Source organism: Canis lupus, chromosome 23 (genome assembly GCF_048164855.1).
Source record: "Canis lupus baileyi chromosome 23, mCanLup2.hap1, whole genome shotgun sequence".
Classification (NCBI taxonomy): domain Eukaryota; kingdom Metazoa; phylum Chordata; class Mammalia; order Carnivora; family Canidae; genus Canis; species Canis lupus.
Genome location: NC_132860.1, coordinates 12,015,269 through 12,591,984, shown reverse-complemented (window position 1 = coordinate 12,591,984; position 576,716 = coordinate 12,015,269). Strand labels below are relative to the sequence as shown.

At 44.1% G+C, this 576,716-nt stretch overlaps 1 protein-coding gene and 2 long non-coding RNA genes across 46 annotated transcripts in view; all 3 read right to left on the bottom strand.

Moving 5' to 3' along the window:
* Window positions 1-214,655: 214,655 nt before the first annotated feature.
* Window positions 214,656-333,954, bottom strand: LOC140614741 (uncharacterized). Of its 2 annotated transcripts, none has more exons than XR_012015530.1 (6): window positions 333,181-333,954; window positions 233,386-233,483; window positions 231,670-232,663; window positions 225,865-225,945; window positions 223,221-223,250; window positions 214,656-214,788 (listed from the first exon to the last, which is right to left on the bottom strand). It is a non-coding gene; the product is annotated as an uncharacterized lncRNA (long non-coding RNA). The 2 variants fall into 2 exon arrangements; XR_012015531.1 differs by having other exon boundaries at window positions 333,186-333,954.
* Window positions 333,955-338,921: 4,967 nt separating this feature from the next.
* On the bottom strand, window positions 338,922-480,793 carry LOC140614740 (uncharacterized). Of its 10 annotated transcripts, none has more exons than XR_012015526.1 (7): window positions 460,745-460,887; window positions 420,001-420,087; window positions 407,825-408,133; window positions 405,293-405,353; window positions 382,218-382,368; window positions 343,638-343,786; window positions 338,922-339,472 (listed from the first exon to the last, which is right to left on the bottom strand). It is a non-coding gene; the product is annotated as an uncharacterized lncRNA (long non-coding RNA). The 10 variants fall into 10 exon arrangements; XR_012015527.1 differs by having other exon boundaries at window positions 382,218-382,343; XR_012015525.1 differs by lacking the exons at window positions 382,218-382,368; window positions 460,745-460,887 and adding an exon at window positions 480,663-480,793.
* Window positions 480,794-515,050: 34,257 nt separating this feature from the next.
* The window catches only part of SOX6 (SRY-box transcription factor 6), a 633,064-nt gene continuing 571,398 nt past the window's right edge, over window positions 515,051-576,716 (bottom strand). For 30 of the 34 annotated variants that reach the window (XM_072793935.1, XM_072793936.1, XM_072793934.1 and 27 more), the window contains 4 exons: window positions 561,149-561,257; window positions 535,969-536,202; window positions 532,645-532,861; window positions 515,051-521,866 (listed from right to left, as the gene is read on the bottom strand). In XM_072793935.1, the coding sequence (XP_072650036.1) occupies window positions 521,563-521,866; window positions 532,645-532,861; window positions 535,969-536,202; window positions 561,149-561,257 (864 nt within the window). In that variant the 3' untranslated portion in view covers window positions 515,051-521,562. The remainder of the gene's footprint in view (window positions 521,867-532,644; window positions 532,862-535,968; window positions 536,203-561,148; window positions 561,258-576,716) is intronic. The other 4 variants (XM_072793959.1, XM_072793928.1, XM_072793933.1 and 1 more) reach the window with 1 other exon arrangement.

Genomic DNA, 576,716 nt, shown 5'->3' with positions numbered 1-576,716 from the left:
GTAGACCGGGAAGGTAGGGAAACGCTGGTTTAAGCTGTGAGGCTGGTGGTCCGTGAGCACTGGTCCCTCCAAGTTTTGCCACTGGCGTGACAGACTGGAGGACCTGCCTTCATTCCCAGTCAGCTGTTAGTTAGTGGTATAAATCCCAGTCTCTTTGAATCTCAGTTTATACCATTTAAAAATTAGGGTTCAAGGGGTGCCTGGATGGTGCAGTTGGTTGGGTGTCTGACTCTTGGTTTTTGGCTCTGGTCCTGATCTTGGGGTCATGGGACCAAACCCCACATTGGGCTCCATGCTCAGCACAGAGTCTGCATGGGAATCTCTCTTTCTCTCTACCCCTCCCCCTCAAGTAAATAAATAAATCTTAAAAAAAAATTAGACTTTGAAATGGCTTCAAGGTACTATCTAAAGGTTCTTTGAATGCTGAAAGACTCCGTTTTAAACCAAGTATGAAGCAACTCTTAAATGCCACTTAGAGGATGCTCTTTCTTAAAATAATTCCTTTGTGTCTAAAAAGTCTTTGTAAGTCCATTTTATGCTGTATCTCTATCACTTTTCCTAACCTCAACTGCTGGGCCTATGCTCTTGTGACCTCAAAATAGGCTAGATGGAATTGGAGCTAGGGCCTTTGGGACGTTGTGCTGCGTCATTTAAATTGTGTTGGTATGAACATAGCATTCAGATATTTTCAGCCCTGGGTGCGCATTAGACTCAGTTGGAAAGATTTGAGAAAACAGTAATGCCTGGGTCCCATCCCCGAAGAGTCTGCCTTAATTGGACAGGGTGTGCCTGGTCGTCTTCTCCATCCCCTCCTTCTCCTATCCCTCCTCCTTGTCCCCCTTCTCTTTTTCCTCTTCTTCTTCCTCTTCCCTCCTCCTCCACTACTTCCTCCTCCCTCTCGCTTGTCCCCTTCCCCCTCCCCTTCCCCTTCTCTCTCTCCCTCCCCCAACCTACCCTCCTCCTCCTCCTTCTATCATCTTGGGTGATTAGAATGTACAACAAAAGGTCAGAGTTAATGTTACAGATCACTGGATGGCCAGTCGTTGCATCTAATAAGCCCACTCCACTTTATAGGTTCTAGTGCTGGCCATTTATAGCCCTGTCTTGAGCCACCTGTGGGGTTTAGTAGGTGAGAGAGTGGTGATTACCTAGCAATGCCTACCATGCCCTTGGACAGCGGAGTAATGGCCCATAGGTCAGGTGATCACCATGTCTGAGTGGGAAAGGGCCTTGGGAAGTAGTCCTGGGTTTATGGATCTGCTAAATGACAGAATGTGGTAAAGGCTGATTGATTATGGCAACATGGCAAGTATAGGCCCTTTCACAAATTGCATGCAGCGGGGAGTGTGCTATGGCCTCAATACCAACCAGACTTGACTTATCTTTTCACGTGATACTTCGCACAGTGATTTTAGGAAATGTATTTGCATGGTTATTTGATTAGTGTTGACTACAAGGTTTGTGAGGAGGAGAACGCCTTGCTCATGGGCTCAATAAACAGATGCCGAATGAATGAATGAATGAAGACATCATGCAGTAGGCTCTGTCCTAGGTACTGGCATTTGAAGCTTTCTTGGAGGATAATGGCGGGTCAGGGACCAGCCTGATGTACTGGATGACACAGCCAGAGGCAAGCGGGGCTTGCATGCTGTTCTGGCTCTTCCAGGCACAGCTGAGTCCTGTTGTCGTGGCAGCTGTCCCAAATAAGTCAAAGATGTGATAGAAGACAGGAGGAGGATGCTACTGGGTGCATATCTGTGGTTTGCTGTGGTCTCAGGACACCTTGGTATTTGCCAAAGTAGCTTTTTCTGAAAGCAAAATTGAACCGGAGGAGACATCCTTGAAAATGCCTTGCCTCTGTCACCATGACCTCATACACTTCATCAGGAACCTCTTTGCCTGGGAAGAACAATAAAGCCCACTGTGTCTCTTCCCCGCCAGGCCCCACTGTGGGCTTTGGAGGAAAGCCTGAGGCCCTGGGATTGCAGCTCCGTGAAGGTGAATAGGAAGAAAATGTTTCCCAGGGCAGGTATCCATTACCTGAGAGTTTTGAGCAGCTTCTCTCTCATTTCTTTCCAGGAATATGGGAAGGAGAGGGGTTAGGTTTGCTTGGTCAGAGTACAACATTCAGGCTCGGGGAGGGCTTATGAGGTGATAATGGTTTTCTGGCCACAAGGTCAAAAAGCTTGGCTCTGGGCCTGAGTCCCCATCAGGGTATGGGAGGGGGTGTTCATAAAGCTGTCCTTTCAGTACTGGGAAGGCATCCCACACTTGTTAGGAAGAGTCCTGAGCACCTCATCTCTCTGGAAACTTCTGCAAGGCAACTCCCACTTTACTGAAAATTCTTTAAACAGGAAACTAGTCCTGGCTATTCAAAGACATTTAAAGATAAGGAAAGATGAGGAAATGTAAGGGGAAGCCATAGCCTCCTGACACTAATGAGATACCTTCCATACCTCAGCAGCTATAGATTCAAATTAAACGTGGTTCTGGGCCCTGCCAACTGCCCTTGCTCAGGGTTACTGATGTTGCCATCAGCAGACACTTGTGGAACATCATTTAAAGGGGCATTTAAAGGCCCCCTTCCCGAGAGAGCAGGCTAGCCTGACTGGACACTCATCATTGAGCCAGGTTGGAGCCCCAGAGAGCTCAAGGAGAGATAGTTGAAGCAAGAAGCTGCTGCAGAGCCCTGAGGGAGGAGCCAAAATAAGGAATCAGATTCAAGGTCAAAGGGACAAATGGATCACAAAGGAGAGAGGGACCCATGGCTTACTTAGTAGATGGACCTGGACTAGAATGAGGGGCGGTCAGTGAATAAGCAGAGATTTCTGATGAGCACCAGGTACACTATGGGGGGAGCTTAGTTTGCTGTTAGAGGCCAAAGGATGTGTTCATTTGACTAAAATCCACCAGGTAAAAATGAATACACGAGATAGGATATATAATGGGCTAAGAAATTGGGGTTCAGAGTTCTAGTCCCAGCTGTACCCCACTGTATTCTGGGGCCTTGGTCAAATGATCACCGGTGCTTTGAGGAGAAGGGGAAGATGAATCCAAAGGGTCCTGCCAGCTTAGACATTTTGCATGAGTCCTTTGGGGCTCACTTCCTACGTGTAATTTTTTTGAGTTTCCACGATCATTTTTTTTTTCCTGTTAAAATGATATCTCTGGGCTTTTCTCTTGCAGGAAACAAAATAAAACAAAACAAAGTAAACACATACACATACAAAAATCCTGGATCTCAAAGAATGTGTGTTGCTCTGAGGAGCCAGAGGAGCAATGTCTCCCATCATCCAGAGGCATTTTAGAGTTTGGGATGTATCCGATGTGCAGTGAGAGCTCTCTCTCAGAGCTGGAGATTGTGTGACCTCAGGGATACTGAGAAGAGGATAGAAAACCCTGGAGGAGACAAGAGAGGTTCCTAGCTAAGGCAGTTTGTGGTAATGGAGAAAGGGGGACCCTTACAACTACCTAGATTTGAAAAGCCAAAAGGTAGCCTCTGAACCAGGGCAAAGCCCAATCTGGGAGAGGAGCCACAGCTGAAAATGGAAGCAGGTAACGAGGCCGGAAGCTAGGAAAGTGGGGAGCAGGACAAACTAAGATGGAGAAAGGGGGCGTAGGTGCTGACAAGTATTTCAGACCTGAGATGAACAGTGCCATGCTGGGACCTAGGGGCTGATGTATAGTAGTTCTAATAGGACCAGGCAAAGGCAAGAGAGGAGGTTGGCTCCTGGGCACCTGCATAGTTCCTACCATAGTCTTTTAATGAGCCAAGAGTGGCTGGGGTAGAAGGAGCCCTGCCACCATCCACTCTAGGTTGGTGGGATTTGGGTATCACTGAATAATCATCATCATCATCATCATCTCTCCATTTCCCATGATGTTCAGTCTTCAGGTTGGGCTTGCACCCTTAATCTCCCTTGGATCTCTCATCCTGCTGTTGGCCAGTCTGTTCCACTACCTTTCTGGCTAATAGAATCCCTGCCTTCCATTCTGGCCCCCTTTGCCAAATACAAAACGCTGATGCTACTCCCCCTCTCTGTCAGAACTGTCCTTCCAGCCGAGGTCCAGTGGGCACCTCAAATCCATGGTTAGACACTAATCCACCCGGAGAAGGAGGAGGAAGTTGGCATACACTGAGCAAGGTGCTTCTAATACAACCTTGTCAACTTAGGCTCATTAAGGTACTAAAGAAAGAAAATTATTATTGTATCAATAGTAGTAGACCATATGGTAAGAGATTTACATGCCTTCCATTTATTCCCTGCAACATCCCTATGAGGTAGAAACAATAGATCAATTTTACAGCTGAGGAAACAAGCTTAGAAAGGTTAAGCCTGAAACAGTTAAGCGACTTGCTCAGAGTTACACAGGATTAAATGAACACACAGCCCTGGGGCTCCACAGTTAGGCTTCTGTAGTTCAGAGAGTTTTGGCGTTTTTCTGTGAGCACACAGCTAATAAGGACTGAGCTGCAAACCTGGATCAGAACCAGAAGCTTGATGTCTTGCAGGAGACAAGAGGGTGCATCTCCTCCCACTGTGGCATCTCCTGGGGGGAGGTGGAAGAGGAGAGGTCACAGTCATATGCGGCTGATCGCTGTCTCAGACATGGGCCACTGACGGGTGTCACCTTGGTAGGGTCCCTAACCTGCAAGTCCACAGAGACCAGGGCAGGACTGAGCTGCACCCCCATGGCTTCTCCGTAGGGTGTCAAGCCTGTTGCTGCTGGAGTTGCCCTTCTTCCTGCGCCTGGCCAGGCCTGCTGTCCTGCACTGCTAGTCCCTGTCCTCTTACCTTAACCCTCGTGCTTGCCTGTGGGGTTTTGTCAACCTCTGCTTCTCAGGTCACCCCCATCTATTGCCACACTTGGTGCCACCTCACCTCCCTCTGTCCTCGCTCGCTTTGTGTAGGGACTCAGCCCTTTGTGTTGGCCTCACTGTGTGTGTCTCCCGCTGTGAGTTCCTTAAAAAAAATTAATTGATATTAAAAAATTAAAACTTGGGGAGGAGGGTGGAGATGGATAATTTACCTAGGGCTGCATATTCAAAAATGAGCACATAATTACTGTTTTTAAGTAAGGTGTCAGGAAGCAAGATTGATTTAAACCTGACATCTGTTTACACACACTGAGCTGTCATTAGATGCATACGTGGGGTCAGAAGAGCTATGCTCCGGCTTCGTTTGGTTACAGAAATCTGACTCCATGGGTTTCTGCAAGGGGGCAGCAAGATACCTTCCAAATGCTGCTTTCTCTCCCTCCCTCCCTCTTTTTCTCTCTCAAATGCCATTTTCCACACACCTATGATACGTGTGATACTATCCTAAGCACATGGAGTGAAACAGGCAGTTGGAGGTAGTGGGAGAGGATGCGGCAGAGAGGTCTAAAGCATGGGCTTTGAAGTCTGAAAGATCTGATTCTGCGTCCCGTCTCGGCCGCAGCCTGGCCAGCAAGTCCAGGTAATGGTGAGCCTCGATTTCCTTTCACCAAAGAGTGAGGATAATGACCACACTCTCTCACGGAGCCCCTGTTAGACTGCAGTGATACAGACCTCCGAGCACCGAGCCTGGGACCAGACTGGAGTAGATGCCCAGTAAGTGGGGACTATGGGTTTCTGTGATATCAGGCGAGACCTAGTCACGGGAGGAAGCTCCCCTTACTAAACAACCCAGTGGGTGTCAGGTGCACTTCAAACGCTGTAGGAATTAGGGGGACGGAAGATCAGCTTTCCAGGAGGTTACAGAAAGATATCAAGGAGGAGAGGAGACTTTAGCCACTCAGCCCTCAGTAACTTTCTGTGTAGGAGCGAGATGGAACATATGGGAAACGAGCCTGAGGTGTAGGACTGCCTGTGATGTCTTGTCCAGGTGTGTTCTCCGTGCAAATTCTTACGTGGCCTAAGTGAGCCGCTCTCAAAGGAACCAGTCTGTGGGCTTGTCAGTCCATGGACCTAACATAAGCCTCGCTCCATGCCAGTACCTCCCTGGTTTCTCCCATTTTATAAATGACTTGCTATTACTTTCTCCTGTGAATACCTTCTCTTCCTTTTCTTTTCTTCAAGTGTTTGCATTTTTTCAAAGTTATGCATACATGTACCTGAAAAAGTCAAGTGTAACGACATGGTGTGTTGCATAAAAGAGCATTTTCCCACATCCTCCAGTCCTCTTCTCATTCAGAGGCGATCCTCTCACCTCTTGTAACTAATCACGTTGGCATCCACTTCTCTTTTTCTATGAAACATGTCTGTATAGCCTCTTCATTCCCCGGCTTTGTCATTACTCCTTGACTACCCACTCTGCTGTGAGGAAGATAAGATTTAGCTCTTTCTCCTCCAGCCTCCCACTAGGTACGCTTGTTCTTTTCCCCACCCTTCTAATATAATTTTTCATAACTTTGGTGAGATCAGCATTTGGTGTTTAAATTATTTTTTAAAGATTTAAAAAAATAAAATAAATTAAAAAAAAGATTTTATTTATTTATTTGAGAGAGACAGAGATAGCGAGAGAGCATGAGCGGAGAGGAGAGGGAGAAGCAGGCTCCCCACTGAGCAGGGAGCCCCATATGGGCTAAATTCCAGGACCCTGGGATCATGACTTGAGCTGAAGGCAGACACTTAATTGAGCCACCTAGGTGCTCTAGTGTTTAAATTATTATAACTATGTGTGGTAGTGAATTGTGGCTAGGTTATGATACCCAGATATTTGGTCAAACACAAGTCTAAGTGTCACTGTGAAGTTATTTGTTAGACGAGATTAACATTTAAATGACCAGACTTTGAGTAAAACATCATCCTCCATAATGAAGGTGGGCCTCACCCAATCAGTTGAACACTTTAAGAGAAAAATGGCTGCTATCCTTTCAAAGAAGAGGAAATTCTGCCTCTGACTGCCTTCAAGGTCAAGGAGCAGAATCACCTTTTCCCTGGGTCTCCAGCCTGCTGGACTGCTTTGCATATTTTGGACATGCCAAACCGCACAATTGCGTGAACCAATTGCTTAAAATCTCTCTCTCTCTCTGTCTCTCTCTGTCTCTCTCTCTCCCTCCCTCCCTCCTTCTAGTTCTATTTTTCTGGAGGACCCTGACTATGCTAACAGTATTCATGGCTGAGCCATGAAAATAAACAATTATTTTATTGTTTATTAACAATAAGAGGGGGAAGCAGGCCCGATGTAGGACCCGATCCTGGAACTCCGGGATCATGCCCTGAGCCGAAGGCAGATGCTCAACTGCTGAGCCACCCACGTGTCCCTCATCTTTACATTCTCAATAATTTTTTAGATAATTTTATTTATTTATTAGAGAGTGAGCATGAGCAGAGGAAGCAGCAGAGAGAGAGGCAGGCTCCTGGCTGAGCAGAGAGCCAGAATTGGGGCTCGATCCCAGGACCCTGGGATTATGACCTGAGCTGAAGGCAGACACTTAACTGACAGGCATCCAGGTGACCCTTAATAATTTTTTTAATGAGGGGCCCCATACCTTTATTTTGCAGTCTACCCTCCAAATTCAGTAGTTGGTCCTAGGAACCAGAGCTTTCTGATTAGCTCCAATCTAGACAAGATGCACAGCAAACCTGGTATTCCCTTGGTGTCTCCCTTCACCAGTCATAGGGATGTTTTTTCTTTTTTTTTTTTTCTTTTTTTTTCAGTCATAGGGATTACTTTTACCTCTCTTTTGTCCCCTCTCCCCCAAATAAAAGTATCTTGAAAGTAGGTCCATAGTTTACTCTTTTTTATCCCAAGCACCTAGCAGAGTGCCTTAAGCATAGAGAGAATATGTAACATCAAGGTAAGATATTTAAATAGGATAGTAGGAGGGATGTAGGAAGACTTTCCGGGAAAGAGAAATAGTATGAAGAGTTCTGAGAGGCAGGGCTGTGTTGTCAGTAGATGGAGGCAGTGAGGAAAGCCTCATGACCCTGTCAGAGAAGGATGTGTTGGCACCAGTGGGAAATGATGTTAAAAATGACATAGGAGCCACAATCTAGAAAGGCCCTGACACCAGACTAGGAATTTTCTGTCGATTTGTAGGCCCCCGAGGACTTATTTCCCCATCTAAGGACATCTGATATGTGTATTTAGTGAAACTCCAGCTGGGTAGAATTTCACACTTTCTTTCACTTGACCCTGAAATAGGTGAACATAGTAGAAGAAATTTCTCTGCATTTCACTGTGGTCTTTAATTGTATGCTGGTTTATAGAAGAAGAGTAGGTAAACCAAAGCAAATTTGGGCTAGGCGCTTTGGTTTGGTTCTCTTGATGGAAGACACTTGATTGGCCAAGAGTTGAAAATCTCCTGGTCTCCAGTGTCCTAAATGACAGTGACAGCTGCAGACTCACCATTAAGTTCTCATAGTAGAAGGGGTAGAGTGGAAGACCAACAACTGACAAAAGGGAGACCACAGGAGAGTGTTTCCCGTGATTTTTAAAACCCAGCCTAGTATAGAAGCAGGAGCAAAACCATTAGAACTCCGGAAGACAGCAGGGGAGGTCTGGAAAATGCTACAGCCAGATGGAACAACCCCAAGCTGGCAGCCCTGTTGTCACTAAATTCACATGAATAAAGACTAGCAATCATTAGCACCTCATAAGTGCCTCTGATCCTTGTGGCATCCAACACCAAGACAATTGGGCTTCCCCTCTGGAAATCTTCACACTATGATGCCTGTTTCTGGTAAATATGAAGATTAGTGGTCTAATGGGGACCTCTTGCTGTTTGAACCTCAGCCATAACTTGTTTGATACAGAATCCTTGAGCTTTCTCCACATGCTGGAAGGCATAAAGGTATCTTTCAGAATCCACAACATTGTTCCAAGAGGCATATCAGCATTCTAAGTTTTGAAAAGGGCTTAACTGATAGCTGACAGAAATAGATTTTCCACACTGAAAGGTACGTGTAAGTATGTTCACTGTGGCACTCTTCATAATGGCCCAAATCTGTACAAAGTGTGCCAACAGTGGGACTGATAAATTGTGGTATTTTTTAATCCAACGGGGTAGCTACAGCTATAGAGATGAATAAACCACAACAGAAGCTAACATGAATGAATCTCACAAACATAATATTGAACAAAAGAGAGTTTTGTTTTATTTTGTCTTGTTTTGCTACTGAGTTGTATGACTTCTTTGTATATTTTGAATATGAACCCATATCAGGTATGTACTTTGTGAATATTTTCTCTCCGTCCAAAGGGTGCCTTTCCATTTCGTTCTGCTGTGTTTTAGTTTTTTAGTTCAGCTTGCTTATTTTTGATTTTTTTTCTTGCCTCTGCTTTCATTGTCAAATCCAAAAAACCTTTGCCAAGACCGATGTCAAGGAGTTTACCCCCTATGATTTCTTCTAGAAGTTTCAAGTCTTACATTCAAGTCTGTATTTTGAGTTGATATTTACGGATGGTATAAGATAAAGGTGCAGTTGCATTCTTTTGCTTGTGGATATCCAGTTGTCCCAACCTGTTTTTTTTTTTTTTAAAGGTGTGATTTATTTGTTTATTTGAGAGAGAGAGTGAGAGAGACAGAGAGAGAGAGACTGAAAGAGAGAGAAATCATGAGCGGGGGGGTGGGGGTCAGAGGGAAAACCAGCTCTCTGCTGAACAGGGAGCCCAATGTGGGGCTGGATCCCAGGACCCTGGGATCGTGACCAAGCCAAAGGCAGACAGACACTTAACTGATTTAGCTACCCAGGTGCTCCCAACACCATTTATTAAAGAGTCTAATTTCTCCATTGTCTATTCTTGGCTCCTTTGTCAAAATTAATTGACCATATTTAGGTTTATTTCTGGGCTGTATGTTCTGTGACATTGTTATGTGTCTGTTTATGTGCCAATACCATATTGTTTTGATTACTGTACCTTTGTAATAACATTTAAAATCAAGAAGTATGATGTTTCCGCTTTGTTCTTTTTATTCAGATTGCTTTGGCTATTCAAGGTCTTTTATGGTTCCATGCAAATTTTAGGATTGTTTCTCCTAATACTGTAAAAAAAAATGCTATGGGAATTTTGATAGGGATTGCATTGAATCTACAGATTACTTTGGACATTTTAACAATACAAATTTTTTGGACTCACAGACATGTAATATCTTTCTATTTATTTGTGTCTCTTTCAATTTCTTTGGTGTTTTACAGTTTTCAATATATAAATCTTTTGCCTTCTTGATGAAATTGATCCATACGTATTTTATTCCTTTTGATGCTAATGCAAATAAGGTTGTTTTCTTATTTCTCTTTTCTATAGTTCTTTTTTAGTGTTTAGAAGTGAAACTAAGTTTTGTATATTGATCTGTATCCTGCAATTTTACTGAATATTTATAAGTTCTATCAGTTTTTTAGTGGAGTTGTTAGGGTTTTCTATCTATAATATCATGTCGCCTACAAATAGATAATTTTACTTCTTCCCTTACATTTTATTTTTTAAAGATTTTATTTATTTATTCATGAGAGACATAGAGAGAGAGAGGCAGAGACACAGGCAGAGGGAGAAGCAAGCTCCATGCAGGGAGCCTGATGTGGGATTCTATATAGGGACTCCAGGACCATGCCCTGGGTGAAGGCAGATGCTTAACCACTGAGCCACCCAGGTGTCCCTTCTTCCCTTCCATTTTGGATGGTTTTATTTGTTTGGGTTATTTGTTTGGTCAGCTAACCAGGGGAGCAACGAGAGATGTAGATAAAGGTCTTTGAACATAAAGTGTTTACTCAATTTCTTGGTGTTAACATTATTAGGGCTTTTCCTAGTGGACAACTTAGATGTTGTGTGCATTTGTAGGTAGCACCGCAATTTCGGCTAAAGCAGGTTTGAAGTCAGGTAGAATTGGAATAGGTCACTGAACATATATTAGCTTCCATTTTCTTACCTGGAAATAAAGTTAGTAAAGTCACCCACTTCACAGGGTCATTATAAAGATTAAAATATATAAAACACATCAAGCACTTAATTCAGCAGGTAGCACATACTAAAGTGCTCAGCCAGTGCCACTTATCCGATTACTGCAAGTTAGCTTTAGTTATAACAGTAGCTTTGTTTTCAGAACAAACTTCTGGAGCTCAGATGCCTGAGTTCGAATTCTGACTTCGCTGTATGACATTAGACAAGTCACTTCGTTTCCATTTGTTATTCAGTTTCCTCATTTGCAAAATGGAGATAAAATAATGCCTTACGTGCTTTTCTTATGTGCTTATGTGCTTTTCTTAAGGCTTACTATCTAAACTTTTAGAACAGTTCCTTGTATATTTAGTAGCAAATACGGGTCAGAGATTATTTTTGTTGTTATTTTACTGCTGGGGTTTTCCAGGGTCTGTTAAATATGGCCTTAAAAGCAAAGAGTAGAATCACAGAATGAAGCCAAGAGTTAATTACTGGGCTGTCCAGTGAGCACAAGTGCCATGTGAGGCCCAAACTGAAATGAAGTAGGAGCCAAGGATTTGGAACCAGAAAAGTAGGGGAGTTACCAGGACTCAAAACTTAAAAGAACAGCAAGGATCTGAGCTCCTGGGGGTATAGTTAGTGCATATCTATGAATATGTGTAGGAAACTCTCATTTGCTCTGCATTCTCTAATAGGTCACGCATCGTGGTATTCATGTTCCAACCATTGTCAAATTCAATTTCCCTATTCACTCTGGAAGTTATAAGGAGGAAAACAAACTTCAAAGAGGTAAAGTCATATTGCTTAGGTCAACTGGTTTGTATGGGGAGGACTACGACTGAGATCCAGACACAGCTCGTAAGCTGCTATCCATCCCTCCCCACCAGCTTGTCTACCACTGTGCCAAGATCTAAACATAATGGGGTAGTATCCCTTTCTTATCAGGAGAGTTGCCAGACCTCATCTTAAAGTGTGGCAGCATGGTACAGTTATAGCCACAAACATACGGATAACTTGGATTCATATGACAATGACAGGATAAAGTATGTATTAACAATGTTTCATGGAGATGGACAGGCCCCATTCCTTCAGAAAGTTCACTATGTCCACCTGGGATTGTGCCCAGCCAGGTCACAGCAGCATCTAGAAGGCATTCTAACCTGATTCCATCCCTCTGCTCTCCCGTTTCCCCTACACATACCTGGCTCACCAGGGATAGAGGTTCACTTCCAAGGTCTTGGTGTTTTCGACTCTGTTTCCTTCTTGCTCGCCGTAAGCTGCAGTTCTCCTCTCTTTGAACCCCTACTTTCCTCCCATATAAATAGCTATATTTGGAACCAGAGAAGCTGCGTGATTATTGCTAACATTTGGTGGACCATTGTCTCCATTGAGACTGGTCGAATTTCCTTCCTGGTAGACAGTTTCCATCTTAGATGGTGGTTTCTCTGCATTTCACTGTGGTCTTTAATTGTATGCTGGTTTATAGAAGAAGAGTAGGTAAACCAAAGCAAATTTGGGCTAGGCGCTTTGGTCTGGTTCTCTTGATGGAAGACACTTGATTGGCCAAGAGTTGAAAATCTCCTGGTCTCCAATGTCCTAAATGACAGTGACAGCTGCAGACTCACCATTAAGTTCTCATAGAGTTTTTCTTATGAAACCTCCACCATTATGCCAACTGACTCATTCTCATATTCATTCTAAGCCCTTTCCTTCCACTCTTCTCTGTCTCTTCTCTATCTGGGCCTCAGTCAACTTCCAGAAGAAGCCACAATGTGATTTATAAACCTAAATCAATGTTAAGATTTATGCACAGTGTAAAGTTGCCTATTTAGGTTTTCTAAGAGAAAGAAGAAAAATTATTAAAGAATTATCCAGCTTTGTTGAGACCTGGGCAATTAGTTTCTTGAGTGTTGCAGAACCATTGAAAGCATCCACTGCTTATTTGCAGAATTAAAAAGCCTTGGCTATTATTTCTTGTTTAACAAACTTTGACCACACTCAGACTGAAGAGCTCCATACAAAAGATGTACAAGCCTGAAAAAAAAAATTAAAAAAAAAAAAGCTGATTAAATTTTAACCAGCTGCTGGGCAGATAGTTTGCCTGAGGCACATTTGTCAGTTTCAAAGGGTCTTTTTATTAATTTTGCATTTTGTATTTTGTTAGTGGAAAGAGCTCCCTCTTTGGGGACTGCCAAAAGCTATAGGCTGCGAATCTTCAAGCAGCCCAAGGACGCTTCTGAGAATGCCAAGTAGATTTGGATTCCTGAGCATTCCCCATTACGTGAGCTTTATCGGTCCTAAAAATATATTAACTTTAGGGGTGAGCTATTTGAATTAACTTTATAGGATCCCTACTGGCTCTGCTTTGGTTAATGTAAATCCTGTGACTTATATGTAAGACTATGTATGACCTTGCTGTGTGAACCTGAGCAATTGGCTTGACCTCTATGAAACTCAGGTTTCTGGTATATAAAGTAATAGAGTGAGGAGTTTATCTTTATGGTCCCTCACACTATGGGCTATCTAGTTGATGACTGGCTGGGGATCTGATACAATAAAACCCTCATATATTTTTCTTTTTTGAAATAACGACATCATTATCAATAACTAGAATTTATTAACAATTTTGTATACCTGGTATCATGCTAAGTACTTTACATACATTTTAGTATTTATTTTTTTGGAGAAAACTTTTGACATTGGCACCATCATCATTCCCATATCACAGATGAGGCAACTGAGAGTACCAGACATTGAGAAATTTACCCAAAGTTGAATGCTATAGTCAGCAAGTGGCTGAGTCAGGATTTGAAAATAAGCCTGCTTAATGCCAGAGGCTGTGCTGTGAAACAGTTTCCTTGCTGTGAAAGTAAAGACCAGCTTCTGTTTCTGGGCTAGAGATGTGCCCAGCTTCGTACAAATATTTCCAAAATTCACAGGCATCAGGGATTGGATGTGGTGAAAATATTTATGCCCAACTCAAAGCTGTCCTGAAAGATTCAGATAGGCCTCTTGCAGCTTCGGCAGCTCCAGGCTGGCGGGGGCTGCCTGAAGCATAGAGACAATTTGTGAAAAGGAGGCAGAACTCAGGGGTTAAATGGAAAATACAAACCTCTTCTGTGATGCTGGGAATTTCATAAGTTCCACTCAGGCATCTTCAAACAGCATTAAATACAAAGTAAAAAAGTCTACCCTCGGGCTAGAATTTGTAGACAACTTACCTGCAGGAGAATATGGCTAAATTTCTGCCTGAAGACAAAGAATCAGGGCTTACATTTAAAAAGCAGAGGGAAAAAGCAATATATTTTTTTTTCTGAATGTATACTTCTTTTTTGTATTGCAGCTTTTTATATATATTTTATACATAAATATATAGTTCCACCAGTGAGACTTTTTATGCCAAATCAATACCTGGCGGACTGACTTTTGCATTATTTAGAGTCCTTACCTATTGGGAGGGACAAGGTACTATCAGCCTCAATGTGATCATATTTCCATGGTCTTTAAGTTCCTGCAGAGGATTCTTTTACTTCCCTGCTGAAAGCAAATTCTCTGGGATATGTTGCCCTATGATGAATGTGGCTTTTCTACTTGCTGCTCATCTGGCTTGGGTACTTCAATCATGATGACTTAACCTATTGATTAAAAAGGAGGGAAGCAAATAGCACAAAGCTCTTCCATGATACTTGGGGTAGAGGAGTAGGACACGTCCCAAAGGGGCTTGTTTGAACCATTTTGAACTCCACTCTCCTGGCTTTCTGTAATCATAGCTGGCCTGCTATTCAGTGTATCATAACTAGCATGATGGAGTATTTGCTCGCACTGGTCCAAGAGTCCCCAAGAACTCCCACACCACTGTTAGTTAATGAAATAAAGCATATACTTTTCTAATAACATTCAAATGTTATTTTATTTGGTAAATGCTTATAGACTTAAAAAACTTAGAAAGTAACGGAAACCTGGGACACCTGGATGGCTTAGTCTTGATTTTGGCTCAGGTCATGATCTCAGGGTCGTGAGATGGGGCCCACATCTGGTTCTGTGCTCAGTATTCAGTCTGCTGGTCCCTCTCCCTCTGCTCCTTCCCCTACTGTCTCTCTCTCACTCAAATAAATAAATAAAATCTTTAAAAAAATGTAAAGGGAACAAAGTATATTGGACACGCAGTAACAGAAATGTAGGAATTTCAGGCTCAGAGAAACAACATAGTTTGCATCAGATTATACAGAATGTTAGAAGCAGAGTCAGGCTTAGGGTCTCATTGTCATAGTTGACTCAGTTCTCTTTCACAGCAGGTGCATTTTCCCAAAATTCCAATTTTATTATGTAGCATGAGTCTATTGCATTGGATTTGTGTAAGTTTAGAATTTCTCTATCTTCCTAGTGAATTGAACCTTTATCTTAAGCAGTGATCAATAATAACCCTTCCATGCTAATCAGGCTTCTAGTGTATTGGTTATCTTTGCTGAGTAATAAATAATCCTAAGCTTAAAACCACACCCATTTATTATTTCAGTTTCTCTGGGCCAGGATCTAGGTATGGCTTTGCTGGGTCTATGCCTCCCAGTCAATCATGAGGCTGCTGTCAGGGTGTCAGTCCAGGGTCTGTGGGCTTGTCTGAAGGGGAAGGTCAGCTTCTGGTTGTCTGCAGCATTCTGTTGATTCTTCACAGGAAGTTGGACTGAGGGTCTGGCTTACTCTTTGGTGGTTGGCTGGAGACTGCTTTCATTCCTTGCTTTGTGGACCTAAGTGGAAGCTTGCTTCCTCAAGGGGTGCAAGCTAGGGAAGCACAGGGACAGTCTACTCAGCAAGGCAGAGGTTAAAATCTTTCGTAACAGAATAATGGAGGTGCCGTTGCCTCAAACTATTTATTCTGTTGGTTAGCAGTGAGTTACTCAGAGAAGACACAGCGTTGGGACTATCAGGAGGTGGGGGGGCCATCTTCCAGGACGCTAGCCACATCTAGTTTGTCTGATGATGATACATCAATCCTTGCTTTCTTTTGGTTAATATGCACTTGATAATCTCTTTTTCTATTCTTTAAACTTTCCAGTTCTCACGTTTTAGGTATGTGTCTTGCAAAGGGCATATAACTAGATTTTCTTTGTTATCCAAACTGACAATTGCTGTCTTTCACTGGTAAATTCAATCTCTTTATGCTTATCAGGGTTATCAACATATTTGGGCTTGTATTTACAGTAATAAATTTCTGTATTTCATTTTTCTCCACTTTGCTTTACTTTTTTTTTGATTGAGGAATTTTTTTAAAAAGATTTTATTTATTTATTTGAAAGACAGGGAGAGAGAGAGAGAGAGAGAGAAAATGAATGATTCAGGATCAGAGGGAGAGGGAGAAGCAGGCTCCCCACTCAGTGGGACCTTGGGACCATGATCTGAGCCAAAGGCAGATGCTTAACAGACTGAGCCACCCAAGTGCCCCAGTTGACTACGGAATTAAAAAAAATTTTTTTTTAATTTGTGTGTAGTTGACACACAATGTTACATTAGTTTTAGATGTACAGCATAGTGATTCAGTGTTACGCTATGCCTACCACAAGCCTAGCCATGTGTCAGGATACAGTGCTATTACACTATCATTGACTATTCCTTATGCTGTGCCTTTTATTACCATGACTTATTCATTCCCTAACTGGAAGCCTGTATCTCCCACTCCCCTTCATTCATTCTGCCCATCCCTACACTTCCCTCCCCTCTGGCAACCGTCAATTTCTTCTCTGTGTTTATAGGTTTGGCTCTGCTTAAAGAGCCTCTCTTTTTGTTTGTTTGCTTATTCATTTGTTTTTTGTTTTTGTTTTTTTTTTAGGTTCTATATATGAGTGAAATCATTTGGTATTTGTCTCTCCCAGCATGACTTATTTCACTTATCATAATACCCTCTAGGTCCCTTCATGTTGTCACAAATGGCAACATCACAATGTCTCATCCTTTTTATGGGTGTGTAATATTTTATTATAGATATTATACACACCATATATTATATACACATCATATTATATATAATGTATATAGCATCTTCTTTATCCATTCATAGATGATTGAGAAATATTTTGGTTTTCTGTTTTGTTTTCTTTTAGAGGTTATAAATTCTTTTCCTATTTCTGATGATTATCGGAGATATTTACCATTCGCACACAGTGAAATCTAGACTTAATATCATAATTCTCTTTCTGAACAATATAAGGCCCAGTAACACTTAAGTTGAAACACTTTCCTAATAATTTGGCATTATTATCATATATTTTAGTTCTTTTTATACAGAAACTAGATGTTATCATTATTATTTTAAACAGAAAAGATTTACTTATATTAGCCTAATGTTCAACATTTCTTTTCTCACCATAACTTCTTGCTTTTCAGAACATCCTTCTGGGATAGTTTTCCTCTTTATTCTGAGACAGTTTCCCTTCTGGTTTAGGATATACGAGTATTTTTTAGAAAAAAAATTTTAAAGATTTTATTTTTTCATGAGAGACAGAGAGAGGCAGAGACATAAGCAGAGGGAGAAGCAGGCTCCATGCAGGGAGCCTGAATGCAGGGACTCAATCCCAGGACCCCGGGATCACGACCTGAGCCAAAAGCAGATGCTCAATCACTGAGCCACCCATGTGTCCCATAGAAACATTTTTAAGTGACTATCTATTGGTAATAAATTTTAATATAAGAACCTTTAGTTTATTTACATTTTCAAAAGAAAGTATTGCTGCTTACACAAACCTAAGTTTATAGTTATTTTCATTTAACACTGAATATATTCCCTTTTCTTTGAACAACCATCATTTCAGTCAAGAAGTTATAGTTAGTATGATGGTTAATTTTATGTGTCAACTTGACTAGGCCATGTGGTGCCCAGGTATTTTGGTCAAACATTATTCTGGGTGCTTCTGTGAGGGTCTCTGGATGAGATTAACATTTAAATCAGAAGACTTGGTAGAAAAGATTGACCTTTCTAAGGTGATAGGCTCGTACAATCAGTTGAAGTTCTGAATGGAATAAAAAGCCTGACCCTTCCCTGACTAAAAGGGGGTTCATCCTACCTGGCTACTGTCAGGGTGACACATTGGTTCCTTTCCTGCTTTTGGACTTGAGCTGAAACATCAGCTCTTTCTAGGTCTCAACCTATGGACTAAAACTTATGCCATTGGTTCTCCTAGGTCTCCAGCTTGTTGACTCACCTTGCAGATTTAGGGCTTCTTGGATTTCTAGCTCAGCATGAGTGTCTAAGGGTAAATGGCTCCACTATTTAGCTGGCCCTAGGTATACTGACCAGAACACACTGCCAAAATTAGCATTTACTTCAGAAAAACCTTGTCTTCTGTATTCACTTACAGATCCACTCATGTTTTTGATCTTTTTTTCCTTTTGAGTAGGAGACTCAATGCTTGGAGATTTCTTTTATGGTCATGTGAGCCAATTCCTTATAATAAATCAATCTCTCTTTCTCTCTCTCTCTCTCTCCCCCTCCCTCCCTTCCTCTCTCCCTGTCTGTTGATTTTGTTTCTCTGGAGAACTCAGTCTGTCATTTTTTTTCTGTGAGTGATTTGATATTTCTTTCCCTCTCTCTGACTGATTTTGAGAACCTTTATTTTTTGTCTTTGGCACTCTGCTTTACCTGGTGTAGATTTGTTTTTATTTGTCTTAGTTGGCAAATGTGGTGCTTCTTGCATATATGGATTAATTTCTTTAATTGATTATACCTAACTCCCACCCAGTTTTAAAATACTTATTCTCTAAAAAAAATAAAATAAAATAAAATGAAATATTTATTTTCTGCCATTTTCTCTATTCTTTCTTTGTGGGGGCTCTGATTAAGTATGTTACAGTGTCCACTCTGTCCACTGTATCTCTTACCTTTCTGTAATCTTAGTTTTCTTGCCCTTTGTACTACACTCTGGGTAATTATTTCACATATATCTTCAGTAATTCTCCATTAATCTTCACTTCACTAATTCTCTCTTCAGCTTTATCAGATCTGCTGCTTATCAGATCCAGTGAGGTCTTAAAGAATTTATTTTCAACAGTTATATTTTTCGTTTCTATTTTATAACTTTTCTATTCTGTCTGGCTATTTTATACTGCTTAGTTGGCTGGGGTTTTTGTTTTAAAAATATTTCAAATGTAGTTGTCTTATATTTTATGTGAAAACTATAATAGCTAAAGCTCCTGACTGACTTAGCCAGGGTTGCCCAGGAATCAGGTTATATGTGATTGTTTCTTAGGAGTACAATCCCAGGGCGCATGAGTGAAGGTGAAAGGGAGTGAGGCAGGAAGGAGAAACAGCCTAAGTTGAGGGTGTGTAAGGCTAGCTGCCACTAATGCAACCGATTATTCCATGGGACGTGCATAGGACTAGCCTCATGGCAATAGCCTCTCAGGAAGCCATGTAAACTTTCCCAGGAGTATATCTCCAGAAGGAGGTCTGAGAAATAATTTGTCTATTGGCTCTTTTCTCCCACTTGTCAAAGTTTTGCCCCACATTTGATTTCCCCACATTTCTGGTTTTTCTCTGTGTAGATACTGAGAAGGTCTTTTACCTTTGCAGCAACAAGAGAGCCATGTGTCAGGAGGGGAGAAGCACACAGTACAGGCACGAGGTGGGACACTTTCAGGGTGCACATGCATGATGTTGGCCAGAGCTCACAGAGCTGGTCATGGGAGCCATGATGGGAATGTAAAAGAGGTGAGGTCAAGTGCATCAAAATTGCCGCTTCAGAAAGGTCTGGTACAGGGTCTAAATCTGGCATGTGCTGTTTCTGCTGATTATTACTCATGGTGGTTTATTGCCTTGGATGCATGATGATCTCTTATTTTAAGCTCTTAGTTGCTTGATTTTAAAGACTCTTTTTTTAAAAAAGATTTTTTAAAATTTATTTATTCATGACAGAGAGAAAGAGAGGCAGAGACAGAAACTTGATTTTAAAGTTTAGGAATACTGTGTAGCCTAAAGCACAGATGCTTTCTTCCAGAAAAAAAACCCAAACCATTTATTTGCTTCTTCCAGGAGCCTGAGCATTGCTATCTACCTGGGACCTCTTTGAACTTCTTCCTAAATTTCCAGGTTAGCATGAGTGTCTAAAGGTAAATGATTCCATTATTCAGCTGGCCCAAGGCATGCTGGCCAGTATACAGTACTAATATTGGCATTTACTTCAGAAAAACCTTGCCTACTGTATTTGCTTACAGGTCACACTCATGTTTTTGATCTTTTTTTCCTTTTGAGGAGGTGTGTGGGTGCTTGGAGATTTCTCTTACTTTCTGAGAGCCCAGCAATACACTCAAAAGTATTTTTTATATAGCACATAGTTGGTGTGTAGTGGGAGAGCACTTCTGGGTATCTGGCTGTCATACCCTCAGAAGCTAGTTCTGTTCTTTTTTCAAAATTGGAAAGAATGAGAATTATAGTGACCAAAGAGGAACTCCAAGAGATGGTACAATATAGCTTTGATCCCATTCTAGATATGGATTTAAAGGCGGTGTTTGTGTTCTCATATTTGCTACTAAGAATACACTGGGCCATTTTCCTTGCTTTCCTGGGGAGCGAGACCGAGTTCAGGGTGGCCTTGGGGAGAAAAAGACCAAACCCAATTGTCGAAGGATCCTATAAACTGTGACCTAGAGCCTGCTGGGACATTAACCATGCTTGACAACCCTTCCTGCAGGCTTTGCTCTGGAGCAGGTGTGTTTTCAAGACAGCAGTGACCACAGGTGTGAGTGACACGGGCAGACAAGTGTGAGATCTGAAAAACACAGGCTGCAGTAGCACCACCAGGTGTGTCAGGAGTTCGTCGGGCCACTGAACTCCAGGGGGCTGGCTTCTTCCTGCTAGAAATGGAGTGGAGTGGGCACAGAGGGAGAGCACAGGTCCTGCAGTGATGAAATGAGGAAGCTATTAGACTGAGGAGGAGAAGGGGGACCCTCCCCCAACACTCCAAATGCTCCACGGGATGCTAAAACTCTTAGAGGAAATTAAAGCATGGCAGTGTGATGGAGAACAAAAATGAAATACAAAGATCTGGATAAGAAATTGATTGTGTGTGAATAATCAAAGAATGCAAAGGAAATAGAATCAAGCAGAAATGCTAAAACTGTAGAGAGACTTGAATATCATCCCGTCCAGTGCTTTCTTTTTTCTTTTTTCTTTTTCATCTCCGTCCAGTACTTTCAACCCAGAACTCCCACAGAATGAGTAACCAGGAAGATACTTCATTTTCAGACCTATTTCTGTTCTCTTATTTACCAAGAAGAAAGCTCTAGGTTGTTGTTATTATGTCTTTAACACCTCTCTGACAGGTGCTATTTTCACTTTTTAACAGAAAGAACATTTGGCAGGCAAAAGTACCCAGCCAGAATTTAATGACTTTGTTTCATTTTCAATGAATATACTTATTTAGTTTTTGGTTACCTTTTAGATTAAGTGATATACCGGTGTTAACCTTGAAAATAAAAGTTATTTTACCAGCAAATATGGGTTTATTTGGGGATGGCAGAGAGTTGCAACATGTGACATGCAAGCTGTGGCAAAACCATAGGCAAACCCAACAAACAAAGGAGAGGAACATTATTTTATGGAGAAGAAGGAGGGAATTGGGAAGGGTTGTTTTGAATGAAAGTATGTTGGAGAAAAGAAAGAGTTCAGGAATAGTAAATTTCTTGTAGAAGATTCAATTGTACATCTTTTCCTGTTGGGGCCTATTACTGATCATTCTTTCCTCTTGACATTCTTTTGTTAGGATCTGTAGTTGACAGTTCTTCCCGTAATTGACAGTGAGTGGCCTGGGATTCTTTTAGCATCTGGACTCCCACATTAGTGGTTTCCCTTTATTTGCTTTTACAAGAACTTTAAGTCAAAAAAGGGAGTTGATTTAAGGAAAATTATTAAGTAAAAATAATATGGATGATAATTCTATGTGGCACAGTTATGAAGGTGGTATAAGAATGACCAAGGATTAGGAACATTAATCTGGTTATAATTCTCTGATTTTATGGTTCATGCACAGGAGAAATAAAGCAAGAGGAAATTACCTTTCCCAAAGTCACACATCCCATTAGTATCAGAACAGAGACTACAACTCACATCTCCCAACCCCCAATCTGTAGCCCTGTCTACCAACTGAGGGTGTGTCATTCAACTTCAGCAACAGTGAATTAAAGCAGTACTTGCCCCTCAGGGGGGAGGCAGAGGCAAGAGCCCAAGTGCCCTAAGCTGAGTGCCAATGAAAGAGGGTAGCATGATATTAATTGAGATATTAAGCAATGGCTTCTTGGCTTTTGCTGCTAGTTCGCTTCCTCTCTTGGCCTTCTCCTGCTCTATTTGGTCACACTGGCCATTCCTTCTGTGTGTACTGTCTTAAGAAAGAAGCATGACTTTCTTAGTTTCCAAATGCTGGTGTTCTTAGAAAAAAATGGATAGGCCAAAATTTTAGATGGTTTGAGGAAAAAGACTCTCTCTCCCTCTTCCTAACTCCCAACTAGAAAGGATTCTTTTTGTTTTGGAAATGTTGAAAAATGGAGGAAAAAGGCTACGTGAATACAGAATGATAGGGTCTGGGAAAGGAGTTTCTGGACTCTGACTCCCTAATAGAAGAAACCCTCAAGACCTCAGATTCCAGGTAGGTTTGTGGGAGCTGAGAGCAGAGGGTCCTCACTTCTCTGGCAAAGCTACAGGGAAGCAGCAAAGGCCCAGAGATGAAGTGGCTGCTTGATTTACCTAGAGAGGTAAGGACAAAGAGAGTATCCCAGAGACTCCAGAGCCCCACCATGATGTGGGAATAAAGGGGGGACTTGCCGATGAAGGAGCCTGTGCAGATGGGAATGGGGGGCAGCATGGCAGTGAGCAGCAGGGAGAGATTACAGAGGACCAGAGGAGATGAGGAGGGTTTCAATGGATGGGTTATAGGGGGAAAAAAGTTACATTGCATGGATGATTTGATGGGATTCACATCTGTTTTATTTATCTATTTATTTTTTAATTTTTATTTATTTATGATAGTCACAGAGAGAGAGAGAGAGAGAGAGAGGCAGAGACACAGGCAGAGAGAGAAGCAGGCTCCATGCACTGGGAGCCCGACGTGGGATTCGATCCCGAGTCTCCAGGATCGCGCCCTGGGCCAAAGGCAGGCGCTAAACTGCTGAGCCACCCAGGGATCCCTCACATCTGTTTTAAAAACAGGAGAAGGTATGTGTGTTCTCAGAGTAGAGAGCAATCAGTTGCTAAATCCACGATTTGGGTGGACTCTGAGCGGATAAATAGGATTCCAAAGTGCAGAAAGTTTGGGGAAAGAACAGACATGTAATGAACCAGGTTGGGGTTCTGTTTTGTTCTGTTTTTTTGTAAAGCAAAAGAATACCCTTTCTAAGAGAAGTTAAACAAAATGCAGTGGGGGCTCATATCAGGGAGAGATTGCTTTCCACTGGGGGAGAGAAGAGTACTTTCTCAGGGAATGGGACAGGTTGCCTCAACTTGGACAGGTAAGAGAAACTTTCTGACTCTTGATTTAGCCTCTGTGGACACAGATGCAGTGTATCTGGGAGGTACAGATGAATCTGATTTCTCATGTTCCCTGTCTTCTGTCCCATTCTGTGGTCTGTGCAGAGAGAGGATGACTTTTTTTTTTTTTTTTTTTTGGACACTGATCTGGGGATAGATTATGAGGTCATGAAGTATTAGGGACTTCAGAGTTCAATAAGCTGGGGCTCAAATCAATGGCTTCTGTGAGTTGTTTTTTTGTTTGTTTGGGTTTTTTTTGGGGGGGGGGATTTGCCTCACCCAGAGAATGGGAACAATAATCCTGCCTCGTATGATTGTTGGTAGAAAAAAATTACATAATAATAAATGTAAATCCTGGGTAATGGTGCTGCAGTAACAATCCCTTTCCTCCTGGTGAGGCGAGGCTTTTTCTCACCTCTGTGGCCCTCACTGTGTCGTCCATCTAGGGCCGTGTACACAGAAGGGGCAATGAAGAACTCTTGCTTTGAGCTCTTACAATTTGAAGAATGTGTCCCTCAAACACAGGCAAGGAAAATCAGCATCGGGCTGTGAGTTGGCTGTTAGAACAGATCAGAGAAAGTTTTCTATGAAGCAGTGCAGTTTTTCTTTCTTTGGCTGTCAGTCAGCACAAAGGTAATCCCAGGAATCAAGGCACTGAAAAGTGAATTTCTGGCTGAACTGATCACAGCAGCCCTGACATCATACAGATGCTGTTTTCCATAATCGATGCCAGAGCTTAGTGTATTCACCTTATGTTCCCTCATGAAATCCCAAACACGGTACCTGACTGTAACATTCCCCCTAATTGATGCATGTTTGCTTTGGGAATTGCATCCTGTTTGATTAATTTGGGGTTTGATTTCCCCCCTCCCGGTGCTAAGATTTTCATGGACTGAGCTGTTCTTTTGATGCTTTGCATGGGGTGGAAGAAGATGGATCTATGAGTGCGGAGCTGGGTCCTAACGCTAGCCTTCTGACTTGGGGGAAACTTTTCTGTTGGAAGAAACCCAGAGGTGACTGATGGGGTGCCTGCGGTGGAACATTTTCACTTAGGGTTGGGAAGGGAAAGAGGGTTAACGTGGAGCATCAGGCAGTGGGTTAGACAATGTATGTCCAGGATTAATAGCCGCTGTGTGTTCTGTTTGTAAAATGAGGAAATCCAGGCTCAGGGAAATAAACACAAACTCTGCAGAGAGTGGAGCTTTCGTTCGAGTTTCATGTTCCATTCTCTGTACCACACTTTGCAAAAAAAAAAAAAAATTAGACAAGAATAATTTTGTTAAAACTTAGAGTTTTTTTGAAAAGTAATTTGCCACTCTTGACTCTTTGATCTATTTTCTTGCTGTCTTTTTTTCCATTTGTCTATTTTTGAATACAGTTTTATACTTGTACAGTCTGAAACATTATACTGCAAGTCCTTAAATATTGTCTTAGAAAGAGCTTTGCTAGATCTCTCAGAATTAAATGTTTTGCCTTGGTTTATTGAATGCAAAGCAATTAGTTAAGGAAACTCTGTTTCTGGAAACTCTGCCTCTGGAGTCCTAGCAGACCCTGGAGAGTATTGCTAAGTCTGACTGCAAAATAGAGAATAATGCCCCGACAGTGGGACAATGTGGTCATATGTCTGTACGTCAAGGATTCCCAAACACTGGCTCTTTTTTTAGAGGCCTCTTCCCTTTGTTTTTTCAGTCACTTATCTCATGCTGCTCTTTTATTTCATGTTTGTGTCTCAGCTAGAATGTTCCATTGCTCAGCAGGTGCCCCCCTTTACCTGCAGGGTAGCAGAAACTCTGTAACTCTGGACAAACTAGTTTTGCCTTGGTTTCCCCAGTTATAAACAAAGGGGATGATAACACTTCTCTTAGGAGACTGGCAGGAGGAGTCAGTAAGATAATACAGGTGTTGTGCCTCCGAGGATGTCCACATGCGCTACTGAGAGAACAGTCGGATTCACTCCTGGTTTCTAGCAGTTCAGGGACTCCCAGGTACAAAGATCCCCATAGATTCAGCAGATAAAGAGATAATGGGTATCTTCTCCCAACCAACAGCTGTTTTTGTGTTGAAGGTGGGGTGACAGAGGGCTAGAGTGAAGCCTGAGAAAGTGGGTGGAGGGACCAGCCCCTCCAGATCCAGCACCAACAGTACCCGGGAATGGCTCAGAGCAAGACAGGCCAGGACTGGCAAAGCCGAGGTCAGGAAGCCAGGGTGAGACCTTTTAGCTCCCACTGCCATGTGAGGGCCCTAGCAGCCAGTGCAGGAGATGGGGCCATGAGTGGGAAACAGAGAAGGGCCATGGTGAGACAGCACACACAAAGGACTGGTCCTGAGGACTGGCAGGGAATTGCATGATGCCTGTATTGCTCCAGGAACTGCCCAGACCACCTCTGGCAGGGGAGGAGCCTTGAGCATTTAACTGGCAGGGTCTGGGCCTTGTCTGACTTTGGCATTTGCTGTTGAAGACTCATACTTCAGAAACGACCATGTTGGTGCTTGGGCGCCCCAGCTAGCCAGTTCTCATAGGGCTGTGAGGCCTCCCTGGTTGTGGTCAGACTGCTTATTGGGTAAGAAAGAAACTCATCTAACTTGGTCAAGAGCTTAGGAAAAGGAGAAACTACTCTTTTTACTGGGATGTTCATGCTAATGCTTTGGTCAGGAATAAGTGGTTGTGAGCTTGAAGATAATCCTCCTATAAACCTAAAGATAAGCAGGAGCCCCTGGAAACCGAGTGTCAAGAGCTCTGCAACTCCACCCTGAATAAGGACTGAAACTTAAGGGGAGAGGGAGGAACAAAGGAGGAAGGACCACTGACCCTGCCCACAGGGTGCTCACACTGTGATTTGTGAGGGCAACCACACATCCTGATTGCCTAGAATAGACCCAATTTATACTGCTTATTCCTACAGACTTATCAATAGTGACCTATGTCACTCAAAGTTTTTTCAACTTGAAAAATAAATTAATGGTCACTCTGCTAATATTTGTAAGAAGGTGTTACAAATAAATATTCTGCAGGAGGATAACACAAAATGCTCCAAGAGCTTAGATAAAGAGTAATGCTTCTGTGTAGAGAACCTCAGGATGCCTGAAAGATGACTTGCTGCATCTTAGTGAGGAATTGGGGCCAGTGGTCAGGGTTTGTGCAGCATTTAACCAAACCAAGGACTTGACCTTGATATGAGTTCATGCCCTTGATGCCCAATGCCACTGGTGACGGATCCTTATGGTGAAGTTCTGCCCCATGAGACCTCTGACTTCCTGTACCTTGGTGCCTGACCAATTCCATTGGCTGGTACAGCAGACTGGCACGTGTTGTCCTCCAGGCACTCAGTTTAATGCACCATCCTATCTGTCTTAAGTTAACCAGAACATTGGAGCATGGGATGGGGGTGAGGATGGTGATGAGAGATGGGGGATGGGATGTGTGTACAGACATCATTCTGCTGAGCTGGGCCATCAAATCTGCTCACAGCTCATGTGATTTGGGCCATTTGTTTGTCTGGACATGGAATATAGTCAGGGCTCTCATTTATTAAGATAAGAGGAGAAAGCAAAGTAAGCATTGTTTCACTTAATGCAAATCGAAAGTGCCCAGGGGGAAAGTAAATATATTCTATGGAATGAGAAAAGTCATGTCATGTTCTCTGAAAGAAGGAGGGGAAAGAGGGGAAGTAATAAGTCACATCTTTGTGAGGCAGGTCTGAAGAAGCATAGAGGGATAATGGATAATGGAAGAACTCAACCTGTTGTTGGTTTCCCTAATGTCTTTTTATTCAGTCAGTTGATCTATCAGCCAGTCCATCAGTGAGCACATACTGACGATCTACTGTGGGTCAGCTCTTGAAATGGGTAGAGAAGTTATCTGAGCCACAGTCCTTCTCATCAATGGGCTCGTTCTCTAGCTGGGAAGATGAGTAGAGTATGCCTGCCCTGTCTTCCCCAGCCACTATTAGCCAGAGGCTCAGGCATGCTCAGTTTCTAATCCAGCTCCCACTGGGCAGGTGGTATGAGTAAAGGCTCAGCCCCTCCATACAAGGAAAATAATTGGTTGTGCTGCCAACAACTTGAGATCCAGTGTCTTTGGGGCTTACCCCAGACCCCAATTCCCTTTTTTTTAAATTTTTATTTATTTATGATAGTGAGAGAGAGAGAGAGAGAGAGAGAGAGGCAGAGACACAGGCAGAGGGAGAAGCAGGCTCCATGCACCGGGAGCCCGATGTGGGATTCGATCCCGGGTCTCCAGGATCGCGCCCTGGGCCAAAGGCAGGCGCCAAACCGCTGCGCCACCCAGAGATCCCCCAATTCCCTTTAATTAAAGACTACTTCTAGCCCCTCCTCCAAGTCCAGCTTAGCCTCAGCTTCCATTTCAGCCTGACCATGTCTGGAGAGGCAGTGTGACTCACAGAACACTATGTGGGCTCACTTTCTCTTGAATTTGTTCACTATTTTATAATCCATTCTCTAGCAAGAATGATCTCCCTTCTGTGCATGGGTATCTATTTCACTTGTGTCCTCTTCTCCATCCTGAACTTTTACAGATAGATTTTTTTTCACACTCTTTCTGTGAACTAGAGGAGTCAGAAATGTTGATTAAAATTTGATATTATCCTTGCTTTTCTGTAGAGTAATATGATTGCCTGCCATACCTAATTTGTTAAGTTCTGCAACTTTCTTGATTAACATTTCAGGTTTATATCATGATGACATCATGTTCTCAATGATTAAAGAAAATTCATTTTGGTGATTTTAGGGAAGATTTCACTTAAATCTACAAATATATTGCATTTTTTTTCAATAAGTTAGGAATTGGGCGACTGGATAGGCTGCAATATGACTGGAATGATTTTGGCCCCACTGAGATATTTGGGCCACAAATCCCAGATCCTGGTCCCTCATTCTAACTGCAGACTGCAAGTGGAAGTTTGAACATTGCCTTTGTAGTAACCATAACTTCTGAATTCCAAATCAGGAGGACATGGAATCTGAAAGAAAAGACATTGTTTTTCCTGTTTTTATGGTTATTTTTATTTAAAATAAAAATTATATTTCATTAAACATATATTTATTTACCAAAAGTAATTCATTGTTATATGAAATCAAAGCGCTCCTGGAAAATTCTTTTTTTCAGGATCACCCCTGAGAGATGCATGTTTCACTACTCTCTTGCTTTGCACACTTAGTATTCCCTCCCTGGCCTGATAGTGATGGAGTTCCTTAGGGATTTTTTCTTTTTTCTTTGTTTTTTAAAAGATTGATTGATATGAGGGAGAGAGAACACGAGCAGAAGTAGGTGTAGAGGCAGAGAGAGAGAATCTATAAGCAGACTCCCCACCGAGCACAGAGCCGATATGGGGCTTGATGTGGGGGCTTGACGTGGGGCTTGATCTCATGACACTGAGAACATGAACTGAGCTGAATCCAAGAGTCAACCACTCAACCAACTGAACCACCCAGGTGCCGCTCTTAGGCCTTTTTCTAAGGTTTTTGTCTATCCTCAGTTCTGCTCTTGGACTAAGCAATCTTATTTACACATGTGGCTGCAATTATTATCTATTTACTGATGTGAGAGCCACTTGTCTTTTTAAAAAATAATTTATGATTATCCTACATCCTAACACGTTCCTATTGGAGGGAGAATTGCATAGTCTAAGTCTCGATAGGGTGGGACGTTACACTTCTATCATAGAAGCTGATGGAAGCAGGCCACTGTGCAACTCCAAGGAGTTCTCATTCCTTCTGTAAAATCATTGAATAGTCATGCACTGCATAATTCTAGTGAGCACTAGTTACACTGTGGTCTATGAACAGCTGAGTTCTGTAAAACTCCAGGACATGCCATTTGTTAAAGACTGAATGTGTCCCTCCCAAATTCGTATGTTGAAGTCTAATCTCCATTGTTATGATACTTGGATGTTGGGCCTTTTGGGGGTGATTAGGTCATGACAATGGAGCCTTCACGAATGGGAGTAGGGCCCTTATAAAGAGACCCCAGACTGCTCTCTTCTACCATATATAAATATGACTAGAATATAGTCATCTATGAACCAGGAAGTGGGCCCTAAATAGGCACCAAATCTGCAGGTACCTTGATCTTGAACTTCTCAGACTCCAGAATGGTGAGAAGAAAAGTTCTGTTGTTTATAAGTCAACTAAAGTATTTTTGTTACAGCCACTCAGACAAACAAATACTGTCAACATAAAACATGAATGTGTACTCTAGATTTGAGCAATTCTATAGTCTGATCAGATACTCCACCCAGCTGCTTCCTGGCAACTAGAGTATGAATGTGTGCCTTAAACTTGGCTAATAGTGTGCTCTCACCTGATACTTCAAATCTCAGCAAAGTTATGCAAAGATGCAAAGCAGTGGAGTATGCAGTGGTGGTATTGCACAGCCACCACACCCAGGATCTAGCAGCAGCAACAGAGTCTAGTGGCAGTATTGTCTAACAAGAGTGATGACTGACAGATATGCCAGTGGTGGTATCTTGACAAGCCTAATGCTGAAGCAGCTTGGCTGTGGTTTCTGCAGCTGATCTTCTTTATGTTCTGCCCATGGAGCAAGACCAGTTTTATAGCCTTTCTGTTGGTTCTGTGGCCTCCTCAGTGAATTGCTTTATAGTTTAAATTATATAGAAGTGGTTTGCAGTTGAGAACCTTGTTTTATAAATTGGTAACAGAAAGAGGCATATGTGGGTGTATTTGTGTTCTATTGATGCATGACAAATTCCTACAAACTTAGCAGCTTGAAATAACACATATTTATTATCTCACAGTTTCTCTAGGTTAAAAATCTGAGCAAAGTTAATCTGGTTCCTAGCTTCAGGGTCTCATTGGGCTGTAATCCATGTGTTGGCCAGGACTGAGGTCTCATCAGAGGCTCAACTGGAGAAGAATCTGCTTTCAAACTCCTATTCAGGTTGTTGACAGAATTGATTTCTTTGCAGATGTGGAATTCATGGAAGATTACTTCTTCAAGACCAGTGAGAGAGGTGGGGATAGGAGGGGAAGGGGAGATTTGGAGTAGGGATGGAAGAGATGTGGGGGGGGGGGGTTTGCGGAGAGGAAGAGGAGATAAAGTGAGTTAGTTCCAAGTCATATGCATGCAAATGTATATATGTGTATTATATATAGTAGACTTAACAGTATAATCATGAAGTGACAGTCTATCATCTTTGCTATATAAAGTAGGCTTATGAGAGTGGCATCTCATCATCTTTGCCATGGTCTGTTGATTAGATGCAAGTCACAACTCTTGCCCACCCTCAAGGTTACACAAAGATGTGAACCCCAAGGTGGTCATTGGGACATCACTTTAGGATCTATAATGGTAGGGAAGTTGCTTTTGGCCTCCAGGCTTGTCTGGGATTGAAGGCATTGAAAATTCTGTTAGTATTCAAGGATGGAAAACCTGGAGGCCCACCTCCCATGGAGAAAAAGCAATTATCACCTGTAGTCATTTACAATGACCTGACCACTGAAGGCAAGGCTTTGAAGACCATCTTGCCATTGTTAAACAATGGTACCAAGGACATTTCATGATTTTGGAATGGAATGACCACTTCTGAAAGCATTGTATTGCTTAATGAAAGAGAATAACATATTAAATTCTAAATTTTTGGTTTATATCTTTTATTGTTTTTTAAAGCATGCTTATACAGCGCTCTCAGATTTACCTGGGAACTTATGATTGTGCTTTAAAAAAGTTATCTTGAAGAGTCACAGGGCAGAAAACCATAATTCAAGATGGCTCTGTGAGCTGAATATGGATCAGTTAGGTTACGGTTAAGGGACTGATAAGTGCAGGCTGATGCTCTGAGAGTTAGAGGGGGTTATGGGATGATTCAGAAAACTTGGAATTGACCTTACTATCTATTAGCTACTGTCCTCCCCTGGCCCATCAAGCATCCTTTCCTTCTTGTCGTAGGAGGCTATTTCTGCTCTACCTTGAGATTTTGAAAGAGGAAAGCTGTCCTTCTGTGCCAGCACTCTTTATTGTAGGCCATGTAACTAAAGTTAGATCTTAACATAGCTCCAGGGATAAGTTACAAATCAAACCTGGGAGGAAATTTACTGCTTTCTTCTGGTCCCCAACACACACACACACACACACACACACACACTAGCATCCAAGGTATCTTCTCATAAAAAATCCAGAGTCTTATTTTTCTCACTTCCTCTGACTTATTAAGATTTTTAAAAATAACTGCTCAATAGTGGTAAAAGTGTAAATGAACAGGCTTCCCCATATACAGGGAAAGGGTGTTTAAATTTGCATAAACCTTCTGGATAATTTGGTAAAATGCATCAAACAATTTTAAAATGTTTATACTCTTTGAATTAGTAATTCCATTTCTAAAAATAAATCCTAAGGACATAATAATGCAAATGTGTAGAGATTTAGCTACAATAATGTTCATCATACTATTAAAATAGCAGAAAATTGGATAAACCTAAATTTCCAACAGATAGACATTAGTTGAATAAATTTTGGTGTATCTTTGCAATTGAAATTCTTTACAGCTATTAAAACATTATAATATGGAGAATATTTATTGAGACAGAAAGGCTATTATATTTTTAAGATAATTCAACAGGTTATAAATAGCATGCACAGTATGATTTCTTATATATGAGTGTGTGTGCATGCATGTGTGTGCATGTGAGAGAGAGTGGGAGAGAAAGCTTGAACATTTTCACTCCAAAATGTTCATAGTAGTTATTTTCAAAAGAGGAATTATGAGGAATTTTTATTTTCTGCGTATTTTCCTTATGTTTATTTCTAAATATTCCCGGGGAATTTGAACCACTTTTGCGTAAGAAATAAAAATCATAGCTACCCAAATTCTCATTCTATCAGATGGATGATCAACTTGTTCTTCTTCTAATATTGTGTATGGGGGCGAGGAAGGCCTCTCTGACAGTCATTTCATCCAAGATGCTTACTTCACAAAGGAGGAAAAATAGAGGTGCACAGAGGGACTTTTAGAACATATGGAGAAAAGCATTCGAGAAGCTCTGTGATCTAACAGTTTCCTTCTCTCAGAGATGTCTTCTGAAATACAAGAGGTCAGATAGAGATAATTTCAGCTTGTGGTTTTCAAAGTATGCTTTTAGAACTTGAGGTGTCAGGGGAGTTGCCTCAGGAACTGTGTAGGTAGGTGAGGGGGTGGGGAAGTGGAGCCTGGCCCACTTTGATTTCCTAAGGTGAGTTCCTTCAAAAGCAATTCCATTTTGTATTAGTCAGTTTTCTCCAGAGAAACAAATTCAGTAGGATCATATATATATATATACACACACACACACACACACACACATACAGACTTATAAGAGATACTTATTATAAGGCATTAACTTACATTATGGAGGCTGAGGAGTCCAAACCCAAGAGAACTGATGGTATGGTCCTAGTATGAGTCTGAAATCCCAAGAAGCAGGACAGCTGATAACATTACATTTCAGTGCATGTCTGAAGGCTTAAGTACCAGCAGAACCAATGGTATAAGTTCTAGTCTGTGTCTAAGGCCAAAGGCAGAAGACCAATGTTCCAAAGCCAGTTGTGCAGAGAGATAGAATTCTTTCTTTCTTAGCCTTTTATTGTATTTAGGCCTTCAACAGATTGGACGAGGCCCACCCACACTGGGGAAGAACATTTTACTCAGTCTGTCATTCCAATGTGTTTTTTTTTTCTTTTTGTATATTTTTTTATTGGAGTTCGATGTGCCAACATAGAGCATAACACCCAGTGCTTATCCTGTCTAGTGCCCCCCTCAGTGCCCGTCACCCAGTCACTCCCACCCCCCGCCCACCTCCCCTTCCACTACCCCTTGTTCGTGTCCCAGAGTTAGGTGTCTCTCATGTTCTGTCTCCCTCTCTGATACTTCCCACTCATTTTGTCTCCTTTCCCCTTTAATCCCTTTCACTATTTTTTATATTCCCCGAATGTGTCATTCCAATGTTAATCTCATCCAAAATCGCCCTCACAGACACATCCAGAAACAACAACATTTAACCAAATATCTGAGCACCCTGTGGCCCAGTGAAGTTGACAGATAGAATTAACCATAAGGTATATTTAGCGTTTTATTGTTTTAATTGTAGAAGAGCACAGTGTTCTTTTGCTTCCATTAGTTAGCATGATCTGCAATTTGTAGCAGATAGGGTGCTTTAAATTGATAGTCCTAGTAAATGTAAATAAAATGTCTTATAAAATGGGAATTTATTTGCTTTCATAATTATGAAGCCAACATGTGGGACTGTCTTGAGGCATTATTCAATCTGGCCTTCAGAGTCTGATATACTCTGAAATTTTTTCTTCTTCATTTATGGACTTTCTTAGCCTGGCTTTGCTTATGATCTTTTTTTTTTTTTTTACTTATATAGAAGGAAAATAATGAAATAAATGCATTGCTCCACTATCTACCCTCCCTTACCCCCTGTGCCAACAACCAAACAAATTCTTGATATACACTCTGAATAGAGCCAATCACTGTAGCCACTGGAATGTCATTAACCATTTGGTTTGGGCATCATTTTGAAAAAGGGTAAGGATTTCTTTGATTGGCCTAGATCAGCAGACCTTTGTCCAAGGCCAAATTTATCCTGCTGCCTGTTTTTGGAAATAAAGTTTTATTGGGACATAGCCAGACCCTTTTGTTTACTTATTGCCTAAGGCCATGTTCATGATACAGCAGCAGAGTTGAGTAGTTACAACCATCTGGCTCACAAAGCCTAAAAATATTTACTATCTGGCACTTCACAGAAAAGTCTGCTGATCCCTGGCTTAGATTAATCAGGCCCTACTCCTGGAGCTGGGGTAGAGTCAATCCTAACCTTAAAGCGGCTGTAGAGCAGGGAGAGAGGATATAGTGGGGAAAAAAAACCCTGTCGTCCATACTGTACAACCCATTAGACCTATTCCTTTTCTGATGTTCGTGTTGACAGACAATCTTCCAGGGCTGCCTTGTGCTGCCATAGCAGGCTGCGTTCCAGAAATCTCTCACTCTGCAGTCCTAGTTGGGGTTCAGTTTATCCCTTATCAAGTTCCACACGTACTCCATCTCCATCCCATCCCTTCCCAGTTCTGCCCTTTTCTTCTCTGGGTCTTCCGTTATTTTAGGCTGCTCTGCCCAAGTGCCAGGAGGTGCTTGGCTGAAAGAAGGCAAACGTGGCTGGAGTCACCCAGACTTCCCTCCCCACAGGATGGCTCTATGCACCTAAAACTACCCCAAATATCTAGTCAAGCACCGCCAAGTTTGCCACCACTTTGTTGCCAGTGCCTTCACACATTCACATGCTCTTTTTTTTTCTCCTCAAACACTGACCCTGCTCTCTGATGGTGGTGACAAAAATGACTAAAGTCTCTTATTTAGTACTCTAAGCATGCATATATGCACGATATGTGTTATGATCTTCACAGATCTCTAAATGGTCACAGACACCCATATTAAGAATGATGAAGTTTTTGAAACTTAGCAAGAGTTAATAATTTCCTGATAGTCACCATTTAATAAGTGACAGAACAGGGATTTGAAACCAGGTCTGACTGAATGCACAGTGCTGAGTACTTACCCGCTATACTATCCTGCTGCTTCTTATTCCCGTCCACAAGAGCGACAGCCTGCAAGATACGCATGTGGATCCCATGTAGCTCCTTCCCATTTCTGTCTCTCGAGGAACCTAGGAAACTAAACTCACAGCCTTTTTCTGTTGAGTTCTAACATTGTCTTCTCACCAGGATTCAAGGATATTCAGGCAAGTAGGTAAATCTCCTTGAACTAGGACTAGACTATATGCCCTTGGAGACCTTGATTTATAGACAACCACAGGAGGAAGAAACAGTTGACTGGAGGTAGACTTAGGGTAATTAAACATGTCCCCAGTGTCTATCCTCATGTATATACCAAGATTCCTATCTTCTAGCAGGAGAGAAGCCCTAGCCCGGGGGGTCCTGGGTAGGGTTCCAACATTCAACCCACAGGCAGTTGGCTGAGGCAAGTCAGGTTTTCCCTAGAAACAACAGCTGATTTGGATAATATCTATATATCTGTATCTATGTAGAATACATAGGTAGGTGTAGGATAGTGTAATGATTTAGAGCAGGGGTGCCAAGTTTAGATCCATATTTGAGTCTCATTTCTGTTATTCTCTGGCTGTGTAAACTGGCAAGATACCTCAGTGCCCTAGGTCTTAGTTTCCTCATCTATTAGGAAGACTGCGTGAGGTGAACCAGTCTTTCCCTTAGTACTGGGTACAAACTAAGTGCTTATTAAATGCTAGCCGCAATTAGAAGCCAAGTGTCCTCATCTGTTACCAAGGGCCCTTTCCAGCCTCTGGAAACTGTCTTTGGTTGAGGTTGTCCACACCTCTCATTTTCCATCCCCGACTCACCATGGGGCACAGCCTTATACCGCCCCTCAGTGTCTCCTCGAATTTTCTGGCCCTGCCTCTGAGCTCAGTCTGGGATTCTGATGACACCAATTGCCCAGCATGGCTTCCATTAACTGCCAGCGTTTGCCCTCTCCTCCTTCAGAAGGATCCTGTGCCCTGGGAAATGAATGTCAAAACACCAGACTTGTTGCAAAGGGCTTTTTTTCCCTTCACTTAAGAGCCCTCAGAGGTCAAAAGAAAATAGATTTAAATGTTTCCCAGTCAAGTGCAGGCCTCACAGGGCTCTACAATGGACCCATGGTGGGAGCTTTTTACACCTTCCCTAGCTTCTACCAGCCGGCTGATCTAATATTGACTTCCCTGGGGTCTGCCTGAAGTCATTGTAGTCAAGAATAGCAGAGTGCATCTTCCATTAGTTGTGATTAGTGGTTAAAACCTACTTTTTTTTTTTTCCTTAGAAGGTGAAGGAAAAAGGAGTTTCTCCTTGGAGAAGAAAATTGAGTGGAACATTTGTATCTTTCTTCCCCTGCGTTTGCAAGATGTGATTCATGAAGTCAGCTCTCAATAAAACCCATAACTAAATGGACAAATATCTAAAGATAAGTTCAAAGGAGGGGTACAGAGAAGTAAAGGATTTAGCTATAAATCATTCATAGGATTTTTCACACGAGCAGAATAGAAACAAGGCTGTCACTTTCTCAGCATCACAAGCCACCAGGGCCACGAGCAAAGCCCCTCACCCCTGGTGTTACAGATGGGTAGACTGAGGCTCAGAGAGGTAGAGCCCCCAGGGTTTGTTTTTTTTGTTTGTTTGTTTGTTTGTTTTGTTTTGTTTTGTTTTTGGCTTTCTCCGCTCCCAGGCTCAGAGTCTCAGCACTGCACTAAACTGGCTTCATCACCCTGGAGGCGTCAACCTGACATGCGCCACTAACATTTTGTAAAGCTGTTTCCCTCTCTGTAAATGTGTTAGAGCATTGATCTCCCTGCATTTTTGAGAGGATTACTGAAAACAAATGGAAACGTGCCAGGAAGGATCTGACACCAGCATTTCACAGGTGGACGGCAGAGACGTGTTGAATCTAGACAAAGAGCGCTCTTCTTTTATGCTGGTGGCCAGGGGGATTATCTGGTATCTTGGATTCCTTATGGTAACCTCTCTCCTCTGTGAAACGCATCTTGGTTTTTCTTATTGGATTTGGAGAATTCACAGGTGCTCAGAACATTTATTGATTGTTTGAATCCACTGATTATTGCCCATTTCTCACAGGGCTCGCAGCTGACCCGAGAGGTGTGATGGCTTGTATACTACTGCACGGTCACATGCAGCCCTTACTGCCAGAACCAAAGGAGGTAAAAGACATCTTCTGACACGTGGGTTTTCTACAGTCCTGGTTTCCTCACTACAACCTTGGAAGGTGAGTAGGGCAGATATCTTTCTTGTTCTTCTTGTCCAGGGATGAAACTTGAGATTTAGAAATTTTATTACTTGTTCTTGGTCACACAGTAGTTAAAATGGAGGAGTCTGGGGCCAAAATGTGAGTTCCTGCATCTCTGTCCAGGGGCGCTGCCACCACAGATAGATCAGGAAACAGAAACTTGTATGAAGCCACCCCGGTTGGTGATCTGTAGCCCTACTCTGAGTGTCACTGCCATGCCAATGGACAAATCAAGTGAGATATAAACTGTCAAATGTATTTTTCAGTGTGTTTGTGTGACTGTCCAGTATATTTGTAAATAGGGAGGTTAAGTTAGGTCAATGGAACCTAACACGGAAATGGGATTTTATAGTTTCAAAAATGCTTTTAGATGCATTGTCTCACCTGATCTTAGAAATAGGCCCGAGGGCGAATTTACTGGTATCATGACTCCAATTTACTCTTGCAGAAAAAGTGAGATTCAGAGTGGTGAAATGACTTGTCCAAGAGCACATGAACAAGAACACGTGGATACTATTCTGTTGATTCATAGTCTTTAAACTGCATCCAGCAGTGTACGTGTACCTTATTTTAGCAATAACCACCAAAACAGTTTATTTCATTCTTACCGTGAGCCACACCCTGTGCTGGGTGGAGTATGATGAAAGCATTAGTTAAAGAATCCAATACACTAAATATGAAAACGGGGTTGTTTAAACAAATAATGCATAACTATTGTTATCAAATGAGATAAATACTAATTCTCCTCTTTCATTTTCTGGGTCTTATGTCTTCTTATTCTTTAGTATTATCTATTGGCTCTTCAGTGGCTTCCTTTTGGTATGTGCCTGAAGCTACTGACACTTGGTGCCAAAAAAAGAGCATCTGCTCTGAAAACTTCAGGTTCTGCTTCCCCTACCTCTGCCTCTAACCCTCCTACTTCCCTGAGATTCCTCTGGTAGCTGGTTAGCTGTGCTATTGCTGTCCTTTCCCTTCGTAATGATGGCCTGGCTTTGATTTTATTATCTCCTACAGATGCTGACTCCTGATTGCCTCTCTTGACTCTATACTAGTGGCCCAACCTCTCCAGATCTTAGTTTTCCTCATCTCCCTTTGGGGGTAATAACACCTACCTCATAGAATTCTAAGGAGGATTAAATAGGTTGACACATGTAAAGTGCTTAAAATAAGTGCTAAGGAAATGCTAGCTGTTTATATTTCTTTTTTTAAGATCGTATTTATTTATTTATGAGAGAGAGAGAGAGAGAGAGAGAGAGAGAACCTGCATGAGCAGGGAGCCCTACACAGGGCTTGATCCCAGGATCCTGAGATCATGACCTGAGCTGAAGGCAGATGCTTAACCTACTGGGCCACCCAGGCACCCTACCATTCATATTTCTATGATAACTTTCACAAAAATGACATTTCTCTTTCATGTCTTCCTGGGCTCTTAGACCCAGGTTGGGTGCAGCACTCATCCTGCTTATCTGGGAGGGAATCCTCATGGGATCTATGAGTACCATGATTGGTAGTACACTTTCCAGAATGGGCTTATGTATTATATGATTGCTCGCATACTGATTAAGTGCCACCTCTTAACCTCTTGTTTTCAAAGTCCACTAGAACCAGCCCTGGGTACTTATGCTCATATCTCCTAGACCCTCACCTTCCCTTTCCACATTAGAGAGGTTTCTCAGGGACCTATTTGCTCAGGGCTTTTGCTTCTGGATCTCTTGGGCACAGCCAGCTCCTAAACATTATAGGACATTCCCCACCTCTGTAAGGCTGCTGGGGAGAAGGGGGCAGGGTGGTGAGGAGTGGACAGCTCTGCTTCCTTATATGGATTGCTTTTTGTTACACACCCGAGTTTATAAGGAAATGCAATTGAAGCTGCCATTATGTTTAAAAAAATCAAGACACTCAGTTATGAAACATAGAACATATAATTAACTTTATTGAGCAGAACAAAGCATTTTATAAAAACTCACTCAGACTGAATTAATATAAGGATACTTAGCATAATGTGTATAGTTTAAATTACCGCCTACTAATCATCAAGCAGTTGAGTGGTAAAGTTGTTAGACTTTCAATTTGCAAACAAGTAGAAGAAGGAAGGGCCTATTTTTACTTTCCGATGATTAGATAGAGCATACATTTGCCCAACTGTGGTGTGGGTTCACATAAAAAAGATCGGGTTCAGCTCTGAGTCTTGACATGTCAGCCTGATGACATTGTTCTGCGTGTCCTGGTTCATGGCTACTTGTGCTATTAGTCAGTCTGGCTTCCTATCCCATTCAGCACTACCTCCACATACTGAAAATTGCCTCAACCCCACTAGGATCAAAGCTCCCCTCCCCCCCACATCCTGAGATCAATTCTGATCCCAAATGAGAGAGATTTAGAGAACCATAATTTAATCACTCTGGCTAAGTGCATCGATTCAGCTTCAAGTTACTCTCTCTACCTACTCATGTATCTCTTTATCCTGCAAGTCCACCCTCATGGATTTCCATGGATTTCTGATTCCGGGTGCACCGCTGTAAGATTTTTCCTACTTCATCCCCACTCTGCCTTCTTCATATGGAAAAGTTTCCAGATCCCTGTTCTCTTCAGAAAGACACACAAGAGGGGAAGGTGTTAAATTTTATCCTGTCCTATTGGAGAGACAGTGAGAAAGATTTGGAATCAAGTGGGTAGAGTCTCAGCTTCAGCACTCACCAAGTGAACTTGAATACGTATATCAGAATAAGTGAGTCAGTTAAGAATCTTGGCCATAAGGGCCAGAAAATAGTACTCATACTGGCTTTAAAAACAGAGGAATTTTCTTATCATATAACTGAAAAGACAAAATGTAGATCTTGCTTAGCTTTAGCTGGGTCCATAACATGTCACTGGGATTTTACTTCTCTGCATCTGTCCTCTCTGCCATATGCTGCAATGCCTCCATTCTCAGGTAAGCTTGTCTCTTGTGGATGGATGACATTGCTCCTGGCCTTATGTCCTCTCAGTGTAAGGGTCTCTTTGGATAATTTGTTTTTGTGTACCCGTCTATGAACCATGACCAGACATTCACCGTGCACTGATGGACTTAGGCCAATCAGGATCACCTCTGGACCTCAGTGTCCTAGTCTATAAAATAGACATTGGATTGTAACATATGTAAAACTAGAGTTCAGGGATCTAGTGATTCTGCCCCTTTGGGGACTACTGGGGGAGAGGGATGTATTCCTGGCTTTTAGGAAAAGAGTGGCCAAGGCTTCCTTTTCTTCACACTGTTTCAGTCATCAAATCTTATTTCATTTGTTTTGATGTTGAAATTTTTAGTGACTGTATCAGTTAGCTTTTGCTGCATAACAAAATATGCCAAAGCACAGTGACTTAAAACAGTAACAGTTTGTTTAGTTTATGATTTTAAGGGTCAGCAATTTGAGCTGGGCTGGCCCTTTCGCTTGTCTCAGCAAGTGTAACTCATGAAATTGAGGGCAACTGGCTGGTCAGTTCATGTTAGCCTTGACTGGGGTGGCAGGGGTGATTGAGTTCTCTCTACGGGGTCTATTTTCCTCAAGATTAGCCTGGGATTAATGATCTTAGCATGGTGATCTTAGGGTTCCAAAAAGCAAAAAACAAGACAAGATGCAATGAGCAAGTGCTTTTCAATTGTCTGTGTCATATTTGTGTATCCTATTGGTCAAGTAAGTAACAGGATCAAATTGAGATTTAAGGAGTGGAAACACAAACTCTATCCCTTGGTAAGAAAAGCTGTAAAGGCATGATACAAAAGGCATACAAACTGGGATTGACTGGAGGAAATTTTGGCCATTTTTTTGCAATCTACCAAGATAAACTTGAACATTTGAAGATAGGGTGCCATATTTTTAAAAGTTTGAGAACTCTGACTAGAGAGTATCGAAGAGCTTTTCTGATCTGTCTAAATTTGATTATTCTCATAATTCTGGACATTGCTAGTCCATTTTCCCCAACCTCCCTTTCTGCCTTTCCCAGAATATCTGTCACAGGGAGGGGACCCAAAAAATCAAGGCCAATTAGCCTGGTCCAGGCTTGTGACCTAGTTCAGTACAAGCCTCCAATTCATGCATACAGTGGGAAACTTGTTAATTTATAGCTTGCCCCACTTTAAAAGTTCCAATCTTAACTTGAGCCAGATTTTATGTTTTTTTTAAACTGAAGTCTTTGATGTATAGGCAAGAACTTCGCATCTTAAATAAATAACAGGTCAAATTCATATTTAGAGACATGAACCAGGAGCAGCACAGTTTTCATTACTAAGACCTACTTTATGCTGGTTTCTAAATTAGAAGCCCTTCCAGGGAGCCTGCAGCTTCCTCTTTTGCATGACTTAGACTCTACATGAGTGTCCTCAGTGTACCTGTTCCTCTGTTAACCTGGCAATCATCTTAGCCACACTGAACTGCTTAGAGTTCAGTAACTGCCCCCACGCTCTTCCTTGTCTCTAAGCTTCTGTTTGTGCTTTTTCCTCTGTCTGGAATACCTTCCATATGCTCTCCTGTGTCCTCTTCATCTGGATTTTTCATTCATGTTCTCAGGGCCCAAGTTTGTATGTTAACCTTCTCCAAAAAAGTCTTACTTATTTAAGAATCTACCAAGCAATGGTTGGTTGAACACCCTTTCTCTGTGTAACCTTGACACCCTATATCCACAAAGCAATTATATATTACTTAAGTATTGTGTCATCATTATCTCTCTTCTTCACTCTATTATTCCCTTCTAATGTGAGAGCTTTGGGAGACAGGGATTCATTCACAGCTGTTGTGACAGAGCTTGACATACAGTAGGCAGCTGATATTTGTTGATTGAAATAGATCTCTTTGTTTCAGTCATGAGGTTCCTTAATTTTCAGGGGAGAGAGAACCAATATGTTAGTAATAGCAGCTAACATGTATTGAATACTTACTGGCCATTTAACTGTATGCTCTACTTGCATTATCTCATTTAATCTGCCTAGGGATGCCTGGGTGGCTCAGTGGTTGAGCATCTGCCTTGGGCTCAGGGCGTGATCTCGGGATCCTGGGATTGAGTCCTGCATCGGGCTCCCTATGGGGAGCCTGCTTCTCCCTCTGCCTGTGTCTCTGCTTTTCTCTCTGTGTGTCTCTCGCGAATAAATAAATAGATCTTTAAAAAAATAATCTGCCTAAAAACTCTATAAAGTAAGAATTACTATTATGCCTAATTAGAGGTGAGGGATCTAAATCACAGATCTAAATCTAACTGCAAGTATCAGACACCCAAAAGTAACCCAAATGATTTTTAAAATAAGGATAATTTATTTCCTCATGTAACATCAATTTTCCACAAATGACAGTTGCATGGGAATGGGAATTAGCAGGTTAACACTTCATCTAGGATACAGGATCTTTGCAGATCTTTGTTCTATCATCCTATTTCTCAGACTCCTTCTCAGACTGGATCATCTCATGAGAGCCATTGTTCAGGGCCTCATCCTCACCCAGAATACATCCAGTAGATGATGATAAGAGGGAAGTCTCTTTCTGTCTCCCAGGAAGTTCTTTTGGGATGGAAGTCTCACAGTAAACCCCATTTGTATCGCATTGACCATACTGGGTCACATACTTACCGCTAAGCCAGCCAGTGTTTAGAAGAATGAGAATCTCAAACTACACTTGAGAGCTAGAGATACAACCCCCAGAGAGAAGAGAAGGATAGTTACTGTAAAGAAGTAATGTTCCTGCCAACAAGAAAAGGCAGGATAGGGAGGATGGATTTTTAGGTAAACAACGGCAAGTGGTGGAGCCAATATTCGAAAAGTGGCAGTTTGACTCTGAAGTCTGCATTTCTGTGTAAATTTTAGACTTGGCATGTCTATTCCTCTAAGTCCCCTACTAGGTTTTTAACTGGGGTAGCACTGAATCTATGGATTAGTTTGAGAAGTACTGACATTTGAACAATGTTAAATGGCCTATTTATTTTTCTACTTATTTAGCTCTTTAATTTTCTCAGTAATGTTTTGTGGATTTCTGTGTATAGATTCTGCATGTCTTTTATGAAATTTAACCTTAAATGATAGTTTTTGATATGATTATAAACAGCATTGTTGCTTTTTATGTCAACCTTTTGTTGACATTTACTTATTTTAGAGAGAAGGCATGGGCAGTGGGCAGAGGGAAAGGGGAAGCAGACTTTCCGCTGAGTGGGGAGCCCAAGGTGGGGCTCCATTTCAGGACTCTGAGATCTTGACACAAGCTGAAACTAAGAGTAGGTTGCTAAACTGATTGAGCCACCCAAGAGACCCTTATTTCAACTTTCCAATTATTTTTTGCTAGATTATAGAACTTTCACTGATTTTTATATTTGAGCTAATATCCTGTGACCTTACTAAGGTACTTTAAAAATAATTTTTGAAGATTCCTAGGGATTTTCTACATAATGATGTCAATTTCGAATAAGGACATTTTTCTTTTCCAAATCTACATGATTTGTATTTCTTTTTCTTGCCTACTTCAGTGGTTAGGGCCTTCAGTACAGTGTTGAATAGAAGTGATGAAAGTGGACACTCTATTTTAGGAATAGAGTATCCAGTTTTTCACTGTTAAATATCAGAGTAGTGGAAAATCTTATACAGATGCTGTTTTTCAGTTTGAGGAAACCTCATTCTTTTTCTGGTTTACTCTGAGTTTTTATCATAACTAAATGCAGAATTTTGTCAAATGCTTTTATGTATCTATTGAGGTGATCTTACAATTTTTCATTTACATTTATTGATTCAGTAAATTATATTTATTAATTTACAGATGCTAAACCAACCTTGCATTCTTGAGATGAATCCCACTAAATTAGGATATATTGTCCTTTTTATAGCATTTGGTTTATGAATACTTTGTTAAGAATTTTTCTTTCTTGCCTATAATGATTATTTTTCTGCAGTTTCCTTTTCTGGTAATCTCTATCATATTTTTGTATTCCAGTAATTAATTCTGGCCTCATAACGGAAGGTGAGAAGTATTCCTTCCTCTTCCACTTTCTGAAAGAATTTGTGTAAACTTGGTATAATTTCTTCCTTAAAAATATGCTAGAATGTGGAATGCCTGGGTGGCTCAGTAGTTGAGTGTTTGTCTTCAGCTCAGGGTGTAATTCCAGGGTATAGGGATTGAGTCCTGTATCGGGGTCCCTGCGGGGAGCCTGCTTCTCCCTCTGCCTGTGTCTCTGCCTCTCTCTGTGTGTCACTCCTAGATAAATAAATAGAATCTTAAAAAAAAATTTACTAGATGCTGGAATTTGCAGAGAAGCCATCTGAGTCCAGAGGGCTTTTTTACAGTGAGAGGAAGGAAGGATTTAACTGCAGGTGACTATAAAACTATTCAGATTATCTATTTCTTCTTGAGAGAGCTTTGGTAGTTTGTGTCTTCCAAGGAACATGTCCATTTAATCTAAATTATCAAATTTATTGATACAAAGTGTTTAAAACATTCATTATCTTTTTAATATCTGAAGTTGTGTCATCTCTCTTTTTTAAAGATTTTATTGAAATTCAAGTTAGTTAACACTTAGTGTATTATTAGTTTCAGGAGTAGAATTTAGTGATTCATCAGTTGCATGTAACACCCAGTGCTCATTATATCAAGTGCCCTCTTTAATGCTCATCACCCAGTTACCCCATCTCCCCCACACAACCCCCTCAGCACCTCCATTTGTTCCCTATAGTTGAGTTTCTAATGGTTCGTCTCCTTCTCTGTTTTTATCTCATTTTCCTTCCTTTCCCCTGTGTTCATCTGTTTTGTTTCTTAAATTCTACATACGAGTGAAATCATACAGTATTTGTCTTTCTCTGCCTATGTGTCCTTTCTTTCTTAACATTGGTCATTTATGTCTTCTCTCTTTTTCTCTTTGTTAGTTTGCCAAGAGGTTCATTGATTTAATGGTCTTTTTCGTAGAACCAGCCTTTGATTTTATTCACTTCATTGATAATTTTTCTTTCAATGCTGATGATTTCTACTCTTGTCGTTATTATATCCCTCTTGTTGCATGCTTTGAGTCTAACTCTTTTTTTTATTGGCTTCTGAGATTAAAACTTAAATTATTGATTTGAGGACTTCGTTGATTTCTAATTAAAGTATTTGATGCTATTCATTTCCCTCTGAGCAAGGGGTTGACATGTTTTCTGTAAAAAGCCAGAAGTAAATATTTTAGACTTTGCAGGCTATATATGGCCCTTGTTGATTAGTCCTTGTCTCCTTCCCATCTCCCACCCCCCTTTTCTTCTTTTTTTGTCCCTGCCCCTTCTGTTTATTCAGACAATTAAAAATGAAAGAAAAAAACGCTTAACTTATTATAGTTATACCGCCATAGTTTGTTGACCTCTGCACTAAGCACTGCTTAAACTGCATAACACAAATATTTTGTGTTGTATTTTCATTCAATTTAAAATATTTTCTACTTATTCTGGAGACTTCCTTTTTGACCCATGTTATCTAGGAATTGGTATCTGATTCCTAAATATTCAGGAATTATGCAATTTCTTCCTATTATTTATCTCAAACTTACCTTCATTTTTGTTAGAAAGCATGCTTAGTATGATTTTAATTGTTTGGAATGTGTCAATGCTTGTTTTAGGCTGGTTAGATCCAGAATATGGCCTTTCTGGTGAATGTTCATGCATACTTGAAAAGAACGTGTATCCTGCTGTTGTTCGGTGGAATGTTCCATATATAAGTGTCAATTGAAACAAAGCGATGGATAGTGTTCAGATTTTCTGTATCCTTATAGATTTTCTGCCTACCAGTTGTTCCTGTTACTGAATGAGGGGTGTTGAATTCCTAGAGCTACAACTCTGACCTCTGTGTCCTCAATTCAGAGCTGAGCTTTGGATTTCTCTCTTTGTGTTATGGCATGGGAACACCCAGGTAGGAAGATGGTGTACTTATAGAGCTAATCTCTCTTTCTCTTCTATCAGGGGTCACAGAATTATACTATCTGTTTTCTAATGTTTGAAAATTACTATTGCATATGTTTTGTCTAGTTTTCTAGTTTTCAATAGTGGGAGCACAATCCTCTCGGCAGTCAGTCCTTCACTTGAGGAAGTGCAAGACTCCCTGGTCTGCATATTGAAGGATTTTGAGGATGGCTTAGTAAAGGTTGAGGAAGCATGGTCCAAGCTAGTGGGCTTAAGCAACTTCCCAGGATCACACAGTTAGTAGCATTATAGTTGGAACCTGATTCTGTGTTAGATCACAGCTAGGACCTATACTATGTGTGGAGAATGACATGTCTCTGACTTTGAGGTGACCATATTCTAGTGGTAAAGCCAGATATTTTAAAGCCTAATGCTGCCATGCTAAAGATTGTGCAAAGATTGAAAGAGAAGGGCTATTTCTTGTTTATCTCTTGGTACCAGTGCCAAGGCTGTGACCTGGTGCTCACTCACTAGGAACTCAAGTTGATATTTATTGTTGATATTTGTTCCATTACAAAAAATGTAATGGAAACACAGAGGACAATGTTTACTCTGTGCTTGAGGCAGATGGTGGTAGAGATGTGGTCAGAGTATGTGCCTAGGATTCGATATCCAGAGGTCCAGATTGGACCAGTGGATTCAAGTGATGACAAAATTCAATTGGAGAAAGACAGTCATCATATGGTTTCACTCATATGTGGAATATAAGAAATAATTAAAAGGACCATAAGGGAAAGGAGGGAAACTGAGTGGGGAAAAATTAGAGAGGAAGACAATCCATGAGAGACTCCTAACTCTGGGAAACAAACAGAGGGTTGAAGAAGGGGAGGAGGGTCAGGGGGACGGGGGACTGGATGATGGGTACTAGGGAGGCCATTTGATGGGATGAGCACTGGGTGTTAAGCTGTATGTTGGCAAATTGAATTTAAATGAAATGAATAAATAGGAACAAGGCAAGTTGCCATCATCTCCAAAAAAAAAAAAAAAATCAGCTATGTACTTTCATGGGTTGGTGTGATTCAAATAAGACACTTGGAAAATATAATTAAGATTAGGAAACAGAGAACAGAGTTTGGTATAAAAAATTTTGGAAAAAATGAATTGGTCTGCACAGCACCAGAGTCTGTGGTGCCAGCCAAGCTTATTGCTGTCTTATTCCTTTCTTTAGTGTGATCTTCCTGATTGATGTAGGTGAGTAAGCACTGGCTGATGGGTCCTCTGCCCAGAGATGAGCATGGTCACTTAGCTGAAGAGAGAACCACAGGCCAAGGGAGGTTGGTGGTATCACAACTCTAGAAGGTCTCTCTCTTTACACTGGGAAGTCCTATGACTTTTACTTCTCAATCCTATCTCTCATTTCTCTTTTTCAGAGGGCTTCTTGGCTCCTTGCCTGTCATCCTCACTACCTTGCTCTGGTCTGTTAATGCTTATAATTTCGTATGGTGATATTTGCATAGTATTTTACTTGTCTAGCTCATTGTGTGTTAGCACATCAACACCAATACCTTTGCCAGACATGAAACCTTTCGGACATTGCTTCACCTGCTCACTTGAAGCAACTCTGCCTCCTGGGTCTGTCTCAAGGTTCTTACCTCATTCTCTTAGAATGATCTCATGGCACTTTTCAGTTCCTGTGTCCTGAGTGGTTGTATAAAACATCATACTTCTTTATTGTTGTGGCTGATGAGTTGTGGACCTTAGAAGAAGGGGAAGAGGTCCCAGGAGGCTCAGGAACAGAAATCAAGTAACAGAAGAAACAGGGTCCAAATTGGGAAAGAGAAGTTGCTACCAGAAGGGTAAGCCAGAAGGGTAAGCAAAGGAAGGAAGGCCAGGTATGGTGGGTGAATTATGGAAGATAGGGCAAAGTTAGGGGAAGGATAGAGATGATAAAGGACCAGCATCTAAGTTAAAATCAGCTGAGTAAGGTTTCCCTGCTTTTATTATCTTCCCAGATCACTAAGTAAGCATAACCAAGCCATATGTCTTGTGCCTATTGGTCATGAGGTGGCATTGCTTGGACTCTGTACCCACCCCTCACAGTGTGGTTGATGTTCGGCTCCACTTCCACCAAATGTTCATTTCCTATTTCCAGCTCTGTATTTTTTTCTTCATAGTATCCAGTGATTCAGTATCCCCTTTATATTTCTTGACAGTATTTTCTGGTTCTCAACATCTGTCTCACACCAGGTCAGTGGCCTGTTCTAGCTTTGAGGGTAGATCCAAACCTCCCCACTCTTCAGTTTCGCAGTTGGCTTTGTGGATGCCTATCCAGACTTACTCAAGACTCTTTGAACAGGAATCCAGACAGCTACTAGTGATAATTATTCAATATTTTTTTTTTTTACTACATAGCTATGAGCCTGTAACTTGACAGATAAGACCACATTAGGGTCCTGAACGGGTGCAGCTAGGAAGGATGAAATGGGTAGGTTACATCCTTCTTCCAAAACTTAATTCTTGCAGGAAGGTTGTAGAACCATGGCTAAGCCTGGGCCCCCTAAAATACATCCCGTACAGCCTCTAGGACTTCTGTCTCTGGGTTAAGGTTAATGAAGTCACTAAGTTTTGAAGACACAGCCTCTTCAATAATTGTGGTGTCACTATCCAGAGCCTCTAGGGGAGACTCTGGTTCATCTGGTTAGTTGTAGATCTGCTCCTAATGTGGGGCACACAGAATGATTGAAGGTCATATATGCCTTGGGTAGAAATATGATGTGAAGTTAGTTTATATATTGGAGCCAGCCCCAAATATTTCTTCCTTTCAACTCTTAAGTACGTAGAGGAGGTAGCTCACTTTAAAATATGTTGACTATATCCTGTAATTAAACACTGAAAACTACTTTTTAATATATATTCAAAATGATAAAATAATTGCTAAATTATGCAGATTTTTATGGTGGGCTTGAAACAAGCCAATTTTTTAAAATTGGCACCTTTTGCTGATTCGAAGATGTTAATCACAGGGACCCTAATAGGCCTATCAGACTTCTCTAATATATTCAGATAAAATGAGCAAAATCATTAAATGCCCAAATATTGATTTAAAGTGCTCAAGTAGTAATGAAATTTGGCTCTCTGCTTGAGACAGGGCACACTGGCTGTATACTTTAATTTCAAGGAAACTGCTGAAGTGTGAGGCGGGAGGAGATGAAAGGGAGGGGGTTGGGGAGAGAAGATGAAGAAACATGAGATACCAGCCAATGAACTAGAGTGAACCATTGGTTCAGATAGAGAGGAGGTAATTGTCAAAAGGACGTAGATTGCCCAATAAAACTGCATAGGTACCCAACACAGGAGGCCTGGATTGCTTTCAAAAAGGGATGAGGAGAGGAGAACTTATCAGACATTAGGCTCCAGCTCCTTTCTTTTAAAGACCAGTATGAAATGAAACTCAGAAATAATGTCCATCACAAGTAAGGGGAGTCCATGCATTGCCATGACCAAACAACCGTGTATTCGTTTTCTGGTGTTGCCATGACAGTTTATGCTTAAATATTATGGCTTAAAACAATGGAAATTTGTTCTCTTGGTGTTGGAGGATGGAAGACTATAATCAAGGTGTTGTCAGGGCCATACCTCTCCAAAGGCTCTTGGGGAGAATCTGTTGCTTTTCCAACCTTTGGTGGCTGCCAGCTTCCTTGAATGTGGCTGCATCTCTGCCTCTGCCTTCTCTGTGTGTCTGTGTCCTCTCTTTCATCTGTTTTATGAGGATACTTGTCATTGGCTTTAAGGTCCATTGGGATAATCCAGAATGACCTCAATCCTAACTTTAATCATGTTGGCAAAGGCCGTTTCCCCCAAATATGGTAATATTCACAAGTCCTGGGGAGTAGGATGCAGATACATCTTTTTAGGGTCATCATTCAACCCACTACAATACTTTATGCCTTTAGCATGCCTTGTGCAAGTCCTTTAGGATCACTGTCTAGGACACAAAGATGAACCAAGTGGTATACTTTATGAAAAATCGAAGGTCAAGGAAGAGCAAAGGTTGCATTCAGAAGGATAGCTGGGGGAGTGTTTATGGCAGAGAAAACAGGTCATAACTAGGCCTGGCAGGAAGGGTGACAAATGGTAGCCATCTGGGAGAAAGAGGAAGAGAGAAGGGGGCAGAGAGCAAGGGGTAGGGACTGTGGTGACTGAGGAGCCATGTGAGGCAGGGCCTTGCACATCACATGGAATCTGGACATATCCCGAGGATAAGAGGGTAAGTCGCAGAAAAGTTTATTCTAGAAGAGAAATAATATGCCTTTTTAAAGATACAAGAGATACAAGAGGGAACCATGGAGGTAAGAAGACCAGTTGGGAACTCTGTGGGTAAGGTACCCCGGATTAGCACGCTGGCAGGAGAGTACAAAGATGAAGGTGGGCTTTATCGTTGTTTGGGACAAGAGATCAACAGGAGCAAGTGATTAATTGTGTGTGAGGCCTAGGAGAGCAAGCAGGAGGAGTCAGGGCGACTCTGGCCTTATCTACTTTGTAAGTGGTGGGGGCGCGAGCCATGGAGCCGGAAGATACCATGCAGGGCTGACCACCATGCCTTCCTCTTGGCTGTGCTGTAGCTGCCACTGACCCTGACCTCACTTCCTCTCTCTGGTGGTCCACTTCTTATTCGCAAGCTGACTTGAATCTGACCTGTCCTTCTGTCTCGGCTTTAAGTGTGTATCCCTTACTTTGCCTCCCTGGAGTAGGGCTTTAACCTAAGCCAGCTCTGGGCTTCGTTATTCCTTGGTCAGCATTAATATCCCTGTGGATTCTGTCCCCTTTCTCTGCAGTGAGTTTTGACAGCAAAAATCTAGAAATAGCAGCTGGAAATCAGAAGGAATTGTAAGATCAGATGATGCCTAGATCATGAATCAAGTTCTCCTCTGCCTTCAATTTTCTTATTAAAATGAGCAGTGGGATAAGTAAAAATAGGGAGAAGCAAGCGTTAGTGCTAGAAATTAGGGAAAGGTGACAGACATACAAAGTGCTAAAGACAAAAAGGTTTTTTGTTTTGTTTTGTTTTGTTTTTTAACTGATGCATCATTTATTTGGACAAGATGAAAACATCTCAACACTGTTTCCATTTATGCAGAAAGTGGAGCATTTAAAATATGTTAGTTTTTCTCTTTTTTAACAGAATTTATTTCAGTGTGGTCTCAGGAACTGCTTCTCACTTTAAGGGCTCAGGTCTTAGTAGCACGTGTGTGCACGCATCACAGCAGGAGGGACAGGAGGAACTTGGATTCTGGGTCACCATCATCATTGTCGTGTCTGCACCAACTAGTGGTAAAAATACCCTCTCAGTTCTCCCTCCATATCCTACTTCTGAAGCCAGTGCTGGCTTTTATGCAAGCCAGATCCTCAGAGATGAATATAGATCATCAATATCATCATTAACCCCTTCAGTCAGAAATGTGGTGTCTTTGCATTTTTTTGTTTTGTTTTGTTTTGTGAGCTTGGATTAGCTCTGTGAACTGTTGGAATGTCTTGTCTTTCAACTTGAAAAAAAACCTGTTTTAAATAACAGACTAGATACATATAAGGAAATTATCTAAGAAAAAAAATAATTGGGGGGAAGGGCATGGTCAGCAGATTCTGTAGGCACAGGATATCTGGGATAATGCCAGGAGGAGAAAATTGAGACCACAGAGGAAGAAGAGAGAAAAAGAACTCATGATGTAAAGAAATTTATCTTTAGGTTAAAGGGGCCCACTGTGCATGAGGCAAATTTAGTAAAAACAAACATCTGGATTTATTCTGGTGACTTAAAACACACACACACACACACACACACACACACACACAGAAGTAAACAAAGCACAGCAGGCATATAGACAGAAAAACAGTCACCTGAAGAGAAAGAAAACAAAAACAAGCTAGCCTGACACTTGTGATAAAGCAAAAACAAAAACCCCACTAAATTCTAATAGTAGAAAAAAATTACTTCTACAGCATATAAGAAGAAAAAGAGGATTGTGGCTGGAGAATATATAATATGAGAAGTCTTCCATGTAGGGATGCAAGAAAAAAACAGCCTTCTTTGAAAGAGCTGACCAGATAAACCACTCTTGAACTCTCTCCGAGGAAAAAAAATGTATTTGGTGGGTCATTGAGGTGGCATTTATTACTTGAAGATTTTAAGCCAAGATATGAATCATGATATGAAGAACTCATGAATTGAAATGTCACAGTATAAAATAACTAGTGACCAAAGAAAATCAATGAAATACAGAGTTGTGTTGTATGTAGAATGTATTGACATGTATTGACAGGGGATCATTTTAAGTTGCCATATCCTATCAATAATAATCCAATAATCCAGAATGAAATCTGAGACCATATCGACAAAGGGAAATAAGTGGGGAAATTTAAAGCGTACTGAGATCCAAAAAAAACTGATTAATTAATTGATAAAACGTATTTAGTTCTTCATCTAATATAGGCAGGCACCAAACATGAGTCTCTTGTCGATGCTGATGAAACATTTTAAATAAAACGTAACTTGAAGATAATTTCTAGTGGAATAAAAAATGATATATTCCTTTCAAATGAGTTTCTAAAAAAGAAGACATTAGTAGAAACAGTAGTCATTAATCACAGCTTCCATGTACTCGTTCACTCCATGAGAGCCAGTCGCCTGCCTGGAGCCCCAGCAGCAGGAACATGTCACCTGACCCACACACCACGGTGATGCTGAACCTGGGGGGTGCAGGTCAGATGCTGGCTTGGAGTACGGGCTTTTTTCTGCCTGGGGATTTGAACATGAAGACCCTTGGGGACCCCTGGGTGGGTCAGCGGTTTAGTGCCTGCCTTCGGCCCAGGGAGTGATCCTGGAATCCCAGGATCGAGTCCCACATTGGGCTCCCGGCATGGAGCCTGCTTCTCACTCTGCCTGTGTCTCTGCCTCTCTCTCTCTCTCTCTGGGTCTCTCATGAGTAAATAAATAAAATCTTGAAAAAAAAAAGGACATGAAGACCCTGGTCAAGCACTCCTGCTGGAGTAGTAGCTCTGTGGGTTATCTCTAAGCCTCAAGCGAGCTGAAATTAAGAGGTCAGAAGGCTGTATGTCAGTGGGAAAGGTGGTTTGCCAAGAGAAGCATAGGAATGCAGAAGACACACAGCAGAGATGAGTGCCTCTGGAGCCACAGATGTCATCTTTCTGTACCCATGAAAGAAAACTGCTTCACTTCAGAAAAAGTATAGAGGCTTCTATTCTTTATAAATAAAATTCTTAAAAAAAAAGTAAAAGAAAAGCAAAGAAACATAAAAGCAACAACTATTTTAACATTGGTGATATAAAACTTAATAGTCCTGACATCAGATATAAATGGTTTGAAATTCCTAATTTAAAAAAAAAAATGTACATTTAAAAAAAATGTAAGTAACAATTCTCAGATGCCCCCCCCCAACTCCTTTGAGAGGTAAAGAACCATCTGATTATAAGATTAACAGAGAAATGACTTTTTTTTTTTAATGACTTGTGAGATTAAACAGTTCCTGTACTCTGGGGCAGCTGGTCCCCGCTTATACCCTTCTCTCTGTCTTCCTGACACCTTTGGTGCTTTTATTGTTCTTACAGGCTGGTGCTCCTGTTTTGAAAACAATAAACACTTGATGGGATGAGCACTAGGTGTTATTCTGTATGTTGGCAAATTGAACACCAATAAAAAATAAATTTATTATTAAAAAAAAAGAAAACAATAAACATTTTCCTGGTATGAATCCTTCTTCCTGCCTCCACCCCCAGTGAATTTGTGATTTCTAGTGAACAGAATCTTTGGTATAAGGCAATGCATATTCATTGTGAAGAGCAAGAAGAAGGAAAAACTGAGTATTTGTGGGTGTATTTTACCCTGGAACCACAGCTGATGACTTTTCCATGTGTGTTTGAAAAGAATCCCCCCAGTCAGTCACGGTTCACCAGTGAACCTGGATAAGGAAGTACCTATCTCACAGGGTGCCCACTGAGAGTAGGCTTCTTGGCTGGTCTTTTGAGTACAAATAACTATCTCACCTCACTGGTTGGAGAATCTGATAAGAAGTTGGCAACTATCTAAACTTTGACAGGATTGCTGAGGGATTATTTCTTACCTGTTTGCTTCGAGCCTCTTAAATTTTGCTTTCTCTCCATTTCTGTCTTGTTTGCTTTTGTACCTGATTTCTCTTTGTGTCTCTTTCTTTTTCTGGCTTTATTTGGATTAATGACCCTTTTTAAGAACATTTACCCAGAATTTGCTGAAAAACATGAATAAGAAATTACTGTGTGCCATGAACCTTTGGTGCATTTTTTTTTTTTTTTGGAGAAGTCCTAGAGTGTCAGACACCACCCTGTGAATGAGGAGGAAGGACTCTCCTTTCATATCCTGCCCCCACCTCTGGGTCACCCCCACAATCCACAATCCCCAGCAAGGCCCTTGCTTGCCAAGACAGGGGGACCGACCCCTTGACATCTGCCAGATGCTAGGTTAAGCAGCTCAGATGTCAGTCCTCATAACATTTAATCCCAAAAGTTAGGTTTTCGATTTTTATCAAGAAGGAAAATGAGACGTAGACACCACCGGTCAATTGCTCATGGTCGCAGTACTGTAAAATAGAAGATTCAGGATTCGAACCCAGATCCGCCTGATTCAAAAGCCTGTACTCTTTATACTCTACCATAAAACTTTCATTTATTTAAGAATAAATGAGAGCATCAAATTTAAACAAAGAGCTGCTGGTCCTCCCTGCCAGTAGGTACTATTGAAGCAGAGCCTGCATCATAGAACTCTGTAGAACAGTACACGTATGCATTGGAGTTTAATGTTTCTGGGTTTGTCTTCCTCCCTGGAAGGTGATATCCGATAGCCCAACCCGTGTCTCATTTTCTCTTATGCCCTTGAACTCCGCGTAGCGACCCGCACTCAGTAAACACTTGTTTGTGTATGCTGTAGGCACAATGAGACTCGGGACAGACTAAGAAAGCACCTGGCTCTGAGCTTCTCACCTCTCTCCCCTCTAATCACACTCAAGTCATGACCCACCCCTCACCAGGCATTCTTCAAGCAATTAATTATCATGATAGATGCCCCCCTCCCTACTGAGCCTCATTTCTGCCCATTGGCATATTGTTGAATTATAATGCAGAACTAATCAGAGGTGACCTCACACCAGGCTGCTGGGTCTCCTGTGTTAGGACCAACTACAAAACTGGTCATCAGAACGTTTCCTGCTTCCCCCACCGACTCCCCCTTTCAGTTGTGTTGTGTGTGTGTGTGTGTGTGCACTAATTTCAAATCCTTTCCCTGCATCAGTGAGCAGATGAGATCCTCAGCCAGCTTTCATCTTTCAGAAAAATGAATAGTGCGGAGAGAACATTATCAAATGAGCTGTTGAAGAAGTCAGTGAATATGTCATTGAGTGTGACTGCTTCCCGAATGAATTTAGATTTATCTCTGTTATCTTCTCACTCCCTACCCGCTGGCCCCCCTTGCCAGGCTGGCCCTTAGGCAGGCAGGTGCCCACCATGAATCCTGGCCGACAGCTGTCTCTCCAGTCTGACAGGTCCAATAGGGGCCTCTGAGCTTGTTCAGGAATTGGGTTTGTTAACGTTATAAATGAACTCATTGGGCAGTCAGTCCTATTAAACACCTCGCACTTCCTGCTTTTGCAGTTTTTCGAGAGGATTCTATTTCCATCAGGCAGACATGGGGACAGAGCCATACTCACTCAGAAATTGTTCTATCACCTCAAGAGCTGCTGAACGGCCATGACAACACAGGAACTAGAAAGCATCTATTTTTCTCTTATGTGGCTATTGTATGAAAATCAGGGAACTCCTAGGGCACCTATGTGGCACAGTCGGTTAAACGTCTGACTTTTGGTTTTGGCTCTGGTCACTATCTCAGGGTCATGAGATCCAGCCCTGTATGGCGCTCTAAGCTCAGTGGAGAGTCTGCTTAAGATTCTCTTCCCTGCCCCTCCTTGTTCATGCTCTCTCTTCCTCTGTCTCTCAAATCAATCAATCAATCCTTTAAAAATAAAATAAAATCAAGGAACTCCTGTCCTTGTGCCATTCATTCATTCATTCATTCAATCATTTGCCAAAGATTTACCTGCTCATGTGAGGAGTCAGGTCAAGTGTCCACATTGGTTAGTAGAACACATATGGGCCCTGCCCTTGGGTAGCACATGCTAAGTTTATGATCTCCATTAGGAAACAATTTTTCAATCAATTCCAACTTCTCAAAGGAATAGACTGTGAACACCAAGAAAAGATGGTTACTTAGGCAGAATATCATAATCAGCATATGATCTTTGGAGCGAGACAGATCTCTATCAACCGTCTTGGGTAGAAGGCAGAAATGATTGCCTCCGGAACAGGAATAGGATGCCACAAATAAGAGTAGTCACGCGAGAAGGACACTTTGGAAATTGAAAGTATAGGAAGAATAACGAAAAAAAAATTCAACAAAAGGGTTGGAAGATAAAAGTAAGAAGAAAAGAAGGGTTCCCTGGGTGGCTCAGCGGTTTAGTGTCTGTCTTCAGCTCAGGGCATGATCCTGGAGTCCCAGGATCGAGTGCCACATCAGGCTCTCCTTCTGACTGTGTCTCTGCCTCTCTCTCTCTCTTTCTCTCTCTCTCTTTGTCTCTCATTAATAAATGAATAAAAAAATCTTTTAAAAAAAGACAGATGGAAATTAGGAGAGAAAAGATGATAAAATCAGAAATTGAAAGTAGAAGTCTTACACTTGGCCAATAGGAGGGGTTCCAGAGAAAGAAAACAGAGAGGAGGAAATTACCTGAGAAATAGTACAGACAGATTTTCTGGAATTGAAGAATGTGTTTCCAGGGTCCAGAGATAGTGTGAACAAAGGTTCTGCCAGAGGACACATTACTAAGTTTCAGGACCCAAGGATGGAGAAGATTCTAGAAGCTTCAGGAGTCCCGAGAGAAGGGGAAGGAAGTCCTGTCCTGAAGACTGGAGGGAAGAGGGCAGCAGGCATCTCCACAGCAGCATGGAAAGCTGGAGGACTGGCAGGGATACCTTGAGAATTCAGAGGAAAACCGACTTCCAAAACCTGACCAAGCCAAATGACCATTGTATATGAGGAGAGAACAAAGGGATTTTCAGACAAACCAGGTTTCAGGCATTTTTTTTTCTTCCCCTATGGCCTTTCACAGGGTGCTACTGGAGAATGTACTTTGAGGAAGCAAAGGAGCAAAACAGAAAAAAAGGAAAACCTAGGATCCTGAAAATAAGGGCGTCTAAAGGACCCTGTAGGATACTGAACAAAGTGCTGCAGAAGAGTGGCTACAGCTTGGAAAGGAAGCTGGAAGGCTTCAGGAGGGATGCTTGCGAGAGAACCAGAACAACACTTTCCCTATGTTCAGGATTGGAATTCTGTCCTTGGTGACTGAAGGATGTAATTACTATAGAAGTTTTTGTTTAAGAGATTAAACATACACTCACCGTGGAGCCCACTTTGCAGGTAATGGCTCATCCCAGCTTACAAAGTCATTCCATGAAGGGCATGTTCCATGTGACAGAGATAAGAAACTCCATCTCTTCTCTGACAAACCTGGGCTCCCCATTTGTAGGACTAGAGTCCTCTTCATCGACCCCACCATGCCCCCACAACATTGCCACCTTTCAGAGTGTAGTTCCAAGGGTGTGGATCCATTAGGGAACTATTACTCTGGAAAAACAGAGCATGCCCCAGCAAAGTATCTAGGGACACAAAGTAACAGTATGACACGTGGGAAACTAGTGGCCTCTTTCATTCATTTACCAGTGATTGGACAACTGCTGTGTGCTAGCCCATTTAGACAATCTGGTGACCTCCGCTCCATAATGCCCCAAATCTTGATGGCAAGTGAGATACCTAGAACACAGTGTGGGTGGTGGAAAGCCCCTGCCGATTCTGGTCAAGCTGTGTATGGCCAGCGAGAATGCACAAGGGAGAGGCAGAGGACAGAATGGGGAAGAGGCAAACGTGCAGGGAGACAAAGATAGTAACCTTCAGAGAGAGGGATGTGCAGAGATATCATCGGGAATGAGATAGAAAGAGAAAACAAGGATTTCGTTAGCGATGCATTCAGTAGTGTAAGAGATAAAAAGGAATATCCAATTAACACACCATATAATTGCTTGCAGACATTCTTTTTTATTTAAAGATGAAATAGCTAAGAGTTCTAATCAAAACTAGGGTCACAGCCTACATATTAAATGAAAGAAATTGATTGGGTTTTTATTATGCCCTGACTACTGCCAATGCGCCTGGATCACAGATTGCCATAAATTTATACTTATAAACTACTAATTGCCCAAGTCATAATGGTAACAATGGGATAATGAAATCATCCTGATCAAGCTGAAGCCAAATTCGGCTTGACAACACGGGGGCTTTGTGAGAGGGGACAGGGAAGAAGGACCGGTGCATACAAACCCAGGATGCTTTATGATAATAAACACCAGCAGGACAAGCACAAAGACCTCGGAAGGTCCCAAGTTCTCTGCACCAGGGGGGGTGGGCTTCCTTTCGAACAAATCACTTAAGGAGGGGGGCGGTTACGTTTGTAATACCAGCACTTGTATCCTTTATTTGTCTTGAAAAACTAATGACTGACTTAATCACATTTGATTAAAGGAGATGTGTTGATGTAGTCATGTGTTTCTGATTGCATTAGGCTTGATTGAAAGTGGCAGGGAGAGTATGTAATAGTCTAACTGCCCCCTATATCTTGTCATTGGGGCTTGGCAGGCATGACGTGGGAGCATCCTGAGGGAATCGTCGTGGTGAACAATGTCATCTTTCAAATTGGGGGAGGGGGCCTGGGAAGTGAACTTCAGCACAAAATCAGAGCTGATGAAAGACTCAAAATTGATGTGCAGACACGTCCATGTATGGAGGACTGAAGGGAAAAAAAAAAGAACGTGCACACACACATAAAAACATTCTCTTTCTAGAACATGTGGCTAACAAGCTGGGAAGGGTTTTAAATATTTTCTTTTTACATTAAGGTGCACAAGAAAGCAAGCGCTTCTATTTAGAAATTAATAGGCAAATCCGATTTTTCAAATGAATTTACTGAAAACCTAACCTGCCTTGTTATGAGAAAGGTTTACATAGATGCAAAATTAATTGATTCTAAGTCCTGCTGTGGTAGTACATAAATGCAGATTGCAGGTGATAATTCAGGGGCTTGGCACTACTAACTGAACCAGACCCAGAGGTGGGGGTGCTCACCTGGGCTTCTGACAGCCATTCTTCTTGGGAGCTAGGATTCCCATGTATGTTCGTTTGGCCCTTCTTCAGACCTCACCTTGGTGACTGCTGGGGCTTCCCCTCTTTCCCTGAGTCCTCCCTGCCAAATGTGTTCTCTAAATACTGCAAGAGGGCATAGCAGGAGCTCTCAGCTCAAGTATGGGTCAGAATCTCTGGAGACCTGTGAGAGTTGCCTGGGTCCCAATTCTCAAAGTCTGGAGCTAAGTCTGGGGTGGGGTTTGAGAATTTGCATTCCTAACAAATCCCCCATCTGGTGGTCTGAGCACTAAATTTTGAGCACACAGTCTAGAGGAATCTTTGTAACTTCTGCTGGAAGGTCTTTGGTATGTTCTAGTCATTAATGGAACGAAGTCTATATGTTTTATCATTTCATCTCTAATCACTTTTGGAAAGAGGCAAGTTTGGAAATAGATCAACAGACATACAAAGCACATAACCAAATCCCACATCCTGCCATGCCAAAGTTCTTCATTTTCTAGTCCCAGATGATTCTTCTGATTAAAAATGTTTAATATATTAAAAATAAATACATAAAATGTTTGGAAAATCTGGAAAGTATAGGAAAATACAAAGACCGTAAGATAAGTATATCTCCTGGCCAAGAAAAAAAGGTCTGGAGGGGTGGACATGCAACCATTATTAACGATCACTGCTTGGTGATGGTGTTCTAGGTGATTTTCACCATTTATTTGAACCTCTCTGTATTTCTAGATTTTTATGAACAATGCAGCTATTTTCAATGAAAAGATAAAGAGAAATTATCTACAACCCTACCATCCAGAATAAAAAACAAAGCTCATTGTTGAAACCCTAATTCTTTTTTTTAAACCCTAATTCTTATTTCCTTCTCTTCACGCAGCCAGTTTTTCAGTGAACAATCCACAAATCCCCAATTTCAACTTGACTCTTCTGTCCCTTCTCCTTGGCTGTGTCCTGCAGCTCATGAGCATCAATATCAGTAATGAATCAACACCGGGGTGCCTGGGGGTCTCGGTTGAGTGAATGTCTTCAGCTCAGGTCATGGTCTCAGGGTCCTGGGATCGAGTCCCTCGCTGAGCAGGGAGCCTGCTTCTCTCTCTGCCTCTCCCCCAGCCTGTGCACTGTCTCTCTCTCAAATAAATAAAATCTTAAAAAAAAAATAATGAATCAATGCTAACTCTGTCATCTCCTGGTGAAGCCATGCCAAGCCTCTGGGCTTATTTCATGAGAAACTCTGGAAAGTTTCCCAGGCTACAAGACTAGATCTCTAGCCTCAATGCACCCACAGGCCCTCGGGGGCCTGGCCTCATCTCCCAGACGATGGGCTTTTTTTTTTTTTGACAAGGCTTGATTTCAGTTCACACTCCAGTTGTGTGACCAGTTAATTTTTCTGAACCTCAGGCTTCTGTCTATAGAACAGTGTTATAAATACTTAATGGCAGAGCTGACTAAGAATTAAATATCATGTGAAAGTGCCTGACCCACAGGAAGTATTTATTAAACATTATTCCCCTGCCCCACTCTGTTGTGTCGCTATGTAATAGAGATGTTACTACCTACCTCACCTTCTGACAGGGCTGCAGGGAGTTTGGATGAGCCCTACTACATTTTTTTTTTAAAGAAAAAAAGTCTTTTGAAAATGTAATTATTACAAACAGGGGTTTTCTTGATCATGGACAGAGTCTATGGAGGTGAGAATTCTGGTTTCCTGTTCTAATCAACTCCTTGCTTCTGTGACTCACTCCCTGCTCAGACTAGCCCCTTTCAAAATTGTTGGGTGGGCTTGAATAAGCAGAGTCCTCACCTAGCCCTCTCCCCTGCACCTGTACCATGAGATAATTGGATTTGAACTTTTTCCCAAGGTGCCCCCCCGCCACCTTTTAAAACCAGAGCTGAGTGCTAACATTCTCTGATTCTGTGAGCTTGTAAACCTGAGAGATGAATGTAAAAGGATGTAGAGGGTGTAAAAGGAAGTAGAGGATAAGATGATCGAAGGAGGAAAGGGAAGGTGGTCAGAAAGAAAAAATGAGCTGGAGAGAAAGCAGAGAGGTAAAGAAAAATAGAGCAAACAAAAAAATGGAGCCTGGCATGGCAGCAAGAGAAAGCGGCACCAGGCAGCCCATCCACGGAGAAGATAGGCATATATTTTTCTGTAAAGCTATTTTTCACCCTCCCATACAATAAAAGCAGAGCCATAGTTAGAATTTTTAGTAGCTTCAAGCTAATTTAAACTTCATCGTTCTGTTTGACTAGCATTAAAATATCATATAGATTTTTCTGCAGCGGGTTTGTACATCACCACATAATTGGCACTCTCAATACCTGCTATTACTCTCTCTGCCACAATAGAGGTGGTCAGAAAGTTCAGGGGAAAAAAAAATCCCCTTCTGCATCTACTTGATTTCACAACACAGATGAATGTGAGACATGGATCTGGTTTTAAATAAATTATTAGCACCATATAATTTCTTGTCATATAATCGAGGGTACATTTCACGTGAAAAAAAAAGTGAGAAAATAATTTGCAAATAGGTTTCAGCATGAAAACATGCAAGAAGAATACCTAAAACAGAACTTTTGGTGATGAAAAATGTTTTATGAAATATGTGTTTGCTTCCTCTTGTGTTCTTTCCTTCTTTTTTTTTTTAAGGGAAGAAGTCACTTGTGTTGCAGATAACATCCCTCTACACCATTTTGTGTTTGGGGACTCCACACTGTAGTCATTGCAATTTCGTTTTGCTGTTTGAGAATCCGAAATAGCCAGCAGGAAAGGTGTGGGTTCATCTGGGCTGATGTCCTGTCCAAAGCTAAGTCCCTTCTACAGCTTTCCAGACATCTGATTATTCTGCCTCTGGTTGCAGAATTCCAGGGTCAGGCCACCCACACACTTACTAGGGAAGCATCAGGCTGATCGGCAACCAAGGACAGCCTCAGTTTGGCATGTGGGGTTGGATTTGAGTCCTAGATTGATCAGCTCTCTGGTGTGTGACCATCGGCAAGTCATTTAACTCCCGGGAGTGTGGGATGCCTCATCTGTGAAGTGAGGATGACATCCCTAAGCCATTGTGGAAGTGTGAGGTTGGAAAGAAAGAAGGGCTATGAGAGTCATAGCCTGGCACCTGGAATGCAGTACGTCCTCCGTAAAGGTCCAGTCTGTTCTGCAGATGGCACCATCCATTCCCTACCTGGCAGATTGCTTATTCCTCTATCTGTCCGAAAAGGAGCTAAAAGCTGTCCCCCCCCAGGGCACTCCTACCCACTGGTTGGTCTATCTTTGGGGACCACCTAGAGCAAGGCTGTGCTCCTGCTTCTTCCATATGTTAAAAATTACCAGACAGACATCATGTTCCCTTGACCCTTCTCATCACACTGAGCACCCCCTATGGTAACTGAATGAGCACACTGGATAACACAGAAACCAGGAACCAGCCAGAAAACCATGTTTAAAAAAGTTCACTGTGCACGTATAATGGAAATGGATTGGTGGGGCAGGCTACGAAGATATATTCTATAGACATGTCTGGTTTCAGAGGCCCAGTCAAGGAGGTTGGGTAGAAGCTTCTAGTTGCAAGAAGTATCTGATTCTTTATCCTAATGCATTTCTCTTGAGTCTGTAACAGCTTCATCCTCCAAGCATTTGCTGCTAATGAATTATGCAACATACCTAAAAACAAACAACTAAGATATACAGTGACTTCTTTAAATGGTTTAATAAATACGGTATTAACCAAATGTTGATAAATAAAGGACTCATTTTTTGGTCTCATCTCAAGAAAGGAAGAATCATCTGGAGGGAGTAGGGATGGTCAGAAGATTGGGGCAAAGGACTCCCTACCCTTCAGAAGCATCTCAGGGACTTGTGAGGGTCTTCTAGTCCCCCCCCTCCATGGAGATTTGGTGAAGGTACCTGATGATTTTACCCCATTCAGATCTTTCCCATCTTCTCTAGTCCCACTGCATGCACTGCTTTCTCTCAAAACCTTATCCAGCCTCTCCTGGGTGAGCAGAATGGCCAGTCTCTCTGCATACAGGCTGGGCAGCTTCTAATCCACAGAGCTCCAGGATCATTTCAAACCCAAGTGCATTACTCTAAAATTCTTCGTTGGGTCCCAATGGTTTCATGCATAAAACACAACTTCACAGTCTTGCACACAGTACTCTTCAATTTCTGATTTTCCACTGATCCTCCTGCCCCCACCCTCCTCCATGCAACTACTATCTCACTGCACACAGCCTGTGGTTGCACTTTGCTCACATCCTTTGCTGAAGGTGAGAAGCCCTCCAGCCCCTTCTCCATTTGGAAAATTTCCTATTCTCCACCTCTCCCCTGGGAACTCTCCATGACCTCTGCAAGAGCAAAAGCTCCCTCCTCCACACCCCAAAGCATTTGGTACCAGAACTCAACACCTCATAGTGTGTGGGTGTTTCTTCTCTATTTGGTTTTGAATTTTCAGGGGGCAAAAACTGCATTTCCTTCATCATTGTTCCCATTCCTGCTTCTTATCCTGGTAACTTTATTTTTTGATGGGTAGAGAGCAAAGGATTTACTTGGAAAATTGACATCAAGTGGCAAAATGGGGATTTCATTCTAGAATATCTGTCCTGGTAAGCATGGTGTTTGATGCTTGAGGTTCATGTTCTCATTGAATTTGTCCCCACCCTATGAGGTGGTTAAGTTCACACCATCCTAAACAGAGAGGCTGGGGCAGGGTGGGGGGTTGTGAGGGATGAACTGCTAACCATAGCGGAGTGGGTGGGTGGTAAGCCTTGTTCGAGAACCCTGGGGTCCTGAATGTCCTGCCTTGGTGTCCTCCTCAGTTCTTTTCTTTCCCCTTACTCCTAGATTCTCTCTTGTGTTTAGAGTCTCTCTTCTTCTAGACCTTCCATCAGTGACCCTCCTCTCTCTCTCTTTTTCCTTGTCTTCTCTTTCCTCATCTTTCTCTCCACTCAATGTTTCCTTAGCCTGCATTCCATCTCTCATCCCAATTTCTATTTCTACTTCCCCTTTTTTTCTCTTCAATTCTCTTTGACTTTTCCCAGCTCAGTGGTATTTCCCCCAGGAAAGTAGACTTAATCCACTGTCAGCACTTTCCTGCTCTGTGCCCAGTCTCCACCCACTCCCATTTCTTTGGCTGTGGATGAGCCTCAGGTCAACCATGCCTCTCAACCTGATGCCCATTTCCAGCACACACACAGCCCTCCTGAGGTCTGGACAGGTGCACAGCTGTCCAGGCTGTGCACCAAGGAATTACTACCTTTAAGCAAAGAGAAGAGCTCAAAGACCAACAAGGTTGACTGGTTGGTCTCTCTCGCTAATACTTCATGTATGCTAACATATATATTTGAATGTAAATATACTAATATATTTTGTATCAACGTTATACTCTCGTAGCTATTATTTCACAGACTCCTAAAGCAATTCTTTTGAAAAAGGCAGCAAAGGAATCAAGTCTTTTCAACTGATAACCTGCCTCTTTCAGCCTTTGAAATGCAGTCTGCTTATGAGAGAGTCCTGTTACTTGCTTAGGGATACTCTCAATTTATTGATTTCCCAAATGACCCAAAATTCTTTTGGCTTAAAGTTTTGGATTTACTGCCCAATAATAGAAATATCTACTTGAATCATACCTTAATTCTCCTTCTTGGGTAATCCCATGGATTGTGAAGGGCCTGTATTCAGACCATTGGAGGCTGCTCCATGGCTCACTAGTTATGTTCATAGTAAAAATGGATAAGAGGCACCTGCCCTTTGGTGGCTCAGCTTCCGCTGGCTTGGTGTTTCACCACTGGTGACCCAATTATACAGGGAATGCTTTCCATTTAGATATCTTTGCTAAATGATGCCATGTTCTTGTTTTTCCTTATAATTTTTATCTCTTAATTCTGTGAGGAATTTATATTATTGCTGTGGTGCAATAACCATCATTCCTTTTCTTCTCAGAAAAGAAGCATATGGGCTCTGATGGCATGCAGGCTCTCAGCGCTCTTGGTAAAACTGGAAGCTCATCCCCCAGATAGGGTCTGTCTTCATTATAGGGTCTAGATCTCTGGCAGTCACATATCTGGTGTTAACAATGGCCATGGGCTAGTCTAGGTTCTAGTCTAAGCTTTGCCTCTAACTCAGTGGAACTTGGGCAAATTATTTCACCTCTACAGATTTCAGTATTTTCATCTGTAGCACTGGAATAATTTTATCTGCCTTGATTAATTCCCAGGGTAATTGTGAAGTTCCAAAGCTATGTGAATATATTTCAAAAAATTATAAAGTAACATACAAATGCATGATGTTCATATTATTAAATTTAATGCTAATCAGAGTAATCGGCTAAGAACTAAAATGATACAGAGAAATGAACCATTTTAATTACTGGTCAGATGTGAACACTACCAGCTGATCCCTAACATTCTGACTTTGTGAAAATATTTTGGGTGTACTGGCTGATATTGAGCCAGTATTCAAATTTTAGCAGAAACAACTTGGTAGATGTTCATGAAATAGGAAATCAGGATGTGCATCTTTTGTGCTATTTCCTTATCAGCAGGGTAAATATATAGGTTCACTTACCTACACTCACCCATATCCTCTCTGTCATGCACACAGACACACACACAGACACACACACACACATACACACATGTGTGAATGATAAAACATTACCCAATTAAGATATAACAGAAATGCTTCCTCCCCACCCTGCCCAGCTGATATTAGGGAGGAACTTACCAAGTTCTTCCCATGTGCTAGCAGTGGGTTGGCTGCTTGAAATATGTTGCATCATTTAGTTTCTACGACTCTACCATGAGGTAAGGCATTATTGCCCCCATTTTACAGATGAAGAAGCTGAGACTTGGAAACAGGTGACTTGTTTCTAGTCACACTATTAACAGAAGATTGAAGTAAGATTCATATCTGTAACTATGCTTCTAAAGTCTCTGGACTTTTCAATATCCTGTTGTTTCCCAAATGTCCATCTTACTGGCTTCCACTTGTCTACCCTCAGAAGACCCTTGGAGCAGGGCAAAAAGGAAGGATCCTGGGATCTATACTTGGCTTACTAGTACTAATACTAGTACTTCCTAAGGCTGAGTCCTTTAAATCTCTGTGCTTAACCAACATCCCAGGAAATTTGAAGGGCACTCAGGGTTAGCCCCACCCTGACACTGTGGAATCCAGTATGCCATACAGGAAAGAATCGAAAGTGGTGGTAACTTCTGGAAAGGGTAAAAAATTGGTGAGGACATCTGAGAAATCAGACAGGCAGATGCACTTCCCTTTCCCTACTCAAAAAGGTAAGCCCCACTTCTGTTCCAATCCAACAAAAGGGGAGGGACTTTTGTGTTTTTTGCTCGTGTACTCCCAGCACCAAAAACAATGTCTAGCGTAAGAGAGATGACAATCGGTATTTGCTAAATGGATGAATGAAATTCATTAGTTTACTTGGTTAAGTAGATGGATATGCAAATAGACTGGAAAGATAAGTCTCTGATTCTATGCTTGCTTGTTTCTGTGTCAGAGTTTTGAAATGGGTTAATACCTATTGCAGATGTTTCAATTCAACAATGTGCTTGTCCTTTTCACAGCTCTGTAATCCTTCTCCCGAAATTGTTAATGAAAGTTGCAGACACACATACCACAGCTCAGTTCAAAATTGGGCTCTTCAGTCCCTTTGGTTCATTTCCTCCCAAATTCATGAATTCAGGAAGAGCTTGTCAACTCTCGGCATGAGACGACTGTGGCAAAACAAATTTATGAATCCAATCAGAAATGAACAGAAGTGATTCCACTGGTTTGATGAATGTGCCTCAACAAATCCCTGCCTCCCTCTGAAGCCGGGGGCTTGGAGGCAGTTGGAAGAGAGGACATGAGAAATCTATTCGTGATGCACTATGGATCCCGAGTGAATGGGCCTGGAGGTGGGGAAGGCAGCAGGCTGCATCCATCAGCATCGCCAACATCTGTCCTCCCTTCCAGCCACTCCACTGAGGCCCACTGACCATTGTCTGTCACTAGATCTAGTGCTCAGATATTCCACTTGAACAGAGTGTTCAGAGCACTAGTGTCAGGGTGAGCCCAAGCATTGCAGGGAAAAATGTAACTGGGGCAGAGGAAGGTTATAGGGCAAGGCTAACAAACTACCCCCCGTGGTGGCCACCAGGTTACTAAAGGAATCAGTATTCCATACTGTCTGACCTAATTCCCACCCCCAAGCTCCTTAGGATCTTAAGTGTGTTGCAGTGTACCTGAATTCATTTTAAAAACCCAATTCAAGCATGCAGATTTTCCCACTCCTGGCTGATGCCATTTAGTCACAACCAGCTTTTTGGAAATCATCATCCCAGCCTACATAGTGGGTACTTCCCATGCACCAGGATCCGTGCTGAGCATTTTATGGCATGATATCTTTGAATTCTCGTGATTATATAAGAACCAGAACCACCTATATTTCATAAACTGAGAAGCTAATGTCTAACAAAGTTAAATAATTGTCTGGGCTATTTGGCTGGCAAGAGGGGGAGCAGAGAGACTGTCTTCCCCAGAACCTAAGCCCCTGCTCACCACGAATTGCCATTCTCTGAACTTGCACAACGGTGGGATACCCTATCTCCACCGCCAGTCCTTCAGCTTTAGCCTTTCCCCTCCTCTTCCCAATTTCCAGCCCCTCTTACTTCAACATGAACACTCAAATGACTCTTACTCTGTAGTCTTGGGAGTCTTTCTGCAATTCCACCCAAGCCTGGTACTCTGTATTTTGTCTATACCTCTGATTTCCATTAACAACCAGAGGCACTCTTCTGGCCACATGATTCAATAGTTAGAATTTTCCGTGCAGCTCTTAACATCTCTGCATAATGGAAAAACAAAGGAGAGGCAGAGAACCCTTTGATGTTGATGCATCTGGACATAGGGGGAGTTCCAGCATCGCTAGGAGGGAGGTGGTGGGGTCTCTGAGAAATGAGCAGCTCAGAGAAGAATTTCAAGAAACGATTGCCGAGTTCGAATCCTGACTGCTGTGTGGCCTGGGGGAAATCACTGAACTTCTTTGGTACTGTGATCCCACACCTGCAAAATGAGGAAAATCATTCCTCCAAGACAGAACACAGGGTTACTGTAAGGATGAAGTGAGTGGGGTGCACAGCCCATTGCCCGTGCATGGAGGACTCAGTGGCATTACTTCCCTTGAACCCACGTTATGAAACGGGTAGTTTCTAGAGAGCTCCTCACTGAGGAATAGTCTCTGTAAACACAAGGTCTGGTCTTCTCTGCTAGACTGATCCCACTGCCCCAGAATCTAACCCTAAAGATACCCTTCCCACCCTTCACCTGAGCCTCAGGTGTGCCAACAGCATGGCGCCTTAATGATCCTTGGTGAAGCGAACCTTCGTTCAGGGAACGTGGAGGCTTCTTCCTCTGAGCGCTCCAGAGCCACATTCTGTGGCCCTCAGAAGGAATGCACTTCCCAGTGTCTTAGTGGTGCAGCAGCCAGGTTATGACCTCAAGATGTCTATGTCTGGTCAGCTCGTGGCCCAGCTCACTTTTGTGATCTACACAGACTGGGGTAGTCTCCTTGCTTCTTGGCTCAGAATAGAAAAACTGACCAAGTTTCCCTGCCGTGAGAGCTCTCAGCAGGTCCAGGAAGAAGAAGGAAAGGCAGGAGGAGGGTCCTGTCCTGTGCCAGGTTCTGTACCTTCCACCTCCTATGTGATAGCCCAAAGCTCCAACAATAGGGCTGTGTGATGGGTGTTGTTTCCCCCTTTGTACTGAAGTAAAAACTCAGAGACCTTAGAAGGTAAGGCTGTGCTTTCTCTTTTACCATGCGGTCCTACATGGGGAGGCATGACAGGGGAAGTGAAGGGATGAAGAAGAAAGGAACACTGGATTCTGATTCCAGGGCAGAGAGCAAGCAGCAGCATGAGATCTGAGGCTCCGAACGTCAGTCTCAGGTCTTAGATGCCCCTTTGGGACGAGCCCCCTAAGTCTTTGTTTTCTTCTGCCAAGATTTCTGGAAGTCAATTGTCAAGTGAGGCTTGGACACCTGGTCTCCTCTGCCTGGAACCAGGGAAGGTCATCTCATAATTAACTTTGTGACACAACTCATTGGAATGAGAAGGGTATTCTTCAATTGTTTTGTGGTGCAGAACAAACGCCTCATTAATCAGAAACACATCAACCTGAGCCCCAAGCACTAATAATGTGAGGGAGAGTAATGAGTTGGCATCACCTGGGACACGACTGCAGCCACACGCTCATTCTTCAAAGGAGCCCATGGTGCTTGGATCTGAAAGAGGCAAAGTCGCAGGAGGGATGAGGGGTGGACCTGGGGAGATTGGTGCGGGAGACCCAGAGAGAGGGGGAGAGGCTTTAGCAGCCCTTCTTCCAAGATGTTGGGGAGGCACATGCACAGAATTTCAAGGATTGTGAATCTGGGGCTGAGAAGGAGAGTCGAGAACCAGACTGGCTTGTGGTATGAGGTAACCTTCTAGAAGCAAAAAAGCTACCTGATGGAAGCCACCCAGTCTTGTTCTTGGTTCCCAGCAGAGCTTCCCTGGGCTTATCCAGACAAGAACACAGAGAGATGGTTGCAAATCACATAGGCTGTTACTTCATCTGTTCCTTTGCTCATTCATTTAAACACTCATCCCCTCATCCAGTGATCAACGTCCAGTCATCATTATGGAAAGTCTTGGCTTTGAACTGGACAGACATCAGATGACTGAGGCCATCCTGGTTATCTCATACTGATCAAAAGTTCTGACTGACTCTTGGGTCCTCCTTGACCTCTTCATGTATTGACTTATACGAGAGTGGTGCCATCCCAATATCCAAGTTAAGCCAGTTTTAGCTACTTTTGATTTATAAAACTAAAAATACATTATCATATAACTGGTGCACCTTAAGGCAAACTAAAATTTTGACACGTGAGATTTCATGGGGGTTGGTGAGAATAAGGTCCTTGGTGATTAAAAAAAGATTCAGAATCTTCTGAATCAGACTAACCTTTCATTCCAAATATGGTGATGCCAGGGCCTTCTAAGAAGGAGGTGTTGCCTAAAATCAGTACAGCTGTTCCGAGACAAAGAAGGACTTGAAACTCTGAGAATCATGAGTTCCGGTTCCATGGACTTTCCACCACATCCTATCATGGAAGCTTCTGGTGCCAGAAAGATAGACGATCTTTCTGATCATAACTAGAGACAGGCCAAGTTTCCCAAGGAAAGTATACCCAACTCCTTGTTGGGGGTCCCCCTGTGCCTGCTGGCTGCATGGGAAGCTGTTCTGAGCTTTTATACCCCAGGTCTTGGCAGCTTTCCTCACCCTCCTTCCAGGCCTGCCTCAGGATGAAGCCATCCTTCCCTCACAAGAACTCAGTCTCCAGCCTGGTGAGGGCCCCTTGAAACATGGGGCTCAGGAAGGGACTCGGGGATTTGACAGAAAAGGCTGAAAGGCTGACAAGATCTCAGAGGAAGTGGAATAGCTTAGAGCCACCAGAGGGGACTCTTCAACCAAACAGTGACTTATGATCTGAGTTAGGGGATTTTTCTTTTTCTCAGTAGGTATTGTCTGTTACTGCAGTAACTATTTCACTACATAGATACAAATACACCTGCTGGTTTTAATTTATCAAGTAAAGGCTATTAGGAGTTAAATATAATTTTATTTTTAAACTAATTTTATTTTTATTTTAAGAAATAATTTTAATTTTTTTTTTTGTATTTTAATCCAGAGGTCTAACATGCAGTGAGATTCCAGCCTCCAGATACCACATAAGGGGGCCGGAAGTTGGGGAAGGGGACTTCTTTAATTTTGTTGCTGTTGTCAAAGTAATGGGTAGGTTTCCAGCAACTAGAAAGGTTCAAGTTTTGTCTTCAACCGAGAAGGGATTCTTCTTTTAGTGACCGGAGGGAAAGGGGATGAATGCTGACTTCATATTCAGCACCATATTAGAACCAAGTCTGATTTTCCTTTGAGAGACAAGCTTATTGTAGGCAAGGTCCTGGGAGGGGATGAAATCCAGTCAACGCTTTTCAGTCCTTACTCTGCAGTGCTTGACTCTTGAGCATTCTTTCCTGCCTAGACTCTTTGCTTCCTACTCCTACAAAGTTATTTAAATAATTGAGTTGTGTGTGTGCGTGTGTGTGCACAAGTGTGTGTGTGTGCATGTTCCTGATTCTTCAACCCTCCCCTACCAGTTCTCTTTTGCTAAGGCCCTAGCCCTGTTCCATACTTTTTTTCCCTGTTCCCAGTTAAAACCCTTCAATTTCTACCCATCTCCCTTAATGTACAGACTCCTTAAAAATGGCCCCCCCACCCCCCACCCCCACCCCACGGTCTACCCTGCCTATCTCTTTGGTCTCTTGTCTTATCTTTACCCACGGTCTTCTTGAAATCTGTGTCCAGGACTTTGAGCACACTCTTTATCTCTTGCATCTAGGCTTTTTCACATAGAAGGCAGGTTTATAGATGAGGAAACCAAGACTCCAAGAGGTAAGGTAATTTATGTAAGGTCACATGATTATTAGGAGGAAGCCTGAACTGTACTTTGGGCTGTCTGGTTTCTTCCTCTGGAGTCTTATAGGATCGTATAAGTAGGCAGGGCAGAGACATTTCAGTAGCCAGGCTCTCAGGTAACATGGTAAAGCTCTCACCCATTGTTTGTCGTGCCCACCGTTCTTTTTTTTTTTTAATAAATTAATTTTTTATTGGTGTTCAATTTACCAACATACAGAATAACACCCAGTGCTCATCCCGTCAAGTGTCCCCCTCAGTGCCCGTCACCCACTCACCCCCACCCCCCGCCCTCCTCCCCTTCCATCACCCCTAGTTCGTTTCCCAGAGTTAGGAGTCTTTATGTTCTGTCTCCCTTTCTGATATTTCCCACACATTTCTTCTCCCTTCCCTTATATTCCCTTTCACTATTATTTATATTCCCCAAATGAATGAGAACATACACTGTTTGTCCTTCTCCCATTGACTTACTTCACTCAGCATAATACCCTCCAGTTCCATCCACGTTGAAGCAAATGGTGGGTATTTGTCATTTCTAATAGCTGAGTAATATTCCATTGTATACATAGACCACATCTTCTTTATCCATTCATCTTTCGATGGACACCGAGGCTCCTTCCACAGTTTGGCTATCGTGGCCATTGCTAAACATCGGGGTGCAGGTGTCCCGGCGTTTCATTGCATCTGTATCTTTGGGGTAAATCCCCAGCAGTGCAATTGCTGGGTTGTAGGGTAGCTCTATTTTTTAACTCTTTGAGGAACCTCCACACAGTTTTCCAGAGTGGCTGCACCAGTTCACATTCCCACCAACAGTGTAAGAGGGTTCCCCTTTCTCCACATCCTCTCCAACATTTGTGGTTTCCTGCCTTGTTAATTTTCTCCATTCTCACTGGTGTGACGTGCCCACTGTTCTTCATCCTGCTAGTGGATGAACTGGAATCACCCCCAGGGCTAGAGGCCTCGCTGGGGAAAAGGACGGGGCTCCCTCGTGCCACCTGGTGGTGAGTGTGCCTTAGGGCAGGGGCACAGGGTTTCGCTGTGCTTTGTTCAAGTGCAAGAGTATCTTCTCATCCTCATCTTCCCGCCCTCCTCCGTTTTAGCTTCCACCTCTTCTCTTCCATCCTCTTCCATTTTTGTTTTCAGCTTCCCCCTCTTTCTTTTCTATCTTCCTTCCTCTTTTTTCTTTTTCTTTTTTTCCTTTTTGCCCCCCTTTTAAACATTTTTATTTTTCTTTTCTTTAAAGATTTTATTTATTTATTCATGAGAGACAGAGACAGAGGCAGAGGGAGAAGCAGGCTCCATGCAGGGAGTCCGATGTGGGACTGGATCCTGGGATCCCAGGATCACTCCCTGGGCTGAAGGCAGGCGCTAAACCACTGAGCCACCCAGGGATCCCCATTTTTATTTTTCTTTTAGGCCTCCGCAGGACAGTGCTTTTAATCCTGACTTTCACTGGTCCCTGACATCTCACAGGTGATAAGAGGAAATCAGAAGCCCCCTCTTTCCTCTGTGCCTCCCCTCCCCTGCCTCTCTGCACATTGTCCTGTCTCCTCACTTGAGGCCTGAGGATCTGAAGTGGGGACATCTGTGTTTGCACCAGGATTTGCTTAGAGTCTATGAGAATGCAAGCAAGTCCCTTTGCTGTCTCCCCTTCTAGTGGGGATAACTCAGACTACTTGGCTGCAGGGAGGTGAGGATGACACGAGGCAATATACTGTCACAGCACCTTGCTTCAGCTACATCGTGTCCTCCAACCCCAGTGCCTGCAACACTTGCTGTTTCCTGCAGGTTGCCACCCTCCATGTGCCCTGTCACTCGGGATAGGCACAGCGACTCCTTGCATTGCCATCCTGGTCCCACCCCCACCCCGCAGCATTCAGATCACTGCATTTGTGTCCCTGCCTACCTCCTTCCTACTCCTGTCACCATCAGAAGCAAGCTCCCCTGTAAGCTCCACACCCTGGTGTCTCCTGCACATCCATGTCCCCTCCGACATCTTATCTCTACTCTATGCCTGTAGGGAAGGCTCTTCTAGCATTAGTGAAGTGCAAGCAACAGAGAAAGCATTCTCCTTTTAAATTCCCTAGCTCTGAGCAGAGGGTGACACTCAGTCAATACTTGATTTATTGATTTTCTGAAGCTCTCTAGAGCTCCAGCTTAGTTCTAGGACTTGGGGAGTAGAAGCCTGATAACTTCTGAGCTGTATCAACACCCCTCGATGTTTTTTCCGCAGAGAGGCACCACGGTGCAAGGAGGCATTATGGGATCACACAGAACCTGCTTTGAGCCCCAACTCTGCAACTTCCTGGCTGTGTGATCTCAGGCTTATTACTTAACTTCTTGGGTCCTCAGTGCTTTTCCCTGTAAAGTGGGACTATTAAGAGTATCGACATCACAGGACTGTTGTGAGGATTAAGAGAGATAACAGTTAGCCGGTTGTAAAAATGAGCAATACATTCTTTTCAGCCTCATGGTCATGATCCCCTTCCTAGAGTACAGATCGTGGTCTATCAGGTGGAGGGGAGAAGTCGAAGAGTCCGCGAGTATGGATGGCTCAAGAGGACAACGGTGTGTTCGAAAGGGCAGTGGCCTTTCAGTTGAGCCATGTAGGGGAAGCTTTGCTGCCCTTTAGTGCTAGGGACATTTTGACATGCCTTCTCCTCCCAGTTTCCCCTAATCAAATCAGGGTAGAACAGGTGCCGTCATTGCACATGGGTTCCTACCCCATCCTTGAGCACAGTCCACATCAACATGGCATCGCCAGAATCTCCACTGGAAGGCTAAAAGTTATCCTGAGCGATGAGTTCCACCATGGGTGGGGTGGGAATGGGGCCCGGTCAGCTGAGTGTCCTACAGTTCAACTTGGTTTTGACACCATCTGCCCAGAGATAGCATTAGATTCCACAGGGTGAGGAGTCAGTTCCCCAAGACTGCCCCACAGTTCAGACACCAGTCACAAGTCCAGATTGCCACCTGCATTTCAGACCAACTGGCTATAAATCACAGGTTCCCACGACCCTCTTTTTGGGTTCCGTTAATTTGCTAGAATGGCTCACAGAACTCAGGAAACCTGTTTACACAGTAGGTGACCAGTTTATTATGAAGGACATTAAAGGTCACATCAACAGGCAGGTGAAAAAAACAGGGCAAGGTTCTGGACAAATCAACTTCTGTCCTTTTAGAGCTTGGGGCTCAGCAGGGTGGCATGAGGAAGCACTCTGGTTCCCAATGTGGAAACTCTCCAAGCCCCTTTCAGGGGTGGGGGCAGTTTATAGAGGCTTTTTTATACAGGCACAGTTGATTAAATCATTGGCATTGGTGATTGCTTCAGCCTCCAGCCTTTCTCTCTTCCCTGGAAATCAGGGGACAGAATTGGAAGTTCTGATCCTCTACTCATGGCTAGTTCTCCTGGCAACCATCCCCCATCCTCAGGTGGCTTCCAGAAGACACCTCATTAACATAAACCCAGTTGTTGTGCTAAGGGGATTGTTATAAGTAACAAGACACCCATGTCACCTTTATGGCTCTGATTTTTTTTTTTTCAGGAACTGAGGACAAAAGACCAAATAATTATTGCAAAAGATGCCCCCATTGTTCTTATTACTCAGGAAATTCCAAGGGTTTTAGAAGCTGTGAGCCTGGAGCTGTGAAGACCAAATATATACAAGAAATATATTTATATATATATTTGGTCATTTAGATCATTTAGGTCATTTAGATCATTAAGTTATTTAAATAACCAGATACGTGTATTTCTTATAAATCACAATAGCATCAGTTGGGTGGAGCTCCAGGAAGGACTGCAGAGTAGAAGTAGGAGGACTATAAGCTCGCCTTGCCCATGGATGCATCTAGATAACATCTCAGTATAAATAATCCCCATAACCTTTGACTTCATAAATCACAGTACCTCACATGCCAAGGAAGGAGCGGTGAGGCCAAAGGGGGCTGCTGTGGAGGCTGAGTGGGGACTGAGCAGCTCTGGGTTGGGGCAGGCACAGAATGCAAGGCGAAATGCCAGCTGGAGTCAAAGCACAAGTGGCTGCCACAGAGTCAGGTAAGAAAAGGCCACCATCAAGTAAAGCCTGTGAAGTGGATGATCCCCTGGGAATGGATACAGGGCCCCAGAACCCCGCTTCAATTTTAGGGGGCCCCAAATTGCAATGCCAGCTAGATTTTTTAATTATTTTGCCCCATGAGAGGGAAAAGGAAATTCTTAATTGAATGCCTGCTGTGTTTTTGGCACATTCATATACATGTTATTTCACTCAGTCCTCACTAAAAATGTGACGTAGCCTTACTTCACATGGCTCTGCCCTCATCTCCTACGCTGTGCTCTGCACCCCCAACATTGGCCTCCTTTCTGTGGCCACACACTCCAATCTCAATCTCACTCCCATCTCAGGGCCTTTGCACTTGCTGTTCCCGCTGCCTGGGATGTCTTTACCCTACATGTCTGCATGGCTCGCCCTCTTCATCCGTCATGTCTGTACTCAGATAGTCTGTCTTCTGAGAGGGGCCCAAATTGCAACTCTCCATAGCACTCTGTATTCCCTTCTCAGTTTTTCTTTCTCTCTCCTTGGTAGTTATGGCTATGTATATGTGCACACGCACTCGCATACACACACGTGTGTGTACTCCATTTTATATATATGTAAACTCCATATGTATGATATATATTTTTATTTCTTTATGATTTTTTAATATTTTGTCATCCTCCACTAAAATCTAAGTCCCTTGAGGCAGGTCAGAGTTATGTGCTAGTGCTTAGAACAACACTTAGCATATAGCAAACACTCCATAAATATTACAAGGAAGGATGGGTGGATGGTTGGATGGATGGATAAGGATTATTTTTGTCATCTCACCATTGAGGAAGTGAAGGCTCAGAGAGGTGAAATCCTATGGCTCATGGCCATCTAGCCAGTGAGTACCTGAGCCAAGATCCAAGCCCACCCTGACCAACCTCAGAGCTGCCATGGCACACTTCACAGCTGTCTTACCCAGGACAGTGACCTGGAGGTCACTGGAGAGGGCATGGGGCTGCTTCAGGTTGAAGTTACATGAGAGTGTAAAGAAGTGGAGAAGTTCCCATGAGACAAAGTTGAAAAACTAGAAATCAGTGCTTAGAACATATCTTATGGACCGGATTGGGAGGAAAAGCTGGGGCAGGTGAGGCATAGTTGTCAAATCAAAAGCCAGAGGTGACCATATCCGAAGTTAATGGCTACTCCATTCCACTTATTCTCCCCATTAGTTAAATATCAGTCAGCCTTATTTTATAAGTGGGTGATTAAATGCTCATAGCATTTGGATCACTTTTCCAGGGCCACACCGTCCGGGTCCTGAGCCCCTCACCCCTCACCCCTAGCCTCTTCTCCTTTCTCTCCTTACCTTTCCCCTGATACCCAAAACCTCTGCCTTAGGGGGGCGGTGTTCAGGCCACCTCCTACTTGGTAAAGGCCAACCCTCTTCTCTGTCCTGAGCCCACCCTACCTGGCAGGCCACGGGCTGCCAACCCAGCTCTGGGCTCGAGCATGCTGCCAGCCTCTGCCAACCTGGGTCCCTGCTGGGGCAATCAGCTTATTTTCTCTACATGCAGGAAGGTAATGGGGAATTCCTACAGCAGGAAATGGAGGTGTTTTATCCTGTGAAAAATCACAGAAGCCCTACTTTGAATTCCTCCCACTTAGGAGTATACAGAGGTACTGGAATCATTCCTATGAATCTGGCTTGGGGGAGTTACAGCTGGTGACAAGTGACCCAGGGTTGTGCTTGACTCTGACCCTGGGTTGCTGGAGAGGGCACCTCTGGCCCACCGTGAAAAATGACCTCCACCAGGGCCGTGGTAAGTGAGCATTTACAATCATTTCTTTGGATAGAGGGCGCCCGGGTGGCTCAGTTGGTTAAGCATCTGACTCTTGACTTCAGCTCATGTCTTGATCTCTTGGGTCCCGTATTGGGCTCCACACCGGCTGTGGAGCCTACTTAAAAAAAAAAGAAAGAAGAGTAATCGTTTGGATAGGGCTGGATGGAAGTTTGTTTGTTCTGACTGAAGAAACTGTTTACGAAGCTAACAAGAAATATAAACAAGAACTGGAGGGAAACTCTATTGCTTCTAATGTGCTTGATATGCTAATTACAAATTATGCTCATCTTTTTGTGTTAAAGCAGGTCCCCTCAGGAATTTATATGTTAGCTCGTTGCTGTGAGTACTTGAAAGATATTAGATGGGATTTCTTTAAAAATATGTTATAATTTAGGGAAGCGTTACCATCTATTTACTCCTTCATCCATTATTCAATCAATATTTACTGAACTCTTACTCTGTGACAAGGGGGTATGCAGGATGAGGCTGGGGGGTAGGGGTGGGCAGTAGAGAATCAAAGTGCAGAGGAGGGCCCCTGCCCTCAGGAACTTCTGTTCTGGCCAGGAAAACTCTGTTGTGTTTGGACCAAGATGGTGTGTAGCTGGCTAGAATTACGAAGCAAAATGAGGACATCTTAGAAATTAAGGGAGACCAGTGTCCATGCCCAGCCAGGCTGCAGGAATTAGTGCACCAGGCCACATGTTACGTGGTGTCCAGGTCCTTATAAGCTTTACTTGCAATGCCAGAGAGATCTAGGTTCAAAGCCTAACCCTATCACTTGGTAGCTCCGTGACACAGATGAGTCACGCAACCTCAGTGAGCCTCAGAGGATTTATCTGCAAAGCAGGGATATTAGTTTGAACTTCATGGGACGTTATGGATCAGTTGAGATCATGGACATAAAATCTTATCACAACACAGAAAATAGCACGGCACAGCCAGTATCTCTGAAGTATAAGAAATCCTGCATTATCCTGAGCTTTGGTGTTACTCCCTTTAGCACGTGCACACACATGCATGTATGGAAGACACCTACATATTTATCAGTACATGTGTATATCTTCACTCCATACAGATAGACGTGCCTGTGCACCTGCACAACTGCTGTAAATATAGTCCCAGGTGCACACACATAGCCACAAGCACGTACACTTCATGCTGATGTGCTTTGGGCCTCCTTTAGTCCTCCCCAAAATTCTAAATAAGAACACTGGGACAAGTCACTTTAGGATCCTATCTGCTTGTTTGCTTTTTGGCTTTCCATCTCATTTGTCCATATTGATTTCATTTTACCCCCATTGTTCAATACCTTTCCCCCGCACCAAACTCTCTTTCACCCCTGCCGGGAGATATTCCACAAAAGATCCCTCTATCCCGAGAAGTATAGGGTTCTGAATTTATTGGGATTGGGAATTTTTACTCCTGGTTTTCAAGCTTTGACTTGGGGATGCCACCTGGGATCTCTCTTTCCCTCCTGTGAACTCTAAGATTTAACTCTGCTCTGAGGATTTTGTCAGCTTGATCGTTGTTCCCTGGTTAACTTGGTGGCTCCTATCAACATGTCCCTTCATCCACAAAATGCCTCTGGGCTTCTCCAGAATATTTGTACCTGAAGGCGGGAAGCTACCCTCCTCAACTCTGAAACTTGCCTAATGGATAGTCCTCAGAACTCTGCCCCTAGTGATACCCATGCACGGACGGAAGTGTATGCATTTGCATTCAGAGACATACACATAGGCTTTCATGCACCCTTTTATGTTCATCTGCTCATTCTTTCCATGCCCTTTTACCCCATTCCTTCAAGTTCGTGCGGTAGAAGGCAGACCTTTGGTGACACACGTCTTCCTGTGAAAGGTAGAATGTGATGCTTAGGACAATCCCTTGAGCATCTGAGTAGAGTTCTAGTTCTATAGGTTAGATATAGGCATCAGAGGACAAGAAAGATGCCTTAATCTATTCAGTAATTCAGCAAATATGTGTTGAGCACCTGCAAGCAGACCACGCTCTAGGTAGTGAACTTGGGTGAAAAAGAGACACAACTCCAGATAATACTTACAATCAAATGGGGGTTATTGGCATTAAACACAGCAGCACACTACAAATTTTTCTCTTTTTTTTTTTCAAGATTTTATTTATTTATTCATGAGAGACACACAGAAAGAGGCAGAGACACAGGCAGAGGGAGAAGCAGTTTCCATGCAGGGAGCCCAACGTGGGACTTGATCCTGGGACTCCAGGATCACACCCTGGGCTGCAGATGGCACTAACAGCTGAGCCACCCAGGCTGCCCACACTACAAATTTTTCAAGTAGAACTGTGATCCGTGCTAAGAAAGGCCAACGTGGGGTCTGTGAGAGTATGAGCTGGGGAGTTTGGGCCCAGTTCTCTTGGCCCAATGTCCCCTGAGGGAGTGACTTTTTAAACCAAGACTTGAAGGATAAACAGAAGTTGGCCAGTGGAGGAAGTGAGGAGAACATTCAGAAAGAGGAGGTAGCACATGCAAATTCCCTAATTCACTAGGTGTCTGGCTCATCCAAGGAGGGGACGGAATCCAAAGTGGTTTGGACATGGCGAGTGGGCCAGAGTAGTGTGAGATGGGACTGGGGACAATGGTGGCGCCCTGATGGAGAAGCCCTCACAGGGCACTCTGACATTTTCCTGATTTATCCGAACTCTTCCTGGTGCTGCTGCCATATCTAAAGGTGAGGGGAGACCCCAGACATACACAGAGCAAAGGACGACTGCTTGGATGTGCAGGTCCACCAGGATACAAGAGCGAAATATTTCACCTTGGCTCTTGGGCTTGTATAAAATTATTTCCCCTCTAAATGGCTCTTTTCAAATGACTACTTCCAGTCTTTCCCTGTGTCAAAGAGCCACATTAGTGTATCACCTGCCAACTTCCCTGTCAAGCTGTTGAAATGACTTTCTATTTTGAAAGTTTATTTATTTATTTTATTTTATTATGTTTATTATTTTTATTTTTTATTTTATTTATTTATTTATTTTTATTTTTATTTATTTATTTTTTTTTTCATCACGATAAGTGTATTTTTAATCCCCATTTCCTGTTTCTCCCACTCTTCCACCCACCTCCCCTCTGGGAACTGTCTGTTTGTTCTCTGTACTTAAGAGTTTGTTTCTTGGTTTCACTCTTTCTTTTTTTCCTTTGTTTATTTTGTCCCTTAACTTCCATATATGAATGAGGTCATATTATATTTGTCTTTGACCGACGTATTTTGCTTAGCATTATACTCTCTAGCTCTATGCATGGTGTGGCAAATGGGAAGGCTTCATTCTTGTTTATGGCTAAATGATATTCCATTGTGTGTATATACCACCTCTCCTTTATCCATTCATCTACTGATGGACACTTGCGCTGCTTCCATAATTTGGCTACCATAAATAATGCTGCAATAAACATAGGGGGTACGTGGATCCCTTTGAATTAGTGTTTTTGTATTTTTGCATAAATACCCAGTAGTGCAATTGGTGGATTATAGGATAGTTCTATTTTTAAGTTTTTGAGGAATCTCCATACTATCTTCCACAGTGGCTACACCCACTGCATTCCCACCAACAGTGCACGAGAGCTCCTTTTTCTCTACAACCTTGCTAACACTGGTTGTTTCTTGTGTTTTTGAATTTTGCCATTCTGACAGGTGTGAGGTGATATCTCATTGTGGTTTTGATTTGCATTTCCCTGATGATAGTGATGTGAGCATCTTTTCATGCTTCTGTTGGCTATCTGGATGTCTTTTTGGAGAAATTTCTGTTAATGTCTTCTGCTCACTTTTAATTAGATTATTTGGGTTTTTTTTTTCATATTGAGTTGTATCAGTTCATTATATATTTTGGATACTAATCTTTTACCAGATATGATATTTGCAAATACCTTCTCCCATTCAATAGGGTACCTTTTAGTTTTGTTGATTTTTTCCTTTGCTGTGCAAAAACTTTTTATTTTGATGTAGTCCCAGTAGTTTATTTTTGCTTTCATTTCTCTTGCCTCAGGAGACATATCCAGAAAAATGTTACTATGGCTAATGTCAGAGATTACTGCCAGTGCTCTCTTAAGGATTGTTATGGATTCAGGTCTTACACTTAGGTCTTTAATCTGTTTTGAGTTTATTTTCATGTGAGTCAATGGGCCCATTTTGTGCATGTTGTTGTCCAATTTTCCCAACACAAATGGTTTGTCGAAGAGACTGTCTTTTTCCCACTGGATATTCATTTCTTCTTTGTTGAAGAATAATTGATCATATAATTGTGGGTTTATTTCTGGGTTTTCTGTCCTATTCTGTTGATCTATGTAGCTATTTTTATGCCTATGGTACCATTCTATTTTGATTACTACCACTTTGTAATGTAACTTGGAATCTGGAATTGTGATACCTCCGGTTTTTTCTTTTTCAAGATTTGCTTTGGCTATTCAAGGTCTTTTGTGGTTCCATATAAACTTTAGAATTATTTATTCTATTTCTGTGAAAATGGCTGCTCGTGTTTTGATAGGGATTTCATTAAATCTATGGATTTCTGGGGCAGTATGGACATTTTAACAATATTTGTTTTTCTAATCCATGAGCATGGAATATCTTTCTATTTCTTTGCATCACCTTCATTCTCTTTCATCAGTGTTTTACAGTTTCCGAAGTACAGGTCTTTCACCTTGTTGGTTAAGTTTATTCCTAGATATTTTATTGCTTTTGGTGTAATTATGAAAGGGATTGTTTTCTTAATTTCACTGTCTGCTGCTTCATTATTAGTGTATAGGAATGCAACAGAATTCTGTATATTGATTTTATATCCTGTGACTTTACTGAATCCTTTTATCAGTTCCAGTAGTTTTTTGGTGGTGTCTTTAGGGTTTTCTATATATAATATCCTGTCATCTGCAAGTAGTGAAAGTTTTACTTCTTCCTTACCAATTCGGATGCCTTTTATTTTGTTATGCTGTCTAATTGCTGTGGGTAGGACTGCCAGTACTATGTTGAATAAAAGTGATGAGAGTGGACATCTTCTAACCTTAGGGGGAAAGCTCTCCATTTTTCATATTGAGTACGGTGTTAGCTGTGGGTTCTTCATATAAGGCCTTGATTATGCTGAGGTATGTTTCCTCTAGACCTACTTTGCAGAGGGTTTTATTGTGAATGGATATTGTACTTTGTCAGATGCCTTTTCTTTATCTATTAAAACGGTTTTTATCCTTTCTCTTATTGATGAGATGTATCACGTTGATTATTTTGTGAATATTGAACCACCCTTATGCCCCAGGAATAAATCCCACTTGATTGTGGTATATGATTTTTTTAATGTATTGTTGGATTTGGTTTGCTAATATTTAGTTGAGAATTTTTGCATTTATACTCATGAAAGACAGTTCTGCAGTTCTCTGTTTGAAATGACCTTCTTAATGGTTTATCTTGATCTCAGACATCCCACCACAGGGCAGGGGCACCAGAAGCCAAACCTTTTATTTCACAGTTTAGTGTGTGTGTGTTGAATCCCAGTTATATCAGTACAACTGTGAAGCATTGTAAATAGTTTTATCTCTGGTCAAGTTGATCTAATTGGCATAGAAATCTTTAGCCTGACTTATTTTCTAACATTCAACAAACTAAAAGCATTTGTTAATGAAGGTTTTAGCTACTTGTATGTGTGAATAATAATCCTCTAAATTTACATTATTTGTGTGATAACAATGATGGAAAGCAAGCCTGAAACGTATTTTCAGAGTTAGCTGCCTTACAAAATTCCATGGGTTCTTTGAATGTGGCGGAGTTAGTGCAGTTGACCTTCCTGATGCAAATGCTGAAGAGATTGACCGTCATGGGAGGCAACAGAACATCTAGTCCGCACAGAACCTGATCATCTCCTCAGGCTTCAAACTCCCCTGGAAACTCTTTCTCTCCCAGTCAACAAAAATGGAATCTTTGACACAAGTCAATGATTGTACAAGATACCTCAGACAGAGCAAAGCGTGATCTATGTTTACTCTTCAGCCATCATGCCAAATCTCAACACTCATTTGAGGGTCCTCAATTTTAACTTTTTAAGAGCTGATAACATTTATACAAGAGACCTTGACTTCTTGGACTGGTGAGGAGAGACTAGTTGAAATTATTTTTTAATAACAAATTTATTTTTTATTGGTGTTCAATTTGCCAACATACAGAATAACACCCAGTGCTCATCCCGTCAAGTGCCCCCCTCAGTGCCCACCACCCAAGAGACTAGTTGAAATTGATGAAAAGTTCAAATTACAGATCTGTTCTTTTAAGCACATGCCATTTGATTATTCAGATTCCAGACCAGAATGGGAATGGCACCTGGAAAACTAATTCTATCACCTCTGCTCCTTTCTCCCCTGGGCTACCCCAGCTTCATTTGAAGAGAGTTTAACAAAAACAAACAAACAAAAAAGCATTTAAAAAGATGTGGGCAGGGCTTAGGGAGACCAGCAAGAGCTAGTACAATAATCCCAAGAGCTGGCAATGATGGGGAGTTCTTATCATGCCCGGCTGAAGGGGCAAGGAAAGGGAGTAACCAGATAGGAGTTTGACCTCTGATAGAGGGACTCAGCTAACCCGTGGTGTCTCTGCTCAGGAGGAGCTGGGAATAATATCTTGATCTCATTGCCCATCCACCCTCTGGTCTCCTGGTGCCTTCTGTTAATCAAACCCAACCAGAAACCAAGGTAAGGGAATACACTGAAGTTCAGTAGCCTTTCAGAGCATAGAGTGAGGTCAAGAAGAGAAGAAAATGAATCTCGGGGTGTGGGGGTGGAGCATGGGTGAATGGGACATCCAGCACAAACCGCTTGCCTCCCTCACTAGACTATGAAAGCCTTTTCAACGGAGGGGATGTGTTTTTCATTTTGTAGCCCAAGCTCCAAACTCCAGCCCTGACAAATAGAAAGGACTTAATAAATTCGGAGTAAATGAATGGATGTAGGGGTGGTGAATGGATGGATGATTAAGTGACTAAATGAATAACCTAATGATTGAATGAATGATGGTGGGATAACAAAGATTTCCCTACTGGAGTTCTTTAGATGATCTGCTGTGGTAACTACCTAGGAACAATTTGTAATTAACACATCAAATTCTTCTAAAGGCCTTGAAAGACTTTGTCTCTTCTGCAGCTTAAGTAGTCTGCACAGAAGCTTGTGTACAGGATGAAATTGCTTCCTTCATAGCAGAGATAAAGCACCTCCCACCTCCTGTTCCAAAGACCTCAAATTCTGAATTAGGAGAGACATGAATTAATGAGTTCTTCGTGTAACAAGAAAAACCTCTTTTAATAACTGGGAGTTAAACAGAGTTTGGATCCCTGCTGATCTTATTGGCAAAATTAAATAAAAGTGACATTCTGCTGGCCCAAGCAAATTAGCAGCCAGCCTGTGTAAAGGCTCAGTTAACCCGAGACATTGTGTGATGTATTACCCATTGTTTGACGTACTTTCATAAGAGCAAGACGAAGTGTCCCATCCTTTAGACTCTGGTAATGTGCTTCATTGTTAAATTCAATAGGAAAAGCGATTCATACTGTGGTATGATTGAAAAGAAAATTGAATCCTTTTGATGTTATAAATGTGTCTATTACTGCGTGTGCACACAAATTTTCCATGGAAATTATGGTGAAAGTAGTGATTCTCCTCGAAAAATGCATTAGTGTTGACACGTTCAATTTTATCTGCATCAGAATATAAATACCCTTTAACCATGGTCAAATTGTGCGGAATGTATATACCGCATCTGCATAAGTCACTTGTCTATCCATCTATCGAAAAGAAAAAAAAAAAAAAAGCAATGGAGCTCCAAGAGCTATCCTGGTCCTCCATTTGCAGTTTTAAAAATATGTATTATTGAAAGCGCTGGTGCAGGATTTGTGTGGGGGTCTTTCTAATTTAAAAGAACAGTTTCATAAAGCAAAGGTCTGTAATTCCATGTCCTCATTACACAAAGCAAGTTCGAAAGCTTCGAGAGACCTGGCAAGTTGTGTCACGCTAGCATTGGCCACCAGGCCATTATTGGCCATGCACCACCTGAGTGGTCATGGAACCTTCTGACAAGGAAGTGGGTGATGTCAGGGACATACCACTCAGCTTGGTTCTGTGGTTGCAGACCCTTTTGCTTCAAGCCAAGTGAGGACTGTAAAGTGCCTGTGACCTCTTACCCCCGTTCCCCTAAGACCTGCCCCTTCTCCGCTCTGCTCCTCCATCCTGCCCTGTCCTTCTCTAGATGTGACACTCAAAGAACCACCTCTCTCTGGGCTTCAGTTTCCTCTCCTGCGAATCAAAGTGGATGGTCTCCATGTGTTTCGAAGTTAAATGTTTGTCTCTATTTGAATGCATTATGCTCTTTTTTGCTTTCCTCCCTGTATCAGTCAGGACCTTTCTGATCACAAACAGTAGAAAATTCAACACAAAATGGCTTGGGAAAAATGAGAATTCAATGTTTTTCCACTATCTCCCTCCCCACCCCAAAAAAATTCCAGGGGCAAACCTAGTGATGAACATTGTCACCAGTTCTGGGTCGCTCTCTGACTCCTGGCTTCTCCATTGAGGTTGAGTTCATTTGCAAACTCCCTTAGTGATCTCTTCTCCTGTTGGCAAGACGGCTGCACGCTTTGTTCACATCCTTACCACTCCTGATTCAGCAGCACTAAAACCATGAATATATTTTTTGAGCATTGTTCCTGGACCTGGCTCTCCCTGACCCAAATGAGGCCAGTGCCTACCCCTGAACTGATCACTGCAGGCAGAGGCATGTGATGCTCTGATTTACTAGGCTGGGGTCACGTCCACCATTGGAATTGAAGGTGCAGTCGACTTAACCCATGGTATACGGAATGAGAATGGGGAAGGGGTAATCATGTCAAGAAAAATTATATTTCTGTTATTAAAAGAAGGGTTAATACACAGTGGAAGGGGGTGGGAAGACACATCTGTTAGAATGTTTATACGAGCAGTTCCTGCTGCCTGAAATACTTTGTTTTCTTTGTCACTGTGGTGAATCCTTGCTTATCTTCCAAGATCAAAATTTTAAAAATCCTTCACTGAATCCTCTGAAATCCCTGACTTCTTTTACTCTCTGAGTACTGAAACATACCTCTGTTACAGAACCTGTAATAATCAGCCCATCTCTTCAACAAATACTTACTGAACACCTATTAAGTATAAAGCACCGTAACACTCACTTCCCCTAAGGAGTTGGAATACCAGGCACCAGGTGCTTATGACATGGCATGCTAGGAGGGAAGCATGAGATCAAGTTAGGGAAGAGGGCGGTGGAAGGGTTGGCAGGAGAATAAAGAAACTAGCAGAAAAAGGTGGCAGAATGATTGGCTTTTCTAGGAAAGTACTGACAGCCCAAGATCACTCAACACATATTTATTGAGTACGTACTATGTGCCAGAGACTATGTAGGTGCCCAATAGATTGGTGAGATAAACACACAGAGCTACCTGTCTTTGTGGAGGGAATATGGAGGAGGGAGTTTCAGGCCAAAAAAAAATAGCCAGTGCAAAGGCCCTGGGGCAGGAGTGTGTTTGGCTTATTAACAGATCAGCAAAATGATTAGTGTGGCTGAGAGGGAGGTAGCCCGGAAGGAGGTGACATAAAGGTACCAGGGCCAGATCATGGAGGCCCTGTCAGGCCTTCATTAAGGCCCTTTTACTCTTCAGCCCACCATCCAAGTGCTGAAGCAATCCTGATCTGGACAAAAATGCCTATTCAAAAAAAATTAATAAATAAATAAAAATGCCTATTCAGCCTGTGGAGAAAATGGGGCTAGGATTAGACTTGATCCTGGGTTCTCACCAAATATACCACCCAGGGTGGGGACTGCCTCAGTTTCCCTATTAATGATCTAGCTTTGCTTAGACCTTGCCATCTTTGACATAGCCTGGAGCTCCTAGGTGGTGATGGATGGAGATGTGGAGCACGGGTAGAGGTAGGGGACGTGGAGGAAGTGTGGAAGAGGGGTGCCTAGTTCAATGTCCAAGAGCAGGTGTTGTTAGTCAGAGTGTTAGGTTTGGACCAGTCAATGTAGCACTTGGTACTGACTCATTTGTTCTCAGCTTCATTTTTCATCTGTAAAATGGGAGCAAGAATATCTGTTCCTTCATGCACCATATGTTCATATAAACTGCATAGCACAGAAGAATTGCTCACAGTATAATCAATATTACTATCCTGGGTGGTTTTTTGTTTTGTTTTGTTTTGTTTTGTTTGCAAATCCTCTTCACCTGGGGTAGAAAGAGAGTGCTTTGTCCTTCCAGGCACCGGCTGGGACCTGTTGTTTCAAGCTCCTGCATGCTTGGGCTTCCAGTGTCATCAGTCACCTGGGTTTGGCCGCCTTTTATTACCCTGTTTCATTCCTCCCCGAGAGCTGACTTAGACCCTCCTGGCTTTTAAAGCTGGTCAGAGATAAGCCCAATGTCACCATATATACATTTGGATGTGGAATATTTGGCTGCTGGCCACTCCTCTTCACTGAGGAGTAGTTCTAGGATTGTTATATTTATGCCTCTGTTGGCTCCATCCTGTCTCATCCCCATTCCCTTCTGCAAGCTTGGCTGGACCCAGCAGGACTTGCAGCCAAGCCTTAGCAAAATCATGCCACCTGCCTGCCACATTCTTCCCCAACCAGAAAGCAGTTTCTTCAGGTGCTCCGTAAGTAGCAAAACTCTTCCTTGGACTCCCTTTTACAGATGTGGTCTCCCATTCACCTCCAGGACAGACCTGACCAGTACTGGGGCCATTTCCTAGGGAAAATCTCCCCCCGGGGGCATTTCTCTGCCTCCCTCTCCTTTCTGTCTCTCTCCCCATGTGGAAATCCGCCCCCCCTCCCTCATATGTCATGTGAGCATTGCCTTGTAAATTGTTCAGAATCCAAGTCTGGGTGGGATATTTACCCAGAGCGAATTATGGCTGGATACATTCCTATGTCAACATGTGCCACGCTCATTTCTTATAAAGTAGTTCATTATTCTGTGGGGCATAAATAGTATTACCAGATTGATATGATTAAAGCTAGTGAGTCATTAATTAGCATCTAATTAAAAGAGATGAGTTACATACCCATGTACAGTAGCTAATGTTATGTTTTCCTTGAAAAAGAAATGATTAAGTGTACAGCAATTGTGTTTTCAAAGAAGCTACCCCAAACCATATGTGCAGTTCTCTAGGGATGTAGGGACAATGTCTGCCTTGGGGCGTTAGAAAATTAAGTTCGCTACTCCCCAAAGATGTAGCTGCCAACATAGGCTAGGATCTTTCTGGTCGCGGGATGCTGGCTTGAGCTTTGCATGATATCCAGAAATATCCCCAGGGAAGCCATGAGGGCAGCTTCCTGGGGCTGGAGTCCAGAAGCTCCAATGCTGCGTCTCCCTCTGTTCAACCTTTTACTCATCAGCTCACACTGCCAAGTGTTCTCACGTCCTTTAACTAGTGTGATTCCCACAGTACCCACACTCTCATTTTATAAACCAGAAAGCTGGACCTCAGACAGGGCTCACTCTGGCCAATTTGAGAAAGCCAGAGAATTTCTGGTGAAGCATCAGGACACATCCCATCATCCCAGCCAGGTATTCAGGGCCTTCTAAAAGTGAATTTTGATGTTTTCCTGTAGTCTTCTCTCTCTCTATTCCTCACTCCATCTTCTATCTCTAGCTGAACTGCCCCACAGCGTGTGTCCCCTAAGGTCCTAATTCTGCCCACAGCCCACTGAGAAGGATCTCGGCCTATCCTCCATGGGTCTACTGTGTGCTGAACTCGGGAAGCAGACCGATCCTAATATCCTCCATACAGCCTTGACTAAGTCATACTCTAGTTGCTCTTCATCTCAGAGGATTCTTAGCAGATTTGTACAACAGAACTCAGCCTGGAAGAAGATCAGAGTTTGTCTGACGCCAGCTCTCCATGATGCAGACATTCCCACTGTGACATCCCACATATGTGGTTAGTAAGCCTCGTTTTATAGCTTGTTGAAAGTTCATTGTTTCCAGTTTCATCGTTCACTGCCTCGTTATAAAAGTGATGCATAAAAATGAGCTGGAAAGAAGTAGTAAGCAGTGTAGTGGTTACTCCTATAAAAGTGACTGGTATGGGGACACAGAGAGAGCGGTCAGGATGTCAAGGGGGCCTTTTATTTTATTAGGACTTATATCTTCTACATCAGTATTCACACATAGCTTGTGTAATCAAAACAATAAATAAAAGCAACACATGGGAGGAATCCTGTACACTTATAAGAAGGAGAAGTCCCAAATCGAGTAAAACGTAACTCTGTTACGCATAGATAATGTATCTACGTATTTATGTTTAGTGTTTTTATTCTACTTTGTTTTTTATTAAGCACCGTATTTGAATGTCATGATAATGGAGAAGACTTGGGAGCCCTTTTCAAAACTATTTTCCAGGCACATCTCCCATATTATTAAGTTTTTGTTAAAACTAACTTTAATTCTGGTATAATATTCTAGTGAGGGGTTGAAAACATTACCCATATAACCTTTCCCTATGGTTGGACATGTATGTTTCCAGTATTTTTACAGTATAAATACTGCTGGAGAAAACATCTGTTTTTATTTGAAAAGTTTAAATTATTTATATTTCTTGTCATAACTGGTATGCCCATTTGTTCTTATACTATTATGTTTATTACATTTGATCTTTCCTTGCTATTTTCTTTGGACCATCCTCCCTTTCATTATTTCTTCCCTATGGTAGTTTTAAAGGTGCACATGTTATTTTTAACTCTACTAAATATTTCCTTTTGAACTTAGTACTTAATGGTGACCTATTCAAAGTTTTCTTCTAAAGTTTCTAGTCTTATTTATCCAGTACAGTGCTGACTAGTGAACCCTATTGTCAAACCTATCTACTGAGTTTTTAATTTCAATTATTACATTATTATTATTACATTGTTTCTGATTCTATAGTTTCAATTTTATCTTTTATCATGGGTTCCATTTCTCTGGAATCTTTTTTAGCTGAATTGTTATAGATTCTAATAGATAGTCTTTATTTAATTAAAAGAATTGTACCATATTTGTCTTTATAAGTTTTGAAGATACTATGTACATGAAGATTTGGAAATTTTTTAAAGATTTATTTATTTTAGAGAGAGAGAGCATGTGGGGTGGGGGGACAGAGGGAGACTCCCTGCTGAGTGTGGAGCCCCACATGGGGCTCATTCTCAGGACTCTGAAATCATGACTGAAGCCAAAATCAAGAGTTGGACGCTTAACTGACTGAGCCACCTGGGTGCCCTGAGATTTGGAATGTTTATATCTTCATGAGGGAATTTGTCATTTCTCATTATGAATTGTATATGTTTATTTCAAGTATATTTGCCTTAAAAGCTTCCTTGTTTGATATTACCATGGCTTTTTTTTTCCCTCTTCTTTTTGGAAGTATAAATGAAATGATATGATAAATGAGTTTTAACAAACTCATATACATATGTAGACCATAACCTTATCAATATGCAAAATATTTGCATCACTCCAGAGAGTTTACCAGTGCTGCTTACAAGTCAGTTTTTTTCTAAATTTTTTACTGTAATATAAAGAGATGAGTTACATATTCATGTACCTTTGGTTTGTTTATATAAATAACACTGTGTATAGTATGTACTTTTTGATGTCCAGCATATTTCACTTAGGGTGAGGTCTATAAATTCATATATACTGTTGCAAACACCAGATTTGTTCCTTTTGTTTCTGAGTAGTATCCCAGGATATAAATATGCCACAATTTATTTATGCACTCACCAGTTGATAGACATTTGTGCTGTTCCCAGCTTAAGAATATTATGACTAAAGCTTCCAGAAACATTATTACACAAGCATTTTTGTAGACCTAAATTTCCATTTCTTTTGAGCAAATGCCTAGGAAAGGAATTTCTAAGTCATAGGGTATGTGAATTTTTAACTTTGTAAGAAATTGCCCACCTCATTTTTTCTATACCATTCCACACTCCTATGAGAAATATATGAGTTCTGGTTGCTTAATGTTCTCAAGTGGAGAAGGTTCTCTTCAATTTCTAGTTTGCTTAAAGATTGTATCATGAATGTGTATTGATTGACTATTTCAGATGCTTTTTCTGCAGATATTGAAATTGTCATATTCTTTTTCTTCTGTAGTTTGTTCAGGAGTCTCCTGTAGTCTGTCAGTGAGTATCTTAATGTTAACCAACCTTATATTCCTAGAACAAATCTCACATGGTCATGATATATTACCAATTTTATGTATTATTGGATTTGATGTGCTAATATTTTATTTAAAAATTTTGTGTCTTTGTTCAGGGGGATATTGTTTCACTTTTTTTTTTTTCTTGTAGTGCCTTTGATTTTGATTTCAAGGTGACTTCAGCCTCATAACATGACTCGAAAAGTGTTTTGCTTTTATTCTATTTTCTGGAGAGTTTTGGTAGAATTGATATTATTTCTTAAAAGTATGCTAAAATTCAGTAGTGAAGCTACTGAGTCTGGTGTTCTTTTTTTTACAATAATGTTGTCAATTACAAGTTCAATTGATTTAACAGACCTGGGACTATACAGATGTTCATCTTTTCTTTTTCTTTCTTTCTTTTTTTTTTTTTTTTTTGATGTTCATCTTTTCTTGTGTTAGTTTTGACAGTGTTCATCATTCAAGGAATTTGTCTCATATATACTAGATATAAAATTTATTGACATAACATTTTTCATAATGTACCCTTATCCTTTTGACAGGATCTATAGAAGGATCTATAGTGATGTCTTCTCTGTCATTTCTGATATTGGTATAATTGTGATTCCTGCTACTCTTTTTTTTTTTTTTTAAAGAAAAAAAGACTTTACTTATTCATAAGAGACCGAGAAAGAGGCAGAGACACAGGCCAAGGGAGAAGCAGGCTCCCTGCAGGGAGCCTGATGGGGTCCAGGATCACAACACTCAGCCACTGAGCCACCCAGGTGCCCATGATTCCCGTTATTCTTGATCAGTTTAGTTAGAAGTTTATTTTTTGTTTTGTTTTGTTTTGTTTTGTTTTAATTCCCCCTCCCCAAATACCAGCTTTTGATTTCATTGACTGTCTCTGTTGTTTGTCTGTTTTACATTTCGTTGATTTGTGCTCTTTATTATTTTTTCTTCTTAATTTGGTTTAATTTATTCTTTTTGTAGTTTTCTTAGGAGGGAGCTTAGATTGTTGAACTAGTGTGATTAAGATAGAATTTAAAATAGAATAAAATGTACCCATTTGAGGGAGAGGGGTATATAATTCAAGAAATTATGAAGTGTGTACTCACCTGGGTCACCTCCACAACAATCTATATATTTTTTCATTTCCCAAGAGTTTCCTCATACATTTCTTCTTTTCAGGAAATTCCTCCAACTTTAAGGCTATTGTGATTATTTTCCACAATGTGGAAATGTTCACTTCATTCAACATAATAATTTTGTGATTTTTCTGTGTTATTGTATAAATCAGTAATTTGTAGTATTCCACTTTATAAATATACCAAAATTTATTTTTTGCTGGGCTATTGAACTTTTGTGACATTATTAATAAATAATGTCACATAATTCATTGTGTGAATTTTTTTAAGATTCTATATATAAAAGAGATCATATGGTGTTAGACTTTAATTTATTTCACTTAGGATGATGCCTTCAAGGTTCATCCATGTTGTCACAAATGACAAAACTTCACCCTTTTTTATGGCTGGCTAATATTCCATTTTATATATGTTTAATATATGTATTATTTGTATATAGAAAGATTTTAAATAAATATACAAAATCATGAATTACAAATATATATACAATATCTGATTATATATTGCATATATTTTATATATTATTTACATATTACTTATATATTATATACCTATGTATACACACACACACAGTATCTATCTATTCATCCATAGATGGACACTTAGATTGTTTCCATATCTTGGCTATTATGAATAATGCCTCAATGAACATGGGGGTGCATATAGCTTTTCAAATTAGCTTCGTTTTCTTCAGATAAATACTCAGAAGTGGAATTGCTGGATCATATGGCAGTTGTATTCAATTTTTTTAGGAACCTCCATACAGTTTTCTACAGTGGCTACAACAATTTACATTTCCTTTTTCTCCACATCCTCTCCAATACTTGTTTTTTGTTTGTTAATAACCATCCTGACAGGTGTGAGGTGATATCTCACTGTGATTTTAATTTGCATTTCCCTGACAATTAATGACATTGAGCATCCTTTCATGTATCTGCTGGCCATTGTATATCTTTGGAAAATTGTTTATTCAGATCTACCTTTTAAATCGATTGCTTGCTCTTTTGCTACTTGAATTGTATGAGTTCTTTATATAGTTTGGATATTAACCCCTTATCGGATAGATAATTTACAATGATTTTTTTCAGTTCAGTTGGTTGTTTTTTCATTTTGATGACTTCCTTTGTATACAGAAGCTTTTTAGTTTGAGGAATCCCCACTTGTTCATTTTTGCTTTTCGGCTTTTGTTTTTGGTGTCAGATTTTTTTAAAAAATCATCACTGGGGCACCTGGATGGCTCAGTCGGTTAAGTGTCTGGCTTTGGTCAGGTCATCATCTCAGCCCCATGATTTAGCCCCAACTCAGGCTCCCTGCTCAGCGGGGAGTCTACTTGTCTCTCTCCCTTTGCCCCTTCCCCTGCTTATGCTCTCTGTCTCTCTCAAATAAATAAATAAAATTAAAAAAATCATCACCAAGACCAATGTCAAGTTTACAGCCTGTATTTTCTTCTAAGAGTTTTATGATTTCAGGGCTTATGTACAAATTTAATCCATTTTGAGTTAGTTTTTGTGTATGGTATAAGACAGTGGTCCATTTCATTCTTTTACATGTGGCTGTCCAGTTTCCCCAGTACCACTGAAGAGACTGTTCTTTCTCCATTGTCATAAATTAATTAACTATATAGGCATGGGTTTATTTCTGGGCTTTCTGTTCCATTTCATTGATCTATGTGTATTTTTAATGCCAATATTATACTGTTTAATTACTGTAGCTTTGAATATAGTTTGAAATCAGGGAGCATGATGCCTCTAGCTTTGTTTGGATAAAGCTGATCTGACCTCCTATGTAAAAAAAAAATAAACACTTTATGAATATATGGTTTTATTTATTTTAGGTAAATGTTAAAAAGAATTATTGTGTATAAGTACATGTATAAAACTTTGTAAGAAAATGAAAAATGTATTCTAAAATTATTGTACTATTGTGTACTCCTCCCAGCCTTTTATGGAAATTATAGCTGTTCAGCATCTTTGCCAACACTTGATATTCACAGGTTATTAGGTTTTAGCCATTATTGTGAGTGTCTGTTAATATCCTATTATGAGTTTAGTTTGCATTTTCCTGATGACTAATGTTGCTGATCATCTTGTGTTTATTGGCCATTTACATATCTGTTGCTCATTTCTCATTGGGTTATTTATATTACTATGATTGACTTATAAGATTTCTTTATGTATTCTGGACACCAGTTTTTCCTCAGATGTATGTTTTATTAATATTTTCTCTCAGTCTGTGATGTGCTTTCTTGCTTTCTTAATGATTCTATTAAAGAGTAGAAGTTTCTAATTTTAGTAGAATGTAGTTTATTCATTCTTTCTTTTATGGTTTGGGCTTTTTGTGTCCTAAGTCATCTTTGTCTGCCATAAAACCACAAAGATTATGTTATGTTTTATTCTAACAATTTTCTCTTTTTAGCTTATGGCTAGTTCTGTGATCCATTGAAGTTAATTTTTGTGTGTAACATAAATGAGTTGAGGTTTTTGTTGTTTTCTGGGTTTTGCTTTTTTGTTTTTGTTTTTTACCACATTGTTACCCAGCTGTTCCATTTCCATTTGTTGAAAGGACTATTCTTTTTCCATTTAATTACTCTGGTGTTTTTGTAAAAATTCAGCAACTATATGCCTGGTCATATTTTGGGGCTCTAATCTATTTCACTCATTTATTTGTCTCTCTTTATGAAAATACCATTAGGTCTTAATTATTGGGAATTTCTAGTAGGTCTTGAAATTAGGTGGTAAAAAAATTAAAAAAAAAGAAATTAGGTGGTAAATCTTTCAACTTTGTTCTTGTCAGATTTGTTTTAGTTATTATTCTTTTGGTTTCATTGGTTTTTCTTTATTGTTTGTTCATTTTCTATTATATTAATTTTCATTTTTATTATTATCATTGCCTTCCTTTACTTCCTTTTAATCTTAATTTGTTCTTTCTACCTTTTTGAGGTAGAAGCTGAAATCATTGATTTTATTTTTTTTCTTTCCTAAAATAAAACTGAAATTTCTCCCCTAAGCACTGCTTAAATTACTTGAATACACTAATTTTATTGCTTTATTTTATTTATTTTTCAGTTCAAAATATTTTCTAATTTTCCTTGTGATTTCTTATTTGAATCTTGGGTTATTTAGAAATGTGTTGCTTAATTTTTAAATATTTGAGGGCTTTTAGACATCTTCTTTTTATAATTCAATTTTGTTGTCATCCAATAATATATTATACAGAATTTCATTCCTTTGAAATTTGTTTAGACTTTATTCATGGTCCAATATTTAATATATCTTGGTGACTGTTACATATGAACTTAGGGAAAAAATATCTTCTGTAACTGATTATTATAGTGGCATAAGAATGTTAGTTCAGCTATTTTGATTGATACTGCTTTTCAAGTCTTATATATTCTTACCATTTTTTTGTCTGCTTATTCAATTAGTGATTGTTGGAGGAATGTTAAAATTCCCTGCTGTCATTGTGGATTTTTCTATATTTCCTTTTAATTCTAGCAGATTATTTGATGAATTTTGAAACTCTTACATCCATACTCATTTAGGATTGTTAAGCTTTCTTGATGAATAGGCACTTTTATCATTATGAAACATCCTTCCTTACCTCTGATAATAACCCTTTGTCTTAATGTCAACTTTGCCTGATATTAATATAGCTACTTCAGCTTCTTATGATTAATGTTTACATGGCATATTATTTTCCATCTTTTATTTTTAAGCTTCTTATTTTCATATTAAAATGTGTATATTGTTGGATATTGTTTTCATATTCAGTCTGCCAATCTCTGCCATTTAATTAGGGTATTAATGCCATTTATACTTAATATAATTATTAATATTGCAATTAAACCTATCTTACAGTTTTTTCCTGTTTATCACATCTGGTTTTTTGGCCACTTTTTCTCCTATTTTTGCCATGTTTTTTGGATTAATTTGGAATTGTTTATAAATTCCACTTTATCTTTTCTTTTTTGTAGCTATAGCTCTTTGTTTTATTATAAGTTTTTTAGTGGTTGCATGAGGGATTACAATATGTTTTCTTAATTTATTATAATTTGCCATAAGTTAATTTGTTACTTCTCATATAATGTACTAACTTGGAAGAATATCCTTCATTTTATCCCCATCTTTTGTGTTATTGTTGTCATACATTTTATTTCTACATGTTAATATCCCACAGTATATACTTTTCCTTTAAATAGTCAGTTATGTCTTAAAGTAATTAAATGAAAAAAAATCTTATATTTACGTATCTATTTACTATTTCCAGTACTCGTTCTTTCATGTAGATTTGATTTTCCATCTGGTGTTATTTTCTTTCATTCTCAGGAACTTAAATATCCTTGGTAGTGCAGGTCTGCTAGTAATGAATTCTCTCAGGATTTGTTTATTGGAAAATGTTTCCATTATGTACTTATTTTTTAAAGGTACTTTGGATATAGAATTCTACATTGATAGTTTTTCCTTTTACCACTTTAAACATTTTCTCTGTCTTCTAGCTTGCAATGTTTATGATGAGAAGTCAATGTGTATGTTTATTCTAAGTGCCTAAGTGTGTGTGTGTTTGTGTGTGTGCGTGTGTGAAATGTGTTCTAATTGTGGGTCATAAAGCTTCTTCAATCTGTGGGTTGATAGCTTTCTTAACTTTTGGAAAAGTCTCATCTGGCATTACTTCAAATATTGCTTCTTCAAAATTGTCTCTTTCCTTTCCTTTTGAAGCTAAAAATTCTTTCACATTGGGTCTTTTCAAATTGCCTATATATCTCTTACACTGTGTCATTATTTTTTTAAAAAGATTTTATTTCCTTATTTCTGAGAGACACACACAGAGAGAGAGAGATAGGCAGAGACACAGGCCGAGGGAGAAGCAGGCTCCATGCAGGGAGCCCGACGTGGAACTCAATCCCGGGTCTCCAGGACCATGCCCTGGCTCGAAGGCTGAGCTAAACCACTGAGCCCCCCGGGCTGCCCACACTGTGTCATTAATTTCCATTTCCATCTTCTTTTTCTCTATGTACTTAATTCACATATTCTGCAGATCTATCTTCTAATTCATGATTCTTTTTGTTTCTAGTTAATAGTTAATACATTGCAAATTCCTCTATTGAGTTCTAAATTTCAGTTCCAGTATTTTTCAGCTCTAGTATTTCTATTTAATAATTTTAAATAAATTCCAGATCAATTTCCCCACCTTTTTATCTATATATTTTTAAAGATTTTATTTATTTGACAGACAGAGAGAGAGAGAGCACAAGCAGGGGGAGTGGCAGGGAGAGGGAGAAGCAAGTCCTTGCTGAGTAGGGAGCCTGATGCAGGGCTTGATCATGACCTGAGCCAAAGTCAGACATTTAACTGGCCAAGCCACCCAGGCACCCCTGTATTCTTGAACATATAAATCATATATGATTTTTAAGAAGTCCATGTTTGTTAACTCCAGATAACTAGATCATTGATAAGTATGTCTCAATTGTCTTTTTCTTCTTGATTTTTAGTCATTTAGTCCTGTTTCCTAAAATGGAATTTGATTTCTAATAGACATTAGACATGTTTTTAAAATAAAAATGGTTTAAAATAAATTTCAAAAGCTTTTGATTCATTATCTCCCTTTATTGATTTTTTTTCGAAAGCTATAAGCAAATTACTTTTATTCAACCACAGACTGAAATTATTTGAAGGTAGGTTTCAGAAATTGTGCAAGGACTAGATTATGTACTTGTCTTAAGTGTAGCACTTTAGGGATCTCACAACTGAAATCCCAGGGTATCATTGCTAGGTCTGATCCAGATTTTGTGTTTTCAGGGGCATGAAACTGATGAAACTCTGTTTTTCCTTTTAGTCTCTTAGTAACTTTCCCTTGTTTCCCTGTTTTCGTCCTTTTTCTGGGAGTATTGTGGCTTAAGATCCAGCAAATGATTTGGGGGAGATTCAGGCTCCTCCTCTGCTGTTCTTACTTCTGGGATCTGGGGTCCTCAATCCCAGCTATTTCGATAGCCTGACTCTAATTTTTGTCCTCCAGCACAATAAGACCGCCGTAAACTTCAGGCTGTCACTTTCTGCTCAGTGTCTCTGCCCCCACACTCTTGAGTTAGAAGTTGTCCCTAGAGGAAAAAGCAATGATGACCACTGGGCCTCAGTGTGTTTCTCTACTCTCTGAAATCTTATACTCTCAGGTCCTGCTCCATTTGGGGGTTCTCTTAGGTCTTCAAATGACTGGATTTATTTTGGGCATTTACCCAGTTTTTATAGTTGGTTTTTGTAGCAGAATTGGTCTAATACAATATATTTTGTCATAGCCAGAAGCAGAAGTCACCACTTCTGTGACTTTTTTTTCCAAAAAAAATATGCTTGAGCTTATACTAGGAATGTGTCTATGATTTATTTACCTCCTTCAGTGAAGATGGACAACACATCTTTTCCCATCTTTATTTTACATGCTACCACCAGTTTTAATTGGTGTAGGATGATAATTTTACCCAGTTAATTGTCGTTAATTTCATGAATTAAGAATCTTCTCTTTTCAGAATTATTTATGACACTTTCATTCTGTTTTGTAACCATATTTACCACAGTTATTTAGAATAAATTATGTGCTTAAATGCTTTCAGTTGCTCATTACCAGTTCTTCCACACCATGACTTTACTATTTATGAGTTTTAAATTTTGATTCTCTTTTTTCTTCAGACGGCTGAAGTAGATCTTGGAGTAATTTTTCAGGAAGAATGTATGAGTCAAATACTTTGTGAATCCTTGCATAGCTGAGATTATTGGTCTGTTGACTTCATATATGAACCAGTCTTCAAGTATTCAATCATTTACCTAAAAAAAAAAAAATCAAACACTTAACCTGAGCAAAGTACTGTGCTAGTTGCTAGGAATACAGCAGTATGCAAAATGTACACGGTTGACACTTTTTATGCATTTTACACTCTAGTGGGAAAAACAGACATTAACAGGTGATTTCACAATTAATTGCTGTTGATGATGGTGACAAAGAAGAGTAAGAGATTTCTTGCAGGAGAAGAGCAAAGGGATACAGGAGAGATTTCTCTGAAAGGGTGACAATTAAATGAAAGTCCAACAAATGAAAGAGTGACCTAGGGTGATATTGGGAAGGGGTAGTAGACTCTAGACAGAGGGAACAATATGTGCAAGAACTTGAGACAAGATAGAATGTGAAAGAAAGGCAGCGTAGTGGGCATGAGGGGTGGCAGGGGATGCTGTGGCACATGGCAGTGAAATGGGCGAAGAAAGATGACACAGAGCCTTGAAGGCCTCTTTCAAGGTTGGAGTTAAAGTTTTAAACATTGTGTCATTCCTGCACTCTGCTTGCAATTCTTCAAAGATTTTCTCTCCCAGGTAAATATTTCAAATTTTTACCTGTGAGGCCCTGCATGCTCTGTTCATAGCACTGCCCCCAGTTGCCCAACCTCATCACCTATTTTCATTATCCCCCTCTGCTCCAGCCACACCCACCTCCTAAAACATGCCAGGAGCTTTGCTGCCACAGGACCTTTGCATATCTCTGCCTGTTATGCTCTTCTCTTGATCTTTGCAATGCAAGTAGAGGAGGGAATGGAGATCAAAAGGGATTTTTTTTACCCTGACTTTTTAAAATTGTCCCCCTTCCCCCCTTTTTTACATTACAGGTTTCTCTAATTTTAGCCATGAAGATACACATGCAGTGGTATCTCATTATGGTCTTAATTTGAGCCTCTATAATGAGTTGTGATGTTAAGCACTTCTTTGGACATTTGGACAGCCTCTTATGAAGTTCCTCTTTAAGGCTTTTTGTCTATTTTTCTATTGAGTTGTCCATCATTTTCTTATTGTTTTATACAAAGTTTTTACATGTCCTGGATACTAATCTTTTGTCAGATATATATTGTAAATATTTTCTTCTACTCTGTGGCTTATCTTTTTCCCTTTTAATGATATTTTTAATGAATTCTCAATTTAAAAGTATTCCAGTTTACCAGTCTTCTTCATGCTTTGTGCATTATTTGTCCTACTAAAAGAATTTTTTTTTTGCTTATCCAAGGTCATGAAGATATTCTTTTATACTTTTTTTTCTCAAAGCTCTTTTTGTTTTGCTTTTTACATTTAAATCTACACTATCTGCAAATCCATCCTTCCTATACTGTACTATGGTGTCATTATTCTATTAAATCAAGTGGCTTTGTGTGTAGGGGTCTGGTTTTTAGATATTCTGTTCTGTTCCACTGATTTCTTTGTCTGTCTTTGGGCTATTACCACACCACCTTTATTATTGTAGTTTTATATTAAGTCTTGATATCTGGGAGTGTATTTCCTCCAAGAATGGCTTCCCCCAAGTCATTGCTGAGTTGGGGTATTAAAAGTATGCATCTAGCTGCCTCTGAAATCAGATGTGAGCTGAGAGGACGATGTGGCACAGGACATCAGAGGGTGTGCTCAATGGGTTGATCCCATTGCCCTGGGTGGAAAATCAGACCTCTCCCCAAGGCCTACAAGGCCCCCATCCTTGTCCCTGCCTATGTCTCCGATCTCGTCACTCGACTGTCATAACTCACTGTGTCCCAAAGGAGCAGTAGGATTCTCTGCTCCTTTGAAAACAGACTTCCCAGGCACATTCTCATCTTGGCACCTCTGCACTTAACAGTTCTTTCTCTCCAGATCTCTCTTCTCCAGATCATCACAAAGTTGAAGATCCTTTTTGTTTTTCTGATGTCAGCCTAAATGCCCTTTCTCAGACTCTTCTGATCACCTGCCATAAATAAATTTTCCTTCTCCCTCTTGTCCTTCCCTTCACTCTATTGCATTCATTACCCTGTACATTTAGAAGACCTACTAATATCTGAAATAACATGTTTGTTTAATTGCTTATTTGGCATATTATAGTTCTTCTTTACAATAAGATATAACTTCCAGTGGCATCAGGAACTCGCTCAGTCTTTTGCACTCCTGCTAGATGCTTCGCTACTAGAACAGCATTCAGCACAAAGGAGGTGTGCAATAAATATTGGTGGGTGGAGTTTGCTTTTCTTTAGTTCTGGTCTCAATATCCTCTGGAGTCCTAGAGAAGCTTTTGAGAGATTTGAAAACAGTAATCATTTCTCCCTCGGATTTTCTCTTCTTAAAATTATTTTAGTTGCTTCCACTTATACATCAGTGCCTCTTCTTTCTGGCTTAGCTGTTTGGTTTATCATACGATCAGTTCAGCAACACCTTGTGTCACACCTTGTGCCTTCTCTCTGGGAACCTGCTCCTACCATAGATCTACACAAATACACTTTGCCTTGCCTAATGCTGCCCATGGCCAGGAGACTTAGGAAATATTTGCTGAATGCAAGGTTGAATGGAAATTGCTACAAGCAGACTCTCCAGGTACTCAGGCCATGCAGGATGGAGGGATCCAGCGTGGTTTCTCTGGCTGGATTTATCGCTCTCCCTTTCAGAGCGTCCTGTCACCCACACTCCCAGGGCCTTTGTAAATCACTTGGTGTTATTCCTTCACTTACACATTTTTTATGACTGTCCTTTTAGGACCACATAAATCAGATGTCAAATCAGGTTATTAGCAGGGGCTATTTTTTTTCTCTCCTGTCAACAACCTGGTATTTTAATTCACTTTGGACCTTTCTGTTTCTATTTGTAACCCTTCTTTGAGATGTTGGATGCTGGCAGCAAGGTTTGTTCAGAAGGAAAATGGGGGGGCAGTTAGGCCAGATAGCAGAAAACAGATGTAGAGTCTTACAATGATAAGAATGGTGGAGAAAGAAAGCTTCCACCTTTGTCACTGAAAGATGACCTTACTCTCTGGGTGAATCAAGAGGCTTTCTTAATTTCTAAGGAAAAATGAAGACTAACCTCTAGGCCCATAGAATTGGAGAAATAGCTTTTTGGGGTAGAGATGAAAAGTCATTCCATCATTCAAACTTTTGACTGAACTGGTGAGGAAATGTGAAGAGGGAGGACATTGGCTTCTGGGCTCTCTAATCTATTACATGGGTCAACTAGTTTTCCACTCCTTTGTTATTAATTTTAATATCTGGTAAACTGAGATCCCTTACAAGTCCCCATTTGAGAATTTGGAGGGCACCTGGGTGGCTAAGTTGGTTATGTGTCAGACTCTTGATTTCCCCTGAGGTCGTGATTGCAGGGTCCTGGAATCGAGCCCCTCATCAGGCTCTGTGCAGAGTGTGGAAACTGCTTAAGATTCTCTCTCCTCCTCTCTCTCTCTGCCCGCTCCCTGCATGCATGCATGTGTGCACTCTCTTTCTCAAAAAAAAGTGGTCTTGGTAATTTTCTTAAAATCAACTTTTAAAATGTATATAATAAAATCACAAGTTTCAGGTATACCACTTGATGAGCTTTAGCATACACATGCAATTACCACCCCTGCAAATCATAAACTCCTTCTATATTAGTGTAAAATTTTATGAAAAATAACTCTATTTTCCAAAACAAAATGAAAACTAGAATTGTAAATTTATACATCTTTGTACATTTCTTCATTGTCTAGCCTTACAGAGATGGCTGGGTTCTTGTGTGGGTTTCTGAATTCTGTCTGTTGCAATATCACACATCATGCCTCTGCAAGACTACACTCTACACTTCTGAGACAATGCAAATGAAATTGCAAATAATATCATAGTATTATTATGAACACAGACAGCTTTTGCCTCTTGAACTCCTTGAAAGAGATTCGGGGACCTTCCTGAAGCCCCTGGACAGCACTTTGAGAAGCACTTTTGAGGGCAATGCTATCAGCCATCAGCCATGAAGAAAGTTTTACTTCTAATTTTTGAATTATTTTTTCTTGTCCTTTTGCTCCTGATAAGATACCACTCCTATGTGTAACAAAAGTAATGAGAATAGATGAGAAAGCCAGCATTGCCTTATTCCCAAACTTGGGGAAAAGCTTTTATTATATTACCATTTGCTGTGATGGTAGGAGCTTTGTGATGTTCCTTAGCAGATTGAGGGAGCTTCCTGCACTGTAGTTTTCTGAGGGTTTGGGGGTTTTTATTTGTTTTATTTTGATTTTGCCATGAGTCAACATCACATTTCTGGGATAAACCCCATCTCGTAAATATTTTTGTGTATTGCTGGACTAAGTTTGCTAATATTTTGTAGTGTGTTTTTGCACCAATATTTGTCAGATGTATTGGCTTCTAATATTCTTTCCTTGTAATAAATATCTTGGTTGGGCTTGTTATCAGCATTTATGTTGACCTCATAAATTGACTCAGGAAATATTCCCTTTTCTTTTATTTTCTGATCGAGTTTGGTTAGCTTGCTCTTATTTCTCACTTAAGTGTTTTGGTAGAATTCACCAGTGAAACCATCTGGATCTGGCTCTGCTTGTGTGAAAGCTTTTTATTATAAAGTTAAGTTCTCTAATAGATGTAAACTGTTCAATTTTTAAATTTTTATTTCTTGAGGCAGTTTTGGCAAATTGGGCTTTTCAAAAAACAAGTTCTTCTATGTTGTTGAATGTATTCACATGAACTTGCTTACAATATTCTTTTACTATCCTTTTATTGTCTATCATATCTGTAAGAATATCCACCCTTGAGTTACTGACTTCTTAATTTGTGTTTTCTCTATTTTTTTAAATTCAGTTTTGAGGGAATTGGTTAATATTAATAATATTTCCTAAGAAATACATTTGGGCTTTGGTAATAGTATCATTTATTTTCCTACCTCATTGATTCCTGCTCTTATCTGTGGTTTTTAACCATCAGATTGAATTTGCTTTTTGTTGTTGTTGTTGTTGTGTTGTTCCTTGCTTCTTAATTTTAAAAGTTAGTGAATTGATTTCACATCTTTTCTAATATAAGCATTTCTCAATGTAAAATAGTTGTTCCCTTTTTAAATTTCTTCTTTGACAAATGAATCATTTAGAAATGTATTATTTAAATTTCAAATATTTGGGGACTTTTAAAAAGTGTATCTTAGTGCTATGATTTTCTAATTGAAAACACTGTGGCCAGAAAATGAGCTCTATAAGATTTCAACTTTTTAATGAAAGCATAGGAGCTATCTTGATGATGCACTTGAAAATGATACGTATGAGCAGAGATAACTGGTTAGTTTTAAACCTTAGGTGTATATAGTAACACTTTATGGCTTAACTACTGGCCTTCAAAATGGGATGTATAATTTATACAGCAAAAGAAGTAAAGGAAATAATAATTTCAATATAAAGCAAGAATGGAAAAACTGAAATAAAACAAAAAAATTATTGATAAAAATGATACCATAATAGAATGAAAATAAATTAAAAATATATCAATAATTATAATGAATGTATACAAATTTTACTCTTCTATGAAAGATGGTGGATATCAGATTTAAAAAACACAACCAAAAAAAAAAAAAAAAAAAAAAAAAAAAAAAAAACACAACCAAATTCAGTTATGCTATTTATAAGAAATAATAGCTAAAATGCAAAACATAGAAGCTGAAAATAAAGGAAAAAGAAAAATATATTTGGCAAATGTCAATAAATGAAACCTTTACAGTTATGTTACTAACAGGCAAAATGGCCTTAATGCAAAAAATGATATTAGAGGGAAAGAGGATAACTGTATAAAGATAAAAGAAAACCACTTCTGGAAAAATTTACATATTTTATATTCAATCTTTATAAGTGTAACCTCCAAATAAATCATGCCATAATGGAAAAAAAAATAAGGATGAATTGATAGTCCACAAATGTAGTGAAAGATTTTAATTCATTTCTCTCAAGAATCGATAGACCAGTTAGCCAAAAATTCTGAGGATTTGAACAACACAATGACTAGACTATATTTAACTCTTATGCAGAACCCTGAATTGACCTATGAGAGCAGTGGTTTGCAAACTTGGGTGACATCAAAGTCCCCCAGGAGAGCTTGTGAAAACGGAGTGTTGGGTCCCACCCATCAAGCTTCTGGTTCAGGAGGGCTGGAATGGGGCCTGAGAGTTTGCATTTTTAACAAGCTCTAGCTGATGCTGCCGGTCTGGGGACCACATTTTAGGAACTGCTATTGTAAGGAATACATTCCTTTCAGCCACTTGAAATATTTACAAAGATTGAGCATGTGTTGGTCCACAAAACAAATCTCAAAACAAATTCTGAGAAGTCGCGTCCTATATAATCATGTACTCTGACCTCAGTGTAATTCAGTTACAAATTAATTTACAAAATATAACCTGAACCATCTACAAGAACAGCATTAAATAAACATATACACCCATTCAAAAAAACAACCCAGATGTCTCTCTCTCTCTCTTTCTCAAATAAATAAATAAATAAATAAATAAATAAATAAGAAATTACAGGATAAACAAAATTTTAAAAATACTAAATTGAAAACTTTTCTGATAGAGAAAAAATGAGGAAGAGGAGACATAAATGAAAAATGCTGTGAATGAGAAAGCACACCTAACAAGAAATACCATAGGGATGTCAGAAATCAAAAGAAATACAATGACTGCTACATGGCAAAACATTTGAACGCAAGGTCAGTGCTGCCCAACCCTACTACATTAGACTTATTGGGGGCTTTTCAAAGATTGTGATTCTTGGACCTCTCTCAGATGAAGTAAGTCAGGATCTTTGAGGGCCAGACAGGTCATCAGCTCCAGCAGGAATTCTACTGGGCAGCCAGGGTCCAGAGCCATGGCCCCAAGCAGTTCAGGCTCATTGGAGGAGCTGCTTTGTATTAAGGTGTTAGCTTCTGACATATAGTCATGGAAGGGCCCCCTCTCTCTCCCTCCACCAGGACATGAAGAGCAGACCTCACATAACGCCCAAATCTATTTTAAGTCCCCTCCGCCTCCATCTCCACTGTGGCTAAATCTAATGTCCCCATCATGGTTAAACAACACAGGGTTCTCTTCCGTGACTAAGATCACACCCACAGAAGGGCACATCATTTTCTAGCCAGTGGTCCTGGGACTCTTCCACCGAGTCAACAGTGCATTTTTCTGTTCTCTCCTGTGTGATCGTGACTTATTTTTGGTATCAGAATTGGAAAGACAAGTAGTGCTTTCTTCAAAATTAACTTAATAATGGTTGCCATATATGGAGCACCATATATCTTATCTAGAAGAAGAGAAATATAAGACGAATCCCAAAGACCTTACAGTTTAATCCCAAAGAGTTTATGGTATGAAGCATTCACATGCATACAAATGCACACGTGCACGCACACACACACACATTGGGTTGTGTAAGACAGTCTTTGACTAAATATGAGTTTGAGTGGTGATATTTGTAAAGGAAAAAGTGTAGAAAACAGAAACCATTCTGGCTATTTTAAGAAAAGAAAGGTTTAATAAAGGGAATTGGGTGTCTGTAAAATTACTGGAAGGTCTAAAGGAGCTGGCTCCAGTTTAGGACCCCAGAGATGATTCTAGAGTAACAATGCCAAATGAATCCATTGAAAGAACTGCTAACTCTACTGCATTGTTTGGCAAGAAGGGAAATAAGGAGATTACTGAGCCAAGTGCTGGCTCCAGCATCACACCCACACAGCGGTGATTTGCGTCATGAGCCTTGGCCAGATGTGTGGGCTTCATAGCCATGCTGAGGCTTCTAGGTCCACTCCAGAAGAAAAAGAGAAGCTTCCCTGCCATACTTTTTCCCCAAGTTAACTCACTTCCAAATTCCTAGTCTTTCAAGAGTGCATTTTATTGTTGGAACCTAAGTTATAAGTAAAATGTTCACTGCAAGGCAGTCTAGGGCATGCAGTTGTTCACTTTTCAGGCCTCCATAATATAGGGAAGTGCCCTAGGAGGAGGAGACCGAGCCAGTCTCCCTCAGGGGAGGTGGGGAGTCAGGGACTAAAGAGAACATATGAACCAAACCTTTGAAGCCTGTCCTTCCTGTGCTCCTTGGGGGAGCATCTAACTGGGCACAAGGACCCTTCGATTTCTACTGCCTGAGAATTTTTCTTTCTTTCTTTTTTTAAAATAAAGTATGTATGTATGTATTTATTTATTTATTTTAGAGAGAGAGCATGTGTGTGAATGAGGTGGGGGGGGAGACGCACAGGAGAGAGAGAGAGAGAATCTTAAGCAGGCTCCATGCCCAACATAGAGCCCAGTGTGAGGCTTGATTTCACGACCCTGAGATCCAGACCTGAGCCAAAATCAAGAGTGGGTCACTTAACCAACTGAACCATCCAGACGCCCCACCTGCAAATATTTCACTTACGTGTCCTCTTTTAATTTTCTGCCAGTGCCTTAGATCAAACCTTCTTCTGATTTTGATATAGGGTACTGCAAGAGACTTCTGATAAGACTTCCTGTTTTATTACTTTAAACCTTCTTGTACAGTATTGCTACAGGAATTTTTAATTTATTATTTTATTAATTTTTAAAAGGATTTTATCTATTCATTCATGAGAGACAGAGGGAGAGGCAGAGACATAGGCAGAGAGAGAAGCAGGTTCCCTGCTGGGAGCCCAATGCAGGACTCGATCCCGGGACCCCAGGATCACGACCTTAGCCAAAGGGAGATGCTCAACCACTGAGCCACCCAAGCATCCTTAGAGGAATTTTTTTAAAAACAGAATTCCTTTGTCAGTAGGTTTATCTAAGTATCGTACTTTCATGATGTCATCAGCATTGTCCTCATTGCCCGTAGTGCTGTCTATTTGCATCTCTTGGCATGTAGTGGAGACTCAAAATTATTGTTGAGCAAATGAACAGGAACAGCATTTGCCAAGTGTGAAATGTGTATGGAGAGTGATTTAAGGTGGTACATGAGTGGATTATTTTAATAAATGTATCATTAGAGTAGATGTATTAAAAATATAACTAGCACATCAAGCTTATAATATTATAGATCTTATTTAAGATGAGATCTAAAGTAAACAGTGAACCCCTATTTAAAAAACACAAAAGAACATGAGAAGAAACATGATGCAAATATCATAAAGATTTGGAATGAGAGGGGATCCCTGGGTGGCGCAGCCGTTTGGCGCCTGCCTTTGGCCCAGGGCGCGATCCTGGAGACCTGGGATCAAATCCCACGTCGGGCTCCCGGTGCATGGAGCCTGCTTCTCTCTCTGCCTGTGTCTCAGCCTCTCTCCTCTCTCTGTGTGACTATCATAAATAAATAAAAATTAAAAAAAAAAAAGAACTTCTGGAAGAACAAGGGAAAATCAAGGTTATCGAACAAGCAACACCAGAAAGCCCCAGGACTAAAGGTAAATAGGAAAGAGAACTAGAAGGTCTGGATTTCATATGTTTTTTTTTCATTGCGACTATCATAAATAAATAAAAAAAATAAAAAAATAAAAATAAAAATAAATAAAAAAAATAAAAAGATTTGGAATGAGAGAACGTGAACAACCAATGTTGGAAACAACCACAGGGGTCATTCTTCAGCTGAAAGTTGTGTGAGGTACCTGTCACCTTAAGGGTGACAGCCAGGTTCCCGAATGGAAATCTTCTCTCATGTGATCCCCAACTACCTGTTCAACCTCAGTTTTTGCCTCTCTTGTTCCATCTCCAAACTGGTACAGAGCCACATGAAACTTCTCACAACTCCCCCAAGGTCATTTCCATATGCCCCTTGTATTTTCACATGTGATTGTTGGCTTGAAATGTTCTCTACTGCTTCTCTGATGAATAGGGAAACTACTATTCATCCTGCAAAACCCAACTCCAATGTCAGCATTGCAACTGTAGTGAGCTAAAATAGAGATGCCATAGATGGAAACAAGGTGGTATCCCAGAGAGGTGAGTTCCTCACGATCCAGTGAAAAGTCTTCCCACCCAGAGATGCCAAAATTTAATTGTTGCAGCTCTCTCAGAGGTGATTATATTTGGAAGGAAGCCTCACATGATCTCAATAGACTTGTGGTTCATCATTAGACTTCCTATCTATATCCAAATATGTTATTGCTAAGGTTCTTTCTTTCTTAGTGTCTCTGGCATTGCTCTTACGAGTGTGAAACACCAGTCTCTCCTCAAAGGCCCTTCATCACGTATTACAGCATGGGATCACACATGCTCTGGCCATCTCTGCAAAGATCCGGGGCCTTCCATGTGTAACAGCACTTAGAATTGTCATTTCACAGCCAAGGGGGTGCCTGAGTGGTGCAGTTAGTTAAGCATCTAACTCTTGGTTTTGGCTTAGGACAAGATCTCAGGATCTTGAGATTGAGTCCTCTGTAGGGCTCCACACTCAGAGAGGAGTCTGCTTCAGTTTCTCTCTCCTTCTCTGTCAGCCCCTCCCCCCTGCTCGCTCGCTCTCTCTCTCTCTCTCTCTCTCTTCTCTCAAATAAGTAAATAAATCTTTAAGAAAAAAATCAGCATCTCACAGCCAGGGTAATACTGTTTTTCTTTTGCTAATTTTCTATCGATTGCAAGGTGCTTACTTGTAGAAAAATGGGAAGTATAAAAAATGTCAAGAAACAGAAAAAGAAATCACCCCTAAACCTACTATGTAGAGACAAAAAATACTAATGTTTTGGCACATACTTACAGTCTTCTTTATTCACTTACATAACTCTTCTATGTTATTAAAAATTCTTTTCAAACATTAATTGCATTAATTAACCATACCTTAACCACCAGCTATTTCAGTGATTTCCAGGATTTTTATTACACGTAATGCTGCAATAAACATTTTTGTGCGTAAATCCATGTCTGCATTTTAGATTCTTTCCCTAGAACTGATATCTAGATGTGAAATCACTGGTTCATAAATTATGAATATTTTAAGGCCAAACTAGGAATACTCCTGTCTCTTGACTTCTATTTCAGGGATTTTTCCACTTCAACACACTGTTATGCTTTTTCGTCAAGATCCATGTGAAAAAGGGGGTGGGGGGGAGAGGTTCTTGCCCAGGCTGGCACAATATCCTCAGAAGCACACAATTAAATCCACTGAAACTCTAGATAAGTCTCTTGAGAATACTTCATAATGTACCTTCTGAGACCCTCTTTTCCTGATCTGGAAAACCCAAGTGGCCTTAAACTGTTGGTTGGCACCTGGACTGTACCTACCTTCATAGCATTCTTCTGCTTATTTTTCTGCTTATTTTTCAGGTAATATCCTGAAGGAAACCTTGCGGTCTGGGCAAGGATTGAGATTTTTTAACTGCTGTGCAAATATTCTGAGACTTTATTTCCTAGTTTCCACTGACCCCATTGGAAAGAGCTCATTCCAATTGGATACAATTACCATAAGAACTTGTTCTCTCATTTCTGGGACATAAGGTGGCACAGTCACGTACTGGTTCTGTACTCACTTTATGCAGATCGTGATAAACTCCTTCTCTGCCTGGACCCATGCTTGATGAGTGGGCTGCATCTTTGTGAAAAAAACACGTGCATCTCCCTCCAGGTGGCTGTAGCCCTCACTTACCTCTCAGGTCAGCACATCAGGATCAGGGCAATATGCACAGGTAGGTGGGACCCTCGACATCATCCTTTCAGCCAGGGACTTTTCCGGGCCTGTCAGCATGATCTTCTATTTAAGAACCTCCTCTTGACAGTCTTAATGACATGGATGACTGGCAGTATGCTCTTGAAATGATGTGTCTGGGCAGCAGAGGGCCACGAGCTATGAAAGAAGAACATAAAATGGCAAAGGTGAGAGAGATAAGGTCCTTCCGTCTGTTTCTGTGCCAGAGAGGATTCTGCTGGGCTTGGGAAGGTAGGTGTAGCAGTGCTTCGTCCTTACCCCAGGGGCCTTCCACTGCCAGCATCTACATCTCCTGGCCTTGGGGTCTTCCTTGGTGGTAGGAGCCCCATATGCCTTTGTGCACACCGGGCCAGAGGGCTGGAGACTTAACGCCTCTCCCCCAGCAGCCTTTAACCAATGAGTGACAAGATGAGACTGGGGGTCAGACATCATGGCTGCCAGCTGGCTCCTCAGGTAAGGTAATAATGGATCTTCTCCACTGTTCCCCAGGGTTCCCCAGCAGAAAGCCCAGTTCCCCACAGGGACAACTCACTTGGTACCACACCTTGGCCTCTTCCATTCCTTGTCTCATCTTCTCCTTATTTGTGTTTCCTGGGATTACCTCTTATATTGGTTTACTAGGGCAAACATCACAAAATACCTCACACTGGGTGGCTTAAGCAACAGAAATTTGTTTTCTCATAGTTCTAGAGGCTGGAAGTCCAAGTTCGTGCTGCTGACAGGACTAGTTTCTCCTGACACCTCTCTTCTTGGTTTGCAGATGGCCGCCTTCTCGTGGTGTGCTCGCATGGTCTTTCTTCTGTACGTGAGCCTCCCTGGTGCCTCAAATCTCCTCCTTTTATAAGGACACCAGTCAGATTGGATTAAGGCCCATTTTAACGGTCTCATTTTAACTACCTCTTTAAAGGCCCCATCCATTACAGAAGTATTTTGAGGTGCTGGGGGTTAAGAGCTTAAACTTAAAAATTTGAGGAAACACAGCCCAGTCCATAATAGCCACCCTAATAAGATGTGTGTTCCTGAACCCTTTTCCCAAAACAGGACAGCAGATGGAATAGTCGCTTTGAATCAGTGACTATGGAAGAGCCTTTAGTTAGAGGAGAGGGTGCAGGCACCTTGCTGGGGTAGGCAGACTCAGGACAGAAACCCATATTGACAGTGTCCCATAACCCCTGCTATCCTAGAGTGAGCTGGGATGAGTGGAGAATTTACTATCTTTGTATACTGAAACAGTGTTAAATAATGTGCACGTTGATTATAAATCCTCCTAATATAATTCTACTACAGTAGCTCTTGCAAGATACATGCTGGGGAAAGATCACCACTTACTTTAGTGTAATATATATTTCCTGTAAAAAATATATTTTCAACAAAGCAGGATAATTCAGAACTTCTTCAGCTAAGCTCTTTGGAGACCAGCAGATGACACAGATAGAACAAGTAAGTCAGTCTCTCTGTACTTGGATATTTTAAAAATTGAGTTGGACTCAATGAATAACGTTGGGTCTCTCCTGGAAGCTCCAAGACTTGCTGTTTTCACAATTAGTAAGAATCCAATGGAATCCTAGGCAAGTCCACACAAATGGCAAAAATATACAAAGGAATCCAAAATGGGGCCAGAATTCTGGAGCCAGAGGGCCATAATCTGGCGGCAGCTGGTGAATAGAGTTGGTGGCAGACCCTGTCCTTGTCTAATGGCATTCTGAGCCTCCGGAGGTCGGGCTGAGGTGCCATCCTTGCAATCAATGAGCTCATTACCCTGGGAAATCGCTTCTCCTCCCTTCAGCTCCTTTGCAGATTTCATTTGCATTTCCCCAGACCTGTTTTCATTTCCATCAGCCTGGGCGGGCAGTCCTGAGTCAGTTGGTGGGGGCTGGGGCTGGAGCTGCCTCATAGTCAAGTTACCCCCTCGATATTGCTTCTGGTTGGGCCTGTTTGGGCTTGCTTTGGCAGCACAATCCCGAGTGTCATTCAGGCAATTAAATAAGGTATTTTATTTTATTCAAGGGGGCTGTATCATGCCTATTTCAGGAGCTATTTGACAGGAACTGGGGCAAAAAAATGTCCCTTGAAAATGGCATCCCATCTGTAGCCCGATGCGAAAGGATCACAGAATTAGCTTTTCTTTAACACTATTATATTCTTTCAATAGGGTGTAAAGTTTTAGGAGATGAACTTTCATGCTCCATGTCACGGGAGCAGATTGGTTTTGCATGTGTGACAGAGCAGGCCCTGAGACTCCAGCCTTGGGGGGATGGTGTAGAAACACAGAATTCTTAAGTGAGTCAAATGTCTTTCCAAGGCCTGCATCTGCTTAAAAACTTTCCCTGGCTTCCTTGTGTCTGTTTTCGCTACCTTGTTCACTTTCTTTTAACTCTAATTTGCAGAGTAACTTTGGGCCATTGTTCCCAGCTCTTGTCTAGAAGTCCATTTCTTTATTTAAATATAGCTGAAGCCATGAGTCTATGCATGTTGAGTGCCAACACCAAATATGGGCCATTCCAAGTCATTTTCTTGTCCTGCTTTCAGTTTCTTTGGAAATGAATCTTCTTGTCTTGGCTTAGACTCATCCACCTGGGCAACTGAGGTCCCAGACCTCCCTGTGCTTGAATTCACAGAGAGGGATCTGTGAGTTCACGGCCTCAGCAACTACGAGGTCATGGCTGGAACACAGAACTCATTTATATTGTGTTCTCGACTACGCTCTGCCCTTTGTCTTTCCTAGGACACTCAATTACTTTGTAGACTAAAAATTAAAGGGTTTTGATATGATTTCCGTACTTGGAACATGGAAAAAGGGAGAATATAATATCTAGAATGGTATTTGTTAAATAACCCTCTAAAAAATGGAACAGCATACAGTAATTTACTTACAATTATAGAAATTTTCCTACAAAAACAAAAAAATCAACCAAACAAAAAATTCCAGGAGTATATAGGATTAACAATAGTAGGTCATCAAATTAGCTATCAGAGTAACAAAAGAGGACACATTCCAACTGGTTTTAAAAACAAATTCTAGTACTGTTTGAAATCACTTAATTATCTATGCAAAAAGCATAAAGAGTTTGTTTTCCCTCCATTTCAAAGAATTACATAGCATATCCTAATATTGCTAGCGTTTGGTTTCCAAAAGGCCTTTATTTCTCATAAATGTATATTTCTGTGGAGCAAAGCTCTCAAACAAATAATTCGTGGTGAGATACAGTCTAGATATGAGTGTAATTCTACTATTTGGCAGGCACTCACTACAGAGAAGCACATAGTTGGAGAACTTCTGGACCCCAGGAATCTAGTAGGACTGTTAGAAAGTGAAAAGACCTCAAAGGGGAACTCCTTTTGAACACAGGAAAAGGCTAGAAAATGTAAACTAAAATGGCAATGCAGAAAGAAAAGGAAAATAAATTTCCCATTCTCTTCAGTTTTTCTCTTACTTTCCTTTCTATGTAGAGAGTATAATTGAATTAGGTGTGTTATGTGTAGAATAGCTCCACTGCCTCACTGCCTCTGGTGGGTTGGACACATTCAGGGGTCCCTGTGTTCTACTGAGGGCCCTTCCCCTGCTGCCCCAGGTGTGCCACCAAAATTGGCATAACCCATCACATTTGGGAGTTGACAACCCATCGAGAAGAGACAACATTGAGACCTTATTTAAGGCAAAGCGTTGCTAGGGATTGAAAAAGATTTCAAGAGGATGTCACCATATCCAAGGAGATCACAGTCAACAAGGAGATAAGGCATAGTCATGTGGAAAATTAACCTGAGAAAAAGATAATCATAAGAAGTTTGAAAGACTCGGACAAAGAGTGCCAGGACAGGGTAGATAGGGCACTCTGCCTTTCGCACAGCCAGAGTAATAGAATCAACAACATGGCCCACGTTCTTCAGATCTGTCTTCAAGTCCAAATTTGGCCCCATCCCATCACTTATTGGCTGTTAGCTGGTTGCCTGTTCCAGGCTCAATATTTATGAGCCTGCTTCTTTAGATACAAAATGAGTTTATATTACACATAGGATTCTTACCCTATGGATATTACTATAGGATTATTGAGGATAACTAAAATAATATGTGTAAAGTACGGAACATAATATATATTCAAAAAATGTTACTCGCTTTCTTGCATCTACCCATATGTTGTCTTCAAAGCTTTAGGACCACAGAGACTTGTTGCAGAACTAAAACCCTGAGAAATAGGGCAGCCCAGGTGGCTTAGCTGTTTAGTGCCACCTTCAGCCCAGGGCGTGATCCTGGAGACGTGGGATCGAGTCCCATGTCGGGCTCCCTGCATGGAGCCTGCTTCTCCCCGCCCCCTCCCCCTGTCTCTCATGAGTAAATAAATAAAATCTTAAAAAAAAAAAAACCCACCCTGAGAAATAGTCCAGCTATGAGAAATTTTGTAACTCCTTATAGTCCTGACATGGAAAATCCTGATTTTAAAAATGCACCCTCCACTCAGCTCTCAGTAGAAGCAAACTTCTTCTACCCATCCCCCCTTCATACTCACTATGTATACACACCTTGAGCTCAGCGCAGGCCAAGAAGTACATGTGACCTGACAACTGAGCTAGAAACCTAAGTGCCGGATTATAGGTTGGGGCAGTTCTGGGCAATGTGCTGCCCCCAGAAAGAAGACAGAATCTCCTCTAAGTTTCTGTGGGAAAAGTGGGCTCACTGCCACCCTTCCCTGGCCCTGTCTCAGGCACCAGCACGAGACTGAGCCTCAACTTGACCTCTGCACATTAGTACTGCCTATAGCCCCGTGGCTGCCCTCAGTAGCCCCCCTCCTGCCTGCATTCCTGCCAGCAGTCTTCCTCACTCTTGACTCCCTGTCTGACCATATCCCTTTCTGACAGTTTTCTGAGCTCCAGCTAAACCCCAGCTGAAGACCGTGTTGCCTCCCCACTGCCTGGTGGGTCATGACAGCACTGTGACTGATGGGGTGGAATGAGTCATCCCCCCAGAGAGTGATGTCCCTGTTTCCTTAAGTCCATACGTGAAAGTGGATGGCCATCATAGATTGGGGGAAAGGCACTGGAAAGGACGATAATTGCCAGGGTGAAAGGAGAAGGAACCAGCATGGAGCTAAGGAATCCAGGAAACCCCTCCTCCAGGTAGAACCCTCCAAAGGTTTCTGCAGGACACTTGGCAGGAAATCTGAGCTCCTTCCCATGGCCTGCAAGGCCCTGCACGATCCGACTGTGCTGCTCCCTCTGAACCCATCTGCTACTTGCTCTCTTCTCTCCCTTGGCTGTGGTCATGCCACCTTTCTTCCAGTCTCCTGGCCACTTTTTTTTTTTCTCCCTCACCACTCAGAGCTTTCCCTTCTCACTTGTTTTCCCTAAATGCACTTCCCCAGCCTCTCGCAGTAGGGGGCTTTCCCGTTACTCAAGTCTCTGTTCAAATGTCATGCTTCTTCAAAAAGAATTTTCCTGACCACTCTGTTAAATGCCATCCACCTGCCCAGTCGCTTCCTAAACCATTACCCTGATTTATTCTCATCATAGCACTTATCCTTCAGAAACGATCTTATTTATAATTGTGTTCTTATTTCATATATCTCCTCTGCTAGAAGGTCATCACAATGAAGGCTGAGACTTGTTCACTCTTGTGGTCTCGGTTCCTAGAACAGTTAATGACACAGAGCACAATCCCCCAAACCAGCATCTGGATGGGCAATTCACATCATTCTAGAAACACATCTGGCTACATTATAAGCTGGCTGACATTGAAAGGGCAAATCGAACCACCAGAAGAGCAGCAAAGATGTCAAGAAGGGGGTTAGACAGACAAAAGTTATCCAAGGAAAGTAAGATTCCAGCCACCTGGACTGGGATTGGGTCTTGAATGGACCAGAACAGGCAACAGGATCCCACTCTGTGTTAGGGATTAGGGTGGTCTCAGCCAACAGGAAAGCTTGAATTCAGCAAGAGAATCAAGCAGAACTAAGAGAAAGAACTAAGGTTGAATCCTGGAGTGAACAAACCTACCTGGAAGAGGGAAAGGAAGCTTTGACATAGGCAAGACAACTAACCAGCAATCAACCCTGAACGTACAGGTTTCCAAGTCTGAGAGCAGTGCCAGTGGTCTTGGTGTGCGTGCACGACATAGAACCTCATCAGTTTTGACCCAGAAAATGATGACTTGATTCTTGACCCATGCCAAAGGGGGTCCAGGGTTTGAGGGTGGGGAGTGAGGGTTCGGGGAACCCCATGCCATAAGAGCTAGGGAGAGCAGAGCCACTTGGAGGTGGGAGCTGACAGCTTCCTGCAGGCAGCTGCTGCAAGAGTTAATCGGCTCACGGTTCCCAGAGGCAGCCGAAGATAAATAGCTGTGTGCTGTGATTACTCTTCCTTTTAAACTGTCCTGTGTCTCCACGTTACAGGCAACACTTTCTGGAGTAAGTAAATCATGCCCAGCATTCATCTCACACATACAGACAAATATGAAATCAACATTTCTCCATGGTAAAAAGGTCCCGCTGATTATCTGCTGCTGGTGGGTATCCTGAATGTCGCTCCTCTTCTCTCAGGGAAGAGAAGGTTCAGAAGGCACTGCTTCCTGACAGGGCACGGTTAGGGGCAACTGTGGAAAACACAAACTGATCATTCTGAAACGAGAGTAATTATGCCAATTCTGGGTAGTCTTAACTAGCTCTGTATATAGCAGTAAGACAGTATCTGTTGTGGATCTTTATTCAAACTTCACAAGAGCAGAATTAGTTGAGATGAAGAGAGTGTGTATTAAAGACTGTTCCCTCAATAGAAAACTTAATTTATTTGCTTTTAATTTACCTGCATGTACAGGTTTCTTTGACTGTATAAAGTCTGGCTATGCAATTAACTTTAGGATCATCTACAGCCCATAGTCCTGAAGGGAGGCATGGAAACAGTGTCAGACATTGCAGTGATTCTGGCCCCAACCTGTGGTCCCATGCTCCAGCACCTCTGCCTCTCCCATGGTTTTTCCAGGAATTCTGCGAGGGTCTTAAGCAATACTTACTAGTGAGCCCACTCACTGGGTGTGGCCCAGGCTTTCCATGCCCCTCCCAGTGCCCGCAGGGCTCTTCTGTACCCTGCAGAGCCCACCAACACACATGGCCACCTAGGTGCCATGAAGGGTGGGATCCCAGAGCCGCTCAGTGTGTTGTTTTGTGGTAAAGAATGCTTCTTCCCCTCTTTTCTCTGGAACTCTGTGGGGGGATCTTGATAGAATTACGGCAATGGGTTATTGAACACTGGTTACCATGTGCCAGGTACTAGCCTAAATGCTTTACAGGTTAATTCATTTGATCCCCATAACAATCCTACAAGGCAGATGCTATTTTAATGATGGGAAGACTGAGGAACAAGAAAGGCAACTCGCCTAAGACTACTTGTGTCATTGAATGCTACAGAATTTTAGTGAAATAGCTGGTTTTCTTAACGCATACAGAGGAAGAGAAAGTCATCCTCAGTATACTAAATGCATTTGTACACACGATGCGTAGATAGAGAAATGGTATCATACCATATAAAACGCTTTTAATGCAGTTTTCTCACTTCCTAGTTTTTGGGCATGAGACTGTGTAATGAATATCTATCTTTTTAAACTGCTGCATGGTATTCCATTGTGTGAAGATACCATGATGTATTTAACGAGTACTTTATTTTCCACATGAATAGGGTTTTCTAATTTTTCTCTTCTGTTAATGCTTAAATGAATCTCTTTGGACCTGTATCTTTAGACACTTGTCCTGTTATTTCCCTAAGATTACATTCTAGAAATTGCCTTCCCACATTGAAGGGGATGCACATTTTCAATTTTGATAATATATTACCCAACTGCTCTCTAGAAAGTTTGTTTTATCAATTTGAATTTACACCAGAGCATATGAGAATGCTGTTACTCATGCCCTAGCCAGCATTGGATACTGTCAATATTTTTCATCACTTTTAACCTAATAGGCGAGAAATGACATCTCACTGATATTTTAATTCGTGTTTCCTTGATAGCTGGTGAGGTTTGGCACTTTTTTCACCCTGAAAACATATGTATCTATTCTACAATGTCCTAACCTATCTTTAGGCCATTTTCTATTGGAATATCCTCTTTATCTTACTGATTCGAATGAGCCCTGAAAAGATCAGGCAACCTAAACCTTTGTTTGTAACACCACTTGCAAATAATTTTCATAGTTTGTCTTTTAATGTAGCTTTATGGTGTTTAGGTAGATGAGTGGATCAGGGCTTATTTTTGCTCTTCACAAGTTATGAGATTTTATGTGGTCAAATGCATTATTAAGCTCTTGCTTTTAGCCAATAATTCCACACATTTAAGTCTTTCACCACCACAAGATTACATAAATATTTATTTATATATTCTGCTATTTTAATGGTTTCTTTTTTCCAGTCAAAACTTTGATACATCCAGGATTTATTTTAGTATAAATTATGGTTCAAGGCTCAAACCTGTTTTTTCAAATGCTTTTCTACTTGCCCCCAATCATATTTTATTGAATAATCCATTTAATAAATAGTTGATTCTTTCCCTAATATTTTAAACTGACATCATTAATATATACGAAATTATTATACATACTTAACTCAGCTTCTGGATTTTCTTTTTAGTTTTATGGATCTGTCTGACTACTCTGGTACCATACCACAGTGATAATTTAATTTCCAATAGGGCGAGTCAATCTCATTACTCATTTTTCTTGGTCTTTTCATGACTATTCTAACACAATTATTCTTCTAAATGAACTTTAGAATCATTTGGTCAAGTTCCAAACAAAAATCTCATCAAATTTTAATTGGGATTGCATTAAATGTATAAATTAATTTGAAGAGAAATGACATCTTTAAAATATTGAAGCTTCTAATCCAGAAGCATGGAATGTCTCCTGATTTATTAACATCTTTTATGTCTCTAAGTTAAGTTTGTAATATTTCTCAGATAGATGTGTCATATATCTTATTAAGATCGGTCCTTGTTGTTTTACATTTTTGTTGCCTTTGTTAATCTGACTTGAAAATGTATTTCCAAATAGCTATTTCTACTATAGAGAGAAGCTAATAATTTTTAAGTTACTTTGGTAACTGCAAACTATGAAATGCTTTTATTAATTCTGTTTTTCAAGTGATTCTCATTTTTTTGCTAGGTAGACAGCCTTAATCATTAGTAACATTAATTTTGTTTCCTCCTTCATAATATTTATGGGGCTTATTTTGGTTGAATCATTGTTTTGACACATATCCTAATATGGGGACCCATTTGGAGCAGGGTAATTCTTGAAAAAATATGGTTCTAATAAAGTGTAGAATCATCATTCTCTTTTTAAAATAAGTATTGTCTTTAACAGACTCAGCTGACCATTAAACTTTCCCTAACTTCCATTCTAATTATGGGGGATTTACTTCATTCTGTATTTCATTCTTAAATTATTTTCAGATTTTAACAGTGGGAGAGAGAAAGAGCAATAAACTGAGATTGAAGTGGCTAAAGCTGTGGACTCCGAAGCCAGACAGTCTAGTTCAAATACTGCCTCTGTTACATATTAGCATCATTATTTTGTGCTAATTATTACAGTACCTGAATATGGTTTCCAAATCTGTGAAGTGGGGGAAATTACAGTACCCACTTAATTCAGTTGTTGTAAGGGATCTTTCTCTCTCTCTTTTACACACACACATGCAATGCACACAGTATAACAATGCCTGACTGATAGTAAGCTCTCAATGAACACTTAGTATGCTTTTTAAATTTTTCTTATTTCCCAATTATTGCTACTTGCTACCCATCAAGAGGGCAAGCTCAGCCTGTCTTCATATTAGCAAACCTGAATAAAGGCAGATCCAACTCCAGAATCGTTGATGACTAATGTGTATTTTCATTGCGGTTTAATGGAGAAGCAAAGCAGTAAAACATTCCTGAAATATCCTTAAAGTTCTTCCACTTTTCCAAGGTTCTCTTGTAGTTGCCATTTTTCTCATTGTCTCTCTCCCTGGCCCCAAACTTCTCTTTGCTGCCTCTAAAACAAGTATTTAAGTTTTGTCATAGTAAATGCACTGGGACCATTGTGAGAAATTTAACTGCATTTAACTATATCACATCCAATCTGAAGTTGAAACCCAACTATAACCCTTTCATATCCTAGCGCTCATCTTCTGCTCTCTCTTTCCCTACCTCGACATTTAACATATGGCCAATTAAATAAGGTTAACTCTTCAAATGCCTACAAATATAGAGGAAATCATTCTTTGCATTTCAAGTAGGAAATGATATGCACCACTATTAACCAATCCAGTATATTTATGCAGTGAATTTATGTACGTGGGTACAGAAAATATGATTCTAGAAAATAATGTGAAATGTAGATCATTTATGTGAATCAGAGAGAATGAGAAGACTGTTCGGAATTTTTTTTTTAAGATTTTATTTATTTATTCATGGGAGACACAGAGAGAGAGAGAGAGAGAGAGAGGCAGAGACACACAGGCAGAGGGAGAACAGGTTCCATGCAGAGAGCCCGACATGGGACTCGATCCCAGGTCTCCAGGTCACACCCCCTTGCTGAAGGTGGCACTAAACCGCTGAGCCACCAGGGCTGCCTGGCTGTTCAGAATTACTGATGTTCCTTTCTGAGATGAACAAGACTACTGGTGATCTACGATTCTCATTCAACCCATGCCTAAGCTGAAAGATTAATGATTTGATTTTTGGATCACATTAAAAAGTCATGTATATATGGAGGGTATCAATATAGCTTTGTATTTTCCTGTATTTTCTGATTGGATTATTCAGTTGCAGCATGATGTTTAATTATAGAGGTGATGGTAAGTATAGATGTCACATCTTTGGAATGATTCTAGTGTTTTCCTACTGTCATTCTGGGTGCCAGCTCTTGGTTTCAGCTAGAATGTTTCTTTGCATATGAAGGGTCTTAATTTTTCTTACTAGGGTAAAATTTTTAAAAGCAGAAATGGTTATTGAATTCCATCATACACATTTTACTCACTGTTGATATGATCATACGGCTTTGAATTGATTTATTAATGTGTCAATATTGACTTTGTCATTCCAAATATTTTTGAATTCCCAATTAGAATTTACCTGATCATTCCTTAAATTTATCAAATCTGTATTGAATGGCTAAGATTTATTATTTGTTAAATCCCAGTGCAGTCATTTTCGTAATGTTTTGTAGGAATGTAGGAATTTTCTGGCTTGTATTCATACATAGAGTTGTTCTGTAGGTTTGTATGGTTATATATTTGTGGTGTGTGTACTATTTTTGTCAAATACCTGTCACTGAGTTTATTCTAGCTTCATAAAATGAATTGAGAGGTTTTCTGTATTTTTCAGTGCTCTGGAGAAAAGTAGCATATTTACTATAGTCTATTTTCAGTATGAAAATATAATGTTTAAAACACAGAAACCCTTGAGTCTTTAAAGTTTGATAGACCTTGCCTAGGAAACTACTGACTCCAGGAGTCTCAATTTTACCACGATGATTTATCTGTTTTATTTTAATAAGCTTTATTTTTATTAATAGTCTTAGATCAAAGAAAAATTGGTAAGATAGAGCAGAGGCTTCCCATTTACCCCTCACTCAGGTTCCCTTTTATCAACACCTTACATTTGTGTGATATATTTGTTACTATTAATGAACCAATATTCATGCATTATTAAGTAAAGTTCATACTTCATTCACATTTCCTTAGTTTTTACCTCGTGTCCTTATTTTTTTTTAATTTTATTTATTTAAGAGAGAGAGAGCATGGAGGGAGGGGCAGAGGGAGAGGAGAAAGAATCTCCAGAAGACTCTCCACCGAGTGCGGAGCCCAACATGGGGATTGATCCCAGGACCCTGAAATTATGGCCTGAGCTGAAATCAAGAGTTGGCTGCTTAACTGACTGAGTTACCCAGGTGCTCCCTTTTCCTGTTTTAGAATCCCATCCAGGATACCAATTTACATCTAATCACATCTCCTTCAGCTCTTTTTGGCTGTGACAGTTTCTCAGACCCTCCTGGTACTACAGAATGCTCCAAGCTCATCTGTGTACTTCCTGCCTCAGTCCAAGAATGGGCCATTTATCCAAAGAGCCCTGATTCTTCTCATTACTGATGGGTATTAGATGCTAAGAGTTGGGTAATAGGAGTGCTTGTTGCTACTGGTTGTCATTGCTTCTAGGTCCTCTCAGCTGACACAGCAATATGTATGGGTATAATAACCCGTGTATATGCATATATCTATACCATTTTTACGTGTAAATATGCATTTATCCTGATGTCTCCAGCTCTAATCCATTATCATTTGAATGATTCTAGCTTCCTTCCCTTGCTTCTCTGTAAATTGCAACATTGAGAAAGCTGGATCCTACCACCTGCCATCCATTACTTGATTATTAACCTCTACTATGTATGTATAATAGTACCAGAATTGTTAACCCATACACCATGGTAAAGAATTTTAATGCCTAGAATACAATGCTGTGTGCAGTTTCTTTTGCCTTTAGTCTTATAGACTTCACTCTGTTTCCAAAGTTTCCTTCCCATTGCCTTCAATGAGCTTGTTTCATAGATTTGTAAAACAAATTGTTCTATCACATCGTGCCTTGGTCCTGGGATTCCCCAACCCTCTAAGTGATTTTTTAGTTTGCATACATTAAGATTCACTCCTTGTGCTGTAAGGTTCTATGGTTTTGACAAATGGATAGTTTCAGATATGCACATTTACAGTATCATGCACAATATTTTCACGGCCATAAAATATATCCTGTGCTTCTCCTATCCAATCTTATCTCTTTGCCCCTCTCCCTGGCAAACACTGTTCTTTTAACCAATGCTATAGTTTTTGTTTCCTCCATTCACATAGCTGGAGTAATACAGTATGGAGTCTTTTCAGACTGGCTTCCTTTGCTTATCAATATAACTTCACATTTCATTTGTGTCTTTTCATGGACTGAAAGCTCCTTTCCTTTTATTGCTGAATTATATTCTATCATATGTATGTACCACAGCTTGTTTATCCATTTACTGATTGAAGGACATCTTGGTTACTTCCAGTTTTTGGTGATTATGAATGAAACTAATATAAATATTTGTGTTCAGGAGACAATCTTGTCTTGTTCCTGCTCTTAGGGGAAAACCTTTCAGTTCCTCACCACTAAGTATGATGTCATCTGTATGTTTTGTCATGATGTCACAGGAAGTTTCTTATCAACTTGAAGAATTTCCTTCTCTTTTAGTCTAGTTTGCTGAGTGGCTGTTTGTTTGTTTTAATTATGACTAGGAACTAGAATTTGCTGAATTATTTTTCTGTATCAGTTCCTAGGATTGTATGATTTTCTTTTTTAGCCTGTTGATGTGGTGTACTATGCTGACTGTCAAATCAATCCTCAGCCTGGGACCCGAAGTAAATCCCACTTAGTCATGGCATGCAAGTCTTTGTATGCACTGTTGGATTTGACCTGCTAATACTGTGTTGAGTTCTGCATCTATGGTTTATGAGAGATAATGGTCTATTGTTTTCTTTCTTATAAGGTCCTTGACTGGTTTTAGGATTAAGATAATGCTGGTCTCACAGAATGAGTTCCAAAGTTTTCTGTCTGCTTCTACTTTCTCAAAGAGATTATGAAGAATGTGTATCATTTCTTCCTTAAATGATTAGCAAGATTTACCTGTGAAACAATCTGGGTTTGGTGCCTTCACTTTGGGACATTTATTACTTATTCATTCAATTTCTTGGTAGATGTAGGCTTATTCAGGTGATCTATTTCTCTTTGTGAGTTTTTAAAAAATGTAGTTGCATTTTCCATTTTACGTAAGTTATCAATTTTGTGGGCATAGAATTGTTCATCGTATTCCTTTATTATCTTTTTATTGTCCGTGGGATCAGTAGTGATAAATTCTCTTTCACTTCTGATATTAGTAGTTGTGTCTTCTCACTCTTTCTTTTTTTCAACTTCCAGCTGCAGGTTTTTCAGTTTTATTGATCTTTGCGTTTGTTGATTTTTCTCTATCGTTTTGCTATTTTCAGTTTTATTGCACTCTCCTCCAGTTGTTACTTTCCTCTTCTCCTTGCTTTAGGCCTAAATTGCTCTTTTTATCTTGTTTCCTAAAGTGGAAGCTTAGAAAATTGATTTTAGATATTTCTCATTCTCTAACATATGGATTTAATGCAACAAATCACCCTCTAAGCGCTGGTATCATTACATAGCACACATTTTGTTAAGTTGAATTTTCTTTTTTATTTAGTTCAGAATATTTTTTACATTTTTCTTGAGACCTCTTCTTTGACTCCCGTATATTATTCAGAAGTAAGCTTTTGATCCCTAAACTTCTGGGAGTTTTCCAGCTATCAATCTGCCATTGATTTTTAGGTTAATCCTACTGTAATCTGAGAACACGTAAATGTGGCCTACCTTGGTGAATGCTATAGATGAGCTTGAGACGAACATGTTTGTTGCTGAATGGAATAATCTCTAAGCATCAACTCTTATCAAGTTGATTCACTTTTAGGTTGAGTATTTCCTTACTGATTTTCTGACTGCTTGATCTAGCAATTCCCAGAAGGTGAGTGTTGAAGTTTCCAACTATAACAGTAGATCAGTGTATTTCTTTTTGCTGTTCCATCATTTGTTTGCAAAATGATCAGACCATCATTTTGATGCTCTGTTGTTTGGTGCATACATGTTATGGATTGTTGTATCTGTTTGAAGAGTTGACTTCTCTATAATTATGTAATGCTTCTTCTTATCTCTGATAATTTTCCTGATTCTGAAATCTGCTTTGCCTCTAATAATGGAGCTACATTTGTTTTGATCACTTGTTAGCATGATATACCTTTCTTCAACCCTTTAATTTCAACCTACCTGAGTGTTTACATTTAAAGTGAGTTTCTTACAAACCATGAATGGTTAGGTCCTGTTTTTATTTTTTATTTATTTTTATTTTTAAAAAGATTTTATTTATTTATTCATAAGAGACACAGAGAGAGAGGCAGAGACATAGGCAGAGGGAGAAGCAGGCTCCCTATGGGGAGCCCAATGCAGGACTCAATCCCAGGACTCTGGGATCAAAACCTGAGCTAAAGGCAGACGCTCAACCGCTGAGCCACCCAGGTGCCCCTATGTCCTGTTTTTAAATTTACTCTAACAATCTCTGTCTTTTAATTCATGACCATTCACATTTGAAGTGATTGTTGATATAGTTGGATTAAAGTCTCCTATGTTTGTAATGGGTTCTGTTCATTATACTTGTTCTTTGTTTCTTCTCCCCTCTATTTTTCTGCCTTCACTTGTCTTTTTTTTTTTTTTAAGATTTATTTATTTATTTATTTATTTATTTATTTATTTATTTATTTGAGAGAGAGAAAGAGAGCATGAGCAGGGACAGAAGGAGAGGGAGAGAGAGAAGCAGACTCCCTGCTGAACATGGAGCCTGATGCAGGGCTTGATTCTAGGACCTGGAGATCATGATCTGAGCCAAAATCAAGAGTTGAAAACTCAACTGACTAAGCCACCTAGGCACCCCTGCCTTCATTTGTCTTATTTGAGCACTTTATACAATTCAGTTGTATGTCCTGTTAGTATATCAATTATATTTAAATTTTTGTATGGTTTCTCATACCACTTTACATGCAGTACAGGTAACTTTTTTTTTTTTAAGATTTTATTTATTTATTAATGAGAGACACAGAGAGAAAGAGCAGCAGAGACACAGGCAGAGGGAGAAGCAGGTTCCACTCAGGAAGCCCGACACAGGACTGGATTCTGGGACTCCAGGATCACACCCAGGGCTGAAGGTGGCACTAAACTGCTGAGCCACCCAGGCTGCCCACTACAGGTAACTTTTAACTGCATATTCCTCAATTCCTCCCTGCCCCTGAAGACATTACTCTCATTCATTCCACTTATTCTCATTCTGTAATTATCCCAAACAGTTACACTATTATTATTTTAAACAGATCTTTATCTTTTAGAGTAAGAAAAAGAAAAGATTTAATTTTACCTTCATTTATTTCTTCTCTAGTGCTCTTCTTTTTCTTATATAGATCCAAGTTTCTGGTCTATATTGTTTTCCCTTTCTCTGAAGAGCTATTAATGTTTCTTGCAGGATAGGTCACTGGCAGTGAATTCCCTCAATTTTGTTTATCTGAGAAAGTCTTTATCCCTCCTTCTCTTTTGAAGGATTATTTTGCTGGCTATAGAAACTTGGATTGATGGGGGGAGGAGGGTTCTTTCAATATTTTAAATATTCCACTCCACTCTCTTTCTGCTTGCATGGTTTCTGACAAGATCTGTCAATATATGGGCAGCCCAGATGGCTCAGTGGTTTAGCGCTTGCCTTCAGCCCAGAGTGTGATCCTGGAGACCTGGGATTGAGTCCCATGTTGGGCTCCCTGCATGGAGCCTGCTTCTTTCTCTGCCTCTCTCTCTCTATGTGTCTCTCATGTTAAATAAATAAAATCTTTTTTAAAAAAATCTGTCAATGTCTAGTTTTATTGCATTGCACTGTTAGGATTTAAGGTGTACAGTTTCAAATGTAGAAAATTTGAGAATTTATTAGTGGACTAGGATTTAAGCATTTTTGTGAAAATGCCATAAACTTTGGGAAATTATGTGTCTTCTGTTTGTAGTATATGCAATTTTCCGTTTAGATCAGTTAATGCAACTTATTAAATTTTTTTACTTCATCCACTTGTCAAGTACTTGTGCCTTGTAAACATGAGCTGTATCTTTGAACCTCTCAATACAATTATACTGTAATCAATTTTTCTTTATAATCCTAACAGCTTTTAAAAAGATTTTACTCCTATGCTATTTAGTAGGTTAAATTAGTAATTATGACTTTATTTTAGATTGTATAATCTAATCAGTATTAAGTAATATTCTACTTCCTTTTTTTCTCTGTGTGTTACAAGAATTTTAACTTTGAGTTCCAATGTAGTACAATAGACATTTCTGACTGCATTTCCTTAGTGTATCTCTACCCTGAGACCCTTTCTAGATCAACTTAGTTTTAGAACATTACCTATAAGCAGTAGGTAGACAGCTTTGTAATGTTTATATATTATTATATTTCTTTTTAAATTTTCTGTTTATTTTTCTGATTAGGAAACTACCCCACTCTGTTTTATTCTAATAATGATTACCTGTTCTTTTTTTCCTGAAAGCATATTGAATTTTTATTTCTCTATTACAGTGAAGCATAGGAGAATTATCTATTGACTCTCCCTACCCCAGACATCCATAAACTTTACTAGTCATGAGGATAGGACTGGCTCTCTAGTGTCTTCCACAAGGCCTGGCATATAAATCAACACCTATAACCTAAAACATAACAAATTGATATAACCTCCGTCCCTCTCCCATTTTCTGTTCCACAAAGGCACTCCCAACTTTTTTTTAGCTAATTTTTAAAATGTACTCCATAACTCTAAATAGTGTTTTCACTGTTATTTGAATTCTCAGCAGAATTTAACTAGTCCTGTTTAAATCTCTTCTTAACACCATCCATACTCAGGTCCCAGAAGTAACTGGGGGCTAGTGGTTCCTGTGAATTTAGAGTGATGTTAACCATGCTGGAAATGGTGTCCTTCTTGACTGTCCCTGCTGGCTGCTGAGGATCCTGTCTTCCTCATTCAGCTGTGTCAGAAACCTGCATCCAACTATTTCTCATCTTCCCAAATTCTGTTGCTATTCCTATTTTTTTTCTTTGCCATTTTTAGTTTTTGTCCTTAAACATTATTTGGCTCTTGCTGTAGTGAGATTTCAAGAAGTAAAACTGAACACCTATGTTCAAGCTGCCATTTTTTTTTTTTATCCCCAGGTGTTATTTCTTTTTCTCATCCTTGAAATTCAAACATGTTATCAGCATATATCTTAGCACCTATCTCCTTTTATTGGCTCTACCTGGATGCTCAATCAGGGATTTGGTTCTACAGATTAGATCTCTCCTACTAAGGAGAGAGGAAAATCTTCCATAATTTTTTTGCTCTTCCACCAGCTTCATTTCACTTTTGGAATTCTTTTATAAATAATGTCTTAGTCTGGTTCAGCTGCTATAACAAAATGCCATAAGCCAGGTGCCTTATGAACAACAGAAATTTATTTCTTACAGTTCTGGAGGCTAGAAATTCCAAGATCACAGCACTGGCAGATTTAATAGCTGTTGAGAACTTACTTCCTAGTTCACAGATGACCATCTTGACACTGTATCTTAACATGGCAGATGGGATAAGGAAGCTCTCAGGATCTTTCACTAGGACACTGATCCCATTTCTGAGAGCTCTGCCCTCCTGACCTAATTACTTCCCAAAGTCCTCACCTCCTAATACTATCACATTGGGGATTAGGTTTCAACATGAATTTTAGAGGGACACAGACATTTAGTCTATAGCAATGTTTGTTTCTATCATTTTCTTCTATCATCTTTATCTTAATATTTCCATCTGTTTTAACTTCTTTTGGATTCTGGGATAATTTGTCTATTCAATGACCGTTTAATTTTCTGCAGTATTTAACAAGTATCCACTGATTTGCTGGGTTTTGTTGTTATTGTTGCAGTTGTTATGTTCAAAAGCTATATTTTTCACCCAGGAACTCTTTTCTGATCTCAGATAATCCTTCTTGGATAGATTAATTATCCTCTTAAATCTCAATAAGAGCATGGATTATAGATATTTTTATTTTGTTTTATTTTATTTTATTTTATTTTATTTTATTTTATTTTATTTTTTAAGAGAGAGGGAGAGTGGACCATTCATGTAGGTGTGCATGATTGTGGGTGAGGGGTGAGAGGGGGGGTGGGACAGATGGAGAGAGAGAGAGAGGATCTCTCATGCAGGCTGCCCATGTCCAGCACAGAGCCTGAAGTGGAACTTCATCTCACAACCCTGAGACCATAACCTGAGCCAAAATCAAGAGTCAGATGCTTAACCAACTGAGTCACCCAGGCACCTCAATTATAGATATTTTTAAGTTCCTTCTGATTGATAGAATGTATTTATTTCAAAGGGGAATATTAGTTCTGATTTATAAGAATGATCCCCTTATCGGTGAACCAGTTAATCTTTGTATATGCCTATGATATTTCTCTCACTTACTAGTTTTTAGAGTAGTGACAGATACCTGGGAAGAATGTGGCACTCTCTTGGGAGGTCATGGGGAAGGAGTAAAATGCACAAAATCCTGGAGCACTGTATTACAGCTGAGAGGAAAACCGTAATGGGGCTGGGTTGGGAGAACTAAGTGGGCTCAGATCATGCCTCAGGTCTTGCAGAAAACCACTCTAGATGAGCCCTGCACCTGACTGTTCTTGCACATGCCTGACCCATGTGGTGTACTTACCTGAGCTCTTCTCTCCTTTATGGCTTAGCAGCTGGCCATGTCTGTCCTTTGATTCTTTCTCTAAAAGTTTGTGCCAAGGATGAATGCAGATTTTCAGCTCTCCTGTTAGTTTCTCAAGACAACTCAAAGCAATAACATGTCTCCAATTTCATTACTGATATTCATATTTTTATTGGTTCCAACAGCAACTACAAAATTTTAATTAGCATATGCATAGGGCAGTTCACTTCTCATGTAATTCTGGAAAGAGAGAATATCTTGTCATCTGAAATGGATGGCTACTGATTTTCTTATTTATTGAATTATTTAAAAACACAAGAGTGAAAGCCTTTTGCAATCTCCAAAAAGCCATATGGGTCTGATGTTCTTTAGTGAAAGTGATACTTTGTTTTGTTGTTCACTGTTGCTCAGAAACTCACCAATACTGTTTATCAGACTCTGAAGATAACATAGTCCAAATCCCTAATCCTTCTCAAATCTTTAGGACCAATATATTCAGAATCCCATTAAAAAAATTGTTTTAGGGGCACCTGGGTGGCTCAGCAGTTGAGCGTCTGCCTTTGGCTCAGGTTGTGATCCTGCGATCCCGGGATCGAGTCCCATGTCGGGCTCCCTGCATGGAGCCTGCTTCTCCCTCTGCCTGTGTCTCTGCCTCTCTCTGTGTGTCTCTCATGAATAAATAAATAAATAAAGTCTTTAAAAATATTTTTAAAAAATCATTTTAGAAAGTTAATAAAGGACATATACCAATGTGTTATATAATACTTCCCGCAGGCTCTGAGGCCGTACGTCATGGTTAAACACGTACAAAGGTATGAATGCTAACTCTAAAAGGGAGAAATAAAGATGACGAGCTTGTCCCAGACCACATTAGCTTTTGCTACCAAAGGAGCTATAAAAACAACAACAATACAAATGAAAACTTTCTGTTTTTAGAGTTTTTAAGTTCATGAGATTATAGACTTTCCCTTGTTTTGTCCAGTTTTATTCTATTAGTTAGTTAGAATACAGTGATAAAATCTGATCTGGGAGGTGGAAATGAAGAAAAGAGATAGCAGGGCCTCCCAACCAAAGATCAAAGCTAAAATCCTATTTGGAAACATTATTCTGCTTGCTTGCATGGACTGTTTCTTTCTGGAAACATAATTTGGGATGACATTCTTGGTTATAGTTCACAGATACGGCACCCTGATGTATGACTGGAAACTTCTTTCCCTCAAGATGAAGAAGTTTGTTGCTTTGCTAGGTGAGATGGGGCACACAAGAGGGGACTTTTGAATCTACAGAGATTTCTTCAGGGCTGCATCTTGTCTTCAACACTTCCAAAATAATCCTCTTTGTTAACAGTTCTAGTTCTTAGGCTTATAGGAGAGCCTCATTCAATTTATGTTATAATTCATTGCCATCCCTGGGGAATGTATCCCAACAATCCTAATTAAAGTTGTTATTTACAGGTCAGATGGTAGAGAAATGATTACATATATTTAAGAACCTAAAATGCAGATTGTCTTATTCTCCCAGGAGCTAGAGGAGGGGGAGAAAAATTGGGAAGGCAGGTGGGCAGACAGGATTGAAATTTCCTAATCTCATTCATTCCTTTCTACAGACAAGTCAACAGTTCCCCGGAAAGTTGAAGATTAAACTCTGTGGCTAGAGTTCTAATCTCAGTTACTAACAAATACTGAGCCTCCAGCTTGCCCCTTTATCTGCTCATCTCTCCTTCCAAAGGTAGCTTCCTCTTTTTTTTCTGAGTGCTTGACAGACTAGGGCCATGGGAGACATATTCTTGGGAAGTCTCATTGGCTTCAATCCAAATAAAATGTAAGGAAATAGAGTGGCTCAGGGCTCTAGCTTGCAGAAAGGAGGTAAGTATTGGGACCTCAATTCTATCATTTCAATCATGTCACCTGACCACTAAGATCCTCAATAATTTCTACCATTTCCAACATTAGCATCTCAGAACTAGGAGTCCTAAGAGCCATTTCTCATTCTTACAGGAAGAAGCAAGAAGGAGGAATTGGAAATCAAAGAGAAACTCCTCTGTGTCCTCCTGCAGTCCTACTTGGCCAAGGCAGGAAGGACCCATGGAGGGGGGCACTGAGCGACCATGCAGCTGAGCTAGGTGAGCATGTCCCATGGCTCTGTGCAATGACCACTCTGCACTCTGCTTTTGTTCTCTTGTTCCTGCTCTGCCCTGGCTCTGATCGCTTGCATGGGCTCCCATCTTTGCAATCGAGCCCCACATCTCTGGACCTAGACCCTGTGCTGCGGTTTGTGGCACCTGCACCTCAGCTCTCCCCCATGGACTCTGCCCTAGATCGTCAGACTCTTCCTTCTCTTGAAGCCCTTTGCACCCCAGCCCTGCCTACTGGAGCCAGAGGTAACGGAGAGCAGAGAAGGCAAGTGTTCCCTCCAGCAGTTGCTCCAAAAGTCTTTTGGCAAGAAGGAAAGTTGGTGGGAGGCTGTGCCCCTTCCTGCCCCCCACGCATCAGGATGGGAGGATGTGGCTGTGCTTCTGCCTGGAGCCCCGTGCTCCTGTAACCTGCTCCTTCCAGTGACCTAAGTCGCACCTGGTCTCAGAAGGGGAAGGAAGAGGTAAGAGGACACTCTTCCCACTATGGCTACAAAAGAGACCTGATGCCTTCCCTTCAACCACCCCCCCCCCCAAGAGAGTGCAGTTCTCAGAGGCGCCCTCACACCTGCTTGCATTTTAATTAATATCATCCCACCATCTATCAACAGCAAGTCAACATGCTTCACACCAGGGGAGAAAAACAATCCTCGCCTTGTCAGCCCTGCTTCTCCAGGAGCAGCTGAGGGTCTCAACCCCCCCTGACTCTCTGCCACTCCTTTTCCCTGGGGGCTGTTGACAGGGTGCAGTGTGGCTTGCCACGAAGATGGCTTCGGCATCAGAAGGTGGCAGCATGGGAGCGCTGGCTGGAGCTGCCTCTTGGTCAGGTACAGGCACTTAGTACCAGCTCTGTGCTCAGGGCTTTCTGATCATTGAAGCAATGGTGTGCGAAAAGGATTTCTATCCTCATCTTATCAGAAGGTGCACTAGAAGTTTGGAGAAGTACGGGGACTGCTGAGGTCCCACTGCTGAAGCAGGACCAGGCTGGGCATCTGAAAGGCAGACCTGGCCTCCAGATCCCTCAGGCTCTTCCCGCCTCTCTTCCCCAGTACCCCATGACAGCAGCCTGGGGAAGGGACTGGCCTTGAGTGCTTTTCTGAGCAGCAGAGCTGGTGGGGACAGAGCCTTCCTTCCCCGCATCCACCACAGCCATACCCTTGGGACACTGTTTAGCCCACTGGACTTCTGCCAAGTGCTATCCCAGATGATCAACACCGTTTTCTGAGATATGAGATAATTAACTGCCCCGACTTTAGCAGCAGAATGAGAAGGGTTCTGTTAGGTGGAGACAGGAGTTAAGAATAGGCAAGTATATCAATAGAAGGTCATAGTGTGGAAGCCTCTTTGTATTTATGGGGTATGTGTGCACAGATGCATGCCCATAAGAGTGTGAGGCAGTTGGAACAGTATGTAACTGTGACTAAGAGTGTTTCTATTGGTATCTTTCCATGCACAAGTGGAAGAGTGTGCACCGTATGTGAGGGTAGGCCACCATTCTAGCCTGGAGATGACATTGTAGAATAGGATGGCACAGGCTGCCTTGTGTTTACCAAACCTCTCTGAGCCCCACGTTCCTCACCTGTAAAAGGGCAATGAAGTGATTCAACAGCACAATGTATGGAAATCCCAATACGGTACCTGGCATATGGTAAGCACTCAATGACTTGAGGTATGAACCAGTGTTGAATCCACCTCATTTCCATCTTTTCTAAGATAGAAAGCCTTTGTCAGATGTTTTGTTGTGATGCAGATATACTTGCTCTCCTCTATTTCCATAATCTATCAGCCTCTGAAGCAGTGAAAGAAGGAAGTGAGTCTTTCCCTTCATAGTCCATTCTTAGGGAACCCTCACTAAGTCTCTAGGGCTCACTGCCTCCCTTGCGGGTGCTCACAAAGACTATGTCTTTACTAGGAGGAGAGGGAATAAACAGTGACCCATGTGAAACACTTCTGAAGTCTGTAAGAAAAAACCTCATCCCACCCCTTCCTCTTCACAAGGAAGGGATGTTTTTTCCTGACTTTACCTTCCTCTCCCGTTCTTCTCAGTGAAACTCTAGAAAAACTCTGGAAAATCTTCATCTGTTTTTAAAGCTGGCTTCTATCGTCCTTATTAAGGAAAACTCCACTCAGCTGCGTCCTCAGCTACTTAGTAACAATTGTCCAATTTCCATCCTCACTTCCTTTTATCGCAGAATTGCCTGAGCAGGTGTCCTCCGCAGCTCCTCTGCTCCTCAAGGGATAACGCCTTCCTTTGTGCTCAGCCAGCGGGGGTGGCCATCATGGGGGTGCTGCTACTGAGACTCTAGGGACTGAGTCTTTGCCAGCCTGGGAATTCTCTCCTGGGTGATTCTGATGGAGGGGCGAGGCGCTTACCATAGGACATACATAGGCCAAGGAAGTGAGTCTAAATGGGATTCCCCCCAAAAGGCAAAGGGTGGAAAAAACAATGGGGGGTCCAAACTATGAGGCAGGACCTCAAAAGTCAAGAGAGAGGAACTCTGCTCTGTCCTGGAGAACATCTCAAGGTTTCCTGATCGGGTAAATATGGTCACCTCTCTTTGAAGCCTCTGTGCCTTCAAGAATTATTAGATCTTAACTCTTATGCCCCATTACCTTTGTAGAGAGAATTCCGTTTCCCAAATTTGTAATACTCTCCCTCTTCTGACTTTTTTTTTTTTTTTTTTTTGTGGATCATCTTTGATCAAGCTCCTTGGAAACAACTTCTCAGTTCAAGAGAATGAAAATGCTTTCTCGGGTGGGGAGGGTATCACCCTTAGCCATGCCAGAGCCCAGGATGTGAAAGGACATCTAGACAGTGCAGGATGGCATCTAGATGGTTCAGGAATATGGAGGAGTGAAGAGGCAGGAATAAAAGCAGCCAAGATGGTGGAAAGAACAGAATGCCTTGTCTTTCAACTTTGTCCTCAACCAAGAGTCCTCTCCAGGGTAGACAATGGTGGTGGCATTGGGAGTGGGGGTGACAGCAATGGTGGTGACACTGACATTTTGAGGATGATGAGGGTGACTATAGCCATCATCTGGAATATTCTCCTTGTTCCACATCTAATCAAGTCCTACTCATAATGTGTAATGGAAAGGAACATGGGTTTAGGAGTCAGAATTCCTACTACTCTTCTAAACTTGTAACCTCAGCTTTTTGTTTCTTGATGTTCTCATCAATAAAATGTGGAGATCATAGTAGGTGAATTCAAATAGCCCTGCCACTGATTAAATGACAGGATTTCAGATTTAGTTCCAGTTTTCTCATGAACACTCTGGGCCACAAATCTCCTGTTTCTCTGCGTTTTAGGAACACTTACTTGATACCTAACTCATTCCTCTGGTCATCAGCATGAACAGACAGCTGTGTTGATAGCACTATCCTGGTCTTAGGCTGGAGTTCCCCTATGGCAAGGGTTAATGTTGGATTAGGGCCTGGAACAAGGGTCATATATAAGAGATGTTGAGTGCATGTCTGATGCTCCCTAGGAATGAAAACTCCCAACAGTTGCTGAGCACTTCCTGTATTCCAGGTCCTGACCTATGTCCTGGAGATGAAGAGATTTATAGGCACGTTTTCTGACCATGGGGTCCTCTGAGTGGAGGCAGTAGGCATGTAAACAGGTAAGAAAGCATAATGTGATCAGTTTTATAACACGGAGATGAGCTAAATGAAGTAAGTTTGCTGATGAGGGGGCCCAGAGTATGGTAAGATGATTTCAAATGAATCTTGGAAGATGATTCTTGTCTCTTACCTCCACTGACAAGGACAAGAAGGCATCCAGGCACAGAGAACTGAAACTGCATGTGTAGAGGGTGAAAGGATGTGCCTAGGGAATGGTTGGCTGTGAGGAGGGGAACTGGACCCTGTGGGTACTGGTGAGGGCTGTAGGCAGGAGCAGCACCACATGCTCCCAGCCTGCTCAGAAGGGCCCCCTGACAGAGAACAGACCAAGTGGGATTCAGTAAGATGGTGGCATCATGAGGCAATAGGACAGCCTCATGGTCCAGGCTTTCTCTTGAGACATGAGAAGGCAGAGTTAGTAGGACTGCAAGGGGACAGAGAGCAAAAATCAAGAGGGCCTTAGGAAGAAGAAGATGCAATGACATTGGATCGAGAGAGGGAGGGATAGGGAGGAATTTGGAACGGCTCTAGAATTTCTTCCCATTACAACACGGAAGGGAGGGTTGATGATGATGATGGGAGGCTGAGGAGACCATCTCTCTTCTCCTCTTTGGTCTTGGATGGTGCCAATGTGGCTAGACACTTGAAAAGTGAACTTCTGTGTCTTCCTACCCCTTCCTCACCTACATCTCAGCACTCCACTGGTCTCCTTATCTGTAGGAGCCAGGAACAGCCTGGAAACCGAGAGCAGAAGGGGATTTATGGATCCAAAGAGTCACTGGCTTCATTTGTCAATGTCCGAATGCCTCTGTCCCAATAAGACCTATATAACCAGTCTCCCTTCCAAGCCCCCAAAGAGGTCTGAGCTTGATGCAGTTGAGTAAGTGGGCTTTTTTTTTTTTTTTTTGGCCTTCTTTTTTTTTTTTTGGACTAAAAGCAATTTCCATTTTATGTCTTTTGTCTCTTCATCCAAGCAAATGCCGGTGGGATCTGGCAACCTGAGTTCAATAGCCAGTCCTTTTGGTCTTTCAAAGGCTATGAATGTAATAAGAGCACTCAACCCTTCTGAAGATATGCAAATCCGTGCATTTAAAAGATTTACATTCATCCTTCACAGGCCCTGAAATATAAATATGAAATACCCAGAACCTTGTCACTTCAGTAATAATTAAGCTGATGGCCTATTATGTTCGATTGCAAATCAATATAGTATCTTTTGGTGCCACTTGAGTTCTTGAGGGTTGGCGCGGGGCCAGCTCCAGTTATACAATTGAATGGCTGCAGCTGCCTGGGGAACTTCGCTGCCGTTCCCATTCAGGAAGAATAGGCGGGTAACAATGGTGACCAGCCTCCCTGCAGTAATTGTGTACGAGGACACATTTCCAATGGGGTTTTTGTTCAGCAGGTGCTGTTATTTTAGTTTAATTTGAATTCTGAAATATGGAGGAGAGAAGGAGACTAATCTTAACAGCATCTAACCTACAGCTGTTCGAAAGAGGCCAGCAAACAGCATATGTTGCTTAGATGGAAATCATAATTGCTCATTCTCCCTGGGCTGTTGGCCCACCAACGTGGAGCGTCTGAAATTAGCCGGCATTTTTTTTCCGGCATTTTACTCGGTGGCCAGGCCTCCGCGGAGCTGGGGAGGAGCTGCCCGAGCGGCCCTCCCGCCCCACGCGAGGCTGGCGCCCCCCGCGGCGGGGTCCCCCCAGGCCCTGCCTGCCTCCCGGGGCTCGGGGCGCCGCGGAGCACCTGCTGGGGGCGGCCGGCGCCGAGCAAGCCCGAGAGGGTGAGTCCGCGTGGACGCTCGCACGCGAGTGGGAGAGGGGAGCACCTGCTCAGGTGCAGGGAGGTCACAGGGGCACATCCCAAGTAAAGACTGCCAGGATCCGGGGCGTCTGGGGGGCTCAGCGGTTGAGCGCCCGCCTCGGCCCAGGGCGTGACCCTGGAGACCCGGGATCGAGGCCCGCGTGGGCTCCCTGCGTGAAACCTGCTTCTCCCTCTGCCTGTGTCTCTGCCTCTCTGTCTCTCTCTTTCTCTCTCTCTCTCTCTGTCTCTCATGAATAAATAAATAATAAATAAAATCTTAAAAAACAAAAACAAAAACAAAAACCTGCCAGGATTGGAATATAAATCCGGGAGCTTAAAATTCCGCATGCTTTCTCTGCACCAGTTGCCTCCTTTCTTTTTTTGTTCCGGTGACTGCCTTCAGCTCCCTGCTTGGTGAGAAGTCCTGAGAGATGGGCTTCCTTCAGCTCATTAGTCTCTGGGGGGTGAATACAAGGTCAAGACCAGATTCCTCTGGGTTCTGTTGGACGCTGATGTTTGCTTGATTCGGGGCGGGCTCTGGAAAGGTCAGAAGTGTGACGTCCTGAATATCTGAACCTCTCTCCTTTCCTACCCTTTTCCCTTCCTTCCCTCCCTCTTGACTTTTCTTCTTTCCCTCCTTCCTTCCCTTTCTCCTTCTGCACTGACTGAGCCCCTCCTCTGAGGCCCGTGCTGGTCCAACTGTGGGGGATGCAGAGATGAACAAAATGAACTGCTGGTCTCCACAAGCCTGGTCCAGAAGCAGAGGAAGTCCTACAAGATAGCCAGACAGCTTGGTTGTTGCCCTAAAGGAAAGACATACAAAGTGCTGGGGTCCCAAGTGGGGAAAGGTTTCACAGGGCAGGTGACCATTTAGATGGATGATGGAGGATGTGCAGAAGTCTTGCAAGTGGAGCAAAGGGAATGGGCGTTCCAGACCTGGCCTGAGTCATTGCTCTCACCCTGACCCGGGCCATGTGTTGATAGGGAATGAGTGGGTTAAGGGCTTGAGAAGTGGACTGACTCAGCGAGGCCCCATTAAAGGCATATTGTTCAGGGCCGGACCCCCTAGGATGAACATTTGGTGTGAGGTGTGACCTGAAGAAGAGGATGGAGGTATATATATAGCAAGGATCTGGTCCAGATTTCTGTTGTCAATCCCTGCTGACCTGAGAGGTAGAGGACTTGCTAGCTTGTCGTGTATGTGGGGGGAGTAGTGCTTCAGCTCAGATGCTGCTGCTGACAGGGGGAGGGTGGGCCACCCCTTGAGTTCAGAGATCTGAGGCTCACGGTGGGTTTCTGCTCTCTCTCATGGGTCTTCACCCTCCTCGTCATTTCCTCAGCCTAACCTTCATGCTCAGCTCATCCTTGTTCTGGAATGTTCTTGGCACAAGGTGTAGGATGATCCCTGAAGCCACACCAGGCTCAGGCTCAGCTCCAAGCACCTGCATGTCTCATGGGCCTGCCCCCTGAGTGCCAGAGTGGTTACAAATCCCATGATGAGGAGCTTGGCTTTGGAAACATACAGCTTTGGGTGCCAGGAGAGATCTAGAGAGGAAGTAGAAGATACTTAAAGGCAGGGACTTTGAGGTCAGACTGCCTGGGTCTGGATTTTGTCACTTCCAGCTATGTAGCTGTCACTTAATTATCTAGATCATTGACAAATGGGAGACAATTTCTAAATGATAGGGTTCTTGTGCTGTCTAAAGGAATTAATGCATTTAAAATCTTAACACAGGGATTGGCATTCCGAGCCCAATAATTTTGAGCTGCTAATAGTGATGTAAAAGTAGTAATAGGAGTGGGGAAGTAATCATGGTGCTGGTAGTAATAAGTAGTGGTCATGGTAGTACCGTAGGAATGGTGCTAACGGTAATGAGAGTAGTGGCAGTGGTGCTAATAACACGGAAGTTTCCACACCTCATCTTAACTGAAGACTGGGCAAGTCATCTCTCTCTCTCACAGCTGTGTTGATGTTAACAAATATTCCAGTTTCACGCATGTTTACTGAGCAATCTGGCCACAGGTGAAATGGCCTTATAGCCAGAGTCCACCACGTAAAACTTTACCACATGTTAAATAAGTTGAAATGTGAGACACCTCACGGGTTCAGTAAGTAGTGCTTTTCTCCCTGATTCTTTCTTTGTAGACAAAGCAGTGGCCTTGCAGAGGAAGGAAGTGGGACTGCTACGCTATAAATGGTACAATATAAGCCAGTGGAAGGGGTGGTATTGTCCCTTTCACTGTTGGGTCCCCAGGGCCCAGCACTGTGTGTAGCATAGCTAGTGCTTAAGTCAAGTAATACATTGGCTTAATGAATATCTGTTGAAGGCAGGCTGAATGAATGGGCTGGCTGCCTAGGTGAGAGACCGTGCAGATCCTAGAAGGGTCTCAAACAGAGGAAGTTGATGACCGTTTGGCTCTTAGCCTTTGGTGAGCACAGAAAGGAAAGAACCTCTTGGGGGGCCCTTCGTGAATATGGAGAAAATCTGCTATGGAACAGCTCCTCTGCCTCTATGTTTTCACTTTAAGCAAGCCAGACAGACCCAGGACATGTGTGGGTGGGAATTTGTTTTGGCAGCTCAAGTGAGGAAGGGAAGCCAAGAGCCTGAGGCTATTCACTGAAACACCACATGTTAATCTCAATCTATCCTGGGTAATCCCAGCAAACATTTTGATCTCAGAAAAGGGCAATCCAAGATCAAGCAGCTTCTGTGAGAGACTTGTTCTTGTCAGTGGTACAGGAGGCTGTAAATGAGGTCTGGGGAGGAAACAGGTTGTCCATGCAGGCTGGATCAGGCTGGAAGCTCATTCCACCCCCCAGATTATGTTAGGAGAGGATGGGTGCCCCGACCTGCTGATGACTAAAATCACTGCTGTGTTTCTCTAAATCTTGGAGCATGGGCATCGGAACACATTATAAAAAAAATAAAATAAAATAAAAAAAGATTCAAAAGACACATCCTCTAAGAAAACAACAGAGGTGCTCCACACTAGTACTTCCTCTGCTAGGTCCTGGCAGGGTGGGGTCATGAAGATCTGGCTTCTGAGAGCAGGCTCTGTATACTAGCTAGGAACCAACTCAAGTCTCTGTGTCACTTCCTAGAGGCCTCAGTGTGGCAGCCAGAGGTGGACCCTGGCAGTTCTGAGAAGAGACTCCTAAGAAGCCGGCCCTCTGCTGTTTGGCATCTCTCCCCATGGATGTGCATCCCCATCTTCCACCCCAAGAGCTGGGTGCAACCTAGCCTCTTCATCAAAGAATCTGTAATTCTGGTCAAGGTGGGGTTACTGTCAATGGCCATATGTTCCCTTAATATATTCCCATATATATATATATTCATATGCTACTGTATATGTACATATATATGTGTATACTACTATATAGATATAAAATTAAGTGTGTGTATGCTTGTGTGTGTGTATATATGTGTGTGTGTGTATATATATATATATTAAAGTCCTGGTATACCATTTTCAACATTAAAATCCTTTTAGGGACGCCTGGGGTGGCTCAGTGGTTTAGCGCCTGCCGTCGGCCCAGGGCGTGATCCTGGGGTCCCGGGATCGAGTCCCACTTCAGGCTCCCTGCATGGAGCCTGCTTCTCCCTCTGCCTGTGTCTCTGCCTCTCTCTCTCTCTCTCTCTGTGTGTCTCTCATGAATAAATAAATAAAATCTTTAAAAAAAATAAAATAAAATCATTTTAAATATCACATGATATCTCTCCCTTTCCACACACACATATATACGCATATACACAATCACCCCCTACACACACACACACACGACACTCATTCCATTTTATAGGTCAGAAAACCAGTTGCAGGGAGAAGTGCCTTGTGGAAGCATCCACACGTTAGTGTCAGGTGGAGCTGGACCATGACTTGTATCTTCCCACTCCAAATTCCCTGCTCTCTCAACTGTCCATGCTGCCTCCCACACTTAGGCTCTTTTTTTTTTTGTTCTCAATATCTAGAAAGCATGGCATTTCCATATCATCTGTATTTTCTCCAGGATAATTTTTACTTGTATCCAGTGGGCCAAGAGTAATGTTAACCTATGAGATAAATCATCACAGGCCCAGGATAAAGGGGTTATCACCATGAGCTCAAAGAAAATTAGGCATAGGATGAAAGAGTGTATGTGTGTGTGTGTGTGTGTGTGTGTGTAGAATTAAATATACATAAATGCATATATATATGAAAGTATGTATTGTATATAAGCATATGTATAAGAAGATATACATAATATAGATATTATACATGATATCTAATAGCTATAATATCTTAACTTCTTGTTCATTCTACATTTGTGAGCATGACATGAGAGACTTAAATTTAAATCTTGATTCTACTGCTTTCAAAATGAGTGACTTTAGTTTTCTCGTGTATAGAAGAGGGATAATGATACCTACCTCCTAGGGTAGTTTTGAGGATCATACATGACACGTGCTATGTCAAGAATGGTTTTGGCTTTGAGTGACGGAAATACTCAGCTCTGGTGGCTTAAACACAGACAAAATTTTCTCACATAAGGAGATATCTAGAGGCAAGCGACTGGTGGTTAGCAGTTCGGCTCTTTGTGGGATGGTGTCTATGCAGTTCTCTTCTCCTTTCCTTCATGGTGGCAGAGTGGCTGCTGCAACTCCTTCCACCACATGTATAATCCAGCAGGAAATGGTAAGGAGAAGGAGGAGTGTCTCTGTCAGGAAATCAAAAGCTTTCAGAGGAATCTCACAATGGGCTCCCACTTACTTATCACACCTAGGGTTGTGTCACATGACCACTTCAGGCTGGAAGTTGTCAAAGAAGGAGTTGAGGATGTTCAACCTCCTATGCCTCCCGGCATAAATCCTGTAGTAGGATACATCTATATTGGTATTGAATGAATTTTCTCATTTATCCTCTTTAAAAAAAAAAAAAAAGATATCTTTGAGAGCGAGAGAGCATAAGTGAGATGAGGAGCAGAGGGAGAAGCGGGTTCCCCACTGAGCAGGGAGCCCGATGCAGGGCTCCATCCCAGGACCCTGGGATCATGACCTGAGGCAAAGGCAGATGCTTAACCGACGGAGCCACTCAGTGCCCCATCATTTTTTCTTCTTTCTGAAAGGTCCTATGAATGTTCCAGAAGCCCTGGAATAGAAGGGAAGTGGGAAGGTTGGCAAGATGACAAAGAGTGGGCTGAGCTGCTGGTTCTGTGCTGGGGAGCTGGGTGATTCCTGTGTCTTGCTCCCACAGGAGATTTCATTGGTATGGAAGTCAGGGCCACCTGGTAAGTGAGGTGAGCGTGTATACCACGCAGGGTATAGGGGACTAGCAGGGGCCAGATATCCACCTGGCCCTACCAACCCCACTGGCTCGGCTGTGGGCAGTTCCATCCGGACCTCCGCCTTACCGCCCTCAACATGTCCGCAAACATGTTGCCATTTAGGGACACTGAATCGTCTTCACCACTGGTGACTGTCCACCAGGGGCTACAATAGCTTCTCCTTGCCAAAGCTCTATGTCTGGAGCTGCCCTCTCTGACGGTGAGGACAGGTTCCTAACAGGTGGTTGACTTGTGTCACCTGGAGACAGGCAGTGCTGATGGCAGAGGGACAGTCAGGTAAAGAGGGAGGCCGTGAGCTGGAGGGGCGCATTCGCACCTGAGGGGAGGCACACTGAAATGCAGAGTCTGAGGTGAGGAGTATCAACTGGACAGAAGCTGCCTCTCCTCTCCTCTCCCCCTCATCATCACGCCCAAGACCTATTGCTTGGTCCTCTCCAATGTCTCGTGCTTCTCAGTGTGAGACCTTGGAGGACAGCCTCCCCCTGGGCCCTGTGATCACAGTCTCTCATCTTCCAACCAGGCAGCACCCTAACGGTGTGGAAGGAGCACTGGGCTTGCTGGAATCAGGGGTGCAGAGTTGTGAGCCTGACTCGTCTTCACTCCCCAGCCATGTGACCATACCTCTTTAGGTCTCACTTAAGTGATCTGTAAAATAGGAAAATAAGGCCACCATCAAGGAATCACTCAAGATTGAGGTAATTGATACTTTAGAAAGAGACTTCAAGGGATAATTTGGCGGGGGTTTGGGTAGGAAGAGACCAATGGAAGACATAGTCTTCAGCTCTGTCACCCAAGCTGCCACAATAGCAGAAACTCTTCTATCTCTTTTGGATGTTGAGATTTGGGGGGATTAACTGTGTAGGAAAAAAAAATGGTTCCCTGTAAAAAAAAAAAATCAAGTTGGAAATGACCAATTTATGTTAAGGGCTTAATATGTATTAGGCACTTAATAAATATTGCTTTTCTCCCCAACCTTTTTTAAAGAATGACAGTTATCATTTCCAATGGCTTTTGCTTCATGCACTTTTAAAAGTTAAAAAAAAATACACTAAATGCTTGCCACTTGCATCTAATTATGAGGATGGTTGGTCCAGTGATTCTGTGTGTCGAGATCACAACTCCGGTGCTTATCTCTTAATCCATCAGTTTCAAATGACCATCCAGGGACTCATTTTTCTTTGGTGTGATTTCTTTCTGTGGCCAAAATTTCCTGGACCTGCCCGAACTCCCATCTCTGTGCAGCTCCCCTTTCACTTAGCTGACCTGATAAATGGCCAGCAAGGTCTGGTTTCAGCAATGGGCACATTTCACTAGAAAACAATTAAAGTGACTGCAGCCTGCTGAGATCTAATAAATATTCACTCATCCGCCTGAACAGATGCCAGTTACAGCAGAAGAAAAATACAGCTCCTGGAGTCCGGGAATTGGCTCTGGACTACAGCTCCCAGCACAGGTGTCCAAGGAAACAGGATGAAGGGAAGATAATCTTGCAAGAGGAAGGACATCGGGGAACAAAGAAAGGTGGGGTGCAGGTTCCTGTCCATGTGAAAGCGATACGTAGGGATCGCCATGTCTGGATTTGTCGCCCTTTTAGCAGAAGTGATGACTTCTGTTTAGGCTCCTTTTTAGGGGTTGTATAGTACATCTTTGGCTTCCTCCGAGGTTCCCAGAATAGGACCCTAAGATCCAGGGGGCACTTACTAAGCAAGACTTAGGGTGTTGGTGCTGTAGGAGACATGGAGATCTCCTACACTCCTGTGATCCCATAGGAAGGGTGACAGTTCTACATATCGTCCAAGTAGACCTATATGGGGTAGTGGCTAAAACAGAGGATTCTGGAATTTTACCGGGGAAATCATCTCTGCCTGGAGGGGAAACTGTATGGAGAACTGGCATTAAATATGGGTCCTGGGATGTGGAGGTGGGGATTTGAGGAAGAGAGGATCCTGTGAACAAAAGCTGGGAGGTGGGAGGGTATGAGCTGGGCTCGGGGTCCTGGGAGATCCTGTGGTTTGGAGACAGAAGACCAGGCTCCTGCCCAAGCTTCCATCTGCCCATGGGGAAACAGGCTCAAAGAAGGAAAGTTAAGGTCCAAACCCACAGACCCGGTTAAAGGCCTGTGATTAACCAACACAGGAAATAATACAAGATGAACTATAGTTGATCACTAATTGACTAGAAGAAACTCTTGAGTTCAGAGGAGATAGAGTGCCATAGGGGACGGCAGAAGCCTTCCAGGAGAAGGTACAAGGGAAGCTCCTTAAGGATGAGAGAAGAAGAAAAGAAGCAGAGAACAAGACCTTCTCACCAGGGGACCGAGGCATCGGGTCAGGCACCGTATACACCTAATGGAGAGAAAGATGAATTAGTTACTATTTTTATGGACCGTTTATGTTCTAGGTGTCTTATTTACACCGCCTCTGATCTTCATAATGATCCTTCTGGGTAGGAATAATTATTCCAGTTTCGCAGATGAAAAAACAGAGGGTCACAGAGTTTAAATACCTTACCAAATCCACCGTGCTGGCGAAAGTCAGAGCCAGGAAAATCAGAAGTGATCTGCTTCCTTTACCACATTGGTTCCCAAGGTGTTTGGTTTGGTTTGGTCTGGTCTGATCCAGTCTGTTTTTGCCTGTTAACATATGAGGAAACAGGTTCAGAGTAGTGAAGTAATTTGCCCAAGGTCGCACGGTAAAGATGTGGCAGTCTCTGTCCACGGACAGAGCTGATGTTTGCTTGTTTTGTTTTGATTTGACTTTTGAACACATTCTTTCACCACCGCGGGTTTGGATGGGGCATTGGCCATGGGCAAAGGGAGAGTGGAAAGACAGAGAATAGAGGCGGGCATAAGAGCACCCCCTGCAGGGTGCTGCGGCAGCTTACCTCGACCCATCAGACTCCATGGACCTGAGGGGTACAAACCTTTGAGCTTGGTTCCACTTCCCATTCTCACCCAATACCTGTCTTCTCAGGCTGCATCCGGGTATCCTTTCCTCTCCCCCTACCTTGTGCCTGGAGTGATGAAAAGTTGGAATTACTAAACCCCCTCTCGTTCCTGATCTTGCACAGTGTTTCGTACCAACTCTGCAGCTCCCTAAGCTCTGGGCAAGTCAGTTCATCTCCCTGGGCCTCAGCTTCCCCCTCTATGAGACGGGCGTGCCAGTCTCGATTTCCAGAATTACACGAGTACAGAGCGAAACAATGTTAATTAAGGGTTAAGAACAATATCTGATGCGTGTTCGGCCCTGGGTGCACAGGTGTCCTCCCCAGAATCTCATCAGTGGGTGATGTGGTTGCTGATACTAGTATTTTCACGTAGCCCGACTCATTCGGTCCGAGGCCCTGAGGATCCACCGAGCCTGAAGCTGCCCTTTGACGTGGGCTGACGTGGGCTGCCTCTGAGATTGCTTGCCCCTGCGTGGCAGGAAGGCTGGACCTGGGGCTGGGGGGTGAGGGGAGGGCTGGGGTGCCCCGGCAGCGTGGCCGGGAGTGTCCTGGCAGGAGCTGGGGCAAGTGCGGTGACATCTGGGCCAGGGGCGGCGGAGAAAGGGAGGCCTGCTCCCCGGGGAACCGGGTCGGAGAAGGAAATGAAGTCTCTTTGCCCGCACTCTTCTCGGTCCTGCCTTGCCCTCCTTTGCCAGCTCTGGGCTCCAGCTGGTCTGGGAGGCAGCTCACCTCTGTCTGGCCATTAACAGTTCATTTGCTTAAATACCCATCATCATTACTGCCAACGGCTCCTCGGGGCACCATTGCATCTCAGGAACTGCCGCAGACATTCTCCTCTGACTGATGGCCCCGCGCTCGGCCCTGCCACCTGCTAATGACTCCTGGGCTGACAGCCCAGCGTGGGGGCAGCAGGACGTGGAACATGAAGGAGGCCTGCCTTTCTCCTTGTCAGGCCCTCTGACCCTCACGGTCCTGGAGAGCACCCCCGATGCCCCAGATGCTCCCAGGAATGAGCCCAGGACCCTAGAGGAGAGGGGAGGCATCCTCAGTGCCCTCCCTGTCCAATGTCGCCTCCTGGGAACTCGGCCTGCGCAGGTGGGAGGGGGGCCCACCCCACGGAGCACCCTGTCTTCCTCTTGCTTGCGGGATACTTCTCTGAAGTGTGCTGGTAAGTGTGAGTGTGAGAGAGAGGAAACTGGCACCTGGAGCCGCACACATCATGCACCGGGTCAGGGAGCCGCCCCCTCCTTTTTCCGCAGCCCTGTCCTACCAGCTTGGCAGGTTTGTGCCCATTTCACAGATGAGCATCCTGAAGTCTACAAAGTCTAAGTGAGGCTCCCAAAGTCACAGCCAGGACCTGGAAGAAGTTCAGACTCAATTTGTTCTGAATCCAAAGGGCCATGCTTTTTTTCCTCTGCCCCCAACTGTCCAGAGTGAAGGAACCCTAGGGATTCAGGAAAATTCAGAAGCTGATAGTAAGGGCCCAATGGAGCAGCTGCCCTGTGTATGGAAACATTTTCTCTTAAGTTTTGCTAGTTCTGAGGCACCTGGGTGGCTCAGTTGATTAAACATCTGCCTTTGGCTCAGGTCATGATCCGAGGGTCCTGGGATTGAGCCCCGCTTCTCCCTCTCCCTCTGCCTGCCACTCTCCCTGCTTGGGCTCTCTCACTCTCTCTCTCACTCTGTCAAATAGATAAGTTAAATGAAAAGAATTTTTGCTCAGTTCTGGAGACATTTTGGGATTTTGTTTATTTGGGGGAAATTCCACTAATTTTCCCTTTCTGACTCTCTGACCCCATCCCTCCTCTGTTTTCTGCCTCACCTCATAGGAGGGGGCTGCTCTTAATTACCACAAAGACTCACTGTTCTGTGTGTCAGGCACTTTTTAAAGAACTTGATGTGTGTCCAGTCACTGGGTCTTCGCAATAACTTTATGAAGAAGGTCTTGTTATTAGACCCAGGTACAGATGTGAAATGAAAGACAGAGAAGCTAGATAATGTGTTCAAGACCAAAGCTACTAAGCTAGAGCCCTCAGAGGGCAAGGTGAAAGGGGAATCTCCCTCGGGGCACCTTTCTTGTGGCTCTTTCCCCATCTGATCTTAAACCAGCTATAGCTGCGGCTGTAGTGTCAGGAGTCAGAGATCAGACGCTGTGGAATAAAGCAGATTTCAAAGGGCCTGGACTCCGAACATGCTTTGCGGGGGGCTGCAGCCTGGGGCCTGACCCGGTGACGGTGGGGAGCGGGCATCTTTCTGGACAGGTGGAGTGGAGTGCCCGGAGCAGGCAGGAGTGATGCCCATGCCAACTGGCGGAGGCAGGAGGGAGCAGGGCAGGGCGCGGTTCTGGGATAGGTTCTGCAAGCTGCTGGAGTCCAGTCGGCGGGGCGGCCCAGTGGAGGCCTGGCAGCCCGGGGTTAATTCTGGACCCAGGATCAGAAATGCATCCAGAGGAAGGCCTTGGGTCCCAAGGATGAATGTCTGGTCTGGCTCCCAAGCTCCCTTCCTCTCACTCCTCAGCACACTGCCCGCACCCCGTTATCATACTGGCTTCTTTGTCCAGGTTGTAAAGCTGTCCACGCCATTCCTTAGTGTACGACCTTTCAGTGGCTCTCCAAGGCTGCACCATAAATGCCAAACTCCCTCACATGATTTAGAAGGTTGTCCTTAATGCAGCCTTGGATTGCACCGGCAGCTTCACCAGGTGCCACCGCTGGGAGGTTTTGTCCCACCGCATAGCACGTCATATCCGCATGGCAGCAAGCTTCCTCCTGTCATCATACCAGGTGTGTAGGGATCCCTCACTTGGCGGTCATCCTCACTTCTCCACCCAGAGCCCCACCACTCCCCATTGCCTCCCATCCACATTGACTCCCGATTGCCTGGTGAACTGGCATTTATTCTCCAGCTCAGAGCTTGCTGCTATGGAGAGCCAGTCTCAGATGGCCCTGCCCCAGTCCTAATGGCCTAGTCAAGTTTAAATGCCCTTGCTGTGTCCCCTAGTTTGGCACTGTGCCCTCTGGAATAAGATTGCTTATTTGTCTGCGATGGGTCCCCACACTCAGCTCCATGAGGGCAGGCGCTCTATCCTTTTCATTGTTGGGCAAGCAGTATTGCTGAGTGATTGGGTGGCCGCCATGTTTTTACTTATTGGACTATTTCTTTTCTAGAGTGACTCAGAAACTGTGTTGGAGTTCTTGTCAGGACTGAAGAGCTTCCCACAGGGTGGGTCCAGAGCAGGCAGGAATATACTTTGATTTGACTGAAGACCACACAGGAAATGGATCATGGGGACTGATTTTCTGCCGCTGGTCTGGAGTGAGATGGTCAATGAGTCATGCACAGGCCATGGCCACTGGAGCCAGTTTGTGCTGGGCCTTGAGGTCAGTGTCAGGCTGGAGTTGGGGAGGCCATGCTAAGTCTCCTCACATCCCCAACAATGCCTAATTAAAAGTACCTCTGGCTGAGGACAGGTCTGGCTCCTGAATCTTGTTTGGAGCTATAACTGGTATCATGTGATTTCTCTGGAGGACAGATTGGGACCATGGGGGTTGGGACTGAGGCAGAGCCCATGAAGGAGACAAGGCAACCAGGGGAAGGTGAGGGAGCTGTGTCATCCAGTCAGTCTGATAGTGTGTGACTGAGAGGCACAGTTTTCCCCCTTGGCTTCCCAAGGGAGAGACTGGGCTGGAGGGATCCTTGAGGGAGAGGTCCCTAGAGAGACAGAGGTAGGTGTCATGTGAGGCTCCAAAAGGAGCAGGGATCCTGTCTGAGGCGAGTCAAGAGCTGACAAAGCTGAAAGGAGATCCGTGGTCAGGTTCTGGCTGTCACTTGGCCACAGCGAGCCCGACAAGCTACCTCCTATTTTTGGACTTTAGTTTCCTTCTCAACTAAATGAGGGAGTTGAACCTACAGTCTGCAGTTACCTAACCTACTTAGTCTGGCACCTAAGACTCACCTGTGTTCCTGCCAACTTTATCCAGTTTTATCCATTCAACTTTATCAAACACTAATCTGTATAGAGATAAAGAGCCCTGGAGTCAAGTCAGTCAAGGCTCTGAACTCCAACTTTACTGCTTGCTGGATGTGGGACCTTGTTCTTCTCTGTGACTGGCCTTCTCCATCTGTAAATGGGGATAGTGTTGGTACCAACCTCATCAGGCTGCTAAGAGGGTTTCATGAGTCGGTGCAAATGTTGCAGAAACTGGCACATGTTATGTGCTCAGTAAATGCTGGCTACTAGTACTCGGCCAGAGTTCTTTGGTTTTCATGAAAACACCCAATTGATTTGCATTTATTTTCTCTTGCCTTTGGCCTCACTCTCAACCTCTATTTAAATCTAACCCTCCTGTAAGGGTGTGTACTGGTCAGAGTTCTCCAGATAAATGGGACCAATATGATGTGTGTGCGTGTGTGTGTGTGTGTGTATAATATACATAAACACACATATGTAGAAAGAGGCTTAAGAAATGGGCTCATGCAGCTACAGAGGCCAGCAAGTTCCAACATCTGCAGGACGAGTTGGCAAGCTGGAGACCCCAGAAAGCCAGTGGTATAGTTTTAGTGTGAAGGTTAAGAAAAAGCTGATGTCCCAGGGGGAGGGCAGGCAGGCAGGAGAAATTCTGTCTACTCAAGGGAGGGTCAGGCCTTTGGTTCTGTTCAGGCCTTCAACTGATTAAGTCGTGCCCATTCACCTCTCATCAGGGAGACCAATTTGCTTAAGGTCCGTCTACTAATCTCAATATTAATCTTATGCAAAAACACTGCACATAAACACCCAGAATAACGTTTGAGCAAATATCTGGGCACCCTGTGGCCCAGTTGAGTCTTTATATAAAATTAACCATCACCAGGTGGTTCAAGGCCTCCCTGCTCCCTAAGAGACTTATCTCAGTCTTGCATTGCCCCGGGATCTTGAACTGTCCTTTCTCTGAACTCCTAGAATATATTTGTGGTGGTTTTATTTGTCTTGGCCATCAGTCCCCCATGACCTTGCATTATAAAAGAAGGACTGACATTTACTGAACACTTACTCTGTGCCAGCCCCAGGGGGTGGCCATTATTATTCCTGTTTTCAGATAAAGAAACTGAAGTCCACAAGGTTTAAAAAACTTACTGAAGGTATATTTTGTTAGTGGGAGAGCCAGGATCCAGATCTGGATCTGTTTGACTGTCTCCTTCACTGATAATATTTAAATAACTCATATCTGTGTGTCTTCCCTTTCTCATTGGATTGTAAGCTACTAAAAGGGAGACCTCTGGATTTTTCATGGAGCATCTCATGATAGCTAACACTTGGTGAAATAAAGAGTTATCTGGTCATGATCTTTTTTTTAAAAAAGTATGGGTATGATGGAGGTGCCTGGGTGGCTCAGTCAGTTGAGTGTTTGACTCTTGGTTTCAGCTCAGGTCATAATCTCAGGGTTGTGGGATTGAGCCCCACATCAGGCTCTGTGATGAGGGAGGAGTCTGCTGGAGATTCTCTCCCTCTCCCTCTGCTCCTCCATGCAGGTGCATGCTCTCTCTAATAAATTAATAAAATCTTTAAAAAAAATAAAGAATGGGTATGACGAAGAACCAAGGGAACTTTGAGCTGCCTGAAGGCTCTGTTACTTTTTTCAGTTACCATGCACTCTGTCTTTGGTTTTCAGCTGGGGTAGGTCTTTTGCCAGGAGACTGAGAAGCTGCTGTCCCCGCAGTTTCCACCTTGTAGTCGTTTGCTCATGTTTCCAGCTCTACCTCCCTGGTCATTTGCTTCCAGGGTCTCCACCTCTCTCTCTAGACCCATTCTTGTCCTATTTTTAAGTCTCCATCTTTGCCTATTCCTGAGTCATCCTAACTGGGGCAGGAATTATTTAACTTGCACTTTTCCTGTCCATCCCTAACACAACACTCAGCTGCTTGGGTCCAGATGTCCCTCTGGCTCCTGAGTTCATCCCACTATTTAGGTTGGAAGCACTTTGTGTCTTCATATTATAAGAGATGGTCCTGCCTTCTTACTTTAGGATCCTCCTTTTCTGCTAGATTCCAGTTTGAGTGGGTTTCTGCTACTATCACTATGAGATTCCTGCTTCAAACACCTCAGAAACTCAGAAGGTTCGTCTAAATTCCACTTGCTTTTAAAAGTCACTTAGACTTTTAACCATAAGAATTACTTTATGGTTAGAGTAAAGCTCATTTCAATTACTTTATTAAAGTTATCACAGACAATTTAAGGATTTTTGGGGAAATAAAACAGTCATTGTGTCTAAGGATGTTGCAAATAGGTCAGCATGGCTGGAACAGAAGCAGCAAAGTGAACTAGTACAAGATAAATGGAGAGGAGTAACATGATAATGATGGAGGGAGCAGTTCCGCAGGACTTTATCGTTAGTAAAAGTTTTTTACTTAACTTTTTATTCTGAAAATTTTAAATATTTATTTAATATTTCTTTTGAAGGATATGGAAAGCCACGGGAAGATTTGGGCACAGGAGTAGCTTAGTCAGAGTAAAGTTTCAATAAATCTCTCTAGCTAGTGTATTAAAAATAGACCGTGATGGGGGAAAAGTGACGCAGAGAGACTAGTTATGGTACCATTGCAGTAATCCAGGAAAGGGCCAGGGGCAGTCTGGGTGGTATAGTGGATTTATGGGATCACGGTGATAGGATGTGGCAATGATGATGGTGTCTCATGGATTGAGACATATGAGATTGAGTGTCTCATATCTGCTTTGTGAGGGTAGAAGGGTGATGTGTGAGATCCCATAGGCCCATCCCAGACAAAAACTACTACAAGTTTATAAATCTTGAAATTGGCAACAGGGGTCTACTGATGACCGAACATGAGTATGTGCATATGTGAACGTGTTATAAATTTTTATGAGGACTCCAGGTCCCTTCTTGGAAAGAAAGGATTAAGGACTAAGCCTCTGCGGGTGATAAATCTTGAAAAGAAGTCAGTGGATATATGGCTGTGGGGATGACAGTGGACCCAGAAATGGCCTGGCCATCCCCTAGACAGGCTTGTGCCTGAAGGAAGTAGCTTAATGAGTGAATGTAAATGGGCGAGCCCAGGCCAGGATGGGCTCAGATGGGCTGAGCAGATCTTAGGGGGTAAGGGATCGTCTCCCCTGGCCTGTCGTAGAGCCACTGTGTCCTGGGCAGGGTCTGTTCTAGCATCCCCAGCAAAACTTCTAACAGGATGCTCCACCCCATGACCCACGACATCCAGCTCAACCAGCAGTGAGAACGTATCTCAGCAGGGGAGGGAGTGGGCAGTAGCAGAAAGTGGACATCTGGTCGGATTTCCCCCATGTCTGAAGGGACAATGGGCCTCAATTTACACTCCTTTAATGTCAAAAGGCTAACACGGATCACGAAACAAGATCTCTCTCCATCCTGCCGGGTGCGACGTAATGGCAGAGCTGTCAGGAAAGACATTTGGCAGAACGCATCCTTCCACTTGGCATGATATAATTTGCACCACTTCTACAAACTTTTCGTAACTATTTCCTAAAAATAGTGCTTCAATTAGAAACTGACACAACTTCTGTTGGGGAAGGTGTGAACAGCCGTGAAATGCTCAGTAAGGGAAGGAACAGGTGAGACCTCGGTAGATCATCAAATGCCAAATGATATAGTATAATGTATGGTAATTGGTTATTATTAAAATAGTCTATTGCTTATCACACAGTAGCTAAATGGCCTTTCAGTTGCTCTATAATTACCCGGTGATGGGTGATCTGTTTTCTTCTTTGGGAGCCGGTACCAAAGGTATCAGAGCAAAATCTGTCACAACAGAGGAAGAGAGCATGGAGAGGGGAGGGTTTCTGCCAAGGTGGGGCCAAGCTGAGTTCTTTCAAACATCCCCAGTAGGGCCAAATGCTCAGAGGGGTCTCCACAGGGCCAGGAAGCAGAGGACAAGGGTCAGACTCTGCAGGCCTCCCCTCTGGCTTGCTTGGCTTCTTACCTGTCCTTGAAGTTACCTCTTCTGAAGTTTTCTAAAGGTTTCTGCTGCCAGTGGAGAGAAGACACATTTGTGTGGGGTGAGAAGAGAATGGGGTGCCAGTCTCTGCCGCTGCTTCTTCACTGAGGCCAGGCACCACGGGGGGATGCTGACGTTGAGGCTCTCGGCATGAGAAGTGAACTCAGTGGATGTCAGGGGAGGCCTGGCTTGGCCCTCCAGGGCAGTGGAGATGAAGACGCAGCCCAGGACAGCATGAGAGAGAGAGGAGAAGACAAGGTCAGAGGACTCCAGGAGATGGGAGGTGCAGAGTGGTCATGGGGCTCATCTTTCAGCTCTCAGATGGGAGAGAGGGAGCCGGAGGGGAGGAATCTGTCCAGAGTCACATGATGTGGTGATGTCCAGAGCTGGGCTGAGGGTTCCGGTCCTCTGAGCCCATCTGGACAAGCCCAAACCTGACAGTGCTGCCAACAGGTCTGTCCTGAGGCTGGAAACTCAGGAAAGAGGGGGGACACAGGATCTGCCTCCCCCTCCTCATCCCTCACTCTGCCCCAGCTAGCCTCATCCTGGCAATATCGATGGAGGGGTAAATCCAGATGCCTGCTCCTGGGCCTTGGAAACCAAAGGGGTCCCTGAGTCTTTTCATCCAGACCCAGGGATAAACAAGTGGTCAAGCTTGGCCAGTTGATTTCTCCCTGAGTGTCTGGTTTTTGAGTGAATGATAGATGAAAGAGATGGTCAGAGTTCACTTATCCTCACAGATCTCTGATCTGATCGCTCCTGCCATGAGAAATTACTTGTAGTTCCTAATTCTGCTTCTTTATTTTTAAAATTAGTAATTAATTAATTACTTAATTTTTGCTGCTAACCTACTTCTAAGACTGGTTCTCTTATGAATCCCATTGATTCATTAAGGATTTATCCTTCCAGTAAATCCCCTCATATTTACACCAGCACGAGTTGGTTTTGTTGCTGGCAATCAAAGTCTTCTGACTGATATTGTCACAAATTCACATCTGAGCCTGAGTGGGTGCCCAGCAGAGGGCCTGGACTGTCTGTGGAATAAATAAATGATGTCCGGTGGGTCCTCATTTAGAGCTGCCACTCAGAAATGTTCCTGAAGTTACTGATTGTTTTTTCACAAAAATCACCAAAGCTCAAGGGTTTGAAAGCAAGTCTAGATTTCTCTCTTGGCATGTCCCAGACTGAGAGGAGTGAAATACATGTTCTGGAAACCCGCCAACTGCATTTGGGTGGACATTTAGACACTGGGGGGTCAGAACCCTGCCAGCCTAGAGAGCCTCTTCGGTCTTTGCCAACGGGAGGGGTGCCCGGCTGCTGGAATAGACCCACCTGTGATCAACACCTCCCCCCAGGGTGGGTCTTGGTGACAGGGAAGGCGGTGAGTGAGAAGGCGCCACGTTTACGCACACCCAGGAAAAGAAAGGGAAATGGAACATAGAGAATTTCCTTTAGGCAGAGCCACTTGATTTTCCAGCCAAGCCTGACAATACAGGACTTTGGAAAACAAATCTTCCAAGAGAGCATTTCCCCAGGCCTCCACCGTGGTGTGGAGTGGTGACGACGGTGATAGTTAAGAGGAAACCCAGGGCAAGATGGTTTTTGTTTATAAAGACACTAAGTGTTGAGCTGGAGTATCTTATCCTCTCTGTGAGAAAGATGAGAACCAAACCTGTTGGGTGTAGATACGGCGTTGCCACACAGGCCAGAGTGGCCTCTTCTGCTGAACATCTCAACCCCACAAGGCTGGTGCTGGGGCTTGGGGTTCAGGTGCTGGACAACCACCAGGGCCTTGGGTGGGCACTGGCCCTCAGTGCCCCCAAAGATCATTACTGGGAGCCAGTTGTTCAGGGAAAAAGAAGCTAACTAGGAGCAGTGGAAAGAAAATGAGCTCCTCGATCACACAGCCCTATGGGGTCATAAGAATTGTTAGGCCACTACGTGCTATAAAATCTATGTCAGCTCCTTAAGGAGAACGGTCTGTGAGATAAGTGTTCTTGTACCCATTCAACAGAGGTCAAAGCCGAGGTCCAGAGAGGTGAAAAGTCATAATGATTAATAGAGGAGTTCACACTTGGAGATTGTTCCCTGATTCCACATCCTCTGCTCTCTCAGCAGCCATGCTGATCCTCTGTGGTTTTGACTTTGGGAAGATCGTTTTTGCTTCTAGACTTCTGTGCCTCCCCAGTACAATAGAGAGATTGGGTCAATCATCTTTGATCCCCTCCCCTCCAAAGTTACACTTCTTTAGGACCGAGGATCCGGGACCACTGAACCCACACACAAAAAAATAAGGCAAGCACGTGCTGGTTGATTCAAGCACCACAGGAGAAGCTGAGCCCTTGTTCACAGACGGACAAGAGCAGGTCCTCTGCTGGAGGCAGAAAGGGGGGTTAGAAGCTAGTCCGTAGGCCCGTGGTCTCTGATGGTGTTGCCTCGGGAACCTAGGGGAGAGAGAAGGTTAATTCTGGGGAAGCTGCATGGTGGATGGGATGGAATGTAGGATTTTAACTGGCTCTTAAAATGATGGCTAGAGTTTAGAAAAGGAAAAGAAAATTGAGCGTCTTAAGCACTGATAAATCGTAATACTTGCTAAAACGGGACAAGCATCATTAGTCACAGAAGACGTTTGCAAATGCTAATGGCATTTATTGACCACAGGAGTCCAAGGAGAGATGCAGTGTTATTATTTCCACTGTACAGATGGGAAGATCAAGACTTTGAAATCTCAAGAGACTTTCTCACAGTCAACACAGATGTTCAGCGGCAGGTACGGTGACCGAGGCTTCAGCGCCCGGGCTCAGGGTTGAGAGCTGCAGGGAGGCCGGGCCACACATCACAGAGGAGGGGATGGAATCGAGGAGGATGTGGTCCATGGAGCCCTCTGAGCGGTCCCACCTCGGGGGGGCGGGGGGGCAGCGGAGCACAGGGCAGGCGGTGAGGACAGTTCCTGTCGGTGGGATCAGAGCAAGAGCCCGAGCGTGTTAGCAGAACGAGAGCTCTTGCCGCGTGCCAAGCATGCGTGTACTGCTCCTGAGGGTTTGTGTGCGTTAACTGCTAATCCGTACCATGGCCCTTCGAGGAGGTCCCAGTTCTGAGCCCCACTTCAGATGAGGAAACTGAGGCACAGACAGGTAAAGGAGCTTGCCCAAGGTCTATAGGCTCAATGCAAGGCAGTCCTGCTCCAGCGCTTGTGGCGGAAGCCCTCCGCCTGCTGCCAGGACAGGACAGGCCATAAGCCTGGGCCCGGGTCCTGGCTCTGTCACTTCGCAGCTCTGAGGGTGACCCTCTGCACCTGCAGAGCAGGAGTGCCGTGGCCTGACTCCACAGGTTTGTGTGAGGGGTGAAGGATGTGACAGTCCCAGGAGGCTTGAGGTCAAAGGCAGGCTTCCGGGGATCCCTGGGTGGCGCAGCGGTTTGGCGCCTGCCTTTGGCCCAGGGCGCAATCCTGGAGACCCGGGATCGAATCCCACGTCAGGCTCCCGGTGCATGGAGCCTGCTTCTCCCTCTGCCTGTGTCTCTGCCTCTCTTTCTCTCTGTGACTATCATAAATTAAAAAAAAAAAAAAAAAAAAAAAAAAAAAAAAAAAAAAAAAAAAAAAGGCAGGCTTCCCTCCAGCCTTCCAGCCCTCTCTCGCGCTCCCCAGGTTTCTTAGGATTTCCAGACTCTTTTCCCAGGAGGGAAACCTCTTTTTTTTCTGGGATTGTTTGTAGCAAAGCAGCTTGAGGAGTTTCGGTCCAGACTTCACTTTCCCAGAGGGGACGGCCTGAGGCTTTCTTGTCCCGCTCTGCTCAGAGATGCTGAGAGCGTTGAGGAAGGATTGGGGATTTTCTCATGTTGCCTGTGTCTTTTCCAGAATTGCTGTAAGATGCTCCAGAGACTCCAGTGCTTAAAATAGGCCCCGGCAAATTCCCCCGTGCCTGTAATTGAAGAGCAGTGTGGGGAAAGGTAGCTCGATAATGGTGCCTTTTAACGTTACGGTACTAGCTGTGCTTAAGGGCCTCCACTTTCATTCCAGAACCTGGCCTCCTCACCAGTAAAGTGGGAAGGGAGCGGAAGAGAAAACAAAACACTTTTCCCCCAAACCGACTGAACTGCAAGGCACGGTGTATTCCCAGGCAGAGAAGGGGCCGCTGGAGTTTCAGGGGGAGGCATGCCCCTAGCTGCTGGGGTCAACAGGAGGAAATCCTCCGGCAGCATCCTTAGGCTGCAGAGGACGGAGGCCCAGAGAAAGTTCTGTCCAGTACTTAGCTCCTGTTGTGCAGTGAGGCCCGAACGGTTTTAAAGTGCTGCTTCCAGGTCAAGTAGATCCCATTTTACAGATGAGGAAGTTGAGGCCGAGTGAAGTAGGCACCCAGGCCCCTGCCACCTGTTAAGCTGGAACTTGAGTTTGGGGGACCTAAGGAGCCCCTTGGACCTTATTGGCCATGACAGAGGGAACCAGATTACTCGTGCAAAACGGCCACTGGCTGTCCTGCAAGCCACTTTCACTTGCCACCTCTCGCTAGCACTTAGGGCCTCCCGTTTTTCCCACTTGCCCACCACACATTCCCGGGGATCTGGCTGACTATCAAGCGCACAGTTAGACATGTGGGTACCAGATGTGCACCACATTGCATCCAGCTGTGCTTTTGCCAGCTGTAGAAGGGACCAGATGCCAATTCCTACCCATAAGACATCTGGAGAACAGGGCCCAGGAGAGAAGAACCTCCTAACCTGCCACTAAGACAAAGTGTCTCTCTGGGAGACAGTTGCAATGTCCTCAAAACTTACTTGGAGCACAAGTAAAAGCTGGGAACTGAATTCTGGCCAACACATTTAAGATCTACTTATTGAGCGCTTCATCTGTGAGAGGCACCTTGCTCGGTGCTAGAGACTAGTGAAAACAAGCAGAAAGGGCCCCACTTGGGAGGAAGAGTAGATCCGTGATCCCCAAAGTAGCCAGGATAATCCTTTAGGAAAGTCAATCCGATCATGCATTTGCCCACTCAGAGTAAAAGCCACAATCTTTACAAGGGCTTAAATAATCTTATTTTCTTCTACCTTCCTAAATTCAATTCCTAACTCTCTTCCTCTTGCCCAATCCACTTCAGCCTCCTTTGCACTCCCAGAACACACTAGGCATGTTACTACCTCGGGGCCTTTGCACTTACTGCTTTCTCTGGTGTAAGGTGCGCAGCAGGGACTCAGTTCTTGCTTCCCTTCCTTTTCCTTTTCTTCCCTTCTCTTTGTACCACCCCCCCCCCCATCCCCAATGAGTATCTAAGTTTTAGGAGAAGTTTATCTAAGTTTTAGGAACTAAAACTAAGTTTTAGTCACTACAGATGATCAAAGAGGAAACAGAGTGGGTGATGGCTTAGTTCTGTTCCTGCTCCACCTTAACTTCAATTCAGCGTCCTGTGCCCACACTCGGAGTCATGTCCAGCCTTCAAGTTAGAGAACAGACTGCCCGTGGGCTGGCCTGCCATTCCCACCAGCACCACTGACTGGCGTCTCTCCCCTGCCCCTGAAGGAGTGAGCTGGGCCACTTTCCAGACACATCCCAGGCAACAGGCCTGCTCTGTGACACTGTCAAGAAGCGAGGAGCCTCAGGAAAGTCACAGACATAAACAAGATAAAGTCTGTGACCTTCCAGGGCACTTGGGCCTGTGGACCAGAGAGCTGTCAATGGCCCAGCCCTCGTCCTGATAATGGAAGGCAAAAACATTCCAGGAGATGTATTTATTTGTCTCTGAGCCCAAGGGTGGTGGGGGGGGCGAGCATCCTTGAGAAGCCGGGGTGGGGGAGGCAGAAGGGGCTGCCTCTGGGAGGTTCTCTCTGAGGCTCAGAGCCAGCCCTGCTGTGCTTGCTCATCCTGCAGCCCAGATTCTACAAATGCTAATTTACCACCCCCCCATCTGGCTCGGCCAGGGGCACAGGTGCCGAGCTGCCAGGGCTCCATCCCTGATCCCCGAGGGCTCCAGAGGCTGAGCAGACCGGGGTCCATAGCCTTCCTTGGCAAAGGAGCAGGGAGTGAGGGACAGACTCCGGGGCTCTGACCAAGGAGGCGGTCATCCCGTGGGGGGCGTGGGAGTCCTGGGATGGTTCTCAGAGAGTGAGGTCACCGAGTGGGACCCAGAAGGGAGGGGGTGATCCCCGCAGGAGGAGAGGGCAGGGGGACCCGCTGGGTGGAGGCCGTGAGCTCTGCAACCTGGACATCCTGGGCAGGTCGGGGGAGGCCCAGAGAGCTGTGGGGGGAAAGAAGCTGCAGAGGCAGATCCGGGTTGAAACAGGAGGGGAGGAGCAGACCAGTGGCTCAGCGGTTTAGCGCTGCCTTCAGCCCAGGGCGTGATCCTGGAGACCAGGGATCGAGTCCCATGTCGGGCTCCCTGCGTGGAGCCTGCTTCTCCCTCTGCCTGTGTCTCTGCCTCTCTGTGTGTATGTGTCTCTGATGAATAAATAAATAAAATCTTAAAAAAAAAAAAAAAAAAGAAAGAAAGAAACAGGAGGGGCAAGAGTTTGGACCCCACCTAGAGGCAGCTGGAGCCAGGGAGGGCTCCCACTGTGGGGCAGCTGGCCGGGCTCGGAGACGTTGCTGAGTGTCTCTTTGCCCTCCTCTAAGATGGTCGTTGGCAGCAATGGGGCCACTTGCATGTGTCCCGAACACTCGGGAAATGGGTTCTGAGGCAGGAAGAGCGCCCAGGGGTAAGTCTGTGCCGCACACCTGGCCAGGTAGAGGTTACTGGGAAATGCAGGTTCCCAGCCAGGTGAGCACCAGCCAGGTGAGCACAGGCTTCCAGGATCCTTGGCTTGGCAGTCAGAGCCTTGAGAAGGCCCAACCCCTTTCTCTCATCCCGCCCACGGCTCCCTCCCCGCCCCCCAGGGTAAGGCAGTATTTGTGACCTTGGGTGCGAGTTCAGATCACCTGGGGACCTGTTGGAGCTCCCAAAGCCCAGACCGTGCCCCAAACAGACCCAGTCACAAATCGCCATCTCTTGGATGGGACGCAGCTCCTCAGATGCCCCAGACCATCCTGGGGAGTTGGAAACAGGGCCTGCACCCCAAGCTCCCACCCCACGGCCGGCCAGCTAGCTGTCGCCGTCGCCATCGCCGACTGCTGCAGAACCTCAATAGCCTGCAACAGACCTGCTCAGCTCACGTAAATGCACCCTGAGTGGGATTTGGCTGTTGATGCTGGCGGTGGCTCGGCCTCAGGCCTCAGGCCAGTGGGGTTCCACTCTGGTGATTTCGCAGGGGGTCTCATCTTAACTGGGAACAGCTGCTTCCTTGGGACAAATTTTCTTTTTCTTTTTTTTTCTTACATCCAGAATCATTACATATTTAATATTTCAGAAGATTCACAGAAGGGGATCCCTGTGGATCCCAGCGGTTTGACGCTGCCTTTGGCCCAGGGCGTGGTCCTGGAGACCCGGGATCAGGTCCCATATCGGGCTCCCTGCCTGCTTCTCCCTCTGCCTGTGTCTCAGCCTCTCTCTCTGTGTGTATCTCTCATGAATAAATAAATAAAATCTTTTTTTTAAAAAAAGATTCACATATAAGATAATTCAATCTACTGATACGTACAATTAGCTCTTGCAATGCCAACATCCCCATCATCATATGCAGATATTTGTATACTGCTGAACAACAAAATAAATATTCTGATGCTGTATTTCATATATCTCTAAGAATAAAATCTGTAAACTTGAATTTAGGTTTCGTATCGCTGAATCTAGTAACTGACTCCATGAGAATCTTTCGTCATCCCTCCAGTCCAAGAATTTAATGTTTCTTTGAGGAATAGAATATAGCTCTGGAACCAGCACAGATGTATGTACCATATTCACACATAAATCAGGAAGTAGTATGTGTTGATAAGTTGCTCCAGTCTCCATTGGTAAAAATTGGAAAAAAAAAAAAAGAAAAACAAGAAGAAGAAGAAGAATACAGTACTGACAGGAGAAATACAACAAAAAGTTTGTAATAAATGTAAATATGTTATACCAGCCACAATATGGAGCAGACATAGAATAAAGTACTGTGAGCGTCTTTTAGTTCTGTTCTGCAGACCCTGGTGTGTACCATTTTCAAGACAACGCCAGAGCGCGAGTGCCCCTTGAGATTTTCGACTTTTATCTGGCAACGTTTCACTTCCACTCCCATCCCGTTGGTCAAAGCAGGTGACACGGTCAAGGCCAACATCAGTGGAGCAGAGAGATGGATCCCGCTCTTCTGCTCTGTGAGTCACAGGGAAGGAGGGAGAGAGGAATAGAGAATAATCCGGTCTACCTCACAAGCGTGCTTGTGACTTTGGGCAGGTCACCTCTATGAACCTGTTTCCCCGTCTGGAGAATGGGAGAGTGGCACCGGATGTTCCATACATGCCCCTGTACTTCACTGCCCATCCAGCCCTTCTCATGCACACACACACCTATGCACGACCATCCACTTACATCCACACGACACATTTTAACCATGACTATTAATTTTAAATGCTTTGTAATTCCCAGAATGCTTCTCAGTGACCTCACAGCGGCCATATACCCATCTGCACCTACACACACTGGTACCTACAGTCCTATACATGATATATTCATTACCATTCATTTTTTTAAAAGATCTTATTTATTTGAGGGGGGGTGGAGAGCGTGATAGAGACAGCACAAGCGGGGTGGAGGGACAGACGGAGAGTGAGAAGCAGACTCCCCACTGAGCAGGGAGGCTGAGGGAGGACTCGATCCCAGGACCCTGGGATCATGACCTGAGCTGAAGGCAGATGCTTAACCGAGCCCCTCAGGCACCCCTATTCATGACTATTCAAAGACATTTTCACATGGAAGTACCATGCCTGTATGCAAATGCACCCAGATGCACCATATGCTTGTGTGCATCATTCACACCCAGGTGCATATATTTGCAGACCTGTTTACTTACAAGTATACCTTCTTCCACGTGCCTTTACCCTCCTTCACGGGCGTGCGTGTACATACACACACACACACACACACACATCTCTCACACATCAGAGTCATGGCTTGCTGATGATGGGGCTCTGGCCTGGCCCCCTGGGAGTTGCATTAACTCTTTGCTGCCCCCGTCAAGGCTGGCTATACCCAGTGTTCTCACGTGCAGGCCCCAGGGAACCAAGGGGCCACAGAGAGGACGGTTGGAGCTGCTTTCTCTGCAGGCCCGGGACTTGCCTGGAGAGACAAGGCCAGGGAGGGAGAGCAGGAGACAGATGCCGGCACCGTGGACCCTCTGCCTTGGCTCCGTGCTGCCTTCCTCAGCCTCAGGTCCACTGTATCTCCTAAGTAGGACCACCAGAACGCTTATCACCCAAACCAGGATGGAGCCAGTGGGGAGAGGGACATGATGCACAATTACCCAGGGCAACAGGGTCACCTGGAATTGAGACATATGACCCTCCTACTTAGGAAGGACTGGATCTCACCTGGTGATCCTGAGCTCACCTTCTGGCATAATTCCAGTCCAGTGCAAGTTGAAGGGAACTTGAAGATCGAAACTGCTCATTTGGCATCGAGGCACCAGGGAGAACCTGGGACTTGCCTACAGTCACACAACACGACGGTAATAAAGCAGCATATGGATGTTTGCTTCTCGGGGCCCCCAGACCAGAAGTGGGTAGGGTCCTAGGTACAGCTCCTGGGAAGCAGGTCAAGACAATCAGATTGGTGGGCAGGTGCTCACTGAGGCGCAAGAGCCGCAGTGGGACAGTGGCCTCTGCTGGTCCCAGAGGGCTGGAGCTGAGGAGGCCCTGCAAAGCTCCCCCAGATTAGGACAAGGAGGCTGTGGTTCTGCTTCTCCTGAGGGGATGCAGCCTTAGGTGGAGAGGTGCCCCGAAGCGGAGCACAGCCCCATACAGGGACCTAGTGAGCCCAGCAGCCGCGTCCACCGACGGGGAAGCGGGCAGCCCAAGGCACCCTGCACCCCGTGGCCTGGACCCCCTGAGCAGCAGCTGGCATCTGGACCTCATTTCTCGGCCTCCGCGGAGGCTGCTGAAATGAACCCCCTGGGGCCAGGCTGTCCCGGGAGCCAGGGCTGTCAGCCCCACGCTGCCTTCTCTGCGGCTGCATTTCACTCCACAGAACCACGACTGGACTCCAGCGCCCCCGCCCTGGTCTCCCCGCGCTGCAGGATGAGGGGAAAGGAGGGTTTGGGGAGACCATTTTCAGTGTGGTGAGCAAATCAGATTCTTTTTTTTTCTTTTAAAGATTTTATTTATTTATTCGTGAGAGACACAGGGAGGGAGAGAGAGGCAGAGACACAGGCAGAGGGAGAAGGAGGCTCCATGCAGGGAGCCCGACGTGGGACTCGATCCCGGGACCCCGGGATGACACCTGGGCCAAAGGCAGATGCTCGGCCGCTGAGCCACCCAGGTGCCTGCAAATCAGATTCTGTGACAAAATGCTGCCTTGGACCTATTCTATCTAAGGGGTTCCCCCGGCCCCATGCACCCAGTCAGGGGAGCCCAAGTAGAGCCTGGAAGGGGCGCTCGGAGTACTGGCCGAGAAGAGTGCGGCAAGTCTATCATAAAGCTGAAGACAAAAATCAAGATGAGAGATTTCAGACTTCCCGAAGGACAGGCGACATGCCGCATGGGCTTCGGAGGCTAGCAACCCTGATTTTCAGTCCCAGCTATGCTGCCGACCTACTGGGGCCTCTGCACACTTCCAAGTCACCTGCTGCGAGGACCCCATGTGGCACTGTGGGAGCCAGCCTGGGACGGCGGCAGGGGCAGCGGGCACCACCCCAGCCTGCACCCAGCACCCCATTACCGATGAGCACGCTTGCTCCGGGGCCCAGACCCGAACTCGCACAGACGTGTGATTGCAAAGTCCTCGCTCTTCCAGAGTGCTCTACTGATTATTCCTGACACCAGCCATATCATCATTCCAGATTATTCCTGACACAGGACAGCTCGTTTTACTCTCTCAGAGCTGGGATAAAAATAGTTGTGGTCTGTAAGCTTTACTTGGTATTTTATTATGTTTCCATCATATTGATTGCAGTCATGGAAAGGAGCAAGATCTTCCTTCTTAAAAGCCCAAGAACTTCAGTGCCAAAAGCAATGGCTCCAGAGTTTTTCCATTTGAACACACCACATATACACACATACACGCGCACACTCACACACACATAAAGCCTCAGAGTTTTCTCCTGAAGGCCCTACAGAATTGTTTTTCACAAAAGAGAACAAATGGTGCAGGGCTTTTCTGGACAACAGATCAAATGGGTTCCCAGATTTGGGGTGGAGAATTTTCCCAGTCACTGGGGCACTGGCTGGGCCGGTAGTGGGGACTACTGATCATAAATGCAGCTCCTCCAGTAGGGAGAGCTGACTCTCGTGGGCCAGGCTCCCACTCAGGAGTTCATAGTCTATGGGGGGTAAAAAAAACCTAAAAAACAAAAAACATAAAAACAGGAAATTACAACAGGTCAATAAAATTACAACATGGAGTAGTGGAAGCAAGTACAAAGTCCTCAAATAACTCGGAGGAGGCACTAGCCCTATTTTGGAGACTCAAGGAAGATTTGCTAAAAAAAAAAAAAAAAAAAAAAAGGAAAAAAGTATCAACCTATTGAGGTTTTGAAGGGTGAATAGGAGTTTTTATTTTGGAACTATCATTTATTTTCCCATCTGAAGAGTGGAAAGAAGGAAGCAGAGGAAGGAGCCTTTTATGTGTAGCCTACACGCTACTTGCCAGGCTGCATTTGGGGCTTTACACACATTTGCACATTATTAATTCTCACAATAGCTACATGACATGGGATTTTCACAAGAAGAAAACTTAGGATGAAGAGGGGTAGGTTGAGTCCTTTACCCAAGGTCACAAATGTAGGAAGTGCTGGTGCCAGAAACCCATCCCGGTGCTTTTGGCTCTGATCCCCTGGCTCTTTCCCAGCTGCTGGCTTCTGTAGCTGACAGGAGGTGTGCATTAATGGGGTTTATCTGTGGCAAACTATACACTTTTAGAGATAGAATGATGCTGGGTAATTAGAAACTGATTTAGCAAATGGTCTTATTCAGAATTAACCCTACGTAGATCTTGTAATCTGTTCACAGAAGCTTCAGGACCCCGAAGTGCCGTCCTACCCACCCTGCCATTAGCCCAGCCCTATAACCAGCCCTATAACCAGCCCTATAACCTGGAGGTACATCAGGGTCAGAGCCAGGACTAGAATCTCAGTTTAATGACTCCCGTTCCAGTGCTCTCTGCATGACACCAGGGCTGTCCTTACCTTTTCCCTTTTGTATCTCCAGCACCGTGAAGAAGGACCCCTGGAAGCGGCTGGGCACTTCCTGCATCCTCGTGTAGGGTGAAATGCCACGTAACACAAGATTGGCACCGGACATATTCCTTTGTATGAAGGGGTGTGGTCTTGAATTTCCGCACTGACCACATCTCACTTGCGTGACGTTGGGCCATGCTACTCAACCTTCTAGAGCTTATCATCTGAGAAGGGAGGCATGAGGATAAAGCCCATTAACTGGGGCAGTGTTTCCATGTACACAGAATATTGGTACTTACTAGGTGCTCAGTAAGTGTGATTCGCTTTTTTTTTTTTTTTTCTGGCCTTCGAAGACCTGTGTCCAGGGTAGACACGGTGAAGCTGGGGACCCACAGGGACCTCGACGTCCCCACAAAACCAGGGCAATTATTGCCTCGCACCGTAATTCTCTAGCTGATGGACAGCCTGGTCAGATCATGGAACAGACTCATGGTTTTCAAACTGGGTTCCAAGAGCCTCCGGGGTCCCGGGAGGTGAAGGTGGGCTCGGGGGTCAGGACTTCAGGCCACCAGCCTCCCACCGCCTCCCCCGGGTCAACAAAAGCAACATCTCTGTGATGTGCTTTATAGGTTGGGCTCCTGGGTAGAATTTCATTTTCTTGAGAGCAAGGGCCGAAGGCAAGAAAGTGGAAAACCTGTGTTTGGAGAGTAATAGTTCAACATCACCGTAGCATCTCAAAAATGGGTTGCTTTTCTTCTGGGCTCCCTCTCTCCTGCCCTCCTGAATAGGAAATGCCCCATGGGGGCCCCCTCCCCGCCTCCAACCCCCACTCGGAGACCCAAGGAGGAAGATGAGCTCCGCAGGTCTGAGCACTTGGCGGAGGCGGAGAAGCTGCCGTCTGGGCTTTCAGTCCCGAGATAGTGTTTTCCATCCTAGCGCAGGCCGTGGGGGCTTGTTGGCTGAGGCAGTTTAGAGACGGGGGCCCACGGGGCCCGGGGCCGCAAGCTGAGGGCCCAGGAGAGTGTTGAAATGAGCCAGTGACTGTGGGAGGAACCCACGCCTCCCAGGCCGCTCCTCTTCCTGCCGGACACCCTGTGAGGAGGAAGACATACTGACTTTGGAGCCAACAAGAGCTGAGTTCAAATCCTGAGTCGGCTGCTGATCCCCTGCATGGCCACGAGCAAGTCAACGCCTTCCAGTCTTCACGTCCTCATCTACCACATGAAAATAGTAAAGCTGTCACAGCATCAAGTGTGAGTGTGTATGTTAACTACAGTAAACGTGTAATAATACATCAAAATACATGCAGTTTAAAGACTGCAGCAGATATTGAATGAGAAACGACGGGTGCACACGAGCTGCCCCTGAGTAAACACAGGCCCCTTTCCCTAACCAGCTCTCCTATCCGTATATTCCAGACCGTACCCTGGGACATGGGCCCCTGAAGGGGCGGAGTGACATGATGGAGGTCAGGGGCCTTGGGCAACTCCGGGCATCAGTAGGTGTTGTCTGCACACTCCCCTCCCCTGTGCAGTATGTCCTGGCCGGGCTCCTGACTCTGTCTCCGAGAGGCACCTGTCCCAGATCCCTGTTCCCATTTCTTGCATATGGACTCACCCTAATCTTACCCCCAAACAAATGAGCAAAATAAGACAGATGTCAAAGGTCCACCAGCAAGTTCCTGAGTTCCTACCCACCAAATACAGCATTTTCTGGTTTAATTCTCCATGCCAGCTTCATACCAACCCATGACCTTGGTGTTAAGAGCCTTGCCTTCCCCCTTGTAATGATGTCATAGCTCAGAGAAATGGGCAGTTTCCTAAGGGCCCTCGGCCTGACGGGGGCAAAGCTGAGGTCTGAGGTCCCATCAGGACCAAAGAATCTTCTGCAACATCACGCCGCTCCCTGAAATGGGCTGGTTGGGCACCGGATAGAGAGGCCTGGATCGGGGATCCCTGGGTGGCACAGTGGTTTGGCGCCTGCCTTTGGCCCAGGGCACGATCCTGGAGACCCGGGATCGAATCCCACATCGGGCTCCTGGCATGGAGCCTGCTTCTCCCTCTGCCTGTGTCTCTGCCTCTCTCTCTCTCTCTCTCTCTCTCTCTCTCTGTGACATAAATAAATAAATAAATAAATAAATAAATAAATAAATGAGAGGCCTGGATCCCAGCACGGGCTCACCATTGGCCTGCTGTACCAGAGCCTGTTTCCTCCCCTGAAAATGACAAGAGTCCCTCCTGTCCTCAACCCACATGCCTGCCCTCGGGTCCCAGGGCCAACCCACGTGGGCCACAAGCTCTGTCCTCTGTACCTTTCCCCAAGCTGTTCCCTGCACTTTGACGACCTCCCTCACCACCCTGCCTGGTGAATTAAGCTCTGTGATTTTGCACCATCGCCTCTCGCCTCCTCCAGAAAGCCATCCTAGATGACTCCAGACCGAGTCCAGTGCTCCCTCCTCTGTGCTTCCCTAGTCTTGCATCTGCACCAGAGCTATGATCCTGGTCCTGGCGTACACGTGTGATCGTAGGCCTCTCTCCGAGCAGACTGGGAGCTCTCAGGTGCCTCGTTTATCTTTATGCCAGTGTCTGTCACAGGATACTTGCTCAGATAAAGCTTATGGAATGAACACATTCATGAATAAATGCAGAAAGGGAACAAGGGAGGGAGGGAGAGCATCTGTGAGTTCAGGGTTTTGTTAGGTTCCATGACTTAGGAACAGGTCATTGCAATTCTTCTATTGTTGACTTGGTGTCACCACGGGGACCAAGGCCCATAGTTCACAGCATCGCATCCCCATACCACGTAATCTGGCCCTGGGAATCGGCCTTGGAGCTGGGCCTCAAGTCTCTGTGACAAGTATCTGCCCCACTGTCAGTCCCTAACCAGGACATGGGTCCTGTCTTGCTCTGGCCAGGCCTGTTTCACATCCAGGGGTTCCAGTCCTCTCCCCACCTCCAGACCTCTCCCTCCAACGTGCCATCCTGGCTATTTTCGCTGGTGGTAGGACCTGCTTGCTGCCCACGGACAGGACTCCCAGATGATGACCATGAGCCCAGTTTCCCCATACATCTCTCTGTCTCCCTACCATCTAGGTCCACCTCCCTTAATTCCCCTTATGGCTGGGAGAGGGTTACATCCTTATAAGCCAGGCTTTGCCCCATATCAGCAGCCCCTGACTCCTGGGTCACACGTCCCTCATGTGCCCAGCCTGCAGGGCATCCCCAGACCAGTGCCCAACCTCTTCCTGCCTGCCAGTGACAATCGGGACCTGCCTAGTGAAATCCGGGGACGGGATGGAGGAAGGCGGTCGGGGCTGGGGATCTCCTCCAGCAAAGGCCTGGGTGTGGGCACACATGGCAGGTGTTCAAGCTTGCCCAGGTCATGGAAAACATAAAGGTTACATGAGGTCTGTAACATAAAGGTTTATAATATAAAGGTTATAAACCTCAGGCGTGTGCCTTTGGATGACGCATTTTATCACTCTGTGTCAAAGGGTTTTTCATCTGCAAACCGGAGGCAAGAATGCCCTATAACTAATTCTGCAAAGTGCTTTCAGGAACACGTTACCCAACGCATATTCACCCCAGTGCCTGGTGCGTGGTGAGAATTTAAAGCGTGAGCCTCTCTCCCCATCACCGTGTCCTGTAGGCCTTGTTGCTGCCGGTGTCGTTACGAAGGATGCACAGCCCGCCCAGGTATGTCTCCCGTGCTGCTGCTGCTTTTCCTCAAACTGTTCATTAATATTCTGAAGACTAAGTCAGAGAGGCAGGAGCCACACACCAGGCTTAAAACTAATCAAATCCCCGTCAATCCAAATGAACTTTTCTCACCGATTCTCAGATCTTCTTCATCTTGCCACTGGGTGCATTTTTCCCACATAATGAAGTTTGGGCGGCCCTGGCTGCCCACTGCCAGCCCCTGCCTGGTCCCCGGGTGTGACCTCCACACAGTCACAGCTGTTCCCAGGCACTGCGCTGTGAGCCCCCCCATCGTCTGTTCGCCTTCTCATCGGGGGACCACGCGACCCTGGAAGATTAACATGATGCCCTTGTAATTCCGCATCCAAGACACATGTCATTTTCCTTCAACACATTTGGAAGGAGGGCAAGTTCTACTTTGTAAGGACCGTCACTTATTTTGAACTGGAGGAAAATAATTTATTTGGTCAAAGTTGTGTTTTTCCATCAAGGGCACATGTTTCCCTTTTGTAACAGGAAATGGGTGTTCCCGGGTCCCATAGAGTCTGTTCTCTAGAGCCATTCCAACGTGGGGCTTTCTCCGTTTATTTCAACAAACTAATCCAATGACTGAGAGCAAGTTCACAAATAACCCCATGAAAGGAGTCGAAAGGCAGAGAGGCAGGTGCGTTAGGAGGATCCTTCCCTTCCTGATGTTTCCGAAAGAACCATAAAAATGCGCCTCATCAGACTGGAAATCAACTCGAATTCTTTCTACTTTGGAAAGAAATGATTTGGGGGGCTCCTTCCAAGACCCGGGCCCTGCCGCCCGGCTCAGAAACTTTGCTGGAGTTCCCAGCGCCACCCGTCACCCAGCTGAAAGGGCTCATCAGCATTTTTCTAGCTGCGCGTGCCGGGCCTTCTAGCCCAGAGCCCCCAACTTGGGGACACCTCTTAGAGGCTACAATTTTGTCAGTGACAAACTGGAAGATTCAAGAATGTGAATAAAGCTGCAGAGCCTCAGGCCCTGGGAGGTTTTGTGTGTGGAGCACTCCCACCCCTTTCCACCTCTCCAGGACCATTTTCTTTTTTATTTTTTTTTAAGATTTTATTTATTTATTTATGGGAGACACACAGAGAGGGGGGGCGGGCAGAGACACAGGCAGAGGGAGAAGCAGGCTCCATGCAGGGAGCCTGATGCAGGACTCGATCCTGGGACTCCAGGATCATGCCCTGGGCCGAAGGCAGGTGCTAAATCGCTGAGCCACCCAGGGATCCCCTCCAGGACCATTTTCAACCCATGTTGAGTTTTTGGATGTGGACGGGATGTCCCGTAGGCCCCATCTTCAGGCTGTGTAAGTGGCGAGCTTGTACATTCTCACTTTGACTCAGAGAGAAGAGAGAGGGTAAGTTGCCCAGGATCACACAGCCCGTGGCTATCGGAACTGGATTTTGAATCCAAGTTTATATGACTTCAAATCACGCCTTTCTGCTCCGTCTCCAACTGGAAGGCAGTCTCAGCGCAGCCGAGATCCCAGTGCGCTGCCTTCCCCAGAGCTGTGAACCCTGCAGCTTTCGGCCCCATCCCCTGCCATCTGCCCACTTCCCGAGGGCTTCTCCAAACGCCAGGCGTCCTCCTCTGGGGTTAGCATCCCAAGATGTTCCTGACACTCCAGCGCTCACTCGCAGGGAAAAGCTGGGCCCCCGTCCCGATACTGGACAGATCCTATAGGAAGTTTATTTAAAAGTCTAAGAAGCGGGGAAGGAACATGAGAAATCACTGAGGCGGTGGCAGGCTTACATCCCAGAGAGGGACCGTCGCTGCTCACACCTCCTGCTCAGGCTGGGGATTGCATTTGTGTTTAATAACAACTTTGATCCCTCTGCCAGCCGCAACGGTCATTGAGAAATCCTGACATAAAGAAGGTATCTGGGAGATAAAGTTCTGCAAGCGATGATTACTAGCACTTAAGTTCTCTTTTTGTTGAAAGGAAGAATCCCAGATTGAACAGTGCATTGAATGATATGACAAGCAAGTACTTGATCCCTGTCCAGCTGGAGGGGGATTGTACCCATCAGCAGCTTTTTAGCGAAGGACGTCTTTATATTTCCCTTCTTTGTCTGGGCCTCTCTAGTTCCTCCTTTTACTTCATGTCAGCACTATATAGTAGGTATGCCAAGTGGTTTTGAAATTTAAATTACAGTCTCTTTTTCAGATGTTATTGGAAAGAACATGTAATTTATAACCACGTGTTAGGAGTACAGGATGTTCATGGTCCACTGCCAATTTTTCTTTTGTAAAGTTAATAAAACTTTCATAAAACACTTATACACTTGTATATTTCATGGTAAAGATTTTTTTTTATCTCATAGGCTAATGTAAAGATTTATTAAAACCATTTTTTTGTTAAGAGGAGTGTCAATAGTTTGCAGCTGAGTGTAATTTTGAATCCGTGGAAGATGACGGTCTGATGGAAAATGACAGTAACAGCTTTGTTGATTTAGCACTAAAAATAAAGGAGCCTTTCAAACGCGAGAATGCTCTAATATCCAGAGTGGGCTAGGACGCACTCAGGCCAATGAAGGCAAGCTGGAGGAGCCGGCCACCGGCACTCCAGCCCCTGGCAAGAAGGGCTGGATGGAGCCCAGGTGGGAGAGTGAGCAGCGGCCCCCAGGGATGAGCTGGGAAGACAGCTCTCCTCGGGGAGGGAGGGAGGAGCCCCGAGGAGTGTCTGGGGCCGCTTTTGCTTCTTGGGGCAGGAAACTCCAGCATCTGCCCGCCCCTCCAGGCCTTCCCAGGAGCCTGGTTTTAGCTGAAGGTCAGGGACTACACAACAATGAATTTGTTACAACCTGGCACATTCCTTCTCCCTCCTTCCCCCAACCCCGCCACCCCCAGAAATCCACATCTACCCCAAACTGCTCCTTGCTGAAAGATCATTTGAAGGAACCTCACTTTCGTCCAACTATACACCCAAGCATCCTGGAAGATCTTTTTCTGGTTTTTCTTTTTCTTTTCCTTTTTTTTGTTTTCTTTTGTTGGTGTGTGTGTGTGTGTAGCTCATAAATGGGTGTGCTCTCCTATGTGGGCTTGGGAATGGAGTTCGCCACGGAGTTCACAGAGTTCGGCAATTTGGAGAAGTTAGTAGACCTCTCAGAGCTTCTACTTTCTTCCCCATGAAAGGCAGATGATAACTCTGACCTCCGGGCCCCTTTACCAGAGCGTCCTGAGACTCCCTGTTTGCAAAACATATGGCCAGTCTTCGTAAACTGCAGGCAGTGGGCATGGGTGCTCCTCTTCTCCAGGCCGGATCCATGACCCGGTAGGAGGCCTGGGCAGAGGCTGGCAAGCTGCACAGAGACCCCCATCTCTCAGGTGTTGAGACAGGCTGAATTTACAATGATTAAGAAACTCAGAGGAAATGAAAGAGGAAGGGATGATTATTAACTGTGTGCCTGGGCCTTTGCATTAGGAAGTCCTATTATCTCCATTTCACAGGTGATGCAAGTGGGACCCTAGATGGCCAGGCCATCGGTCCAGGTCATAGGACAAGTGACACAAGCTTTGGCCACGCCAGGTCCGAAGCTTACCTTCTTCTAGGCCACGACATCAGAAGCAGCAGGGCACTCGGTGGTTCCTTCACGCTAAGCACCCTTCAGGTACCGTGTCCGCATTCCCTCCCTCATCCCTCAGGCCAGTCCTGCAAAACCTCCGTCATCCTTGTACAGGGTGAGGAGCCCTGAAGGTCAGCACAGATCAAAGTGAGTGGCCTCTGCCCTTAGAGTCACAATTCCCCACTGGGAAGGCTGCCTTTGGTGGGGGTCCGGAAACTCTACTGCCCTCCTCTCCCCCAGCTGAGGGTCGGCACCTGAGGTTTGGCTCAGGAACTGGGGCATCAGGCCCCCATGCTCCCCATGGGTCTCTGGCCCAGTTCGCTCACCTCAACCTCCCCTTCCTGGTTCCTCCCACTCTCCTGCCTGCTCTTGCACCCTTCCCAACCAGAGCGGGGGTCTCTGGAGCAGCTTTTCTTCTGGGGACCCTCTCTGGCACCCCTGGGGCAAGGGCCAGGCACATTCTTAGCTTAGGGTCACCGTTTCCTTTGCTGGTAACCTCTCCAGCCACCTCCGTCACCTTCATTTACTGGCTAACTTCTCTTCCTCGTGGAAGTTTCTGCTTACTTGTCATTTCCTCGGACCCTTCCCGACCCCTCTGACTAGATGGAGCCATCTGTGTGCACTTTCCTACCATCTTGTGTTTTCCCAGCACCTCTTACAATTACCATTACGTATTTATAGAACAATTCATTTGCAGTCCGCGTTGCCTGCTAGACCATGAGCTCCAGGGGAGGAGCCACATTTGTTGCATGCATTGCTTATGCATCTTCCATGCCCAACATATTGCTGGGCCTGTCCTCTCCCGGACCTCACACCACCTCCAAATCCTCCTCCTCTTCCAGACAGAAGATGCCTTCCCACGTGGCCTCCTGCCTTTACACCTGGTCCAGTTGGTGACTGTGCCCTGGGCCCTCTATATGGTGTCACAGAGCCTCGTCAGGGGAGACTCTAGTGACAGCCTTCACCTGCGAGCTGCTGAAGGGAAAGGTATGGCAGGAGGGAGGGGAGGAGAGCCCAGGCCCCGGCCTCTTTCTGTGTCTCACCCACTGTGAAGTGTGGAGCAGAGACAGCTGTGGGCTCCGGGAGAGGAATCAGGACTCTGTCCCCCAGAGAAGGGGACACCTGGGTGGCTCAGTGGTTGAGCGTCTGCCTTTGGCCCAGGGCGTGATCCTGGAGACCCGGGATCGAGTCCCACGTCGGGCTCCCTACATGGAGTCTGCTTCTCCCTCTGCCTGTGTCTCTGTGTCTCTGCCTCTCTCTCTCTCTGTGTGTCTCTCATGAATAAATAAAATATTAAAAAACAAACAAACAAACAAAAGCTCAGAGAAGTGATAGAAGAGCTGTGCGTGACTAGGTCACCGTGGGAGCCCAGGAGCAGGGGGTGTGTGGGTGAGAGGCTCCTTCCCATCTGGGGGAGGTGGGGGAGGGCCACGGGTCCGCTGAACAAGCTGCTTCCAGCCCAGGACAGCCGGGCCCGAGGGGGTGCTGCCCAGAGAGCCCAAGGGTGCAGGCCACAGGGTGAGAGACCAGCGCCGCCTGCTACAACCGCCCAGGCCCAAGAGTGCTGGCAGTGGGGGCCGCTGGGCCCCATCTCTCCGGCGAGTTCGCACGGCAGAGTTCCGGTTCTGCTCCCAGAACCTCAGCGTATTAGCGTCATCATCCTGGGGAAACCACTCTGCATCTCTGGGTGGCAGTTGTCATCATCAGCGGGGCCCGCTTCCCCAGCTTTGGGGTGCATCCCGCCTGGGGTAGGGCCCTGGACCTGCCTTCGTGCTCCGTTGCTCTTGCCATCTTGAAATTCTTAGTCATTTTTTAAAAAATATTTTATTTATTTGAGAGAGAAAGAGAGAGAGAGGCAGAAGCAGGCTCCATGCAGGGAGCCCGAGGTGGGACTCAATCCCGGGTCTCCAGGATCACGCCCTGGGCCGAAGGCAGCACTAAACCGCTGAGCCACCCGGGCTGCCCAATAAATATTTTCTATAAGAATGAGGGTGACGAACGGGGATAAGGCAGTTCTGCAGCTGACACGCATGAAGGCCCTGATATCAAGGGCCATTATGAGTATCGCCTCCTGCTGCCTACCGCAGACTTCATACCCCTCCAGCTTCCTGGCAGGTAGTGGTGAGAAAGGACATCTCTGGGCTTCCAAGACAGTCAAGGACGGTCTTTAATCTTCTAATAGAAGTCAGACTGAACAAAAACCAGAGACCTTGGCTGGCCTCATGACACATTTCCCCAGGAACCCCACGGGGTACAAAGGAGGGCCAACAGGCGGCTGGCTGTGGGGAGCAGGCCAGAGGTCACCTGGGGGAGAGGCTGCCCAAGAGCCAAGGTCACGCTGTCCTCTCCTCGTTGCCTCACCCCCAGTAGCAAAGCCACTAGGCCATACCCACCAAGATAACCGTTTTGGATGCTGTTTCGCCAGGCCGATCATTCATCTCTGCACCGGTGAGTCTGGGAGTGCGCGGCTGGGTGCGCCTCCCAGCTGGGCACAACCCGGGTAACAGAAGCAGGTGGGAGAAACCTGGCATCGCTCACCTGGCTGGTAGGGAGAATGTCCCCGTCTCTCTCCAGTCCTTTCTGTCGCCTCTGGCTCTTCCAAAATGTGCAGCCGTGGCCAAGGGTAACTGTCTCCCTTATTCTTCTGACTTCTCTCCAACTCATTTCCTAACTTCTGTCTGAATCCAAGTGCTGGAATGCCTTTGCCCATTTGGTTTGAGAATATTATTACCATCCCTCTGTCTCTTTGATGTGTTGTCTACAAAACCAAACCGCCTTACTATTCTATTTGACCAAAATCTTTTCTTTTTTTTTTTTTTTTTACTACTTTCTTTATTGCCAACAGCTGGCAGCACAGCGGCCCTTAAGGTCTCTCATGCAACCCAGGTATCCCGTAAGGGCGAGGGGGGCCAGGAGAAGCAGAGGGTCTCTTCAACCAAGGGCTGTGTGAGGAGCCGGGGAGGGATGGCAGGTATCCGCAGAGCTAGGCTTTGAAAAGGGGGCTCTGAAACTCAGCCCAGTGCTTTTCTTCCTGCTGCCCGATGTTGTCTCTGTTGAAAAATCCTCCTTCCCCAAACACAGAGTACAACAATCCCATTGAATGCATTGCCAATGATAAACTATGTACGGACAAATAACAACAGTGACAAAACCGCGCACAGAGACAAGGCAGTCTGTGTCGGGGAAGAAAGAGAAAAATAAATGAAATTAACAGTGGGAGACAAAAACAGAGGAAAACCCAGCAATTAGATTAATCATAGACTTCCAGGAAATTGGCCCAAATTTCTTTAAAATCTTGTTGATTGTTATTCAGATTGAAGGGTTCCCTCAGCAAGATTAGCCAAAGCCCACCAAGCTTGCATACCAATCTGCTGCATCCCACAGGCGGGCTGCCCAGCCCCAGGGCTGTGTCCCTGCAGAGGTGGGTCACCTGTGCGGGTGCCAGGTCCACTAGGCGAAGCCCCCTCCCGAGGGCCAAGAGGCGGCGTTTCGCGTCCAGGCTCTTCGGCCAATGCACTTTAGGACTTCGAACAGATCCTGGAACTCTGGACCTCAGCTTCCACATCTGGTCGGTAATCAAGTTCTACCTGTCGTTCTTAAGTCGGAGGGTTTTGAGATGCTGAGCATGAGCACACAGGATAGATGCGGTTGTGCTTGGACTGGTGAGAAGTGCGATGCGAGCATAACATGGCTTTTGAGTATCTGCAGGGTCAGAGAGAAAAGTTATGGCCCAAGGGTCAAATAACCCCCTGCAAGCGCTGGGATGGAGGAAAGGCAATGCCCTCCCCACCCTCACCCCCCCATCTGGTAAGCTGCTACAAAAATGATCCAAAGCCTTCAGATTCAGTAAAACTCTCAGTATGCTTTGACCAAAATATTCTTCCCTCTTTTACGATCTGCATTTAAAAGAAAATTGAATGACCTATCTCTGGATTTATTAATGCTTAAATCATTAGTACCTTGGCTCCAGAATGCTCTTGGGTTGCCAGAGGGACGTCAGTGATTTCAAATGCCTGGAAGTCGCCCTTCACCCATGGTGAAATAATCCAAGCATAAAATGGTTTGGGTTTGGTTTGAAGGATTGAATGCCTGAATGCCTCTCAGAACCGAACTCTTCAAATATGACTATTTTTGGCTCCAGGTAAAAAGATATATATATATATATATATATATATATATATATATATATACACACGCACACATACATATTGGCTGCCTACTAGGTGCTAGGCTCTGTGCTAAGTGCTTTGCATGCATTATTAAACATAATCCTTACAACAGCCCAATGTGGTAAGTTCTATTAATATTCTTATTTTAAGGATGTAAAAAGCAGCACACCCTGTAAGTATTATGGAAGACATTTGGACCAATTTTTTCTTGGCTTCTGTCTTTGAGTCTTTGAATCCTGTGAAAAGAATAGCTAATCTGAGGGCTGAAGAGAACAGCCATCCAGTATTACATGTCTCAAAATATGTCTGCACTAGATTTAATAAGCTTGAGAAAAAATTTAAGCTGAATTCTTTGCTGCAGGACTTTTCAGGGCCTTTGAAATGAATAAAGGGAAAGGTGCGTGCATCATTTTCGAAACTTATTTGGAATTCTAATATTCTTCAGAAAACCATTTAGAAAATATTGATATAGATCAGCATACAATTTTATAGAGGAAGAAACCTAGGTTCAATCAGGGGAAATAGTTTGTCCCAGGTCACAGTGTATTAACAGTAAGGTCAAGAAAGCAACCTAGATGTCCTGAGTCTAGGCCTAGGCTACATTCCAGATTCTACTGCCACAAAGGGGGCTGTAACCTGAGGATCAGTTGTGGGGTCCCCAGAGTTTCAAGCCAGAAAGCCCCCCACATCTCATCATAGACCACAGATCACACATTCGTAGACTCAAATGGTCACAGATTTTAAGATAGAAGAGAAGAACTCATTGGTTCTCGAATGGGGCTTTATTGTTTAGAATTCTTTAAAGAAACAGAACCAGAACCAGTTGGAGAGATTTTAAGTAATTGGCACATGCAGTTGTGGGGTCTGGAGAGTCTAAAATCTTTAGGGCAGGCCAGGAAGCTGGAGACTCAGGGGTGAGCTGATGTTGCAGCTTGAGTCTAAAAAACAGATTTCCTTGGGGACCTCAGTCTGCTTTCTCTAAGGCCTTCAACTATTTGGATGAGGTCCACCCAAAGGAAGAAAGGTAATCTGCTCTGTTCAAAGTCTGCTGATTTCCATGTTAATCTCATCTTAAAAAGGAAAAAAGAAAAGAAAAAAAACCTTCACAGGGACATCTGTACTGGTGCTTAAGCAAATATCTGGGTACGGGACCAAGCCAAGTTGACCCTTAAAATTAACTTCCTGCCCTTAAAATGCTAATAACATTTTTCCCCACTGTCCTCATCAACACAGTACACACTCAGAGGCCACCTGCTTCAAGCTGTGTGCAGTGTGGACTCAGGGGTACCATGGAGGTGCCTTGTGGATTTTCTCATCAGTGTATGAGAACAGAGGCAGAGGCTGAGGAGGAAACCTGCACTGGGTATATTCAAGGATTGCCCATGCTGCCATCCCTCAATCAGAATAATTCCACTTTTATCCGTTACGTATTAGACTTCCATTTAAACCGATGCTAAAATTTATTAGAAATCATCTCAGTCTACACTAGCACCCCACTCCTCCAGACCCTCTCTACTCAAAGCAGCTTCTAAGGACTGTCATTGTCAGCCCCATGCAGGAGCTTGTGAGAAAGGTAGAAGGTCAGGCCCTGACCCAGAACTGCTGAATCAGAATCTGCATTTTGACACAATCCCTAGGTCACTTGTGAGCACCTGGCACTCTAAGCAAGACTTAGCAAGATTAGCCAAAGCTAAGCTCTAGAGGTCAAGCTCTTTGAGCTCAGAGATCGGTACAGAGCCAGGCGCACAGCAGGCAGTTGAGAATGAACTTTCTTTTAAGTGACGTCCTCACGTAGGAAACCGGCCTGAGAGGGGGACGGTTGACAGTGTTTTTTAGTAGAGCACTGGCACCCGAAAATAAGATGCTCTGATTTTGTGTTCTTTACACAGGAATACGACTCCTCCCTGGAGAGCCCAAGCTATTGCTGAAAACTGTGAGGTCTCCAGGCTGAGCATTTCAGAAACCAAGATGTTCCAATGGAAGCATCCAAGTTCTTGGGGTGTGTGGGAAAGCTCCCTATAAGGAGTTCTCTCCAGGAAACAAAAGCACTTGGCAAGAGTGAGCAGGCTCCCCCGAGAGGCCCCTTGGAATGGAAGAAAACTGAACTCTGCCTTTACCTGCAGGCACATGCAAACTGAAATAAAAAACCTCCTTCTCTGAAGCCTTGGGTCCATCTAAACTGGCCTTTCTGCAAGGACGGGAGAAATTCTGAGCAGATGATCAGTTGAGGAGTTAATTTGCTGCTGTGCTAAACGGCTAGCAGAGAGGCTGTCAGAGGGGAGAAGCAGCAGCAAGTGGAGAAATCTTTGATCCTCGGTTCAGCCAACTTCTTCCGGAAACTTGAATGGGAGATCAAACAGGAACAGCAGTGCAAGCTCTGGGCTCTGTCCAGGGCTATAGGAATCCAATACTCCAATAATCATCCGGCTTCGACAGAAGTCAACCCAGGAAGCTCACCAAGGAAAAGGCTTGAGTGAGAAGAGGACTGAAGCCATGACAAGTGAGGGAGAGGAAGAGAGGGTTGCAAACGTCCTTGGGCTGTCTTCATTGGAATACTCCTCCTGTGCATTTCCTCCCCTATGCAGCCAGCCTCTCTCACAAAACTCAAAAAGGCAACAAAGATGAAGTTGAATAATCATCTGCATTTCTAGACTCAGATGAAAGTTCAAGGGCCTGGTCTTGGATTTTCTCCGCTAAGGATTCACACAATCTCAGCTTGGGGAATCGATTTGCTGTCCATGTAGCACAAATACCGTGGGGCACACCAAGACTTCTGTCCAAATCCCCTCCCCTAGTCATCACAGAGCCCCTCCCACCTGAAAAGCACCTTGTAGTTTACAAAGCATTTTCGCCCTCATTTTCTCATTTATCCTATGGTAGGGAGGCTGGGGGGTGGGGAGTGTCTGTGTTTGGGGGGCTCAGGATTGATTGCCAGCTGCCTCTTCATCCCATTTTTACCCCAAGAATCCTGGTCATAAGTGATATATGGGACAACATGATCAAAGTCCAGCAAATCCTGCGATTGTGGTCATGTAGAGCTACCTCAAATACAAAATCTCATTACAGTCACTGGCATACAGCCAACTGCTCTGATATTTAGCGGAAAGATAGGCAGATGGGCATAATAGTTCCTCTCATGACTGGCAGAGCGTCCAGACTGCTACCACCCTACCTTGGTACACCCGGACCCATAGCGTGGAGTGGATACCAAGCAGAAGCTACACCTCGCGACATAATCTCTACTCATAGGCTTGGTCCTGAACTGTGCTCTTCAGCTCGCTTAGCTCTTAAATGTTCTGGCTACCTGCTATGCTACTGGCTCTCCCTTTCTTTCCTCCCCCCAAGTCCTCCCCTGTCCTCCATCAAGTCATGCTTTACAACCCTGACCTCTTGTCAGTGTCAACTGCAACCTATTACCTTGCTTAAAGCTTAGCTCAGTATCATTCTCATCTTATTCAACCTAGCCTAAAGGATACTGTGCGCCGAAGGATGAATATATTAATCTTCGAGGGGAGGAGATACAAAAGTCTAAGAAAAGCTCAATAAATCCACACCTTGGCATGGTCCACTGCAAAGCCACCCAGTAAAAAGAGAGAAACTAGCAAAACCTAGTGAGCTTTAGGACTATTAAGTGTGCTGGGCTCACCAGTTCACCCATCATTAGGTGAGTCGAAACAACTAACGCTTTTGGGTAAGAAAACACAGTCCTTTCCTTCAAGAGGCTTTGAGTCCATCAAGGAAGACAGTCATTAACCATGTATTGACAGTCCTAAGGGGTGATTGTGGTAACAGAGATTTCCCAAGTCTTTTGGAGGAGGTTGCAGGTAGCAAGACCACACTGAACAACTTCAGAGGGCGCTATTCACATCAGAGGCAGCTAACAGAATCTACTGGTAGGAGGGTGGCCTCGGCACTAAACCTGTAGAAGCTGATCACGTAATGCCAACGTTTATAACATGTGATTGTGTCTGGCAAAGGTCAAGATGTTATCCTTACGTAATGGGACTGCTTAGCCCAAGGAGGGCTCTCAAGTACCCAAAACCCCGTATAGCTGTAGGTGGCTCATAGAAAAGTACAGTAGATCCCATCTCCGAAGCTTATGATCTTTGTAAGATGGGCAGTATTGGAGAGCCCATCTGGCTCTAAAGCATAGAAAAGGCTGCAGGCTCTGTGTTCAGAGGACTGGAGCTCCAGATCTGTGACTTCTGGCTCCACCGTCTTGGGCAGCTCAACCCAGTGATCTTCACTCCTTCCCCCGTCCAAAGGATAAATTGATATTTTGTTCTCGCGTTTGTTCTCAAGTGCCTGGCACACAGTTGAAGCTGTAAACTGTTTCTTCTTTTCTTTCTTCTCTCTCTCGTCCTAAACTTGGAAGAGAGTCTAGAATATGGGAGTTGGAAGAGATCAAGAGATCTCTCAAGAGATCAAGAGAACAAGAGATCGCCTGAAGTGTTTTCATTTCATAGATTTGGAAGCTGAAACACCGTTCGAAGTTAATCCGATTATCAGTCATCGCAACCCTCCAAAAATAATATGGAGCAGCTATTATCATCTGCTTAAACTAAATCACTTCAGGTGGGTGAGGCTCGGGTGTGCCAATAGCGTTACCATCTGTGAAACAAGGATTACAATCCTGACAACGTAGTACTATTGTGAAGTTTAAATTAGGAAATACAGTTAAAGTATCAATAGTTCTGTTAAGTTTTAAAGCTTGCTTAAGGTTACAGCCTGCCTTCGCCAACAGGGAGCTGGGGTAAACAAAGAGCCTGTATTTTTTTCTAGCTAATATTTTTTAAAATTTTGGTTATTTAGAAGTGGGCGGTCTCATGTGAAGGAGTCTCACCATAACCCCTTGGAATGACAAGAGGTCCAGGATAAGAAAACTCTCTTTTCATACCTGATGAGTGTCTTAGAACTAATGTGGAGGCTGTAAGCTTTCTATCCTGTCTGTCCCTGGCCACCGCAACAGAAAGAGTGACTCTGGGGGTGCATTCAGAAGGAGACAGAACTCATGGAAGGAGGCGCAAACGTTCACCTTCTGAAACCTTGGGGAAAATTTACCTCTGAGTCAGGTTCGAGTTGGGGCTTTATCTGAGTGATCCCATGGCAAAAACCTCCTGAGATTCCATCTGTCAACAGCTTAAATTTCACTCAAACTTCCTCCAGAGCTATGGAGCCATGACTACTGGTGGGGTGTTCTTTGTACAATAACCTGAAGTCAGGCCTATTATTGTTGGCAGGGGCACCCATGTTCGTGGCAGTCTGGCATTTGATATTTACTGAGTACCCAGTGTTTACCAGGTCACCCACTTCTAAATAAATATCCCAAAGGGGAAAGGAGAGAAAATGAGTGGGAAATATCAGAGAGGGAGACAGAACATGAGAGACTCCTAACTCTGGGAAACGAACAAGGAGTGGTGGAAGGGAGGTGAGCGGGGGGTGGGGGTGGCTGGGTGAGGGGCGCTGAGGGGGGCACTTGATGGGATGAGCACTGGGTGTTATGCTATATGTTGGCAAATTGAACTCCAATAAAATTTTATAAATAAATAAATAAATAAATAAATTCATACCACCAAAAAAAAAAAAAAAAAAAAAAATCCCAAACGGGAGGGAAAGGGCCAGAAAGTGACCTGTATTAAAATCCTGTGTTTTGGGATGCCTGGGTGGCTCAGCAGTTGAGCGTCTGCCTTCCACCCAGAGCATGATCCTGGAGTCCCGGGATCGAGTCCCACATTGGGCTCCCTGCATGGAGCCTGCTTCTCCCTCTGCCTATGTCTGCCTCTGTGTGTGTGTGTGTGTGTGTGTGTGTGTGTCTTATGAATAAATAAGATTAAAAAAAATTAAAATTAAAATTAAATTTTAATTAAAAAAAATTTTAAAAATAAAATAAAATTAAAAAAAATTTTTAAAATTAAAAAAAAATTTTAAAAATAAAATAAAATCCTGTGTTTGCTGTTCATAAGCCATAGGACTTTGGTCAGTTGACCTGGGCCTCAGCTTCCTTATCTATCAAATGAAAGGCAGAAATCTCAGGAGATTCTTTAAAGGTTTAAATGGTAAATGTCTCTGGCACACTGAGTGGCTAGAAATATGTTTTTTCCTTCCCTCTTTCAAAAGCAGGCACTCTGAAGTGGGTCTGGTTTATGTCAAGGTTTTTTTACTCTCCAAATATAGGACTTTCACTGCCCCTCCACTTTGTGAAATGGGACAATACCATTTACCTCCTGGGATCGGTTACTCATGGGCTGAATACGCATAGATTATTTATAGAGGCAAGGCATTTAAGATGGCACTTGACATATTATGACTTCTATAGAAGTTAACTGCTTTTTTTAAAGATTTTATTTATTTATTTATTCATGAGAGACACACAGACAGAGAGGGGCAGAGACATAGGCAGAGGGAGAAGCAGCCTCCCTGTGGGGAGCCCGATGTGGGACTGGATCCCAGGACCCGGGTTCATGCCCTGAGCTGAAGGCAGATGCTCAACCACTGAGCCACCCAGGCGCCCCAAGAGTTAACTACTTTTATGGTTGCTTTCCTTCCTCCTTCCCTCCTGTCCATCCTTCTCTTTGCCTCCGTCGTGATGCGACAAGAGATCTCCTTCTGAGGACACAATCCATTTGCAATTCTCAGTTTTCAGACCAGGGATCTCCTCTCAGCATCAAAAGAGTTAAGATCCTTTCAAAACCAAATGCCTGAGCCACATGCCGCTCCCTCTCCTTTTATAGAGGCTAAGGCCTTGATCATTTCTTAATGTAACTACTTCAGGAAATTTGTCGCGCTAATAATGTTAATATGCCTTATTTCTACACTGCTCACGCCCTGAGCTCTCAATCACTTCAAAACACAGTGATTGAAATTTTTCAAAAGTCTTTGATTTGGAAGTTGTTATGTAGAACACTAGTCAAGTATAAATATGGCAGAGTGATTTAAGGCGGTTGGAGCAATCCAAATGTTTAAGCTTGTTTCAAATAATTATCAATCTTTCTGCTCTGCATTTTCAACACCCCCCTTCATTTGAAGGAGTGGCCCTCGCAGAGGCCTGGAGCACGCTGTTGAGGCTGCCAAGTGCCTCTCTGTCCCCCACACTGTGTCTCGTTGTCATAATCACGTTATTAAATGCTTAATGGTTTGTGCTGCTCCTGGTATCAGACTCAGGTCACGGAGAGAACTGGTCACCCTGGAACCAAAAGCTCATTCTACATCTGCATCAATTCAGGCAGACTCTTCCCAAGCCGTAGCTCTGGGGGGTGTGCAGCCAAGGGGACAGTGCCCTCTGATGGCTTTCCACCTGTCAGTTCAGAGGCACAGCCGGGGAATCCGGCTGAGCAGCTGCCTTGAAATCCAGGTCCCCAGGAGGTCCACGTGATCTGTCGTGGGCCAGGACACCTTCTGTGGGACCACTTCTCAGCCTCGGGGCGCTTACTTCCTATCGGATTGCAGCAGCACCCACCTCCTCGGGTCTGCAGGGATGGTGACAGATTCTCCAGGGGGACACCGGCTCTCCTTGCCTGGGTGGGCATCACATCCCCGCCCTGAGACGTCTCTGACACGACGGTGAGAGCAGCCTTGCAACCTGCTAGGCACATGCACATCCTAGGGGAAGCACGGGCAAGTAAATGACCAAAGGACCACCTGGACCGATGGGAGAGAGAAGCCGATGGATAAATATGCTGTCTCCTTCGTGCTCGGAGTTCTTACTTCCCAGACACGTTTTCCGAGGCTCCTCCGAAGTCGCTGTGTGGAGTGTCCGTGGCGTGTTGCAGTGGCCAGGTCCCTAGCTCATCCTCACGTGCCTTTCCCCCCCGTGCTGGGTCGCCCCCTTGGGCCCCTCTCCAGGGCCCGCCCTGCCCAAATAGACTCCCTGCGCACACAGCGTCTGCCTTAGACGCTGTTTCCAGGTGAACTCAGGAATTGCCCCAGCCAGGAGGATTAAGCTCAGAAAAACCCCAGTCCCTCTCATACGGATGCGGAGGAACCAGAGCATATGGATTCCCGAGAATGAAAGGAAAGGAGCCAGAGCCACCTCCGTGCAGAGGGACAGGGTGACCCAGCTGCCTGAGCACAGAATGACCGGGGAGCAGAGCTACCTCACCACAAAGGGTCTGCTTGACACATTTTTTTTTTTTTTTTAGCACCCAAGAGCCAGCGGTGAAACTAGTTCAGATGGCACAGTTACCACAAATGGCACAGGGGATGCAAGGTCTGAGCAGAGACCAATAAATACAATCACTTTCGATGGAAGCTTCAGATACAGAGGTGGCTTCCATGGCAGTGAGCCAAGGCCTGGAGTTTCCTAGGCGTGGAGGAACCAGAGCCCAAGGTGTCCAGCCACCTCCACCTGCACCTCTGCATGCAAACAGCCCCCCACTGCTCCCACTCTCACTTCTGGGTGCACATGAGGGAGAGCATAGTATTTGGGCCTGGGGAGCGGGGAGCTCGGCCCTGTGTGACTCAGACGCCTCCTGCCCCCGTGTGTGAAACACCTGTCTCTTTCATAACTGAGGAATAAAAAAGCACACGAGAGCGGATACCGACCTCCTCTGCCAAACAAAATATTATGTATACTTAATGTTGACATTCCCATTCCTTATGAAAAAAGTGTCTCACTGAGGCCAAAAGGCATGGAAATGTATCATTATTATGTGAAATAAAACTGGTGTGGCTGCAGCTTGTAAAATACTTGCACATTTTTAAACCCGTGGCATCCTTGTATCCTGTCGGAAACTCACCTGGCGAGGGGGACCGTGACCCTTCGCTCTAGAGGGGGGAGGCCACGACTGGGAAGGCAGGGGCCCTCTCAATGTACTGACGGCAAGCAGGGTGGCGGGCCGGGGCCCCGAGCGGGATTCTGGGGGCGCAGCCTTGTCTCTCTGCCCCCCGGCCCAACACACAGCCAAGTGGAGGTGGGCTCCGCGTTTCCCAGCCTTAATTGGAACGATGCCGGCAGATAATAATTGCACTTAAGAACTCAGAGATGATAGTGTTCTGTCTCCGTCTCCCCTGGGGCCATTCCTGGGTGGCACTCGCATCCTGCTGTCACACACAGAAGCTTCTCAGGCCTCTATTTACGTAATAAGACCTGACAGGCTGTGCATTTCTGGGACATTATTACATGCCTGGGGTGCTGGTAGGAGGCTGAGGCCGAGGAAATGTCTTTGAGCGTCGCTGTGGCTATTATGAAATTTCATGTATAAATCAAGATGGGGTAGGAGTTAGCGCAAGAGGTGGCCGGCCACTAAGGAGACCGCGCCCGCGTGGCCGTGACATCACCACCAGCCAATCCCCCGGCGCCCCTTTCTTGCAGACTCTCCAAGTGACCCGATGGTTTGAGGCCTAAGCAGCATTCAGGTTCGAAGTCACCCTGGGGACCCGGGAATGGTCGGGGCTGCTGAAGCGGGAAGGTCACTCGGGCCGTCACATCCCTGTGGGGCCGGCCAGACATGACCCGAGGGACTGTGGACGTGGGGGATTTGGAAGAGACCACCTTCCACACCTGTACCTGCCGCAGGGCAGCCGCTGGCTTTGCACGGCTTGTGGGCTATGGTTGTGGGTTTGCACTATTCGGGGGAGAGGCCCTCGCGCCCCAGCAGGTTCAGTGAGTGGCAGGTATTGCAGGTAATGGTGACACTGATCAGAAACAGACCTCCTGGGCAGCCCAGGTGGCCCGGCGGTTTAGCACCTGCCTTTGGCTCAGGGCCTGATCCTGGGGTCCAGGGATCGAGTCCTGCGTCGGGCTCCCTGCATGGAGCCTGCTTCTCCCTCTGCCTGTGTCTCTGCCTCCCTCTCTCTTTGTGTCTCTCATGAATAAATAAATAAAATCTTTAGAAAAAAAAAAAAAGAAAAAGAAACAGACCTCCAGCAGGTCATAGCTGGGTCCCTGGGCTCTGACGTCGCAGCCACCGTCGGCGAATCCAGGCCGCACGCCGTCTCCTGGGGGTGTTCTCGTGTGCGGCAGCCAGGCCGTGCTTATGAACAGTGATATTTTCCAGAGACTTTACCCTCAGGGAACGGGTAATCTGGAAGAAGGTATAAAAGAAATATACTCAGATACATCCAATACAGAGTAATAAAAAGAAATATGAAGAGCAAGTCGCGTTTAGCTCTGCCCTTGGTATGTGGCAAGGAGTTGGGGGTCCTAGTTGCCGGGTCACTGCTGCTTGAGGGGAGAGAGCGCCCGCGGAGGGCATAGTGCGCCGAGCCTCAGGCCTCTGGGCCGTAAAGGAAGGGAAGTGGGACTGCCCTTCCCTGTCTCTCTCGCATGTTAATTTTATTTTTATAGATTTTATTTATCTATTCATGAGAGACACAGAGAGGCAGAGACATGGGCAGAGGGAGAAGCAGGCTCTATGCAGGGAAGTCCGATGTGGGACTTGATCCCTGGACCCTGGGGTCATGACCTAAGCCAAAGGTGGATGCTCAACCACCGAGCCCCTCGCATGTTTAGAGTGAGAAATCAAAATGTGAAAATGACAGCATAGGCTGGACAGCACTACCCAGTTGTAAGTTTGCCCTGGGCCGACAATCACACACCTAGCCAGCGGGGACTGGGACCACTCTCGGGTCCCAAGGGAAAAGGCTCTTGGGGGCCGGGGAGGGTCATCCCCATGTACAGCCTCTCTCCCCTCCTCGCCCGCCGTGTGCAACCAGGGCTGGGCCCCGCTTGCAAAGAGCTTTCACCTGCCGCTCCCTTGGTAAGGGCTGCCCTGTATACTCAGTTGAGTAGGCTGAGAAGTTTCCTCAGAACTCCGTGGAGGCGCATCCTGATCCATTAGTGATGTCTGCCACGGCCCTGGGTTGGACAGGAGCAGCGTGCGTAGCATTCATTCTGCCACTTTGCCCAGACACTTATTTCCTCATTTGGTGCAATACCTTCCTTTTTTTTTTTTTTTTTAAGATTTTATTTATTTATTCATGAGAGACACAGCGAGAGAGAGAGAGAGAGGCAGAGACACAGGCAAAGGGAGATGCAGGCTCCATGCAGGGAACCCAATGTGGGACTCCAGCCTGGGACCCCGGATCACAACCCGAGCCAAAGGCAGACGCTCAACCACTGAGCCACCAAGGTGCAATACTTTTCTAACTGGTCTTCATCTTCTGTTGTCATTCCACCCTCAGCTCTTTCTCCCTCTGCCCCCAAAATAGTCTCTTCCCAAAACATAATTTGAACTGTGACATTCCCCCATTATAGTCCCTTGAGGATTTCCTTCTTGTTCCATAGGATGTAGCCAAACATCCTCAGGAAGGCCTGCAAAGCCCTCGGTGACTTGGTTCTTACCTGGCTAAGTCACCGTGGCTCAACACCCTCAGCCTTACCTCCTGCCGCAACCAAGACAGCATAGGCAGCTTCCTCCCCGATCACACCCTGCCCAACCCACTGCCTTAAAATCTGCTCATCCTTAGCCCCTAATGCATTTGTTGCCACCTCTGTGAAGTCTTCCCTCATCGCTTTCGGATAGAATCAATCTCATCTTTTTGATCTCCACATAGCCCCAGATAGAGATCTACTGTGGCATTTTGCCTGTGTAAAAGGTATTTCCCTGCTTGTTTACCTCTATCACGAGACCATGAACTGTGTAAAACAGGAGACCATGCCCCACATATATATCTTTGTATTTATCCTGCACCATATCTGGGATAAAATACATGCTCAGTAAATATTTGGAAGAACAAATAAATAATGGAGAATGTACTAAATTGACCAGACTTATATACAGCCCTTCTTCTTCTTCGTAAGTCACCATCCAATTGGGTCTGGGGAGGGTAGAGAGCAAAAAGAGCCGTTCTGTAAGGTGGGTAGTGCTTCATGAACTGCTGGATCCATCAGGACATCTCTGATAGGCAGTGGGAAATGGTAACTAACAACCTATATCTTGTCTCTCAAATATCTGGACTTGAGGTACAGTTAGTCAATTGGCAAGAATAGAAGATACCAGACACAAGGAGAGGGTCACTTTGGTCACCATGAGACAGCAGAAGCTATGATGGGTATATAGGAATTACGAGCAAGACAAAGATGACACATACATGGAGTAGAGAACAAGGTAATTGGCTGGTAGCAACAAGAGGGTAAAAACAGTCAACGCTGGTCTCTGAGAGATGATCTCTAGAATTCTTGGATCCTGAACAATTTTTTGGTTTCTGCATTATATTCTAGCTGCATTGTTAATTATACCCCAAAAACCCACGAAAAATAAAAAACAACAGGAAAGCCCTGAATGTGTTTCTGCTAAATCGAGAGGATCTATTTGGGATCGTCTGACTTAAAATGCAAAGTACATAGTTCCATGAATTGTGCAAGTGGGGTTCAAAGACCAGAGCCCTATAAGCTCACTAGTTGACCTCAGAGCTAAACAGAGACGGTCGGGGACGAAGCCCACGGGTGGAGGGGGACCTGGTGCCCAGGCCTGGTTGGAGCCTTGTCACTCCTGCAGAACTACTTAGATGTGTAGAAACTGATTTCCACCTGGAGGTTCACCTCATCATCAAATGCCTGGAGGAAAAAAGATTGAGTTCAAAGAGCTGAGTAGCTATTGAATAGATGAAAAGCTACTCTTTATGCGGTAAAGAGCCGGCATACGTTACAGGAGTTACAGGAATACCTCCCAAGTTTTAATGGACGCACAAATCACCTGGGAAACTTGTTGAACTTCAGACTCTAAATCCACTGGAGTGGGGTGGGGCCCAGGATTCCTCATTTTCTAACCAGCCCGCAGGTGACCCCAATGACGCAAATGGGCTGTGGACTTCATTTTCAATAGCAAGGCTCAATGTGACGCCAGAGGGGAGAACTGGAGCCCGATGGAAGAAGAGAAAAGGCAAGAGTTCTAGCTCAGGAACCTTCTACCACCTAAGAGCCCTGTGGTGCTTCAGTATCAAGACACACTGAGCAGAAGTTAGGCCACAAAGTGGCAGATGCACAGTACACACAGAGTACGTGCTCTGGCAGCTGGGCCTCCACAGGCGATTTCAAGATGTTTTTATTGATTTTGATAACTGTGTACCGACTTGACTAATTTTAGATTGACGTATTAAAGTTTTACATCATATATTTATTCTTTTTTATATTATATACTTATTTTTTAATATTTTATTTATTTATTCATGAGCGACACAGAGAGAGACAGAGACACAGGCAGAGGGAGAAGCAGGCTCCATGCAGGGAGCCCAATGCAGGACTCGATCCCGGGACTCTGGGATCTCGCCCTGAGCCGAAAGCAGATGCTCAACTGCTGAGCCACCCAGGCGTCCCCGTATTATATATTTAATTCATTTATTTCCTACTAGAAAATAAATTTGAAAGCAGCCATGAAACTTTATCCATGGGTCTTATTTATTACATCTCAAAAAATGTGGTAGCCTCACAAAATATTCCAGTTACATTTTCAAAAAATGATCAAAAGAAAATGATTCAAAATTTGATGCATCCCTATCTTGGTCACAATATCGAGATTTCTTTTTTTTTATTTTTAAGATTTTGTTTATTTATTCATGAGAGACAGAGAGAGAGAGGCAGAGACACAGGCAGAGGGAGAAGCAGGCTCCAGGCAGGGAGCCTGACATGGGACTGGATCCCGGGTCTCCAGGATCATGCCCCAGGCCGAAGGCAGACGCGCTTAACTGCTGAGCCACCCAGGCGTCCCAATACCAAGGTTTCAACGCTAAGTTATACTTTTATCAGAATTTTGACCAAGACAGGAAAAGCTCCAACGACCTATCAAAGATACGATTCCGTGGTTACCTTTCCCGGGCACGTTCTCCTTCTGAACCTGCATCATTTTGTCCCACCTGCAGGTCAAAACATCATGAAGATCTGGGTTACGGCTCCAATGCCAACGACATCTCTAAAGTACTGTAGGGGCCTAGTTTCATCCGGAATCTCTGGGTGCAACGTTCTGCGCACCAAATGAAATTGGTCCCCGTGCCCACACGAGTGCCCACGGGCCACCCCGGCCGGGTCCCGTGCACACGGGCAGCATGAGCAGCAGCTGCGTGCTGGCCACTGTCAACACGGGCCGTGTCGCCCAGCCCCCTGGCATCTCCTACTCTTCATTGCCCTTTTAGGCCATTTGACTCTTGCCTTTGGCATTCTCTCTCCCCACCACTGTGGTTTCCTGAACTCTGACCCTTTGGCCAGGAGACCCCCTTGCCGGAATCGTTTTGAGTGACTCTTGTCTCTGTCCCCCACCGATGCTCACTGCCAGCTTCTTCCCTAGTGACACTGCTGAGCCCGCCCCGGGGCTCCAGAGTTTCCTCCATCCACACCTCCTCCCTCAAATCCTAACTCAGACCCCAGCCTTTGTTCTCTTTCTTCTGGAAAGAGTCAGGTGCCACCTGCAGCAGACCTTGTTGGAAGGGAGGCGCAGCCAGCCAGCGTCGGCCTCCTCCTCCTTGCTTGCGGCCCACCTCGCAGGGAGGCAGGCCCGGGGGCTTAGTCCACCATGGAGAGGGAAACGGGACTGAGAATGAACCCTGGCCAGACAAAAAAATATTTTTGATTGTGCCGTTTTTTTTTTTTTTTGAGACACAGCATAACTCATCTGCCCCAAGGCAAGTGGTGATATTGCAGTGTCTGTTTGATAAGCACATCAGAGAAGCCCACGGACCATGGGAACCAAGAGAAAATGGCACTGCGGGGTGACGTGGGCCTCGGATGCATTCCCGGACAGAACAAGTGTTACTGTGGGATGACACAGACCAGAGCTCAAAGCAGATGCTCGTTTGTCCTGTTCTCAGAGAAAAGGCCGGCTGGAAGTGGAGCTCTGAGACAGGGTCAAAAGTGGCAATGCTCTTCCTGGCTCATAGCCCTCCTCCAAGCCCTGTCTCCACAGACTTTCACTGGGAAAAAGACAGACCCCAGAAAAACCCCTGTGACTGTCTTTAGAATTAATCGTGATTGATGCTCATCCAAGGGAGTGAATGGATCCAGGACAGGGGGAGAGAGACGTCTGATCGCAAGCCTGAGTAGGCTCTTGCCCAAATTTGTTTTCTGTCCCATTAAAATCTCATCAGGACAAATCCTTTGGGGGACCTCAGACCGTCCCCCTGGAAGCATTTGAAAAAGCAGTGATCCGGGCAGGAAAGAGGGTGTCAATCTAGATGTTCTCCACTGGATGGGGATAATAGCAAGAATGGAGCAAACCGAATCATCGGAACTGGTAAGAACCTTGGAGTTTGGCAAATCTGGGGATTTGGGAAAGAAAGTGGGGCTTGGAGAGAAACGAGGACATGCCCAAGGTCACACAGTCAGTCACAAGGTGCCAGGGGGGTGCGGGGAGGAGGGAAGGTGAGCCAGGACGCATCCTCAGTTCTGCCCACACCCAGCCCCGAGCTTTTTCCTCTGCACTGAGCCTTGAAGGACAGCCTAGGAATTGGCGAGGACGCTGCTTCCCTTTCCTGCTGCTCTGGGGCTGGGGAGAAATGGGCCAGGTCCTAAATGCAGCTCTCAGGGAAGTCTCTAGCAGGTTGTCAAGTGCTCCTGCCAGTGCTGAGCTGGCAAAGGAGGGTGGGGAGAAGTGCTTAGAAATCCTGAGCACTGCAAGGTGGCCTGTAATTGTAAAATTCCATTTCCTTTCAATTAGCAGCTGATTGCATTTGATGAGCTGCAACATTGTTTCCTCCGTGTAGATTAGGAGTCAGAGCAGTCAATGAGCTGTGAAATTCTCTCCCTGCTGAAACAATAGACAGTGATTAAAGCGCAGCTAATCCGATCATTATAGCCGGAGCCCACTGATCATTAGCTGCTAACCAGATCCCAGAGAGCAGCTCCAGCCCGCCGGCCAAGGCAGACTGGATGCAGCAGGTAAGTGCTACCCACATGTGGGCCTGCCTCCTCCCCATTCCCAGAAGTCCCAGTGGGCCCAAGGGCCCGGTGCACCCCGGGATGCCACGGTGGAGGCGGGGAATGAGCCCCACAAGGACAAGGAGGCAGGTGCAACAGATCTGGGCTAGACTTCCACCTCCCACCCCCAGCCCACCCCAACACACACACACACACACACACACACACACACACACACAATCCCTAGTTTGTTAACCTCTGAGCCTCAGATAAGCTATTTGCCCCAAATCCTCCATAATACCTTCCTTGTGTGGTTGTTCTAAGGATTATTATCACAGCCTAGGTAGGATCCCTGGCATAATGCTAAAAGTCAGTAATAACACTAACCAACATTTCAAGTGTTTGCTACGTGCCCAGCACTGTTCTAAGGGCTTTATATGGATTAACTTGTCTAATCCTCATAAGGGCTCTGATAAAGTAGATGCTATTATTATCCTCATTTTTTTTTCCCAGAGAGGAACACAGAAGTTCAGTAACGTGCCGGAAATCACTTAGCCATAGCGACAGAGCTGGGATTTGAACCAGGGGAGCGCAGGGGTCGTGCTATTAACTCCCCCACCTTGCAGCTCAGCTCCTCAGAGAATGTTAACACTCCTTGTCTCCCTCTGCTAGGCCTGTAGTTTCCAAACTTGATTGTGTGGATGAGCCAGAGAAAGCCTCCAACAGGCTGATCATCAGCCCCAGGCCCCAGGGATTCTGGTTCAGCCAGTTCAGGACGAGGATCAGGAGCCTGGGGGTGACCAATCACCATGTGCCACGGGGGCGTGGCGGGCAGGGACCCCGGAGACGGTTCTGGTAAAGTCCTGCTGCGCAGCAATGTGCCTGCCTGGACGGCCTCTCCTGGCCAGATGAGGAAAGCCACGACTGCGCTTAGGGGAGGGCAAGACGGAGGCAGAGCGCACAGCCTCTCGGCCTTGCAGCTGCTGCTTCCCAGGCTGGCCACATAAGCCACCCAGAGGAGGACGTCTTTAGGAGTCACAGAGGGATGTTTAGGATTATTCCCAGCCAGTAAGCACAGACTGGGAGTATCCCAGACAAACTGGGCCTGCTGCACCACGGCAGCCACTGTGGGTGCCCTAACTGCTCCCCCCCCAGGTCCCCACCTCCAGGGCTATGGTGGCAAGGTCTGCGACAGCAAGCACCTGCTGCGCACGTCCCGCCTGAGTGCAGGACAAGCATGGAAGGGTCCAGGTGATGTCCTCAAGGCAGCACCAGCCAATGACAGGGAGTCCGTGGCTAAATGCCCTAGCATCCTCGCCCTTCTTCGCCGGAATAATCACTCTGCAAATGTTCTTCTCCAAGCCCCCGAGTTCCCCAGCTGGGCTGAGCTCCGGCGGTGGCCGCAAGAAATAAATCCATTGTCGCTGAAACTGCATTGTCCTCTTTCCCTTCGCTACCTTATGTTTCCCGTCCTTGCAGGCTCTTCCCTGGAGTCGCCCGCCACATGAGCAACTCGTCCCCAGATCCTTTCCCCAGAGTCTTCTTCTGAAACAGTTACCATTTCAGGTCCCTCTAGTTCAGGTGCCTTAAGGATAAACTGGAAATAACAATTGTTGACACATGCAAACATAGGACACGGCGAGCACCCTGTGGCGATAAACGTGCAATTCTCTCGTCGCTGCCGTAAGCAGTGAGAGTGCTGGTCCCTGCTCTGATTCACATCTGGAAGCATCTTTTCTTGTGGTGCTGCTGTTGCTTCCTGCTCCTCCTCTGGACGGCTAGCGATACCCTCCCGCGGGGACATCCGCCCTTGTCACGTTCAAGCTGGCCTCCAGACCGCGGCCAGGGGCTGTCCCGTCTCTCATCACTACCTGCTGTCTACCAGGCCGAGTGCTGGGCTCCGAGAACTTGTAACGTAGTGTTTTTCGATCTCTTTTGACAAGCGACCCCGGATGACCACTTCCGAAGGAGAACACCACATTTATACACCAAATGCCAAAAATCTCACCCTGACGCTGAAGCTCGGCACACACTTCTAAAGTCCCGAGTTTATCTTCGCTCTCTCTTTTAAATACCTGTCATCGCTGCCACTGAACAAAGTCCACATGTGGCTTTCAAGGTCACTTTGTAAGACCTCTCAGCCACCCAAAAGCTTCGCTGACACTGTTTCTGCTCAGAGGCCTCGCTGGGCCACAGAAACGCCCTCTGCGAGGCTCAACCCTTCTTTTCCTTCGAAGGAAACCAATGTGAGGTGTGCTCGCCTACTCCTTTTAATTTTTTGCCAAGCACAGTTGAACAGCTGATTTCAGTTATTTCTACCTATGGTTTCCTCCTTAAAGCTAATTAGTTTCTTTTCAAGTAATTGCAAATAGTACATTTTCCAGGCCCTTGGAGTCAAGGCTGACAACTAGCTGGTTGGAGTGGGCTCTTATCAATAGCTCACGGAAATTAGACACGCAAACATCACACTGGGGCCCCGAGGGTTGCTCTAAGTTGTTGAGAATAAATAGCTTATGGAAGTCCTAGGGCTCTTTTATGAATGGTCCCACTCATGAGATACTCCGGGGTGGTGTGGGGAGGGGTAGTCGGGACCTTCCCCAAGCGTCAACGGGATCAGCTCCACAAGTGCCAGATTTGCTGGGCCCTCGGCCCTGTGACTGATGCTGACAGTGGTCCAGGGGACACGGACGGCGGGGGGCAGGGGTGGAAGACGAGAGATCGGGAAGGTTTAAAGAGGTGGACAGTGACGTTCCCTGGAGGAGGAGGGGTGGGCAGGCTCCCTGGGATATTAATAGCCCCCCCATACCAGTGATTGGCAAGTCCCAGTACCTCACCCTCCAGGAACCAAAGCTGGCTTCATGCCTATGAAGTTCTAGTTCAGTCTTTGGGACGTGGTGGGAACTCATTCTGGATCTGCTGTTTCCATCGCATCTGGTGTTATCTGTTTATTTTCCTTTTCCTTTGATTTTGACAGCATTATTTGGGACCTTGGACGAGCAGGGCAGACGCATTCAGACTCCACAGTTCAATGCTCGTTGCCGACCATCAAAACCCACGCGAGCCCCTCTGTCCCCGGGGTGGTTTCCTAGGGCTGCCAGGACGAATTGCCACAAGCCCAGTGGCTTCAAGCCACACAGATGTAACTATTTCAGAGTTCTCTAGACCAGAAGTCTCACTTGGATCTTCCTGGAGAAGATGAAGGTGTTGGCAGGGTGCCTTCCCTTCTGGAATTCCCTAGAAGAGAACTGTTTCCTCCCTTTTGCCAGCCTCTAGAGGCTCCTTCTTTCCTTAGCTCATGGTCCCCTCTCTCCACCTTCAAAGTCGGCAACTTTGGGCCTCGTCCTTCTGCTGCCATCACTCCTAAATAGTCACATCTCCCTCTGACCCATACTCCTGCCTCCCTCTTCCACTCTTAAGGACTTTGGTGGTTACACTGGGCCCACCTGTGTAATCCAGGCTCCTCTCTCTACCTGCTGATTAGCAATGTTAATTCCATCTGTAACCCTAATTCTCTCAGGCACATCACAAAACAGACCCACAGGTTCTGGGGATTACGATGTGGACATCTCTGGGGGCGGGGGCCCGGGTGGGGGCATTACTCTGCCTTCCACAACCCCATTCTTATGCTCACTCCTTGTTGTCAGCATCTACACTAAAGTAAGCATGTATTGAACACATGCCCCCAGGTAGGCATGTTTCCTTGTACACATGCCATCAGCGCATGGGTTTTTAACTGGCATATATGGTATTGTTCTATGCTCTGTCTGTGGTATTGTTCTTCCATTTCTATTGGACACCATGGTTTTAAGGTCCCCCATGTCGTTCTGGACACACTGAGTTTGATGCTGCTGATGACCCCACGTGAGCGCATACTGTGCATCTGCCTTGGTTTCCCCATCTACTCCTCCGTGGGTGACTCCTAGCCTGCCATCGCCCCCACTCCTCACGATGTCATGACAAGTCACTGTAAACCCATGCAAGCACTTCTCTGGGAAGCACACTGAAGCTAGGATTGCTGGGTCACGGGGTCTATATCCCTGCTTAATGTCACCAGCAAATATTTGGCTCTCTTGGAGCCATACGAGCTAGACTGGCACCAGTATAGGCTCCACTCCTCTTTACGATGATGGTGGTTCCGTGTCTCCCCATGTCAAGCTTCTTGCCCACGAGCAGAGCTGAGGGCCCTCTCTGCATATCTCCCGTGTGCATTTTTGTTTCCTACACAGGTTTCAGGGCCACTAAATTGACTGTCTTCAGGCAAAGTTTGGGTCTCCATTGGCTCCCCTTCTTCGTGTGTGAAGCGCTGAGCCAGGACCTGGGCTTCATTAGAGACCCGCTCTGTGGCTCTGCGAGTTCAGAGGTGTATTTCCATCCCTTCTTCTCCATCTTCATGCCTCTGGACTCTGGTTTCATTAAAGCAACAAATATTTCTTGAGCTCCTCCTGCTGGAGTATGTCGCCCCCCACTCCCCACGCTGGACACCGAGGATGTGGAAGGAACAATGAAGGGGTTACATTGTCATGTCCTGTCAACTCAACCTCCAAAACTCAACTTATGCCCATTTGCTTCTCCCCAAAGCCAACTTAGAGCAAGCCATCATCACTGATCACCTGAACAATTGCTTTTGTCTCCTACTTGGTCTACCCATTCCTACTCTTGCTCCATCCACTTCTTTCTCCATCCAGCAGCCAGAATAAGCATTTGAACATATAAATCAGGGTCCTTTTAGTCCTCCATGTCTGTTGACATCCCATTGCTCACAGAATAAAATCCATGCCCCATGGCCTTGTTTGCAAAGCTCCCTGGCAGCTCCCTGCTGCCTGTCTCTCCGACCCCCTTTCATGTTGCTCTTTCTCCATCCACCACATTTCAGCCACCATATCACTTTCTCTCACTGCAGTAGGGTCCATCTGTTCCCGCCTCTCGGCTGTCCCCTCTGCTTCGAATATTCTTCCTTCCAAGCTGCTTATGGCTTGCTTCTCCTCATTACCCATGCTTTGGTCTTGTTTTTATTCTCTGGATAGTACTTATTTATTTATTACCACTATTTATTTATTCATTTATTAATGGGTTTATTGCCTGCCTTGCGCCATCGAGTGTGAGCTTCATGAGAATGATTTGATCTGGCTTGCTCACGGCTCTATCAATGCCTAGTAGACTGCCTGCTACAGAGTGGGTGCTCAAGATTGATTTCTGAAGAATCAACGGATGAGTCTAAAGCAGTAGTCAAGCTTGGCTATTCTCATCCCTTGCAGCGAGTTGTTAAAAATGCTGACATCCAGGTCCCCCCAGACCAAATGAATCAGAATCTCTGGACATAGGGCTCAGGTACTGACACTTTAAAAAGCATCCCAGACAGATGTGCATCTAGAGTGGTAAGCCATCCATTTGAAAGATAAGTGCCCATCTCAAGCACGGTGAATTAGGAACTTTCCCTGGGATGTTGTATCCAGACTCAAGAGAGAGAGATGACCTTCCTCTATTTCTGATGTGATGGGGAGGATGCCGTAAGCCCAGAACTGTCTGCAGCCCAGCAGCCAGCACGCTGCCACCAACCCTGGCTGCGTGGAGGAAGCCAGGTTGAGGGGGAGGGAAGGACCAGCTCACAGACAAGTGGAGCCCTCTCAAGGGGGGCTGGTGGGCATGGCAAGGAGGAGGCAGCAGGATTGCTGGCCCTGGCGATGCTGTGGAAGCCCCACTGCAGCTGGTTTTTCTGCTCGAGCAGATGGGGGCTAGCTTTCCATCTCTTGCAACTTAAAGAATCCATCCAAGCGAATAACTGTGGGCCAGAGAAAGACGATTTAAGTGGAATCCAGGAGGCAGGACGTTAAGGCAGTGCCTTTATCGATAAACCCATAATCCCAAACACAGTCTCCTGCGAAACTAGGATGAAGCCCTGGCTTCTCTTATTTCGGCAGGTGTTGGCATGTTCCCAACATGTCACAGTGAGGTGCTTCCACGGCCGAAGGCAAAGGATTAGATCCCTCACTGTCCTCAATCGAGGGGACAGCTTGGCACTGGGCTGCACTGTATGTTCACCACAGGCCCGCGCTGGCCAGCTCTGTCGGAGGTGCTCCTCACCCAGCAGGCCCCCAGGAGAGAACCGCACACAGGCACTGAATGCCGAGCCCTCTCTGATTTCCTTGTATTCCGCAATCCTTTTTTTTTTTTTTTTTTAAGATTTTATTCCTTTATTCATGAGAGACACAGAGAGAGGCAGAGACACAGGCAGAGGGAGAAGCAGGCTCCCTGCGGGGAGCCCAATGCGGACTTGATCCCAGGACCCCGGGATCCTGTCTTGAGCCGAAGGCAGATGCTCCAGCGCTGAGCCACCCAGGTGCCCCATCCTCCGCAATCCTAAAGGCCTGGCTCCTTTTGAGCCTTCTGAAGGATGCTGAGAGGGTGGAAGCCGTGGCTTCTACAGGCCTGATGACCCTGCGTGGTCCCAGCTCAAGCAGGAGCGGGGAAGCTCTGTGGGAAGGTGTGCGAGTCGCTGATGTCTTGGGGGCACCAAAAGGTTGAGAGAAACGGAAGACGATGGAACAGATTGTATTTCAGGGCACTCCTCTCAAAGAGAGCATGTGGTTGAAAGGCCCGGGGCAGCCCGGGTGCCCAGAGGTTTAGCACCGCCTTCAGCCCAGGGCGTGACCCTGGAGACCCGGGATCGAGTCCCACGTCGGGCTCCCTGCGTGGAGCCTGCTTCTCCCTCTGCCTGTGTCTCTGCCTCTCTCTCTGTTTCACTCATGAATAAATAAATAAAATCTTTAAAAAAAAAAGAAGAAAGAAAGAAGAAAGAAGAAAGAAAGAAAAGAAGAAAGAAAGAAGAAAGAAAGAAAGAAAGAAAGAAAGAAAGAAAGAAAGAAAGAAAGAAAGAAAGAAAGAAAGAAAGAAAAGAAAGGCCCTGGGCTGCTGGAGCAGAGACGCAGCCTGGCACACCCTGGGTGGCACACCCTGGGGGACGTGCCTGAACCCCTTAAGCCTCAGGTTGACAAGACCCATGTAGTGAAATCCCATGTACGCCTTCTTCCCGCGACCTTCCTGCATTCCCCCAAAGATGAGCTGTAGGGCAAAGAGAAAGAAGATTTTCTGCAGGGTCTGACTTCCACATACAGGCCCCGACCGGGGAGAGGGCAGCTAGCACTGCACCGGGGCAGTAGGTTAGCCAGGCGGCTAGGCAGGGGGTAAGAGCCGGCCTAGCTTGCTGACTTGCTGTCGGGCTCCTGCCCCGGCAGCCGCTGTGGTGTAGACGTGGAGAGGCCCCCGCATCAGCCCCAGTAGCGAGGCCGCTGTAGCTGGTGCCTTCCACCCCCGAGGCTGCTCCCCTCCCCCCCGCCATGGGCCAGGGGCTGCAGTGAGCTCCGGACAGCTATTGAAGGGGATAGCAACCTGCGGTGGCATCGACAAAGCACAGCCGTCGACCTAGGACAGTGTTCACGACAAAGGGATAGTCAGTCGGTACCGGATAGGATCCCCCAAACCTGTGCCAAACAGCGGCCTGCAGATGAGTCCGGTTACCTGCGGGGTTGTGTTTTGCTAAGGGAAGCATGCAAGTTTGGGGCCAAGCAGAATGGTTATTACAGCGGAGGAGAAGCCAACCCAGCGCCTGGGTCTCACTCCCACCCCTTCGCCCTGGCGCTGCTCAGCCTCGCCGCTAAGTAGGTGTCGAACAAATACCTCAAGCCTGTGTGTGAAGGACAGCCAGACCCTTGCCTGGCTGAGCAGCTGCACATGACCGCGCTGTCCTGCTCGTGGCCGTCGGGCAGCCTCTCTCTTCCCGAGGTTGGCATGGGAGGTTGGCATGTCCCTCCCAGGACAGACACAATGAAGGACACTGCATGACAGCCTACAGGATGTCTCTTTACTGCTTTTGTATTCCAGGGTGGTTTTTTTTTTTTTTTTAAGATTTTATGTATTTATTCGTGAGTGATGCAGAGGCATAGGCACAGGGAGAAGCAGGCTCCCTGTAGGGAACCCGAGGCAGGACTCGATCCCGGGACCCCAGGAGCAAGATCTGAGCCAAAGGCAGATGCTCAACCACTGAGCCATCCAGGTGCCCCTGTTTTTCCAGTTTTTGAACCTCAAATTACCCCTGGTCCGTTAGCCCTGCCTTTTGTGGGTTTTCTGTGGAAATGATTGTACTTTGATGGGACTAAAGCCTGAGTAGAGTTCTCCACTATCAACCAAAGCCCTACAACCAAGGTCATATAAATCCCTCCATTTAACAAGTTCTCCGGCATGGAGAGAGAGCCCCTTCATATATTCCATGATCGACTCTCTGACTGGGATGAACGTCTACATAAACCTCTGCACACTGGACAGGTTTCCAGATTGGAAAGTGGAGCCTCATCTTTCATAATTACGTACCCCTTGGTACCCCTTGCTAGCACTCTTGCCCACCTCCTGACACCACATCCTAGGGTCATTCCCTTGTTTAATGCCGGATCTCTAAGATGGGCGCGCACGTGCACACACACACACACACACACACACACACCATGCACGTCATTCAATGCAAATAGAGAAATAACTGAACAAAAAAACCCCAAACAGGGGATCCCTGGGTGGCTCAGCAGTTTAGCCCCTGCCTTTGGCCCAGGGCGTGATCCTGGAGTCCTGGGATCAAGTCCCACATTGGGCTCCCTGCAGGGAACCTGCTTCTCCCTCTGCCTGTGTCTCTGCCTCTGTGTGTGTGTGTGTGTGTGTGTGTGTGTGTGTGTGTCTCATGAGTAAATAAATAAAATCTTTTAAAAAAAAAACCCAAACAATAAAACAGCTAAAGAAAATGAGATTATCTTTTTTAAAATTTAGGGGTATAATATTCTTCTCTCCTCCCAGCGTGATCTAAACAATACTTTTCCTCCCCAGTTGACATTGGTCTTGGCCGTACTACTTGCCTTCCAATAGGATGCTGTGGATGCGGCATAAGCAGGTGCACGAGCTAGTCTGTGTGTCTGCCATCGCCATGAAAAGAACACGCCCTGCCGGCCCACTGATCCAAGGAGGATGAGAGACAGGTGGACCAGGGCTGAACCCAAGCTATAGCTGAAAGCCAGGCTTGATTTAGATCAGCTAATACTTAATCCATCGATGCACGGATGATTACAGTTTGAGGCCACTATATTTTTGGGTGGTTTGTAAGACACTTTTGTTGTGACTATAGCTAAATAAGACAGAACAATAAGGATTTTCTGAAGCGAGACAGGAAATGCAGATGTCAAAAGAGAAAAATTCCCAGAGCTGGGTCTGGATTTTTAAGAAGACAGGACCATACATAAGCTTGCAAAATGAATCTGAACCAATAAGGAATGCTATCTTTAGCAGAGTTGGGGGTGAGATGCAGGGAATGCAGAAAGGGACGGAATGTGGGAAATCTGTGTGCAGTGATGATTCTCAGCCCTGTTGTCTGCAGAACATCGTGCAGCTGATAAAAAGAATGAGGGCAGTCGTTCGTGAGCCACCACGGAAGGATGAATAGAAATTTCAGAATACTCGATGGGTAAGATAATATCTTGAAGAGGGATCTGGAAGGAAAAACCACTGTTATTTGTTGTTCCTGGGGATTGGAACTGGGGGGGGGGGGGTGAGGATGGGGAACTTCAGTTTGGCTGTGACTGTGTCGTTAATCCTTTTCTAATGACCATGTATCGGGTCTGCATTTGGTCTCAGATACCCTTTTGTCCAACCGCTCAGTATTATAATTGTGCCGTCATCATGTGGTCGCCAGCCATGTGTGGAAGACCTCCTTCAGCGACAGAAGCCCTTTGATAAATGCAATTTCTAGAAAGTTCCTCCAAGTATCTCCACATATTTAGATGAAATCTGCTGCCCTTTCTCCAGATTTCAGGTTAACTTTCCTCAGACAGTTGCTACATCTTGTTTGTGCTTCATCTTCCTCCCAGCGAAGGTTAGTTCACAGTAGGTGTGTTTAATATTGGAACACGCAGAAACGAGGGTGCGCAGCTCCACTGTCTCTTGTGGACTCTGAGAGAGATCTCAGACCGTGCTGTTGGCCGCTCCCTCTTAGTACAGAGAGGCATATGAGGCTCCAGAGGGACAATGACCTACAGAGGTCCCAGAGGTGGGAAGTCAGAGCCAGGACTCAGAGGCAGTGAGCCAACTTCCAGGTCAGTCCTCCTTTACCTCTCCCACCAGAGGCCTCACCAGTCCTGTTCTTTTATTTATTTATTTAATTATTTATTTATTTATTTATTTATTTATTTATTAACCAGTCCTGTTCTAAAAACTGTTTGGGGGCGCCCAGGTGGCTCAGCAGTTTAGTCCCTGCCTTTGGCCCAGGGCGTGGTCCTGGAGTCCCAGGATCGAGTCCCATGTCGGGTTCCCCGCATGGAGCCTGTTTCTCCCTCTGCCTGTGTCTCTGCCTCCCACTCTCTCTCTCTGTGTCTCATGAATAAATTAATAACATCTTAAACAAATAAATAAAATAAATAAAAGCTGTTTGGTTCTAGGGCCTGGGAAAGCAGGGAGGTAGCAGGATATGGTGGCAAGAGCGTGAGCTTTGGCATCAGACAAATATGGTTCGAATTCCAGTTCTGGGATTTGCATGAACTGTAATGTCGGGCACGTTACTTAACATCTCTGAGTCTCTGCGCCCTCACTCATAAAATGCGGTGGTAACAGCCACCAGCAGAGTTATTGTGAGAGAAAAATGAGACAGGGTTTATAAAGCACTCAGCACAGTGCCTGGCAGAGAGTAGGAGCTAATTAAATGTGAACTCCATCCCTTCTCTGTGGAACACCTCGGTAGCCGAAACACTCCTTTATCCATCAGGAAATTAACACCACTGTTATGAGATTAATTCACGGCAATGCACATGAAAACAGTGATTCGGATCATGGCAAAAAACTATAATTAAAGTATCTGGTATTGTTTGATTACAGGGTTGGCTTCACTCACTTCACCACTTTGTGGGCAGAGAGCAGGCAACCTGGGGGCAGAGCAGCTTTGTTCTCGGGGAGCCTTCTGACCACTTCTCTGGGCCCTGCGGGAGGTGATGATCCCCGATTCCTGTTCGGCAAGGCCGAGAAAGGGGACTTCACATTTACTGAACATCTACTATGCGTCAGGCCCTTTAAATGCTTGTCCTCACTGGATACCCCCAGAATTCCCCAAAGGTCAATACTTGGAACTGCGTTTGACAACCAAGAATGCTGAGGCCCATTGGTAAATTCGGTAATGCTCAAGATGTCATGCCTGGTAAGAGATGGAGCTGGACATACCGGACTCCAAAGGCTACGTCCCACCCTCCAGGCAGGCTGCCTCCACCGAATTCACAGCCAACTAAACAGGCACCAGGTAAGTGTTACAACCAGACTGCTGGTTACCGATCGGATTGCGTTCTCCCCTTCTTTACTGCCAAAACCCCACATTTTCATTCTGAACAGCGGTATGTCCAACCGCAGATCACTTCCCAGTTTCCCTCGCAGCTGAGGAAGCCCCAAAACATCCAAGAAATTATTGGTTGGAACTACCAGGAGATTGCCTCAACAGATACTGACCCACTTGACACACATGACTTTATGCCCTCTGTTCCCTCTCCCTTTCCTTCCGCCTCCCCTTTAGAATATAAGCTGAGAGTTGGTGCCTGGCAGCCTTTTTGAACCATGAGGCTCATGAGGTGAAGATAGGGCCAAAGGTGGAAGAGCAGCAAGGTAGACAAAGCCTGGCCCCTGACAACTATGGAACTGCCCTGCCAATAGAGGGTTGTCAAGCTTTGAATTTCTTTTAAATGAGAAAGAAATGTGCCTCTACTAATTTAAGTCACTTACTTTTTTGGTTGTCGAGGCAAAACAAGATCCTAACTTCTATGCCTGTAATACAGTGTTTAATCTTCTAATAGTTCTCCGAGGTAGGTATCATTTTTGTTTCTCAGTGATGTAACAGAAACACAAAGAGGTAAAGCAACTGGCCCTAGATCACTGAGCTAGGAAGTGACAGAGAGTGGATTTGAACCCAAGCCGATGTATACTCTTAATAATTATATCAGACGGCCGACTTGGACTAGACATCAAAGACTATTTTTCCAAGCTGAAAAACTTTCATGTCTCAGTGGAATTTTCTTTCAGAATCAAACTTTATTTCTGATGGCTTGAGCCCTATTTGCATCTGGCATGAGGTTAGTTTTTCACTTTGTAAGAAATAACATTCTAATGGGTTTTTAAGGGCCCAGAAGACTTGTTAGCCATTCCCTGGCTGCCGCAGGACAAACTCATTAAAAACATCTGAACAAAACCAACAGAACTTGAAGGGCAACAAGAAAATGAGGAAGACGCTGCATGCATGGGGTTAGAGAATCTGAACAGTAAATCACAAATGTCAGAGGGCCTGCTCGCCCAACTGGAGTTGGGACTCCGTCCAGGACATTGAACCAGTTTGCCTTCCCCAAGCTCAGAGCTTAGGAATGAGGATTGCAATCACACATTCATTCTACCAGAATTTCTTTCGATGAAACAATCTGGATGTTCCTGCAGTTTTCTCTTAACAGGATTTTACCTTTATGGAAAAGAGTTTGCTAAGTAAATGAAGGAAGCACATAAAATTAGAGGAGAAATGTTTGGCGAGCTGAGGAGGGCAAATCATTTTGTGGCACCAGGAAAGTACCCAATCGTAGTAAAATGCGGTTTTTTCCAAGGTTCTATTTTTTTTTAAATTTATTTATGATAGGCACACAGTGAGAGAGAGAGAGAGAGAGAAGGCAGAGACATAGGCAGAGGTAGAAGCAGGCTCCATGTACCGGGAGCCCGACGTGGGATTCGATCCTGGGTCTCCAGGATCGCGCCCTGGGCCAAAGGCAGGCGCTAAACCGCTGTGCCACCCAGGGATCCCCCAAGGTTCTATTGATTGGGACTTGCTATTCAGTGTCATCTGTAATGTGAGGAAAATCGCATTGACGTTCCAGGGTGGTGGTAAGGAATCCTCAAGGTACACCACGTAGAGGTGACTCAGCACAGTGACTACCACAGAGATAAAAATACATTGAGATATGCTTTTATTCTGCTATGGGGCTCCAGGCCCTAGGGCTGGCCACCATGTTCCCTCGTCCAGCTTTTGAGAAGCAACCTATGGATGACACAGAGGTAATTTTAAAAATAATGAGCAGAGAAAAAGCGACAACTCCTCAACTTAAGACCGATGCATTAACAACTCAGGCACAGAGCAGATAGCATTGGCCCGAGTAGCTGCAAATAATTTTGTGGGCTTTCTGGCTACTTGGTTTTTGGAAGCCCACCTGAGCAAATATCAAAAGGCAGCACAGCATATGTTGTCCTGGGTTTAAATCTTTGCTCTTCACCTGCATGGCTGGGTTAGTTAGATGTTTGCAAAGTGGAGGTGGTAATAATACCCATAGTCGGTTGTGGCAAGGATTCAATCGGATAATACAAGTGAAGTGTTAGAAAAATATCTAGCACACAGTTAGGGGTCACTCATGGTCAATTTAGTGATCAGAATTATTAGTGCATGGTCTGCCGTGATTGTCTCCCCCCCCCCTCCTTCTGTGACAGCCCCATAATGGTTGTTCCCACTCTTGTGGGGTGGTAGCAGATTAGACTTCAGAGCATACTCAAGAATCCAGCACAGAGATCGACCAGGGGAGGCCCTGATCAAAGGTCTGGCAAGCTTCTATTAAAATATTGGAGCTTAAAATTTGGAGCCAGGTCCAAATTTAAATCCTTAGTTTTCTGATGACCTGCTGGCCCTGTGACCTAAAGAGGATCTCGGGACCTCAGAATGTACATGTATATCTCTGCGTACCCATGAACTTTGCTAATTAAAAAGTAAAATAAAGATAAATTAAAAGTAAAATAACTCTTCCTCTTGTGAGTTTTAAACTTTGTTAACTAGTGACCTACTCACTGCCAGGACTGTTCTGAACTGATGGACATGTTAGAGGGATGGCCTATGGAATTAAATTTAGAGGACCCCTGCACAATAGACCATCCCAAACCTTAAGCAGCTTCAAACAACAACCATTTGCTTAGCTGATGGCCCTGAGGGTCGCCAACTTGGTTTAGGCTCAGCTGGGCGGTTCTTCTGCTGGTTATAAATGGGTTCCCTCACCTGCCTACAGTTAACTGCCAGCCAGCGAGGTGACTGTGCTTCTGGGAATTAACTGGCTGTTGATTGGGGTGATGGAGGCAATAGGTTACATGTCTCTCATCATCCAGCAGCCTGGTCCAGGCTTGAGTACACGGGGGTAGTGGTGGGGTTGCCAGGGAAGCAATAGAGGGTTAGGTCCCAATACACAAGCACTCTTCAATTTGTGCCACAATTGCCAAAGTAAATCAATACAGCCACACCCAGATAAGTATATGGGGGGACTCCCCAAAGGCATGGCTGCAGGATGGCATGAACCCATTAGGAGCCATCACTGCCACAATGTACTACAAGCACCACAGAAACTAGTCTGAGAGAGATAGTTCTGAAATAGGCACTTTGTACACATGAGGCCAAAGTGACTTTCCTCTTCATGAATCCTAAGGAGAAATCTTTCAATCCAGCAGTCTAGACAAACAATTTGAATGATAAAATTCTTTTTCCAACCAACTGAAAAGTTGGATCTCATGTATAGATTTTCTTAACCTGTGAATTAGGGCCCCAGAGCAGGAGGTTTCTAAATTCTCTTTAAACTCTGACATTCTGTGAGTCTCTACTTTTCCATTCCAATTAGATCAAAGCAGAAGCCCAGACCAAGAAAGCTCCATTTCCTCACCCAATGAGGTAGACAGGAAATTTCAACCCAATGCAAGAAGCAACCGGTCAACTATTAGGATTGAGTGAGCATGGGTTAAAATGCCTCAAGAAATAGTGAACTCTTTGTTATTGGAGGTGACCAAGAACAGACTGGACAGCTGTTTATTTTATTTGAATGATGTGAATCTGTGGTTTTTATGGTAGGTGCATGTGGGCACATCAGAATTTTCATGCTGCTCCTAGGGATTCTGATGCTGGCCCCAAAGCAGACCACACAGAAAGGAGGGATTAGCCCTTGTACCAAGTAAAAATTTGGGTTAGATTTACCCAACAATAAGAACAACAAATGAGCGCTTACTGTTAGCAAATCAAAGTGCTTTTCCATGTATGCCCTTCTACTGTTTGAGCGCCAGTAATTTCTTTTTACAAACAGAAGAAGAAAAACTCAGAGAGGTAAAAAAAATTGCTCAAAGCCATTTCCCCATATATATTGATGATTGTTAAGTCCTTTTGTTGGATAGATCCTTTAAGTATGATATAGTGTCCCTCTTCGTCTCTCACTACAGTCTTTGGGGTAAATTTTAGTTTATCTGATATAAGGATGGCTACCCCTGCTTTCTTTTGAGGACCATTGGAATGGTAAATGGTTCTCCAGAGGGAAGGGAGAAGAAATGGGTAGAAAATATCAGAAAGGGAGACAGACCATGGAAGACTCTTAACTCTGGGAAACGAACTAGGGGTGGTAGAAGGGGAGGAGGGTGGGGAGTGGGGGTGAATGGGTGACGGGCACTGAGGGGGGCACTTGATGGGACGAGCACTGGGTGTTATTCTGTATGTTGGCAAGTTGAACACCAATAAAAAATAAATTTATTATTAAAAAAAAGTCATCTCCCCAATTAGTAGGTGTGTGAGCACTTCTTGTCCTGTGTTCTTGGGTGATCTGCTTCCTTTCCTCCTTTCCTTCCACTGTTCATTCGTTCATTCAGTCTGTCACTCACCCGAGGCTCTTCTTTAGTGAAATTCCTGCTATGAGTGAGGAAGGACAGGTATTCGTTATCCTCAGAGCGTGTTCGCACCTCAAGTTCCACACCTTAAGGCTTGGGTACAAATGACACCAGGTAACACATGGAAACTCCAGGGGGCCCTGGTAGCTAAAACACTCCCTGGGGATCCCTGGGTGGCGCAGCGGTTTAGCGCCTGCCTTTGGCCCAGGGCGCGATCCTGGAGACCCGGGATCGAATCCCACGTCAGGCTCCCGGTGCATGGAGCCTGCTTCTCCCTCTGCCTGTGTCTCTGCCTCTCTCTCTCTCTCTCTCTCTCTCTCTCTCTCTCTCTCTCTGACTATCATAAATAAATAAAAATTAAAAAAAAAAATTAAAAAAAAAAAAAAAAAAAAAAAAAAACACTCCCTGAAGGCTGGCTGCTATTATTCTGGGAGAGATGACAGGAAGCTTTTGAAACTGAGCATGAGGGACACCTGGGTGGTTCAGCAGTTGAGCATCTGCTTTCACCTCAGGGCATGATCCCGGGGTCCTGGGATCGAGTCCCACATGGGGCTCCTGGGACCACGTCCCGCATCGGGCTCCTTGCAAGGAGCCTGCTTCTTTCTCCCTCTGCCTTTGTCTCTGCCTCTCTCTTTGTGTGTCTCTATCTCTCATGAATAAATAAATAAAATCTTTAAAAAAGAAAAAAAACTGAGCATGAGCTCAGAGAATCTGAGATGACTGTTGAGAAGGAAATGTGTGCAAAGGGTTAGAAGACAATAACCAGAGCCTTGGTCCCTTGAGCCCTGTGGTTGTCACAGGAACCCTGGGGAGGGTGCAGGACACCCTGCACGGTGGGCAAGCGGACACCTCCAGGGGAGCTGGCAGAGAGGGAGCGCAGCCCCGTGTGCACCCCGATCCAGGCTCACCCCCTCCCACCATGCAAGCCAGCACTGAGAAGTTCTTGGAAGGGCCGCTCTTTGGAAGCGCTGTGTCTTTCTAGAGCTTGCCAAGAGAGCATGCCACTGAGACCACGCGGGGGGTCTGCTCCACGCGGCGGTGCCCGGGGTAGGCGGGCGATGGAGGGGTAGCTGTCTCCCTGTTCTGTGCTCCCGCATCACCTCCGGTAGCCCCCGTGGGCAAGGCCTAAGACCACCCAACACTATTCCTCACAGGGGGCCAGCGTCTGGTCCCCAGAAAATACTCAAGAACTCCCCGCCTGGCAACTCCGGGAGTGCGGGTCACACTCAGCAGCCCGCCCCTTCCTCCTTGGCTCCAAGGACGTGACAGCGAGCCAGGTCTAGCTGGGCCCATCCCGGGCACAGGCGGGTCACAGCCGGGCCACCGCGCAGCTCGGGGCCTGTCTCGGGCTCTTTGCACGGCCTGGGAAGCCCGTCCCTCGCCCTGGGTGCAGATCTGCGAGGAGGAACGTTGTCTCTGAGCAAGGGCGAGCGCTTGGAGGGAAGGACCGACTGTTCTTTATTTTATTTTTTTTTAAGATTTTTATTTATTTATTCATGAAAGACAGAGAGAGAGGCAGAGACACAAGCGGGGGAAGCAGGCTCCACGCAGGGAGCCCCACGTGGGACTCGATCTTGGGTCTCCAGGATCACGCCCTGGGCTGAAGGCAGGCACTAAACCACTGAGCCACCCAGGGATCCCCGAATGTTCTTTAAAAGAAGATCCTGGGCAGCCCCAGTGGCTCAGCTGTTTAGCTCCGCCTTCAGCCCAGGGCGTGATCCTGGAGACCCGAGATCGAGTCCCACGTTGGGCTCCCTGCGTGGAGCCTGCTTCCCCCGCTTGTGTCTCTGCCTCTCTCACTCTCTCTCTCTGTCTCTCATTAATGAATAAATAAAATTAAAAAACAAATAAAAAATAAAAGAAGATCCTTTCCTGCAATTGTTTTAAAGTAAGATGCCGATAAGGCAACTCTTGGCCATGGGGGAAAGATCAGCATTAGCTTCAGGTGGAAACAGAGGCAGGTGGAGCAGGTGCTTCGCCTTTGAAGGCGCCCCCCTCACGGCAAGCGCAGGACTCGGGGCGCAGGCCCTGAGGGAAGTCTTCTTTCCAGGACACTTGGCCACCTCGGAGCCGCGGGCCACACAGAAGCAGTGTCAAGGCCCCCGGGGTGACAAGCTGGCGCAGAGCAGGAAGGCACAGCATTCACAGTCCGCTGTGTGCGTCCTGATGGGCTGAGCGCCTTCTGCACTGAACCCCACGTAAATAGAGAAACAAACAGGTAATTCGGTGCCATCCGTGGTGCAGTTGGTGTCTTAATTAATTAATTTTTTTTTTCTGTTTCCCTGCGAGGTTCTCTGTGCCCGGAAGGCCCTTCTCCAGCATCTCCACGTTGCAGACTCCGTCTGTCCTTCCAGCCCCCACTCGGATCCCACCGTCTCCCTCGGGGAAGACTCCCGCGGCCCCCCTCTGCCAGCACTGCCCCCCACCCGCCACTCCCCCAGCTGGAACCTCTTCATCCCGTACTCATGCGTTCTGCGCTGTAGTCTCCACCTGTAACGTGGACCTGCCAACAGTGGCTGCTCCAAAACGTCCTTGCAGGGGCTCGTAAGGACACTTGGACATAAGCTTAGTATACACACCAAGCTCAATCATTAATAATGATAATAGTGACACTAATCGTGGTGACTGATGGATGTGCCTGCCCTCCTTTGCTGTACCCTGAGGTTTTATTTCATTTTATTATTTTTTTAAAGATTTTATTTATTTATTCATGAGAGACACACAGAGAGAGGCAGAGACACAGCCAGAGGGAGAAGCAGGCTCCATGCAGGGAGCCCGATGTGGGACTCGATCCTGGGTCTCCAGGGTCACACCCTGGGCCGAAGGCGGGTGCTCAACCGCTGAGCCACCCGGGCTGCCCCTTGCCCTGCGGTTTTAGACACAGGGCAGGGATGAGGTCTTACTCATCCCCGAGCCCGAGAGGCCGCAGGTGGCCTTGGCACTCAGCAGATAGCAGGCTCAGGAGGCAATCAGGGGGATGTGCGGACAGGAGCGGCGGGGGCCAAAGGCAGGCGTGATCCTCGAGCCCACAAGGGCGCTGCTCTGACCCCTCCATCTACCTGGCCTTCCTTCGGGGCTGCTGTCCCCCTTGTCCAAGGCCAGGCCACGGGGTCCTGGGGCTGGCTGCCCGCATCCTCGCCAGAGGGGTGTCGCCACTGCCTCGCAGGCGGATGGCCTCCCCAAGGCTGCCTCCCAGGGGGCCGGTGCGGGGGCCTGTACCCGGGAGGTGGGGGGCCCCGCGATGCCGCCCCCCAGGCCGGCCTGGGCACCCGGCAAGGCCCTGAGCGCCGCGCGGTTGACTCTCTACCTTGTGGCCGCCGCTTCCCGGCACGGACAGTTCCTAAGGGATGTCAGACTTTGAATTTCTTATCATGTTGTTTATATCTAATAAGTGACTCGCCCTGTTTTTTTAAAAGTCAGCTTTTAAAAATACTGTGTTTGAACATCTGTCAAGGGCTGGGGATTAGCTGAATAGGCACTGGATGCCAGGATATTATATTCTCTCTTATCCTTTATACTGTAATTATCTTGATCCTCAAACAACTCAGCACCAGTTACAACCACTTTCGCAGACTTGTTGTTGCTGCAAATTCAAAAAATTATTTTATTTGAATCTAAATTAAACTGATATGTAACAAGGTTTTTTTTTCCATGCTAAGTCTCAAAAAACAGTATCTGCAGATGATTAAAAAACAGTAAAACATGGACAATTTCAAAGTTTATTTCAAGAATAAACTCATGAAAATTCATCTAATTATGCAGCAGTGTACCAAAAATAATCTTTTCCAAACCTAAATTTGTTTAACAAAACACACAGTCAGCTAAGCCAAATGAAAGCAAACGTGTGTTTATGGCACAGTCACCCCCCCCACCCCCGCCCCCACCCCGCCACTGGTGCTCGAGTGGGCAGGAGGGCTTGGCGGGGTTCGGAAGCCTGTTGGCGGCTGGTGTGTCCTGAGCTGTGCCTGTCGCCCTTTCCAGCGAGGGGACACTGGCATCGCTGGTCATGGAAATGGGCCCTCTGGTGGGGGGGCTCAATTCCTGGCCACGCGCACAGCTCGGCGTGGAGAACTTAGAGCATTTCGCCGTCAGGAACCGTCTCAGGCAGAGGGCACCACCAAAGCATCATGCACATAAATGATGCCCAGTTGGGCCACGTCTGCCACCGAGTCACAGGAATCGTGGTGACAGCTACCATGTACTGAGCCCTTGCTCCGGGTCAGCTCTTTATTTGCGGGCCTTACGTTCATTTTGCCAGCTGAGCCCTAGAGCAAAACTGGGGGCTGGCTGCTGCGCCCTTGCTTCACAGGTGCAGAAGCTGGGTTCAGAGGCAAGTAGCCTTCCTAAGATCGCACGAGTGGTTGGCTGAGCTGAGCTGGACTCTGTCTTCCAGAGCTATGTTCTTCTCTGCTCTGTCATCTATGTTGGCTTGGTCCGGGGTCAGCTTCTCTGGGGAATCCATGGGAATCTGATCTCCCAACCCAAATAGGTCCTTGTTCCTCTCTGCATCTCACCTGAAAAATGGAGAAGGCAAACCTTAGGACATAGTAAAAAGTCCAAAAAGTCATCAAAGATTACTCTAGCCCTGGACCGTACACTCTCAGAGAGCAGGAAGGTACCATCTCCATCGCATCCCTGGTGCAGTATGGTGGCTCTTAGAGTGTTGGCTGCATTGATCCATGGAAGTGGAAGAAAAAGAGAAGTGTCCTTCCTATTAATTGTTTGCAGCATATTTGGGGAGACAAGACTAATTTGTGTGGCGGAGGAGAGACCCACTCCAGTGAGCATGCCGTTAAAGGGAATGAGTATGGGTTACCTACCAGGCGACCCATCAATAATGTCATCCTGGAACTGTACCTTGCCAAGCATTAGACATTGGTTTCTGGACCCAGTGACTCAATTTTCTAGCTGTGTGGCCCAGGCAAGTGTTTGAACCTCTCTGAGCTTCCGTCGAGGAGAAGCCATGCTGCTCTCACTCTGCTTTTCTCCTTGTATAGTTGCGGGGATCCCCTGAAATACCAAAAATACTGTCTTGTACTATAGGAAAGGTCATGATCATCATTATTCTTGACAATGAAAACAGGCAAATGAGGTTGAACTCCCTGGAGGGAATGGGCAGTGGTTCGAACCATGAAGGAGGAGCCACATCTCACAGTGGATTGGGATGGATTCCAGGAGAAGAACTAAAATCAAGGCTCTATATCAGATCCAAATCCTATGTTTCCAGAAGCCTATAGCATCCTCAGGGCTTCTCATTCAATCTTGCCTCCCAGTGGTGATATTAGACACTCACTGAATATTTTTAAAAATTAGCTCATTTGTCTTAATTGCAATTAAAGAACTGGGTTAAATGAAAGGGAATAGGTTTGAAACATAATTAAAATCCACCGACCCCCCCAAACACACAAATAAAATAAAATCACCAGATCAACTGTCTTTGCAAAGTTCTGTGGTCTGTCCCACCACTATACCTTTTCCCTAACTGAGGCAGAGAATGCGGGGGAAGAGCTTGGCTGCCAGAAAGGACCACAGAGGATTATGTGCTTGGACACCCAGGAGGAAGGAACCGGGGGCTTCCAGGACACAGGAACTCCAAACACGCTTTACAAAATTGGCTTCAAGAGGGAAGGTCTTCATCTCAGCAGTCAACTATCAATCCACGCAATATTTTTTTGTCCCTGCTGTGTGACTGGCACTGTGCTAACACTTGGATCTCCAGGCTTTTCTTATTTTCTCTCTCTGTTACCTTGGGCAATGCTCTGATCTGCAGTTTATCTGTAAAACTGGTACCATTTTATATGCCTGCCAGAGTCAGTAGGACAATTGAATTAGACTAAAATGCTTAGCACACTATGTGACATATAGTGAGTGATTCCTTTAAAAGAAATAGTAGTGAAAGAAAGAAGAAAAGAAAGAAAGAAAAAGAAAGAAACAAAGAAAAAGAAAGAGAAAGGAAGAAAGGAAGGAAGGAAGGAAGGAAGGAAGGAAGGAAGGAAGGAAGGAAGGAAGAAAGAAAGAAAGAAAGAAAGAAAGAAAGAAAGAAAGAAAAGAAAAGAAAAGAAAAGAAAGATCTAATAGTGGGATAAGCCACAGAAAGAACTAATAAAAGTTGGAAGTAAGGCGTGCGTGTGCAAAACACAGTCCGGATTATGCCACTCCATCCTCAAACACCTTCCGTGCTCACCACACTGTTCTAGGGAGCCCAAACTCCTGAGGCCCTGACCATTCTCCAGACTGTTCTCCAGACCTACCTGTCACAGCCCAACTCCAGCCCCTACCCTGTGGCCTCCTTTTCTACCACATGTGGGTTCGTTTGGTTGGTTCCTTGTGTATGTGTGTGTTTTAAAGATTTTATTTATTTATTTGAGAGAGAGAGAGAGAGAGAAAGAAAGAGCTCGCACAAGCAGGGGAAGGGCAGAGGGAGAGGGAGAAGCAGGTTCCCTACTGAGCAGGGAGCCTGACGTGGGGCTGGATCCCAGGACCCTGGGATCACGACTTGAGCTGAAAGCAGGTGTTTCACTGACTGAGCCACCCAGGCGCCCCAGCTTGGTTGGTTCTTGAAGAGTCTGTGTTCTTTCAGGCATCTGCACCTCTACTTGAAAAGCCCCAGCAATTCAGCGACAGCCTGCTGAATGGCAGCCCTTCTGGGAGACCTCCTGGCCTTGTACTCTTGTTCAGGTGGAGTTCTGCTCCCTCCTCTTGTCCCCGCAGCATTTGGACAGTGGATGCAACGATCATTTTGTGACCAGTTCTCCAGTAGACCACGAGCTTCTTGAGGAAGATGCCTACCCTTCATGGATCCCACGATTGGAGGGGTCTAGCACGGTGCCTGACGGGGGGGCCTTGGGTGACAGAAGGGTTGGAGAGAGGGAAACCCACAGGCAGGAAGAGGTCAAGAAATTCTGGACAGTTGTCCCCACAGGGGGGAGGGTTGGTGAGTCCAGAGATGGGCTACTGAGACTCACCTGGAGAAATTCTGAAAACAAAGCAAAATCAAGCACACATATTTCCACCCTCCTGAGATTGTCAGTGTGTGGACCCAGGCAAAGATGGACTCGCCCCGAAGCTACTGGAGCTTATACGCCAGCATCCTTCCCTTGTACACCCCATTCCTGCGCCCGGAGAGGAGCTCCAGCATTTCTTATTTATAATCATTTTTCTATCTATCTATCTATCTATCTATCTATCTATCTATCTATCTATAATTGTATATTTAATTACATATAAATATATCTTTATATCTATATATCAATATAAATATGTATTATTTATATATCAACATAAATATATATCAGTATATAATTATATATTATAAATTTATCAATATATTATTAATATGTAATATGTTTAATATAATTAAATTATATATATGATTAAATATATAATTTAATTATATATTAAATATATATATATTTATTTATTTAAAAGGACCCTCCATATGGAATGAGCTCAGGCCTCATAAAACCTGGACCACCTCTGGCCCCCAGGATCTAGAGCTTTAATACGCCTGCCAAGTAATTCCGATACACAAGTACGGTTGGAGATCACTTGCCACTCAGTGCAATCAACAGACCGGAAGAATCAGTGTCACGGGCGAGTGTCTTACAGTTCAGAATTTCGGGATCCCCCTCAGACCTATTATATCGGAGGTTGCATTTTCACAAAATCCCTGAGCTGACTCATATGAAAAAAAAAATCAGATCCAAAATAAAATTTGTGAAGCGTGGCCCTCAGAATTTCTCTGAGAGAAAAAGTATTTCCAGCCATGAGATGATCAAGGAGGCCTTCCTGGAGGAGGTGATCCTTTAGCTGGGCCTAGGAGGGCAGGGTTTGGATGCGTGAAGTACATCCAGCAGAGGGAGCAGGATGGGGAGGATGCGGGTGTGCGCGAGTAGTCCGGGGCCTTTGGGCTGGGATAAGAGAAGAACAGCCACAGGTAAGCCACAGGTAAGCTGTCTGGAGCGGGAATGAGAGAGGCAGGCAGGATCTCAGGCAACCCAGGGCTGGGTTAATAAGGCCTCTGGGTTCTAATAGGTAGGGATGAGGCAGCCTGGAGTTTGGTCGCAAAGATAGGCCACATCAAGCCACAAAGGCAAGGGTTTCCCTGGGAGAGAGAAAAGGCCACAGGTACAGCCACCTGCTCAGTACACATGGGGCTGCCCCCCTCCTGAAAGGAGTACTAGAAGGGGGGGCAGGAGGCCCAAAGAGGGGGCTGAGAGCAATCACCAGAGGCCCTCTCTTTGTTTCCACCCTGGGGTCCCCCTGGGGCTCCCCCCCAGGAGCTCCCTGACTGTTGGCCAAGGAGGTCTCAGCAGTGGGGGCAGTGGTGCTGCAGGCGGGGCCCTGCGAACCCCGTGCCCCCTCCCTCCGGGCTCTGCAGCCTCCTCTGGCTCACGCCTTCCTGCGGCCCCAGCAGGAGCTCCCGCCCCGTGGTTGGGAGGGCTGAGGAGGGCTCTCGGGCCCACCGGGATGTCCCGGGACCTGACCAGGTGGGTGCGGCCCTTTGAACTTTGACATCACAGCTCGCCCCTATGCATTTTTCTACCCTGTACCTGGTTCAAATTCTGACACCTGGTGGATCTGCAGTGAATGCTTGGCGGAGCCCACGGCCCAAATACCAGCTCGTGGGAAACTCCTTGGCCCGCGCACACCAGTAACCACGGGCGAGCGCTGTGCACCCTTGCATTATGTGAGGTCCCCGCCTGGGGCGTCCCCGCCTGCCCCCGGAAATGCACACTGGGTTCCCCCCACCCCACTTGCCCTTCTCAAGCGGTGGGGAGCCTCCACATCAGGTTCACGCTGATGGATCCGTACCCACAGCCCCGGAGTCGGAGGATCCCCAGGAAGGATCCAGTGTGATGCTGCTGCCCTACAGGTGCTGGGGGGCCCAGAGAGCCCCTTGCCTCGCTCCAGGCCGCGCAGCCCCAGGGCGGAGGGGTGGGCTCCCCATCGGGTGGCTCCTACGGGGGGAGTAGAACCAAACACTGGGGACAAGCAGCTTATCGTTCTCACTGTGCCCTCACCTCTTGGGTCCCACCCCCCATACCCGCTGTCCCCTTTGCTCCTCTTCTACTTCATCTCTTTCTCAGGTCAGCAAACATGCATGAGGTCCCCTGGAGCCAGCTTTTCGAAGCCCCCCGAAACCTTGTGCAGCAGGCCCTATTCGTCTCCCCCTTTTACGGGTGAGGCCCTTGTGCACAGAGACGTCCAGGACATCGCCCAAGGTCAGAGAGCTGGCCGGTGCAAGGACCCATGGGGGTTTCCGGGTTGCGCTGCCCCCCGGACTCTCGATGGCACTGGAAGGGAAGTCAATGCCAGCCGTGGGGACAGACAGTGTTCCTGCAAGACTTTTACATTTTTCTCCTTAGTCGTTTTCTGGACGACAGTCCTCACGTAGTTTGCCCCAGACGGTCAGCGGGGACTGCTCGGTGCAGGGGGCGCAGGGGGCCACTGACAGAGTAGTGGGGAGGGGTTGGGGTCATGTGATGGGGAGTCCCGAGAGCTGGAACTTAGCTGTGTCTCTGCCACTCGCTCTCTGTGACATGGGGCGCGTCAGTTCACCCCGCTTTTCCTCATCTGGAAAATGGGAACAATAGTCCCTTCTACACTATCGTACTTCGGAGGGTTAAACTGAGCTGAAAGTGGTTCATAATGTCAAAAGGCAAAGCCAAAGAGAAATCAAAGTCATTTTGGCTACTTATTTTCCTTTGTTGATTATGTAGAGCGGTTTCTCAAAAAAAAAAAAAAAAAAAGAAGCAAGAGACTCTGTGGGGCGCCTGAGTGTATAATAAAGAGCCCAAAAAGGAAGAAGGGCTTAGCAGAAGAGCTCTCTGTGGCTAAGGGTAAGGGGACTGATTATTTGGAAGAACGAAAAAGGCCCAGGGGATAGTTAATGGTCTCAGGTTAAATGGACAGTCGTAGTCCTTCATTCATTCAATAAATATTTATTGTGTCCCATGTGCCAGTCACAGTGCTGGACCCTGGGGTGGTTTACAGAACAGACACAGCCTGGATCCTCACGAAGCTTCCCGTCTACGGAGAGTCGGACACGGAACAAATGCATGCAGCATTAAAATGCTTTATTATGAACTATAAGGCCAAGGAAAAGAAGAGGTTTTTTTAAAGATTTTATTTATTTATTCATGAGAGACACAGAGAGAAAGGCAGAGACACAGGCAGAGGGAGAAGCAGGCTCCCCGGAGGGACTGGATCCTGGGACCCTGGGATCACGCCCTGAGCCAAAGGCAGATGCTCAACCACTGAGCCACACAGGTGTCCCGAAGAATTTTCTCCAAGAGGGAAAACAGCATTGGGTAGGTGGGGACACACTGGAGGACTCAATGCCCTACTTTCCCCGCCCCCCTCGCCCCGCCAACCCCCACTCCTCCCAACCACCCCATCCCCTGCTGCATCCCCTGCTATCCCAAACACCAGAGGCCTCTGCTCTGTCCAGCTTTGTATTAGCTTGATTCTTACTTCATGGAAGCTGCGATCACAAAACACCCAAACTGGGTCACTTGTAACATTTAATTCTGGGATTTCGGGAGGCTGGCAAGTCCGAGATCACAGTCCTAGCGGACTGGGTGTCTGTGGGGACCACTTCCTCATTGATGGCTGTCTCTGCACTGTGACCTTGAACGGCCAGAGGGGCAAGGACTGTCTTTCCTGAGGACACTGATCCCATTCATGAGGGCCCTACCCTCCTGGGCGGGTGGGTGACCTACTCACCTCCTGAAGGCGCCCTCACCTTGGGGTTAGAATCTCAACGTGCAAACCTTGGCGGCCCGGCACAAACATCAGCCCGGGACAATGAGAAATTTTTGGAATGTCCAAGAAAAATCTGCACACATATCTGCAGGTGTCAGTCTGCTTCCACGGGTCTTGACCCTGCCCTCTTCCATGGGCTGCAGGCATATCAGGATTAGTCCCACTTTACAATAAAAAAAAAGTGGGGTCCCTGGGTGGCTCAGCGGTTGAGCATCTGTCTTTGAGCATTTGTCCAGGGCGTGATCCTGGAGACCCACGTGGGGCTCCCTGCATGGAGCCTGCTTCTCCCGCTGCCTGTGTCTCTGCCTCTCTCTCTCTCATGAATAAATAAATAAAAATTTTAGAAAGAAAAAATGTTCACAACCTACAGTGACCGGCCTAAGATGCCACAGCCAGTAAGGCCACAGCAGAGCTCCGAATTCGAGCCCTAAGCGAGGGTGACAGACGGGCCGGGGAGTCCCTAGAAGGCTGCGGCCGGGCCTGACTCAGAATGAGGTCAGGCTTCCAGGACGGGCGGAGGGCGGAGGGCTCAGCCGGGGAGCAGGCATTCTCTGCAACACCCGGTCGGGTCGGGTCGGTCTGGCGGCCCGCGGCACCCCCCCCCCACCCCCCCTACACCCAGAGCAGGGTTTTCAGAGCTCCCAAGGGAGCTGGAGGCAAGTGGGGGGGGCCCTGGGGCTCCCTCCCGGGGGGCAGGGCCCCAGTCACCGTCAGCCCCCTGGGAGCGCGGCAGAGGAGCAGGGCTTGGGGGGCCCGGCTGGGCTGCCCGCCCACGCCGGGGCCCTCCCGCCGCCGCTCCCCCGGGCGGGCCGCGCCTGCAGTTCCCCGCCGCGGACAGTAGGTGGCAGTGGGTCGTGCGGAATCTCGGGCGTCGCGGGGCCGGGCCGGGCGCGGGGACCCAGCCTGCAGAAAAACCTGGCTGGGCTTCGGCCGCGGCGCCCGGGGATGCGCGCCCCGGGGTGGGTGGGGTGGGTGGGGCGGGCGGGCGGGGCGGGGGGCCGGGGCTTCGGCCCGAGCCGAGGTCAGCGAGGACTTGGGAGGCAGCGCCGGAGCAGGACCCGGAGGGCTCCCTGGGGCTCCGCGGGGCGCCCTGGGGACCCTGGCGGGGGAGGGGCAGGGGAGGGCCCTGTCCCCTGCCTCCTGGGCCAGAACGAGTGCCCGGCGTGGGAATCTACATCCCGAGCGAATAGGCCTTTTTTTTTTTTTTTAACTGAAGAAGCAATTGCCTTCCAGGGAGGTCCAGGGGTTTGGCTGCGGCCACCGCGCGCGCCCGCCGTGCAGGACTCGAACCCAGGGCCCGGGGCTCCCGCGCAGGGAGGGCCGCCTGGGCCGCGCGTCCAGGGGCTCGGCTCGGCGGCGCCGTGGCCCCGGGCGGCTGGGGCTGCTCGGGCTGCTGGGCCCCAGGGCGGCGGGTCCCCAGGGCCAGGCCTCCCGCCGCCGGCTCTTTGCAGGCGGGCGCCGAGCCGCTTCCCCCGGGCAGCTCCCTGCGCCTCCCCGCCCTCCCCGCGCGCAGAAGGGAGAACGTGGGCCACGGGGCGGGGCACAGCCGGGGCGGGGCTGCGAACCCGGGTCTTCCCTGCCGCAGCCCCAGGAGAGGCCGCGCGGGTGCGGGTCCCCTGCAGCGGGGGGCGCCCTCGCGGCCTCCTCCACTCGCACCGCCGGCAGGCAGGGAGCAGCGGGCAAATTAATTCACGCTATCTTTACATTATGTATAATGCTGCGTGATTTTTATTTTGCTTCATTCCCGAAATCTTTTACAGTAATTAGTAGCCGAGTAAAATATAAAAATCAATGCAATATAACACTTTAATGGTAATAATACACCATCCTGTCTAATTAATAAAATCTGTTGTTTCCAAGCTCGATTATTTATTTGACAAATTGATAGCACACATCCTGTTCATACCCTCTTTCCCGGCGCACATCCTTTCAGTTTATTGAATAAAATCGTAGCGGGAAAATAAACAGATTGTCTTCTGACCTGACAAGCAAGTGAGAAATAAACCCCTCACTCATACATCCCTAATTGTTCTCAACAATATTCTCTAACACATGTCCAGATTGGTTAGAGATGCATCTCGATTTCTTCCTCCTTAAAAAAAAAAAAAAATTGTTTCTTCTTATTTTAGGGAAAAGAGACGTGGCTTTCCCTTCCTTCTGGGCAGTGTTTGCGTTGAGGCAGTTTGGGGAAATGAATTTTGTGGCTGTGCTCAGAGATCTGCATGGCTCCTGCGGCTGTTGAGGCTCTGGGGAGAGGAGGTGCCCTGCTCTGAGCTGCCCCTGGAGCACTGAACCCCTGTCAGAGGCAGCAGGAGAGGGTCAGGGGGAGGCTTGTCACCGGGACTGGGGAAACTGGAACCCAGAGCCGGGTTAGGGCAGGATCCTCAGGCCTGGTGATGTTTGTGGGTGGGGGTAAGGGTGAGGACCACTGTCCAGGGTTTTCATAGGCAGGACTTGGGGGTGAAACACTGATCTAATTACAAACTCGAATGTGTGTTATTTTATGCAACACAGAGATGGTTCAGATGCTAAGTGTGAAAATACGAAAGCATTTTACGCTATATATAGGGCCTCGAAGAGAGAGAGAGGCAGAGATCCTGAGACAGAGACAGAGAGACACAGAGAGAGAAAGAGCAAGACGGCAAGAGAAAGAAAAAAAAAAGAGGCAGACTCACCATCTGCAGGTTATTTTGCAGCACTTTTCTCTGAAAGAAAAATTGTGATGTGATCTGTGTTTGGGGAAAAGCTGTGCTCTCCTCAGCTTTCAAGCTACATTTACTGTAATAAAAAACGGAAAAATGTCCAAGTGCACACAGGTGAAGTCACCCTCTCATGGAGATTGGCCGCAGTACACACACAGAGGTGTGCACACCTAAACACACACACACACACACTCACTGCAGGCACAGTGATGTACCACAAAGGCACACACACTCTCCTGAGCCCAGGCTATTACATCGCCGCACACGTGCCACATTGCTGACACTTTCTGAGCCATCACAGTAACCACTACCTTCCCTTGAAGTTTCAACAATGCTCTGATCTTATTAAACCTCCCCCCACCTTTTCCTCTGATCCACCTCCACTCCCACCACCATTTTGTGCTAATATATTATTTTAATAATAATAATAATAATAATAATAATAATAATAATTTAGAGAAGATTTGCCTGAGAGCATTTCCTACCATCTCTGGAAGCCCATCAAGTAGGTGGTCACTTTGAGCTTGTTGCCAACACACAAGTACACAGAAAGTGATCAATAAGTGCACTTGGATTACTTTACCTTTTATAAAGCATTCCCTATGAATTGTGTTAGGCCAGGGGTTCTACGCCCAATTTATAGATGAGGAAATAGGTCATTTCTCTCCAAGAGAAAGCAGTTGGGGTCTTCACTGAAAAATAATTTTCACTGAAAACTTTCCATGGGTCAGAGACTATCTAAATGCGTTATAGGCATTATTTCATTTAATCCTCACAGTAACTCTGACATGGTTTCAGTTATTACATCCAGTATGATCTTCAGGAGGTTTAGGTAATTTGCCCCAAATCATACAGCTAACACGTGATAGGGCTTGGATTTGAAGCATCATGTGTCTGAATTAGCAATTCCTCAAAGCTGTGTTCTAGTCCATCTCTGACAGTCAGTGGCTGAGTGACTTTGAGCAAGTAGCATATCTGAGACTCAGTTTCCCCAACTAAAAAATGATTAAAAATTCCCACCTTATGGGATTGATATAAAGGTTAAAGGGGGTGGGGCATTATTATAAAATAATGTGCCCAGGAGAATGCCAGGCATGTATTAGGATCTAATAAAGTCCATTTTCCCCTTCAATTTTCCTTTTGTCCTTCAAAGGGAAAGTCACCCCACCAGAAATCGCTGGAGAGAGAACTCAGTAGGTTGGGGCTGCACCTAGTGGCAGCTCAGGGTTCCAAGCCTTGGTTTTATCATTTGCAAAATAGGGAAATAACAGGCTTTTTGCAAGAACAAACTGAGGTAAAGCATAAGAGGTGAGCATAGTGCCTGGCATACAGTTGGCGCTAAACAAATATTTGTGAAACAGAAGAAGGGAGGGAGGAAAGAGCCTGGTGAATGGTGCTCAGGTGCTCCAAAAGAACCTGTCCCCAGCAGCTGTCAGGGCCCGGGACAGTCCCACCCTGGCTCCACCAAGCAGTGGGCAGGAATGTTCCAGAGGGTGGCGAATGTCCTGTGGACCTGCTCAGTGCCATCGATCAATATGTTTTATGATGGGTCTAATTAAGCTCTCTAACGAGAGATCACGAGATGACAATTTATCCCAGAGCCATCACTCATTAAAATGCTATTTCAGGAGATGACATCGTTCCAGCCGTAATTGGAGGAGTTCGCGTGACTGGAATCTCTTGGGAGCAGAGATGTCCCTTGTCACTCCTCACCTCTGTGGTGAGGGGCTCAGAGGGGCCCTGAGAGGCACAGGAATTCCTCCCGTGTTGCAACAGCCCGGGGCTGCACCTCCTCTGCTTAGCTTGGCCCCCTCCAGCCGCTGGGGCGCGGGGCTCTAACCAGGCAGGCAGCCTGCGGCTGGGCAGAGACCCGCACCCAGAATCCGAAGCTGGGCACCCTTGTCGTGTAGGATGGGGAAGGGGCCGTCCCCGTTCAAGCCTCAGTTTCCTCATCTGTAATGAAGCCCTGGTGATGCCTTCCCTTCCCAGCTCACTGATTTGTTTGAAAGATTAGAGGAGGTGATCCCGAGGTCCTGGGATCGGGTCCCACTTTGGGCTCCCCGCAGGGAGCTTGCCTCTCCCTGTGCCTGTGTCTCTGCCTCTCTTTGTGTGTCTCTCACGAATAAATAAAATCTTTAAAAAAAAAAAAAAAGTGACTTCATTTCAGCAGTCAACTATCAATTCACAGAATAGGTTTTGTCCCTGCTGAGTGCCTGGCACTGTGCTGACACTAGGACCTCCAGGCTTTTCTTATTTTCTCTCTCTGTTACCTTGGGCAATGCCTGACCTCAGTTTATCTGTAAAACTGACATCACTTTTATTATTATTATTATTATTATTATTATTATTATTGCTATTACAGAACAGAGGAGTGGGAAGAGCACAGCCGTTGAAGCGAGAGTCTATAGGTTCAAATCTCTGTTCTATGACCCACCAGCCATGTGACTCTGGACAAGTCACTCAGCATCGCTGAGGCTTGATAACAAATCAGTAATAGTGGCCACTTCCACAGGCTGTTGGGAAGATTTTAAGAATTCTACAGTCAGCTTGGTTTCTGAAGGTCCTGGGGACACAGAGATGAAGAGACAGGGCAGTTTTCCGAGGGCTCCTGTCATACCTGAGTGTCCGCAGAGTAATATCCATGCCTAGGGCAAATTACAAATCTGAAGAGGACCCGATCAGCCACGCCGGCTGTACCCTAGAGGACATAAGGGAGTAGGTGGCATTTTAGCTAGACCTGAAATAAGAGAGCTTCTTCAGTTGAAGAAGAAAGGAAAGAGCATCCTGGGATGCTAAGGACTTGAGGCCGGAGAAAGTTGGGGTGTTGGGAGCATTGAGAGCAGGGAGGAGGAGCTGGTGGATGAATAAAGGGAATGGAATGGCACAAGGAGAGAAGGAAAGGAGGCTAGCGGGGCCAGCAGAGGGCAGGGGTTTCTTAAGGTTCCCGAACGTCATGCAAAGTGTTTGGACTTGAGTCCGAAGGTCATGGAAGCTTCGCTGAGGATGAGTCTCATAGCGCCGTCACTGAACGTGAACCTCAGAGAGGAGGCAGGTTCAGGCACCCCTGCCAACCAAGGTGGCTCAGAGCCTGCGGCGTGAACCTCCTCCGCCCACTGGGACCAGAGGCCCAGGCCCCCCACCCAGGGCGCCCGCTGTGGTCCTGCAGGGAGCAGGTGAGGAGAGGGCAACCGGGATGGGGCCCCAAATCTGGAGCTGCTCTTCTCCCAGGAAGGAGGCCAGGAAAGGCCACCTGAACCCACTGAGCTGCTATCGTGCATCATGCGTCAGGGACGCAGCACTTAGTTCTGACAACACTCAGATGCCATTGTCCCCATTACCAAGTGACGCACCTAAGTCTCAGGAAGGGACAGGGGCTTCCCCAAGGTTGCCAGCTAACAGGAGCAGAGTCAGGATTCTATCTGTGGTCAGCTGGTCCCACGGCTGCACTGTCACCACTGCCACCAAAAGTGGTCACATGTCGCATCTCCAACCTGCACTGGCTCGAGGTACGGGCAACTTACCTCGGTTTTTCAGAGGAGGATGCTGACCCCCAGAGAATTCTCCAGGAAGCATCTTGCCATGGATGCCTTCCATCAGATAACTTTCTGATAGAAAACAGAGATGCAGCTCTGACCTGACAGCTATGATGCTGAGGAACATGTTTTCCTGCAACTCTGGGACAGCACTGATGGCCTGATTCCAATCTGTTTTTCCAGAATCCATTTGCCTTTGCTCATTCTTGACTTTAAGAGCATATGTGACCAATACTGGCTCTTTGATTTTTTTTTTTTTCTGAAGGGGTAGAACTAAGAAGTGGAGACATTTTCCTATTACATAATAAAATCATTCCCTTAACCAAAACGGTGGGAGGGGTCCACCGTGTCTAGTTTGAATGCTTTTCAGAAAATAAATGGGGGGAAAAAGTAGCTAAAGATATTTGAAGAAAGGATGCACCCCTAAATGTGAAATTGTTCAGAAAGTATTTGTAATAGGATTCAAAGTATTCATGACAGCCACTACTTACACTGTTTAAAAAGTTGCAATTAGTACCAAAAGGCTTGGATGAAGAAAACATCATATCATAGGCATATTTATAAAACAACTTCCATCAGCCAAAGGAAAAATGGACAGAACTCTATTACAAGCTTTTTATATTTGAAGAGCAATTTCTAATAATATATCTAGAAGCCATTTCTGAAATTGACTTAGTGTGCATGATCTGGGATTAATGTTTCCTGCAAAATCACATGCTCGTTTGAACGTAAACATTTTGCACTTCCGTTCCACCTCCTGGTTCAGAAGAATGCACCTCCAATGTGTAAAATGATCTATCAAAATTAATTGTGAATGCCCTAATCCAATCAAGTCCACCTCATTAGGCAAACATTTAAATTATTAAGTTAAATAGTGGGGTATTTCAATATAATCTTGTTATGCTATTTTTATGGCAATACAAATGCTGTCTACAGATGGGCGCAGCTTCCCAGCCGTCGTCCCCATTGTTGATGCACTTGCCATCCCCACTGCTGGTGCATGGCATCGGTCCACAACCACTCAGTCTCTCCTTCCTTCATAATTACAGAGGGAGCCCCTAGTATGTGCTAATATTGGAAAGCTGGAGAAGACGTTCACTTCTCCTTTGTGGATGCGGGGACCAAAGTTCTGAGAGGTTGGGTGATTTTTCCTGGATCACCCAGCAAATCTGTGGCAGAGCTGCATGAGTGCTGCAGGAGAACCCCGGCTTCGGGACTCTGATCCACCTTTGTGCTTGCTTCACTGTCCCGAATTGGTTTCTCTGTCCATCTCCTTTCCACTTTGACTCAAACAGAAATATAGAAACAGAATACATCAGGTCAATGCTGGACATCGTCCAAATAATCAGTATTTTGCACAATGACTTTTTTAACCTCCTTATATAGTACAAGATATCTCCCCAACCTGGTTGCTCTTCACCGAGCCTTAAATAGCTTGTTCTTTCCCAAATTCCTCCAGCCAGCAAATAGCTATTCATCATTTGATATTTCCTTGAAGGCCAGCCCAACAAAGACATGTTTAGAAGAAATAAGATCTGGAAGTCTCAGACTCTAGCCCCTAATTTAGTCTCTGGATATGTGTATGTTGTAGGGAAGAAGAAAAAAAAAAGGAAACAAGCAGACTGAAAGCAGGCCTGGGGGCTAGCTATCGCGATGGGCTGGGCGCCCATCCTGGGATCCTTTTCGGAGCCAGAGCGCCCATCCCGTGCTCCTCTAGGGAGTTGCGTCTATGGTGTCTCAAGATTCAGATTTAACTCAGAAGACAGGTCTAAGGGAACTTTAGACCCTACCCTACTCTTGGCCATAAAGTGAAATGAAGAACTTCCCAGTGTGCCCCTGCTAGTGTTTGGCTCATATGTAGACGTGCTTTTCTTTTCTTTAAACCTGGGGCATGGCTGAGACAGGGCGAGACTTCTGAGTCATTCCCAAGGGGAGCTGACTGACACCAGAGTGCCATGAATCTGGGTATCCTTCTCCCACAGTTTGTTTGGTTCTCTGGTCCAGGCTACAAGACCTCGTTATGACTTCCATAAGCCCTAGTTTATCACTCCATCGATATAAAGAATACATTAATAAAAAATAAAACATTTTCTTCCTAAAAGTTCCTTTTTTTTTTTCTTTCTGGTTTTAAAAGAAATTAAAGGGCGCCCAGGTGATTCCGTTGGTTAAGCGCCTGCCTTTGGCTCAAGTCATGATCCCAGAGTCCCGGGATTGAGCCCCACATCAGGTTTCCTGCTCAGCGGGGTGTCTGCTTCTCCCTCTCCCTCCCTTCCCCCACCCCAGTTGTTCTCTTTCCCTCTCTCTTGTTCACACACTGTCTCTCAAATAAATAAATAAAATCTTTTTTTTTTAATAAGAAAGAAACTGAAATGTTTTCATGGGCACCTAAATGTACTGTGGGTCCTGGGCACTGAGCCTGCTATGGCTAATAGACACATGGGCCCTGCCAGGCCTAAGGACATGAAGCCCAAGGAGAACAAAGCCTCCCATTCTGCCTCTGTTTGGTGGATGGACCTCAACCATCAACTCCAACACTCTGAAAATATCTAGCTTCTTTATCTCCCATCCTCTTACTTCCCATTTCTTGTGTGGGGACAGGTTAAAAATTACTGGTGTAAAAAAAATGCCCTTACTACCAATCAAGCTCAGGCTCTCCAAGTTTATCATTGCAAGGGGGATGACCTTTGTTCTTTGTCCTCTTGGTTTGATTCCTTCTGCCACCATCCTACTCAGCCTCATTCTTCACATACTAAAACATGGCTCAGTTAGGGTTAGAACAGTCAGAAAGACCTTCCCAAGGGGAAAGCAAACACATAGCATGCTGTAAATGCATGATACAAAGGGGCCCATAGGAACAGAGGATGTCAGCAGCTAAGACTCAGCGGGAGGCTCTGGGTAGCCCAGGCTGTGGAAATTGGAAACTGACACAGTAGTGGTGGGAGGGTAAGCTGGTGCGACCACTTTCGAAGACCAAAGTCGAATGTAATGTCTTATGACCCAACATTTCTACTCGAAAGTAGTAGATTGAACCATGTGAACTTGCCAATATTTGATTGTTTCTGATCTACAAAAATGGCAACTTAATTTGATTCGACCTAATACATAACTAACAGAAATGCATACATATGCTCACCAAAATTGTGTATGAGGATGGTCCAGCAGCACCACTCAGAATAATCAGATACTGGACACTGGGCAGAAACCCACCAACCATGGACTGGATAAACAAGTTATGGTTTGTTCATGTAATAGATTAGGGCAAGCAATGAAAATAAGGTGTAACTATACTCAACCATTGCTGATTGAAAGAAACCAAACACAAACGTGTGTGTATTGTATGATTCCACGATAGATAATTCAGACACTCCTTATCCATGGTGTTAGAAGTCAGAAAACAGTTACCCTAGTCAAAGGGGACTAAGCATTGACTCCAAAGGTACATGAGGAGCTCTTTCTTGATCTGGGGACCAGTTTCGTGGATGTGTGTGTGCACTTCGAGAAAATATATCAAGCCAACTTATGAGCTGCATATTTTTCTGTACATGTATTTTCCTTTCTTAAAAAGTTTAGCTAAAAAAAAAAAAAAAAAAGAGGGCCACAGAAGGATTCAGGCAGCTGTTGGGGCAGAGACAACAGCAGCTGGTTCCAGGAGGGCCAGCACTGCCCTCCTGCTCTTGTTTGTGCCTTGGTAGATGTTTTGACCATTAGGTAATACGGCTCCGTGCCAGCTGCTCCCCATGCTTTATTTCACTCAGTCTACGACTCAGCACTGAGTTGGCTCCTATTATTTATCCTAACCGATGGATGCAGACACTGGGGAAACGGATGCTTAACGACTCTAAATAACTCTCCCAAACGCACACAGCTATGGAGACATAAGCCAAAAGCTGCCCCCGAGAGCATATGTGTCCAAGCCCTCATCTTTCATGTCCGTGCTCCAGAATCAAAGGAATGGTGATCACCCGGGACAACTGGATGTTACAACGAACTCCCTTTGATTTGGGTCCAGATCCTGCCTTTCGGGCCCCTACCTTCTCTCATTGGTCCCCGTTCCTGTCCCTTCCCACCAGCATGGCCACCCATGAAGCCGAGAGATCTTTCAGAAGGAGCCAGGGTCGTGCACCTGGAGGTGGCTGGCCCAATCGAGCAGAGATGTGGTTTTCTCTGTGTTGCCTGATGGGTTGTGGCAGGGCCTCAGCCCCCCTGGGGCTGGTTTATGCCAAGGACGCCTCAGCTCCTTCTCCTGCGTACTGCTTTTTTTGACTTGGTTCTGTGTCAGTTTGTATGCAACTATGATATATGGACAATCATGTGGCTCTGGGCCACAACGAAGGCCAAACTCGGCTTCTGCCTTTTCTGACCAGAAACCCAGCCTTCCTGTGCCCTGATTCTTCCCACAGCCCCGTTCTTGCTGAGTGTGGGAAGAAGTGGCAAGGAGAAAGGCAGGAAGGAGCACTTCCTGAGTGTTCTGCGTGAGTCCATGGGTGTACTGTTTCCCTTCAGCACACAGGCCACCCCTGGGAATCGGGAGTCATTACCCTCACGGTGCTGCTGAGGAGTCGCAGAGCTCATGGGGTTAACTGCAAGGGCTCCTGTTTCCTGGGCCTGGGATGGTGAGGCTGGCAGAAAAAAACTGCTGAGATTTCAGGGGCAAGCAAAACCCCCTCTTTCTCTACTCAACACTCCTGGAGTCCTGGCATTGGGTATGGACACGCTCTCAGAGCTTGTGTCCAAAGGCTCTGGTGCATGAGCTGAACCTGACTGGTGCCATTGACAAGACGTGCGCTGTCCCACTGGACACACAGAGAAGGGAACCATTGTATACGATGAGGGGCAGAGGATGAGCGAGATTAGCAGGTGGTGGTTCTAGGTCCCACTTGGCCACTTACCGCAGGTGAGCTTGAAGAAACTTCTCTCTTCTCTGGGCCTTCACTTTCCCATCTGTGCAATGAGGGAATGAGGTTTGTGGACGTCTGCTGGTCTTCTCAGTCTAGGCTTGTGGCATCTGTGACGAACCTTGGGTCTGGACCCTGAGGTATTGGTATCACTAGGAAAACACTCTCAGAATGGAAGAGGCAGGAGGGAACTTACCCCCTTGGCCTGTGGCTCAGGTGGTTGGCCGAGTGACAGGTAGGAATGAGGGACACGCATATTTGGTGGCCTGGGTCCATCAAAGGTATGGGTCCATCAAAGGTATGCCTCTCATTAGGCAGTGAGAGGAAGGGCTCAGGACGGCAGGGCCTGACAGGGCAACTAGACCAGTGCCAGATCCACACCCAAATCATTGCTGCAACCTTCGATTTTATATGTTCACCACCTGACCCCCATTTACCCCAACTGTTTCCATAATAACTCAGCAGTTCTTAAGGTGGAATCAGTGCCCTTTGAAGTCGTTTGCAAAATAACACGTGTAGGAGAGTATGAGAATTTTTCTGGAGCAAGAAGCTTCAATTAGAGCTTAGACACACACACACACACACACACACACACACACACACACAGTGAAGAATAACTCTTTCAATTCAAATGCATCCCTCCTCCATCCCCACCACCTGTGCCCAGGTTCAAGCCCTGGTCATGGATATCTTGGACTATTGCAATGACCTCCTAATGAGACTCTTTGCCTCCAGCTTCATCTTTGGCCAGTCTGGCTGTCACAGAGCCCTCAAGGTCACCTTCCTCACACTTTGCTTTAACAGCCTTCTTTGGCTTTGCATTAAATTCTCCAGATAAAGTCCTAAGTGTTCAGCCTAGCTTGTGAGGTCTTTCCAAATGTGGCTTTGACTTCTTCTCCAGCCTTACCTCTTGAGAAGCCCCTTGCCTGAGCATCTGGTAGGAATGTCCTTCCTCTTTAATTTGTTGAACTCTTAGGACATAAAAAGGCTTAATTTGAAAAAAAAAAAAAAAGGCTTAGTTTGTTTTGTTCACTGCACTATCCTAACACACAGTGAGCGCCTGACACGTGTAGGCACTCAGTAAATATTTTTTGTAAATAAATGAGTGTCCCCATCTGTTGAAGCCTTCTCTCATTCCCCTGGTAGAGGTGGTCATTTTCTTGGATCCATAATTCACTGCATTGCAACTATTTTTATATTATATATGATAGTATTAGGTGGCATTGTATGCGTAGTTATTATACGTCACTGAGCTGTAATCTCTACGTTCACAGACCCAGTTTGGTGTTTCTTTATATCTCCAGTATCTAGACAAGGACTTGGTATCTACCAGTTGCTCCAAATAAATGTATTTTAGATAGGTGAGAAAATGACTGAGTGTCCTTTCAAACTCCAATGCTAAGCCAATCTTTGCCCATCAAAAAACCTATGCATCTTGAGGGGTCTGTCTCAGGTTCTAGTTCTTTTGTGAATCTATTTGCTCCCTTGTCCCCAATTTGATATATTTCTGGCTTCCCTGTATGTTTTGTTGATCCCTCTCCTGTGGACTAATATCCCTTTCCCCTGCGCTAAGAATTTATCAGGGAGCTCTCAGCTGCTAGTCTGCACACTCTTTAAACCCTGGAGACTCATCTATTCTGTTCGTTATCCACTCCCGCCCTTGCAGGCTAACGCAGCCCTAGCACAGCGCTCCATACTGTGATACGTTACCAGGCCATTGTCAAGCTGATTGTTAAATTTTCCCAGTTTTGGCTGGAACTCCAGTTCTTCTCCTCACACGTGGGACAACTTCAGTGTTTCACAGAATCCTGTTCTCCAAAGAAGAAAGAGAAAGATCCGCTGGCCCGTATGGAAACGTCCCTGGGAGCGTCAGCCCTTTGCATCCTACCGTGCGCACGGCCAGCCGAACCCTCCCCAGGAAACCTGACACAGCGAGACATTCACACTTCAGAAAAAATAAAGATGCAGAACAGGGGAAAAAATCATTATGGGCCACAGCCATTGCACAGTGAGAAGCCCTAATTATTCTGTGTAGCCTGAGTTTTTCTTAGTAGGCAAACTCTTTTGAATATTAACAAATATTTATTTAGGAATTAATAATTGACATCTATTAAAGCATAATTTATGGAGAGTGAATTCCTCTTGCTTTGGGTTCCCACTGCTCGGCTACATCTGGCTGCTCCAGGAGTCACTCTTTCTTTTGTTAAAAGCGAGATGCAACGCTGGGGAAGAGCTCCAGCAGGGGACAGGGACGCGCTTCAGTGACAGAGGGCACTCAGCCCGGACTGGCCGCTCCTGTTTCTTGCGGCCTTGGGAGAGTTTCCTGCCCTCCCCAGCCTCCCTTCCAAGTCTAAGAAACAGACATCTTCATGTCCACCTTTATTTAGATGGACATGCTTGGTTGCAAGTAAAGGAAATTGTTGTGAGTTGGCTGGAGCAGTGAAGGGGGATTTGGATAAGGACAGGGATCATCTCCTGAAGCCCCCACGGGGATATGGCTGAGGCCTGGGCGCCCCTGGGAGCCAGGACTGGGAAGCTCTCTGCTCACTCTCTGCTTCTCACCTCTGCTTTTCTCTGCGCACCTGCTGTTCTCGTCCCTTCTTTGGTCTCCACAGCAAAGGCACAGCCTTCTCACAGCATGCGAGCATTCCCTACGTTGAGTGTGGCCACAGAAGAGTGTGTGAATATCCCTTTCTGTCCCCATTTCCGCTTTGCCCCTGTGTGGTCCTAGCTGCTTAGTGCAGAGGTGGAGAGGTCACACAACCAACCATGGACAGGGGCACGGGGCACCAGAAGGCCACACCTTCTGGGCACCACTTATTCATTCACACATGCATTTGTTCATTCATTCAACAACTATTGACTAGAACCCCCTGAACCAGGCACTTTTTGGGTGCTGGAGATAAGGCAGTGAGTGAGGCAGAAAGGGGTGTGGGTCAGAGAGGTCAATCCAGCAGAAGCAGCATCAGCAGAGAATTGAAAGCAAACCACTCACCATCCAGGTCTGCAAGGCTGTTTTTTTGTTTTGTTTTGTTTTGTTTGTATTTATGATAGGCACACACACAGAGAGAGAGAGACAGAGAGAGAGAGGCAGAGACACAGGCAGAGGGAGAAGCAGGCTCCATGCACTGGGAGCCTGACGTGGGATTCGATCCCGGGTCTCCAGGATCGCGCCCTGGGCCAAAGGCAGGCGCTAAACCGCTGCGCCACCCAGGGATCCCTGCAAGGCTGTTTGAAATGCACAGTGAAAGCTCTAAGCTTTTGCAAAATTGTAAGAGGTTATTATGATATTAGACATTTTTAGGGAAAACTGGGTAGCCCTGGTGGCACAGCGGTTTAGCGCCGCCTGAAGCCCGGGATGTGATCCTGGAGACCAGGGATCAAGTCCCACATCGGGCTCCCTGCATGGAACCTGCTTCTCCCTCTGCCTGTGTCTCTGCCTTTCTCTCTCTCCTCTCTCTCTCTCTCTCTCTCTGAATAAATAAATAAATAAATCTTTAAAAAAAAAGACATTTTTAGGTAAAACTGATAAGAGGCTAGAAAAGGAAGAAAAGGAGGAAGGAAGAAAGAGATCAAGAGAAAAAGGAAAGCCCATGGAAATAGGAATGATAGGAGGTATCTATTTTGGACCAGGATAAGAATTATTCTTATGTTCAAGGCTTTGAAAAATAAAATCGAGAGAGATTTTATTTGAATACTGAAGCGTATTCAAGCCAAAACCAGATGGCCTCAGCCAGGGCTGATTTATAGGTCACTCTCATCAATGGGGAAAAAATAAACAAGGTGACCGAGGAGGTGCAGCCCCATTTCCTAGTTTGAGAAACCAATCTTTATAGTCAAATTTGAGGTCTTAGGAGATTCCACACCTCTGGCATTCAAGGAGAGAGGCTGCCTGTCACCTTCCCTGGCCTCCCAAGACAAGAGCGTACACCTCATTTTAACGTTAAATAAAAACAGCATTTCATCTCCTCTGGAATGCAAAACTGTGAATTTGAGTGAAATATGCAGTTTTCATTATGTTAAAAGATCTACTCATTACAATCAAGATAAGAGGATGTGAATAAGACAAATTGATCACCACTTTAAATGTATTAATCAGCTTGCAACTCTTGTCACCAGTCAAAACAGAACAGCTAGACATTTATTCTGTCTCAGTTGTGTTTTAGAGCCCATCCCGGGAGGTCACAGAATCAGTGAGCTTCCCTACACAGTTTATGGGCAAACAGTCTCAACACATTACGGAAGTTCTCACCTGCTTCGAATGGGACTCAGAAGACACAATGAAATATGTCTACTCATTCTGCAAATATTTATTGAGCAGGTACTAGGTGCCAGGCATTGTGTAAAGCTCTGGAGATACAAAAGTAAGTCAGAGCTGGCTGGTCCTTGCCGCCCACGTTCCCGCAGCTTAGGAGGCAGAGGTGCAAGGAAACAATTCCAATACAGGGGAATTGGGGTTCAATCAATGGTCGGCATGATGTGCTATAGGACCGAGGACCAATCTGGAGATCGTGGTTGTGATGGGATAGCTGGCATGAGGGGTGCTCTGCACAGATGCTGTCTATGCTTTAGAGCTGGAAGAGAAAAAAGCTCCAGCAAGAAGAGATGCCGGCGCATCTCCAGAGCCCGGCTGTCGGTGGTGTAGTAAGGAAGGCCCGAATACTCAGTTCAAAAGAACATGTCTTCTTCTAACCTTGCCTGGTAGGGAAGCCTTGGGCTGATATGCATGAATTATCATACTCGGTCCAAAGGAGATCCATGAACCTGGGCCCAAACCCCACCCAGGCCATGCCTTCCTTTTCTCACTGCTCCTGGCCACAACGGGGCCCCTGAGTTCTGGAGGCTGAGGGGTAGGTCGGGTCAGGACCTAGGATCAGCACAGAGAAGGAAGCCGGGGGAAGGATTTATCCAAACAGTAGGAAGAAGGCCAGTGTCCCAGAAAGTGAGCTTCTGGGGGAGTTGGACAGGAAGGAAGCCGAATGGCCGAGTTGGGTCAAGCCCAGGCAGCATGCCCATCCCTGGGATAATCTCCACTCTCAGAGGACACAGCAGCAAGTCAAAGGACTTGGGTGCAGAGGAGCCAGGAACAGAGCCACTTGCCAAGCCTGAGCATGAAGTGGCAGCTTGGCCAAAGTCAGAGTACGCCAAGAGCCAGCCTCATTGTTCAACTCTAGCACCTTCGATCCTCCCTGCCTGAGAACGGTTGAGCAAGGCTGAGCTGAAATATGTGGGGAACTCACCCGCGGCTGGGAGTGGTCAGAGATACAGGGACAGACCACCTGTCCAATGTCTAGCAGCCCTCTCTTCTTTCAGTCAAGGCTGATTCTCAGGGGAGTGTCTAAAATCCTGGGAATAGACTCCTAAGAAGCCTAGTATTTACCTGAATTGAAACATTTTGGTTTGGGGCTGGAGACTCCGGTACCAGTGGGAAAGTGCTAAAGGCATGCTAAAAGGCAATCAGAAAAGGAGAGCTGTCCCTAAGATTTCTTTCTGTGCCTTTGCTCCAAGCCTCCTGGAAAATGTGGAGGAGCCATTTGGAAAGGCAGGTATCTTCTGGCACGATCTTTACCCCAGGCCATCCATGAGGCCAAACAATCAGCCCACTGAGTTGAACTTTACAAGTTACTGATTTTTTTTTAACTTCAATTATCTGTTGTTGACGATTCCATTATGGGAAGGGAGAAAGGTGTAAACTCAATGTAGGGACCTCTGGAGCAAGGCATTTATCTGCCTTTTATGAGGCTTTGAGACACCATAATGCATGTTTTATGGGCCCATTCTCATTTTTAATCTGCTATGATAAGATCACTGTGCCAGAAGGATACGGAAACTCACTGGCGAGGCCAGCTCAAGGCAGAGACCATGATTCTGGCGTGGGGAGGTTTTGCTCCTGTGGGGAGTTCCCTGCATGTGGCCTGTTAGGATCCTGCGCAGTGAAGGCCCTCTTGTCCCACCCTGGCAGCTGTCCCCTCTACACGGATCCTCGGTGGTAGCAGGCATGAGAGGGCCCAGACCTCACACTGTGACAGAGTAAATCACTTTAACCTCTCCTGAGGTCACAGAAATAGCAGCATTTTCCAATGAGTAGCACATGTAGTGAATAAGAGAAAATGGAATCCACGTGCCTAGAAACAGACAAGGCTTTAGGCACAGATTTCTGATCCTCGCTCTTAGTCAAAGGCTGATTGAAGGCCATCATCCCCGGCCTTGACCCTCTTCAATCATGTACTTGGATCTTCCAATTCTGTCTCCTGCATCAATTCTCCCAGTGGAAGAAGGAAAGAGCGTGTGCACCTGCCAAGGAGGGAGGACAATCAATCCTCTCTAAGTCTCCACATGCTCCTCTCCGTCGCCTGGTCTCCTCTGCAGTTGGGCTGAGGCCACACGCCAGGTCCACAGGCTGCGCACGGCAGGCACTTATGTTGCTTCCAGTTCAAAATTGTCAGGAACAGCTGTGAATTCTCCATGCTTTCTTGCCCTTCCCCAGTATGGAAAGCGAAGACCATCAAGATACTAGTGATAAAGGGTGGAAATAGCCTTGATTCGGGAGTTGCTTTTGGAAAACTGTCTCCAGTGCTGCCAGACCCATGTGGCACTTGATGGAGTTATGTCATCGAGATGTAGGGATTGTTCATGCTTGCCCAACCTGAGCACCATCTATGTGCTTATGGATGTCTACTCTGGAGAGTTTTGGCCTAGTTTGGGGATGTGATGGAATTCCCATGCCCACCCCCCAAGATTCTTCTTCTTCCAATGTACCTCCAGATCTTATGCCAGAATCTCTGACACCGGATACTCCTGGGTTCTCTTCTGTAGAGTTCTCCTGAGAATCCAGGCTATCGCCTTGGTCTGGGAGGTATCACCTTTTGCTCGGGACTTAGTCACTGGATGCTGGAAGACTCACCATTTTCCTGAATTGAGTTGATCAGAAGGTGACTGAATAGTGTATAAAACATTAGCTTTTCAGTTGGACAATATGAGTTCAAATTTTAGTAACACTTTATTCCTTCATGGAAGCATTCGGCACACATAACGTGCCGTTTATGCCCAGATGCGCATCTCGAGCTTGGACTGCTACTCTAACCTCCAGATCCAAGTATCCTTCTGTGGTTTGGCACCTCAGACATAACCAGAGCTCTTGATGTCCAGAGCTTCTCAGGTTCCCCTTCCCAGTCAGTGGAGTCTCTATAAGCCTGGGTGCTGAGGTCAGAAGCTTCCTCTATTCGTTGCTCTCCCTTCTCACTCGATCATCCAACCATCACTGAGTTCTCTAGATTCTATTGCAGATACCCCGTGAGTTCCTGTCTGCATTTCCACATCCATTGTGCAAGCCCCAGCTCCTCCCCTCTCTCACCTGGAGTACCTCAATAGCCTCTTTGCTGTGTGCATCTAATTGCCCCACTCTATCCATTCTCTGTCCAGAGCCAAAGGAGCTACTCAGAACCTCCCTGAAGTCTGATAATGCCTTTAGGGGGAAAACAGATCCCAAATTCGCATGCAACCCTGAGTGACCTGTGTACCCTCTGCTGACTTCATGCCCTCTTACCCAGACATGCCAGATTTTTAGGCTCTGATCAAGTCCTCAGACGGGCCTCATCATGCCATTGCCTAGAGCTATCACTCATTTCTGGCCTGGCCACCTTCCATCATTCTTTTCAAACTCAACTGAGATGTCCTTCTCTCTGGTACGCCCTCCCTAAACTCTAGATTTGGTCTGCCAATATCACTTTCAATCACACCCTGTACTTCTGCTTCATCTTACAGTTTGGAGTTGAATGTTTATTTGTGTATTTATGTGCTTCATGTCATCTCTTTGACTTGACCTTGAGCTCTATGGGGCAAGGATACCCACGATATCTGGCACATAGCATGTGCCCAGTACATGCTGCTGGATGGGGGGAAGGCATTTTATTGAGTGATGTTGCCACTGCAGTGGTGGGCAAGGGCCCTAGCTTCAGGGGGAAACTAAAGCGCCCAGTACAAGGACCCTACTACTCTAAGACAGGCTCTGAGATGTCCACATTTACAAGATATCGAAAGGAGAGAGTGATTGATACCAAAATGGAGTTTGGTAACAGGCTTCTTCCCAGGGATCACTAATAGCTAATATCTGCACGGAGCTTCTCATGGGTCTGGGACTCTATATGGATCCTCACAAAAAGGAGGTAGGTTCTGCTTTCTTGTACCCATTTTTAAAGTGAAGAATCAGACACAGAGGGGTTTAGTGACTCACCCACTGTCACACAGCTAAAAACAGCAAAGCCAATATTCTCCCTAGGGTTTTGTGTCCCCATGGTCGGGGCCTAGCCACTTTGTGCTATGCTGGGAAACGGATTCATTAAAGTGGAAGATGAGTGACAGATGAGTTTCAGACCTGCCTGCCTCTCAATCAGACACCTAACACAGGGACATGTCACTGGGCTTCTCAGAGGGAATGGTGAGCCACCCCTGGGACGCAGCATTTCCTGGCAGGGGTCAGAGAGCCAGGTAGACCTGGTGTCTAGTCCTGGCCTTTGCCAACTCACCAGGTGACGTCAGGGCAGCTTGTGTCACCCTCTGAACCTCTGCTGCTGCTCCCCGGGCAAAAGAAGTGGGATGGACGGGTTGGCCCAGAGCCTTTTCTGGAATTTAGCTCTCCAGGATCCTGGTGGTTCTACCGAGAGCCGTTCCCTGGCAGGCCCCTCGCCCGGGTTCAGGGCAGGAAGGCCCCCGCCAGCCGGGGCCTGCCCCCAGCCACTCAGGTCCGGGGCTGCGCTGCCACAGGGGAGGCAGAGGCCGGAGGCGGAGTGCAAGACAGGACACAGGACGGGAGGAGAAAGGTGGGGCGGAGAGGAGGCAGGCGAGGAGGGAACGGCCGGGCAGGGCAGGGCGCCCGCTCGGTGGCCCTCGCCCCGACCACCGCCACCGCCACCCGCAGCGGCTTTTGACCTGCTCGGAGCCAGGAGAGAGCCAGCCCTGAAAAGGATGGTTTAAAAGCCACAGGCCCGCGGAGCAGAGATGACAGATACAGGACAATAAGTGTCCTGGTGGTCAAATTGCCGATTGGAGCATCTGCGTTAGGCCGCGGTCGGGGCCTCTGCGAGCGGCGATGGAGAGCCTAGATTGCGGCCGGGGAAGTCACACAACAATGGGGCCTGATGTTTTGTTTCCACTCTTCAAAGGCGCTCCTTTTCTTCCTCCCGGTGATAAGGCCCAGGAACCGGTTAGTGACATGCTCGTGGGAACCGGGGAGAAGAATGGGCGGCGTATCAGCGGCCGGCGGCGGCCCGGGGCGGCGGGCGGGCGGGGCTGCGGCGGGGAGATAGCATTGAGGAGCGGGGCGCCCGGCCGGCCGGGCCCCTTTATCCAGCCGGGATGGGTGGGAGGCCAGACAATGTAGCGCTATATTTGGTTTGACAACAAAGGGCCCCAGAAAGGCTTGATAGTGGGGGGAAGGCGGGGAGGGCGGGCGGGATGCAGCACAATGAGGGCTTTGCAAAGGTATTGAGCCCCGGCCCTTTATGCCCGGAACGTGGCACCGGGCGGGTGTCCTCGTGATGTCGCATGGCTTTTGTCTGCGCCACGGCTCTGTTTGCTAGAGTGAGGTCCCCCCCTGGCAAGGCCGAGAGAGGAGCCAGGGTGCGCCCCCGGCCGTGTCTCCGAAGGGCCACCTGGACTCCCACTCCGCTGAGACAGTCCTCTCCTTCCCCAGAGCCTGGGCTCCCGAAGGCCCCCAGTGTCCCAGGGTCAAGGAGCAGTCAGAAGGGGAAGAGCTGTAGCCTGGATGTCTGCAGGGAATTAGCAATCAAATGAGACCTCCTGTCCCCAAAGAGGCAGCCCCGGTTCCGCTCGGGTCCAGGCATCACAGAGCACAGCACCCCAGCAGAGGGGGAAGGGATGAGGGCGAGGCCTGGCCTTGTGTACTGACCTTGGTCATTCTAGGAATCCAGCCCGTCGTAGGGCAATAGGCACAAAAGATGGCTAAGGCCTGAGTGGTAAGGCTGGGGAGAGTCAAGGGGAGTAGCTCCAGGATGGGGGAAGGGGGTGTAGAAGGAGGACCTTTCCTCTCTGGACTCTGGGGCCTTCTGGAGGAGTATATAGAGTGAAGAGAGCAACCCCAGAGACACAGGACGCTGGGTAGTGGGGGTAGCCAGGAGCCCGGCTGTACCAGAGCTGCATTCAAGACCAGCAAGCGGTATGGGAACAGGGGCTACCACCCAGTAAAGACCCTGATACACTTAGGACTTCAGTCCCGGGGGGAAGGAGTATCACTGACTGTTTTCAGCCTCCATTCTGGGTTTTGTTATTTGCAAACTCCTGCCAGGCTGCCCCCACATTGATTCCAGGAAAGGAATATGACAACCAGGGTTGGGATGGGTAGGTGGGATGAAAGTTGGGACTGGAAGAGGATAAGATGGTGCAGAGTCTCTTTGTTCTGTCAGAGTGACCTCAGCAGTCATGGGGCCATCAGACTGATCTCCCAGGTGCAGCTTGAGAAGCCAGGAGTAATGCAGTCCCCACTGGCAGAGAGATCCCTGGTGTGGGAACACTTGATCCCTATTGCCCTCTTTGCAAAGCAAGATTAACTGCTATGGACAGAACCCAATGCAGGGGCTCCCCTCTGAGAGTCCCATCCAACTCCCCTCTGCTCCCTTAGACCATGGAATCTACCAGAAGTGCCTGCCTTATTTTGTTCCATGTTTATCAGTTCCATCCATCCATCCATCCATCCATCCATCCATCCATCCATAGAACAAGGATTTACTTCACTCCTAGGCGCCTCGTGTTATGCCACGTATTAGAAACAGAACATGAACTCCTTGAAGCCCAGCTTGTGAGGCCTCAGACTAGAAGGAAGATAGTGGTCTAAACACATCGTGACCATGACAAAATCAGACAGCAGTTATTATGGGCGTATCACATTGGACTGAAGAAAGCCCAAGAAATCTTCATGGATGAAGTGATACTTATATTATCTGCATCTATTTTGTGGGCTAAATCGTGTCCCCTCTGAAATTTGTATGTTGAAATCTTTGTCTCCAGTATTTCAAAACGTAACTGGCTTTGGAAATACGGTCTTTAAAGAAGGAACTGAATTAAAATGAGGTCATTAGGACGGGTCCTTATCCAACTTGACTGGTGTCTCCTTAAGAAGAGGAAATTTAGACATAGACACATACAGAGAGAAGATGATGTGAGGACACGGGGAGAAGATGGCCATCTACCAACTGAGGAACGAGGCCGAGTCGGGAACTTTCCCTCATGCCCCTCAGAGGGGACCCTGCTGACACCTTCTGTTGTGTAAGCCACCCAGTCTGCGCACTTTGCTATGGTGGCCCTAGCAAACAGATGCAGCTACCACCCCAACACGTCGTAGCATTCTGTGAGGAAGGAGCTCTTCCTGTGGGTCTGGCCCAGGGCTTGACACACAGTAGGTGCCCAGTAAATGCTGACCTCAGTGGAACTGCCCATTCATTTTTAATTCCGACTATTCCAGCCTCAAGTAGAACATGCAAATCAAAGAGTGCACAGCCCTGTCCCTAAACGGTGCCCCGTCCTTTACCTCAGCTTGCGTTATCTGTACTCGGTCAGGAAGTCAGTTTGTAATTTAATCAACATATATTGAGAACTAATTATGTGTTAGGCACTGGAAATTGTAGTGGGAGGAAAGTTCCTCTTGCATGATAAAATTCCTTCTCAGCTGCTCCCCAAAGCAAAGAATACCACTCAGCAGGGTCACGGCTCCGTCTGCCATTGGGCTCATGTCTGGAACACTCTGGGCTGAGGCCTGTGGCCCAGCCTGGCCTCAGCGCAGGCTCAGCGGAGGGCGGTGGGGGAGGGCAGAGGCAAGAATAACAGGCAGGGGGGACATTTCAGATGTGGGAGGGACTGCACTTTGTGAATTCCCTCTTGCTGACTCTAGGGAGTATTCTCAGTCCTGGGGTGAAGCCAGGACTGACAGGGACAGATCTGTGCATCCCCTGGATAACGTCAGGAGTCCCAGCTTCTAGTTGGCAGGCATCCAGACTGCTGGGACAGCTTAGTGATAAGAAGGCTGCGGAGCAATTGTGGGTGTTAATGAGGGCCGGGGAGTCAGCCAAGAAGCAAAGAGGTGGCATCTGCTGCAACACGACTTCCTGTACCTGCAGCTTTTGAGGCAAACATGATAGGTCAAATCTACATACATTCACACACATACAGGCACGCACATCAACCCACGTGCCCTCATACGTCCCTGGAAGCACACGCATGGGTCAGCATGTAAAACATGCATGTCGACTTGGCCCCTGTGGGTATCACACTGTCAGGAGTCATGAGCACAATGCACACACAGAGCTGGGCATGCTCTTGGGCTCCCACATGCCTTACATTTCAAAGCCCACACTGACACATTAGAAATTAAGTCTGGCTAATGTCTGGGCTGTGAAAGTCACATAAGAGTTCCATATAAGATTCATCTCTACAGCATATAAGCCTATAAGATTCATCTCTCATCAGAGTCTATATCCTCTTCAATGCTCCAGAAAGTCCTCCTGAGACCCAAAACTAGCAGTCTTTTTATTTTTTAACCAGTTGGGTGAGGGTTTTTTGTTTGTTTGTTTTTGTCTTTCCTACAGGTCTTTGAGGAAGACAGTTGGAAATTTCTTAATTCCTTTAGGAGATACAAAGTTCAGCCAACACCAGGGTAGAGGTACCACCTTACCACCACTACAATTTTTGGGGCAGAAAGATGATGTGATACAAATAAATGAGCAATGGACTGAACACCAGAAGATTTAGATTCTAGTTCCAGTTTTGCCTCTCTCTTGATGGACTGTTGGTTTGGATCCAGGAGGACAAATTTCTTCAGAGTCCCATCTCTGGTAGCTGTGTTGTTGAGTGTTCTGGGGCTATGAACAGGCTCAACGAGGAGGAGTGCCATATGTGATTAGCATAGAATAAGGTGCTTCTGAACCTTCTATTTCTAACATTTTTTAAGTCTATAGTACAGTTATCATGACTTAGGAACTAGAGGAACAGTGTTCAGTCTGTATCAAGTCACTTCTCTATGGCACTGCCAACTGATTAGTCAAGATGGACCACACATGCACCTCCTTCTCCCTATTCTATCCCTCCAGTGGTTCTTCAGCCCTAGAAAACCTCTCAGTCATTAATACATTTTTTGGTTTTGTGACCTGAATCGCTTCCATTAAGACTTTACTGCAGTGGCTGAATTCATCATCTCTGTAACGGAAAGATGTCCCCAAGGACTCCCCAGAGTTGTATATAAAGGGCCCATCTTGTGATTGCCAAAAGAGGTAGAGGGCCATCTTTTATGCAAGTTGCACAGCATGGTTCCCCCTGCAACTCTGGAGAGTGTTTGCCTCCTGGATCTATGATGAGCCTGGTCCCTGAACATTTGAAAACTCTAGGCTGTTGTTATAATTCAGACAGAGGGGAGAAGGGGAGACCAGAAAGACTGGGGTCCCTTATTATTCTAACAATACCCATAGAAAAAGGCAACAACAACCAAAAACCCAGTTCAGACAGACATAGGACTTAAACTCCACATGCTCACATACAAGCCCTCCTCCACTAGGTTATGGGTTCTCAAGATTAAGTGAGATGCTCAACATCACTAATAATTGGGGAAATACATTGAAACCACAATGGGATAGCATCTTACACTTGTCAGAATGGCTAAAATAGAAAAGACAAGAAATATCAAATATTGGCAAAGATGTGGAGAAAAAGGAACACTCGTGCACTGTTAGTGGGAATGTAAATTGGTGCAGCTGCTAAGGAAAACAGAATGGAGGTTCCTCAAAAATTAAACATGGAAATACCGTATGATTCAACAATTCTATTACTGGATATTTGCCCAAAGAAAACGAAAACATTATTTCAAAATGTTTATTGCAGCATTATTTACAATAACTATGATATGGAAAAAAAACCTGTGTTCGTTGATAGATAAATGGGTAAAGAAGATTGGTATAGGGACGCCTGGGTGGCTGAGCGGTTGAGTGTCTGCCTTCAGCTCAGGGTGTGATCCTGGAGTCCTGGGATCGAGTCCCACATTGGGTTCCCTGCATGGAGCCTCCTTCTCCCTCTGCCTGTGTCTCTGCCTCTCTTTCTGTGTCTCTCATGAATAAATAAAATATTTTAAAAAAGAAGATTGATATATATAGGAATATTATGCAGCCATAAAAAAGGATAAGATCTTGCCATTTGCTATAACGTAGTTGAACCTAGAGGGTATTATGCCTAGTGAAGACATTTGTCTGAGAAAGACAAATACCATGTGATCTCACTAATATGTGGAATCTAAAAAACAAAATAAGTGAATAAACAAAGAAAAAAATAGAATCAGACCTCTAAATACAGAGAACAAACTCAAGGTTGCCAGAGGAGAGAGGAGTGTGGATAGGCAAAGTGGATGAAGGGATGACACAGATGTTGAAATTATCACTCATTATAATGTATTCCAAGAAGTAAGACTGAACACTCTTGAAACAAATGGAAAGATATAAGCTCTTGAGAAAGAAATAGAAGACATAAATAAGAACCAAACAGAAATTTTAGAGCTGAAAAATACAATAGCCAAAACAAAAATGTCATTTGATGCACTTAATATCGCAAAGGAAAAGTTGGTGAACTTGAATATAAATCAATAAGAATTACCCAATCTGAAAAACAGAATTTAAAAAAAGTATATAAATAAAAATGAGGAGAGCTTTGGGGATATGTGAAATTGCATGAAAAGTTTCAACATGAGAAGTAGAACAACATTTTCAAATTGCTGAAAGAAAGGAACTGTCAACTTAGAAATAAGAATATTCTTTAGGAATAAAGGTGAAATAAAGAAATTTGTTGCCAGTAGACTTGCCTTAAAATATTTGATATAGAAAATTCTTCAGGCAAAAGGGAAATGATACTACAGGAAAATTTGGAATATCACAATAAGGGAAGAACAAGAGTAATGGTAAATGTCTAGCTAAATATGATAAGCTATTGACCTTCTCCTGAATTATTTAAAATATATATGAATGAAAGAAAAGATCATAACATTGTATGATGGGGTTTTCAACACCCATAGATATAACACCTAAGAAGACTATTGACATAAAGTGACACCTATATGGTGATAAGATTTCTATATTACACTTAAAATGGAAAACATTTATTCCTGTAGACTTTGAGAATATGCCTGTATATTTTTTATATCTTATTAGCCACCGACTATAAACATACAAAAATATATAGCCAAAACAAAATAGGTAAATTAAATTGGAATAATTTTTTTAAATTTCCAAACAATTCAAAAAAAGAAAAGGAGAAACAAAGGAAATAAATCCGAGGGAACAAATAGAAAACAAATAATAATATGGTAGGCCTAAATCCAAATACATCAATAATTACATTTAATGCAAATGGGCTAAATACACCAATTAAAAGTCAGAGATTCTCAGAAAGGATTTTTTTTAAAGACCTACTTTAAGGCTGTCTACAAGGAACTTACTTTATATATAGTTGTATAGAAAGATTCGGAATGAAAGCATGGGAAAAGATATACCATGCCCATCAATACTCATCAAAAAAAGGCTGCAGTAGCTATGAAACATCAGATAAAGTAGATTTCAGTGCAAAGACAATGGTAAGTGATATAGAAAGGTATTATGACGGTTACTTCAGGAGTACCTGGTTGGTACAGTCCGTTAAAGCATCTGACTCTTGGTTTTAGCTCTGTCCATGATCTCAGAGTCATGAGTTTGAGCCCTGAGTCGGGCTCCACACTCATGGTGGAGTCTGCTTAAGACTCTCTGTTCCTTTCCTTCTGCCCCTCATGCTGCACACGTGTGCTCTCTCTCTAAAGTATATAAATCTTAAAAAAAAAAAAAAAAGTCAATTCACCAAGAAGATTTAATGATCTTACTTAAAAAAAAAAAAGTCGGGATCCCTGGGTGGCTCAGCGGTTTGGCACCTGCCTTTGGCCCGGGGCACGATCCTGGAGTCCTGGGATCAAGTCCCGCTTCGGGCTCCCGGCATGGAGCCTGCTTCTCCCTCTGCCTCTCTCTCTCTCTCTCTCTCTCATGAATAAATAAATAAATAAATAAATAAATAAATAAATAAATAAATCTTAAAAAAAAGTCAATTCACTAAGAAGATTTAATGATCTCAAATGTGTATACACATACCAACAGAGCTTAAAAATATCTGAAGCAAAAATGAACCAAACTGAAAATATAGACAAATCCACAATTTTAGTAGAGATTTCGATACTTCTCTCTCCAGTTGACAGGACAAGTAGACAAAATCAGCAGGGGTGTATAAGAACTGAATAATACCACTGACTGCCCGGCACTTAGAGAATACGTCATCCAACAGCGTAAGCCACACTTTAAAAAGTTCCTAAGAATCAGTTACCAAGACAGACCATATCCTGGATGATAAAGCAAATCTTCACAAATTTAAAAGCATTGAATCATATAAAGTGTGCTCTTTGATTAAAATGGAACTGAACTTGAAATTAGTACTGGAAAGATAACAGGAAAGCCTCTAAATAGTTAGAAATTAAACCATATACTTCTAAATCACCTATGGGTCAAATAGGAAGTCTCAAGAAAAATTAGAAAATACTTTGAACTAATAGAAAATGGAAACACAACATGTTAAAATTTTGTGAGATGTGGCTAAGGCGTTGCTCAGAGGAATAGTTATAGCTCCAGATGCTTATAGAAGCAAAGAAGAAATACCTCAAATCAATAAGCTCAGCTTCCACATTAAGTAACTAGAAAAAGAGCAAAATGAAACCAAAGCAGGAAGAAGGACAAGAAATAAAGGAGCAGAAATCAGTAAAATTGAAACCAGGAAAAAACAGAAATTTCAATAAAAATAAAACTTTGTTCCTTGAAAGTATCAATAAAGTTAATACACCTCTAGCAATACTAACAGAAAAGAAGGTAAGAAACTACAAATTTCCAATATCAACATTGAAAGGGAGGATGTCATGACAAACCCACAGACAGGGGAAGGCTAATAAGCATTCGTAAAACAACCCTGCACACATAAATTTGACACATTAGGTGAAATGTACCAATTCCTTGAAAACCATAAATTCAGCCAAGATGAAATACACCATTTAAGTACTTTTAGAACTATGAGAAAGTTTGAGTTTATACTTTTTTAAAACTTTTGGAAAAAGAAACCTTTAGGCATGCATGATTTTACTGGCCAAGTCCACAAATAGTTAAGAAGAAATAGCACCAATTCTACATGCTTTGATCCAGAAAGTAGAATAGAAGGGAAGACTTTCAATTCATTTTATGAGGCCCACTTTACCCAGACAAAGATATTATAAGAAGAGAAATTCAAAACCAATAGCCCTCATGAACATAGATGCAAAGATCTTCAACATATAATTAGCAAAGTGAATCCAAATTAAATATTAAAGCCATGATCAATGAGGCTTATCCTGATAATATAGGACTGGTTCAATATTCAAAAATCAACCAACAGAAGCACTTTATTCATATTCTAAAGAAGAAAGACTATATGATCTTATCAATTTGACAAAATTTTTCATCCAATCATGATTTAAAAACAAAAACAAAAACTACGGGATGCCTGGGTGGCTCAGCAGTTGAGTGCCTGCCTTCAGCTCAGGTCATGATGGGAGGGTCCTGGGATTGAGTCCCATATCGGGCTCCCTGCAGGGTGTCTGTTTCTCCCTCTGCCTGTGTCTCTGCCTCTCTCTCTCTCTCTCAGTCTGTGTCTCTCATGAATAAATAAATAAATCTTTAAAAATAAATAAATTAAAAAAAACTGCAAGAAGGAAATAACTTTCAGTAAACAGGGAATAGAAGGGATCTCTCTCAACCTAATAAAAGGAATCTACAAAACAAAACAAAAACAAAAACAGCAAAGGACCCTGCAGCTACCATCATGCTTAATGGTGAAAGACGGAATATTTTTCCCCTAAGATCAGGAACAAAGGAAGGATGTCCACTCTCCTAACTCCTGTCCAACATGTTGGAAGTCTTAGCCAGTGAAATATGGCTATGAAAGTAAATAAAAGGCATGGAAAGGAAAAAAAAATAAAGCTGTCTTTATTCACAGGTGACATTATCATCTATGTTGAAAATCCATGAGAATATGCCAGGAAAGATCTTCTCGTGCTCTAGAACGAATAAGTGGGTTTGGCAAAGTGACAGTACACAGGGCCCTGTCCCCAGCCTGAACCTTGGATGGCAGAACCACAAGCTGGAAAGTGCCCAGCAGCCCCTCCTTGTTCCTTGCTTGCATTCCTTGTTCCATTTCCTCCCCTACTCTTCCTGCTACTTCAAGTTCTTTCCACAGGATTGGAGAGGGACAGCACCTGAAGGCAGTCGAGTGATTGAGGTGGCTGTTTTCAGGAAGGATGCCTCTGAAAGGTGCATGGCATCTTTGAAGGAACAAAGGGAAGATGCTGATGGGAAAAGTAACACCCCGGAGTTTCAGTGGGTCTAGATTTGATCCTGAGTCAGCCATGCACTTACCATCCCAGCAAAGAGAAAGGGCCAGAAGGAATCAGAGGGCATCTGCCATCACCCATCTTTAGGTCTTAGCTGTCCCATCTCTAAATAGGGCGGTAATACTGTGTGAGTAAGGGGCTTCCCAGAGTGTGTCCAACTCTGTAATACATTGGCTTGGTAAGAGCTAAGGCAGGAGTGGGGCTGTTTGTGCACTGGCTGGGACACGGGCTTGCCCCACACGCATGCGCACACACACTCTCTTCTCTCCTGCATGGAAGTGAGTCCATCCGCATCTCACCGATGAGAGCTGTACACCTGCATCCCCACCACAACCATTATCTCCCAGCCTCAGGTGGAAGCTCTCTTCCACGGCAGATGGGAATCAGAGCACTGCAGGATTGTTCTGAGTCAGTAATGACAGTCATCACAATAAAGACCCTATAGCTGGACTTGCTCTGTGCATCTAGGCTCTTCAGCGTTCTATTGATTCCTCATAAGGCATAATAGTCACTATAAGCATCCTGTTTTACAGATCAAAAAAGCCAAAGTCCAAACAGTTTACCATTTTACCCCAGGCCACTCACTGGAATACGGAGAAGCCCAGTTTAGAATCCGGTCGATCTGACTCCAGAACCTATGCTTTCCACTATCATCAAAGTTGGCTTCCTACCTGAAGCTGAATTGCTCTTTTTTTTTTTTTTGGTCCAGATAAATAGAATATTTTATTTTTCATTTCTTAGGCCAAGAAGAATAGTGCCTACTATGTGCCCAACATTGTGCCAGATGTTTCACATCCAAGCATAGCAATGAACGTCCCAGTTAGGTTTTTCCCTCCACTTTAGTGGTAAAAAAAACTGAAGTTCAAGGAAGCTGAGAAACTTGCATGGAGTTACACAGCTCATTATGGGCAGAGAGGAAATTTCAACCTAGCTAGCCTGACTCGGCTACTAAACCAGCCACTACCCTAACACATTTTGATGCCAATTGGCTGGAGGGTAATTCAAAGCATATGTAGAATCCTTGCCTACAGCCTGCAAAACTCATTAGCTCTCACACATGGCACCCCCCCCCCCATTGTCAATAATTCATTGTCACCTCTGCGACATTACTCACACTGGCTTGCCCTTCCCCACCCACAATATCCTCCCTGCTCCTTTATGTCGTAGTCTTCTTAGGTGTTATATCTACATGTGTTGAAAACGCCATCACACAATGTTATGATCTTTGCTTTCAACCATCATATATATTGTAAATAATTCAAGAGGAGATCAATAGTTTATCATATTTAGCTGGACATTTACCATTACTCTTGTTCTTTCCTTATTTGTGATATTCCAAATTTTCCTGTAGTATCATTCCCCTATTGCTAAAGAATTTTCTATACGAAAAAAAAAAAAAGAATTTTCTATATGCTAGTCAACCCATCATAGAACTTAGAAGTGTTTTCCTTCAGGAAGTCTCTGCTGATTTCTCTAGGGCAGGGGACTTCTTCCTATGAGCTCTCAGCTCGAAAGAGCACTTCATTCTCTTAATTTGTGAAATATCCCTTTGGAATTGTTAGCCTTGTCCTTTCAATTTTTAATGTAATGCTTTGTTCCCCATAGGCATTAAAAGTTCCTAAATGATAAAGGTGGTGTACTACTAGACACCACTGCATTTCTGTGTGCAGCGTATGTGATGACACTGTCCTCTGAGAGCACTTTTCTGATAACCCTAACACAGTGGTTTATGTCGCTTTTTACTCTCTTGCCCTGCCTCATTTTCCCAGATGGTGTTTTCTAACATAGCCCTGTGTCAATTTCTCCATCATCAATGTTCCTCACTAGAATGTAAGTTCCGTGAGGGCAGACACTAGGTTCTGTTCACTACGGGATTCTGAGAATCTTGAACAGGGCATGGATCACATTAGCTATTCAAAAATTTTTTCAAATGGCTGATTCAGTGAATGAGCAAGCAACTGAATGGAGAGTGCCAGCCAAAGGACCATAGGTGCTGTCACTGGAGTCAATGATGGGGGTCATGTGAGCTGATGAGAAGGGGCTCATCAGAAGCCTCAAGACCAGAGGCCAGAATAGCATGTGATCTGGATATTTTGGCCCTCTCTACCCTTCTTACCCTGCTCTGTACTCTGGGAAGATGAGCTTTACAGACTCCTTACCTAGATTCCCTTGCTCTTTTGGCTTCTGTTTGAATTTAGGTTCATCAGTAGATAAGAATGTAGAAGGGAGAAATTGGGGCACTTATTTCCCCAGCTCCCTTCTTGCCATGTTTCTCTGTTTAAGGTCTCACTCCAATCTGGAGGTGTCTCTCACAGCCATAGCTCCCCCCAGGTCTGATAACAGCCCTCTCCACTAGGTAACACCTCCCACCATTGCTAGCCTCAGGGCACCGTATCATCCTGGTCAGTTGCCTCGACCCTGTCTGGTCCTTTGTAAATAGTCCCTTTGTTAAACTCTCTCATCCAACCTTTTCAGGAAGGACCTTGCCAAACACATCTCAAAAAACCCTTGACTAGCAGCAAAAGTGAGAGGTCAAAGGAGGCAGGGAGGTAGAATTGGAGAGAAAGGGAATCATGGAAGAGCAGAGTTTCTGCCTAAAATCCCTATGACAAGGGGTCAGACTAGTTCTAGGCAAAAGGTTAATGCCTAAAACAATCTCCTAAAGCAGCAACATGGCCAAGTCTGGCTTGCAAAGAAGATTCCATCTACCATTTTGGGCTCTTTCCCACTCCATTTGGGGAGGACACACTCCCCTAGTGAGAGTGGGGATTGGATGAGAGGATCAGCCTTGAAGCAGTATTTGTCATGCTCTGCTTCCTCCCTCGGACTTGAACCCAGCCAAGCCCACCCACGCTACAGAAACACAAAGGCCTCTGTGTGGTTGGCGTCCAGCACTGGACCGTCCCCTCTCTGCCGCCAGCCATATTCCCCTTGCAGTGTGTCCTGTTCTTGACCCTTGGCTTTTAGTTTCTTTATTTTTCCTTCTTGGCCTTCTTTTTGGACTCCGTGACTAAACATAATTTCCCCGCTTTGACCTTCGATTCTTTCTAAGGACTTTGGCCCACACTCACCACTCTTTCCACTCCTGGATGCATTTTCAGGATACAGTGACCTACTAGCCCCTGGCTCACTTAACTACGAGCACCGTGGGATGCGTGTGTGTGCTTGCTCACGTGTGAGTGCACATGTCGGGGGCGGGGAAGTATCCTGTCAAACTGCCTGAGTCCGAATCTTGGCTCCCCCCTTTACTGGATGCATGAGCCAGAACAAGTTACATACATTTCCTTCCTGTTCCTCAGTTTCCCAATCTGTAACCTGCAAGTCTATAAAATGGAAAGGAAGATCTTTAAATACCTGCCTTATAAAGTGGTGTGCAAATTGTAAAATTATTTACTATTTTCAATTGATTTCCAGTTGCCATGCCCCGCACTTGTGGAACACAGAGCAGGATTGTATTTCCTAACTTCTTCGTGGGAAGGGTTACAAGATTAGTCTCGTTGGCCAGGAATGTGTGTCACTTAATCGCTGATGCAAGATCCTCTGGAACTTTCTTGTCCTCTGCCACAAAGGCCATGTTCCAGATATTGGTTGCTTGGCTGCTGGGATCCCAGAGTGAGGGTGCGGTGGAACAGGGCTCCACCAACACATGTGCATGGGTAGCAAGAAAGAGAAATAAGCCTTGTCACTGTAACCATGGGAATCTTGGGGTGGTTTGTTACCATATCATAACCCAGCCTGTCCTGACTGAAACAGTTGTTTTATGGCATGAGATCGTTCACCTGAAAAGCATTAAGCATAGCGTCTGGTACACAGAATATACTCACCAAATATTATGGCTTGTATGGTTATGTGGATATGCGTATGTGCAGACATGTATGTTTCCTTTGTTAAACCAAACAGTTGAGTAGACTTCCATTCTCAGCACTTGAGAAGTGAAGTGGGGGGAGCTCCTAAACTACCAGGACAACTTAAAGGTAGACTTTCCTTCTCTGAGGAATCCGTGAAAAGGTGATCTGACTTCAAGGTCACATATAGATTTGTAAATACACCCCCCAAACTGGAACAGGCCAATCATGTCATCAACTTAGCTCCTCCAGTGTGGGCTAACGTGGTGGCAGGCCCAGAGACAGCTCCTTTGGCTTTGGATGAGAGATAGAAGAGAGGCTGGCTGTGTTGGATCATCCTTTCGTACAGTCTGAATGATTGTTGGTCTGTGGGGACCACAGAAGACCTCCAATTAATTATTACTGGAGAAGATGAAATCATAAACAAAATTCCTTGTAATAAATTTTTCAAATGAGAGCGCATGTTTTATTTACAGTACTGGCCCATTTTGGGCTTTAAATCTATGAACAAAAACAAACATACTTTTTTATCAAACAGACGGGAAAAAAAAAGTACTCAATAGCCTTTCTTTCTCTCCTTGCCAAGGAGGACATGCGCTCAGAGCTACAGAGAGGAAGGCAGGCCCAGGCTTTGTCGGCTCGGAGAATAAACTGACTCATTTCGCTTTGCAGAGGAAGATTTAAGCTATAATGATCCTTCCACATTGGGGGAGGGAAAAAAGAAGGAAAGAAGGGAAAAACAAAAGGTCCTGCTGAGGTTCAGATGTTTTACTTCCTAATTCAGCATGACACCTGGGTAGAAAATAGAACATATGCAAAGTGGAACCTTCTATAAACTAAAGACACTGCCATCAGGCATGTTTTTACAACTAAAAATCAGAAATCTACTTGAACTGAGCATTCTGCAGAGAAGGTGAAAGGGGCAGGAGATAGATTCTGGCTTCATGTCTCATTTGCCCTTTGTCTCCCTGTGGCCTAGGGAAGGCTCTCTGCACCTGGGGAAGAGGCACTCGATGTAAACTCGCACCAGTTCTCATCACCTCCCATCCACTGAGCTCAGAGATGCTATTGTCAAAATGTCTATAAAGATCTATTTTCTGACAAATATTGTTGATGAATCAGAGGATGCAGGTCTACCAGAATAATAGAATGATACATTAAAAACCCAGCAAGGCACCAGTTTGGGGAGGATCCCTGAGGGGTCAGGCCGTTTGTTTCCAGTATGTGGTTCAAGAATAATCCAGAGCAGTGTATAGGGCTATGTCCCGGTATCCATTTCCTGTGGCTGCTATAACAAATTGCCATAAAGTTGGTGACTTAAAATAACAGATATCCATTCTCTCATAGATCCAGAGGCCAGAAATCTGAAATCAGGATCAATGGGCCCAAATCAACATGTTGGCAGACTTGTGCTTCCCAAGGAGACTCTAGGGTGTATCCTTTCTTGCCTCTCAGCTTCCTGTGGCTGCCAGCAGTCCTTGGCTTGTGTCCACATCTTTCAGGCTCTGCCTCCATCTTCTGTCTTTCTCTTAGAAGAACACCTGTGATGGCACTTAGGGCCCACCTGGCTAAGCCAGGGTAATGGTCCCATCTCAAGATCCTTAACTACATCTATAAATGTACTTTCTCCTTATCAGGTAACATTTACAGGTTCCAGTGATTGGGACTTGTTATCTTTGTGGGCCATTATTGAGCTCACTAATGTCTCCAAGAGCTACAAAGTAAGGATCCGGGAGGCAAAAGTAAAGTTGGATCCATTTACTTCCAGTGACCTATCTACAGAATTTGTATTTCCGGCCTCCATACCTTAGGTTCATCTAGGTCAGAGGTCCTGGTTCCAGGGGAAAGACCATTTCCAACCGGAAGCACAATAAAGGGGCCACTAACCTTGAAGATACAACTGCTGCTCATACTTGTGCAGCAGCCAGTAAAGAAAGGAGTTCTTTAGAGGGACAAGGGTTGCTGCTACAAAATAGGAGCAGTGAAGAATGGCTACAAAGCAGAGGAGTCACAGGGTGTCTTTTGTTTTTTTCAGACCCGGGGGAAATGGTGAATGAACAATTGCATATCCAGTGAGCCAGGCTCCTGAAGCTTCAGTCCTCTCAGGTGAAAGTCTAGATGCAAGTCACTGAGGGACGCCTGGGTGGCTCAGTGGTTGAGTGTCTGCCTTCGGCTCAGGGCATGATCCTAGGATCTGGGATCGTGTCTCACATTGGGGTTCTTGAAGGACGCCTGCTTCTCCCTCTGTCTGTGTCTCTTCTACCTCTCTCTCTCTCTCTCTCTCTCTCTCTCTCTCTCTACCTGTGTCTCTCATGAATAAATAAATAAAATATTTTTTTAAAAAATAAAAAAAAATAAAGTCACTGAAAGGGACAAGTAGCCCTGAGCAGCTACAGGGCTTACTGCAGGGGGAGCAGAATTTAGAATAGGTGGGAGAAGAAGGAGATGACAAAAGTCAATTAAAAACCCTCGTGTGACTGGAATTTGTGCAGGCAAGCCTCCTGCATTAAGTGTTTTCAGAGTTTGAAGCTAAAATATACTTTGAAGTTTTGGTTGACAGTGGAGGTAATGGGAGACATAAGTTGGCCTGAGCTGTGCCAAGGGCGGACTCTGGAGACACCTTCGGTGACTGTGGTGGCTGCTGCGGGCACCACCTAGAGGCCTGCTCCACGACGCAAGGGCTCCTTCCCCCAGCTGCTGGGAGCGCTGCCTGCAGATGGCTGCCACGGGGACCCTCTCGTGGAGTTGCCATGTGCTAGAGGGAACCCAGTTTATGCCTTCTCTCTGGAACAGCACATGCTCAATGACTGATGGATGTGACACCACCGAGGTCGAGGTGCCCCGACTTGATTCAAAGCATTTTTAAAGGAGATCCTAGCTCCAGAGATCCTTCTGGCACTGGCTGAAGCCCCTGGTGCAAGTGATTAGCATTCACTTCTGCTTCTGCCCAATCCTGCCTCCCTTACTCCCCTAGAGCTAGCTATTCTTGTCCAGAATACCTCCCAATAAGCCAGAACCCTTCCACCTCGAGTCTGATTCTAGGAATCTCCACCAGAGACATTGCCCCCATCACACCCTCTGAGCCCACCTCGGACTTCAGCCACAGCTTCAGTGGATGCTTGGCGCAGACTCAGACTCACCTCAAACCAGCCGGGTCCCACTCAACCATGTGCTGTGCATCTTTTCACTTTCTGCCCCACTCACAGCCCTTGGCAGCTGCCTGAGAAGCCTCTTGGCCTTATATGTGCAGGACTTGGAAATGCAGAGGAGCTAATGACCTCAAGGGAGCAGGCCTTCGCTGAGGGTATATGCGAGCCAGGAGATAAATTTCCCAGCTATCTGTCTTTCAGGTGTATCATTGTGGGAGACACTCTGGATGCTCTTCCAAAGCTTCCAGGGGAATATAGCCCCTGATGTCCAAAGGGGCAAACTTAATATATTCTATTGACTTTCTGCCCCAATTCCGGTTTACTGGAAACACCTCCGCATAACTCCTGAAACAAAGTCCTTATCTCAGGCTCTGCTTGGAAAGAAACCAAACTTCTAAGTACCATCATCAGCTAGGTGGATGTTTCCATCTCCTACAACTTGATCTTTCTCAAAGCATGGAAATTTGGGGCCTGACGAATTCTCCTTAATGACTATGTAATAAAGGGGGAAATGCCATGTGTTAAAACCTATGTGCTATGATCTCTGGCAGGCGTACAGCAATGAGTAAGTTAAAATCATATCCCAACCACAGCTTGCAGTTCAGTAAGTGTTGGTGATTAGAGTAGCAAGAAGGGTTGAGATAAACATCTAAAAGTAAAGTAGGAAGAGACAAAGGAAGGAGTGGTTCCATCTCATTGGATAAATCAAAAGGGTCTTCATAGAAGAGGTGGCATTTGAGAAGGGAATTGTGGGTGAGGAGGATCTGCTAGGTTGGTAGAACAGGATGCGCAAAGGCTCAGGAAGAAGGAAAGGTAGTGCTGGGTGGGATCACCTGAAAGGGCCCAAATGTGATGGAGTGTCAGCCATGTGGATGAGGGTCACTGGAGATTGTGTTGGGGACCCTTGGATGTCAGAAAGGGGAGTCTGGGCTTTGTTTCTCTGCAAGAAGTGACCTAGTGCATGTGCTGGCATTGACAGATCTTTCTTGCCACTTAGCAAGGAGAGAGGTATCTTATAAAAACCAACTGGATTTTTATTGGGTCCCGGAGAGAGCAGGTGGGGTAGCTTGCAGGCAACTAATCAAAAGAGCTAAGTAACGTTTATTGAACACTTGCAATATGCCAAATACAGGTCTTTAGTTGCATTACCCAATGTAATCCTCCCAACAAACTCATAAGATTGGTACTGATACTATCTCTACTTTACAGGCAAGAAGACAGGTAGAAACAGGTTAAGCAGCTTGCCCTAAGTATAGCTAGTAAGTGTTAAGGTGCCCGAGGCAGCCTGGCTCCCACGCCCAGTGCTTACCCGCAGTGCTGGCAGGGTGGGGGAAAGGCTAGGCAAGACTGGAAGCCAGCAAGAGCTCCTGAGCACAGCCCTAATTCCTTCAGAGGACTCTGCCCATCATGGGGGATCATAGCATCATTTTTGGCCTTACTACAAAAGTCTCCCTAGTCTTCCGTAGGTTTGAGCTGATCCATGTGTAGGGCAGGAGTCACGTCCTGGGCTGGGATTCCAGAGCTCACCGTGTAGCTATTTGCAGACATTGCTGCAACTGGCTTTGAATCTCTTAAGTTTCTACCTCTTCAAATAAATTTATCTCAAAGTAGCCCCTAAGATCCTAATTATTCATTTATGAAATATCTTCCAAATGTAAATCCAGCTACTCCAATGGTGTTTATTCATCAATAATAACAACAGCTAATACAAACATCTACACACGTCGTATCATTAAATTCTCATGACAACCCTATGAAATAGGTACACTACTATTATTATCTTCCTATCTCAAATAAGAAAACTAAGCTACAAAGAGGCAAGATGACAATGTGAAGTTAGTTGCAGAGAGTTGGAGCAACTGATGGAGCCATTTTACTAAGTCTCCTTGGAAGGACCACAAAGCTGCTCAGTACTCCACTGGGGCAATTGAGACATCTCTGGGCTCCCCTCTCTGGCAGCCTATCCCATCAAGCATTGCTCTTGCCAGCAAGAACCATAAAGATAGTCTTGTTTACCAAATGCCTCTTATGAGCCCGAACCTTGCCACGCATTGTGTCATTTCACCCTTACAATACCCGGTGAAGAAGATAAGGCTACGGCTATCCTCATTTTATAGAAGAACGTGAAGCTCAGAAGGAATTATTAACTTAAATTCCCATGATTGCCCTCACAAGGCTTATAGTCTAAATGGGGGGATAGTGGTAGGTATAGGTTGGCACATCCTGGAGGGATGAGTGGTCAGCCATGGCAAGAACATTGGGTAGAATGAGGAAAGATGAGAGAGCAGAGAGGCCAGAGTCAGATCCTGGAGGTCCCTCCAAGTGATTTCATGGAGTTTGGATGTGATCTTAAAAATTATGAAAACATTTTAAATTCTTGAGGAATGCAGTAAAATTTACCTATGCATTATCCACAGAGCACAGAGTGGAAGTGGAAATACAAAGGGAGTGGAGGGGACAGAGGAAACATTTAAGGGATCAAATCAGTAAGTCCTCATGAAGGTTTGGGATGTATATATAATAACTATGAGCAAAGGCTTCAAGGATGACTCTCCAGATTCCATATTGGATGATTGGGATGGATGGTGACATTTATTGAATTAAGGAAGAGCAACTTGAGGGAGTGTGGCATATAGTACCATGGCTTGAGGACCATGGAACTCCCAAGGGAAAGATGTCTAGGAGGTCAGTGGACCAGAGATAAGAGAGAGAGATTGAATTAATCTGTTGGGTACATGCTTACTGAGTGTCCACCATGTGGCAAGCGCTGTGTTCAAAATGGGTGATCCAGAGGGGCTAACTCAGGATCCCACTCAAGGACTGCACAGTCTCAAAGGGGGATGGACCAGTAGGTATCCTACCATGTCATAGGAGCTGACGCATGTCCTGGGTCTAGGGAATAGCATGAAAGAAGTAATGGCCAACTGTACTGTGTGGGGAATGATCAAAGAAGGCTTTTTATAGGAAGGGTCTGAGATGTGAATCTCAAGGAATGGAAGGTGTTCACGGGCCCTCAGTACAGAAAAGGGTATTCTGGGCAGAAAGGACAACAGTGCCAAGCACATAAAGGTGCAGAAGAGCCTACATTCTCATGACCTGCAATTAGCCCAGTATGCCTGGAGGGTGGAGACACCCGAGGTGGGAAGAGGAGGGGTTATAAATTATGATCCTGAATTATTATAGGCAGAGGACAGGAGGTAGGGTACCTGGAAATGCCATGTCAAGTGGTTTAGACTATTCTTTGGATAATGGAGTCCACTAAAGGAATTTAAGCAGAGGAGTGGATGATCGAATTTGGGACGGGGAAGTCAGGGAGTGCAGTGTAAACCATAGGACTGAATAAGATTTCTCTGGGAGGAAGTGGCAAAGACCTTCACAGTCCTGTGCAGGCAGGCCCTTGTACCACTTTAATCCCCATAATAATCCTATGAGGTGAATTAACTAGAATGTGATGGGGCCATGAGACTTGAATCCAAGTCATACAACTTCAGGGCTGATGCACCCTCATTACTTGACCATGCAGCCTCCCTGCTATGAAAATAGCTCACACATGTGAGGGCTTACTAGGTGTCAGGAGCCTTGACTTGCCTGCCTACCTTAGTGCTTACAACAACTCCATAGAAAGGAGAAAATGCAGGTACAGAGGGGCACAAGCAAGTGTCGTAACTCACCCAAGTTGGAACAACTAATAATTAGCCAAGTTTAATCCTAGCTTCCTGGCTGGAAGAACTGTGTATATATAATGACCTTGTGCTCCAAATACTAGCTGAATCCATAAATGGGTGGTTGAAAGAGCAACATTGCTAAGGACTGGCTTCTGCATCCTGAGGTTTGAGCATCACCAGGCCCAGCACGCAGACAGTGACTTTCCACAGAGGCCAGGGTAGAGGGAGTAGCGTGGCTGGCTCCTACCCCAACTTGCCTGCTTCTGCAGCAAAGGCAGTGGGGACAGGCTGGGCCAGCCTGCAGCCCCCTCATTGGCCAGGCCCCATCAAAGGCGCCTGGGCCAGGCCCTGCTCCACTCCAAGGCTGGGCAGATCAAAGGGCTCTGCAGAAGTTGGGTTTCTGGGCAGCTCTAGTTCTGATCATCAATTGTCACTTTGGCAGTGACAGCAGAGGGTCCAACATGACAGGACTGCCACAGCCAAGGCTCCTGGGGCGGACATCAGAGAGGCAGCTCCAAAGGCCAGGAAGCTGCCTGAGGCCCCTCTGGGCGTCAACCCCTGGTGGGAAGAGAGGGAAGAACTGGAGAGGCCCCTAAGGAAAATGTTTGGAACAGGATCACTAGAGGAAAGTTGCCGCAGGCGAGAAACCTGACCTTGGCATTTATATTCCTGCCGTGTGACCGTGAATCCCATTACCTCATGCAGCTGGGAGAGCTGCTGAACATGCCCACACATGTTCACTCTCACTCATATACCCATGTGCGCACACACACACACACACACCTAAATATGTACACACACCTGTATCACCCACCTGGACATACGTGCGTGATAAACACACCTCCACACATGCAGATTCTCACACATACTAAAACAAGCAAAAATACTCACACGCATATGCTCCCTTACATTCATCACACTTGCCTACATACACACTCACATGTGCACACATACACACAGCCAAACATGTACCTAAAAAGGCAAGTACATGAACACACACATATACACGCTTACTCACACAGGAGCATATGCTCCTTATAATATATTCTGCTAGCTTCCAGGGCCTGAATCCAATATTTTACTCCCAGAAAGGTGAGAATCATCCTCATAAATAGGCTTTAAGTGCAGAAATAGCTTATTACACAGATCCTGATGCCAGCCATTCGCCAACTCCTCTGTAGAAAAATCGAGAGGAAATGTCCAAAATTGTAGCAAACAGGATTTGTGTCAGCTCTTGGAAAGCCCTCCTTGCCCCTAAGAGCTATTGAAAATATCAGCACATTAGAATTCTGTTCAATGAGGAATACTTGGTTGCCAGAAATTTGAACCGGTTGAAATATCAATTTTGCCTCAGAAAAGTGGTATATGTCCTGAACTAATAGAACATATATATGTGTGTGTATATATGTATGTGTATATATAGAGAGAGGTGTGTACACACACACACACACACACACACACACACACATACACCTCTCTCTCTCTCTCTCTCTCTGTCTCTCTGCCTAACTTATAAATCAGAGGGATTTGTTACAATTTTGTAAGCTAAAAACACTTTAGTTTAAAAGGCAATTAATATCCGATTTGAATTTCATTAAACATTTGACAAGTGAGTACACAAAGCAGTCTTGGTACCCCGGTTTGGAAGTTGTTCAAATGCCCTCTCTTTCATGGGGCAAAATCACAGGACTCAGAAAAGTAGCATGGAGTCCTTTAAAACCAGTCTAACTATCATGTCCTCTTGGCAGTCCTCCCTGAGCCTCCCCACACCAGCCCGGAGTGGCATCTGTAAGGACAGTGTGGCTCGTCACCCAGCTCTCTCCTGAGGACTGAGGTGCTCTCTCCCCAGCTGCTGGCGGCATTGGCTGCTGACAGCTCAACAGCAGAATCTGTCTCCTGAACTGCCCTCAGCAGGAAGAAGCCACCTCATCCATGGGTACACTCCTTCCCTGGGGGTAACCTGCGTCCAAATACATCTGGGAAGGGCCTCTCTGCTTTTAACTGGTTGGTATGAGGGTATAAATGTCCACCCCTTTTCCCTAAGGGGGGAAATAATAAAGGGTTATCTCAGTTTCACAACTTTCCATGGGATCAGCTAAGGCCTCTGTTGCACCCGCATCACACATCACAGTGCAACCTCTTTCTCGCTCCAGCTTCCTTCCCTGGCACCCAGGTATTGCTCCTAAGATTACTTCCCAAGCAGTGTCATGCATCCAAACCTTAGAGACTTGGAATCTGTCTCCCAGGGAACTTGACGTATAGCAGCATCCTTCGGCAGTACTCCGATGTTCCCATATATCCCTCTTTCCGTCACAGCTCTTACCCAAACATCAGCAAAATCATTAAAAATATAGCCCAAATGTCATCATCTCTCATCACCTCCATGGCTACCACTCTGGTATGAAATTATCTCCTTATCTCTTTCCTGGCCCATTTGCAATATGGACCCGTCTCCAAACTGGTCACCATACTTGTGCTCTTGACCTCCACCATCTGTTCCTCAACATGTCATGAAGATAATCTGTCAAAACCTAATTCCATCATGTCAATTTCTTTGCTTAAAAGTTTCTTTAAAAAAAAAAAGATTTTATTTATTTTTGAGAGACACAGAGAGAGAGGCAGAGACACAAGCAGAGGGAGAAGCAGGCTCCCCACAAGGAGCCCGATGTGGGACTAGATCCTGGATCCCAGGATCACATCCTGAGTCAAAGGTAGATGCACCCAGGCATCCCGCTTAAAAATTTCCAGTGGCTTCCCATCTTATTAAAATAATAATAATAATAATAACAACAACAATAATAATAATAATAAATCCAAAGCCCTTACCCTGCACTCAGGATTTCCACAGTGTGGCCCTCTGCTCCCTGTACGAGCTCACCTCTTGTCTCCCTTCCCTTGTCCATTCCCCTCCAGCCCCACTGCCTTTCTTGCTGCACCTTGAGCATGTCAAGCCTGTCCCTGCCACAGGATCTTTGCATTTGCTGATCCCTCTTCAATAAGGACTCCCAGGATTTTTTCATTCTTTTTGGTTCTCTCCCAAATGCTATCTTAACCAAGAGGCCTTTTCTAACCCTTGTTGTAAAAGCCACAGTCCCAGGCCTGCCATACTCGGCACCCTTTTCTCACTGGCATTTCTTCATAGCACTTACCACCACGAAACACATTATCCACATACTTAGAATCAGCGATGTGCCTTGGTACTTACCTCCTTGGCCTCTGTGGCAAGCCTCGCCCCTCCCCCCCAGCACTTATTCTTCTGGGACTCCAGTGGCGATCCAGATGTGGGGGCCTAGATTCCTCTGAGCAAAGTCAGTATCTCTACTGCCTCACCCCCTTATCATTGGAGTCTTTTCCATAACAGCTTTCTCCCCATGCTTAGATCCAGTTTTTCTCCTTCAGATCTTCATCAGGTCCATCCCTGACTGCAGATTTAAACTTGAAACGGCTTAGGTGGGAACCAATTTGTGACACCCCCGCCCCCATTACTGGAAGCGTTTGGGTCCCAGGCTCGGAATGGACTCTCAGCTGAGCCACCCTGAATTTGCATCAGGCTTTAGTGTCTATTCATCTCAGAAAGAGCCAGGGGGCTAAGTAAATGACAAAAGGAAACCAAATTTGGGGCCAGACCTCAGTAAGCCAGGAGCCTTGCTTTGGCATCTATGCTGTAGCCCAGCAGAGCCTACCTAGCCTGACTCCTGGTGGCTAATTCCAGACATTCTGAGAAGACTCGCGAGGGATGAAGGGACAACTGAATGAGACATACGAGTCATTCCCTCCCCCTCATCCCCTGCATCTAATCAGTCACAAAACATCTGGCATCTGACTGGAAGTTCTCTCTAATCCAACCCCTCACTGCTATCCCCAGTGCCACTGGCGTAATTCAGATCCTCAAATACCTTGTAGGAATGAACAGAATACTGATTTGAAATTTTAACCCAGTGATTTTGTTCCCATTATTATTTCTGTACATCATTATTTCTCCCTCATTAAAACGAGAACATAAAGCCTGAACACCCATTGCCTCAAACTAAGGTAGTTATAGCAGAAATGCAAGGGGAAATAAGGAAATTCCTTATTGGCGTAGCAGCCAAGCCCTATGCTCAATAGTAGATTAGAAAGCTTACTGCAAGGATAAGGTTTAATGGAGTTGGGCGAATGGACAGAGGGTCAGAGAGGAAATGAGCAGAGTGGATGCCTGTGTGGGTCTCTGAGAGGGGTCCCTGTGTCCTACCCGCCCAGCTGAGTCCAGGGGTGAGGAGGAGGCCATTGTTCACCTCTTCAGTTCTGGGATCTGAGAGCAAGCAGGGCCTGGGCCCCACTTCTCATCTTCAGCCTGACAAGATGGTAGCATCCAGAGCTCTGATTCCCACCCCCACACCCCAGGAATGGAAACAGAATGGTTGGTATCATTGCTTAGGAAATCTAGACATAAGGCCTATCTCAGATCCCTTGAACTTCTCACAGTAGCCAGAGAATTTCCAGAATAATCTGAATGCTGTGGACCAAAAGGACCTGGTGTCTAGAAGATGAGAAGGCCACACAACGACCTGTGTGCATCAGGCTTGTTGCCAGATAAGAGCCTGGGTGTCCCAGCAGATGCCAGCACAAAGAGATGAGAGCCACTGCCACTGCCCCCCTATCCCTATCCTGTCCTTACCCCCTAGCTTCATGCTATGTAAACCCCCTCCCCACACAGAACTTCATACAAACACGCAGAGAAGGACAAGAGGGAGAAATGCCTGAACTAAGACTAAACTTCTGCCAAGAGTGGATTTGGGTTCAAATTTGTAGAAAATAAACTCCATTTTTGTTTGTTTGTTTGTTTGCACACCTCATTATGTGGCCTGGCAGATTTTACCAGCTGCCTAACTGCTGCAGTGACGTCCTACATGGTCTCTCCATCTCTACTTCCTGCCCCTCCGCTCTACATCAGAACCCGAGGGACACTTATTACGCCGGATAAGACTGCCTCTACTGGTAAGAAGCCAGCTTTTCAAGTAGGCAGATCTGGGTTCAAATCAATTGACTCTGCTAGATGCCAACAGTCCATAGGCATGTTACTCAACCTTTGTGAGTCTCATTTTCCTCCCTTATGAAAGAGAATAATCCTAGGGCCTACCTCGTTGGAGGCCTTTAGGATTCTTGAGATGATGTAGGTCCTGGCACGCATTAGGCGTTCAGTTAATATTGGCTGCTCCCCAGGGTACCATGGTGTCTATCGCCTCCTCTGCTTTTTCACGTGTCCTTCTCCTCTCCCACCTCCCAAACAAAAAGCAAAAACCTCTTCCACCTACCACTTATTCCTTGAGATATCAGCTGGGCTACCTTCTTCTGTGCCCCTCCACTCCCAGGATAGGTTGAGGGATTTCTTGGTGGTAAGCCCTCATTTCCCCAAGCTCAGCCTAACCATAGCATTCATCACGCATTATTACTTGCTTGCTCAGAAGTAATCTAATCCTTCAACCCTACAGTGATAACCCTGGGCTCCCTTACAACCCTGGGCTCCCCTTTACTCCAGAGAGTGCCCAAGGGGCAAGAGGAAGCCCTTCTGAAAGACAGTGGTGGGGAGAGGGTCAGGGGTCAAGCTGAGGAAGAGGTGGGCTTACAATCGTGTCCATGGTTCCTATGAGAGTCTTTCATGACCTGTGGGCCCAGGGCAGCCTGGCATCCCAGTGGGCTGGGACGCAGGTTTTCCAGTTCAACTTTCATCTTTGTACGTGGTGTTTGTCCCTTTGATCCTTGAGCACATCAAACAAAGCTCACTAATCAATGGCTTCCCTCCTTGCCTTTCAGAGCAGATCATCAAACAGCCTACATCTCTCCCTGCTTCCCTCCAAACCCCCCTGCTTTCCAGTAAGAGGCAATTGCTCTACAAGGCCCAGCCTGTGGTACACCTGTCACCCGCCCCCCGCCCCCCCGCCCCATATATACCACCACCAAGCAGTACAGGTGTGATGGTCAGTTTAATTTCTTTAATTCACATGAATACAAAGATAATGCCAGTAATTCCTCACTGATACATCCTGGTACTTACCTCTAGTCCAGGCCCTGGGGCAGGTGACAAGAAGCATAACCGTGATTGGCTCTTGTTTAAGGAAGCACCGAGTAATGAAACAACCAGGAGAAAGATAAATAGGGTCAGGGGCAAAAAATGAACCTTTCTGAGCCCATTTCCTTATCTGTGTAAATGGAATATTACTTCCTGCCCCACCTGCCTCACAAGGCCAAAGTGAACGTTGAGGAAGTTAAGGGATGTCAGAGTTCACTCAGAAGTATGGCTTCTGCGTATATACTGGGTTTCTCTGTTCCTTCTAGGTTTTACATATTGACAAAGACTCAGGTAAGGCTTCTGCACAAGCTAGTCACCCATCTTCCCAGTTTTCCTGGGACTGAGGGAATTCCCGGGATGTGGGTATTTCAGTGCTAAAGCTGGGAAAATCCCAGCAGCCTTGGATGAGTTGGTCGCCCTACAAAGAGGTAGCACTCGAGAATGGCTGCTATGGGTTAAATGACGTCCCTACAAAATTCGTATGTTGAAGTTCTAACTACCAATACCTCAGAATGTGATCGAACTTGGAGATAGGCCTGTAAGGAGGTGATCAAGTGAAAGATGACACCCTCAGGGTGAGTCCTGATCCAATCTGATTGGTGTCCTTGTAAGACAAGAGGATTTGGACACAAAAAGATACCAGGAACACAGGTGAAGACAGTGGAATGGCAGCCATCTACAAGCAGTCAGGCTGGCCTCAGCATAAACCGGCCCTGTGGACACCTTGCTCTTGGATTTAAGTCTCCAGGACTTTGAGAAAATAAGTTTCTATGGTATTGTGTTATGGCAGCCTGATGACTGATACAGAGGCTCACATACCATATACCTAAATATCTGGAAGTCATACATCAAGAGAATAAACTGATGAATAAAATGTTTCTCTCCTATCCCACATGCCCTTGCAAAGACCTGAAAGGCTACTTTAGAATTTGGAATTCTCAGGACTCCGTGCCAGGCCTGCTTAGGTACAGTGGAGCCAGTTCTGGCCCCCAGCCTCTGCCCTCACCCCTGTGCTCCCCATGCCCTGTCTTGGTCTTACACCATGTATGGGAACTCCGCTCTGCTCACAACCTCTATAAACAGCCACTGCTTGGCCAGCCTCCAGGCCTAGGGGTGTGCACACTGAAGGTGGGGTCCCCCCAGGGAGTATAGGCCACTGTAGGCCTTGAAGTAGACTCAGGGTCATCTAGGCTGGAATTATGGGGTGCCAGATGCCCATAACATAGTCTAGATGGAGAAGGTGAAGGTTCTAGCTTGACACATCCCTTCAGTTCCTCAAATTCCTCTCTTTAAGGGGACTGGCCTGGATGGACCGGAGTAGAGCCCTCTGAAGTGTGGGGCTCAGGGCAGGGCTCCCCTGTGGAGGCTGAGAAAAATTAAGGCCATCCCACCTAAAGTTTAGCATTAGCACAAGTACAGCCATCTTAGGCCCCTGTGAGTAAGAGCTGAACTTTACGGGAAAAACTGCAGAATGTCCTCAATGTCCTTGGCAGGGAATCCCATACCAGAAAGACAACAGAGCTCAGAACTGCCCTCGGCAGAGAATCCCATATCAGAAAGACAACAGAGCCCACGCCCGTGGTAGAAAGTCCCATATTAGAATGAGAACAGTGCTCAATGCCCTTGAAAGCCCCATATCAGAATGTAAACAGAACTTGAGAAATTCCTCCACCCTTTCTGAAAATTCCCTAGACCAGCCTATAAAAAACCCAGCTGTAACACACTTCGGGGTCCAAGTCCCTGCTCCGCTGTGTCGGGCACACTTGGACCCAAGCTCGAACTTGCTAATAAACCCTCGTGCGCTTGCATCGGTGTCGGCTCCTTGGTGGTTTCTCGGATTCGCAATCTTGGGCACAACAGCCCACGGTCTGAAAGCAGTACTTTCCAAAAATCAGATTCCATGGTGTGGGATTGCACCCAAGGCCAGGAATGGGAGAGTGCTCCAACCGGGAGAGAAAGAAAGAGCCAGTCAAGGGGAGGAGGGATTTGAACCCACGCTGTCTGGTTCTAGAGCCCACGTGCTTAACCACTCTGAGCCGTTGCCCACCAGGCACAGTGGTCAGAGGAGATGTCCAGAGTGTGAGTGCGGGGTTACGGCCTGGCCTGTAGGAAATGCGTGGACAGAGGTTCCTGGGGATGACACTCTGGGACCCCCACAAGGGGCACTTCTCAAAAATCTGGCCTCAGGAGAACATTTCTGAGAGGCGCCCCTCCTGGGTGCCCCATCCAAGAGGCCCTCCCAGATTGGAGCTCTGTCTTCTAATGATGATCATCATGAACAAAATAAATATGCGTTAGAGAACTTAAGGTGAGCACACAAGAAAGGGCGTTGTCACTTGAGTCGCCCTCATGGAATCTAAGAAGCAGACTGCAGCTTGGGAAGGGGACGTGGCTAGTCAGAGGTGCGGGAGTTGGGGTTCGCCTCTAGCATCCAAGCGCGTTCAAACGGTGGCACATTTGAGGCAGCCCGTGGTGGCACTAAGCTACGTGCGCTCACTTGGACAGACGGTTATTAAGAGCGTTTCTGTGCCAGGCATCGATTAGCTGCCAGGATAGAGACGCGGACAGGATTCTTCTCCACTCGAGTGGCTCACAGGCCGCGGGGGGAATGGGCAGGTGAACTGTGAAGGGGCAGCCGAGGCGTGCCAGCCCTAAGGAAATGCGGGGGGCCAGGAGCATGGCCTGTGACAGCTGCCCCAGGCGGTGACCCAGGGGACCTTCTAGGCCAAGTCAGAGGCTGAGAGCGGAGAGGGGCGCCCTGCAAATGGAGGGCTGGGCTTGCAGGGGGAGACCCAAGAGAGAGGGGCTCCCGCTGCTCGGAATGCCCTGAGCCTGGCCGGGGTGGCCGAGGGGTGGGGGGCAGTTGCTGGACCCGAAAACGTGGCATTAGAGACAAGGATGCCCCGGGTCAGCTTTTGATCTAGGAAATGACCAGCTCTGACCTGGGCTTGGGCTGAGCAGCCGCTCACCTCGCCGCGTCCCTGCAGCCCAGGGTCTCAGGATCTGCGGCTGGGGGCGCCCCGCGAGTCCGCCCACGACCCCAGCAACACCGGGACTCCGCTCCTGGTCGCCTTCCCCGATTTTAGCTGCCTCGGCGCCGCGCTGCTCCCGATTCAGGACTCGCGTGGGGCTCCGAGCGCGGGTCTTAGGTCCGCCAGGCGGAGGGCAAACGGCAGGCAGAGCCGCAGGTGTGCTGCTCCCTGGGCACGCGGGGCTCCGGCGCCGCTGCTCGCTGCTCCCCGGGTCCGCGCCCCGGCCTGGGGGTGGGGGAGACTGCCCCTCCTGCCCCTTCCTTCGCCTACCCCTTCCTTCCCCTCCCCTCCCCCTCCCTTCTCCTTCCCCTCCCCTCCCTTCTTCTTCCCCTCCCCCTCCCTTCTCCTTCCCCTCCCCCTCCCTTCCCTTCCCCTCCCTTCCCCCTTCCTTCCCTTCTCCTTCCCCTCCCCCTTCCTTCCCTTCCGTTCCCCTCCCCTTCCTTCCCTTCCCCTATCCCCTTCCTTCCCTTCCCCTACCCCTTCCTTCCCCTACCCCTTACTTCCCCTCCCCCTCCCTTCCCTTCCCCTCTGTTCCCCTCCCCTTCCTTCCCTCCCCCTCCCTTCCCCTCCCCTTCCTTCCCTCCCCCTCCCTTCCCCTCCACTTCCTTCCCTTCCCCTCCCCCTTCCTTCCCTTCCCCTCCCCCTTCCTTCCCTTCCCCTCCCCCGCAGCCGGGGCTCCCAGTGCATGAAGCTCCTTTAAATTAGAGAGGATTTGAAATTCCTTGGGTCTCGGAACTCTGCAGGCGTCCTTGGCCCCCCAAGAAGGCCGGGGGCAGTGCTGGCGGGGCGGCAACCAGGCTACCAGGGAGGGGAGGACGGGAGGTGGCTGGCCCCACCCGGGGCTCGTGCTCCCCCACCCCTGCCCCCCCGCCACCGCCCGCACGCCCCCTGGGGCTCCCTTCTGGGAGGTGCCCAGCCCCTGGGGGCCTCAGGTCCGAGCAGGGCTCAGAGCAGGGCTCGCCCGAGGGCCCTGCGTTCCTCCAAATCCTCGCGACTGCCTGGCTTCGGGCGGGTTCCAGGCTCGGGTCCCCTCCTGCCACAGCCACCACAGCGGGCATCGCCTATTTCAACACCAAACCTCCTCACAAGCCCACCCCCTTCTTTCTGTCCCCTGCTCTGCCCAAGGTCGTGCCCCCTCATCCCCCGCCTGGCCTTGCAGGACCGCTTCCTGCCGTCTCCTTGCCTCCCATCTCCTTCCTCTAATCTCTCCTCCTTTCCAGGCACCGTTTTAATCTAAGTTATTAATGCGAGCCAGGTGCACCTTTACCAAATAACAAAGACAAAAGCAAAAACCAAATCAAGTGGTTCCTGCAACAGAGATGGTCTCTTGTTCTTCAATCTCCGATCTTCTTAGTACAACCCTCGCATTTTAGGAGGCGGCTCTAATAGATCTTATTTTTATTTTATTCACTTATTTTTTAAAAAGATTTTATTTATTTAATCCTGAGACAGAGAGAGAGAGAGAGAGAGAGAGAGAAAGAGAGAGAGGCAGAGACACAGGCAGAAAGAGAAGCAGGCTCCATGCAAGGAGCCAGAAGGGGGACTCGATCCCGAGACCCCAGGGTCACACCCTGGGCGGAAGGCAGAGGCTAAATCGCTGAGGGGGTCCCAAGGCTGCTCCAATATAAAGATCACATTTCCCGACCTTCTTTGCAGTAGGGCATGGCCACATGACCCGGGTCTGACCAGTGAGATTTTTTTAAAAAGATTTATTTTTTTTTTTCATGAGAGACACAGACTGAGAAAGAGAGAGGCAGAGACACAGGCCCAGGGAGAAGCTGACTCCTCCCAGGAAGCCTGATGTGGGACTTGATCCCGGATCCTGGGATCATGACCTGAGCCACCCAGGCGCTCCCCAACCCCCCTTTTTTTTTTCCTTTTTTTGACCAGTGAGAGTTACCTAGAAATGGAGTGAGTGACTTTTTAGCAGTGTCCTAAAATTAGGAAGATAGTGTGCTGTTTATTATATACTTTCTTCCTGCAAGGTGGAATACAGATGTGATGGCTGGAGCTGGAGTAACCTTTCTAGGCCATAAGGTGTCATGCACTGGTAAGACAGAAACATACCATGGGCCACTCTACAAACCCTACTTTCCCAAACTGTCACATAAGAAAAAAAATAAACTATTATTCTGATTAAGCCATCAATATTTCAGGGTTTACTGACACTCTAGCTGATGCCAGTTCTAATGAATTATTATCTACCACGGGGCGTCTGGAAGACAAATGCCACCAGGAGCCAGGTAGGCAACATAACTTAGCAATGCCTTCATGCAACAGACTAAGGGTGGATTTATTTGTTCATTTAAAAAAATTTTTTTAAAGATTTATTTATTTATTTATTCATGATAGAGAGAGAGAGAGAGGCAGAGACACAGGCAGAGGGAGAAGCACGCTCCAGGATCGCACCCTGGGCCAAAGGCAGGTGCTAAACCGCTGAGCCACCCAGGGATCCCCTAAAATTTTTTTTTATTTAGTCACTCTGTTTGTCACTCAACAAGTATTTGTAAGGCCCATTATGTGGCAGGCGCTGTTTGTCACTGGGAAGGCAGAGACAAATCAGATTTGGTCCATTCTCAGAGGAAATGCAGTCTGGTTGGGGAAGACATTTTTTTTTACATTTTTATTTATTTATGATAATCACACACAGAGAGAGAGAGAGGCAGAGACACAGGCAGAGGGAGAAGCAGGCTCCATGCACCGGGAGCCCGACGTGGGATTTGATCCCGAGTCTCCAGGATCCTGCCCTGGGCCACAGGAAGGCGCTAAACCGCTGCGCCACCCAGGGATCCCTTGGGGAAGACATTTTAAGCAGTGATTTGGAAAAGTGTTATGGGCACTGTGAGGGTTGATGTACAGCTAGTGGTAGAAGCACGAAAGAAGTTGGAGTCAATTCTAAAAAAATATCTGAAAACAAAACTTCAAAGGGAAGATAACCTTCCCAAAAGATGAGTAAAGAAGGGGGGATAACCAAAGTTTAGGAGGACTTGATACCCTACTGTTGCCATTCCTTTCCCTTCCCTTTTGGGGAATTGCAAACAATTTGGTGGCATAGAGCCCGCACAGGCTCCACCCAGAAGGCAGCCTGGAGAGGACATTAGTACAGCATAAGGAACTCTAGGATTTGGTCGGGGCTGGTTCTGCAGCCTTTTTTCTTACTGAGCCCTTTCCAGGATTTGATAATACCAAGGAATCCTAGTTCCTTCCTGAGAGCATCCTGTTGGAGAAGACCTGAGGCTTAGGGACTACGGTCACGTTGAAAGATCTGACACACAGTAGGTGCTTAGTAAATTTGGGTGTAGTTAGGGAAAGGCTCCCTAAGGGTTTTTTTAAAGATTTTATTTATTTATTTATTTATTTATTTATTTATTTATTTATTTATACATTAATTCATTCATTCATTCATGAGAGACAGAGAGAGAGAGAGGCAGAGACACAGGCAGAGGGAGAAGCAGGCTCCATGCAGGGAGCCTGACGTGGGACTCCATCCCAGGTCCAGAATCACACCCTGGGCCGAAGGCAGCGCTAAACCACTGAGCCACCCGGGCTGCCCTCCCTAAGGGTTTTTGTCTCTCTGCTAAAATGTCCTGGAGGTGTGGGTGATATTAAAAATATGTAACAATCCAGTATTGCAGAGAACTGCACTGATAATCAAATCAGAAACTGATCTGATTTCTACTGATTTCTACTACCCAGAATTGTGTGGACCGGTGTCTATCAGCCCTGCCTGTGGGAGGCTTTTTAAAATAACGACATAAAAGGGACTGACCTGAATTTTTATGAGTATTAAAAGAACATCCAAAGCAGGAATTACAAAAGCACACAGCACAGAGACGATGGCCTCTCACTAATTTTCACCCTGTGCTCATTGCTACTTAATCTCAGGATGCATCCTGGCTCTAATTTCATTGCAGTCCAGTGGGGTCAGGTACCAGTTATGGGGGCCGGACTGGGCCAGTTAAGACCCTGAACAGATCAAGCCATCTCTGGGCTTCCGTGGCTTCTGTGAGGGGCTCAGAGCCCAGCTCCCTACACAGGGGCCCTTTCCCCGCTTCCAAAGGAGCAGGGGATTCCCATTCCCGACTTGGCATGACTCTTCCTTCCTCTTCGCCTTCCCGTCGTCTCCAATTCCTGTACTCCAAACTGACCTGACAGAACCACAGGGAACACATACCTGACATATTTTCCCCTCCAAAGCACTTTCCTTGTGGGAAAGCTCTCTGCAAAGAATGCCTGAAGAGAAGAGAAAAGACCAAGGCTGAGCTGCATTCGTCAGCCGATAAGGACCTTGGAAATAACTCCACCAGCTGCTCATTTCCAAAAGTGGAAAGCCAAGACCCAGAAAACTGGAGTGGGTTGCCCAAAAACACCCAGAGCACTTTAACTAAATTCTTCAGCGGCCTGAAGCATGTGTACTTTCAGTCCTCTTCCCTGCCTGCACCTTGTAAACATGTTTGGAACAGATGGAGGCCTTCTTCGTCCACTGCCCTCAACCCCAGGCGCACACCTAGCCTCAGGGGTAAGGAGACATTCAGGGGCAGAGCCTTCTGGGAGTCTCTCTGGGCCCAGGGTGTCAGGAAAGCTCTGGAAAGTCACGTGGAAGGAGGGGTCGGGGTGGTGGTCAGCGAAACAGCAGGGAGCCCAGGTGATAGGAGGGGCTGGGCTTTCCCCTCCCTGGTCTGCAAGCTTTGAACCTCTTGGGCCCAGCAGGTGGGCAGCAGGTTGGGGGCATTAGCATTTGTTTTTGCACTTTGATCTTTTGTCTTTTAAGTGTTGTGGAAGATCTTGTGGGCTGGAGCCTGCCTAAGAACATCAGTGTGAGAATGTGGCTTCTGGTTCTGTGAAACCCAGTCTGTTCTCAAAGCCCACTGAGCAGGCTCACTGGATCCCACAGGTCCTTTTCTTATACTTCCTGCTTCTCCCTTTTCTTCCTCCACAAAGTAGGAGGCTTGGACTAGCCCAGTGGTTTCCAGACTTCACTTGTTAGCAGGGGAATCTTACCCTTTCTCCCCTCAATTCACAGCCGGGAGCCCCATACTCAAGGCAAAGTGCAGCTGCTCTGATGGAAGCTGGAGGTAAGACCTCTCCCCACTGCGACCAGCCTTGAGGTCCCCGTCCTGAGGCGGCTGACCCTCATCCCAATAGAAGCATGCCCAAAGTCAGCTAGAAAACCTCTGTGCTAGATGGCCCTGAAATCCCCGTCCTGGTCTCCTGTATACTCCCAAAGCTTAGCCCTGTGAATCAGGGGAGGGCGGGACCTCTAGTCCAATTATATAAATGAACTTACTTCAAGTCCTCAGTGGCACATAATGTACCCAAGTCGTCAGGCGACTCTATTTTTCTTTCAAGTCTCGTCCCCTGGCATGCTTCCATGTGGAGACCATGGACCCTAGCCAAATAGAAATACTGGGAGTTCCCCAAATATGCATTTTCAGTCCCCCATGCCCCTATAAATGCCCTTCACGCTACCCAGAAAGCAGTTCATTCTTTTGCCAGGCTACGGAATATGCACATTTGTTTTTAAACTGAGCTCAGTGGCACCTCTTCTCTGAAGACTGCCCCAATCCCACACCCTTTTCATTGTGTGTGCGAGGTGCTCTGGGGCTGCCTCTGCCATAATATGTCACAGTCAGGCTGGCTTATCCCCTTGACTCTTCCACTAGAGGGCCATGAATCTTCTTTATCTTTCCTGGATGGTTCAGGGTATTTTGTACATAACAGATATTAAAAACCACATAGTGAGTGAATGGGTAAAGGAATAGGGGCATTGCCGGGACTGGGGTGCGGGCTTTCACAGGTACAACTTCAACATCACAACAGCCATGGAGTGATTTCCATCTTGCTCTCTTTGGTGTGGCCTCATTTCCTCCTTCATGGTATTTCTTAACATTCAGCTCCAAGGAGCAAAGACATTTTAAGTGCAAGGCTGTCCTCAACTTGCTTAATACAACCAGCTGCATCTGCCAACCATGGATCAGTGTGGTCAAAACTGAAAACCCACAGGACAAGAACCCCCCAGGGAAGTCATTCAGCATATGTCACAAAGAGAGATTTATCTATTGGTCCCCTGCTATGTGACAGATACTTTATGCAGGGAGGAGAACCAGGTACTCCACCCTCTTCCACATCTCCATCTAGGAGAGAGTTGGAGAGTGTGTGTGTGTTGTGTGTGTGTGTGTGTGTGTGTGTGTGTGTGTGTGCTGGTTTTGTTTAATACATCAAAGTATTGTTAACCAGATGATCTCACTTTAAAAGTTTGCAAACATCTCTGAAAAGTATGAAATGAAAAAGGAAAAGGGCATTGTCTTCAGAGATCACTTCCAGAGGCAGCAGCGAGCATCCCAGAGCTGCAACATGGTGGGAGTGTTGGGAAGTGCCCAAGTGTCCCAAGACAGTGGCCCCAGCATGGTTCCAAGCCAACCATTCTTGGGCAGGGTCTTGGCTGTACCTGCCCTCTCTTGTTCCCTGTTTGAGCCCGCTTGTTCTCCATCTTCCTCATTTAAAGTGTGGTCAACCTGGGAGAGTCGAACAGATCCCTTCTGCATTTTCATTTAAAAATAAGTAGGACTTGCCAATTTAGCCTGAGGAGGAAACAACTTGGAACAGAACTTGCATTTCGGAGCACAGTAGACAAAGCCCAGACCCTTCCAAGGCAAGATGATAAAGAAGGAGGAAGAGAGACGAAGATGGTGGAGGAGAACCAGGGGCTCCATTCAAGGTGGACTTGAAAACAGTTTTTTGTTTTTTGGTACCACTTTTGTATTCTCAATGTTTTAGGAGAAATACACACCCTTTCTGGTGGTGGACTGAGGTGCTCACACCGTTCAGCCCTTGCAGGGCAAAGAACTGGCTTTGTGTTTCCTCGTATCATCCTCGCAACACCTCTGAGTACATCCTCACAGTCTGGCACTATTCAGAGCACAGGAGGCCTTTCCCCAGCCCCCAGCGGCTTCTTGCCACCTGGGGCCAGAAGTGAGGAATGGGGGCAGGGCTGGAGCAAAGGTTATGTTCTGATATTAAAAGAGAGAACAGAAGAGTAGTTACCCTTAAGCCTCCTTGGGGTGGTAGTGCTGTTACCACTGAGACATCTCCAGAGGGGCAGGAAGAGGCATTTGTCTACAGAAACTAGGTTCAGAGGTGTGTGGGTTTTCAAAAGCCTCTGGCCTACGTGAGGCCAGAGTTCAGATCCTGGACATGTACTGAGTGTACCATGTAGCTATCCCCACACCATGCTCTGGGACACCAGAAGAACACAACCACATCATTGCCCTCCAGGGTCTGAAGATCAGTTTAGTGCAGCTGCCGGGAGTGGGGGGCATGGGATCCCCATCTCTCTTTGCCAGAACACGGATGGAATTGTGAACCAAAGGTGACCGAGAGAGAATCCTCCCATCCCCTTTTTCCTTTATCTTCGTCATCTGCTGTCCACTGACCTGCTCATGGTTTTGTCTGAGAGCTGAAATGATTTGCAGTACGTTCTCTGCCTCTTGTCTGCAATTGCACAACCTTACTTCATCATTTGCTGGCTTTGTCAGTGGTGCGTACAGCAGTCAGTTGTATTTGCATGTTGCTTTTGTCCATGGTGCATGTCCATGTCCATGGTTGGCCATGGAACTAGCACGTAAAACGGCAACTCCGGCACCGCAGGAACAAACCATCGTCACCATCAACGCTGCTCCCTACAAATAACCGTGGTCCACTGGAGGGTTCAATAAAATGAAACAATATGTAAAATGTATTAAGATTGTGTCAGGCATTCCATACATGTGAGCCAGTCTCATTAGAAATCCATACCATTCAAGTTGACAGTGACCTGAAGAAGTCCATTATTTAGAAGTCCTTCTTGGCTGTCATTGTCAAATGGCCCTTTGCCTATGGCAGCTGGGTTTTGGGCCACCTGCCTCCTGCCACTGTTGGCTTCCCTGCTCAACGATTTTATTCCCACCTCAGAGTGGGTCAGAACTACTCTTCATTTACCACCCCACCCTGACCTTGACCTGCAGTGAGGCCAGAGAAGTGCATTTCCTATTAAATTTCAACCACACATTGAGGACAGTGTGAGGCCATCTGTCTATCAGCAGGTACTATGAGCGCTTCCTCTGTGCTGGGTGCGACACCGGGTGCTGAGGTTAGAGAGAAAAATGAATCACGGTCCCTGCCCTTCAGAAACGCCACTCTGTAAACAAAGTAGAGTGTGTTAACTACATCCACGCATGAACACAGTGTCCCTGTGCGTTATGGCAGGTGTTCCCAGACATTCCTATTAAAATTATCCTGGCAACAGCCCCCCTGTTTTCTCCCTAATCAAAACAAAATCTCATGGTATCGTGGCAGGCTAGAGGATTATTAAACAACTGTTAACTCAGTCTCCTGACCATCATCTGTTTCCCTCATTCCCTTTGGCCATGGCCGCATGACCTGTTTTTGTAAAAGGGACAGTTTTTAATTCCTGAGCCTTGGTGTTGTGAAGCATCACATGTTTCTACTTGCTCCTCTGAGAGTTTCTGACCTCCCGCGTGAACACACTCTCAAGAACTGTCACCCTCTGGCATGGACCCATGGGGAGACACATGGAGCAGACCTGAACTCACCCCCAAGCCTGAAGCAGCGCTGTTTCAGTGAACTGAAAATGCAAGTCCAAGAAATCAATGCCCATTTTTTTCTGTGCTTTTTGTTACACAGCAGAAGCTGACTAACGCTGTCTTCAAGATTTTTGCTCCATCTGTCTTCACCCCCCCTCTTTAGCCTCCTCTCCCTCTAACCACACTGAATGACTCCCTTCTTCCCAAGCCTCCCCCCCCCCCACCACTGTGTGAAGAGTTCCCTCTGCCTGGACTAGTCTTCCTCATCTACACATCATTCAAATCCAGGATCAAATTTCACCTTTCTTATGACACCTTCTTTAATCCAGTCTTCCCTCTACCCCCAAAATACAAATAACTAAATAAAGGTGATGATAATGACACTAATAATAGTTAATTCACTCAGTGAGTATTGTTTGGGTGCCTACTGTACAGCAGATTCTCCTCCCTCTGTGTGAGCAAATCCATCCAAATCCATGTAGGGCCTTTGTCACATTGATTGCAGTTGGCTGTTTAAGAGTCCTGCACCCCCAGGAGCAAAGGGCTCTCCTTCATCCCTATGTGCAAGGTGTGAGGATGAGCACAAGGAAATGCCAATCTCCCTATGAAACAGTTGACAGCATAGGTGTCCGGTTCCCTGGCTGAGAAAGGAAGAGGCCCAAGTGACTCACAGCTGGGGCTCATGCTGCTCCCACCTGCAGGCCTGGCCCTGCCCCAGCTCCAAACCAAATCGTACCAGGAAGGCAGGAAGTCCTTAAGCATCTCCAGAACCCAGTCCAATGGGGCTTAGTGTTTGTTCACTCTGTTTATTGACCTTGTGTCTGAGTCATTTCCCGGGACTGAGTTCAGGATCCCACTGTTTTTCCCGACTTGCCTCTCCACTGGCTGACCTGGGAGGTGTTACCACCCAGGTTCTGGGCTGCCCCCCTCCTACCTCCCACTAGCTAAGGCACCTCCACAAAACTCGGGTTTTGAGCTGGACCTTTTGGCTAGGTGTTCTTAGGACCAGACCAGCCCAGTTGGCCCCAAGTTCTGGTGGCCTCTCCACTCACTAGTTTCCTCTAAGAGGGAGAGCTGCTCTGTTTTTGCCAGCTTCTTCTCCCTGGTCACTGCAGTGCTACTCCTGACCCCCAGCTGGTCACTAGGGTCTGCTCCAGATGCTAGCTACCTCTGGCTTTGACAAATTGAGTATAAAATCCCCACTAGGGTTTGGCAAGTTCAGGGACCACTGAGGACAGGGGTTTCATTCCAGAATATGGATAGGGCCTGTCTTGTGTATGCCACTGAAGAAATGTCAAATACATAAATGAAAGGATGAACACCCGGCCTCAAAGCTCACCTTCCACAGGACAAGGGAAACAGTGGGAACACAGCCTTCGAGACTGGAGCCTGAAATCTCATTTTTTGTCTCTTTCTTACTCTGCACTCTCTCTGATTGGCTCCTCCTGTGGATCCTAACAATCTCCATCGTGGCCTAAGCTCTCTGTCCCCACCACGCCATCCCCGATGCCCAACACCCCAGTTCTTTCCTGTCTCCCCTTGTTTTGGCCAGTCCGTCCCTTCTGGCACAAGGCTTCTGCCAATGGGAGGGACGTCCCCACCTGGTGAGGACCCTGGTAGGTGAGGTCACCAGGTGGTGACCCTGGTAGGTGAGGACCCCAGGAGGGTCTCATCCTCACCTGGCGGGGACCCTCGTTCTGGGGTCAGGTCCTCATTAGCAGAGTCCCTGGGAAGCTCCCCCAGTTACTCATATTGTGTTTCCAGGGTACAGCTCTCAATCATGAGTGCAAAGGGGTCTAGAAGCACTGGGCATTTTACCTCTGCCTCTAGCCCCACCACTGATTCCACGGTGCCCTTTGCCGTTCCCTAAATCCCTGCGCTGTGAGGGTTGAGGGGACAGGACTGAGTGAGGCTTCTGTGGAACTCCACACTTCCCCACGGCTCCCTGAGGTCCCGTGTCAGCAGCATCACCTCCCTGAGAGATCAGGCAAATAAATGGAGAAGGCCAAGAATCCCACTCTGTCCCTGGGTCATAGGCCTCTGTTCTCACAGGACCCTGAGCAATCTCTGGTTCTGCTAAGAACACTTGATACGAGGTCCCACCCCATCTGGAGAGGGGGAGAGAAGTCTGACGCCACCTCGTCAGTCAAGCAAGAGAAAGACCCCTCGGCAGGGAGTGGAGTCCTTGGAACGGTGGGTGGAGGGCTTCGGAGGGGCGCTGAGGCTTCTCAGTCACTCCAGGGACAGCTGTGGCTCTCTCACCCACGCCCACATCCAGGCAAGTGCCCGAGGCAAGCAGCCTGCCTCCAGGAATCAGAATCCTGGAGGAGGACAGCGCCTCCTGAACTTCTCTGAGTCCCGAGGACTGAGAGTGCCAGATAGGTCGCCCTCCAGCGATGCCCTTAAAATACCTCTGATCAGAGGTCATCACATTTTAGACTGCCTCAGCAAACGGTGAGCTCACTACCTAACAAAGTCATACATCACCACCTTCACATATTATATTCCCCTTTACATTGGGCTGAAAGCTGCCTTCGCGCGAGGTAAAGTGTCAGACTCTCTCTCAGCTTTGGCAACTGAGCACTCTTCTGATATTTAGGGGTTGGGAGCACCCAGAGCGCCCCCAAATAATCTAACAATCCCCGGTTTACTACACTCTTCCAAAGCAATCAGAATCCTATTTTTCTTTAAATGTTTCTTTGGGGCTAAAAAGAGTGTCTGATAAGAAGATAATGTGAGTTAGGTCATTGAGACACCCTGATGTCTTCAAGGCATTTACTGACAACCCCCGCAACCCCCTTAAGAGAAGCATCGCCCAGCCTCCGTGCCGATTCCCACCGATTCTGGACTCTGGGTCAGGGCAGGGCCAGAGACAGCCAAGGCAGCACTTGCCCCACATTTCCTCCCCGGCCCCCCGGCCCTCAGCCTCATGCCTGTGCACATACTTCTAACACTCCTTTGCCACTGGGGCTGCCTTTTTTTTTTTTTTTTACATGCAAATGTCGCATAAAATCCTTCAAATGAAAACAGGTACTTTTCATTTTGCTCCCATAAACAGACACTTTCTAAATATTTAGACATCTGTATATAATGCCCTTAAACTGTTTGTTCTGAAGCATAAATAGGTATCTCCGTGTTTGAGCTAGTGTCTGATATGCTCCTCATTTATGGAGAAAACATAAAACATAATTGGAATAACTACAGCCAAGAACAATGCTTACACAGCATGCCAGTGTCTTTTACTGTGTTTTCAGGTAAAAGCTTCCATTGTGGGAAAGCCCTTCCTCCCCATCAAACAGAACCAAGGCTCCTGCTTTTCACCCCTTGCAGGATCCAGCTGCCTCAAGGCCAGGGGTACTGGCAAAGGGCCTCCCCCGCAAAAAAAAGGGAACCCAATTTGCTATCTAATTGCATTCACAGAGCTTAGGGGGCTGATTTCTCATTCCTCATCCTCAGCTTTTCATCCAGGGGGGCAAATTACCATTTTACTCCAAGGAAGGCAAAGTCGGAGCCCTTCTCCTGCCCCTACTTACTCCTCAAGGAGCAGATGGAATGAAGAAGAAGGATACCAGCCTGTGTAGTTCCACCTCTGAGTTCTGTCCTGGATGTCTACCTCAAGGGTCAGTCATGGTGCCTCCACCTTTCCCCAGAACTGGAGAGGGAGCTTCAGTCCAGAGCAGGAGGAATGAAGGAGTCAGTCTGGGTAAAGATCCAAGCAATTTTCTCCAATTAGCTTTATCCTAGTGTTTGTATCTCCATCTCTCTGACTCTAACTGCTTTCTCAAATGGTCTGACCTATGGTATGAAGAGAGATGGGATTAATATCACCCCCAAATTCTTACTACCAAATAGGCTATTCCATATCCCTCAAGCTCTCCTCTAAAGACACAGATGAAAGGTCCTATATATATACATATATATGTATATATATAGTACCCTTTATGTATATATATATACATATATATAGGACCTTTCATCTGTATATATATTTTACATATATATATTTTAAACTGCATCCTTAAAATGGAGCTTACACAAGATCATTTTTAATGGATGGCGTTCCAGATCTAATTCAACCCTCACTGGATTGTCTTTAATAGCCCCACCAAGCTGTTAATCCAGCCTTGCTTGACCTCCCAGTGATGGGACATTGTTGGAAAGCTCTGAGTGTTAAATCTGTTTTTTTTTTTAATTGGCTGAAATATCCTATAATGTCCACTCATAGGCTCTGCTGTGTCCTCCCCAAATTCGTGTGGTGAAGGCTTCACCTCTAATGTGATGATATTTGGGATGGGACTTTGGAGAGATAATCAGGGTTAGGTGAGGTCATGAGGGTGAGGATTTCGTGATGGAATTAGAGCCCTTATAAGAAGAGACACCAGAGAGCTCAGTCTTTCCTCAGTGCGCCGAGGGGAGGCGGTACACAGCCAGATGATGTCACGCACAAGGCAAGAGCAGAGGCATCAGAATGAAACTTACCTTCCTGACACCTTGATCTTTGACTTGTCAGCCCCTAGAACTTCGAGATATAAATTTCTGTTGTTTAAGCTACCCCAGTCTATGGTATTTTCCTATAGTAACTTGAGCAATCTAAGACCGACTCTGCTCATTCACTCTTTTACTTATTGAACATATAACGAAACTCTGTTTGTATTAGACATTCTGCTAGTGTTTGAGATTAAAATAAAAATGAGGAAGTTTCTATTTCTGCAGAGTCAGTTTGAAAAGCAGACAAAAAAGCCAGTAATTTCAGCCCAAAGTACCCTTTAGTGTAAAGACAACTGTGAAAAAGGCAGTGAGGACCCAGCAGAAGGATCTGTTTGCTTCTGCGGCAAGGCCAGCATCTGAGTCCACAGAGAATGAGAGCAAACCATGCAATCTCGCCTCCCTTGGGTGCAATCCGATCTCGTCCAGAAGGAGGGGAGCAGGACAGACCATCCCCACAGATGCAGCGTGGGCCTGGAACCCCCAAGCCTGGAGGAGAGCCCAGAATCCCATGAGAGTCCAAACATTTGCAGCGTCAATGAGTGGGGCCTTCCTCTCTGACGGGGGAGCAGCTGCAAGATAAGCAGTGGTGCCCACGTCTCATGCTCTCCCTACCATCTGTCCCTGCAGCAGCCAGAGGGATCCTTCTACAACGTTAAATTACGTCACTCTTCTTACAAAACCCTCCACAAGCCCCGGTTCACTCAGTGGAAACACCAATGAAGACGATGCGATCCTGCCTCTTTTTACCGTTCTGATTGTTCTCTTAATTCCTGGCCGCTTCCCCCAACCATACTGGTGTCCTTACTGCCACACACCAGGTGCGCCCCCACCATATGTAGTACCTTATCACAGCTGGGCCCTCTGCCTGGGACCCTCTTCTCCCAGGTCTCCATGTAGTGCACACCTTCCACTCTGCTATGTAAAGTCTCAGCTCTAATGTCACCTTCTCAAGAGCCCTCCCTGACGATGCTCTTATATACAGAACAGCCCACACCATCTCCTGTGCTAATTCCTCTATTTCTGCTTTCCCTTGACTGTTATCATTTTCTAAAATAATTTATTATGTCTGTTGCATTGTTGCCCCTCGCCCCACTACAAACACACACAGAACACACACACGCACAACGCACACACATGAGTTGCTGAGTGCGGAGATTTCTATCTGTTTTATTCACTGACATATTTCAATGCTCGAGAACTGTATCGGGCACAGAATGGGTACTGGTGAGGGACTGAATTGTGTTCCCCCCAAATTCATGTTGAGTCTTAGTTCTCAATGAAATGATATGTGGAGATGGGGCTTTTGAGATGTAATTAGGTGTAGATGAGGTCATTGGGGTGGGGTCCCTATGATATAATTAGTGCCCTTATAGGAAAAGACCAGAGAAGGTTCATGCACTCTCTCTCTCTCCCTGTCTTTCTCTCTCTCTCTTCCATGTGTGGACACAGCAAAAAAGGTGGCCATCTGAGCCAAAAAGCGAGTCTGCACAATGTGCTGAATTAGCCAGCATCTTGGTCTTGAACCTTCCCATCTGTAGAACTGGGAGAAATAAGGCTTTATTATAGCAGCCTGAGCAGACTAAGACAGTACTTAAAAACCTATCAAATGGATGAATAAATGAATAAATGCAATCAAAGAGATAGCTCAAACCAAATACTGCTTTGATGTCAGCGTTTTCTCTTGATTTCTCTTGCAGCTTGTCAAAAACCAGGGTTTGACCAATAATTCACATTCATACACATACATAGTAAACCCCTCTAACTCATAAGCTCAAGTAAATTCCTTTATTCATTCAATACTTTTATTTATTTAACAAACGTTTACCTTCTTCCCATCATAGACAAGCCCTTTAATCTGATGATTGATCTTCTCCCATCTTGATTTCTTTTTGGTACACCATTGCTTCTGATCAGAGTTTTGACTTAGGATGCTATGACTTGGAAGGAACAAATGCAGCTTCTTTGTGGATAAGCAGGATGACAGCTCTTGTGTCCAAAAGACTAGGAAGCCCAGGGTGACCTGATGCCTACAGATAACTAACTCCATTCATCCCCTCTAAGGCGCGGCATGGGGGGATATAATCTCTCACAAAGATACCAGCTTGTGAAGTTGAAGTCGAAGGGTCTCCTGGGACAAATTCCACACCAATAAAAGAATACTTGGGAGTACAAATTTGTTCTTTTCCTTCCCTGAGCTTCGGGTGTTTCATCTGTACAGTGGAGACAGGAAGTATCTACCCCACAGATTTGTTGCAAGGATTAATGAGACCATCTATGATGTGCACTCAGCACAGTGTCTTCTGGTTCACTATAAGGTCTGTTGCTATTAGTTTTGATCAGAAGGACCCAGGATGGCTCCTGGACATGTCTTGGTTCTATCAACTCAGGGCTTTGTCCACTTGGCATCCTGGCAGTCCAGGAAGAACATCTGCAACACACGGCCTGGGCCTGGAAGACCTCACCTTTGATAACTAGTACTATTGAGACTCTGGGCCTGAGTGTGTGGCTTCTATGCATGAAACCCTGAGCAGTGGGAGATGGTGAACCCATGAGCGTTTGCCCTTTCTGCTTGTCTTCTGATCTCTGCTCATATGCATTTACTGACAATTCTATTTGCCTACTTCGTGTTGTCCGATCCCTGAGCTAACCCTAAAAATGACAGAAGGGACCAGCCTATAATATCTGGAATGAGCCGTGCCATCAGAGCCCTGGCATCCTCTCTTTCTAAGAAGAACCCTAGAATCTACTATATATTTATTTAAACTTTAAGGGGCATATGTTGTAGATTGAGATCCCAAGGAAACTGACTCTGAGGCAGAGTCTCGCACACACACAATGTTTATTAAGGCACCCTTGGGTTCAACACTTGGGGAAGGAAAGGGGAGAAAGTAGGAGAGGATGGAGGGGTAAGTCTAGTTGCCATGCAGGCCCAACCACAAACTTGGCCAACCCCTTGGGCCCTGTGGATATAGAATGGCTCTTCAGAATCCTGGATGCAGTGAGATGACCAGGCTTTTACAGCCCTGCACTGATCAATCATTGATTGATCAAGGCCTGTCAAGCTTTGATAAAGGATGTTACTTTGTGCAAGAGAGTCTCTGAGGTGAGGCAACAAGCTCTCTGAAGGGGGAAGCAGAGGCATGTCACAGCATCCACAGGCTATACTTTCTACCCATCTGGCTTTTGGCTTCAGTTTCCCACTCAGGATACTAGTTACCCAAGCCCACCTTCAACCCTAGCTTACTTGACTATGGCCCAACAACTGTCTAGTTCTTCCTGACCCCTCTCCTTGGGAAACAGGAGAGAATCAATGTGTCCCAGCTCGTTGGCTGGTGTCATGCTCTCAATGAGATGATCACTTCCGACTTGAAGGCCGATACCTGTTGGACTTTGGTCATCACTCACTGCTTAGAGAGCACAGCTCTGTTCACCAGCTGGGATCTCCTTGGACACTGACCCCAGCTAGGATAAAGCTTAATGTCTATACCTATGGGCTATGCACTGGATCACCTTTTAGGTCTCCAAGTTCTCCACCCATGGCCTCTTCTTACTTCGGCTTTGTGACTCCTCTGTATCTCAGTTCCCTCATTTGTCCAATGAGGTTCATCTTACTTACATCATAAAGTTTTGTGTATACTCATATAATGAATGCAGAGCACTGAGCCCAGTGCCTGGCTGCCGTGTTCAGTTGTTGCTCAGAAAAGTCTCTTTCTCTTAATAGAACTCCTCTAGAGTTGGCTGGGAGAAGTGATGGGAGTGAGTTCAAATGGGACAGGTGGAAGAGCAAAGCATGCTAAGACCTCAGGTGGGAAAGAGCCTGGTGTCAGCTTGTGGGTGGATGCGCTGTGGGTGTGTTGTGAGCAAGATCGAGGGTGGCGACAACAAACTGAAGTGAGCCATTGGGCAGGTACTAGACCACACTAAGACCTTTGCAGGCCAGTGCTTGGTTTTGCTCCAAGGACAAGGAGAAGCCATCAGAGGGTTGAAGACAGGGGAATGATGCGATCTAGTTCTCACTGTAAGACCTCACTGTCTATTGATGGAAATGTTTACAAATAAACCTTTCCTCCTGTAATAGCAACTCTTCGAGTGACGGAAATTGGGTTTGTATTATTTAGCTAGTGAGCCAGCGTATTGGTTTGCTAAGGATGCTGTCTTACTCCATTTGGACTCCTGGACCAAAACACCATAGACTGAGTGGCTTATAAACAATGGAAATTTATTTCTTACAGTTCTGGAGGTCAGAAGTCCAAGATCAAGGCTCCAGCTGATTCACTGTCTGGTGAGAGTCTGCTTCCTGGTTCATAGATAGGGCTGTTTTCTCACTGTGCTCTCACATGGTAGAAGGGTGAGGGAAGGCTCAGGAGCCTCTTTTATAAGGGCACTAATGGGACTCAGGGGCTCCATCCTTATGACCTCCTCACCTCCCAAAGGCCCCGATTCTTAATACCATCAAGGTGGGGATTAGACTTCAACATATGAATTTTGGTGAGCTATAAACATTCAGTTTATAGCAGCTGCCATAACAAAAAATATCACAGTCTGGGTGGCTTAAACAATAGAAATTTATTTCCTCACAACTTTGGAGGCTAGAAGCTCAAGATCAGGGTGTCAGTAGGTTTGGTTTCTTCTCAGGTTTCTCTCCATGGCTTGCAGATGGTCACTTTCCCATTGTGTCCTCATCTCCTCTTTTTATAAGGACACTGATCATTCTGGGTTAGGGCCTATCCTAACAACCCCGTTTGACTTTAAAGACCTTATCCTCAAATATAAGCATGTTCTGAGGGCCGGGTAGGGGGATAATAATCCATATTTTGTGTCCAGCACCAGGGATGGAATTCATCGCACCTGAATATTTTTCAGGGGAGGGAGGACACAATTAGTCCACATCAGTTAGTTAGTTTAGTTAGTTAGCTAGTTAGTTGGTCCTTATGTCATTTGGTAGGCTGAAGAGTAAAGCTAAAATAAACTAAGTTTGTAATTCTGTAAACCTCCATATCACACAGTGTAGTGTTGGGTCCATGCTGGGAGTTCACTATAGGTGTATTGAATACATGGAGATGTTTGGCTTGGTCATGTCAAAAACATAGACATGTTAGTTTGGAGAGCTCTTAGTTTGGTCCATACACTTTGGCACCACGTACATAATGTCATGAGACCAAGGACAGACTTTCATCCACAGTTCAGGCATCTGTGAAATCTAAAGCCTGGTCCAAAACACCTGGAATGCAAGGCTCCTTCCTGGCATCTCTGACTGAGAGCCTGTGGTTGTAGCTTGAACAGCAGCAGAGATGGAGTCCATCACTTCATCGGACATCCCATTCCATGTAGTTCTAGATGTGTAAGAAGCGGTGGGTGGCCAACTCAAGTGTTCAGGACCCAGGATGGGAAAGTACTTGAGTGAAAGGATTGGAGTGGGGAACTGTCATCACTTACCACCAGATAATTTCTTCCTTGTTGGAATGTGGGGGCCAGTATTACCATATTTCCCAACTTTTCCACAGGTGCCAGAAATCTAGATGCTAGTGGGAAATCTCCCGAACTTTAAAATCTGACAGCCAATTCAAACTAAACACAAAAACAAAGAAAAATAATTGGTAGGCCAACAAAGAATATCTGTAGCCCAGACAATGCCTTTTGATGACCTCAGTTCGGGGCCACTAGCGGACTCTGTGATGGCTCTGTGCAAATTGGAAAAAGCCCTAGCGCAAGGCAGAGACAGCCCTGTGGTTGCTGTCTAAAGAACAAAGTAAAGGAAGGCACAGGTTTCAGTCCTCATCACACCTCAGTACAAACTGTGTGCAATACACAAACGGACCCACTGTTGGCAGTTACATGCCTCTCTTTTGACTACTATGTTGACCCTAATCACACTAGAGATCACATTCATTGGTCCTAATTCTGACCAGTCATAAAACCCCTCCATGCTCCTGTCTCTCCCCTGTTGATTACCAACCACACCTAAAATTACTCATTGGGTGTTTGTCTTTCTAAGTAGATTTTCAGCTCCAGGAGGTCACAAGATCTCTCGTTCCCCCAAAGTACCCACCATGATTGGCATGGAGTCTGGCACATGGAAGACATCCAACAAATATTTCTTTGCCAACAGAAGAGAAAAAGGTAGACCAAGTCAGCTCTGGCTTTCAGATTCAAGTGAGTCATGGCTGTGAAAGCAGTAGTACAGCTCCCTCATCTTCTCCACACTGAATGTTCAGTTCCTAAGCCCACCCAGCCCAGGGCCTGGCTTCTGGACCCCTCATTGTCTTAGTTTCTTCAGGACTCAGTTCAGTTCATCAAAGACCTTTTGAAAGTGTAGTTTCAACACTGCAGTCTGTGACACTAGCGACCAAAGGGAATGAGAACTCGGTTTTACTCCACCACTCACTTTGCAAGTGATACTTTATTCAATCTGTGGAACAGCTCTCGTAGAAGGAATCAGAGGAGAAATAAGGGCTTCTGGAAGTTAAGTAACTGGCCTAACCAAAGTCACATTGTTTGTAGGCAGAGACACTGGGATTCAAACTTAAATTGTCCTGACTCCCCAAAGCCGTGCTCTTTCTACTATGCCAGGCCTCTCTGTTCCATTGAATTATATTTAACTGCCAAGTCAGGGACTGTCTTGGGTCCAAATATCTCAAGCATGAATGAGCTGAAATTTTCCAGGCTTGAAGGGTCAGAATCCATGGTAGTTGGGTCCATGGAGAGCAATGTAGCAGGCCGCTCCATCGAAAGCCATGTATCAGCCTCACAAAGGGAAAGATGTCTGGGGCCAGGACAGCTGAAAGGATGTTTATGGGATGAAAACCTGGCGGAGATTAAATCCTGCGCACCCACAACGCCCTTGATCCCAGACTGCTGTTTATGGCCAGAGCAGCAAAAAGCCAAACAGAAACTTTGTTTTTTCTTTTTCCTGGTAATTGCTTTGGGGATTTATCTTGGGACAAAGAAAAAAGGTTACTGACCTGGGACAACTGCCCACCCCCCCCTCCAAAAAAAGCAACATAACTCACAAGTAACAAATGGCAATGAGGGGAGGTGAAGTCCAAAACTCTCAACTTTACACTCTAACCTAGTTTCCAGCCACATGCCTTTGGCAGTTGTCAATGACTCCAGAAAGAATTTGAGTCAGGGGTGATGGCTGTCATTCTGTCTTGCTCCAGAGGGCCTTTCGAGACAGCTGGGAAAGGAGAGTGAGACCAGAATGACCCTTATGGTCCAGTCAACTTTGAACAAGGCCCCAAAACCTCAGTGGAAAAAAAAAATCAAAATCATGTTTGCAAAGCCAGCAAACATATATTTCCTGTTGTTTCCAATCTCACTTTTATCTTCAAAAAATTTACAAATAAGACAAGCACATTGATAGGAATTTGAGAAAATTTTTGCAGAAGCAAATTATAAAACGGACAAACTTCACCTCCTCTCGCCCCCTCTTTCTTACCCAAATACTCCGAATTTCTAGGGTTTGTTTTCTGTTTTTTTTTTTTTTTTAATCTTCTGCATGCAGCCAGGTTGCAATCATAGTGTTCATATAATGCTTGTTTAATTCTACATATTTTCAATTAACATTTATCATAAACTTAAAAAAATTAGTCTCTATTATCACTGAGAGCTGCATAATATAGCTTAATTGTTCCCTGACTAGCATTTAAACTGCATTTTTATTAATGCATTAGATTGCTATTATTAATATAATAGATGGCTAGTAAACTAATTATTGTTTAAATTTAGTTGTAGTTCTCAAAAAAAAAAAAAAAATATGTGACCATCCCCTCCCCCCCCAAAAAAAGCCCTGAATATGTAGGAATATGTAAATTACACACAATACTGATTAAAGAAGAAGTCAGTCTGAGATTCTTGGCATTCGAAGGGAATGTCAGAGTCATTTCATTCAAAATTCTTACTGGTAATGGTCTCCTTTACCCTCACGTGAACATGTTCAGTCATGGGAAGCTCTCTCTTAAGACAGGCAGCCAGTTCCTTCTAGAACAACTCTGATGTCTATCTGTAACTTCTGTGGTGTATCAAGAAAATAAGACTCTTCTTCCTCCTTCCCCATAAGTGGTCATCACTGTTTCCTTGTCCCAACTGAAGAAGCAATCCCAGAAGTCAATTACTTTGTATCTAATTGTTCCATGAATATTTATCAGGGCCTCCAGTGTGTCAAACCCAGTAATGGGCACTGGGGAAGGAGAAAACAGGACATGCAAGGCTCTGGCCCTCATGGAACTTTTATTCCTGTGAAGAGACATGGTCTGGAAAGTAAAAGACCTATCAGTTGGGTAACTGGGCCAGAGCTGAGGCATGGGGAAGGCAGCCCAGTGCACATACCAGTGAAGCCGAGATGAGAAGGCTGAGTTAGCCAACTACAAAGTATGGAAGGTGTTTCAGGCAGAGGAAAGAGTGTCAGCAGAAGCCCGCAACAGACACTCATCAGCGATGCTAACCCAGAGAGGCAGGTGCCCTGGGTCTTGCTCATGCACATCATGAACTAGTTTTTCATTGATGATTCTCCTGTTGATTAGAGAAGCACCGAATATCCTAGGACTAAGGAACCACAGAGATGATCTAGATCACTATTTCTCTGATTGTGTGCTGAGGAGTACTAATCCCTTGGGCAATAAAGGCATGTACTAGGAAAACAGACATTTACGTTCAAAGACCATTCCAGACACACAAGTTTTAACACAGAGAAACAGGTATTTTTGTTGCAGGATGTTTGGAGCCACTCACGGGCACATCAGCATTGTCATTCCCAAAGGGGGGTAGTGGTTTACGTGGGGTTTCCAAGCATATTTTACCATGAAATCATTTTATGTGATTTCGTTAGTGGGACTAAGTTTCCCTGGAACCTTCTTTGGGAAAGGAGCTAGAGATCAATCCTAGATTTTTACAGATGAGGAAATTAAGATCTACAAAGGGACAGTACTTTCCCCAAAAGCACACACAAAAGGAGAACAGTAAGCAAGTTCTCCTCTCAGAAGGTTGCAATGCTCCAATATAATGTAGTGTCGCTCATCCACTAAGCTAATGTCACCATAACCAAATTCTCTTCATGTACTGGAACCTACATTGCAATGTGACAATGCATTGCATTGTGCATGTCATATTATGGAATGCCCACCATTGCTCTGAGAAGTTCTGGTTTGGCATAGAATTTTATAGATACCCTGACCTAGAGTTTCCCCTTGCCTGCCATGGGCTCCTCTTCCTGAGGACCCAGCCATCCCCGATAGCTCCAGCTAGGCCTTATATTCCATTAGATTCTTTCTTGTTGGACCTGCTTTTGTGACACCATTGTAAGACTGGTGGCACATGGCCCTGGATTCAGGAGACTTCCATGTAAAAGTAGACTTCAGCAGTCATCCAGTGTGAATGCTCGGCCAATAGAGGATCAGTTGTCTTCTATGCAAACCTTTATAAGAATGGGGAGCTCACTACCTCAATCCATTTTGAGTCTGGATGGCTTCCAGAAAGAGAAATTATATGGGTCCATTACAGAAGACTAATTGGAAACCGAGCACAGAGCTCCCTTCCACCTCAGAAGAGAATGGTTTTTGGGTAGAAACATGCAGCCTCAAATGCTACCAACTTCCTTGTCACTAGGCTGCACTGTGGAAAGGGGATGAGAAGCTGACCCTAGGAGCTCAGTATTGGCAGCCAACGATCATCATTTTTGACTTGAGTTTCAAGTCAAAGAGTTTCAAAATGATTTGTGTAAAGAGAAGCAGCTATGGATTTGGCTTTGATTGCTCTTAATTCTCTTAATGAGAAAATCTATAAAGAGAAGCAGGAGGAAGAGAGATTTTTATTGTCTTTTTTTCCCCTTAATGACAAGAAGAGACACACTGAAGAGAAGAGGGGGCTTTCTTGTGGGTTCTGGGCCTATTTGCTGTAAGAAGATGCTGGCTGTGTCCCAGCTCCCCAGAAAGGGACTCGTGAGCAAATGAGGCAGTGGGGGAATAATAAAACATGTAGAGAAAAGCATGTGTCTTCAGAGGGAAAATCGGAACAGCTGAAGGAACAGACAACTGATGCAAACAGGATTTGTGTGTGACTAAGGTCTGGGGTCTTGGGATGAGGGAGAGAGAGGGTTGGTGAAAGAATCTTCCCTGAGAAAACCCAGGTGGCCTATAGACCCCATAAGTGTATGCTGAACCTTATCCTTAACCTACTCATCACTCAGTGAGAGGCGGCAGTAGCCCTGGCAAGGGAAGGGGCAAGAGGTGAGATGAGGCATGTTTGTCCATTTGTCCATCTGTCAGCAGCTGGTGTGGCCAAGCCTGCCCTGGGCTCTGACTGAGCAGGCACATTTGTTTGCTTGTCTAGTGCCTGTGGGTTGTCACCTTGCTGGCTGCCCTCAGATCCCATCCCAGAACAAGGTCGTGTCCATAAATTAGCCCCCAGAGGCCCAGGAGAAGGCTTTCTGCTCCGAAGCCTGGCCTTGCCCCGGCTGCTCTTACCACAGGCCTGGCTTGGTGAGACGTTCTGAGCCAAGGGAACCAAACTGCTGTCTAGTGAGGAATGTTATCGCTGAAAGGCACCTCCGGGTAATTGATTTGTTTGACCAATTAACAGATGAGGAAACTAGGAACTAAGCATCAGCAGAGGCAGTGATATGCTCGAGGACACATGGCTGACAAGAGACAGAGCCAAGTGTTCTGGAACTCATGTCAGCTGTGTGTGCGGGCTGGTGACAGAAAAGGACTGGTGTAAACAGAGAGCTGAACCGAGTTCTCCTCACACGTCCCATCCCCATTCCACACAAATGCACATGCCGACATGCCCTCAACCAGAGCCAGGGGAGAAGGGCCTGCCAGCAGAGCTGGCCTCGGCTTCAGACATTAGACCTTCCCCAGCTGGCATCTCCAAAGCAAGATCATATAAAAATTGAGGTACTTATCGACATCACTGTTGGATAGGTTTCTGGCTTCCCAATATGCAATTTTCCTTAAGTATTCCTTTTATGGTGTGGCCTTCTGCCCTAGAATGGTTGGAAGTTCTCCATCATCCAGGATATTAGGCCCTTGTATCAGCCTAGGCTCAGTCAAAAAAAAAGATTGAGCTTTTATGTCATTATGAGAATAAAAAGGTCATTAATATAGGACCTACACCAGTGTGGGAAGAGCTAGAAAAATGAAGGTCTAGAAGGCTATACCGTCTGAGGATCAGATACACTCAGCAGGATGAAGCCTGATGAACAGAGGCAGGTTGCAGCCATGGAGGGGTTGAGAAGAGATCTGGAGGCCTGTTATGTGGGACCACCACAGCCTCCTGAGAAAAACAACTGGTTCTTTTTCACCTTCCAAACCCCACACATCTTCTCGTCAGCAGACTAACCCAAAACTCTACAGGAAAGGAGATTCATCTTCAGAAGGGCTTGGGCGTGGGGCTGCAAAGAACACAGTCTCCGGGCTGACATGTCTTATTCTGCAGCCTAATTTTAAGAGGGATTTACATTTCAATCCCTCTGGCCTGATACTCCTTCCTATATAGACAGGAACACAGAAGCATGGTGTCCCATGCCAAGCGCATAGCTGAGACTATCACAAATATCCCATGGGTTTATCATTGCAGTACACAGGTCCATAGTCTCAAGTTAGGTCAGGAAATACTAATGGAACAAAATGAGATAAAAGGAGCCAAAATGAGCCCAGCTGGGACCATGGGATGCTGAAAGGGTGGTGATCACAACAAGTGGAGGTGATTTGGAGCCAGAGGCCTGAAACAGATCCCCTAAGCAGGATTTCAGGTGTTCGCAGGGCTCCTTTAGATCAGTGGTCCTCAATAGTGGTTGCACATCACAATCACCAGTGGAGCTTTTACAAAATCCCATGTCCAGGCTCCAAGCACATGGTGAATCTTGATAAAGTACAAGAAAATGCTATTGTTTGAGAGTGGGGGTGGAGGTGGGGTAGATAGAGGCTGACTTGGAGGCTTGCAGGGTGAGGAAGATTGGGATACTTTTAAAGAAGATGCTAAATGAAATCAACCAATGGTGATTAAGACCATGAAACTGTAGAGTACTGAAGTTTATGGTTATTTGCTGCTTCTCCAACATCACTCAGCTGTACAGATGTAGAAGATGAATAAGTAGAAAGGAAGGAAATCTAGAGTTGACACAGATACGGCAGAAAGATGGAAGGCAAGGAAACTGAGAATGCCTTTGAGAAAATAATTGCAATGATGAGCCATGGGATCCCTGATGGATGTGGGAGTGGAGGAGAGAATGGCAGGACCAAGGGCCAGTCTGTGCAGGTGTAGTGAGGAGCAGGGGATGAGACTGCTCGAAGGAATTGACGGTTATGGTCAAAGTGAGAAGCAGGAGGGGGACTTTTCGAGGGAACAGTCCCATGTGATAAGATGTGGCTCTGAAGTGTTGTAGAGAGGATGGTAATAGGAGTCCAGGGGGCCCAGAACTGATGAAACTAACTCTGTTCGATAGGTGTCCGATGTAGATATTAGAATTCCCTGAGACTGTGGAATGGAAAGATTGTGATCAACTCTCCAAATCCTCAACAGCAGAAGGGAAGGGCCTGGAAGACAGTAGGTAATAACTGTAGGTGGGGGACATGAGTGGATGCTTTTAGATTATTTGGCCTAATTCAACAACCAGCCCGAGGCACATAAGCAAACTGTGGAACTAACCGACCATGTCCATAGCTCAGAAGTCAATGCCTGAGATTGTATTTGGAACAAAATCAGCTACATCTATAAGCCCTTATTATGTGCCAGGCCCTGCGTTGGGGGCTTAGGAAGGTGTAAAGATGAATGAATCCATCATGGAGTGAAGAACACTCTCTCATTCTTGAAACATATTTTCTTTCATGACCCTTTCTGTGTCGTTTAACACTTATTTTACTCATTTATATCAAGCAGTTTTGCCACAAGTCATCGTCTTACTTAAAAAAAAAAAAAAAACTTTATTCATGAGAGACAGAGAGAGAGAGGCAGAGACACAGGCAGAGGGAGAAACAGGTTCTATGCAGGGAGCCCAACGTGGGACTTGATCCTGGGTCTCCAGGATCAGGCCCTTGGCCAAAGGCAGGCACTAAACCACTGAGCCACCCAGGCTGCCCCTTACTTCTCATTATATCTTGAAGCATTAACTTTGGCAGGGGGAGAGGGAGGGAATGTTATCTGTGATTCTCCAGCCTGGGATTTGAGGTGAGCAATTGACATGTCATACCTTCTTTACTGTCTTGAAGAAGGATCACAAAAAAATCAGGAACCCAAGCCTTCAAGAGAGCACAATTTTGTATGTTCCATCCGTGTCATCTAGCCTCCACGGTGTGCAACTCATATAATGTTAAAATGGTTTCTTCTTTCTTCTCTTTTTTTCCTTTTCTTTCTCCTTCTTTATAAGTAAACTCTATCCTCAATGTAGGGCTCAAACTCATAGCCCCAAGATCAAGAGTCACATGCTCTACTGACTGAGCCAGCCAGGTGCCCCTGGTTCTTCTTTTTTAACTTAATATGCAACATTCCAAAGGGAGGTGAGAAGCCATGAGCAGGATTTGCAAAAAGTATGCAAAAGTTAGGCTATATCAGTCTTAACTCTCAGCCACAGCAAAACTGAAAATGAGTTGAGTTGGAGTTTAGAAGTGAATTTTGTAGGTGAGGCTATGTATTTTGAGCCTGAGATCTCTAAGGGAGAGAACTGGAAGACCCTTCTACCTTGACCTCAAGTCAAAGGAGAAGAATTTCAAAGACATGACTAGCCACCCTTAATATGTGTCCTATGGGCAGGGGTCGGGGGGACTTCAATGGTGTGGCCATGTCTAATAAATCTACAGGGGCAGATATTATGCCCAGGCAGCTGTTCACATGGAGGAGCAAATGAGAGACAGCTACATTTGGGATATGAAAAGCCCTGGAGATAGACAAAGCAGGAAAGGGAGAGAAGAATAAAGGTCCTAAATGGGCAAGGGAAGGGTGGCCCCTCAGAGCCTGTTCTCTTGGTGCAGCCTTGCCCTCTGCAGCAGATCCAGGGTGGGAAGAGGAGAAAAGTTATGCCTTGTAAATCTAGGGAGAAAATTCTACAATTACATGAGATTGGACAATCTAATTTGTAAATCGAGAATATTTTTGGAGACTTCAAGTGACTGGCAAACTTTTTTTTTTTCTTTTTTCTTTTTTAAATTACCAAACAGTGTCCAGGAAATTCAAGGGATAGTCCAAGTTTTCAGCTAGGGGCAGAGAAGGAACTTTTCCCAGCAAATAAGGAAGATCATCCTGTTCCAGTTGCTTTGCTCGTGCAACCAGCTAGGCTAATCTTTCACATGCAAACATTTTCCCAAGGTGTGCCCCCCGGTGTCAGGGAGACGGGGATTGAGTGTAGCACTGTATGGAGGACTAGTTCTCCCCCATGGTTGTGGGTGGTACCTGTTCTCCAGGAGTCCTCAGATTATTGTTTTCTGAATTGTTGCTTGTCGAGATAAGCAATTTGGAAACAAAGCACCCACCATAGTTACTGTCCCTGGCACTCCTGTTGATGGCCCAAGAAGAGGAAAACAAATAGAAATGGGGGCACTGCTCACCCAGCCTGCTCCATGAGTCAGAAACACTTGCTACTAGAATCGTTCCTCTTCCAGCCCGTAGGTCCAGAGAAAGCCTTTCCCACTTTTACGTCCAAGGCCTGTTCTACTTCCCACTCCAGGACCAACTGACATCGAAATTCTTGCCATATTCTCTATTGCTTCTGATAGACAATTAGAAAAACAAAATGATCGGAGAAGCTCACATATCTCCCATGGTTTAAGAGGTACAGTCTTACACCATGGCTACTTTATTACATCATTATATATAAATGTATCTGTTCCTCTCTCTGGAAAGAAAGACTTGGGAGTCAGGAACCATACTATATCTAATTCATGCCTAAATTCCTGGCTCCTGATTGTGTATCTGGTACATGGCAAAAACTCAATCAACGTTTGTTAAACAGACAGAAAGCTAGATAGGTGGATGGACAGATGGGTGGGTAGGTGGGTGGATGAATGGATGGATGCTTGGATGGGTGACAGATGAATAATAAATCAGTAAGTCCGTAACCACCCCAGGAGCATAGCAATAGGCCAAGCCTTTGACTAGAAAAGAAAAACAAATATTAGTAATACTTCTTAGAGCTTAAAAGACTTACTCATAGACTTCATCAGTTGACCCTGCCAACACAATTACAATGTGGATATTATAATCTGATTTTATAGATGAGGAAACCAAAATTCAGAGAAGTTAAAGAGCCAGGCCAAAATCACATCCTGTGGTCCAAGGCCCAGGCTGTATCTACCACTGAGTTGACTCTCAGAAGAGAGAGGAGGAATCCTTTAAATTCTTGAAATTACATTAGACTTTTTATAGAAATAAATGTTTAGTGTGCAGATTAAGAATCTGATGGTAACATGAAAGAGTACGGGGTAAAATGAACACAAGAATAGAGTGAATTATTGCAGAAGAAATGCACATTTGTATTTTATGTGATTTTACTTTCTTTTTTTATAAACCACCATCTTGCAACAATTAGGTTATAGTTATAGGCAGCTTAGAGAAGGATGTTTTAAATTAACAACTGAATTGTCAGGTTTCTTTGTGAAGCATTTTATTGTTAGGCACACTTAGAGGGAATCAGTTCCAGGGAGGCCCATTTGTCATTCACTTCATTCTGCTGAACAGATGACTTGCCCACAAAGCATCCCCTTGCCTTCTTCTCTGCAGCACTCCAGTCACATGTCGCCAGGCCACCAGGACTGTGCACAGAAGTTCAGAGCTGGAAGGGACCTTAGAGAGCAGCTAGTGTGAGCCTCGCTCCATGTTTGAGTTCATCAATCCCTCGCCATGAGGTCATGCAGCCTCTGCTTGGTCATTTACTGTAATAGGGTCAGAGTGAAGTGGGAGTTCAAATACATGCTGTTCCCTAGCTCTTCCCTAGCTCTCGGCTCTTGAGTAAGTCCCATCACTTCTTTGGCTTTCAGTTCTCTCATATAGTTTCAGAAACAAGATGAGGACTTCATGATCAAAAAGACACAAAATGCCTCCTACAGACCCTGGCTCATCATAGGTGCTCAGCCAATGGTACTAGTCCCACTTCCCCTCCATCGCTGGTGGGACCCTTAAAATGTGGGAATATCTCCCTTTGTGCATTTCTGGTTCTGGTTTCTCTGACCACACATTCACATGGCAGACGTTGATAAACATCTCTCGCTGCCCCTCTGCCATCTTTCCTTTCCCACTACACAAAGCGGAAGCCCTGGGCTCTTCAGTTACTCCCAGCATGGTTTGTCATCCTCTCTGTTGCCTGGTCTCTCTAGTCTGCATGTACCCTGCCTTGCACAGTGTCATTGTTCCAATCAGAAGGCCAACTCTGGAGGTGATAAAGTTCTCCCCAGTTCTGTGTCTTCCCTTCTCCCACCCCAATCTCAAACTCTTTGTGCCTTCATGGGTCCCTGACTCACCTCCTCGCTAATAGCTCTGAGCATGGAAGGCCATATTATTGAATTCAATCCAAATGCAAGAGAAGATAGTGAGAGGGGGTGGGCCTCCAGAAGGCCCTGATAAGACTCTACATGAGCAAACCCTTCATCCTCCTAGCACCAACCCTCCTTGCCCTGTTTCATACGGGAAGACTCTTAACTACCTCGTCTTCTGATGATTATGCTAAGGATAATTTTACTTCTCTAGGGGTGTCTGAGTTCCCAGGAGACATGAGAAAAATCTGGATTTTTCCATGATGCTTTTAATTCCTCATAAGCATCAGTAGTTGTTGCCAAGAGAGGCCAATGGTTAGGGCATCAGCTAAAGTGGGTCCCTCCCTATTCCTATGTCAGCTATTGATATATTTGTAAAAAGTTAACACAGTGTTCAAAATCATAAATATGGGCCAAAGACTTTAATGTGTATATCCAAAGCATCTGAATACATAAGGAGATTTGCGATAAACCAGGGGCCGATTTCTGAGATTTAGCTGCTCTTCCTCGAATTTCTGTTTTATTTATTATTGGAAAGTTAAAGATCCCAGACACTTTATGCCAACGAAGTGTCCAAGCCAGGCCTTTAAATGTGTAGGCTTAAAAGAGAGATAGAGAAAGAGGCATGCAATTCGGCATCAACTCAAGCTTACAGGTGCAAAACCCGGCCTGGGAAGGGCAGCGCTGGGCATTAGGAGGTGGCATGTTTCCTGCAGTCCCCAGCTTGGTTCAAAGCAGAGTCATTCAACTAAGTAGGGAAAGGAGCGAGAGGGTGGCAGGGGGCAATGCGAGCTGTTTGTCAGTCTCTGAAGGGGGCCTAAGTGGGAACAGAGGGAAAGCGCCATGCTAGGTACAAAGGCCATAGTCCTTGCTGTTTCCTCTCCTCCTAGAGCCAGGGTGGCGAGGCTGCTGTGGGTCTTCACACAGCTCCTAGAAAGGGGCAGGCTGGAGGCTCTTGGTCCCAAACTCAGGGTGCTGAGACTCCAGCCTTTTTTTCAAAACTGGTCGTCAGTGTCAAAAAGGCTTACTCACCTGGATCATCTGGGAGGCAAACTCTGCTCCGCGTTAGAGACTTAACTTTTGGAAGTTCTCTTGCAGCACATAATGCACTTTGCAACAGACTAGACTGTCCTGCTTTCAGGATGGGAGAGAAAGAAGTGCCTCTACTGATTTCTGCCTTTGGGCACAGGCTGCAGCTCAGGATGGGGAGGGAGAGCGTGTGGTGATGTGTCACATAGAGTGAGAGGTGTAGCACTGACGAAGGAAGTGGCCGCTGACCAGGTGACAACCTGGTGGGATTTGACAGGTTACTCCCAGGACCTGGGCTCAAAGTAACCCCCACTTCCTGTGCTGGGATATCATATGGGACTTGCTTTCTTTAAGTACCATTTAAAAAAATCTTTTCTTCCCCCGTCTTCATGAGACTTAAGGCATTACGTCACCTTAGAACAAGCTAACCAATGCCTCATTAAGAACAAATTTTTTTTTTGAGCCCTTACTCTTCAGCAGACATTTTATATATGTTCTAACAAACTCCTTATAAAATCCAACCTTCCAAGGTCAAAGAGATTTCTTTCCTTTTTACCAATTTGAATACCAAGACACAAAAAGTCTCAGAATGGCTTTCCCAAGGTCACAGGGCTCAGTCACTAAATGCTGCATGATTTCCACTAGACATTGCCAGTCGCTGGTGTCCTACAATGGCTGGATCCCAAAGGGGAGAAGAGGCAGCTTGGGATAGGGAAGAGAACTTTAGGGATCTGTATTTACTGGTTGGGACAGTCTCTTGGATCTTGGTCTTATTTGGCCATTCCTTACTTTACAGAGTTGCTGTGATGATCAGATGAGGTGACACATGAGAATTTCTGTGCATGCTTAGCCTATGTGGTTGGTGCTCCATCTAAATAAGCTGAACCTGGCGTGGGCTCCAGACACTAATGCCAACAAGGAAGCTGGTAAAGAGGTATAAGAAAGAGGCAAGGGGTACAGGAAATGAGAAGAAGACCCACAATCCAGTCTACAGAGTCCTCAGGGGCCAGCTGCCAGGATTCTGAGCTCTAGAGGGAACTGGTGTCACTGGGAAAGCACACTAGAAGCCTGTCCTGCCACTTTCCCCACTTGGGAGAGACCAAATAAGCCACTGTGCATGATGTCCAAGGAAGGACAAATATAGATGCCCTCAGCTTCCCTTGATCATTGATTGTGTTTGTCATGAAAAATGCTATTGCTGTCTTTATGACAAACTGTAAAAGAGTATTTTCTCTCATTTATCCAAGAATAACGCAATCCCCTCTCTAAATAGCTATTTTATTATGACTATACTCAAAGCTGAAAACAATTTCATTTTTCCCCTTTGAGGTCCTTGGAAACAATTTTAATTTCATAATAAAGTGTGGGTTTGCTTCTGACAGAGAGCAGACAGGGGTGTGAAGCCAAGGACCCAGGAATCAGAGCTGGGCCCGTGGCGGGGAGCTTCTCTGAGCCTGTGCTCCAGATGGCTGGGGAAGCATTTCAGAAGCCATTTGTAGTGCTCTTTCTCAGCAGGCTCTGACTGTGGAGGAAGGCAGAGCATGGATTCACTTCACTTGGAAGCAGGAAAAGGAAAAATATCTGTGGGGCAGAAATTCAGAGCTTCAGCAGATCCCAGGCCACAGTGGGGCTGGTGGGCTCCCCAGAGGGAGGTGGGTCTGTGCCGAGGTTATGGGGGCTTCCTTGCGTTGCCAGCCTATCAGCAAGTGAAGAGTGGCCTTCCCCCTCCCCCTGCCCCCAGCTGGAAACCTGAGTCATACTAGATAGCCCCATGGGCCTACATGTCTTCCTGTGTCAAGTCTCCTTTATTTTTCTCTTGAGTTTTTTCCTTGAAATCACCTCTATCTCTGTAGCCACCTTTGCTCGGATACGATCATTCACTCCTGTCTGGACTATTACAGCAGCCCCTGACTGGCTTCTCTCTCTCCATCTTGCTCCTACCCATCCCTCCAGCACGCCCCCAGGTCCGGCTTACATTTTAGCCCTCTGCTTAAACCCTCCAGAGTCTCTGGATTACTTTGAGGATTAAGTCCCAGTCTATAGGACTCTCCATTATTTGACCTCTGCTTAGCTGTTGTGACTCAGAATTATCCTGTTGCGATATTCTTCTATAAAAATGTATCTAATATCTTACCGACATATTTCCCCACATGTTATGATGAAAATTTTCAACACAGAGGAGTTGAAAGAATTATACAGTGAAACCCATATGTCCACAATTTAGACCCTACAATTAATATTTTACATTTGCTTCATCATGCATCTTTTCTATTCACTTATCCATCCCTCCATCCATGCATCAATTTAACTTTTTTTGATGCATTTCATAATAAGTTCTGGACATTAGTACTTTTCACTCCTTAACCTTCAACTCGCACATCATATGACTATTAGATTTGCTTTTATCATTTTCTTCCTCTAAAATGGCTTCTGACCAAAGAATGGATATACTAGGGTCAAAAGATTTATAAAAGACACAGATAAAAAATAGAAACAAGATGAGGGGAGAGCAAAGTTTATGAAGACTCTCTGACTGGGGCTCTTGGCTGGCTCAGTTGGAAGAGCACGTGACTCTTGATCTTGGGGCTGTGAGTTCAAGTCCCACGCTAGGGGTAAAGATTACTTAAATAAACAAACAAATTTAAAGAAAAAAAAGAATCTCTGGTTGGGAAAAAAAAAAGCAAATGAATTAAAGTTGAGCGTCTACTTTAGCTCAGGGCGTGATCCCTGTAGGGAGCCTGTTTCTCCTCTGCCTATGTCTCTGCCCGCCCCCTCGCCGTGTCTCATGAATAAATAAATAAAATCTTAAAAAAAAATTCATGTTCCTTATCTGCAAAATCAAGCTTTCATAGTATCAACCTCAACTTGCTTATTTGGTTTCTATCATCAGATGATGCACATAAATCCCTTACTATAGCACTGAACACATACTAAGCACTCAGTAATTGTAGTTGTTATTTTAGCAATAAAACAATATGTTTCTGTGGAAGGTGAGATTTATGACATTAAAACATGGTCTCATGAAAGTTTTTCAGTAAGTGGACACAGTGGTAACAAAGAAATAGTGTTTTCTTTTCATCTGATTTAGGACAACAGAAAAGCTGTAAGCTCCTTGAGGAATGTGGTAGGTACCACTGATTGCTTACCTACCAATGATCCCTGCTTCTTCCTACTAGCAGCAACCAAAATTTTTTTTCCAGGTAAAAGACAAAATTTGGTGCAATATACTCATTTCCAGAACATGAATCATTCTAATTCTAAATCAATTATGCTATTTGCATTCTCATAAGGGAGTGACCAGTATAGAAATAAATTGGCCTACAAAAAATAAGACGAAAGAACAGTGTGCTAGAGTGAGTGTGCAGAGAAACTTTCTGACAAGAAGAAATAGAACACTCCAGGGGAAAGACCTGGTCTTTACTTCCTGTTTTAGATGTTGTATGAAGATGTGATGCACTGAGCTGCAGCAGCCACTTTGGAACCATGAGGAGAAAATCAAGAAATTGCAGAGAAGCTGACTCAAAGCCTTGTCTTCTAACTTCTTGTTATATGAGCTGAATGAATGTTTGAAAGCTGCTTTTCAGATGGGGGCAGTCTATAATATTCAGCTAAAAGTGTTCTTAAGTAAACATAGAACAAAGGGCTAATATTTCCCTTCAGCTCATCCCTGTTATTAACTTTTTCCAGCAGATTTGACAATAGTTGAAAGACATATAATGGGCCTTAAATGGGTTAGTCTTATATTTTGCATAATTGTGGTGTCACTAAGAGCAGACACCAGCATGTTCCAGGAACTCCCAAGTTTGAGTAGATCATATAAGTCATTTCCTGCAGCCATTACAGAAGCCCTGCTCACTGAGAATGGTAAGTGTCTGGCCAAACAGCCATACGATCAAATGGCCCATTATTCAGAAACTCCATTGAGAGAGACTAAGCTTGTCATTTGTCAAAGATATTGCCTGGATGCATCTGAAATAACACCTTCAAGAGGTTCTTGCAGTTAGAGATTCTTGTTCTGTGCTACAACAAAGGCCAAGTAGTCATGATAGATAGGAAAGTCAAGCCCCACAGAGTTAGCAAAATGGCCATTTGCTGTGTACTATGTCTCAACACATTAATTTGTTGAAATCTTTCTGCAAGATCAGAGAAACAAATTGTACATTTGGCTACCATATACCAGGGAATCAACTATTGGCAAAATTGGGTATCTGGTTGGTGTAAATATAAGAATTCATAAATGGGACTTGTATTCTGTGTTTGGTGACCTATCTCCAAAGTTATTATAGAAATAAGTGGGAAATACTTAGATTAATATAAATAATACTTGGAAACATGAAGCTCTTCAGGAATGCTTCAAATATAAGGGACACCCGTGGGAGGGGCCATGTGCAACCCACTGCAGTTATAATCTGTGTCCTCCACGCAGATTATGAAGAGGGAGAGACAGGAGAGAACTAACTTAGATGGATGTGCCACAGACTGCTTGCTCTTCACTAACATCCATTTCCTTTCCTTCCTGTGCACACAGCAAATGGTGGTCCCCAGCTGTGCTTGTAGTTAGGCAGAACTATGTCACTAAGTTCTAGCCAGTAGAATATAACCAGAAGTAACAAAGTGGCCATTTTGAGGCCAGAGCCGTAGAACCTCCCACATGGCTCACTCCATGTTCTTTCCATTTCTGCCGCTTTGGTGCAGGAGAAGATGATGCCCTACAAGATAATGGAGTCTGAATATGAAAGAAGGCTGGATCCCTGAATCACTGCATGGAAGAGAGCTGACCGTCCCCTGGATGCCCATGTGGCATTGTCATGTGAGAGGTGACATTACATTATCTGGTCGTATTTGTTAGTAGCAGTTTAGCCTGTCAAGGGATTCAATCATGTATCTATTTACTTATTTTTAGTGGACACCACACCCAGCATGGAGCCCATTGCGGGGTTTGAGCTCACAACCCTGAGATCAGGACCTGAGCTGAGATCAAGAGTCAGATGCTAAATTGACTGAGCCATCCAGGCGCCCCTCAGTCATGTACCTGTGAAGTGCAATGGATGTTTTGCCTCTCTGGAATCCCATGTCTGCTATAATATACATGTGAATACATATAATAAGATCAATACAAGTATATTATTTCAGTCTTTAATAAGGTACTATTAGAGAAACTCACCTTTGTTAAAAATAAATAAATATTTGAAAAGCCTGGCAGGATGAGGTCGCCCCACCCAGGGCTTTCAGTTCTGTAGCCCCTCCCTTGTGAGACCAGGAGAGTAGTAGGTTCCCTCCCACGGGCCCAAAAGGGGAAGAAGCAAGCAAAATGGGAAATGGGAAAAGCCAAGGTGTTGCACGGTGTGGTTCCTTCCCCATGGTTACTGTATTATTCACAAGGTCTGCTTTGCTCACCAGTGCTTCCGTTGAGTAGCATATCTGGATGGGCATCCCTACAAAGTTCTGAGTTCTGCTCCTTGGGCATGGAGAAAAGGCAAGCATATCAGATACCCATATAGTTAGAGTGATTCCAGAAGATGGACAAGGGGCTCTCAGAGCTCCAGAGGTGAAGTGTTGTCCCTGGCAAAGTCAGAGAAAACTTTGAGGAGGAAGTGTCTTGAAAGATGAGTGGGAACATGCCAGTCTAGAAAAGGAGCAAGGGCATCCCAAGCAGAGAATGACAAATGGATTTGAGCCTTGTCAGGCCATGGCCTTCACAGATTTCCCCGATTATTTGGGCCCTGGTGGCTGACCCTGTCACTCCACCACAGGAAATGCAGTTAGAATCACTGTCAGGACAACGATTTGGGTCTTTTGCTGGTTGCCTTGGGTTGGGGACATAAAACCGGCTCAGGTAAGGAGTCTGGGTGCATCCCAGCTATCTTGTCCATCACCGCTGGCCCATTTGCATGTCTGCTTCCTCTGGCTGGCAAAGGGGCCACTTCCCTTGAGTGGTGACTATTGTGCTGTCAACCTTGGTTTACATCCCAGTAAGCTTACAGACACTTACAACTAATGAGCTTCTCATGAGTGTTCACAAACACATTAAAAATGAACAGGTAGCAAATTATCTATGGATCCCGATAATCTGCACTTATGTAAATATCCAGGTTTTAGTAGACTGGAATTGTCTAAAAGCCCGTCATTTGTCAGGTCGTGTGTCAGCTTAATGGCCCCAGAGCTCATTTATGGGTCACCAGCTTCCACTAAACTAAGTTGTCTGCTGGCGCTTCTGAAAACCCACCCACGGGACTGAAGAGGTGGCTCTAGAACATGGGACTTACTTAGCCAAACTTGACATCTGTGTGTTTGTGACCCGGTTCTTGGGAAATCCACTGTGGAATTCTGCATAAAGTCCTCTTTGGTTTTGTTGCTTTAAATGTGTGTCCACAAGAAAGATGCAGGTGTGGAGAGTGGGGGAAAAGCATGTGTGGATTTGGTTGAGTCTCTCTGCCATGTAGGAAGTGGGCAATTTGGGGAAAGTCGCTTCATGTCTCTGGGCATCCGTTTCCTCATCTGTAAACGGGGATGATAATAGCAGATGTGACACGAGCATGAAGCAGAACAAAGAATGTGACAGTAAGCTGACACAGCACTATGTGCCATGGGTCATAAAACACTTGCATGGTGAGTTGATTTACCCTCACTATGATATTACCTTACAGAGGGAAGCACTATGTTGTAACCCAAGTTTTTGATGAGAACACTGAGGCCCTGGAAGGTAATAATTTATTTAAAACCACAGAGCTCCTAAGTGGCAGGGCTGGGGTTCAAATTGGGAACCAGGACCCCAGAAACCGTGCTCCTCTAAGTACTCTGTTACACTATGTGGTGTGGTACCTACAGGGTGGGAAGTTCCTGCTCTGCACATACGACTATGCTCCCAGACTTCAAGGAAATACCAGCCTGTCAGGGAGAGAAGGCCGTCTGCGCTCTTGGTTAGGGTACAATGAGCAGCCACATGGATCTGACTGTTGCAAACAAATGACCACAAAACTTCCACCAGCACCCATTCCTTACCTCACAGGGTCCGTGGGTCAGGAGAGTCTAGTCACCGCTCACTTGGGTCCCCTGCTTGGGATCTCAGGGGCCATAATCGAGGGGTCAGAGGTTTTCCTCTCTGGAGCTTGAGGTCCTCCTCTGGCCCAGATGACTGGGGCAGAACTCAGTTGCTTCCATCCAGAAGCAGGGCCTTTGGCATCTCAAGGCTACCTAGGGGTCCTGCCTGCAGTTCCTGAGACCCTTCCCACAGGTGGTTCACATCACAGCCCCTCGTTTCTTCAAGGCCTGGAGGGGAATCACTCTCTTTTGTCACGAAGACAGTCTTGTGAAAAGTGACATAATCAAGGGAGTGGCTATCCTGTCACCTTTGCCACATTCTATTGGCCAGAAGCAAATCACTGGTTCTGTCTGCATTAGAGGAAGAGGATGAAAGGATATGACCTCATGGTGGTCACCCGAGGGTGTTTCCACCATGCTATACAGTCTATTGTTCAATTGTGACATTTTTGAAAGTGAATTATTAATTATTAATATTAATGAATGCTGGCATGACAGGTATAAACTAGAACTGTCCCAAGCAAAACTAGGATGTATGATCAACCCATCCACAAACAGCACAAGCACCTGACTATGGGGCCAGTGTGGACAGTGTGATTCTGTCCGCATAGATCTGAGACTATTCCCTTGAGCAGATGCCTTTTCTATCAGGCTGTGAAGAATGGATTAAATTTCCATAAGCGGAAATGGGGTGGGGGCAGGAGACCACTCTGGGCAGAGGGGACAAAGATATGGCAGTGAGAAGCAAACAGGCTCTCTAAATAAGAGATAGTGGTTGTCTTGTGACATGTGTTTCAAGGCTGAGATTTCTGAATAGAGGACACCTTTCCAATTCTTAATGCATCTTGGATGTTTTAGGAGACCCATAGGTTAGGGAAGAGAGACCCTCAGTTTTCTTCATCCCAGGGGGTGGGGTTTCTCTTGTACTCCTATGTGGGTTAGGAGCCCCTTACCTTTCACTTTTATGGAGAACATACTAGAAGAAGGAGCAAAAAGGAGTTAGCTAGTTTCATAAATTTGATCAATGATTTGTTACAATTATAATTAAGTAGGTATATTACTCCACATATCAGCTCCACAACTGTATTATTCAGAGGCATGATGGGTGCAGAGATTGCTCTGTCATTGTTTCCTGTGGGCCTCTTCCATGGAGCAGTGTGTGCCTGGCCAACTTCTCTCCCTGCTTTGGGGGTGGTCTCGTTGACTTCCCATCCGTCTGAACCCTTCTGTGACTCACTGACTGCCATGAGAGGGGGTTCTTGACTTTGCACCACTTTACCCCTCACCTAGATAAATAAGAGTGATTCCTGACATGGCCCCTGATGGGCCCGGTGCTGCCACTAGCCACTGGTCAAGTGGCACATGCAGTCACCACATGAGAACCACCTCCAGGGAAGGTGCCATGGAAGACAAGGCATTTGGTTCAGATAGGATCTGAGTCATTGGACCAGGCTCCAGTAGAAAAGTTGAGATGGAGCAGTAATCCACAGCTGTGCCAACCTGTGATGGTTCCTTGTTTTCCTGTTCAGGAAAGGAGGACAGGGCCTTACCCTCTAGCCTCGAGGAGAATGAAGGATGTCCACATGGTTGACCAAGGGAGGATGAAGGAGAGCCAGACAAGTCCAAAGAGTCAAAAAATATTGATTCTTCTCCATTATGAGACAATATACATGACCTGGGGGCCTTTCCTCAGCAGCTATTGATTGATATCCGTCTGTATGCTAGGCACTGGGCTTGGCACAGGAAGTAAACCGCCGACCAAAACAAAATCTCTGCCCTCACGGATCTTACAGTCTTGGTCAAGAGTGGAGGAGGGATAATAAGGAAGAAAACAATACATACAAGATAGGATAAATGAAATGGAGTGTTTGTGGGGGTATCTGGTTAAATAGAAGGAAAGAAGGTTCTTTCTAAGGAAGTGACATTTTATCTGAGGTGTGAAGAATGAGTAGAAGCCATAAATGCCAAGAGTATTTGCAGACAGAGGAAAGAATGCGTACCAATGCCATAGAGTAGAAAAGAGCAATCGGGAAGAAACCAAACCAAACCAAACCAAACCAAACGGTGTTGCTGGAGTTGATGAGTGAGCAATAGCACAGCTCTGAATGACAGGGGAGTGAGATTAGAGCCAGGCCACATAGGCAGCACTCCGCGGGGAAGGGGGTTGCTGATAATGGGGGAAGCCACACACATGTGGGGGTGGGACTGTACCTTCATCTCGAGGTTTCTGTTAACCTAAAACCGCTCTAAAAAAAAATAAGGTCTTAAAAAAAAAAAAACTAGGAGGAGGTTGGGGCTCCTTTTCAAAGGTGGGATACTGGATGATTTAGATATATTTGGATATTGCCTGGTGATAACAGTCTGACGAGGAACAGCGCGCCTGGGGCCAGAAAGCTGAGGTCATCCCTGGGGAGATGGACAGAGTTGACAAGACAAATAACCCGACAGCACCCCTTGAGGAGACAGAGGGAGGCCCCTTTGCCAGAACAATTTCCTTAGGCTGCAAGCCCCGCCCCCTGGTCTGCAAAGGGCAATGCCTTCAGGACAGAGAATCCACTGGGGCCCTAGTAGCAGACGGAGCATGGGCGATATATCTGAAGGAGAGAAGGGGACGTGGAGGAGGTAAACTGGTCCAAGGCTGGGGATGGTACTGCCACCAGGTGATATGCACCAACAGATGGGTTTCTGGGTGTTTGGGACGAGGGGCGCCCCCAGCTGGGAGGCCTGGAGTAGCCCACAGGGAGATGGAAGAGGTGCTTCCTCCCTTCCCCGAGCTCCACCCAGAGACTGGCCGCACTCACAGTTCTGGTCGTCCATCAGCAGACCTTTTAATAAAGAGGGACTGTGACTTTTACCTCCTTCCCCGAAGGGAGTTCCCGGTGGAGAAACAAAAAGACCAATGGTGTGGCACACACTTACGCATGTAAATTCTCTCCAAAGAAAGAGTTAAAGAGCTTTCTAATATAAATTGGTTTTCGGTATTTCAGTGCCAATATAATTAGATTGTAACAAGCAAAGCCCTGTAACATAACACAGCGAAAATTTGAAAATTTGATTCTGCCTGGCAAACAACCAAGTCCCCGCGTGTGCGCAAACCTGACATTAATAAGCTACAAGAGATTACATGATTTAGAAAAGAAGCACTTGGTGTTACCAAATCAAATAATAGATCTCTAGGCTATAATTAGGAGAATTGGGATTCAACAATGAAGTCATAATACTGTAATTTAGCTGTGAGTAACAGAGCCACGGAGGCACATTAGGAGGTGGATGGTGTCTCAGTGGCGCGCAGCTCCCAGGGGGGCAGCTGCTCCGACACCCGGCATGCAGCCACCTGTTGGCACCGCCAGGCCACAGGACGGGCCCTGGCCCACCGTGGCTACATGGCAGGAGGGCTGCAGGGCCCTGGTGCTTCGGAGGCATGGCTTTAGGGACAGAGCTTCCCAGGGACAGCGGAGGAGGACGGAGCGGCTGCCAGGGCAGTGCGGGCGAACTGAGGCCCCGCAGTGCTTTGGAGGCCAACAAAGGACCCGTGAAGAATGCAAAAACATAAACAATGCAAAACAAACACTGTAAAATATAAAAAGGGAGTGAGAGAGGCCGGCAGCAGCGTTCAGAGTCCCTGAGCTGTGGGGGATTGTCAGGTTGGGTGAGCGCATTTTTCTTCTGAAATGGTTTCTACACAGACTGCGCAGAGCTTTACTCAACCACCTCCTGGCAGAGTAACACAATCCATGCTCTTAGGTCATAAAACCATATAATTTCACATTGAAAAGAAACCCTAGCAGGGCTTCTTAACCTGGGGTCCCCCGAGGGGTCTGTGGATAGAACTGAATTTCAATATAATTGGTTTTCTTTGTAATCCTATGAATTTTATTTTATGCATTTCAAAACATTATTCTGAGAAGGGGGTCTGTAGCAGATGTTGGAAAGTGCCCCTCTGCATATCCCCTGTACCTTTCTGTGTGCTGGGGCTGGCTTCCAACTGCCAGCATCTGTATTCCTGTGCTTGAGATCTCTCCATTCCACCAATGATGCAGAGGAGCATTGCCTGCTGCCCACGTGTGGCATGCTGGAAGTGCCAGGGCATTGACACCCTGGGAGCAGGTGTATAATTACCCCAGCTCCCTCTCCCTTCAGGTGGGAGATTGCTCAGAAGCGGTCTTGCATCCCTCGACCCAGAATAGCCTGGAGAACTAAGGGCCAGTTGTCCACCTAATTGGCTGCTTTTCCTTTCCCACTTCTCAGTGGGTATTTCCTTCACCTCTCAAATAAATTATTTGTATTTGAGATTGGCTTCTGGAAGAATCCAAAGATAGGGTCAATAGACAGGTCAGCAGATTACCAAAAGAGACCAAGGCAACAACAACAACAAAATGTAAAAGAAGCCCTTCAAGATATAATACGGGTCTTCCCTTAATCACAATCACCATTTCACAGATGAAAGATGGGCACCAAGAGCTAAATGTCTCGCCTGCACGAGTCATGAAGTCACTTCTTAGGCCTATTGTTGTTATGATCATTTTCCACATGTCATTCTTTCAACTTCACTTCTCTTTTCTTTTTATTTCTTCCCAAATTCTCCCTAGCAGCAGCCCTTGGCCGAGCATTGCTTGAAAGCAGGGCCTTTGGCTGGATACTCTTTTCCTCTCTGCCTTGCATGAGGGCATTAGGCAGGGGCCTTGCACTGTATGATGCTAGTTCTACTCCTAGTCCTTAGCTGAGTTCTTGCCCAAAGATGAGCTACAGCAAAGTGTAGGAGAGGGGTCTCATTCAACACAGATACCATTTCACTTAAGCCAGATAGTACCTAAGTATAAATTTCTCTGTTCCAGGATTCCACAAGAGGGTTTAACACAGGGCTGGCAAATAGTATTCTTGCTTTGTTTACAATCTATAACATTTACTTATAAAGGACATTGCTCCAATTCTGATTTTAAACAACTTTTAGAAATACTGCAGTATAACAAAAGGAGGATGTGTGGATATGAGGTAGAAGGAAAATAGAGATAAGCATAATAGAGATGGATAAGCCAGGGTTAAGTTACACAGAAATACACAGTAATAATAGCAATAAGAACAACAATGACAATAATAAAGCTCTTTACATTTATTATCTCATTTAATCCTTATTGAAAAAATCCTCAGGGGGAATCCCTGGGTGGCTCAGCGGTTTAGCGCCTGCCTTTGGCCCAGGGCGTGATCCTGGAGTCCTGGGATCGAGTCCCGCATCGGGCTCCTGGCATGGAGCCTGCTTCTCCCTTTGCCTGTGTCTCTGCCTCTCTCTCTCTCTCTATGTCTATCATGAATAAATAAATAAAATCTTTTAAAAAAATCCTCAGGAAGTTGGCATTATTGTTTTTAGCTGAAGGAAGTTCTTCAAATGAGGAAACTTCTAGAAAACAAGTTTAATATTTTGCCCTTCATTCCTCATGCTTAAAAAGTTATCTCTTTTTTTCCTTCCTTACTCTTCCTTCTCATAAAAAATGTTCCTTTCTCCTCCCCTTCTCCTCAAGGTGAAGAATTAATCTTGGCTTGCTGTGAGGACAATAGTCTGATTAAATTGTTTATTTTTTACCTCATTTGAATGGCTTGTAAGAACTTACTCTGTGATTATCTCTTAATGAATAGGAGTCTCTGTCTTATACATTTTGACACAGAAAAAAAAGCAAAACAAACATTATTTCGGGTATTATGGGTAAATTGTCAGGTCAGGTGACTTTCCCAGAATTCCACAACACCAGGAATTCTAGCCAGCAAGCAAATATCAGTAAAGGAAAGAAAAACAAAAACAAAAACACCTTGGCCAAGGTAGGCTTTGTGGGCCTTGAAAGGTGAGTCCTTAGACATAACAGCCTTGTCTGCTGTTAAATATTCAGCACCTCGACATGATCATCAAAAAGAAGAAATCCAACTATGTGATTTCCCTGTTCGGGAACTTTCACTGCATCACCACTAAAGAGGATTTACACCCAGTCTTCCTAAAATAGCATTCAAGGCCATCTCTTGCCCATACAGCTTCACCTCCTTCTTCTCTCCTTTTTACTCACGCTTCATTCAAATTCTAACAAAATCGTCCAGATATGTCAAATTTTCTTATATTTTTTTCATGATGTTCCCTCTTTCTGAGGAACCACTTATACCTGTTTTTATTCTCATCCCTTAAAAGGTTTGGCTTCCCATTCTCTCAGCTCAGTAGTGTATTCATTTATTCATATTAGTATGGACTCACAAATATTTTTTATGCCTTGGGTTATAATCCAACACTATTTTATTTACTTTTTGCTCAAGCTACTCCAGTTTTGAACACTGGGATCTCTTTCAGTTGGCTCCTGTGACCCTTTGACATAATCTCTATCATTGTGTGTGTGTGTGGTTTTAATCTTTTTTTTTTTTTTTTAGCAATTTCTTAGTTTCTGGCAATACAAAATGTTCATGTTCACCTTGTGTATTTTCAGTCCCACTTCTAGAATCAGCCATTTCTCCTTTTATTGGAGAATCGTACTAGAAATCAAGATCTGGATACTAGGAATGCTCACTGCTGGATTGTCATTGCTTCTAGACCCCATGGCTGACCTGGCAAGGAATTATATGTGTGTATAATAACCTATTTCCATATGTAACCATCTATATCCATATGAAGCTTAAACATGAATTCATACTGATGTCTCCAACTTTATTCAATTACCACATGGATCATTCTTGTCTCTTCCCTTTTCTTATCTCTAACCTCCCACTCCAGCAGTATGAAATCTGATTCTCATCATCCACTATTCATTTAGTTGCTTAATTCCAGATATATAGATAGTAGTATCAAAACTGTTAACACATACCAGCATGGGAAACAACTTTATCAACTAGAAAGCAGTGCTTATGTTCAGTTTCTGTTAACTTCGGTCTTCCAGACTCTACTCATTTCCAATGTTACAGATGTCATCACATTTCTGCCCTAACCCGTTCAATGAAGTTGTTTCATACACATACTAAAAAGTTAGATTGTTTTGCCACATTCTACATTCCATTCTGGGAACCTCTGACCTCCCAAATAATTTTTTAAAAATTTATACAATTAAAATTTACTCCTTTGCTATAAAGGTCTATGGGTTTTGACAAATGGTCATCTATTCAACCCTTCCTCTCTCCCCACTGGAAACCACTGATCTTTTAAATTTCCTTGTAGTTTTAACTTTTCAAGAATATCATATAATTGGAATGGCATTTCATTTACCTTTATTTTATCTCTTCTCTTAGCATATCAATTATACTTCTTTTAAAGAACAACTGCAGTGGTTTCCCTAGGGTTTCCAATATACATTTTTAACTATTCTAATTGCACCTTCACATAACATTATATGACTTCATTTGTATACATGAGCAGAATATTCCTAATTCTTCCATCCTTTCCCTTATGGATTGTCATTCATTTCCCTCCCTTATCCATATGCTGTAATCACCAAATACATTGTTACTATTATTACTTTAAGCATTTATCAGTTAAAAGTAAGAAATATTAAAATTGTTTATCTATCTTCATTTATTCCTTCTCTGATACTTTTCCTTTTGTAATGTAGATCCAAATTCTGACTTAGAAAATTTTTCTTCTGCCTAAAAAACTCCTTTTAATGTTTCTTGTGACAAAGATTTGTTAGTGACAAATTCTTACAGTTTTTGTTTATCAGACAATATCTTTATTTCTTTTTCATTTTCAAAGGGTTATTATACTGAATATAGAGTTCTAGATAGATACTTTTTTTCTTTTAAGACTTAAATACTTCACTCCATTCTCTTTTTACCTAAATGATTTCTAATGAGACGTCTCCTTTATTCTTATCTTATTCTTTGGTAGGTAAAGTCTCCCATGACCATCTCCCACCCTGGCTTCATTCAAGACTTTTAGCATGGCTTGTAGTTTTTTTGTTGATAGCTAGACATGCTTATGGGTAGGGAACTAAAACAAAAAAAATGTGAGGATTTAGGTTAATCTGGGTAGAATTTAAGCTATGTTTAATGTTTGCTATAGGTGCTAGAGGCTTCACATTTTCCCCATGTCCTTGTTACAGAGTCTCCTCTGTCATCTTTGGGCTTCCCCAAATAATTTTCCTAAAGAGAGTCTTACAGTTCTTTTAGCTAAAATCCACTATTATGTCAGAGGCCTGCTGGTGTGGTGCTAAGGTGGGTAGGAGGGATAGCATTGTCTAATTGTCTAATGATTACATCTCGGTCTTTTAGTAGGCTTGTGACTGAGCTGTGGTCTTCGCAAGTATTTATACTTATGCGAAGTATATACTTACACTTACATAACATAGCTAAGTTATGTTAGCATAGCTCCCTCTACCTTTACAAGGGACAAGAACACTAGAGGGAGCTGGAATTGGCAACTTGCCCTACTCCTAGATAGGATAAGACTCTGGTAATTTTTTCCCTCCTGGAAAGTAAATAAGCCTTTGTTGTGGAGAATGGTTTGGGAATATTTCACAATAATTATTTTTCCTTTTTTCCTGCCAGAGCCACTAGGGAATTCTTGTTGGGTCTTTCACTTTTCCTGAGGGAAAGCTCATGAATGTGTGTTGCTTTCCCCAAGATTGCAGCCCCCAGGACTCTTCCATGTTCCTGCTGACCCACACGCAGCTTTAGACTATTCATCAACATCGCTTACTGTTTTCGTGTTCCCACGAATTTATGGCTCAGCAACTTCAGCTCTAAGTAAGTAGATATCACCTGTATCTCTCTGGATACACTAGTCTCCCCAGATCTTGGGATGTTTGTTTACCCTGTTACCTCACTCTGATGGGCCTAAGAAAAGTCATTCATGTTTCATTCTCTCTCTCTCTTTTTTGCTGTAAAGATGGAGGCAATGATCTGTAAGCCCTTTACATAACATTTTTAACCTTAGAGCAGAAGTTTATGACATAGAAGATGGATAATTCTATCCTTTTTTTTTTTTTAAATATATAGGGGATTTTGAAGAAAAGAATAGAGACAGAGGAGGTGTAGGGGAAGGGCTGCCCCAAGGCTTTCATTTCTTCTCCCCTTCATTTCACAACTGAAATTTAAGAGAAATGACTTAGAAACATCAAGATTGGCATGAGAAGGGCATGTTCTTTCCCTGTATCTGAAACAGGACAGAACATCTCCTGGCAGCTGACCCCGGCACTCTGACAGTGCGGAAAAGTTAGTAGAAAGAGGTACTGGCTTATAGCTTTCCTAGGTTTCTCTTGGTTCCCATGGGGTGTGGACTTAGAAGTTTCTGAAAGGGGGACTCAAAATGCAGTTGATTTGGAGGCAAATGGACCTGCTGTGCAGTCCATTATAAAAATGAGAGTGGTGAGTCCCAGCAGAGGATTCGGAATGGAGGCCAGGGCCAGTGGTGTTTTGGCGGATGCAGAGCCTCAGAGGGGTCTCCAGTGCCAAGAAATGCTGAGATGACGATCATTTGGCAGGAAAAGCTACCAGGTCCAGATTAAACCGAGGGACAGAAAACAAGGCTAAATACTTGCCACAGACTCAGATATAAGTGGGATGAATGCCATTAGACTGAAGAAATCATTACTCCAGAGACCGGAGGACAGCACAAGAATGCCTCCAAGATCTGAGGCCCATTCTCTAAGAATAGCATAAGATGACAGATACACCTAGATGTCATCTTGATGTGCAGTCAATGGTAAAGAAGCCCAATCTTAGGGGCTTCTTCAGCTTCTTGCATGAGATCAAAATTACAGGTTGTGGACTAAAAACCCTAATTATTTTCTAGTCTAACCATCAGGTAACACATGAAGAATGCCAGAGAAGTTTAGAAATTTAAATAAAATATATTTTCTCTGTATCCATCTGAGTACAAATGGCAATTTGTGACTCCATTGCATCTCCTTTTCATTTCTCTGATTTACATTCTTTATAACATTTGTCATTCTCTCAAGGTATCTTATTTATGTATCTGATTAGTCTGTTTACCCTAGGACAGAGAAAGTTCTGAGAAAACAGTAACCTGGCCTGGTTCAATCACCACTGGGTCCCCAGCCCCTAGGATAGGATCTGGCACATTGAAGATGCTCAATGAATACTTGTTGATTAAACAGCGCTGAGAAAGCCTCTCTATTGGATGAGATGATAGGTTTACGTAAGAATTTTGAATCTCCAAGAATTACTATGTGAACTAATATTTATTAAATGCTAAGCATGTATTGATTCACTTAAATATTTATAACAACACAATGACAATGAAGTTAGCACTTCATTTCCAAACAAGGAAATGAAGGCACAGAGAAGTCAGGTAATCGGCCCAAGGTCACAGAGCTTAGGGGAGCAGACAAAGCAGTCTGACTGCAGAGCCTGCATGCCAGTCCAGCATGCCACACTGCCTCCCAGTCTCATGTGTGGCCTCAGCTCACCGCCTGCCCCCCTCCTCCCTCACACCAGATGAGCCACAGACGGCTAAGTAGGCAGCGAACACTTCTCAAGATGTTTTCATCGATTTTGCCAACACTCAGCTGCTTTATCGGCTCTGATGAAACATTTGTGACAACCACAGCAATTGCAATGATCATTTCCATGCTGAAAACATTTGCCTACAAAGCAGACATTTTCTCTTCAAAGTAAACATTGGTGCTGCTGAGAAGCTGCCACCCCTACCCGTACAGGCTGCTTCCTTAGAATTTAGAATACCTCCAAGGCAAAATTCCCCCCAGGCACAGCAGACGCCAGACAACAGGATGTGACGTCTCCTCCAGTACCCCACCTGATGCTCCCAGGTCAGTCATGAGGTGTCCCTGTTGCCCAGCGCTTCCTTCACTTACTTCACACACACACCACTAACCATCTGCCCAGGGACCAATCCTTCCCAGTTATGTGTCTATTCAGTCTTGATTCTACGTGATATGATACTGATGATTCTTTATTGACCCTAAACTCAGCACTTTGTGCATTTGCTTAATTAATTAGTTAATAGTAAACAGAAGAGGCCTCTAGACACTTCTAAACCTGGTCCAACGAAAAATGAGACTGGAGGCAGTAGAGCTGGATGGGAGGAGGAAGCAGCATCCTAGGGCAGTTTCTCTCAGTATATTTCAGTAAGTCCTATTCCAAAGGATACTAATAGGGCACTTGGCATGGACGGTGGGATGGGAAGGCTCTCACTGCCAAATAAGACTAATAAATGTGGAGTTAATTTTAAAGTAAAAAGGCTTCTTGTCAGCAGGACTTCTCAGAGCCAGAGTGCATGGTGAATCTCCAAAAGGGCCAATCGGGCATTGCTTTTTGCAAATGCCTTTGACCGCACAGATGTTTCCGTGCCAGGCTTTTCAGGGTCTTAGTGGACCATAAAAGCCATCTAAAGGAATGCTCTCTGTGGAAGCAAAGGGAGAACCTCGGTCTAATTTTGCACGGGTATAGAGAGCCTAGATCGTTGGCACAGATGAAAACTTCTGAGAATGCAGAGGCTCTTTCTAGGCCCAGATGGCACCTCAGCAGGAATGGTCTTCCAGCATGTGCTGTAGACATGACGCGATGGACCAATATGTGCCAGGCACCATGCAGGGTCTTCTCTGGAAGCTAATTTTGCCCTGGACAGCCCGGTGAGCTTGGCATTATCTTCCTATGGCCAGACGAGGAATCAGAGACCATGGAGGTTGACCAGTGGGCTCAGGCAGACAAGATAAGAGTCTCTTGGACACCAATCCAGTGCCTCCTCTGTTTCTCCTCACTGCTCCCATGAAAACTAAAACCCAGAAAGGTGGGCGAAAGTTGCAAGCAGTTCCCCCATCTTTCAAGTGCATGGGCATCTACAAGACCCACCGTCTCCTTGCTGGTCCTCTCCTTGCAGGACCTGATCAGAAGCCCCCTTCCCCCAGGGCAGCCAACAGGCAGGACAGAGCTCCTAGACCAGCCAGACAGAAGCCTCTGCTCACACCTCATCTACACACCGAATCACGAACTTCGCCAGTGCACTTAAGTGATTGTGACTGTTTCGTTTTCGAAATATCAGTCGGCCTGTTCGAGTAATTTTATACTTAAATTATTTAAATGCAATCTATCCATTGAAGCAATTTCCCCTGCACAGGAGAAGTGTTTTCTTTTTTAGGGAACTGAAGCATGATAAATAAATGAATAAAGACTTGTAGCAGTCTCTCTCTCTCTCTCCCTCTCTCTCTCTCTCTCTCCTGAAGAAAGCACTTCGCTGCGAGTCCCTCCTGTCAGAAATCTGGGAACTCATAATATTCCCCGTGGTTCTGCCGCTCAGCATTAAAAATAACCAAGACTCGAGTCACGGGTTTTTTTCTTCTAGACACGAAGCGCATTTTACGCCACAATGCCCGGGATGACACAGGGACTGCTCAGAGCTTGCTAATATTCTCCCTTGCCTGTCTCCCCAGGCCTGCAAGCAGTTAGAATGGCTTAGTGGTGATCACAAATGCTGTCCCATTTGGAAAGCACTTCTTTAAGGCAGCGCAGATTAAAATTCATGAAAGGCGGCTTGCTTGCATAAATAAATTAAAAGCAGCAAAACTAAAGTTTAAACACCCATACACAACTGGCATTTTGCAAACACCATATGCACCGTGGTTCTCAATTCTGGGCTGTCATGCAAGAAGTACGGGAAAGAGGCCTCCTTGGGTTTGAATGCATAAAACTGGAAGCACCTTGATCACCTTTGGCACAAAGGAGCCTCAGCAGCAAAGTGTGAACTAATTGATTTGAACCTTGTCTAAATGCATATGGATTTTAGGGGAGCATGCCAATATCTGGAGACTATTGTAAAAAGAAACGGAGAGAGCACAGGCTTTGCAATCAGACAATCTCAGATTCTAATCCTCATTCTTGAATCACTGTTACCTAAATGGAGAAATCACGGGAAATCTCATCTGTAAAATAGGCATAAGAAAACTAACCTATAACCTCAAGACTGTTGTATGGAGAGTGAATGATATGCTGCACATAAAGCAGCTGGCAGAGGGGAGGTGCTCACCAACTGTGAATCCCCTTCTCCCCTCTTTTACCATATGTTTATACAGTGGTGGCATGGTGGAAAGGGAGTGAGTTCTTGGGTTCTAGAAGCCTCAGATCTGAGCCCCAGCTCTGCTACTCACTGGCTCTCTGATGTCGGAGAACTCATGTCATGTCTCTGGGCATCAGCTTCTTCGATCTGTAACATGACGATGGTAACATGAACTCTCTCCCACACATATGTAACATCTGCCAGGGATCTGGTCCTCATAACACCCCAAAGTAGGCATGGCTGGCGAGCTTATCTTCATTTCCTCAGCAAAGAACAAAACCAAAACCAAAAAAACCTGAGGGGGCAGGGTGAGCCCAAAGTGATTTAGCAGATGAGTGGCCGGCCTGAGACCAAAGGGCAGATGAACCTAACTCCTCTGTCCAAGCACCTTGGGCACTCCTCCTACCCCCCAGTGCCTCTTGCCACCCCATGGCTGCTCAGGGAAGCACCTGGTCCAGTTCTGTCCCAGCTGTAGGCATTTAGGGGCCTGCCCCACCCTGACAGAATGAATACATTTTCATCCTTATACTCCAAAGCCTTGTTGCCAAATTCTGATTACTCTGTGCAATTGGCATTGATGGGCTGGATTCTAGTTCCTGTTTAAGTACTACATGAGCTTCTTGCTAGGGTTTTCTGAATCCCTAAGCTGCTCAGATAGGAGAGCACTGGGACTGGAGCTCCACAAAGCTTATACATGTTGAGGGCTGAGTTCATGGGGTCTGCCTAAGTTGGCTTGGAATAGGATACTCTTTACAAAGTGCTCTAGTGGGGAAACATGTCAGGATCCTGGGAGGCCTGTCTGTCATTTTCTAGCTAGCACCTGCCAGTAAAACATTAAACCTCAGGGGTCAACAAGAATCAGGCCCAGACGCAAGGGGGCAGATTCTAAAACACAAATTACATCTGTCAGTAGTGTTGGTGGCAAGCAACGGAAACACATTCTGGCTATTATAATTAGATTAAAAGTGTGAAAGGGTAGACTGGTAGATTTCAGATGTGAAATTATTCTGCTAAAAAAATACCTAGAAATGCTAGAAGGAAATTACAAAATGTGTATGAGCCTAGAAGAGTTTTTAAAAACTAAGAGGAAGCCCAAGGGGATTATAATAAAGGGAAAACTACACCTTGTGAGCTGGCCCTGCAACTTCCCTGGTAAGTAGGGTGGGGAGGGGCATGGGGATATTGGTCTTATCAACCTAAAGGCTTGGATTTTTATGCCTACATTGGAAGAAGTGACCCAGCACAATTTGATGCTTGAACAAAGGCACAAAGCCAGGACACTCTGGGTAAAAGAACAGACTTAAGAATCCACTCAATTCATTCTTTGTTTATAAGTTTGCTTGTCTATCTTGACTGAGTTCTGGGAGCAAAAATAAAATCTTCTCTAAGAATATGTAACCATAAGGGCATGCCTCACACAGGTTTGGAATTCAAATTTATGTTATCCATGTTATCCTGTCCTCCCAATATAAGAAATTAACAGAAAAACTCGACTGAAACAAGGGATACTTTGGGAATCTGGCAGAAACAAGACTGGAAAATGGGTGGAAGGAGCTGAGCCTTCAATCCAAGTGGTACTGGGGTCATACAGTCATACAGATATAATCCACTAAAGATGTGTGCATAACTCAATATTATGAAGTATTTGAGTGTAGCAGAGATGCCTTGTTAGTTATCTCAAGAATTCCATATTCCCTTGCTTAGATCTTAAAAGTTACCAAATTTTCTGGCAGCTAGGGGTAGCCGTATGACTTCTAGGCAGTAGATTACAAACAGAAGTATTGTATGGGAGCTTCCAATAAATTTCCCCAAAATTTGCTCCTTCTTTCCACCCTGCTGTTTGAACATGAATGTGATGGCTGTTGCTCCATCTTAGACCATGAGGACAGCTGTGGAGTTACCTTATCAACACTGGACTGCTTATATCACATGAGGACATTGATACAAGAAGGAAAGAAATTTCTATTTTATTTATTTTTGTAACTCACAGTAAAAACAAATCCTAACTAATGCAACAAGGGGAAACTATACCATGAGTTAAGTCAGTGGGTAAAATAAACAGCCAGGCTGCTGCCAAAAAACAATTAGATAATATAAATGTTGAAAAATGATTATAAATTAATTGTTTAAGTGATTAGAAGCACAAAAGAAAAAATAGAATACATGCAGAAAGAACAAGACATTGAGGAAAACACACAGATTTTTAAAAGAACCAATAACAGTAATAGAAATTTTTTAAAAAATGAAGGTATTGAAATGAACAAACAAAAACCTCCATGAGTTAAAGAACCCGTTACTTGGAAAGGAAAAGATAACTAGTGACCTCAATGGTATATCTGAGAAAATTACGTAGAATGCAGCACAAAGAAAGAAGGAAATGAAAACAGATAAGGCAAGTTGAAAGACCAGAATGAAACTCTATGACATGTCTGCTCAGAGTCCCAAAGAGAGACAAGTCCCATAGAGAGACAATATAGAGAATGAAAGAGATGCAATATGTGAATAGCTAATAGTGGAGCACATTCTGTATTTAATAAAAGGCATAGATTATAGATTAAGAAGATTTGAGATTCACAAGTAGCCATAGGAAAGAGATTAGATATATAGAGGAGTAGGTAGGTGGATAGATACATAGATGATAGATAGATATGCACAATGAGAGACATTACAACGAAACTTTGTAATTCCAAAGGAAAGATCTCAGAAGCAATGAGAGAAATGATCAAGGTGACCAAGTTGCAAAAATGAATGATGAGTAAGGAACTTGGAAATCATGTGAATAAATTGAAATAAACATTAAATTATTACAAATTACAATACAACTAACCTGAATGTAGAAGAAGAAAGTGAAACTAACACAGAGGGCAAAAGACCATGTGAAAGGGAGAAGGGTGACTGGTGCTAAGGCTGCTGCTGTTATATTTACACTCTGGTGACATCAGGCAAGCATGTTAAAAAATTTAAGAGTAATGACTACAAGAAAAGATACAGGATGAAAAATTTCCAAACCTGTGATGGGGTTAGAGGATAAAGAAAACATGGTCAATTTATTAAAAGACAGGGATTGACAAAAGAAGCAGGAATTTAAAAAATCAGAGGAAATAAAAAGCAAAATGAGAAAAAAGAAATAGAACAGAAATAAATATAAATATATATTAGTCTATTTCTGTTCTATTTCTATAGAATAGGAATATATAATACATATCATATATATCTATATAGATATCTATATAGATATATAGATATTCCTCCTAAATATTAGTAAGCATAAAAAAGTTGGATCTGTTAGTTCAGGCTTTCATAAGATCCTTCTTCTCTGAACATGTTGGCAATATTAGGGCTTTTAGAGGGAAAATACATAATTTTCTCTCCCTTCTCCCATCCAAGTTCAGTACCAATTGAGACACAGGCACAGCAACCAGATATATGGAAATCAAAGTATTACTTTTATTGCAGATAACTGCTCCATGGTATTCTCAGTTGTGTGACAGACAACACAGCTTTGCTTGCATGGAGGCCCAGAAGTCAGGCTGACTGGCTCACCCAGTGATGGATAGTATTAAACCCCCTTAAGTCCCCCCACTAAGGGACAGAGTCTTTCCCTATAAAAATTACATGAGGAAGGAGAGAAGGATCTATAATATCTGTAAGAGATAGATAAAAAAGAGAGGGAGGAGGGGACTGAGCTGGCCATGCTCAGCTTCAGGCCCCCCAAATCACCAGTCTTAGGAATAGAGGGTGGGACAAAAGAGCAGGGATCTTCCCCTAGTGGAGCTTCAGCCAGCATGAAGCCTGGAGACACTAGATCCTCATCTGAGAGTCTTACTAGACAAAAGATAAAAATCAAGATTTCAAAACAGTATAGCTAGGCTATACTGTTATAAAATAAGTAACCATAGCTGTGTATCAGAAACAGAAAAGAAAGGTGAACCCCTAGTGGAAAGGCCAGGTCAGAAATTAGGTTCTGACCAGTTTGGCTCCAGCAGAGCAAAGGGGGCTGAAAGTGCTCAACACAAGATGAGGGCCTGTGCTGGGATATGGCTGTTTGACTTGAAATGCTTCCCACCTTACACTGAAGCCAGAGATGTTAGAGGACAGCTCTAATCCCCCAAATAAGGAGGCTGATGGCTTAGTGATTCATTCATTAATAAATCTAATATCCCCGTGGGTAAAGTATTGCTGTGTGACACAGGAGACCTGATTCTCGATTGGGAATTGGCTCCCAGTAAAAGTAACTGTGAGAACCAGCATCTAGAGAAAAGGAAGCACCTAGAAAGAGATGGAAAACAGCCTAAAACAAAACCTGCACTTAAAATGACTCTATTGACCAAAAGTATAAAATACATTTAAAAAACCCCAAAACTAATAAAGAAGCCAACAAAATTAAAAATCAGAACATGTATTCTCTCCATATAAAATTGATTTTAAATCAGTTTACCAAATATATTAAAGTACAAATACTTAAAATTCTCGAAGAGAACAACTAAGAAATAAATTCTATTTAATAAATGCAAGAATTGGTGAAACAAAAAAAAAATCAGGAAATGAATGTGAAGTATATATGAAAAGGAACCAACTTAGAGGTGAACAACGTAGTCCTTGAAATAAAATATTAAATAAAATAAACTCTTACTCAAACACTTGAACTTAATCAAACTGTTGAAATGAGAATTAACTAAAGTTCACAACAAAGAATTCACACTCACTTTAGCAGGAAGAGAAAAAAGATGTTTTTTTTTTTTAATTGATAAAAAGGACTATTAACAGACCCAGAGAACAGATTGAGAGGCTCTAAATACATGTAATTGGAATTTTTGATAATAGAATGAAAGAAAAGTAACACTTGACAGAAGAGGATTAAAGAAAGATAGGAGGACTTTTTGGCTAACCATAGAGGACTAGGTACATTCATTATACTTCTATTCTTCCTAAAGTCTCAGTAACATGACAGTAAAAGGATTTTAAAAGCCATATACTTAGCAAAACAAAAAAGAACAAGAGAGAAGGCAATAGCAACACAATTTTGGAAGCTACAAATCCAAATCCAAATCTGACTCTATAAACATGAGAAAGCTGAATCCTAAACAGTGGTGGGAAAAGTGAAGAGGCAACCCGATTTATATCCCAGAATTCGCCAAAGGCTCAGAAACTCACAGCCACTAAGAACTTCCGAACTCCAGAGGAAGATGAGGCTAAAAACTGGGGAACTGGGTTGAAAGTCTATTTAATATCAGTGAGATCCCACCATTCTTCATAGCCAGGCAGCCGCTCCTGCTCACCCAGCAGAAGATTAGAGTTTCACTCTCTAAAGCAGTGGTCTTCACTGTAGGGTCCCAGGATCAGCAGCTTCAGCATCGCCTGAGAATGTTACACATGGAAATTATTGGGCCCCACCTCAGACTTCCTACAACAGAAACTTTAAATCTGCTTAAGATTTATTTATTTGAGAGAGAGAGTGTGTGTGTGTGTGTGTGTGTGTGTGTGTGTGTGCACCCGCGAGTGGGGTGAGGGGCAGAGGGAGAGGGAGAGAGAGAATCCTCAAGCACACTCCCTGCAGAGTGGAGTAGACACAGGGCTGGATCCTGGGACCCTGAGATTATGACCTGAGCTGAAACTAAGAGTCAGGTGCTTAACCAACTGAGCCACCCAGGCACCCCTTTAACTTTTTTTTTTTTAATTTTTTTTTTAATTTTTATTTATTTATGATAGTCACAGAGAGAGAGAGAGAGTGAGAGAGAGGCAGAGAGACACACACAGGCAGAGGGAGAAGCAGGCTCCATGCACCAGGAGCCCGACGTGGGATTGGATCCCGGGTCTCCAGGATCGCACCCTGGGCCAAAGGCGGGCGCTAAACCGCTGCGCCACCTAGGGATCCCCCCTTTAACTTTTTTAACGAGGCCTATAGGTGAAGTGTGAGAATCACTGCTCTAAAACAAAGGGTTTTTGAATTGTGGGATATTAAGCATAAGTGAGATGAATGTGCATATTAAAAATAAGAGGAGTTAGTAAAAGTTCACTTAAATTGTTGACCCTCAGCATTATTTCTTCCGTGACTCCAGAATGCTGGCAGATAAAGTACACAGATTCTGGGAAAGGGACTAGCGTCTTCTCCGTGACATCTAACAAACACAAAAGGGACCAACCATAAGATACTGACATGAAGGGTTCTACAAGTTAAATCCCACTCACATCACCCTACCTTGAGTCTCCCAGTTGGCAAAGCCCATACTATTTACAGCCTCTATTCAGCTTTGAAGTCTCCCATCATGAAATATGATAAGACAACTGAGAACTATCAGAAATCCAGGCATTTCATGAAATGTTCTGATAACATCAATAAAATGTTGCATCATTTTATTATCTAATAAAAGAAAAAAATGATGCAACATGGAGAATATAGAGGTTGGGGAAAGGCAAACTTTTAAGAATACCTCTCATTTATATCATTTCAAAATTACTATTGTGACCATGCACAGGAAGATGGAAACAAAACATCCAAGGAACAAAAAGGAGATCTTCAAAATTAAAAAATAAAGTAATAAAAATGAAAAAACCACAACGGAAAGTTTTAAAAGTAAGATCTCTAAGAAAGTAGACAGGTAAAGATAGGAAAAATCACCAAGTAAAGTATAAAATAAAAATACAAGTCCAAGAGATCTCATAATTAAATAACAGAATTTCTAAACTAAAAAAAAAAAAGACTTATACCATGGCATATCATTATGAAATTTCCAAATAATAAGTTCATGACAAAATTCCCTAAGTTTCCCCTATGGGGTGATGAAAAACAGGTCATGTGGGTTCAGGAATCAGAATGGTACAGAACAATACCAAACTGAAAGATGCAAGACAGTGGAGCCATTATTCCTTCAAAACTCTGAAGGAAAGTAATTTCCAATCTTGAATTCTATTCCTAAACTCTACATAGATAAATAAAGTGTGAGGGTAAAATAAAAACACTTCTAGATCAGGACATTCACAAAGAAAAAAAAAATTGCCTTCCATTCTACTTTCTCAGGAAGCCATTAGAGGATGTGCTCCAATAAAATGAGGGAGTAATCAGAAAAAGAGGATGACATAGGGCACAATTAATGAGAAGGCCACTGTGGGAGAGAGGTGAGGGCAGACCCCCTAAGATGCCGGAAAGGTAGATGCCTGCAGAGTTGCTGTGCACAAGGCAGAGGTGATTGAAAGAGGTCAGGAGGCTCTGGGAGAGAAAATGATGAAACACTTGACATGAATGGATGTCTTAAGTGTCGACATGTGGCAAAGAATTTGGAATTCAATTACTGATTGTACGTGCAATCCTAGGCAAATGAAAAATATGACAAATACTAATTCTAGGAAAAGTCAAATGTTGTGAAGGAAAGGAAAAATAATCAGTTTGCTAAATGAATCACCTGTAAAGATCATTACAAGCAACAATAACATAAATACTGGATTTTTCTCTCTCAAAACTATAATAGTTCTGTATTATGATGAGAAGGATGTGGGGTATGAGAAGCATGTGAAGTGGGTTCAGGAGAGCAGAGACAGCTACATTCTGTTTTCCATCATGGAACAATCCTTAGATGATGCCTATAACAAACACTCAGAAAGCAGTCATATGAATGAGGGAATAAGTAACAAAATTGTCAGCTTTTTTTGGGAAAAGCAGTTGCCTCTAAGAGGGAGATGATGGAGAGATGAGGACAGAGTGATCAGTTTGGTGTAATTGGCTTTATAAAGTTAATTCTCCATGTGTTTCCAGTTACCTTTAATTTAAAAAAAATAAAAATGAACAAAAGAACTTAAAAGGGAAATATAATACTGAGAAAGGCCTGCGGTGTGGGTTATGAATTTACCCCAAGTATTGTAATCTTTTTGGGGCAATGTATACCAAGTTGTGTTCACTTTTTCTTGCACTTAGTTTATTTTAGTTGATACATTTTAGGGAGGAGAAAAAGACTGTATTTCAGACGACATGAAATGTTCCAAGGACATGTTGGTCTTTTTACTGCTCTGGGAAGACAGCACAGAGGAGGGGAAACAGGACCCATTTCTTTCGGTTGCTCCAAAGCCTCACTGGAGTAACGTGAGAACACTGAGGGCATTTGGGGCATGCCTGACAATGTCAAAACAGCAAGCAGCCTCATCTTCCATTCAATATTTCGAAATAGGAAAGAAAACAGATGAAATAGCTTTTTCATTATTTTCCACATCCCGAAAGGAAATTCACTTCAACTTTAATAACTTTTCTATTTCTTATTTATCATCATGCAAACCTTATAAAAATTGCAAACCCCAAATTTGGGGGATAAGGTGGCAGGATGAAAATGTTTCTGCCATCAGTCTTTTTCCTTTTTTTTTTTTTCTTAACTAAAAATAAAATCTGTGTTTCTCTTTTGAAGGAGAAAACAGATGGATAATAGCTAATTCAACGAATGGCCGTGAAGTCTCGGGGACCTGGCTCAGGGCTTCGTAGCCAGGAGGAACACCCAAGGTCACGCATAGAACTGGTCGAGCGCAGACACGAGTCCTGCCTCACCTAGAGCTGACCTTGCAGCTCACACTGATGAACTGACCAGCCCTGGGCAATGTCCATCATGGCTCCCACTCAGCTACGAATGATGCTCCTGTCCTCGACTGCCAGGCCCCGAGAGCCTCTTCCCCTCAGTCTCCCCTCCTTGTATTGCTAGCTCCTGATTTGAAACCCAGGTGGTGTTTCTGCACATGGGGCTTATAGCCATCCTTAGTTACAGGCAGTGCTAGGAGGGAGTATCTGGAATTTTCAACTACCCACCAATACGTCTCACATGCAAGAGGGGTTTGATGTCAGGCCAATGGCAGAGACATTATAATAGCAATAACGACTGTCATAATCTGAGCCCCACAGGGTGGTAGTGAAGCATACAGACTTTGCATTCAGACCCCAGCCTTTCCTTTTCTTAGCAATTCAGCCAAACAGATTCTCACTTAAAGGCCTTTGTGCCTGCTGATCTCTCTCCCTGGGATTCGTTTCCCTCCAACATGGGATTCTTGGTTACTGGTATTGTGTGAGTGGAGGTCTCGGTTCTTGGATTCCCCACAAAAGATTTACTTGAGAATCCACACTTGAATAAGGACAGCTAGAAGGAAAGTAGTAGATCAGTTTACTGAGGAAGGTACCAGTCCTAGAGGTGGCAACTACTCTGAGGCTACATGGGACTTTTATGTGAGCAGGGTCTTGGGTCATAAACAGGGTGATTTCTTTCTTTTCTTTTTTTCCCTGCGGGGAGCCTGATGTGGGACTCAATCCCAGGACCCTGGGATGAAGACCTGAGCCAAAAGCAAACGCTCAACCACTGAGCCACCCAGGTGCTCTGACAGAGTGGTTTCTAATGGAGGCTGCTTCTAATCATTTGGGGGACTCCTCCCATTGGTTGGGAAGTGGAGTTTTTGAGCCTACAAGGTTTATACTGGAACCATCATGGCAGCCTTACCCCATGGGGGAATGGGGCTAATACCATAATGCAAATGCACTACACAGAATTTAGGGGTTACCCTGGGGCAGAGGTGGAAGAGAAGAGCGCATGTTCTGCACCTGTGGATCTTGGTCTTAGTCTGTTAACCTCAGGGGCCTTGGAAGCCATAAAGCCAGGATGTTGAGAGGACTTGGATGTCACAAAGTCAGGATGTTGTGCCCCAAGTCTTCTAATATGTCACTTATTTGCCATGGTCCTTGCCTTGAGTTCATGACTAACTAACTGCCTACTCTTATCATCTTCACTCATATTATCATCTCAAGTCTTGCTGTTCAAAGCCATATCCTCCTTGGCATTTCCTAGCCCGCTTCTATGATTTTTAAAAGATTTTATTTATTTATTCATGAGAGACACAGAGAGAGAGGCAGAGACATAGGCAGAGGGAGAAGCAAGCTCCCCGAGGGAAGCCTGATGTGAGACCTGATCCCAGGACCCTGGGATCACGACTTGAGCCAAAGGCAAATGCTCAACCACTGAGCCACGCAGGCAACCCATCCCTTCCATGATTTATGTCTCTCCCTGGAACTTATCACAGTTGAATAAACTATATGGTTTACCTGTTGATCTTTTTCCTTGCTGCTTCTTCCCTAATCCCTGCCCCCCACCCCCCTTCACCACCAACCTTCCCACTTTGATGGAAGCTCCAGGAGAGCTGGGATTTTTTTCTGTATTGATTACTGCCATATTCTCCCAAACCCAGAAGGCTGCCTGGCACATAGTGGACATTCTAAATATCTCATGGCTGAATGAATTAAGTTCAACACCCAAGTCATTTCTTTAAGCCTTAGCTCACTGTCTGTAACATGCAGTTGATAATAGAAACCACATCATAGGATTACGTGAAAAACTGAGTAAGACTGTTTTTGTGCCATGAGAGTGTATCTACCCGGCCACCTTGCATTCTTTGCTTTCATGTCAACCTTCGCTTACTGGGTCAGTGAGATTGAAGTTCCTACCACTTTAGGAAAGGTGCCATGATAGAGCCTGTGAACAGAGACATCCCATTCTTAGCCATTAAGGTCAATGCTCTCTGTCCAGAAGTAAGACAGAAAATACTGGGATCCCTGGGTGGCGCAGCAGTTTGGCGCCTGCCTTTGGCCCAGGGCGCAATCCTGGAGACCCGGGATCGAATCCCACGTCGGGCTCCCGGTGCACGGAGCCTGCTTCTCCCTCTGCCTGTGTCTCTGAGCCTCTCTCTCTCTCTCTGTGACTATCATGAATAAATAAATAAAATCTTTAAAAAAAAAAAAAGACAGAAAATACTTAGGAGAATATGTGATCAACTGGACCTAGTTTTTCTTGACTCACCACCACCTACCCCCATAAAATCTTCCAAGGTGGGAAGAGGAAGAGAGCATCCGAGAGAAAGCAATAGGACTCTCAGAGTAGTGGCTCTTTCACTCTGCACCAGCCTCCCCGGCCCTGGGAGGCGGTTGCCAGAGGGAAAGAGTGGTCAGGCTAGTTTTCCTAAGGCAGAGACCCTGGGTGCCCATGAGTTTCCAGTGACCCCAGCATGGCACTGGATAACAGCCAGGCTTTCCTATACTCCACAGAATGGTTTCATAATTAGGAGAGAAAGATGCCACAGCAGAAAATGTCAGAGACCATGTGGCCAGGGACCAGCTGGGACAGAGCAGTGTCTGTACGCCTGGGGCAAGGATACCAGTGATCAAACACTGGGAGATACATCTGGGCAAGCACCATCCTTGGAAAAAAATGACCTCTGGCCACAAGCCTCAGCTTTTTCTTCACCCACACTCATGCCAGAATACTACTCAAAAATGTAAATGCCATGCTAAGGGAAAGGAGCAAAAGGAAAATATTCTAAGTTTCCCGAACTCAGTGCAACTCAGAGAATACTAAAGTCACTGTGATTCCCCTGTGATGACTAGGATTGGGTGTCAGCCATCATGCAGAATGGGGGTTTGACCTAAAGTTTTATAAACGAGTGAGTAACTAATAAAAATAATAGAAGTTGTAGGAAAATACAGAGAATGATATTTGACTAAGAGTGCGTGACCTATGAAAACTATGACTACTAAAATATATAAAGAGCACATTATAGCGTCTGGCACTTAGTAAGCAACTAAATAAAAACAAGCTACTATCATCACTGCTATGACCTGCCAGACACCAGGCCACTCATTCTACATGGGCCGTCTCTAATTGCCACAGCAATCCTGCAAGGAAGATATTTCTATTTTATATTTAATAAAAATGGGACTTGAAAAGATTCAACTACTTGGCCAAAGTCACTTGCTTAGGATAGGTCAAAGGTGGGGTTGGAAGCTGGGTTGCCTGACACATCCAAGACTCTCACACTGAGTCCTAGGGCGCCCTGCTCAGTGACATGGGTATGTGTTCTACTGACACAGGATGGTATGTGTTCTACTGACGCAGGATGGGGTGCCCTGGACTGGTGGGGTGCCACGAGTCACTCCAGTGATCCCAGGCAGAAGTCAAAATCTGCCTCTCCAGTTACCCAGATAGATGGGCATTGCTTTACAATACAGGGAGATCCAGGGGGCCAGAGGGCTTTGAAAAGAGACACTGAGTGATATCCCTCAAGGGGCTTCTAATCACTCAGCCCCAAGGTCCTCAAGTCAAAAAAAGTATGTAGGAAAAAGGGCAAAGTCCTTCCTCAGGAAGCCTAAAAAGTGAACTGAGACACCGAAGGAAGGAAATCCTTTCCCACCACACAGGGGGCAGCATCTGAGTGACAGTCTAATTCTAACTGAAATGATGGGTTGGCCCCCCTTTGTGAGAGCAAGAGGAATCCAAACAGGGGGTCAGTATCCAAGACAGGAGCTGCAGAACACAAATGCCCACCAAGGAGTGCCAGTGAGTCGTGAGCTGTGAGAGGACCAGTGGGGGAGTCAGGATGGTTTCTACGTTCATACCCAGGTATCCGTGGGCTTCCCTCACTGAGTGCAGGTGAACTCAAGAAATGAGGGATGTGCAATTAAGCAATAACTTCAGGCTAACTTTGCTCTCTCCTCCCACAAGTCACACACACACACACACACACACACACACACACACACGCCTTGGACCCAGTCTTGTTTGTACAAAGCCTGACTTTTCAGGAATGAAAAACAGTCTTTTCACTCCTTTCCACTTGTTGGAGTTGCTATTTAAAAGATTTGTTTGTATAATCCTCTATTTTATCACCTGGGTTCTCCACTTTATCCCCAACACTTACCGCACCTTTTCTCCAGACCTTTATGGGCTCCCGTTGTTTCTGATGCTTCTCTCTGTGACTGGCAGAGACCAGACTCGTGTCAGAGATGGATGTGCCCTGTTTTGGTCAAAAGGTAGGGTCTCCAAGGACCATGGTGGTGTCTGGGAATGTCCTCAGCTGTCATCTCAGATGAGGAAGGACCCAAAGCAAACCCCAGACTAAGGGTTCCCAGGGCTGTGAATCCAGCCCTTCTCAACCAAGTAGAACTTCCCGTAGGGTGTGAAGAGATGAGGATTTGGGAAATGAAGCTGTGGGCTTTGGAGCACTTGCTATTTTTCACAAGGTCCGATGATCAGAGCCACAAAAGCAGGTACCAAGAGCTGAGGCCAGTTAAAATTGCCTGATAAAGCCCCACCCCTTCCCTGTCTTATAATATCTCTATGTCCATGCATAATGAAGGGAGTGGGGGCAGGGTTCTTTGAATAGAAACTGTCTGGACAGAAGCCCAGGAGGGCAGAAGCAGACTCCTCAGCACTTGGAAACTTTAATAAAAGATTAAGTGAAGGACTCTGGCCAAAGACACGTGCTAACCACACCCAGCAAAAGGGAGTGGGGCGGGGGGGGTTCTCCGTATTCAAGACACAGGCTGGAGAGAGTGTGTGTTCCAAAATGAGGGGGGTCAGTTTGGAGGAGGCAGAGGCCAAAGGCTTATGCCCCCTCTGATGGTAACTTCTACAAACAGTGATGTCTGCATCCTCATAAAAGCGCACCATTCTGGCAGAGAAAGAAATCGCCCAAAGCCATAGCATCAGTTAGGTCTCAAAGAGCTCCAAGATAGTAACTTGCCATCACTGAGCTCTTAAAACGTGTCAGGCCCTGTTCTAGGAGTGATTGGGTTCTCAAGCCGTGGAATCCTTACAACACCCTCTGAGGTAGCTATCATTTACTCTTCCCATTTCACAGGCAAGGAAACCAAAGGACAGATTGCTTACACAGATTACACAGCCCCAGGTCAACCAGTGAGGAAGTGCCCAAGCTGGGATTCCAGCCCCAGGAGTCTGGCCCCTCACCAGACTGCCTCACCTGTGCTCACTTCTATCGGAGTCTTTAACCAAATGTGCTGCCATAATCTGGTTACTACTAGTACCTCTGCCCTTGACCATGAGCTCCTTGAGGGAAGGTAATATATCTGAGTGTTCTCTATTCAGCCTCAAATGAGTTAAAAAAAAAAAAAAGACTCTAGTAGGCATTCAGTAAATGCTGAGTTAAAGAAAGGATGAGCTTAAACAATTCTCATAAAGCTTGCACTACTGCAGAAGAGAAAGTGTCTAAGATAAAACACTTGGTGAACTTTTGCCAGGTAAGCAGCAACATGCTAAGTGCATTGCATTTGTCCCTCACTTCATTCCCTAGAATTCTCTGCGAGGTGAACACTGTCACAGAAGAGAAACTGAGGCACAGGGCATGTAAATGGCATGCACAAGGTCCCACAACTAGGATTCTCATTTAGAGAATGACTGGATTTCCCTAGCACTTGATTATGACTGGAGATAGTGTGTCTGGACAAGAATGGGCCATGGGGGGAGAAGATAATGAGGTGCCTGTAGAAGAAGAAAAGATAAAGGAGGAGGTAGTATGATTTCCAACCGGGGGATCCAGGAAGCCTTCCTGAAAGAGGTATCACCTCAAGCTAGATTTTCAAGGAGGGGTAGGATCTAAACATACGGAGAAAGGCAGGCAGAGCAGGATACCCCATGCAGAGGGAACTGTGAGCAAAAACAGAAGCAGAGAACTGGGTGTGTGCAAAAGAGTCAGGATGACTTTTACTTGGCTTCAGCTCAGGATGAGTGACCAGGAGTGTCTGAGATTCAGTTAGAAAGGATGCCTGGAGCCAAACTGCAGAGAGTTTTGGAAGATAGGTCTGGAGGCTTGGATTGAGTTACCAGACAATAGGGAGCCATGGAATGCTTTTGAGCAAGGAGTGACATATTAGAGCTGTGCCCAGGATGACTTCACAATCAGAAAGGGTCCGGATGACATCAGGGGGGTATCGGCAGGGTAAAGAGCCATGAGGATTACTAGAGAAGTGGGATCAGAGTCTTACTACGGTATGGAGAGGAGAGAGTGCAACCAATCCATAATTTGAAGCCAGAACCAATTACTGAGTGACTGGTGAGGTGTGAGGGCTGAGACGGAGAGAGTTAAGAGAGATGTTAAGGTTTTCCTCTGGGCTCGGAGGATGACAGTTCCCTTAGCAGAGAGCATGCACGGGGGAGTGCAGACCGTGTCAGGGCTGGTGGGTGAGTGAAGCTAATGAGCCGATCCTCTCACACTGGGAGCATTTTCTAAAGGGTCAAATCTAAATTCCAGGCCATCTGCCCCCTCCGCCAGAAGAGCTCCAGTTGGTAAGTCAGGGCTCCACTTCCATTTCTTAGACAAATTCTCTTTTTAGATTTGATTTATGCAGGGCAATGTGTATCAGAGAGCAGCATCAGTCATCAATAGCTGCCCCCCGACATGTGCGCACTTGCACACACGCACACACGCACATACGCCCACCACCACTAATGACCAGCCGCTTAATGAATCCCCCTCCCCAACGTGAGCCACATCCGTGAGCTGATCCACTAATAGAAGACAAGCCACACAAATCGAAGACTACAAACTTCCAGATTTCATCCTGCTCTTCCTTATGTCACTTATTTTATGCCGCGTGAATTGGATATTAGTTTCCCCGTTTCCCTGAAATGTCGGATCACTAGGGTAGCTTGAGCAGACTCAATTTCGCTTCGAGTAATAGAGTGAGATTATTCAAAATTATTTCCAGTGGGCTGAGCCTGCCTGTTCCTTCTGTTATGAGAATAGAAGTAAACAACTCGACACCCTCCTCGCAAGCTGACATCCTTGACACAGCGCCCCGATGCCTAGCTCCTTAATCGCGAGAGCATTTTGGTTTTAGCCACGCTCAATTAATTCATCCAGGAAAGGGTCCAGTCAGAAAGAGTTGATTTAAAGTGAGATAAACTGGGCATCTGCTTGGAAAACCAGATGATCCCAAATATGTCTTTCATCGTGAGAAAATGAAGAGCTCTCTCCACATTTAGAGCAGTAACTTCTCAGTGGCAATTTTTTTTTTTTTTTCCCTGAGAATTTCAGCAGTAGCAGGGACAGAAGTGAGGAAAGGGATGCCTCTCCTGGAGTCAAGCAGGGCTGTGCTACCGGGGATGGAAAGACCTCAGAGCCACCCACGACCCTGGCTGGCCTCTGGGTCCTGCACGGCTGGTGGGAAGGGCTGGGAGTCCAGGAGGGTCTTTATCCCCAGCTAGACACACAGCTGGTCCCTCTCGCAGTTAAACACAGAAGAGCTGAGCTAGCACTTGGAAAAGTGGGATGTCGACATTTTTTGCTCAAATTTGATAAGCAGTGGAAGATTAGCACCTTCCTCGAGTCTCCAATTTGAACAATGTTCCTTTCAAGGGATCCAAATTTGGCAGAAAATCCAGAGCCTGCAGACAGGCCTGAAGCTCATAGGGAGAGGAGAGGGGTGGGAAGATTGGAGCCTGGGAGGGAAGGAAGACAGGCAGTGACAAGCCCCCCCACCCACAGCTTTGGAGGCTGCAGCATGCACTCCAGGGGCGAAGGAAGCCCTATCACGTGAATTGTCTGCCGTAGTAACCCTCCTTGGGGCTGGTTTCGGGGTGTCCCCGCTAAGTAAGGAGGCCAGACAGCAAAGCATCTGGCTGGTAGGCAGGGAGACCCAAGTCCCGGTGGCCTCGAATCACCCCAGGCACACTGCTTCGATGTGCCGAAGGCATTACATGGCACAAATGAGCTGGGGAAATCGGGTACCAAAGAAGCATTAAAAACAGGCTTTTCTGGCCTCCCAGGGAAGGCTAGGGTTTCGGCTCTGCTCCCATCTCCTCACATTTTCCACTGATGTCACCCCAGGCAAATAATTGGTGGAGAGAAGACTTAAAGTGGAAGCAGGGCGGCAGGGGCAGGGGCGGGGGAGGCTGTGTGAACACAGCAGTGGGATGGAGAGAGAAGCAGGGGATGCTCTGGTCCCAGCTGTGAGCGAGGGGGACAGCACCCTCACTCAGAAGCAGCACTCCAGGCCCGCCATGTGCTGCATGATGAAACCTTCCTCTTGTTTCTTGTTCAAAAACATGCTAGCAAGGTATGCTTCTCCTCAGGAGCACAGAGACTCCTGCTTCAGGCCAGCCCTGGACCTTGGCTCCCACCATCCCAGCTGGGGAGGCAGCATGGCATCGTAGGCAAACATGAGCCTGCAGGAAGGGGGTTCTGGCCCGCCTCTACTGCCCCGTGTGCCAAGGGACATCCTCAGCCTTTCTCGGGGCCTTGGCTGTAGCAGGTGCTTGGCCAGGAACTTTGGTTGTATAATGGACCGTTCAGTGAATGCATTACCAAAACCCAATGTGAAGGTCTCTGCAGATAAACCTCTTCAAACCAGCAGAAATTCAAGAAATATTAATTCAGTGCCTTATACATGCCAGGCATTGTGCTGGGTACTTTTTTTTTTTAAAGATTTTATTTATTTATTCATGAGAGAGAGAGAGAGAGACAGAGACAGAGAGACAGAGAGACAGAGAGAGAGGCAGAGGGAGAAGCAGGCTCCATGCAGGGAGCCTGATGTGGACTCAATCCCAGGATTCCAGGATCATGTCCTGGGCCGAAGGCAGGTGCTAAACCGCTGAGCCACCCAGGAATCCCCTGTTGGGTACTTCCACATAAATCATCAACATGTTTCTTTTAAAAAAAATTATTGGTTATTTATGTTGTGTGATGTGATCACTTTGTTAAGCACTGCTGATGAAGCAGTAAGCAAGACAGACACAATCTCGGTCTTCTCAGAACTCATGTTCTATTTCCCTCATTTGTACCTGGCAACATGAGGACATAATATCATTAGCTGCATTTTACTGTGGAGGAGATAGTAGCTCAGAGGTGGAGTGACTTGCCCAAGGTCACACAGCAGTCAAGAGCAGAGTGAGAAGTGGAAACTCGCTCTTCTGGCTTTAAAATCACATTTCTTTCCAATATGCTACCCTGAACCCCCATGCACAGAATATCAGGGGATGCTGAAACCATCTCCCCAGCCTACTGGAAAGAAAGGGGAGAGAGGGAAAGAGAGAAAGATGCAGAGACAGAAAAGAGAGGAGAGTAAGCTTCTGCTCTGAAATTCTGACATCAAAATATTTTTGTAAATGCTGTCTTCAGCCATCATTTGCCAGGTGGCCAAAGCCCTGACCCGCCCAAATTCTATTCTTCCTCTCCAAATATTTTTTATACCAACCAGGCAAGAAATGCTGAAGGGCCAACCAAAAAAATAAGGCTCTAATAATAATAATAGGCTTGCATTAAACCAAATAAAGTCATTCTGAAATGACTAAAGAGAAATAGCAGAGGAGAAATGCCCCTGGGCTCACGCTCTGTTTATGCACTGCACATTATACCTTTTCATCACAATTACCTAAAGTGGTACATTTGTACTTCCATAATGTATGGAATTCATTACATAGTTTTGCAATGAAATTATCACACTGTGCCTGGGACATCTGCACCCTGTCATACATCATTCTATTCATTTCTAGTTAATTTAATCCCAATATCTGCCCACATGATAAGACAGATGTTCAGCTACGCTGCAGCTTCAATGGCTTTCTGCCTTGAAGAAACTCGAAGCCGTTGAAAGAAATGACATCTTTCAGACAGAAAGCTCACAGTATTAAAAAGTTTGGGGGTTTTGCCACTTGACTATTATCAGCTTTATTATTCGTTGGTCTATCATCGTAACTTCTGCCGTGAGGATCGACATGTGAGATTAACAGAGGCATAAGTCTAATGGGAGTGTTTCTATGAGTATTTCTATAGCCACTAGAAATGAATCCCCATCAAAACTGGTTTAGAAATATCTGCACATCACTCAAAAAGAAAGAAAATCCAGACATTTCACACTATGACATTAGTCACAGTTGACGCTTCGCAGGGAGAGGGAGGGAAGCTATTGTTGCTCGGGTCTGGACCATTCACTTGCACCAGTCTGGACACCTGTTCACCTGACCTCCTCCACTCTGCCCGGGGTGGCAGTGACCATGACGGCGATGCCACCACCAGCATCCGTGACTTGTGACCCTCCACACTTTCCACCACTTGCCCGATTGTGCGTCCCACACCAGAAAGTGCTCGGGCCTTGGAGGTGGCTTTCCTTGGGTGTGAATTCTGGCTCTGCTGCTCACTGTCGGGGTAACTCTGGGTGAGCTACTCAGCCCACATGGAGCCTCATTTCCACCATCTGCATGAGGTAAAGATGACAGTTATTTCACAGAGGTGCAAAGATCAGATGGGATGACACTCATAACATATTGAGCACTGTGCTCAGTTCAATAATATCAATAATGCTTTTAAAAATAGGAGGACGATTTTTTATATATGAAAAACATCTAGTGTAGCTCCTACCTCACGGTAGCCTCTAAGGATACAGTGGATGTTATTATTACTAATCACATCACTATTACTGCTGTTGTTGTTCAATAAAGCCTGTTATAAAGAAAACAATTTTTGCACCCCAAAGCCATGTGGAAACAATTTCCGATTTTTGCAATTGCGAACTATTGTTTTTATTAGATCACGCGCAAATTGCAGTGGATCCTGGAATTCTGTGGGCATTAAAGGGGCTTTGGGGTCAGGGAGTCACACAGATGAAATAAAAACATTGGAGCTGGAACAGAAAGTTATAATTGTATCCCTTATTCAACTGTCAGGTAGGCTACACCCTGAGGACGGGAGGAATCATTGCCTGATAGGAAAAGAACCTAATTGTTTTCAGAGCCATTTGCTCAAGAAACATTTAGTGAGTGGTGAGGCCCACAAACTGTGCTGGGCTATGATGTGATCTGCTAACACAGATTCTGTGTTAATGTGACATATAAATATTGTATGTACATATACATACATACACATACACAAATATTTTTATGCAGCTATAATTTTAATATGGGAGTATATTCTAGCACCAAATAATGCACTATCCCATGGGTCTAGATGGAGTCTTTCTTGTTTCGGGATCTCCTGCTACCTTAGCATGCTGGTTGCTCACCATGTTGCCGGCATACTGCTTTGGAGGTATCACCTAGTTTTAAGAGAACCTTGCTAATCCAGCCTATTGAATATGATCAGTAGAAAATCTTCAATGTTTTTTTTTTTCACCCCCTAAGAATAGTTCAATATATTGGCTCTCCATTCTCTGTTCTTACTTCTCTTCTCTACTGTTCCAAACTCCCTTATTTATACACTCATGCATTCACGGTACTTATTTTCTGCATTGTACTTCAAATGCATTTTCTTTCACTTTTTGTTGTTGTTGTTGTTTAGATTTATTTGTTTATTTTAAAGAGACAGCAAGTTTTGAGCAGGGGCAGGGGCAAAGGGAGAGGGAAGGAGAGAATCTCAAGCAGACTCCAGGCTGAGCACAGAGCCCTTCTAACATGGTCATAGGCATAGCAAGTGGCTTTTTAATTACTTCAGTGAAGGACTGTTTGAAGTCTGGCTGTACACACATCTTTGCCACCCCATTCCACAAAATTGCTTCTTCTTGAGTCGCTCTTTCTGGAGTGACTTCGGAGCTAACCTAGAGATGACCAGGAGTCAGGGAAAAGACAGTCAGGGAAAAGACAGGGAGGGTACACAGTCTTTGCTTTTTCTCATCTAATAAGAAATTAGAAGGCATGGACTTCTGGATGGTCCAACAGGAAATAATGATTCAAAGCCAAGCCAAAATAGAGCACATGTTGCAGTGCTTACAATACAGAGCCATATTGTAAAAGAACACGGGGACACGGGGATGGGATTCGCCCTTAGGCAAGCAGTCCTGGACCCCCTAGGCCTTCCCATCAGCAGTGTCAGTGAGAGGCCAGGATTCAGAATGACCCGGTTTCCTGGCCAGAGTTAGAAGTCCTGTTCCTGAGATGGCTGCCCCAAGTGTTACAAAATATCAGAGATAAAAGTGGCCATAGAGACCAGCTGGTTCAATGATCTTTTACAGAAGAGACACATGACACTGACAAGCATGTTTCGCCCTTTCTCACTGCATACACCCTTTTATCTTTGTGTCCCAAGCACCTAGCCCAGGGCTTAGCCCATGGTGGAAGTGCAGTGACCATTCAAGAACTCACGTGGGATGAGGCCCAGGGAATTCCCAGGGTGCACCCAATCAGTGGCAGAGGCCTCCGTGGAACCCACATTCCCCAGCTCAGCTGTCCTTATCTCTAGATCTGGTCATCAGACAGATACACTTTTCCCCAGAGCCATGAACCCAGAAGGTCTCACAGTCAGAAATGACATGCTGGAGGGCCAATCATCCCATTACTTTCATCACTCACAACATTGCCCATCTGCCCATGCCCTGCAACATTTGCCCCATCAGCAGTGAAAGGCCAAACCCCTTTGCTATCTGGGTGCCTTTTTTTTGACATCTCTAACTTGAGGTGATTGTTCCACATCACTAGCACATACATAAGTCCTTCACAAATCTTTAATGAACGAACAGGAGAATGAATGAGCAACCAGGTATTTACTTAGGTTTCAGCTTATAAGCTAACAACTATTATAAGTAAACTCCTCAAGTTCTGCTTTAACAAGAAATCGAAGGTAGTCCCTGAGCTTTCCGGAAGAAAATGTTATAAATCATGAGTTAGGCTTGGCATGGGCTCAGGGGCAGAGTGTAGCCCAGGTGCTTGCTCTCGCCTGACAAGATAATTAGGTGGTGGGAGAAAGAGGGAGGAAGGAAAGGGTGCATTTTGGTTTTGTGGAAGGGGACAGGGTGGGAAAGCAGAACCAAAGGTGGGATAAAAAAAAATAAAATAAAGTCACTATTTCTACTCCAAATTACTCTGACGTTGCTGACACCATAAAAGAAGATGCTTTCTTGCTGTTCTAACTAGTGTCTCCCTCCTATCCACACTTGGCTTCTGCTCCTACCATTCCCGCATGATCTCTGCTTCGGGGTTCCTCCCTCCTCTCCTGGAGCAAGTTCATTCTAGGCCCGCTTCCTAAGAGGCAGAATTGGATCAACCTGGCAGCCTATTTCCAAACTGCAAAGGGGTGCTTTTAGCAGGAGACACCTAGCCTAGTTGCTCGGGTCACATAGATCTGGCTTCAACAATCAGCTTGGCAAATCGTGCTTTGTTTGATGTAGGGCAAACCGTGCATCTCCTCTGTGTAAACTGGAAATAATAATGATGTTATCACATCGTAGGACTGGATGAAATAGAATAACCCCTGCAAGGGGATCAGCATGCTTTGTACCTTTGTATAAAGATATCATCCCCTCTCTAGCTCCAGTTTGCACTGGGCCAACCACTTACAGGCAGCACCAATTTTGTTCCCAAAGAGCCACCATTGCTTAAATGGATGGAAAAATGGGGGCCTTTCCTCTGTGGTTTGCTGCAAGAGTAGCTGCTTTTCCTAGATCCTGGAAGCCAGCTTAATATTGAGTTCCCTGGCTGGGGGCCTCCAGATAAGCCCTGAGCATATTGAACTCCAGCTGTTGAGCTGAGGAACAGCTGGAAATTACACAATTGACACCTAAATGGAGGCGATGATCCTTGCACAATCGCCTCTCGATTACCTGCACGTAGCTTTCTGCCTCGGCCTTGCTGATTTGTAAGTGGTTGCCAGGGCCCGTGCTGACTTCTCCAGCTGGCCCAGGGCTGGAATGGCGTCTCTGTGATGGTGGTCAGGGTGGTATGTGCGTGCCTGTGTACACACGTGATTAGCACAGCCAGATTCCCACATAGCCTGGGGAGTGCATACTGATTTCTCTCGTCTGCGCCTCTGCTTCCTACTGTACCAAGCAACCTGAAGCAGTCCTTCAAACAGTCATATATTGGGCAGAGCAGAACCATTCTTGACTGCTTTTCAGCCCCAGGGCTTACAGCAGCGATTGTTCCTGAGAGACTCTACACGGAAGGCAGAATGGTGCACTAGGAAAAGCATAAACATGTGCTCTCGCAAAGGCCAGTTCCCAACTTGGCTGTGTCCTGCTGTATGACCTTGGGCAAGTTAGTTATTTTCTCTGTCTCACAAATACCTTGCCCAAGGTCACATTCAGGACTATTGCCCCTGAAGCCCCTCTGTTTAACCACTGGGCAATACTGCCTTCCTCATTTCTGCATGAATCCAGTCTCATCCCATACAGGTATGTGCTCCTATAGGCCTTACCACCCTAACGCCACCACTCCCTTTAAAGCAAACTGGGGATGTCTTTGTAACCCCCATAGAGATGGGAGCCTCCCTATTTCCCTTCCAGTCTCTCTTTTATTAAAGACAAAGAGAAGAAAATAAGTATTTTGTATAATTATTATGTATCAGTGGCAAAGGTTGCCAATATATCCATCAAGTTGTTGCATTTCTGACTTTTAGATGGGGTTTCTGAGGATCATCAAGGTAAAGTGACTTACCTGTGTTCACATAGGGGGTGAACAAAATAGCTTGCTTGCTTGGGTGACCAGCAAGGGTGGAGAAGCAGCAGCTCAGCCAGATGGCAAGGTCATGAGATGCTAGACTGAAGCTCACCCCCTTATTTTGTGGCAGTGACCAGGGAGAAGGCCTGTGGGGATGACAAGAGACCCTAAGTGACTTATGGAGGACAGCAAAGGAACCATATGGCAGAGATCAGGACAAGTGGGAAGAATGGCTCTGAGTCCCCATGTAACCCTGCTGAGGAGAAGGGGGTTGGGGCAAAGGGGCTGAGGAGTAAGGGAGGCTGGAATAAGGACAGAGACTTCTCTGGTCATTTTTCATTATTATTGACCTATCATGTAACTCTTCCTTCTTAAACAAGAGCAATGTAATGGGAAATATCTGTCACACATTTCCAGAAAGAGCATCCCTATCTTCTGTGTGCATTTAGAGAGAATATATTTGGAGTGCCTGCTTAGGGCCAGCCACTGTTGGAGACTCAGGGAATACAACAATGGGCAAGACCAATAAGGTCCCTGGCCCCATAGTTTTGTTCCTATGTCAGAACATAAATGATGAACAAAGAGCCTGGTGGTTCCGACCCTGGGCTGGTACTGCCTTCCAAGGGGGCACATTGCATATCTGTAGGAGATGTGGTGGATGGGGTGTGGGGGTGGATACCAAAATGATTCCCTCCACACACCTTATGCCTGCTCTGGCAATCAGGTTATACCAGGAGTGTGACATGCTAAGTGTCCTGCAATCAAAGATTCACTTCTGCAGAGTGAAGATTTGTCCTCACTAAACAGCCAGCGGTACTCTGGCTAAGAATAGGATATATGAAAACACAAGAAATAAGAAATAAGGAAACTCCAGACAGAAGAAAATGTCATGCAGGAAAGAAAACAGGGTGATGAGATTGAGGGGACATCAGGACCTACTCCGGATTGGCTGATGTGGTGGATTGAATGGTGGCTCCCAAAAGACATATTTGTGTCCTAAGGCCCAGAATCTGTGAATGTGACCTTATGTGGAAAAAGGGTCTTTGTGGATGAGATAAAGTAAGGATCTTGACATGAGGAGATCATTCTGGATGATCCAGGGGAGGCTTAAATCCAACGATGTATGTCCTAGCAGAAAAGCAGAAGAGATTTGGTCAGATGGAAGAGGAGATGTAGACATACAGGGTAGATAGTCATGTGAAGATGGGAGTGATTGTCTGAAAGCCCAAGAAGACAAGGACTGCCACAGCCGCCAGAAGTTAGGAGAGAAGCATGGAACATACTTCCCCCCAGAACCTCCACAGCGAGTGTGGCCTCCAGCACCGTGACATAATGTATCTGTTACAGCAAATGATCCTGAAGAGCTCACATTTATGCTGAGACCTTACTGCAAAGAGGGATGAGCCACATGGGAGGCCCTAGAGCACCTAAAACCTGACTTCTTTAGATAGGAAGAGAGATGAAGTCCAGGCCAAAAAAGATCCAAGCAAGGGGCAGAATGGAGTAGCTTAACCAGAGTCAAGCACCCTGGACCTGACTCCAGGCTTCAAGTCCTGGTTCTACTAATTAGTAGCTGTGCTGTGGCTGTGGGCAAGTTACGATTTGAGCCTCCCTCTTCTTCACCCAAAAACAAGTCTAATAATAGTGCTCCTCCTGAGTTGAAAGGAATGAGTTAATAGTCATTAACTCACTGCTTGGCATGGACTATGAGCTCTCAATAAATGGTAACTATAATCACCATTATTATTATTAGAAATCACAAATGGCCAGGATTCTCTCTGCTGACCACAAAGGCTTACGTGGGAAGGCTGAAGCTGAGTGTAGAGCTATGGAAGAGCCACCTTTGGCCAGCTGAGTCTCCAGGGTTGGTACTTATTTCAAGTCAGTTGCCTTGGTAGGGGCGGGAAGGGAGCCACCAGGTCACAGCTTACTGTTCTCATAGGAGGACAGTGCTGGAGGACAGCTCAGCTGGAGCTGTGCACAGCTGGCAGGTTCCTGCCTTCCAGAGATCCATGTACATGCCACCCAGCTCCCCCTTTAAAGGCATAAAGCTGCTTGATAAACAGGTGACTGTCAGGTCCTCTGATCCTGCACCTGAGGGCCGGAGGGAAGGGAGAGGCCCTCTGAGCTCCTTTCACAGGACCCATGGAGCTGGCTTGGCAAGCACAGTCCTGCACCTCACCCGCCCCTCTTCGAGCATTTCAGGTCCCCAGGGGGAAAAAAAATCTGGTGCAGATGAAGAGGTTTCAAGAGGAGTGGCTGGTAAATCACCTCCCAGATAGGACACTGATTCCCAACCTGCAGTCGGCTGATGAGGGGAGGAGGCCACAGGAACACACTGAGGGCTGAGAAAGGTAGGGGTGAAGACTTGATGAGGGGACGCCACAGGGACATGCTGAGGGCTGAGCAAAGGTAGAGGTAAAGACTTGATTAGCAGGCAGGTTCATTCAGTCCATGAGTAGTCACGGTGGGCCTACTACACCCCAGGCGTGTGCCAGGTTCTTAGATACAAAGATAAGCCAGATTAGCCAGTGCTACCCTCCAGGCACAGATGGTCCAGTGGAGAATCTGAGCCTAAACCAGTAACTGCACAGATAAGCGCACAAATACAAAGTTAGAACAACTTGCTAAAGCCCCCAGAGTCCCCATTGCTTTTTCCTGGGGCTTCTGATCCCACCCAACCAGGCACAGGACTCCTTCTACTGCACATCCATCCATCTGTCCTGGGCTCAGAGAGGGGCCTCCCCTTCATAACTCTACCAGGCTCAGTTCCTAGCCTTAGTCCCCGAATGAGTCCCTCCCTGCAGATGTGAATATGAACTTTTCCTCTTTACAAGTTTTTCAAGAGAAAAGGTAATAATTATTTAAACAAGAGGATATTGATCACCTTTAACCAAAAATTCTGCGCTTATCAAGTACAGCTAAGTTTTCAGGTGTGGGCTGGGTGTCCTCTTAAGATTCACACATTCTACCCCCTTTTCCCCCCATCTGCTCTCACAGTTATAAAATTGTCAGGTACTGGCTTCTGTTGTGTACAGTTAAAAAAAGATAACTCAGAGGCCGGTATCCATTGATGAGGTGAAATACCACTCCTCATTTCTAGATTCCCAATAATTCCAGAGTCTTCTTTGCTTACAATGATTTCACTATTTCTACAGAGTGGAAAGACTAAGCATTAAAAAATGTGTCTGGCCATCTATACACTGGCAAGCCTCACCAGGGACACAGTCACCCTTAACAGTGGCTGGCAAGCAAGAATGTGTGTGTGAAACCAGCAATTATCAGGATTTTCGGCAACAGAATCATTTTGGAACCGGCCACTACCTTTTATACCGGTTGGCATTAGCTGCAGACCTGGACGCTAATACAGATCTAATATTAAAGTATCAGACACAGCATTATGCATAAAAAGGTGTCCCAGCTCTTCATTGTTTGCCAACACAACTCCCAGTGTGCCTTAGGACTGAGAACAAAGACTAATTTGTGATTACAAAGGTCCACTAACCAATATGCCATCTCAGGTATTTTTAAACTAGACTTGTGTGCATTCCTAACCCAGGTTTGTGGGTATGTGCAGGTGCGCATGTGCACCAAGCATTAGAAACCGGCTTTGTAGACCTCTACCCTACCTATCTGACAAAGACTAGAAGGCCCAGTTTCATCACTCAAATGCACAGAGTTCACCTAGTAGGAGAGGTGTACACAAATATGTACACAAATAACAGTATGTACACAAATAACAGAACACATAACATGAATGCTATCAACAATGCCTGAAGAGAACAACACAGAATTCTGGAGGGAGAGAGAAACCTCTGGTTGAATTCCTGGGGCTTCAGAGGTTTAATCTGTCCTTGAGGGTTTCACTGAATAGGCAAAGTCCTTTTAGACAGATTGTATGGCATAAACAAAGGTATGGAGGAGTAAAGGAGGAGAAAGTCAAGAACAGTGATCCAAGTAATCATGAAACCTTTTGCAGGTAACAGGTGTTCAATTCAGGGGGTCTACTGGAGATTTTACCCTAAAACATCCTTTGTATCTTTCAACCTGTCACTTCTCACCTCCTAAAACTTCACCAGCAATTAAAACTTTTTTGTTCTCCTCATATTTACCTGGACCTCCTGCAGGTGCTTTATCTGCCCTGCAAGTGGTCAGGCTACCCTTCAAGACTGGCCCCCTGAGAAGGTAACCAGATCCTAATCCTTGTAAGTATTCAACCCAAGGCAGAATGTGTTGTTTGAAATATGATAAATAACATATAGGTCCGGGCATTATAAATTAAGCCAATAAGCAAATATTAGTTGTTGATGTTGCGTTCAATGGCAGTCATGTTGATGACGATCATGTCTATCAGATGAGAGGTGGAATAGAGACCTAGCAGACTTGAGGCAAGAAAGCAAGTTTCCGAGAGAATTAAGTGATCACTCAAGGTCGTCCAGCTATTGAACGGTGGAGGTGGGGAAGGGAGCACGTCTTCTGAGTCTTTTTCACGGTACTGCGCTGCCTGTGTAGTATTTAATATTCAAATCTAGCAATATCCATTTCCATCTGCCTCAATAAATTATAGGTTTCTAAAAATGGCACTACTGGGTGTTAGCATCTCTGTTAGAAATCCCAAAGTTAAAAATAGTTTTCAAACATCAGGGATTTTACCTTCAAAAGTTATATTCAGATTATTGTATAATTTGGGCAATGAAATGCACTCTCATTATGTGTCCATTGGCACTGACTTTCTGTCCATTTGGAGAAGTCTAGGGTAGAAGTTAAGGACTCTGGAACCACACTGCTTGGTTTTGATTGACATACTAAAGTGCAGGGCCTTAAGCAGGATTCTTAAACTTTCTCTCAGTTTCCTCATCTAGAAAATAGCGATAAAAATAGTCCTTAGCTTATAAGATGTGAGAATAGAAAACGTTAATACATATTAAGTTGTTAGAACAGTGTCTGGCAATGGTAAGAGTATAATAAAAGCCTGCTACTATTATTATCATCAGCTAATACAGTTATTTTACATAGCAGAAGCTCTTGATGCCCATATTAATGGCTCAGAATTTGATTAGAATCAAGCATGCCATTTCCTTGTCCATGTACCTCTACTCCTTGTGGCTAGATCTGAGTTACTCAAAGCCCTAAATCTATTAGGGTCCAGGTAGGAAAGAGATGGCACAATCAAGCAAGTAATAAAGGAGAATTTAATGAAGCAACTATTTATAGAGGTGTGGGATGGATCAAAGGAAACCCATTAAGAGTGGTGCAGCCCCTCAGGGGTAGCAACAGTGGGAGCCACGGCCACTCCTCTGTCTGAAAGAACAAGTCAGGGGGCACTTAGGGGAGCCAAAAGGGAGAGTTAGAGCTGTCAAAGAGGGTCACTTGATCAGAGCTGTAGCCTTCACAAAGTAATATCATCATCCACAGTACTGTAGTAGAGAGGGAGCCAGGTCCCATGTTCCATTTTCCTGCTGGTGCTTTCCACTGACCAAACCCGACCACAGACAGAGGGCAAGAGAGTCCGAGCAAAGCAATCCATAGAAGTTAGTCTCCCATGCACAGAGCTACACAGAGACTGACAGAAAGGTCCGGAGGAGGGATCCCTGGGTGGCGCAGCGGTTTGGCCCAGGGCGCGATCCTGGAGACCCCAGATCGAATCCCACATCGGGCTCCCGGTGCATGGAGCCTGCTTCTCCCTCTGCCTGTGTCTCTGCCTCTCTCTCTCTCTCTGTGACTGTCATAAATAAATAAATAAATAAATAAATAAATAAATAAATAAATAAATAAAAGAAAGGTCCGGAGGAGCCAGTGGAAAGATCCAACACAATCTCTTTCTCACTTTCCTATGAGATCCTATAGAAAATTTACCAATGGAGCAATATGGCCATAACCATAATTAAAGGGATAGCTGTTCCTTAAGCCTTCCCAACCAGAACGTGGCTCATGAAAAACTTCTCAGCTCAGTATTTTCTATTTTAAATCCTGCTAGAGTTTTCTGCAATTAAACTAGTGAATGAAATAAAGCACACCCCAGACTGCAAAAGGCATGAGATTTGGCACTTTAATTCCGAGTTCAGGTATGAGTTCTACTTCTTGTCACCTGACTGAATGAAGTAAAAAATTACAGTGAGGACAGGTGAAATAAGATATGAAAAATATTTAAACAGTACAAGCAACAGGTCTTGATGAATGCTTAGATGTTGGGGGCAAGTATGGAAGGATAAGGTGGAAGAAACCAGGAAGATGGCAAAGCCATGGACTAAGGCGACCCAGAGAAGGAGATGGTTTGTCTTTCCCTACAGGAGCACTTATTATTCCTGCTCTTTCTTCAAAGCCCTAAAGTCCTTCACTTTCCTGGTAAATGGACTCAGGAAGAAATATTCACAGTAGTAACTGCTGAGATCTATACTGGCCCAGGTCCCTAGCACCGAGCAGCCACCTTGGACACTCAATAAGGAGTTTGGACCGATTCCCTATTAACTAGGAATCTGCAATCTCAGGAGAGGGATAATTAGCACAAGTGGTGCAATTTGGCTTGTCCTCAACTAAAAGCTGCAAGGAGACAATCAACATCAAAAAGCCTCTTGGTCCGGAAGTCTGCAAGGAAGTGGCTAAGGGTGGAGGGATTTTGATTTTGTGCTTTTAATTTTCAGCTGAACCAGGCCCTAATTGGAACAATATCATTAATTACACATTTGTCCCCATGTGATCTCTCTAGGCCCATAATCTGCTGCAGATAAGGATCTCTACCACGGGATAGTTTATTATCGTGTCCTCTATCTTTCAGTTAAAGGCAGTGTGGGATGGCTTGTTTTGCTGCTAAGATAGCAAATGCAGCTGGCAAATTTATTGGGTTTACCCCTCCCTATCCAAACAGATTGCTCTTCTCTCCCTCCCTTGCTGATGACATCTCCTGCAAAGAATTGCAATAATTAAGATGTCTGGTCACCAATGTCCACAAAGGAGGGAGATGTGCTTTTATAACTAACTCCCAGTGAAAAAGCTTCCCAAGAATTTGCTTGGGTCAAAGGCTTTTCAGACTTTTCTGAACTAAGTGATAAACCTCTATTGAGCATCTGTGGTGTACTGGAATTATGGGGACACAGTGACATTAAAACATGGCCTCTGCCATCAAGTAGCTTAGATTTAAGTTAGGAAGACAACTGCATACACACACGCAGGTGACCACAATGTAAGTCAGAGGACCTAGGCTTGCTTCTGACTCCAATGAGCTTAGGATCATGGAGTATCTCTGAGCCCACATAGTCCCAGAATCTTCCCCTATAAAAGGGCATCAAAATGCTTAGCTCGTAGGATTGTTTTGAGAATTAAAATAGAGACTGCTTGTGAAGGCATCTTAAAAACAAATGTAATCATTATTACTTATTGTGAATTACAAAGTAAATTGAAAATAACTTAATTTTCCAATGATGCCAAGTGCAGAAGTAATTTTTGGCATTATCCACTTACGAAAATTATTTAATCATCTAAAAAGTTGCTTGGAATAACCAGAAAATACTCATGTTATACTGTTAAAATGAAAAATAGGGAATAAAAATGTCAGCATGGTTCAATTTCAAGTTTGCAAAAAACAACATACAGGAAAAAATGCAAGGAGAAACACCAAGACATTAAATTAAATATTAAATGTTGAAACGACATCTTTCTTAGCAGCAATAACACCTAGCATCCAGATCTTGGTTTCTAAATACCATTCCCCCACTGGAAGGAGCCAGGAATCCTTAGAAAAATGGCTGATTCCAGGGCTGAAACTGGGAAGATGTAAGATGTGCTTCAGAAATCATCTTGTCCCCAACAGTATGGAAGTGCGCCAAAAAAAATGGCAGCAGGGTGTCAACATGGCACAGAACCCAGTTTCAAGTGACTCCCACTGGCCAAATCTAGGACAGTTTGAGAATCTGAAAAAATAATAGTAATGGGTTATAATCCATGGAATAAATAAGAATCCACGAGCTCATAATTAATTTCAGCATAGTGCAATTTCAAATTTATAAAAATAATGTATGGGGGGAATATTAATTAATGAATTTAATGAAAAAAAACTGAAGAGAATAGAAAATTCTTATGATTTGGATCCCTGGGTGGCGCAGCGGTTTGGCGCCTGCCTTTGGCCCAGGGCGTGATCCTGCCTTTGGCCCAGGGTGTGATCCTGGAGACCCGGGATCGAATCCCACGTCGGGCTCCCGGTGCTTGGAGCCTGCTTCTCCCTCTGCCTGTGTCTCTGCCTCTCTCTCTCTCTCTGTGACTATCATAAACAATAAAAAAAATCAACAACAACAAAAAAAAGAAAATTCTTATGATTTCAACAAATGAATAAAAAATCACAAATTAGAAAATCACTATTTGACAACCATAATAATAAGTGATTCAAGCAAGAATTATCAATATCTGCTTAAACTAATGCAGGTGAAATTTTAATGAGGAACAAAATACCTACTTTGTCTCACAGGTAGATCTTCTCCCAAAATCCTTATTAATTTCAAAGTGTAAGAAGGGTAACTTTACACCCGTAGATAACCACCTGTGTCTACTCTGTAGATACCACCTTAGTGAACAAATCAAAGTTAACATTTTTAGTAATGGGACGAATGCATATCCTGTGACTGATATAATGTAAGGAGAGGGTCATTGCTTTACCACTTTGACGTTCATGCCAAAAATGCTTAATTTGAATCTGAATCACAGGGGAGGGGGGGAAATGTTACACCTAAATTGAGAGATGGTGTGCAAAACTGACCAGGACTCTTCAGGAGTGACAAGATAATGAAAGAAAGAAAAGAAAAGCACAGAGGAACTAACTGTCCCAATTTCAAGGAGACTGAAGAGGCATGAAGAATAAATGCAATGCATGATCATGGATTAGCTCCAGGAGCAGATTTTTTTTCTTTTGCCATACAAGACATTTTTGAGACAATTAGAGATATTTGATTAAGGACTATCAATTAGATAATAGCATAGTACCAAGGTTCATTTCCTAATTTTGCTAAATTAGCTTTTGTTATGAAAGAGATTATCCTTTTTTCAAGGAAATATATCCTTAAGTAATTCAGAATAAAAAGGGATCATGTCTCCAACTCATCCCAAATTGGTTCAGAAAAAAAAAATGATAGACACATATATGTGGCAAGAACAATGACATATATGTGATAAAATGTAAATATTCAGGGCATCTGAGAAAGAAGGGTATGTAGAATTATTTATACTATTGTTGCAGATTTTTGGTAAGCTTGACTTATTTAAAAATAAAAAGTTTAAAATATAGTAGTGTTGCACAATAGGAAAATGTTTTTCTTCTTTCTTACACTTCTAAAATGTTCTATAATTAGTATGTAGATAGATAAATAGATGCATATATACATACACACATGTGAAATTAAGTTTTTATGTCACTCCATTAACACTACTTCCCTTGTATTAAAGTACTCATACTGTAATACAGTGGATATAGTCAAATTATGACTGTATCCTTCAGCAAAAGGGCATCCCTCACTTGCTTGAATTTCTGAAGGGCAAAAGGTAAACTATGATTAATAAAGCAATCAGATAGAAACTAATGAAATTCTACCGTTGCAACCCAGAGGCCTGGGACAGGACCACTGTGGGCCCCAAAGAGCTACTAGTCTAATATCCAGATGTATCAGTAAGCTATGTGATGGTAGGAAGCCCACAATAACAAAAGTCCCCAAATTTCAGAGGCTTCTTTCAAAAGAGATTTATTTCTTACATTATATGTGGACTGTAGATTGACTACATTTTGGGCTGGGGGGAAGGGGGAAGGCTTCTCAATCCTAGAAATCAGACTGGGAAAGCATCCTCTATATTGGTATCATGCCAAAGAAAACAGATCAAAAGAGCTAATGGGAACGTGCATTGCTTCTTAAAGCTTCTGTTCTTTCATACATGGCACATGACAATTTCACTCCTATTTCATTAAGCAGAAATTATATAACTTATCGGAAAACAGGGCAAAGAACTATACTTATTCCATAGGGAAGCTTAGCAAATCACATGGCAAGAGGTAGAGATATATAATCTTGTTGGAAAGGAGAAATAAAAAGTTAGGAACAATGAAATAGTATCCCACAATGAGTATCCTGCTCACAAATATTTGCTTTCCTCCTTTCTGCACATAAAACATACTCAGTTATCAAAGGAGAAAGCCAAAAGGCTCATGAGAGTAAGTCAACAGCCTGGGTTCTCATAATAGTCTCTATACCAAAAGATGATCAAAATGTAGCTAGGCTTGTCTTGATCCAGAGACCTATGAACTAAAACCAAACCAAAACAAAAGATATTTATCTTTTCTTTTCCCAAACTCAACATGTGTCAGTGGAATGGAGCTAGGATAACTGCAATGAGCTCTCCTACTTCTAAAGTAGATGGAAAAATTTGGCACCAAGTGGATACTGGTCCATAGCAATTTTGAAATATGACTGAGCAAATACTGTAAACCCATATCTGGGAGTAGGAAATATTCTTTGATTAGATACCAAGACTCCCTGCATGCCAGCATTGCTCTCCATGGCTCTTGGCTCCATACTTTGATCATTCCTTTCTTTTCCATTATCCTCTTTGGACACATTTATAGAGAACACTAGAGAATATTCTGTCCTTGGAAGCTGAGTGGTAGAAATTTGGAGGCCCTAAAGTTATTTTGTATCTTTAATAGCTACAATCTCTTAATTCATGACTATGGCCGTTTTGGAAATAAAAATCTCTCAAAAACATTATAGGCTTTTTCACCAATCAAATTTATGTGTTAACAGCCATGCTCAGAAATCTTTTCAAGACATACCTCTCTTTCCAGAATTAATTAGAAGTGCTTCAAACTTATCATGCTTTCATGAGAGAGAAAACTGTTAGTTTCCTTTCCATTTACTATTTTGTCCAATTTAAATAATTTGCTGAGCATCACCTAATTCATTTAAAGGTTTTCACAAAAGGTGTGTAGTTTACACCCTGGATTTGAACTTGGCCCTTGAAGCCAAAACACAATTAGCCTTTTTGGCTCAGCACATTTTTCAGTTTAACTTTTCTACGTTGTAGATGAGAATCAGTTGTATCCTACAAGTCCCAAAAGTTCTTGAGTCTCTCCCTTTGATTCCTGCTTGAAAACCAGACAAGTACTTCTCAACTCATTTTTGTCCTATAGTATCTGTCACACTCAGCTAAGAACAAGCAAGCCACATGAGTCTCATTCTGTCTGCCAAGCTCTGCATCTAAAGCCACAGTATCATTAGGTGAATTATTGGTCTTCCAAGTTATCCTGGGAAATAGTCTGACCAAATGTTGAGGCACTGCCTGACATGACTCACTCTGTTGCCAATTTCAATAATAGCGTCTTCCCTGCCCACTGCCTGGCTATGAGCTAGTGCCACCTAATTTGGTTGTTTTTGTTTCATTTTGTTTTGTTATGGTAACACCTCACTTCTGGTACTAGTTTCTGCATTAGTCAGCTTTCACTGGGTGAGACCATGGTAACAACCTAAAATTTCAGGGACTTCCCAAAACAGAGGTTTCTTTTGTTTGTGTGTAAAGGGAGCCAGTGAAGGCTGATATATCCACTTCTTGACTAGAATGTGATTTCAAAAGCAAAAAGCCACTGTTTCAGAGATGGTGTTATCATAGCCAGGAAATCCCATGAGAGGAGAGAAAAGGTCTCCTCCTTCGGGTAGTCCTTAGTACAGTGAATGACCTCACCATCTATCTTGCTTCCCAAAGCTACAAATAGGTAGATGAGTAATCCTCTATTTCTCTCCCTGCTTTACCCCCTACATCCTCCAGCCAGCAAGTAAAAATATTCCTGGCAACCAGAATGTTACCTGACTCACTGTGTAGTCTCTAATTGTTTGTTGTTGTTGTTTATGCTAATGCACAAAAGTACCTGACCAAAAGAAAATCTAATGTTTATTAGATTGCACTCTGAAGCAGGGACTCTAGTGCCCATAGCTGTTTAGTGAGGATGCAAGGAGCCAAATCCAGGCCTGGCTCATTGGAATGCTCCTGCCCTTTTCATTTACCACATACTTCTACCAGTCATTGTTTGGGGGCTAACTGGAGGACTATAAGGAAAGGCTGCACAGATCCTAATTTGCCATTATCTAATCTCTGGCTGTGCATGTCAAATATGCCAACCATAAGGGGTAACATGACCTATGTATTCATACATAGTGCTCAAGACAGAGCACCATGGACTCACGATATGTGGGATCAAGGACTACCTGGACACATGCCCAGGATCATCTTCATCTGCATCTGAAGGGCTGACGAGCATCACTTTGATTTAAGAGGATCCTCTTGAGAAGTATTAGTTCCTCCTTCTAAACTCTAGGATTACTCAGGAGAGAGAGCCTTATGCTGCTGATTTAAATATACCTGGCCATTCTTCTCACCAGCCAAGAAATTACGACAGTAGCATAGCACTCAGATCCTTGAATCCAAGAAACTGATGACAGTTCATAGTAAAAGATCCACTATTCAAAGATATGATGACCTCCAGTGAAGCACACCTCCCAGTATTCATGCCCTTGTACAGTCTCCTCCCACAACGAAGCTGGCTTGGGCTATGACTCCTTTCAATAGATGTAATGCAGCACTATGCCATACCACTTCTGAGCCTAAGCTTTAAGAGTATGTGATGACCATGTTTGTAATTTTAGGATCCCTAAGCTGCAAGGCAAGAGATCATGCCACCTGCGAAAAAGCACACTTGGGGAAACCAAATGGAGAGGACACTTGGAAAGGGAAGGGCCCTAAAATACATAAAGATAGAAAGACCCAGACTCAACTTCCTAGACAAATTCATCAGCCTTTCCCAGTTTCCATAATTATCATGAAAGGTCAAGTGAAATAATGGTGCTGTTTAAAGGCACAAAGCACATAGGTTTGTGCTATCGCACACTCAGTCAACAATAAGCATGTGTTCAGTATTGAGCTCAGCCAGACTGTGGTGGTTAGAATAGGGAAGGGGATGTCAACCCTATCCTGAAGGATCTGCCATCGGAGAACAAAACACACTTGTGTGCAGAGATAACACTGTATGCTGAGATGTTGTCCCACTCAGTTCTTGTCAGAATCAAGAGATGGAAGGGAAGCAAAGAAGGTCAGGGTGGGGGACGGGGCTGGGGGAGGTGTGCACCTCTGAAGGTCAGAACACATAACGAGGCTGTCACACCACCTCTCCTTGGGGAGGAAAATTTGTTATGGCATATTCTGGGAAAATCAACTAACTTGTCATGGGCTCTGCTGGTGAAGCTTTATTTCAGGGAACAGAATCTTGGAAGAAAGAGAACACGGTAATGTGGCATTATCCCCAAGATGCTAGAATTCTAGCCTACTCTTCTCCAGAGGACACAGGGACCTTTCTGAGTCTGATTATCCTCTGAATTAGCCTTCAGCTCCTGGAAATGGCTTCTAGTCCCCAGAGAGAGATCAAAATTTCCTGGAAAAGAGCCACAACAGGGATAAGCATAGCTATACACTAATAGAGCAAGACAGAGCACCATGGACTCACGATATGTGGGGCCAAGGACTAAAAAGACATAAATTAGGGAAAGTTTAATTCACTTCAGGCTGTAGTAGCCACAGTGGCCCTCAGCGGTCAGAAAAGCTGCACAGACTTCTGGAACCACTAAAACAGGTGTCCTAGACAACCTGTCAGGGCTGAAACTGAGTTCCATTCTCAGTGACCCTTCCACATGCCTGCTTCTGCCAGATGAAAGAGCCCTTCTCTAGACTTAACAGAATTCTAGAAGCAGATATTTAAGATTCCAGTCAACATCTTGCTTTTCTCAGCATCTCAGCATGAGATGTTAATGGTTATAAGTTGGACAGACTTATCTCAAGACATATTGGGACCTCAGCAGTATAGACTAAAGAAATAGAGAAGAAAAAAGGACTAACCTTTCTCTAAGGGGATCCCCAAAAGACCTTCTAGATGTTCAAATGCATGAGCCTAAGCTTGAATGAAACTGTAGTTTCTGTCAAAAAAAATCTACTCAGTGGGTCAATACAACAAGAACTCCAGTATGAGTGGATCAGTGTGTCAGGAATTATGGTAAATCAGCAATTCAGAGGCCATATGGGACCATGAATGACCTCTAGGACCACTGAATAATGGGGTGAGTGCAACAAGATTAATTCTGGGCTCCACCACATAGAGGAGCTGGTCCTACAAATACTCTGCCAGTTTGGTGAGAATTTCCTCAGGGGGATGGACTTGATGGAAAACACTAGTGCTTACAACTTGAGAGGTCAAGGATTGATCATCTCAGTGATGGAGTGCTCTCAGTTTCCTCCAGTTTTCTAGAACTTTCCCTATTAGACCCCTTCAATCCCTGCATCCATATAACCACATCAATGTTTGGCTCATGTTCTGGAAGACCAGCTCTCAACACATATCTCTATATGTGGTGTATTTTACGTTTTTTCATTTTTTAAAGGTTTTATTTATCTATTTAAGAGAGAGAGAGAGATAACACAAGCAGGGGGAGGGGAGAGGCAGAGGGAGGGAAGAAGCAAGCAGACTCTCCATTGAGCAGGGAGCCCTATTTTGGCATCTATCCCAGGACTCTTGGATCATGACCTGAGCTGAAGACAGATGGTTAACTGACTGGGCCAACCTGGTACCCCTATGGTTCACTTTTAAGGCTATTTCCATGTTGTGACCAACGACTCAGCTTCTTTCTCCTACCAATGCTCAGAACCAGAGACCCCTCCCTAGGTTGAAATTTTACCTTGACATTTATCCTCCTCTCAGAGGTCTCTAAGTCAGTCAGCGATTACCTCATTACTCTACCCCAGCCTCACAATATTCTAAACCGCAGCCTCCTTTTCTCCAGCAGGTTATACTAAAAGATTTCTTGTCCTATTAAACCCTTTTACATATGCCTAAGCCTCTTTTCCAGCCAAGTAGATCCCATATACCTCATAGAGATATTTTAATGAAGTGAGGTAGAAATATAGATCCAGACACCAAAAGACTATACAACTTTTATAGTTATAGAATTTTTTTCCCAAACAATATTTTATACAGTGGATCAGTATGTGTAAATAACCCACACGTACCAAGCTGCTCTGGACTGAAGTAAGAGCAAGAGAGAGTTTTCCCAGGCAGAGCCTTAGACCTCCAAGGACTCAGGCTCACAGGTCATAGGAAGAAAACCACTGACCCAGACCAAGTCACTTAATTTACAAGGGAGAACACCGAGCCCCAAGAGTAGACAAAGTTTCCCCAGTCACAGAGTAAGCTGGTATTAGAAACTAAGCCAAAAACAATGTCTGCTCTGACTTTACACAAAGATTTTTCTGCTCTGTCAGGGCTGTCAAAAATTCACCCAGGATACCCATGGAATCAGATAATCAAGTTCATCAAAATATATCCATTTGACTTGCTCTGTGTTATCTGGGAAATGTGCAAAGTAACAAATCTGACATAATGTCAAAGCATATTTTATTTCATGGATCCCCATCAGAATCATACAACCTTTTACTTTTAGGAAAACCAGAAAATGCTCATATTGAATAAAAAGCATATGTTGATTACATTAAAATATCATTCAGAAGATGTGGCATATGTATACAATGGAATATTACTCAGCCATTCATTAGAAACGACAAATACCCACCATTTGCTTCGATGTGGATGGAACTGGAGGGTATTATGCTGGGTGAAACAAGTCAATCGGAGAAGGACAAACATTATATGGTCTCATTCATGGTCTCATTCATTTGGGGAATATAAAAAGTAGTGAAAGGGAATAAAGGGGAAAGAAGAAAAATGAGTGGAAATATCAGAAAGGGAGACAGAACATGAAAGACTCCTAACTCTGGGAAACGAACTAGGGGCGGTGGAAGGGGAGGTGGGCGGGGGGTGGGGGTGACTGGGTTACGGGCACTGACGTGGGCACTTGACGGGATGAGCACTGGGTGTTATTCTATATGTTGGCAAATTGAACACCAATAAAAAATAAATTTATATAAAAAATAAATAAGTTAAATTGATAAAAAAAATCATTCAAATGTGCTTTATTTTCTTTAAGGATTTAATTAATTTATTTGACAGCACAAGCAGGGAGAGCAGCAGAGGGAGGAGGGGAAGCAGCCTCCCCACTGAGCAGATACCCTGACATGGGGCTCCATCCCAGGACCATGGGATCATGACCCTGGGATCATGACCTGAGCCGAAGGCAGACGCTTAACTGTCTGAGCAATCTAGGTGCTCCCAAATGTGCTTTTAAAAAATGCAGTTTTCTAATGAATCCTTGAAATCATCTTTCTATAGAAAACTAAGTTATTAATCTAAAGAGACTCAATGTATCTGTTCATGGTCAATGCAAGAGCTGGAATCAGCAGTTCCTTGAAACACATGCAGAAAACTTAGCAGGATATGAGCTCTGGCGATACCTGCACAGAGGGTGAAGTTAGCCTAGGGATTCAAGTTTTATAACATGCATATGGTGGCCATATTTCCTAAACGAAAAATCAGGACACATGGTTGACAAGTAAGAATATCCTTATGGGGACAATGGAATAGATACAGCAACCAGGAATGTTCCAAAGAACCTGGAACATATGGCCCAGAAAGAGAGGCTGCAGAAGCAATTTTGCAAGGCTTGTCTCCTTCACAATGAATCTTCTTATTCCAGGGTTAGGAGACCAGTGTGTATTCCCAGTGTCTGGGTCCTTAACTTTCACTTTGTGGTAAGGCAAACTTTATTATGGAAAAAGAAACAGAAAAGTCTTTGAAAAACTAAAGTACTATGGAAATATACATGGCCATCAGTATTAAAACACTACAAAAACATACAATTTATTGTTTAGTGTGCTGGGTAAAATATTTGTTCATTCATCAATTCAATAAATATTCATCTGCCCATTTTGTATTAGGGACTGTGCTGGGCGCTGAAGATAGAGTGAACTTTGATCTTTGCCCTCATAAAGCTTACAGTCTAAAAGACAGCATATTCACATAATAATAGCCAAGGCTTAATAGTCACAGTCATAGCGAACAGACCACTTGCTACCTTTCCAACCATTTTTTGTGTGATAGAGTATAACATGCATGCCTTTTAACATCAGAGCTAGGTTTAGATACTTAATATCTACATAAATTGGAACAAGACATTTCATTGTTTTGAGCCTCAATTGCCTAATCTTTTATATGGGAATAATTAACAGCTTTTCTTCACAGGGGAAAAAACTAAATGAGGTAAGTATATTAAATGCTTCTATGGAGACAGTCCTAGAGTTTTATTCTTTATAGTAAAGGTATACAAGTGTAATGCAAAAATGTCAGTTTATTAAGGCATCCAGATAAATAATCTCTGTAGAAGCCGTTATGAACTGCCTAGAATACAAGGGCTCATATAGCCCTTTATTCAATTCACTCAGACTTAGAAGTGACTTGCCTCAAGCAAAGATCTGTTCTGCCTGCACCAGTTTTTGGGTACATCTTTGGTACGAATGTGTTCAAAGCGATTAATTAGTGAAGCTTGAAAACTCGGGCAAGGAGTGTGGCCTAACAGTTATCCCAGCTATCTTGCAAAGAGCTAGGGCTTTATACAGTGGACAGGAACCCTCTTGCAGGTGGGAAAGGGCTCCCCACTTTCTTTAGGGGATCTAGTCAGATGAATGGTGGATCGTCTCATGCTACGTGCCAGGTGGTGAAATGGCTTGGGTCACAAAAAGGCACGTCTGGAGGCAGGATGGTGTAGGGTCTCTGAGCAAAACATGGCTTGCCAGCCAGATATGACTGTTTTCTAGTTTATGCTCTGGATGTACTTCCCTTTTCTCGTCTCCAGCTTTAATAAAGCTGTGTGGAAGTGGGCAAGCCTTTTACAGCTCTGCAGAGAAGTATTAAGGTGCTGTGTATAATAGTCTAGCAAGACAGTTTCAAGTCCTTACCACACACAGACACACCCTCAAATATCTGACACACAACTTTGTGAATGTCTGGGATGGCATGTCCCCCACATTATGCCCCCATAGGCTGGCTTTCAACCAGAGAAATGGCTGTGGTTGGTCTTAAAACAAAAGAGGTAATGGTGAGGTCTTGATGCAACATGTTGTATCAACTCTCTCCCCTACATCTCCCTGATGCTTATGGTATCATCGGGTCGTAGCCCAAAATGGTATCTGTTGCCTCAGTTCCAGGCTGTAGTGGCCTTCCTCCCCCTTTTCTGCTATGCAGACAATCAAAGGAATGAGTGTAGCCTCCACCAGAACCAGCCGGTGGGTAGCACGGGAAGAGGAGTTATTTTGCAGGCAACACTCAATTCTGATGAAGCCATAACTGAGTGATGAAGAAAGTGATGGGGGTCGCCAGAGGCAGGAAGCAGAGGCCTGCCTCTCCACAGTGGCGCCTCAGCCTGTGCTTCTCTTCTGGCTGCGCTCCAGAGGTCCAGTCTCCAGACATGCAGGCCGTGCAGACAGAAAAGAAATTCTCTAGGGGCCAGAAAAGCCAACTGGGCACCTGGGAACTTAGCCACCACTGACATGTATGGCATTCTTGCCATAACAACTGGTTAAAGGTAATAAACTCCCTCTTATTGAAATGCCAAGTGACTAGCACTATTCGCTTTTGCCTTCAACAAAAGAGAAAAAGATTCCAAAGGAAGAAAAATAACCCCAACTTGTTCCCTGAACAGTGAGGCAAGAATTAGAAGAGACAGCCTACGTTTAAGTAGAGCCCATCAATGGGTCCCTTCATGTTCATCGTCCCCACACATTCCTTCTGTCAAAACTCTTAAGCAGGAGATTTGCTTTGGTGGGTGTGCTATAAATTATGATTGTTATGATATCCTGATTTTTAAACATATAGACTCAAACCCCTTGTTCATACTCCTTCAGAGACCACAGGTACTTGTTCTGACGTCACAGATGCTCACATGATAGACAGGCTCACTCAGCTGTCGCACCCGTTACCTGCCCGATGCTCCCTGAGGCATCCACAGGTGAGGGACCAACCACCCATGGGGAAAAGTTCTCCTTTTGAGAACTTCCTCTTCTCACAAAGCTCTTTTCTTCTCCCTCCTGCCTCACACAACTTTTACTTTTCTCATCATTTTACGTTACCATGTCTTGTGTTGTAACGGAACCAGAACTCTGTCTTCACTGACGATGGCCTCGTCTACAACTCCGACACCAGCTATATAACCAAATTTCAGCTCTCAGGCAGACTGATTTTGCTCAGTAAACTTTCATATGTGTTGTTGGGAGTTTCAAATCACTTTTAGCCAATTTCAGAAATTTGTGTCTGCTCTCTCTATCTCTCACACACACACTTAAATACTAACACCGCTGGTCTCACGGGTTGGTTGACTCACACTTATCACTGTCTCCAAGCAGAGGCTCATATGTTAGTCTCAGCTCTCTTCCTTGAAGAAATGCCAATCCCTCCTGCCTTCCAGCCCGGGTGAGCCCACCTGCATTACTAAAAATCACCACGTCATTTGCCCTGGAAAACTCTGCAGACCTCGCACAGATAGTCAAAGTGTTTGGGGGTAAAATGAACTACCTTCATGGTATTGCCAAGTAACTCGTGGGGAGGAGGCCTCAGAAGTCACCGCGGGCCTAACTGCAAGCCTGTGAATCTTTGCAAAGCAGGATCCTTTTAGTGCAGGATTCCTCCGGGCTACAGAAAGTGCCCTTGAGTGTATAAAGATGGATGCGAGGCTGCTGTCCACACTTCAGGCTGCAGCAGAACTTGTGCATTTTTTTTAAAACGGTGTCTAAGTTGTTTTTCCAGCTCAAAACTGAGACATGAAAATGGCATTTTTAGCCAGTAACTCATACATTTAGATTCCTGGTTTTTAGGTTTTGGAAAAAATGCACCTAGTTGTTTTCTTATTACAATACTGCTGGTTTTGTTCACCGGTCCATGTTTTTCTTGGACTGTGGTGGAGTGGAATGTTTTAAATTACGGGCTTTTGCTTTTTTGCCCTCCGATGTCTACTAAATAAGTCTATCGTCTAATTCTAAAATTGTGAGGCAGCAAACATGCACTTGTAGCCAACAAAGCTACATTTTTATTCCAGAAAGGGTATTTCTGTTCTAAATTTACAGCAAAATAGCTCTGGAGACAAAGGCAGGATTTCGGCCAAACCAGACGTGCTTCTTTATAATGGCATGTGGCTTTCAGTGCCTTGCTAAGTAGTCTACCTTACTAAATGCTTCTCTTCATTATTATCGTCTATTGGAAAGGCTCTGAAGCCTCAGCTGATATGTATTTAAAAAAAAAAAAAAAGATTGGCTAAGTTTTGATTCAGCCCTTAAAACAAAGCTCAACAACAACAAAATATAAACCCACCACTCTGCAGGATGGGGAAATCTGATATCATTTGGAATCAAAGACTAAGTCATATTTTAGGCTTTCGTTACCAACAATGTTACCAATCCAAAGTAGTCATAAATTAAATTTAAGTGAAATGGATTAAATCTCTCTTGGTAGAGCTACTGCAAATTGGCTAGACTCATTGTCCTTCTCTTTTCTATGGTAATCCTTTTCATGCAAAGAGCTTGAGGAGGATACTGCATGACCTTCAATGCCCCTTTCCAATAAGAGGTGCCAGGACTTGGCGATTCTAAAACTACAAGGTCCTCTGAATCAGCCACTCTCAGCTTTTCTGATTCCCTGCCCGTGTGTATCTCCCACACCATCATAGGCCACTGGGTGCACTGCCTGCTTTCACGAGGAGCCATGGATCATGATGAAGCAGAGAACCAGAGTAAATACCACCTTCCCTTGTAAGTAGGCAACCAATTATTGATCCTGGTCCTGCCAGTGACTGGGGAAACGAGAGGGAAAATGAGATGCACGTATTAAGACTTCTGACTCATAAGTAAGCAGCAACAATAACACCAACAAAGCCATGAATATGCCATGGAAACTCTAAGCAGAGTCTGCATTTCTATGTAAGCCTTGGAAGAAATAATTCAAATGTAGACTAAATCTTTCCCCTCTCTTAATTTATTTCCTTTTTATTTTTTTTTTTTTAGAGTTTGGTCAGCTGAACCACTGTTTGAAAAGTGTGAATTGGAAGGGTGAGATTGTGTTGCTGTTTTGATGGTGATGCTGGTATGCCTTGGGGTAGTGTGAGGGGAGGTTGGGGGGTGGGGGGGGCGACTGCTCAGTACCCACCATCTCTCAGCACCCAGGTTAGCTTCAGTTACTTAAAGGCCAGACTCTTGTTTGGTACACAAGCCAACGGGGTGCACACATACTTTCCTGTGTCATTAGAATGCCATATGAAACCAATTCCACTTACAAGGACTCCTTTCTTCAATCCTTGCTCTAAATCACATTTCTCCATTTTATATCTGCTATTTACAGATTAATATGAGAATCTGGAATCCTGATAGAAAGCTCTATTATTGGGAGGGAGAGGGGGAAGCCAGTCTCATGTTAGCAAAACACATTTCTGTGGGATCCCACTGGCCTGCCCAGATTATCTTCCTCTAGTAATTGTTTTTTTGCTACCGCTTTAGCTCCTGCTAGCTTTCCATCTTTACTCTCATTCACATGCTAACTCTGGTATTCACTGTCCAGGCTGTAAAGTTGTCCATCAGTTATAGCCTCTCCTGATGCCTCCCAAGCCCTCCTGGGTGGTCATGACATTTGCCTGCTCTGACTTCAGGACCCATACCCAGCTGTGCTATATACTCACTCTGGTCAGGCTAGGACATCATGGAATTCTCAGTCTTTCAATGCTAAGATGGAAGGGAGCAATTTTTGCTTAAGGCAAGATGTTACAGGATTCTAAACTTGGTGTTGTGTAATATACTCAGGTTGACAGATGCTAGCTGGTCATAACCTAGGGTCTGGAATGCTCAACACTTGTCTTGACCCTAGGTCAACCAATGGAAAGTCCTTGTGGAAATGATCCAAATAAGCTTCTGGGAGGTATGCTTTAGCTTGAATTTGTTTTATATAGACTTGTGAAGAATGGAATCTCAACATTTAGAACAGGCATTCAGATACTTCCTATTCTATCTGTTCAAACTACCATAACTTCCCAAGAAAACATCCTCAGCTTTTCATGGCTCTTCTTACAAAGTCAATCCTGGTGTTAATAGCAATTGTCTCTAGATGCTGGGTCATGGCTGATTTTTAAATTTTTTTTATAGTTTTGTTTTTGTGGGTTATAAAAATTCATAATGAGCAAATATTATTTCATTTCAGTAAAAGTGAACTTTACTATTTTAAAAAATTGGAGAAGAAAATTATTTCCTGTGTGAGCAAAATTCTACATCTATAACATACTCTCTCATGGGCTTTTCTACCATTTGATCAATGAGCATCACTCCTCTTCCTTGTGAAAAATCAATCATATACACTAAAGTAACAAGTGCATTCTTGCTTCTCTTTCTGAATGTAACCATCCCAACTGTTCCTCATTTCATATAACTTCTGATTCTTTGATGATGATCTCTAGCCTACCAGCAGTACATAATAGTAGTTTAGATCGGAATAAAGTACGGCTAGTATGAATTTGTTCAGTATAGATAACAGTGCCATTTCACCTCCTTTAATTTGAGTAATCTGTTTCTGTAAATATAGCCTTTTAACTTTTTTATTTTATTTTTTTTCTTTTAACTTTTTTAGCTATCACAACACACCTTTGGTTTCTATTGACTTTGTCCATCTAAATTCTTTTTTTTTTTTTTTTTTTTTTTGGGTGTCCATCTAAATTCTTAGAATATCTCCCAACACACACATATGTAAACAAGTTTTTTTAATACTATAATTAAACAATTGATTTTCCAAAGCTAAATAAAAGACATGGCATTCATCTTGTCACATTATGTATATCTTGTACTTTGAACCTATTATTTAGCCCTCTAATATTATTCTGACTCCTGGTCCTATCATCTGGTCCTCAGTGATTACGCTGAACTTTTGCGTCATTTGTCAATCATGTGATACTCATGAACTGACAAGCCCAAGATGGGCCAGAAGACTCATCATGTGGAGGGACTGGCCTCTAAGCTAACCCAGGTGATTATAAACTTGCTGGAAAGAGCACTGGAGAGAAAATGTTAATTGGCATTTTCAAGTCTTAATTTCCTCATGTCATGACTTTTCATTTCTTCTTTTCAGGATTGTTATGAGAATTAAATGATTTTAAGATAATGCCTTGAAAAATGTCATATAAACAGTGCACTTTAATATTAGCTCCACTTCCTACTTTGGGAAAATTGTTCAAATAGCTGGGAACTGGGACAGCCCAGGTGGCTCAGCGGTTTAGCGCTGCCTTCAGCCCAGGGCCTGATCTTGGAGACCCGGAATCGAGTCCCACATCAGGCTCCCTGCATGGCGCCTGCCTCTCCCTCTGCCTGTGTCTCTGCCTCTCTCCCTCTCTCCCTCTTTCTGTGTCTCTCATGAATAAATAAATAAAATCTTTAAAAACAAACAAATAGTTGGGAACCAATGCAACTATACAATAATCAATCCCATATTTAACTAATAAGCCTTGTAGAAAGTCATCTCTGCCCTGCCTATGGTAGTTGTGCCCAGTTTCCCAAGATATAGGACACTCTTCAGAATTGCACTTGAAACATCATTTTTCTTTTTCTTTTCTGTTTTTTTTTTTTTTTTTTTTTTTAGAGAGAGGGAGAGAGAGAGGGTGGAGTAGGGACAGAGAGAGAACCTTAAGCAGGCCCTACACCCAGTGCAAAGCCCAATGTGGGGCTCAAGCTCACAATCCTGAGAGACTGAGATGAAATCAAGAGTCAATTAACTGACTGAAGCCACCCAGATGCCCCTTGAAACATCATTTTTAATTGTCTTTCACTTTTTTTTTTTGACCTGGTATCAGCTATCACAATGTATAAAATTAAAGCTATAATTATTTATAATAATAATGGTATCTTATATTTATGCAGGTTTTCTGGGTTTATAAGATATGCTTTGGCATGCATAGCAAGCCACCTATTGCTTATAGCAACTCCATCCATTTAGGATTCCTAAACCCATATTATAGATTAGCAACCTGATACTTGAAGAGTTTTGATAACTAACTCAAATAATCAATGACTGAGCTGGAACATGACCCAGATCTTGTAATGGCTGGTTGTGCACTCCTACTTTCACTCCACCCCAAGTTGATTTTGGTTGTCAGAGTGACTAAATGTCCCAAGAGTTACATCTGAGTGGATCCCTGTAAGAAGACCCATTTCTTCATGACTTGCACAGATGTGCTCATCAGATTAGCCCAAACAAAGCAAAATTCTAAGGGACAGATAGGTTTTCATGCAGGGCAGAAGGAGGGACACCGTGAAGGTACAAGGAGTCAATTTAAGTTGAGGTATGACAGCAACAAACCAGAAGATGAAGGTGCAAAGTGCTAAGGGCCAAGGAGCACTTGGGCACAATCTTTGTGAACATCACACCTGTTTCCCAAAGCCAGTTCCATGTATAATTTTTAGATCCACACTCTTATTCCCAAAATCTTAAATGGCACCTTTCAGCTCTCTAATATTCTCCATGAGCCTTGGCTCACTCCTCCAAGGAATTCCATCACTTGCCTGCGTGTGTTTGCAAAGTAGCTGTTCATGGACTGTGCCAAGGAAAATACATCTACAATGTGGCCATGGTCAGGGGCTGAAAGATGTATTTTAATATAGTGGTGCTCAAGCTTTTTATTGCTAAGAACTACTTTTCATGTTTTCCCCTAAAGATCCCAGGAAATCCTACAATGGCAGGAACAGACAATCAGAACTTCTGATTCACATAAGATACCCAGAATTACCAGATACCAGTCAGAGAAATTCCATCCCAAAGTACAGAAACTGAACATATTTGCAGGCTGTTTGACCTTATTTTGGACACTTTCCACTAGGCTTATTTATTTATCTGAATATTTGTTTGTATGCGCTCATGCCCCATTTCTTACCACTAAGTGTTTGAACTGACTCTATAGCGTAAATGCAAACACTGAAATAAAAATAAAGTGAAATGAAAAAATAGGGAAACCTAAGTATACATGAAAAATCATGACCAAGAAAAATAAAACTGTAAATATGCAATCATTAGGATCAACATGAGTCCCATGAAACGGCATCTTATTTCACCAAGACTATCTTGCAGCACAGGGCAAAAAAAATGGAAACAAAATCAGTTCTTTGGTTTTCACTATTGAAAGGGGGCCTCACGTTGGACTTTTTGCAACATGGGAAATACACCTAAGACTTCTGCTTTACCTTAGTATTTTCAGACCTCAGAGCTTCTACACAATAAAGTCAAAGATTCATTCTTGTCTGGGCACCTGCTCCCCAAGCCTAACTAGTCCTTAACGAATCCATGAGTGGTAACAGCAAAGGAAGCAGACTCCTGGACCACACAGCTCTCCTGTTTTCTCCCCTGAATTAGAATTTGCAGAGAAAGAGCCTGACACCACCCCTCCCCCACAGCCACAGGCAAACCTTATAAAAATGGTGTGAAACCCAAGAAATCATTCCATCACTATGGTATATATACATAGGGGCTCACGTGTGCTAGAAACTGTGCCAGAATATTTACGTGTACAAATAACCAACTTGCCAAAAGTCTAAAAAACCAGCGATAGAATTAATATTCATTCCTGGGCTTTGGGAAAGTGGGAAATTTCAATTAAAAAGTGCTGAAGTGAGCTGAAAAGTACAATAAAGTAGGGGTCAGCAAACTTTTTCTAAAAAGTCTTGCAGATAGTAAATATTATAGATAGTAAATATTTTAGGCTTTGCAGACCATACATTTCTGTTAAAATTATTAAACTCCGTCATTGTGTCATTGTAGCACAAAAGCAGACATAAACAATATGCAAATGAAAGGCTGTGCCTTCCTTCCAATAAATTTTTATTTACAAAAAACAGGCCAAGGGCTGGCTTTGGCCCATAGGCCATAATTTGTGGGACTCTGCCTTAAATGGAAACAGAAATGACATGCTCTACCTTTGAACAATGACCTTTTAAAAAAAGCAACTTTAAGAGCTGCCATGCATTAAGGACTTTGCTGTCTCTAAGACTCTTTGAGTTTCCAGCACTTCCAACCAAAGAACATGTGCATTCCCTACTTTTGCTCCTTTTCAAGCTTCTTCCAAAAGGTTTTGGATCTGATATTTTCTTTGCTACAAATGGAGAATTATGAGATATGGATTCCAGTTAACACTCTGATGACGCACCCTGCCTGGCACACAGTAGGCACTTTATCTACTCTCAAAATCCCTTTCAAAAATAGTGATTGCATGGGGGTGTAGGAAGGATATGATTATTTATGACTTCATCAGTGACTTTAACTGAAATGTCCACCAGAACAGTAACCCTGGATAGGATTGGTTGCCTGCACTCATTCTACTCTCAGCTACCATGGATAAAAGCATTCACCTGTGTATGAAACCCATGTACACACACGAGACATATTCCCTAAAGATCTATGAGCTATGGCATATCCAGGGGCAGAATTTACCCGCCCCTCCCCCCCAAAAATTGAGAAGACTAAGAAAGAAGGGATATTCCATCAGTTGGCCTTGGACGACCAGCCCAAGACTTTAGGCTGGATTCTGAGGAAATCAGGCTGTGGATATATGATAACAATACATCTTAGTCTGAAAGTGCCTTGGGCTGGATCACTGGTGAGTTGGTTTGTATTCAAAGGGCAAATTGCTGAGAAGGAATAGTGTGACTTAGTAGACTGATTTTCAGATTTGGCTGGAAGCCCAATATATAAAATGGTTTAAGGCAGTTTCTCTGGTTGAATACCATCTACATGGACCCCTCCCTACCTGTGCAGTCCCTTAGGCAACCCTACAGACACTCTAGGATTAACACATCAGAAAGCAACGTGCAAATCATGGCTTCAGAATAAACCTCAGAGCTATCAATGACTTGCTGACTGACTCTGCTCAAGTCACTTAACTTCTGAGCATGATTTTTCTTATCTAGAAAATGAAGTTAATGGAAACATGTTTGGCTTCACCTCAATAATATTTTGGCTCCTTACATCACTAAATCTAGTGGTCCACGTTGTGATTACATTTGGGCCACCGGAAAGTGGCCTCTCTACCATGATACTAGTGGAAATATTTCAGTGGGGGAGGGAGAGGAAAAGAAGACCCTAAATCATATAATAGTCTTATCAGCGCTAACCACAATTCTTTGCTCATAACACAACTCATAACTTGAGGGAATTGTTTCTACTTTAAAATGTTTGCATAACAGGAACTCTGTTAGGAGAAAATTAAACATTTTTCCGTTAAGATTGTTCCAAGTAAATGAAATGTTTTGTTCACAAAATGATTTTAACAGAATCATTGCTTTGCAATGAGGCATCTGAAGCTCTTTCTTTTTTAAATATCCACCAACTGTATTTTAAATTTGATGGAATATTTTTATTTACAAAGATAGCGAGTGCACCTTCATTGTGGAAAATCCAAAATTACATAAAGGTACACAAGAGACAACAAAAATCTGAAAAACAAATGAATAAACAAACACAACAAAACCGGTCACAATCCAGAGAAACCATCAGGTTTAAGTAAATAGTTTTCTATACCCCACAATATCAGATGCTTGTTTTTCACTAACGATATTATATAGACTATTCACATGTTTTTAAGGGTAAGATGGGTTTTAATGGAGTCTGAGAAACCATTTGATAGATATAAATCCATATAATTATCTTTGTATGCCACTGAATACTATACCAATTTTTACTTACATACTCCATTTTCCATAGATATTCAGATTGTTGCCACTATTTTTACAACTCTTCAATAAACGTGCCTGTATAATTGAATTCTTTCTAATCAGCTCCACAGGGTAAATTCATATTAGAAGGGATTACAGGAGGGATCCCTGGGTGGCGCAGCGGTTTAGCCCCTGCCTTTGGCCCAGGGCGCGATCCTGGAGACCCGGGATTGAATACCACGTCGGGCTCCCGGTGCATGGAGCCTGCTTCTCCCTCTGCCTGTGTCTCTGCCTCTCTCTCTCTCTCACTGTGTGCCTATCATAAATAAAATAAAATAAAAAATTTAAAAAAAAAAGAAGGGATTACAGGACATATACTTTTAAATCTTCATGTATTCCATCATCCATGAGGATTGTACAAACTTTCCCATCTATTTAGCTTATACTTGAATGGCCCCATTTCCCTACATCCTTGCCAATCCTGGGTATTATCTCTATTTTTCCTCTTTACCTAACCGATATGGAACAATGAGAGGGTGTCATTGACTGTATATGTATTTTACTGGAGGCTAAATTGAAATAGTACTTCTGATGTTTATATAGACTATTCAAATTTATTATTTCCTAAATGACTGTCTGTATTTGTACCTATTTTACCATTGGATCATTTGATATTTTTCTTACTTGGGAGTGTTTCAGTTTAATTTTTGATTTTTGTAGTGAAAGGGAATAAAGGGGAAAGGAGAAAAAATGAGTGGGAAATATCAGAAAGGGAGACAGAACATGAGAGACTCCTAACTCTGGGAAACGAACTAAGGGTGGTGGAATGGGAGGTGGGTGGGGGGTGGGGGTGACTGGGTGACGGGCACTGAGGTGGGCACTTAATGGGATGAACACTGGGGGTTATTCTCTATGCTGGCAAACTGAACACCAATAAAAAATAAATTTATAAAGAAAAATGTTTAGCATAGTCTGTCTCTTCCTTCATGGTTTATGAGTTTTGTGCTATGGCCTCTCTGGCCCTAAGAAAATAATATTCTACATAATATCACTTTTTAATATTCATAACTTTAATTTTTAAATTTAAATAACTGCCATTTGAAATTAAGTTTTATATAAAGCAAAGTATTAATTCATCTTCATTGTTTTTACTGTTCATTGTTTTCACTGTTAATACTATTTGTTAAACAGTGTATATTTCCTATCACAGATTTGAAATACCACTTTATCAAATAATAAATACATTCCCATATTCATTTAAATCTACTTCTGAGCTAATATAGTTAATTGAGCTAACTTTCTAGCCTAAAGTAACCACATTATTCTAATTAATATAACTCTCTTTCTATATACATATATAGGGTTTTTTTTTTTTTTTTTTTTTTGAGTGAGACAGCATGATGCTTGGGTGCACAAGTAGCAAATGGAGGGGAAGAGGAAGAGGCAAAGCAGGGGGGAAAGACTTTTAAGCAGACTCCCTTGCTCAGTGCAAAACTGTTCCAAGGCTCAATCTCAAGACCCTGAAACCATGACCTCAGCTGAAATCAAGAGTCAGATGCTCAACCAACTGAGCCACCTAGGCCCCCTAACTTTATATATTTTTTAAACAAACTCTTTGTATGATATTAATAGCTCTTCCTAATTTGTGTATTAAATCTCCCCGAGATAAATTTTAGAGTAATTTTAACAAATTTCTAGTAAAAAAAAAATTTCTGTTACCAAGATAGCAGACAAGTTGTTTTGGATTTTGTTAGGTTTAATTTTTTAAGAGATTCTTTATAATATTAAGATCATTAATGTCAGAACAAGGATGTTTCCTCATTTATTTATATTTTTCATGTTGCTCAGTATTGAACACTTTCTTGAAACACACCCTGCACATTTCTTGTTAAATTTATGCATTTCATGGCCTTTTGCTATAGTAAGTGGGATTTTTATCACATTATATTTGCTGTTTGTTGCTGAAATATAAAAAAGCTATTGTCTCTATACATAAATCTTTAAATGATCCTCTTAGCTGAACACTTGATATTTTCTAATAGTTTGTTGAGTACTTGAGTTTTCCAGCCATACAACTATATGATCTTGAAGCAATGATTGCCATTTCCTTTCTAATATTTATATTCACAGCATTCTTTAATCATAGTGGAGATGGTTGGTGTACTAATTTTATATGGATGTCATGACCATCTACCACAAACTTAGCAGCTTAAAGTACACAAATTTCCTATCTTATAGTTCTGTAGATTGGAAGTCCAACACAGGTATCACAGGGCAAAAATCAAGGTGTTGGGAGGTTGGCTCTAGTTTGGGGCCACCCATATTGCTTGGCTCACAGCTCTTCCACCCATCCTGAAAGTCAGCAAATTGCATCTCGGAGTGCCTTTCTTTTTTATTTTATTTTTTTTTTTCCTTTTTTTTTAATAAATTAATTTTTTATTGGTGTTCAATTTACCAACATACAGAATAACACCCAGTGCACTTGACGGGATGAGCACTCGGGAGTGCCTTTCTTCTGCAGTCACCTCTTTCTCAAAATCAAGCGCAGAGATTCTTTCCTCAGCTGTGTCCAATTTACTAATGCGCCCAACAAAGGCATTCTTTATTTCTGCTACGGTGTTTTTGCTCTCTAGCATTTCTTTCTGCTTCTTTCTTAGGATTACTCTCTGCTTACATTGCCCATCTGTTCTTGTATGCTTTCAACTTTATCCATTAGAGCCCTTGGCATATTAATCATAGTTGTTTTAAATTCCTGGTCTGATAACTCGAGCAACCCCGCTGTCTGCTTCTGATGCTTGCTCTGTCTCTTCAAATTGTATTTTTTGCCTTTTAGTATGCCTTGTAATTTTTTTCTTGATAGCCAGAGTTGATGTGCAATAAGGCCTGCAGTAACATACAGGTGTGTAATAGGTGTGAGATGTGGGAGGAGGGGAATCACAGCCCTGAGATTAGGACTCTAATTTTATGAGATTCACCTTTAGGAGCTTGATCAGGTTCCCAAAGTAAATTTTTTGGAGAAAAACCCCTTTGTGCTTCTGGCAGGAGGATGGAGAAAGAAAGCAAGCATTCTGCTGTTTTTAACAAGCCCTGCCCTCAGTAGAAGCTGGTCAACTAAAGCCTAACCTGCTAGACTATTATCAGTGCTTGACTGACCTGGGAGAAGGGAAATACCCAACTCCAGCCCACTCTAGCAATCCTCTCCCACATAAGGAGGGAGGAAAAACTGAGAAACACTTGGGAAATTCACAGTACAGAGGCAGAGACTCACTGTAAAACAGTGAGTAGAGTCCCTTATGATTGGCTCACCCTGGATTCTTTAAAGCTCAGAGCTGTGCACAATGAGCCTTCAGCAATTCATTAGTTATAGTTCAGGTTTTCCTTCCCCAGCCCTGTTCCCCCTAAGGTTGCCCTGTGAGTGTCTGCTCTGGTAAGCCATTACTTCCAGTACTCACCTGTCTGCCTCTCCAAACATGGGAACGGTGGTCTGTCCATGTCCTCATCTCTCCTAGGTATCCTAAAAGAGTTCTTTTCAGTCCATTCAGCTTTTTCCTTATTTAGGTTGGAGTGGTGACCTCCAAGCTCCTTACACATGGAACCAGAAACCTCTCCAAGATTCTGAATTACATTAGAGGATGCTATAGTATTAACCCATGCTTGCCCTCTTGGCATAAATCATTCTTCACCATGGTATAGAATGCGAGATCCATGGGAGATGGAAATTTTATCTGTTATATTCACTGTTATAGTCCTAGAACATGAACGTAATAGCTCAATAAGTATTTAATCAATTAATGTAACTGAATTGATAATGTTTGTTTTGGATTTTTATATCTATATTTGCAAATAAGATCAACTATATTTTTCATAACCAAATATATTAAATCATTCTACCTGCCCCCCCATGAAAAAAATAAGAAATGAAATGTAATTACTCTGAGATTTTCTACCCAATCCATTATAATGTCATTTTTGATATGCTGTTATTATCATTTTTAAAAGTTTTAACATTATTTTTCTTAAAAATTATAACATTTACAAACCATTTCTAACTATAATTACTACAATTCTTCAGGTATAATTATATGTTTATCATACTTAATGCTCAATTCAACCTTTTTATACTCAGATTTTCTCATTCTTGAGCTCTTTTACTTTTACTATTCTTAAAAAGCTCCTGGCTGTCTAAGTTACATTTTTAAGTGGACTTTGCAGGAAGTGTACATGGGTACATTATTTCTCCTGACTTTTTTTTTTTTAATTTTTAAAAAAATTTTATTTATTTATGATAGTCACATACAGAGAGAGAGAGGGGCAGAGACATAGGCAGAGGGAGAAGCAGGCACTGCTTCTCCATGCACTGGGAGCCTGACATGGGATTCGATCCTGGGTCTCCAGGATCGCGCCCTGGGCCAAAGGCAGGCGCTAAACCACTGTGCCACCCAGGGATCCCTCTCCTGACTTCTTATATTTGAGAATACTTTTCTGTTGGTTTTATACAGTAGTGATAACTAGTTATAGGATTTTTGTTTCTCCCACAATTATGTTCTAGCATCCTGAACTCACTCTAATTTTTCCCCCCTTTGGTAACTTATCTTAGTATTTTAAAAAAGATATGTCTAGTTTTCTTTGGAACCTAATAGCTTCACTAGACTCTATTTGAGGGATTTTTTGTTCTCTGTTAAAAATCCCTGCAACAAAGTGAAAATCAGGAAAGAAAAAAATGAATTAGAAAGTCAGCTATTCCTTCAAATCTGAAATTTTCTTCTCCTAGGTCTTAGAACCACTTTTCTATTCCAGGTACAGTGATTCTTTTCTTTAAATATCATGTTTTGCTCTGCAAGGCTTGCAATCTGGGTCATGTTATCATATCCGTGAATACTTTCATCTTTTCTGATCTGTACTTCATCCTAGTATTTTCTCAGTGCTGTCTCCACACCATCAACTTATTATTTTTAGATATTAGCTTTCGTCCTTGGAAGTGAATGCTTTTTATTAAAGTTTATATATTATTTTTCACTTCAATTCCTTTATCTATATGGGCTTTCTTTCTTTTTTAATGAGCTGCATAATTCAATTTATCTCTTATTCCATAAAGTCTATGCTTTCCTTGAGAGTGTGAAGTGGTTCAATTAAAATGTTCTATTTCTTTGAATACATCTTCTTTCAAAATATACTCCATTTATATTTTTCATGTTATGTTCCATTTATTCGTGGATTTATTTTTGCTGATTTTTATTGTGGTTTCCTATTGCAGGGGATTCTTTCCACTCATCTTTGAACAGACTCATTGTATCTGAAGCTGCTCCTTTCCCAAGTTAGGGTGGATTTCCTGTTGCCCTGAGCACTGTGTGAATCTTTTCTTTGGAATATGAGCTGGAACACTGGATTTTTTTTTGTTTTTTGTTTTTTTTTTCCTCTAGCCACACAAGTGCCCAAAGGGTGTGGATGAGGAACTAGGGCTTTGTATAACCACAATTAGAGAATTTTGTCTCTGCTCCTTTTTTTCTATAATTTTTGGAAATAACTGAGGATAGCACCACCATATTGGTGACTCAATTCCTCTGTCTTGTAGGGGAATCGGGGGAGGAGAGCTCTGGACTTGGGCTGGCTCTTCTCTCAGGGTGACTGGCTCTAAGAAAGTGTTGTCCTTGTTTCTGTCCTTGTTTCTCACAAGCTTTTCATTTGGGTTTGCCATGCATTGATTTCTACACCCTAATGAGCTTATGTTTGCTGTTGCTGGATCAGCCCAAACAAGGAATCCTAAGAAATGATTCTTCCATGCCTCTCATACCATTTGCCCTGCCAGAGGTCAAAGGAAAAACTGGCAGCAATTTCAGCCCAGGCTTTGTAGTGCTTTTTTTTAATCAACAATGGGAAAAAGCTTCTTCCCAGGGGGTAGTCCCCATTTTCTCCCCTGGAACAATCCGCATTTCAATCCTAATCTCTCCAAATCTGAAATAGCTTTTCCTCCTTCCTGCCAGGCATTGTCTTTCAATTCTGTCCAAATTGTTCTACATCTGAAAACTGCTTTTCATAACACTCAGAATACGATATTGGAATACTTTTCTAGTTTTGGGTTAATGGTTTAATCTTTGCTAGATTTGCTTTAATTCGTTTTCATGCTTGTTCATTTGGGAAGAAGGAGGTTTTAGGGATGTCTTTCATTGATGTACTTTATATTCTAATTCTAAAACCTTTCTTTTTTTCTTCTTCCGCTCAGCCTGTATTGTTTTATATTGCACTTTAATAAAATTAGATTCTACTCAAAAACATACCATCATTTTTTCAATTTCTGTTTGTGACTTAGACTCACTGTATGAGCTCCTTCATATCACTTTGCCTCTCTGGGCATTATTTTGCCCAGTGGCTAAGTAACTAGTTTGCATCGGGTGCTCTCACAGTGCCAGAAATCCATGACATAGTAAATACGAAGCCTGGATTTCTGAGAATTATCATCATCCTTGATTTCTGGACTGCCCAGGGAGGGGTTGGAAGAGCAAGAAGGTGTTGGATTCTAATGTGTAACTAAATCATCCTGGATCTGAGAACACACAAACTGTGAACAGCTTAGGGGATACATCTTGAGACTTCAACAGTCTGACAAACAATCCCAAATGAAAACAATGGTTCAGGTTTCGGCCATTGGCCTGGAAAGTTAACACATCCACCTGGCAAGACTCCTGAAATAGTAGCAAAAGGAGAAGACTCTGAATCTGAAATTCACATCTAAAAATATGTATTATTTGAGAGTTGTGGAGAAACTTGATCCAATGAAAATCATTCCACTGTCCACTGGCGCTGATTCACTGGGAGTTAATCACAGCCAATCCAACCTTATCTAAATATAGTTTAAGAAAATAGGCAAATATCTATCCAAAGAATTTTATAGAACCCAATCCTGTTTTATAAGCAGCTCCATCCCCCAAGGATGAGAAATAGACGGCTCTGCTCCACAAGATCTCATCTTATTTCACTTATCCAAAATTTGGAGCCAGAGTCTAACCCTGTCACTAAAGGATGCAGGGCCTTTGGATTTCCTGACAGACAAGATTCCTTAGAGCATGGCATTCTTGTGGTCTGAGTGGTCATAAAAAAAGCAGAGGAAGGCAGAGGAGAAGGTGGCAAAATGAGAACCAGGCTGAAAGTTGGGCAGGGGCAGAGGGAAACCTGTGCTTGGGTGCTGGCTGTATTGCTGGTTTGTTTTGAGGCTGATGTCCTGGTAACCCTGAGGTCAACTGGAGTCTCCTCCCTGCCTCCTTACAGTCTAGACAAAAAAATGAGTCAAAATCTCATTTCATATCTTGTGTGAGTCTCTTGCAAATTCCCAGGGGCCTTGTGTACTTTGGTCATATTTGCCTTGGGACTTCTACTTTTGTGGATTTGGTCTCTTTTCTGTATCAGCTCAGATGTGACATTCATCTTCTTTATGAAATTTCACTAAAAATGGATTTTACCAAGCACTTGTGATTTAGAGGTGGGGCTGAGATGAAGGAGGGTTTCCATCATGACTGGATAAATGACTTCAAATTAGGTATTAGGCACACCCATTCCAGAAACCATTTTTACCATTCCACCATTAGGGATATCCCCTGGCCACTCCCTACCTGGTTTCCCACAGTCTGTAAGAGCTAAGTGCTGTAACAAACAACTTCAATATCTCAGTGGCTTTAAAAAAAAAATAAAATAAAATAAAAAAAGGGATTCGTACCCAATTGGGTACTTAGAGGGAAGCCTTAGGCAGTGACCCAAGAACTGAATCTCTCTAGTGCTTCCATCTCGGAGTTCTCCTTTGGATCTTCTGTATCCAATTAAGAGACAAGGAAATCAACACGGAGAATTGAATTTGCTGAACCACACAGGATGTTTCAGGGGCCAAGCAGAGAAATGGCACACACTATTTCTGCTCACATTTCATTGGCCAGAACTTAGTCATGTGGCCCTACACAACTGTAGAGGAAGCTGGGAAATGTAGTCTAAAGTGGTCACAGAAGGGAGATGCCACATGATTCCTGCCATATCATCTCTTTAGTTCCTCCCTCATACTTCTCTCTTTCCTTCTTCCTTCCCTCCGTACCTCTCATTATCTCATACAGAATAGTTGAAGCATTCTTTTGTTCCTTTGTGATGTTCTTTCCCACCAAGCATGGACATGACCACAGAATGCTACTCAACATAGCAGTCACTACCACCAGACTTGGCCTAAGAATTCAAATATATTTGCCATATAATCCAATTATCTCATTTCACAGGAAACAGAGTTGAGACCTTTAGGTTTTGTTAGTGATGGAGCTTAAATCTGAATCAGTATCTTGATCTCAGCACCCTTTTACAACAAACACCATCTCCTCAGTTCAACATCAAGTGAAAGTCACTGCTATATCCACCTCCCAATCAGCCCCAGCACCTGGCACAGAGAAAGATATGTCAAGGTGACGGGATACTCAATAACTGTTATGTGGAGCAATATACTCAATAGATCAACAGAAGGGATGTTCTACTTTGGTGGCCATGAGATCCCTCCTGAGGGAATACGGTTTCATTTTCCTTGGTTTATTTGAGGCCAGTTGGAAACAATAGAGCATCTTTTGATCCAATTAAAAATGTTGCGCATAAACTGTGAAAGTTTTCATGGCATTCTTCAGACAAGAGCACCACTTTATAGGCAAGTTTCTGAACACATTTTTTCAAAGGCGGTTTTATTGTGGAAAATGTGACAACAAAACTCCAGGGGCGTGAACATGCTCTTGTAATTACTCCTCCAGACACAATGAAACCAAACCAAGTTAATTATTTATCAAAACCAACCCACTCTCTGGAAACATCTTTGTTTTGGCAGAATTTTCTCTATTCTCCAGGAAATAGGTCAACAGTTTTTCCTCCCACACTGTTTTATCATAGTATCTGACTTTCAGAATTAGCCATGTCAAGTGTGGAGACATTTGCCAAGCACCCAGGTGGGCTGGCAAGAGTGCAACAAGAGGCTTGGGGTTTCTATTTCCTAGATTCTTCCTGTGTCAGCATTCCTCATGAACAGGAGTGAGCTTGAAAAGAAGGAAATCAAAGACCGTTTAAGCATCTACCATATGTCAGACCCTCTAAGAGGCACAATATTACATTGTCTTAATCCTATGAGATAGTTAGGAGTATGTTCATTTTACAGACAATGGAGTTAGGCTCAGAGAGGTTAAATGATTTCCACACATCATTCTCATATATATATAACTTCATGTACATGGTTTTCTATGTCTAATAAGGAGTATGAACTTGTAAACGAAGTTCCTATTAAACTAAGACTTGACCTTGATGATTTAAGGAAGCCTATGGAGCCAGATTTGAGCCATGGCATCAGATATACATACCAAATGAGTTCATCTGTATTAATTTGCCATCTTGGATATCATCACTACAATTTTGTTGTACAAATGTCCCTAAGTTTCCTATATTTTATTTATTTATTTATTTATTTATTTATTTATTTATTCATTCATTCATTCATTCATTCATTCATTCATTCATGAGAGACGCAGAAAAAGAGGCAGAGAGAGAGGCTGAGGGAGAAGCAGGCTCCATGCAGGGAGCCTGATGTGGGACTTGATCCTGGGACTCCAGGATCTCACAGTGGGCCAAAGGCAGGCACCAAACCCCTGAGCCACCCAGGAATCCCTCCAAGGTATATTCTTTACCTTTGTTCTGCCCATGGCTATCCCTGCCTAGTTCCGGGTAGTCTGTTTGAATTAGATGCAGGAAAAGAAAGATGAGAAAGGTAAGAAAAGAAACAAGAAGTGGGTAGTAGAGAAGAAGAAGAGGCTGGAATTAAACCTTGAGACTTTCTAGACTTTTGAAATTTTGCTGCGACTAACTTGGCTCTATAGCAAAAGCACTGAAGTAGAAGTAAGGAGATTTGGGTGTGAAGCCTGCTCTGCTACCTACATTGTTTTAGCTCAGGTAAGCCTGTCGGGATCTCAACTTGCCCATCTGGTTATAATCAGATGAATTTCTCCACAGCTCCCTGGGCCAGGTTCCTTCATATCTCTTTCATTTCCCCAAACTCAATTTCAAACAGGCCACAGTTTCCAGCCACCAGATAAAAAGATATTCAGCATCATACTATTGGGCACTCCACCCTTCACTTTTCTAAGAACCTTGAGGGCTCAGTCTAAAAGGGGTCTGCAAGACACCTACTTCTGAGAAAGTGCTCTTATGTTTGCTCTTCAGCAACTAGCCTTGCTGGCAAAACTTCTCCCTGCCACATGGCACCACCACAAAGCACTGGCCTACTTCCTTGTCCCTGGCATTACTGGTGCATGCTAAATAATGTCTGGCTTGTCTCATCTCTGGCACAGGCCAATGTGATTCTTCAAGGAAGGGCAGACCCTAGGTGACTCCACTACTTTAGGGCCACCTCGACCCAACAGGCTTCTCCTCAGTGAATCCTGCAGATGGTGGCTCTTGAAGGCCAGTCTTTGCAATCACACACAGCCATCCCATCTTCATCCCGCCCAGACCCGGAGTTGCTGTGCTCATGAATGGACCATAATAAACAAAAGGATAAGGTTTTCTTGGGCTTAATGTCAAAGACTAAGGCATTGTTAAAGATCCCTGAGCCTTTTTTCACATATTCAGTAATTTAGGGTAGGAAATGAATACCATAGATGATTCTGGTACAGCATGCTTTGGGTCTCCAAATTAGAGAAACTGATTTAGAAACACACACAGAAAAAGCCTATTTACCTATACAGTTAATGTGGATAGGGAGGACTATCTTCCATGAACAGACAATCTATGCTCTAGCCTACTTCATGCCAAGAACTGATAGAAGCTTTCTTGTCACCATCTTGTTAAAGTAGCAAGAGTCAAGGCGGGGGAAAAAACCCAAACCCACGTATGTTTTAGTGGGTCACTTACAAATTCTGAGCACCAATTTCCATGTAAAGGTTGACCTGGAAGTTCTTTCTGAGATTCCTCTAGCTCTGTTATTTGAAGACCCCGAGTACGAGAGACCTTTCTGCGATGACCTTCAGACCTTCCAACCTGAAGCCAATGACTGTCATGAGAACTAATACAAAGAAGAATGACTTCATTTATCAAGGAGAAGTTGAGACTTTAACCAGAAAAAAAAAAAAAAAAACACATCTTTTCTTTTTAAATATTTTATTTTATTATTTATTCATGAGAGACACAGAGAGAAAGAGAGAGGTAGAGACACAGGCAGAGGGAAAAGCAGGCTCCACGCAGGAAGTCCAACGCGGGACTCAATCCCGGGACTCCAGAATCACGCCTTGGGCCAAAGGCAGGCCGTAAACCACCGAGCCACCCAGAGATCCCACATCTTTTTTTTTTTTTTTTTTTTTTAAGTTTTTCTATAACCATCACTACTGTAACAAAGCAAGTGGAGTTCAATGAAAATTCACAACCTCTTTCCCTTTCCCAGCTTCTCCTACAGTTAGGCTTGGACCATGCAGCTAGCTCAGAACAAAGGATCATGAGTGGAAGTGACACATGTCGCTTCCAATTGACAGCAGTGAAAAACATATGTTCATCCTCCATCTCTCTCTTCCATCTCCACAGGACTCTTAGAGACCTTGCATTCCAGATTATATAGTTAAAAGACTGTGGGGTCTTTGTCAACTTGGGCTTTTAAGTTGACTACATGGAGTAAAGCCCCCTGAGGATTAGTGTTGATCATCTAGTGAGTGAAAAATAAGCTCCGATGTTATTAAGCCTTTGAGGCTCCAGAGATAATTTGTTATTGTAGCATACCCTAGTCTATCCTGACTAATAGAACTAGAGTGGTAGACAAAAGTACTAAAATTATTCAACTTAGTAAATCAATGTAGAAAAAATGGATCAGAAGGCAAGGCTAAATATTTTATTCAATCTTGGAAATTATCAACATGTGGCAGGTCTTGTAACTAATCTGGGTAACCATGCTGTCATTTCTAGTATGAAGGAGTGAAGGATGGAACTACAGTTGGTTGAATTTCTTTATGCTAGGCACTTGATATAAGCCTCCTTTTGGAGGCTGTATGGTCATAGCAAAGTTACCTATTGAATGTTTAGTTTCCTTATCTGTAAAATTGAAATAAATAATAGTGCTGAGCTATAGGCTTATTTCACTGGATTAAACATAACGAATAACATAAGCAAGTGCTTGCTATGATGTTGGCACATAATAGAGACTGAATAAATATATTTTATTTGCTTTATTTATTCTTATATTCCAGAGCCTTATCACGATGTATGGCTCACAGTAGGTCCCCAATAAGCCTTTGGTAAATGAATGTCTAAATAAATGGTTGAGTTCATCTGGGTGATTTAGTAAAGTGAGAAGACCTATCAGATACACAGATGTCTCCTAGAAACTCTAGTATCAAATGGGGAAATCACTGTTTGCATTTTGTGTGTGTGTGTGAGTGTGTGTGTGTATGTGTTTTCAACTCTAGCAAAACCTGGGCAGCAACTTGTATTTAATTTCAAAGTGAGAATTGCTTAGATGAGCTGAGGATTTTCTTCCTCAAATCCAGAACTGAGAGTTTTCTCTTTCAAATACAAAGTCAGGGACTACACAGATCTTGCAAAGCTTGCCCTGCCTTCATCCCTAACTGGGTGCTCTTTGGTGGATTAGTCACCAGCAGAGCACCCGAATATGAGGGAAGGTACTGTATGTTTGGTGGCATCAGGGTTCATCCAGATAACCAGCTGAGCACACCCCAACTTCCAGAGACCATCTAGGGTCTGGCTAGTGTGTCAAGAGAAAACAAAAACATCTCTCTCAGGAGACATCATTCTTCCTCCAGTTTGCATGATTTGGCAGGACCATTAGGACAATAAGATGGAGTAAGATGAGAAGTGATAAAGCTGTGTTTGGGTTGTGCTGATCCTCATTTTAAAGGGCTTCTCCTGGAGGTGCTTCTACCTCTGCCTTACATCACATGTTTCCAGGACTTATATAGGTTTCCAGGTCCCTTTCTCAGGCTCCTTTCTCCCAGTAGTGAAGTCAGACACATGCCCCACCTTTTCCTACATTCTTTTCTATTTCCAGTATAATCTGTTCATGGGAAGTAAGTAATCTCTGATGCCTCCCCTAAATCAGACAGTCTTAGAGTTCTAAATAATAGTATTAAATGTAAACCAAAAAATTCAAACCAGTGTAATTCACTGTAAGTCCACTTAATAGAAAAGCTCTAGGAAGGGGAGTAGCAGCGATGTCCCTCTGCAGCCCTCTAGGTCCTGCCCTCCTCTTGGTGTTGGCTTTGCTTTCAGGTTGGCTTCCCTCAAGTTTTCAGGATGGTGACTAGCAGCAGTTGGGGCCACGTGCTTCCTCAGAGAGAAGGGATCCCACAAATTATCAGTTCAAACTGCTTCGTTTCACTCTACTGGGACCCCAGAATAACAGTCACAGTCTCTCTGGCTTTAGCCTGTGTTACAAAAACCAAATTACAGCAAGGTGGGGAGGTGGGTTATACTGACTGACATACAGCAATCAGGGCCCAGCCACAGAGTTGGAGTGGGATCAGTTCCTGCCCAATTGCAAGGCTGGCACATCATGGGAGACTCAACACACTGCCTTGCATGTTTCTTTCTTTGCTCTCTCAATTTCTTTTATTCGTTGCACTCAAGTTGAAATGAATTCCCACAACCCATTATTCTGATTTATTTTGTTTATGTTATAAGAATAATACATGTTTATTTTGATTGCAGAGAGAAGGAAAAAATAAAATAAAATAAAAATAGAATGATCCAGAATGTCCATTAAGCAGAGGAAACAAACATTCTGGCATGCATGCTTTTCTGCTGTGCCTTGTTTTGTACAGGCCTGTATTCACACTGCACGTACACAGGCTCAACTGAACACCGTGGGGTTAGCATTGCCACAGGTTGTTGGAGATAATCTCACAGCTGTATATTCTTGCATATAGAGGAACCATGTGTTACTTAAACATTCCTCTGTGGTGGTACGAGAAGCTTTCCTAATTATTCCTTATGATAATACTTTAATGAACATTTTTGAATTCTAGATTATTTTCTTATGACAAATTCCCAGATACCTATTCCCAAATTATTCTCCAAAATGAGTATGTTATTGTCAGTTCCTCTCCACAGTGCAGGAAGGTGGTTATTTCCTTGTCTTTATACCTGCACTAGGTACTGTGTGAAGGAGCTACTAATTTGGTTAGGAAAGAGGGTGGGGGAGGGCATCTGGCTGTTTTCATTTTTGTTGCTCTCAACAATACAGCAGATACTTTGTTCAAAGGTTTATCAATCACATATTTCCTCTTTCTTATGCATGTTCATATCCTCTCCCCATTATCCATTAAGAACTTACATATTTTTCCTTACAAATTTTTATGAAATCTCCATACTAAAGATATTAATCCTTTGACATTTGTGCCAATTTTCCCAGTTTTTCTGCTTTAATTTGTTTATGTTAATTTTCACATACAGAAGTATTATATTGTTATGTAGTCAAGCATATCAATCTTTTGGTGTTTGGTTTTAAGATTATAAAGCCATTCCTAATTCAGTTTGTGTAATCAAAATTTAACTTTTTTTAAAGATTTTATTTATTTATTCATGAGAGAGAGAGAGAGAGAGAGAGAGAGAGAGAGGCAGAGACACAGGCAGAGGGAGTAGCAGGCTCCATGCAGGGAGCCCGATGCAGGACTCGATTCTGGGTCTCCAGGATCACACCCTGGGCTGAAGGCAGTGCTAAACCACTGAGCCACCCGGGCTGCCCTAACTTTTTCTTTCATTTCTTTTGGTTTGATCTTTTTTACACTTAACTCCTAATCCTACTTTAAATGTCCTCCCTGGACAAGTCTTTACGTAAACATTTCTCAGTGAATCCCAGGAACAGCTCAGACCTGCCTTTTATACATAAAGAGGTTAGCTGACCCATTAAATCATCTGCTTTAAGAAATCACTTTTCCTAGATGGGTGGCTAAAAGGAGAGAAGACAACCAGAAATAAAGGAAGAACTGATTTATGATCTCATGCCAGTTTCCTTCTCCGACTCTCAGTTTTCCCCCTTTGTAACACAGGGATGTTTGACCAGGTTCTCTTTAAGGTATGTTTCAGCTCTGACTTTTTGTGGTTCCAGAAATTACTTTTTTGTTTCTGTGCATGTGTTTTCTGCTTTCCTCCATTCCTTCTCCTACCTGTGTAGAGACCAAAATCAAATGGATCCCTGTCTTCAGCATGTCTTTGTGGTGTTGACTCCTAGTTTCTACACTGTCTCTTATCTAAAACCAACCTGTCTGCGACTCTGCTGAGGGAAGAAGCCATAAGCTGTTCTTAATGTTATGTGACCAGCAACTGGCTCAGAGGTGGACATCCCATCCAAGATGGCTTATCCACTGGGTGGACAGTACCCCCACAAGGCTGTCATAAATGACATTCTCCAGGGGAACCAATAGTAATTAGCTAAGTCAATCACATGGTCTCCCTCCACAACTTGGGCTACAGCATGCAGACACAATTATGTGTCCGACTTGATCTTGGGATCTCATTGGAGCAGATGGAAGCAGAAGCTTTGAACACAGGACCTCACAGCCCATGTGAGGCCAGGAGAGAAGTGGGCTTGTAGGCTGTCTTGGTCTGAAGCATAAGGAGGTTCCAGCTCTGGTCTACACACATCCAAACAATAAACCTCTCTTGTCTAAAGATGGTCTGTTTCTTGCCAACAATAACCTGAATAGCACTCGTGGAATGGTCTCCTTCCCACTCTTATTCACATCCTTTCATTAGCCTATCTTGGGAGGGCTCAGCAGCTGCTGCGTTTTGCCAGCAGCTAGAAGCCAAGGAGTGTTTGGGGAAGTGAGAGGTCCTACTGGACACAAGGAAGATGTGACACTGAGAATGTGTGCACATCCACACATGCCCAGCTCTTACTCCCATCCGCGGTCTGATACTTTGTGTGCACTTGAAACATGATCACAACTTCAAGTGGATCCCAGAGAGGTCTTTAATTTGGCAGGATGTATTTAATTGTGGAAGAGTACGCTTTGCCTTCTAAACCAACCTTCCTGAGAATTGTTTTATAGCAATGCTATCATTTGGCCCAGGGCTGGCCCCAGGCAAAACTGAAAAGTGGGAGAAGTTAGTGTATGGCTCCCCACACACCTCTCTGGGCTGCTCCCTCCTGCTGACTGCCAGCTGCGCCCATGCCCTGCATCTTTCCATTAAAGACTGCCCTGTCTGTCTCCAGCCTCCTCAGGGGCACACTCTCAGCTTGGAAGATGCTTCAGGTTTTCCTTAACCTGAAGATTTCCTTAACCCGAGATTTCCTGAGGAATCTTCTCAGGGTCAGAGCCTGAACCCCAAATTATTGTCAAGTCAGAAAGATTACTTTGTGCAGTGAGAACTTTGTTGAAAGAAACCAACACACACAGAAATCTAGCCCCAAACTCACCTGCCAGTCACAGCGAGGGGCCTGAAGCCTTGCTCTGGCATTCCTCATACTTCTTTCTGGCTTTCTCTATATCAGTCTTCCAGGACTCTTGCCTTTCACTGCCCCTGAAAGCTCAAGCTCTGTCTCTCCCTTTGGTCCCAGTTCTCAGCACTAGGACCTTGGACATGATTATTCTCTCCCATCCACCAACTCTTCATGCTTAATCCAGGTCAGGTCAGGTCAGGTCCCTAAAATAGCCACACCCTCATTTCACTGGGGCTCTGACCAGGTCCTCCTACAGGATCTATACAGAAGTGACTCTAACGTGAGGATTTCAGACTTCCAGACAGTTTCCTGTGAAAGCTCTAGGATAGTGCAGATCTATACCTCAGTATCCTTCCCTGAGAAATAAAAGTAATGATATTAGCCACTTCATAGAATTCCTATGAGGGTCAAGCACCTAGTACCTGTAAAGGACTGAATAATGCCCAGCACACTGTACATGTTTTGAGTCTCAACTCCAGTAGCAGCAGTTGTATTATTCATAGTGATGATATTGGCTTGGGTGCTGGATCCTCAGGCCAGGCCAGCAAGTGAACTGTGTCGGGGGCTGCCTAGGCCAGGTGGGGGCAGCAGAGAGCTATCTGAGGGCAGGCTGGGACCAGGGGGCAACCTGGGAGTCCAAGGTCAGGGGCTGGGACCCAAAGAAGAGCATGGCAAGATCAGAAATAGAGCTGGGAACAGTCTAACTCAATAGCCATTCTTCTGGCCTCCTTGCCTCCTGTCTTACCTCCTCCATTTTCCTAATCACCCTTTGCTGGACTGATTTTTCAAAATTGCAATTCCAATGTTGTTCCTCCCCTGAAGGATACCCTTGGCGGATTCCTCTGCCCAAGGGGAAAAGACCATCACTGTTAGGCTAATATTCAAGGCCTGCCAAGAACTGACCACTGTATCTTTAAATCTTCTGCCCTTAATTCCTCTCCTCATTTTCCCAACTGGCCAAAACAGTTAATCCCAAACACACCTCCACTTTTCTTGTCTTTAATAAGGACATTTTCTGGCCTTTTCTCTGTATATCAAAAGCCTACCCTGCTCTCCAGGTTTAGCTCAAATGCTCTCTTTGTCATGAAGACTCCCTGGTTTACTCCAGCACCTACTGAAAGATGACTGTCTTCGGATCTCACTCAGTCCTTCCCACCTCACCTTCTAGTGATCTTTGTCACTGCCAACGTTGTTCTAGAATACTAACGGATTACATGTCACCTTCCCTGAGGCACCCATTTCTCAGACCCCGTCTCTAGAAGACAGGATAAAAATAGCTCCCCTGCAGTGTGCTGAAGCATGGGAATACAGGAAGAACGCCTAGCACAGCACCTGGCACACAGGAAGTGCTCAGTTAGTGGGGTCTCCTCATCACTTCACCACCATCCGCATAGTCACATGAACCTTAGAGAGATACTGCCCCAGTGGTCCAAGGATTTGCAGACATAAGTCCTCAGCGAGCCCCCAAGACAAACTCTCATTTATAAAAGAAAAAAAAATGACTCAAAACCTTTTGTCCAGGGAAAATAGGAAGACAGTGTAGATCACTGGGCTGGAGGGAGGCTTCTGGGAGTCACAGAGCTTTGGAGAAGCAGGAAAGGCTCCCGTGGAGAAGAAGTGAGAGCAGGTAAAAGAACAAACTAGTACAGTAGCAAGAGAAGGAACTTTTTTTTTTTGTTGTTTAGAAAGATAGTGATGTTTTCAATAAAAATTTCAACCCAGAAATTAAAATTTAAACAACGTAAGTGCCTCCGAGAATCAAGCGGCAGCAAGCAGTCCCTTAATGGTACTACGCACAGCCTTTATTTTTTAATGTGGAGAAGGAAAGGATTTGTCATTAAAGTTTAAAAATAATCAGAATCAAAATCCCTTTTGTTCCTGCGGGCTGGCAGAGCTGAGGGGCCGATTGTGTGTGCTGAGTGGGTGTCCAGGAAACAGTAGTCATTTGTGTGCGTGTGACAGGAGTTGAGTCCAAATCTAAATTTAAGCAAGTGTTGGCCTTCTTGGAACCCATAATTTTTGGATCAATTATCCCGGACTAAGTGTCTGAGCTTCTTGCGCCCTCTCTCTCTCTCTCTTTCTGCTGCTGTATTTAATAATTACAACACTTGAGCCAATAATTTGCCGACCAGCTGCGGTGGCCTAACTGTCTGGTTCACTCATAATTTCTGGAACTTGATACAATCATGGCCTTTGAGCCAATTAGGGTAATATTTGGTGTGTTGGAAGTCTGTCCCCCACCCTCCCGCCATCTCGCTAGTGTAAGAAACAAACAGCCCATGTCTATTCTGCAAGAGAAATTGTGTGTTCTCACATCTTGCCAAGCCATCGTACCCATTGATGCTGTCTATCCCATTCCTTCCCAAAGTCTGGGAAAAAAAGGCAGACTAGTGGCCTGAGAAGAATCAGAGCTGGGAGTCAGATAGCCCGACTGTGCCCCTAAATCAGCTATGTAGCCTTGACTTAGTGGCCTACCCTTGCTGACTCTCAGTTTCTGTCTGTAAATAGCCAGACCACTTGAGTTCAAATCTTTCCTTCATCACTTTCTATCTGTGCAACACTGGGCAAATTTCTTAATCTCTCTGGGCCTTTATTTCCTCATCTGCAACATGGGGATAACGACAGTATTAACTATCACATATAGTTTATATTTAATGAGTTAATAGAAGTAGAATCAAACACACACATACACACAAACATTCTCCTAGAATTTAAACTTCAAAAGGGCATAGTTTTTTTGGGCTGTTTTGTATACTACTATATCCTAGGACATAGAATAATGTCAATAATTTTCCACAGAAGAATGAATACCTATTATTTTTATTTGTTCACTGTTTGTTCCCAGCTTGTTTCCAAAAGTGATTTGTTGTGGCTCACAATAAATTCATGTTTTCCACAGAGTGATCACAATGAACCTAGACTATCAAAGCCCAGAATAAGGAAGTAGCCAGCGGAAGTGTGAAGTTCTTCCACTCAGAGCTTCCTGGCTGCCAAAGCTAAACCAAGTGCCTTGGAGAATCCTTCCAGCTCTAACATTCCAGAGGGTCTGCATCAGAACCAGTATTTCTGACTTTCAGTGTGACCTTTGGAAACTAACTGCTCCTAAATCTCAGTCTTCCCATCTGTAAAATGGGGACCCTAGAGCAAAGGAGCTAAGATCCATTCTCAAATTCTAGACTCTCTTTGAGCAACTGGCCATGGGGTTATAAAGATAAAAAAGATTTGATTTCTACCATCGTAGAGTTTACAAATCCTGCAAGAGAAATAAGGTATACATATATAGCTCTCTAATTCAAGCCAGAAAATGGTACTTAATTAAGAATGTTACTAAGGACCGCTGGTATGATGAAGAAAGAAGAAGCCTGCTTAGGGGGACTTAATAATAGCCTTATACAAAAAGCTGAAGTTTGCAATGATCCATGAAGAATGTTAACAGATATCCACAAGGAAGCAATTCCTAACAAAGAGGAAGATGAGAAAAGGCAGGGAGGTATATAGTTGTAGCTTATCTAATGACATGAATGTGCTGGACAGAGATGGGGATGGCACACGTGTGTGCTGCTAACTCACCACCCTCACCCATGGCAGACTTCACTAATCAATCACAGAGCTTCATCTTGCTGAGTCAGGATGACCTCAGAATCCTTCTCAACACTGTCCCAGGCAGCCACTCCCAAGTGATCGCAGTTGGTACAGAGAATGAAACCTCTGGATTTAAGGTATATGTAAGGCAGTAGTGGAAAAGAAGTCTGGACCAAAATACAGAGGGCCTTGAGTGTCAAGATCAAGAATATGAATAATCAAAACATTTGTTAGTCTTCCACATTCAACTGCTCCTTACATTGGTATGATAACCACAGAGTTTGTGGGCAACACACATTATCATAATATATATACACTGAGCCTGGAAGAACTGAATCCATCCCTGCCAAGGCTTTCCACCATCATCTGGGACATAATCCACCTCCCAGGCTGCACAGTGCCTGGCTTGTGCTTAAACAAGGCACGCACTGTAACAGTGTTCTCACATCACACTGCGGGAAGGAAAACAGCGCTGGGGACCTTTGCCAAAGTTTTCAAAGGGGCTGCCCTAAACGTAAATGCGGCCTCTGCACATTCTTAAAGCAATGCTAGTTATCATCTCTGTGGTACCAGGGCCGGCACAATTATCCTATTACTGTCCATTCGCTGCTCTTGATGAATGCGTCCCTATGATGGTTCCATTTAACCTTACTCCAGGAAAAGGAAAATCTATCGAAAGGAACGTGAAATAGAATTCCATGAGCTCATGTCTAGTGGGGAAAGAAAAAGGCATCTGAGGGTGATGGGAAGTGAATCATATTGTTTCTCGGCTCCAAGTGTAACCTTACCCTCCTGTGCTCCTCCAGGGGACCTCCACTCTCAACTCCCATGTGTGCGGACAGTCTGGCAGCAGGGAGTAAGCTCTGGCCCGTGGGTCCTTGGGCGCATTATTCTTTACATGAACATTTACTTACACACTACCTCCTTAAAAAACTGTTTCCAAGTGGCTCACCTAAACACTTTTAACATGCTAGAAGGAAATAAAATAAAGGTGCATACATATTAAGAGGATCAAAGGAATGAGACAAATATAAAAGGCAGGATTATAAAATGAAACCCAGAGGAAGGCAAGCCATTTAATCTTTCTGAGCCTCACTAGCCACATCATGAAGCAGAAAAAAAGGATACCTTATTTACAAGATTGTTGTAGGATAAATGAAGAAGAAGAAGAAGAAGAAGAAGAAGAAGAAGAAGAAGGAGGAGGAGGAGGAGGAGGAGGAGGAGGAGGAGGAGGAGGAGAGGAAGGAAGGAAGGAAGGAAGGAAGGAAGGAAGGAAGGAAGGAAGGAAGGAAGGAAGGAGAAAGGAAAGGAAAGGAAGGAAAGGAAAGGAAAGGAAAGGAAAGGAAAGGAAAGGAAAGGAAAGGAAAGGAAAGGAAAGGAAAGGAAAGGAAAAGAAAAAAAGAAAAGAAAAGAAAAGAAAAGAAAAGAAAAGAAAAGAAAAGAAAAGAAAAGAAAAGAAAGAAAAGAAAAAAGGAGTCAGAATGGCAAGATCAGTGAACCAGTTCTCAGAAGACCTAGGTCTAGGCTAGCCCTGGATCTAAACTGAATGTTCCCTAAGGCTTTTCTCATCATGAAGAGTCTCTAATTCTATGAAGTGGGGAAAGAGGAGGTAGAGAAGCAGGAAAGACAAGAGGAAGGGGTGAGGAGTAATGAAATATCTTATTTCAACTCATTACTAAAGTATTATTACTAATTGTGTCTTTGGAGTATTTTTTATCATGACTCTATCAGAGGCAATCACTGATTTTTCAAATGTCATGTGAGTATGTCTTCCGTGCCTGGTTCAAGGGCAAAAATTCCATGCAGATGTTCTAGTCCCTGCTCAGGTCATGCCCAGTCAGGAAAGGTGGGAAGGGGCCAGATAACTGTAATTCAAAGCTTCTTTAGCCTAAAACAAAAAAAAAAACAAAAACAAAAACAAAAAAACAAAAACAAAAACAAAAAAAAACAATGCATAGAGGGGTCCAAGGGAAGAGTAAGAGGAAGCCTGTCCTTGAGATGAAGGAAATTCTCTTGGGAAAAGAAATTGAGTCTGGCCTGAGAATATGAAGATTTCTATGGTAGAATGTAAAGAGAAGATGTTTCAGGTGGAAGGGATCAAGTAGACTGAGGTGGAAAGACTGAAAAGCATTTGGGGTTTGTAAGAACGGCAGATATTTATTAAGTTTTTACAGGCTCATCACCAAATTCTCTTCTTTGGTTAACAACACCTAAATTTACCTTTGGGGAGTAGCCACTCTCCAACTCTCTCAGTCCACCTGGTTTGAATAAGACTGATCCTACCCTATCCAGTTCCGGAGGAAATATGGTCCTAACTCAGCCAATGAGGAGATTTTATTCCCCTTCCCACAGTGATTGGTTGAAGGATAGGCATGTGACTCAAGTACACCTAATGAACTCCTATTGAAACTTTCATTGGATGCTACAAAAGAAACTTACACTGGGATGGAATGTTAGCTAGGAGCTGTTAGAGTGAGTGGATATACTGCCATGAAATAAATCACCCTCAGATTAGTGCTGAGAAAAGTAGTGCTGAGAAAGATTAATAATAAGGTGAATTCTCAACATCATGTGAGCACCTAGATCCAGTCATACCTTTTGACAGGTTTAGTTTTATGAGTTTAAAAAAATTCCCTTTTTTCTTAAGTCAGCTTGATTTGAATTTCTATCACTAGCATCTCAAAGAATGCAGTGTAATATGAGGGACCTCATCCAAATAAAGATGTTAGCTATGGCTGACAGGGCTGCCACCGTAATCATTGATGGACAGGCTTTCAGAACAAAACCCAAGATGTCAAGGACCAAGAGAACCTAACCTGGAAGGATAAGGCAAATAGTAAGCCTGGGAGTAGACTGGAAGATTTGTTAGATAGAGATGCCAGTTTATTACAGTTGGAGAAACATTTTTCCGCCAATGTGAGAGGAGCTGAGCTGGAACAAACCAGGAAAGTAAAGGCTTCCCCCATATAGGGGTCTTCTATCAGGTCCTCAAGAAGCTGCTCCTAGTGGGTCTGGAAGCAGCAAGCCTTTCATATGGCCATGACTATGGTGTTCATGCACTGGAGTAAAGAGCCCAGACTTCATAATCAGACACATTTGGTCTCAAATGCCACCACCAGTTATTAACGTCCACTTTTTGTTAACTCAGTGACCTTAACAAGTAAAGGCTCAAACTAGCTTAAGGCCATGTTAATGAGTAACTTCATCTTTCTGAGCTTCAGCTTCCTCCCTCAGTAAATGTGGATGGTGATACCCACCATCATTCCTTACTTAAGAGACCTAATGGGTCTCAAATTATTTTCAATCATGCAGCCAAAATGATCTCTTTAAGGACAAATCAGATTGTGTCACTCAACTCCCCTTAAAATGTTTCCATGCCATTAGGATGGTGATCCAAATTCATACAATGGGCTTTAAGTAGTCTCTGCATCACCCACAATCAAATCCTGCTTACATTCTGACCTCTTAGATACTCTCCTCCTTGTTTCTTAAAAAAAACGTTAATAATAAAATTACAATAGTAATGATAAATGTGGTACAGCACATTAACAACATGAGGGATAAAGATCATATGACCATCTCAATAGATTTAGAAAAAGCATTTGACAAAACTAAACATCTTTCCATGATAATAAACTCTCAACAAACTGGGTATAGAGGGCATATACCTCAAAATAATATGTATATGACAGCAAGCCCAGAGCTAACATCATACTCAAGGGTGAAAAGCTGAAAGCTTTTTCTCTAAGATGAGGGACAAGACAAGAATGCCCACTCTTGCCACTTTTATTGAATGTAATACTTACTGGAAGTCCTAGCCAGAGCAGTTGGGCAAGAAAAAGAAACAAAAGGCATCCAAATCAGAATGGAGGAAGTAAAATTGTCTCTATTTGCAGATGGCATGATATTGTATATATAAAATCCTAAAGAAAAAAAAAAATCCTAAAGACTCTACCAAAATACTGTTAGAACTAATAAATTCAGTAATGTTGCAGGATACAAACTCAATATACAAAAATCAGTTCCATTACTATACACCAAAGGCAAACTATCCAAAAGAGAAGTTAAGTTAATCCTGTTTACAATAGCATCAAAAAGAATACTTAGGAATAAATTTAGTCAAGGAGGTAAAAGATCTGCACACTGAAAGCTATAAGATATTGATAAAAGAAATTGAAGATAGGAAAAATGGAAAGAGATCCTGTGTTCATGGATTAGAAGAATGAATATTCTTTAAATGTCTATACTTCTCAAAGCAATCCCTATCAAAATTCCAATGGTATTTTCCGCAGAAATAGAAAAAAAATATTCTAAAATTGGTATGGGACCACAAAGGACCCTGCATAGCCAAAGCAATCTTGAGAAAGAACAAAGCTGGAGGCATTACACTTTCTGATTTCAAACTATATTACACAACTATAGTAATCAAAACTGTGTGATATGGGCATAAAGACACACAGATCAATGGAACAAAACAGAAAATTCAGAAATAAAGCCATGCATACATGGTCAATTAATTTACGACAACATAGATAGAACTTGAAGGCATTATGTTAAGCAAAGTAAGTTAGAGAAAGACAAATAGTGTATAAAACAGTTTATGTGGAATACAAAAATCCAAACTCATAGAAACAGAGACAGAATGGTGATTACCAGGGCCTGGGGCATGGGGGAAATGGGGAAATGTTGGTCAGAGTACAAACTTCCAGTTACATGATGACTTTAGTTCTGGGTAATATACAGCATGGTGATTATAGTCACTCATACTGTATTACATACTTGAAATTTTCTAAGAGCCTAGATCTAAATGTTCTTACCACAAAAAAGAAATGGCAATTATGTAATATGATAGGGGTGTTATCTAACCTAGGATGATAATTATTCCACCATATATATCAAATCAATGTATATACATATTTCATTGATATACAATACAATGTAAATATAATTATATGTAATTGATATAACACAATGCTGTATGTTAATTATATCTCAATAAAAAATACTTAATAATAATACATAATAATAAAAACTAACATTTATTAAGCACATGCAACATGCCAGACACTATTCTACATGTTTTACTTGAAATAACACATTTCATCCTCATTACAATCCTATAAAGTAGATATTATTGTGACCCCCACTTTACAGATGGGAAAAATTGAGAGGCAGAGAGGTTAAATAAAGTGTCCAACATCAGACAGCAAAGAATCACTATGGCTAGGTTATAAACCTAGAAATCAGCATCCAGGGACCACATGTTAATCACTATACTATGCTATTTATATAAACAAATTCCCAGGATTTTCCCATTTGAGGGCTGTGATAGACAATGGTCCCCATCTATATTCACATCCTAATTCCCAGAACCTGTGTCTATTACCTTATATGGAAAAATGAACTATGCATAAGTGATTACATTCCTTAAAATGAGCAGATAGTCCCAGATTATCTGGGTGGGACCTAATGTAATCACAAGTGTCTTCAGGAGAGGGAAGCCAGGGAGGTCTGACTACAGAAGTGGGGAAGGGAACATGGACACAGGGGTGGAGGCCAGAGCGATGCAGCCACAAGCCAAGGAATGCTTGCCGCTGCCAGAAGCTAAAAGATGCAAGGGAAGACTCTTCTCTGGAGTGTCCAGAAGGAACCAGCCCTGCCAACACCTCAGCATTAGCCCAGTAAAACCAATCCTGGGCTTCTGACCTCCAGAATCTGTAAGATAATATATCTGTGCTGTTTTAAGCCACCCAGTTTCTGGTAATTTATTATAGCAGCCCTAGGAAACTCACACAGTGGACACAGCACAGCCCAGCTCTTCTGGCACACCCTATGGCTTCCATAAGTCCCATTTATTGACTCTTAGCTACAATTTTACCTCGTCAGGCTTCCTTGTCACCTCAACCTTAGGTTCATCCAAAACATCCTCATACAGCACCCCAGATTTCTCCTTAATACTCACTGCATTTACAGTTGTTAATGGTTGTTGCTTACACAACCAAGCCCAAGTGACAGAGTACAGGAACCTGTCTGTCTTATTCCCTATTGCATCCCAAAAGTCTAGTTCCGGGGTTAGCATGTTACGGATTCTCAATAAATATTTGTTGAAAGGAATGCACACATATGTAGTTGTTCATAGGACTATTGGATGCTTTCAAGGTGTCTTGAATATATAGAGCTTAGCCCAGGAACTGCCATGTAATAAGTTCTTAGTAAGTAGAGCTGTGAGATAGATCTAGGACGTATCTGTGTGCATTTAATAAAATTACAGATACTAAAGTCCTTGATCTTAGGCAAGACCCAGAAGTGCCCTGTGGTGTACCCTTCTCCCCAACACTCTAAACATGGCTCCTCTTGACTACAAATTCTGATAGTCACTCAGACTTGATGGCCACACTAAGTGTTTTAGAAAGAAAGAGATCAGGACTTCCCAGGGTACAACAGGACATGGAGGAGTCCCCAAAGCTGTTTTAAGTCTATGGCGAGCCCTTTGGGCCAATCCACAAGGCAGATGGAATGGATAATTCCAGCCCTTTCTTAGGTTTGTGGTGTGTGTGTGTGTGAGTCTCCAGCTGGACCAAGGACCAACTTTCCAGGCCCAAATGAATTCTCATTTCCCAGGGATCCTTCAGCTTGAGTTTGGTTCTTGCGCCAAGGCTCTGACAGCTTTATTAGCACCTATAATTCAATGTAAGCATCAATGTGTTGGGAAACACTTTGAGGCTATCTTTTAAAGTCAACTTAATTCCCTCTCAAATGCCTCTTTGTTTGCCAAAGTGCCAGCCAGAAGACTTCCAGGTAGGCAGGAGATGAGCTCCAGACAGGGGATCAGCGGGACGTGTCTGCCGGGCGCCCGAGTCACTTTGCTGGTAGCTGATGTCATTTCCAGTCAGTGGGCTCCTGGCAGAGGTGCCTGCAGATGCTCAGATGACATCACTGGGGACCAGCCTGTCACCAAGGGAGATAACAAATGGAGCCTAGTCCTGAGCTCCCGCTGGCCCAGGAAGTCACAATTCATTTCTTGGCTTTGCTGTGGGCCTAGAGAATGGACACCCTGTGCTCCCACTCTGGCCAAGCCCCAGTCCCAAAGAGTACACACCCTCCTGCTGGCTGTTTTGTTTAAACAAAACAAAGTGGGACATGCTGAGCTCATCCAAAAGCACTCAGGGACTCCGTAATAATAGAAACTGGACAAGCCTGATGTAATAGACACTACTAGTCATTTATGCAACATCCATCTACTCTCCCTCCTGAGAACACAATTTTGCTCATATATGCACCCTCCTCTAGAAAAGACCGGCCTATCCCCAACCATAAGGGGTGGATCCTCCTGGGTCTAAGCCAATCATTTATTCCTTAACCATTCATTTATTCATTCAACAAATATTACCAAAAACATGTTTTGTGTTGGACATAGTTTTAAGCACTGAGGATAAAGTTATGGGTTAGGCTTCAGCATGGTATGCAATTTTAGCCAAAGAGATATGGCTGAAGGAGGGCTCTGGGAAAGGTGTCAACATTTCTAATGAGTAATGAAGGCTAGTTAGTTGGTGGAATGAATGAATGGATGACTAAATGAATGGATTTCCAAGTTCCCATTCATCTGTAATAGACATGCAAATTCTTTAGGTACACTGGAATTAGAGCTGGGAGGCCTGGGTTCTATCCCTGGTTCTTTTATGAACTGATCATAACCCTGGGCCAGGGCATAAACTCTATGAGCCTCAGTTTCCCCATCTGCACACTGAGCTCATAATTGAGCTAGACAGTCTTTGTGGACACAACACAAGCTTTGGAACCAGAAGCTCGGAGAGAAATGTTGACCTTTGCCTTCTTGATGTGTGAACTCGGGCAGAGCTCCTCTGTTAACGGTTTCCTCATCTCTGAGATGAAGATTTATGGCCCCTTCCAACATTTCCATTAAGTCACAGCTGAGTTGCATGGTTACTCGTGTTGATGGAAATAGTGAAAACTTCTAGGAAAGCAATTTATGGGGAAACCAACTCCCCAGTGCAAACATACACACACAACCTGGGAGGGGAACCCAGCTGCTCCTTTCAGAGCAGCTATGCCTACATTCCTTCTGAGTACTCTGTCTGGTTATGGTAGGCACTAGGCTTTCAAGGTCAACTGGTTGTATTTGAGGCTCTTGGTCTCCTTAGCCACTTTATCTCAAGAGCTAGGAGCTACCTTAAAAATCCCAGAGCTTGGCCCTGCTGGGACACTCTTGTGGTTCTACTGCAAAAGATATTAAGACTTTAAAGGTCCTGGCCCAGGCCTGGTATGCAGTGAATGTGCAAAGTGTGTTGTATGTTAGGCCCCATGCCCCACAGGTACCAATTAACTTAAGTGGGCATCAGTGGCAGACTATCAGGTAGTTTTGATCTCATATTTTTAAGGTACTCAAAGGTAGGGATTCCCAAGCTATTTCATTCATGTAAAAGGGATAACAACCATTGTTCGCTTTTGAAAGCAAATTAAAAATAAAATAAAACACCTACCAGAAACACTCCTCTTATGATAGTTAAGCCCACTCAAGCTAAAATTTCTTTGGCCTGAAATTAAATCAATTCTGTGTCATAAGCATGATCTGGTCAGTACTATATGAAGGCAGATTAATAGTAAATGGGAAAATAAGTATATTATGATTTAATCAGTACTTTATGTTTGAAGATTTGATCTTTCAACACTCAGACAGAAGGATTAGTAAAAGAGATCTTCAGTATCAGAAAGGTTGGGAGCCAGCAAGTAAAATGTTGAATGTTTTGACAAGGGTCTGCTGGTGACTATATCCCTCTCTTTGATGTCTGGCCCCTAAGAACCTCTGAGCTGTGTCGGAGTGTCCCCAAGGCACAGATCCAAGGGAGAAAGGGGAAGAGACACTGTGCTAACAGTGACTAATGTCATTTCCAGTTAACTGGCTCTTGGCAGATATGCTACAGATGTTCAAATGACCTCATTAGGGACTAGGATGTCAACAACAAGACAGATACAAATAGAACCCTGCTTAAGATTCCTGCACATCCCATGGCTTTGGAATCCCTTAACTCATTTCCCAAGCTTTCCGAAGGGTGGGAATTTCAGGCCGTGGTATGTGGCATTAGAAAGACCTTTAGGCGAGATGGCATTTATGTTAGTTGAGTAGGCTGGCTTTGCTGCAATGACAGAGCATCCTCAAAGCTCTCCCTCACTCCCCACCCTATTTCACTTTGTGGGTTGTCTTCATCCATAGCTATGTCAGATGAGCTCTCCCCAGGCAACATGGAAAAGAGTAAGAGTGGTCTCTAGACATCTCCAGGCTTACATTTTACCAGCCTTTGACCCCAGAGGAAAGGGAGAGCTTGCAGCTCTCAGTCACCGTATATAAAATCCTGAAGAAGGGCTTTGGCCTGGGTTGAATCAAGTCTTCATTTATTACAATATGCATGGCCAAGCCAATATGCATCTGCCTCCCTGCCTAGACTATGAGCTTGGAAACAAGTCCCACACTGCTTCCTGTCTGTAGCCTCTCCCAGCCTGGGGCCACCCTGTAAGGGACACTCAGTAAACATCAGTTGGGTCATATGTATTAGCAAACCCAAAGGTTTTTTTCTGGCAGGCCCACTCAGCACAAACCAGGAAGACAAGAACTAAATGTAGGGAAGACTGGTGACGAGCGCAATTCATAAGCTGACTAGTCAACTGATCACGTGTTCAACAGTGGCACCAATTCAGAGAGAACCCTGAAGATATTTATCGAATAAACTCCTCCCAGAGCTAGTCAGAAAAAAATTCCTTGCATGGTGGTTTGCAAAGCATTTTTACATGATTTCACTTCAACACAAATCAAGAAATAATCATGAGAGTCTTCCAAGTGCCGGGCACTGTGCTTGGTGGTGGGTGAGCAATGGCAGTGAAAACAGACATGGTCCTTGTCCTCAGAGAACTCCCCATGAAGGACTAAAGAGACACAGTAAATAAAGAGAGAATAAAAACTGATGTACTTATACAGAACATTTGCTATGTGTCAGGCACTGGGCTAAATGCCTGACACATATTAAGTCAATTAATCTTACAATAGTCCTTTGAGATAGATACTATTCTTAGTCTTGGAAGTTGGGTGACTTATCCAGGGTCACCAGCCAGCAAACCACAGAGCCAGAAATCAAACCCACATAGCTTGGCTCCCAAGACTCTGCTGTGAGCTAAAGTGCTACACCATCCGCCAGCAATAGCGTCCTGAGAGTTCAGACGGAAAGTAGATGGGCTAAGGAAGGCTTGCCTTTTATCCACTCAGGAGGCCAGGAAAGACCTTAACTGAAGCCTGAAGGGTGAACACATCTTACCATCACAGCGACAAGACAGTGAAGGCACTAGAAGGCAGACACCCTTCTACATTGATGGAAAAATCCAGCTGGGTGAGACTGCATGACTTGTCCAAGTCCACACAGCAAGAAGGGATGATTCAGATCTTAGAGCCAGGCCTGCTAATTCTTAGAATCCAGGATCTTTCCCACTGGGTCTCCACACAAAGGCTGGAACAGTGGCTGCTATCAGCTGCGCTCACAAGCCTCCAGGGAAGTCCAGATAGAACACCCCTTGGCAATCTCCCAATCACCCTAGCATAAATAACCAACAGGTTGATGGGCACTCATCTTATAAAGCACATCCTATAAAGAACTTAGAAGCAAATGCATTGAAGGATGTGTTTGTTTGTTTAACTTAGGAGTTAAAACAGAATGACCTTGTCTTAAAAATTGTGAAATAACAATCAAGCTATTTGCTTATGTTTATATTTAAAATGAAAAGGTATTCATTCATAAGAGCAAATGCAAAATAAGGGGGTTTATTTACAATACTGGCTAGGAATTAAGAGCTTTTAGAGAGAGGTGGATCATTATTCATTCAGCTGTAATGATTAACAGTTCAAAATCCACTCTCTGCTTTTCCCCATATCTGAGAAAGAATAGAAGATTTGGCTTTTTTGGGTTTTAGTTTGTTTTTTGTTTTGTTTTGTTTTGTTTGCTTTTTTGTTTCTCTGAAATCAAAAGCCATGTTTTTCTTTCCAGGGAATGCATCAGAATGAGCAGTTTCCACAGACCTGGAAAAAAGCCAGGATATTTTGGAGTCAAGGTCCCCTGTCCTTCCCCCTAGTTGCTATCCTTGCAGTGGAAGGTAAAGTAAGCGCTCAGGTTGAAGAGTTCAGCTGGCAGGGAAGAAGGGGCTGACCCCACCTGGAAGCACACCAGAGGGGCAAAGCGTGGATGAGGTGAGGTGGCAAGAGCAGGATAGACAACAAAGTAATATTATTAACAATTGATGGTTCATCATTATGAACTAATGAAGGCCAGCCACTAGTAGTCTATGTGCGTCACATCATTAGCTCATCTAAGTAGGCTGATATAATTGGTATCCTCATTTTGCAGGAGAGGAAACAGACACAGGGCTTCCCTTGCTCAAGACCATATTTCTAGAAAGCCAGAGGAGCTAGAATTCAAGAGGTGTGACTCCAACATCAGCATCTTTCCCTTTAAGGCTGCAGCAACAGGGTCATCCTGGAATCACTACCCTATTGACTGAGGTTTTGAGATCCTCTCAAGGCCATCTAGAGAGCACCTCTTTTATGAGCTCAGCTGGCCTTGAACTTGGTGCTTTCTGGTCAGTTTTGATTTAGAGCCACCTTCTTACAAACTGTCAGCTTAATTTGGGCCCCAGAGCTTCCTTCCCTGGGGAGTTGGGGTGGGGGAGGGTAAGGGAAAGAGAGAGAGAGAGAGAAAGAGACAGAGACAGAGACACAGGGACTAGATAATCACTTCTGAAGAAGTCAAACAGCATTATAACACCAGCCTCTCACTGAAGTGATGAAAAAGCTATTGTTGGGGCATCTTGGCACCAGAAAGGAAGAGAGAGATTTTCCTGAATCATTTCTCATTTTTTATTTAGGCTTCACACTTTTCCTGGGGCCTCTGGGCAGCCTTCCAGAACCCATCCCCAAGACTGCCTCTGGGTTTCAGAGGTAAGTGATCTGTCCCTCCCAGGCTGGGAAGGGGCGGGCTGAGGCTGGGACAGGCCGTGCTTGGCTCAGCCCCCTGACATTGTACACGCTAATGCAATGTGAAGTAGCACGTCTAAATAGCCTGTCCAACTTTTTTGATGTTCTTGAACCCACAGATGGGATTCATTTCCACACTGTTCGCAAAACGTAAACGATACAAGGACATTAAAGAGCATTAAACTACTTGATGACATTTTGGTCACATTAATGAAAAGTGGCATTTTTTAAACTACCAGAAAGAAAGAGAAAGAGGGTGGGGGCAGAAAGGGGAGGGATGAAGAGGAAGAGAGACAAAGCAGGGAGGGGGAAGCAGGAAAAGGAGAGAGGTTGGAATCCATTTCAAGTGTAGAAGAAACATTGGCAGTCCCAGCTCTTACCAACACCGTTGGGATTTCTTCGCATAGGACACAAGAAGCAGACCTCTTCAGTGGCTAGACAGATCTGCAGAACATTCCGACGCCTATGTAGGAAGCTATGCAGAGATACTAATACATTAATGTCCACTTCCAGACTGACTAGTTTGGCCAACATACTACTGAGACACAAGAGAGGGCAGGAGGAATGTCAAACTCACTTCCTCCAGGCTGCCTTCCCTGAGTGCCTGCCTAGGCTGATCAGGTGTCTCTGGATGCCTGAAGACTCCAAATTTATCCTCATCCCAGCCCACATCACCTTGTATTCAATCTCTGATTAATTTGATGGAAACTGCCCCAGGCTGTGGGCTCTTCGAGGGCATAAAACAAGGATTAGGAGCAGAGGTTCAAAGGGACAAATTCGCCTAGGCTGTATTCCTGGTTAGCCCACGAATCACTTTTATGACCTGGAGAGAGATAATGAGTTTTCCTGGGCCTTAGCTGTGCCATCTGTAGATTGGGGTAAGAAGAAAACCTAGCTCCCAGAGTTGTAGTGATGCCTGAATGAGGTAATGAGTAAAAAATACCCAGCTCCATGCCTGGTACACATATACTCAACACATGTTGCAGATTAGCATCAGCTTCATGCCCAGCACCCCAAGTACTTGGCACAGGGAAGGCACTCAGTAAATACTGTTCAAGAAAGGAGTCTCAAAAGACTGAAAGAGAAAAAAAAAATCACTTATCAAAAGGACTAAGGAATTGGGACCTGGAGCCACAGAAACTGCAAATGGGTGGCAGAGACATTTTACAACTCACTTATCAAGTACCAGGCACCTTGTTTTAAAATAAAAATTTCTAGTATTATCTCTTGCGAATGCCTACGGAGACGTCCTGCTCATTCCTCTGGTGAATGGGGTGAGCAGCCCCTTCCCCTCCAACAGCCTGGGCGCCCCCTCCCTGCTCCCTCCGCCTTGGCAGGGCTTTCTCCTTCCAGCCCTGGTGGTTACATTAATTGCTAATGACAATGGCAACCTTCACTCTGTGTGGTTTCCTGCCCAGATTCTGGATCCTTTACAAGGCTCTCTTTTCTTTTTTTCCCAGATAGGAAATGCAACCCGAGACGTGTGAAGAAAAAAACAGTGTGCTTATTGTCATAGCCTCCACTCCTCGCTGGGCTCCCAGGCCGGCTGTGTGTGCTCTGGGGTGTCTGCCCCGCCACAGGGAAGAATAAACCCAGACTCAAATCATAGGAAATTCATCAAGTGTGCTTCTCAGAGCTCTGTCTTTCAAGGTCTGTTTCCCTGCCATATGATCTCTATAAACCAAATCACTGTTAGCCAGGGCACAGGACCAGAGGCGCCGGAGGCTCATGGATAATGAATGCCAAATGCATGTGACAATAGACTGATCAGGGAGCTGAATGGAAATTTCTGAGTCGTGCTTTTATATGTATATACATACATACATACATACACATATACATACATACATGTACCTCGTGCCCACATACACACGTTACACACAATACATTAATGTATTGTGCGCACACACACAAGTCAAGCAAGCAGCATACCTTAACAGAGGCCAACTGTGATCCTTGGTGCCAGACTCCGAGAACCCACCTCTCAGGAACTCTGTTAAATTATCAAGACGAAGAAGGATAAAATTGAAAGAGAAAAAGGTCAGATCCCAGTTTAGCTGGGCATATTCGACACAGAAGAATCACGGACTTGACTTAGAAATTCAGAATGCCTTTCACTCAGGGGCCCCAAAGGACCCAACACACAGCAGGGCCTCACCTGGAAAATGTAAAACAAGGACTCATGGGGCACCAAGGGTAAATGGGAGGAACTGCCCTCAATTGAATGGATTATTGTGTGATCTTTCCCAGTCATTGTTTTGACTCCTGGGTCTGACCGACCCCTTCACTCCATAAGCAGGTTGCCAGTGTAACAAGGTAAGAGATGAGAACATGGGACAGAAACTAGCAGGCCACCAGCTAAAGGCAAAAAGGTAATTAATGTTATAGGCTTTTAGATTCTAGAAAATACTGCACTTAAAACTGCAAGTCAACTAAGCGGCTGTCGGCAACCGATAAATGCTTCCATATTCACAGGCATCAGCAATCTTCCCTTACAAAAAAAGTAATAATACATACATATTAATGGATCACATTTTGTCCTTTGGGGAGCATAATTTTTAAAAGGGCCAAGGCAGCAATAATAGTTCCTTTAAAAATTCTAAATGCTGTAATTGTTTTCTCTGAATTATGGTGCTAGGATTTAATTAGCGATGAATGTTCGGTATGGGGTTTGGACATTTTTGATGAATTCAGCCAAACAGAAAAGTAGTCTTGTCCTTATTGCTCCCTCCCCGCCCCCACCCGTTTTCCTTCCCCAGGACCCTGAAATGTGCCTGTGCATGAGAACATGTCCACGTAGGAATTTTCTTTTCTGCAGTTTGGCCGTAGTTAAAAAGGAGATTGCTGTAACCACAGTTCAACGAGGAACATGAAACGTGGTCAGTGAGGTCATGCAATTCAGCACAAGTTTTGAGGTTTTCTAGTTATAAGGAGGAAAAGTAATAAAATGCAAACGGTAGGAATTTCTTCTTGGCGATGTTCTTATCACTAGGAAGAAGCTGCTCAGGTCTTGGGGTTGGGCTCTTGGGCTTCAGGGGCTCAGGGGCCAGTGGCCATGGGAGGCTAAAGGTGTGAGGGGGGAGGGAGACGGGAGGAGGAAAGGGCTTTCTTCATTCATCCAAGGAATAACCATTAAGCAAAGCAGAGTCCGGGTCCAGACTCTGAGCTGGGCACTGTGCACATAGCCCTGGCAAGGGAACACTTGCCTGGGGATAAACACAATCGCTTTGTTCTTCTCCAAACCACTTCTTTGTAAAAGCAGCTGGAGAGAAGCCCAGAGCAGCGGCCATCCACACAGGCCGAATCAACGTGGCCTACACAGCGGGGGCCCTGGGGGCTGTGCCCACGCCTCTCATCCACCTTCAGGACTTCTTTCATTTGAGACCTGGAGGCTGTTCCTGAGTTCCCAGTATCCTCTATTAACATGCAAATGCCCCTGGGAAAGGTCTCACCTTGAGACCCCACCAGCTAACCTCTTGCTCACCAGTTACTTCTTAGCAAGGATTAGCAGAAATAGAACACCAACACCGAAAAGGCTGGGGGTGGGGGGAAGGTTAGGGCTTGTGGGGAAGCGAGGTAAAAGACCTCTTCCTACTGCCAACGTTTTCCTAGACGGTCGATGCACTTTAATTCAACACAACAAATCGATATACTTATTTCAATAATGGCTGATCTCTGAAAACTGTAAAAGAAAACAAAATTTCACTTGCAGACCCGCTGTCCCCACCATGGTTATGTCATTAGAATTGCCTGCTTCAAGATTTTGTCCAGATAGTGAAAAGGCTGCCTCCCAAAATGGCAGGCCAGGGTAGTAAATGGAGGGTTTTTTCCCACTCTGTCAGGCCCCATCTCGTTTCTCCCCATCATCTCCACTTCCTTCACTCCTCCCTCTTATACCTATTTTCACATCCTTCTTCTTCCTCACCTTCCACTGCTGTAGGCCTCTCCAGAGTGCCCTTGAGGTCCATTGGCCCAGCAGCTCCAGGGTTTTCAACATTCCTCTTCCTAAGGCCTTTACCTGACTTTCCCTACTGGGGAGACCCATGATTAAGAGGATACTATATGTTGGCAAACTGAATTAAGAAAAAAAATGGCTGTATGAGATATAAAACTAAAAAAAAAAAAAAAAAAAAAAAAAGAGGCTAGGATGCCAAATTAGCCAAAAAGACATGAGTTCAATTCCTACTGCTGCCACTTCCAGATACTGGAGGCAAGTGACTGATAATCTCTTATCATTAGTTTCTTGTTTATCTTTTGAGAGGAATAAATAAATAGTGCCTAGCACAGTGCCAGTATTTAACACAGTTAAATACTCAATAGATATTTGCAATCACTATTGTTATAATATACCTGATATATCTTTTATTTTAGGGTCCCATTTCCTATGAGATGGGATTCCAAAACAACATTCAGGTAGGGTTTTGTTTGTTTTTTTTTTTTTTTAATGCACCATAATATACATACCAGTGAATGCAGGCCTCAAAAGTTGTTCTCTTAGGGAAATGTTTACTTATTTCAGCATTGCTGTCATTGATCTTAATTGTTATTCACTTATTCCTTTATTCATTCAACAAATATTTGTGTCTCCGTTATGTACCAAACATTTGGTACCAGATCCAGAGATGGCCCCATTCGATCCCTGGCTTCCAGCTCACATCCAGTGGGTCCATGCACAGGTGTCCATAAAGAGCTATGAGGAAGCTGCCAGTAAAGAACCAGCTGTCTGAGGTAGTTGGTGAAGACATCCAGAGAGGCATTCAAGTTGAGTATTAACTAAAGGAGGATAATATTTGTTGCAACTTAATAAGACCCTTCTAGGTACCAGTCACTGAACTAGAGGCTTTATTACTTTAATGTATTACACATAATAATCATGCAAGGTGAATATTATTCTCATTTTGCAGGTGAGAATACTGAGTCTCAAGTAGGTTAAGAAGTGTGCCTATAATCTTACAACTCGTATGTGATAACTGAAACTTCAAACCAGGTCAGTGGGGTTCCCAAAACCTGTGCTTTTCCTTGCAACCTGATGGACCAATTCAAAAGTCACTCAGGCCAGAAAAAGGAAGAAATGGTCTTGTTATTTATAGGCACATCTCCAGTTTTTGCTTTTTATTATGCAATATTTTATATATACAAAATAATTTGCTAATGTATTTAAGTTATTACATAGAAATGTATATTTATTTTAGAAAATATTGGAAAACACACATACATATGTATATAACATTTTTTTTAGGGAAATAGCATGCTAGGCATTTTTATACTTCAAGGAAGAAGAGGGTTATATCTATATACAAATATGATCATATTTTGATACACACTTCTAATTCCTTTTTCCACTTAAAAACAGATCAAGAACATGTTTTGATGTCAGCATATACACATGTATATCATCTTCATTAATCACTGTTAAGTGTCCATTAAATGGATAGATGCCATCATTTATTTAACCTATTCTCTCTGCAGACAGCAAGCTTAATTTCAATTTTTAAAATCATCGTGAATAATGTGATGAATATCCTTTGCACAAACGTCTATGTGTATTTGTCCAGCCATTCTCTTAAAATAAATTTCTGGAGGGGAATTGCTGGGTCAAATTTTTAAGGTCTTTGATGTTTTTCATTTCATTGTGTTTCATCACGTGTGAATTTATACTTTCATTTACAACTTGTGAAAGTGGCCTGACATTTTTTTTTTTACATTGCTATGTTCTTTATTTTATCTTACTGATTTTATAAGAGTTCTTTATATGTCAAAGCAATGAACCTTTTGTCAATATATTTGTTATACCAAAATATTTAATTTTTATAAAGTGCAATCTATAAATTTGTTTGTGGTGTTCAGGCTGTTGATGCAATATTTAGGAGAGCCTTTCCTGATCATGTGCCTAAATTTTCCCTGTTTGTGGTGTTCAGGCTGTTGATGCAATATTTAGGAGAGCCTTTCCTGATCATGTGCCTAAATTTTCCCTGAGATCTTCTTGTAGCTTTTTATATCTTATTTTTTAATCTATCCAAGATTTAACGTGGTATATGGTAAGAGGAAAGAATCCAAATCAACATGTCTCTATCTATGTACCATCTTTTGCCCAACCTCCACATATGAAATACTACTTCTATTATATACCAAATAATAGTATGGTGGAGTTTTCTGCTCTTTTTCACTGATCTACTTATCTATTTTCATCCATAGGACCATGCTGTTTTAATTAATACTTCCTTGTAGTCTATCCAATGTCTAGCAATGCTAGTCTTTTCTCATCATTTTTCTTTTTCAAAGCTATTTATTTATACTTTTTTCTGGTTTGCTGTCTTTCAAAAGTGAGGATATGGAGGGGAGAGAACTTTTAAAAGTGTTGCAGTAATATGCATGATAAAGTAGTGTGTGTTTTTAAAAAACAGTCTCACAACTTTATAGCCACACTTTGTTCATTTCCATACTGAATGGGGTAATTCTGGTGCTTAGAGTCAGGCATGCCCCGTCTATTACATCCTGTTGGCAAAGAACCTTGGCAGGAGGTTTTGCTCACTCTATCTATATGAAAAGGCAATATAGGCTAGTGGTTGAGAGCACAGGATATCGTTTAGCCATGACCTTAGGAAGGTATTTATTAAGCTCTCTCCACGTTCACATTTACAGTAGAGGGGTGACAATATACTAACTCATTAACAGACAAGCTGTATATGGAAGGCTCTTAGAAGAGTGGCTGGCACAAAGTAAATATTCTGTGAACATTAACTAGTACCCTCATGACCCCATCCATGGTCTTGTCATGCCAGGGGTTTGCTAATATGTCTTAACTTGGAAGAGGGAGACTGAAAGGAAGCTACGAAATTAGGAAACATGAGTTAAATACAATAAAATTTCACAAGCCTTTGCAAATGTTTATAGGGATGACTGATTGTCATTAAGTCATTATTCCTCATGGTGTCCAGGGGGCTGGTAAAGCAAGGTGTGGCCTGGCCACGGAGGGGGGCCATGTGGTATTAAAAATGGCTTACCACATGAGGACTCTGAACCAGCCAGGTCATCCAAACCCACTGCAGATTCTGCTTAATAAGGCCCTTGTCTTGACCTTTGTCAATCTTGTCAGCTCAGAGCTCACACTTGACTTTCCATTCTACTCTTCCTCCTATGTCTGCTCAGAGCAGATCGCCTCCCATGCCAGCTGAGAATCTGAGCATGGGGATGAGCCTGCACTCTGGAGTGAGACTGCCCTGGATTAAACACCAGCTCTGCTACAAACCACTGCAGTATTAGAACTAGAGTTTTCTTCAGCTGAATAATGGGGGTGTTATGCCCTTCCTGCCAGGTTACCATGGGGCTTAGGTGACAATAATACACATAAGACCATTTTATAGAGTGTCAGGCACAGAGTAGGTACTCAATGTGTTACCGCATCAATAAAAAATGTTGGATCCTAAGTAATAGAAAACTCAATTCAAACTGGCTTAAACAATAAAGGACAATTATTGGCTTATGTAACTGGAGACTGAAGAACCTGGGCTTCAGGAACAGTTTGATTTAGTAGCCTGACTATACCATCAAGAATTTGTTCGTTTGTTCATTATTTCCTCTCCCTTCACCCTACCCTTCCCAGAATCAGCTTCATCTTAAGGCTCTCTCCCTCTCATGGTCCCCAAAATTGCTACAAGTATCCAGAGAGAAAAAAAAAAAAAGGGCCACCTCCAGGAATGTCTCCAGATGCCCAAGGAAGAGCTTTTCAAGGAACCCCCAGCACACTTCTCTTGTTGTAGTTCAGTAGCCAGAATGCAGTCAGAGCCCTGTCCCTGAAGCTGTACTATGGCTGGAAGATGGGATTGTTCAGGGTCATCTAGACCACAGGTTCTAGGTATAGAGTCACTTCTTTGCTAGGACTATGCAGAGAGGCAGGAGGATGGAAACTGGATCAAAATTCAGAGGGATTAACAAGAGAAAGGGCAATGGATATTGGGGGAACTACTGCAAGGACCACCCCTCATGTTCCTGGCCCCCGGTGGAGCACAGATGAGTATGTCACCAAGTCTCCACTGGAACTCCAGACAGGGAATATGGCAATAATAATAATAATAACATATGTAGTTTTTCTTTAAAGTTAATATTAAAAAACAGCCCTTTGAAAGTACAAAAATATTCTTGTTTCACATCATTGAAGAATGTGTGCTCAAAGCCCAGGATCAAGTCATATGCACAATTGGTGTTTTCTTTTTAACTGTCAGTCCCTGGGACTTTTTTCTGTAGGTGGTTCCCTTTCTCTCTGTCTCTTTCTGCTTCTTTTTCCTTCTCTATTTACATTTTATTGGCCTCAAGTACCTGAGAAGAAACCTGCAAGGGGAGGGACTGTGGGCTCAAGGCCTGAGTGAGCCCTGTTCCTACTCAGCTTGGCCCCACTGCTGAGTGAAGCCTGGTCTCCCAAAGGGTTCAATGGTGGAGCCCAAGTGGGCCCTTCACGCCTCCAGGTTGCTAAGCAACAAACACTTCAAGTTTGGAAATCTTTATCCACACCGGATATATTATCCTGGCAAATTGGACTTTCAGATCTGGCAGCAATGGAAAGAGTAACTTTTTTTTTTTTTTTTTTTTTTTTTTTAAATAGAGACAATTTAGATGATTTCAAAGACATCTGGTCTCTTTTTCCAGCGATGTATGACTCTTCTCTTTCACCAAGCACATTGGATCCAAACACTTCACATGTACAAAAACACAAGGTCCCTGAAGAAAAAAGTGTTTCAGTGGCAAAAGTGGACTCACAAAATGTGCTGCCAGTTGGAAAGGCCTGGAACCCACTCGGGCAACAGCACCCAGGGCATTGTCCTTCCTTCTTCCCTCTATTTGAGGCTTCTTTTAACTTAGTTTCCTCCAAGGACTCTTTCTTCTCTCTCTTATTCTCTTGGTTGCTGACTCCCTTCCTGCCCTCTGTTTTGTCTTATTTCTTTATTTCTTCCTGCCCCTTTTCCTCATTCCCACCATTGTCTCTGCAAACTTCCATCCAGCCTTCTCCTTTCTTCTCCTAAGTCCAAACAACACAAGGACAAAAGGCACCATAATATCTTATGGGCAGGAACTCTAGGTCTTATTGCTCCCCACCTTGTTGGTGCATAGAGTTGGTCATTCCTCTTTCCTTCTTCAATCACAGGCAGAGTAATCTCAGGGCAAATTCTCTCACTCCTAAGTTCTTTAAAAATTTTTTTCAAGACAAACCCAAACATCAAATACCTTCTCCACCTGCTTGCTAATATCTAGAATTCCTCTAACAGAGAACATTACATTCCACAAATAAAGACCAAGTTTCAAATGTAAATAATAAACAACTCACATCTGGGAAGCTCTCGTCAGCTTTCCAAACAGGTCCAGCTGTTTGCAAATTCCCTCATTTGACCCCCACACTAATCTGGAAACTGAAGTATTATTTTACTCTCATCCCTGTTTGAAAATAAAGAAACTGAGGCTCCAAGATGTTAAGGATCTTTCCAAAAGTGGCTCTACCCTAGTTCTGTCTGATGCTAATGCCCATATTCTTCCCCAATTTCCACCTCACTTCTTTGAGAAGGAACCATAATAACCTGATATGAGCAGGAATCTTCCCCTAATTTCTTCAGACTCAAGATGTTCCCCACCCCTTCCCCTCATTCCTAGCTCTGAGATCTTTGATTTAGAGTTATGACTGGTGGAGCCTGTCAGCGGGGTATGCTGCCACCAGATGGCAGATGATACTCTGGTTTAAGGGTAAACTGCAGATTTTTACCATAACTATGAGAGTCAAGTGTTTCTCTGTATTTTATCATTTTATAATCGAAATTATAGCCCACAAAAAAATAGGTTAAGCATAGCAGTATCCACATCTATATACAGGATACAGAGAAGATATACATTTAGAAGAATAAATTTACAAGTTAATTATATACCTATTAAAATGCTCATTGACTATTAACAAGTGCAACTCAGCCTAATTCTGCCCACAAAATCACTTCAAGCCTACTTTAAGTTTCTGAGATGTTGGCCATGGCACTCTAGAGTCACTGCCTTTCCAACCTGTCCATTCAGTTCCCAAATACTAGCTGATAGCAGAAGTCAGAATGGTTTTCAAACCTAAGAGTACCTCTGAATCACCAGAAGGGCTAGTTTAAGCACAAATGTCCCGGTCTCAATTAATTGGTTTCTGATTCAGTAGGTGTGGAGTGGAGGCTGAGAACTTGCATTTGTAACAAATTCCCAGGTGATGCTGATGCCACAGTTCTGGAGAACGTATTTTAAAAACCACTGGACTGTGGCCAGCCACCCTGTCTGGCTCTCATAGGTTCCCCTTTTCTCCTCAGCACCATGAAGGAAGGAGTTTGAGCCCCACAGCCTCCCAGCCTCAGCCTGGGGTCCTACTGTGAGTGATTAACCAAAGCCTTAAATACTGTTCCTGGCACCAAATGAACTTTGTGTCATCTATCTTCCTCCCTCCCTCCCTCCCTCCCTTCTTTTTTTCCTTCCTTCCTTCCAGGAGATTGAGAGAGTGTATGCAGGTGGGGGTAGGGGCAGAGGGAGAGGGAGAGAGAGAATCTTAAGCAGACTCCACAGCCAGCATGGGGCCCCACTCGGGGCTCAATCCCAGGACACTGAAATCATGACCTGAGCTGAAATCAAGAGTTGGACGTTTAACTGACTGAGCCATCCAGGTGCCCATGTGTCACTTTTGATACATATTTCTGCTGCTCAGTGCTGCCTTCTGATCAGATATTCTGTGAGATCAATGCTTATTGGAATTTGTGTCTCATTAATTATAATAGAAAATGCTAGCATTTATGAAAGCTGCCTGTGCTAAGGGCTGCTTCATTACCTCATCTAATCCTCACAATTCTATGAGAAAGATACCATCGTTATTACCTTTGTACAGATGGGAAGGCAGAGGAGCAAGATTATAAAACCACTAAGTTACAGAGCCTGGACTAACTACCAGTTTCTTTCCAGAATATAAGCTCTCTCAGCCACCATAGATACTGATTCCAAATTTTCAATTTGGATACTGGAAGTTGGAATCTGGCTCCCTTGAGTCAGTTTCTTTTGGTTCCTACAGCTTCTAGCCCTAGCATTAGCCCCACTGGTCTGTGTCCCAGCTCATCGATGAGCCAGACAGGATGCTCCATGAAGGCCTCTGTTCTAATCCATTGCCTCAGTTCACCATACCAGGTACAGGCAAAACAGTTAGAAATGGAGACCCTAAGTCTCTTCCAGAGTCTTAGGAAACAAACAGATTCAAATGTATTCCCCAGGTGGTACTTTCTAAGGCAAGGAAGTGGAATCAGACACTTTATAATAAGCTTCTACAAATGTTATGTTGGCGAGTTGAAAGAGCATCACAAGAATTTTTCTCTTATTTATGAAAGAATTATGCAAATATATTGTGAAAGAAGAAAGTGAGGTGGGAAGGGGGGGCAAAGAAAGAAGGGAGGGAGGAAGGAAGATGGGGGGATGGAAGGAAGAAGAAAGGAAAAGAGGGAGGGAGGAAAGGAGGGTGGGGGAAGGAGGGAGCGAAAAGGGCCAGAAAACCAACCTAGGAGAAAACGTAGCAAAGGAACAAAAGGAAATCTTCATCATACTATCTGGCTATAGAACATCTTAATAAGAATATAAATTCAAAACACAAGCACTGAAAGACAAGATAATAAGGTTGAAAACAAACAAAGGAAATGTAGGATCTAAGGAAACAAATTGAGGACACATACCATCATTATAGAACTAATATAAAAATTAGAGCAGGGAACAGGTATATTCCACTAAAAATAAGTTAGATGGATGAGAGTTTGAGAAAAATCACAGTAAATGCAGATTAAAACAAACTATATTAGAAACAAATACAGGGTAACTAATAGAATTTTTTTAAAAGCCTAATAAATAAAAAAATAAGTTTCCAAACCCAAAGGTAAAAATGTTTAAACTATTTAAATAAAAAAATTAACTATGCAAATTGAAACATATACCATGTTCCAGGAAAATTTAATACAGACAGCTCATGATAGATCTATGAGTTAAAAAAAAAAAATACTCTTCAAACATTGAATCAGGAAAAGCAAATCATTAGGAGGGGTTAAAATCAAGCTGGCCTCAGCTTTCTCCACAGGTACATTTAAGGCCAAAAGGCAGTATTCACAATAAGAGAGTGAAAATGCACCCCAGGTGTTATAGCCACACAAGAATGCTGTTAAATATAAAAAGCAACAGATCTTCTCAAAGCAGAGGAAACAGTCAAATAGCATCTATGGGCCCCTCTTATTATTATATGTGCTGCCGAAGCGAGCACTATGGGCCCCTCTTAAACAAAACTATGTGACAATGACATTCAGGCAATTAAGACATATAGAAAGAAATAACTTAGAAACAGAACACCATGAAAGGGCACTAGTGGTGGGCAGTAGGTCTACTTAGTATCTATCCTGGTAATGAACAGTATCTTTAGTGAAGCCCACTCTAACTGCCTTATTTACTAGGGCAACATGTGCTCTGCCCCACTCCAGCATTCTGGACCTCCTTTCCTCTGCTTTATATTTGGCTTTTATTCTACAGCATGTATCATTTTCTAATTCATCATATATTTTCCTTTTTGGGGGTTTATTACCTGCTCTCACCCCACTTACCATAGAAAGTAAGTCAGTCAGGAAAGCTGAGATTGAACAGTTGTATGAAATATGGGAACTATTCTAGTTATAGAGCATTTGAACAATGTACAAATAATCATATAACAAAATCCGGATTTTGAGGAGAGGGGAGTTGAAGACGTGTAAGGGTGTTAATGTCTTACCTTCCATAGCCCAAACACAATTGCTACTAACATAGAAATGCAGAGTTTCAAAAGACATGATGACTGCCATCTCTTGATGCTTTCTATAATCACTTCCATCAACCTTAAAAGGATTTTTTATTAAATACTTGTATTTTAAAAAAATGCAATAAAGAAGTCTGTATTCAATAATCTGTAGTTTTACTTTCGTATATTTTCTTGTTAAATTCCAGAAAGTTAAGGTAATACTTTACATTTTATAATAGTATTTAGAGTTATGATTTCATTTTTATTTAAATTTTTTTAGATATTTATTTTTCTATTTCAGTATGCAAATACAAAACCGGAAGTGATGATGTTTATTCTCAATATAGGTTATCTCTAAGTAGTATTATTTGGGTTATTTTACTACTTTCATGTCTAAACTTTAATACATTAATTATTTATAAGGAGCATAGACATTTCTTTTTAAATATAATTGAACAGTTTGCCTTTGTTTCAAGAATAAGAGGGGTGCCTGGGTGGCTCACTTGGTTGAGTGTCTGACTCTCAGTTTCGGCTAGTGTTGTGGTCTTGGGGTCATGGTCTCAGGGTCATGGGATCTAGCCCTGCATCGGGCTCCATGATCAGGACAGTCTGCTTGAGTTTCTCTCTCCCTTTGTCCCTCCCCCCTGCACATGCGTGCATCCTCTCATAAATCAATCAATCAATCAATCAATCTTAAAAAAAAAAAAAGAGAAAAACTAGAAGCATATATGTCATGGAGATAGACATAGAAATATAGAGACAGACACAGAAACATATCAGAAACAGACACAAGTATAGATGTTTAGCACCCATGGTAGAAATAACAACTTGAGCCCTAACTTTTGGTCAACTTGCCCTTCTTTCTGTCTACTGGAACTCCCTCATGGACTTGCCAGATGGAAGGAAGGACATTAAAGCTGACTGCAGAGCCCACTATGTGCTCTTCCATAAACTTTTGGTTAAGTCTGTAGGATAGGAAAAAACCTCACTATTTCAGAGAAAATATTGAAAAATTTCAAGTTCAGATAGGGTGTGATTTGTATAGCCCGAGGGATGATAATAATAGTGGCAATATTTGTACATGGAACGCATGCCCTGTGTCAGGCTCCATGCTGGTATATTTGTGAAGAAGCCATTTTAACCCTCAAAACAGCCTATAATGCCAGTACCTTTTACTCTTGTTTTTGACACATAGTTCAGAGAGAATTGTATAGCCAAATGTCACACAGCCAAAAAGAGGCAGTGTCAGGACTGGAACTTAGGTCTGTCCCAGACCCACGCTATTCCCTCTGCAGCATGCTCCTTCCAGGCTAGAAGAGAAGTGGCCTGTGCTGGTTACCTGTATGTAATGAACCTCTGGGGGTTCTGCTGCCAGCCAGTCCATGAATCCCCTTATCCCCTCCTGAGTGTCCCTGCTGAGCTAAACAGGCAAAAGGTAGCTCTGATGATTTCTGAGATGGATGGGGCCAGCCTGGGAGCTCAGGCCCCATCTCAAAAGGTACTTCTGAGTCCGGTGGCTCTGACACAGTAAACACTCAGCCAGGGCATGCCTGACTTATGGTCAGCAGGAATGTAGACAGTGGCTCCTTCAAATGAGTGTCAGGAGATCTGGTTTCCACACCCACTTCTACCATTCCTCTGTGGTGTGACACTGGGGTAGTCATTTGATGTCTCTGAGTCTCCTCTGACCCATCACTGCAACGAAAGGGTTTTACTACTGGACAACTCCCTAAGTCTCCAGCTCAATACTTCTGTAATTTAGTCAGAGAATGAGCTGCTCTCTTTAGAAGGGTCTGGGTGGTTGGGAGCAAGATTCTCTTTGAGAAAGTAAAATGGCAGCTGGGGAGCCAAGCCAGCAAGGAGCAGGACAGCCTAGATTCTCCCCAGATGGGAAAAGAGTGACTTCAAGGAACAAGTCTTCGAGGCGGTAGGAAGGGGTCTCTGTTGTAGGCCTTCACATTCTCCCCAGGTGGGTCTTGGCAGCTGGACCACAGGCCTTTATGAGATTATCTGCTAATCATGGCCTGGGTATGAACACTTGAGAGGTGTCACACACAGAATAAGATGCTTTTTTTATGATGCAGTAAAAGAGAGGAAATGGCCTTGGCCTCTTGCCTCATCCTGCATTCAGTAAAGAAGCGGGCAAGCTGCGCCAGCCTCCCGTGGGTGAGGGCCCTGAAAGCTCAGAATTTCCACCCAAGGGCTGCCATTTCATTAGAGCGTTGCAGGGAGGGGCTGTGGGGGAGAGTAGGCAAGGGAGACAGCCCTCCCCCTCCCGACATTTAGGAGAGGCCAGGGATTGCTAAAACCCACAGACACTGAAAGTTTAGAAGCGCTAGGGTCACACACACTACATTAGTAACGTTATATACTCATAACCAGAGAGTAAATCACTGGCTCCACTTGGGACAGGAATTTCTCCCCAAACACTATTATTGCAACAATCTATTATATTTTCTCTGAAAAGTAGACTGTTCCCAGAACCACTGTTCTCCCCCTGACCACTCCCACTCACTGTCAGGGTAGCTAGTGACGATTTTTACCCCCAAGATAAAATGAAAGATTGAGCCACCGTTTACCAACTGTCAGCTGTGTGCCAGGGGCTGTGTTGAACATGTAAGCATCATGAAGAGTTAAAGCAACTGAGTTAACTGTGATCTGGTGGTCTTACATGTATTAACTTATTTAATCCTTACAATGATGCAGATGCAATCCAACACAATTGATGTTGTCATTCCTCATTTTACAGATGAGAACACTGAGTCCCAGAGATGTTAAGTGACATATCCAAGGTCACACAGCTGGTAAGTGGCAGAGGCAGGATGATTCCCCTGCGTGTACTTTTATCAGTCCCACATCTGCCTATCAGAATTTAGTCTTCATTTTAAGTATAGGTCTCTGGGTCCTCCCTCCTGCAAGGATGGTCTTTAATCTTAACACCTATAGGGGGAACCATTCTTCCTCTCCCTCAAGATGTTAGGAAGAACATCCTAAACTCCCTGCCTAGGGACTGGTGCTTTTGGTGGGAATGTGACTTCCATTGGTGGCCTCAGGGGTTAGGGCTGTTGAATCCCTCTTACGCCAGGTGAGGGCGCTATGATTCTCCATGCAAGCCGCTCCGTGAAGGTCTCTGTGGTGAACACAATTCTCCCCTCAGGCAGCTGACATCTAGGCTAAAATGTGGATTAGGATTCTGGTGTTGGATGCCTGTCAGCTGGGCTGCTGACACTGCACCTTGACCCTGTGCCTATTTCTCAGAATCCAGAAAGAGGAGGAGGTGACAGATTAGCTCTGCTAAACACAAACAACTCCCTCCAGAGTTCAAGGACCATCCCTGGGCGACTGGAGGAAGCCTGTCCTTTCCGCAGGTTCCCACGTTCCTGATGGGCCTTCTGGCCACTGTCTGGTCCCTGGGGTTGCCTGCCATTCCTTCACATCAGCCTCATCCTGCTATAGCTGCATTATCAGTAGGACTCTTTACCCCATGTAGGGACTAAGGCTTTGTCTTAACTTTCCTACACTTAGTAAGACCAGGAAAAACTAAACATTTAGCAGAATGTTGGTAAGGATTTGAGAATAATCAGAATAGAAAACATGAAAACAAAAAAAAAAAAAAAAGGAAAAAAGAAAAAAACTTTCAATTAAATACTGGGCATCACAGCTCCTGAAGACTGTCAGGCATGCCTTCCATGGGAAGCCCCTGCAGGCCCCTTTCCTTAGCACCCCTTCCCCACCTGCCACCATATTGCATGAATCCCCCTACCGTGGAGCACCTTTGGCCACGTGTTTCAAATATACCTCTCAAAACTTTTTCAGACTCGATAAAGAAGGGAGAGAAATTCCTTACCTCCAATATCCTCAATGGTACCACTATCAGTATTCAAGTCATCCTCTAGGCGCTGCTCCACCTGGGCACCTCAACTTCTCCCTGGACCTGCAAGGAGGAGAAACAAACAAACAAATAAAACAAGCCATTTCCCCTATACCAGCCAACTCCCATGTTGGTGCCAGGCCAGCAAATGATGGATGCACAGAGAAGCATTCCCAGCACAGAGCAGTTTATCTACTCATCTCAACCTCACCATTTGGGAGCAAGAGCTGGGTGTCTCCTTCATATGATCCAAAAGTCCATCAAAAGTTTTTCTAAGACCAACAGCACAGGTTTCCTGTGAAAATGACTCTATCCCCAGGAGCCACAAGAAAGATTGTGGATAAGTATTACAGAAGGTTGCTTCTACTACACTTGGTCCCAGGGCACCCACAAAGGGGCTTTGTGGGGTGATTGTTTTCCTCCTACTGCAGATGAGGAATCTGAGGCTCAAAGAATGTAAACACCTTATCCACAGTATCCATGCCAATAACCATTCAAGTTGCTAACAGACATGAGATCAAAATTTTCACCATGTGAAATGAACTAGGGGTGGAGGAAGGGGAGGTGGGCGGGGGGTGGGGGTGACTGGGTGACGGGCACCGAGGTGGGCACTTGACGGGATGAGCACTGGGTGTTATTCTCTATGTTGGCAAATTGAACTCCGATAAAAAATAAATTTATAAGTAAAAAAAATAATAATTTTCACCATGTAACTCTGCTTAGAAGACATGAATCACATCCCCAGGCCTCCCGAGAGCCTGCTGAGTCCTGCCCATCCCAGCACCTTCATCAGTAGGAGAGGGTGAAGGAGCTGAAGGTGATCGGTTGCCTCCAAGACACTGATTCTGGGGTGGGAGCAGGGTGTCCATCTCACTCCCCTGAGACCAGACCTTTTGGACCTGGAGTTTATATTCCATGATTATTCCTCTGTCTCAGCTAACTCCAGTCTGCCCCTTGACGTTCAGAAGCAAGAGCCTGGGATCCCAAGTTAGGTATCTTCAAGCCATGGGCTACATCTTTGCCAGGGAAGCTCAAATGCAGCTGCTGCTTAAAATTCCCATTCTGTTCGTGCTTTTGTGCCCAAGTCAATCTGTTTCCTGAGGTAGGAGGCGGCAAGGCATACAGTTTGATTTTGGAGAAGGAGAATCAAGAATTAAGACGAATAGATACTTTCAGCAGCATAGAAAATATGGGAAATGTGGCACTTTTCCTTAGGCCCAGAAAGGTGCATCTGTCTCTGAATTAGTTATGTCTGTCCTGGCCTCTGTACCCCACCTCCTCCCAGCCCACAATCCATACTCTTTTCTCCAGTCTTGTCAAACTTCTTTTAAGGCTTCTTTTTTTTATTCCCCCATACTGGTCACTTTTCTCATTGCCTGAAATACTCTTCCTTCTCTTCAGCTGGTTAATTCTTATTTGTCTTCCAAAGGCCAAGTAGGTACAGGCATCACCTCCTCCAGGAAGCCTTCCCTGATCCATTCTGTTGTCTGGGCTCCCCGGCACTCAATGCCCACACGGGCTTCCACTGCAGCATTCCTATGCTACACTGCTATTCTATCTATATTGGCCCATGCAAAGAAATCTTAGGATGTGTTAATAGCATTGGAATCTATGATCTGATATGTCGAAGCATGTTAAGCCGGAGAGGAAACTTTTTCAAAATTTCATAGGCCCCATTATTATAAGAACTTTTCTAATCTCTAATTCTATTCCTCCCATCACCACCATGACCTAAGGGAGAGGAAAATAGGTGTTCTCATTTACACTAACCCTGTACCTGCTTTTAATGTTCTACACAGGCTGGCATCCTTCTCACCTCATGCTGTGCACTGAACATCCTGAATTACTTAAAACTTTATATATATATATATATATATATATATATATATATATATATATATATAAACATAGATATTTACCAACTGCAATAGCCTGGCCCTGACCAACCAGAACTGATGTTGGCCTGTCAAGCAAGGTCCTGGTGCTCCTGGTATGCCAGACATTTCCTCTTTTCTTGCTGATTTGTGGGGGGGTATAAGTCCGGGGGAGTGTCAGGAGGGAAGGGTGGATGGGAAGGGGTCTGGTCCATGTAACAGTGGCTGTTTACTGACCAGTATGAAATAGTCCAATATTTTAACCTCAGTTCACCAGAAATGACAGCCTTGTGGATGTTATAGACTGGAAAGTGATTTAAATACACATCTGATCTCACCATTATTTACTGAGGCACTAACTGATCCCAAGCTACAGTGCCCATAGACCTTGAGGATCTATGGCATTTCTGAACTGTTTTATATTTCTCCTGGAGGAGATAATGTCAGAGAGGTGGGGAAGAAGATTTCCCTTCAATTTTGTCTGCCTATTGGACTTTCTTCTATTTAATATGAGGCTGGTCTGGCTGCAAGTCTCTGTAACCCAATCTGGGTTTTTGTTTGTTTGTTTATTTTTTAATTTTTAAAGATTTTATTTATTCGAAAGAGAGAGAGAGAGAGAGAGAGAGAGAGAGAGAGAGAGAGGCAGAGACACAGGCAGAGTGAGAAGCAGACTCCATACAGGGAGCCTGACATGGGACTCCATCTCGGGCCTCCAGGATCACGCCCTGGGCTGAAGGCGGCGCTAAACTGCTGAGCCACCCAGGCTGTCCCCCAATCTGGTTTATATCCCTTAATGACATTCAGGGCTCAGATCGAGAATCATGGCTACAACATGCTCTCTTTTCCTTGGAGGAAGGACTTCCAATCTCAAGAGAACTCTGATTATGTTACTTCTATTGATGATAATTGTGTTTCAAAAATATCCATTCTCTTCAGTTACTTTTTAATTAAATAATATATGTACACATTCTTCTTGTAAAAGCTAAGACTACATAGATAAAGGAAACCCCCCGTAGCCATCTGTCCCCCCTCCTAACTCTTCCCCCATCCCCAAGGTAACCGTTAGCATCACCTTGGTCTGTATCTTTCCATACTCTCAATAGGTATCTTTACACATACATGTGCATATGGAAAAATGATGGTTTTTAGGTGCTTTTGTTTGTATTTAGCATGACACTAGCTATTCTGCAATTTTTTTTGTTTACTTAAAAATATGTTATGAGGATCTTTCCATCTACCTCATTTTTGTTATCTCTACCTTGAATCCCATACATTAGTTGTCTAATAATTTACTTAATCATCTTCACAGGTGGGCATACCTGTGGTTTCATTTTTCACTATTACAAACACTATTTCCATGAGCATTCTTTTTTTTTAAATTTTTTATTTATTTATGATAGTCACAGAGAGAGAGAGAGAGAGAGAGGCAGAGACATAGGCAGAGGGAGAAGCAGGCTCCATGCACCAGGAGCCCGACGTGGGATTCGATCCCGGGTCTCTAGGATTGCGCCCTGGGCCAAAGGCAGGCGCTAAACCGCTGCGCCACCCAGGGATCCCTCCATGAGCATTCTTGAACATAAAGCTTTGGGCACCTGTATTTTTCTGCACTAGAGTCTTAGAAGTTCTCTTGTTGGTTAAGGAGCTATGTCCAGTAACTATCTTCTCTTCCACCAATACTGCATAGTAATACCTGTTTCCCCAAACCCTTACTAAAACAAGATGTCATCAGTATTTAATTGCCCTTAATGCGATGAATAAAGCATGACTTCTCTTTATCACTTGAATATGCATTTTCCTCATTACTAGTGAAGCTGGGCATCTTAAGTTTATAGTCATTTCTCTATGGACTGCCCATTTGTATCCTGTGGCAGGCAGACTTCTAAATGGCCCCCTATGGTCCTCATCCTTTGGTGATCATGCTCTTATATAATCTCCTTCCCTTAAAGACCTAGTGACTTGCTACTAATGAACAGAAATGCAAAGATGATAGTTTGTCTTCCAATGTTAGGTTCCAGAAGATGGTGACTTCCATCTTGTTTGCTCTCTTTCTTCCTCTCTCTTTTTTTTTTTCTGACTCTTCCTCAGTCTGGTGAAGAAAGCTGCCATGTATTTAGCTGTCTTCTGGAGAAGCCCATATGGCTTCCAGCCAACAGCCAGTGAGGTACAGAATCTCATCAACAATCATGTGAATGAGTTTGGAAATGGGTCCTTCCCCAGTCAAGCTGAAGATGACTCAGCCCCAGCCAACATCTTCACTACAGCCTGGGAGAGATCTGGAGCAAGAAGCCCCAATGAAGCCATGCCTGTGTTCCTGACTTTCAAAAGCTATGAGATAATAAATGTTTAATTCGGGGAGGTAATTTGTTAAGTATCAATAGATCACTAACATGTATCCTTTGCCATTTTTTATTTTTTGATTGGTAGGCATTCTATAAATTACAGTTGAAAATTCTTCATGTGTGGTATATGTCATAACTCTTCTACCAATCTTTTGATTATTATTAATTTTATTTGTATCTTTTATTGTATAGAACTTTAAACTTTTAGTGTCTTCAAGTGTATCAGTCTCCTCTATGGCTTTTAAATTTCTTGTTTAAAAAAGACCTTTGGGATGCCGGGGTGGCTCAGCAGTTGAGCCTCTGCCTTTGGCTCAGGGCATGATCTCAGAGTCCTGTGATCAAGTGCCACGTCGGGCTCCCGGCATGGAGCCTGATTCTCCCTCTGCCTATGTCTCTGCCTCTCTATCTCTCTGTCTCTCATGAATGGATAAATAAAATATATAAAAAAAAAAAGACCTCTGCTCTCTCAGAGTTATAAACATATAATTACTTGTTTACTTCTTTCTCCCAACATCCACTATAAGTTCCACGAGGGCAGGGGCTCTGAGTCTTGCTCATCTTTGGATCCACAGTCCCTGAATACAGTGTCTCACAGAGAGGTGGCATTCAGGAATGCTTGAAAGCATTCCATGCAGACAGACTGTGCAGGTTGCATTTCTTTCTCTTAGTAAACTCTCCCTGGTGTTTAATCTCCATTCCTGGTCTGAAGTGTGTGCCTTTCTCTGCTTGCTCTTCGCTAAGACAGAGAACAGATATCCTTCTGGCCCCTTCTGCAGCTTTCTCCCATCAGCCTCAACAATCGTATGAGCTCACATACTCCTCTAAAACTACACAGTGTTGGCACTAAATATTGCTGGTGTGCCGAAGATCTCATGCCCTTAAAGGAAAAAAAAAAAAAAGGAATAAAATATCAGAAGATTTCACTGAAAGTGCTGGTAAGGATTCAGTGCCAAGAAATGTAAAAATGACAGCATGAATTAAAACTGTAGAAGACAGAATGTGAGGAGAGGCTGTCTGTGCTGCAACCACCACCTGCAACTTCCACTGCTGCCCCAGACATTGATATAAAGTCAGTTGCCAGCTTCCCTGATCAGGTCTAGAATGCCCACATTCTAGAAGGCAGAGTGAGATATTCTTACTCTTAGGGAAGTTGGGGGATGAACTGGCACTGACATCTAGCATTTACTCCCCAGACTGTCTCTGGGGAAAAGGGTTTTTTTGAAATCTTGTAGTTGGGAACTTCATTCGAGTGTTTGGACCCTGAGTCTACTCTCTCCTCAGGCAGAGGATGGCTCTACCTAAGCAGTGTCTGAACCCAGCCTATAAGGTCTGGGACAGCAGGGCCAGGCACTGCTTTGAAGGGGAAGAACCACCACATTTCAGACCAGGAGGACAGGTAAGGAATGGATTCTATAGTTAGGAGCTGGGTGGAGGAATCAATATCTGATCAGCACCATCACCAGCCTATGGAATGTTTCAAACAAGTCTGAGAAAGGCACTCCTTTATTGAGATGTCTTACCTACCATCTGCCAGGTAATGGCATTTATTATACAATGAATAAGATATGAATGGCACTCCCTAGTGTTGTATAAGGCACATCCAGAACAACTATATAATTAAGTTGGCCCATGAGCCACCCTTATTCCCCACAATCTAGCTGGGCAGGTGTTGTTCCTGGAACCAATGGAGCCAAAGATACCCTAACTCCAAGATATCCTTCATGGTACTTCTCACCTTCAAGGTCTTCTCTGCCCATGTGAGTGCTACTTCTTATATTCTACAAGATTCAGAGATCATCAGTCAGAAAACACTGCAACAAACCAAGCCTTGTCTTTGCCAGACCCCAACTCCTTGCCAAAGCCGGAGTGAAAAGTGGAATTCCCTGAGTCTGGAGTTAGCCAGGGATTTCCTTGGACATCAGAGACAAGGCCACACTGCCACTGACCTCTGTAAAATGGAGATGATTGAAGGTGGGCAAGCTTCCACTTGCAGTATAGGTGTCTGTACTCCCTGAAGTGTGCATACTGAAGGTCAAGAGAATAAAACAATGAAAAGAAATGTCCTGGTTTCAAACTATGTTACAAAGCTAGAAGTCACTGAAACAGTATGGTATCAGCATAAAAACAGACATATATAAATCAACAGAACAGATAGCTCAGAAATAAACCCATTAATCTCTGACAAAGGAGGCAAGAATATAGGATGGAGAAAGGACAGTCTCTCCAATGAATAGTGCTGGGAAAACTGGACAGCCAAATGTGAAAGAATGAAACTGGACCCACTTTCTTATGTTGCATACAAATATTAACTCAAAGTGGATTGAAGATCGGAACAGAAGACCTGAAACCAAAAAATTCTTAGAAGAAAATATAAGTAGCAAGCCCCCTGACATAGGTCTTGGTGATGATTTTGCTCATCTGACAAAAACCAAAAGCAGCAAAAGCAAACAAGAGGGACTACATCAAACCAAAAGCCCCCTTTTACCTATGAAAAATCTAAGGCTCACAGATGGTAACATGTCCAAATCGGCCAACTGCTAAGAGGCTCAGCTAGAATTTGAACTCCTATTTGGCTCAGTCCTGTGTTTGTTTCACCCAGTTACATCATCTCCATCTGTGGTTAGGCCTGGAGGGATGTGATATGAGGTCATGTTATGTTACTTCCCTTAATGAAAAGAGGACTCTAGCTATGGGTTCCTTGTGGGCTAGGTGGGCCAGAGGGGCATAAGGTTCAACTCAGGTTTTTGTAATGAAAAAAGCCAGCTGGGAGCAGCCCGGGTGGCTCAGCGGTTTAGTGCCTCCTTCAGCCTAGGGCCTGGTCCTGAACACCCAGGATCGAGTCCCACGTCAGGTTCCCTACATGGAGCCTGCTTTTCCCTATGCCTGTGTCTCTGCCTCTCTATCTCTCTGTGTCTCTCATGAATAAATAAATAAAATCTTAAAAAAAAAAAAAAGCCAGCTGAGACCTATTTCCTTGCTTTTCTAAACTGGTCTAAGGCAGGAAGGGCTGTTGGAGGTAAAGCTGGAGAAAGAGGCAGGGCCCAGGGTTAGGAGAGCCTTTTCAAGCATGTTGAAGAGTTTGGGCCTTGACTCAAGAGTAGCAGGGAGCCCGCCATCTGTCCCCTCCACCTGACTTAACTTAGTTCCACAGGGGCAAGCACCATGTCTGTTTTAGTCACTGACAGTGCACTCCGACCCTGTGCCCAGCAAACTGCAGAAGCTCAATAAAGGTTTATTGAACTGATTATTTCATGTTAAAGGTAAAATGATCTATTTCCGGTTTCTGAAAGTGAGTTCTGGCTGAGATGTGGAGAACTGATCTGAAGAGATGAAAGTCAGAGACAGTAAGAGAGACCACTTAGAAAGCCGGGGCCACAGTTTAGGCAAAAGTGGAGGGGGCTTGGATGAAGTTGACATCTATGAGGATGGGGGGAAGTAAAATGATCTAGGCATTCAGCCAAGTGAGGCACCTTGGGAAGCACCTAAATGTCTCTGAGCCTTGGTTTCTCATCTGAAAAATGGGGATAATAATAGTATGTACCTCACAGGAACATGAGAATTCAATGAGATTTGCCCAGTGCCTGACGCTTGATCAGTATTCAAAAATGTAAGTTTAATATTACAGCTGCCATTGCTCCAAATACAGGGCTCTGGAAGGAGCTCTGGATTGGCAACCCTGGTATCTCATCATAGCTCTGCCTGACCCTGGGCCAGAAGCTTCCTTCAATGGTCTTGGCAACCCAATCTCTAAAGTAAGGGGTATAACTAGCTGACCTGCTAGGGCCCTTACCGTGCTCATATTCTGTAATGCTAGAGCTTTTGTCAGCCCAGACAGACAGACAAATATACATGTACAGAAGAGGGGCAGACACTGTCACCACAGAAATTTAGCACCTGCCAAATTTTTGGTTTGGTGCCTCCGACTTAGTGCAGTTGTGCTTCATGGCAGCAAACTGGAGGACAAAGAATGTGAACCGTAATATCTATTCAAGGGTCCTTTATTAGTAGAACTATTAGTGAGGTGGGGGGAGATCTACACATTTCTGAAATATCTGTTTTCTTCTTGCAAGACAGGGAACAGAATTCAAGCTTTCAAACTGTTTATAAAGTAATCAGCATTAATTTGTTCTGTTCAGGTTTTAATTATACACTGTAGGCCATTCTGACAGGACACCACCACCGCAGAGTCTGTCAGGAGATAATTTCCCACCAGGATGACCACGCACCTCATGAATTATACATGAAACTTTGTTTCCCTGTGACTGTTGCTAAAAGATGCTGTCAGCCTCCTGAAATCTCAAAAGATCTGCAATTGTTTTTCGATAAGTCTAATTAGCAGGAAGTAGGTGGGGAGGTGTTAAGAATGACTTCCCAGGGATGGAAGATGCTGAGAGATGCTGAAAGGGTCCCTCCTCCGCCAGTGACCCTAGCAGGCTCGGCATAAGGTTGCCTCGGCAGGCACAAGTCAGGTCAGGATACTTGCTCCCACAGAACCGACAGGCAGCAAGATTTACACTTGTTCTCCCCGGGACTGAACCCCAGCAAGCCAGCCAGAGACTCTAGACATAATTCTGTTATTCAAATGGGAGAAGAGTTTGATAGCTATGCTAATGACTTTTATCTGTGAAAACATAACTAATAGCTTGGTTTACATTTGCGTACATTTATGAGCATAATTTTAGCACATAATTTTATTGCACAATAAAACATAATGCAGCATTAGTCGGCTTCACACACACAAAAAAAAAAAAAAGAAAAAGAAAAAGAAAAAAAAAGGGATACCTTACAGTGATCTGCACGTAAACCTTCACACCGCATTTATATGACAGTACCATTTAAAATGTTGACCTGGTTGAATTAATGAAGTTTCCCAGTTAACAATTAGCTGCATAAGGCCATTTCCTGTAGACATAATATTTAGGGGTGATGCTTATGATTTGCTGCATAATTCACTATAGCATTGACTGCTAAAGATTGTTTTTCAATGCCATTATTCTTCTGGTTAAATTAGACTGAGTGAAGGTGATCCTTCTTACATGTGTGCATAGTCTTTCTTGGAGTCTTGGCTGTGTGGGTCCCATCTAAAGAATGCAGAACTATCAAGTAGGCCAAAAGGACTCCTGAGTATGAGGAGGACAGGACATTGGTGATGACACAGGGACATACCTCTGTGTAAGAGATCTATCTAATGGAGCAGAGCCCAGAAATGGGGCAAAGGAGACAAAGACTGAAGGCTGGGCTTCCAGTGATCAATATGAAATAATTGCTGGGATGTCATGAAAGAAGGATGCTGGGTGACCATGGCTGAACGCAGTCAGAAAGAAGCAAGGAGGCTTGGCAATGGCCATAGCCAAACATAGCCAGTCCTCCCTAAGAGACCCATAGGGGAACGCTGTCTGCACTGGATATACTGGTCAATACTCTTAATTGCAAAGGCAGCAATGTGAATCAAACTAACTCAGGCAAAGATGGAATTTTGGGGTTCACACAACTGAAAAATCCAGGGGTGTGTCAGCATCCAACACAGTTGAATCCAGATGCTTCAAGTATATCACCAGAGAATGAATCTCTCCACCTTTCTCATTTTCCATTATGCCAGCAGCAGTCTTTCCTAGGGCCTCTCCCACTGGAGTGGGAAAGATGGGCTCGGGCTTACATGATAACCAAAATTCATGATCACAAGTGAATGCTTGCAAGTGGGCATCCAGGGATATGAGGTACTCTGCTAGGATCCCTGTGGTGAAAAGGTTGAGACTCTTGATCAGCCTTGTCAGAATCATAAGGAGTAGGACATAGACTCTTCCCAAAAGGAAGAGAGGTAAACAGGCAAAAGGGCAGTGGCTGGCCAGTCCTTCACCCAGGGTTGTGGTGTAAGGGGCCAGAGAACATTTCTCATTGTCAGGAGCCATGATGGAGGTGCCTGGGCTAGAGAAGACACTGCAGAGGAGAGGGCACTGTACCCCAATTGAGCTGGGAAGCACATCTGGCACAAACAACCTGGAGAAAGAGGGGCTATTGAGGGCTTAGGGATGATGACAGCTCTCTGCAAATATTGCGGGCCTGCCTATCCCCTGTAACTCCAGAGGGGGGAAAAGAACAGAGGGTGCAGTTACAGGCAAACAAGCAAGTTTGGCTCAATATCTGGCCAATTTAAGGTCTTAACAGGCAGAGAGAATCTAAGCATACAAGCTGCCCTGAGGTTGGTGAGTTCCTCACCTATAAATAAATGTAAGCAGATGAACAGGTGCTAGAAAATCCCCCTGCCAAGATGCTGTAGAGGAGAAATGAGAAAAGGGAGAGACGATGCTCTAGACGACCTCTACCATGAGCACAGGAATAGGGGAGTCACCTGTTAACTGCAGTCTCAAATCACAGATATCTTCTCACATGCTGAGAGGCATGTGTCTGAAACCCTGAATATTAAAAGCTAAAGGGAACTAAATAAAGCTGAATATAGGGATGCCACAAAGGAAAGAGTGGACAGTGAGAACCAGGTGAGCAGATGGAACATTGTGAGAAGAACAATTTTCTGAGGTAAATAGGAAAATTAAAAGTGAATGTAAAGGAGACAGGATGGGGACCCCAGAGTACATATAAATCACCTCTCTGGGGTAATATGGGAGAGAGGATTAGGAGACCAGTCCTGGGTGGAAAGCAGGCTAGGCTGGTGTTCTAGTGTCCTAGGACTGCCGCAATGAACTATTGCTAACTGGTGGCTTAAAACAATGGAAATTTTTGCTCTCATATTCTGAGCCTGAAGTCTAAAATCGAGGTGTTGGCAGGGCAGCATCCCTCTGGAGGCCCTAGGGGAGAATCCTTTCTTGCCTCTTCTACTCTTGGTAGTTGTCCCCATTCGTTGTGACTACATTGTTCCAAACTCTGTCTCCCTCTTCCCATGCCTTGTTTTTTCTGGCCATGTCTTCTCTTCTTCTGTCTCTTGTAAGGGCACTTGTCATTGGATTTAGGATCCACTGAGATAATCCAAGATCATCTTATCTCAAGATTTTTAATTTATACCTGCAAAGACCCTTTTTCCAAATAAGCTCGTATCTGCAGGTTTTAGGTAGGCATAACTTTTGAGGACCACCACTCAACCCCCTACATCAGGCAACCGGGCAGACTTGAGGACATTATGGGTGTAGTGAGAGGTGTGGGCAGAGAAGAGAGAGGATGACCTGAGGCACAGCTACCTCAAGCTATCTGCCCCATGGGAAACTCAGAGCCTGAGGCAGATGCCAAGGATGGGGGAAAGAGTAAAGGTGTCTTGAGTGCTTGAATGCCTGTACGAAAAGAAATAAAACGCCATGGGTTACAAAGAAATTTGACAGACTCAGAGTTACCCAGAAATTCTCAAGATTTATCTCTAGATTTGCCATGTAACGTTAGATATCTATCAACCCCTTAATCAAATATTAAATCTAATATAACTTCTGGTAAAAGCATTTATCTGTATTTCAGATTTCTCAGGAGCATTGGCAAATGACATATGCCATGAAATTAATTATCTGGCCAATCCCTGAGAAATTCCACAGAGAGAAATGTCCACCTATATACACAACAAGCACGAATGTGAACTGCCACATTTACCAGCTGAGTAAGTGAGAGAGAGCACTCTAAAACGTCCTGGTTTAATAAACCCAGTGTCTGAGGAGCATCTCTAACTACCCTGATTGTTCTAGTTATACAATATCTTGATTTGGGGGCTAAATCAGGTTGTGCCCCTGTTCTGGTCATCACCACTGCTAGGGGGACACCATTATCACCCTTAAAAGAGCGCCCTTACTGCAATGAGTGTGACTGGGGCACAGGCAGCAGGGGAGGACAGCTGTGAAAAAGTGAGAAGAGTCTTAGAGCCACTTCCCTGTATCATCCCACGAGCCCTTGTGGCAGCTACTATTGTGTCCATTTTACAGAGAAGAAGACAAAGGCTCTGAGAGGTGAAGTGACTACCCACATTTTCACGGATAACAAGTAGCAAAGCTGAACTTTAAATCCAAGTCTTTTTTTTTTTTTTTTTTTAAATCCAAGTCTTTTTTGATTGCAGGATTCTTTGTGTCTTAGGTTTGCTTACAGCACAGGAACAAGCAATGATCTCAGGCTGAGCCCTTGTCCTGGTACCTAACACAGTCTGAAGGGTCAGGCTATGGCTGTTCTGGTAGGTCTGTCCCAGGCACATCTATGAAGTAGTTGCTAAGAGGGGGTCTTATTACAAATGTCACATACGAGCAAGCCAGGAGAGGCAATACAGTCAATTACTCTTATTAAGTTGGCTGATTTCAAAAGATGAAAAACGCACAGTATTGTCCTTAAATATTGAAAGAGATAAGGGAACCTGTGGGATGTACAGAAAGAACCCTGCTTGAAGTCTGGGGGTGCTCCTTTTCTTTCCAGGTCTGGCTCTGCAGGATTTAGGGCCAGCCTTGGTTTGAAGATTCCTATCTTAATGGTATTCTAAAAGCTCCTTTTTCCTCCTGCTCCCACAATTACAGAGGGGCCCAGAAACTTCCCACTGCATTGATTGTTTAGGGAACTGCGATCTGCTCCCACTCCCACCTTATCTTGTCTTCACTGTGTCCTTTTTTCTACCGTTTACAATTTCTTGTCTTTGGTCCTTTGTCCAGCCAGCTCCTCTTCGTAATTAACCCTCTTTTATGTCTCTGGGGGGATGCAGACCAGCCCTTTAGAGGCCTCTAATGACACCCACTTTGGCTCCTGCTGTGCCCCAGGAGATAATGGCCTCGAAAGCTTTCTCAGCCACACGTGCAGCCTCTCTTGCCCAGCCCTCTGTGCCCCAGCAGTGGGCAAGGTTTGTATTAATAGATACTCAGTTTAGAAAGAGACAAAGAAGATGACTTAGCCTGTTGTGTCTGAAAGACACAGCACTACATAAGTGTCTTCCTGTCCCCGAAGCCAAATGTTCAGTAAGCTCAAGGGCACTTCTCTGAGACCCCCTGGGAGGCACAGTTCAACCTTGATTAACTAGAGTATTCAGGAAAGAGCAAGGGGTTGGGGGGGGGGGGGGATTATAGGTAATTGGAAAGTTCTAGCTTACTGAAAGTTAACCAAAAAAGCTTCCCCCACCCAGTCTATATTTTAGCCTTTTTCCTGAAACACTTTATAAAATCACATGTTTCGGTATTAGGGTGAGTGGGTGAACATGGTTGCTATTCCTATCTTAACTTCCTGAAGAGGTACTTGAGTCTTCATCTATCCTCCCAGAGCACTGAGTTCGATTCTGTTAGCCCTTAGCTCAGGTGATTTATTGCTCTTTATATCCATCCTTATTCCTCTATACCTAGAGAGCAGGAACAATTCTTATATTCATTCATGTACCAAAAGTAAGATGTTTTGGACTCCCAATTTTGGCCACGAGGATATTCGACCCTACATGTCACCACCTCCATTTGCTACTGGCCTAGCCAAGGGCACAGTAAGAACATTCCATAAGGCAAAGAGATAGGAAACAGAGGCCATTTGGATGAGCCATACAATAGATGACCAGGCTGGGGCCAGAAAGCCATTGTGGAAGCCCAAAGGGAATTGGTCCCAACTTTCTCTAGGATTTGCTGTAAATAATTATTATGAAGTCTTTTTCCATGTCTTAGTGAATATTATCTATAAAAATAATTAATATAAAATATATGGACAATAGATAAAAATTAAAATGGTAACACGTAGATACATACAATTTGACCAGGGAAAATGGAACTTGATAGAAATAAGGTCTGGAAAAGAAAACTTACCAAACCCAAGTCAATAATCATGTAACTTAGTATGGATCAAAAACTGATCCATAAACCAGATCTCTATTGTGAAGTTTTCATGGAAAAGGAGTGAACAAAAATAAGCATTATTTTAGTAACATACTGTTATGACTGAAAAAATAGAGAGAACTTAATAGTTTAACTATAAAAAATCATGGATTTGAATTGGCCTAGTGTCTTTTGGTGCTGAAAATATTTTTCAACAGAAATTCATCATCACTGCATAATTCTGATTTAAATATTTATATTCAGGGATCCCTGGGTGGCGCAGCGGTTTGGCGCCTGCCTTTGGCCCAGGGCGCGATCCTGGAGACCCGGGATCGAATCCCACATTGGGCTTCCGGTGCATGGAGCCTGCTTCTCCCTCTGCCTATGTCTCTGCCTCTCTCTCTTTCTCTCTCTGTGACTATCATAAATAAATAAAAATTAAAAAAAAAGCATGACTTTAAAAAATAATAATAAATATTTATATTCAAATTGCCTGGGTTAAAATGGAATATTTGAACATTCTCCACTTTGTGTATCTACAGTGCTTTGTTTTTTAAAGATTTTATTTATTTAGATGAGAGAGATAAAGAGAGAGCATGAGCAGGGGTAAGAGAGGTAGAGGGAAACTCAGGCAGAATGTCAAGCAAACTCCATGCTAAGCACAGAACCAGACATGGGGCTCAATCACACAACCCCAAGGTCATGACCTGAGCTGAAACCAAGAGTTGGATATTCCATTGACTCAGCCACCCAGCCACCCCTCCAATGCTTTGTATAAGGACTCAGTCCTGGGAAACCACTTGTGCAGACCCAGAGGATGGAAGATCCAGAGGATGGAAGATCCAGAGGATGGAAAAATATGCATTGTTCAAAGGAAGGGGGTAGATCTGTACAGGCTGATACAGAACAGTACCCATGATAGCCCCTCTACTGCTTATTTTCTTAATTTAAAAACCCAAATTCAATCAATGAGCGTGAGCATGAGTCAGAGAGAGAGATGGCACACATACGAGAAGGAGATTATGTATGTATGCACAAGAGCTTGGAGAAATATGTAGCAACTGCTGACAAGTGGGAAAAGGAGTTTTTTGCTTTTTAAGGCTTTTTATATTTCTTTATTATTTAAAATTTTCACAGCAAACAGGTATTAGTTTTGTAATTAACTCAATAAAAGATGTTTAAAATGTTAAACAGATGAAGGAATGAATGAGTGCCAAGGACTGTGAAGGGTCTGAGATTTTATCTAACTTGTGAGCTGACAAGTTAGGAGTCGGGCTGCCACTGTTACATGCCTGCTGCCAGAAGAAAAGAGACTCCAACAGAGTAGTCAGAGGATTAGCATTTGTGCATTTTCCCGAGCCCCAGATCTCATGAAGTCATATAAAGTAGGCCAAATGATAGCTGTACACCCACTGAAATGCCACAGGAGAGCAAACCCTCAGTTTAGGGAACCCGAGTCTTTTATAATGGACACCCATCCTGCCTGATCTCGGTTCCATCCAGAAGGAGACGTTATCTCTGTCCAGCAAGGCTGTTAGTTGTACAAACGTCCTTGGAAAGAGAATTCAGAATAAGAGAATCTGGTGCCTCTACTCACTAAGCATGCAGAAATGCAAGAGACCCAAGGGAACTGTTTTCTGATGATGACTTAATGAATTAACTTGAGTCTGTCTGCATTAACTGTCATTCTCATGGGTCTCCAGCCCATTCCTCTAATGTCCTGATTATTAAATCTCTTGGTTCAGAGTAAAGATGGAGAAAGAGCAAGAAACTGGCTTTGAGGGGAAAAGTTTCTATTTAAATTTCTAAAGCTGTGTCATCCAATTCGTCCCTCTATATTCTTTGAATGAGGAACTCAAGTATGGGCATTACATCCTACTTCCAAGAGATTTAATTATGCCAAAGATAGATGGCTTTTTCATGCCATTGAAATCTATAAAGGGCCAACCTCAGGTACTATTTTGGGTAGAACTACTACATCATATTCTGCATTATATTCTATATAAAAGGTACCTCCTGGAATTGTGCAATGTCTTAGTCCAGGATCTAGATGCGAGGGGTGCAAAACTGAACAAAAGCAACTAAATCCCCTGCCTTTCTGGAGCTTACACCCCAATGTGCAAAGAGGGACAATAAAATTTCAAAAATATAAGTAACATATACCATATGTCAGGTGGTAGTAAGTGATGGGGGAAAATAAAACCAGGGAAAGGGAGAGTGGTGGTGTGGGTAGTATTATAAAGAAGCTGAAGAGAAGGTGTTGCTGATAAACTATCAACTGAGCAAAGACCAGAAGGAGGAGGGATCAATCTGTGCAGGTATCCAGGGTAGGAGTATATTAGGGAGAGGTAATAGCCCTGGGCCTGGACCATGTCTATGCTTCAAGGATCAACAAAGAGTCCAATGTGGCTGAAGTGGTGAGAGCAAGAGAGAGTGGTAAGAGCTGAGGTCCAGCAGGCACCAAGATCCCTGTTCATTAAGTAAGGCCCACGTAGATATGGTGGTCAAGGAGGATTAAGTCTCTGGCTGGCCCTGTAAGGCTGGGAATGACCCCCATTATGAACACTTGGCAACTGCCAAGACTCGAAGCTGCATGCTGGTTGTATGAATGTGTATGTGTATACCTGGCAAACTCACATGATTCATAGGAAGAGGGATTAGAGAGAAAAGTCAGGAATAGAGAAAGACAATGGGCCAAGTGGCGCAGAGGAGACAGCCTTGAAGGCTAGCCTGAATTAGAGGTGTGGGGCCCATCCACCCCATGGGCAGGACATATCCAGGTCCTGAGGCATGTCTAACTTGAGCAGGGAAGGAAGTGGAAAGAAGCTGGGGATTCTATTAAGTCTCAGGCCAGGCAGCTGATTGTTTCTTATACGGGCCAGAGTTCTGCCAATAATTGTTAGATTACCCTACCATTCGAAGTAAAAAAAAGGCAGGGGATGGGGGTGGAGAGGGGTTTCCTAAGTAACATCTGTTCCAGATTTCTTTTTGATTTCAAGCAGGTCTTGGTCCCATTATCTTTGTGCATTTGACACCAGTGATGGGAGCTGGCTGGTCTTAACAGTGAAGTAGTTCAGAGACCCCTGGAGTCACCCCTGCTCCCTAATACTTAAGAAAGGGCCACTGGGCCCCTCTGGCCTCTCTGGACAGGCCAGGAGAGAGACTAGCCTGCAGCCAGGATGCCCACCCATGCTCACACACCCACTTTGGAACCCAGCCCGGTGTCTCTGCTCACATCAGCAAACAGCCCCCATCTGTCTTTGGAAACTGCCTTAATATGCTGTTGCCCGTCCCCTTACTTCTGGTCTCCCTGTCTTCTGAGAATCTCCGACTTGCTTGCAAACTGCCATCCTAGGGTCAGGACTGCCATAGAGTGGGAAGGATCTGGGGTCAAACAGTGCCAGCTGTGCCTCTGACTTGCTGCAAGCAGCCACCGGGAGGGATGTCGAGCCCAGCACAGTGCCCAAAAGACAGTAAATGCTGAATAAATGCAGCCCCCACTCCACCATGAGGATAGAGGTTTTCATCTGTCTTATGCACTGATGCAGTCACTGCACCTTGGCTGGTGCCTGGTAGCAGCTCAGCAAATATTTCCTTAAGGAATGAAGGGAAGTGAGAAGACCTTCTCACTAGCTGAAACAGAAGCCCACCCACAACCTCTCTCATTACCTCTTTCTGTTTTACTTACAGACTTCTCCTAGAGCCTCCTTCCTATAAAGAAATCCAAATATTCTCAAATATTATTGTTTTTTCCTCCTTCCTATCTGGGCCAAACTCCTTCACCACAGGGTCCTTGCTTTCTGCCTCTTGTCCCTGCACGATTGCCTGCCCTGAGGTATATGGCATTGTCCTCTTGTGATGTATAGGGAGCCAAAGGCCTAGAGAGGGAGTAGCATGCTCAGAAACAGGGAAGCTAGGATTAGAACCCAGTTCAGTCATGCTCTAGTGCCTCTCCTTTTCATTCCTGTCCTGTCCTCCTGCCTTCCAACACCCCAAGCCATTCCCAAGGACGTGCTGGTCCCAGAGGGAGGCAGCCTCACCTGCTGGATCCTCTTCTCCAAGCCTCTCCACCTTCAGTTCCCATACCCCATTCTCACCCATGCAGGGAGTTCAGGGGAATTTCAATAATGCTTAGTTACATCTCTTCCCCCTCTGAGTTGGAGTCAATTAACAAAACAGGATGCTGGAGTCAGATGGTATCAAGAGTTTGGATAATTCAGAAAATATTCACTCCCTTCAGCTCATTGGAAAGGGCAGGGCAGACCTCCTTGGCTACATGACTGGCTTCAGCCAGTGGAATACTTGTAAAAGTGACCCAAGAAGAAGAAGTGACTTCATGGGCAGAGCAGTTTGGCTGGGGTCTTGTGCCTCTGCCATCACCATCCTACCCTAGGTTGTTCCTTGGCTCTGGAGGAGGAAAGATACAGGGAGCAGAACTAAACCCAACCTATAGCTCTGAAGCCAACCCAGGTGAGATTAGCCAACACCCAGATGACGACCCACAGACACAGGAGGAAGAAGAAATTATCGTTTTAAACCTCTAAGCTACAAGGTTTATAGCTTTATTATATAGGCAAATAAGAGATGCAGATAGAGATCCAGAAACTAAATTTCTAATTGATAAGGCTGACTGGATAATCCTGACAACCTCCCCCACAGCCACACCTATTTCTGGCTATCCTTGTCACCCAAATGTGTCCAGAAGGGTGGCACAGAGCCAAACTCATCCAAACTTGGAACCAGCAGCCACACCCAGAGAAATGCAAGCTGCTGTGCATGTGGATTCTCAGGTAAATGAAGGCTCAGACTCCTTCTATCTCTACCTATATTCCTAAAAATCTCTGTGAAATATGACCCTCTGTTTCCCTGACTCAGCATTGCCAAAGCCACAGCATCAGGACTGGGACTGCTGTCAAGATGGGGGTCATGCTGCCCTGGGGCTGGGTTGGCCCTGGCACCTCTCCTGGGTGACTCTACTTATTGTCCTTTTTTGGGATGCCTCTTGCCCTATATGACTGCTGGACCTCATTCAACTTTTTTTCCAAAGCTAAAAAAAAAAAAAAAAAAAAAAGCTTTTATTTATTTATCCATGAGAGACACACATAGAAGGGCAGGGAGCCTGATGTGGAATTCAATCCCAGGACCATGGAATCACAACCTGAACCAAAGGCAGACATGCAACAACTGAGCCACCCCAGTGCCCCTCATTCAACTTTCACCTAAGAGGTAAACATGGAGGAAAAAAAAAAAAGCAAAAACTAAGGAATCTACTACTTGTTTCTAGTACAGTGAGGTTTTTCTATAAAAGCAATTAAGAGGACCCCTTTATATGGCAATGAGCTATGAGACATAGTCAGGACCTTCCAGTTTCCCACGAGTGCCCTTTCTGAACCCATGCAGGTAGCCTTGCTTCTCTGAGCTTCTCTTCCACAACATGGGCATGGTGAAGTTGCCCTACCTCCCCCACAGAGCCATGGCAAGTGGCAAATGAAACAAAATCAAGATGTGGAGGCACTTGGAAAATCTATCACATTCTGAAAGAAAAAAAATAAAAACAGCAAAAACGGTTCTCACCTCTGGCAACCTTGGTCTCTTTAAAAGTCAACATATTTAAGTAAATTTCACTGTACGGTATTTGACAAGAAAGTCCTGTTCTTCATTCTTTCTAAAAGAACTGGTCTCTCTCTTCTTGGCATGTTCAAAAGAATATAGGCCTAGGAGATAGAGAAATGTGGGCCCAAATCCTGGTTCAAACACTAATAAGCTGCAGGACTGTGGGCAAGTCAAGTAATTTCATTGAGCCTGAACTTCCTCATCTGTAGAATGGGTATAACAATAAATGTCCCTTCAGATTACTAGGATGATCAAAATGGACATTCTTATTGGTGGCACTTTATGAATTAAAAAGTGACTGGCAGGTGTCAGATGTCACCATTATTATCTTTTAAGCATTTGTTGAGACCTGTCAAGGGTTTGATTTAATGATCTACAGGATCAGGATCCGGCAGTTTGGGAACAACTTCTGCTGTTCTCCCAAGAACCTCTGACTTCCCTTTTGCCAGGCACCTTTAACACTCAGGAAGCTCCATGTCTGTCCTCAGCAGTGGTGGCTGAAAGGAGAAAGATGCATAGGAGTGTGGCCTGGGAGGGACCAAAGGCTCTCAGGGTGACTGCAACACTGCCTGGTTTCCAGAAAGCTCACAAGGGCCTGCGTCTCCTCAGGGACCCAGAAGATGAGGTGTGTAAGCTGCTGCTTGGGAACAGTCAGAGTCATAAAAGTAACACCATGAAAAACCCATTTTGCGGGTAACAATGAGAAGTTAATGCAAAGACTCATTGCCCTCTGTTAGCAAAAACTTTGGCAGTGACTTTTCCAGGCTCCCGGGAAGCCTTTGGAGAATGCTGCTTTAACCCAGAAGCACTTCATCATTTATATGAATGAAATGAGTGCAAACAGATTGTCGGGATGTCTGTTAACATCACCTCTTTTTTCTTGCAAAGAATCCCCTCCGTAATTACATTTTGCCTGTCAGTTCATAAATTTTTCTTATTACAAACTGGCCATTATTGATTGCTTTTTAAAAGTACTAAAACTGAGCCCAAAGCAGTAGATCTCTCAGTAAATTCAAAACATACTATCTTCTGTCCCGATCACTGGCGAGGAGGGAGGGGGAAAGCCTCTGCGTTTACTGTGCACTCTGGGCCGAGGCAGGCCCACCATACGTTTTGGTTTAGAGACTTGGCTTTGGGGGCTGCATGTTTTAAGCCACAATGAAAATAATAAATAAAGGATAAACTTATTTGGCAAATGCTGACACTTTGTGAGCCAACATCCTGTCATTGTTCTTCAGCCTGGGCCCACTGCTCAAGGGGTTCTATCTAGGTTCTTGGCGTTTATGACCAAACATCATGATGAGCAAGGAGGGGAATACTGTGAGGCACTGGGGCAGGATAATGAAGACTTAAAAAGTTTTTAAGTAACCAGTAGAATGTTTTCCTAAATCCTTTTAAAATGAGATGCTGTGGTTTTCTGTATTTCAACCTATCTGATTAAAATATGAAAAGAGTAAAATATCAAGTGATTTCTATGTTCTGGGGAAAGAATGGTGCTTCTCACTGTTCAGAGTTTGAGAGAAGTTTCTAAAACCTTTACTGGTCACAGGTAAGGGAACAGAGCAGAAGATACGTAGATTCCAGGCCTCTGCTTTGGCCCAAAGATCTAATGGGGGTGGGCACCCAGGGGCACCCCCTGGCCCTCCAGATCAGCTACCTGAACACAGTCTCTTTAAAAATCAGCACAGGCTGCCAATCTTCAAACCCAGTTCTTTAACCTGCAACTGTAGAAAATGGATAGGGGGAGGGAAAGCAAATGAAAATCTGGACGTGTGTGATCAGCTCCTGATTGGAGCTGGATGGAACCAAGTAATCAAAGCAAGCCACAACATGGGCTAGGTCAGGCTGCCAATCTTGGACCGCTCGCTTGCTAAAAGCAGGCAGCAGCTACTGATCTGGCCAGGAAACAATGCCCCATTCAGCTCTCGGTATCTGTTCTTAATATCAAGACGCAAAACTGGGGTCCTCACTGGTGAGGAAGCAAAGTCTGGGCCAGCGGAGCAATTACACCTTAGCCAACCAAGTGAACAAAATGGGAGACATAAAACCATTTCTAAAGTGGAAATAATTTAAAGGCCTTCTAAATATCTTAACAGTGCACTTGGCCACACTTGGGATTAGGAAGCAGTATTTTATGTTAGGCAGCAGGGCTTTTGTTGTGTGTGTGTGCATTTTTCTTTTTAGGCAGGGATCTAAAGGGAGGACTGCATTCTGTCAAAGTGGGGCACCGACCCCTCGAGCCCCCGGCAGGGCATGGCATCCTCAGCATTTGGCAAGAAGACAGGAGAGTCCGTGATGGACCAGACCTCTTTGGGGGCCTTGTCTTGGCAGCTGTGAAGCACACCCCCACGCCTCGCACTTACAGATCTCTCCCTCCCTGGGCTTGGTTTATGGGAGACGTCTGCCCTCAGGGCAAAGCCCAGGAGACAGGCAAAGGTCCAGAACACAAAGGCCGAGAGCAGGGTGGGGCTGGAATTGGGACACCTTCTGTTTTCTGTCAGCAACCAGATAAGATGAGAAAAGCTCTGCCCTGCTGGGACGAGCCAGTAATCTCCAATGAATCCTTCCTTCAGCCCTAATGTTGGCCTCTAGGCCATAAATCTGCATCCTGTGAGAAGTGACCCCGCTCTGTCGGCCCAACAGCAGGCACCTGACTTCTGAGCAGCTTCTCTGTGCTAGGCACTGGGGTCAGGGAGGAGCAGGACTGGGCCAGGAGGAGGCTGAGAAGAAAAAGAGGGTGATAATGACAGATACAATGAAGAGGAGGGAACTAACATTTATAATGGGCTCACCATTATACAATACAGCTTTACAAATAACAACTCCTTCAAACCTCAGCCCTGGGAGACAGGTGTTATCAACCCCAATTTACAGATGCTAAAACCAAGCCACAGTGAAGTAACTTGCCCAAGGCACAGGCAAAGTCAGCATTTGAACTCAGAACATCTAGCTCTGGGGTCCACATTCTTCACCACTTTGCACCCAAAAGAGCTGAGAGTGGGGAGCAGGTGAGCTCCCTCAGGAAGCTCCCATGGCACAAGCTCAGTCTATTAAGGCCCAGGCTCTATGAGGAGGAAGAAAACTGCTTAGGCCCTGGCACCTTCTACATAGGGTGGCTCAGAGTCCAGAGCGTGAGAATGGGGTTATTCAAAGTGTGATCCCTGGACTGAGCATCAGCCTTGTCTGGGAGATAGTCAGAAAGGCAGATGCTCAGACCTGATGCTGCAGTCTTCCTGAAACAGAATCTCATTTCTAACAAGCCCCCTGATGACTCCCAGGCACTGTCAAGTCAGGGAGATCCTGGTATAGAACCTAAGAGCTAGACACACCCCTCAGGTCATATGAGTGGTGTGCCCAAGGCCACAGAGAAAGGCAGTAGAGCCAGTGACAATGTCTCGCCATCTGTGCCGTGACAGTGAAGTTGGGGCTGTGGCTTTTCTCGCTACTAAGGAATCAGTCTGATGACAGGAGTGTAGCCACTATGTTGTTCCCCCAGGCTCTTCCCATAGCCCACTCCCCTGCAGAGACCCCTTCAAAAGGAAGCTGGCCTCTGACTTCCATATCAGCCTTTACTGGGTGGGAGGCAGGAACAGTCTCTGACACCTCACAGTTGAGGAACAGTCTCTGACACCTCAATTCCCAATCTCAAGGAGGGGTATCCTGTCTCAAACCGAGACCTAGGGACAGATGCTTAGCTGGCCACACTCCTCAATCACTTATCTCTTTAAGGACAGAACACGGACTTTTAAGTCACAAAGATTCAGATGCAAAAATCAGTTTCATTACTCCCTACCTATGTGACATTGGGCAGACTGCTTAGCCTCTCTGAGCTGCATGTTCTTTATCAGTCAAATGGAGATGAGAATATCCATCTCATAAATTGATGAGTTAATATAGATCTGATGTCTATCATATTGTTCTCTTCTCTGACCACCTTCCATCAGTGACCGGCAGGCCTAGGACCCAGGCATTTGGGAATGATGTGGATGATGCCAATCCAGAATAAGATCCCTTAGGGGCTGCTGACTCTACTCCCATATGGAAAGCCATGGGGGTGCGGGAAGTGCAAGAAGAGGATTATTGCTCATGGGCTTCAGATACCCAAGATCTAAACCATCTCTTTCCCATCACTGCATGTGTTGATATCACAGCCCAGTCCCCTTTTGGGCCCAGACTCGTGCTACTGGCTGCAGGTAGGGCTCAGGAACATATCTCTTCTGGGGTTCCAATGGCTCCAGATAGAGTTGTCTCAGCTAGGCTGATGGTAAGATTAGACCAAAGGAGACACAGGAGAGGCTGAGATGCAGAATCCTTTGCTTCTGGGATTAGAGTCAGGAGCCCCCCGGTAATCTTATTCTGGGTTGGCTTTGTCCGTATCATTCTCAAATTGCCCTCCAAGCCACTGCTTTCACATCCTAGCCCAACAGAGTAAAAAAGGTCCCAGGAAGGCTTTCAAGGACCACAACTAAGAATAGCCTTTGCCTCCCACCCATGGGACAAATATCACATGCAAGCATCACCCTGGCAGAGTCAGAAGGGCAAGCAGAGGCAGCAGAGGAACCTGAGAAAGTTGGTGCCTGCAGAGACCAGGACTCACCTCCCTGACACTGTCTTGTGCATTGCCCAAAGCATGGTCATCGTCAGTAGGCTCCTTACCCTTCTTGGTTCTACTGCTTGACCATTAATTAATTAAGTAGTTTTAAAAAATAATCATATCACTCTACCACCTTTTCCCTTTCATTACACTTTTTCTATATCCTTGCCAATTATGGGAACCACAGTCAAATACCCTAATTACAGCGGGGCCGATCAATATGGTGGTTGGCAGGACTATCACCTCCCTCATTCAGCACTGTATACTACATTGATATGACCCAAGACATCAGCACTCTAAGCAAACTTCCTCTACTCCTGACACACACTGGCCTAATGCAAGCCAAAGAACCTAGTTTTTCCCTTTACAGATTTCCAGAGGGACTTATATAGTGGGCCTGTCCCCTTCCCTATGGGGTCCGAGTTAGGGTATGTCAGAACAGTCTCCAGAATCTTCTGTGCCAGTTCAGGCTGTCCCCACTGCTCTTCCTTTACCCTGAGCCTGTAAACTCCATATTCCTCATTAATAGCAGAGTCAATAATTGCACTTCTTTGACAAGCAAGAGTCAGACCCATCCCTGGGCACCCCAGATGCCCCAGACCTGTGTACTCTTCCAGAATTTATATTAAAAAAATAATGATGATTGCCTATACTAAATAGTAGATTCATCTTCCTGACCTGTGGCTTTAGTTTTTGCTCCTAAACTCAAGTCAAAGGCCTGGAGCCAAAGGGTCTCCATGTAGACTCAGAAAGTTCTCTCTGGCCTATAAGGTAGCCCCTCCTCATTCTTTCCCTAGCAAATGATATGAAACTTCTCCCTAATTAGAGTCCCCCTTTAAGTTCTGTAGACTGCTAATGAGTAAGAAAAGAGGAGGCACTTGGGAGCCCTGAAGAAATTATTTGAAAGCAAAACCAAGTGGTCTCAGTAAAATATCACCATTTCAGTCAAAGGGATTTTTTTATCTTATACACCAACACCTGACACAGCCCAGCTGGCAGCATACTAAGAAATTAGACACTAGCTTTCTTCAGAGAAAACAGGCCTATACTTTATATTCTTGGGCCTTCTTTTGCTTGGCAAACTGTCCCCTTATCAACTTGACCTTTCTATGATCCCTGATCTCCCTCGGCTAAGGCAGGAGCTTTTTGTCCAATACTCGCCCAGGGGTCCAGAGAGGGTAAGTTCACTGCTTGAGGTTCCACAGTAAGTTTGACAAGGCAAGAACTAAATTCTAGGGCTACAGATTCAAGGACATTTCACTCCATTGCTAATAATTCTGAGGGCTCACTGGGCAGTGGGAATAGTGCTTTGCAGGCACTCATTTCATTCATTTATTCCCTCACCAAACAGCTATTGAGCAAAGAATTACCGAGTTGCTGGTCCTACAATAGTGAGCCGAGCCAAGCCAAGTCCTTGCTCCCCTGAAGCCTGCATTCCAGCCTGGGAGCCAACAATAAACAAACATATAAGACAATGGCAACCAGAGCTCAGTGCCATGAAGAAAACTGTACCCAGATAAAGGAACACAGAAGGACCGAGAGGGCTGTATAGATAGGGAGATGGGGGGGAGGGGTCTCCAGGATGAGGTGGTATAGGCTTGAGCAGAGATTAAGTCCAGAGACAGGTCATGCCATTATTTGAGGGAAAGGCATTCAGGTGGAGGGAACAGCAAGTACAAAGGCTCTCAGGAAGGAGCCTATTACGCTTAGGAATGGCAAGGAAGCTGGCTGATGGCCCAGTGCATTGGGGGCATCTAACTGGAGATGAGAGGTAGCAGAGGGCTGATCATTCAGGGCCTGCCAGCCCATGGCAAGGACAGTAGACGTTAAACACTCTGAGTTGTATGCTCAGGAAAACAAGTTCTGACTTCAGTTTTAGAGAGCTTAACTGGCCACTCTTTGGAGAACTGTCTAGAGGAGGTCTCCAGAGGAAGCTGGGAGCTGAGCAAGGGGCAGATGCGATTATTAAATCCTTGGGCAAAAAAATTAATCAATCAATCCATCCATCCATCCATCCTTGGGCAACCCTGTACGTCCTAATATTATGAGGCAAGTAGGCTCAGGGAGATTCAAGAACTTGTTTCAGGTCTTGTTCTGGAACATAGGCAGCCTGGGAATGACCCCACATCTGCCCCCAAGCCTGAGATGCTCCAGAACTGAAGGCTCACAGACCAAAAGAAACCAAAGCCAAGGGCATGGGCCACTGTCTCTAAATTATAAAGCTCTCTTATTTCAGGCTTGCCCCTAACCAGCCCCCTTAGGCCTTGGTTCACTTGAGAATGACCATTGATTAGGGCCTTGCTGTGTCCCAGGCACAGGCCAGGGTCTGGACATTCAGGATCTCATTTAATCCTCACTATAGCCCTGGGATCTGGGTATTATTATTCCTGTGTTACCAGATGAAAAAGATCTCATTTTCTCAGTGGAGATAGTGAAAACATTCCAAAGCTGCTTTGGGATTTAATTCACAGAAACCTCAGCATTTAATCTACTAAACCAGAAAGTAATCCCCTCTCTGGCTGGCTCTGGGAGCCTGGGTCTGCCCACAGTTGTGGGGGAGACCTGGTAGCTAACACTTGCACAAGAGCGCATGTGCACACAGCCCACTCGCTAACCTTGGTGGATCCCTGACCCATTCAAACGATGCCTCAGTTGAGTCCTAGATGGCTCCTTCTCCCCCTTCTTCATCAGAGGGGGGCCCGTAAGCCTCCCTCTCCTCTATGCACACACAGCCAATGACCTCTCTCAGGCCACTTGGCAGCCCCCAAAATGCTACCCCTGGCCTCAGTAAAACACTCACACCTCTCACGAAAACACCACACTCTCAGGCCTAGCCCTCTCCTGCTCTCATATCTGCTTCAAAATATACTATGTTTGTGTCTCTTTTTTTGCCAGGATCTGGCATAGCTACTCTGACAAGCTGGGCTGGGCTCGGTGGTTGTGAATGGCTGTCAGAAAGTTACTGATACCAAAATCACCAGGTAATCCTTTTGTCTTTCAAAAGAGATCTTCCTAGACAATTGTTTGGTCCAAGGCAGTGAAGACAATGGAGAAACTTGCTTAGCTTGGCAGGCTAGACAAAAGGGATTACAAGAGGAGGTTTGGGATATTTCCTAAAATTCTGCTATCCCAAGACTCTTGACCTTGGAGAGAAATTTAAACTGATCATGATTTAGGTGCCTGTTATGTGCTACACACTCTGCTTAAGGAGCTGTCTTGCAGAGGACCAGGCACACAGACAACTACAATGACAGGGTGATCCGTGCAGCCCTGGAATTATGCACATGCTATAGGAGGGTTAAGGAGGAAGGGGTGAAGTCTATCGGGGAGGGTTCCTAACGGCTTCAGGAACAGGTTTTGAAGTATAAATGCAAATGTGTTCACATGGCTGATGAAGGGACAGGGCTTTCCAGGCAGAGGAAACCGTGGGGACAAAGATCAAGAGGAATGAAGCACTAAGTGTGTAGGCTGGGGGACCTTGACATTGCTAGTGTGGACAGGGAAGTGGGGAGAAACAAGGAGATGGTTTTCTTAATGTTTACACTTTGATCTTTCAATGAATTCCATTTCCTAGCCTCCCCCTGGGGCAAGAAGGTACAGGAGAAGTTACAGGGGCTTCAGCAAGCGATGGCTTTCTGCGAGGTCACTGCCATGCTCACATACCCTTCAGAGCTCCCCAGTACCTAGGCAAACAAGTTCATATAAATGAACAAAGACTAGGGGCTCCTGCTAAGCTCCCACCAGCCTCTCTGATCTCTCACTCTACCCCAGATTCTCCTGTCTTCTCCATGATTCTTCCCTGCTGAGAGGGTACCTCTCTTATGACACAGAAATGGTCCTCCTGTGTCAGAGACCTGGATGAGAGCCCCATTCTGAGGCCAGCATGGCCCGCTGAGAAAAAGCAAGTGCTCAGAGGCCATCATGGTGTGTCATGTTAGAGGCTGCAGTGGACATGAGCAGGGCTGGGGCAGTGCAGTGCTTAAGCTCACAGGTCCTAGAGACAAGGTTCTCAAACTAGCTGACCACATGCAATGTTGGGGTGAAGTTATTATCAGTGCCCAACCTCACCCTTAGAGATTCCAGTTTTATTGGTTTAGGGAGAAATGCAGACGTGGGTATACCATAAAAGTTCTCCAGACGATGCAGATGGGCAGCCAAGGTGAAAACCACTGATCCAGAGCCCAACTGGGGAATTCAAGTCCCAGCTCCACTATTACCAGCTGGGTGACTTCAGGCAGGCTAAGTCACCAAGTCTCAATACTTGAAACCGTCAAAGGGAATCACACAGCAACTCCTCTGAGGACTACTGGAGGACTTAAATTAGATAATGTGCATGAAGCTCTGAGCATAAGCGCTGTGTGTGGTAAACACTCAGTATTAGCTCTCATTAGTATTGCTTTAGGCACCGTGTGCTTGACTCAGCTCTGTGTCCCCCTGTGGAGCCCACCACAAAAGAGGCCCTGAGAGGTAAGGTTGTATTAGAAGCAGTTAATTGAGCTCCTTGGGCAGCCAAGCACTGCCCACACAGAGCCCAGCCTGGGCCAGATCTTTCTAAGGCTTCCCTGAGCACTCACCCTCACTCCTCAGCAGGTTGGCAACTTGGGGTCCTCTCTGGCACCCTTTCACGACCAGCTCAAGTGCAAAGAGGTGGGATCTCAAGGCAGCCTCAGGATCCCTCTGTCTTCTCACTCCCCATGGGATGGCCTGCCCTGTCACAGCAGGACCCCCAGCAGGACCTCAAAGCTCAAGAGTGTCATGATGTGTTCTCAGGACACAAACCCAGGCATCCTAACCCCTCAACTGGCCACTCTCACCGGTGGCAGGGAAAGGCCCCCAAGGTCTCCCTGCTGTCTTTTGCCACCCTCCTCTCTGACCCCAACCAGCAGAACTGGTTGAGGTGTGCTTATCTCAGCCCTTCCTGGGAGCTTGCCAATCCAAAAACCTGCATCCCAGCACCCTGGAAACAAAACCTCACATTTTCCAGGAAGACTCGAAGATGCCTGCAGGCCTTCTGCTGTTACATTTATCAAGAACAATAAAATTCAAGAACATGTAAAGGCTGCAGTATGATTGCCAAGAATTTATTCCACTCTTGTTGCTAAGGCTCTATAGCACCGTTGAAAGACATCTTTGCAGGGAAAGGAAAGCTTCTATCCCTCTCTTCATCTCTCTGACCAGCCTTTTCCTCATACTCTGTTGCTAAGAGAAAGCAGCCAAGAGAATAGCCTCACTGCTAGATAGGCTGAGACTCCTAATCAGCAGGACTGCTGCATGGAGAGATCTGACCCCCATGGGGCCTCTCTCCTGCGTTCCCCATTCCCCATGACTTCAGGGCAGGGTCTGCAGGGGACCAGCACTTGCCCCTCCTTAGGGCAGACCCTGCCTTTTTTCTCTCTTTTCATTTCTTCTCTGCACTCAGCAGTGCTGCTCTAGTGTGGTCCATGTTAGTCTGTGCGCTGGTTTTTACTGGTATGCAACGAGATTAGGGGCAAGACATAAACGACATACGTCACTACACATACTGTTCAGTTCAGCGGACTTTTTCCCAGCAAGATTTTCCTGAAAGAAACCAGGTGTTGATTTACATTCTGCATACAATGCTCATCTCATTGCAGAAGTGAAACAGATCACACAGGCTTCTGTTGTGTATCACTGTGCTACAGAACACCCCTCACTTCAGATGGCATATGCGGCTGGTGCTAAGGTTTAGATTTGACTTTAGTAGGGGGAAAGAGGTCTCACCAATGACCCAACCATGCTTTCCCAGGTCTCTGCAAAGAGCCCAGGTGGGAGGAGGGGTGAATAGCCAGCCAGAATACAGGTTCAAATATGATCCTTATTTCCCCGCTGCCCATAACTAATTGCATTTATATTTAAATATTTATTGATACATAGTATGCCCAAGGTTACCATGAAAGAGCCAATAGGTTTCAGATGGATGATCCATATTTGGCAGAATCTGTGCTTGTAGATGGACCCAGGAGGCCAAAAGTCAGGAAATATTTTGAAAAAAATCCCACCCAAAATACATACTGTAGAAGTATTGAGAGAAGCTCAATACTGATTTAAGTAACCAACCTGGTCTTCCAAGGACCACAGCTAAGCCCTGGATCAGTTATGACAGCGCTTGTTACAATACCCAACAATGCAGCATAATGGTGACAAGCACAAACCCTCACTTGTGTACTATGCTTTGTTCTTTTTAACTACCAGGACAGATAGTCAAGGTTCTCTAATTTCTCAGAGTACTTGCTTCAACACTTAACTGTATGTGGTCCTAGAAAGTTGCCAAGACTCCATTTTTCATTTATGAAATGAGAGTGAGAATAGCCATCATGGAAAGACAGATGGGGGTTCCATGCAGGGAAGTACTTTGATGGAGGTACCCCAGGAAGGGTGGCCTAACGCTGTGCCAACTCTGAGGCACTGGGATAGCAGCTGGATGTCTCTTTGAGAGGAAGGTTGGCAAGGAGAGCTTGTGGCTTCTGAAGTTCCCTCCCAAAAACAGTTGGAAATTCTCTATCTTTCCTTTCTGGATACCAAGAGATCTCAACAGCCAGGGCTATAAGGAAAACTCATCAGCTTTTAACCAAACCTCCTGCCCCCATATCTCTAGAACCTGGTGTAGAGGGGTCCATGTGCAAGTGTGGCTCTTCATTTTCATTTATGTTTACTTGATTCAGTAATATATTATATACAATGATGTCCAAACTGCAGATAGGCCTCCTGCCTTCATGCCTCAGATGCGGGGGGGAGTCAAGCATCCCCAGAGGAAAGTGGTTCAGACCAAGGTCCTGATGGGATGACTGGCCACCTCTTCCCATGTCTCCCATGTGTGTCAGGAATGAGAGGAAGGGGCCCAAAGTGTCTTTCTATACTTCAATAACAGCACAGTAGTTTCCTAGAGCTGCCTAGGTGGTACTTTTTCACCAATTGGTGAGCTTAGAGGAACAGAAATTTATTCTCTCATCTGTTCTGGATGCCAGCCATCCAAATCAGGTGTCAGCTAGGCTGTGCTTCCTCCCAAGAAAGAATCCTTCCTTGCCTCTTCCAGCTCCTGGAGTCTCCAGGTATTCCTTAGCTTGTGGCCACATCATTCCTGCCTTGGTCTTCACATGGCCTTGTCCTCTTCTGCCTTCTCTTCTCAGTTGTCATTGGATTTAGGGCTCTCCCAGGTAATCTGGGATGATCTCATTTTAAGACCCTTAATGACATCTGCAAAAATCCTTTTTCCAAATAAGGTCACATTTACAGATTTCAGAGATTAGCATGAGGGCCTGCCTTTTGGGGGATGGGCCACTATTCACCTACTTCACCAGTTTAATGCCATTGACAGCAAGAACAGCCCCCAGCATAGAGACAATAAGTTAGATGAAAGGATCAATCTGCTTTGCTCTCTTCAAAGACATACCTTCATGACTGCCCTGTGCTAGTTCCTACGACACTGAATGAGTGGAATTTACCTCCTCTTAACTTGAGGAGCTCAAGGTTTAGAGGGGAAGTAGAGTCAGACAGAATCTTGGCTTCACCACCAACTAACTGGCAGCTGTGAAACTCAGACTTCCTTCCATGTCAAAAGAACAAAGAAAATAATACCAATGGCCAGGAAAGGGGCTGGCAGGTTTGAGGTTTCTTGACTTATGGAGGAGCCCACAGACCCCTTCCTCTGTTCTCACTCACCTGGCCTTAAAAAGTGAAGAATTATCTGATAGGTCAGTTTGGTAGGACAAATGTGGCCATGCTCCCTCCAGCCCCTCTCTTTCTCTGGGGAGCTGGCTTGCCCGCAGAGGGCATGCATTTTGCTCTCTGCTAACAAGAGATCCATATTATCGACTAATGCAGCCTGTCCCAGTAAGTGTGCATGTGTCTGTGGAAGGAACTAGATAACTGTGAGGTTCAGAATGAGAAGCCAGCTTGCCTGCAGATAGAAGCCACCTTCTCCAATATCAGCTTGTAGTGTCAGTAAGAAGCATGATCTGTGGTCTCTTATTTGCCTGGCTCTTTTGTCTTATTTCTTAATTAGGTCAGAATAAGGGAGAAAAAGAGGGGTATCATCTCCCAGTGTAACAACTACTGTAGGTAGCTGTTGGAAAATTTAAATAAAATAATGCATGTCAAAGATCTTAGCATGTGTCTGGAACACAATAGGTGCTCAGTCAAGGACAGCTAAGCCATTCTCCCTTCAGCCCACAGCACCCCCTCCACATCCCTGAAAGGGGAAGCACCAAGCCTGGCATGGAGGCTGCTGCCAGGCTTCTGGATGCCCTGAGCCTGCTGGTGCTGGAGCCAGGGCCCCGCTTCAGATGCCGCCTGTTCCCGAGTGGCCGACAGCCTGGGTGGTAATCAGGGATTCCAGCCGAGCCTTTGATGCCACAGCCGGCGCGGTGAGCCGGGCACTGTTTGAAGTGCCTGCCTGTGTAATAAGGCTTTCTAATTCGCTCGAACCAAAGCAACATTTGCAGTAAAGATCATTTTTGGAATGAAAAATACATTGTGACTGGAGGGTCTGGGTTTGTTTCAAAAAAGGAGATCACCCACAAGCATCACACTCTCTAAGAAACCACCCGCCCGCGTGTTTTAAGATGGAGAGCACACCACTCAGAATTTCAAAGTGCTGTTAATTAAGAGCAGTTTATTAAAATGTCAATCTTTTAAACCAAAACAACTCTCTTCCCTAGATTGCCAGTGGGCTTCCCAGCCATTCTTCCCATCCCAGATAATCCAGAGGGCCCAGGCCCTTCACCAAGGCCCACAAAAACATATCTGTTTACAGACTGCTCCTAAGAACAGGGAAGAACTCTGAGGATGCCCCCCAACACCTGTCATTCTGACAGCCCATCCCCATGATGGCAAAGGGACTAAGGGTATGGACTCAGGAGTCAGTTTGCACAGGCCTGAATCCCAGCCCTGCCGTGCTAGCTGGGTGACCCGGAACAAACAGTTCACCTGTTTGTACCTCAGTTACTTCTTCTATAAAATGGAGTGATAATAATAAATCCTACTTTATAGGTTGCTGTGAAAGTTAAAAGAGAGAATACATAGAAAGCATTTAGACTGATGCCTGGTACACAGTGTTAAATGAGCATTAACACTGTTACTTCCCAAAGTTTCCATGAGCACGCACTATATCTCATTTATTTCTTGACCTATGTCTTTCAAGGCAGAAAATGAACCTTATTTAATTTGGCAACTCCAGTAATCAAGATTTAACACCCAGTTCATGTTAGTGGGAATGCAAGTTGGTGAAGCCACCACAGAAAACATCACAAAGATTCCTTAAAAAGTTTAAAAAAGAATTACTGTACTGTCTAGTAATTCAACTACAGTATTTACCTAAAGAAGACAAAACACTAATTTGAAAAGATATATGCACCCCTATGTTTACTGCAGCATTATTTATAAAAGACATGGAAGCAACCAAAGTGTCCATCAGTAAATAAATGGGTAAAGAAGATGTGTTATAAATATATACAATGGAATATTACTCAGCCATAAAAAAGAATGAGATCTGGCCATTCCTAATAAGATGGATGGACCCTGAAGGCATTATGCTAAGTGAAATAAGTCAGATAGGCAAACACCATATTTCTCTCACATATGGAATTCAATTAACAAAACGGAAAAAAAAAGACAAATAAACAATGAAAAATACAGAAAACAAACCGGTGATTGCCAGAGGTGTGGTAAATGGAGGAATGAGTGACAAATAGAGGGGGTTAAGAGGTACATACTTCCAGTTACAAAAGAAGTAATGCATGGAGATAAAAAGTACAGCCCTGGGAATATAGTCAATAAGACTGTAATAATGTATGATGACAGATGGTGACTACACTTACCGTGGTACTGTGGTAAGCACTGAGTAATATATGGAATTGCTGAATCATTATGTTGTACATTTTAATGTAACACTGTATGTTAATTATACTCCAATAATAAACTAAGTACATGTATGATTAGCTAAAGATAATTAAAATAAATAATTTTTAAGAAATAAAAAGTTTTAGCACTCAGTAAGTTCAGAATAAACGTTAAACATCCAATAAATGAGTCAGTAAGCGAATGAGTGCATGCAGCATCCCCATGGATGTTTGTGAATAGGACGAAGTTAGCTGCCCTGCAGGGAGGGATTCAAAATCTGAGAGCTGCCAGAGAGAACAGGGCTGTGTAGGGGCAGCTTCTGGCATGGCTCCCAGTGGCCTTCACTTTCTGGTGTTCACAGCCAGGGTGTGGGGGGACCAAGGTACACACTCCTCATGATAGAATACAGAAAACTGTGACGGGATGTCACTCCCATGATTAAGTGATACAAACTGTGACTTCCATCTCTCTGGCTCTGTCTTGCCTTCTCAGCTGGCTTGTTTTGATGAAGACATCCCTGTGGCAAAGAACTGGAGACATCTTCTGGCCAACAGCCAGCAAGGAACTGCACCCTGCTAATGGCCATGTGAGCCTGGAGTGGATCCTTCCCCAACTGAGCCTGCAGATGACTGCAGCCCCAATCAACACCCTGACTGTTGTATCTGTGAAAGATCCTGAAGCTGAGGATTCCTGACTTAGAGAAACAGTGAGATAATTAACGTTATTGTTTCAAACCACTAAGTTTTGGGGTAGTTTACTACACAGCAGCAGATAACTAAAACAGGCTGTGAGGGAAAGGAAGAAGCTAGGGTGGGAGTAGGGCTATCTCCCACCTTACCTGGGATCCAACTTGCATCTTACTTTCTGCAAGGGATCCCAGGAAAAAGATTCAAGTCAGGAGGCCTGGGTTTGGGTCCCAGCTCTGCTGCTCTCAAGTATATAATCTTGGGAAGGTTCCTTAATCTCTCCAAGCCTCTGTTGTTTTGTCTATAAAGGAAGATCACAATGCCTATCTATCTCACGAGTGTGTTAGAAAGACTGAAGTCATGTATGTAAAAATGCCTTGCAGAGCTTTTCAAACCTGTCAAGGTAGAAGCAGATAAGAGAGACCTGTGCCCTTACTCTTATGGCCACTTGAGGGCCCCAGCTGTCCCTTCAATGATTCAACACATAACCTTGGAGCATCTAGTGTGTCCGGCTTTGTACTAAACACCAGGAAAACAGAAGTAAACAAAGCAGTTAGTCCCTGCCCTCACAGAGTTTACTTTTTAGTAGAGAGACAGAAATTCACCTTGCAAGGTCAGGAGTGAGATGCAACAATGGAAGTCTGGTGCTCTGAGAGGGCGGAAATGTAGGGGGTCAGGAGAACATGGGCCAGCAGAGAAGGCTCTCTAAAGAAGTGGCCTTTGAGCTCAGAACAAAGGTATGAGTGGAATTAGCTGAGTGAAGAAGGTGGCAAAAGGATCTGCATGTTCAAAAGCCCAGTGATAAGAAACGGCAGAGCAAGTTCTTGATGAGTTATGTAGTTAGTGGAGACCCTATGTCACACCCTATTATAGGCACTGAGCATGCAACAATAATCAAAACACAAATTTCCTCCCTTCCTGAAGCTCACATTCTAATGAAGGCAGACAGATACTAAGTAAACAAATAAAACTTAAAAAGATAATTTCAGATAGTTATGAAGGTGAGAAAGTAAGTAAACCCCAGATAAGGGGATGAAGAGAGGCTGAGTGATAAAAGGGGGGACATCCATTCAGCTGGTAGGGTGAGGAAACACCTCAAGGGGTTGACACTTGACCTGAAATCTGACTGACAAGAAGGAATAAGGCATCTGAAGTTCTGAGGGAACAGTATTCCTTGCACAGGACATAGTAAATGGAATGGTCCCAAGGACGGGATGATGCAGTGTGCTCCAGAACCAGCAATAAGGCCAGCGGGCTGGAGTGGAGAAGCCAAGGGAGAAATGACTAGAAACAAGGCCAGTGAGGTGTACAGGGAAGATCATGCAGGCATTAGGCCATGGGGAGAAGGCTGGACTTTTTATCCTGGCATCAACATGACAATGTTTGAGTTCTGGAAACATACAGCATGGAGAATGAATGGGGCAAGGCAAGATAAAAGGCCAGAAAAAAAAAAAAAAAAAAGGCGGCCAGGTAGCCAGGGGAAGGCCACTTTAGGAAAAGTATGAGAGAGAGATGGTGTCAGTGAGGACTGGCTTCTAGAGCTTGGGACTCCTACTCAGCTCTGACTCATCAGCCAGGAGGAGCATACAACCTAGAGTCCATACTTGTCTCTGATCAAGTCCCTTCCCTCTAGGACTTCTGCAGAGGTTCCCTTCCACAATTGGGCAGGAAATCACCAAGAATCTTCCTAGATCTTTAGAGGACTGCCTCTCCCCCCCATTATGGATCTTCCACCAAAGGTCTCTGCATAAAGGACAGTAGCATAGACTGGACACAAATTGCCAGGGTGCGCATGCCAACTCTACCTCTTAATAGCGGTAGAACCTTAGGTAAGTTACTGAATCTCTCTGTGCTTCAGGTGCCTCAACAGTCAAATGGGCATAATAATGCAACTTGGACAGATTAAGGGAGGACAAGCTAGAGCTCTGGCACAGAGTGCTCCCCAGTATGATTAGAAGATTAAAGGGCCCATAGGCTGCCCATCTCTGTGACCTCCTCACCAAGCTTCAAATCTCTAGGGTTTAGAAAAACAAATGACAACTGATGTCTCCCCACACCCAGTGCCTTCACACAACCTGGCCTGACTTAACAAGTCCCCTGATGAACCAAAGCTTTCTTGCCTGCCCCATCCTGCACTGGGCCCAGCACACCCTCAGCCAGATGTGTTCTATGGCCACTCCCACAGCATGCTGCCAGCAGGTGAGCCAACAGGTGAGGCAGCAGCAGCAGTTCCAGGTCCTGAAACCTGCCCTCAGTGTCCATCTTCCCAGCAAGTTGCTAGGGGAGGCAGCTCATGAGGGGCTAGGAATAGCTCCACCCTGGTCTCTGATAAGTCCTAATATCCACCCAATGCTCAGCACCTCTGCCTTAAATGAATGAATGAATACGTGAAGAAAATGAATGAAAGCATGAGTAAGACACGTCTTCTCCACTAATATGTGGGTTTCTTAAGGTTATTCATTCGTTATTTAACAGATTTATTGTGTATGAATCTTCTCAAGTGCTTCTCCAGATCTAGGCTTTACCCCACTCCAGGTCCCAGGGGCGTAAACTCCATGGACCACATTATCCAGGTGCTCTTGTCTTCTGGCTTCATGAGATCAGAGGTCAAGAACAGACCAAAGCATACTGGTAAATGCGGTCTCCCACCTGGAGCTTGTGAGTAGCCCTCTGTTGGTAGCACCAGGGTGCTTCACACTCTTGTTGGTTTTCTTCAACCATACCTGTAGCTTATATAAAGTCTCTTCATTAAATTCCTTCAAAACCCATCCTCCACTTTACCCGCCTTTGTTTGGTGCAATCAGTTGGTTTCCGCCAAGTCCTCGAGCCACAAGGCCTGCTGTTCTAGGCAGTCTTCTAGTCACTGAAGCAAGGGAGGAAATTCCTGCCCTCAGGGAACTTATGTTTTAGTGGGAAGAGACTGACAAGAAGTGTAATCAATCAGTAAAAATATATATTAGCAATAAAAGCTAAGAGATGGAGGAGGGAAACTGCTATGGGGGATGGTAGGTTGCCATTTTATGTAGGAAGGCAAGAGAGATCTCAATGAGAGAGTAAGGGTAAGAAAAGATCTGAAGTAAGTTGAAAGGGCATGGATACTGAAGGAAGAGAAGCAGAGGAAAGAGAAGTGCAAAGGCCCTGGGGCAAGATTCTCCTTGGTGAAGGAATACAGAGGAGGCAAGCCTAGCCTTTTCTCTCTCTCTGGCACCAGGGAGGCTTTAGAGAACACTGTCATTAAAAGGGAGAGAAGGAAGAGGAGGAAAGACATGGGAGCACTGGGGAGACAAATTCTAACCACAGTGTCAACCAGAGGAGCTCCTCTCAGGTTCAGTGCCCATCTGGTGTTAGCTTAGCTATCTTACCTCTCACGTCAGGAACTCTAGGTCATTCCCAGGAATGGGGCCACCCGCCATTGCTAATAAGCTCCTACCGCAGCCATCTCTTCTGCTACTCCTCTGCATGGAAGCTCCCTGCCTCCCAGACTACAACCTTCCCTCAAGAGAGCTGGTTCCCAGAGTTCCCAGAGGCAGCCTTAGGCTGGGAAGAGGCCGGCCACACAGAAGGGCCTGGTGTCTGGGGCCCAAGGCCTGCCCTACTCCCTAGGCTCACTGCCCCCAGATTTCCTTGACTAACCACAGGCAAGACCAGCCCTCTGTTGAGGGGAGGGAGCAGGAGAGGAAGAGAAGGGGGAGGAGGCAGAGGGCAGCCCAGCCTTGTGCCCGGGGAGTCTGTCCCTGGGGAGTCTCTCTCCCTTTGGTGATTGTTTCCCAGGCTCCCTGGAGCCAGAGGAGGATGGAATGTTCTTATCACTTCCCAGAGAGAGGCTTTCTTCTTCCTTCACAAAAATGTTAAGCTTCATAATCCGATAGGGAACCTGGACAGGCTGCAGCTGGTGGCCTGGGTCCTACTTCTGGGAACTGTGGGGAGGGGGGAGAGAAGGAAGGGTAGGAGGAGAAGGGGAAGGCGGCTTGCTGAACAAAACCAGGGAAGGGAGACTCCTCGGGCGTAAGGGCAAGGGACCAGCAGACCCTCCCACATCATGTGGGAACCCTTGGCAAGGAACCTCAAGATTGTGAGGGATGCCCTCCCCTGACCACACCACACCTCTGAACTATTGGAGGTGGGGGCTCCCAGTCAGGGCAGAGGGCCCTGCAACTTCTAGGGCGATGGTCTGTTCACACATCTCTATGAAGAACAGGATCGCTCTCTCTGCAGGGTGGTCTGCTGTGTCCTTTGTGGGAAGCTGAGCTGCAATCACAGGGCAAAGGCCTGCATGGGAGGGAACAGGACAGGTGAGCTCAAGGGGTTCCATGAGCCTGGGACTCTGTGATTTCCTAGGAACAGGCCACTTCCTGAAGGGGACAGGGTGGGGAGGCTCCCCAAGACTTAGAAATATAGCTAGAGCCAATGAAGATTGTACCAACAAGGTGACATGTCTCCATTCATTCATTCATTTAGCAGATATTCATTCAGTGTCTCCTGGGGAAGAAGACAGTGAGGTCCTAATGGTAAGCAGTTGTTCTCCTCTCACCTTCTGTCCTGCCCCAGGGCCCTGAGAGACTCCCCAGGTTGGCCCCTGCAACTGTAAATGCCCCAGAGGAACATACCTCTGGGAGGCCAATAGGCCCTGCCATTTTCTTAGAATCTCCAAGGAAGAGGAGCTCCTCCCTGAGGTTGGCCTGGTAGGGGGAGAAGGGTGACCTAGGGCCAGGCCCCTCAGAGCCAGTGTGCCTGATCCCTTCACCTCCTTCCACAGGAGTCACCATAGCTGGCCGTCCCTGGCCCTGCTGGCTACTGGACTCTAGGAACAACTGTGCTAAAAAGATGAGAACTGCTGCTCAGATCAGCTTCCAGATGGGTGCCTGGCTGGTCAGTCTGAGCTAAGATAGCTCTGGTGCAGGGAGCTCCATCGGAGGGTTAGGCGTTCGGTTAGGTAGCCCTTCTCACCTCACCTACAATCAGACCCTAATGTAAACTGCCTTTTTAAATCCACACTATATTGGAATATCTTCCCATGCACACACTCCTTTCATCCTTAGATATATATTAGAACAGTTTCATATGTAGACTTAAAAAAACTTTTAATGACAGTTATCTAAAGGGGGTTCCAAATAGGAAGACTTTTCACCTCTTGATTTTCGTATTACATGTTACTCAAATTGAACAAGATATGCATTACTTTCTGATAAAGAGCAACATGGGCATTGCTATTCTGGAATTAAAAATAAAGGTTGTTTAAAAAAAAGAAGCCCTTTTTGTATCATGGGACAGTGGTATAAACCAAGGAACAGACTACACCAGTAAGTGCTGGAGGAGGGTAGGTGTTCAATTCCACACCTGATGTACTCTGAGGCCACATTCCTCTAATACAGGGAGACTCATTCCCCGCCAGAACACTGACTATCTTTATGTGAGCCAGTTGAGGGAAGGGTCTACCCTGGGGGACCACACGGGGAGGTTGGGTCAGTCAACCTAACAGGGCTATTAGCCATCCTCCACGTGACCATCAGGAAAGATGAATGTTCACCTGGGCCAGTGTGCTATTGTCAGTATCAATCAGGAGGGAGCCAGCTGTGGTTCACCAGACTCTGAGGGCATACCTCCTCCTCTGCTCTCCTGAAAGACCCCAAGGCTGCCCCTGAGCTATAGAATGGAGCAGAGGAAAGCCTTTTATCCATGCTCAAAGCTGAAAGGTGCCCAAGTTCACAAATACTCAAAAAAATAAAAAGAAAAAAATAAAAAGAAAGAGGACCAGAGTGGGGAGGGCTGGGGCTGAACCTCATCCCCTAGGACAGATGTAACTTCCAGGGTAAAGTAGGTCAGGACATCTGACTACAGGTCTTGGCAGAGGAGCTGTATGGAAACGAGGGGAAGCTGAGGCATCTGTGCATCTCAGACTTACTGTCCATGCCCTGAGGAGAGGAGAAAAGAAAAGGAAGAAAAAGACCTCTGTGCTGCTCTTTTGAGATGGGCTCTGCACACCTCTGTGGTGGTCATTTGTCACCTTTGTGTTTTGGAGGAAACCCCAAGTCTTGGTTTCAGGCAAAGATCACGTCTTCATATGGAAGCCAGGCCCCTGCCTTCCCAGCCTCCTTGCAGCCAAAGCTCAAGCTTGTGACCTCACTCTGGTGACCAGACTCACCCACATCAAACTTGGAATGTAAAGGAAATAATGTAACAAAGATGCTGCCTGGAGTACATTCCAGGTTCTAGAAGAACCAGAACTAAAGTTCTGGGAAATGTGGTACCAGGTCCTGGCAGTGATGGACGTAGTGTTCACTGTAGGATCAGCACCTTGCAGCAACAGCCACAGGGCTCTCTCCAGATCCATCAGTTCTACAAAGTGATTTGGGTGTTCTTTCTGGCTGGTAGGCCTCCAGGCTCCGGATTCTGTTAGTTCCCAATATCCTTTAATAAATCACCATTTTAACCAAATTAGCCAGAGATGGTTTCTGTGCTTGCGAGGCAGAAGGCAGGCCTGAATCAGAGGCCTGGGTGTGTTTGGTCTAAGGAGGAAAAGGAAGGCGGCAGGTTCTCAGGAAGAGACAAGCCACCATGGACGAGTCACCCTGGAGAGAACTCAGTACTATCCACTGGTTATCAGCTTCAACGGACAAGATCCCTCTCCCCACCCTCCCCCTTTCTTCTGCACAATAAACAAGAACACACATTCCTGACTTCCTGACTTCCTGAATTTCGCCTGCAGGATGGCATAAAAGCCCCATGTTCGGGGGGGGGGGGGGGGGGGGGGGGGGGAGCTAGTCTCCCCTTCCCCACAGCAGCCTTTTGTGTGTCCCCAGGGCTCTCTGTGTCACTTTGTTGCGCACAGGGGGTGTGTTTAGACCCCACTGTATGAAAATAGCATCTTTACTCTTAGTGACATTATTCCATGGCACTCAGGGTGAGCGCTGCCCCAGAGCTGTGCCATGCAAGCCAGTGGCCTGGCTGTCACCGGGCAGCAGAGTTCTGAGTGAAGACCTACAGAGCGCTGGGAGGTACACGCTGGCTGGGACTGTGAAAGGACTTTTCTATACTCAGAGCATTCCCACCCTCCAAAGCTTCTTGCCTGCCAGCTCCCACATCCCTGCAGCCCACCCCAGATGTCACAATCCTAGTGACGTCCCCTGGCCTAGGACATCTACTGCTCACACACAACCCTTCCTTACCACCTTCTCCTTCAGGGGAACGTCCACATCTGAGTTTGTTTCAAGGCCTGTTTGGGAAGGGGGCTAATGGATGAATGGTGTGTGTGTGAGAGTGCATGCCGCCGAGTGTGTGCCGGCATGCCCACCCATGCTGGGGAAGCACGAGCCCTATCTCTCTGGAGGCTGCCTGGGCTCTGGGATGCTATCGGCAGCTCCTCACTTTTGCTCCACTAGAGCCAACACAAACAGAGCCGCAGAGCCGCCCCCAGGCCGGGCCGCCTGAGAAGGCCCACGCCTCCATCCCACCCTCTTGGGCAGCTACCCATGGAGCCAGGAGCCAGGTATCAGGCTTCAGCTGGCTAGGCTCCCGGCAGCTCCTGCTGGCCCTCACTGGCCTGCAGCCCAGCCTGCCCACAGGCGCTGGCCGCAGCCTGAGTGTGGGGCCTCAGAGCTCAGCCTGCTAGAACCCATCGGCCACCAGCCCCTCCAGCCCCTGGGGTGCTGGCTTGGCAGAGAAGCAGGGCACGTGGATGAGGGTGCCCTGACTCACTAAGTTCCCCAAGACCTCCAAATTTGCCCCAGGACCCTTTCCATGAGGCAACAGGAAACCCAGGCACTTGGGCCAGAAACAGAACGTTTTGAACAATTTGAGGGGAAAAAATTATTCAGACCAATTTCAAGACATCTGAGAGCTCAAGGGGAAAATTGCAGCCACCTCTTCAGGCACTATTGTATGTTCACGCCAAACCCCAAACAGCTTGGACTGAAGTAGCACAAAGGCTGCGAGCCCCCACATCCCTCCAGCGGGGAACTGGCCTGATGCCTGGGGCTTTAGTCCTCTGGGCCACTGGGCACGTTCTCTCCTCCATGACTCCACTTTTCTGGACTCCCATTGTGTGTGGTTGATGCTCCTGGTACCACCCACCAGCTGGAGCCATCTCCTTTTCCTTTAGAACTCAGCACAGACACTGCTTCCTCTGAAAAGCTTCTTTGCCCTCCAAGACATCCCACTGCATGTCCTGACATATTGTGCCACATGCTCCTTAGGCCTACTGTTTGCTGAGCCCCTTGCAGGTACTGGGCCCTGAAAAGAGAGCTTCAGATAGGTCCCTGCATTTAAAAGCACCACTACTGTGTGAGTGTCATCACTCACGTCACAGATGCAGACACTGAGGCTCAGACAGTTTAAGTCCCTTGCCCAAAGTCACAGCTGGTAGGTAGTAAAGCTGAGATTTGGAACCAAGTATTGGGCAGTGTGGAGCCATAGGCTTTTCCCTGAACATTTCTCCTATCCTTTCTAGGAGCTTCCCAGGAAGAGAGAGACCAACACTGCTGGGGGAGAGGAATAAGTCAGGAAGTACAGAATGGAAACTTCCACAGCAGATCCAGGTAGTAAAGGATGCATAGTCATTTACCAGGTAAACATGAAGAGTATTGCCAGTGGAAAGCAAAGCAGCTACAAAGACCTAAAAAGGCAAAATGGCAGAGGGCCCTGGCTCTGGGTTCTTACTTGTAGAGTGTAAGAAGGACATGAGAAACAGGGCTGGAAAGTCAGGCCAGACTCTCCAGGACCAATGAGCCACAACCCCTTAACACACACACACACACACACACACACACACTCTCTCTCTCTACTAGGCTCAGGGTCTCAGCCTGTGTTCTGCAGATAGGGCGACACCAGGGCTGTGATATAGGAGGTAGAATGCTCAGATCTGACTGAAGACCCATCCTTCACAGATCCCCTGGAGTCTGCTCAGGGCAGATCACAGCCAGTCATGGGGGACACAGGAGCAATGCTGAGAGACAGAGGACAGCCCTGGGAGGCATTTAGGAGATATAATTTTTAAAAAATATATTTTTTGTCTACTTTCTCTGGCATTTGATCATATTTATTACAAGAAATTTTTTTTGTTTTTTTACTTTTACTTTTTTCCCCTTTATTTTTTTATTATTTTTTTAAAAAGATTTTATTTATTCATGAGAGACGCAGAGGGAGAAGCAGGCTCCATGCAGGGAGCCTGACGTGGGACTTGATCCAAGATCTCCAGGATCACGCCCTGGGCTCAAGGCGGCACTAAACCACTGAGCCACCAGGGCTGCCCTCTTTTCCCCTTTAAAGATAGTTTAGATGCACTTATAACAAAGTATATTTTAAACAAGTGTATGAAGTAAAAAAAAAAAAAGGGGAAGTCATTTCTCTCTGTATCCCCATCAGCTTCCCCTCCTAGAGGTCATCCCTGCAATAAATTTGGTTCTTCCTGAAGTCTTCTGGTTGCGCAAACATATGGGGCTTTCACACATATAGGGCTTTTTTCTCACTTATGAACTACACATATTCTTTGGCATAGTGCTTTTGTCCACTCAGTAATATATGGCGAGTATCATTATTCACTCATCAATAAACATTCATTGGGATCCTACTGTGTGCCAGGCCCCAGGGCCAGGAGCCTGAGCAGAACACAAAGAAGTCAGGCTTCTGCCATCATAGCCTCCACAGGCCAACACATAATAATTACAGACCATGATCAGAGTTGTGATGTGCCCACTTAAGCCACAGGTAAGGGGAACCTATTCTCAAAATATTTAAGCTGAGAACTTAAAACATGACAGAGGAGGAACCAGAAAGAATACAGGAGGATACAGAAAGAATCCTGTATCATGTCACTCCCAGGAGCTCAGGCCCTGCAGGGTGCCCGGTGGCAGGTGAGGCTTGGAAAAGGGCAGAGGGCTGGAGCCTGCAAGGCCCTGCAGGTGGAGGTAATGAATTCTGAACTTGTTCTAAGAACAAGAGGGTTTTAGGCAAGAAAATGATATTACCTGATTCATGTTTTTAAAAGATCCCTCTGTACATTCTCGCCAACACCTGTTATTTACCTTTTTTATTCTAGCCATTCTGACAGGTATGAAGTGATACCTCACTATAGTTTTGATTTGCATTTCCCTGACGGTAAGCAATGTTGAGCATCTTTTCATGTGTCTGTTGGCCATCTGTAGGTCTTCTTTTAAAAAGTGTCTATTGGGGGTCCTCCACCTTTTTATCAATAGAATTTTTTTGGTATTGAGTTTACAAATCCTTATTACAGTTTGGATATTAATCCTTTATCAGATATGTCATTTGCAAGTATTTTCTCCCCATTCATTACGTTGTCTTTTTGCTTTGTTGATGGTTTCTTTTGCTGTGCAAAAAGCTTTTTATATTTATGTACAGAGAAGTCAGTACAATAGTTTATTTTTGCCTTTATATCCTTTGTCTTAGGAGACATATCTAGAAAAATGTTGCTATGGTCCATGTCAAAGAAATTATTGCCTGTACTGTCTTCCAGAATTTTTATGGTTTGAGGTCTTATCTTTATGTCTCCCACCCATTTTTGAGTTTATTTTTGTATACGGTATTTGAAAGTGGTCCAATGTCATTCTTGTAAATGTGGCTGTCATTTCCCCGGCACCATTTATTGAAGAGAATATCTTTCCCTCACTGTATGTTCTCACCTCCTTTATTGTAGCATTATTTACAATAGCCAATTATTTACAATAGCCAACCTAAGGGTTCGTCAATAGATAAATGGAGAAAGAAGAGATGGGGTATTTGTATAAACAAACACATACACACTGGAATATTACATAGCCATTTAAAAAGCCATTTACAACAACATGGACCTAGAGGGTATCATACTAAGTGAAAAAAGTCAGACTAAGGATGACAAATACCATCTCATTTTACTTATATGTGGAATTTAAAAAAACAAAGGAAATTAATAAACCACAAACAAAAAGCAGAATCAGACCTTCAAATACAGAGAACAAACTGGTGGCTGGAAGGAGGTTGGAAGGATGGGCAAATGGGTACAGGGAAGTGGGAAGTGGGAAGTACAGGCTTCAAGTTATGGAATGAATATGTCACAAGGATAAAAGGCACAGAATAGGGAATATAGTCAATGATAGTGTAATAGCACCATATGGTACAGATGCTACACTTGTAGTGAGCACAGCATAACATATAGAGATGTTCAATCACTGAAAAGTACAACTGTAACAGAACAGTGTGTGTTAACCATATACAAATAACAAAAATTTAAAAAATAAAAAAAAGATCCCTTTGCCTACTATTTAAAATCTGGATTATAGGGGGACAAGTGTAAAGGCAGGGAGACCAGTTCAGAGGTAGGACAAAGTATCATCTCCTATACCCAAGATGCCCACATCCTCATCCCTGTACCTGTGAGCTTGTTAGGTTATATGGCAGAGGAGATATAAGGTTACAGATGGAATTAAGGTTACTAGTCAGCTAATCTTAAAAGAGGGAGATTATGGGATCCCTGGGTGGCGCAGCGGTTTGGCGCCTGCCTTTGGCCCAGGGCGCGATCCTGGAGACCCAGGATCGAATCCCACGTCGGGCTCCCGGTGCATGGAGCCTGCTTCTCCCTCTGCCTGTGTCTCTGCCTCTCTCTCTTTCTCTCTCTGTGACTATCATAAATAAATAAAAATTTAAAAAAAAAAAGAGGGAGATTATCCTGGATTATCTTGATGAGGCCAATGTAATCATAAGGATCCTTACTTTACTCCATAGGCCTTGTGAGGGCAGAGCTGTCTCATTCACTGCTGTATCTCCAGCACCCATCAGAGTGCCTGGAACGTAGTAGGTGCTCAGTAAATATTTGCTGAATTAATTAAATAATTAAATACAAGGGAGAATCTAGGAAGGCCAAGTTTGGAGAAAGACGATGAATTCGAAGGTCAGCACTATGCTTCCAAGTAGCTCTGTGTGGCCCACTGTAGCCACTAGAAAGATCTGGGGGAAGAGATGAGCACATGGCTGGGCTAGGAAAGATGAAGCTCCTGCAGAGGTGCCCCCAGCCGCCCTGGGCCTATGAGGCAGCACTCAGAGAGTGTAGCTAGCCAGGGTTCCTCAAGGCAGGCAAAGGCGGACTAGAGGTGGCTCGGCTGACATTACCCACTAATAGGAGGTCCTTATCACCTGGGATGGAGCCGGGCGCTCTACTTAATTCAGGAGAAAGCTACTCTCCGGGAAACAGGTGCCAATTTGTAGCAATCACAATAAGAAACATCCTCTCTCTGGCTGATGCAAGCCAACAAGGTAATAGGGCATTGTGCAGTGCTGCGAGATCAAAAGGATTTTTTTTCCAAGCCCAAGGTGGGCACTTAATCCATCTTTTGCTCTCTCTCTCTCTCCCTCCATTACAGCCCTTGGATGTACTATTTACAGGGCCTACATTAGCTGCCTTTTCAGATATCGCGCTTCCTCAAAACCACTTCAGAAGGAAAGTGAATTAGAAATGAATTTGAGATGCTTGCAGCGCCTTTACTGCCTCCTCCCTGCCCTCAGACCAGCAAGCAGGGGGTTCTAGCCTGAATGTGGTAGCCCAGGCCCACATGCTCCCCAAGACACCATTATCCTCCACAGCTAAGGCACTAGCTGTGGTCCCAAGGGCTGGTGTCGGCGGCTGGGGTGCTGAGAAAGGGCTGAGCACAAGGTGTGGGTAAGGAGATGAGGCAAGAAATGCCAAGACTAGGCAATGGCAGGGGAAGCCAGGCAGAGACAAAGAAGCAAATCTGGGATATGGCTCATGCTCTGGGGGGGAAGAAAGCCTTCTATCCTCTGAAGGGCATGCCCTCTTGAGCATGCAGCTTCTCACTTTTCTCTGCCTGGGTCCCTCCCTGACCTCTAGGGAGCCCAGGCACCATTGCTAGGCCACTTAGGGCAGCTGCCTGGGTGGGTGTCACGTTTATAGAGATCTAGGCCCAGCTTCCAGTACCTTCATACCACAATGACCCCTCCTTCCCTCCAGACTCATTTGGAAATGCAATAACCCTTCCCTGATACGCAGCCATCTTCTAGGTGTGGCATTCCAGGAAAGGTTAAGGGAAGGCAGGAACATGGGAGTTTCTGTCCTTAGAGTGAGAGAAAGTTTCAACATAAAAGAATGCTTCATCAGAAATCCTCCAACGTGGTTTTACAGATAAGAACATTTGTGAACTAAGAGTAGGGACCTGACATTTCTGACCCATATCCAAATGCTCTGGCCTTTCTTTGATGAGTTTAAAATCTAGGTAGTACAACTGGAAACTTGGACTTCATCTCAGGTGAGGCTTTAGATCTGGGGTTGGGGCATGGACAAGAGAAGAGGATCCCACCCCAAGCTCCAGCTCCACTTAAATCATCATACTTATTGGGATTTCCCCAAAGAGTCTGAAAGTAAATGAACAATTAGCTGTGCAGGAAGCAGATTCTCAAATGGCTTCCAGTGATCCCTGCCTCCTGTTATCACACCCTTTTGTAACTCCTCGCTTAGTGTTGATTGGACCTCATGACTCACTTCTAACAAATATGGTAAAAGTGATGAGATGTCATTCTAAGTATAGGTTATAAAAGAAGAGATTCTAAGTAACTGTGGTAAACAGTATGGAGGTTCCTCAAAAAATTTTAAATAGAAATACCAAATGATCCAGTAATTCCATTACTGGGTATTCACCAGAAAAAAACAAAAGCACTAATTCAAAAAGATATATGCGCCCCTATGTTTATTACAATATTATTTATGGTAGCCAAGGTATAGAAGCAATGTAAATGCCACTGATAGATGAATGGATAAAAAAAAATAGGTAGTATATATAGACAACAGAATGGTCTAGATCTGGGCCTACATCTCTTACTCAGCCATAAAAAGGAATAAAATCTTGCCATCCATGACAACATGGATGGACCTAGAAGGTAGTATGTTAAGTGAAATATGTCATAGAGAAAAAGACAAATAGCACATAATTTCAGTTATATGTGAAATCTAAAAACTGAAACAAATGAACAAACAACAATAAAATAAAAACAAACAGACTCATAAATACAGAGAACAAACTGGTGGTTACCAGAGGGGAGGAGGAGGGGGAAATAGACAAATAGGTGAAGGGGATTAAGAGGTACAAAGTTCCAGTTGTAAGATAAGTTAAGGGGATGAAAAGTACAGCATATGGAATGAATGAATGAATGTTTTAAAAATTCTATTTCTACCTTGTTCATCCTCTTACTTGCTCTCTCTCCACCCTCCTGCTGAGGTACCATGTTGTGAGTTCCTATGTAGAGCTGTTTTGGCAAGGAGGTCTCTGGCCAATAGCCAGTGGGGATGCAAGGTCTGTCACCACCATGTGAGTGAGGCTGGAAGAGATTTTTTGCCCCCATAGAGCCTTGAAATGACTGCAATCCCAGCTGACATGCCAACAGCATCCTTGTGAGAGACCCTGATCCCTGTGAGGACCCAGCTAAGCTCTGCCTGCCTGATTTTCTGACCCATAGGAACTATATAAGAAATGTTCATTGTTTTAAGCTGCTGAGGTTTGGGAATAATTTGTTACAATGCAGTAGATAACTAACACAGAGTCCCTTCTGGAAGGTTGCTTTTCATGAGAAGGGTGAGCAGAGGCAGTGGGGAGACTCACACTCTGGTACTGGACTCAAGTCAGGAGTCCTAGGCACCATTTTTGGCCTGTGGACTCACTCCAAGGCCGTGGACAAAACCCTAACCATTTGTGGACCTTAGTTTCCCCAGCTGTAACTGTACCACTGAAGAGGACTCCGTGGCAGCTCTAACTGCCTATGAGTTAAGAACCAGAAAGGTCGTGGATAGAACTGGAGGATATTATGCTGAGTGAAATAAGTCAATAGGAGAAGGACAAACATTATATGGTCTCATTCATTTGGGGAATATAAAAAATAGTGAAAGGGAATAAAGGGGAAAGGAGAAAAATGAGTGGGAAATATCAGAGAGGGAGACAGAACATGAGAGACTCCTACTCTGGGAAACAAACAAGGGGTGGTGGAAAGGGAGGTGGGCGGGGGGTGGGGTTGATTGGGTGACAGGCTCTGAGGGGGGGCACTTGATGGGATGAGCACTGTTGTTATGCTATATGTTGGCAAACTGAACTCCAATTAAAAAAAAAAAAAGAACCAGAAAGGTGTGCAGCCTGAAATGACTAGATATCAGAAGAGGAAGGGGATGAAGGGAAGAGGTCTCATGGCCCAATACCACCCTTTCTGCAATTTTCTCCAGACCTTAACTGATCTCCTCCAGCCCTTGTCCCCTCAAGGACCCAGCTAGGACCCCCAGGTCAGTCACCCTACAGAAGAGTACTCCTCAGGGACCTTAGGTGCCATGAGGCGGCTTCTAGGGTAAACATCTCTTCTCGGAGACCCCAGCAGCAACACAGGCCTCCTGCAAACCAAAAGTAATGCTTGGACCTCTAGCTCTATACTGTAGGTGGGGGATGGGTGCCCTTCTCTCCACACCAGGCCTGGGACAGTCCCCAAGGTCCTACTTCTCTCCCTCAAGCTGCAGGAAAGCCTGGGAAAAGCCAGGCAGCTCCAAAGCTCCTAGGGAATTAAAAACAAGCCCAAATAAGGGTCCATTTCTACAACATTCCTTCAGGCTGCAAGGGAATGCCAGACCAGGGCAGCTTCCCCACAGCTGCCCCACCACCACCCCCAGGGCCAGCCCAGGCCTGGAAGAGCTATCTAGTGGCCGACCCCTGCAGCACTGCTGGCAGGACTGCTTTGAGCAAATCTATCCTCTCTGAGTCTGTTTTTCTTCTCATGGGCCCAGGCTCTGAAGGGGCCCCTGCCAAGTGACCAGAACTAATTGGTCAGATGTTCCAAAGCTCTGACAGGTTATTGTCAGTAGGTTCTCCGATCACCACAGAGGGCTCTTGCCGCCTATTATGCCCTGGATCATTCAGCCATCCCATGCTTTCTCTCATGAGCTATTCACTCCTCCTAAGTCAGGGTTTTCAACCTCCACACTAGACACTTGGGACTGGATACTTCTCTGCTATGGGGGATTGATTGTCCTGTGTATTAGAACGGTTAGGAAACATCCCTGGCTTCCACCCACTAGATGTCAGTAGCACATCCCCACCCCCACCCATTATAACCACCAAAAATGTTTCCAGACATGCCGCCTATCACCCTCTGCTGAAAAACCTGTCTCAAATGCATTTACTTATTTTTTTTTAAATTTTATTTATTTATTTATTCATGACCGACATAGAGAGAGAGAGAGGGAGAGACACAGGAGAAGGGAGAAGCAGGCCCCATGCAGGAAACCCAACGTGGGACTCAATCCCGGGACTCCAGGATTGCGCCCTGGGCCAAAGGCAGGCGCTAAACCGCTGAGCCACCCAGGGATCCCCTCAAATGCATTTAAAGGCCTTTTGCTGGTCTCTGATCAAGTGTTCTGGCTGCAGGGCTTTGGCAAGAGGAAGGCAAGTGGCAGACAAGAAGGAAATCTCACTGGGCACAGGACCACAAACCCCTAACCCACATTCACTCTCATGCTCTCGCTCTGACTTACTCATACACATACAAAGGTCAGAGCTGATAATCTAACCTTCCTAGAACTTGACAAGCCAGTATTAGTATGAAACTTGGGGTGCGGAGGAGTGGCTAAGTGGCTTGCCCAAGGCCACACAGCTCTGCTGGAACTCCAGCCCAAGTCTGTGCATCTCCAAAACCATACTCTATGCCCTGTGCCCCTCACCATTCTCCACATGAGAAACTACACTCCCCTCACTAGTCACCAGGTTCCTCACCATACTCCGGGGTGCCAGGTACCCACATTCTCCAGCTCAGGCTGCATTTCCTGAACCTCCTCTACTTCCACCTTCCAGTAGCTGAATTGCCCTGATCGAGGGCGATCGATTTGCATACTGTATCGATCTTAAGGGCTGTGTAATACGTTTGACTTGTGGCACTTTGCATAATTTTCTGATTAAGTTACTTATTTAACCTATTGACCTTTTTCTTAATTAGAGTATCTGGGTACCGCAAATGTTGAGTAGTAATCAAGTCGTGCGTTTCCCTGAGTGGAATTCACGTCCTCGCTGCTTCCCTGCTTTTTCATGACTCTGCTTCCTTTGCAGTGGCTTATGCTGAGCCAGCTGCCCCCTTAGACTCCCAGAGAAGAGTGATAGCGGTGCATGTGGGGCCATGCCTTCTCTGGCTTCTACTGTCCAGAAGATCCCCAGAACTTAAGGAAAGGGCCAAGATAGGGGACAGTGTTGGTTGAAATAACTGTTCACAGCTGAGTGGTTAGGTTTAGTCACTGTTATTCATTAGTTGTTATGTGTTAATACAGTATCTCCAAATGTAGTAGCCTAGGACAATGCCCATTTGGTATTTCTTAGGAATCCATGGGTTGGCTAGATAGTTCTAAGGCTCTGGGTCAGGTTCTAATAAGTCAAAGATATGGCAGGAAGGCCTGCTCACAATGGGAGGAGCAAAGATTTGGGACATATGAGCCTTCTCTACTTCAGAGGAAGACGTGTCCAGTCAAATGCTCAGAGTCTTGACACAAGAGCAAAACAAAGGTGATCCTCCTCCTTCAATTCCCCCACCCTGACCACCCACCCCAAACTCCAAATATCGTGCAACTGGAGCCCAGGGAAGTGAGGGCTGAGAGTGCAGCTTGCTACCACCTCTCATCTTGACATCTGTTTCTTAATTCTTAATTAAGATTAAGGGTTCGTAAAAATCTTCCTGCCCTTCTAGTCCCACTGGGGTCAGGAAGACTGGGAGCAGCTCTCTCAAGCCCTGTGGCTGTGACTACTACCCTCTCCCCTCTGTGGCCACATCTTTCCCATGCTTCCTTCACGGGCCCCAGGAACTCCAACAAGGCTCCTGCCACCCAGGGCTCAATGCAGGATGGGACATGAGACTCTCCTACTCTCAACCCCCAAACCTGTTCAAAAGGGCAGTTAGCCCCAGGGAGGACTCAAGACCCACACCAGCATCTAAATACCCCTTCTCCCCTCCATGGGAGAGACTACCAGTTGTTTGCCAAGATCCAATCTCTGCTCCTCCCATAGTAAGAGCTTTTTTTGTTTATTTTGCAGCTTTATTGAGATATTCTTGATATATAACAAATTGTATATAAAGTACACAATTTGAGGAGTTTGACATATTTATCTGCATGAAACCATCACCATATTCAAGATGATGACTCTATCACTCCAAAAGCTGTTCTATGCCCTTCTGTAGACCCTTCCTTGTTCCTCCCTTCCCATGTCCCTCATCCACAGACAACCAAAGATCTGTCACCACAGATTATATGTTGTTTTCTAAAAATTTGCATAAGTGGATTCATACAGTATGTATTCTTTTGTCTGCCTTCTTTTCACTCAGTAGATCTGCTCTGAGATTCATCCATGTTCGTTCCCTTTCACTGTGAAGTGTACTCCACTGTATGGATGTACCAAAATCTATTTATCTATTCACTTTTTGATGGGTCACTTCAACTGTTTCCAGTCTGGAGTTGTTACAAATGAAGTTGCTACATTCACATATCAGTCTTTGTGTAGATCTAGGCTTTCATTCTCTTGGGTAAATACATAGAAGTGGATTACTTGGATCATATGGCAGACGTATGTTTAACCGTCTAATACACTGCCAAGCTATCATCCGAAGTGGCTGTAGGTTTTACATTCCCACAAGTGGTGTGTGAGAATTCCTCATCAACACATAGTCTGATCAACCCTTTTTATTTTAGCCATTCTACTGTGACTTTAGGAGCATCTCATTATGGTTTTAATCTGCATTTCTCTACTGATTACTGAGCTATTTTTATGTGCTTAATGCCATTTGTATATTCTCTTTTAAATTGGGCACAGGATTGACTAACTTCTATCTTTCTGCCTCCCTTGCAGCTAGGTATGGTCACATGATAAATAAAATGTGGGAGAAATAGATTTTTTGAACTTCATGCCTGTTTAAAAGAAAATTGTTTGCCTTCAGTCCATACATTATATCAATCTGCTTTGGCTGCAATAATACTGCATAAAACCACCCCAAACCTCAGAGGCACACAAACATGAATATTATTTTTATCTTGCTGACAGGCTCTGTGCAGCTGCTCTGTTTCCAGCTGGGGGACAAGTTCAGGTCTCTTTCACGTGTTTCATTTCAGCACCCATATTCCTGAGAAGCCAGCTCATGCCTGAGATCACAAGCTCCCAGAAAATCAAACAGAAACTCAGGATGCTTCTTGGCCTAAACTTGGATCTGGGGAGAGGAAGTCTACTCCCCTCTATGGAGGTAGATCAAGAAGAAGGGAAATTTTGTTGAACAATCTAACCTCCTAGGGTGCTCCTTCCCTTCCCACATGCTGAGGCATGGTGTATCTGTGCCCACATCTGACTGTGCAGGGAGGAGACTGTTCTGTGGGTGGTAGAGCAGCAGGAAAGGGGACCTGGGTCCCCTGAGAGTCCTCATGGAACAGAACTGCCCACATAGTCTTGTCTAAGGACTGTTATGTGAGAATGAAGTCAGAGAATGAAGTCAACTCCATCTTCTTTATGACCCTGCATTTTTAACCCTCTTTGTTCCCCTAATGTAGGCTGTACCTTAACATATGCTCCAGCATTTCCTTTTCCAGCACAAGGAAATATGTTTTTGTTTTGCTTTGCTTTAATCTCCTCTCATGTAGAAAAAAGAAATCACATTACCCAGAAAGCATTCTTTCATGTCTAGCAGCCTAAAGAGGGAAGGTTCCAGGTCAAAATGCAGAAGTAAATGCTTCACATTACCACCCTGCCACATGAGCTACTCTACTGGGTATTTCCAAGAATTCTGGGAACTGACCTGTCATATTCAGAACACTGCCTTCCCTGGTCTTCACTCCAGTATGTTCACCTTCCTCTTAGACAGAGGTCCTGGCTCTTGGTTTGCCCCTAGTTCTTCCTTACCTAGGCCTGTTGCTGGTCTTGCAGCGCCAGGTGCCAAACCTGGCCCTGGCATCCTTGCCTCTAACTGGCAGTGCCTCCACCTAGCCTTGCTCCACTCAACAAACACTGAATAACAGGCTCTGGCATCTCCTGAGGCTCTACACTCATCAGCATGCTGGGAGGTAAGTGCAGGCAACTGGGGAGAATTTACCTTCAGCAACAGGCTTCTCACACAGAAGCCAAACACACCCCAGCAGGTATTGAGTGCAGGGGTCGGGGCCTCCAAAGGCTTCTGAACATGTTTCTTCTCCTGCTCCGCAGAGGCAGCCTCTTTCTCTCTTGCCTCTGTCTTTCACAGCCCTAGCCCCGTTTCTGTGCCCCTTTGCAGGCACAGTTGTCAGGCTCTTCTTGGGGGTAGGGGGAGTCCTGAAAGCCAAGGCACTGCCCCAGCTTCCTCTGCCACTTCTTCCTGTATACACTCTCTGGCAACTAGCAACTCCACCCAACTCCAGAAGAACCCCAGATCCCACAGCCTGCTCTCCTCTCTGCCCTCAAAATTCCCATCCTCTTCTATGCCTGGCAACATCCTTCCCATCCTCCAGGTTCTGGTTAGATGACACCTGCTCCAGGAAGCCTGCAACATTGGCTCCCTCAAGCAGTGGCTGTTTCCTCCTCTGACTTCCAGTGAACCCCAAACACCTCTGCTCTGGTTCCAGCCCCTCTGTATCATTGTTAGATATTTACCTACTTCCTCCCACCCATCATTCTGTGCCTTCTTTGAAGGAAGGGCCAAAGTCTTTTTTTGTATTTGGGTCTCCAGCACCTGGCCTAGTGCCAAACAAATGAGACATGTTAAATCAGTATTTGCCAATGGAGGAATGAATGAGCAAAAAGAGACAAGAAATAAATGGCCAGTTAGATGGAAGTCTGCTTAGATGCACTTTTCCTTTCCAGCATTTCTTTCTGTTCAAATATGCATTATGTATTTATTTACTATCTCCTCTTCCACTTCCCTGTAAGCTCCATGAAGACTCAGCTGTGTCAGTTTTATTCACAGCTATGTCTTCAATACCCAAAGCCTGGACCTTAGAAGGTGCACAGTAAATATCTGTTTTAGAAATGAAAAAAAAAAAAAAAAAGTGCGCAAATACTGGATGGGAGGACAAATGAGTGTGTGAGAGGGTAGCAGGATAAAAGTAAGAAGGAGGGCAGCCTGGGTGGCTCAGCGGTTTAGTGCCACCTTCAGCCCAGAGCCTGATCCTGGAGACCCGAGATCGATTCCCACATCAGGCTCCCGGCATAGAGCCTGCTTCTACCTCTGCTTGTGCCTCGGCCTCTCTCTCTCTCTATCTCTCATGAATAAATAAATTTTAAAAATCTTTAAAAAAAAAAAAAAAGTAAGAAGGATGTAGTCAGCTTTGTAATCTAGAATTTAGATTACACTAAACTGATTAGACCAGGCTAACTAATTCTTCTTGGGGGAAAGACTGCTCTTTCTTGGAGGGAAAAAACCCCCAAACTTGTGGCCTTTTGGTTTTACAAAGGCAAGGCCCCAGGGTTGATATAATAGTATAGGTTAGAGAAATTTTGCATTTTTATCAAAAAACTTCTTTACAAAATAATTATTAAGAGTCTGCCCCATGGACATATATCTGTACTTTTTTCTTTAATGTTAAAAGTGGCAGTTTTTCCTTTGGTTATGTTTTGTTATTCCTAATGATTGGGAGGGAGAAGTTTCAATGGCCTTAGGCCCAGAGAAGAGAAGGAGAGAAGCCCCTGAGATGAGTAGAAGCAGCAGCACCCCTCCTTCGCCCAGCCCAGGGACAGCGGCCCCTAGCACCAGGGAGAAAGAGGCAGGCAAAGAGCTTCTTATGATGTACCACATATAGTGGGCTGGGGGAATATTGAAATGGGGGTCCAAATTTAGGTTTCCTCTGAGGGACACAATTTCCTCAATGTAATTCATTCCCCCATGACAACTTTATGTTAGCGGAGCCTAGGAGAGTAAGGAAGGCCGCTGTGCCCATGCCTGGAGCAAGCTGCTGTGAAGGGAGGAGAGGGAGCCAGAGAAGCAAGGGGAGTATGAGAGAAGCCCACAACTGCAGCTCACACAAGTAGTGACAAGCAACAACCACCACAAGTAAATACTCCCCAGAGAGCCTCAGGGAAATGCAGATGGGGTGGAAATTTCCTCTGAGCAATCAGAGTGATGGCCACTGTATCTTACTAGAATAGTAAGAATGACTGTAAGAGCCCCAAGAAGAACAGATTATTGATGGATGGATTGATGGATGGATAGATGGATGGATGAGTGGGTGGGTGGGTCAGTGGATAGATGGATGGGTAGATGGGTGGATCAGGGAGATGCATGGATAGAAGAAATGGATGAGGTGGTAGATGGGTAGACAGACAGGTAACTGGCTACTATTACACCTTCTACCTTTAAGTAGATAAGCCCAAAGAGAGTGACTGGCCACTTGGATATCTGAGTTATGAAGCAAACAGGTGAATGTATTGCCCATCTGGAACTCACTTCACTGCCTAAAGTCCTAAAAAACAAGCCTGTCTCTTGTGCTTCCTGGCCTTCTGCCCTGGCAACCCCTGTCCCATGCTGATGCATGAATGTGCCTCACACAGCCCAAGGGAGGAAAGCTCCTAGTTAAAATATTCAACTGCAGTGCTAAGAATGCACACTGATTACCGAGTGTGTCCCAGGCCCAGCTACTCTGTCTACAGCAGCAGCCTGATTAGTGAAGGAGGCAGTTCAATCAGCACAGCCTTCAGCCTGCACACAGAACCCAGCACCGCCAGCTCCTCAGAGGCTGGCTTTCCTGAGTGGATGGGACCGGCAGAGGGATGTGGCTGTTGCTGACCCTCAGGAAGTCAGCGTTGCCCCCTGTCTCTTGGCTGCCTCTCTAAGACCTGGATTCTATTAGCACCTCACAGTCTGCCAGGCTGAGTCTCCTTGCCAACCACGTACCAAATAATCATTTAATCATCACAGTACCTTGAAGCTGATTTTGTTACTATTCCCATTTTATAGATGAGGAGACTGAGGCTCAGTGAAGTCATGTAGGCTGTAGTTCTAATTCAATCCCAGGTCCTAAATGTCCATGTAATGCTGTCCCTACTGCAGGAATCTGACAGTAAAGGAGACCAGTCAGAGATCTATCCTTTCTGTCCAGAAGAGCTGGCCAGGTGGGGTGAAGCTGATCATGGAGTCATTCCTTTTATGGACTCATTTTGGCTTCCTAAAGTGCAAGTCCTCACAGACTTCCATCCACAGACCCACCTGCAGCTCCCAGACACTCCATTGGACCCCCAGACCACAAGAACTGGCCCTTTTTCCTGGCCCTGTAGCCCTGCCCTCCTCCCACAGCCCTTACATCCAGGCCCAGTAACCTGGCCTCCTGCTTGCCCTGAGCTGGCACCACTGACCCTGGGGGCCCCTACCCATCCTTAGCCCTCTTCTTTTTCAGAGCTCCCTGCTGCCCTGACTCCTACCCAGACCCACAAGGTCCTCTCATTCCTCCTAGCTCCCCTACTCCTGTCCTGCCTCTCATTGTCCCCAGCCAGCATCATTCCCGTGCCCCAGCCATACCCAGATGCTACAGACATCACCCAGACTGTTCCTTCTGCAACAATGCCATTTACTTCTCCCTTCCTCCTCCTCCTCAGCCACCCAGGAAATACCAACACCTCTTTCATGCCTCAACTTGAGTATCATTTTCTTAATGCAGCCTTTTTAGTTCCTTTCCTCCTCCAGTCCAAAGACTCAAATAAGAACTCTTTCCTTTGAGTCTTCATGGTTTCCCGTCTCATCACAGGCCCAATAATACTTGAGTGTTCTTTTGTCTTCTCATGTCTGGCTCCTCCATCAGTTTGCTAGATTTTGAAGGTAGAGGCTCTGTCTTTCCCTTTACTCCTCCAGCACCCAGCTCTGGGCAGGAATTAGTGATGTTTAATCAATCACCAAATGACTGTCAGAACCAAACCATTCCTGTCCAACCTCACACACTCCCTGGAACACTGCAGTTGATTAATAAGTGAATGTGGAGGGTGGGTGGGTATTGGGGAAGAGCTGAATGTTCAGCATAGGTTCAAATTTTTGCTGAGTGGATATAGGCCTTGAATCCCCCCAGAATGAGACATTCCAAGAGCCTCCTCTCACCTACCAGTGAGCTGTAATAGGTCCAAAATAGCTTTGCAAGAACTTCTGGGGTCTTGTCCAGTTGAACTCTGCACTGCTTGTGCTTGTCTCCAGGCAGAACAGACAATGAATTGTGGCCATAAGGTCAATCAGATGAGACCTGATGACCGAAGCACATCATAGGGCTAGGAAGAGAGATTATTAAGCAATAGAATGGAAGCTCTGTTCCCTGGGTATTTGGCCAACTACAAATTGCTCCAAGGCAGACATTCTGGGATCTTCCATATACCAAACCAGTTCACAGGTCCAAGGCCAAGGCCAATGGATGACAAGGTTACCCCGCACCCAACACAAGAATTTCCCCAGTGGAGTCTGTTTTCTAGAAACAGAGACTAATTGGATTCTATTCACATGTGTACCCCCTGCCCTTTGACAGGCAGAGAATCACATGAGGGAGCTACAGCTCCCTCAATTTCTTCTCGAACCACGGCAGTAGAACAAGAACATGGTTAGAGATGGGGCAAAACATTCAACACAAATTGTCTCTAAGTTATTTGTATGTCATCTTGTTTCTCATAAAATAAAGATGAAAACACTTTTAGGTAACCCAGAGCATAAGACTGCCATTAAGTTACTCTGAATCTCTCATTCTTAAATGTAGAACATTAAGTTCCATTAAGAAATTTCCTTCTCTCCTTCTATGCCTCCGTCCTTCCTCCTAGGATCCGGGTACTCCTGAGGAAAGGTATTATGCCCTAAAACTAGGCTCTGGCCAACAGGATGTAAGCAGAAGGGTGACAACTTCTTTAAGCCTTTTTAAAACAATAGCTGGGGTGCCGTTTCCCCTCTTTATTCACCACTTCATCTGCCCTCTGCTTGGAATGCAGATATGCTGTGCAGAGCTCTATCTGTCACCTTGGATCATTCACACAAAAACCACATTCTAGGGATGGAGAAGCATGAACTGGAAGGAGCATAAAGGAGCAGAAAAATGTATCAGCCAATGCCTTACTTACCTCTAAGGTCTGTACATGAGAATGAAATAATTTATTGTCCTCCTCTTCCTTTTTATGTTTTTTAAACTACCATTTGTTTGGATCCCTGTCACTTGCAGATCAATACAGGGCCCCTGTCCTACCCACTAATCTCAGTTGGCACCATCTCCTCAAATGGAACATGGTCCGATTCTCCATCCTCTCCTCCTCTCCCAATAGGCTCCACGGTCTTTATGCATATTGCTCCACAACCACCTCCGTTAACCTTTGGAAGACCAAAGGAACGTGGCCAAAATTGTATGTTATAAACAACCTCAGTATTGCATATGGCAACAGTTGTTGACTCTGACTCGTGGGGCACTGGGTGATTTTTATTTCCTCCCTTTTCCATATGCTCTTGTTTCCTTCAATGAGCATTTATTACCCTTAATAATAAGAAAAAATAAACAATCTAATAGAAAAAATATTCTGATACAGCCCAAACAAACAAACAAATGTAAAAATGCCTCTAAGGACAACTCCAAAGTCCAGAGAAGTGGGATTGCCGGAGAAGGGCAAAGGACGGGGAGATGCTCCTCTTAAGGTGCCGCGTGTGTAAGGCGTAGCTGGTCAGTCACCAAGCCAAGGGACTTGCGTGGGCCGCCTCGAGCCTTTGTGAACCCCAAAGGCAGGTATCATCTCCACCTCACAAAGGTGAAAACCCGAGGCTCGGAAAAATTCCGTTATTTTTTCACCCGAGTCACACAGCTCGTTGACACAGCCGTAATCGGAAGCCAAGTCTCCCCAGCTACGAAGCCTGCCATCATTTGACTATGTGAAGCTATTTCCTTTACTTAGATTTCTGAGTATCTGGACCTACAACATCATCCTCAGGAGAGTCAAGCCTCTGACTACTGCTGAGGGAATTACCTGGCTTGGCGAAACGGAAAAGTCTGAGCGCGGGTTCAGCGGCAGCCCGGCGGGCGCTGCAACCCCATCCTCAGGGCTCGCTCTTCTCGGTCGGTCGGTCGGTCGGCCCTCTCTCCCTTCCAGACTTCTCACCGTTGGAACCGGAGCCATGGCGCCGACAACCCCCGCCCCCCGAGGCGCAGCCTCCACAGGCCGAGAGTGAAAGCGGGCCTCTCGGTCCCAGAATTCTCCGCAATAGCGTCTTCCCTCCCATTGGTTCTGGGCGAGTCACGTGCCCATCCCTGGGCCAATCACCGTTCCCCAAGAGCGCCGCGGGCCGTGGCGTGACCCCTGAGGAGCTGAGAGAGCTGCCCTGAGGAAGTCCCGAGGTTGGTTTCCTGAAAGGATGTGCGAAGATGTGTCGGGGTCGCAGCATCCCTCAAGTTCCCAGCGGCCACCTTGGGCCTCCGCTGCCCTTAGCCTCGGCCACCGTGGGAACCACTTCTCTGTGTGAGGACCGGACGCGAGGCCGCCCGCCACCGGAAGGGCGCGGCCCGTGCAGTCATGGCTTCTGTAGGACCCACGTATTCCTTTCCCAGATGGATTCTGTTCTCCTTGAAATCCTTTAATGAGGAGCAGACAGGCATCGCACATAGATCTGGATGTGGACTCAGAGCCAGAGGCGTTTGATGATTTATTAATTGACCCACCAAATCTAGTCTGTCTCTGTGGGCCGGTGCTAAGAGGCCATCTCCTTCATTACCCGGCAAAGTTTGACTCCGTGAAGACGATCCCTTTTCAGTGACTTCTAACAGAGGAATTTCCTTTGGCAATTCAAGTCAACGGGCGTTTACGGAGCACCAGCTACGTGTCGCAGTCGGCCGGGCTGGAAATGCAGAGACGGAGGCGACCCAGATCCTGCTCACAGCCCAGTGGATGGGACAGGCCTGTGAGTCCGTGTCTTCAGTGCTGCGCAGAAAATACTCTGTTCGTTTCTTAGGGCGGCCCTAGTAAATGAGCACAAACTGGGTGGCTTCAAACAACAGAAATGTATCCTCTCACAGTTCTGGAGGCCAGATTTCTGAAATCCAGATGTTGGCAAGGTTGATTCCTTCTGGAAGCTCCAAAGAAGAATCCATTCCATGTGTCTCTCCTAGCTACTGGTGGCTACTGGCAATCCCTGGCATTCCCTGGCTTCCCCAGCTTGTAGACCTCTATCCAGTCTGTCTCCATCTTCACATGGTCATCCCCCTCTGTGTCCTTGTCAAATTTCCCTCTGCCTTTTCTCTTATAAGGACAGCTGTCATTGGACTTAGGGTCCACCCTAAATCAGGATTATCTCACCTCAAGATCCTTAATTGCATCTGCAAAGACTCTTTTTCTGAATAAGGTCAACTCACAGGTTTCAGGCAGATGAATCTTTTGAGGTTCTCCATTCCGCTTGTAACAGTCACTGTGCAGGGTACAGAGAGGCATCAGAGAAGGGAGTGGTTTTCTGCCTTTCGAAAGTGACGGCAGTGGTGTCCTCAAAGAAGAGGGCCTCCTCTTTCCAAGAGGATAACAGGAGTTTGTAAGGGACCAAGGGGAGGAAGGACATTGTGGGAAGCAGCAGGTAATGAGGCAGAGCCAAGACAGTGAGCCATCAACTTCAGGGAACTAACAGCAGTGTGGCGTGGCTGGGCCCTGGAAGGGAGAGTTGGCGGGGGGGCGGGCAATGAGGCTGGAGCGAGCAGTGGAACCAGACCTTGACAATGCTTGCCAAGAAACATAGACTTGGTCCTTTGAGCCACATGAAGCCACCAAAGAGAGAACCAGTTCTCTGAGGGTGAGTGCTCAATTTAACTTTTCTTATGGATGTTTGCATTTCCTTTTCTTTTTTCTTTTTAAAGATTTTGTTTATTTGACAGAGAGCGCAAGCACAAGGATGGGGAAGCATCAGAGGGAGAAGCAAGGAGCCGATGAGGGGCTCAATCCCAGGACCTTGGGGTTAATGACCTGAGCCAAAGGCAGACTCTGGTTAAGCCACCCAGGTACCCCAAGGGTGTTTTCATTGCCTTTGCAATCTTGGCAAATGTTAAATCGTGAGCTACTTAACAGCAAAATTCACGTTTGATTCACCTTTGTACAGTGCTCATGTCTAGCATGTAGTATGTGCTCAGCAAACATGTCCTGTTTAGTGAATGAACTGAAAAGGCAATTACTAAGTGCAGGTGGCCTCCAGCTCTCACCCATGAGAGGCAGTGTGGGAATGAAGTACAGAATTCATGTTTATCAGTCTGTGTCCAAATTGCAATTCTGCCACTTGTGAGCTCTGTGACCTCGGACAACCTCTTAACTTTCTGCTTCTCAGTTTGCTTCTCTGAATGATAGAAATAATCATCACCGTCATAAACACCGCAGGTTAATATGTGAGCCTCAGGCAATGCGTGGCCTGCCCTGTGCAGTCTCCAATAAACAGGAGTTGGATCCAAAGAGGCTAAAGTGCTGAAGGAGTGGGGGCCCAGAGCCGGGCTGGCTGGGTTAGCATCTTCAGCAGCTTGGAGGCTAGAGGCTCAGTGGGACACCAATGACGCATCTGGCATTAGAACAGTTGCTGGCTGCGGTGGTGTCAGGGATGATGCTTCCGTGACAGGTCACGGAACTCCCTCCACAGCTGCTCACACACTGTGTGGTTGGCCCTCTGAGGAAAGTAGGGGCTTCTCAGCCCCAAAGCTGGAAGGTGAAAGCAGGTGGGTTCCAGAAAGGCCATGGTGGAACCGTGCCCCAACACAAAGCACTTTCAGGCCTTCCTCCATGACCCGGTCCATAAGGCCTGCCTCTCAGCTCATAGCTCCTTTTGGCTACCCTGAGACAGAGCTTACATGGTGCTTTGTTCTCCACTTCCTTTTCTAGGGTGGGGTCCTGACTCCGAGCCTGTGCTCATGCTTTCCTGTGTTGGTTAGGGGTCCCCACAGTAGCTTCCCTGACCACATCCACCTCCCTGTGCCATTTGAGTACCAGGATAACACCATCCTCTTCTCCCTGACGTCAGCTATCTCAGAGCTGCAGCACCTGTGGCATACTAGGACAATCAGAATGTGTCTCTTGAGGATTGATTTGGGACACTGAGTCTATTGGCTCTGGGGACAGGCTATGGACTCTAGCATGCATTGGCCGTGGAGCTCATACCAGACCCAGCTATAAGCCCCGGATGTGGAAAATAGAAATGAGTGGACCTGCAGAAAGGCGGAATGAGGCCCAAGCATGAAACAAAGATGAGAGAAAGCAACTGGGGAGGGGCTGTGGGATCCTGTACCCTCTACATCCTGCAAACCCAGCTATCCCTCCTGAGAAACCCTCCTTGTATTGAACTAGATTGGGTGAGTTTCAGTTCCATGCAACTTGGAAATCCCTTCCAGGAATTTGGCTAAATTTGACTCTGTCTAAAAGGACTAACTCAGATTGCTCATCATTGTGCCCGTGCCTAACTCTGTGTATGCAGTGCTGATGCAGGATGATGACAGGCAACATGTACTGAGCACCTCCTATGTGCTGAGCAGGCTCTAAGTATTAATTCTTTAAACCTTTGTAGCAGTACTTTGAGGAAGCATTATTTTATGTCTAGTTTTCAGATGAGGAACTTGGAAGTACGTGCAGGGATGTTAAGCAATTGTGCCAAGGTGCCCAGCATTAAATAGAGGGGTTGGCCTCTGGTTGCAGAGTCCACACTCATTACCCTAGGCCACACTGCTGTTCAATAAGCCTGGTTTCTTTCTTTCTTTCTTTCTTTCTTTTTTTTTTTTTTTTTTTTTTTAGATTTTATTTATTTATTCATGAGAGACACAGAGAGAGAGAGAAAGAGACAGAGACACAGGCAGAGGGAGAAGCAAGCTCCATGCAGGGAGCCTGACGTGGGACTCGATCCCAGGTCTCCAGGATCACACCCTGGGCTGGAAGCAGCGCTAAACCGCTGAGCCACCTGGGCTGCCCAATAAGCCTGGTTTCTGTGCCCAGAGTCCAGTGATGCATTGGCAGAGCAGGAAGTACTTTGTAACTGTTGAGATAAGCAGAAAAGAGAGTTGTAGCAAGTGCTGTGGGTCACACAAAAAGGAGCCACCAACTCCCTGGGACAGTCAGAGAAGTATTCACTGACGCATTGCCATTGAGCTGGACCTTAAGGGATATGTAGGAGATCATCAGAGTAGAAATGAGAGAGAAATCACCATAGACGGAACAGATGCAAAGGTATACAAGAACAAAAGCCTATGCCCTTTCCAGCCTACACTGACCTCATTCTCTTCTGAAATCTTTTTTTTTTTTTTGAATTTTTTTTTTAATTTTTATTTATTTATGATAGAGAGAGAGAGAGAGAGAGGCAGAGACACAGGCAGAGGGAGAAGCAGGCTCCATGCACCGGGAGCCCGATGTGGGATTCGATCCCGGGTCTCCAGGATCGCGCCCTGGGCCAAAGGCAGGCGCCAAACCGCTGCGCCACCCAGGGATCCCCTCTCTTCTGAAATCTTATTGTACTGACTGAGGAGGCCCCCAGGCTAATCAAATGCCCAGTGGACAGGTACTATGCTGGCCTCCTCTGTATCTACAGAGGCACATTGGTGTGGCTGGCACCTACCTCTTTAAACCAAGTGTTCCACCCCAGCACTGTTGCAGCAAAGCTGATGCCTAAGAGGGATAACTGCTACAACCTCAAAGCCTTTCTGTCTTGGCCCAGCTGCAGGGATACCAATCCCTGTGGCATGTTCTGCTTTCAACCCCTCCTTCTTCCTCCAGGCCTGCCATCTGATTCTTTCCTCATTGCCAACCTTACCCAGGAAGTACCGCTGTCCATGTCAGTATGACCTATGCCTGAACCACCCAGCATCCAGCACCCTGCCCTGTCTCTAGCCCATGTGGCTTCTAAAACCCTGGCCTACCTGTCTGTCCTTTTCCCATCAAAGGAACTCAGAGTGCAGAATGTGTATGCTGCTTCTCTGCCTAACAGTAAAGGCCCTAATAAACTCTGAAAAGCCCTCCCATTGGATTTTGCACTAATTACAACAAACAGAATTCTTAATACATTGCTGGGCTCCCTCAAAAAAGAAAAAGGAAATTTCCATGGTCAGATATGGCCAAAAAAGAGAGAGAACAAGATTAGCAAACTGAAACTCACATGTTAAAGGCAAGGTTTCCCTGAAGGCAGATATCAACACTGATAAGGACACTAAACCCTGTATAAAAGGCAAGGTCAGAGATTTGAGCCTAAGACTCCATCTTTAATCAAGGAGCCTTTGACAGGGACTAAAGTGGATCCAGATCTCTAGGGCTCCTTTGCTCTCAACAGACATGTCTATCAATTTTCCCTGAAATAATAACCTACCAACTTAGATCTGACAAGATTCTCAGATAAGTTTAGTTCAAAATGAGCTCACAATAGAAATTACCAGACAGGTATGAAATGAATGAGAATTAGCAAAATGAAAAACAGATTTAGAATTTAAAAACCTTTAGATATTGGAAATTGTAATATACAGATTATAAAATAAGGCTACATTAAATAACTCAAATATGGTGCTAAAAATGTGCAAGGCCAAGCAACTATCAAAGATAGGTGGATATGAAAATGAGTAACTTAGAACTTGAATAAGTGACAAAATTGTTGAAAATTCAGTGGATGGTTAAACAGTAAGTCAGACACAACTGAATAGAGAATTAGTGATCTGGAAGATTGAGCTGAAGAAATTTATGAGAATGTAGCTCAGGTGGGGAGATGGGAGATATGAGCAGGTAAGTAATATGAAGGATAAAATGAGAAGGAGTAATAAGAAATTAAAGAGAGCCAATATTCAAAGAGGTAATGGCTGAGAAGTTTTCTAAAATGGATGAAAAGGGGACGCCTGGGTGGGTCAGTGGTTGAGCATCTACCTTCGGCCCAGGGCATGATCCTGGAGACCCGGATCGGGATTGAGTCCCGCATCGGGCTCCCTGCATGGAACCTACTTCTCCCTCTGCCTCTCTCTCTCTCTCTCTCTGTCTCTCATGAGTAAATAAAATCTTTAAAAAAAATAAAATGAAATGGATGAAAAGTTGTATGTCTACAGATGCAAAAACATAAATGTATAAATAAGACTAAATGAATAAATCCACACCTATTGAATGAGCTTATGAATAAATCACCTATTTCAGTGAGCATGCAGAAAACCACTGAAAAAGAGATCTTGAAAGCAGTAAAAGAACAAAAGCAGGTCATCCCCCCACAAAATGATGATTAGATTGACAGTCAAATCTCAACAATAAGGGAAGCCAGAATATAGTAGACTAAGATCATCAAAGTGCTGGGAGAAAATAAGAGGCCAAACAACAACAACAACAACCACAAAAACCCAGCCCCAAAATGAAACAAAACAAAAAACCCCTACTTTCAAGGATGAAGGCAAAGTCATTTCAGATAAACAAAAACTGAGTTTACAATCAGCTGACCTTCACTAAAAGAACTTCTAAATAATAAACTTCAGGAAAAAGGAAGATCTCCAAAGTACAACAACAAAGTACAGGGAAATTGGTAAAAATGTAGGTAAACATAAACTAGACATTCCCTCTATGGATAATATAGTAATAGTCATAACAACAATAACAGTATAAGAATATGTAATATATGAGATTCAGAAAGGACAGACCTAAAGTGACACTGCCACGTAAGTCAGAAAGGTGACTGTATTAAAGCAGTTGCACAGTTTTGTGTTGTGTCTTGAGAACAACAAGGAGGAGAGGAGAAACATTTAGAAATTGCTTGACAATGTTAAGTATATAAGGTAAAAAGCAAATGTGATAACTAAAAGAATAGAAATTAAATGTATAACTTGCAAAAACATAGAAGTAAAAAAATAAAAGTTAAAGCAACAATAACATAACCATTCAAAAAAAACAGAGAAAGTACAAAAAAGAGAGGCAAAGAGAGTGTATAAACTAATAAATGCATACGAATATATCAATAGCCACAACAAATTTAAAAGGACTAAACTCATCAATTAACACACAGAACTTACCAGATTGGATAAAAAATATAATTATATGCTGCTTAAAAGAGCTAGATTTAAAACAAGAACACAAAAGAAAGTAAAAGGGTGGAAAAATATATTAGAACAAGTTTAACTAAATAAATCTGGGGTAGCAATACTGATGTAAAAATATAGTTGAAGACAAAAAGCACTAGAGTCATTACATTAGAATGGGTTCGATCTCCAGGAAGTTATAAAGGCTATTAACTAATATTCCCCTAACAAAATAAACTTGTTAGAAATATGGAGAGAAAATGAAAAATTACCTTCATAGTGGAAAAGTCCAATACATCTTTCTAATTTTATTGACACATCAAGCAGACAAAAATTTAGGAAAGATACAGACATTTGGACAACCTAATCAACTAGCTTGGTTAAAACTCTATGACCAGTAATTAGTGGGAACACATCTTTTCAAGCACATAAAAACCATTTACAAAAATTAACCACATATTAAGCCATAAAATAGTTTTCAACCCATTTCCAACATATTCCCATTGTGCTAAGGTGTTAAGTCAATAACAAAAACATAGCCAACCAACCAAAACTACTACCGCTGCTAGACTGGGTAAGCAGATCTTCTTTACCAACTTATTTAGGGACTGCAATCTCTTTCATTTTGTTTCCTAATCATTCCTTAGGATATTGTCTTCAATCTGCATGGTTGAAGCTTAGTCATGGACACATTTGTCTGCCAGCTTGCAGAAAGAAAAAGAAAGAAAGAGTCCGGGGCAAGCGATTTTATTTTAAACTCCCATTGCTTTGGTGCTAATTTAATCACATGGATGGGCCACACTCAGCTCAATGGAGGCTGAAAAATGTAGTCTCTGACTCTGCAATTGTGTCCAGGAAAATGTAGATGTCAGAGCTGGAGGACAAACTAGCAGTTTGCTGCATGCCCAGACTCACTCTGTAAGTAATATTGTTACCAAAACCACAAAAGAATAGTAGGAAAAAAGAAAAGAAAAGAAAATTGGTGGCCAATCTCACTCATAAAGAGAGATAAAAATCTGAGGGATAGGAAAAATCTTATTCCGATAATTTAGAAAATATATAAACAGAATTAAGGATTCTAGCAAATTTTCTTTCATGATCACCTCAGAGTGGATCTACAGTCAGTGGATTCTTATAGAAGGGGATTCTTATAGATGCAAAAATGAAGGCAGAAGCTAAATGACTCATTCAAGGTCACGTAGCAAGCCAAAGGCTCCAAGTTCCCACCTCCGCCCTACCACCTTGGACGCTGCCCAGACATGTAAAGCAGCCAAGATGCTTGGAGGGGACACACCCTTTACAGTTACACATCAATTATTTCCATTTCTCTGAGTTGAGTAGAAACTAGACAAGCCCTTGATTTTCTAGTCTTACTAACTTCATGAACACTCACTCAGATAGCCCTTACCTAATGTGGCACCTTGACATGCATCATTCCTTTAATTCTCACAGAGGTGCAGTGAGGCAGATAGCATGATTGCAATGTGCAGATGAAGCCAGAATTGGCCTCTTGGATTTCTGTGACCATCTACTCATCTCTAGAGACCATAGCCACTGTTGGGTCCCTACACATGTTCCTTGCAGAATCATACCACTAGTTGCCTTTTGGAAAACATATTTCTGAAGGTGTCACTGAGATGAGTGAACATCTTTGTTCTAGAAGCCACAGAGGGTAGATGCTGCAGGCTAGAGGGTGAAGGGCAGCAGACTGGGGTCAACGAGTGTGACTTCTCCAGCTGTCCCTGGAAGGAGCCCCTAGCATGCTAGTTTGATGTTCTCACTTAAAGACTGGAGCAGAATTATAGCTCTCCTTTCCTCCCTTCCCTACACACACACACACACACACACACACACACACCACACTTCACACATTATTTATAGATTTATAGATGGACAGGAAGCTCTGCTGTAGGGGAAAGAGGACTGGATTAGGAATCAGACACCCTGAGTTCTGATTTTGGCTGTCACTTATTCACATGTGATCTTGGGCAAATCACTCCACCCTTCTGAGTCTCATCCACAATCCATGCCCTGAGGCTACCATAAAGTGCTAAATGTAGAGGGATGTGTTGGTGTCAAGGTAAGAAGATGCTATTGGCAGCATTAGTATTTTTCATTCCAGGAGTTAGGTCCGTTCTCTTGCCTTGCCATGCTTGCTAATGCCATTCTTGAGCATTAGCTTTTTGGAGATGGCTAAGAGACCCACAAAACCTCTCTGTATTAAGTCGGATAGAGGTTCAGCTGCTGTAACAAAATCTTGAATAACAGTAGCCCAAATAAGTGTATTTCTCTCTCATGCAACAAGCAATCCAGGCTTGATGTCGTGGTTTCATAATGCCAGTGGCCTAAGATTCTTCTATCTGTTGTTCTGCCCTCCTTTGTGTATCACCCTCACTATATGGTCCACGTGGCTGCCACTACTGCTGTGTTCCAGGAAGCAGCCTGGAGGACCAAGAGCCCCCCTCCCCTTCCTCTTAACAACATAATTCAGAAATTGTTCATAGCACTTCCACTCAACCCAATGGGACACAACTTGGTCAGATAAGCACACCTAGTTACAGTGGAGACTGGGGCACACTGCCTTTCGGTGAGCAGCCATATATCCAGATAAAAAAGTCTACTAATATTGAAAAAGAGGGACAGAAAGCATGAGATGATGTTTAGTCTGTTCCACACCACCCCTTTCTCCCCACTTAAGGGATTTAGGAACTTCTTGGACTGAAAATGGGCTTTCTAGCAGTTTTCTAGACTGGCACACATTTTGAATTTGCAATGACCTTTAGAGGCTCTATCTAGAGACAGTAAGAGAATTCAGCAAATAAACACAGTCTCACACAGGTCAACTCCAGGGTACAACTGGGAACACCCTCCTCCCTGCTCTCAGATGAGAAACCTACTCCAGGACAGAGGCAGGGCTCCTCATAGAGCATCAGTGGAGGGTGGCTTCCTCACAGCTGGAAGTGGATCTACCCAGCATGACTCCTTGCCATGGGATGTCCTGCCCTCAGTCACCCCACCTTTCACCAACTGGGAGCAGAAATGAGGATCAAGACACTTTATTAGTCTTTGTCACCCAATGCTTTTCTGGCTGTATAAGGAAATGACCGAGAACTGGCTGGGAACAGAGCACAAAGCTCTGAGCTGGAATCCGGGAGTTTCTCACCCTCTGTGAGAGGCTGTGCCATCAGAGTCATTGGCAGATACAGGGCCTCTGGGACACCGGAGCTGGCGAAGTATGTGTCCAGGTGGATGTAGCCAGGGACTCAGGAGTCCCTTGAGAAGCTGCAGAGCACTGTGGAAGGCTGCTCAATGCCAAGGGCCAAGTGCAACTTCTGGCACCAGGGGAGCTGGCCCAACGCTCCATTGTGCAGGGCCGTCGTGCATAGAAGAAAATCAGAAGGCTAATATTAGTTTAGCCATTGCTAGGGAGCCTCATCTACCAGGCATCAGGTTAAGGGCATCATGCATATATTTTATAGAGAGAAATATTTATTGTTTACAAAAACCCTATGAGGAGTGAGGAGACAGGAGCTAATAATGTGCCTGCCACAAACCACATAGCCAGCACGAGGTGGGGGACAGGATTCAAAGCTCACTCTGGCTGACTCCAAGGCTAGCAAGCTTCGCTGCCACCACGGCCAGAAGCAAATGCAGAGGGGTGGGAATATCTCAGCCCTCCACTCCCACCAGCAGTCCCTCCGAACCTTGACTTCCTCCTTCATCTCAAGAGGCTGGTAATGGCCACCCTCACTTGGTTTCCTACCAGGGTCTTGAGGCAACATGTAAGGTGCCCAGTGTCTTCGCTAGCATTCAAGGAGTAACATGCCCTGGACACATGACTCCCTTCACTTCTCTGCCATCTGGACTGGGAGCTCCAGACACTGCAGGGACCCTGGCTTTCTTGATCGCGGTTCTGACCCTGATGTCTCCCACCATCCCCCTCTCTGCTTACTCCGTTGTTTTCTTTCACCCTGTTTTATTGTTCCTCTTAGCCTTTAGCTGATGTGTTACATATCTGTGCATTCATTTGTGCTTTGTCACAGTGTACTAGAATGTAGGCTCGGTGAAGACAGGGATTTTTTTTTTTCCTGGTTTGATTCACTGCTTTGTCCTCAGTGTTCAAATATGAACCTGGCAAAGGAGTGGGCACCCAGTAAGTTAAATGAATGAATCGATCAATGTCCAGCCCATTGTACAAATGCCTTAATTTTCTCTCCACCTCTAGGAATAAGCTGAACAAAGCCTGTGTATAGATGGCACACAAACATACAACCCCTGCAAGGGAGAGACTTCAGCACCCGGAAACCTTCACACTATTGTGGGTGGGCTTATGACCTCCTTGAGAATCTGACAAGTGACACAGGTCAGAGCGACACAGCTCAAGCAAAAGAGGGACACTGCCAGACACCACAATTCAGGTACATCTTCTCATCCCCATCCAGAAGAGCCTTACAGTCATGGAAACATTCTCTTCCAGCAGAGTATCATGCTTCAGGATCCCAGCCCCCCACTCCCCGGCAGCCAGGCCAGGAGCCCCTCTAGATGACAGCTTCCTCGGGCTCCCCAAAGCAGGACACCCAGGCTCTTGGCATTCTGAACAGGCATCTCTACTCCTTCCATAGTACAGTGGGTTCTGGAACGTTCGGAGGAATGGGCTATTTTGGCCAGTGAGGGCAAACCCCAAGAATCAGATAAACACCAGCGGCCCGGCCTCCACCCCTCTCGGGGCTGATTCATGAGGCCCAGGCGTGCCCATTAACTGCCAGGCCGGCCCTGTGTGCTCAGAAAAATATTGCTGCCGCTCTCCGGAGGCTGCAGCGTTCCTCAGAAGAGCCGAGGCCATAATAACAAGGCGTCCGCCTCCCCGCCCGGGAGCCCATCAGTTATTATCTGCAGCACAAACACCTACCACTTTGTACTAACATTTTGGCAGTTTCGTACAAACAGAGCACTTAGCGCTGCCCCATAACTCTGCGCTCGCGCTGGGCCCCGGCTCCCCGCTGGCACGGCCAGCCAAGTGGTCTGTAACCAAAAAGTAAAAAAGCAAACGAAACGTTCGGGGTTGTTTTTATGGGCCTCGGCAGCCCCCGCGCCCCGCTCCCCCCTCGCTCCCGTGGCAGACGCACAAGTATGAGTTCAGACCCTGCACGACACATTTTTCGGACAGGCCCGGGTGACGCCAGCCCCGGGGATCACAACAGGATGGATTGTGCGGCCCCGGTGGCATTTTGGGTCCTCCGCCAGGGGCTTCCGCTGGAGGCGCCTGGAGCCGCAGACGTCCTGTCCGCCCACCGCCCACGGCTTCGGGCCCTCACCTCGCAGCTGGGCACCCCCAGCACTTGCTGATCCAGCGTGAGGACAGAAAGCCCCACACACGGCCCAGGGGCCGCCCAAATATTTGCCTCCCTGGCCCTAGCCCGGCAAGGAGCCCAGGGCCTGCGCAGTTCAAAGGCCTTGTAGCTTTTCCTCGCAGAGCCCCAGGTGGGGGAGACGGTGGAGAGTGACTTCTGGGCCTGCAGCCATGTCCTCTGCCCCCTGCATGGGTTCTTACAGCCTCTGGACCAGCCAGGTGACTCCAGAGCCAGGCCCACCATCTGGCTGCCTCCTGTCCCCTTTCTGGGCACCCCTGTCTGGCTCATCTAGCTAGCTACTGGCTCTTTCTAGTCATCTGTGGATTCCCCAAAAGCTAAGTATGTTTAAGAGAGAGATTATAGAGGCTCTGACCTCCTTGAATCCAAACAGCCCTGTGAGAAGGTGGCATTATCTCCATCTGAAAGGCACAAACACGTAAGCTCAGAGGTTAAATGACCTGTCCAGGGTCACACAGCTAGTGAGTGGGGATGCCAGGACAGAAATTCAGAACTACCTCAACCCAACCTCATGCTTTCACCTCCTGCTACCTCCTGGAGAAAAGTGAGGGACCTCAAAAGAGCTTCTTAAGAAGCCCAGACACTCTTACTGACTTGGGTGTATGTGCTGTGTAACACTGGGCAGTTGCCCTGTCCTCTCTGATCCAGAATGTCATCATCCATGCAGTGAAGGGCATGGACCTGATGTTCCCTTAGGGCTCTCTTGTATCTTACACTCGACCATGGTGGGCTCTGGCCTTCAAAACACAACCGTCCTCCACTCAGGCTTCCTCATCCACCCCAAGGCTGCCCTACAGGCCTCCAGCTGCCTCCCTGTCTGCAGTGGGCATGGCCCCAGTGCAGCTGCAGAGGCCCAGAAAGGCTGTATATCCAGCCACTACACGATGTCCACACTCTGTGGCTTGGTGCTCAAGGCTGCTCAAAGTCGGGCCCCAACTCTCAGGCATGAAGCATGTCTGGCACCAGACCCAGAGAACTAGAGGGAGAGGAGAGGAATTAGATCCAGGACAGGCAGGCCACAGAGGCTGACCTGGGCCAGGCTGCAGCTGAGCTTGGTTGAGGACCCAGGTACTGGGAAATCTTGGCACAGGGGTGATGGGCAGGGTGTCAGGCATTCCAAGCCGGGTTCAGGCACACTTGGACAGGTAGGAGAAACGGGAGTTTGGCTCAGTCTTGGGACTAAGCCAGCTGCTGGGGGTTCGGTCCAGGGCTTGGCTCCTAAGGGGACCAAAGGGCTAATCAGGGAAATCAAGGCAATTTTGAATTGCCAAGACAGAGTAGGGTGGAAAACTTCTCATTAGTCCATATTCAGGCTTCGTTTGCTGCCTCCCCTTAACTCCTTTCTTCCTCCTAGAATGGGTTGGGGTCTGACCTCTGAAGTGTAGCCTCTGAGAGCACAGATTGGAGCCTATGTGTTGGGGATCCCTGCTGTGTTCCCTGAACCCAGATGTAGTATCTCCTCCTAACCTCCCATGGAATAGTACTCATTTTTAAAGACTCAATCTGTTCTCTGTATAATCACCTTTCTGCTCATCCTCCTCCTTTAGGCAGCCTCACACCTTCATCCACAGGCCTGGTTGGTAGGTCACTCACACTGCCTTGCCTTGTTTTAAAGTCTTTTCTCAAAAGAGACCTTAGAGTCCTCAGCAATTCACACAGCACCTTCTCCTTTTCAGCACAGGGCTGAGAAGCTGGGAAGTGTTCACATCCTCACTCACTGAATGACAGCAAAACCTTTTCTGAGCCAGCCATATGCTAAGAGGGACAAAGACAACATTAGTCAAGGGGTCATCAGAACTGCAATCAGATTGTAGGTATTTTGAGATCAGGACACACTGAGGGTGTGGCAACAGTGAAGAGGACTCAGGAGAGAAGTCATGGAAAAGTTTTTAAAGGCAGTGACACGGGGCTGGCACAAGTCTGGGATGTCTGGGGTGGGGACAGTGGGGTTGGGGCAGAGTAAGGTAGGTCAAGCTGTAAGGCAAGCTCAGGGGCTCATAGGACAAAGTGAATAGCTCCTGAGGGACTTTGGTCCTGAGAGTGACCAGAAGCCATGGAAGGCAAGATGTCTGGTCAGATTCCCCCACTGGAAAAATCTCAAAACACCAAAGACCTCAGTGCCTAGGATCACCTTGGGTGAGTATCTTAATAGCTCTGAATATCAACTTCCTCATCAACAAAATGGGGAAAATTATACTTCCCTTTTATAAAACGCTACTGCTAGCAGAGGTTGTTGACAGTCATGATGACAATAATTAAAAAGGGAATAGTAAGCAGTCCCCCCCCCCCCCATCTCCTAAGTCATCAAGAGGAGCCCAGGGACCATGGCCTCTTAGAGACTAGCTAGGGCTCAGAGTCTCCTTGCTGAGTAGAAACCTCAGTCTCAGGGTGGCCTGTTGGCCCTCTCCCTGCCCAGCTGCCCAGGCCTGGGAATAGACAGGCCCAGCCCACCCTAATTACTTCCATCCTGGCATCTGCCTATGGTTAAATGCACAGCTCCTCTCACAGGCTAGGAACATCAGCCATAAACAGAGCATCTGCATGGTGGATGCTGACGTTTAAAAATAGCCTGGCCTCGGGAACCACATTTCCCAGCCCTAGGGAGTTCCTGGAATGGGAGAGAGACCATCTTTTGTGGGTTTAGCCCTCCAGCAACACGGTAGCTGGGAGTCCCCAGGCCAGCGCATGAGGCGGGCTGCCATGCTGGTGCAGTTCCCCATACAGCCACCAGGTGGCGGCAGGGCTGCCCCCTGGGGGGCGAGGGTGGGGAGAGGGGACCGGGAGGGGCTCCAGGACGGCCCTGCCAGTCGCGGTGCCCTGCTCTCCCACCACTTGGCCCTGGGAGTTGGCTGCGGGCAGCGGCTTGGCAGCCTACGGCTGGGGGCGGATGGTGGGGCTGGTGTGGGGTTTCAGCCTCCCCGGAGGGCCCTCTCGGCTGTGTGCTGAGCAAACGTTCGGCCTGATGTCGGCAACATGCAGAACCAATTTTCGGGGAACTCGGCAGCCAAACCATCCACCTTCGGGCGGGAAGCAGGATCTCTGTTGGCCCTGGGGGCTCAGAGAGTCTCTCGTTTGGAAAATCAGAGCGGTCTCTTCGCCGTGGGAGGCAAGGCCAGGCTGGCCGAGCAGGACTCTGAAAACAGAGCCTGGGGCAGGCACTGAACTCCTCTGCTCTGGGCTGGGAAGCTACACTCCAGCCTCAACCACCTTTTTTTTTTCCCCTCTTTTTTTTTTTTTTTTTTTTAATGAAGCATCTACTATGTGCCCAGCACTGCTCTGTGTCTCCCAAGCATCTTCTTACCTAAATCCTCACAGCCAGAAGTCTCAGTGAAGTTCAGCCAGACCCATCTCTAGTGCCCATCTTTAAGGGACACTAAAAAATTATTAGAATTCACTAGCAAAGTAAAGCTAATTGAGGCCCCCACACAGAAAGAAGTGTGGACTTGTTTTTCTGTCGTACAGGTGCCCCCAACCTCCGAGACCTCCTCAGGTAATCCCGGAGAGGCCTAGAGGTCAGAGCCCTGTGGAGCACCAGCCAAGACCTGTCATCTCCTTGCCAAGGGAAATCTCAGCATCATTTCTTAAGCTACCCCCATCCCATGAACTACCTCCTGCTAAATGAATATACATTTAAACAATGTTTAAGGCACATACCTTTGAAACACAGATTTATCAGCTTTTCTGGGTTTCCCATCATCTGGCCATGGACGCTATCTATTGTAATAGCTTCCATTTTACAGGTGAGAAAACACACTCAGGGAGCTAGGCAGTGGTAGGCCAAGTCCCTGAGAAGGTAGAGGGCCGAAACTGAGAAAAGAGTAGATGGTGTGGCCATAGGTCAGTAGGTGGCAAAATCAGTAGATGTTCTCTGTACTGCGTCGTGAGCTCGGACAGGGCAGTTCACTGATCTGAGACCCGTCTCCTCATCTCTGTGAGGTTCACCTGAGGTTCAGAAACTCTAAAGTGATGTGCATGTAAATTAGTTCCAGAACTGACTGTGGTGCAGGCTGTGGTGTGAAGGAATCAGGGAAGGAAACAGGGGTAAGAGGAATCCTTGGAAGTGCAAATATGGCCTCCAACCCCCCAAAATATGACTGAACTTCCCTGAGACAGGAAAATGACTCCCCAAGAAAACAAGGGTCCTCTCCTGACCCACTCCCCTTGACCCCCCAACTCCTTGCAGTGCCTCAGTCCTGGAGTTTGTCAGTCCTGAACATGAAGGGCAATGATGTAGGTGGCGTTGAGCAAGTGCTGAACATCTCACAGGGGGCCCGTGTGAACGAGCCGTTCAACAGCTGAGTGTCACACCAGGATGTGCCGGACAACCAAATGGACCTGAGTGACACCCGAGGGAGGGTGCGGGTAACACACTGGTGGCCGTGCACAGCTGGTGAAGGGCAACACATTTGCTCTCAGTGCTCACTGTGCTTGCGATGATTTCCTTCAGCTTTTGCTGAACGATCTGTGGCATCTCCTTTCTGAGAAACACAGAGGGCACGTCCCTGTCCCCTTCCTTTGCTGCACAGTCAGTCCGGCCATTGCCGTAGGCATGGGCAGCAAGGACAGGATGGTGGTGATGGAGCCCATGGAGGTCAGTGCCAGGACTAGACTCTGGGGACAGTCACAACACCTGGAGAAGGCCGGGGAGGATGCTTCAGGGTGAGAAGGGAAGAGGGGATAACCCACTTCTCAGTACTCTGCCGGGCTGTGGCTGTCCTCTCCCCTCTGTTTGGTGAAGTGGCTTTTTCAGGGTCATAATGGCTTCCCCATCTGATATGAACTTATATGCAGAGGTCATCTCCAAATCTGGCAGGAGCATAGAATAATCACAGATCGTGAGGGAGTCTCATTATGCAATGACTCACCAGCATACCCTTACAGATCCCAGAGTTCACAGTCACCATCCCACTCAATTCTTCCAGAGGAGGTTATGGTTTCCATCGTATGATCTTGGGAACTGAGGCTAAGGCAGTGTGCTCTGCAGAGGTCAGCAGACTTCCACATTAAGCCACCTCATCTGTCATCAGACCACTTCACCCGTCCTGACTCTAGCCATGCAGAATGTCTTGCCAGTCCCCAAAAAGTTTTTCTGGAAGACCCTTCCTCATTTTCTGTCTGACGAACTCCTACTGTGTCTTCAAGACCTGCTCAAATATCACCAGCTCTTTCTCCCCAAGACAGCTGGCACTCCTGCCTTGGAGCTACCAGTGCACCACTCACTTAGCCCTACTGAATTTATGGCAGTGATCTTGGGAGCTGCATTTCATTGAGGACCCCTCTGAGTCCCATACTTGTTGGGACTTTACATTCTTTATCTGTGCATTCCCTAAGGGACAGGCCTAGGGTGAGGCAGGTGAGGCACTTACTTTAGGAGTGAAATATAAGAGAGTGTCTCAAAACCCCAGTAATCAAGATAAACAGTGTTTGAATGCAGCATTTTTAAAAATCAAAGACAGTACCTGTTTAAAACATGCAGAACTCTCAGGCAAATGTGAGCCAATATTTGCCGTTCTGATGCATCTGGCTTTTTCTCTAGTAGGGACCCTTTGTGACCAGGGAAAGGAGATATTGAAATTAGTCCAAAAAGATATTGGAAAGGAGTCTCAGAAATAAGTAAGTAAGTAAATAAATAAATAAATAAATAATAAAATTAACAAAAACAAAAATAGGGTATCATTTAACATGCTTCCCAGGTGATTCATGGTGATTCTAGTGTTGGCTAACTACTGCCCTAAAATAGTCTGCTCCTTGGCTTCTAGTGAACTTAACTCCCATTCTTCTCCATACCAGCAAAGTGATAGCCAAAGCTGCCATTGATTCAGCCAATCCCAGACAGTCTCTGCTACTGAGGAGGCTTTCAAAGGCTTCCCTTCGAAAGTGATGAGTAAGTCTCTCTGAAGGGCAGGTAAGTAAGAATGAATGAGAGAAGATTTGGGGAAGAGAGTTCCATTAAGAGGGAACCACATATTTAAAGTCTGAAAAGCTTTTAACCCAAAGTAAGAAGAAGGAAGTAAATAATAAAGATGAGAGTAAAAGTCGATGAAATAGACAAGCAATTGAGAAATATCAATAAAACCAAAAGTTGGTTCCTGAAAAGATCAATAAAATTGATAAGCTCCTAATGAGACTGAATAGGAAAAAAGGAAAACAAAAGCTACAAATATCAAGAATGAAAGAGGGAAGGATAATAAGTGAATATGCAAAGACTCTGAGTTTTGATCAGCAACATAAATTTCAATGGCAAAAGAAGGGAAGTAGACCACCATTGTACACCATTCACAACTCAAAAAGGGATTAAAAACTTGAATGAAAGACCTGAAACCTTAAAACTCCTAGGTGGTAAGCAACTTGTCATAGGTCTTGGTGGTTATTTTTTGTAATCAGACACCCAAACCAAAAACAACAAAAGCAAAAACAAACCAGCAAGACTACATCAAACTAAAAAGCTTTGCATAGCAAAGGAAATCATCAACAAATGAAAGGCCAACCTACCTAACGGGAGAAAATCATTGCAGATCATATATCTGATAAGAAGCTAATTCCAAAATATATAAAGAACTTATACAACAATTTTTAAAAGGTTTTACTTATTTATTTGAGAGAGAGTGAGCAAGAGACAGAAACAGCAGAGCAGGGGCAGAGGGAGAGGGAGAAGCAGGGTCCCCACTGAGCAGGCATCCTGATGCAAGGCTTGATCCCAGGCCCTGAGATCATGACCTGAGCCAAAGGCAGACGCATAACCAACTGATCTTTCCAGGTGTCCCAAGAACTCATACATCTTAACAGTTAAAAAAAAAAAAAAAAAAAAAAAAAATTTGATGAAAAAATAAAGAAGAAGAACAGAAGATCTGAGTAGACATTTTTCCAAAGAAGACATACAGATGACCAACAGGTACATCTTTTCATTAAGGATGCTCATTAATAACTAGAGAAATGCAAGTCAAAACCACAAGAGATATTACCTCCCATCTTTTAGATAGACTATTAAGAAAAAGACAAGAAATAACAAGTGCTGGTGAGGATGTGGAGACAAGGGAACACTTGTGCATTGCTGGTAGGATTATAAATTGGTGTAGCCATAATGGAAAACAGAAACTAAAACTAAAGTTTTTTTTTTTTTCAAAAACTAAAAATAGAATTACCACATGATCTAGCAATTCCACTTCTGAGTATTTATCCAAAGAAAATGAAAAAACTAACTTGAACAAATATATGCACTTCTGTGTTCATTGCAGCATTATTTACAATAGACAAGAAAGGAAACAACCTAAATGTCTATTGGTGGATGAATGGATAATAAATGGAATATTACTCAGCCACAAAAAGACTGAAATCTTGCCATTTGCAAAAACATGAATGGATCCTGAGGGTGTTATGCTAGGTAAATTAAATCAGAAAGACAAATACTGTATTGTTCCTCTCCTATGTGGAATTTTACTAAATACCAAGCTCATGTATACAGATGACAGATTGATGGTTTCCAGAGATGGGGAGTGGGGATGGGAGAAGAAATGGGTAAACTGCCTTTTTTAAAAATTTAAATGGATTGAATAAACACATACACACACAAGAAAGAATATAAAGTTGAAAAAGATGAAAGGACAAAATCATTTTAAAAATGTGAATTACCAAACTTACTCAAAAAGAATAGAAAATATGAATAGTTCCCTCTCTTTTAATTTGATTTAAAAAAATTAATTAATTTGATTTTGTAATTAAAAGTTTTCCCCCAAAGAAAATTCTAGAGCTAGAAATGTTGTTGGTAAATTCTTTAAAATATTAAAAAAAAAAAAAAAAAAAAAAAAAAAAGATAAAAGCAAGCTTGCCCAAGCTCATTTTTTAAGACTTTGGCACTACCAGGATACCGAAACCAAACAAGACATTACAAGAAAACAAAAACACAGACTGGTATCCTTCATGAATATGAATACAAAAATCCTTAATATGATATTAGCAAATCAGGTCTAATGACAATAAAAAGAAAAACACATTGTTATCAAATGAGATTTATTGTAGGAATGCAAGGTTGGTTTAAGTTTTGAAAAACAATCAATATAACTCACTGTATGCTTCTCATAGTCAATGTGTACATTCATTATCATTTTGTTTTTATTTTTGTTCCATCCCCCAAAGCTACTGTTGTACTCGGAACTGACAATTGTTCTCACTTGTTCAGGATTTGTACCATCACCATATCACACCACCTTCATGTCCATTGTTAGCTCCTGGCTTATTCGTACTTGTCTCCCAGATCTCTGCCCCCAGTTTTTACCCACCTTCACCCAGCTTCCCTATCCCAGACCTCTGTCAGTTCCAAGTTGTCCTCCATTAGCCCCTGTTGTCTTTTCAGTTCTCAAATCCCCTGCTCACCTTTCCACCTTGCTCAACCTCTTGGCTGTCAGAAGGTGAGCCCCATCCCTTGGGTCCTATCTGGGGAACCCAGTCCAGACAGCTCAGGTCCTCCCCATGGAGGATGGGGGGCATTCAGAAACTGGCTTCTGCTTGTGCAGTTGGCTGAGAGGCCTTGGAGGGAGAGGTTCTTCTCAAAAGACATTTTCTCTGATGACTATTTAAGGGAGTCCCAACAAGACACTCAGACTAGATAGCTTCCCATCCACCCACCCCCAGGAGTTTAGCGTTACCCTCAGACTTCACTGAGCACATCTCACACAGACTCTTCTGAAGTGTTTGCCTCTGTGGATTCCCAAGTTCTACCCAAGAAAACTGTTTCAGCACCTTTGTAACTCATAGGCCCCCTTGAATTTTCCTCAGATGGGAGAACAGATTCTTAAAGGGAAGGGTAGAAATATGGATGTCTCTTGGCATAATTCATTGTATTCCAATTCAGCCCCAGAGGATACCTTTAGAATTGATTATTGGCATCTAGCTTCCAAGTAGCTGTTGGCATCTACCGTGTCACGTGATGCTGAGAACCTGGCAGTCCCTGGGCCTTGAGGGCAGAATTACGAGGCAGGCAGCCACTGCGCCTGCTTTGGAGGGTGCTGCTAGAGTTGCCCGAAGGTTCCCAGACATGCTCCAGTATATGCTGCTACTTCTAGAATAACCTCTGCACTCCCCTTTCACAACATTCCTCTAAGTACCCTGGATGTCTGCAATGTCCAAGACGGCAGCCAATGGCCTCAGATGGCTATTTACATTTAAATTAAGTAAAATTAAATAAAATGGAAAATTCTTTTTTTTTAATAATCTTTTTTTAAATTTTTATTTATTTATGATAGTCACACAGAGAGAGAAAGAGAGGCAGAGACACAGGCAGAGGGAGAAGCAGGCTCCATGCACCGGGAGCCCAATGTGGGACTCGATCCCGGGTCTCCAGGACCGCGCCCTGGGCCAAAGGCAGGCGCCAAACCAATACGCCACCCAGGGATCCCTAAAATGGAAAATTCTGCTCCTGAGTTCCACTGATCACATTTTGAGATCTCCATAGCCACCTGTGGCTAGTGGCTACCATATGAGTCAGCATAGGGGGAGAATATTTCTGTAATTGCAGAAAGTTCTGTTGGACAGTATTGCTTTAGTCTGGATCATTGCTAAACCTCTTCAAACTGCTATTGAACTAACTGGTCTGTGAGCTCCAGGGAAGCTGTAGATTAATGGCCTATATCTTTCATAGTGTCCTGCACAGTATTAAGCTTGGCCTTCCACTGATAACCACAATTCTGAGAAAGATCAGTTCAGTTCAATATGACTGTTAAGCATCTGTGTTGTACTGGGCCTTCTCCCAGGAACTAGAAGCTTAAATGATGAGACAAGGGCTGTGCCCTCAAAGAGCTCACTGTCTAGGGTGGAAGGCAGACCATATAAACACATCCTGGCCCCATGGGGCCCAGGCAGAGGGAAGAGCACATGGTAGGGGCCTTGAGAGCACAATGAGTGGAGATTATTGCTGGCAAGGCTGTTGAGAAAAGTTTAGAATGTAGTCCACGTCCAAGTAGTTTCTGAAATGATAAGGGGGATAGTCCTGGCAAAGAAGAGCAGTGCAGAAAAAGATGCACAATTCATTCAAAAGCAGGGAGGCAAGACATGGCACAGTGTGTTGGGGAACTTCAAGCCAGTTAATATTGGTGGAGTGCTGAGTGGCTTAACAATGTGTCTCAATATCCATACAATGCTTAACATGGGATAGCTGCTCAGGAAACATGTAAATGACATGAATATTGGTTTTCAGACTGAGTTATGCAAAAACCTAACTTTAGAACTCAGCTGAATCTCCCTTTTGAGGCCTCTTTATGCCAGGATATCAGGACCTCAAAATAAAGGGACTCTGCGTGACACTGAGGTTCTGGAACAAGCCTCTCAGGAAGGTAGTTCCAACTCTGAATTTTGGTTATGTGTATCATGCAATTCCTGTTCTTTCTAAGCTACATGATATTGGGTTTTCTGCAATAAAGGATCCACCACAGGGAAGGAAATTGAGATGTTGATAATTCAGGTGAGTGGCTCTCATTCTTAGTGCACATTAAAAGGGCTCGTTGGGGCAGCCCGGGTGGCTCAGCAGTTTGGTGCTGCCTTTGGCCCAGGGCTTGATCCTAGAGACCTGGGATCGAGTCCCACATCAGGCTCCCTGCATGGGGCCTGCTTCTCTCTCTGCCTCTCTCTCTCCCTGTGTCTCTCATGAATAAATAAATAAAATCTTTAAAATAAAAAAAAATAAAAGGGCTTGTTGAAACACAGATTCCTGGTTGCCACCATCAGAGACTCAGATTCAGTAGGGCTGAGGTGGTGCCTTTGTTTTTTTGTTTTTTAAAGATTTATTTATTTTATTTATTTATTTATGATAGACAGAGAGAGAGAGAGGGAGAGAGAGAGGCAGAGACACAGGCAGAGGGAGAAGCAGGCTCCATGCTGGGAGCCTGACGTGGGATTCGATCCCAGGTCTCCAGGATCGCGCCCTGGGCCAAAGGCAGGCGCTAAACCGCTGAGCCACCCAGGGATCCCCTGAGGTGGTACCTTTGATGTTGAATTTCTGGGAAGCCCCTAGGTGATAGTGCTGTTTTAAGGACCACATTCTGAGTAGCCCTGGCTTAGCCCATTCTCCAAGGTCACTTTGCCAGTAAGTGGCAATCTGGGATTTGAACCTAGCTTGGTCTGGTTCTAAGCTCAAAAACATTTTCTACTCACCACCTTTAGTAAACAGGGTGGGAGAGTATTTTAGCAGAAGGATATTGAATGTATTTGTCTTGCTTACAACCAGAAGACCTGCTTTAAGAGGAAAAATCCATCAAGTTTAAGTTGTTTATAGAATGAAGTGCAATAATTTTTAGCCACCTTTGCTTGATTATTCTCCCTTTAAAATGTGAGGGTTGTTCCTGCCCCAGCTATCTTTCACCTACAAAAGGCATCTCCTTCTTTGCACACACAGTACTTCATTATGTGGGCCACTTAATTACATGTGTAAAATGGAATGAAATTTCATATGTCCATATGGAGTCGTGTTAGGTAATATTTTTATAATGTTGTTTCCAGCCATCGTGTGAAAGTTATAACGTCATTGCCACATAATTTCTTGGAAATTCCCACCTAATACTATATGGGTAATGCTAAAACCAAATAAACTTTTTCTATCCTCCCCTGTCCCCTGACGATCTAATCAACTGCTCCTAGGGTGGAGGTTAAATGCATGGACAACTCTGGAAGATTCAGAACATAAAATTGAGCTCAGTCTCCAAGGCCACCCCAAGGTGCAGGGGGTGGATTTCCTCCTGTGGCCAAGAGGAAAGGATTGTGTCTCCTTCCCCTCTCACCCTCCTGGTATTTGGATAAAATAGTGGGCTCAGTACTTTGTTTTTTCTCTAGGAATGGAATAGAAGAAGATGAAGGATGTGAGCAGAGGAAGGCCTGGAGGACAGTGGGCAGGCCTCCCTGCGGGCATCCAAAGAGCAAGAAGAGGGAAGATGACAAGTAACGGGAGGGGTGCCATCACTGGGCTCAACAGAGAAGCCATCTGGAGACCTGGCATCATCAGATCTAAGTTGGAATCCTGGTGGATTCCAACCCACCCAAGAGGTGGAGTGTAAGCTCATGACGTCTTGAACTATTATGTTTTGTCCAGTTCAGTGACCATTTATGGATGCTAACTAGGATGCTAGGCCCTGCGCTAAGTGCTGAGGACTCAGAGACAAATTAGGTTCTTCCCTGAGTGCAGATAACTACCAGGCAGCTATGTAGGATTTTGGCATGCAGTAGCAAGTCCACTGTGTTTAGGTTTTAAGCAAAAGAGTAATGTGATCAAATTTGCAGTTTAGAAAGATCACCTTGGCTGCAGATGCAGTGGCAAGATTGGAAGTATGAAGTCCAGGTAGTATATTACTGCCAAGTCCAGAAAAGCAATCTCAAAGCCCCGAACCAAGGCAGTGCTCTCTGGGAAGCAGAGGAGGCCACAGGTGAGAAATACTGAGGAGGTAAAAGCAGTAGGATGAAAATGACAATGGTAAGAGTCTAGGATGCTCCCAAATTTGGGTTCAGATGACCGAATGTCAACATTAACTCATTCACCTTCTGCACCTAGCACAGTTTGAGACACGTTAATAGTTGTTTAACCAATTACTTCTAAGTTGAATTAAATTGATCATTATCAAATCAATCTCCCCAAGCCTTTCTTTTCACCGCCAAAGGATCCATTGTCATGAGGATTAAGTTCAGTAGTGTAAGTAAAAATGCCCAGCTCTAGGTGGGTGAGTGGGGGGTGGGGATGAAATAGGCAACAGGGATTAAGGTGTGTACCTGCGGTGATGAGCACTGAGTGTTGTCTTAAAGTGAGAAATGGCTATATTGTATCCCTGAAACTAATATAACACTTCATGTTAACTAACTGGAATTAAAAAAAAAAAAACTTTAAAAAATTCCCAGCTCTATATTTGGCCCATAGTAGGTATGAAAGAGCTTTAATTTCTTCATCCTCTAGAAAAATCCACTAAGGATTCAGAGGACAGGTAAAAATGTCAGAAGGAACACATACACTTTAGCTCTGCTTCCTCCTAAAACATGACTGAAATATTTCTAAAGGGATACTTTTAAAGGCAAAAACCCAGAGGACAAAGGGAACAGTAAAGAACACTTTTGCACTAAAACTTTAGATGGCAGAAAGTAGACAGTGCCATGTAACAGGGTTAGCGGCCCAGAAAGCCATAGTGTAAGCCAGCAGAAACCACCGGATACTTGGTCTCTACAGGGTAACGCAGAATCCTAGACATCGGCCTGAAAATGAAGCACTGGATGAGAGTTAACACACCAAATATTTCCCTGCTCTGTCTGCAGAAGGCTGGCCGTCAGGCTTAAACTTATGAGGCAGGGAACTAGAAGATCCTCCCTGGGGGAATTTTTTTTTTTTTTTAAAGATTTTATTTATTTATTCACGAGAGACACACACACACAAAGAGAAAGAGAGAGAGAGAGAGAGAGAGAGAGAGAGAGAGGCAAAGACACAGGCAGAGGGAGAAGCAGGCTCCACTCAGGGAGCCCGACTTGGGACTCCATCTCAGGACTCCAGGATTAGGCCCTGGGCCGAAGGCGGTGCTAAACCGCTGAGCCACCCGGGCGGCCCTCCCTGGTTGAATCTTACAGAAGATCCAGACATGCTGACGTCAGAAGTTCTCCAAGGAAACCCCTTGGCCGTGTCACTTACAGTAAAGATGGGGAATGACAAGTTCCCCTCATACATACAACTTCCCACTGGGATTTTTGTCTCCTACTCTTAAACATGGACAGAGAGCTGAGGTTCACCAAGCCAATTAGCAAGTAATTAGTTAAACATTAGCAAGGTTCACCAAACACAAAGCAACATCGCCAAGCACATATATAAAGAAAGACAACAAAATAAGCTACTGAAATGTAGGCTACACAAAGTCAGGGATATTTGTTTTGTTTCCTGAATTATCCCAAGTTCCTAGCCACCTGGCATATAGTAAGTGTTCAATATAACACTATATATATATATATATATATATATATATATATATATATAGTCTTCAATATAACACTTACTATAGTAAGTGTTCAAAAAGTTGAATGAATGAATAAATGAATGAAGCAATTAGGATGAAATGGTGACCATGTGAGTAAAAGAAATGTGTAAGTATCCTTACTATTTTCAGAGTGATAAGAAAGGTTATAGCCTCCATAAAACGCAACCAGGGTGCTGTGAGAAAGGAAATTTCCAAGGAACAAAGGAAAAAGTATTTGGAAATAAAATATATGATACAAAAATAAAAAACTCAAATGATATGAGGAATATAAAGTTGAGGCTATTCTCCCAAAAACATAGAGCAAAAATACAAAGAAACAATGTGGAAAAGAAAGGTAAAATTAAGACCACCTCAGAAGTCTCAACGTCTGAATTGGAGTTCCTGAGAGAGACAAAATCATCAAAGAAACAATTCGAGATAACTTGCCAGAACTGAAGAACATGAATTTTCAGTTTAAAAGGGACCACTTAGTACCTAGAACAGTACAATGAATAAATATATGCCCACACCAATGCAGGTCATCATGAAATTTCAAAACACTGAGGATGAGAAGATCCTAGAAGTAATGGAGAGGAGTGGTGGTGTAAGGATCAAGTATCAGCATGGCTCAGACATTTCAATAGCTCTCCTGGAAGCTAGAAGACAGTGAAGCAATACCTTTGAGAGTTTAACAAGAAATAATATCCAACCTAAAATTCTATGCAAACAAGTATGAGAGCCGAATAAAGATTTTTAGATGATGTCTCAAAAAAACATGTACTTCCCAGACACTCTTTTCTCAAGAAGTACCTAGAGGATGTTCTCCACCAAAACAAGGGAATAAATAATGAGAAAGAAAGACATGGGGTCTAGAAAACACAGTATGTACCACAGGAGAAATATGTGTGCAGTGTAATGGAGAAGGAGGAGCCCAAGGCCAAAATTATGCAGCAGGACCATCAAGCAACTGATCTCTATTGGAATAGAAAATAGTTCTTCAAGAAGATAAAATTGATAAATGACTAGTGTGTTCGAACATATCAGGAGAATCTCTGTGCAAATGGAAAGAGTTAAGTTTGTGATTTACTAATCACATAGACAACTTCATAAATGAATGTAACTAGATAAAATTCTGAACTACAGGGAAAATAACTCTTGCAGGAAAGAGAAAATGATCATAATCTTTTGCATGTCTCAGCTGTGAACTCTGACTGCGAAGTAGATATACAAAGTGAGGACTCAGGGTAAGAAATCTGTCCTTAATTCTTAAAACTGAAAAACTGGGAAGCCTTCTTTCTGTAGAAATTAGAACTGTGAGACCATAAGTCTGGAGCTGCAAAGGAATATCTCGTGGCAAGAGCCTCCCTGGGAGCGAGGATAATCAGAGCGGAGCAGAGACACAGGAACATAAAATTGTGATGCCCTGTTTGAACACCTGTATTCAGCTGTGCCTGAAGCCATGCTATCTTTGCACTTTTTCACTTATATAAGCCATTAAATCCCTTTTGGCTACAGAAAGCATTTAAATTGGACTTCTGTCATTTAAAATCAACAAAATCTAAATAATGTAATATCAGGGATCCCTGGGTGGCTCCGCGGTTTAGCGCCTGCCTTTGGCCCAGGGCGTGATCCTGGAGTCCTGGATCGAGTCCCACATTGGGCTCCCTGCATGGAGCCCGCTTCTCCCTCTGCCTCTCTCTCTCTCTCTCTCTCTGTCTCTCATGAATAAATAAATAAATCTTTATTAAATAAATAAATAAATAAATAAATAAAGTAATATCTGATCTTGCCAAAGCTTTGTGGATTTTTGTTTTGTTTTGAAGAGGGGGTTTCCCAGATGACTTGGGGTCTCTCTATTCCCTCCACAGAAGGCCAACCAGAAAACCTGATGTGATTCATACATCTGCGGGGGCTGCCCCCCAGGACTGCATGGAGAGGTATCGATGGTCTCCTCCTTCTTTAGTGTCTCCTGTATCTCTTTGGTCTATCATTGTGGAGCTGACTGAAATGTAGGGTTAAATAGAGTTTCCTCAAAACATATTAAATTTTGTGAAATTAATTTCAATTCCAAGCTTTGATTGGGCAATTTAACTCTTCTGGTCCTCGTTTCCCAGATTTTCTTGGTTAAATTAATTGGACTTTAGCCACTCCTTGCAGTAGAGTTGCAAAAATAGAGTCCCAGATATTACACTCTGTTTGGCAGGCATTTGAAATTCAACAGCCTGAAAAATGATCCAATTTCTTGAGTTGTATTTATAGCTGCAGTATTTATCCCTTGGTATGTCTTATCTGACACAGTTTAAGGTCCAGACCACTTGTCTTTTCCATCGCTCTGTTCCAGGGCAAATATGCTTGGCTGATGTCCCCCAGCACATCAACTACCTGCTTTCTTGGCATCACTTGGGTCTGGGTTGCTTCTGCAGGTGGAAAACCAAAAGTGCCCCCATAACCAGGCCTAAGAAGAGGTGGCTGCTTGGGGACTTACTTAGTCTCCCGTAGCTCAACCCCATCTATTGAGCAGGTGTTGTTATTTTCAGTATTAATAAACAAGAGTGCCTTTTTAGAGAGTTAAATTGTAAAGTGGATTAAATTTTTAGAAATGTGTAATAAATGCACCTAAATGATTTCATAAAGGGTTTTTATCCCAGTGAGTACTTTCTGCAATTAAATATATTCTAACCCAAGGGTTAATCAGCACAATATGTCACATCATGAAAGAACAGCTGGTTATGTCCTTGAATCAGAATCCTGATTATTCTTCTGCGTTCATATTATAACTATTTGTTTTGTCCTTTCTTACCTGACTCCATTATTCATCAATAACATCAGTGCTTCTTTCATTTCCAAAAATATATCTAAATTCTATACTTGGCATTTTGTAAAAATCCAGCCTCATTTATTCTTTTCATATAATAACAGTTACAATGAAAATACTGAGTTTTTATTAAAATTAACATGTAATAATACTTTAAAATAGAAGTACTAATAATATTCAAATAAAATAAATACTAAATATTCTTGTTCCTTTGGACCTAGTTTGGGTATATAATAATATTTATCAGCTGATTAATGTTAATCCAAACTTAGAAACTTAATAGATTGTTTTAAGGTTGACATTGTTTTCCTCAATTTAACTTTTTGGGTTTCATTAGTGATGTAAGTCATATTTGAGACTGTTAGAACATTAAACTATTATTTGCTGAGTATGAAAAAGCTAAATTATTCTTGTATATACTTTATGGCTCCCAGTATTGATTATTGTCACTTAAAACCATCTTTTGTTGTATTGATGATAGTAGTGTAGACAAAAAATATCAATACATTTAGAAAGAATATTGCCAAAGGGAGAGAGATCAGTATTGTGCTGGTTAGTGACAACATCAGTTTCTTTGACAGGCTTCTTGAAAAATGAATATATGTCAAATTCTATTACAAATACTCTGAGTGACTGACTCTCACTTTCTGTATATGGATGTGTGTATCTATATATCTATTTACCTACATATAGGGAGGTAAATAATAGTGTATCTATTTACCTATACATACATCTATTTACCTACATATAGGTAAATAAATGGATAGATAAATATAATATATAGGGGAATTTAACTGATTTGGGTATTTCCAGAAATAACTGGACTGCCCCTGAGAAGATTTGCCAGGATCTTACTTGTAATGCTCGCTACTCACCATTTGTTCTAGGGTACCTTGGTGCATCAGTAAGCTTCCTGCCCACAGCTGGCCTCTCCAGGGCTCTCTAGACCATGGTACCATCACACTGGTAATGGCAGGAATGGACCAAGACACTTCATCCTCTTAACTTAGAGCATTCAAATAAATTTCATACATGTATACCAAAAGTGCACCATGTGCAAGGCCCTATGAAGATGGAGTGGTAGTTGGAGGTGGTGCTCAAGGGTCATAGATAAACAGAGTGCAACAGATTGTATTTTCCAAAAATAGCTACTACAACATCTCCTGTCCCATATACTATTCAAAACCATATTTATCACTTTCCCTCTGAGAAGTGGAGTTAATTTCCCCTCCCCTTGAGTGTGTGATTTTGTGGTTGCATAGAGAGTACAGAGGGAGTGATGCTGCAGGACTTCAGGGGCTGGCCACAAAAAGAAGATTTTCTTTTCTTTTTTTTTTTTTTTTTAAAAGAAGATTTTCTTTCATGGGCTGCTCACCATTGACACCCAGCCACCATGTTGTAAGGTGGCCCAAGGCACAGGAAGAGACCACACAGTGGTGTTCTGGCCAGTAGCTGCAACCAGCAGCCAGCATTGACTGCCATGAATGAGAGCAAAGAAGCCTATTACTTCTTCCAGTCCCAGCCTTTGAATTTCCTAGATGAGATCCCAGCCAACGTGGAGCAGAGAAAGGCCTTCTTCGTCTGTGCCCCATTCAAATTTGTGAGCTTGCAGATTTTGTGAGGATAATAAATGGTTGTGTTATATCACTGAGTTTTGGGGGAAATTGTTACTAAGCCACGGTAACCAGAACAGAACTCACAATGTAGTAGGAAGCCAGTTACAAACTCAATGATAAGAGCCAAACCGCAAGGTGAACTTGATACAGAGCTTGCATTCTCAACAGAGTCAAGATCATGTTCCCAAAGGGACAAAAATTGGCTCTTTTTCAAAAGATTGAAAAAAAAAATATTTTTTTTTTAATGAATAAAGCACTGATATACATAGAGTACACAGCAGATAGTATATTTGTAGTATTTAAACTTCATGAAGGGTGGGAGCCTATGGAAGGGCTGTTTAAAAAGGCTCCCTAAGTGGTGATAATGGGAAGAAAAAGAGATTGAGAAAGTGAACTAGAAGGAGAGAAAGATTCATTTTTAGGCAGAAGAAGACATTCTAATTGGGAGACGACGACCAAGCCACTTGACTTCTCTGTGTTTCAATTTCTTTTCTGTGAAATAGGTCAAAGGATATCTAATATTCAGAACTGTTGGTAAAAGCCAAATGGAATGTTGGTAATATTTCTGCTACATGGTAGGCTCTTCGGATTTTGTAGTGGTTGTTGAAGGAGAAGGACTTTGAGTTGGACCTTAAAGGAAAGATGGTGAGTGACAGGTATGGGGGGGGCGGGGCGATGGAGACGGAGGCATGAACTGACCCAGGTGATGGGAGAACACTTTAATAGTCCGACGAGTCTTGAGATCTAGAAGCCATGGATCTAGATCAGACAGTGAAGACGGGATAGGGTAGACATGGAGGAGGGAGTGGAGACTGGATAAACCATCAGAGCAGGTGCCAGCGACAGAGCTCACAGTCCTTAGTGATGATGAGAGACTGGGCAGGGTTGGTCTTGCCTGCCAGGGAGTGGGTTTATAAAGTCTGGCAATAAATACTCCACATATGATTCTAGGATCCCTAGTGCCAGGGTGACATGCAGCTTGGACACCTTCCCCAATCATTCTCTTTACTGGGTATCTCACTCTGTCTCCCACTCCCAGAATCCAAACACTTCCTTATTGATCCACTCAGTGGCTACTTGGCCTGGTACCAAAATTAAAAAAAAAAAAAAAGGTAGATGGACAATTGGTAGAGGGGGGCTGTAGAATAAAAGGCTTACGAGAGTCACCCTCGTGGCCTGGGTCTCTGTTGGCCAGGTACCAAGGCTCAGCCAGAACAGGGAATTACAGTGTTGGAACTGTCACAGGCCACTGTCCCTAGATGCCTCAGTGCTCCCACAGTGACACAGCCCAGGACTCCTGGTGGTACTTGGGGTCTAGATCCAGGGCAGTGCCACTCCAGGCAATCCCCATGGACTCCCGTGAGCCATATGCAACACATCAACTATGCTTAGAGTTAGAACCAGTATGTGTGCTAGCACTGCCATTTAGCTTCTATGACATTGGGTCAAATGAGGACAAAAATTCTTAGCTTCTCCATCCCATTGTGTGCTGTTGACTATGAAGAGATAGATAATGGTTATTAGTCTTTGGGGTTCTAGAGCTGCTACTCAGTGTGGCCTGCATGGTGCTGTCTCAGGTGGTGCTGATGCTGCTGATCTGTGGTCACATCTTGAGAAAGCAAGACTCCAGGGTACACTAGTAAGGCAAAGAGCCATTATTACCTGGGCCATGGGTTTCTTTTGTCAAAGAGGGAGAGAATATTAGGGGACACCTTGTGGGGTTCCTGCCCTTGCTGCCCCCAGCAGGTAGAGCAGCTATGTTTCCCTCTCCTCCAGGATGAAGTCCTGGAGGTACCCCCTGGACTGTGGGCAGAGTGGAGGGTAACCTTGGGCCCTGCAATGTCAAGGGAAGACTGGGCAAACGGATAAAACTTCCTCTTTCTGGATTCCCACAAGGAAGGCAGTGCTCTAGGCATGACAACTTGAGCCACTAATAGGGTGGGTCCTCCCCAAAGCATGGGGGGGGGCAAAAGGGGGGCTCTTACTGCCCTCATGCCCCATCCGGAAAAGCCATCGTGCTGATGGGAAATGGCTCACCCCAAAATGAACAGACATGTTTGAACTACCGATTTTCTCCACATGAAGTGGCTCCCACCAAGGTCCCGCAAGGCTCCCTCAGCCCCACCCTGTTTGACCCTGATACTCACAGGCACACACACGAGGAGGCCGGTGGCCTCCACTCCTACGTGCACTCGCTCAGCCGGGCCCTGCGCTGCAAGCGGGGCCGCAAGGCACAGCCTTGGTTTCAGTAGCTCGTCATCTGGCAGAAAAGACAAGACACAGAAGCAAATTATTACCATGCAGGAAAGGTGGTCGTAGAGGGGTCCCGGGGGGGCGGGGGGGGGGCCAGGCCTGGGCAGGCGGTGGTGTCCGGGTGCGGCCTGCAAGAGGCTGGGAATTTCCCCAGCGGACAAGGGGACCCCGCTGGATCCCAGCGACGGCCGGAAGGTCCCCAGGGCAGGGGCGGCTCTGCGGCTGCTGGACCCGGGAGAACGGAGGCCCCTACCCGGCCAGCTTCCAGGGGCCCGGCGACTGGCGGCGAGGCGGAGAGGGCAGCCGGCGCAGGCCTGTGCCCTAGGAGGAAGCCGGAGTGGGAGGGAGGGAGGCCGCGGCCGGGGCGGGCGGGGTGCAGGGAGGCCGGGCCTCGGGGCTCCTCCAGGGTGCTCCCCGAGCGGACAGCCCGGTCGGAGCCTCTGGGCCCGCCTGCCACCTGCCGAGCAGCTCCCCGGGGCCCCGAGCCAGGGGTCCCTACCCTGTGTGACAGAGGAGAGCACTCAGGCCTTACTTGGGGGGGGCGGGAGCTGGCCGGCAGCAGAGCCAGCTTGCTGTGGCCCCAGAGCAGTGCCCTAAGTTCACCTGGGCTTTCAGGAACCCACGCGGGGCCGGAGGGAGGGTCCCGGCAAGGTGGGTGTGCGGGACTTAAGCAGCTGGGCCGGACTTACAATCTGGTGGCGGCAAAGAAGAGTTCTGCGCATCCTTGCCTTGCTCTGGTGGCTCAGTTGTCCCAGGAAATGCCACAAGAGACGTCGCTGGGCCCGCTCTCTGGCCCCGTGCTGGCCTCTGCGGGCTGGGCCAGGCTCCCCTCGGGGCCACCTCCAGCTCCCAGCTCCCGAAGCCCTCCCCGCGCTGCTCCTGTCTGGGCATCAGGCGGGGAAGCCCCCGGGAAATGGGCCAACCTCGGCCACCACACCGAGAGGTTCCAGAAGGGCTGCCTTTTCCACGGTGGCTGCTGGGCTCCTAGGAGGTGGTGTCAGGTGAGAGGCTGGCCCTGGAGACGTGCTCCTACCCCGGGATGCTCACAGCTTCCATAAACTGTGTCGCTGTCACACACAAGTCAGGCAAATGGGGAGTGACATTCTCATCTTCTCTTGATGAAAATCCACCTTGGATCCTGTTCCCACCCGTAGATCCGCAAGCATTTCCTGCCCCGCAGGTGCGCTGCACAAGGACCAAAGCAGGCCAATCGTTCCAGGCTGAGGCGTTTGCGGGCTCTGTGAGGCCTGCCTCCCCGCAGGGCCGAAGCCGGGGCAGGGCCCGAGAGCCCCGCAGGCTCCCGCAGCCGGGCCGTGGTGGGAGGGAGCCTGGTGTTTGCAGGGCACAGACAAGGCCGCACACAGAGGTCATAAAACAAAATTTATCTTTAATTTGTAAGTGTCAACAGCAGTACAAAAGATGGAGTGATGACGACTAGATTAAGGGTAGAGAGGACAGTCTTGAGGTAAATGAGCATAAATAGGCAGTTCTTATAGACACTCCCCTGAGGGGCCGAGGCCCCTTCATGGCATATACATTATCACCCAAAGATGGCATGTTTAACATATCAGGAAAGCACCTTGTGCAAAAAGAAAAAAAAAAAGTAGCTAAGGTGCCAACATACACCAGGATAGATAAAGACAGTGTGTCTTTCAATTTTGTCTTTTCCCTTAATTATGAGGCAGAGGACGGGAAGACTTTGAAAAGTGTCACTGAAAGGTTATTCAATGTCGAGTTTATCTCACGTCAATACTGCACAACGAAATCCAAGAAACGTGTGTATGCAACAAAGCTAAGAACAATGATTCATTCCTTTGAATTTGAAGAGATTCTTTTTTTTTCTTTTCCCATTTCTTTAATCCTTAGCAAACTTTTTTTTTCCATTATCAAGAGGAGAGTGTGAGAGAGATGTGATGGCAACCCTTAAGGTCATTTAAAAACTTTACACTGGACTGTACAAGATTTTTTTTTTGATAAATTATTTACATTTTCAGACTTTCAAACATATTCAAAGCAGCAATAGACACTAGTTTTTATGGTTTTTGTTTTTTTTTTTTCTAATTGCCCAAATAGTTACCAGCCATGGGCCAAGTAGGTACCTGCGTTATACATAGAATTTCTACAAAGAAAATCTGCAGTTAAATTTGCTGGAGGGTGTAGTAAATGCCCTTAGCATCCTACGGGCCACACCCGCAGGGTTGCTAGAGGAACCAAAGCACAGTACCTTGACAACAGCCCTACACGAACTTTACACTTTGAAACAGCAGCCAGCATGTCAGTCCAGCATGTCAGTGAATTGTGCTGATTAAATTAACATAGAATACAATCTCACAATATACATCACAAACAAATTACAAGGTCGGGAAATAAAAGAGTTACAGTAAGATAAGTTATGTAGTAACAGCTTATAAGCTTGTCTAAGGTAATAAAAATTTTACATGGCAAATACAATAATGAATGAACATAAATGCTAAGCATTCTAATTGGCTACAAGCTGGAGAAGGGTACAATAAAGACTGCACTTCCAAAAAAGCAAAGACACGTATGACAAAGGAAGACAAACGGAGAATGCACATGAGCAGATCTGCAATGTGCAGCATACAAAACAGTTAAATATTTGCACATTCCCCATACTCCAAGAGCACCAGCACTGAGGCCTCACCTTATGCTTGTGGTTTTTCAGGAATAAGAAACTACTGAGCAAGATAGCAAGATATGTCACCGAGTTGCCGTCAAGCGTTCATATAGCCACGGACACCGGCCGGAAGAGTATCTGCCCTAAACATTACCCTTCTGCTCCCTGGCCCCCCTCCCCGCTCCCCGCCTCCTCTAGCCCTGCCCCAAAGGTACCAGCGTTCCCAATACTTGTTCATGAGCTTTTGGAAAGCAATCTGTCCCCCAGAAGGAAAGATGGCAGGGGGTGGAAAGGAAATGTGTTTGCATATCAATATTTTCAATGATATTAGCAGAGGGTTCCGCTCAACAGTATATGGCATCAGAAACAGGACATAATCGGCAGGAATAACAGATAGAAGTTGTTTATTAAGGAAGAAAACATGTCAGGGGGCAGATGACTTAAGGAAATGATGCAAGTGCTTCTGTAAAAGGACAAATGAGGTCATACAATATTATTATACTTTGAGAAGTGAGCTTGAAGTGCCAACTCAGTCCTTAGACAAACGTGCACAGAATCAGGCAAGGCTACAGCAACCATTCTTGTCATTTTCTCATTATGAAGGAAGACCCAGTAATAATTTCAATACATTCCTCTAGCTGCATTCTTTGTAGTTGTTGGCACTCGGTACAGGACTTCTCATACGGCTTAAAACTACTAAGTGATTCTTTTTCCTTTCTCTAATGAGTAGTTAGAGGTCAGCTCTTTGCAAAATGAGTAGATTGAGAGAAGCAGCCTCTGCTCGCGGTGTTCCACTGACCGGGCTGCCTTCCTCCTGGGGGTAGCTGGGCTTCCTCGGAACAATCCCCGCTTTCAGCTAAGTGCCTGAGCTCCTGGCTCGGGAGGGTGTGCTCCAAAGCAGCAGCCCGGCTTCATGAGGGAAAGAAAGAAGCCTTTAATTTCAGCCCTAGAGTGATCACACCCTTTTCAAACACCCCAGGCTCTGGTGGGGCTAATGTGCAGGGGAGGCCAGAGTTTGACAAGCTCAACAGCACTGTGAGCCCACACCTGAATTTAGAACTTGGCCTGGGAGACTGGCCCGGGACCCTGGCATATCGAATCAGGCCCAACGACAAGGCTGGGGAGTATCAAATACCAAATGAAGCAAACTGATGTGCTCCTAAAAGATCGAGCTGAATACATGTGAAAATGACAAATGTTCCCACCTTCCTGGAAAAGGTTCTGCTTCGCCTCTGCCAAGGAGATGGAGAGACTGCCTGCCTGGCTGCTCCTGTCCACGGATTGACCTTTTCTTTCTCCTGTTCTCTGCCTTCCTTCCTTCCTTTCTTTCTCTGCCCTCCTTCCTGCCTGCCTTCCTTCTTTTTTGTCTTTCTTTCCTTCCTTCCTTCCTTCCTATCCCATGTGGTCCATTTTTTTTAGGAGAGGATCCTGTGCCAGTGTCCCTATTCTAAGTGACAAGGAAAAACCCTGGTCCTGTAAGTTCTTTAACGCCATGGAGATCATTTTTCTTTGATTTGAAGATACTGTGAAATAGGAAGCACTGAAAACAGTTGATGAGCATTCTTTAATCTAATTGGCATGGTAGGACTTTTATTAACGGTCAATCTCAGAGGCAGATTTTTGCCTGTAGAATGGCATTCACGCTTGTTGCTATGAAATGGTCACAGAACTACCTTATAAGATTTATGTGGATTAACAAAAGCAAATTGACTCTCCCCCAGCTGTACTGGAAATTTAGTATGTTCAATTCATTGACTTTCTATAAGAAAAAAAAAAAATCAGTAAAAGTCTGAGTCTGTGGACAGTGGATTCCAAACTGCATGGGAACCCGACTGAAGGGTTTTACTGCCCCAGCGACAGGTGGAAGGAACGCTGCTCTCTCACTGTGGCTGCTAATTCACTATCCCCATGAGGTACAGTGACTTGTCAACTTCTAGTCTGGACCAACATATATGGATAGAGAACGAAAAGGAAATACATAACTTATATCTCGCTAAGTATTCATGAACCAAAAATAAATTCTATTTCTATGTTATATTTACATAATTAGAAAAATCTAAAATGAGATGGTAAAGTCATAAAAACTTTGTTTAAGCCCCACTGAAAATAAAAAGAAGTGATCCCTATGATTGTCATTCTTAATTTCCAAGGATATTTAGAGCCAAACTTGGCTAATAAATAGAATAAACTTCTAATAGGCAGAATTTAGATTCAAATACAGCATCACTGTTTGACCCAATGAAAGAGACGTTTACAATCAGATCATTCCTGAATAGCCTTTCACTTTTAAGAACATGGCTAGAAGTAACTGCACCCCAGTACTGAGGCAGAGCTGGAGCTAAAACAAAGTGTTCATACACACATGTATTTTGCATAAATAAATGAAATAACAAGACATAAAAATGACTCAAATCCGGCAACTGTGAGGCAAGCCCACACGAGTCGAAACAGATGACTTTTGTTCATGTCGTTTTCGTACAACAGTTTCACATTAGTCAGAAGTGATAAAAAATACCATTTATATCCAGTGCTTATAACACTTACGAAACAACATCTGTGAGTGTGTGTGTTTTTTGTTGTTTTTTTTCTTTCTTTTTTTTTTTTTTTAAACTACAAGCAAAATCAAGTTTCAGTCCTAAAGAACAGTCCTTTGTTCTCCACCAGCCCAGAATATTATTTTGGCATGGTCATAAAAACAAACAAAATTAACCTACTATTCTAAATGTTTGCCTTTGTGCAAAATTAATTACATACAATACAATGCTAGCCATACAGCACTCTACCTATGCGGCAAAATAAAAAAAAAAAAAAAAAAAAAGAGGAGAGAGGAGGAGGAGGAGAGAGCAAAAGCACAAGTCAAAGAGAAAGAGAAAAAAACAGGAGTATGAAGTGAGGAGGAGAGGTATATAATCAAAAGAAATCAGTAAGACAATAATAAATATTCATTTTTTGAGAAAATGACCTCCTCCTCATTTGAAATAAATGTACAAAAACAAAGTTCCAATCCCCGACCAATACTAAGAAGAAAACATTCCTATCAGTACCTTAATCAGCTTATGGAGAGCACTCCCAGCTAATGACACAGCCAGTAACGTCTTGGCTAGACCTATTTATTGCTAGTAGGTATGGCCTTGAGCACTCCTTAAATAAATATGAAGGTACACTATTTTCTTCCAAGTGACAAAATGGCTCAAGAAATCTGATGGGGCCGTTCCTATGTCCTGGTGATCAGATTCTGGGTTGTCCCATGAGGTGAACTGTCCCATTAACTGACATTTTCGCACCGAACCACTCCGGGTGAGGCTCCCTCCCCCACCATAGGCAGTCAGTCCTGGTTTCGGGAAGGTCAAAATGGCATGGTTGAGCTCCCTGTAGATAGGAGAGGGGGAATGAAGCCTCACTGCCTCCCAGCCCATCAGCAAATCTCCAGAGAAACCCTTGTGTGACCAGTGCCTTTAACAGGGAGGCATGCCCCCGCCCACGTGGCCGCCGATGGAGGGAGTGAGCCAGAGGAGCTCATCTGCTGCCCCAGGAGTCGTCGGTTCCCCAGAGTTAACAGTAGGAACATCCCCTATAGGGAATGTAGTTCCCCTCCTTCTCCTTCCCTATGGTTTTCTTTCATTCTCTGGATGTATCATGACTCTTTGCCTCTATCTTTGCCTTGAGGCTGTCCTGTGGCTTCTTGCATCTTGGGAGTTTGCAAAAACACTCCCTAGATGTGCCAGATGCTACAAGGCAACTCAGGGTGGAGGTGCCAGCCCATGATGGCATCACCGTAGCCTCCTCCGTGGGCCACAACCTTGGGCTTTAGGCTTGGCTGCAGGACCCTCCTGCCTGGCAGTCACCACTGCTGACCCTTGCTGCCGGATGGCATTTAGGGGAAATGCCACTGATGCAGATCCTACCACTGTTGCTAAACTGAATTAGAGGGAAAGTCTGGCAAAAGGTTTGAGGTCACAGAGAACCTCAGGGGCGTACCTGTCGAAGTGTAAGACTCTACACCTGTATCCGAATATACAGCCCTGCAGCCAGATACACACTTATGTTTAAAAACAATATAAGCATTTGATAGAATCTCGTTTCAGAAATGCTTCCAGATGCTCTGGGGACATAAAATCACTATGTACATCTTTTGTATGTAGCAGGAGAAGGAGGTGAAAAGGGGCTGAAAAGGTCTTCAGGGAAGGAGGGTGAAAAACAAGAATTATTAAATTAATGCCACCAACATTTTTTTTTCAAATAAATAGTAAGTGGACCCTTGACATTCTGGAATGAATAAATTATTTAAGAGAAAATGTGTTAAGACTGAATGTCAGGGTTAAAAGGCAAAGGGATAATGGATGTAGTGAGAGGTGGTCTCAGGCAGAGAAGACCACCACGTGGGTATCTGGTGTGGTGATTGCTCTGGTGCGCGCACGTCGTAACGCGTCACACGCTGATGGCACGTCAAGAGGCAAACACGATTGGGTACATGCACTGTGGCAACCTTGTTCATTCCTTACAATATCTTGTCTCCAGATTCCTGAGTACTTTACCATTTTCTGGAAAAAAAAAAATGTGTGGTTTGCTATTTTATTTTAAGATGCCAAAGATTGTCTAAGACTTCGCAGTGTCTCCTTTAAGACTTTTCAAAATATTAAGATTCAAAAGTTACGAAAAAAGTTTGGCACATTCAAAGTTTAACTCTACACATGGAAAAATGGAATTCCGAGGCCTTTTGAATATGCTCTACATGCAGCTGCACACGCTGTGGACTTGTCCTGTTTCACAATATGAAATCCTCAGTTGTTCTCTAAAATAATTCAGAATAAAAACACATTCACAACCTGTAGGCCGGCACAGCATACCTGAGTGAGAATGTTTAACCCCATCTAAAACAGTAACTTAAACCTTTATCAACATCCAAAAGAAAAAAAAAATAGTAAGACAAAAATATAAGACTTGTAAGACAGCTATGGGTTGAGATAAGTTTTCAAGTCCTGGTGTCTCATATTTAATATGTCTTCACCTAAGTTTAAAAAAAAAAAACACAACAACAACAACAATAACAATAACGACAAAAACTCAAGTTCATGAAAAATCCGGGAAAACTTAATCTGTCTCACACTTTACGAAACAATGAAGACCATTCTGCTGATGTAACTGGAGAGCCACAAATGCATGCGGGCTCTTTAAGAACTTTTTTGTGGGGGGGAGAGGGGAGGTGAAATGTCCAAGTACTTTGATTCGGCAAACACACACTCCTCAGTTGGCACTGACAGCTTCGGGGGCCTCGTTTTCGCTGCTATAGTCTGATTTGGGATCGTCGTCATAGTCGTCGTACATCTCCATTTCATCCTCTCCGTTGATCATCTCGTTGGCCGCGAGGCTCCCGCCGTCCGTCTTCAGGCCGTAGGCGCCCTGGATGCCCGGGAGGCTGGGCTCGGGGCTGGCCGAGGTGCTGGAGCAGTCAGAGGCCATCTGCGGGGACGGCGTGGTAGTTGCCATAGTGATAGCACCGGGATACACAACACCTGTTCCTGTGGTGATTGGAATCTGAGGCTGCTGCCTGTAGGGGTTCAAGAGATAGAATAAAACAGGGGGAAATACCCATCGATTCCTTCTTGGCGGCACTGGAACTCACCCCCCTACCCTGCGTTGCAAGAGGGGGCCTCTGTCTGCCATTCTAAGCCAGTGACAAAAGGTGGCAGAGGAGTCGTGCGGGGAGCTCCCTGATGCTATCCTTGGGCGTTAGGCAATACGGCGGGGCCGTGTATTGATGGCTTTGAGACAAATGCTGTAGTCAATTCCAGAAGTTACACGCGACAACATTTTTTAAGATCTCCCAGGATGATAAAAAAAAAAAAAAAAAAAAAAAGACTGGTAGCGTGAGGCCTATTTTACTGCCACTGCTAAGCAGGCTTGTGTCTTCACCCTGGCTTGAGAACTGTTGCAAAGGGAAGATGGAGATGAGAAAGGATCAAGTGTGTCCCAGAGAGTCAGGCTCAGCCAAGCGCACGTCTGGCTCCCATGCAAACGTCTACCCGTTTGTGCGGCTGAACTTGTGGGGACGCTCCCTGAAGGAGCTTCTCTGGTCATCGTCACGGGAGGATCATCCTGGACGTCGTGACGCCCGAGGCCCTGGGCTGCAGCTGGGTTGGAGGAGTCAGGAGAGAGGAGCAGCGAGGGCCCTGCCACTTGTCCGAATAGCACGCAGGGCCTCAGCCCAGCTCCTAGCCAGTGCCCGGGCTGCGTCACAGAGATCATTCCGTCACCATGGCCCTCTAGTTCAAATACGCCTCCCGGGCCCTCCGTGAAGGTCCAAGGTCCGCTGCCCCCTCTCGGGGAGACACCGCCCTCGGCCCCTCCATTCATTCCCCTTGAGGCCTTATAACCGGTTGAAAGAGTCCGACCTGGGGCGCCTGGCTCACAGCCTACGGCTAAAGCGGTGTTCTCACGGTTGCGGTGCTTACCAAGTGCTCCTCAACCTTAACGGACCGTAATTACAATTTATTTTCATTTCAGAATATCACCGCAACTATCCTTTCTGAGCTTCGGTTTGCAAACCTTCACAAGAGCTGGGGGTCAGGGAAGTCTGGGAAGGTCCTTTCCCCTTTGGAGACTCATGACTTCTGGTCAGTCTGTCCCTTGAATAGTTCTTATTGACTCTCTACGATATTGTTAAAACTCTCCATCTACTTCAGTCTAGCAGAAAAATACCCCGCATCGATGAAGAAGTAGCTTAGTGACCAGCTATCCTTTGACATTTCCAGGATAATTTTCTCAAAAAGCCCTGCATGCCTTCCAGCCTGAGAGAGGGAAAAAATGATAGCAATGACCTGGAATCGCTGTGTGAGACACCTGACAGTGCTACCCTCGACGATCTCCTCCCGCCCCCACAAGGCCTCACAATGATTCCTTCACCTCTGACCAAACATAATATAGCAAATATTTTCATACATATTACCTCATTTAATTAACATGGCAAGCCCAGGAGGTATTGTGGCGCCCAGTTTTCGGATGAAGAAAGTATAAGGCCTTGCTTAAAGCCCGGCACTCAACAACCAGCAGAGCCACCCTGGGAACCCAGGTCGCATGACATGAAATCCTATCACTCTTTCCACTACGGATATTCAATATACAAATACACTGTGCTTACTACAGCTCATAAAAATTCCTGATTTCTAGAGATCCTGTCGGTACCCGGTTGACACTAAGCGCCTGATATTGATCCATTTTCTATGATGTTCATGGTGATGTTTTTTTATTGCAAGAAGATCATAGAGGAGTCTATATCTCTGCATAGAAACAATTCAGAAAACACTAGTTTCCCTTTCATAGAACCAAATTCTACAAATAGTATACTTCTGCTTTCTAACTTTTGGGCAAATTAATACAAAGTAAATTTCATGCAAGCCTGCCCAAGGCAGCGAATGCCTCATTAAATTTTTTACTGAACTTGGATAATTACAATAAAAATATTTTTGCCTTAATCACATAATGAGTATAGAGTAAAAGCTTTTATTGCAATATTAACCCATTTTACAGATTTTCCAATTTGGTGAGCTAATCTATAACATAAACTCTACACACCATACACAATAGCAAGTGGTACACTTTCTTTTCATGAAGGACATTCTCTTTTCAGAAAGAATAGATGGTCAGTTTTGTGGTATTTTTAAAACAAGATATCTATATTTATCGCTCTATCAAGTAAATCTGAATTGAGCTCCTATTATGTGCTGGTGACAATGCTTAGATGCTTTCACATTATCTTCCTCAATCCTCACAATAAGCCTAAGAATTGAATATTATTTCCCCTCTTTTATCGATGAAGTTACCAACTAAGTTTCAGAGAGTTTAAATTGGTGGTCCAAAGCCATACGAGTACCACAGCCGGGAGCTGAACCCTTTCTCAATGTCAAAAATTCTCTACTGGATATCAAGATCAGAGAGAGAAAGGCAAGCTCACATGATCAGAAAAATACTTGACAATATGAATCAGAATCAAACTTCTAAACTGGGATCCACATATTTAAAAATACTTGGACATTAAGTTGGTAATGGAACATTAAAAACAAACAACCAATAAAACATCTGTACAACTTCCTTTCTAGACGGAGCACATGATATTCAAAAGCCTACCGCCGGTGGTGGAGGGACACCAGACTGTGTCACCCGCTGACCCCCTATCTACTTTCTGCTCGGTCACCGCCTCTTATTCCTTAAAGATGTTACAGCTCCGGGCTTACCGTCGATCTCGCTCCAACATTTTTCCTGCCACAATTCTTGATGACTCACTATCCACAAAGGTGATAATTTCAACACCTCGCTATGTCCATTCCTTGACCTCCTCTCTGCGGTGATGATCTGGCCCCGCCCGGTATCAGCAGACCTTGTCATTTCCAGCTGTAACCACACCCTCATCTCCATTTTAAACATCCCCGCTCTCTGACCACCACATCTTATCTTTCCAAGTTTTCTTCCTCTAAAACCCCAGTCCAACAATTCTCCCACCCATCTATACTTCCTTGATCCTTCAACCAATTTTCACTATCCCTCTCCCTCCCCCTTGTGTCCTGACTTAACCTCTTTGACCAGTATGAATTCTGTGGTTAGTGACAAGATTCGCAGATTCTGTGGTTAGTCACTGTCTCCCCTCTCTTACATGGCAAAACTCTAACTCTCTGCCTACTTGTGATCACTCCCACGCAGCTGAACTTGGCTGCAGAAAACACGCTACCATGCATACCAGTCTCCGAATTTTTGAGCAGAATTTCAAACTGGCCTCTGGTGCTGTTGTACTTTCTCCTAGGCCACTCCTTCTTCTACTTTCCTAGATGATTATTTCCTACTTTCTCAACTCTCCTCAGATGTCCAACGTCTCCCACATCCTCACTCTCAGTTGATAACCTGGCTTTCCATTTCATGGAGCAATTAGAAGAGATTTTTCACAAGCCCCCGCCATCACATTTATCCATCTACCTTTGTCTGTTCTCCTAATTCTCTGTCTGCCTTCCTAGATTTTGAATGAATTCATAATCCAATGTAAGGTGAACTCTTTCACTTATGCACTGAATCTATCTGTTCTCACTTAGGAAGGATCTCCTCCAGTAACTGTCTCTTTCATCTGCATGATCAATTCTCCCTCTTTCCTGGCTCATTCCCATTAGCTCATAAACATGCCACAATCTTTCCCACTTTAAAAAACAACAAAAACTCTCTCCTGACTCACAGCCCCCTCAGCTACTGCTCTATTTCCCTATCTCCTTTAAAGCAAAGCTTTGAAAAACTCTGTATATTCACTCCCTTCAGTTCTTCTACTACATTCTTCAATCTGCTTCAATCACTCTCAGCACTGAAATCCAGCTTGTAAAAGTCACACTACCAATGATCTCCATGTTGTTAAATTCAAAAGTCAGTTCTTGGTCCTCATCTTACTGGACCTATGCCATGAGCAGCATTTGATATACTTGGCCACTTCTCCCCTTGCTGAACCGCTTACTCCACTGGTCTTCTGGTCTTCTTCCTATCTCATTACTGCTCCTTCGAGGTCCCTGGATGTACCCTGCCCTCCTATAAACCTGGTATCTAAACTCTAAAGTACCTAATCAGTCCTTGTACCTCGTCTCTTCTCTATCTAAATTCATTCTCTTGGTGATCTTGTCCATTTTCCATAGCTTTGAATATTATCTAGCTGCTGACAACTCTCAAATCTGTATGTCCAGTAAGCACTACATTTCTAACTTCTAGAGTCATATAAGTATATAACTTCTTATTTGATTTGGATGTCAAAATATTGTCTCAACCATAGAGGTCTGAAACTAAACTCCGGATCACCTCCATAAACCTGCTCCTCTCATGACCCTTCTGATCCTGGTTAATGATTACTCCATCTTTCTGGCTGCTCCGGCTAATCTTTGGTAACTGTGTGTCTCTCACACCCTGTATCCAGTCCATCAGCAACTCCTAGTGGTCCGCTATCAGGAATACATCCAGAATCCCTCCACTTCTTGCTACCTCCACCGCTACCAATCTATCCAGGCCACCGTCAACTCTAATCTGGTTTATTTTAAGAACCCGTCTCCTTATTTCAGCCGCACCCCCTTCAGACAATACTCAACACAGTAGATAGAGTGATCTTTTTAAAATCTAAGTGTGGTCACAGTACTCTTCTGCTTATGACCTTTCAATGTCTTTCCATCTCACTCAGGGTCAGATTCAAAGTCTTCAATGGCCAAAGGTCCTTTCACAGTTTGACTCCCTACTACCTTCTGACATCTCTTACTCTTCCCATCTACTCATTCTGCTCCTGCCACTCTGGCCTTGTTAACTCTTAAACATGCCAATCGCAACCTTCCCTCCAGACCTCTGCAGTTGCTGTTCTCCCTGCCTGACTCTTCTCCCAGAGACACACATGGCTTGCTCCCTCACTCTGCAGGCCTTTGGCTCAAGTATGAGCTGCTCAGTGAGGTTTTCTGTAGCCACTCTTTTTAAAATTGTGCTCAATCCTCCATACACTTTCCCTACTTTACCTCATTCTAAGGCACTTATTACTATTTGATATTTCTTTATTCATTTATTGATTGGTTGTCTGACTTCCCCTGCTGGAATGTAAGCTTCATGAGGACATGAATTTTCACTGATACAGCTCTAAAACTTAGACAATGCCTGGAACACAGGTGGCACATTCCATATTGCATACAATGAATGAATGAATGAATGAATGAATGAATGAACAAACTAGTGAATGAGGGGGAAACAAATGAAAAAGCTGGGTACACTATTTTAGAGAAGAAAAGATGTAAATGGGACTAGACATATGTGAGGGAAGATAGTGGAGAAGGAATATGAATATAACCATCTTTAAATGCTTGAATGGTTTTCTTTATAAAGAAGAGACTTGCGCTAGAAAAGGGACCAAAAAGAGGATTAGAACTAAGCTACCAAGTAGCAGAAAGGTAGATCATTGCTCAGTTCAGAGAAAAGAACTTTCTAGCATTAGGACATGTTCCACAAAGAAACTAGCTCCCTTGGGAAGCGGTGAGGTCTCTAGCCGTAAAATAGTTCAAGCAGAACTCAGAGAGGGCTCCTACAATGGCTGGCTACTTGAAGTATATGACTTCTGAGGCCACTTCTAAGTTACCACTGATTCTATGGGTACAAAATCATAAGCTAACTATCATGCTGGTCTTGCTTTCTCATTGTTGTTACCAGCATAATAAAAGACTAAAAAATCAAGTGAGCATGGCTAATTATAGTTGCTGAATCTTGGCTTTCAAGGGTTTCCAAAATATTGCTCCACCCTACACACCCTACCTCTCTTACTTTTACTGCCAGGAATAATCCCTAGGCTAGCCTCCTTTTTAAAAAACTATTGAACATTTCTGAATTTCCCTCCTTGTGTTCATGCCCTTCTTCATGCTAAAATAGGAGTCTTGGCCTCCACTTTCCACCGCCCTACCCAAACCTCAAGTCCCCCTCCTCTAGAATGACCTATGATTAGTGTACCTAATGCATAGCAATCTCTCCTCTTCTGAGCTTTACTTGTTCTTGTTTATAAAATCAAAGTTAGTACTTCACTATACATTATGTGCAGCACATGCAATGTATTCTCTCTGTGTTTATATGTATGTATAACAAACCATTATTTGCTAATATGTTTTGTATGCATCTAGTTTCTCTGACTATAACACTCTCTGAAAGCTCATTGTGTACAGAATTAATGCCTCATGTCCTATATTAATTTAGTACAGTGCTGGGCACATCACTGGTTTCAAATAAGCCCTTACCAATTGACGGACCAATCAATTAACAAAATGGAAAATCCAGCCAGCAGGCTCAAGCTTTGTCTATCGGAAATTACTTTCCTAAAAAGCATTTTTCCTTCCTTTACAGATCAATTGCAAAGTCAAAATTCAAACACTGCAGATTTCACAAACAGGAATAGCTGGCAAGTATTGGGCCTTACAAATAATGAATGTGCACATCAAAACAAAAGTTGTAGATGTTTGTTAAAAGTATCACATGCAGCTGATATGAGCAGAGATAGCTAAGAACCCCTTCTCTCAGTAAGGGTAGAGCTGCCTCTGATAGAGCTCAGCATTGTTGCACGGTTTCTGAATCACAAGAATATTTCTGGAGTATAGTCTAGCTTCACCAATTGCAAAAACTCCGCATTAATTTGGCAAATCTCCCTTGTTTGTTGATCTTTCAGACTTTTACAGCATCTATAAATGAAGACAATGAAGTCTGTTTCATTATGAGATAAGCCTACACATCATACATCTCTGTAGTTGATATTGCAGTAAGAAACAGAAATAATGGCAGTCTTTTTATATTGCCTGTTAGAGACCCTTAATCCAGCTTTCCCTACAGGAGGACAATACTGAAAATAGTATGGCTAGTTTATACTAATCAATGATATTTATATATGTCCCATAGGTTTGATTCAACCCCTTTCAGACTAGGATCAAAATGGCAAATGTTCAAATTACTTCTAGCATAATGCACTAGAATATAATTCTTTAGAATACGAAATATATATTTGGCATGCAGCCAAATTATTTTTCTAGAATAATAATATTACTCTGATTCAGGGTTTCCTATGGGCCAGATGTTGGTCTAAGCACTTTAGATAGATCAAGCTATTCAATCTTTGGCAGGGCCCAATGGTGAGGGTATTATGGTCATTTCTCCATTCTATTTATGAGAAAATTGAAGTACTGAGAGTTGAAATAAGTTTCCCAAGGGCAAGTGGAGACTTTAGAGAAATAAATATTGGTGTGTATTAGTTCCCAGAGCTAGGAATAAGCAGATCTAGTATTTGAGCCAGAACAGTCTGGCTCCAGAGTTGGTGCCCATAACCATTATGCTACACAGTCTCTAAAGAGTTTGTAGGCTCTAAGTGAGAGACCTGTGTAAGGCTGAAAAGGTCACATATTTCACATTCACATAAGCCTGGTTTAAATCTCAGCTCTGCAATTTACTAGCTGTGTGGCCTTGGACAAATTATTTACCATCTCTGAACATTGTGTTTTTTGACCCCATAGTGAGGATGATACTGCTTATCTTGTAAATTTGTTGTCTTTGCAATATTCTGTACAAATCACTCATCACAGTATATAGCATATAGTAAGTATTCAATAACTTATCATTATTAATATTCAAAAAGTAGCCCAAAACTTGATATTTTATAGTACCTACATAATTCTCTATGAGTTCACAGATAAATTATTGAATAAACTTCAAACGAATGAAAGTACATTTGGCTAGAATTCTTTGGGAAAAGACAATGTTGTAGCTGCATGTACCCTAATGAATATCACTTCAACATGAATAGTACTCATCAAAGTTATTAAAAGCTCTAGCACTTAACCTGTCAATCAAGGGGGTTAAATCTAAGGTCAGAGCTAAACTTACTCTGTTTCATATTATTGATAAATTTATTTCATAATAGCTGAGTGAAAAAAATCCAACTCACTGAACTTTTAGTTGTATCGGCAGTAAAATGCATGACAATGTTGAGCAATATATGTAATTTTATTGGCTCGAAAGTTATGCATGTCTTTTCAAAACCAGCTATAAAAATTGATCTCACCCCCATTCCCTCAAGAAGTCAATAGCAATCTTTGAATTTCTTGTTTCTTTTCCCTCTTGTAATAACCTCACATCTAATGAAGATGAATTTCCAAAGATGAACCCCAGGGAGTTAATAATCTATCAAATACAACCACTTAAAAGAGAATACGAATCCTTAAGTAGAAATAATACCTGGCTTTATGTTGCAAATATTACCAAAGCTGGGCACAGGAAATATTCAGCTTTGAAAATTAAAGAATAAGACTTTATGGTCATTGCCTGCACATCTGTAGCCCCATTCCACAGTCTAAAATGATTCTTCCATAAAGGACCCTCTACATTCCCAGGAACAGGATCCTCAGTCTCTAAATTCCAAAGTTCCTTTAATGCCATCATCATACACAACAACCAAAGGTTCTAGGAGCTGTTTTTCAAATAGCACAGCCATACTCACAACTGTGCCAGAATAGGGCGATGAGGCATATTTTGAGGCAATTTGTGGTAAGGACAACTGCTCAGTCGTTAGGCATGATGGTGGCAGAGACTCGGATTTAAACCTTCCCTCTTTCTCACCTTTTGGCAGCCGTAGGATCTTGATTTCTTTAACTTAGTTAGAGGATTTTGTGATTTATATATCTAAAATGTCTAGTATACAGTGGGCTGTATACTAGACCCTCAATAAATGGTAGATGGTGTTGTTTGAATTTTTTTAAAATTTTACATGTATTGTTGTGTGATGAGGCAAGTTTGATCCAGAGCTACTTTGATGTACCCTTTGGTAAAGGAAATAAATTAAGTAGAATTACTGCATCTTATCCTTTCAAATAAGTATCAGGGATCTAAAAATGGTACCCCTGACACCTTCCAGACTATAGCAGAAGAGACCCATTGTGTATCGTTACATACACAGAGATATGACATGAAAAAGAGAGTGGGAATCACAAAGGATCTCAAACTTAAACTTTGATTCTCTGCTCAAAAGAGATTATATACAGTCTCATAGAGAGGATTAAAAAAAGACATTTATCATACAGTTAAAATAAATGAGTATTTTGTTTCATGCGACTATACTTCCCAATGCGCACTATGAATCCGTATTTTTCACAAATCATCGAAATCACCAGTAAATAGTCTACTTATTCTTCTGGTGTTAAAAGCATTGTTTTTAAAAATGCAAACATTTAGAATACAGAAGAATTTGATAAACCTGTCTTGGCATGGCTTCATCTGTTAATAGATTGGGATTCTCAAATAACAAAGTGGCTTAAGCCTCCCTTGACCTCGAAAAAGTTCTTCTACAGTGTAAAGAAACTCACTGATTATCTGCTGACACAAAATATAGTTTTATTAGTATAGTAAATCCACATTTAATGGTAACAGTAATGATAAGAAACTCACCTTTATTGATAATATACTAAGCACGATAGAAGTACTTTCAAAAGCAGCGCCTCACTGAATCAACAATTGTACAAGACAGGTAGGAATATTTACTTCATTTCGCATGTGAGGAAACAGAGGCTCAGAGAAGTTCAATAACTTGCCCAGCTCGGTGGCACCATGCTTGAACCTCTGCAGTCACACTCCGGAGAGCATGCCCCTCTCCAGAACACCCGAGTGTAAGGCACAGATTCACAACCCAGACTGCTTTCAATGGCCTTTTTTTTCTTTTTGGTATTCTATTTACTATCCCAAATTAATTTTGTGCTTTCTAAACACATGCTTCTGAAGCTATCTATTCCATGGTGTTATTTTTTTTTTAGTGTCCTTAAAAATAAACAGTTCTTTACTTTTCCTTTAAGGTACATCTTTTTGTCACCTGTAGGGGAAGCTGCCCCGTTTCCCTGCCATAGAATAGCACAGTTCCTCCACGCTCCCCCTAGTTAACAGTGAATCCAGCTGCCTTTTTACTCACTCTACTTTTCTCTTTTAAGCCCTACCCCAAGCATCTTCCCATTCTGATGGCAGCTGCCTCAGGCCAGTGCCTCCAGAAAGGTCCTCTGGTTTGTCATCCTCTAGGCCTGCTTCTAGGCCTGGGCATGCTGGAACCTACAGGCATCTGCATCCCCACTTATCCCAACTACTGTGGTTATAAGGGGCCTCTTTTCAATGCAGACAGCCAGTCAGCCAAGTCGAAATTTATACCAGAAATCTATTACCTAATTTTTAAACAAAATGACATGAAATCAGACTTGAAGATATCAAAAACATGTCTAGTTTCTGATTTAAGCAAGAAAATCCACATTGTTATTGCTTCCACCACAGAATAATTTACTGCAACAGGAGTTCTGGATCTTGCGCCAAAAATGAGGTCCTCTAACCAATGTCAAGGCCAATTATCTTGTGGTAGATCCCACAACAAAAGCAGACTATTGTGATTAGAATCAGAAGCACCACCCAGGGAAGCTGGAAAGCTTCTGGGGATTTCTTAAGTTAGTTTTTATTCTTTCTCCCTGTATGTCTGCTTAAATAAACTACCAGCAACTTGGTGTGTGGGCACCGAACATCTTAGATTAGTTTGGGAGACAAGGAGAGGGGAGACCAGGTTTGTTTTGAGCTATCCAGCAGGAGCCAGGCTGCAAGACTCTGTGTGTGTGTGTGTGTGTGTGTGTAATACTGCAAAGATCACTGCAACTGAGCCCCTGGGTAGATCTTGACCTCCTCCTCCCTTCCCTAATATCCTTCCCAAATCCACTGCCAGTAGCCATCCTGCAGTTTTCTACTGGGGAGGGAAAGCCCAGGTGGCTACGTTCGTTCGGGAACACTCACCCCACAGTAAAGAACTGCCTCATCTCCTGCCTCCGAGACCTCATCAGTTGCTTATACTCCCCGATCCGGAGCTTTTTGCCATCAACAATGCAGGTGCGTTTCGGTCGAGGTTTGTATTTATAGTTCGGGTACTTCTCTAAGTGGATCTTGCTTAGCCGGGCCTGTTCTTCGTAATAGGGTTGCTTCTCTTGGTTGGACATGGATTTCCAGCGAGACCCTAAACATAAAAATAGCCTTCAGTACCCAAGTGGTCAAGGTAACAATATCGATGGCTAATGCTGTATATACCTTCCCACTGCTTCACTCACCTGTGCTCTGGGTAGCTCCTATTCCCACATACCACTGAGCCTCCCAAGTAGTCTTTTAGAGACGTAAAGAGCAAAGAATAATTTTGCATGTGATACATTTATTATGTTATTTTGTTTGATAACGCTGGTGCTACACAAAAAGTATATTGTTTTAAAACACCTCTCTGCTGCTTAAAGATCACCTTGCGAATCCACTGTCCCTCCCCCATCTAACTGTCGATCACTCTCAAAGGGTGAAAAACCCAAACTTCCAAAGCATGCTCTCAAGCCTGACAGGATCCTCAGAAAAGGCTCTCCTGGTTGTAGAGATTCAAGCATCTCCCACACTTGTCCAAGCACCTTTAGGGAAGCTGCCCTGTGATACGGTGTTAGCAGATGTTGTTATATCCTTCCGTATTTAAAAGCCCACTGCACACACTGTCTCCCCTGGCCTGGGGTAATTAAAAAGCCTAAACTCTACCTAAGAAGTTATTGCTTTCGAACCGGAAGGTACAGTTGGAATTATATATACCATTTTCAAGGACTATAAACGTTCATTCATAGCTTTACCAATGACAGCACAAAAATTTTTAATGTGGTTTATAGAGGAAGAAGGAAAAGTATTCACTTCTCTAATATTGTTTATAAAGAATTATCTAAACACTTGACGAAGAAGGGATGTGTTTTTTTACATGTATCAAATTGCATTTTTGTGTCTCGCTGGTGAATAAAGCGGTAACAGCTGTGCTGACTGGATGTTAGCTATTCTTCAGTGGAGATTTTTCATACATAAACAAATGGAAAGTTGTACAAATATTCTCTGTAGCCAGCAATATCCTGGTCTGCTTTAATAGCACATCCATCCCTGTTCTTTCCTGATTGTTGTGCAAAAGTTGTGTAGAAAGTCTATGCAGATTGGCTTCTCCGTGTTCTGCTGACTCCCAGTAGCATAAAGCCTCAGTCAACAGAGGTTCTTGCTACTCTTGAAATGCTTGTGCTTTAAAGTTTATATTTTAATGAATACACTTACTATATTCTTAATAGGTTTTTTTCACAGAATGTACACCAATAATATAAATTTCCCACAGTGTCAAAATGGAAACAGAGAGGTTCTGTGCCCATCTGAGTGCTTAAAATGCTGCTACTAAAATGTCAAAAAAGAAAAGAAAAGAAAAGAAAAGGAGATAGAAAAAAGAAAGAAACAAAAAAAAGAGAGAAAAAGAAAGAAAAGGAAAGGAAAAAAGAAAATTTCAAAGTTAGGTATCAATTTCAAGGACAGAGAAACACTGATTTTCTTTTAAATGTCTGTTAATTGGAAAAAAAAATTAATGTATCCATGAGGAGCATTTTGGCTTAAAAGATACTTAAGTCCAAAAAGAATAATACTATCCCCATGCATATCTCAGAAACTCTAAAAAGAATACCCTGCTTCGCTGTAATAACATTTAGTACCCATCTTGAAATTCAAAAATCAAAAGGGAAAAACATCTTTTTTTTAACATTTTGCCACGATTAGATCTTAGGCATGTTGTAAATTTTCTTAGAGGTTACTGCCTCACCATGCCTCAGAACCAAGTTAAATTATTTATACAGTGACAAAACATGTGTATTTGTGTATGTCCAGATCACCGATATTTACTAAGGTTAAATATTTATTGCTTTTGAACAAAACATTTAAAAAATGAAAACCACAGTTTAAGTCTCTAATGTTTTTCAGCTTCTTAAACGGCTCCTTTAGAGATTTTGTCACATTGTGACAGCTTAAATAGAACAGTGCCTTCTGTGTTTTTTCTTTTTAAAGAGGAAACATGTTGACTGTAATGCCGCATGTTGAATAAAATATGTTCAATATGTTGAACGCAGTAATTCCAAACTGTATAATCTGCACTAGGCAAGCTTTACACTAACAGAACGAGGTTTTGAGTTTAATCCTGTGAAGCAGGAGAATCACCCTGGCAGTTTACCGCATGAGGGGCCTCGCCGCCTGGGCTCTGCGTGCTCGACTCTCTGCTACGAAATTCAAACTAGTCCTATCTTATTAAAGTAAATGCACTTTCATTTGACAAGTTTTAAAGTCATCATTCGAGGCACTGTTCGACACTCCGTGAATTTCACACTGTTTGGGGGCTCACCCTAATTTCCCGTGAGTTCTTTGGGTGGGAGGCTATGAACCCAAGAATACTAAAGCAGAGACTCTAGGCTCTGGGTAGGATTCGGAGGCTTGAAGAAGGCTGAATAGGAAAAGGAAATACAGCTTGTCTCCAGGATCCCTGTTTAGCATGGTCTCTCAGAGTTGCCAAATTCAGTTTAACACACCATAAATAATTTTGTCTCTAAAATAAGTTGCAGGGGGACGCCTGGGTGGCTTGGGGGTTGAGCACCTGCCTTAGGCCAAGGGCATGATCCTGGAGTCCTGGAATTGAGTCCTGCATCAGGCCCCCTGCATGGAGCCTGCTTCTCCCTCTGCCTGTCTCTGCCTGTGTGTGTGTGTGTGTGTGTGTGTGTGTGTGTATGAATAAATAAATAAAATCTTTAAACATAAATAAAATAAAATAAAATAAAATAAAATAAAATAAAATAAAATAAAATAAAATAAAATGAAAGAAGTTGTAGGGTCTGCCTGGGTGGCTCAGCTGGTTAAGTATCTGCCTTGGGCTCAGGTCAGGATCCCAGGGTCCCAGGATGGAGCCCCGTATGGGAGGTGGGGAGTCTGCTTCTTCCTCTGCCCTTCACCCTACTCGTGCCTCTCTCTTTCTCTCTCTCTCTCAAACACATAAACAAAATCTTTAATAAAATAAAGAAGTGTTAGTCCCTCCCTGGCACTTGGTGGCTGTTTAACCGCTAACCCTAAACACCAGGCTGCGGGGTGGGGGGACATAGGAGATGACCACGATGTCTCCCGAGGCAGCTTGCTGAGCTCCACCTGAGCTCTGCAAACCCCAGTCTCCCTTGGGTGTCAGAGTAGCCCCGGGGCCCCTGTGGTCCACTCTCCGGGCGCTCGCTGGGGGTGAGGGGTGGCGTTCGAGACTGCACTCACCTAAGATTTTGCTAATGTTGGAGTTATGCATGTCGGGGAAGGCCTGAAGGATTTTCCTCCTCTCATCCTTCGCCCAGACCATGAAAGCATTCATTGGTCGCTTGATGTGAGGCTCGCTGCTGGCCCGGCTGCGGGCGTCCCTGTAGACTCGTGCTTCAGCCACAGTGGCACCTCCTGTTGGCCAACAATAATACTGCTGTAGTTTAGCTGCAGAGCCATTCATGGCTTTACCTCCTGTAATGTCAGGGCAGGAAGAACAAGACGGGTGCAAAGCATTATTATCTGGGTAAGGTAACACAGCTTGCCGCCTGGTTCAGCTGTTTTCCCTAGGCCCTTCTCGTCTGTTCAAGTGACCTCTTGGAAGAAGATGGTTTCAGATGACAAGTCTAAAGGCCCTGCTGACGGAGGCCTCCAAGACACACGGGGCCAAATTCACCTTGGATGTTTTTATACACCTGGTGCATTTTCACTACCACCGGCTGCAGGTGGAGATTCGGCAATGCCTGGCATTATTTTTTTATTTTTTTATTTTTTTGCCTGGCATTATTTTACGCTAACCTCTCCTGTTGCGATTCTTCCCTTCAAAAGCAGGCTCTCACCTATCATTTTAGCCTCTTTTGTCCCAAACTGAAGCACTTCAAACTGCCTCTTTACCTCAAATAGAATTCTCTTTCACAATGTTACGCCTTGTCCAGTGGTCCTCTCACTGCCTGGAAGCCCCATCTCCTACTTCTTCACTAAATCCCACTAAGCCCCACTCAGCTTTCAAGGCCTACCCAAACGTGGTATGTTTCACAGATTAATGAATTCAATAAAAATATTAATTGAGGAATGAATGACAATGAGTTAGGCATTATGCCAGGGGTTAGGGCACAACAGACCCTGCTTGTAAGGAGCGCCCAGATCAGAAGGGATACAGACCCCAGGCAATTATCACAAGAGTGTATGATAAGTGCTGTAATACCGAAGTATACAGGGCACCAGGATGGCATCAGACAAGACAGTCAGCTAATGCCTCTTAGGAGAGGCGATGTCTAAACTTTGTCGTGGATGATGAATAAAGATTAGCCCGTGAATAGGGGAGGGCTGTAAGGACAGATGGGAAGGGTAATTCAGGGCATAGGAACAGCATTTGCTATGATGCTCCCCAGGCTGCATTAGTTCCCCTTTCTTTTATGCTACATGCTCCAAAGTAATTACTTGTTTATGTGACTATCTCTCACTAATCTTTCCAGTCCATCCCCAGGAATATGAAACTCCTAAAGTTGGTGTTTATGTTGTACTCATTCTTGTATCCCCAGGATTTCCCACATAATAGATATTCAATAAATATTTATTAAGTAAAAGATTGGTTTTCAACTTATATGCAAAACTACTAGACTAAAAGGCATTTATTTCAAGGGTCCTGATACATTTTTCTGCTGTTTTAGGGTAGTTCGTAAACATTCCCCAATGAAAGTATATCCAAGTCTCTGATATTTTATCATTTCCAAAGAGGTGACTCTAACCAGTAACATACTAGATTAAAAGCTCTTTGAGAATATGGCAAGAACTGGTTCTTGTTCACTGCTGTATCCCTAGGTTCTAGTAAAGCACTAGGCATATAGAGTTTTAATTAGTAAACTATGTTAAATTAATGAATGATTAGATAAATGAGTGAATAAATGAATGAACATAGGTCTTGCTTGTTTTCATGAATCCTACCAACGTGACACAAAGATGTATGCTTTGCAATGTGGCATCAACTAAATACCCCTCTATAGATGGAAAAACTTCTATAGCTAAATGTAAAGTGGTTGGACTGATGGCCTCAGCCAGGGTTTCTGCTGCATAAACAGGAAAGCCTACTCCCAAAAGTTTAGAAGCAAAATATACATTAAAACCAACATTTCCACTTTCTGGAAAAAGTAAAGCCTTTCAGCTCAGTGGAGTGATTATACAGGAACAACATGGCCCAATCAATCTCTGGCCCTTCCACTCTATTTCTAGATACCTTGATTAAGTAGAAATTTGTTTGTGTCAGAGCTTGTAATAAATTAGAACATTAAAGTGCACTATTATTTGACAAATATGATCATCATTTATAGCAAACAAAAGATAGGATAAAAGGGCCCAACTGACTAATATTATCAATTCTTTTCTATACATGAAAGAGGGCAGAAGGGCCACTATTTGAAGACCATGCAAAAATAATATATTTCATAAACAGCCCTTCTTTTAGGCCTACTAGACAGAATGATCCCTTACATGAAAAGTCTCAGATCCCAAGATGCATAACTAATCTGCTACCTTTTTGCCACCATACCCACAGTACATTAATTTCATTTAAAATGCACTGACCATACAGGATAAATTGATTTCACTTTATATGGGTTTGACAGCCATGTTTATTGTGCAGTGAAATGTAGTGTAGCTTCCAGCTGACAATATCCATCAACACAGGGCAATATGCTGACTGCTGGGCCAGATGAAGGCATACATTACTCTGGAAGTGAAACACTCATTCAGATACGACAGTGTCTTCTCCTGAGGATCACCATGGTAATTTATGATGCCCTCAGTGCCATTACTTTACAACTGACATGGATTCAGCAATTTATATACTTGCATGCATACACATAAAAGGAGACAGGCTGGTGGAGAATGTCAGATGCAAAAACATTTCAATATTATTCTAAGTTAACTACTATGCCACAGGTGATTAACATTTGAGATCCGCTTTTACTGTCATAGCTTTCTCTCCACCTCTAGCAAAACCAAATGGTCAGCTTCCATTTACTTATTCATTGAAAAGATGTATTTTATTGTGAATGGGAAATTTTACTATCCAACAGACTGACAGAAATCATGGTGGATTTTCAGACCCTGGTCTTAAGTAGATCTTCTACTCCATACCAACTGATTCTCCCAGATATGTCTTACACATGCCCCATCTCTCTCACTCTCTCTCTCTCTCATTCCATACTTCAATCTTAACATATCCTTCTCACTCTCTTCTACCTTATTAAATTCTACTCTTTTCGAAGGGACAGACTCGGGTCTCACCCCACCAACTACCCTACATTGACCTTGCCCCTTTCTCCCATACTGCATATTGTCTACGTGACACTGACAATGATTAATTACACATGAGATATCTAGGACTCACAACAAATGCTCCCATAAATTTGGAAATTCAAGCACAGTACAAAGTATAAAAATGTGAATTAAGAAATGGAAGATAGAAACACTTCAAGGCATGTGTGCATCTCTTTTTTTTCTTGCCTCCTCTCCTCCCTTTTAAGGAAAGTCAAGTGAAAAATGAATGAGGACATCCTGACCTAACCTAGGAATATGATATCAATGAACCAAGATTTGAGAAGAGACTTATTCAGGGAGACCAACATTTGAAACTGCTTTTAAACCAGACTTGACATCTGATCAGAGTCAGAATTTTTAAAAAGTATTGAGGACACAAAACCAAAAGAATATTTAGAAAGTGTTCCTTAGCTTAGCTAAAGTTTGCTTCATGAAACAAAATGGTTAAGGAATTATTGTTGCATCAGAAGAAATACATGACTGGGTATGTGTGTATAAATTCAGAAATTTTAAAATGAAGATTGTATATTAGGTAAGCCTTTTAAACACATAAGGAAAATGTTATAGAATACTATAGAATTGTTTTCCAAAGGTGTGCTATTAGTCTGAATATTTGAAGCCTAAGATCCACTTTCTGTTACAATTAAAAGCTACATATCAAGTGTGATTTCATACTGCTTCCTTCATTTTTTAAAATAACACCAGGCTAAAAAATTTTAAAAAGCACTTCATTCTAAAATAGCCAATGCTCTTTGTCAGAATCCAGAATTGTCCTACAGAATGTCTCACAATTCTATGACATAGCCTCTTTTACTTTTAAGAACAGAGGAATCATTTGTGAGTTCAGTGTTCACAAACTAGCTCCTCATGGAAAGCAGTTCGAAGAAGCCTTGACCCAAAGCTCTGCACCTAGAAACTACTGCTTTCAGGCTGACCTAAGTATTTGTAATTACAAGCAATAGTCATCCTAAATGACACTTACTGAAAGGCCAGGAGGTCAACACTACCACACTAGGCACCACAGGAAAGCACTGTTCCACTGCACCCCAGGAATTCCTGCTCTCTTCAGCTTCCCCAGGGGGTTTGCTTTGATTAATTCATCCTTTGTCTTCTCATATCATAGTTTGGGTAAGGCAAACTTACAGTTAGACAAAGAAAGATAGTCTATGGGGAGAACATAGAAATTTCGAAGGCAAAGACTTCCTTAGAAATCTGTGATTTAAATGATTTAAAGAGAAGACAGAAAGTTGAGTTTTTCCAGGTGGGTTGGAAAGAAGGCTAGTGTAACCATCATAGACTATGGCAATGGTCCTGAACTAATCCTAGAGAGGCCCCCTTCCTGGGTAAATTCCAAGGGTTATGTGAGTGAATGAATAAGTGTTTGGGGTGTGTGTGTGTGTGTATACACACACTCTCCCTAAGGAAGAACTTTGGCTAATTCTATAATGTGCCTAGTACTCATTTATTTATGCATTAATTCAGCAAATACTTCTGACGAATTTCAGATAGACCCAATATTGTGATTGGGTATATAAAGAATGATAACACATGTGCCTTTTTAAAAAGGGATCTGGTCCAGTGAGGGAGACAGACACATAAATGGAAAATTACAGTGTAAGACCCACAAAGGTAATTTAAAAATGCTCTGAAAGCAGAGAAGAGAAGCTACTGATGTTGTTGGAATGAACAAGGATGAATATCAGGGAGGCTTCGGAGATGCAGTGGTGCTTGAGCAGCATCTTAAAAGAAGAGGAAAAATTTACTAGCAGTTATAGATTTGAAAGTATTCCAGGCTAGAGAATTAGTATGAATAAAGGCATAGAGTTATAATGAAAGATTAGTAGGGTTTTGGTGAATAAAAGAAGCTGACTATGGCTTGGGTTTATAGAAAAAAATAGGAGAATACTAAGGGAAGAAATTAGAAACATAAGTAGGGGGCAGATTGCTAACTACCTTGAATGCCAAGCCAAGAAGTCTTTAAAATTTTTAAGTAGGATAGTGACATGAACAAATATATTCAAGGAGACATCAAAATGGAAACTAAATGAGAAATTCTCTCTGAATACTCTCTATGATTACTAATGAACTGATAATAAATCTGTAATTTATAATCTGCAATGTAACAAGCTGTGCAAGCAACCAGTAAAATACGACCTAGAGATAACAAAAGAAAGAAAAACTGAGATGACTCACATAATAAAATTAGCAAACAAAAGCTTGAAAGTAACCATTATAAACATGTTCAAAACTTAAAAGATTATTGTAATGAATACACAGACAGGGTAGAGGGAACTCAGCAAGGAAATGAAACTAGAAAAGAAATGGAAATTCTAGAACTGAAAAGTATATTTGAGATGAAAATTCACTGATGAGGGGCACCTGGGTGGCTCAGTGGTTGAGCATCTGCCTTTGACTCAGGGCATGATCCTGGGGTCCTAGGATAGAGTCCTTCCTCAGGCTCACCATAGGAAGCCTGCTTCTCCCTCCACCTATGTCTCTGCCTCTCTCTCTGCGTCTCTCACAAATAAATATATAAAACCTTAAAAGAAAAGAAAATTCACTGATTGGATATTACAGAAGTTTGGAGTGCAGATAAAGGGTCAGTGAACTTGAAAATACATCGAAATAAATTAATTATCCCATCTCAAAAATAGAGAATAAAAAAACTAAAATATCTCTCTCAAAAACAGAGAATAAAATAAACTAAACATAAACAGAGACTCAGCAATATGTAGAACAATATTAAGTCTCCTAAAATATATGTAATTGAAGTTCCAGAAAGAAAAGAGAGAATCATTACTGAAAAAATATTTAAAGAAGCATTGGTTGAAAATTATCTGAATTTGGTGAGCATCATCAACAGGTTCAAGACATTCATATAAATGCAGGCAGGGTAAAATCAAAGAAAAGCAAACCTAGACACTAGCCAAACTGCTGAAAACCAAAGACAAAGGGGAAATTCCAGAGAAACAGGATACATTACATACAAGGTGACAATAATACAAATGATCGCTGATTATTCATAAGAAACAATGAAGGCTAGAAGACTATAGAACATCTTTAGAATGCTGAAATTTTTTTTTAAACATTTTTTTAAATTTTTATTTATTTATGATAGTCACAGAGAGAGAGAGGCAGAGACACAGGCAGAGGGAGAAGCAAGCTCCATGCACCAGAGCCCTATGTGGGATTCGATCCCGGGTCTCCAGGATCGCGCCCTGGGCCAAAGGCAGGCGCTAAACCACTGCGCCACCCAGGGATCCCTAGAATGCTGAAATTAAGTCAATTCAGAGATTTACGTAGTGAGTATATGCTCCAAAAACAAATGTAAAATAGATTTTCAGATAAATATAAGCTGACAAAATGTACTCCTATAGACCCATACCACAAGACATACTCAAGAAAATTATTCAAGATGAGAAATAATATCTGACAGAAACTTAGATATACAAGAAGAAAGGAAGAGCATCAGCAATGATAAATATATGACTTCAAAAAAAAAAAGCCCAACTTTGTTTTCTTCTCTGGATTTCCTAATAAACAGCTGATTTTTAATGTTTTAAAAGACAAGGGGCTATTTAATATAAAATATAACACTGTACTGTGGGATTTATAACATGAAGAGGTAAAACGTGGGAGAACAATAGCACATAAGCACAAAGGATAAGGGTAGTAAATGGAATTAAATTGTTAAAGATTGCTTTATTTTGTGAAAAGTGGTATAATTTTAACTATGGGAAGACTCAATTAAGGATTTATAGTAAATCACTAGAAACAACAACTAAACAAAATACAAAAAGGTAGAGCTGAAAAAAAAAAGGTAGAGCTGAGATGCCAATAGAATAATTCAAATGGAAGACTAGGAAAGGACTCAAAAGGAGATAGTAAAAAGATCAGTGGTTGCCATGGGTCAGGGAAAGAGGGATGAATAGGCAGGACATAGAGAATTTTTAGGGCAGTGAAAATACTCTGTATGATGCCAGAATGATGGATATATGTTACTTTACATTTGTTCAAATCCATAGAATGTACAATACCCAGAGTAAACACTAAGGTAAACTATGGACTTTGGGTAATTATGATATGTCAGAGTAGGTTCATCCATTGAGTGGACCACTCTGATGGGGTGTGTTGATAATGGGAAAAGTTATGCATGTGTGGGGAAGGGAAATCCCTGTACCTTCCTCTCAATTTTACTGTGAATGGTACACTGCTATAAAGAAATAGAACCTTAATAACAATAGGATTCAACTGACTTAAAGGAAAGACAGAAGGCCAAAAACTGAGGGAACAAACAGAACACAAATAGCAAATTACGAGACTTAAGCCCATCAAATTCAATAATCACATTAAATATGAATAAAGTAAATAATCCAACTAAAATCAGAGATTTTCAGAATGAATAAAGGGTTGAAATCAATGAACTACAAAACAGACACAGTAAAGACAATTTATAAAGCCAAGGGTTAGTAATTTAAAAAGATCAATAAAATGGATAAAGCCCTCGTTAGACTAATCAGCAAAGAGAGAAAACAAAAATCCCAGTATTCGGATTGAAAGAGAGGATTTTACTTTAGATACTACTTGCATTAATAGGATAATAAAAGAATATTGTGAATAACTTAATTCCAATAGACTTGACAACTTAGATAAAATGAACAAGACACAAACTACTAAAATTCACTCAAGAATAAATAGAAAACCTAAATACTCTTATGGCTCATAAAGAAACTATATTTATAGCCAACATCCTTCTCATGAAGAAACCTCCAGTCCCAAATGGTTTTAATGATAATTCTTTCAAAAATGTTTAAGGAAAAATTAAAATAGTTTTATGCAAACTAAGAAAGTAGAGGTTGAAGGAAAATTCTCCAATTTTTTTTTTTTTTTTATGAGGTGGCATCAATACCCTGGCAAAGGATTTCAACATACATGCAAAAGTTCTTAATAAAATATTGGTAAATTAAAGCCAGCATTATGTTAAATAGATAATAAGTCATGACTAAGTAGGATTTCTCTCAGGAAAGTAAGTAATTTAACATCTGAAATCAGGCAAGGTAATCACCATATAACAAAACAAAGGAAAAAAACATGATCATCACTATAGAGTCAGACAATGGTTTTAAAAATTCAATACACACTCATGTCAAAAAATCCCAGGAAATTGGTAATAGAAGAGAACTTCCTCAGTCTGATAAAAAGCATTTAAGAAAAACCTGTAGGATATCATATTTATTACTGAACTACTACTTTCCTAAAAATGAAGAATAAGGCAAGGGATGTTTACTCTCACCATTGTTTATCAACACTCTCCTGCAGTAAAGAAATAAAACATATACTAATTAGAAAAGAATAATGCTATTTATATTCATAGATAATGTAATTGTTTTTTAATGAAAATCCTAAGGAATCTGCAAAATAATTATTAAAACTAGTAAGTGAATTTAGCAATATTGCAATATAAAATATAAAAATATAGAAATCAATTGTATTCCTATATATTAGCAGCAAACATTAGAAAATATTTTTTTAAGTTTACATTCATAATAGCATCAGAAAATAAAATACTTGGGAATAAATTAAACCAAAAAAATGTGCAAGACCTTTGCATAAAGACAATACATTTGTCAGTTAAATTAAAGAGGACCTAAAGGAATAGAGGAATATACCATGTTTACAGATCAGAAGAGTCCATATTATTAAAATGTTAATTCTTTCCAAATTTATCTATATATTCCACCCAATCCCAATTAAAAAATCTCCAAAAGACAATTTTGTTTTAGAAATTGGCAAGCTGATTTTAAAATTTTTATAAAACATAAAGGAGTAAGAAAAGCCAAAACAAACTTAAAAACGTTGGAGGATTCAAAGTATTTGATTTCAAGATATGACATTTGTAAAAAACCAGAGTAAAAAAAAAAACAGCATGGTATTGGGACAAACATAGACAAATAGACCACTAGCATAGAATTCAAGAGTCCAGAATTAAACCCCACATATATGGTCAATTGCCAATAAAGACTAAGGAAATGATAGTCTTTACAACAAATAGTGCTAAAACAAGTGGATAAGTATGTGAAAAAAGATAAACCTTGACCTCTTATGACATAGTACTCTCAACAATTAATTTGAAATGAATCATAACCAAACCAAAAACTCAATGAATACATAGGAGAATATTTTAGTGACCTTGGAGTAATCAAAGGTTCTTAGATATACCCTATAAAGCACTAAATATACAAGAAAAATGCTAAGTTGAACTTTATCAAATTAAGACTCTGCTCATCAAAAAGTTGTTTAAAAATGTCAAAGCACGGACTAGAAAGAAATATTCGTTAAACACATATCTGACAAGAACTTATATCTAGAATATAAGAAGAACTTCTACAGAAAAATAATCTAATTTAAAAATAGACAAAAGACACGACACTTTACAAAAGAAAATATAGTTATGGCCAATGAGCACATGAAAAAGTATTCCATATCACTAGTCATCAGGAAAATACAAATTAAAATCACAATAGATACCACTTCCCGCCCATTAGAATGACTTACAATACTAAACGTTGGGAAGGATATGGAGCAACTGGAACTCTAAAATATTGGCGGTGAAAGTATAAAATAGTGTAACCATTTTGTGAAACAGTTCAACAGTTTCTTAAAAAGTAAAACATACTTACCAATAACTCAGCATTTTCACACTTAGGTACTTACCCAAAACAAATAAAAATTTTGTCCAGAAATAGATTTATAGAAGAATATCATAGCAGTTTTATTCATAATAACCAAAAACTGAAAATAACTGGAGAATGGACAAATTGTGGTATAGCCATATAATGGGATACTATTCAAAATAAAATTGTTTTAACTCTTAGTTTAAAAAAAAAAAAAACAGCAAAAACGAAAGAATCAAAAGAAGACAGAAAAGCAATCAAACCAAAGTAATCTTTTCCTGAAAGGTTTTTTTCTCCGTGGACCTGAGTATATGGCATATTTAGGCTATTGTGAACTCAAAGAGTTGGTCTCATTTACGTTAATAATAATTTTTATTGTAGAAATATATTAAGGAGGGTAAAAAGGCTTCTTAATAAAAAGAGATATAAATATATACCATTGGGTTGCTTAGCAATCACAGTATTTTAGGCTACTTCAATCTATCAACAGAATAGTTGATTTTCTCCTGTGGGATTCTGGAAAGAGTTACATGATACAGTTAATAGTCCCTTATTTGGGTTAATGGAAATAATGATAACGAATACATCAGAAACAAAAATATAGAAGATGAAGGCATTTTACAAAGGGACTTGAAAAACTAGGAAAGATGGAAGGTATTAATTTCACCATGTTCATCCCACCAAATCTATCTTACTATTGTAGAAGTCTAATTCACTGTGCTGTAGGAATGGCTGACAGCTGTCTGTCTATGATTTTGAAAGTTCTACAAACTTTACACTCCTGCTTATGCCAGAAAGGGAACTGACTTTCATTATAAAAAGGCTGCTTGGAATTCACATTTGATTTCTTCTTACAAAAACAACAAAACAGAAAATAATTAGACTATTCTTGGGTGCCTGGGTGGCTCAGTGGTTGAGCATCTGCCTTTGGCTCAGGTCATGATCCCAGGTCCTGGGATTGAGTCTCACATCTGGCTCCTGCATGGAGCCTGCTTCTCCCTCTGCCTATGTCTCTGCTTCTCTCTGTGTGTTTCTCATGAATAAATGCATAAAATCTTAAAAAAATAATAATTGGACTGTCCTTTTTGTTTACTTGACAGGAAAAGACATTCTATGGCTGAGCAAGAGTCTTAACCATTAGGAAAGTGATGTGTTCATCTTATGAAAAGGGATACAAGGGGTGAAGGCTATGGTTTGCCCTCTATGTCTTTTATATAAGATTAGCTAGGGAGGTTAGCAAAAAATTACCTATTCATGGGTGCCATGATTTAAAGAAGGCAAATGCAAAATATGGATACATCTTCTGAGCTCACAGCTGGTGTAAGAATAGGAACCACTGGTGAGGAACCAAAGGTGAACTGCCTGTGGTACTTTGATTAAGGTGTTGATTCTTCATTTGTCCAATGTAGGGGAAGGACACAGGCAAATTTTCATTTCTCTGTTTTCATATTAAAGTTCTTTAATCACACTAAAAACAAATACCTTACTTACTTTGACTATAGAACTTTATAGCAAGAAATTCACCAAATAACCTAGATAGATAGATAGATAGATAGATAGATAGATAGATAGATATTGTATACACATAAATAAAAAATTCCATTGGGCATTTTGGAAACAATCATTTCATTAGACTAGACTAGGCTGGAAGTCAGTTTCCAGGACAGACATACCATGTGTGCCAAGTACTTTTATATACAATAATATTTACAAAGGGCTTTCAGGAAATACATTGTCTGAATCCTCTTTCTAATCCTTTGAAATTGGTAGAGGGATAGATGTTTTCACCCCACTTTAGAGATGACAAAGACCAAGGCTCAGAGAGGTTGCATTAGCTTCCTCTGGAATAACCAGATGCCGGTATGCTGTTAGGAGCAGAGCCAGATCTAGAACCTAGGTCTTCAGACTTGCCACATGGTCCATTTGCCCTACACCAAAGCTATCCCAATCACTATTCCATGATCTGAAATAACTGAATTTCAAAGCTCACCATTCCTTGGCTGGAGCATTACTCTTCCCCTGTGAGGATGCCATTTCTCTGCCACAGCTAGGCACATTAGAGGAGCCCATTACCAGTTATGAAGTTCATGCCACTGTCTAATTGGTCTCTGAAATACTGCCCCACCAAAGAAGCAAGAGCATGCAAAGAAAGCATGGAGGACTGAAATTACAGCAGGAATTAAAACTATGCTAAATTAATGCATTCCTTAGTTGCAGGATTATGAGCAAGTGTTATCGTGGGTAAGGCTTCTATTTTTTTCCTGTTGGAAACTCCATTCTCTTTAAAAGATCAACAAGAAGAACCAAAAGGGAATTCCCTAAGGTCAGCTCTGAGGAAACATAAACCTCTAATTCAATAACTCTGCTACTGCTCTGAAAAAAGGCTTTATTATTGCAACATCCATATGGAGCCAATTGGACATTAATGACTAATCAATCCCTCCCCTTTCTATTCTACTTAAAGTGTCACAAACCATGTTTAGATTAGCCCATTTCCTGCTTAGGATTGCTCAAGATGTCTTTTGTTCTTTCAGGACCAGCCTGATGGAGGCAGCTTAAACAAACACACGACCAGAGTGGCGCAGGAGTTATAAAGTGCCATATGTGAATGAACAAAGGGGCTATACTAAAGCCTTTTGTGGTATTTGTTAATGTTTTTCATCTGAGCTTAAAAAGGCTTAATGACTTTGTGGTGAGCTGATGCATGTGGCTCGTGGCTTTGCAAAATGAAGGAAATTCTAACCAGTGATATACCAGTCTGTATTTTCAAGAGTCTCTTGCTTTCAGTTTTGGTGCCTATGTTTACTTTTTTTTTTTTTAATTCTCAAGTTATATTTGCTTTACACAGATAGCTAAACAGAGACCTTCGTCTTGTTTCAATTATAGGATCCAAGGGCAACTGGGAATAACTTAGGTAATCCTTTATTTTAATGACCTGAAAGTAGCAGAGAACATCAAATATCCTACTTATTATCTATTTGCTATTTGTATGCACAGAGGAAAGTTTACAAGCTGTTGAGCCCAAGCAAAAAGATATCATTTAAGTTTGAACCAGAGACCACTGTAGATGAAGTAAGACAATAATAGGTTCTGGCTTCCTAAGTTTTCAGAAGAATCAGGCTCATATTCAAGTAGGTTCCCTTGGAGAATACAGAGGCTGGGAAAAGGTGGTAGATTAAATAATTCATGTTGCTCAGCAGTTTCTGGCTTCATCCAACTCAATACACTACCATAGACTCGACATGAAATTAAGGAGCACAAACCAAGATGAAGTGCATCTCAGAATTAGTTAACAAGGATACTACTAAATCCATCCTCTTGTTTCCATCCTTGTCACTCATCGATTGCCTTGGCCTCACTGTCTCTGCTGGACCATTATAACACTAGCCTTCTCACTGATATGCTTACTTTCAGCTTTGAGTCCCCAGTCTCCACTTAATACCTTTCCTAATTCCATCCACAGTGATCCATCACCAATGCAATTCTGACCAGATTACTCCTGTATTTAAAAGTCTTCCATGGTTCCCTAACCATTCCCTTCATCCCAAAAGTTGAAGTCCTTAGTAATACTTTCTATGACCTGTGCCCACCTTCTTCCCGAGACTGTGCAACCCAAAAGGGTAAGGGAGGACTATGTCTTATTCATAACTGTATCCCCAAGGTATTCTACACAAGTGGGCATAAGGTAAGTACCCAAATGTAGAGAGCAGTGGACATCTTCAATAGTGAAAATTTTAGGGTAAGACTCAGATACCAACATGTTGCTTTAGAACCTGAGAATTTGGGACTCCTGGGTGGCTCAGCGGTTGAGCACCTGCCCCTGGCTCAGGGCATGATCTGCAGTCTCAGGATCGAGTCCCACATCAGGCTCCCTGCCTGGAGCCTGCTTCTCCCTCTGCCTGTGTCTCTGCCTCTCTCTCTCTCTGTGTGTCTTTCATGAATAAACAAAATCTTAAAAAAAAAAAAAAATCTGAGAATTTCTGAAATTAGATTTTGTATAAATCCCATTTTATTATATCCTATTAAATACCTTGCTTACTTGAACCCTCTGTAAAATAACAAGGCTTTGATGGGAAAATATACCCATCGTTGTCTGGGACTGAGATCACTGGTTCTAATCTGACTTCTTTTATTGACTTGCCACACCATACGATTCTGAAATCCCAGCTTCCCCATTTCCTGGGAAATCTTGAAAGGATGGTAGGGCAAGTCTGAGCTTTTTGGAAATATTAAATCTGGAAGCTATTCTGAGGTTGTAGGGCATGTGTAAATATATACAACTGAAGCATTTGAAGAGGCATATGATAGAGCTTCACTGGATAGCAGAGTCACTACAAAATACATAAAACGTGCTCACAGAATAAGAGAATTTGAACATGAGAGGGATATCAAAGATCACCTAATTCACATTCCTTATTCCACACGAGGAAACTGAGGTTTAGAGAGGTGAAATTGCCCAAGTCTCACAGTTAGTAAGGGGCAAAATCACAAGGAACTCAGATGTAACTAACCCCTAAGTTCCACACTTGCCATTAGAATTAATTTCTAAAATAGTCAGTTGAATTATTTCAATCATATCTGGACTTCCTTTTAAAACTCAGTAAAAGTCATTTAATTGGTTTCTCTTCTCCATTTGTTTTAGGGAATTTGCCTTTTACTAGAATGAGAAATGCAGATCGTGGGCGCAGTAGAAACTAATTTTTTTTTTTATTAGGTTAAGGTATGAAAATAATATTAGAAGGATTTTGGGGCAACCAACTCATTTCCATGATCCACCAAAATTTCTTCACCCCGAGAATCTGGTCAAAGTATTTGAAAGGTACCTAATAATTGTAAAGTGTGAAAGACTGAAAAAAAATGTTCAAGTTTCTATTTCTCATTTCTTTTTCCTGCTTTTTAATGAAAACCAACAGAAAACGCTATTCCAATAAACACAACCAACTCAGCTCATCTTGGAGAAAAATGGGAGTTGGTATGGCTAAGATGCTGCATAGTTAGTTCTGGGTTTTAACTGTACATTTTACCTTTCCTAACTTGGAAAATTATTTCCTTTCTCTAAATGGTAACCCCATCTGATAAAAGAGAGCTAATCATTTATGCTTGGAAGGATCCTTGTGAAGATTAAACAGGAATGTAAATTTTTTAGCTCATCTACTAGAACCCAGGAACCACTCACTAAACAGTAGTTGCTGTTAGAAATAGTAGCAGTAGTAATGGCCAGACAAGTTAGCAGAATGTCCACTCCAGTACCTAGGATACAGCCGGTGTTTCACTCATAACTATTCCATTTCTAATCTTTCCCCATACTTGGTGATATTTCCTGTACTTCACAGTCCTGTTCTCCAGAGTAGTTATAAAAAGAAGCAAAAGTCAGCTGTAGAGCGCAATTTACTACTTAATAGAACTCCTTTTCTGGCCCAAAGCTAAAAATATTCAAAATGGTCTCTATGATAAAGAGCTAAAATGTTTTGGAATATGCATAGGACGCAACCCCCAAAGACCATCTCCTATCCCCCAGTTCCCACATGTGGAAACTGTAACCAGATGATGCTGCTGAGTCCTGACCAGAAAAAAAGGGAAGGGATCACTGTCATGTGAATTTATGGATCAGCTTTTTATAAAGGACTCATTTGGAATGACAAAGGATTAGGATTATTGACCGATGGTAATAAATGAAGGGCAAGGCAGTTTCAGGGACATTTGACAGTTGTTTTTCTTTCTCCTTTACTAACAGTTCTGTTAAATTTGCAACATAGAATGTCCATTCTCCTTTTCCATTTTGCCCTCATGTGGGACCAGCCTTCCCAGTGAAAAGTGAGCTTATATTCAAGCACCATGGGGTGATTTCTCTACCATGAAAGTAAACCAGTAAGCCGCAATTTGTATTTTTAGTGTAAATTTAAAATGGTTGAATATATTGCTTATGAAATTTTCCTCTCCAGGGCTGAGACTTGGGATATTAAGTTTTAGTTCAGAGTTACTTTTTACAGCCTCCTCCTAAATGTAAGAGTCTGCAGTATGATGCAAATGCGGATGCATTCTTACATACTCCCTTCCCTCTGGTACCAAGACCTAACATGGGGCATCACATCTAGGGGTAAGTATTCACTGAACAAAGACAATTGGAAAAAACCACTGGCCACTAGCAAGAGGCAAAAGTACAACAGATCTGTAAGATGTCCATCAATCACAGTGGAAAAAGTGAAATCACACTTTTTTTTTTTAAATGAGTAATATACCCAGGAAGAAAAGAAGTAGTTTTAATATGACTTGGATGAAAACCCTCCTAACACCTACTCAGCTCTCTGAGGATGTTATATGAAGAGATACCCATTGAATATTCCCTCTGAAAGGCTATTAAAGAGAACAGAGGAATAAAGAGGTGAACCACAGATCTCCCACACTAAACTAACTGCTGGTTTTGCATTATTTTTAACCTCTGTGATCTAAGCCGATCTTGAATGATTAGAAATTAATGCCTGTTTGTTTGGTGGCAAAGTCTAAATTCTTGAGCGTGGCATTCAAGGTCATCCACAATATGGAGCCCAGGGATTTCTATAACATGTTCAATTCCACAAATATTTACTGAGTACAAACAATAGGCGAGGCTTTTACTGGGCTTGATGGGAAACACAAGGGTGAGAAAGATGATTCTTCCCTTCTAGAACTTCCTTATGAATGACTATGTGCTTTACTGGGTCTGCTTGGGTTATTCCCTAAACTTCAAGTTCTTCCCCTTGTCTTTGCTCATTTTTTTTTTTTGTTTTTTGTTTTTTGTTTTTGTTTTTTTTTTTTTTTGTCTTTGCTCATTAACCTGAGCTTATCTCCAGCTCTATTTCTATCACAGAAATAGAGCCTGCCACAGTTATTGCTGTCCACAAAGTGCCACAGGTTCCTCTTCTAAACTTTTTTTTTTTTTTTTCTCTAATGATGTACTTGAACATGTAACCTCTTGGGTTGCTTTGCTTTCCAAGTGTTACTAATATTATAATCCCAACCACATTACTAGCTCTTGGAGCACATAGGGCAGCCCATCTTAAAAAAAAAAAAAAAAAGACTCTTCCCTCCATGACCATATGTACTGTGCAGTGGGCTTGTGAGTCTGACATAAGAGATAATCAGTAAATTATAACTTTTTTTATAATTTTTTAAAATTTGTATTTATTTATGATAGTCACAGAGAGAGAGAGAGAGGCGCAGAGACACAGGCAGAGGGAGAAGCAGGCTCCATGCACCGGGAGCCCTACGTGGGATTCGATCCCGGGTCTACCAGGATCGCGCCCTGGGCCAAAGGCAGGCGCCAAACCGCTGCGCCACCCAGGGATCCCAGTAAATTATAACTTGAACATGTGAGTAAAACTGAAGATTGGAGGCCCCTGAAGTATGGACAGACCCTGATTGGAAAGGTTTGGCTATCAGCACCAGCAGTTCAGTCTACAAAGAACCACCACTCAAGGGTATGAAATGGTAGGTAGTGGGCACAAGGAAACAGTCTTAGACAAGTGGAGTAAAATGAGACAATAAAGTAAAAGGAGATATGCAAAAATAAAATTATGTTAGTTTAAAAAAAGATAAGTTGGTAACAAAAAAGAAAAAGAGCTGGGTGGTTATTAACTTTTTGAAATAAGTTAGAAGCACAGTTATTAGAACTTGAGAAAGAGGAAAGGACCAGTTGGTGGTTGGGGGGAAGGTTGCAGCCTTGACCTTAAGCAGAAAGAATTTAAAAAGCACTCCAAATTAGCCTGATGCTCTTTAAATCCCACCAGCCTAAGGTTGGGCTGAATTCATTAGCTTGCAGACAGCAAGTCAAAAGGCTCTTGCTGCCAAGAGAGGATGATTCTGGGACAGGTAACCAGACCATATCCCAAGAGCCACACAGTCAGTCCAAACATGGCAGCTAGACCTCTATGAGGCAGGATTTATTCTAACGTGTTGGTGTATGTGAAGCAGACATACATAGCACTGAGGAAGCATGGACTGATTTTGTAGTCCCACTGGGAACATAAGCTAGCTGCTCTTATCTTGGATCTAATTTTCATGGTAGATGTTGTTTATCTTTTGTGGCCCAGTTTCTCATACAAGTTGGGGAAGTACTTCTGTGTGATTCAGTAATAGCAGAGACAAGCATTTTTTCCCTAGGGTAGATGATAGTTAGAAAACTAGATAGGGGTCTGGGGGGGTGTGGGTGTGTGTATATGTATGGTGTTATATGCACTGTCATCAACACTTCGTTAGAGAAGAAGCCAGCCCAATGAGAAACCAGCTCTAGGCCAGGGCTAGGGTTCTTAGTAAATGGAGGCTAAGCTCTTCAGGATTTCTAGCTTTAGCAGCTCTGAGAAGCAGGTTGAGCTCCCTTTATGAAGTATTAGGAGATGGAGTTATACAGGAATCTTGACATTTCACTCTCTTGCCCCATCAGGGCTATCCATCACTTGGAGAGTTCAATGGAAATTGTTTTCCACCAACATTAAAAGTTATTTGGGAGCTTTTAAGACACAGCAAATATATTTCTTTAAGAGAACTTTATTTGCTTGTTTAAGAGAGCGGCACTTTATATATAGTGCTGATATAAACTGGTGCACAGGATCCTCTAAAACTGTTTATATCCACAGTAAAATACATTTTTGTGATACTCATACAACAGAGTTAGTCCGGAGCCAAGGGCTTTGTGAACTCTGCTTATCTCCCAGCCTGGGGCTGTTATTCAGTCTTCACCAGGTCTTGGGTCTCCCTGGTTACTGATCCTGGCTTCGGAGCCCAGCCTGCTGGTTCCATAGAAACTGCTTTGCCTATTCATTTCTCTAAGATTCCTGGAAACACTGTTTTAGGCAGGTATGGAAAGTCAGACTCACAAGCCCACTGCACAGCTCTGGTTAGTGCTCCCTTCTGATTTACCTCAGTCTTTTCTTTTAATATGTACAATTTCCCATCTTTTATGCCTGATATATACTCTAGTACTTGGATTCCTGATCTGGGGCAAAGACATCTCATAATAGAGATAGTATATTTCTAGAATAATTTCATTTCTTTAAAAGGTGGTGTAGTCCTTAATTGATACTTGTTACATTCTTAGTTGACTTAAAGGTGAATGATTTCGATTATATGACAGTATAATAAGGCAGTTAAAAATCTGTCAATTGGAAATCACTTAGACCAACTTCTTTACCTACAGATGGGAAAATTCAGGGAAAGAAAGTAACCTGCCAAGGATGGAGCAACTAGAATTTAAGTCCCCTAGTCCTTGAGCAAATATCTGAAGCGGTATCATGTGGAGAAACGTTAAGTTTAATTTTTTGGAACCCAGAAGTCAGACTAGGACCACTGTGTAAGAAATTACAAGGAAGCAGAGACAAATTCTGGCCATCAATAACAAAGAATTAATAATTAGAATTGGAATGAGCTTCTTAAGAAGTAGGGAGTTTTCTGTTAATAGGTTACTAGATGCATTTGAATAGAAGAGGGGTGATCCCTTGTCAGGGATAAAGGAAGGGATTTCTCAGCTGAAACTGTGAATTTGATGATGTCTCTCCTTTATTTCAATTCTGAGAATCTAAGTTGCAATGTGAAGCACTGTATTCCGGCGGGTTTGAACTAATAATGACTTTCACATTCCAAAGCATAAGCAGTTGTAGCCTTTAAACCCCACATCAGATCACACTACAGCTTCCCTCTGCTGTCTTGAATGAGCCGCCTATCTTCAAGTCAGTCTTCCCTTTCCACCAGGAATAAGGATCCGAGGAGGGCAAAGGGAATGAGAAAAGCTTCAGAGATTTCTCAGAGTGTGAGTCAAAGGTTAAACAGAATTTTTAAGAGAAAATAATATTAGTATTACTAGTAATAATAATATTTAGTGGTACATTTTTTAGGATGGGGAAAAAAAAGGAAAAGTCATGGTCTCTTATTTGTCTACAGCCAGAGAGCTTAGGTTGACAATAAGAGAGCTAACCTGAGGTATAAAACACAGAAGCAATCAGAAGTTCACCAAAAAAAAAAAAAAAAATAAATAAATAAATAAATAAATAAATAAATAAATAAATAAAGCTTTTAGAAGGGTTAAGGCCATATTGGCTGGGATCCAATTCACAGTTCAGTACAAATCTATAAAACTCTTCTAAGCAAATCGGGGAATGTGAAAGCAACAGTTCGAAAAAGGACTGTTCTTGGTGCACATATCCATTTCCACTCGAATCAATGCAAGTTTTTAATACGTGGAGGACAGACAGCAAACACATCACCGCAGTTTCAATCCAACGTCCAGAAGTCTGGCCAATGATAATCACTTTCAGAGCTCATCCCTTTCGGAGCTCATTGTCTACTATTCCCCACATCAAAATAAGGTGCAGCCTCCCTCTAAGGCTGGGACACAGTAATCGAATTTGGGAATTTAAAGAGGTGTAGGGAAAATGTTTTCTTACTCCAGATCTTCCACAAAATGGAAAAAAAGTAAGTATCTCTTTAGAGATCCCAGGTATGAGAGAGAGAGGAAATGGGTCAGAAAGAATATGAAAAAGAAAGCAAGCCACAGCTGTTATTGCTGGGAGAAGAGAAGAGGATGGAGAAAGGAGGGGCCCATCTGTGAAAGGCAACTGGGAATGACTACCAGAGAGAGCTTCTCATCAATAAAAAGAAAAGTTCAAGGGACCCGAAAACTGGATTCAACAAGTGACACAAACACCCTCTCAAAGATCCTGAGTCTCCTCTTCTATTTCTCTGAAAAATTAAAAAAAGACCCAAGTGGAAGTGATTGTGCCCAGATCACCTTTCTTATAAGAAATACATTCTGTCTCCAAGAAGACCTTACCAATGATCTTCAAATTGGAAGGGACTTTAGAGATAATGGAATCCAGAAGCCTCTTTTAAAAAATAAGTTGAAAGTTACTTGAAGGCCATCCTTTAGTAAAAGAGCCTTAATCCAAACCTCCCAATAACGGGCCAGCACCCTTCCTACTATAGTTGGCACCCTTGAAATCAGGAGAGTTGGGGGGAAGCATAGCACTCTCATCGGGGGAAAACAAGGAGAGGAGAGGTGCCATGTGAAGAGTCCATAAAAAGTCAAACAGCTGTTCATCATTCTTAATACATGGTGACAGGCTCCACTAATCAAGTCCTCTCTTCCTCCCACGTCCCACATAGGAGCTAACACATTTTGTGTGATCCGTACATAGTAAGCCTTCAACTGCTTCAAAGTATAACAAGACCTTACACATGTTTCCTAAGCCCCCAGCACCAATGAATTTGTAGTTTTATAAATATCATGGTGAACAAGAAATGCTGTCTTGTCATATTCAAGCCAAATAACAGCTGGACTTTAAAAATAAAATTTTGAAGGCATTTGCCTTTTATATTTTTAATTTCTGTTTTCCTGGCTTATGGTTTTGTCATTTGATTTTGATGAGTGTTTAATACACATGCACAGCTGCCTCTTTGGGTGACCTTTCCCTTGCTGCTTCCATGCTCAGAGCTATGAAGCAGGTCCACAAGTTGCTTACTAAGTGATATTGGCATTTTCACGACTGGCAGATATTTTCCTGGGAAGCCCAGCTGGAACAGGGCCTCATCTCTTAAGCTGACGCACTTTAGTCTCTTCATAAGCCTCATAGGAGGATGGGGCGCAAGTGAGAGGACAGCATGGCCCCTTAAGATAGCTGTTCTGCATTATTCACAAGAGCCAAGACAAGGAAACAACCTAAGTGTACATGGATGGATGAGCAGATAAAGATATATATTGCATTTTCCCTCTCCCTCTCTCTCTCTCTCTCTCTCTCTCTATATATATATATATATAGTCTTGTTATACTTTGAAGCAGTTGAAGGCTTACTATGTACGGATCACACACAAAATATATATATATATACACACAATAGACACACACAACTCTTGAAGGAGTTTTGGTGGATGAATATTATTCATCCACAAAAAAGAAGACAATCCTGCCATTTGCAACAATGTGGATAGACCCTGAAGACAAAATGCGAAGTGAAACGAGAAAGACAAATAATACTGTTGTCTCACTTACATGTGGAATCTAAAAAGGACAAACTCAGAAACAGAGTAGAATGGTGGTTTCCAGGGACTAGGGGGAGGAGGAAAGGGAGAGACGTTGGTCAAAGGGTATAAACTTCCAGTTTTAAGATGGATTGGCTCTGGGGAGAAGCTAATATACAGCATGGTGACTATAATGAACAATATTGTATTACATACTTGAAAGTGGCTAAGAAGGTAGGTCTTAAATTTTCTCATAAAAAAATGAGGTGATTATGTAAGGTGATAGATGTGTTAACTAACTTGATTGTGGTAATTGTTTCCTAATAGACACGTGTACCAAACCATCACATAGTCCACCTGAAGTTTAGTGTTATATATCAGTTATATCTCAGTAAAGCTGAGGGTAACATTTTAATGGCTATGCCAGGCCAGAGGAAACATGGACATGATCATGTGTGGACTGAGAAGAGGTGACCTGAGCTGCAGAACTCACCTGCCAACTGAGCTTACCTAAGTAGCTTTCGCTCGGAATCTCTGTGGGCGCAACCAAGTCTTGAACTTTTTAGCACTTTTCTCAGCGATGATTTTGCCCATCTGTCTGTATACATTTCCCTTTTAATCTTCTGTCTTCCTGCACTAGACTTTAAACTCCAAGAGGTCAGGAACATATCTGTTCTGCTTCCCTTGGTTTATCTAGTGTCTAGTTCTGGCACCTGGTGGACCCTTAGGTAATGTATAGTTTTGTTTTGCTTTGTTTTGCTTAGACCACAAACTGACTAAAGGAGTTTCTAAGTTGTACTTATTCTGCTGCTGCAGTCCCCTTCTTATTCCTCCTGTGTAGGGAAATGTGAAGGAGCAAAGTAGAGAACGGATCATGTGTACCTGCTATCTGCTCTGACTTTAATAGGAACTGTAACTCCAGCAGGCTTTGCAATCAGCTCTTACTTGAACAGACGCCAGGAAATATCCCGAAGTCAGCAGAAGAAGGCTGCTGCCCATCCCAGCAGTCCTCACAAAGGCGGTGCGCTGCTGTCCATCTGAGAGGCGGTAACTTGACTCCATTCATGAACTCACAGTCCCCCAAAGCACATGAGGTCTCAATGGCAGCCCTGGGCAAGCTTCTGAAGGGAGGTTTTCACACGCTCCTTAAGCTCCTGGGCCACTACAGCCCTTCTACTATTACACTCATCAGGCATTGCTGCTGTGTGCGATAGAGTAACACGAGAGCTGGTGTATGGCATGACTTGCTATATTTAGGGGAGAGGAAATGGGCCATACTGAGGAAGGTCACAAGGAGTTTGTTCAGAAAAGTGAAGGCACCACGTATATATCTGTGTATGCAGGGCACGCCAGTATAGCACAGTGTTCAGAAGCATGGGTCCTGGAGCCTGGCTGCTGGGATCAAGCTCTACCCTTACTAGCTATGTGACTGGTGGCAAGTTTCTTAGTTTCTCTCATCTTTAGTAGTCTCTTCTGTAAAGTGGAAGACATATAATAATACCTTCTATATGGAGTTGTGTAAGGTTTACATGAGAAAATGTGTGTAAAAAGCTTAGCACAGTCTCTGGCAGGTAAGTGCTTCAAAAACGTTTGCTAACAAGCACACAACAAGAACAAAAACCAAAGTAACCAGGAAATTGGTCTGAATCCAGATGATCTGGATACTGAAAGGGATTTTCAAAGACATTTCTATACAATATGTTTCCCTCCAGTTAAGTGTTTCATTTTTTCCTTTCATAATGGCTAATAACTCCAATCCTGCTTTTTAATTATCAAGTGCATAATATCATTAGCTAAATCATTAGCATTATTGAGAGGTAACTGACCAAGTGTATACCCATTATACAATTAAGAAACTGGAGGAAGAATGACAGATTAAGAGAACTTCTGGAACAAGGGTAAGGTGATAGAACTCCACACCTCCTAGTCTATGGAAAAATGAATGAACTGAATACTCCAAAGGGATGAAAAATGTTATTTCGCTGTGTACGGTCAAAGGTTTAGATACCCTGTGGTATAATCCTGCAACAAAATTGAGATGGGCCAGGCCTGAACAACTGGTTTCCTAGGCCAAGGAACCTCAGTCCTCATGAGGAAAACCCCACACTTCTAAGTGTCAAGGTCACTGTACTCTTGGTATACATTCTTCATGGAAGTCAGCGAATGCAAATCTGGTTCTGAGTCCCCTTTATCCCTCCCTTCCTCCTCCTTCTCCTCCTCCTTCTCCTCCTCCTCCTCTTCCTCTCTTCTGTCCTCCCCCCTCCTACCCCCCCCACACCAATCAGAATTTAACACCTTGTCCCCGGGACTATCATTGAACATCTGTGTCTCCTACTGGCATTAAACAAAATCTGCCTTCTGGAAATTCTCTAAAGTGCTTCCGAATGTCTGACACCGTCCATCTTTTAGTACTCAAGCCAGAGACTTCTCAACTGCCTGGATGGTCCCGGGCTTTCACCAGAAGCCCTACCCTGTTTAGATGTGGCTACAAATGTCTTCGTGTATTTTCAAGGGATTAAGGTCCTGGAAGAAATTCTGCCAATAAAAGAGGATAATAGTAAGATTCTTCTCTTTAAGCTAAAGAACTTCAGCTGGGACCCAAGATGGGTGAAGTATTGTGTTACTCTGAAGAGAACAGATTAATCTTCCCTGACTGGTGGGAGGGATTTTGCCAAAAGAACAGCTAACGGGAAAACCAGTCCCTACTCTGTGATGACACAGTAAATAACCAGGCAACATTACTACCGAAGTGCTGACCTAACTCATAAATTGTACCCAGCCTCTGGGGAGCAATTTCTGCTGATTTGCTGCTTGTGCATTTAAAACAAACAAACAAAAAGGGAAGAGGAGTGGACAGGCATGGATAGTGCTATGGGTAAACCCACTGAGAGTGAAGCTCGTCTTTCCATCTAGACTTTCAAAAGATTTTAGTGACGCTTAGTGCTCGGGCATGGGCCCTGCCCGAGGATGCATTGATTTTATGCGAGATCTGCTGCAAACCATCAGTTAGTTCCCAAAGTGGTTTGACTGTACCTGGGACTCACGTGATTTGGGGTTGAAACAAAAAATCCTCCTTTATATGTTAAACATATAACATATGTTTAAACAAGAAGTTTAAACAAGAAGTCAGTGACATGGATGACACACAGAATTCCAACACTCACTGGAATGCAGAGGGTCCCTTGATACAAAAACTTGAAAACAGCAGCTTGAAGTCCTCAAATGGCTACGTGTTCAGTAATGTGGGCTCTAGCTACATCTCAACATCCTCAGCTATAATATGTAATGGAGGCTAACATTTCCTCTGCTTTGCCAAAAAAAAAAAAAAAAAAAAATCCAGCCGGTACTCCCAGGAAAGATTGTAGAAGGCCCTAGAGCTAACTCAGTTGCATCGTCACAAATGCCCAGAGCAGCAGAAAAGAGCTACGGAAAAGCCACTCACCCTCTGCATCTTCTGGCCGAGTTAGATCGATGACACCTGGGCCCAGCTTTCCATCTTCACTTGACTTTCCTGTTAACTGAGGCCCCAAGTTCTCAAAGCGTGTTCTTTCCTAGAGGAAAGAATAATCAGAGGCTTATTCTAGCTTCTGAAGCAGCCACTTTTCCCTTCCAGCTTCTATCCTGCTTCGTGGCCAAAACTTGGATTTACAAACAACTCGTTTCTGATCGACTTGGGGGCTCCGGAAAGCTTTCAGGAAGGTTCCACTAAAGCCTAGTGGTGCCACCGACAGCGCCGACAGTGTCTACAGCAGAGTACCTGTAAGGAAAGGAAGCCGGCGCCGGGAAGCCCTCCGGGTGGCACCGCGCATCTTCTCTCAGTGGGATTTGCGCCAGGCGTCTAAAAGGAATGCAAGTGAAAGGTTTGAGCCTCAAGTGCAAAACTTGAAAGAGCAATTCCCATTAAGGTATATACTGCTAGTTAACGGGAGAGGAATTTTTCTCATTTAGAGATCACAGTTCGCATTGGTATTCCTGGGAAAATACAAATCAGGATTTTAGGCAAGAGGATTTCAAAACGAAATGTGTCAAAGGGGGCGGATGAGATGACGGCACTGATGCTCCTATTTTGCTTGGGAGTTTCCACTTCCCAGAGAGTAAGAAAGGCGATTACCCCTAGCCAGCCATTGAGTGGGGAAAGTAGAAAATCTCCTGCCGCTGGAGGAGGAAAACTCCAAGATGTCCCACTCTGTCAGCCAGTTCTTCTAGGACAGGGAGCCTGAAAGATGGCACTGAACTCTCCCTCTGCAGCTCTCTGGATCAGTAGCAGAGGGCTCACTGAGCGTCACTGAGATGGTTTTCTTGTCTGCAAAAACACAGCACGTGTCCCCTTCTCACCTTCTTGCTACTCTCCACACTCAAACTTGGCTTTGTGTGGTGCTTATGAATGAATGAAACCTTGTTGTTCATTACTATGAAACAATATTAAATGTCATGTCAGCTTGAATTTACAGACATGAAATAGCAGCTTCCAGCCCCGGGAATGGTTTCTGCATGTTATACTTAATGCATTATGCAGCAGTAGAGTGCTGATTGCTGTTCAGTCTATTGTTCAATGACCTAGTTCTGTACTGAGCATGTTCGGCATTAGATGGAAACACTCTGCGAGTGTTCTCTTCTGTAAGATGTTTAGAAACTTGGAAATATTCTTAAAGAGCAAACATACAATTACTTGATAGAGGCTGTGTCTCATTTGTACAGTCTCACTACATTTGTGCTTTCTAATATGATTATTTTTGAATATCATTATATTTCTATAATTAATTCCCATCAGTCAAATTGTGCAGGAAGTCTTCCAGTTCCCCTTCATCATGGAATATGTTGAAATCTGTGTTGGAAGAAAGCACAGCATAAACCTTGCTTTAATCTAGCACCGTTTCTATGAAAGATTTGCAACAAAATTATAATCATGAATTTCCCCAACCGGGTAATACTAACTGGTTACAATAGTGGGCTATGGGGAAACCTCTGAAATAGGACACTTATAAAAAACAGAATGAAAATAAAAAGCAAATTAGGCATGGTTCCCCAATATCTTCTTATGTGAAAACACCGCTGCACAAGAACAAATTAACCCAGATGCAGGCCACAACAGAAAGCAAACCACAAGCCATGTGGGAGTTTCACACGTTGTCTGGGGGGAGGACAGCTGCTTTTAATCAGCCAATTTCTATTTTTGAGTAGCACTTCTGGTTGTCATGATGTAAAGGAAAAGAATTAAAGTGAAGATGAGTAGTACCAGGGAAAGCAAAATATTCAACCTTTGTTTTATCACATTGTTTCGCATTTCAAATATTTGCATGTGAATGCTTTCCCTATGTTAAATGCAAAAGGAGTTTTGATGTGACACCTGCAATCTTCTTGGAAGAACAACCTTTAGCTGTATTTTCATGGGGGGAAAAACAACTTTCTCTGAAAATCAACAGACCGTGCTACCTATCAATATGCATATTTCAAGTATCTTTCTAGTCATTCATTCTCTTTGATTTTACCGGAAAATATTCTCAGTAAAAAAAAAAATAAAGTTCCTGAAAGAATATCAATATTTTGACAAGGAAGGAGAAGAGGGAAAATTACATGCCATGGTTTGTAAAATCCTGAGACAACAAAGCTTACATGATGATAATATCTTTTCTTTTATAAAAAATGAAGTGCACTCACAATTCAGTATTATCAGCTTGTTTTTAATCATAACAAAAAACATTCAGAACATTCAACAACACATTCACAGTGTCTTTGAAGTCATACATTTTTCTGACTTCATTGAAAAAAAACATTCTTCTGCAGAGATACTTTCCTTATAAAATATCAATATTTTGACAGAGTAGAAGTCAGGGAAGAATATTCCATGAAACACTTGTTAAACAGGCAGAAAATAAATCAATGATAAAAATTGTTTTGGGCAGTGGGCTGCATTTTATATTTGGTAATATTAAGCACTTGTGTTTGAGATTAAAGAAGGACCCTGCAAAGCCATGCCCTTTCATATAAATTTCTACCTAGCCTCCCAGAAGATTTCCTTCTTCAAAGAATAGCTCAGAATATTTATTTGCCAGCCACATAACCATAAGATAAGAGAGCCCGATGTCTACAACTTAGCTCCAGGCAGCTGGGCTAAGCAAAGGTTTTACCAGTGAGGCTGAACATGAGCCTGGTGAATACAGGAGGTGGACATGGGCACGGAGATTCGCTCAAAGATTCTTTGGTTCCAAGAGGCTTCGACTCCTGGCCAGTAAGTGCCAATGGGCATGCCCCTACGTCAACCAAATATAGACTGCGAGAGGCAAGTTCTTCACCGCAGATTTTTCCACGCACTTGAACTAGCTCTCACAATATACACAGCTCCCAAGTAAGATATTTTGGAGATGTAAGCAAAATAGCTCAATGCTAATTGAATCTCAACTCCCCCTCCCCAGGAAAGTCCCCAATCTTCACGTTGACGGCAAAATGTGCATTTTACATGCAGCGATGTGATCAGACACTTACTTATGCATTGTCAGTCACAAAACATGCAGGCAACATAAAAGTTATTGAAAAAAATTAAAGTCTGAAAGTCAGCCCTGCTGTGTTGTAGGACTGTTGGCTCTCTAAGTGCTTTGAAATTATGATGTATGAGATAGATGTTGCATATTAAGTAAAGATATTGAAATGATAAAGCCCCCTTTAGTGAGAGCTGATGAATGTTCAATGCTACAAGCCACAAGACGCTGGCATCCATCATCTTCACATATTATCAGAGTCAATGACGGGGCAGCCTCACTGATGACAGATAGACTGCTGCATTATTATCCCTTATTTCCAGAGTCACTGAACAAACCATTCAACTCCTTGGGCATTATTTTCAACTTTGCATTAAATTAGCAACTTCTCCCTCCCTACCATGGCAAGATTGATCAATTTTGTTTTTGCATGGGTGGAGAAAGAGAATGGATTTGGGGTGACTGAAAGAACGGAGCCTTGCTTCCATCTAAGAAAAAAAAATCAACTTCCTCTTACTGGCAACAAAATGTAAAATTGTGATATGGGGAAAGAACAGCAATGAAACAGTAAGCACACAATAATGGCTTTTCTTTGCACTTAGATAAAAGCTGAATTTTTGATGTGCACAGTATATTTTAATAAAATTTTATATACTATGTTTTATACACTTATTGGCTATTCCATAATAATGTGTGTGCTAACAGTAAAATTGCTCTTAAATTTATGTGTGTTATTTATACGTTCCCCCGTAACAATGCTTTTTGTTGTAAAAAATATTCTGTTTATTAATGTAACTTTACAACCACCGCATCCGAGATCCGTGGTAAATTAATGACATTTTTATTATTTTATAGTGTCATTAAATTTTTACTGATCACTCCATCAAACAGAGGCAGTAAAGGCCATAATGTAAACTGGGACACTTAGATCAGGGAGCAGGAAGACATTCCAGATAGTCTGAAGGAAACTGCTGGCAATAAATGATATTTATACCATCTTTAAGCACGTTAGAATACTTGGATAAGTTTGGCAAAACTGTTTCAGTAGTAGAGTGGATTGTGTACTTAAATAACAGTTTGCTAGCCAGCAAGACAAGCCTTTTTCAAACCATCCGGGAGGTGACTGACGGCAACCATCTCCAGGAAAACACCAACGTGGAATGTCTGATGTGCCGGGCACCCTCCCCTCGGGGCTGCCAAGCCTGACCAGTCCACGCCGTACCTCAAATGACTTCCAAACGGTCCCTGCTTCTACAGTCTGAAGTGGAAAGTGGTAAATGCTGAGAGAGAAGCTTTTTGTTTGTTGCTTTACAAACAAATATTTTTAGTTTGACAGGCAGACGTGACTGGACAAAGATGTAATGTATTTTATTCCAATGGTCTAGATGAGAGGTACTTGACCAATCTTTAGTCAGAGCTGGTTCCTAAAGACTGTCTGAATGTGGGTCATTCATAATAGCCACAGCCACAACATACACCTAAAGGGCCATGACCTATGCTGTGGTTAAAATGGACAAAAAATAATTATCTCATGTTACTTTCACATATAAAAGACCTTAGGTTAGTCTACTCTACGCTGATGCTCAATGAGTCTGTTTATAGAATCTTTGTACATGTTTTTTGTACAAATATTTTATATTGTATAGAACTATATACATAACATATACACATATATCTCTGCATGTAGATAATAGTAATTAGAAAATTTCATGCTCATGTAATCACAAGTTTAGAATCATCCATCTCCTATGTGGGGATTTGGGCATGAATCTTTTGTAAGTAAATAAGAATTTTGTTGTTATATCCTAAAAGACATATTTAAATATTAAAGACTTCTTCCAACTATGTAATAATAAGGCATTTTGTAGGGAAAGTGAGTTACTGCAGCGCCACCAGTCGCATTCTTGTATACTCCTGAAGCAGAGTTTTCTGAGAGTAAGAACAAATACTTGCACAATGAAGAGGAATTCTCGAAGGCCAGCATAATGTCCTGAGATATTATCTATCCTCAGTGTCTCAGCCCTAAATTGTTAAGTACTCCCCAAAAGAAGTCTTGTCACTTCACCCCAGCTCCAGGCCTTAGCTTCTCTGCAACCCAGGAAAACTTACCCCAACCGAGAGTGAAGACTTCCCTGCAAAAGCAGCTCTCCACTTGCACAGCCTCCCTTCCTGCCCTCTTTACATCAATACCAGCTGGTCGGTACTATTTGCCTCCCTGCTTCCCTCATCCCTCCACGCTCAGTCCCTCTCCAGGCTTGCTGATTCCTCTTCCACAGAGTCTCTGGCACTGGTCCCTCCCCGGCCCCCTGGCATCCCGTCATCACTGACGGCCCCTGCGCTCCTGCCCGCACTCCTAGATCACTGCCACCACCCCCTTGCTGGGCTGCCCGACTGTGGCACTGCCCTCCCAGTCCATCTAGGCACACTGCTCACAGGGATCCGCTTCAGAGCTCTGATTTAAAACCTTCCACGCCTTCCTGCTTGCATTCCATGCAAACTCTTCTTCTACCTGGCTTTCAAGTCCTTTTTAAATTCCATTTCCTACAACTCTCCCATCATACATCCTCTGCTTGGGGCGGGCAGAAACTCTTCCCATAATAACATCATGATCGTGCCTCCTTGTTCTTCCTCAGCGCTGCTAGGATAAGCTTCCTACTCTCTTCCTCCTTGCCAAATTCTATTCATACTGAAAAGCCCAAGTTGTCTGTGAACTCTGTAACCTCTCTGAGCCACCTGTTTTGTGATATACAAAAATTCTTAGTCTTCCCTATATAATTGGTCCCTGGTTACATATTATTTTTAAGAATTGAGCTTTGGTTCACCTGCACCTTCCAAGTCTCCTCCTGAAACACCAGAAGGTTTTTCAAGCCAACAGTTTGTCTGACACCTTTTCTATATATCTTACACAGCATTTAGTAATAGTGCCCATAAATACTTGCAGGTTTTACAAGGCCACATAATTGATTTATCCACATAAATCAAAGAAACCCTTTACAAGTGAGTGTCCCAAGGAAGCAAGAACTACCAATTTACCAATTTTCTAATATTTCAAGTTTGTGATAGAGATGTTTAGACTCAACACTCTACTTGTGATGATCTCTCTTTGGGCAAAATATATAATAATAATCAAAACAAGGAAATCCAAAAAAAATCTTAAGTATTTTAGATTTTTAGAAAGATTTTAGAAAGACAAGTAAGTAATGTTAAAAGAACACAGTAGAAGAATACAATTTAATGATATAACTTATTATGAAAAAGAGGTTTTTGAGTCTGACTTGGAATTTTCTGCAATTTAGCACTTGCATCTTTGCAAAGTCTTTGCAAAATATGGCAAAAGAAGACACTACCCACCACACAAATGCTTTGTTTAAAAAGCAGTACACATTTTGAAATAAAAATCTCTCTCTCTCTCTCTCTCTCTTAAGCAGGACAATGCTAAGTAATGTTGAGACAGAGAGAGAGAGAGTCTGTATCTTGCTCTGAAAGACTTGCTCTAATTCCTTGCCCTGGTCATATCTTGCCATGATGTGATTCTCAAGAAATATTACTTAAGCACACATATGATTTCCTTTTTATTGATTTGACAAGCTCTATCACTTATTAGCCTTTATTTTATATCCTTTATAATACATTTAGTAATTTAGTGAAGGATTAAAAATATAGGCTTTACATTAGAAAGTCACCACGTATACTTTTAAAAAGGCAATTCCTGTTTGGAGGGAGTTATTTTGGAGGCACAGGGATTGACTTTCATAGTGATATTTTGATGGCCGCAGAGTCAGTAATCATGGTAATAAAGACTCTGGCTGGGAGAAATGAGGGTTATTATCGAACCTCATTGTTAAATGACATTTTGTCAGCTAAAACTATTAATTTGTCTAGCTTTTAATACACCCTTAACACCGAAATTGTGCTAGGACTCATGAATTAGTTAAGGGCTAAGTTTTACAACTGTGTTTGTCCCCATAGCATAAATACATGTATTGGAGTGGAGGTAGCAAAGAGGGTCACTTACTGATCATATACTATGTGCAAGGCTCTTTCCAATGAATATTTTCCTTAACCTTTATGCCAATACTACAAGGAGAATATTACTATCACTAACAGTTTTACTAGAGGAAAAGGTGAGGCTTCAGAAAGATTTTTTTTTCAGAAAGATTTTTTTCTATTTTATTTAAGTCACTTAACCAAAATTTAGATCAGTATTTGTGCTGAGGTGAATTTAGAATCATAACTCTACAACTTAATTACCATGTGATCTCTCTGAGCCCGTTTGCTCATTTGTAAAATAAAATAGAAAATGCTCATGCCGCAGGGTTGTGATGATGAAATAAGAGATTATATGTGTGAGTGCTTAGCAAAAATAAAGCAACTCATAAAATATCCACTTATGCGAAAGATATTATTTAGTGTTTGCTAAATGTTTCAAAGCTAAACACTAATGAAGATAGTGTCCTGATCTAAAGGCCAATATCCATTCTCCTGTATCAACAAGGCAACTATATAAACAAAAACTGCTTTCCTTTTTGTCTTGGTTGCTAAGCATCTCAGAACTAAATTTAAATCTCAACTCTAGTAACCATGTAGTACCTGGATCTTATTATTCTGTACTTACAAGCCTTCAGTACTCCCCATCATCTGTATAAGGAAAACCAAACTTCTCTGTATAGCCTGTACAACCTCTTATGATCTGGCTCCTGTTCTTCTCATCAGCTTTATGTCCTATGCATTCAAGTTTAAATTCTCTGTTCCAATAAGATGGAACTTTATTTAGAGTTCCCTGAACAACAGAATTGTGATATTACATGGCCTTGCGTATCTGCATCTGACATGCCCTTTCTTTACTGACGGCATCATACTTAGTCCTTTCTAGGCCTAAGTAAAGTATTTCTCCCAGGCAAACTCCTTTGTTGACTGCCCTCTCCCAGCTCCATGGACAGATTATCACTTCCTCTTCTTGTTCCATCACCACATCATGTTTATAGAAAAGGGTGCTACAAGAATTGGCTTCTATATCTGTTTACACGTCTCCCCAGCTTACTCCTTAGGGTGTGGTGTCTCTCTCTTATTATCTATACTTCACTAGTGCCTCTCATGATGTTGGCACATCCTAGGCACTCTGGTTGCTAAATCCTGATAATCCTGATAAAATTATTTCCGTCTCTTCATTCACTTTAATTTTACTTTTAAATAAACCTAAATTAATTTTCAGGTCTTTTTTGAAAACAGTGAGATATAGAGGATTAAAAACTGGATAAATACAAAGGAAGGTGTGCATGTCAGTTGAACAACAGAGTGATATCCTAATCAGGGTTGGCCTGGTACTGAGATACAGGAAGTCTGGCTGGTTCTTATTATTCAAAAGGGCTCTGTAAGGATCTTTCCTAAAATCTCAACCACCACCACAACCTTCTAATATTCTTCTTATACATTCTTACCTTACATTGCTTAGCAATCCATCATTAGCTGTTCATTCTTTAAATTAGTTACTAATGCCAATATTTTATGAAAGGACAACAGAATAAACTGTTAAACAAAATCATAGTAATTCCAGCTTAATTCCCCTAGAGAAACAAGAACATCTCTAGAGACAATAATCTCGATGAAACCATATGAACAGAGACATAAAACCTTTGGTCAAGGGAGTCCCTTAGGTACCGTAATCTCAAAGAAAATAACTGTTAGGGGCTAAACTGTGTCTTCTTAAAATTCACGTACTGAAACCCTAACCGCTAGCACCTTAGAATGTGACTCTTTGGATATAGAGCCTGTAAGAAGGTGATTAAATTAAAATGACGCCTTTAGGTGGGGCCCCAGTCCAAAGTGACTGATATCCTCAAGGGGAGGAAACATGCAGAGAGAGTGACATTAGAAGTATGTGCTCACAGAAGAAAGACCATGTGAGGACACAGTGAAAACGTAGCCATCTGCAAGCCAAGGAGAAAGGCCTCAGGAGAAATCGATCCTGTTGGCACCTTGCTCTTGAACTTCTAGCCTCCAGGATTATGAGAAAACAATTTTTGTTTAAGCCATCCAATTGTGGTACTTTGTTATGGCAACCCTAGGAAACGAGTACAATGCTGCCTCTGCCTTTTCTGCCATAAAAGGCCCTTGTCAATACTGCTCCAAAACCATCAAACAGCAAAGCAGCACATTTTAGATATGAGGTCCTACTTGCCTCAGAAACAATTATCTGGAAGCTTTTGCGATTAGGATCTAGCAGCAGCTGACGACTCTATCTATCTATCTATCTATCTATCTATCTATCTATCTATCTATCTATCTATCTATCTATGATTCTTCAAGAAAAGGAAGTTCTCTGTTAAAGGGAAAGAGGACTTGTGATGGTGTGGCCAAAGTCTTCAAGACTCCAAAAGATTCACACTTGAGGCAAGATATAAAGTCAATATTGTTTGACTTAAGCTGTTTAGATCACCTTTCAGCATGCTGAAAAATGCCACTGGCTCAGAAGCTCCTTGGAGGTGGGAATGTATCTGGTCCACCCTCTATCTTCAGCAAGGGCTCTATGCCCTGTAACCACAGAAGGAGCATGCAGCACATGCCTGTTGAAATGAATGAATGTCTGCAGAGCTTCTTGTGGATATTTTATGGAGCTTTCAAAAACATTCTCAAATGATGTATGACAAGTTTCCCTCAGGACTTGAAGAGTACACCAAACTAAGCAAGTTCTCTCCCCACACCCCTGGCAAGGACAGCGCCCTGTCTATCTCCTGTAACGTACACTTAGACTCTTGTCACTGATCATCAAATGATAAATGGTAAAGTAGCGTTAATGCTAAAGATATGAGATCCTTTTAGGCTTGGGAGCCACTGAGTTAAATTAGTTTCATCAGGATTATAGTCCTTACTGAACCCCCTTAACCAAATGCTTTCTGTCTCATTCATATGGTTTTAATATGGTTTTAACCAATTGCAAGGTTATTTATAAGTTTGCAATTCCCAAGTAGAGTTATAAAGTGTTCAGATTTAAGCAAATCCAGTTGTGTGGCAGCCCAACTCTTATATGCGGTTTCCAACTTTGTATTCATTTACAGAGAGGCATGATGCACATTTGTTCCTGAATATTCTCTGATTAACTGTTTGTTTCAGTAACAAGTTCACAAAAAGTTTCATTGTAAAAATATATGAACTATCAAAATTGAACACATGATTTTAAAAACTGGTGAATTTTATCTCCACTTAAACCATCAGCAAGACTTTATTATTCTAACATTTATCATATGAACAAAGAGTGTCACAATAAAATTAATGACCAGCTAAGCAAATGTCTTAGACCAAAAAGCAAAACAAAACAAAACGTTAAAAGAAAAACCTTGGGAATTCTTTTTTTTTTTTTTTTTCAAAATCTAGGTACTTGATTTCAGGTACCTATTTAATTTACAATGAATACCTTTTAATATTATTGTGGAAACACAGATGCAGTTTACTTAAGTTAAAGACCCCAAAGCTTTATAAACCAAGAATGAATATTTTCTTCAAAAATACACCTTCTAGGGCAGGCCGGGTGGCTCAGCAGTTTAGTGCCGCCTTCAGCCCAGGGCCTGATCCTGGGGTCCTGGGATGGAGTCCTGTGTCAGGCTCCCTGCATGGAGCCTGCTTCTCCCTCTGCTTCTCCCTCTGCCTGCCTGTGTCTCTGCCTCTCTCTCTGTGTGCCTCTCATGAATGAATAAATAAAATCTTAAAAAAAAAACACACAAAAATATACCTTCTATTTCGATTTTAGCTGGCAAGTTGATAAATCTGAAGATTTTTTTCTCAAAAACATAAATGCGAAAGATGGAAAAAATGTTACCATGTATTTGTTTTAATTTATGAGATATAGAAGTATATCATATCTCCTAAGATATTTTACTATAATGTAAAGAAATATGTGTATTACTAAATAACATGTATCTTAAAAAAGTAAAGTAGGGAGCACGTGAAAGCCTTTGTTGCTAGGAGATGTAAAGACCTCTTTATTCAGAGAGCACGGAGACCAAGGAGGTTAGGATGCTAACCCAAAGTCCAGCAGCCAATCAGTAACAGATCTAGAACACACTTCTTAGCCTTCAGACTCTCAGTTTCCCGCTCCTTCCACTGAACTACTCTGCATCACATGTGCTCTTTACAAACTATGCTAGGCCCTGATTACTTCATCTGTAAAATGAGGGAGCTGAACTAACTTATCTCTATGGTTTCTTTCAGCTCTGAAATCACATGATTCTATGATACCCAACTCTATTCTCCTGAGAGCTACAGTGCAGCATACAGTGGTAACATCACTGTGCAGTGTCATAAAAAAGCATTTGAACAGTTATTCATGTTTTCAGGGAAATCATCCAAAGATAATCCATTTGTCAAACAAGCCTTCCAAGCCATGGTCACACTTGGCCAAAAAGGTTTCATGTGCTACTTCTGAACTTCCATCTCTACTACAGGCAAAAGTAAATAAAAGGGAGGGTACACAAAAGAAAGGGAAAGAAAGGCCAAATCGGAGGCGAGACATCTTAGCCTGGAATTGGCATCAATATGCCTCATCTCCCTATTTTGGCATTCATTATGGTGGCACTAGCACAGAATAAATCCTCTTCTGTCTGAAAACAAAGTAACATAAACGCAAAGGTTATTGCTAAGAAAAGGGCCTCTCTTCAGGAGAGAAACAAAACAAAACTAATTAACTCCTTGATGTCAAGATTTTGTTTATTCTACTATTATCCTCCTTCCAGGAAACAGGACGTACTAAGGTCAAGGGATGTAATGAATGACTTTTCAGATAAATAAAAATAAAAATAACCCAATATTATGTCTGATTATTTGTGGGAGAACTTTTCTTTGAAATTAAGTAAAATTAAAAATCAGAAACTAGTTCTCTCATTTCATGAAAAGCAAAACTCATTTTAAAATCGAAAATTTTTAAATGAGTGTAAAAGAAGTAGAAAATATTTAGGGCCCTATTCAAAATAGTACTGCAACACGGCAACATTACAAAGGACAAAAGATAGTGCCCAACTGTGGTGATATGTGTTAATTGTATGGTTTTCCAAAGATGTGGGAGAACTGATATCAATTACAGTATAATTACCATTACTTCCAACAGAGTTAACATGTAGTTACCACGAAATAACGTACAATTAACTCGTGTCACATTGCACACCAGACTAAATAGGATACAAATTAAAAATTCCCAAATGTAGCCATAATACTCTTCTATCTCTTAAAAAAATAATAAATAAAACAGCAACTTTTCTCTGATCATGTCACAGTGTCTTTCAAGGATTAGTGTATTCATTTATTTATTTATAATTAAATTTTTTGAATTATTTATTTATTTTAAACCAAGGGAAAGGGCTCTTTAAAATTATTTTTTTTTAATTTATTTATTCATGAGAGACACACAGAGAGCGAGGCAGAGACACAGACAGAGGGAGAAGCAGGCTCCATGCAGGGAGCCCGATGCGGGACTTGACCCCGGGTCTCCAGGGTCACACCCTGGGGGCCAAGGGCAGGGGCTCCACCGCTGAGCCACCCAGGTGCCCCAAGGGTTAGTGTATTTAAAAAGAGGGAGAAATTGTGACATAGAAGTAGAAAGAACCATTTTTAGCTATACAATGGGGGGAAAAAAAAAGAAAACCAACCGTGCACGGGGAGGGAGCGGTGTGCATCAACCAAAATTTAAAGGTGAAAAGCTAAAGCTACTGGAAAGAATATGCAGATTTCCCAAATGTGTCTTTCGGTTCCTAAAAACCAGGCAGCTATGTTTTGGAAGCGAGCTCGAGAACGTTCTGGGTCCCTCCTGATACCCCACCGTTCTTCCTTCATTTCTCAGACCCTGGGCAGGAGCCGCTTCGGGGACGGGAGGAGGGGGGCCTGGGCAGGCCCTGCAGCAGTGAATCGGGTCTCAACAGGGGCGGTTTCCGCATCGGGAGGTGAAGGGCGGAACCGGGGCGCTCCAAAGCAGCACAGGACGCCGCCACCTGCTGCAGCCCAGGGGGCACGTGTGGGGCCGCAGGGGGCCACGTGGGGCCGCGCAGGCTGCGCTCCTCCAGGTGTAATTGGAAAGGAACTGGAAATGGCAGCGTGCGGGGCTGTGAGGTTAGAGAGGGCAAAGGGAAGGTAGCCGGATTTCAGATTCAGCTGCAGTGCTATCTGGGCTTCCGATTATTTCCTGCACTCCTGTGTAAGACTTAACGTGGGGACACTGCAAACACCCCAGAGCAGCAGCACGCAAACTGCTTTGCAGAACACTCGCAGGCCCCAACTCTGGCTGCAATCCTGAACCGTATGGTTGAGAGCTGCCCGGGGACGGTTATCTTTTGGCAGGCGTGCGAAAACCACGAAGAGGTTAATGTGTGCTAAGAATAAATTTTGTCAACAGCACGCTATTACTATAGCAGACAATATTTTATTAGGAACTTAGGTTCTGCGCATTTCTAGAGATTCAGTTCATTTCCCGTATCTGGCTTTGTTCGTCTGTCAGTGCTTCCTGGAGATGCAGTGAGGCCAGGCACTTTGGTGAAAGGCCGCACGTCTTGTCTGCAGATTGCATCAGCGTGTGCCGAGCCCCACAAAGCTTTCGGGCCACTTGCGGGCCCTCCGCAGTTGCTATTTTCTCTGGATGTGGAGCTCACCAATAGACGCCTTATTCTTGCCCCCAGGTCCGCTGTTTTACTCTGTTTGATCCACGCCTCTTTTGTTGGACTCCGGGGGAAACCGAACTGGTTAGGGCCAATGACAACAGGACAGTGATGGGCGCACCGTTATGCCACGTTACTTCCCCTTGTTCTGACATCGCTGCTGCATTCCTCTGATTATTGCAGCCTCAAAAAAATGTGCTGATCGCTGTGTGTGTTAGGCGACACTGCCAGCCCCGAGAAGCTAATATCCCAGAGAGAGTACATTATGCGCGTGATGTAAATGAGCTATGTAGTCACCACGTATCAGGCCGTTTGTCACCAGAGAGCCGGCGAACGGGGAGATGGGTGCAAGAGCTTGCTATGCCCTTTCACCGTGTCCACAAACGGCCATACACACACACAAAAATCACCTGCTCCTCACAGCTGACCTTAATTGGCACAAACTTGAAATAGTTTCCATTTAAAATACATTTGGGGTAGTAGAGCTGCTTGGATGTTATTATATTAGGAAAAAGGAAAGGGCTGCTGTCTCCACATTCAGAAATCAGACACTGAAACACATTTAAAATATATTTGGGGTAAGAGCTTTTTATTTGTTGGAGTATTAGGAAAAAGAAAAGGGAGGTGGCTTCAGAAATTAGACGCTCAAATGCTGTGTGCTTTAGGTCACAACAGTGAGGGTAGTAGAGCGACTGCACCAACTTGATTTTTTGAAAACTCAGAAACTGATCTTCAGCTTTTTGTTTCAACAATTTAAACATCAAGATAGTAATAGCATTGGGGCTGAAAATCTGATTTAGATGAGATAGATGAGAACTTGGTCTTATAATTCAAACTTGGGAATTAAATTGGAAGATTATTTTAAAACCAGAAATCTGACTTCCCAGTCTAAAAGCAAAGGCTTCGATGTAATCAAACCACCTTTTCTACAGAAAGAGGGAATGTGCTTAGACCACAGCTAGAAATTCCTAAATGAAATAAAAGCAACGCCTCCCAGGGCTGCCTCCCTGGACCATCAATAAGCAAGCGCATGCTTGTTCTGAAAGCCGGGTGGTGGCTATCCTTGTCCTTCTCCCTTGTCCGCCTGAACCAGGGCACAACTGGAAAATCAACCAGAGCAGAACACAGGGCAGAGAGATTGCCCACTCACTCCCCAGGATTGCCTACTGTTAACTATGATGGACTTGCACAGCCTCAAAGAAAACTACAGTTGTTCACGGAACAAATAACATCCCACACGAACATTACATCTAGCAGAGTCTTTAAACCTCTGCAGAATTTTTAATTTTGAATTTTCAGACCAATTAATGCCTTCAGAAAAGAAGATCATGACAATTATAAAAAAAAGTTTTAAGATTACAGCTCTTACTTAACTTTATGCATTTGACACAAAGGAGCACAGCCTTAAAAAAAAAAAAAGACTAGATCTTCTTTCACTGATTCAGTAAAACTCATATTCAATTTTTATATGATTAAAATTTTAATTTCCCATAGCTGAAGTGACCAAAAGAGCAGCAAAATGAAAACTGCTGATCTGGCTGGCGGGCCTTCTGACCTGCGTCAAGACTAGCATATTAAAAATCTATAATTTATAGAAGGCTTCAAGTTGTGGATTGTGTTCCATCTTTGGTAACATGTTAGGAGGGGCTGGATTAGACTGCTCAGACCAAATAAACAAACAGGCCTCAACATAATCTATTTAGGAACCTAGCTTGATTTGAAATATTAGTTTCCTCTTGAAGACCCGCTACTATATTTACAGTGCTCAATCTTTGTACTTCAAGTTGCTTTAAGACTCAGTGTCCATTGTTCTAAACAGTCACATACTTCTCCTTCTGGATAAACTGATGTGACTGCAAACTTTATTCTTTAATATAGTTTCTACTTGAAGATAGATCAA